This window comes from Musca domestica, unplaced genomic scaffold (assembly GCF_030504385.1).
Source record: "Musca domestica strain aabys unplaced genomic scaffold, Musca_domestica.polishedcontigs.V.1.1 1, whole genome shotgun sequence".
NCBI classification, from domain to species: Eukaryota; Metazoa; Arthropoda; class Insecta; order Diptera; family Muscidae; genus Musca; species Musca domestica.
Window position 1 is genome coordinate 35,965,777 of NW_026712114.1, and position 516,418 is coordinate 36,482,194.

A 516,418-nucleotide genomic window follows, 5' to 3' on the forward strand; every position below is an offset into this window, starting at 1 on the left:
CAAACCTTGTATTAATAAAATTATTGGGATGTGTGAAATTTGAAGACAATCGGACTCTAACATCTCATTTTATAAGAGTTGAAATTATTAAAAATTTTGCCCTTTGGAGGTACTTGATGGGGTGGACCGATATTGTTCATTTTCGCACCTGACCTAGAACTGACCCAAATATTAGGATTAGCAAAGTTATATCACAATCGGATTATCGTTTCTCTTTCTTTGTAAAAAATATATTTTTTGAAAATTTTGATCTTTTGTGGTGTGGGTGAGGTACCACAAGAAGTGGGCCGATATTGCTCATCTCTGAACTCGATCTAAGTTTGACAAAATATTACGATGTACCAAGTTTGCACCAAATCGGAAGGTGGTAAAGGTACCAGAAGGTCCGACCGATAAATATTGGAACAAATCGGATACTCTATTCGAGATTTATCGCGCGCACCTGTCAGACGGACGGACATTGTACTCCAAATTTTCCGAAACTGATTTGGTTCAAAGAGAACCAAATGAGACACGTTTTGTTCGTATCAAATTAAATATACCCTTTGTAGCCACATGACTGATGTTTTACTTTCACTGATTATTTCTAATTATTTTCCTAAAATTCCTAATCTCACCTCGAATACTCAATAGATTACACAAAAATTTGCATTTATCAACCCTTTATAAAATAATAATGATTTTAGTCACTTGAGTTCGGGTTGAAGCGATTACAGACAATAACTTATACAAACAAATTGAAACAATGACAGGTGAAGTGACAAAACAGTCACACATTTTATCTTGTTTATAATTCAGTTTATTATATTTGCTTTATGTTTTTTCGAGAGCCTTCTGTCAATCTAACAAATATTTAAACAATTTTTATGCTTCAAAGAGATTTTCGTTTAGTTGGCGAGAAATTATCCTAAAAATTGCACTTTCTCAAATAGAAATGCGCAAATTCTGGCAATGTCGGTGAAAAAAGTTAGTGTAATTAAGAAAATGATATGGTTAATTGTCATCTGAAAGGCGAGCTAACTTGAGCAAGCTAATAAAAATTGTCTGTAACACATTTTAACACCCAGCAGAGCAATATAAAAAGAATAACGTACTCACGGACAGACATAATTGTATTTGTTTAGTTTTATTGAAAGTTAAACTGTATTTTATAACTGTCAGATGGAAAATATTTTACTTTATTTCATTTCACGTGGATGGGAAATGCTTTTTTGAAAACGTGTGGTTATAACAAAAGTGGTTCAATATATTTTTAATTGATGAGTCATAGAAGACCATATATATTAGATGGAAGACCATTTTCAGGACAACTAATATAAATTAAAGAATTTTTATAGAAATATTCTAAAGTTGATTATCTTTAGATGGAAGAGATTCTGTCTATAATTCCTTATAGGGAAAAGACTTTCCGCATGTCTTTATATAAATCTATAATATATTTTATATAGACAGAATAGCTTCTAAAGGTATTTTATATAAATAAACTCTTTTTCATGTCGTCTGGAGGTAGAGTCTTCTTTAGGTCTTCTACAGGTTTTTACCCTTCACCATAGTATGGATGGTATATTAAGTTTTTTATTCCGTTTGTAACACATCGAAAAATAGTTTTGATAAGCATAAAATTCTATGTTGATTTAGTGATGTCCGTCCGTCTATCCGTCTGTGGAAATCACTCTAACGAAATGAAGTATATTGATAAAATTTTATTCAAGTGTATATTATGTCTGCAAGGACTTTTGGTATTGAAAATCGGCCATGTAGGTCCTCGTTTTGGTATAGCCAACATATAACGGTACCTCTCGATATTCGCTATTTTGATGATTTTAGCGACATTATTCACCGGAATTATTTCAAATATGAAGTTCGTAATGCATACTTATGACAGAAAATTGTCTGTGCAGGTCCACGTCTTCGTATAGCCCCCAAATAACGGTACCTCCCGATATTCGGTATTTTGATGATTTTAGCAACATTATTCAACGGATTTAATTCAAATTTGGTATTTTAAGTTTGAAATGTATACTACAGCCAAAGACAGAAAATTGTCTGTGCAGCTCTACATCTTCGTATAGCCCCCATATGACGGTACCTCCCGATATTCGGTATTTTGATGATTTTAGCGACATTATTCACTGGATTTTTTTCAAGTTTGGCGGTTGAAGTTCAAAATGGATAATACAACCTAAGACAGAAAATTTTCTGTGCAGGTCTACGTCGTCGTATAGCTCCCATATAACGGTACCTCCAGAATTGTTTTAAATTTGGTATTTGAAGTTCGTAATTTATGCTGCAGCCTAAGATAGAAAATGGGCACCCATTTAACGTCACCTCCCAATATTCGTTATTGTGATTATTTTAGCGTCATTATTCACTGGAGTAGTTTCAAATTACGTATTTAGAGTTCTTAATGGGAACTACAGTCTGTGACAGAAAATTATCTGTGCAGGTCCACGTCTTCGTATAGGCCCCACATGTCAGTAACTCCCTATATTCGGTATTTTGGCGATTTTAGGTACAATACTCACCGAATTGTTGGAGATGTCGTATTTGAAGTTCGTAATGGATGCTTCAGCCTACGACATAAAGTTTCTATAAAGGTCCAGGTCTTCGCATAGCTCCTATATAACGGTACCTCCCTATATTCGGTATTTTGATGATTTTAGCGACATTATTCACCAGAATTGTTTTAAATTTGGTGTTTGAAGTTCGTAATGGATACTACAGCCTAAGACAGAAAATTGTCTGTGCAGGTCCACGTCTTCGGTACCTCCCGATATTCGGTATTTTGACGATTTTAGAGACATAATTCACCGATTTTGTTTTAAGCTTCGCATTTGAATATTGTAATGGCATATGACAAAAGTTACCTATGCAGGTCCACGTCGTCGTATAGACGCTAATATAACGGCTACATTCGATATTTTTAAGATTTTAGCAGAACTTATAACGGATTTTATTTTCTGAAAATTTCCAAATTCGTTCCAAATAGTAGCGGGTATTCAAAGTTCGGCCCGTCCGAACATACTGCTTTTTAACTTGTTTAAAAATATTCTTTTCTTTATAACTTTTGGCTTCACCACTACATACAATGAGACGTTTCTGTTTCATAGTAGCCCGATTTCAACTTTGATTTTTACATCAGCGGATCATTGAATTGGTGGGGTTATATCTGAAAACAATATTTAAAAATGTATGTATTTTTCACATTAGTTTCGTATACTCCTCTTTCTGTTCCCTATTTAACGTTTGTTTATACATTTATTGTTGTCTCAAATGTTTTCATCTTTATAGCAAACGGCTCGTGCCCAGTATTGCCTCTTAGTTTGCATTTTACTTTGAAGTGAGAGACAGATATGCCATGTGGTTAATTCCGTCTTCCTATTGCTGTTGGAATTACAATGAAACAATGCATTTTCTTCGAACAAAAACAAAACAAAAATATGTACATAATTTATACAGTTTCATAATTCTAACAAGATAATTCAAACAAAACAATACGTATTCAGTGAGTACTGTAAATAAAACAATTATGAAGAATTCAAATATTATTACAAAGATAGATTGAGTAATGACTGATTAGATATTACCTAATCAAGACAAAATGTATACTATGGATAAAAGGTATTTTGGGCTGGGTACATTTATTTGTTTCCATAATGGTTGAAGTACCTCCAAGGTTTTTACTTTCTCGCAAATAAAATATATTTTAAAAGCAGTAGTAATTGAGGAAGGTACCTTCTTACAAATTAGTGAGCTTACCTAACTTATATCATAACAGAACTTATGTGATTTGGCAACTTTAATAGAGGATAAAATATAGTTGTTGACCAAAAACTTTGCAAATGTCTCATAAAAATTTAATAGAATCGTATACCCTGACGTAGCCGAGTTCTCTACTAAACGGTATATTTTTATATATTTTCTGTACGTTTTGCAGATAAACTATTTTTTTTTTTTTTGATGTTGCAAAAAACTGTTGTTACCATTTTTATCAAAATTGTATTACGTTCATACTGGATAAGTTAATCCTAATCCTAGCCCATCCACAAAGGATAAAAACTTAAAAACGCCATTGTGTACAAGCCAAATATGGTTGGCACTATACAGGGTGAGATGAAAAAACTGCAACCAACTTCAGACTGCTGTCATTTCTAAGCAACTCGTCCGACAGATGTTACAATTATTTCAGTGACAGCTAATTATATTGTCTACAAACGTACAAAAGCGTTTTGGTGAGAATTTTCCAAAAAAAAAGTTTTTCGTGATGGAACTCAAGCGTGATGGTGTGATTTCTTTATATTTAACTGGAAAACCAACGATAGCCACGTTAGAGCCCTCCAGCATTTAAATGTGAGTAAATCTTTTGTGTCTCGTACCAGCGCTCGTTACCGTGATACTGGTAGCGTAGCCCGACGTCGAGGAAGTGGATGAAAAAAAAAAAAACAGCAACATCAGCAGAAATGGTTCGAAAAGTAAAGAAGCGACTTGCTCGATACCCGCGTCGCAGTGGCTTGCACCGCAACAGAAAGAAAATAGACTCAAAAGAGCTAAAGAGTTGCTTCGCTTGGTGAACTGCCGAATTAATCAGAATACCGCTCGTGACATCAGAATAAATTCCGAATATTATCGCGAAAATATTCTGGAGGGTGTATTAACGCCTTGGGCACGCAAACATTTTTGCCGCAGACCTTGGACATTCCAATAGGACACAGCACCATCGCACTCAACACGCACGCAAATGAGGTTTCTCGCTTCATTTCCAGCACACAATGGCCACCAAAATCTCCTGATTCCAATCCGTTAGACTATTATGTCTGGAGTATTTTGGAAAGCAAGGTTGGCACTAAAAAATACCCAAGTTTCGATCACCTCAAGCAAGCGCTTCTCCGGGAATGGGCCAAAATACCGCAGAATAACATTCGAGCAGCATGTGACGGTTTCATTGGTCGTTTGAAAGCCATAATTCGTGCCAAAGGTGACCAATTCGAACAAATTTAAACTTATTCCAAAATTTGATGCTATTTCCGACATTTTTGCTTTCATTCAATAGAATTTTAAAGAAAAATGTAAAAATTATGGTGTTTGAATTTGTTGCATTTTTTATCTCACCCTGTAAATATATAGCACAGATTTGCTCACTGTGCTATGCATTTACAGGGTGAGCGAAACTTGCTTTCGAGCAGGATTGCTCGAAGAGTTTTTCTACACTTTTGTTTTTGTGTGGCAGCGCTTTCGGATCACTCCTTTTTGAAAAAATAGAAAGGAGCAGAATCGCTCAAAATAGAGCAAGAGTTTGTTCTGTTATGTGAAAGAGAAGGATGGGTGGGTAGTGAAAAAGGGGTGGGGGTGAAAGAGAGAGGAGGGTGTGATGATGTACAAAAAAATACACACACATATGGAAATTCAATAACTTTAAAATCTAAAAGAGTGCACGGCAAGAGTAGGAGTTGCACGACCTCCAACGATTTTTGGTCCCACTTAAATACGAGGAAAACATGCTTAATTCTTTTCGAGAGATATACAAAAATAGAACTTGCTCGTTTTTTTCTGCTTCCAGGAACGCTGCCGCTGTCTGCAAGGATGTGGTATGAACGGTTGTGTGTCAAATGGATGAATGTGACAATTGATTTTGCTTTAATTAACTTTTTTCTCCACATTTTTAATTGCATTTTGTGATGATCATCTCCGTTTGTCGACACGTACACCATGTGCCGATGGTAATCATCGTGAAGGAAACAAGTTCAACTAGTTTGGATATCTTATTCTTTTCAACCTACTGGGAAAAGGGGAATTCTTTATATTACCCTTGGTATATTCTGATCATGTGGCTCCCAAAATTTCGCTGTGTAAACAATATTTCCTAAATATGTTATTGCATATACAGATATTTCTTGACATCTCTTCACGTGACACGTTCTGTTTTAATAGGCTGTTTATTCACAACCAAAAAAGCACACACACAAAACGTTCTTAAGCGTCATAGATTAATGTGGGATTAATATCATAAATCACTCCGTGTTCTCATTTAAATGTATTAACGTAATACCTAATTAACCTTTTTTTGTCTGCGAGCAAACAACAGACACGCACGTGAGTTAAATTGCAAATAACAAAACAAAAACAGACAAAATAAAATTGTTTTATTTAATGCAAAATTGTATAAATCATTTTGTGATGTTTTTATTTGCCGCTGTAGATAAAATGCAAAGTTTTCTTTCAATCTCTCACGAGAAGTAGAAGAAGAAGAAGAAGGTACACAAACCTTCTCATTGGGGTATTATCTGGCGGAGTTAAAAAAAAAAAAAACACTTATTCTTATCTTTGTTGTAAGATAATGAAGAATTGTTCACAAATTTTTTAACAAAAAATAACAACATTTGTATGCCTCCCTCATTCGGACACGAGTTGAAGTTGATGTTGCTGTTGTTTGTCCATGTCGGCGATAATAATGCTGTTGCTTTTGATTCCGTTGATGTTGAAGATGTTAACTATGAAAATGATAATTACGACGATGATAGCCGTCTAGAACAATTAACAATGAAATCAAGTTCATTGCTTTTGAGATGGGCGTGCAACTATAGAAATAGAAGCGATTGCAATAACGACCAATGCTACTTGACTCGAGTCAATGACTAGAATGTCATTGTTCCAAGTCAATGGTATGGGAACAATAGTTGCATAATTTTACAATTATGATAAAAGTTTTCTGACAACTACTTGTGGTGCAGAGCTATTGAATCGCTTTGGAATCGATGATTTGTAAATGAGAATTGTAAAAAATATTGGAAAAACGGGCGAATAAAAGACAGAGCTATGGGATTTCATTCAACCAGACTATATTTATATTTTATTGAAATTAACTCTGATTTAAACTAGTCAGAAATATTTAATACCACTACCTATGGATATTCAGATTGTGTAATCCTACATATGGTTTCCATAAAAAAATTGCAAGATAAACTTAATTTTGTAATATTTCATATTAGTAGAAAAATCTAATTATCAAAAAATGTGTTTATTAAATAAATGTTCGCAGCAATAATTCCTAACTAACCCCTTATTTTTACATGAACATGGCTTAAAATTAATTACTTAAAGCCAGATTACATATTTTCTATATTTGTCTTTGGCATTTTTTTTTTTTCGAAAAAAAAAAAACGTTTAGTAATACAGGTTGAGATGAAACAAATAAAAAAAACATTAAGTTCGGCCGGGCCAAACTTTTAATACCCTCCACCTTAGGGTAAAAGAAACATTAGAAGAAATGTGGCAAAAACCATTAAACCGAATATCGGGAGGGACCGTTATATGGGGGCTATACCAAAACGTGGACCTATAATTACAATGTTTCGCCACACGAACTAGGACCCATTACGACCCATAAATACCAATTTTTAGACAAATCCGTGAAAAAATGTTGCAAAAATCATCAAATTACCGAATATCGGGAGGTACCGTTATATGGGGTCTATACCAAATTATGGACTCATACATGCAATGTTCCGCCACCGGAGCTGGAAACCATTATGACCCACAAATACCAATTTTTAGACAAATCGGTGAAAAAATGTGGTAAAAAAAAACTAAAATACTAAATATCGGGAGGTACCTTTATATGGGGGCTATACCACAACGTGGACCTATACAAATACCAATTTTAAGACAAATCCGTGAAAAAATGTGGCATAAATCATCAAAATACCGAATATCGGGAGGTACCGTTATATGTGGACTATACCAGAACATGGACCGATATATCTCATTTTCAATACCAACCATCCTACACACAATGCAAATAGCTCTGCTAAATTTTGGAGCTCTTCGTCAAATAATGTGGGCTGTATCGTGATTTCAACAGACAGACAGACAGACAGACGGACATCGTTAAATTGACTTAGAATTTTATGCTGATTATGAATATATATACTTTATGGGGTCTAAAACGAATATTTAGGGATGTTACAAACGGAATGACAAAGTTAATATACCCTCCTTTCCAAGGTGGAGGGTATAACAAGTAACAAAACATTAACTTTTAATACCCTCCACCTTAGGGTAATGGAAACACTAGAACCAATTATGACCCACAAATACCAATTTTTAGACATATTCGTGGCATAAATGTGGCAAAATTATTAAAATACCGAATATCGGGATGTACCGCTATATAGGGCTATACAAAAACGTGGACCTTCACATACAATATTTCGCCACCGGAGCTAGAACCCATTATGACCAACAAATACCAATTTTTAGACAAATCCATGAAAAAATGTGTTAAAAATCTTCAAAATACCGAATATCAGGATGTACCGTTATATGGGGACAATACCAAAACGTGGACCTATACATGCAAAGTTTCGCTACCGGAGCTAGAACCCATTATGACCAACAAATACCAATTTTTAGACAAATCCGTAAAAAATGTGTTAAAAATCTTCAAAATACCGAATATCAGGATGTACCGTTATATGGGGACTATACCAAAGTGTGTACCTACAATACAATGTTCCGCCGCATAAACTAAGACCCATTATGACCTACAAATACCAATTTTCAGACAAATCCGTGAAAAAGTGGGGCAAAAATCATCAAAATACCGAATATCGGGATGTACCGTTATATGGGGACTATACCAAAACGTGGACCGATATATCTCATTTTCAATACCAACCATCCTAGACATAATACAAATTATTCTGCTAAATTTTGACGCTCTACGTCAAATAATGTGGGCTGTATAGACTCAACAGACTGACAGACGGACATCGTTAAATCGTCTGAGAATTTTATGCTGATTATGAATATATATACATTTTTATCTCACCCTACATATGTCAGATATTTACATCGCAAAAAACCAAATTCGGCAGTTCACCACTTTCGGCCAAGCGAAGCAACTCTTTAGCTCTTTTGAGTCTATTTTCTTTCTGTTGCGGTGTAAGTTCTGGCACTTTTTGGAATTTCAATGGCTCATTTTTCAATATTTGCCGAATGGAATATTGGGATATGTTAAACTCACAAGCCATTTTTCGGCCACTGCGATGCGGGTTTCGATCAAGTCGCTTCTTTACTTTTCTAACCTTTTCTGCTGATGTTGCTGTTTTCTTCCGTCCACTTCCTTGACGTCGAGCTACGTTACCAGTATCACGGTAACGAGCGATGGTACGAGACACAAAAGATTTATTCACATGGAATAATTTTAACAGCTGTCGGACGAGTGGCTTAGAAATGACAGCAGTCTGAAGTTGGTTGCAATTTTTTCATCTCACCCGGTTTATTTGAATCCTAATATTTTAAATTTGTTTGGTATTAGTTCAAATCATGGTATAATAAGGAGGCAGAAAAGCTTCGTAAAACTATAGGAATACAGATCTGAGGCTATGCCCGCTTCCTGCCAGAATTATTCAAAATTACATGCAACAAGCTGTTTTAATTTATTTGATATTATTCCTCATTTTTAAAATGAGATAAATATCACGATAAATGAATAAAATGCCTGGATTTTCTTTCGAAAACATGACCTAAACTATTCAATCATTCAATTCCATAGCAAAACTCGTCAATAGCTTTGATGCGCGCACCGCAGTGTATACTTCATCCAATCATCGCTTTTGAAAAATAAATCAGAAAAAAATGTAATCAGCTGGTACCTCTACCCTACCTTTTTATTGTACCACGGTTTCAACAAACAAAAATGAAAAAGTTCTGTCAACTTTGAATTTGTTAAACTCACCATTAATGTAAACATATGTGTTAAGTTTTTGTGGTGCAGGTTAAATAGTTCTCGAACGACGATGCGCCGGTTATTTAAATCAATAGTCCCTTAACACAGACCTTCGAAAAACTCACTCGAATATTTAAAAAGAGCGCCGAAAACAATCAAGCACTCATTTTTTCGATGTCGCTCAAATAGAAGCGAGCCTATTTTCCTCATTTTTGAGTGGGAGCAAAATTCGTTCAAGTCGAGTAGATTGTATTTTTAGTTATTGTCAGACCACAGTATGGAGGGTATATTAAGTTTGTCATTCCGTTTGTAACACCTCGAATTATTCATTTTAGACCCCACAAAGTATATATATTCTTGATCAGCATAAAATTCTATGTCGATTTAGCGATGTCCGTCCTTCTATCCGTCAGTGGAAATCACTCCAGCTTCCGAACGAAATTATTTAGGTTGATAAAATTTTACTTAAATGTATATTATGTCTGTAGGACTTTTGGAATTGAAAATTGACAATACCATGCCTTCGTATAGCCCCAAATATAACGGCACTTCCCTATACTTGGTATTTTGGTGTTTTTAGCGACATTTTTCACCGGAAAAAATTGGTATTTAAAGTTCGTACTGGATACTACAGCCTAAGACAGAAAATAGTCTGTGCAGGTCCACGTCTTCGTATAGCCCCCATATAACGGCACCCCGATATTCGGTATTTTGATTATTTTAGCGACATTAACCGGAATCGTTTCAAATTTACCCTCCACAATACATAGTATAGAGGGTATATTAAGTTCGTCATTCCGTTTGTAACTCATCGAAATAATAATTTTAGACCCAACAAATATATATATTCTTGATCAGCGTAAAATTGTAAGACAATTTAGCCCTGTCCGTCCGTCTGTTGTAATCAAAACGAATTAAGATAGGAGGCAAAAATTTTGGGCAGATCTGTCTTTTGTCTGCAGGCAGGTCAAGTTCGAAGATGGGCTATATCGGTACACTATATCGTATTCGATATTCAATATTTTGATGATTTTAGCCACATTTTCCAATGGAATTGTCTGAAATTCCACACAAGGCGTGAGTACTTTACCCCCTGAAAGTGTCTATATAGGTCCACGATATCGTTTGGTCCTCATATAACGATACCCCCAATATTCGTTATATTGACGATTTTAGCCAAATGTTTCAATGGAATTGTTTTCATATCCACACAGCGGGTTCTTTCTGAGTACTTTACCCCCAGCCTATGACACAAATTACTTATACAGGACCACATCTTTGTATAGCCCCCACATAACGGGTTTCATTTGAGCGGTATTTTTTGAAAATTTTCAAGTTTCTTCCAAAAGGTGGAGGTATAAAATGTTCGGCCCGCCCGAAATTAGCTGCTTTTTTACTTGTTTTTGATTTCTATATTTTGTAATCAAACGAAGCGGAAATATCGAATGGGTCGCGATTCGATATATTGCCAGCACTAATTCGAACTTGAAGGACTCTCCAATCACACTGTTGACAGTTTATTTCTCATAAAATTTCGCGATTACATTTTTATGGAGACAGTTTTCTCCTGCTTATAATTTTCATACACCATCATGATCTGTACATATATCTGCATGATACATACATACATACTTTATGCGACCTCTATATCTTTTTTAGAAATGGTTCAGCTTTTTCAAAATCAAGCCGAATATATTTTTTTTTTATTTTTACTTTAATGCACTTAAAAATTGTATATAACTTTAAAAAACTGCCGTTTTCTAATATTAATATTTATAAGTACACATAGATCTGTATTCTTCCGTTAGCCGATGAAATAATTCTATAATTCCATCACCTGCTATGAATAGCTGTTAACTCAGATGAAAAACTTTCTTATCGCAGTTACAATATAATTGTAAATATGTCATATTGTTGCTATTCAGATGAATTTCTCAGATTCCAGAAATTCCAAACATTCACCGACATGTACCTAGACTACTGTTGTTGTTTTTGGCTGGCTGGGCTGTCTTAGTAAGCTATGGTTTTTTCCTTCAGCAAATATTTTCTTTTTTGCATGATTAACATGTTAATGTATTTCTCGTCAACGGAAATTTATCTCGCGCAATATTAACCAAATATTTTTTTATAGTTTAACAATGTGGATGTTGTTGTTTTTAATCTTTATACAAAGTTTTAATAATTGTGACCTCGATAGGGGTTTTATTTCGTTCGCGTGGCTATTATATATTGGGGATGATAACTATTCATGTGATATATATTATTTTAAATAATTGTATTTTTATAGCGCCCAGATTTCAGGGTCGTTTGTAAATAGCTGAATGAGTAATATTCTATTATATATAGTAAAAATGTGTTGAGAATCATGAAATCAATGAATGTCCTACCTTACATCAGGGAAGTATGATTGCCACAAATGTCATGTTGTTCTCTCGTACTTAAAACTGTCAATTGGGGTAATGTAAACTTTGACATAATTTATTGCTTATACATCTACAATAGTCCGTTTTTTTTTTTTTCATAGACTGTAATCGGGTAGTGTTAATTATTATTATTTCATGGAATGAGGTAGATCCTTTTAGAATACATTTTCAATGAACATAATCTTGAATTCTTGGAGAATATTTTTCAAGGTCTATTAAAGCAATAATTGTGAAATTTTTAAGGATATGTTCTATAGCCATAAGGGTGGAGCTATTTTTTGTAATTGAGCTTTTCTTTAGCTATAAAGGGTGAGATGAAAAAACTGCATCCAACTTCAGATTGCTGTCATTCCTAAGCCACTCGTCCGACAGCTGTTAAAGTTATTCCAGTGACAGCTCATTATATTGTTTTCAAGCGCACAAAAGCATTTTGGTGAGAATTTTCCAGAAAAATAGTTATTCGCGATGGAATTCAAGCGTGATACTGTGATTTTTTTATATTTGGCTGGAAAACCACAAGTGGTTATGATTTAAATGTGAATAAATCTTTTGTGTCTCGTACAATCGCTCTTTACCGTGATACTGGTAGCGTAGCCCGCCGTCAAGGAAGTGGACGGAAGAAAGCAGCGACATCAGCAGAAATGGTACGAAAAGTAAAGAAGCAACTTGATCGAAACCGTCGCAGTGGCCGAAAAATGGCTCGTGAGCTGCACATATCGCAATATTCCATTCGGCAAATATTGAAAAATGAGCTCGGGGTAATGTTATTAAATTCCAAAAAGTGCAAGAACTTACACGGAAACAGAAAGTAAATAGACTTAAAAGAGCGGTGAACTGCCGAATTTGGGTGATGAACTGCCGAATTTGGGTTTCTCCGATGAGAAGACATTCGTTGTCCAGCAGTTTGTAAACAAACAAAATGATCGTGTTTACTTGCCAAAGAGGTCAGCTGAAAATATGCACCTTCGGTTGGCCACCAGAACTCAAGCGTCGGCCGGTGATGGTGTGGGCCGCCATAACAGCCGATGGTCGCTCTTCGCTCGTATTAATCGATCGTGGTATCAGAATAAATGCCGAATATTATCGCGAAAATATTCTGGAGGGTGTATTAAAGCCTTGGGACTTGGGCACGCAAACATTTTAGCCGCAGACCTTGGACATTCCAACAGGACTCAGCACGCACCACCCAAGAATGGTTACAAAATGAGGTTCCCCGCTTCATTTCCGGCGCACAATTGCCACCAAAATCTCCGGATACCAATCCGTTGGACTATTGTGTCTGGAGTATTTTGAAAAGCAAGGTTGGCACTAAAATATATCAAAGTGTCGATCACTTCGCCGGGAATGAGCCAAAATACCGCTGAGCAACATTGGGGCAGCGTGTTGCAGTTTCATTGGCCGTTTGAAGGTCATAATTCGTGCCAAAGGTGACCAATTCGAACAAATCTAAATTTATTCTAAAATTTGATGTTATTTCCGACATTTTTTGTTTTGAGTCAATAAAATTAAAAAAAATGTAAAATTTATAATTTTTTTTTTAATTTTATTGAATGAATACAAAAAATGTGGGAAATAACATCAAATTTTAGAATAAGTTTAGATTTGTTCGAATTGGTCACCTTTGGCACTAATTATGACCTTCAAACGGCCAATGAAACTGCCACACGCTGCCCGAATGTTGCTCAGCGGTATTTTGGAAATTATGGCGTTTGACTTTGTTGTGGGTTTTTTGGCATATTTTTAATGCCTCCTTTTTCGAAATTTATGGGGAATATTTTCCTAAGAATGGTTTAATAAATTGTGTATTTTTTAAATATTTTTTCTTTTTCCTTTTTAAGAATATTAAGTACATTATTTGTTTGAAATTAAATGGAGCATACAAATGTTGAGCTAAATTGTCACGCATACATAAACTTTATATCGGCAGTGTGCCAATAAACCAATAAAGGATTATAATTACTTTAAGACACTTGAAGTTGCCAAGTATAATTAAAGTCTTTGTGTGGTTCGTTAAATGTCATATGAGTTGATCTAATTTAGATATTTTGTTTATAATCAAGGAGCTTAAATACTTGTTTCGATGTCCCCTATGAATTTCAAATAATAATGCCGGCAAAAGTAAAACCGTTTAAGTCGGTATTTATGTTTATTGTTATTATACATTTAAAGATAGTCCTATCGTATAGTTTGCATATGCAATTATTTGTGATTATAACAATTGTTACCAGTTACCCGATTAAAATTCCTATATTATGTTTGTATGTACCTAATGTTAGTGTTTGATTTGATAATATTCTAGTTACCTACAGATTTCACGTGACGTATAGAAATGTTGTTGATGGTGCAAAAATTGGTTAAAGTTATCACTGATAACAGGTGGGTGCAGAACAAATAAGCATAACATCCGTTAAAAAGAAATGCAAATATGACTCATATATGAAGAGATACAAAGGAAAACATGTGAATTCTTGGTATTGTGGTGGTTTCCATGGAATATTTTTTTTTGTATTTTCGACCATAAACTATAGGGATTAATATTTTATGACTGTGATAATAACATTAACTCCAGGAATAAACCTCTCAGAACTTCAAATTTAAGCAGTTATCATAATCACATTCAAGTATAGATCTTTAAAAACATTTCAATAATAATTCATGATTTCAGCCCTAATAGTAGATTTTGGCCATGACCTTAAAAAAATACGATAAATACTATGATATTCCTTTAACAGATTATAAAGAACGTTCCAAATGTGTTTCCCTGACAATTCTAGACAAAAATGAACCAGTAACTAAAAATAAAACAGATTTTGCAGTTGTTCTACAGGTCCTTATTATAAATTTGTCGGAATTTAGCATGGAGTTAGAATTTGGGGCTGGACCGAAGCCTTCCAATGTGGATGGTTTGGTTAGAGGGTGAAATAATCCACAACTTTTGTGTATAAAAATCTAAAAATGTCCATTAAACCATGAATGTTTTCAATACCGGCGAAATCACGAAATTACACGTTAAAGTCTCTTCTGACCATTACATTCATAATGAAAGCCAAGATATCAGATATATAGCATGGCAGTAGGGTTAGGGCCAGAATAGAAGTCTATTGTTCTTGAAGATGATCCCAAAATATTTAGGTGTGGAAAGTGACCATAAATTCAGGACGTAAAATTAAAGAACAATCGATACGGAATTAAGAATAAAGTTGGAGATATGGACGGAGGAATATAAAGGGTGAGATGAAAAAACTGCAACCAACATCAGACTGCTGTCATTTCTAAGCCACTCGACCGACAGCTGTTAAAATTATTCCAGTGACAGTTCATTTTATTGTTTACAAGCGTACAAAAGCATTTTGGTCAGAATTTTCCAGAAAAAAAGTTCTTTTTATTTGGCAGGAATATCACAAGTGGCTATCGTTAAAACTCTCCAGCATTTAAATGTGAATAAATCTTTTGTGTCTCCTGTTGCAGAATTTAAATAAATATGCAGTAAACCTTGGACAATAAAACAACTTAAGTTGATAATTCACAATTGGTTTTATTAATTAAATTTGTGGGAGACTTCAATGTTACCCTGCTGACAGCCAAACGATAAAAGGGACGATTTCCAAAACGGAAATTCAGAAAATGACAGTATGCAATTTTATAAAGATTATCTTTAAGATAATGTCATTAATTTGTGATGTTGCCATATGAACATAATTTATAAAAAAGCGCTAAATTCAACACTCCCTCTCGCTTTGATAAATTATATATACAGTACAATTTTAAATATTATTTTTTTTTTTTTTTTTTAATTCATGTTTCATAATTTTTCTTTTTTGCTCATATTAAATTCATTAATAAAGTAATTAAATTTATATTTACACAATGGCTTTGTCAATACATCAGCTAGTTGTTTGCCTGATTCTACATACTGTACATCAATATCACCATTTCGTTGAAGATCACAGGTGTAAAAATATCTGACATCTATGTGCCTTGTTCGTTTCATCGACTGGGGGCTGTGTACCAAAGTAATCGCACGTTGATTATCACACTGTATTGGTGTTGGGCCTGTTTGACTCGCATTGATATCTGCTGTTAGTTTTCGTAACCATTTCACTTCTTTTGCTGCCGCGCACAGGGCTATAAACTCCGCTTCAGTGGTAGATGTTGCTGTTACTGTCTGCTTTTTAGAACTCCATGCCACTGGTCCATCATTTATAAACGCAATCCACCCTGTCGTACTGCGCCGAGTATCGAGATCACCGGCAAAATCTGAATCACAATACATTGTTACTTTCTTACTTCCACTGCCAATATTAAAAGTTATGCCTAGGTTGTCCGTTCCTTTTAAGTATTTAAAAACACGTTTTACGCCTTTCCAGTGTTGATCGCTGGGATTTTCAACATATCTGCTTAGCACTCCAACAATATAGGCTAAGTCGGGACGTGTACATACCATCAAATACATCAAAGATCCGATCGCCTCTCTGTATGGAAAATTTATTGGGTTTGACTCCATACTTTGAACAAATTGCGTGCCAGGCTCGGCTGGGGTAGACACTGTTGAACAATTAATATGATTAAAACGTTGTAAAATTTTCTGAATATAAATATTTTGAAAAATCTTGATTTTCTTATTAGTTTCATCAATATCAATTTGTATACCAACGAAAAACTCTGCTTCTTTGTATGTTATTTCAAACTCTGTGTGTAAGTCTCGCAGAAGTTTCTCAATGACTGGTTTACTATTTCCACAGATTAGTCCGTCGTCCACATAAAGCGCCAAGTACACCATATCTGCATTCATTGCATAAATAAAGACACACAAATCAGCTGTTGATTGTTTGAATCCAAATTTCACAAGAAACTGAACAATTCTCTTGTTCCACTGATGAGATGCTTGCTTCAGACCGTACAAACTCTTTTTCAAACGACACACCCGATCATCTTTCTCGAAACCAAACGGTTGCTCCATAAAAATGTTTTCTTCAATTATTCCGTGCAAAAAGGCCGTCTTCACATCAAACTGCAAAATACTCATATTCTCCGCTGCAGCAATGCTCAGTATAACTCTCACAGACTCGTATCTAACAACTGGAGAGTACACCTCGTTGTAATCTACGCCTGCCTTTTGGAAGCATCCACGAACCACCAATCTTGCTTTGTATTTTTCGATTTCTCCATTCGACGTGTACTTACGTTTGAACACCCACTGATTTGACAAGACATTCATTTCTTTTGTTCTCTCCACTAAAGTCCAGGTTTCATTTTTATTTAACGCCGTAATTTCCTCTTCAATAGCTTCCAACCACTTGTGACAATCCACACTATTTAGAACTTCTTCCAACGATGTTGGCTCCAATTCTGCAATACACAATTCACTATCGCCGCTAACTGAATTTTCTGTTTTACTTTTAGCTCCGCTTCTGGTGTTGTATGGGCTGCGTTTTATTGGAGAAACAGAATTCATTTCTTTATGATTACCTTCTTTGTTTTGATTATCTTTGATTTCTCTTATTTCCACCACTTCATTTTCTTTTTCTTTTGTTTCATTTATTTTGACATCTCTTCTTATCAAAATGTTTCTGTTTGTTGGATCGTAAATTCGGTATGCCTTACTCTCATCATTGTAACCAACCATCAGCCCTTTGAATGCATTCCGTTCCCATTTGGTCCTCTGTTCTTTTGGTACATGTACAAATGCGTCGCTGCCAAATATTTTGAGGTGACCAACTGAAGGTTTCTTGTTCCACCATAATTCGTAAGGTGTTTTGCCATTTAAAACCACGGAGGGTGTGCGATTTTTGACGTAAACTGCAGTATTTGTTGCTTCTGCCCAAAGATGAAGGGGTAAACCACGTTGATGAATCATGGCTTTAGCACTCTCGACCACTGTGCGATTTTGTCTTTCAATAAAGCCATTCTGCTCTGGGGCTCTTGGTGTTGTTACATCATGTTTTATGCACATTTTTAACAGGAATTGGTTTACCTCTTCATTACAGAACTCGGATCCACCATCAGTCCGAAGTCGTTTTATTTTAAAGCCACATGCCTGTACCTCTGCACAAAACTCCATTAATTTATCCAGAACTTCTGTTTTATTTTTAAGAAAATACACAAAACAATATCTCGAAAAATCGTCTTTCAAAAGTAAGAAATAATTTGATTTCCCAATAGAAGGTACACTCATCTTACCGCATAGATCTGCATGAAAAACTTCACCTGGTACTTTTGCACGATTTGCCCCTTGCTTTGGAAAACTCTCACGATGCTGCTTACCATAGGCACACCCTTCACAAAATGGAACATCAGCAGGAATATTTTCGATGTGCATATCCAATATCGGTTTTTTGTTGTTCATTTCTTGCAATGTTTTATAGTTGACATGACCGAGGCGCTCATGCCAAACGCTTATTGAATTTGCTGCGTAATGCTCAGTGTTGACAACGGGAAAAAAATTTAATTTGTACAATTTATCGTTGCGCGTACCATCTACAATTATTTTGTCACCTTTCATGAAGCTAACCTTTTCAGCGCCTTCTTCGAACACTATCTTCATTCCTTTTTCGGCACACTTACAAACGGATATCAAATTTCTGTCCAATTCTGGAACTAATAGCACGCTCTTTATTGTGTGCACCACTCTGCTGTTTGGAACTTTTACTTCTATGTCTCCAACACCTCTAACACACAGCCTTCGCCCATCACCAACTTTAACATGACAATCACCTTTACTGAATTCCTTAAACACTTTGAACAGCTGCCTCTGAAATGACATGTGGTCGGTGGCACCAGAATCTGCATAGAAAATATTATAATATTTCTGTTCTGTGCTGTTGGAATGGGCAACAAACAACTGCGCCCTTTCAATATGCTCTGTTTTGTTCCGATTCCAATCGTCCTCCATTGTAAGAGATAATGAGTTATGTTGGTTTGTCCCCTTATTTTGTTGGTCTCTTTGTCTCTTAAAACACTCTCTTGCCCAATGACCAGGTTTATGACAATAGTTGCACTTTCCACCCTTCTTACCTGACTGTCCTTTAAATTTACCGTTTCGTTGTTCCTTACTCGCTGTAAATGCTGTTTTATTTATTTTGTTATCACTTATTTCGGCAGATCTCAAATTTAGCAATCGCTCTTCGTTGACAAGATGGTCTGTTAATTTATCGATATTTTGGTCGGAGCGGGGTACTGCATACCATGCCGTTCTTACATGGTCATATTTGGATGGCAGGCTACACAATATTTTTGAAATTATCATTTGTTCCTTTTGTTCTAAATTCATATCTTTTAGACGTTGTGTGAGCGACGTAATGGTGGCAATGAAATTCATAACATTGTCGTCCTCTTCCATTTTCAAATTAATAAATTTCTCCAACAACACTTGTGCGGACTGTTCACTCTTTTCTGCATGTATCGTTTTCAATCTGCTCCACATTTGAGCTGCAGTTGTACAATCTGTTAAATATTTTAGTTGTTGCAATTCAAGTCCTCTCATTATAAACGCTTGAGCCTCAGCATCTTTCTCTTCCCATGCTTGACTATTTGTAGCTGGTTTCATGACGGTGCCCAAAATGTATGGCTTCAGCTTATTTTCTGTCATGTAAATTTCCATTTGCCGCTTCCACAATTGATAATTTTGCCCATTGAACCGATGTAACTGATAAACTTTTGTTTCAGCCATTTCAGGAAAATCCAAGTAATGTTCTTCCTCTGGTAGAAACTCTTCCAAGTGAATTTAGTTCTAGATTAACGCAAGTTATTTTATTGCCAAGGCACTGGGCCCATAACCTGTTGCAGAATTTAAATAAATATGCAGTAAACCTTGGACAATAAAACAACTTAAGTTGATAATTCACAATTGGTTTTATTAATTAAATTTGTGGGAGACTTCAATGTTACCCTGCTGACAGCCAAACGATAAAAGGGACGATTTCCAAAACGGAAATTCAGAAAATGACAGTATGCAATTTTATAAAGATTATCTTTAAGATAATGTCATTAATTTGTGATGTTGCCATATGAACATAATTTATAAAAAAGCGCTAAATTCAACATCTCCTACCATCGCTCGTAGCCCGAATTCAAGGAAGTGGACGGAAGAAAACAGCAACATCAGCAGAAATGGTTCGAAAAGTAAAGAAGCGACTTCATCGATGAGCAAACATTCGTTGTCCATCAGTTTGTATGGTCGTATTAATCGACCGTGGCATCAGAATAAAAGTCCAATATTATCACGAAAATATTCTGGAGGGTGTATTAAAGCCTTGGGCACGTAAACATTTTGGCTGCAGACCTTGGACATTCCAACAAGACTCAGCACCATCGCACTCAGCATGCGCCACCCAAGAATGGTTACAAAATAAGGTTGCTCGCTTCATTTTCACCCCACAATGGCCACCAAAATCTCCGGATACAAATCTGTTGGATTATTGTGTCTGGAGTATTTTGGAAAGCAAGGTTATCACTAAAAAATTCCAAAGTGTCGATCGCCTCAAGCAAGCGCTTCGCCGGGAATGGGCAAAATACCACAGAGCAACATTCCGGCAGTATGTGACGGTTTCATTGGCCGTTTGAAGGCCATAATTCGTGCCAAGGGTGACCAATTCGGACAAGTCTAAACTTATTCTAAAATTTGATGAAATATTTTGCTTTCTTTCAATAAAATGTAAAAAATCTAAATCTATGTTGTTTGACTTTGTTGCAGTTTTTTATCTCACCCTGTATAATAACAAATTTCTATTCATTAAATCGAGAATATCAATGATTTTTTAAAAAGTCCAATTGAATATACTATATATTATAGTGTTGTAGGGTATCACATTGTCGGCCCACAATTGTTTTTTTCTAATGGTCATTAAAGAAATATTCTCATAAATCCAAAATTATAGCTTCAAAAATTTTTTAAAAACATGAAAAAAAAAATTTTAAAACCTGAAGGTCATAGCTTTGAAACCCGTTAAAAAAAAACATTTTTGAAATTCTGGATTATGTCTTTGGTAGTTTATAAGAATATCTTTTAAGAAGATGCAAGGATGTAATCTTTGGTATTCCTTGAAAAAACATTCGTCAAAACTCACAATTATAGATGTATGCTAGTCTAGTAAAAATTCCACGGTTATAGCTTTTTGAAAATCCGTTATTGCAGGTCTGATTGTCCTTAATTTTATTTCACTATTATTACTGTTTCACTGCACATATCGCAATATTCCATTCGGCAAATATTGAAAAATGAGCTCGGGGTAATGTTATTAAATTCCAAAAAGTGCAAGAACTTACACGGAAACAGAAAGTAAATAGACTTAAAAGAGCGGTGAACTGCCGAATTTGGGTGATGAACTGCCGAATTTGGGTTTCTCCGATGAGAAGACATTCGTTGTCCAGCAGTTTGTAAACAAACAAAATGATCGTGTTTACTTGCCAAAGAGGTCAGCTGAAAATATGCACCTTCGGTTGGCCACCAGAACTCAAGCGTCGGCCGGTGATGGTGTGGGCCGCCATAACAGCCGATGGTCGCTCTTCGCTCGTATTAATCGATCGTGGTATCAGAATAAATGCCGAATATTATCGCGAAAATATTCTGGAGGGTGTATTAAAGCCTTGGGACTTGGGCACGCAAACATTTTAGCCGCAGACCTTGGACATTCCAACAGGACTCAGCACGCACCACCCAAGAATGGTTACAAAATGAGGTTCCCCGCTTCATTTCCGGCGCACAATTGCCACCAAAATCTCCGGATACCAATCCGTTGGACTATTGTGTCTGGAGTATTTTGAAAAGCAAGGTTGGCACTAAAATATATCAAAGTGTCGATCACTTCGCCGGGAATGAGCCAAAATACCGCTGAGCAACATTGGGGCAGCGTGTTGCAGTTTCATTGGCCGTTTGAAGGTCATAATTCGTGCCAAAGGTGACCAATTCGAACAAATCTAAATTTATTCTAAAATTTGATGTTATTTCCGACATTTTTTGTTTTGAGTCAATAAAATTAAAAAAAATGTAAAATTTATAATTTTTTTTTTAATTTTATTGAATGAATACAAAAAATGTGGGAAATAACATCAAATTTTAGAATAAGTTTAGATTTGTTCGAATTGGTCACCTTTGGCACTAATTATGACCTTCAAACGGCCAATGAAACTGCCACACGCTGCCCGAATGTTGCTCAGCGGTATTTTGGAAATTATGGCGTTTGACTTTGTTGTGGGTTTTTTGGCATATTTTTAATGCCTCCTTTTTCGAAATTTATGGGGAATATTTTCCTAAGAATGGTTTAATAAATTGTGTATTTTTTAAATATTTTTTCTTTTTCCTTTTTAAGAATATTAAGTACATTATTTGTTTGAAATTAAATGGAGCATACAAATGTTGAGCTAAATTGTCACGCATACATAAACTTTATATCGGCAGTGTGCCAATAAACCAATAAAGGATTATAATTACTTTAAGACACTTGAAGTTGCCAAGTATAATTAAAGTCTTTGTGTGGTTCGTTAAATGTCATATGAGTTGATCTAATTTAGATATTTTGTTTATAATCAAGGAGCTTAAATACTTGTTTCGATGTCCCCTATGAATTTCAAATAATAATGCCGGCAAAAGTAAAACCGTTTAAGTCGGTATTTATGTTTATTGTTATTATACATTTAAAGATAGTCCTATCGTATAGTTTGCATATGCAATTATTTGTGATTATAACAATTGTTACCAGTTACCCGATTAAAATTCCTATATTATGTTTGTATGTACCTAATGTTAGTGTTTGATTTGATAATATTCTAGTTACCTACAGATTTCACGTGACGTATAGAAATGTTGTTGATGGTGCAAAAATTGGTTAAAGTTATCACTGATAACAGGTGGGTGCAGAACAAATAAGCATAACATCCGTTAAAAAGAAATGCAAATATGACTCATATATGAAGAGATACAAAGGAAAACATGTGAATTCTTGGTATTGTGGTGGTTTCCATGGAATATTTTTTTTTGTATTTTCGACCATAAACTATAGGGATTAATATTTTATGACTGTGATAATAACATTAACTCCAGGAATAAACCTCTCAGAACTTCAAATTTAAGCAGTTATCATAATCACATTCAAGTATAGATCTTTAAAAACATTTCAATAATAATTCATGATTTCAGCCCTAATAGTAGATTTTGGCCATGACCTTAAAAAAATACGATAAATACTATGATATTCCTTTAACAGATTATAAAGAACGTTCCAAATGTGTTTCCCTGACAATTCTAGACAAAAATGAACCAGTAACTAAAAATAAAACAGATTTTGCAGTTGTTCTACAGGTCCTTATTATAAATTTGTCGGAATTTAGCATGGAGTTAGAATTTGGGGCTGGACCGAAGCCTTCCAATGTGGATGGTTTGGTTAGAGGGTGAAATAATCCACAACTTTTGTGTATAAAAATCTAAAAATGTCCATTAAACCATGAATGTTTTCAATACCGGCGAAATCACGAAATTACACGTTAAAGTCTCTTCTGACCATTACATTCATAATGAAAGCCAAGATATCGGATATATAGCATGGCAGTAGGGTTAGGGCCAGAATAGAAGTCTATTGTTCTTGAAGATGATCCCAAAATATTTAGGTGTGGAAAGTGACCATAAATTCAGGACGTAAAATTAAAGAACAATCGATACGGAATTAAGAATAAAGTTGGAGATATGGACGGAGGAATATAAAGGGTGAGATGAAAAAACTGCAACCAACATCAGACTGCTGTCATTTCTAAGCCACTCGACCGACAGCTGTTAAAATTATTCCAGTGACAGTTCATTTTATTGTTTACAAGCGTACAAAAGCATTTTGGTCAGAATTTTCCAGAAAAAAAGTTCTTTTTATTTGGCAGGAATATCACAAGTGGCTATCGTTAAAACTCTCCAGCATTTAAATGTGAATAAATCTTTTGTGTCTCCTACCATCGCTCGTAGCCCGAATTCAAGGAAGTGGACGGAAGAAAACAGCAACATCAGCAGAAATGGTTCGAAAAGTAAAGAAGCGACTTCATCGATGAGCAAACATTCGTTGTCCATCAGTTTGTATGGTCGTATTAATCGACCGTGGCATCAGAATAAAAGTCCAATATTATCACGAAAATATTCTGGAGGGTGTATTAAAGCCTTGGGCACGTAAACATTTTGGCTGCAGACCTTGGACATTCCAACAAGACTCAGCACCATCGCACTCAGCATGCGCCACCCAAGAATGGTTACAAAATAAGGTTGCTCGCTTCATTTTCACCCCACAATGGCCACCAAAATCTCCGGATACAAATATGTTGGATTATTGTGTCTGGAGTATTTTGGAAAGCAAGGTTATCACTAAAAAATTCCAAAGTGTCGATCGCCTCAAGCAAGCGCTTCGCCGGGAATGGGCAAAATACCACAGAGCAACATTCCGGCAGTATGTGACGGTTTCATTGGCCGTTTGAAGGCCATAATTCGTGCCAAGGGTGACCAATTCGGACAAGTCTAAACTTATTCTAAAATTTGATGAAATATTTTGCTTTCTTTCAATAAAATGTAAAAAATCTAAATCTATGTTGTTTGACTTTGTTGCAGTTTTTTATCTCACCCTGTATAATAACAAATTTCTATTCATTAAATCGAAAATATCAATGATTTTTTAAAAAGTCCAATTGAATATACTATATATTATAGTGTTGTAGGGTATCACATTGTCGGCCCACAATTGTTTTTTTCTAATGGTCATTAAAGAAATATTCTCATAAATCCAAAATTATAGCTTCAAAAATTTTTTAAAAACCTGAAAAAAAAAATTTTAAAACCTGAAGGTCATAGCTTTGAAACCCGTTAAAAAAAAACATTTTTGAAATTCTGGATTATGTCTTTGGTAGTTTATAAGAATATCTTTTAAGAAGATGCAAGGATGTAATCTTTGGTATTCCTTGAAAAAACATTCGTCAAAACTCACAATTATAGATGTATGCTAGTCTAGTAAAAATTCCACGGTTATAGCTTTTTGAAAATCCGTTATTGCAGGTCTGATTGTCCTTAATTTTATTTCACTATTATTACTGTTTCACTATTATATCTTCTCTGGTAGTTCTTGAAAAATAATCCTTAAAATCCAAGAAGAAATATCTTAAAAATTAACTATCAGCTGTGATATTGCTTAATAATGTTCTTAATGGCTCTGATAGTCCTTGTACAAATACTCTTAAAAGTAGAACTCATAGCCCTTTTATGAAAATTCTAAAAAAGTTCTATATTAACTCTGTTAATCCTTTAAAAAAAAAATTAAAAAAAGCTGTAAGTTCGGCCTGGCCGAACTTTGAATACCCTCCACCATTTGGAACGAATTTAGCAATTTTCAAAAAAATAAATTCCGTTAAATTTTTTTTTAAAATTTTAAAAATACCAAATGTAGCCGTCATATTAGGGTCTAAACGACGACGTGGACCTGCATAAGCCATTTGTCATAAGCCATTACAATATTCAAATGCGAAACTTGAAAAAAATTCGGTGTGTAATGTAGCTAAACTCATCAATATAGGGAGGTACTATTATATGGGGGCTATACCAAAATGTGGACCTGCACAGACATTTTTTTATTACGAAATTAAAATACCAAATATGAACAATTCCGTTGGAAAATGTCGATAAAATCAACAAAGTACCGAATATCAGGAGGAACTGTTATATGGGGGCTATACGAAGACATGGAGCTGCCCAGACAATCTCCTGTCATATGCTGTAGTATCCATTACGAACTTCAAATACCAAATTTAAAACAATTCCCATTAATAATGTCGCTAAAATCATTAAAATACCGAATATCGGGAGGTTCCGTTATATGGGGGCTATACAAAAACGTGGACCTACATGGCTCATTTTTAATACCAAAAGCCCTGCAGACATAATATACACTTGAATAAAATTTCATAAATCGACTTCATTTCGTTCGGAAGCTAGAGTGATTTACACAGACGGACGGACGTCGCTAAATCGACATAGAATTTTATGCTTATCAAGAACATATATACATTGTGGGGTCTAAAATGTATATTTCGAGGTGTTACAAACGGAATGACAAACTTAATATACCCTCCATACTTTGGTGGAGGGTATAAAAATATTGAAAAGTAGGGTTTTAACTTATAATTTGAATTTCGAAGAAATTTACGGAGTCAACTAACAAAATTTACTTTTCCATGTAAAAATGACGTTATCCGTATACCAGGCCCCATGTTTTTGTCCATGTCATGAACTATTTTTAATTTAAAATGTAAAATATCAAATAAGCACTCAAAATACATATTTCTTTCGGTGTAAGATAGTGTTCTTAAAATAACCACCAAAAATATGAAAGTGTGATTACAATGTATTGCTAAAATAGTGAAATTAAAATTTTATCACCTTCACTCCAGTCTAGAAAACTTCCATATTTCTGCAAAAATTCAAATTTTCTTATCAATTCGCAGCCAAAATTTATCTCGTGCCGTTCGTGTGACTTTGTGGTATTATCTATTTTCTCATAATTTGTTAATTCGTCGTAGCTTTTGTTGTATCTTTTTCGCCTATTGACTTATAGTCATGCTCTCTCGCCAACTGACGATTTGTCCCCCTCACATAAAATATGTCATCTGATTTGCATACCGAATGATTTATAAAGGCCACGATTTCGCCGAGATAAAATTCAGTTAAACTTTTAACATAAACACGTGAAGTTACTGCCCGTCCGATGGTGATGAGATAAAATTCTGCAAAGAAAACAGTAAATTTGATACGTTGAATTCATCTGACGCCCTGTTATCTCTAGCCGCAGTGGGAGACATTTTTACCGGTCCATTCAAGGATTTCCGATAGAATCGCAATATTTTTTTTTGTAATTGAAGTGGTGGGTGTTGAAAAAATAATTTATGCCTAAATTCCAGTATTTATACGAAAATTTCTTTGTGTGTGATTTTGTTTTTTTCTTGTTTTAAAATATTATAAAAATGTAAAAAATACATAACAATGAAAACAATTTGTTAACATTACAATGATTCATAAATTGTGCTTGCGTAATTAATTGTGAAAATCAATATCAGAAAAGGATAAAATATACGGATAATATAGATATTTCCTAAAAACTGCTGTTATAATCGTTATGTAGTGAAAAAAACATGTTACATTTTGAACTGAAAAATGAAAAATAAAACGTTTTCAATAATAACAATTTTATTGAAATTAAAATGACGTATAAGGATTTAAAATTAAAAAGAAAAACATATAAGAATCCAAGAAAGTACTCTAAATATTGTTATACAGCGTAAGTTGCAAAATTTTAAAGATAAATGCATTTAAGTCAGAATTTGCTTAGAATTCTTGACCTTATGTCATTTACATTGTGATATTTTTTGATCTTGTAGAGGTATAACTCTACATTATCATTAAATTTGGTCAAAACTGTGAGTATTTAATGCCAAAAAAGTCATTAATGCCAAACATGCTTAAAACATATATTTTTATACCCTCCACCATACTATGGAGGGTATATTAACTTTGTCATTCCGTTTGTAACTCCTCGAAATACTCATGTCAGACCCAACAAAGTATATATATTCTTGATCAGCGTAAAATTCTAAGTCGATTTAGCCATGTCTGTTGTAATCACGCTCGAACGAATTGAGATAGAAGGCTAAAATTTTGCACACCTGTTTATTTTTCCAGTAGGCAGGTTAAGTTCGTAAATGGGCCATGTAGGTCCACGTTTTCATATAGCCCCCATATAGCGGTATCTCCCTATATTCGGTATTTTGATGATTTTAGCGACATAATTCACTGAAATTGTTTCAAATTTGGTGTTTGAGATTCGTAATGAATACTACAGCCTATGACAGAAAATTGTCTGTGCAGGTCCACGTCTTCGTATAGCTTCCATATAACGGTACCTCCTAAAATTCGGTATTTTGATGATTTTAACGCCATTATTCACCGGAATTGTTTCAAAATACGTATTTAGGGTTCGTAATGGGAACTACAGTCTGTGACAGAAAAATGTCTATGCAGGTCCAGGTCTTCGTATAGGCCCCATATATCAGTACCTCCCTATATTTGGTATTTTGACGAGTTTAGGTACAATACCCACTGAAATTGTTTGAGATATCGTATTTGACGTTAGTAATGGATGCTATAGCCTGTGACAGAAAATTGTCTATGCTGGTCCAGGTCTTCGCACAGCTCCGATATAATGATACCTCCTTATATACGATATTTTGATGATTTTAGCCACATTATTCACCGTTTATGTCAAGTTTCGAATTTGAATATGGTAATGGCTAATGGCAAACAATGCCTATGTATGTCCACGTCGTATAGACCCCAATATAACGGCAATATTGTGTATTTTTAAAATTTAACAAAATTTTTTAAGGATTATATTTTTTTAAAATTTCCAAATTCGTTCCAAATGGTGGAGGGTATTCAATGTTCGGCCCGGCCGAACTTACTGCTTTTTAACTTGTTATATATATTTTCAGGGCTTTAGAATCTGTCTACTAAACGTAGTATGCTACTTGGCTTAACATATTTACATTGCAATTAAACTTAGATCATAATCAGCAGCGATACTCTGTTATTAGCTAACGACAAAATTAGCGACAATTGTCGATAACTTCAAATTTTTATTTAAGGAAAGTAGTCTCTCATTTTATAAGTTTTAAGAGATCTTAAATTAAAAATTTCCCTTTTACCGTTTTTTATTGGTAACAGCATTTTACTTCTGGTACCCTCCCCACAAATTTCCATATTTACTCAAATAGTGAATATTTTTTGATTTTGCAGAATATCGCATTAAAAATATGATATCCTATAAATTATTTAACCAACATAGAAAATATCTTCCAACGCGTCTACTTGGAGAAGGTCTTTATATAAAATCGGGTGAAACAAGTTTAAACGAGATGTAGTGTCGAAACTTGGCCGACATTATTCTTCATCTTTTTCAGATGTAATTCGAAACATTTGTTTTGAGAATTCCTTTTGTATTTCGTAATATTTGAATTGTATTTCGAGATTTTGTAAAATTTAGATGTGATTCGGTAATTCCATTTGTTTTTCGTCACATTCCATTTTCATTTCGAATTATTTCGTTTGTAATTCGAATTGTTTAATTTTTAGTTCGAATTAGAAAAAATCGAATTACAAATGAAATGTTTCGAATTTCAAACGGAATTTTAGGAATTAAAAATAAAATTCACAAATTACAATTGAAATGTTTCGAACTACAAATGGAATGTTTGGATTTCAATTGAAATTTTGCGAATTACAATTGAAATGTTTAAACTTACATCTTAAAAAGGTGTTGTCGGAGCTTGATCGAATGATCCAAAATTTAAACTAATTTGGGCAATCGTAATATAGTTTTTCCATTATATATATCAAATTATAGGGAAACATATATGGGAGCTTTATACAGGGTGAGATAAAAAACTGCACCAAAGTCAGACGCCATAATTTGTACATTTTTTTTTTAATTTTATTGAATCAAAGCAAAAATTGTCGGAAATAGCATCAAATTTTAGAATAAGTTTAGATTTGTTCGAATTGGTCACCTTTGGAACGAATTATGGCCTTCAAACGGCCAATGAAACCGTCATACGCTGCCCGAATGTTGCTCTGCGGTATTTTGGCTCATTCCTGAAGAAGCGCTTGCATGAAATGATCGACACTTTGGTATTTTTAGTGCCAACCTTGCTTTCCAAAATATTCCAAACACAATAGTCCAACGGATTGGTATCCGGAGATTTTGGAGGCAATTGTGCGCTGGGAATGAAGCGAAGAACCTCATTTTGTAACCATTCTTGGGTGGCGCGTGCTGAGTCCGATGGTGTTGAGTCCTGTTGTAATGTCCAAGGTCTGCGGCCAAAATGTATTCGTGCCCAAGGCTTTAATACACCCTCCAGAATATATTCGTGATAATGTTCGACATTTATTCTGATGCCACGGTCGATTAATATGAGCGAAGAGCGACCATCGGCTGTAATGGCGACCCACACTATCACCATGGCCGGCGCTTGAGTTCTGGTGGCCAACCGAAGGTCCAAATTTTCATCTTACCTCTTTGGCAAGTAAACACGATAATTTTGTTTGTTTACAAACTGCTGGACAACGAATGTTTTCTCATCGGAGAAAACCAACCAAACGGCAGTCCATCACTTTCGACCAAGCGAAGCAACTCTTGCGCTTTTTTGAGTCTATTTTATTACTGTTGCGGTGTAAGTTTTTACACTTTTTGGAATTTCAATGGCTCATTTTTCGATATTTAAGGAAAGGAATTTTGCGATATGTTCAGCTCATGAGCCATTTTCGGCCACTGCGACCCGGATTTCGATCAAGTCGCTTCTTTACTTTTCGACCATTTCTGCTGATGTTACTGTTTTTTACGTCCACTTCCTTGATGTCGAGCTACGCTACCAGTATCAAGGTAACGAGCGATGGTACGAGACACAAAAGATTTATTCACACGCTGTAGTGCTCTAACGATAGCCACTTGTGGTTTTCCAGCCAAATATAAAAAAATCACAATCCGGAAAATTCTCACCAAAATTCTATTGTACGCTTGTAAACAATATAATGAGATGTCACTGAAATAATTTTAACAGCTGTCGGACGAGTGGCGTAGAAATGACAGTAGTCTGATGTTCATCGACTTAGCAAGGCGAGATAGGTACTATCATATGTAGAATCTTGGGTCTTGAACCAATATTTGGAGGTGTTACAAACTTGCGTTATGTGTATGAAACAATTTGCATTATTGCACTTACCAATCTTCTGGAATTTCCAAAACGTTGGAGGCATCACGCAACCTTTTGCGGATTAGGTTGATATTTCCGTCACTCCCATCTACATTTTTAGAATTACAAACAAGGTATAGTGATGTACGGCATCACCTTGTCGGCCCAAGGCGACTATAGACTTTGCTTTCATATTTTTTATTTTATATCAATTTCGTTACATGAGCTCTGCTTTTCTCGCTCGAAATGTTCGAGTTGAGATGTAATGGCACTGTTGTTACATGACGACATTTTACATTAATTGAAGAAACGAATAAAAATTTAATTGTTTACTATGATCATTTTTAATTAAAAAAACAATAAATCAATACTTTTTGAGTAACTAATTACAATGTGTGCTAAATTAATTATAAATGAATTTTTCGCACCATTTTATCTCGAAGCTGTCAATTGATGTTTGAGAATTTGTTTTTAAGAATTAAAAATACATTGCAAGATATTTTGAATTGAAATGGATAGTACTGGGATTTATTGCAACGTAATTGATATGCCATAGATATTGAGCTTACCATCATCACTGTTTATGAAAAATGTTTCCGTAGAGGGAATTATTTAAAATAGCTCCGGGAAAGAACATCTCCAGATGTTCGAATTCGAGCATAGAGAAACCGATGAGGCGTAGTTTTTTTTTTTCGAAACTATAACCTACCTTGGCAAACGGAACAATTTTCCCAATAAATAATAAAATGTGATACGAAAATATGACATCAACAACATTAAAATCGTTACAAAATTAAACATTCTCATACCCTACACCACACTGTGGTCAGGGTATAATATCTTTGTACATAATTTCGAAAAATATAAAAGGAAACGAGATAGTCCTATAGTTATTTTTGATGATCTGCATACAATCACATTCTAAGTCGATGTATGCATGTCTGTCCGTCCGTCCGTCTGTCCATTTATTTTTGTAAACAAAGTACATGTCGCTTCTATTGCCCGATCGAGATGAAATTTTGCACAAATCATTTGTTGGGTCCAAGGGCGAAGTCTATTGATATTGGAGGTAATAGGTCAAAATTTAGATATAGCTCCTATATATATCTTCATCCGATGTAGCTTTTATTGTGCACAAAATATGGAATATTAGTCCAAATGGGAAGGGATTTGACATATACGAACAAATTCATCATGTGTGTGTGTGTGCCAAATTTGGGGGAAATAGGGTCAGATATAACTCTAGCTCTCATATACATTTTTAATCTGATTTCTTATTTTTGTTCTCCACAGCTGTAAAATTCGAAAGTGCATTAAATTCCGATATATATCTTCATCCGATTTAGCTTTTATTGTGCACAAAATATCGAATATTAGTCCAAATGGGAAGGGATATACGAACAAATTCATCGTAGAAATAAGTGTGTCAAATTTGGGGGAAATAGGGTCAGATATAACTCTAGCTCTCATATACATTTTTAATCTGATTTCTTATTTTTGTTCTCCACAGCTGTAAAATTCGAAAGTGCATTAAATTTGGTGAAAATCGGCTAAGATATAGGTATAGGTCCCATTTATATGATTCATCCGATTTTGTATTTAAGTCCCTCACCAGCTATCAGATACAGCAAAAAAGTACCTCTCCTAAATTTTATAGAGATCGGTTCAGATTTGGATATAGCTCCCATTTATATCTTATTTATTTATTTATTGGGTCTAAATAGTGTATTATCAGCTAAAATAAGATTGATTTTGATAAATATAGGTTCAAACATAAATGATTTCGCAAATTTAGTAGAAATCGTTTTAGATGTACAAAGTGGTGTAGAGGGTATCATCAAGTCGGTCCCGCTCGTCTTTAAGCCTTTCTTTACTGATTTTAAATTCACATTCCATGTGAAATGCATTTTCTACATCCTTATTGAGTGTTGTGTTGCTTAGATAGTTTGTAAAATTCGTCTTTTCAATGATGAAAAATATATAACGTGTTTTGCTTGTAAAATAATCTTTTCGAAATTACCTTCCTTATAATACATTTTATAACACTTGTCGCCTGCTTGCAATCGTTGTTGTTTTTTTTTTTTTTTAGTTTGTACAAATTATATGTTTATTACTGTTTTTAGTTTTTAATTTTGTTGTTACAGTTTATGAAAATTTTATTGCGTTTTATTATATATTTGCTTTAATGTCTGTCATTTAATTGAAAGTCAGGCAGTCAGTCAGTTAATAAGAATGGAGGCAACGGCGGCTGATCTGGAAGATAAAAAGCCGAGGAAAAATGAAAAGTTAAACAAATTATCTGACATTTAAGTAAATATTTTGTCGCGTACATTTTTAAACGAAAAGAAACGCAATGTTTGGAATTCTGTGAGAGTGTTGCTGGTGGTGGAAAAACCCCATCATCATTAAATACATGATATTTTAGGAGAAGAGGATACTTTTTGCAAACTTTAAAATGTATTACTATCGCCAAACATTTTTTACCCTCAAACATAAGGTCCAGATTTTTATTTGTAATTCCTCGAAATATTATTTTTTGTAATCAGCATGTTGTAGGTTTTGTCGTAAAACATTGTCTTTCTGTCTATGTGTTGCAATTACGCTTATGGTTACGGAGAACATATATAATTTGATACGGTTATTTTGTCTCATTAGATCCTTTGTCGGAATTCAGGGCATAAAAAACTGCAACAAAGTCAAACGCCATAATTTGTTTTCAAATTTTATTGAATGAAAGCAAAAAATGTCGGAAATAGCATCAACTTTTAGAATGAGGTTAGATTTATTCGAATTGGCCATCGAAACCGTCACACGTTGCCCGAATGTTGCTCTGCGGTATTTTGGCCCATTCCCGGCTAAGCGCTGGCTTGAGGTGATCGACACTTTGATATTTTTAGTGCCAACCTTGCTGTCCAAAATACTCCAGACACAATAGACCAACGGATTAGTTCCGGAGATTTTGGTGGCAATTGTGCGCTGGAAATGAAGGGAGAGACCTCATTTTGTAACCATTCTTGGGTGGCGCGTGCTGAGTGCGATGGTGCTGAGTCGTGTTGGAATATCCAAGGTCTGCGACCAAAATGTTTGCGTGCCCAAGGCTTTAATACACCCTCCAGAATATTTTCACCATAATATATTTTTTCGGCTAAGCGAAGCAACTCTTTACTTCTTTTGAGTCTATTTTCTTTCTGTTGCGGTGTAAGTTCTTGCACTTTTTGGAATTTCAACGGCTTTACCCCGAACTCATTTTTCAATATTTGCCGAATGGAAGAAATATTGCGATATGTAAAGCTCACGAGCCATTTTTGGCCAATGCGACGCGGGTTTCGCTTCAAGTCGCTTCATAACTTTTCGAACCATTTCTGCTGATGTTGCTGTTTTCTTCCGTCCACTTCCTTGACGTCGGGCTACGCTACCAGCATCACGGTAACGATTGATGGTACGTGACACAAAAGATTTATTCACATTTAAATGTTGGAGTGCTCTAACGATAGCCACTTGTGGTTTTCCAGACAAGTATAAAGAAATCACACTATCATGCTTGAATTCCATTGTTCAGGAAATTTTAACAGATATCGGACGAGTGGCTTAGAAATGACAGCAATCTGAAGTTGGTTGCAATTATTTCATCTCACCCAGTACCGAGGCTCCAATTCGGAACCTTCTGTTCATTACCCTTTTAGTGCAGGTGTTCTTAACTTCCATTTTTAGCAGACCTTATCATTGTTTGCAGCAATCTTCAAAATCCTTGTCAAGACTGACATAATTAAACAGAAAACATTTTTGATTGAGATAATGCATATCATATCACTTGATCTTGAAAAATATTCCTTGAACTTCCATACTTTTACAAATTGTAACAGGCTAGGGCCTTCGATCTATATGAAATATAATTCTCACGACAAATTATATTTTTTTATCTTATCAATTAAAATGAAAAAAAATCTCAAAATATCTCACAAGAACACAGCCCTTTAATGATAAAAACATGTAACAAAACAACAAAGCCAACATCAGACCATCTCAACCTGTAACCATCCCAAATTACAGACAGCAACCAATTGAATTTATTTTAAAATTTAATTTATTTACTCGAGTCAAGGTTTGCTAAACGCCATCGCTAAATCATTATTATTGTTATTGGTTTTGATTCATATTGGTTATTTTTAAGTGTATGGAGGGACAATGTGGCGTGATGTTTTTTTGTCGGCCAGCCGGCCGGCCGGCACGCTTACTTCACTGACTGACCCAATACTGAAAAAATGCACCTGGGCTAAAATTAACAGCACGCCACAATATTTGAGTCACATTCTAATTAAATCAATTTGTTGTAAACAACCTGTAAATACCAAATTGGTCGACAATGAAATTCGGCAGTTTGTTGACAATCAAGTACAAGAATTTGACGATTCCATGCAACTGCATTAAACAAGTTTAATTTTGTTTTTTCTGGGTGAACCAATTTTTTCTTGTTTCTTTCCAATCATTACACGAACTACGCACTTCCTTTGTCTGCCGGGTTGAACTAATGGACTTTGGATCTTGACATTGTTTGTTTGGTAATAAAACTTCAGACACAAAGCTATGAATTCAGAAATAAAAAAAAAAAAAAAAAAAAAAAAAAAAAACAAGTAAAAAACAGTAAGTTCGGCCGGGCCGAACTTTGAATACCCTCCACCATTTGAAACGAATAAGAACATTTTCAAAAAAATAAAATCCATTAATTTTTTTTTTAAATCTTTACAATAACTAATATAGGAAGGTGCCGATATATGGGGTATACTTGTGTGGATTTTCAGACAATTCCGTTGAAAAATGGCGGTAAAATCAAAAAATACAGAATATCGGGAGGTACAGCTATATAGATAATTCTGTGCTGAGGTATAAAGTACCTACATGGAACTCCTTGTGTGGATTTTCAGACAATTCCGTTGACAAATTTGGGTAAAGTTATCAAAACACCGAATGTCGGGGGGGGGGGGGGGGGGGGGTACAGTTATATGGGGGATATACGATATCGTGGACCTATATAGACAATTCTTTTTCAGAGGGTAGAATACTCACAAGAGACTCCTTTTGTGGAATTTCAGACACTTCCATTGAAAAATGTGGCTAAAATCTTCAAAATACCGAATACCGGTGGGTACCGTTATATGGGGGCTATACGATATCGTGGACCTATATAGATAATTCTCTGCCGAGGTATAAGGTACCCACAACGAACTCCTTGTGTGGATTTTCAGACAATTCCGTTGAAAATGTGGGTAAAGTTATCAAAATACCGAATATCGGGGGTACCGTTATATGGGGGATATACGATATCGTGGACCTATATAGACAATTCTCTCTCAGGGGGTAAAGTATTCACAAGGAACTACTTCTGTGAATTTTCAGATAATTCCATTGAAAAATGTGGCTGATATCTTCAAAATACCGAATATAGGAGGGTACGGTTATATGGGGGCTATACGATATCGTGGACCAATATAGCCCATCTTCGAACTTGACCTGCCTGCAGACAAAAGAGAGATCTGTGCAAAATTTTAGCTTCCTATCTTAATTCGCTTAGACTGTAGCGTGATTACAACAGACGGGCAGACGGACGGACGGACAGGGCTAAATCGTCTTAGAATTTTACGCTGATCAAGAATATATATACTTTGCTATGTCTAAAATGATTATTTCGATGAGTTACAAACGGAATGACGAACTTAATATACCCTCCATACTATGTATGGGTATAAAAAAAGACATGATCGTCACGTGTCTTAACAATTAAAAGGATACATATATACACATATATTTTTATTTATATAAGTTGAATTTTAAGTACATCAAACAAAGGAGTGTTTGGCCTAAAAGTAATAATCTTTATTGCGTTTAACGCTCGCCGTGAAGATAGCTATAAAGACATAACGTCAGACCGCAATTTGTGTGGTATGGCGCCAATGTTTGCGGGTATTTTCTACAAACATGGTAATTAAAAATATATGCCTTTATTTTGGTAATAACCCGAATAATTGTACTAAATAGCCTTCATTATACTCTCGGTCTGATGCGCACAGAGGTTATATACGATTTAATGCCTGAAGAATGTACCCGAACGAAATATCAGCTATAGACCCCATGCCTCTATGGACAAAATTAGTTTCACGACATTTAGAGTCGAAAGTCTAGTCTGCCCGTCCGCCTGTTTAGTTGATGAAAAATTTAACTCTCGAAGGGGGGGATCCACTCGGTCCAAGCATTGCCGTATGTTTCTAATAACTGTTACACGAAATATTATTTTTTTAAAGAAAGTCATATATTTCATTTAATGTTACGCATATTGTATTGCATGGTTGGGAGGAAAAAATCGACTAACTTCTTCTGATGCCTTCAAATAAAGAATCAAAATGTTGAATAATTATAATTTCCAAATAATTTGCGTTTATTCCTCTTTTTTTCAAATTTCATATTGCAGTATATATTTCAATATTAGATCTAGTTGAATAATTTTGGTACCACACCCAAAAATGGTCAAAATTAAAAAAAAATCATATATCTAATACAAAGTGGAGGGAGTGTTTTTGTATCCGACTTAGGCAAGCGTTAACATTTCGTATAAAAAAGGGGGATTGTTAGATCCGATGCGAACCTGGGAGAAGTTTCTCCATTTTTAAATATTAAACAAAAAATACATAATTACACATGAAAGAAATAGAATTCACGATTTAGTTAATGATATAAGAAATACATTGAATATTTGGTCCAAATTTTTATATACAGGGTAATATAAAAAAACTGCAACAAAGTCAAACGCCATAATTTTTAAATTTTTTTCTTAACTTTAGTGAATGACAGCAAGCGGAAATAGCATCAAATTTTAGAATAAGTTTAGATTTGTTCGAATTGGTCACCTTTGGCATTCAAACGGCCAATGAAACCGTCACTAGCTGCCCGAATGTTATTCTGCGGTATTTTGGTTCATTCCTGGCGAAGCGCTTGCTGGAGGTGATCGACACTTTGGTATTTTTTAGTGCCAACCTTGATTTCCAAAATGCTTCAGACACAATAGTCCAACGGTTTGGTATCCGGAGATTTTAGTGGCCATTGTGGCTGGAAATAAAGCGAGGAACCTCATGTTGTAACCGTCCTTGGGTGGCGCGTGCTTAGTGCGATGGTGCTGAGTCCTGTTGGAATGTCCAAGGTCTGTGGTTAATATGCTTGCGTGCCCAAGGCTTTAATACACCCTCCAGAATATTTTCGCGATAATATTCGGCATTTATTTTGATGCCACGGTCGATTAATACGACCCACACCATCACCATTGCCGGCGTTTGAGTTCTGGTGGCCAACCGAAGATGCACATTTTCAGCTGATCTCTTTGGCAAGTAAACACGATCCTTTTGTTTGTTTACAAACTGCTGGACAACCAATGTTTTCTCATCGGAGAAAACCAAATTTGGCAGCTTTTTTCAGTATATTTTCTTTCTGTTGCGGTGCACTTTTTGGAATTTTAATGGCTTTACCCTGAGCTAATTTTTCAATATTTGCCGAATGGAATATTGCGATATGTTCAACTCACGAGCCATTTTTCGGCCACTGCGACGCGGGTTTCAATCAAGTCGCACCTTTACTTTTCGAACCTTTCTGCTGATGTTGATGTTTTCTTCCGTTCACTTCCTTGACGTCGGGATACATAGACGATTTATTCACATTTAATTTCTGAAGTTCTCTAACGATAGCCACTCGTGGTTTTCCAGCCGAATATAAAGAAATCACACTATCACGCTTGAATTTCATCACGAATAACTTTTTTTCTGGAAAATTCTCACCAATAATTTTTTTTCTGGAAAATTCTCACCAAAATGCTTTTGTACGCTTGTACAATTCTGCAATTCTCTATCTCAAAAGTCGGTAAAAATAAATGCTAATAATTTCGGGAATTAAAGAAGTTTATCGGAAAGTTAGCGACGAAATCAAAGTCGCTAAGACCTACCGACAAATACCAATGTTGTCAACTTCTTCTTCTTTTTTATATCAAATTTTTCGGTTACCAGTTACCGAGTTGGAGAAACCCATTACAGGTCTGCTAAATCCAGTAAACTTGTGTTAATGAAAATGTATGTAGTTTCCAAATTACATCAGTATTATTTTAGGCTTCGCGAATTCAATTAAATTTACCTTTAAAGGGCTAAGTCTAGGTGTACCATTCTGGGCTCTTACGTCTACATAAACAAGTCATTATATTTTTCTTCGTTTACCGGCGCTGAGCCCAGAATTCGATCTCGATTTTGTAGTCTTGGTTTTTACATTGTAATTTACGAATTAAAAATCTATTATTTTCAACCTACTCGTAATGCAGTAGGTGGTATGTTTACATTATCTTATAATGTGTCATTTGCTTTAGATTTATATGGTATGTGTTAGTACATTTTCCAAAGCGTCCACAACCACTGATCTATATTATAGCCAAATTTTGAAAACCATAACCGACAGCTTTCTACGTTAAAGCTCGACATGTCTGATAACCCACCTTAAATGGCAATTCTATACATTTATTAGAGTTCTTGTTTTTTTGAAGATACGTAGAAGTGATTCTATCCATAAAAGGCCCATTCAACGCCTTCTAATTACAGAAAATTTACCGAGGATCTTCTATGTAAACAAATTCCCAGAATGTCTTCTATCAAATAAAAAACAAAGTTTTCTATTTCATATTAGTCATCTCTAAGAAGATGTGAACAGGGTATGTTTTCTATAAAATGTTAGTCAAAGATATTTTTTCTCTAGAAGAAAAGAAGAATTTATAAACAATTGCAGATGTCTTTCAAACGGATACTTTATTTACCAATCAAATAAGTTAATTAAAATAAAACAAAGATTGGTATGTTTATTAAAAAAACGTCACACAACTCTGATCCGATTTTTATTAAATATGTTTTGCTTAGTCGACAGTATTTGTTTTCATTATGACGTTGTCAGACATTGAACAAATAACAGTCACACGAACCTAAGTAAATTGACAAAATTTAATATGTATTCAAGAATTGTTCAATAGCGTAAATATTCAAAAATAATATGTATGCAGTAGTGTTACGATATATGCACATACCTGGATTTGATGAAAAAAGCCAACAAATTAAAGAGAAAAACAATGTCTGACACGTGATATCCCATATGACAATCTGTATAGACAATCATATAGAAGAACATATATACAACAAACTTAAAAAAACGAAGAATAATGGATATAATAATTAAATTAAATTGTTTTTAAAAACAATAATATAAAGGGTTGGAAATTTCACTTAAGTACAGGGTGAGATAAAAAACTGCAACAAAGTCAAACGCCATAATTTTTACATTTTTTTTTTAAATTTTATTGATTGAAAGCAAAAAATGTCGGAAATAGCATCAAATTTTAGAATAAGTTTAGATTTGTTCGAATTGGTCACCTTTGGCACGAATTATGGCCTTCAAACGGCCAATGAATCCGTCTCACACTGCCCGAATGTTGCTCTGCGGTATTTTGGTCCATTTCCGACGAAGCTCTTGTTTGAGGTAATCGACACTTCAGTAATTTTTAGTGCCAACCTTGCTTTCCAAAATACTCCAGACACAATAGTCCAACGGATTGGTATCCGGAGATTTTGTTGGCCACTGTGCGCTGGAAATGAAGGGAGGAACCTCATTTTTTAATCATTCTTGGGTGGCATGTACTGAGTGCGATGGTGCTGAGTCCTGTTGGAATGTCCAAGATTTGCGGCCAAAATGTTTGCGTGTCCAATGCTTTAATATACCCTCGAGAATATTCGGCATTTATTCTGATGCCACGGTCGATTAATACGAGCGGAGAGCGATCATCGGCTGTTATGGCGGTCACACCATCACCATGGCCGGCGCTTGAGTTCTGGTGGCCAACCAACGGTGAAAATTTTCAGCTGACCTCTATGGCAAGTAAACACGGTAATTTTGTTTGTCGGAGAAAATCAAATTCGGCAGTTTAACTTTTCAGTATTTGCCGAATGGAATATTGCAATATGTTCAGCTCACGAGCCATTTTTCGGCCACTGCGACGCGGGTTTCAACCAAGTCTCTTCTACTGCTTATGTTGTCGATTTCTTCCGTCCACTTCCTTGACGTCGGGCTACGCTACCAGTATCACGGTAACGAGCGATTTTACGAGACACAAAATATTTATTGACATTTAAAAGCTGCAGTGCTCTAAGGATAGACATTTGTGGTTTTCCAGCCAAATATAAAGAAATCACACTATCACGCTTGAATTCCATCACGAACAACTTTTTTTCTGGAAAATTCTCACCAAAATGCTTTTGTACGCTTGTAAACAATATAATGAGCTGTACCACTGGAATAATCTGGACGAGTGGTTTAGAAATGACAGCAGCCTGAAGTTGGTTGCAGTTTATTCATCTCACTCTGTATGCACATACCAAGATTTGATGAAAAATTCCACAAAAATGACAATCTGTAGACATATAGAAGAACAAATATACAACAAACTAAAATGTATACCTTTATGTGAAGGTGAAGCGAAAATTCGTATATATAGGAAAAACAAAAAAAAAAATGAAACATTATATGAAAACATATTTTTTACAGAAAAAGAATGAAGTTCCTGTGCAATGTCACCAAAGTTGTGTCGCTTTCAAATAGTTTTAAATATTTTGAATACAAATCAATTAAAAAATGTTAGCTCCTTAAGTTGTATTTATACCCTACAACACTATGTGTTGGGGGTATTATAAGTTTGATTGGCCCAAAAATTATGTAACACCTCGAAATATTGGTTTCCCACATAGGAAAGTATATATGGATCATCCTATCTCGCCGAGCTGAGTCGATCTAGCTATGTATGTCCGTCCGTCCGTCTGTCCGTCTGTCCATGTTAATTTGTAATCACTCTACAGGTCGCAATTATGGCCCGATCTTCACGAAATTTGGAATGGAGGTCGGGGTCGGGCCAGAATAGAACCCTATTTCTTTTTGAGATGATCGCCAAATGTTTAGGGGTTGAAATGCACCAAATACTGAAAAAAAAATCGGATTTTGCAGTAGCTATACAGGTCGCAATTATAGACCAATCGACGCGGAATTTCGCATGTAGCTAGAGTTTAGGGCGGGGAAGAAGCCTACCAATTTGGGTGGTCATCGGATAATATTTAGCGGGTAAAATAGACCATATATTTTGTGTTGAAAAAATTCAAAATTTTTCACTAAACCGCGAATATTTTAAATCCCGGCGAAATCACAAAGCCATGATAAGGTTACTTCTGACCTTTACATTGATGTTAACATCCATCAAATCGGATATATAGCAAAATATGTGCGATATATATGTCTATCAAAGAAGATATGCTTGAAAGATCTCTTATATGTCGAGAACGGCTGAACTGATTTCGACAGTTCTCATTAATTCAGAATGGCCTCTTGGCAGGAAAGAAACAACGTCTAAAAAAATATAAATATAAAAATATCACTCTAAAGATGAAAATATTGATTTTGTAAAATTTTCTCATATTTTTTCAATTTTGTCATATTTTTGGCATATTTTCATTTTGAATTAAACATTTGGTAATATTTCTACAGCTAACAAAACTAAGTAGTTAGGATATCAGGATATCATATACAGATCGCATTTATGGCCCGATCCTTACGAAATTTTGCATGGGGATAAGATGAGGGTCAGAATAGAAGCCTACTCTTTTTGGAGATGATCGCCATATATTTAGGGGTTGAAATGGACCAAAAAAACTGCAAAATTGTCGGCAGGTCGTAATTATTGCCCGATCCTCACGCACATTTGAAAGAGGGTTACCGGACATTGAAAAAGCCAAGCAGTTTTGGATGGCCATCCAAAAATATTCAATGTGTGAAATAGTTTGCCAACTTTTGTAGACAAAATACGAAAATGTCTATTCCAGAGACTTTTTGGAGAATTCACAAATACAGGAAAGACGCACTTCTGACTATTTCGTTAACGCTGATTTCGTGGAAGAAAATAGTAAAATGTCTGTATCTAGATGCGTTTCAGTCAAAAGCCAATAATAAATTTTAATCTTTTGCCACTTCTGAGAGATTATAGGTCTTTGGGAAATATTGGTTCCAGATCTAGGAAACAACATCTACCAATAAATTGGAAATGAGCAAATTAGTTTAAGTTGCTATTATTCGAAAATTAGAGAACGAAACCTGATGGTTTTCTTTTATTATTTGTCACAATATCTTGTGGAATTCTTTCGAGTATCTCGCCTATATAAACTGTATCGTTTATTATAGTGTTGTAGGGTATTCAACGGTCGGCCCCGCTCGACTGTAGCCTTTGCTTACTTGTTTTTAATTATTTTGCCTTTTTTTAATACCCTTTAATATTTCGGATTCCATTGGCTGTTCTTTGAATAAGGGGACACGAAAATTCTCCCCTAATAATTCCCATAAAATAACTCCATTTAGCCCTTAATCCATTTAGAATATTTCATCATGCAAAATGCTTTGAAAAAAATCAAGCCACATTATTAATTCATAATTATTCACCAAGAAATATTAAATTACTTCCCCATTTATGTATGTACATCTGAACAATGTCTTGTGGTTAGACGACAAATGATTATATCTGTCATTACTAACTACAGGTGAGAAATGTGCATTAATCCATTCATACCTTTGTTAAAAACAAAATGGCCAATTATATTCTGATTACAGCTAATTAACACACTCTTGAAACACCGCTGGCATTAAAAGCCGCAACACTGTAGCAAAATGTCAAGAAGCTAAAAAATATATATTCCAATACTAATTTATGTTAATATTGATTAGTGGAAAAAAAACTTAATTTCCATACATTAATTAATGTCAAGAAAGTTAATCATGCGAAATGTTATTATAAATTAAATTCTGCAAATCAATTAGTAATACATTATTTCGGTATTTTACCATGGAATAAAATTTATGACTATACCTAGAATTATGGCAGACAATGAGACAGGCTTAGCAATTTTAATTTATTCTTGTTGACACGTCAGGTGCCACATCAAAGTGTCTCTGTAAGGCAAAGAGAACAGATTTGCGTACCCTACACCAGGGATGGAAGAATAGTTTAAGTTTGACCTGTAAATATGGAAAATCTCCAAAGGTCCAAAAGAGAAGACAGTAAGAGGTCATAGGAAGACTCTAAAGGTCATCTTCACTAGAATACCTCTAAACTACATAACTACAAGGCATCTGGGTCATATTTTACATGAACAATCTCTAGACCACTTATATTTAGGAGGCCTCTAGAAGACCTATGAAGTTCAACCATACATACAGGATGAGATGAGAAAACTGCAACCAACTTCAGAATGTTGCGATTTGTAAGCCACTCGTCCGACAGCTGTTAAAATTATTCCAGTGACAGCTCATTTTATTGTTTACAAGCGTACAAAAGTATTTTGGTGAGAATTTTCCAGAAAAAAGTTATTCGTGATGGAATTCTTTTCTTTATATTTGGCTGGAAAACCACAAGTTAGAGTACTCCAGCATTTAAATGTGAATAAATCTTTTGTGTCTCGTGCCATCACTCGTTACCGTGATATTGGTAGCGTAGCCCAACATTAAGGAAGTGGACGGAAGACAACAGCAACATCAGCAGAAATGGTTCGAAAAGTAAAGAAGCTACTTGATCGAAACCCCCGTCGCAGTGGCCGAAAAATGGCTCTTGAGCTGAACATATCGCAATATTCCGTTTGGCAAATATTGAAAAATGAGTTCGGGGTAAAGCCATTGAAATTCCAAAAAGTGGGAGAATTTACACCGCAATAGAAAGAAAATAGACCCAAAAGAGATGAAGAGTTGCTTCGCTTGGCCGAAAGTGATGAACTGCCGAATTTGGTTTTCTCTGAAGTTGGTTTTCTCTGACGCCGGGAATGGACCAAAATACCGCAGGGCAACATTCGGGCAACATGGGACGGTTTCATTGGGCGTTTGAAGGTCATAATTCGTGCCAAAGGGGACCGATTCGAACAAATCTAAACTTGTTCTAAAATGTTATGCTATTTCCGACATTTTTTTCTTTCATTCAGTAAAATTTAAAAAATGTAAAATTATGGAGTTGGACTTTGTTACAATTTTTTATCTCACCCTGTATGTAGAAGACGATAAAAGTCATATAGAATATCTTTAAGGGTTATATGTAGATATAAGATTTATATATTGAAGACCTCTAAAAGTCATCTAAGCATAGAAAACCCGTAAGGATCATCTATAAGTTAGAGACTTCTTAAGGTTATCTAGACATAGAAGATCTCTACAGCTCTAAATCAGGGCTTCTAAATAATAGGAAACCTCCACAGATTTTCTAACGTAAATTAACTCTAGGTCTTCTATGTATGGATGTCGAAGTCCCTTAGAAGGTCTTCTAGGTACAGACGATCTTATTATAATATAGATATAGAAGATCTCATAAATATCTTCTAGGTATAGATGACCTCTAAAAGGCCTTCTAGTTAAAGATGGCCTCTAGAAGGTATTCTAGGTATAGAAAACCTCATGAGGATATCCTAGGTATAAATTACCTCTAAAAGGCCATCTAGTTATTGTAGGTGACCTCTAGAAGGTTTTTTAGTTATAGATGAGCTCTAGAAGGTCTTCTAGTTATAAATAGACTCTAGGAGGTATTCTAGGTATGACCTCTATAGGGATTCTAATTAAAGATGGCCTGTAAAGGATCTAGGGAGGGCACAGAAATTGTCTAAAAGTTCTTCTACAGCTCTTCATAACTTAGAAGTTCTTCTACATTCATGAAGCCCTCAAAAATGTTTTTAAGATATAGAACAGTTCTAGATAGTTAATGGAATATGGAGGATTTTCAGAGGTCTTTTAAAATCCAATGCCTTTTAGAGGTCTTCTATCCATAGAGGCATATATGACCATTTTAAGAAATTTTGTGTAAGAAAGACCTCCAAAACGTCTTCTACGTAAAGAGGCCTCCTCAAAGAAGACCTCAAAAATGTTTTCTATTTAAAGAAAATGTTTACGATTTTTTTAGAACCCCTGTAAAAATTTAGAATAATCTCTGGCGAAATTCCGAATATAAGACCTGATTATGACATCAAGTAGAGTGTATAATCGCATTCACCTAACACTTTCATTCCTTTTTTTAAGCAGCTTCACAAATTCAGTGTCTGTCCTCTACAAACTGGAAAAACGCAGAACTTATTGTCATCATAAACTGACCACAAAGGCGACCAACAAAATGTGTCTTTCAAAATGTTTGAACAAAAGGCTAAAATTATAACATTTATGATTAATGAAATGCAATTTTTCCATTCGAATACCAACCTTTCGCAAACAGTCTCCACACGAGTATGGTACCAATCTTTGTCAAGAAAGCCAGAGAATTAAAAAACGATGTCTGCAAAACTCTGGCATTGAAATTAATATTTTGGCATTAATGACTTGGCGGTTATTTTTAAACTCAAACTCTTTTACAAGAAATTTAAATTTTAAAGTTACCACTTCAAACAGGAAACAACCGGTCGACCAAAAAAGAGAGTCAGTGGTGTGGAAAAACACACAAAAGCAAATTAGTTGAACTGAAAAAAAAAATCAAATAAAACATTTCAGTTATTGAAGCATTTCACGTGATCGGCTCTAGCATTCTCTAGTATGTGATATCTAGGAATTTCACGTTTTATTTGAATTAATTGCATTTGTGATTTTTCTTTTTGTTGCAATACTCGCACAATGTTTTTTTTTTATTGTTTGCTGATTTTTTCCGTCCCGCCCATAACCAATTGAAATCATTTTTTTTTTTGGTTTGACTTCAAATTTTGTTGCAGCATGATATAAAGCCTACCGCTTTTTTGCAAAACAAATTGATATATGCACACACTGGCACATATGAACGTACATGTGGTGTGGCCGGAACGCCGTTAAGCACTTTAATTTTAAAAATGATTCACGTGCGAGTTTTAAACGCTGTTCTTCTTTGTCAGTTACAAACAGCAACAAAAACACTGCTGCTCATACTAATAGAGAACTGACCGACTGCGATTGCATTGCAAACATCAGGATGAATATTTAATTGATTCTAAAGTTTCGGTTAGCAGGCAGGGAATTCCCAAGTACAACGCAGCGGAAATATTTCCATAGAAGCGATGAGTGGTATATTTTTAATTCGGTCTAACTACGTCATGTAAATTCTGGAAATTGAATGGATTATTTTTCCTGCGTGTAAATCATTACCTGAGGATATTTTTAATTAAAATAGATGTCTGTAATATATTTTACAATTATTTCAGAGGTTTGTGGTTTGGGTTTTCAATGGCAAATAAAATGGAAATGAATTAAATATATTCATTATATTGTTTGTATATCTTTACATGTGAGACCTTCAATGGAATGCACATTTTTATTGCATTCTATGAGATTATATAATATTTTGAAACAAGTTCAATATACAGGAGATAAAAAAAATGTAACAAAGCGAAACGCCATAATTTCTACATTTTTTAATGTTATTGAATGAAAGCAAAAAATGTCGGAAATAGCATTAAATTTTAGAATAAGTTGTTGTGCGAATTGGTCACCTTTAGCACGAATTGTGGCCTTTAAACGGCCAATGAAACCGTCACACGCTGCACAAATGTTGATCTGCGGTATTAATGCCCATTCCCGGCGAAGCGCTTGCTTGAGGTGATCGGCGCTTTGATATTTTTTAGTGCCAACTTTATTTCCAAAATAGTCCAGACACAATAGTCCAACGGATTGATATCCGAAGATTTCGGTGGACATCGTTCGCTGGAAATGAAGCGAGGAACCTCATTTTGTAACCATTCTTGGGTGGCGCGTATTGAGTGCAATGGTGCTGAGTCCTGTTAGAATGTCCAAGGTCTGCGGCCAAAATGTTTGCATGCCCAAGGTTTTAATACACCCTCGCGAATATTTTCGTGACAATATTCGGCATTTATACTGATGCCACGGTCGATTAATACGAACAGAGAGCTACCATCGGCTTTTATGGCGGCCCACAATATCACTATGGCCGGAGCTTGAGTTCTGCACATTTTCAAAAGTTCAAAAAATTCTGCAAATTTTGTGCATATTCATGTGTTTGCTTTGCTTGAAGCAGGTTCAAAGTAGGTTTTTACAAAAAACGTGTGCTACGATGTTGGGGTTTTGTGTTAAAGAACTTGCTAGGCAAGAGCCATAATTATTAAAACAAGTAAAAAAGCAGTAAGTTCGGCCGGGCCGAACTTTGAATACCCTCCACCATTTGAAACGAATTAAAAAATTTTCAAAAATAAAATCCATTAAAAATTCGGTTAAAATCTTTAAAATATCTAATATCGGAAGGTGCCGATATATGGGGGATATACGACATTGTGGACCTGTATTGACAAATCTATGTCTGGGGGTAAAGCACTCACAAAGAACTCCTTGTTTGGATTTTCAGACGATTCCGTTGAAAATTGTGGCTAAAATCATCAAAATACCGAATATCGGGGGGTACCGTTGTATAGGGGCTATAGGATATCGTAAATCTATATATAGACAATTCTCTTTCAGGGAGTAAAGTGCTCATAGGGAACTCCTTGTGTGGATTTTCAGACAGTTCCGTTGAAAAATGTATCTAAAATCGTCAAAATACCAAATATCGGGGTGTTCCGTTATATGGGGGCTATACTTCGAACTTGACCTGCCTGCAGACAAAAGACAGATCTGTGCAAAATTTTAGCTTCCTATCTTAATTCGTTTTGACTGTAGCGTGATTACAACAGACGGACGGACATGGCTAAATCGTCTTAGAATTTTACGCTGATCAAGAATATATATACATTGATATGATTATTTCGATGAGTTACAAACGGAATGACGAACTTAATATACCCTCCATACTATGTATGGTGGGGGGTATAAAAAAATGTTGTAATGTAAATAACTACCTATACAAGTTCCGTAGATATTTTAGAATATTTTTAGATTCCCTTCCCAAAATTGTGAATTTATCAAGGACTTTCTTGTAAAAACCACGGATTTTTAAATCATATTTTTAAATGAAATCGGTGATTTTGAGGAATATTTTCACGGAATTTCAGCAGAATATTGCGGATTTTTCAAAAAATTTTTAGGATTTCCTTGTAAAGTATCATGGATCTTTTAGCATATATCAATGAATTTCCTTCTTAGAGGATTTCTAAAGATTATTTTTGAAATTATCTTATCCAGAGTTTCATGGATTTTCAATGATTTTCCGGATTTCACAGAAACAAATTTTAAAAGGAAAAGTTGTAGATTTTGTAAGAAAAATTATGTTCGGATATCTTCTAAAACTTTCTTAAAATATGATGATTCTAATGATTTTCAAGGTCTTATTTGGCCAAAAAATTGTCTATCTGAAATACTTTAGAGGAGACGTACGTAATTTGTTCATCGTCGGTGCAATAATAAGACAATAAAGATAATCGACACAGAGCAAGGACTTAATAGAGATTTAGGGTCCATAAAAGAGATTTCGGGTCATTAATAAGTTCAAAAAATAAAAAAGAAGTTCAAAACTCCTTTTGCTTTCAGAACACCATGTAGTGTTGGTAGAGGTGTTTCAATCTAGTTCATAGTTCAGTACACCAGTTCCCAAACGTATGAGTTATTTCTTATATATTATATCAATCATACGCAGAGTTTCCACTACAAATCGGATTACCAACTTATTATTCTATTAAGGGCATGTCGCACGATTTTTTTTGTTTTTAATTTTTTGGCCACTAAAAGCCGCTAAATTTGTACTTATTTAATCTTCTTCCAGTAGTGTGACACGTACTTGTTAAAATAATAGACTGGCGAATTTGAATGTGTATTCTTACTGGAAGTGTCCACACTGCTTTAGATTTTTCAGAGCTTTCGTATTATTCAAAGTGCCACAACTTGAAAAATATTGGGCATTGGTTTCAACACCAATTGCACGTTTTTAATAACGTTCCATCAAAACATTTTATTTGTTTACAAATAAAGTAATTATTTCAATTGTTAATCAATTAAATAATTAAATTGAATGGGGGTTTCTTCCTGACTTTAGAAGGCATATATGCCTTCATTAATTAATTTAAAAATAACAAAGTATTTTCCAGATAGCTATTGAAGATGATGTGCCCTTTGTTTTGACAGACCTTCTTTTGGCACAACTGATTTTGTTTTGCTGCAAATTAAAAAAAGCCTATCTAAAATTCGTAATATATGTCTTCCTCACATATACAAAAAACAAAACATGTTTGGAGTGTATTTTTTGTTCATATTTGTATTAACTTCAATCTTGTGACAAGGGTTTCAATTAAGTCACTGGTGAAAATAAAAAAAAAAAATTATTTATATTTTTTGCATTGAGTCTATGAAGGATTTTAACTGTTTGTCCATGGGCTTATTTATTTGACAGCTGTTGAGGATTTGTAAGGTAGTGATATCATTAATTAATTTTTTCGAGTTGTTTTCAAAAAATGACAATTTATTGTAATACCAATGTTAATAATTATTGTTGTTATTTTATTAATACCAGCTTCCATCGTCTCTTACCTGGAGAACAATTTAAAATTCCACGAGTGTTTGAAGAGTTTTTGCATTTGTATTTCAGCGTATCATTAATGATGAATGTTTGTAGTCATAGCGTGTTTTGATGATGTTCATTAAACTAATTTTTATGTTAATTTTTTCGTTTTTATTTGTAGTGACTGATTTTATGATTATAAAATGATGAATTTAATTAACATCAATTCTAGTTCTGTATCGCTTTGCCTTAGTTCTTAAATTATTCAATGATTGTCATTAACATTGTTATTAGTTAATTAAACATTAATTAATCATTAAAAAAGTCATAAATATATATTTTTTAATTTTGTTTTAGATTTTTGTTTTTGTTATAATTTTCTCAGGGTGTAATTACAAAAATGCCGCTCTAATTTCATATTTACATTTTTTTACTTCTATAATTATTTATATGCAATAATTATAGAGATGTGAGGGAGGTTTGATGCTATTCTGCAAACAAAATAATTTGGGAATTTGAAAGTAAAAAAGACGGATATTTTCATTTTTAAATTCAAAAGAAAATTATTAGTAATTATTTCTTTTTTTACTAAATTATCACTTAATGTTGGTTATTAAGATAAAGTATAATGAAATATTCTCTCCCTTTACCTCACTGTCCGTCTGTTGGAATCAAGTCAAAAGCGAAGCAGGCCATCTTGCGTATGTACCTGTATCATTTGATATAGCTAAAACGTGCCTCTACGAAATTACCGTTTTAGACGCTTGATTGCTTTGGTTGAAATTCGTCTCAGAACATTCGGCCAGGTGTTGCGCACGAAGGTAGTGCACAATTCACTTGGTACATCATCAAATGTTTACCAAACTGAGATCGAATTTCAAAATGGACAATGTCGTTCCACTTCGTCTGTTATAAAACACATAAAATTTTAAAAATTTTCAACAAATGTTAATGTTGATAAAAGAGAGTACCATGGCACATCGTTATATTCATAATTTTGAGATCAGTGCCCAATTCTGTTCAATCTTGGCTTTATCCAAATATAAATATAGCTCCCACATATAACTTTCATTCGATGTGAGATTTAGGCCCCTCAGACTTGTAATATGAACTCTATAACAATGATTTTCGGTATGCGGTATCAAATACAGCTTAGAAATACTTTTGACAAATTTTGTGGAAATCGGTTCAGATTTACATGTAGTTACCATATAAATTTCCCTCAATTTTTTGTAAATGATATACCAACCGTGCTATTTTTTGCTAATTAGTTTATGTCTTGGACCATACGATAAAATTCCGTCAAGATTAAACTTTTCAATATTTGGATTAAATAAAATTCTTAATAGCTATAGTTCTCTTATATTTGTTTCATCCAATTTTATATCTAAGTCTTATTTCATCTCATCATATACCCTCAAAAACAATGATATTTGGTACGAGAGGTCACTACAGCATAAATTGTTGACATTATTTACTTCAAACAAATACACAATATATAGGATGAGATAAAAAAAAACTGCAACAAAGTCAAACGCCAAAATTTTTCACTTTTTTTTTTAATTTTTAGTAAAAGAAAGCAAAAAATGTGGGAAATACCATCAACTTTTAGAATAAGTTTAGATTTGCTCGCATGCTGCCCGAATGTTTCTCAGCGTTTGCTTGAGGTGATCGACACTTATTTTTTAGGTATTTTTTAGTGTCAACCTTGCTTTCCAAAATACTGCACACACAATAGTCCAACGAATTGGTATCCGGAGATTTGGGTGGTCATTATGCGCTGGAAATGAAGCGAGGAACTTCATTTTGTGAACATTCTTGGGTGGCGCGTGCTGAGTCCTGTTAGAATGTCCAAGGTCTGCGGCCAAAATGTTTGCTTAAACAAGGCTTTGATATACCCTCTAGAATATGTTCGTGATAATATTCGGCATTTATTCTGATGCCACGGTCGATTAATATGAGCGGAGAGTGGCCATCGGCTGTTATGGCGGCCCACACCATTACCATGGTCGGCGCTTGAGTTCTGGTGTTCAACCGAAGGTGCACATTTTCAGCTGACCTCTTTGGCATTTTGTTTGTTTACAAACTGCTGGACAACAAATGTTTTCCCATCGGAGAAAATCAAATTCGGCCGTTCATCACTTTCGGCCAAGCGAAGCAACTCTTTATTTCTTTGGGGTCTATTTTCTTTCTATTGCGGTGTAAATTCTTGCACTTTTTGGAAGTTCAATGGCTTTACCCCGAGCTCATTTTTCAATATTTGCCAAATCGAATATTGCGATATGTTCAGCTCAAGGGCCATTTTTCGGCCACTGCGACGGGGGTTTCGATCAAGTAGCTTCTTTACTTTTCGAACAATTTTTGCTGATGTTACTGTTTTCTTCCGTCCACTTCCTTGACGTCGGGCTACGCTACCAGTATCACGGTAACGAGATTTTTTTCACATTTAAATGACCACTCCAGCATTTAAATGTGAATAAATCTCGTTACCGTGATACTGGAAGCGTAGGTGCTACATGGCTATCGTATGATAGCCACTTGTGATTTTCCAGCCAAATATAAAGAAATCACATAATCACGCTTGAATTCCATCACCAATAACTTTTTTTTTTCTTTCTTATTTTTTTTTTTTTGAAAAATTCTCACCAAAATGTTTTTGTACGCTTGTAAACAATATAATGAGCTGTCACTGGAATAATTTTAACAGCTTTCGGACGAGTGGCTTAAAAGTGGCAGCAGTCTAAAGTGGGTTGCAATTTTTTCATCTCACCCATAGTGTTAATAGTTAATTGGTATTGGTAGTACTTTTCATAGACTTTATGTTTGAATATCCCTATATCATTCCAAGTTTCAAAATTCTAACTCTACCTTCGCTCAATACAAACAGTACCGTATGTAGTAGCTTTTAGTATTGTTCGTTTCGTCTGGCCGTTGATGAGTCATTCAGTCAGTAAAACAGTCAATCAGTCAAAGTTATTAGAATAAATTTGGAACAGTCGATTTACTTTCCAATCATTGATCCCCTTCCGTCATTACCTAGGATGGAGTGCGAAGTTCCCTAAAAGAAGGCAGCCATTGTCTATGAAATTTGCACACTTGAAAATTGAGAGAACTTTAACGAAAATATACTGTAAGTTGGCAATTCTATATTTGACTACATCAATATTGCTGTAATTGTTGTAATGTTATCTCAACTTCTCCTCCTCTAAATGATAAAACCATAAGGACGTTGTAGGCAGCAAATCTTATTAGATTTGATTTTCCGAACTGCTGCACTTTTTGAGGAAGTGATGATGGTGGTCTTCTCCATCCCACAAATTTTTCCAGTAATAATATAACGTCATATTTAATTCCAGCACCGTGTGTGTCACCATACAAATAAAAAAAGACATCAACAACTAGAATTTCTTACTACGTATCTTCCTTATCTCGGACCATCTAGCTAGATCTAGAACCATTAAAAATCTTGTAAAACTAGTATTATGACATTTTCCACCCGAACATCCGTTTCTTATTTATGATATTGTTTCGAGTGTTATTTAATTTTAAAAACAATTTGCCGCCAATAAAAATCAATCGCTCAATGAATTATTATGCAATGCCGCCGCCCTCTATCAATTGACTGGAAACCCTTTGGCAGAGGCAGCATTCTAGAATAAATTGATTAATTGATATATTAATTTGCGTCACATGATTACAGGTATTACCTGAGATTTGTTGCTGTGACTTGATTTACCCGTACAACCAACCCACTGGGCACGTGTACCACATGGGCCCTTGGTTTGATTTGTTGTTTTTGTGTTACAATTGCCTGCAACGAGCAACATTTATGCAAATTGGCATTTCATCAGAATTGTCAAGAAAAACATAAGCATTTAGTAGAAGTGGTCAGTGGGATCACTATATTCGGTATACAGGGTGAGATAAGAAAAAAGAAACTGCAAAAAAGTCAAACGCGTTAATTTTTAATTTTTATACCCTACAACACTATGCGTTGGGGGTATTATAAGTTTGATTGGGCCAAAAATTATGTAACACCGCGAAATATTGATTTCCCACATAGGAAAGTATATATGGATCTTCCTATCTCGCCGAGCTGAGTCGATCAAGCTATGTATGTCTGTCCGTCCGTCTGTCCATGTTAATTTGTAATCACTCTACAGGTCGCCATTATGGCCCGATCTTCACGAAATTTAGAATGGAGGTGGGGTTAAGATCAGAATAGAACCCTATTTCTTTTGGAGATGATCGCATAAAATTTAGGGGTCGAAATGGACTAAAAACAGAAACATTTCGTGATTTTTCGGTTGCTCTACAGGTCGCAATTATGGACCAATCGACGCGGAAATTAGAATGGGGCTAGAGCTTCGGGCTGGGCAGAAGCCTTCCAATTTTGATAGTCATCGGGTAATATTTAGTGGGTGAAAAAGACTATACATTTGTGTTAAATAAAAGTCAAATTTCCATTAAACCGCGAATATTTTTGGTCCCGGCTAAATCATAAATAGACGAACAGGTCAATTCTGACGGTTATGTATATGCCGATAGTAAATATATCGGATATATATATAGCGAAATATATACAATGTGTATATATACAAAGGAAGGGGATGTTAGTTAGAATGCTTATATCTTAAGAATGGCTGGACTGATTTTGACAAATTTTGCCAATTCAGAACGCTCTCTTGACATAAAAGTAAAAAATCTAAAAAAAATCGCACAAAAAAGGGAAAATTTCCTGATCACACAATTGAAGCCAACCGACACGCTTGAGAAGAAAGTTAGGGACAGGGAAGAAGTCTAGCATTATGTACGGCCATTGTGCTAGTAATATCTGGGCAGTGCTCCGTGACATAATTTCAAAAGCGAAATCTTCCAAAATGGATTTGGGCATAAGGAGGCTTCTTACATATTGTAGTGTTGTAGGGTATCACATGGTCGGCCCCGCACGACTATAGCCTTTGCTTACTTGTTTTTAAATGTTATTGAATGAAAGCAAAAAATGTCGGAAATAGCATCAAATTTTTGAATAAGTTTAAATTTGTTCGAGTGACCAAACTTTTGGCACGAATTATGGCCTTCAAACGGCCAATGAAACCGTCACACGCTGCCCGATTTGTGCTCTGCGGTATTTTGGTCCATTCCCGACAAAGCGCTTGCTTGAGGTGATCGACACTTGGGTATTTGTTAGTGTCAATCTTGCTTTCCCAAATAGACGCAATAGTCCAACGGATTGGTATCCGGAGATCTTGGTGATGTTGCTGCTTTCCTCCGTCCACTTCCTTGACGTCGGGCTACGCTACCAGTATCACGGTAACAAGAGATGGTACGACACACAAAAGATTTATTCACATTTAAATGCTGGAGTGCTCTAACGATAGCCACTCGTGGTTTTCCAGACAAATATTAAGAAATCACACTATCACACTTGAATTCCATCACGAATAACTTTTTTTTTTTTGGAAAATTCTCATCAAATGCTTATGTACGCTTGTAAACAATATAATGGGCTGTCACTGGAATAATTTTAATAGCTGTCGGACGAGTAGCTTTGAAATGACAGCAGTCTGAGGTTGGTTGCAGTTTTTTCATCTCACCCTCTATACTTTACTATATATCCACAGAAAGCAAAATGGAAGATCTGTGATAGAAAGAAACCTTCTATAAGTCCTCTATCGATGAAGACATTCCGTAGGAATGCACAAATGGGGACCTTCTGTAGAAGAACTTAAACTTGTACTTAAGCATACATTAAACAGGTTTTTTATGGGGAGAAGAACTTTCATAGGTTCCAAATAAGGTCTTAGCAGGCTATGAGTGGAGCAGTTTGGTCGTCTTTGTATAATGGCATTTTAAAAGACCTTTCTTGGATAAAATAACTATCAAATTCATCTCTAGATATAATATCTTCTGATCGAATTCTAATAACAGATCTCTTGTTGATCTTCTAACGACATTAAATCCCTGAAAGATTTTCAAAACCTAGAAGGCCTTAAATAGATCACACAAGTCTTCCAAAGGAAGAAAAACCTTTATAAGTCTCAAAAAAGTAGAAAACCTTAAGCAGGTCTTCCAAAGATATAAGACTTATTACAGGCCTTCTAAAGATACGGTACATTCGCAGGTCTTCCCAATATCGAAAACAAATTACAAATCTTCATTGGATTGAAAGCTGAGATCTTAAATCTTCCTAAGTATAAAAAACTTCGAACGGTTTTTATGCATTAAAGATATTCCATATCAATATCGGAATTGATTTTGTGTAGGGTACACCTTCACTAAGTGCTCGGACTCCGATTATTTCTTTCATATTTCCAACTATTTTAAGACGCCATAAAGTTTATGCTTTATGAAGTCGAGCTTAATTAAATTTCAATTTAAATTTATTTCTGGTATTAATTTTGTTTATTACAATTATTAAGACTTCCAACAACGTAATGGACTTTAAACCAACAAATTGCGAAATGTGATGCCGCTCTCCCCCTCTCTCTCTCTAGCTTCGCTATTCCTGATTGATTAATTGATAGGAGCAACAACAAAATTGTTGCTCTGTGTCTGTCGATTAATGTAGATCAATAAAACGCAAATAGGGTCCAACATTCCTTATGGCTGTGGGAATGGAATCACGATACAATTTCATTCATCTGTCCAACCAAAGTTAAAGGCGGTGTACGTAACAACAATTTGAAAAATAACAACGACAACAGCAGCAATCAGTGATTGATTTATTTGTTCCTTAGATCTTTGCAAACAACAAATGCATTCCATTTGGAAGCTTGTTCTGCACTTGTCTACGTCATTGTTATTATTTTTATCATCTGAAAAAAAAAAAAAACAACAACAAATCATCATCACTCAGGCATTAAACTGTAACGCTTGTTTTGTTCGAGTGTCATTTAATTGTTTCAAGTGATGCCGGTGATGGTGGCTCTAAGTTTTGTAGCGTTTCAAATGTAATTTGTTAGAAAATAATTAGCCTCCCTCGGATAATGAGTGGCGATCACTGGAAACACTTAACTTGGTGAGGCAGACAGACAGTCAGGTAAGTGTCTGTTTGTTTTGTTATGTTAAGTGTCACTTGACTAGAAAGAGAGTTCATTACTCGCACCAGCCATAACGAGGGGGATAAACCGTTTATTCACTTGGCCAGAATTAAAACACGTTAGCATCCAGCACGTGCTACATGTATGATGGGCAGCAGTCATGGCAAAACAACAACAAATAATAGAACTTGATTAAATTCCTGCGATTTAATGGTGTTAGAGTTGATTGTGGTGTGGAGTTGTAAGATAGATTGAAAGGCGTAGAAACGAAACAACACCAATGTCATTTAAGTGAGAACAACATGTGCATTTTATGTAAATTTTAAAAAATCTTTTTAAAAAAATCACATCTAAAGCGGAATTTGCGTTGTGATTCACAGTTAAGCTTGTTATTTATTTGATAAATTTGGCTTTGGATTCACGTTATTTTCTGGATTTTTTTGTTATTAAAATATGCGAGATTTTATTTACATCTTGATTGTGAAGCTCATACTAAATTAATAGAATTGTTAGATCACGGGTTTTGTTGCAAGGTGCAATGAACCATATAAAGGGCAACATTTAGATGACGCGTCATGATTCTGGTCAAAAGTGTGTAATTTTTGAATGGAAATTCCGAATGAAAATTCGGACGCCTGAGTATGATCAGGACTTGTTGTTCATTAAAGGTTCGTGTCTTTCAGTTTAATTAAGTCCAAGGCTAAAAGGCCTAACAGAAAAAATCGTTACAAGGATTTTTTACTTTAATTTTAAATTCGTACCCCACGAGTCTAGCCAGAACCACTAGTTTTTGGAGGGAAATTTGGAAGGTTCTCCATTCTATTTGTATACCCTACAACACCATGTGTTGGGGGAATTATAAGTTTGATTGGGCCAAAAATTATGTAACACCTCGAAATATTGGTTTCCCACATAGGAAAGTATATATGGATCTTCCTATCTCGCCGAGCTGAGTCGATCTAGCTATGTATGTCCGTCCGTCTGTCTGTCTATGTTAATTTGTAATCACGCTACAGGTCGCAATGTCGGCCCGATTCTCACGAAATTGAACATGTAGGTGGGTTAGGGTCAGAAAAGAAGCATATTGCTTTTGGAGATGATCGCAAAATATTTAGGGGTTGAAATGGACCAAAAACTGAAAATTGGTCTGATTTTGCAGTTGTTCTACAGGTCACAATTATAGACCAATCGTCGCGGAAGTTTCCATGGGGCTTGAGTTTAGGGCTGGACAGAAGCCTTCCAATCTGGCTCAGAAAGGCTAGCCCTATTGTTTTTAAAGATGTCAGCCATATATTTAGGAGTTGAATTGGACCAACAACTAAAAATGTTCCTGATTTTGCAGCCGTTATAAAGGTTACAAATAGAAACCAAAGGACACGAAACATAGGTAAATTATAAACCATTACTTGTGTGCGAAAAAATATCAGCATTTTCATTCTTCCGAATCGATGAAAATATCTTACAGGCGAAATCCAAAATACACAAAAAGGCGAACTTCTGGCTTTTTATGCTGATTTCGTTGACAATATAGCCAAATATCGTAGACAAGCAAATCATATAGATGAGTCTAAATTTGGAGATACAGAGGGCCTCTTGCTTTTGGATGAGATCGCAAAATATTTAGGGGTTCAAATGAAACAGAAAATTTTTCCAATCCACACGAAATTTTGCATAGGAAGGGAGTTAAGGACAGAGAACAAGTCTACCATTTTGGATGACCTTTGGATTATATTTAGCTGTAACTAACAGCACTAACAGCCCCTGGTCAATAAGCTAAAGGTAATATCTGAGCAGTGATCTATGACATAATTCCAAAAGCGAAATCTTCCAAAATGGATTTGGACATAAGGCGGCTTCTAACATATTGTAGTATTGTAGGGTATTAAATGGTCGGCCCTGCACGACTATAGCCTTTGCATACTTGTTTTTTTTTTTTAATTTTCAATAGACAAATTAAATGATATTTTTTTAATTTGCCCGAATTTGTTTTTAAAATATTTGCATACAAGGAATTTTTGCATACTACAAGGAAACTGGTAGAATTTACATTTGTCCATCGAAGAACTAAAATTGTCATTATTTCTACAATTCCTGTCGCCAAAAATAAATAGATATTATTTGGGCACTAAAAATTCTTACTTTAGGATATTTTTTATTTAGACATTCTGCAATTTTTGGCGCCCAATGGGAGGCATGCTATTGCCCTCCAAAATATCAGTTCTTGGGTACTAAATCGATCGATTTCAGTACATGGTATTAGATTCTCATCATAAATGTTTTTTGATGAAACATACGAAATAGTAAATGTTTACGGATATTCCTTTTCACATACAGAAAAAAACATTTTTATTCATATCAAGCCGGACATCAAACTATGCAATAAATTAGCAGCTTTATTATATTTGTTTCGCACTATTGACCAACAAAGATTTGAATTAATTTAATAGAAGGCATAATTTTTTCGTAATATCCATCAAAATATTACCTAATTTACACGGTATGAACAATAGCATTTTGACGTCATATTTTAACATAAATACATATGTAGGTCATACGATCGAAACTAGGTGAGACAAATTTCATACGTACATGAATAATAATTTACACAATATATCCAGCAGATGTGTGGGAGTCATATGGGCTGAAAATTGAAATATAATGAAAATATAATATAAATATAAATAATATAAAAGGCACCACTATAAATAAATTCCTTTTTCACAAAAAATGCAAAATATCAGGAGTTATTTTTTCCTCATGACCAAGTAATAAGTAAAATCGGCACATATTGTGATTTTAAGACTCAGCATCACTAAACGGAAAGAAACATATAAGAAGAGTTGTTTTTGTAGAAGTATAACTTTAAAAACCCCTTAATGTAGTAACGGAGGCACATTATTTGGCGTATTTTATCAAATCAAAACAGTTAATCGCGGGGTAATAAAAGAGGGAAGTTCCACCCATTTTTCCTTTTTTTAAAACAACCGACTGAAAATTCTTTGAAATCTTTACTATTAGGTATATAGTGTTTTCGGCAATATGACTTGCAAAAATTCGGAGAATATTCTTTCAAAAAAATTAACCCTCAATCGAGTAAATAAAGAGTTAGTTTCTTAAAACCGTTCAAAAATACCATTAAAATTTGATCATATCAGATCAAAATACTCCACAAAATTATTCGTCAAAAAATGTATTACAGCTAACAGAATATGCCAAAACCCAAAATCTTACTAGAGATTTCATAAAAATTTATCTATTCGGAAAACATCATTTTAGGGAGCTAACGTCAAAGGCAAATATATTCAGCTTAAAATTTCACTATGAGTCGCCAAAGGCGTAACATCTTTATTTACTTTAGATATTAAAAACATTTCTACATAGATTTCCAAAAAAAAAAACGCCCACACAGAATTATCCCTCATTTTGGATAAAATGTTTGTTTGTTAAAAATTGATGCCGAAAACTGAAAGGAAACTTAGTTTTGGATGAATAGTGTCAACGGATGACATATTTTTGAAATGAACCATACAGGGTGAGATGAAAAAACTGCAACCATCTTCAGACTACTGCCATGTCTCAGTCACTCGTCCGACAGCTGTTAAAATTATTCCAGTAACAGCTCATTATATTGTTTACAAGCTTACAAAATCATTTTGGTGCAAATTTTCCGAAAAAAAGATTATTCATCATAGAATTCAAGCGTGACAGTGTGATTTCTTTATATTTGGCTGGAAAACCACAAGTGGCTATCCTTAGAGCACTCCAGCATTTAAATGTGAATAAATCTTTTGTGTCTCGTACCATCGCTCGTTACCGTGATACTGGTAGCGTAGCCCGACGTCAAAGAAGTGGACGGAGGAAAACAGCAACATCAGCAGATATGGTTCGAAAAGTAAAGAAGCGACTTTATCCTGTGGCAGTGGCCGAAAAATGGCTCGTGAGCTGAACATATCGAAACATTCCATTCGACTATATCCGACATTTTTGCTTTCATACAATAAAATTAAAAAAAAAAAAAACAGCAAAGAATGTCTTAAAGTCGGCGGGGCCGACTTTATGATACCCTATACCACTTTGCTAATTTAGTAGAGCTCCACATAACAATTAAAAGTTTTTATGGAAGAATTCAATCATATATATAATTATAATTTAAAGTTCAAAAGACTAAATATGCCGAAGCATTTGTATCTTTTAAATTCGGACTTGTATTGCCCATTTGATATATATGGAAGCTATATCCAAATCAGAACCGATCTTGATAAAATTTGGTAAAGATATTTCTGAGCTGTATTTCATATATTTGCCTGAATATCGTTGTTACGGAGTGCATATTACGGCTGTGGATAACAAATATAACAAATCGGATGAACAATATATATTGGAGCTATAGCTATATCTGAACCGATCTTCAACAAATTTGGCATACTAGCTTCTAGGCTCAATTCGGTCGTATGTGCCAAATTACATTCCATTTGGGCGAATATTAGACGTTTGGTGCACAATAAAATTTAAATCGGACGAAGTTATATGTGGGAGATATATCCAAATCCGAACCGATCTCGATAAAATTTAGCAAAAGGAATTTCTTAGCTGTATTTGATATATTTCCTCAAATCTCGTTTTCACAGAGTGCATATTACGGCTGCGGAGGACTAAAATAATAAATCGGATGAACAATATATATTGGAGCTATAGCTATATCTGAACCGATATAGGCCTATATATAGTTCTAATTTGGTTGTATGTGTAAAATTCCATACTATTCGGGCTAATATTACACGTGTGGTGCACAATAAAAGGCAATTCGGACGAAGATACATATGGGAGCTATATCTAAATTTTTACCGATTATCTCCGATTTCAATAGGGTTCGTCCTTGGGCCAAACAAATGATTTGTACAAAATTTCATCTGGATGGGGTAATAAATGCGAACTGTACTTTATTCACAAAAATACATGGACAGACGGACGGACATGCATAAATCGACTCAGAATGGGTCTATCTCGTTTCTCCCCTTTTGCCCGTTACAAACAAATGCACAAAGACATAATACCCTGACCACCTTGTGGTGTAGGGTATAAAAATGTAAAAATTATGGCGTTTCACTTTGTTGCAGTTTGTTTATCTCACCCTGCACTTACCGAATTTAGAAGGAAACGATATGCCCAACGGTCCTTGTGCGATCACAAAGTGTAAGAAACATCGTTTCTTGGTTCGCTGGTAATGAGAGATTTATTTATTTATAATATTGATCTTTTATGGGGTAGGTGTCAAAGGAAGTTGGCCATATTCGGAATTTTGACACTCTGAAAAATAAATATTGGAACGAGTGACCGATTCCGTCCATTTTTACCTTACATAAGGCTGATATTCCCGTAACATTTTGACCGTAAAAATTATATATGGTCATTGCAGCCGTAAGGCTTAGGGTATAAAAAGTAAATTTTTACGGGGTATCATATTCTACCTAATTTCCAATTATTAATCAAGTAAGGCTTAAGGTATAAAAAGTAAATTTTTACGGGGTATCATAAACTACCTAATTTTATATTATTAATCAAGTATTTCTGCCTATTATTCGCCAATGTGCAATTCTGGATTATGGAAAATAACAAATGTCAATTTCCATGCTATATATGACAGTATTCCTTCCTCTTTCTAGTTGGTAGCTACTAGCGCCCTTTTGTTTTTTTACATTGTATATAAGTTCTTTGAATATTTTAGTGTCAACGATCGTTTAAGGAATAAAAGTTATTTTCGACTTTTTAAATCAGGAAATTATTTTATTTGAGGCACATTTTGTGGTTTTGGCCAAGCACTAAATAGAAAGAAAAAAAAAAACTTCTTATTACTTTTTTGTTGATTTGGACCACAATTTTCCATGTGATTCATAGTTTTAATTTGAAAATCACTAAAACAAAGGCAATGGAAAAATCCCCCCATAATAAGGACAGATTTGTAATTTTGAATTAATTTTCTTTGGCATGTCCAATTTGATCTGGTGGGCATCTGGTTCATCTCTGCTTGGGGGAAAATACATTATTTGTGGGATTTCTTAAAAATTCTGGTTGAACATTAAATTCAACATCCCGAACATCATCACTGTTATGTAGTTCGGTTTGTTTATTTGGTCAACAAGAGCAGCTGCTGCTGACGTCTCTGCAGTTGTTATTCGTAGTAACCGCAAACCAAACTCTCATTTCGTTGGGAAAAGATGACAGCCGCGTAGCCGAATGATGCCGGCAATTATTTTAGTTGTTGATGCTAACGATACCGACTTGTTATCTGTTGCGCTGCGTTTTTCCTCTGCCACACTGGAGAGCAGTGATCATCTTGCCATCAGACGAACACAGTTCGCAAGTTGATCAGTTATCTCAAGTAACAGTCGCGTTATTGACTCGCAAAAGACAAGATCACACAAAAAGAAGACCGCGGATAAATTAATGAAAATTGTGATAGAATAATACTCTACATACATATATGGCGATAGATATTAAATAAAACAAATAATTTATTTTTATTGAAAAAAAAATAATTTTAGTGTTTTATACGAAATTCAAAACGAAGAATAAGAAAGTAATTTAAAACGAAACCATGCGTTCGGATCAACCTGCTCAGCGTAACAACAGTTCGGGTTCCGAAGTGTCCTTGGATATACCGCCGAATGCCATTTACAATACATCACGTGATTGCATAGTTCAAGACGACGATAATGCCGATAAACGTAGTGCCTGCACCATGACCACCGAATGGATGAAACAAACATCGGCGAACATTTTTCGCAAGAAAACCCTTTACAAACGTTTGCCCGTTTTAACCTGGCTACCGAAATATAATCGTGAGGATTTTGTTGGTGATCTTATGGCGGGTATTACCGTCGGCCTGACAGTTATACCACAGGGTTTGGCCTATGCTGGAATAGCTGGTCTGGATTTACAGGTGAGTGAAAAAATTAAAAAAACCAAAAATATTGGAACGAGATGAGGAAAAAACTGAAGGAGAGAAGATTTAGGACATAGGAAATTATATAGGAATAAATGTCATGATCATGTGATGGTATATCATGGTATATTGGTAAAGCAATTTTTAGAAAATTGACTTGTGGAGCAAAAAAATTAGGATATTAAATAAATTATAAAAAACATGGTAAATTTTTTATTGAGTTAATTCACATTTAAGAATAACTTTAGCTATTGTAGAGGTATTATAAAAGTTATGCAAAAGAGAATAAAAATAATTGCGAAAAAAAACAATTCCCCACCAACATTAGATCTAATGTGAGGATAAAGTGTAAAAAATAAAAATATATTTAGGTTTCACATCAAAAGCGGTAAAAGTTTTCGATTATTTTGAAATTATCCAAGTCGCAATATTTTCAGGACTTAGCCTATCTACTAAAATGGGTCATATCCCTGGAACTTTCCATAAAGGGCTAATATTTTTAAACATAACATCCATACCAAGCGCACATAAAATTTGGGGTTAAGGGTGAAGGAAAGCATTTGAATATTCGATGTGGTGTGTCCGCATAATGCAGTATTTGCAATGGGCTTGAGTCAGGCGCGAAAGGGATCATCTCCTTCTGGTATAAGTTTAATTGGGCCAAAAATTATGTAACACCTCGAAATATATCTCGCCGAGCTGACTCGATCTAGCTATGTATGTCCGTCCGTCCGTCTGTCGATGTTAATTTGTAATCACTCTACAGGTCGCAATTATGGCCCGATTTTCAGGAAATTTAGAATGGAGGTGGAGCTAGAGCCAGAATAGAAGCCTAGTGAAATTGACCATAACGTTTAATCCCGGCGAAATCACAAATAGACGAAAAGATCAATTCCGACTGTTAAGTAGCTGCCGATAGTAAATATATCGGATGTATATAGCGAAATATATACAATGTGCATATATACAAAAGAAGGGGATGTTGGCTAGAAACCTTATATCTCAAGAATGGCTGGGCCGATTTTGACTAATTTTGTCAATTCAGAGTGCCCTCTTGGCATAAAAGAATAAAATCGAAACAAATCGCATAAAAAAATGACAATAATGATGTAAATATAGATTTTGTATTATTTTCTGATATTTTTTTTTATTTTTTTTTTTCATATTTATTATAGCATTCGATTTTTTAATTTTTTATCAATGATATTGAAGTGTATATTTTGTAATATTTTTTCACCTTACAACACAGGTTGGGGATATTATATACAGATTTCAATTATCGTCCTATCCTCACGTGTTTTCAGAGATGACCGTAATATATTTAGGAGTTGAAATGGACCAACAACTAAAATGTTCCTGATTTTGGAGCCGTTATAAAGGTCATAAATAGAAATGAAAGGACACGAAATCTCGCATGAAGTTTGAGTTTAGGGCAGCGGGTAGAATGGACCACTACTTTTGTGTGAAAAAAAAAATACCAGCATTACTTACAGGCGATATCCGAAATACACAAAACGCGAACTTCTGGCTCTTTAATGCCGATATTGTTGACGAATATAGCAAAATATCGTAGACAAGCAGACCATACAGATGAGTCTAAGTTTGGAGATACGAAGGGACCTCTTGCTTTTGGAGATGATCGCAAAATATTTAGCGGTTCAAATGAACCAAAAATAGAAAAAAAATCCTGATCTGACAATTGAAGTCAATCGACGCCTGAGAAGAGAGTTAAGGACAAGAAAGCATTCTACCATTTTGGATGACCATTGGATTATATTTAGCTTTAAACTGGCGCGACAGAGTGCGCAAATATCCCTGGTCAAAATGCTAAGGGTAATATATAGGCAGAGCTCCTTAACATAATTTCAAAAGCGAAACCTTCTGAATTGTAGTGTGGTAGGGTATCACATAGTCGGCCCCTATAGCTTTTGCTAACTGGCTTTGAAATTAAAATAGAAGATTTTTAGGAATTTTGAGATGTGACATTTTCAATAGATTTAACTTTTGTTCTGCGTTCGGTTCGCAATTGTGGTCAATCCTTTTAAAATATCTAAATTATAGTGGTATCCTTATATAAAGGCTATATCGAAACATATCCTGTAAGAGTTAAGTTCCCATTAAGAGTAAAAAATATAAATTGCGGGCAATTTCATTTAATTTCGTCAAACCAACCGAATAACCACAATTTGCTTTGGCAAATTTATTTCATACTTTTATGGCACCTATCAGAAAATACGGAAAAAGCAAGTCCATCCTCGAACTTGAATTAATTTCAGAAAAAGACGCATGTGCACTTTTCATTTTAGTTCGATCGAAAGATTGCTTGATATCAATAGACGGACGGACATAGAGAATCCGAATGCAGTACATTTGTATTGCAATTTCGATTGTAAGATCGACAAATTAAGTGGATAACGTTTTGGTCGCAATCAAAAACATCAGACTGAATGTCATATCTGAAAGTTGCAGAAAATATGCGAAGTTTATTTCAGATTTTGTACTTCTCTAGAAAGTTTTGTTTATTCTTACTTTTTTAAATCCTCAAAGATGTATGCCATAGGAGCCAGAACACATCCAAGCAAAAATGACCTACTTTGCCAGCATAATTTGTAATTTACTATGTAGAAATCTAACGTGGAACCCTGGCTTTCGATTACCGTACCTTGTAACTTGATGCTTAATTTTTCCGATCATTTTTACGGATATTTAGGATTTTAAATATCCGATGAACTGAAGTCTCACATTTTTTCAGAAGGTTTTGAATTTAAATTCGCTTCAATTTAGCTTGGGTACAACCATGGCAAAATGACATACTTTAGCATCATAATTTGTAATTTATTATGTAGGAATCAAACGTGGAACCCTGGCTTTCCAATACCGTACCTTGTTACTTGATGATTTAAACATAATTTAAATTTTCCAATAATTTTTATGGATATTTAGTTTTTTTAATATCAATATCAATGATTAGATTAATTTTTTGCTAAGCTTTTCGTTTTCAGATGGCTTTAAATTAAATTTCGCTTCAATTTAGATTAGGTTTTTAATGCTAAAAAAGACTTGTCAAAATATGTGTACGAACGTTGCTAATTGTTATCTTTATTAGTTTAAAAAATATATTTTTTTCGGTCATAAAAATATACCTTCCCTTATGTATCTGACATAAAACAATTTATCTTAAAATCAAGAACAACATACATAATTTGTTTTTGATAATATCTTGTTTTTCATCAAAATTAAATTGTAACAATAACAAATAAACAAAGGCTATAGTCGTGCGAGCCGACCATGTGATACCTTACTACATTACTATTTGTTGGAAGCCCCCTTATGTCCGAATCCATTTTGGAAGGATTCGTTTTTAAAATAATGTCATAGAGCCCTGCTCAGATTTTACCCTTAGGTTTTTGACTAGGAGAATTTGGCCAATATTTACGCACTCCGTCATGTTTTTAGGTTCAAACAATTCAAAACAATTTCACAGAAAATTTTGGTAGATTTTACAGTTAAATATAACTCAATGGTCATCCGAAATGCTGAACTTCTTTTCTGTCTTTAACTCTATTCTCATGCAAAATTCCGTGTCGATTGGTTTTCAATTGTGACCTGTGGAGCGACTGTAAAATCGGGAAAATTTATTTTTTTTTTGGTCCATTTTAACCCCTAAATATTCATCTTCAAAAACAATAGGCTTTAATTCTGACCCTAACCCTACCACCATGCAGAATTTCGTGAGGATCGGACGATAACTGCAACCTTTATATAACATCCTCAACACATAGCGTTGCGGGGTGTAGAAAAACTTTAGAATACCTTCAATTCAAATTGCATGTGATAAAAAATATGACCAGAAATGAAAAAAATGTAACAAAAAATATATAATTTTTATTGTCATATTTTTACGGGATTTTCATAGATTTTATCCATTTCTGGCAAGAGACCATTCTGAATTGATGAGAATTGTGAAAATCGGCGGTTTTTGTCATATAAGTAAAATAACTGAAATCTATTTCTTTCACATATATATTGTACCTATTTTGGCTATCAGCATCACTGCCATAGTCAAATGTATTTGTGATTTCGTCGGAAATTTTCGTATTTTTTGACATACAAGTTATGGTTTATTTTACCCGCACATCGTGTTGTAGAATATAAAAACAATTGAGTTACACAAATTAATTTTGATGACAAAAGTAAAGCAGAAAATTAATTTAATAATTGAGAAAATAACCTGAATGTTTACGGAACAATAGATATGACTCAGATAAATGAGATTTCCTGGTCGGAAATGAGTCTAAAGCTTTCGAAACATTTACTTCAATTCCAATGGTACCATTATATAGAAGTCCTTTATTGAAAACATTTGAAAAAAGAGATTCTTCATTCTGAAAACACTTAATGTCATTTTTACCAAGTTATCGAGGACTTTATCTTGAGTTCAACAAAAGGGATTATAATTTTGTGCTGATCAAGAATATTCACATTGGGGTATCAAGGGAATATTTGAATGTGTGTATAAAACCGGAAAACAAGTGTGATTTTAATTTATTCAAAAAAGCTTTAGTCTAAAATTTGAAGAATGCTGAATATTTCATTTTATATTTCAAAAATACAACATAAGCTAGCATAGCTAGTCTGTTCTAGAACTGCAATAACGTTAAAGTTTTAACTACAATTACCCATTTTCCCTCTATGATATCGAAAAAAATTGCAAAACTAGTAGATTCTTGCAGGTTCTGGAACAGAGCAGTGGGTAGTTTCATCTTAAGGCGTTCAAAATAATTTTAGAACAACTGGAGCTATGTAGTTTTTGCCAAAATTATCTAAAAAGACGTATAATTTTTCGAAAACGATTGTTTGCCATGGAAAGTCCTAAGGAAGTAAAACGCTTATATCGCATATTTGGTTGTGTGGGGTATCACTTAGGTTTAGGGTAGGACATATCCGATCATCTTACAACCCAAAACAATAACAGTAATAAAATGCCACATAAGTTCTCATAAAGTTAATTCATTTTTCCATTATTTTTTCAGTATGGTTTATATGGCTGTTTTATGGGTTGTTTCATTTACATTCTGTTGGGTTCAAGGTAAAGGGTTTTATTTTCACCATTCTCATTAAAAATTAAATTACACTCTTTTACTTTACAGCAAAGATGTTCCGGTTGGTCCAACCGCCATTTCGGCTCTCTTAACCTTTCAAACCGCTCATGGGGTATGGCAAAAAGCTGTGCTACTTACATTCCTAACGGGCCTCATAGAAATTGCAATGGGCATATTTCGCCTCGGTTTCCTTATCGACTTTGTATCGGGCCCAGTCAGTGCTGGATTTACAAGTGCCGGTTCTTTGATTATTTTCACATCACAACTCAAGGATCTTTTGGGTGTCAATACGAAAGGTGACACCTTTGTCGACATGTGGATATCGGTGTTCAGTGATTTACATAACATTAGTTGGAATGATGCGGGATTGGGTGTGGCCTGTATTATTGTCCTGTTGACAATGCGTGCAATGGCCAGTACGAGTTTTGGTCCCAAGGAAAGCAGTGAAAAGTCATTTTGTCAGAAATTTTGGTCCGGCCTATTTTGGGTAGTCGGTACATCGAGAAATGCTGTCCTTATTATTGTCACCTCAGCCATTGGTTATTACCTCTTAAGTTCCGGTATTGATATATTCCGTATGGTTGGTTATGTACCACAAGGTTTGCCCAAATTCAGTGTGCCACCATTTTCAATGACCACCTTAACAAATGGTACAAGTGGTGAACCCATTGAAATACATGAGAGTTTTGGCCAGATGGTTAGCAGTTTGGGTTCAGGATTGATTGTGGTGCCATTGATTTCTTTGCTCGAAAATATGGCTGTTGTGCAGGCTTTCGGTAAGTTGAAAACAAATATTTTACGCTATTGGAACTAATTTTCTGTATCATATTAATTCCAGCTAATGGCAAACCTTGTGATGCCACCCAGGAACTCATTGCCGTCGGTGTTTGCAATGTGGCCAATTCATTTGCCCAAGGTTTCCGTGGTAATGGTGGCATTGCCCGTGGTGCTGTCTTGAATTCCAGTGGCGTCCGCACTCAAATGTCGAACATTTATACCGGTCTCATTGTCATTGTGGCCTTGTTGTATTTGACACCCGCTTTCTATTATATTCCCAAAGCTGCTTTGGCCGCTGTCATTATGGCTGCTGTTATTTTCATGATCCAATATCGTGTTGTCAAACCCATGTGGAGAAGCAAAAGTAAGTTTTTTTTTACAATTTGATATTCAGTTTTTTAATATTCTATAACGCGGACCGTTTTTAAAACTTTTTGTTTCTGATAACAGGTTTGGTTGCATAAAAATCCTAGTAGAGTAGAGTTTTATTTAAATTAATAAGAGAATGTGTTTACCTTTAGATATTTTGTTCTCTCATCGCAGAAAACCAAATTCGGTAGTTCACCACTTTCGGCCAAGCGAAGCAACTCTTTAGCCCTTTTGAGTCTATTTTCTTTCTGCTGCGGTGTAAGTTCTTGAACTTTTTGGAATTTCAGTGGCTTTACCCCGAGCTCATTTTTCAACATTTGCCGAATGGAATATTGCGATATGTTCAGCTCACGAGCCATTTTTCGGCCACTCCGACTCGGGTTTCCATCAAGTCGCTTCTTTACTTTTCGAACCATTTCTTCCGTCCACTTCCTTGACGTCAGGCTACGTTACCAGTATCACGGTAACGAGCGATGGTACGAGACACAAAAGATTTATTCACATTTAAATGCTGGACTGCTCTAGCGATAGTCTCTTGTGGTCTCCAGCCAAATATAAAAAATAACTATTTTTCTGGAAAATTCTCACCAATAATAATAATAATAATAATTTTACAGCTGTCGGAAGAATGGTTTAGAAATGACAGCAGTCTGAAGTTGGTTGCAGTTTTTTCATTTCACCCTGTAGTTTGGGCAATTTTTTAAAAGATTTAATGTAAGCTTTAAAGAAGATTATAAATCTTACTGCAAAAAGTTTTCAATAGGGGTACACTATTTAGTATTACGATCATTGACTTATTTTCCAACAAAATTAAAAAATAAAAAAAGTTTAAGAATTGGCAATCCGTTGTCTTATTTTGAGCAAATAAGCTGTAAACATTTTTAGAATTACAACAGATGAATTAATTTTGTTTTTCCAATTCCAGAATCCGATTTAATTCCCGGTTTGGCTACATTCGTCGCATGTTTGGTTTTGCCTTTGCAATTGGGTATTCTTGTTGGCATTGGCATCAATATTGTATTCATTCTGTATCATGCTGCTCGTCCCAAATTGCGTGTGGAAACTTTATGCGTAAGTATTACAACAAAATGGTTAAATACCTAGAACTTCTATTAAATGTTACTCTACATTACAGACTTCCAACGACATTAAATACCTAATGCTAACACCCGATCGCTGTTTGATATTCCCCTCTGTGGAATTTGTACGCAATGTTATTACCAAACAGGGGCGTAAATCCACTTTACCCGTGGTCATTGATTGTACCCACATATATGGTGCTGATTTTACTGCAGCGAAAGTTGTCTCATCAATGATTGATGATTTTGAAAATCGCCAACAAAAATTATACTTTTTCAATCTGCAGCAACGAGTTGCTCAAGTTTTCGAGGGCATTAATAACAATCTGCAGGTTATTTACGATATGAACACATTGGAAATGAGATTGTCCGGAAAAGAGGAAGAAAATACATCGAAACTGTGAAATTAATGGCAAAATGATAATTGTAAGACAGGTATATTTTCATAAAAATTGTACTTAATTACGAAGAACATTCTTTCGCTATTTTAAATGCTGGTATCTTTAAGGAATCGTATCGATAGTTATAATATATAATACCAATATAAATATTGCAGATACCAGGTAGTGGAATGTGAAAATCTAAATAGAATTTAACAACCTCTTGTGGAAAATCTTAGTGGATTTTTTGTTATTTGATAAAATGCTAAAGATTTAATCTCATTAGTTGAACTTTTTAACAGTGCCAACAATTATTATAGTTATCTTTTATTGTTTACTTGTATTGTACAAAACCATTAATTTAGTATTTATTTCGTTAAGTAAATCATATCTCTTCCTAATAAGTTTAATTTTGCATATCAAAATAATTTGTTGTGCACACTCGTGAATGTAACGCATTCCTTAAGTACTTAGATACGTGTATTAGTAGAATAAGTACATACTTACCTAGTTTTGTATGTGATACTAAAATAATTAAATAATTATATGTAATTAGTTTTTGTATAGTGTTGAATGATTTGCTTTGTATCTTTTTTTTTTTGACAACAATAACCCCGTAACGTATTTTATTGTAGTAAAATGAGTATTATTATTTTATTATTGTTGTTGTATAGTTTTATATACATTCCCAAAATGCATCACTATTGATATTTTTGTATTTAATTAAATTTAGGTAGAAATAAAAGTAGAAAACATGATTTTGTGTTGTGTTATTATTTTTGTATGTAGATTTTTATTGTAGTAGTTTATATTGACCTGTTATTTCTCAAAATCTGAATTGGCTCCAACTCCTGACATATTGTCTAGACATATTTTTTACAAAGGTCAGTAAACCACAGTTAAAATAGTTTAAGGATGTTTTCGATCGGTAATAAATGGGGTTGGATTCCGAGAATTTTATTCCTACTGCATTGGTGGTCTGCATTCCGATCTGTCTGATAGGTTTTTTTAACTAGAGACCCACTTTTTAAATCTTTGGTCCTCTTCCTCTATACACCCTTGGCAGAAACAACGAAAGTATTTCATAATGGTGATATACAGGAATAAGCTTCATCTCCTCGTGTTGGTGGTCCACTGATGATATAAGTTTTAGTTTTTGGAGTGGTATTCTGATAAATCTAAAAAATGTTTTTTTTTTTTGTGTAAAAATATGTTGTATCAGTCACAGATCCATTACGTTAAAAGAGGTCAACAAGTTATCCTTGTCTTCATTTCAAGCTCTGTCGGGTAGCGACTTGATAACTTTGTGCTTTTTATTATATTCTCCACCATAGTTTGGAGTGTACATAAAGTTTATCATTTCGTTTGTAACACCTCGAAATATACATTTTAGACCCACAAAGTATATATATTTTTGATAAACATACAATTCTATGTCGATTTAGAGATGTCCATCCGTATATCCGTATGTGGAAATCACTCTAGCTCCCGAACGAATTGAAGTAGGTTGATAAATTTTGACTCAAATATATTTTATGTCTGCAAGACTTTTGGTATTGAAAATGGGTCATGTAGATCCACGCTTTCGTATAGCCCCCATATAGCGGTACCTCCCGATTTTCGGTATTTTGATGATTTTAGAGACTTATTTACCGGAATTGCTTCAAATTTGGTATTTGAAGAAAAGTTTCTGTGCAGGTTCACGTCTTCGTATATAATGGTATATAATGGTACTTCCCTATATTCGGTATTTTAATGATTTTAACAGACTTTTTAAAGGATTTTATTTTTCTTATTTGCCACATTTGTGGCGGTACCTCCCTATAGTCGATATTTTGATGATTTTAGCGACATTATTTACCGGAATCGTTTCAAATTTCGTATTTGGAGATATTAATAGGTACTACAACCTATGGTTAAAAAATTTGTATCCACGTCTTCGTATAGCCCCCATATAACGGTACCTCCCGATAGTCGGTATTTTCTTGATTATAGCAACATTATTCACCGGAATTGCAACAAATTTCGTATTTAAAGTTCGCAATGGATACTACAGTCTATGATAGAAAATTTCGTAAGCAGGTCCACGTCTTCGTATAGTCCCCATATAACGGTTTTAAATTAAGTGGTAGTTTTCGGAACTTTTTTTTGAAAATGTTCAAGTTCCTTCCAAGTGATGGGCGAACATAGCTGCTTTTTTACTCGTTCGTATTTCGTATTTAGAATTACAATATTCAAAATACGAACGAGTAAAAAAGCAGCAGTCACATCATGATTGATATTAAAGTAAAAATAGAAGTATAATCAGGAGTTGGAATTCCTAAACGGACGACGACCTAGACATTGAAGCTGACGAAGACAACGAAAAGGAGGGCCCACTAGAGACTGCGTTGTTGCAGGGTAATCCAGAACAATTACTGCATTTTATCCACTTTCTGTAGTCCAAAAAGAATTTTAAAGAAGAAAAATAATCAATCTGGATTGTGAGATTGGATATAATATTTTTTTTTTTTTTTGATTATGGGTTTATTATTTTCTTTTGAATGAAATCATTTAACATTAATGTTATTTATTTAAATAAATATTTCACAATGTACATAACTGTTAAGCGTTTCACTGAGAGCTTCTTGATTTAACTAATAATTTACTAATACTATAGCATACTTTTAGGCACACATGTTGAGTTTTTACCCATATACCTTTACAGTTCGGTGACTTCATGAACGCTAACACCATTCGCAAACGTTCCATTCGATTGATCGTCCAACAGTTTTTCAATACAATTCAACGAGTAACACATTATAAATGGTGATTTCAACGTTTTAAACACCTTCAGAAGGCGAGGGCGTAAATTAAAAAATATCAATTTTTGATTTCTCGAATTAAAGTCTTGAATTATTAATTCAATTGCCTTGGCGGTGGTGAAATCGGCAGCATAGATGAAAGTGCAATCGAATACCACGGGAATTGTGTATTTTTGACCCGATTTTACAATTTTGTTGCGTACAAATTCCACGGAGGGAAATATTAAACAACGATCGGGGGTGATTTTCAAAAACTGTTTGCCCGAAGATGTCTGCTATGGAAAAGTAAATAATTATTAAGGTATGTAAATGTTGAGATCATGAAAGGGTAGTACCTTAACCAAATCCACATTTATTTCAGGTCTGGCCGATTGGTATAAAATATACAAAATATTGATGGTGATTGCAACAAACACACCAACACTCAAGGGACCCACCAAACATGCCGCAAAAGCCAGTAGACCAATGAAAAGATCAGATTCTAGAAGACATTATATAATCCATTGAATTACATGCAATTCGGAATATAATTGGTAAGTACTTACTTTTACTACGCCACATTGGTTTTATAGTTTGATATTGCAATTGAAACAGTACAGCTGCTATGATTATGGCTGCTAATGTTGCCTTTGGTATATAATAGAAATATTCGGCCAAGTATAGTAAGGCTAGTATAACGATAACGCTGACATAGACATTTACAAATTGGGTTCTTCCACCACTGGCTGTATTTACCGAACCCCGGGCCAAGCCTCCATTGATACGATAGCCCCTTACAAACGAATTGGTTATGTTTGCCAATCCTAAACTAATTAATTCTTGATTTGTATCCACAGGTTTTCCATTGGCTAAATACAGAAAAATAATAATTATATAAATGAATAAAACATAAATAAATTATTGTTTAAATAGATAAATACATACATATATAAAAATTCACGTATAAATAAATAAATGGTATCGTTTTGCTAACTTACCAAATGTCCGACAAACGGCAATTGTTTCCAATAACGATATCAATGGTATAACCACTAAACCACTTCCGAATTCCTGTAACAACATCCAAAAGCTTTGCGTATTTTCCTCCAGTTCAGTTTCACTAACATAACTACCGTTGCCATTCACAATTGACAAAGCGGGAAATTCTACTGGTGGAAATCCTGATGGAATATAACCAGTCAATTGGACATAACTTTTTCCCATATGTTCCAAATAACCCACAATGGTGGCGGTAACAAATACCAAGAGAGCATTACGCGATACACCCAAAAACCAAAATATAGTATTGCCAATTTTTTGTATTCTCGAGAGATCGTCATTTTCTTTTGCCTTCAGTTTGATATTTCCAATATATCTCAATATTACCAGCACTATGATGCTTCCAATACCCAATATGGTATCACTGGTACGAAAGTTATGTATATCCTTAATGATAGATATCCAATTTTGTAGAAATGAATTTCCATTGGCTTTAACCACCAAAATATTCTTGATTTGTGATGTGAATATTATGAGAGCCACGGCACTGGTAAATCCCGCATTTACTGGACCCGAAACAAAATCAATAATAAAGCCCATGCGAGTCAAGCCCATGATAAGTTCTATAAGTCCTGAGAGTAGGGTAAACAGTATCGATTTTTGCCAATTACCGTGGCATACTTGTAGTGTCAGCAACGATGCTATGGCTGTTGATCCAACAATGTTGTCTTTGCATGATCCAAAAATCGTATAGATGATGTTGCCCATAAAGGAACTGTAAAGAGCAAACTAAATTTTGTATAATAAATTTTGATATGATTTGAAGAGGAAGAATTGTAAAAAAGGGTATCATATCCACATATTAAAAATTGTAACATATGTTGTCATAGTCTAGGGTGAACTGTAACTGAAAAATACCAACTGTCATTAAGAAAAAAGACCTTGAATTAAAAGTTAAATTCCATTATTGTAAATTTTCACGAACTTCTTTCAACCTATTAGGACTAATCGAAATTGAAAATAAATACATTTTTTATAATCGACAACAATTCGACTTTATTCACCACACAAGTAAAACACATTTATTTATATGTAAGATGTCCAAATACATCGGGCGTACGAAATTTCCAAGTTGAACAATTTCAACATTGACAAGTGAAAAATTCCATCAAAGACCTAAAATGGTAAAGACTGGACAAAATGCATTTTAAGCAAATGGTTTGTGTCTACAATACATAGATTAACAGTTCATGGCAAGGACATGTTAATATAAAAACCACAATTACAGAAACGGATAACAAATAAAAATTTGAAAAATCCAAAATTTTAGTCTCAAAAATTCATTCTATGGGACTGTCCAAAAATTTGCATATTACGTTAGCGGTTTAAATCAGTTAACATTGGTAACTATGTTGTTATGATATCGTAACAACAGAGGCATTTTCCCAGGGTTACCATATCTTGACACTGTCTTGTCCTATCATTCCATTGGTTTGCGTGTTGAAAATAGAAACAAATAATAAATTGAAGTGAACGTGAAGTTTGAAAATAATCAATTTTTACAAACTTTATTAGTGGATAGATTTATAGATATGGACCTGCCATATTTGGGTAAGGCGTACTTATAAAACATTTTACCATAGTGGGGAAGTTGAATATTTGTATACGCAACGTCGAATTTTAGGTAACGTTGTAATATATTTATAAAATGATTAGCATCATTGAATGGATGATATATTAAGTTTGTCATTAATTTGACCCTAAATAACCTTTCTTTGAAAGTTATTAGAAAATTATTTATTGATATTTTATATTATTTATAGCTGGTCATTTGCTTGTATTTTTTCGGGTTTCCTGTCTATATCCTTTTGACATGAGAAGAAAACGTCTATTAATGGGGAATGGAAAAGCGCTTTTTGACACATTGATAATATGATTGAAAATGCGCAATGTGTAATTTGTCATCGCATTAAGGTGAGAATACATAAGGCGCAAAGACCTAAAATGGTAAAGACTAGACAAAATGCATTTTGAGCAAATGGTTTGTGTCTACAATACATAGAGTAACAGCTCATGGAAGAGACATGTTAATATAAAAACCACTATTACAGAAACGGATATCAAATAAAAATTTGAAAAATCCAAAATTTTGGTTTCAAAATTATATTCCATGGACCTTTCCGAAAATTTGCACATTGTTTTGGCGGTTTAAATCAGTTAACATTTGTAATTATGTTGTTATGATATCGTAACAACAGAGGTATTTTCACAGGGTTACCATATCTTGACTCTGTCTTGTCCTATCTTTACACTTCTATGTCTTTGTTAGGCGCTTATTTGGCTGGCTTAAGTCATCGGCAGGCTTCTTCGTAGAGGAACAGAGCAAGGACCTAAAATGGTAAAGACTAGACAAAATGCATTCTGAGCAAATGGTTTGTGGCTATACTACCTTGAATAACAGTTCATGACAAAGGCATGTTAATATAAAAAACACAATTATATATAAGAATGACAAATAAAAGTTTGGATAATCCAAAATATTAGTTTCAAAATTCTATTCCATATACCTTCCCAAATAATTGCATACTGCCTTAGCGCTTTAAATTGCTTAACATTGGTAACTATGTTGTTACGATATCATAACAACAGAGGTATTTTTCACAGGGTTGCCATATTTTACTCTGTCTTGTCCTATCTTTTGAACAGAGGAGTTTTAGGTTGACCTAGTTCGATTTTGCCCCTGGGCTCCTTTGTTCATTTCCGAAAAAGCCAGCCAAATAAGCGCTTTATATATTCCCATTTTTACTTTGAATAATTGCAAGAAAAATTTTCCAAAAATTCCAGGAAAATCCCTGTCGATTATGGAAGTAGGGTAAATTTGAAAAGTAATCTGAGTAGGGGAACTTTCCTCTTCCATTTTTTTTAATTCGTGGATTAATATTCATTGGAATCTGTTGATTTTATGTATATTGTGTCTTCGGAATATTTTGGTAGGAAATTTTAACTATTTAGCGAGTCACCAAAAGGATATTTTCGATTTTTTTTCAAAATCTGGCTAAAAACGGGATCGTGGTGATTCAAAATATTCCACTATATTATTAAACCCTCAGCCATATGGATAGAGAGGGTATATATCATTTGACACGGTCAAAACGTGCCTAGTCGAAATAACAGTTCTAGATCCTTGGTCTGTTTGGACCAAATCCATCTGAAGTCGATTTAGCGATGTCCGTCCGTCTGGCTGGCTGGTGTTCACGATAATTCTCGAAGGGAGTATCCAATTTGGTCCAAACTTGGTACATCGTAATATTTTTGTCAAATTTAGATCGAGTTCGGAGATGGGTAATATCGGTACCTCCCCCACAAAAGATCGAAATTTAAAAAAAAAAAAAAAATATTCTCTGCACAGAAAGAGAAAGGATAATCCGATTTTGCTCCAACTTTGCAAATACTAATATTTATGTCAGTTCTAGGTCAGATGCGAAAATGGACAATATCGGTCCACTCTATCAAGTACCTCCCCCACAAAGGGTCAACATTTTGAATAATTACAACCCTTATAAAATGTGATGTAAGAGTCCGATTGTCTTTAAATTTCACACATCATAATTACAACTCTTATAAAATGTGATGTAAGAGTCAGAATTATAATATTTTTATAGACATTATAATATTTTATTAACCCAAGGTCTGGTGTTAAGATGGAATATATCGGCCTAATCCATCTGGTACCTCCCTCACAAAAGGTCGAAATTTTCAAAATATATATTTTCTGCACAAAGAGAAAAATGATAACCCGATTTTGCTCAAACTTTGCAAATGCTAATATTTGCGACAGTGCTAGTTCAGGTGCCAAAATGGACAATATCGGTCAACTCCATCAAGTACCTCCCCCACAAATGGTCAAAATTTTGAATGATTACAACCCTTATAAAATATGATATAAGAGTTCGTTTGTCTTCAAATTTCACACATCCCAATAATTTTATAAACTCAAGATATGTTGCTAAGGTGGATAATATGGGTCCATTCCTTCTTGCACCTCCGCCACAAAAGGTCTAAATTTTGAATATCCAGTAAGCTCATAAAACGCGAAATTCACATCCAATTCCATTTATACTTGCCACTTCTGAATATTCCTATCAACACAGAATCTGTCATAAAAGCGAAAGAGATCGGACTATTCCTTCTGGTACCTTCCCCACAATGGGCCATAAAACGCGAAATAAGCATCTGGTGCTCTTCATATTTCACACATCCCATTATTTCTATAAACACGAGATCTTTTGTGAAGATGGGACATATCCGTCAACTCCTTCTGGTACTTCCCCCACAAAGGGTCATAATTTTGAATGTCCACGAAGATCGCGAACTTAACATCCAATTCCATTCAGACTTGGCTCATCTCAATATTTCCATCAACACAAAATCTGAACATGGTGGATATCGGACCATTCCTTCTGGTAACTCAGCCACAAAGGGCAAAAGTTGTTAATAACCAAAACGGTTATAAAATCCGAGGGTCCATAAAGGGTCAGCAATTTGAAAATCATAGTAGAAGTTTTTTTTTTATTTTTTAACCCAAAGCGGTGTTATTCTTTATAAAATATTTTAAAAATTATAATTAATTACTATATTATTTCCTGCGTTTCGCTTATAAAATATCGCTGGAAATTTCTTAACTTTTATTCTTCAAAACGTTCTTTATACCAATACACTTTTAAAACACTGACTTGACAGTTTATTAAGAGATCCTCTTTTACACCAATGCATGCATATCTTCCATATTATTTTCATATTTCACCATCACTTATTATTGAAATACCAATCTCTGCTCAATAGTTTTGCAATATAAACATAAAACAAGTTTTGTTTTTGTTTATTTATTCGCCACATTGTTGGGTATTTAAATCACTTAACACATAACACGCTTTTTGTTTGAATATATCAATTCAATGTGTGTATGTTAAAGACCCTTTTAGGGGAAATACACAAATTACTGCGTCCGATTTTGTTTTGGCTTCACTGAAAATTTACATAAATTCGTGAAGAAAGCGTGCTAATCCACTAATCCATCAACGATTCTTGGTTTGTTTGTTTGATTTACCTCTGTTGGTAGACCCGCAATGCCGGCAAAAGCCAGTGCCAAAGGTATGGCAGCAAGCGAAACTGTTATACCGGCTATTAAGTCACCGATAAAGTCTGCTTTGTTATAAACCGGTAGCCACTGAAATATCGGCATGTGACGTTTCAAATTCTTTCCGCTAAAAACTTTGTCTAGAAACATGCGACACTCTTTAGAATTGGTTAAAAGTTCTCGCTGTGATTCATTGTGGGGGGAATTGGAGAAATCCGCCAGAGATTGTCTGCTGTGATGCACGGTTTGATGATCGGTCATCATAACATTGTTGAAATCGATGGCATTATCTAGATGTCCGGTATTCATGATTTGCTGTTTTAGTTTGTTTTTTTTATTGCTAATAAATATTTAATGACAAAAAAATTGCAAAATAAATTTAAAAATTTAACGCTACGGTGGCCAGTCTTTTTCTCCGGCACATATCAACCCGACGAAATTCAAACTAAGACTGAGAATACAATAAAGCTGGATAGTCTTTTTTAAGTTTTGGATATTCAAAGAGAAATTATTGGATGTTAACCGGTTGTATTGTCAAGTTGTTTCTGTTATTGCTGTGGAATATTTCTATGAACGTGCAAATGGGTGAATATTTTTTTGTTTTATTTTGACGCCAAATCGTTATATTTCATCCCAATGCATTATGGGTGATAGTTATTTAATATTGCTTCAAATAAATTTGATTATCTCTTAATATAGGTGCGAATTTTTCGACAGAAATTATTAAAGCGCCTACACAGTGGGAGAAATTTTACGGAAGTATGTTATGCTACGATACCTGAAATGAAGATTCTGAATTATTTTGTTCCACATATATATATTAATGCTATATATTCAGCGATTCTTCGCACATAGACATTTTTATAACCTCAGCCATATGACTAAAGAGAGTATATGTTATTTGATACGGCCAAAATGTGCCTAGTCGAAATAACGGCTTTAGACCCTAGGTAACTTTGGATCAAATCTGTTTTAGGACATTTGGAGTCGTTTTAGCAATATCCGTCCGTGCGTCCGTCTGTCTGGGTGGTGCGCACGATAAGTCTCGAAGGAAGTATCCGATTTAGTCCAAACTTAGTGCATCGTAATATTTTTGTCAAACTTAGATCGAGTTCGGAGATGGGCAAAATCGGTCCACTCCTTCTGGAACCTCCCCCACAAAATTTCAACATTTTCATAGAAAATAATTTACCGCATAGGAAGAGAACGGATAATCTTACTTTGTTCAAATTTGCAATTCGTAATATTTGCATTACCACAAGATCGGGTGCGAGAATGGACAAGATCGAACTACTCCTTCTAGTACACCCCCCCACAAAGGGTCCAAATTTGGAATATCTAAAACGCTCATAAAATGTGAAATATACTGCAGATTCAAATTTCACACATACCAATATTTTTACCATTACAAAATTTGGTGTAAAGATGGAGTATGGCATACCACTTCTTCTGGTACCTCCCCCGTAAAGGTTCAAAATTTTGATTATCCATAAATCTCATAAAACGCGAAATTACAATATTTCTACCCAAAGAAGATCTGATACGAAGATGTGATATATCGGACCCATTTTTGAATACCTTTCCCACAAAGGATCAAAATTTGGAATATCTAAAACGTTCGTTAAATGCGAAACATAAATCAGATTATCTTTTAATTTCACACATACCAATATTTTAACCATTACAAAATAGGGTGTGAAAATGGGATAAACCGGCACACACCTCCTGGTACCTTTTCAACAAAGGTCGGCCCACTCCTTCTAATACCTCCCCCACAGCGGGTCAACATTTTGAACAATAATAACTATTATAAAATGTGAAATCAGAGTCCTACTTTTCTTCAAATTTCGTACTTCCCAATATTTCTACAAAAACACGAGATCTGCAGTAAAGATATATCGATTCACTCCTTGTGGTACCTCCCCCAAAGGGTCCACGTTTAATTAAAGCCGCCATATAACTGTACCTCCCTATATTCGGTATTTTGATGACTTTTATATTTTGATTTTTCATTGTTCACCGAAATCGTTTCAAATCTCGTAATAATTGTTCGTAATTGGTACTACAGTCTGTGACGGAAAAGTGGCTATGCAGGTCCAGGTCTTTGCATAGCCCCTATCTGACGGTATCTCCCTATATTCGGTATTTTTATGATTTTAGTTCGATATGGCCTATGACAGAAAATTGCATATTCATGCCCATGTCTTCGTGTATATAACGGTACCTTACTATATTCGGTATTTTTATGATTTCAGTGATTTGCACTTCGAAATGTGTACTGCAACCTATGACAGAAAATTGCCCATGCGTCTTCGTATGGACCACAAACGGTAACGGTAACTATATTCGATATTTTTAAGATTTGGTTATAACGGATTCTATTTATTTGATGCCAGATATCTGAGAGAGCTCAGAAATACCTTTGCCAAATTATATCGAGATCGGTTGAGATTTGGACGTAGATATAGCTGCCAACATATCTCTTACTCTTTTGATGTGCACCAAAAGTATAATATCAGCTCATATGGGATAGCTTTTTTGTTATCAAATCGAGAGCCATAAATGCCTCTGTCAAATTTAGTTCAAATTGATTAAGATTGGGATATACCATATATTAATTCCTTTTGGAAAATAGTGGTGTAGTGTCCCGTACGACTTTTGAACTTTCTTTATTGGTTTTATTAATTTTGTTTATTATTATCGAATTGAAAACTATGTAAAACAAGTAAGCAAGAGGCTATAATCGTGCGGGGCCGATCATGTGATACCCTACAACACTACAATATGTTAGAAGCCCCTGTATGTCCAAATCCATTTTGGAAGATTTCGCTTTTGAAATTATATCACGGAGCACTGCCCAGATATTACCCTTAGTAACGCACTCCGTCGTGCTGTTAGTTGTTTTGGTCCATTTTACAGCTAAATATAATCCAATGATAATCCAAAATGCAAGAATTCTTTTCTGTCCTTAACTCTCTTCTCAGGCGTGTCGATTGGCTTCAATTGTGTGATCAGAATTTTTTTCTGTTTTTGGTTCATTTGAACCCCTAAATATTTTTCGATCATCTCCAAAAGCAAAAGGTCCCTCTGTATCTCCAAATTTAGACTCAGACTTGTCTACGATATTTGGCTATGTTCGTCAACGAAATCAGCATAAAAAGCCAGAAATTCGCCTTTTTGTGTATTTTGGATATCACCTGTAAGTTATTTTCAGCGTTTCATTAGAATATAAATGTTGGTATTTTTTCACAAAAAAGTAGTGGTCCATTCAATCGGCTGTCCTAAACTCTAACTTCATGCGAGATTTCGTGTCCTTTCGGACGATAATTGCAATTTGTATATAATAACCTCAACCTGTGTTAAAAAGTGAAAAAATATTACAAAATGTACACTTCATATAAGTCAAACTGGAAAAATCGCATGCGACAAAAAATATGAAAAAATAAAAAAAATTCACAAAATACTACAAAATCTACATTAACATCATTATTGGCATACTTTTATGCGATTTTTTAGATTTTATACTTTTATGCCAAAAGGGCATTCTGAATTGACAAAATTTGTCAAAATAGGTCCAGTCATTCTTAAGATATAAGCATTCTAGCTAACATCCCCTTCCTTTGTACATACACCTTGTATATATTTCGCTATATATATCCGATGTATTTACTATCGGCATGTACGTAACGGTCAGAATTGACCTGTTCGTCTATTTGTGATTTCGCTGGAATTAAAAATATTCGCGGTTTAATGAAAATTTTGACTTTTAAATAAATCAAATTTTATGGACTATTTTACCCACTTAATATTACCGGATGACCATTAAATTTGGAAATCTTCCGCGTCCATTGGTCTATAATTGCGACCTGTAGAGCAACTGCAAAATCAGCAAATTTTTCAGTTTTTGGTCCATTTCAGCCCCTAAATGTCATGCGATAATCTCAAAAAGCAACATGCTTCTATTCTGGCCCTACCCCCACCTCCATTCTAAATTTCATGAAGATCGGACTATAATTGCGACCTGTAGAGTGATTACAAATTGACATGGGCAAACGGACAGGTGGACGGACATACATGGCTAGATCGACCCAGCTCGGCGAGATAGGAAGATCCATTTATACTTTACTATGTGGGAAACCAATATTTCGAGGTGTTACATAATTTTTGGGCCAATAAAACTTATAATACCCCCAACACATAGTGTTGTAGAGTATAAAAAGGATTTATATCCGCCGAAAATTCTTTCGAAACCTTCAAGATACTAAAATTGCATGTACCATTGTACGGGGGACTATGCGTAATAGCGATTAATTACATTGTGCAGCAGCCAGTCCTGGGGGTTGGGAAATTCTATATGGATAGTATCGTTTAGTAGAACAAAATCACATAAGGGTTTTGGATTCTCAGGCCAAACTTTTCTTAGGGTCTAACCTTACACAAAATGCCTCAAATATTTTGGTATAGCCCCATACATAAGTGTATACGCTGATATCAAGTTTTTTTTTATATTTTTTTGAACTAATTTTGGGTTTCGATGTAACTCTCATATGAACGTATCCCCAGATATTAGCTATTTCCGGGGTCTTGTCCGCATTTTTCAATTGATTTGGCCCTAATTTGGCATCATGGCTTCTAAGAGGGTAGAAAACAGACAATTTTAAAATGTAGGTCAATGTTTTGAAGCAGCGCCCATATAAAGGTCCCGCCTGATTTTACCTATTTCGAGGGTCATGACCACATTTTCTAATCGATTTGGCTAAAATTGTGTATTTAGGCTATTTTGTAAACATAAGTACATATTTTGCTACAGTCCCCATATAACAGTCCCTAGGTCCACCAATCATTAGTGATTTTAAAAAATTGGCAGACAAACAGAGGGACTTTGTTAAATCGTCACTGAATTTTGTTATGCTTAGCTCTTTACAATACTAAAATTTAAACTGAACTCTCACATTTGGTTATTATAAACAGTTGATATATACTTTTTAAAATATATGTATGTTATATTATTTTGTTTTCAAACTCTCAAATTAAAGTCTATGGCTAAAAATTTGATTGTTTTGGAGTTGCCTTCACCGACCTTCTCTTCACTCATCAAAATTAAATGGAGATGTAAGTATATCAATTAATATCATCATGTTTTTATTTCTACAACTACAGCTCTAATTTTATAACAGTAATGCTACATATAAATTAACAGAATTATAAAATAATATAACAATAATTTTGGTTCGTTCATTACTAATATTTAGTTTTATATTTGGTTAATGTTATCGTACTCGCTGTACTCTGGTCATCTCCATTGCCTACATTGAACGTTAGCGATGGTGGTGGTGCATCACCGTCTACCTTGGCCACCGATGGTGTTTCGGTTTTCTTTAATTCTTCCAGTAGACTATCGGCATTGTAGCACAAAACCAATTTACATTTGAGACCATCGAAAATCTGGGCCACACTTGGTTTTAAATTGAAGAAAATTAATTTCTGGCCACGACCCTTGAAATCTTCGACCATAGAAGCTATCACCTTGGCTGCTGTAAAATCGGCACCATAAATATATGTACAATCCAAGACCACAGGCAAATTGGTTTTATTTCCAGATTTCAATACCAAATTGCGTACAAATTCCACTGAGGGGAATATTAGACAACGATCAGGTGTTAATTTCAAGAATTTGTAACCTTCCATTGTCTGAAAGTAATATCGAATCGGGTTAATAACTTTCCAATACAGGGTATATTAAATCTTACTTCAATGGTTTCCAAGGAGACTTTGGGCCTGGCCGAGTGATACAAAATGAACAGCATGTTTACACCGATTGCTATTAAAATACCAATTTCCAGGGGCAATACCAAACATGTAATAAAGGCCACCACACCGGGTATTAAATCGGAACCTGCATTAAAATCAAATGTTATAAAATTGACCTAGATTTTAAAAATAAAATTTATTTCAAGATTACAGTACTGTGTTGTAGGTTATCGCATCTATCTTGATATAGTTAGCTACTGTTTTTTGCGCAGATAAGTTATGACAGTTATATCTTAGCTTATCATTTTCCTCCAACACATTTTGCCTGCACGGAAGTAATTATTTTATACTTTATTTTATAGCTCATACTTACGTTTACTACGCCACATGGGTTTTATAACATGATACTGCAATTGAAATATAACCGCCGATATAATAATGGCGCCCAATACCGTCAACGGAATGTAATAGAAATATTTCGTCAAATAGACCAAGGCAAACATGACCACAAGACCAATATATAAATTGCCCATTGGCGTCCTGACGCCACTGGCATTATTAACAGCTGAGCGGGCAAGTCCACCATTGCCACGATATCCTTGGAAAAACGAGTTTGCTACATTGGCAACACCGATAGCGAACAGCTCCTGGGTGGCATCGATGGGTTTGCCCTTGGCTGGAATATAAATACATTTGTTATAATTTCTGTATTTAATTGAAATCTTCAGAATTTAGGACACATTTATATTCAGGTTTTTTTCATAATTTCTATTTATTTTTATAACCTCCACCATTGTATGAAGGGTATAATAACTTTGTCATTCCGTTTGTAACACCTCGAAATATCCGTCTGTGGAAATCACTCTAGCTTCAGAACGAAATGAAGTAGATTGATAAATTTTTACTCAAATATATATAATGAAAATAGGATATTTAAGTCCACATTTTTGTATAGCTCCCATATAACGGTACCTCCCGATATTCGGTATTTTGATGATTTTTGCGACATTATTCACGGGAATTGTTTCAAATTTGGTATATGAAGTTCGTAATTGATACTGCAGCATATGAGAGGAGATTGTATGTGCAGGTCCACTTCTTCGTATGGCCCCTCTATAACGGTACCTCCCGATATTTAGTATTTTGATGATTTTAGCGACAATACTCATAGGAATTTTTTCGAGTTTGGTATTTGAAGTTCGTAATGAATACTGCAGCCTACGGCAGGTCAACATTTTGGTATACCCCATATAATAGTACCTCCCTATACTGATGATTTTAGCTACATTATTCACCGATTTTTTATTTCAAGTTTCGCATTTGAATTTTGTAATAGCTTATAACAAAAGTTGCCTATTCAGGTCCATGTCATCGTTTATACCTTAATATGACGGATACATTTGGCATTTTTAAGATTTTAAAAGAATTTTTAACGGATTTTATTTTTTTGAAAATTGCCAAATTCGTTCCGAATGGTGGAGGCTTTCAGATTTTTTACTTTTATGTGTAGCATAGTGTTATTTAATTGCATTTATTATATTACTTACCAAACGCCTTGCACACGGATATATTCTCCAACATGGCGATCATAGGAACAATTACCAAACCATAGCCCAAATTACTGATCATCTCAAAGAAACTCTCTCCAGCAACTGGTGGTATGCCCAATGTTTCATTTCCAGGCTTGGCCTCAATTGAAAATGGTGGCAACGCTGGTATGGGTAAACCTTCGGGTACATGTCCGGTCAAGCGGAAATAATGTTTACCCTGCGACTCCAAATACATGCTGATGCCAGCACATGTTATGACCAATGTAGCGTTACGCATCACACCCATAAACCAAAAGATGCGATTCATTAAACTATGATACCATTTGAGTTCACTCGTTTCCTTTGGTCCCAATTTTATGCGGCCCACTGATCGTAAGCAAATCAGTATGACGACACAGCTACAACCCAAAATGGCATCATTCACATGGATATTGTGAATATCGTTTATCATACTAATCCAACGCTGGAGAAATGAAGCACCTTCACTTTTAACTCCAAGTATATTCTTGACTTGAGACGTCGAGACAATGAGAGCTACTGCGCTTGTGAAGCCTGCACTCACTGGGCCCGATACAAAGTCCACCAAGAAACCCAAACGAAAAATGGCCATGCATATTTCCATAATACCAGTGATGAAGGCTAGCAGAACTGCTCTTTGCCACACACCTTTGGCCACTTGATATGTCAGCAGTGAGGCAATAGCTGTCGATCCGACTGTACTATCTTTGCATGTACCCAGAATAACGTAAACAAAACATCCCATGAATGAACCATAAAGACCATACTGAAAAAAAGAAAAAAATATTGGAATTTTTTAAAAAATATTTTGGAAAAAATCCATAAAACAAGTCCATAAACCAATTTTTTTACCTTCTACACTGGAATAATTATGTATATGGGCGAATGGTTATCTCAATAAAAATCCTCTTACCAAAAACACAAGATGGCTTAAAAATACAAAATTGATCGGATCTGGTAAATGGGACCCGATATGCCTATTTGCAATTAAAAATATCTACCTGGAGGCACGGATATAGGGAGGAATGTAAAAAATTTTGTTTTTTCTAAAACATATAATTAAATTTGGTGTAGAATATTTTCCATTTTGACTTTTTTGCGAAAACGAAGTTATATTTCACTTTTATGCATCAAATCGTAAAAGGCCAAAGAAAAGTGTTGGAGAATATGAAATATTTTTGCGTATTTTGTGCAACAACATTAAACATATTTTCTTAATCTAATACAGAAATGGAGATTTCTCTGGAAATTTATTTTGAAATTAAATGAAGTATATTATTTTCTTTGAGATCATCCTTCTAAAAATATATATTGCAGGAGAAGTTAACATAAACTTAAGTGAAGTACGAGTTTAACTCTAAATTGTTTTATAAATATTTATAACACAGTTGAAATTGGGCTTTACCTCACAGGGAGTATACCATAAAATGGGCCGCCATGACCCAGTTTTCAACCAATAACCCGCAAACTTTGCCTTGCATTATAATTTTTTCATGGATATACTTGTGATACCATAAGGTTATTTTGTAAAGTAAAATAATTATAGAATTCCAAGAAAATAGTCAGGGGTAGTCATATACTAACTAAGCACCCATATTTGCGTGCTGATATAGATTTTTAGACCCTCAGCCATTTTAGACCCTAGAGAGGGCATATATCATTTGATACGGCCAAAACGTGACTAGTCGAAATAACGGTTTCAGACCCTAGGTCTCTTTGGACCAAATCCGTTTCAGGATATTTGGAGTCGATCTAGCGTTGTCCGTCTGTCCGTCTGTCTGGCTTGTGCGCACGATAACTCTCGAAGGGAGTATCCGATTTGATCCAAACTTGGTACATCGTAATATTTTTTTCAAATTAGATCGAGTACGGAGATGGGCAATATCGGTTCACTCCTTCTGGTACCTTCCCCACAAAACATCGAAAATATCAAAAAATATATGTTCTGCACAGAAAGAGAAGCGGTAATCCGATTTTGCTCCAACTTTACAAATCCTAACGATTGCATCAGTTCTATGTCAGGTGCAAAAATGGATAATATCGGTACACTCCAGCAAGTTCCCTCAAAAAGAGTGAAAATTTTGAATAATTATAACTCTTATAAACTGTGATGTAAGAGTCAGATTGCCTTTAAAATTACACACATCACAATATTTTTATTAACACAAGATCGAGTTGTAAGATTGAATATATCGGTCCACTCCTTCTGGTACCTCCCCCAAAATACGACGAAATTTTGAATATCCATGAAGCTCATAAAACGCGAAATTAACATCCGATTCCATTTATACATGGCACATCAGAATATATTTTGAATAACTGTTATAAAGACGGTAGAGATCGGACCATTCCTTCCGGTACCTCCCCCACAAAGGGGGTACATCTGAGCAATTATAGCCTTTTTGGAAATATTATTGTTTCAGATTTGTTCTTGAACAAACTGACCACATTTCTAGTAGGTTAAAAATACTTTTTGAATATTATTTTTTATTTTAATCAAAATGTATTAATTTATCTGAAAGAGCATATGAAAAACTTTAGAAACAATCTGTAAAAGAAAAAAAAATCTCTAAAAGAAAAAAATATAAACCAAGAAACTGTGAGTTTGAGAATCACGGACATTCTGAAAAATTATTGCACGACGTGTACATTGCCCACTGTTCGACCACGGTTAATGAGAGCCATTAAAAACGACGAATGAATTAATTCGCAATGAATGTCCCCAACCAGATCGGGTAATCTCAAATTTTTAGACTTAAACTAATTCTCTCACAAAATTTTGAGGTTCTAAATATCACTCTCAATTCCCAATGATCGTAATGTGATACTGAATATACGACTATTCGATTCAATTACAAAATGTTTATGGTACATATAATGTATAATAATTTCTTTTGTTCAGATCCCTACATTGAAGTTTGATCTGGAATATCTCTTGTTTTTACACATTCACCAAAAAATTAAGAATTAATGAAGATTTTGACTATAACAGCAGGTTATAGTGACATTTTGTAAAAACTGATTTTGTCTTCAATGAGTTTTGTTGTTTGTAGGGAAACTCAAATTGTCAATCTACCGCCAATTGTTGAAACCAGTGGCTGAAACGCAACCAGCAGGCCATTCTGAAAAAATCCAAGAAAGTGTTAACAGAAATGATTTATATGTTTGTTCCTCTTCATGTTTTGTTACAAAATTTTACTAACATTTAACGCGAGCGTCATTTTTTAATTTTAATTAATAATTTTATAACAATCCACATAATTCCAATACATATGTTGCTTTTATATATCACGTGAAAATGTAGAAAAAATTAAAAAAATGACAAATGAGACTGACTTCCGCTTGTAATTACGGTTGTCAAATATTTGATATAAAATACAGCTGGGAAAGCAAGCATTGCCACCGAAATTTTGAGAATTTTCTTAGGTTTAATTAGTTTTCATATGTACTTTAAAAAATGTTCAAGTAATGTTATTGGCATTCGATTTACAGAAAACCAAGTGAGGATCTGTACATTTGCAGGTCCATGGAATTAATACATATCACTTGTATTTCAACAAATGCTAATTGAAGTATTTTTATAATTAAATATTTACGACTTAAAATTTTTCTTCGTGGGTAGATGTATATCTTGAAAATTGTGACTATATCAGTTACGTTGTTGTCTATGGCTATTAAACATTTTTAAGCGGCATTTGGCTCAATTCGAAGCATTATACTCGTTTGTCAAATTTATAGTATGATTAAGTACAAAATGGGCAAAATATTTTCATTTGATCAATGGATTATTCCAAATAAAACTGCAAAACATCGACAGCAACAAATAGGAATTTATTGACAACAAATAAGTCGATATGCAAGTAGTTAGCCTTCGTGTGAAATTTATCAGATATGTAATGAGTTTTCTTGGTCAAAGTGTGACACTTTTCAAAATATCCAGCTTCAATATCATTTTTTGTTATCTTTCTAATATATTTTTTTTTTTTTTGTAAAATTTCAAATTTAGTAATTCGAATTACAAGTGCATTCTTTTGAATGAATGGAATAATTCTAATTAAAACATGTAATCAAAGGCTATAGACTTGCGCGGCCGACCATGTAATACCCTACAACACTACAATATGTTGGAAGCCCCCTTATGTCCATTTTGGAAGATCTCGTTTTTGAAATGATGGAATTTGTCCAATATTTACGTCCTCTTTTGGTTGTTAAGTATTCATTGGTCCATTTCAGCTAAATATAATCCGAAGGTCATCCAAAATGCTACACTTCTCTCATATCCTTACCTTTTTTCTCATCCAAAATTCTGCGTGGATTGGTTTTCAATTGTGACCTGTAGAGCAACTGCAAAATCAGGAAAATTTTAATTTTTTGACCCATTGGAACCACTAAATGTACATCTTCAAACACAATAGGCTTTAATTCTGACCCTAGCCCTACCCACATGCAAAAATTCGTGAGGATCGGACGACAATTGCGACCTTTATATAATATATAATATAACACAATGTTTGGGGGTGTAGAAAAACTTTAGAAAACTTACAACTCAAAATTGTAAGTAGATTTGAAAAAATCGTATGCGATGAAAAATAAAAAATGTAACAAGAAATATACACTTTTTTATCATATTTTTTAACGCGATTTTCTTAGATTTTATAATTTTTTGCAAGAGACCATTCTGAATTGATGAGAATTGTAAATATCAGTCCAGCTGTTCTTGACATCATTGCAGTGGTCAGAAGCGACATTGTAATGTATATTTGATTCCGCCGAGATTAAAAATATTCGCGGCTTAGTGGAAATTTTCGTATTTTTTAACATAAATGTTATGGTTTATTTTACCAACTAAATATTGTCCGATGATGATGATTGTCCCTAAACTCTAACTCCATGCAAAATTCCGCGTCGATTGGTTTATAATTGTGGACTGTAGACCAACAGCAAAATCAAGTTTTTTTTAGTTTTTGGTCCATTTGCGATCATCTCCTAAAACAATAGGTTTCTATTCTGACCCTAAACCCCACCTTCTTTTACAATTTCGTGAGGTTGCTCATTTCGTCATGGTTATTCAGAATTTTGACCCGTTGTAAGGCTCTTTTCGCTCTTTTAGTTTTTCATATCAGATCTTGTGTTGGTGAAAATTTTGGAATTTGAGACATTTTAATACGATGGGACTCTTATAGCTCCCCATAAAATTTCACAATTGTTATTCACCCATCGTTGTAATTGGTGTAACTGCTTACTACTTGGACACTTATCAAAATTCAAAAATAATTTAAATCAAAATTGTTTATTTTCATCTGGCACGTTCTTGGAATAGTTATAACACTGAAGATATTGTTTATTTATTTTGTCTAGATTTACACAGGCAGCAATTTCATTTAAATTATTTTATCTAACAAGATCATGGGACCCATTCACGGCGTCAACACATTTGCGAGATGTATTCGCTACCAATCGCAATAATTTTACGTCACTTGAATATCTAACGTTGCAGAGACGATGATTTACTAACCTGTGTGGGTAGACCAGCTACACTGGAATAGGCTAAACCCTGGGGTATGACAGTTAGACCAACTGTTATACCCGCTATCAAATCACCAATTGCATCTGCCACCGTATATTTGGGTAACCATTGCAATATCGGCAGACGTTTATAAAGGATTTTCTTGCGAAAAATTTTTCTCATACACGATTTTTCCTCCTCTTCGGACTGTGTTAGCAGCTGTTCTTCACTGCGATACTGGGAGGTGCGATGATCCGTAATTAGAACAAAATCTGTGGAACCGCGAAATTGGACATCATTTGGTGTCATTGTTTCCGATTTTTTGTGAAATTCTGTTTGAGTCTCTAGCGAAGACATTTCGAGAATCTTAAGCGCGACTTAAAAGCTTTTTAAAATCTTAAATATTTATTTTATTTTTTATTTCTGATCACCATTTATCTCAAAAATACTTTCGATTACTTTCGCGTAATTGCACGTCCACACTTTGCAAACTCCGCGCGATATCTGTTTGAATCGAATCTGGTGTTTATGACTTTTGATGCAAACAAGATCAGATCTTTCGTTGACAGACACACTTCTGTCGCGTTCTGTTTACCAGGGCAGGCATGCGGTGGTAGCAGCTAGCAGCGATACTATTCGGGTGATAACTTAATTTCCGAACAGATCTTTTAAATGGGGTGTTGGTGCAAAAAAAAAATAAGTGAACTTATTTGACATGCTAACGTTTTTTGCGTATTTACTTAAGATAACTTTTTGTTAACATATGTTCATCGGTATGTACGTACAAATGAATGTGTGTAGATACCTTGCAAGATAGATATGTTATAATATCATATTTTGTATATTTATTTACTAATGAATCTATCTATCTAATGAATCTATAATCTGGCCCAGCGCCAATCCGTTGTTTGTTGGATTAATTATAGCCAGATTTGTCAGATTGTCGAATTTTTCGTCAACTGAAATCTTCAATTACCTTGTCAACACGAATGTGTTTATGTGAAGTGTTATAATTTTGTTTTTTCCACACATGTTGTCAGTACATGAGTACGTTGAGTAATGGTCAGTAGTTTTCCACGAGCTATGGAAAATTTTCATTGCTTTTCTCATGGGATTTTACATTTTCTTCCAAAATTTTCCACTCAGACCGGTTTGTTTTTTTACTGAATATACATTCCTGGCTATAAAGTTTGGAATATTCAGACCTGTGAAAACTTTTTTTTATAATCCGTCCGTCAAATCCATGGTAAGATTTGACACACCCGCACAATTTAGACTGATCCGAATATACATGGTAAATTTACAACAATTTTCCACAGATATATGAGAAGATTTGTGGACAGATCCAGAGATCTTCTATGATAAAACCTCAAGATCAATGAAAATCAAAGATTTTCAATGCGAAAATCTTTAAAGAGAAGGTCCACAGATTTCAATGAGAAGACCTGAAGATTTCTATGAGAAGATCTACAGATATTCTATGAGATGATCAACAGATCTCCCATTAGAAGATCTACAGATCTCCTATCAGAAGATCTACAGATCTCCTATGAGAAGATCTACAGATCTCCCATTAGAAGATCTACAGATCTCCTATCAGAAGATCTACAGATCTCCTATGAGAAGGTCTAGAGATCTTCTATGAGAAGATCTAGAGATCTTCTATGAGAAGATCCAGAGATCTTCTATGAGAAGATCCAGAGATCTTCTATGAGAAGATCCAGAGATCTTCTATGAGATGATCCAGAGATCTTCTATGAGAAGATCCAGAGATCTTCTATGAGAAGATCCAGAGATCTTCTATGAGAAGATCCAGAGATCTTCTATGAGAAGATCTAGAGATCTTTTATGAGAAGATCTAGAGATCTTCTAAGAGAAGATCTAGAGATCTTCTATGAGAAGATCTAGAGATCTTCTATGAGAAGATCTAGAGATCTTCTATGAGAAGATCTAGAGAACTTCTATGAGAAGATCTAGAGATCTTCTATGAGAAGATCTAGAGAACTTCTATGAGAAGATCTAGAGAACTTCTATGAGAAGATCTAGAGATCTTCTATGAGAAGATCTAGAGAACTTCTATGAGAAGATCTAGAGAACTTCTATGAGAAGATCTAGAGAACTTCTATAGATCTGCTTCTCTTCTATGAGAAGATCTGGAGATCTTCTATGAGATGATCTAGAGATCTTCTATGAGATGATCTAGAGATCTTCTATGAGATGATCTAGAGATCTTCTATGAGAAGATCTGGAGATCTTCTATGAGAAGATCTAGAGATCTTCTATGAGAAAATCTAAAGCTCTTTTATGAGAAGATCTAAAGCTCTTCTATGAAAAGATCAACAGATGTTCTATGAGAAGATCTACATTTTTCGACAAGGATATTTTCTGAGAAGATTTATAGATCTTCTATAAGAAAATCTAAGTTATTATACAGAACTTTTAGTAGATTTTCTTCAGGTTTGCTATGAAAAGATCTATCAATCATCTATTAATATACCTACATTTTTTCTATGAGAATGTCTTTAGAATATACATAGTTCTCCTACGAAAATATCCTCAAATCTAGGTAAGCTCTTTGAAATATATCTACCTAAAATGGTTGGTAGCTTTATATTGGACTACACTAAAAGATAAATCGATCGTAAAAATATCCATCAACATGGTAAGGAAATTGGAAAGAAAATAAGGGCGCCGTTAGTGTTCTGCTCCCATATTTTTTTAAACCAATGCATGGTTGGAATTTCACAATATTGCACAAAATCATAAAACCAATACATCTTAAAAAATAGATTCAAGTTGCCCCAAATCTATGACATTAATATAAATAAAATGTTCCACATAACAACTCTATTAAAGCGGTTTATTGACATAAATTATTTTACCATCTGAAGTTGTTTATTTTCTTTTTTTTTACTTTTCTGATAGGGACTTTGTACTCAGAGAGTGACAATGGCATTCGATATATCTATAAAATTTGTTTGTATGGATGTATATTTCATTGTCAAGGGAAAAATGTTACAGCTCATATATATAAACGGAAGGAATGGGGGATTGGAAGGACCATATTTGAATTTCCTTTATTGTTTAAAATTTCATGGTAGTCGAAATCTTTTGTTATGGAATTTTCCATTTCTTATAGGAAAATTCCACAGCTCTTAAGGAAATTTTTTGATAGAAGAAGCTTCCTCTCTCTTATCAAGAATCCCAAACATTTGATGACGACAAATGTTATTGTTATGGATTTGATTTTAATTTCTTTTGCTGATGCAAAGGAGATAACATAATTTAACACATCATAAAAAAATAGTTGGATGTATTATGTGTATATAATACTTATTTGCCAGATTAAAGATAACTTTTTTTTGAGTCATTCATTTATTTCATTTGAGATATCCAAATTATGATGTATTCTCATATCTCTGCATAAATTTCGTATTATGTTAAAAATCTGTTGGAAGCCACTTGTTGCTTGGTGCCAGAATATGGACATGTCCAGAAATGCATTTTCAAATCACTTTTGCTTGGTAAACATTTTTATGAAAAGTAACCGTTTAGGAGTGAAAAGAGTAAAACAAAAAAGTCTAACGTAAGCCCTTACGGCTATTTTCAGCTTAATTCTGGAGAATTCTTTATCAATTTTCAAAAATGCCAACGCGTGACTTTTTGAGAATCGTATTTTCAAGTTAGAAATACGATTCTCATTCCATAAAATCTGCATACATTTGATAGCTTGTTGGTTAGAAAAGTTTACTTATCTCACTCATAAATGAAAAGAAGTCAACCCATATTTTTCTTTTTATTATAAGTTTGGTTGGACCAAAAATTATGTAACACCTCGAAATATTAGTTTCCCACATAGGAAAGTATGTATGGATCTTCACATCTCGCCGAGCTGAGTCGATCTAGCTATGTATGTCCGTCTGTCCATGTTAATTTGTAATCACTCTACAGGTTGCAATTATGGCCCGATCTTCACAACATTTAGAATGGAGATGAGGCTGAAAAATTTCCTGATTTTGCAGTTGCTCTACAGGCAACAATTATAGACCATGCGACGCGGAAGTTAGCATGGGGCTAGAGCTTAGGGCTGGGCAGAAGTCTTCCAATTTTAATGGTCATCGGGTAATATTTAGTGGATGAAATAGACCGTAATATTTGTGGTAAATAAAAGGCAACATTTCCATTAAACCGCGAATATTTTTAATCCCGGCGAAATTACAAATAGACGAAGAGGTCAATTCTGACCGTTACGTAGATGACGATAGGAAATATATCGGATATATATAGCGAAATATATACAATAAAATATATACAATATAGCATGCTTAAATCTCAAGAATGGCTGGACCGATGTTGTCAATTCAGAATGCCCTCTTGCCATAAAAGAATACAATTTTTAAAAAATCGCATATTTTGTAGTATTTTGTGACATTTTTTATTTTTTTTTTCACATTTTTTTATTGCATGCGATTTGTTCAATTTCACTTATAATATTGAAGTGTACCATTTGTAATATTTGTTCACCTTACAACACAAGTTGGGGTTATTATATACAGATTGCAATTATCGTCCGATCCTCACGAAAGTTTTCACAAAGGTAGGGTTAGGCTCAGAAGGGCTAGGTCTGTTGTTTTCAGAGATGTCCGAAGTATATTTAGGGGTTGAAATCGACCTACAACTAAAAATGTTCCTGACTTTGCAGCCGTTATAAAGATCACAAATAGAAACCAAAGGACACGAAATCTCGCATGAAGTTAGAGTTAGAATGGACCACTACTTTTGTGTGAAAAAATACCAGCATTACTTACAGGCGATATCGGAAATACACAAAAGGCAAACTTCTGGCTTTTTTATGCTGATTTCGTTGACGAATATAGCTAATTATCGTAGACAAGCAAAGCATATAAATGAGTCTTAATTTGGAGATACAGAGGGGCCTCTTGCTTTTGGAGATGATCGCAAAATATTTAGGGGTTCAAATGAACCCAAAAATGAAAAAAATCCTGACCACACAATTGAAGCAAATCTACACTCCTGAGAAGAGGGTTAAGGACAGGAAAGAATTCTAGCATTTTGGATGACCTGTAAAATGGATCGCAACAACTAACAGCATGACGGAGGGCGTAAATATTGGGCAAATGTCCCTGGTCAAAATGTTAAGGGTAATATCTGTGCAGTGTTCCGTAACGTAATTTCAAAAGCCAAATTTTCCAAAATGGATTTGGACATAAGGGAGCTTCTAGCATATTGTGGTGTTATAGGGTATCACATGGTCGGTCTCGCACCTCTATAACCGTTGCTTACTTGTTTTTTTTTTTTTTAAGTTGGATACTACCTCGTTTTTTAACTTTTTTGAGAAGGAACCACAAACGTAGTAAAGAAGCGTTTCACATGTTATATCTGCCATATTTTTTCGACAACATCATGAAATCATTTAACAGATGTTCTGTCAAGGCAATATTGTTTAAATCGAAAAAAAGAAACGAATATTTCTAATTTTCATTTGTAAGCTCTGTATTAACTTGTTTGTCTCTTTCGAAGACGTTTGCACCTTGAATCTATTTACAAATCAAATAAGTTAATTAGAACAAATTATAAATTAATTTGTTTGATTTGAAATATATCTAAAGAATTTCAATTGTTGAACTGTTATAAGGGGTTCTTGGCATAGCAAATAATATTTATATTATTAATGACGTTATGGAGCAGCGCTGTTTTTAAAATGAAACGAATAAATGTCACAATTAATTACGAATAAACAGTGTTGGCCAAAAAATATCGTATAATTTCGATGAAACTCAAAAATATTTTTTTAAATTATTAATAACATGTGTTAACGAATTAAAATTCACATGATTAACGAATTAATTTTTGAATATTCAATATTGTTAGAAATACAGGGTGAGATGAAAAAACTGCAACTAACTTTAGACTGCTGTCATTTCCAAGCCACTCGTCCGACAGCTCTTAAAATTATTCCAGTAACAGCTCATTATATTGTTTACAAGCCTGATGGTGTGATTTCTTTATATTTGGCTGGAAAACCACAAGTGGCTATCTTTAGAGAGTCCTGCATTTAAATATGAATAAATCATTGTGTCTCGTACCATTGCTACCGTGATACTGGTGGAAAACAGCCACGCATCGCAGTGGCAAAAAATGGCTTGTGATCTGAACATATTGCAATATTTCATTCGGCAGATATTGAAAAATGAGCTCAGGGTTAACCATTGAAATTCCAAAAAGTGCAAGAATTTACACCGCAGAAGAAAGAAAATAGACTCAAAGCGCTAAAGAGTTGCTTCGCTTGACCGAAAGTGGTGAACTACCGTATTTGGTTTTATCCGATGAGGAAACATTCGTTGTCCAGCAGTTTGTAAACAAACAAAATTATCGTGTTTACTTGCCAAAGAGGTCAGCTGAAAATGTGCACCTTCGGTTGGCCACCAGAACTCAAGCGCCGGCCATGGAGAGGTGTGGGCCGCCATAACAGCCGATGTTTGCTCTCCGCTCGTATAAATCGACCGTGGCATCAGAATAAATGCCGAATATTATGTCGAAAATATTCTGGAGGGTGTATTAAAGTCTTGGGCACGCAAACATTTTGGCTGCAGACCTTGGACGTTTCTATAATTCGTGCCAAAGTTGACAAATTCGAACAAATCTAAATTTATTCTAAAATTTGATGCTATTTCCGACATGTTTTTTTTTTTTTTTTGTTTTGTTGCAGTTTTTTATCTCACCCGATAGATTCTGTACTAAAACGGAAAATTAAGATGACATTTCCTATTCGTCCAATAATCGGGACTTTTACCAGGACTCAATAAAGTCAATATTAATACTTGTCATCATAATTATACATTTAAGCAAAATTAAATCATTCTCTCATTCTACTCTCAAAAAAATACATGTATTGTACTTGTGTGGTAAAAAAACATCGTCCTAGTACGTCGAATTTTAGCTAACTGTAAGGTGACATTTTTTGAAATTTTAAAAAATTTATTGTAGAATGGTTTTTCATCATTTTATTTGCAAATATAAAGTATTAATGCAATATTGTTTCCAATTTTTAATTTCAGTTGTTGTTGCAGGGGGAATCAATTCTCAATTTTAAAGCTGAAGCTGCCACAGAGAAGTCGTGCAGAGAAATTGTATTTTTTATCCTAAAAGGGATGAGGATTGAAACATGAGGATGAGGATTCAAACATCTGCTAAACTTCTCGACTTGAACATAATAGATCAGGATTACATGTGTGCTTCGAGTAGTATTTGTCGAGAAAATAACTAATTTGTATTGTGTGTTTTCTTGATGCCTAAAGCATACTTTAAGGCATATTAATAAATCAAATGGTTTAATAATACAAACCGAAAAAAACAGTAATATTGTTTGACTGCGGTATATTTTAATACATTTTTTTTGTGTATAACATAGTTCAAATTTTTTTCTAAACAATACTGAAGAAATCACAAAATTAGTTAATTATTTGCAGAGATTATTCAGAACAAATTTAAACAAATTCACACTTAAGGGCATTGATGCTAATTTTCATAAGCGCCTTAGAATATGCTTCGCAGTTGGATGCTATGACAGAGACGTTTAGAAAATAATATGGCAAGTCTGTTGTAGTGCATTGGCATTTTTGTTATTCGTGATTGTGGGTTTTCTACTTTTCATGTAACAAGCGCCCAGAACAGAGTAGTAGGTATATTCCTGCACATGTTTAAATTCAAATTGAAATATCTCAGCAAATACCTAATATATTTCTATGATTTTTTCACCATGATGTAGTGCAAATATTCTATTTTCAATACGTGCAAGGGAGAATTAGGAATATCATTGGTTTTAAAGAGAAAATTGCGTTGGTATGCAAACTTGCGAAGTTCGGACAAAATCAATTAAATTTTTATAAAATGTTGTTTTTTACAATATAGGATAGACTCTCAGACTGCACATTTCATACAAAAGACATATTATGGGCTAGTTTTCTCACAAAGCTACCAAAGTGAATAATGTTTAAAAACGCATCAAAAGCAATTTTATCACTCATTTAAGGGAAAATTATTCCACAAAATACGTTATATATATTTAGTATTAATTTTGTTAATAAAATTTTTACAATTTTCAGTATTTTGATGTTATCTCCCACTTTAAAGTGTGGTCTTTGAAGATGTTAACATTGAAGATGTTTGGGGTCATAGTATGGGGTGGGAAGTCTTAAGTGGAGGTTTTAGTATTCAGTGAGTAGATTAAAATTTTCTATACTTCGCAAAATTTAAGATAAAGCTTTAAAATTTGATACATTTGTGCGATATATAGGTCATGCCAGTCCGCATTTTGGTATGGCCCCCATATATATCAAAATTTCAATTATTTTTTCCTTATTTGCCATGTTTTTATAACCTCAGCCATATGCCTAGAGAGGGTATATATCATTTTATACGATCAAAACGTGCCTAGCCGAAATAATGGTTTTAGACCCTAGGTCTCTTCGGACCGATTCCGTTTAGGACATTTGGAGTTGATCTAGAGTCTGTTTGGCTGGTGCGCACGAGGAGTATCCGATTTGGTCCAAACATGGTACTTCGTAATATTTGGTCAAACTAATATCGAGTTCGGAAATGGGCAATATCGGTCCACTCCTTCTGGTACCTCCCCCACAAAATGTAGAAATTTTCAAAAAATATATTTTCTGCACAGAAAGAGAAACTATAATCCGATTTTGCTTCAACTTTGCTAATCCTAATATTTGCGCCAGTCCACTCCCCCACAAAGGGGTAAAATTTTGAATAATTACAAATTTTATAAAATGTGATGTAAGAGTCCAATTGTCTTCAAATTTCACACATCCCAACATTTTTTATTAAGATGGAATATATTGGTCCACTCCTTCTGGTACATCCTCCACAGAAGGTCGAACTTTTGAATATCAATGGAGCTCATAAAAAGCGAAATTAACATCCGATTCCATTCAGACTTGGCTCATCTCAATGGTAGAGATCGGACCATTTCTTCTGGTACATCCCCCACATAGGGTTCAAGATTTTGAGAAACAAAACGCTCAAAGTAAGCCAAATAAGCATTCAAGTCTCTTTAAATTTCAAACATACTTACACAAGATCTGTTGGGAAGATGATATATACATATCTGCGAAACCCTTCATGTATCTCACCCAAAAAGGGTCACAATTGTCAATACTTTTATCTGTCATAACTTGCGAAACATGTCAGCGATTCTTTACAATATGCTATATCTAAATATTTGTCTCAACCAGAAACTTGGGATGAACATTGATTTTATGATGAAGTAACCAACCTGGGACGTCGCAATATTTATATCGTATTTATTTAGGTCCGATATGAAATGGACAATATTGGCCCATTTCTTCAGAACCCACTCCACAGAGGGTCAAGTGTTTGAATAATCATAACAGAAGTCAAAATATATTTAAATAATCGAACATTGGCTGAGGGTATACGTCTGTCGGCAGAACCGACTGATACTTTTTGACTTGTTCATACTAATTTCCTCAAAAATTATCGTTTTGGTATAACGCTAACGAATACTATCACCTCCTCTTTGAATATCCCCACCCAGATTGGCTGTTGCACAGTGTAGTTGTTGAAATTGGAGTTAAAACCCAGATTGGAATTGCATACATTGTATTACAGGTTATTTTAAAATCCGATGATATGACCTTCTTTAATGTTCTTGTTGCTGTTCTCAAATATTTTGCCTTTAGAATGTGCTTTTGTGGGTAAAAGATTTCGTATTCCTCTAATACCCTTTCCATTCTTTAAACAAATAAAAGTCAATTGGTTTATTTTTTTTTTTTCTAAAATTTTATTAATTTTTTTGTATGATTTTCACAAAGTTTTTTTTATGATTGGTTTACATTTTACATAATTTATAAGCAGTTTATCATTTCATTATTTAATGTTTGTTTCTTTAAATATATAAAGTGTAATTATTTATATATTGAATTGTTGCTGTGTGGTTTACTTTAAATTATACAATTGTTTTTTTGTTTAATTAAAGTTTAAATTATTACATTACGATTTTAAAAGAAGTTTTTTTTTTTTTTGTTTAAAGATGTTTGAAGAAAAATTATAAAAACCTAAACTTAAACAAATAATGCAATAAAATAATTATATAAAATTGTATTTTTATAAAATACACAAAAAATATGAAAAATAAAAAAAAAATATTACTGGTATTTTAAAAGAATTGCAATGATTTAGTTATGGCAATCCAAAACAAAACAACTAAAATAAGTTTGAAAGAAAGAAATGACGAAAAAAACTAAAATGTTTGCTTATTGCATTGATGTAAAAATTATATTATATAAATATGATTGTGTATTTAAATATTGTTGGTGAAAGATTGTTTTAATTATTTTATAAAACTACGTGATTATTTTTTTTTTCGATTTATAAAAGTTATATGCTGTTGGTTTTTGTTGTTTTTTATTGTTAATGTGTACGTGTGGTGTGAGAGCACTTTATTTTGTTTTGTGAAATATCTAGCCTGTTTTCTTTAAAATGTTTAAATAATAAAGCATGCCATGTAGACGATGAATATAATTCCCATATAGGTTGGAAAAAAGCTTACAACGACAAAATTAAGGAAATTGCAATACGTTGAACATTTATAGATAAGATAGAGAATTTTGTGGTAGCAAATGTCTTTTTTTCTTAATTTTTTAGTTGTTATTTTTTGACGATTCCCATTTGTTGTCCTATGTGTGAAAATGTATATCCAACTTTATAAAAAAAAAATTACAACAATGTTTCAAAATAACAAAAAATCACATCATACAACACATCAATTGGTAAACAACACAAGGGAATTATCCATTTGCTTTGTTTTTTTAATATTGCATTAATTTTGAACGAATTGCATTTCCCAGCTCATGGCAAATCCCTTTTCAATATATGTTTCTCGAAGAAATCATATAAAAAGGACCAATTGTTTCCAGAGCTAAAATATGCACATACAATTGTAATTTTATGATTAGTTCAAAATAAATGAATATTTTTTTTTCAAAACAGCAGGGTATAATGTTATTCACACAACAATTTATTAATGAGAAGATGAGGGTGGGGAGGAAGGAGGGTAGGGGTAGCAGCACTACAAAATATACAATTCAATTTCAAAAAATATTCAACAATACAATGTACTATTTTCTACAGTCATATAAAATGTTTTGAATATAGTACATTAATTTTGTAAGTTTCAAATTACAATAATTTCTTTAAAAAAAAAACTTTTTTAAATGATGAAAAAATTTCTAAAACTTAGAAAAATATATTTTTTTCAAATGACAAAAATTGCAACAATTGTAAATGTGTGAAAAAAGAAGAAACAAATTTAAATATCTAATAATACATACAAACAAATATGTATGCACAATTTTGATTTCTTTTTGGATGAATATTATTTTATAAAATACATAATGAAATATGTAAAAACAAATACAAATTGTTGTATACAATTTTATGTGATTTTTGAGTGTTAATGCACCGCAACCGCTGCTCCCCATCGATGTCTATTGATAAAAGCCAATTGTATAGTTTCTGCCAAAGTGTCCCATGCGTCGCTGACGTCCAGCTAAATCAAGAAAGAAAAAAGTTCAAAATTAGTTTGTAATATCATAGGTTAATTTTGAAGTTTATTAACAGATAATTAAGGGGAAATATATAATTAAATATTATTACTTTTATCTATCTAAAATTAGACATATATAGAAATTTTAGATACGAGAACATGTGTGGTTTAGAAATTCCTATATAGGGTTTCTATGTATTAGCACGTGGAGGCATGTCAAGTCTTTTCATAAAGGTATAGCTTAGAATAGAATATAACTTTTTTATGAACACTTGAGAAGGAACCGTATTCTGACTACAAGCGAGATTACTTTTTTATGTGTGGTAGTCTCAGCAGTATATTGAAGTCATAAGTTACCATAATCTAAATAATTCTAGCTTTAAGACAAAAATCCAAACTGACCTGATTTAGCATAAACTGGAATTATAAGTTCTTGTACAAAATAATCGGTTAATTTTTTAACTTATTAACCGGTCTTTTCCCGGCGGAGTTAGTTTTATTAATTTTTCTTTAACAAAAAGGAAAGATCATCTGTAATCCACATTTTTTGCTTCTCTAAGATGTAAAACCTCCTCAGTTGAAAATCTAACAATTTGGTATATATTCTTAGTGTGTAGAATACAGAGTAAGATGAAAAAACTGCAACCAACTTCAGACTGCTGTCATTTCGAAGCCACTCGTCCGACAGCTGTTAAATTGATTCCAGAAAAAAAGTTCTTCGTGATGGAATTCAAGCGTGATAGTGTGATTTCTTTATATTTGGCTTGAAAACCACAAATGGCTATCGTTAGAGCACTCCAGCATTTAAATGTAAATATATCTTTTGTGCCTCGTACTATCGCTCGTTCCTGTAATACTGGCAGCGTAGCCCGACGTCAAGGAAGTGGACGACGTCACAATGGCCGAAATAGCAATATTCCATTCGGCAAATATTGAAAAATGAGGGGTAAAGCCATCGAAATTCCAAAAAGTGCAAGAACTTACACCGCAACAGAAAGAAAAAAGACTCAAAAGAGCTAAAGGGTTGCTTCGCTTGGCCGAAAGTGATGAACTGCCGAATTTGGTTTTCTCCGATGAGAAAACATTTGTTGTCCAGCAGTTTGTAAACAAACAAAATGATCGTGTTTACTTGCCAAAGAGGTCTGCTGAAAATGTACACCTTCGGTTGGCCACCAGAACTCAAGCGCCGTCCATGGCGATGGTGTGGGCCACCATAATAAATGCCGAATATTATCGCGAAAATATTCTGGAGGGTGTATTAAAGCCTTGGGCACGCAAACATTTTGGCCGCAGACCTTGGACATTCCAATAGGACTCAGCACGCGCTACTCGAGAATGGTTACAAAGAGGTTCCCCGCTTCATCTCCAGCGCACAAGGGCCACCAAAATTTCCGTTGGACTATTGTGTCTGGAGTATTTTGGAAAGCAAGGTTGGCACTAAAAAATACCAAAGTGTAGATCACCTCAAGCAAGCGCTTCGCCGGAAATGGGCCACAATACCGCAGGGCAACATTCGGGCATCGTGTGACGGTTTCATTGGCCGTTTGAAGGCCATAATTCGTGCCAAAGGTGACAAATTCGAACAAATCTAAACTTACTTTAAAATTTGATGCTATTTCCGACCTTTCATTCAATAAAATTTAAAAATTATGAATTATTATTGCATTTTTTTATCTCACCCTGTATTAAACATTTTAAAGGAAGAGATTCAGCTATTAAATGTTCGACAGCAGAGTTCGAATATAGGTTTTTGGCTTGACGATAATTATATTACATGGAGGACGTAATAATTAAACATTTTTAGAAATCACTTCGACGCTGATTTTGACTAAAGTTATCTTTAACTACAGACTATTTAAAAAAAAAACCTATAAGAAGCGACTTAGTTGTAATACAAAATCCTGTCTAAAGTGAGAAGGCTTGGCAATGTAGGAGAAATATATTTTTTTGGATAAAAAAAACTCTTCCGGTGTTATATTGGGGCTTCTATTGCAAAATCTAAAATATAAATATCAATATTCCAAACAAATTATAAAACACTTTTGTTGGGAGCTGTTATCTGGATGAAAGCTATTTTCACTTTAAACAAACAACTTAAGGTTAAAGGCAAATGAACAAGCAAGTTCATTGTAATCTTATGGAAATTACCCATTTTTCATTAATAAAATACGTAGTAGTCTGAAAAATCACTAATGCTAAACAACTAGTCAATGACTAATAATTATGCGTATGGATAATATGTAAATATGATGAAATAATAATGATTTAACTGCAATTATGCTAACACGTATAATGCGTCACCTTTTTAACCTCACATGAGCGAACATGGGTGAATAAGCTCATCGGAGACTCGTGACAAACACGAAACTGAAGGAAATTTTTTTTAATAACGGTCAGTAACATTAGGAGGAGAAAAACAAAAACAAGTTACAAATAGCTACAAAATAACAAAGATAACAAATATGACATTCAAGTTTTCCAGGTGAATTACTTTTTTTTCAGTGGGGGCAATAAACCTATTTTCAACAAAACAATGTTGTTTTACAAAGTTTACAATTTCAATTGTAAATTATTTTAGAAAAAATAAATGAAATCAATTTAAAAGTGACGCTTTTATTATTAATATTATAGAAATGTCAAGCTTGTTCTGATTTTGTCAAATCTTGAGGGGTTTAGTTTTGCTTAATGCCCTAACACAATGGAGTTAAATCTGCATTTATACATGAAGTTGCAGCTCTAATACAATCACACATGTTCCTTGGCAAACTCACTTTCAGCTCAACTCCCAAGGTTTTTTTTTCTTCCCTTAAAAATGCCTTGTCAGTAATTTCAGCTTTTTTCCTATTTATTACAAACTAGCTGGCCCGGTCCGCGTTGCCGGCCCGTAGTGTTTGTCTATTATGCATATTTGTCAAAGCATAATTATTCAAAGATATGAATGTTATAAATGTTCACGTACTGGTCGATTAGTTTCTAAGTTTTAGTCAAATGAGCAGTAATTTGGAATTTACTGTACTTTGTACACCTCATAATTGAGGGCTAATTGATTTAAGAATAGCCAAAGTTAATTACTTTTTTAAACTCATTAGCACCTCAGATTGTGCATTAGAGTCCTCATAAGTCCCCCTAACCATGTCGGTCTGTTTGTCCGCCAAAAGGGGTACTTGAGGGGGTACTATTACATTGAAAAAATTCTAAAATTTGTAGATATGTTGAAATTTTTGTGTAAGATTTTCACCCCCAAATACACAGTTTTAGCCAAATCCTTTGAAATATGGTAAAATGCGAAACATCGACATACATTGAAAACTTTCTTCACCCCTTATAATCCAAGATGACACCTCATAATTGAGGTCAGACTGAATTCAGAATAGTCAATTACAATAACTATTTTACACCCATTACCGTAATATGGGAACTAATTTTATTTGTCATTTAAATTGTAAATTAGAGACCCCATAAGGTCCATATTTTTCATCACAGTATAATTCAATGACGATTCAACAAATATTCGGTCCCGTGCTACTTTCTTATATTTGTAATTTGTTCATGTTTTCACAATTTATTTCATATTAATGTATATCCCAAATCTACGTTCCCAACCAATATTCTCTTGGGGGTTACAAATTCAATAGATACAAATTTTTCTTTTCTGACCACACATTAGATGTGAAAGTGGACTTGGGGATACTCCAATGTGGGGACTTTACATGAATAAATTTCTATGTGGCAATTATCTGTACGATGGTTCCTTACTCCAGGGTAGCATAAATACAATTTTTTTAGTGGTCAAGACCAATATGGGGCCTACTCCGAAAATTTTATGCGAAGAGGATCTCTACCCCCTTAGAAACAAAGATGCCAAATAAGGGCCAAAAATATAAGAAAGTGGCGAAGACTCCAAAAATGGCTTAAATCATACGATGGTTATTTATGATCGATATCATGACCTACAAGAGCGATTTAAGGTATCTTAAATGTTCAGGAAGAATTTTTGGAAGGATAGAAATCTTTTTCTTACTAAAAGTCCCATTCGCTCTACTATTTTGCACCCTTTATATTTGGTATTTTACTGATTATACTCCCAAAAATTTTTGCATTTTGAGCTCTCATTGGACGAATTATTGTCACATGAAAGAAGTAGGGCCACGCTTTGAAATAAGCCCCATTAGTCTTTTTCGGTCATTTTTGTTTGTTTAAATGTCTGCGCATCTTCCAGCTGAAGCACGATGTAGGCCCTGTAGTTGAAAGGTAGATGTCAGTTACCATCGTATTTCGCACTTATTTGTATTTCGCACTTGAAAAAATTATTCTTTATTTTGTTCACAAAAAATCCACTGAATTCAATATGATATTACAAATTGAAAAAAATTGACAAAAGAAGAATAACAAACTGAAAAAATCTTCAACTTGTTCGCTGATTTTTTACAGCAACTGTTTAAAGATCCTTACAAAGTTTGTCAATAGAATGTACTTTTATTTTAAAATTCAATTCCATTGGAATTTTTTTTCGATATTTTTCCGTTTTGAGAATTGTTGCAATGAGATCTCCTTTTTCGTGATTTTTTTAACGATTTTGAAAAAGTAATTAGGGTAAGTGTGCCTAAGTTCGGCATGTCCCAGTAGTCGGCACTTTTTATTTTTAAGCCCAAATAAATGAAACTATTATAACTAAATGTATTTTGTTTACTTCAAATATATTGCCAGCTATCTTTGTGTACAATTTTGCTAAGAAAAGATGATTTATTCAAATAAAAATTAAATTTTTGTCTGTGAAGGTCATCAACAATCCATATTCTTAAGAAAAGTACGATAAAGACGTCGAATCAGTTAAACTAAACAAAAATATTATATTTTAATGAATTAATTTATTATTATTATTAATTATTTTTACAAAAAATTTGGTTTGCCGACTGTTGGAACATGCCATACCGCCAATTGGCAAGTGGTGCCGACTACTGGCAAAAAAAAGCATTGTTTTAATAAAACTACAAATTTATGAAATTTAATAAAAATTTATTAAAACTTTATTTATTATTGCAAAAACTATACAAAATTTCGAATCTGAATAAATTAACTTTGTAATAATTGAAAAGTTCCACTCAGAATGGTGAGCGATTAAAAACGCGAAAATCCTAAAAGTACCGACTACTGGTACACTTACCCTATCTTTTAACTTTGGTGTGACCGCATTAAATTATTTCGGTATCATCTATTCCGTTTCGCCACCACATAATTCGGTACTACACTTCCATGTAACCCGCTATCAATTTCAGTTCTCAAGAAATCAAGTCAATTAAATAAATTGGTATTAATATTCGAATTCAAAAATAAAATATAAAAAACACTACAAATGTACATTAAAGTAAGTACAAAAAAGTAAGTCAAAATGGAAAAAATCATGCAAAATAAAACATTACTATTGTACATTTCAAAAGTCAAAATGAAAATGTTAACATATCACATTTTTACGCGATTTTTTTGGATATTATCCTTTTCGGATAAGAGCCAATTCCGAATTTGTATGAATCATTAAAAACAGTTCAGCGGTTCTTAAGTTATAAGCGTAGTAACTAACACAACTTTCATTTATATATATAGATTAAAGCGTCAGTTCGAAATTGATTTGTCGACCTTTGCAACTGCGGAAGGGAAAATACATGTGCAATAGAAATTGAAGTTTCGTCGGGTTATGTCAATCTGGCTTTGGAATGACCCATTGTCCATGTTAATTTGTAATCACTCTACAGGTCGCAGTTACATTATTCATGAAAATTTGCATGTAGTTAGCGTTAGGACCAGAATAGAACCCTATAGTCTTGAAGATGTTCACAAAATATTTTAGGAATGATACATACATATTTTAAATTTTGCACAAGACCAGGGCGAAAGCCTAGCAAATTTAAATCGACATCGGAGTGTATTTAACGGTTGAAATGGAGTATAACTTTTATGTGAAACATTTTCCGCATAAATATTGTTCAAATGCAACGCTATATGGGCTATATCGGCCTTGTTGATGGTATGGGCCGCTATAACAGCCGATGGTCGCTCTCCGCTTATATTAATCGACCGTGGCATCAGAATAAATGCCGAATATTATCGCGAAAATATTGTGGAGGGTGTATTAAAGCCTTGGGTACACAAACATTTTGGCCGCAGACCTTGGACATTCCAACAAGACTCAGCACCATCGTACTCAGCACGCGCCACCCAAGAATGCTTACAAAATAAGGTTCCTCGCTTCATTTCCAGCGCACAATGGTCACCAAAATCTCCGGATACCAATCCGTTGGACTATTGTGTCTGGAGTATTTTGGAAAGCACGGTTGGCACTAAAAAATACCAAAGTGTCGATCACCTCAAGCAAGCCCTTCGCCGGGAATGGGCCAAAATACAGCAGAGCAACATTCGGGCAGTGTGTGACCATTTCATTGGCCAGAATTCGTGCCAAATGTGACCAATTCGAACAAATCTAAACTTATTGTAAAATTTGATGCTATTTAAATAAAGAAATGTAAAATATATGACGTTTGACTTTGTTGCAGTTTTTTATCTCACCCTGTATATGGCCCACTAACAATTCTAGCCAGACGGACATGTCTAATCAACATAGAATCTTATGCTGATCGAGTATATATCGTTTGTGGGGTCTAAAATGTTTATTTCGAGGAATGACAAACCTAATATACTCTGCATACTTTTAAGAGATCGTAAGTTTTTGAAAATTCTGATGCCAGATCAATTAGGATAATTCGAAAGGAGGAACAAATAACATTGATTTTAAATTGGAAATTAACATATAAATTATTGTGTTATAGGTATCACATGGTCAACCTCGCCAGACTGTAGCCTTTTATTCAATTACAAATATAAATTTAAACTATTGTATCATGTTCAAGTCGACAGTCTTTCTGATTTAAGTGTTTCATAAACGCTTAATTTGCATGAAGAATTTAAAAACTATTTTATAGATAAGAAAACATATGTATGTTTTCAGTATATTCCAATATATATTCTATCCTTTCCACATATATTCTAACGAACAATTTGTCATTTATTGGGAATATTGTGGATTGGAGACATTCTCAAAGGCGCCTCTATACATAGAGGGTATATGCTACATATTCAAAAAAATATACACATATTTCTTAGAATTAATGAAACCTAAACAGGACGTCTGCAAATTTGTGTGACCATAAATGTATGGTATGGAGTTATATTTTTTGATACCCTCCTATCTTACATTTATGTATATGAGACAATTGCGTATGATTGTATGAACAAAGACAAATATTTATACAGACCTTCCCTGGCGTTACTTTAGAAAAAATCACATTAAAGGTCATCTAAATAAAAACATTTCTATGCAAAAATTAAATAATATACCAACATATTTCTAAATACTTATATCTAAACACATAAAACATACAAGAAATATACGTACAGATTTTACAAAAATCGTTTTGAGGGGACTTTTCTTGGGATTTTCAATTAGTCTTGTGTTCCATTTGGTGGGACTTAGGATATTGGAGGTTGGTGATGATTTTTTTTGTTATCCCACACAATTCCGTATGCGTTGTGTATGGTGGTAGTTGTAGTTGTTGCTTTAAAGTTTTCACAAAATTAAGTTGTTGTTGTTGTAATTGGATTGATTTCACACACACAGGCTGCAGGGTAATTAATAAGAATGAACACTTTTACGATTACATTGGTTTTGAAATAGGTGGTGGTTCAACAAAACAACAAATATTTGGATTCTTTTTTTTGGTAATTTTGGTGGAGCGTATGTAGTTGTTTTGGATGCTTTCTGATCATGTTGTTGTTGTATAATTTTCTAGAACGTATTTTGTTGTTTATTTACGTTGATTCAGGCGTTGCACACGTACTGGAAATAGACATGGAAGAAACACAGGAAAGAACAAAAACAAACATGGATTAGTCGGATTGGTACAATAAAATACATATAAATTTTGGTTTAGTTTTTATTTTTTTGTTTTAGTACAAGAAAAACAATAACAAACAATATGCGAAACAACAATTTTTTGAAATATTGATTTAATCGATATTTCAGTTTTTTTTGTTTTGTCTTTGCAAAAGGGGGTTAATTAGCTGTAGAACAAGGGAAAATAACAACATTCAGGAATTAGTTCAAAATTTTAACCAAAATTACAGGATTTTTTTTTTTTTTTTTTGGATTTCAGTTTTCTTGGGCGGCTTAAAAGGAGCAGAGAAGCGTTGTGTTTCAAAAGTTCAGTTAAAGATAGAGCATACACAAAATTGGCATTCCATTTTATTTTATTGATTTCAAAATTAGAAATTGTGACGCACACATGGCAATTTTTTATGTCATGGCCAACAAGGTTAATTTTCATAACGCTGGGAAAATATAACCCAGATCGGCTTAAAAATATAAAGTTCTTAGAACACATTTCCTTGGAGTTTTTTTTTTTTATATTTTCCGAATAATAGCTTGTTTTACAACAGTATGCTGGCTTAAGCATTAGTAGATCTCTCTTTCATTTAATTGCACATATTTTGTACTTTTAACACAACATACACAAAATATTTTGTTTACATCTATTACAAAATAATGGGAAATTTCAAAATTTACAAACTTGTTCACATTAGACTGGGGATTGATTGTTGTTTTTAAAATTTAATTTGATTTCATTTTATAATCCACATAGATATTATTTATATCGATGATATGGCGTAGATTTGGTTTTGATGGTCCGAGATATTTTGTATTAAGGAAACTATGTTAAGTTGGTTTTTGTATATCAGGACAACTAGGCGACTAAACTACTAGGTAGGTGTAATTATGTTTCCATTTTTTTGTGTGTTTCTTTTAATAAAATTTACTTAGAAATGTAAATCGCAGTTTAGTTTCTATAATGAAAAAAGAATGGAATAGAAAATAATACAGTAAATATTAATGGAGTTTGAAAAATTTAGGAGAATGATTGTTCGGGTAATGTGTCCTTTGTATGTGTGGTGTTTGAAATTAATATTGTATCAATTTATTTTAAATAATCATGGTTTATGTTACTAATAATTTCCAATTTGTTATGAGCCACACAAGGTGACAGTTCAGGTCAGCGTGTGACGGTTTCATTGGCCGTTTGAAGGCCATAATTCGTACCAAAGTGACCAATTCGAACTAATCTAAACTTATTCTAAAATTTGATGATATTTCCGACATTTTTTGCTTTCATTCAATAAAATTTAAAAAAAAAATGTAAAAATTATGGCGCTTGATTTTGTTGCAGTTTTTTACCTCACCCTTTCTTGAAAAGATTATTTCAGTTTTGAACTTGAAATTGAGAAAATTTGGATCTTTGTTTTAAAAATTCCCTTACCACAAGAAAGCAAGTCACTGTTTTATCTAGATAGCGAATCTTTTCATTTTTTTGAGACATTTTGATTATTTAGATGTTTTTAAAATAGTTATGAAGGTTACAAGAAATGATTGGAAATTCGTTAGTTTTGTGTCTTTTTAAAACGTGTTGTTTTTTTGGGGTATAAATCTACCATGACTATTTAAAATATTGATAAAATGTGTGTGTGTGTTTGTTTGTTTGTGTGTAAAAGGAAAGCGTATTTGAAGGACAGGGCTTAGCGAGCGGGCACAGGACAACAATTATAAAAAGCAAACAAATAATGCATTAACAATAGATCAAAAAATAACAACTTAAAAACATTTTAAATTTGGATTTTACAAAATAACATCAACTTATGGCGGTAACATAAAAAACATGCAAATTTTGAAAACAAAGTAAAAAAATAAAAAAATAAATAAAAAATTAAAAAATTGCTTAAAATGCAGTTTTTTCATTTATTTGGAAATATTACAAAATCACTACTTTTTTTTGGGTTCCTTCATAGGCATAGAAATATGACATTGTTTGGAAGCATTATTAAACAATTTAGATTTATGGCTGCCGGGCTGCCATATTGAGTTTAGTTTATTTGAAGGGAGTGAAATAAAACGGAAGAGAGAGCGTAACATCAACAAAATGCAAAATAGGCAAACCATACTTCATTTTGTTGGCTTTTGTATAGCTACCTTTTGAGTGAGTTTTTTAGGATACTTTTATAAACCAAAAACGTGATGATTAATATCCATTGTGTAGAAAGATCCCCGCGGAAGGAGTCTAAAGTATGACTTCTTCAAATATGTTTTCAAAGAATTCAACTTTGTTTTTTTTGGGGGGAAACTACTACCATGATGATGTTTGTTGGGATTAGAAGTTAATGTCGAAGTCGTTGTAGTTATTTATTCGTTGCAGCTTTTCTTTTATAATATTTTTATAGTAAATCATTATTTTGTTGCTTAAGTCTTCTAATGTTTTCTTATGTGACTTTTTTTGTATATATCATTTACTCCATGGGTACATATATTTGGTTTAATTATTATACGAGTAGTAAATAATGATGAGATACGTAGGTATATTTTTTTTATTTCCTTCTTGTGTCGTGTTTTTTTATTTCTTATAATGTAAAGAAGAAAGTGTTTCTTCATTTCATTGTGTGTTATTAGTGTATTTTATTTTTGAGTTATTATTGTTTTATTTTATATATAAAATTAAAGTTAGAAAATAAAGCGTTGATATATGTTTTTGGTTACGTTTTCTGTTTGTTTCCTTGATAATAGACCCTGTGATCTTCTCTTATTTTTATTAATTTTTCTCATTTCTGCAAGGACCACAATGCCTTAGGGTCCTTAATAACTTTATGGTAACCATAAAGTTCTGTCATTATACAAATTACTGTTTTAGAAATGAGATTTTCTAATCTTTTATTTTAGGAGTATTTCTTTTTTTTTGTTTTCTTGGTAATATAGTTTGTGATTTTTTCATTTTTATTATTTACTTTATATGATTTATATTTTTTTAAGTTTTCATTTTTTTTTGTGTTAAATATTTTTTTCTTTACTGAACTCTTGTTGGATTTCTGTGAAGATTATTGAAAAATCTGAACTGCAGACGTAAATCAAGATCTTTTCTTACTGTAATCGAGAGAAAGAAAGAAATAAAAAATAAAAGAAATAATAAAATAAACATAAATTAAAACAACACATTGAATGTTTAATACATAAAATAAATAAATAAATAAATAATAAACGTAGAAACTAGGATGGTAAAACGTAATTTGTTTGTTCAAATGAAAGGAGGACTAGGAGGATACGTATACGCAACAAAACAAAAAATAAGAGTCAACAACATTTAGAATCACAGTTGGGTACAAAAACATCGAGGAAGTGATCAGATTTGGTCTCTAGTTTCTAAGCCAACCAGAGGTGCTATCAGAGAAAGAACAGAAATTGGTAGGTAGTATAGAAAACAAAATCATAGGCCTGGACAAAAATCAGGTATATATTTGAGATGATCAGACAGATGATATGATAATAAGTTATGAAAATTGAATTGGGGAGAAAAAAGTAGACATTTGTGTGTCATGGCAGAATGTTATTATTAAAAAAAAACAAGTTTTCATTAGGCCGTAAAAGGAATGCAAATCTAGCCAAGACACTCAACAATGTACTTTAATCTAATGATTCAATTATGGCGTCCAAATGAAAATCAACCAGAAGGATATGAGAGATATTAAAATGACAGCAGAATGTGACCGCTTTTTGGATTGACGACTGTGATTTATAATAAAGCCTTTAATTATGCCATTTCTAAGATGGCTATTTGGTATTATAGTGAAAATCATGTGACAGACAAGGGATAAAACGAAGGAAATTGAGGATCTCTGATCTTGGAAACGACGAGCAAGAAAAAAATACAACTTAAAGGGGTTATTCACATTCAAATAAATAATAACAAAAATATATAGAAAACTTGATGAATAATGACGATGAATACAGAGAGAGATGAACGACAAAGAAGATGAAAGCATACATGACAAAAGAGATGAGGAAAAAAAAAACAGAATCATACTTGAAAATATACAACAAATGAGAGGAATAATTATGTACAAATATAAATTGGTCGGCAATTATAAACATATTTGGAGTGTAAGATAAACATAGGATACACAGAGAAATATCAATAAACACAATCAATCAACATTGAAGCATTTTTCTGAAATGTGTTTTGATTTGAAGCATTTTTACAGTATTGAAATGTAAGTTTGGATCTGCTATTCCAAACACGTATAAGAAACTCTGATGACTTTAGCTTTCAGGCTGGCTGTATTGTATGTTTTTGTTGGGGGAGTTTTATTTGGTGTGGCTGTTTGGTGGTTGTGACTATGTGTGTAACGCATTTTTTGTACACAGCTTAAAGTTGAAACTGTTCTTGCTGGATTGTGTGGGAAGTTTTTGGTTTTCATTTTATGACTGTGTCCTTTTTTACAGACTAACTCACGTATGGGATTTATAGCTGGTAAGATCTTCATTATAAGCTGGCATATCAGCGGCAGCAGCAGCAGCTATGGCAGACATCGATGACATGGACGACGAAGCCGAGGACACTCTCCGTGATCCTTCATTCGAGGAGGCCACAAAATCAAAATCAAAAACACTATTACCGCCGCCACCACGTATAACCATATTGTCGGGATCAACCTCTACCTCATAGTCGGCACGAGGTTGAGGTGATGGCGAGGGTGAAGGTGATGGTGTTATGGGACTTCCACGAACCACCATATTATCAGGATCCACCTCGACCTCATATTCGACGCGAGGTATTGGCGAGGGTGAGGGCGATAGCTCCATTGAAGGTGGAGCAATGTAATCCATGCCCTGATTGGCCGGTGGCAATAAGAGCTTGGGCAAATTGGGTTTAAGTTTTTGTACACGTACAACTGATACATTTGCGATGATAATTGATTGACATATATATAATTTTTTGAAGGGAGAATTTTCAATTTCGATGCGTATTTTTTGGTTAATTTACACGTGTATATTGAAGAATTTATGTAGATTTCGAATTGGATTTATTTAGAAAATAATAACAGAATTAAAATAATTAATAGTTATGAATATAATTAGAGAAAAAAAATAAACAACAACAAATTACAAAGAAATATTACAGGAGAATATTAAACAAATATTACACAAAGGATATATAGAGAGAGGGGACAAAGAGAAATTAAGGGAAATATAAACCACAATTAAAGAAATTGGGAAAGGAGTGGGGATATTGATTTCATTTTAAGACGACTAAGTCAACAAATGATTCGAAACTACAAATCTACAAGAAATTAATGCGTATATGATAAAAACGAAACGATACGGTAATGGGCGGCGAACTTAGGATAATTGCACACAAATGAGTTGAAGAGGATTGGAGAACCAAGGAGTAGTTATAAAACAACAACAATAACACAGGTTTATATATTTTCAATTAATTCTGTTCCATTTTTTTTAGAGAAAAGTCCCCTATTGGCTTTCAAAACGTATACTATTTTTTATCTATTTTTGTTTTATTTTAAATTTTCAACAAATAACAAAACAATAAACACATTATAAATAACAACAACCAAAACAAATATTGGGTGAACTTTTTGTTTAAAAAGACATGAAGAAAACCATTTTCACGCATCATTACTGGTTGGTTGGTGGGTTATCAGACGCAGACAAAATACGTTGACGAGATATTGGTTGTTGGATGATTCTTTTCTGGTGGAAAGTAAACGTAGTGTTAAATTTTCCAAATAAGGTGGAGATTTACAAGGTAAGGTACACATCATATTACCTGAATCGATAATTAGATATCATAACCAGCATATTTTAGAGCGCGATCTTTATTATTGATACTTCAGAATGAGGCTCTATAGATTCCAAGGAAATTTAAAATGCTACTTTAAAGTATAAGTTAAAATTGGGGAAAAAATAAAACTAATTTCTAAACTATGGACATGAAAGGAAAATTGAGTTTTCCTTAAACAGAGTCATTCTTATCTGATTGAGAAGTATTAAAACCGAAAAAAGGTCAATGTCTGTTTCTACGTAAAACCTAATGAGTTGCATAATAGATGCAATATTGAATTTCCATTGACCTTTTCGATATACTGTTGATTTCTACAAAAAAAGGAAATTTTGATATTTATTATTTTTTCTCATATTATTGAGCATTTTTATGAATTCTTACTGTCACTAGTTCATGGAGGGAACTTTACTTTCTTCGTCAAAAAAATTTAAAAATACTGAAAACCCGTGAAGGAAGCATGATTCTTTTACATTGTAATAGAGGACTGTCCTACTGGTCTCTTCTACAAATAAAATACCTTGTTTCTGTCTTCTATAAAGGACATATTTTATCATCTGGTGTCAGTCCTTTGCAGGTATTCTATTGATGGGCGGTCTGTCTATTTTAAAGCAATTACCAACTGTAGAGGTTATAAGTAAGCCATGGACAACTGCTGTTGTACCCGAAATGGATTCCCGAATGACGAGCTTGAGTCGTTTTGATCGCAATCCTAGATCTGAATCCTGTGCTGCCTAACAAAAACGTCACTGATATTCCTTTGATTGCTTCCATGAATTTCGTACAGCTTCCAGGATGGGTATGACTTCTCATTCGAAATACTATAGGTAGGGATTGTTGGTTTCTAAGGCATTACATGAATTGTAGGGGTAAAACGGATTAACTAAAATATGAAAAAAATTGAAATTGAGGACTTGAACTCTAACAAAATATCGTGTCAACAAGAACTACAAAAATTCTAATAAAATGAAATTAAGGAAACATAATGAACAAAGTTTATTCATATATTCGTGCGAACATTTTAAATTTCCTTTTCATCTAAATCCTCGTTATTCTTGGTCATGGCTAAGGCTTCAGTAACACTTCGAGGATTAGAGCACAATAGTAATATCTCATCCGTGTTACTGTTGTTATTGTTGTTGTTGCTGCGGTTGTTGCCATTGTCATCAGCAGCATTTGAAGACTTGTGCATATGATTAATAATATTCATATTGTTCGAATTGTTATTGTTGTTGTTGCTATGATATTCCAATGATAAATCATTGAGAATGGTGCTGTTGCTACAGTTGCTCTTATTATTCATATTAGTCACATTGGTTATTGTTGTTGTTGTTGCAACATTAGCATTATTCTCCAAATATTCCTGCTTAACATATGCACGTGATGATGACATTGCTGATGACGACACCGACGACGATGATAATGTTGCTGATGATTGTGACAATGATGTATTATTATCATCATTGATAGATGAATCAACAGTTGTAACATTTTTATTTATAAACGACAATGGTGCAGCATGAGCAGCAGCAGCAGCGGTATTAACTACCGCTGACGTTGGAGACGTTTTGCCATAATTTACATTGTGACTGCTTTTATCGAGTAATGAAATACATGTCGATGGTAAGATTGTGCCTGATGATGGCGATGATTTATTATTTTCCAATACAATGCTTTTATCTGGTGATGTAGTAGCTGATGATGACAACAATAACAATGATGGTGGCATTGGTAATGGCGGTGGTGGTGATGCTGCTGCTTTAAATGGTGATATGCGTGATGAAACTAAACTATTATCATCGTTTTCACCTTCACCTGTTTGTTTGTGCGACGTTTTGATGTGTTTTTTTTTTGTTGTTTATAAAAAATAAACCAAATTATCAGAATATTTGCCAAACTACCAAAGGGTTTTGATTTTCTTAAAACTAACTAAACCTTAAGGAAAGAACATTGTGGAGGGGGTCGATACAAGAGAATAAGAGAAAAAAATACGCAGTTGTAGAAAGTGGAAAAAACCAACGATGCCTTTTTAAACCGTACAGCTGCATTAACTTGCTTTAAAACTCTCTGAGCTAATAGGATGCTGTCATAGAGACAATTTTCCTCTGCTATAACTACTTTTCGATACTTACTTCTGTCAATGTTACGTTGCAAATGTGCAGCAACTCTATGACGGGCATCATTGAATTCAAGATGTAGACCCAATCTAAGCAGTGAGGTGTTCTTCTCCACTAAATCGGTAATTTCCATTTCAATCTTATTACCCAAAACTTGTGATCTCTGAAAAAATGTGGAAATAAAATATTAATTATTGAAAATTTCAATTAAATGAACAAAGTTACACAAGGTCAAATAATGAAATGAGAAAAACAGGCAACGATCAATTCTTCGACAATTTGTCGAATAAAATTTTGTATGATTGTGCGGGCGATTTAATTGTCATCTCCTCTTGGTCAAACTGTATATAGGCTTCGAGCGTGATTAATATTATTACATTCTGTTTTTGTACGACGATTCGAAATTGAACTCGAAAGAACAGCACCGATTCCTTGTCCTTTTTTCAAAATTTCTCCTTTTTAAAAAAGAAAAGATTAATCTTGAAACCGGCGTATCTCTTTCGAGTTAACTTTCGTATAGTCCAAGGAAAGAATTTTTCGTGTAGTGTTCATGATAAGGTTAAGGTTTATGACATGGAAAAGTTTGTTTGAGTATTTCTTTTTCAAAAGGATGTTGTAGAAGTTGGGGAAAAATTGGGTCGGGTTCGAAGTATGTTAGATAAAGAGGAGTATGGTTTGGTTTTGGTAAGTACTAATTATTACTTATCGATTTGTTTATACTGATCTTTCATTTGTTTATACTGATCTTTCAAAAACTATTTTTTGCGATTTTTAAAAATTTGGTGGGACCTACAAAGTCTAATGTTTTAAAGAAATCAATATAAACAAATCGATTCGATAATTAATAATTAGTACTTATAGAGGTTTTTAAAGCGAACAAAATCGATGTTCAATAGAGATAATACTCTGGTGATTCTATTACCACCCCCAAAAAGGTTGATTCTATTGATTAAAGTTTAATATCTTCTTAGACCTTGTGTAACATATATTCTAAATCATTGCGACTTACCTGATTCGAGGCTCTGAATTCCTCAATGGTGCGACACTTAAGTAGGGCTTGCACTAATTTAACTATGACAGGCGGACTGATGAAATTTGTTTCGACATTTAATACTCTCAAGGTTTTGCTTTTCTCAATGGCCTCGGCCAGCAATAGAGCTAACTTGTCGGTTAAACCGACATTTGTTAGGGACAGTACTTCCAAGTGTTCATTACCGGGCAGTGCATTAATCAATTGTTCCAATTTTTCCTCGGAAATATTCTGCAGAAAAAAAATCAAACAAACAAAGAAGCGAACATTAGAACATTTGATATTATCGTTCAAATCAATTTCGTCACACATACCTTGATGTTATTCAAATTCAAATCAATCAATTTCTCATCATCATCCTTGACACGTCTTATGGACTCCTCAACGTCTGTATCGTTTGGTGGATCCATGGGATAGACTTTTTGTTGTGTCGACTTGGTGATGCCATCCCAACCCATGCCAACGGGTTGACCTTTGTTCAACAGCGAAGCATGATATTGATCTTGATTCATCATTGAATGGAAACCCAATATAGCTGCCAAATCAATAATTTCTTCTTGTGTAGCATCCTTCAAAGCGCTCTCATATTCATCTCCCAAATCAATGGCAATCTTTTCCTCGGCCTCAACATCACGTTGATCACGTGGTGGTGGTACCCATTTCTTACCACGCACGGTACCCTTGACATAGGGTTCAAACTCTGGTTGATCGGGAGTTTCAATGGCTTGCTTGTTGATGTGTTCAATGAGCTTTTTGCGATTCAAGGGACCGGTGGGGTCCTTGGTGCACTCATAGCTGCAACGTTGATCGGGGGGCAAGAAGTTGTCCTGGAATTAAAAAAAGTGTTTGTATTTTAAATAGTGCCTGGAAAATTATATTTTTGTGGCAAAGTCACTCGTTTATTTTTACAAATATTTGTGAAGGATTATTATGCCATAATCGTGGAGTTTTTGGGAATATTTTTTTAAAGGACAGTTAGGGACAATATTTACTGATGACTGTCAGGGTCATAATTGTGAATTATTAATGAATATTTTTGAAAGACTATTAGAGTCATAATGGAGGATTTTTTATTTTTAGAGAAATATGTGACTCAAACTTGTTGAATTTTATGAATATTTTTTTTTAATTACTATCATATCCATTATCGGACTGTTGGATCTAAATAGGGGATTTTCAAGGATATTTTTCGGAACTATTTGAAAAACCAACGAGATTTCAGATATTGTTTAAAAAAAAAAAAAAAATATTTATGAAGGTTAATCAGAACCATAATTGTGAAGTTTTTTATAAATATTTTTTAATACTATAGGAGGCATGATTTTGAATTTTTTAAGAATCATCATCGAGGATTTTAGAAATAGTTTTTGAAGGACTAGCAAAACCATACACATGTTTTTTTTAAAAATAATAATTATTGAAGGACGATCAGAGTCATTGCCGTGTAAGAATATTTTTAAGGGACTAACCGAGGCATATTTAGACTATTGGAGCCATACCAATTTTTAAAATCTTTTCAGGGGCGAAATGTTCATATTTAAGAGTAATTAATGAAGGACTAACAGAGCCACAATAAGAGCCATGGTAAATGAAACCGGCACACGCTGACCGAATGTTGCTCTGCGGTATTTTGGCCTATTCCTGGCGAAGCGCTTGCTTGATGTGATGGACACTTTGGTATTTTTTAGTACAAACCTTGTTTTCCAAAATACTCCAGGTACAATAGTCTAACGGATTGGTATCCGGATATTTTGGTGATAATTGTGCGCTGAAAATGAAGCGAGAAAGAAGGTGCACATTTTCAGTTGACCTCTTTGGCAAGTAAACACGGTCATTTCGTTTGTCTACAAACTACTGGACAACGAATGTTTTTTCATCGGAGAAAACCAAATTCGGCAGTTCGCCACTTTCGGTCAAGCGAAGCAACACTTTTTGGAATTTCAATGGTTCTATCCCGAGCTCATTTTTCAATATTTGCCGAACGGAATATTGCGTATGTTCAGCTCACGAGCCATTTTTCGGCCACTGCGACGCTGGTTTCGATCAAGTCGTTTCTTTACTTTTCGAACCATTTCTGATGATGTTGCTGTTTTCATCCGCCCACCCCCTTAACGTCGGGCTACGCAACAATATAATGAGCTGCCACTGGAATAATTTTAACAGCGAGTGATTTAGAAATGACAGCAGTCTGAACTTGGTTGCAGTTTTTTCATCCCACCCTGTATAATTGTGGATTTTTTGGGAATAATTTGAAGCCTACAATAGTGATTTTTTTAAAAGATAATATCTAAGAACCTTTATGTTCACAATCTTGCATTTTTTGAATAAAAATTTCAAGGCCTTACAGTCCACGTTCTCCGATTTTTTGACAAAAATTTTAAGTCTAAAGGCCTTGATTTATTATACCCTACAACACTATGTGTTGGGGGTATTATAAGTTTGATTGGGCCAAAAATTATGTAACACCTCGAAATATTGATTTCCCACATAGGAAAGTATATATGGATCTTCCTATCTCGCCGAGCTGAGTCGACCTAGCTATGTATGTCCGTCCGTCCGTCTGTCCATGTTAATTTGTAATCACTCTACAGGTCACAATTATGGCCTGATCTTCACGAAATTTACATTGGAGGTGGGGCTAGGGTCAGAATAGAACCATATTTCTTTTGGAGATGATCGCATAATATTAAGGGGTTGAAATGGACCAAAAACTGAAAAATTTCCTGATTTTGCAGTTGCTTTACAGGTCGCAATTATGGACCAATCAAAGCGGAAGTTAGCATGGAACTAGAGCTTAGGGCTGGGCAGAAGCCTTCCAATTTTGGTGGTCATCGGGTAATATTTAGTGGGTGAAATTAACATTAATTGAATTTAACATTTGTGTTAAATAAAAGTCATATTTTCCATTAAACCGCGAAAATATTTAATCCCGACGAAATCACAAACAGATGAACAGGTCAATTCTGACCGTTACGTCGATGCCAATAGTTAATATATCAGATATATATAGCGAAATACACCTAAGTCTGTTTTTACATGGTAGATTGGTTCCAGAAGAAGTCTTGTAAAAAAAAACCGTGTAAAAAATACATTGATCTTATACAAAAATATATACTTCGCAAAAATTAAATTTGACAAAGAAAATTTAAGTACATAAAATTTCAAATCGTGCTAAATAGAATAATATCGTGTAAAACAATTAAAAATATTCAATTTTCAAACCGTGTTATATCAAAAACGTGTACAAAAAGACCGTGTAAAAACAGATTAGGTGTATATACAATGTGTATATACAAAGGAAGGGGATGTTAGCTATAATGCTTATATCTCAAGAATGGCTGGACCGATTTTGACAAATTTTGACAATTCAGAATGCCCTCTTGGCATAAAAGTATAAAATCTAAAAAAATATTTTTTCATATTTTTTATCGCATGCGATTTTTTCAATTTGACTTATAATATTGAAGTGTATATTTTGTAATACTTTTTCACCTTACAACACAGGTTGGGGTTATTATATACAGATTGCAATTATCGTCCAATCCTCACGAAAATTTTCATAAGTGCAGGGTTAGGCTCAAAAGGGCTAGGCATATTGGTTTTAAAGATGTCCGCAATATATTTGGGGGTTGAAATGGACCAACAACTAAAAATGATCCTGATTTTGCAGACACGAAATCTCGCATGAAGTTAGAGTTTAGGACAGCAAGTAGAATGGACCACTACTTTTGTGTGAAATAATACCAGAACTACTTACAGGCGATATGCGGAATACACAAAAGCCGAACTTCTGGCTTTTTTTATAGCCAAATATCGTAGACAATCAAATAATATAGATGGGTCTAAATTTGGAGATGATCGCAAAATATTTAGGGGTTCAAATGAAACAAAAATAGAAAAAAAAACTTCCTGATCACACAATTGAAGCCTATCGACACGCCTGAGAAGAGAGTTAAGGACAGGGAATTATTCTAGCGTTTTGGATGAAAAATGGACTACAACAACCAACAGTATGACGGAGTGCTTAAATATTGGGCGAATTTCTCTGGTCAATGTATCGTGACATAATTTCAAAAGCGAAATCTTCCAAAATCGATCTGGATATAAGTGGGCTTCTAACATATTGTAGTGTTGTAGGGTATCACATGGTCGGCCCCGCACGACTATAGCCTTTGCTTACTTGTTAATAATAATTTTTGAAAGACCTTTAGTTTCCCAATCGAAGATTTTTAATAATATTTAAATAGCCTTTAAGTCAAAAATCGTAGATATTTTTTTTGGAAATAATCTTTTAGGATTCTTTAAGTCAACGATATTAATTTTTCGGACATCTTCAAAAGGACAGTTAAGACACTACAACCGCTGATTTAAGGGAACTTTTCTCCACAAAAGGCATTCCCTGGACTAATTTTCTTATTATTATTATTATTTTTTTTTCATACTTACATCAGGATCAACTTCCTTGGCCAAAATGTTAATTTCCTCGGGCGACAATTGAGCCAATAATGTTTCAACATCGACATCATCATATTCACTCAAATCTTTGCCGTACAATTTAGCTGGGGCAGTTAAACTGGAAGTTTTTGTAGTCGATGAAGTCTGCAAAGATAGAATGAAAAACAAAAACAACAACAATTAGTTATGTTTCAAACAGTTTTTTTTCGCAATGTTAACAAAATACTTGAAACAAAAGAAAACAAAATATGGATAACAAACTTTTCTCAAGGGCAATGTTTGCGTTGGTGGCTGAGGAGCTCTTCTTTTCACTTTGGGTACATGTTTCAGTTTGATGCATTGAAATTCAGGCAAATCACTTGATATCGATGATCTTTTTGAATCTTCTGAAGAGGATGACAAGGATGGTTCAGACATGGTGTTGTTTTTTTCTTTGTTTTAATTTTTTTTTTAATTTTAGTTTTTTTTTTATTTTACTTTTGTTTTGAACAATGCCACGGTGTGTTGCTTACTAAATCAAGCTCAAGCTTAAGGTCAATAGTGAACCCTGTCCAGTAGCTAAGACGACATATTCATAACCAAAGGGAAAAGTCAGCAACAAAACAAAACAAAAGAAAAAATTATTACCGCCAACAAAAACACAAAATAATCGATATCAATAAAAATTTGACAAAATCCAATTAGAAGCAGGAAAAACAAAGACAACATTTAAATAAACAATAATTCCTTGGCATTAAGATTCAACTTTTTTGCGGCGTGAGTATGTATGTTTGGTTGGTTGGCTTACCATGGCTGAGAACAAAAAAAAAAAAAAAATAACAATTCCAAGGAAAATTTTCACAAAAAAAAAACCGAAGAATTGACTTTTTGGTCTTTTACTTGATGCCCCCAGAAGTAGCGAGTCGTTCTTTTTAAGCTTCACAAATGCAACTGATCTTCGAAGTCATACTCGAACCCTGCTGAAGTCTGCCATGGAGCTCAAACTGTTGAGTCAAAGAAAAAAAGAAGAAAACTGAAACAAAACACAAAACGAAAAAGGTTAAAAGACAAGCCCATGTGGCGGACGGACACAAACGACAACTGTTTCTTGGCCCGCAATGATGACGCTGTTATTGTGGGCCCAAACCCCAAAGTAGACGTCAACAACAACAAAAATGCATTCAACAAAAAAAAAAAAACAAAAAAACAACAACATCCAAAGAAACCAAAACAAAGAACCATAAAAACACGGTAACAACAACGTTAGTAGTAGCAGCAACAAAAGGTACTGATTTCTTTGGCTTTAATGTCCGTCAGTATGTCTGTCTGTCGTCATTTAAACTAATGTCAGCAGTTGGTCGGTCAACCCCAACAGAATATAAAGTTTAAGCTGTTGCTCCTCCATCTGTTTTTGTTCATTACGCTTGGTTGGTTATAGTTGGTTGTTGGCTTGATAGTTTGCTATCAGCCATTTGGTTGCTTCCCCAGCCAATATTTGTCCAGCTCGAAGCTCTGTTTTTTTTGCTTTGTTAACGGAAATCAGTGGCTAAGATCAAATCTTTCGGACCCATTTAAAAGGTAAGCACCCAAACAAGAGGTGAACAGAGCTAACGACGACGTTAGTTCATTGCACAGAGCAGATGTAAAAATCAAAAGAGGAAAAAAAAATGAATTACCAGAAAAGGTAAATGGCGAACATGTTGAGTGTAAAAAAAAACACAACATAAAAACGCCAAGAATCATAAATATTGTTTATATAATGATGTGGTAGAATTGAAATAAATTGTGGGTGAACGATAAGTGGCGAGTTATATATTTAATACACATTCTCACACACACATTGAGACAATAAGAAGATACATTGAAAACATATTGACCTACTATTTTACCAGGCCCCCGATATTTTAGGAAAGGGGTCCGATAGTCTCTAAGTGGCAGTTGTGTATATTTATTTCTAAAAAGTTACACAATTTTTTAATGGAAATGGTGCCGAAATGTATTACTGTGTACGTCATCGTTAAGCATAGTTTATTCCAAAACTTGTTTTATGTGCTCAGCGGGTAAAGTTCGAAGCTAATATTGTCCTAAGCTTGTAGGTTCTTCTTTTAAAGGGCTAAAGGCAAAATAGATTTTTTTTATCGAAATAAATGAACTTTATTATTGCCTCCATTGTCACGCCTCAAAAAGCGTGACTCATGTAAATGAATTCGATAACAATAGAATAAACTTAGGCTTGTGTGTCAGACAAAGACAATTTTATGAAAGAAAAACTCGCTTAAAAGGCAATTCTATGGAAATTGTCTGTGAGTATTTTTATAGACTATTTGAGGATCTCATAAAAGAGGATTTTAGAATATCTATGAATCTTCTCATAAAGCACTTATGGATATTTTCACACAAGGGCTATGGATCCAGTTTTATAGAGGATCCTCGTTTTTATAGAACATCTTTAGTAGTCGTATAATTTTTCATTGGGGGTAATTGTATCTTCTCATAAAAAGCACGTGCATCTTTCAAATTCATAAATCATTTCATAGACGATAGAAAAAGGAGCTTCTTATAGGAGATCTATGAACCTTTTTTTAAATAGATCTCTTCTCTTTTTTTTTTTTTTGGAAAATTTGTGGATCTTTTCAAAAAAAAAATCATTCATTGAAGATCTAAGGGTCTTCTCTTAAAAAATCAATGGTTTTTTCTCATAGAACATCAGTTGGTTCCCTCATATCTGTGAGTTTTCTCATAGAACATATACAGCAACCAACTTCAGACTACTGTCATTCCTAAGCCATTCGTCCGACAGCTGTTAAAATTATTCCACTGACAGCTTTGTTTACAAGCGCACAAAAGCATTTTGCTGAGAATTTTCCAGAAAAAAGTTATTCGTGATGGAATTCAAACGTGGTAGTGTGATTTCTTTATATTTGGCTGGGAAACCACATGTGACTATCATTAGAGCACTCCAGCATTTAAATGTAAATAAATCTTTTGTGTCTCGTACCATCGCTCGTTACCGTGATATTGGTAGCGTAGCCCGACGTCAAGGAAGTGGACGAAAAAACAGCAACATCAGCAGAAATGGTTGCAATTCCAAAAAGCACACGAACTTACATCGCAACAGGAAGAAAATAGACTCAAATGAGCTAAAGAGTTGCTTCGCTTAGCCGAAAGTGGTGCACTGCCGAATTTGGTTGTCTCCAATGAGAAAACATTCGTTGTCCAGCAGTTTGTAAACAAACAAAATGATCGTGTTTACTTGTCAAGAGGTCAGTTGAAATGTGCACCTTCGGTAGGCCACCAGAACTCAAGCGCCGGCCATGGTGATTTTGTGGATAGCCATAACAGACGATGGTAGCTCTCCGCTCATATTAATCGACCGTGGCATCAGAATAAATGCCGAATATTATCGCGAAAATATTTTGGAGGGTGTATTAAAGCCTTGGGCACGCAAACAATTTGGCCGCAGACCTTGGACATTCCAAAAGGACTCGGCATCATCACACTCAGCATGCCACCCAAGAATGGTTACAAAATGAGGTCCTTCGCTTCATTTCCAGCGCACAATGGCCACCAAAATCTCCGGATACCAATCCGTTGGACTATTGTGTCTGAAATATTTTGGAAAGCAAGGTTGGCACTAAAAAAATACCAAAGTGTTGATCATCTCAAACAAGCGCTTCGCCGGGAATGGGTCAATATAGTACACATTTCCCAAACCACCTCCATATCTCAATTCTGGATACCATAGAGACCTCAATATCAAATTTGAGAATTCAAACCATATCCCTTCACCCAGTAACAAATTTAGAACCATTTAGTACTTTTCGCACAAACAAAGTTTGCATTTCCAAGGCCACCTCCATATCTACCAACAGAGAGACCTTAATATAAAATTTGAGGATTCCATTTCTATCCCTTCACCCAATACAAGGTATAGTACTATTTGGTACTTTTCGTACAGTTATAGTACACATTTCCGAAACCACCTCCATATGTTCAAACTACACATGCGAACCTAATACCAAATTTCGGATTTCAAGCACTGCCTTTTCACCTAATATCACATTTTACTAAATATAGTACTATTTAGTATTTTTCGTGTACTTTTAGTACACATTTCCAAACCCACATCTCTATCACAAACCTATCACACAACAGGGATCTAAATACAAACTTTCAGCTTCATCCGTTCAACCTGAATCAAAATGTTCCAAATTTAGTATCAGTATAGTTCGCACACTTAGTACCTTTATATATCAAACTTACTTTTCAACCTCATTCCAAATTTCAAATTTTTAGCTCTATTCGAATTCCAAATGGTACCATTTTAGACGTTTAGTATCATTTTGGAACTTTTTGTAAGCTTAAAGTGCGAATTTCCAGAATTTTATTCAATTTTAAGTACATTTTAGTAATTTGTACTAAAACCCAGCATTATCACACGCCTAAAAGAAAACTTTATACTTCCCTTCAACACACCGATGTTAAATACAATAGAGCTTTGCCCCTTTTGTGATATGTAATTAATTACCACAAAAATTTTCCCTTTTCGTTGCAGAAGAAAAAAAACAGCTATAGAAGCCAGAAAGAGCGAAAACAATAACAGGTAACTAAAGAAAACAAGTTCTTAAAGTGTCTGCAACCAATGAATCGGGGATATTGTTTACAAGGTGGTGCTCTGCTGCCTGTCTACAAGCATGATGGATTACCATATGGTGGTAAAGGCGACTGAAAAGAGGGAGAGGTGCAATTTTCATCATTCATCACAAAGTTAAAGTTAAAACATAAACAAAACAAAACAAAACCCTAAACCCTCGGCGCGGCGTCATTTATTCATTTTGGTTTGTGGTTGGTGAAATTTTGTTTGGTTTTTTTTTTCGGCTTCCACGAAATGAAACGTGATTGTTGTCGTCGTCGTCGTCGTAATCATTCCAAAATCAAGTATTAATAAAACAAAGTAAGTTGAGGGAAAACTGAAAGTTTTTTTTTGGTTACCGGTCATTTGAGGATGAAACTACCATGGTTGACGAAAAAAAGGTAAAATCTTGACATATGTCGCTCACCTAAACATGTTTTTCGTTTTCAGTGTGTTGTTTTTTATTGAAATTTACCTTTTTTTGTTTTTACTTTGATGGCCCCAACTGTTTGACCAAAACATTTCATTTTGTATTTCAATCCTGAACACCAAATGCTTTGCCTGTCTGTCCACAAAGAAGGAAATAAATGTAATTATGCGGTAATTTAAATCTCAACTCTATAATTTAGTGATTTCGGAAAAAAGGTTTCCCTTTTTCTTTGGTACCCAACTCAGTAATGGTCTTTATTGTTTCCTTCCTCTACAGGACGGAGAGAAGTAATCACGTTTCTGCATAGTTTTGACTTTCAAACGTGTTTTTAATTTGAAAAAAAAAAAAGATTTGTGTTGGAAGGGCTTTTAAGATTTAAGTTACCATTTAGTGACAGCTTAGCCTGTACATAAGTCAACCAGCCATGAAGTAATGAATTGTTCTTTTGGTTTTTTTGCTTGTACAAAAGTACGTGGTGTTGAAGTTGGGTTATAGAACCACTAGAGGTATAGGGGCACCATTAAATGGTTCTTTATTTTATGGCTTGAACACGAATATGGTGTTTTTTACTGTGTTTCATAAAAAACCAATTGGGGTACAGTCTAAAATGGGAACACCTGCATGTGGGTGAGACGACCAAGGAAAGGAGGAAGGAAAAAATTATAGGATCAGCTGTTTAACATTTGATTTTTAAACCAGTGCTTATTTCGTGAATGTTAACATTTAGCTCATGTCTGATTTGAAAGATAACTAGATTTATCCTTCCGCTAAGCGAATACAGGGTGAGAAAAAAAAAACAAAGTCAACCGCCATAATTTTTACATTTTTTTTTTAATTTTTTTTTGAATGAAAGCAAAAAATATCGGAAATAGCATCAAATTTAAGAATAAGTTTAGATTTGTTCGAATTGGTCACCTTTGGCACGAATTATGGGCCTCAAACGGCCAATGACACAGTCACACGCTGCCTGAATGTTGCTCTGCGGTATTTTGGCCTATTCCCGGCAAAGCGCTTGCTGGAGGTGATCGACACTTTGGTATTTTTTAGTGCCAACCTTGCTTTCCGAAATACTCCAGACACAATAGTCCAACGGATTGGTATCCGGAGATTTTGGTGGTCATTGTGTGCTGGAAATGTAACCATTTTGGGTGGCGCGTGCTGAGTGCGATTATTGTTGTAATGTCAAAGGTCTGCGGCCAAAATGTTTGTGTGCGCAAGACTTTAATACACCCTCCAGAATATTTTCGCGATAATATTCCGCATTTATTCTGATCCCATTGTCGATTAACACGAGCAGAGAGCGACCATCGGCTGTTATGGCGGCCCACACCATCACCATGGCTGGCGCTTGAGTTCTGGTGGCCAAGGTGCACATTTTCAGCTGACCTCTTTGGCAAGTAAACACGATCTTTATTTGGTTGTTTACGTACTACTAATGTTTTCTCATCGGAGAAAACCCAATTCGGCAGTTCACCACTTTCGGCCAAGCGAAGCAACTCTTTAGCTCTTTTTTGTCTATTTTCTTTCTGTTGCGGTGTAAGTTCCTGCACCTTTTGGAATTTCAATGGCTTTACCCCGAGCCCATTTTTCAATATTTGCCAAATGGAATGTTGCGATATGTTCAGCTCACGAGCCACTCCGAAGCGGGTTTCGAGCAAGTCGTTTCTTTACATTTGGAACCATTTCTGCTGATGTGGCTGTTTTATTCCATCTACTTCCTTGACGTCAGGCTACGCTACCAGTATCACGGTAACAAGCGATGGTAAGAGACACAAAAGATTTACTCACATTTAAATGCTGGAGTGCTCTAACGATAGCCACTTGTGGTTTTCAAGCCAAAAATAAAGAAATCACGCTTGAATTCCATCACGAAAATTTTTTTCTGCAACAATTCTAACCAAAATGCTTTTGTGCGCTTGTAAACAAAGCTGTCAGTGGAATAATTTTAACAGCTGTCGGACGAGTGGCTTAGAAATGACAGCAGTCTGAAGTTGGTTGCAGTTTTTTCATGTCACCCTGTATAGCATTTTCATTGGAAAAAATTGTTTTGTAAGCTGTTGGTATCGAACTCACAACATTCGGTTTGGTATGTAGTTGGATAAGCAAAATTAATTACTTTGCTTTGAAAACTTTATAAGAATAACTCATTATCTTTTGGCCTGCGGGTAATGAAATTATTCGCTCGTGGAAATTATTTCGCTCTTGAAAAATTTGAAAACATAGCATTCCCGACCTCGCCTTTTTTAAACTCATGTTTTCGAATGCCCCCAAAACGCACCTCTAAAATCTCGGCAAAGTATACAATTTTTTTTATTATTCCTTAAGATCTATTTTTTTTGTTTTCTTCATAAAAATGTAGTGTATGTTTTAACAATTGAATTTCACATTGATTGTAATTGAGTGCGGTATGGGTATGAATACCAATTGAGTTCATGGTTATGTAGATGTAGATATATTGCTGGCATCATCACAACTGGCATTTGATATTGACAAACACATACATGGACTGTCGGTCGGCCAATACACTCGCATATAAAAACTATTTGAATTTGTTAGTTTTTTTATTTTTATTAATATTTTTTTGCTTATGGTATACCAACACGTTTTCGTCCACGAAAGATGGCATCGGTTGGGGGTCAAACCCCATAGGCTGCATGATGAAATTGATCTTAAAAATTTGGCTGAACAAAATATAATATTGATGATAGATATCAGAAACGAAAACACGTATTACCCTATCACTATTATGACCTTTACCAATTGGAAATAAAAATAAATGGAGAAAAAAAAATATAAGAAAATAGATAAAGGAAATTAACAAAGGTTGGTGGTAAAGGAAATTCGGACACACTCAACTTGAAGTATTTTTTATTGGTACTAAGAGATATAGTACCGAAGTCTTTTTTAAAAAACGGGTTTGGATACCGTGAACTATCTTTAACTCTCATAATTAGATCATATCTACAAATCTGACGAATTTTGCAAAAATGATTATTACACTTTATTTGTCAAAGAAAACGATGACAAAAAAATATATTTAATGTTAATAATCGCAAAATATTATTTATTTTATTTTTCTTTTGTCTTTTAATGATGATGACGATGGTGAGTGTTGTATTGTCGCTGTAACGTGAGATAATTGCAGTAGCAACAGCTGTCTTCTAATTTAAATAATTAAATTTTGATAACAATAACTATTTAAATAGGAAAATATGTTGGTTTCATTTAAAGCCAGAGCAAATTGAAACCACAAAAATTTAATAACGAATAACATTTGTTTGAAACGAATAAAGACTGATTGAAAATAACTGTCAGTTTCGGCTAATCAAGAGGTATGGATTCATAATGGTGTCTATATATAGTTCAAAAGTTGTCTCAGAATCCCAAACCCTCAGAATTACTTTCAGGATTAAAAGTCCCACTCACACTCATCTGATTTTCCTCCATATATGTGGAAGTTTTCAACATAATTTATCAGACCATCATATTATACTAATTAATTAATACAAACTATATTCTGCATTAATAATGGGTTGTTTCCTAAAAAAATACAAGGCAATATAACTCACTTTGCCATTACCAAGTAATGACTCACTACGGCATAGATGAGTGCATGCAACTACTTTCTTTATATAGGAGCTCTATATACTATATTAGCTCTGTATACTACAGGGTGAGATGAAAAAACTGCAACCAACTTCAGACTGCTGTCATTTCTAAGCCACTCGTCCGAAAGCTGTTAAACTTATTCCAGCTCATTATATTACTTACAAGCGTACAGATGCATTTTGGCGAGAATTTTCCAGAAAAAAATTATTCGTGATGGAATTAAGCGTGATAGTGTGATTTCTTTATAAATTTGGCTGGAAAAACACAAGTGGCTATCGTTAGAGCACTCCAGCATTTAAATGTGAATAAATCTTTTGTGTCTCGTACCATCGCTCGTTACCGTAATTCTGGTAGCGTAGCCCGACGTCAAGAAAGTGGACGAAAGAATTTTCCATTCGGGAAACATTGAAAAGTAAACTCGGGGTAAAGCCATTGAAATTCCAAAAAGTGCAAGAACTTACAGCTCAACAGAAAGAAAATAGACTCAAAAGAGCCAAAGAGTTGCTTCGCTTGGCCGAATGTGGTGAACTGCCGAATTTGGTTTTTTTCCGATGAGAAAACATTCGTTGTCCAGCAGTTTGTAAACAAATAAAATTATCGTGTTTACTTGACAAGAGGTCAGCTGAAAATGTGCACCTTCGGTTGGCCACTAGAACTCAAGCGCCGGCCATGGTGAAGGTGTAGGCTTGGGCACGCAAACATTTTGGACGCAGACCTTGGTCATTACAACAGGACTCAGCATCCGCCACCCAAGAATTGTTACAAACTGAGGTTCCTCGCTTCATTTACAGCGCACAATGGCCACCAAAATCTCCGGATATTAATCCGTTGGACTATTGTATTTGGAGTATTTTGGAAAGCAAGGTTGGCACTAAAAATACCAAAATGTCGATCACCTCAAGCAAGCGCGTCCCCGGGAATGGGCCAAAATACAGCAGAGCAACTTTCGGGCAAAGTGTGACGGTTTCCTTGGCCGTTTGAAGGCCATAATTCGTGCCAAAGGTGACCAATTAGAACAAATCTAAACTTATTCGAAAATTTAATGCTATTTCCGACATTTTTTGCTTTCATTCAATAAAAAATGTAAAAAAATGTAAAAATTATGGCTTTTGACTTTGTTGCAGTTTTTTTTTATTTTACCCTGTAGTTGTTTCACTTAGTACACATTTCCAAAAAAAAACCTACTTATATCAACACCACCTTCCAAACTTAATTTTTATACCAAATGTCAATATTTTAGCTGTATCCTTTCACAAAATGTCAAAAGGTAAGTGTTTTTTAGTAATTTTAGAACGCTTCTCATCTGAATTTCCAAACTCCCGCCTTATCTGAGTCCTACTCATTAACTTGGACCCACAACGTTTGGGCCTTGATGAATCTGTCAGTCATTTATTTTTTATTCTTTTATGTACAAGGTGGCGCAAAGGTAAACCTCCTATCAAAAAAAGATTTAAATTTAACTATTGGCCCCTAATGTCTTAATTACTATATTTAATGTCTATAATTTATTTTTGTAAAAAAACTCTATTAATTTATTTCTTTACTTTTAGGATATTAACGACGTGCCCAGCTAAGTCGATTATATTGCATAAGTAGAATTCTAAAATCGACTTTCAGTTTAACCCCTTTTTTTTAAATCATAATTTCATATTTCCTTAATTTTAATTATTTCGTATTATCGGCATGCCATTTTCACAATAGTTTTATTTATGAAGCAAATTTTTAAAACTCCTTTTATGCCTACCATTTTACGTACCATTGCATTTTCATATTTTCCCCCCCAGCAACTTTTTTCATAACATTAATTTCAGTTGATGGTTTCCCATCCATGTCACTCCAGTACTTCCCCATCTGGTAATTAGAAACAAACTGTAAATGTAATTTTCCACCAAGTACAGATAGATATTCGCGCAATGAGGAAGAATTGTGACAATAATTCAGCATCATATCATATTTTGCGTAATTACTACAATAACAACAACGACAACTACAAATAATACCCTCTTTTTTCGAAATAACAGGAATACATTTTTGTTGCCCGTCTGAATTTGTGGTAACAGTATTTGGTGGTTTAACTTTTTTTCTGATTTGGAGCATAAGTATTATTACATGATTGCTGAGTCGGCGGCTTGCCTTTTACTACTTCATTTAGGCCAAGTAAAACTGGCAGGCAGGCATGCAGGCTGGCAATCAGTCAGTCAGTCAGTCAGCCAACAAGCAACAAGAAGCAAACGCGGTTTTGGTGTCGTTGGTCTACAAAGTGAATGATGATGAAGAAAAAAAAAACTACAAATATATTTTCCAATTCATACGTACATTACGAACAGACAAATCTGTGACAAACTGTGGTTTGACATAATTTTTGTTGTTGTAGTTCTTTTGTGTACATATATATATATGCCTAGATATTCATACATATATATCGTTGCATGACAAGCATATTGTAACAATGTGTACCACCACTTTAGTTTATTTTTTGTTCAGTTTTACTTGAGAGCATTATTCCATTGAACCACAAAAAGGGTGTTGCACAAAAGGAATTGGGTTACTAGGAATCAAAATGAGAATAAGAATGTTAAATTTTAATAAATCCTAGTTTTCAGTTGTAGTGCTGTAAGAGGTGTGCTTTCTATAGGAGACCAGGAAAATATCTAATGTCGAGAGGAAAACTCGGAAAAGTCTTCTATCTCTAGAGAACGTTCACAAAAAGTAACACCGAAAAAGTTATGATATATGCAGGAAGTCAGAAAAAGTTACTTTGTATTGAGAAGGTCAGACAAATGCCACACAAAATCTATTTTAACTATAGGATACCCTTAAAGGTTTTTCTATCTAGAGGAGACCTGCAAAAGATGTTATATCTATATGAGATTCGAAAAAGAACTTTTTATTTATAAAATACATCTAAAGTATTTTTTTTGTTTTTGCAAAATGGTCTGGCTTTTTCCCTTTATTGTTGTTTTTATAAAAACAACGTTTGTTTATTAGTGGAGAACGATGGTAATGTTTACCAGGGGGTAAGGCAGGGAATACCTAGGTTTCGGAAAGAGCCACCAATCCTCATCAGTTCCCTTGTTTTTGCCTGGGATATTCTCCCCAGAAGTTATTTTAAAAATAACTTCTATGACAAAAAACATTTTTTACCCAAGTGACGAGATCGTAAGCTCAATAGAAGAGGAACCAAAGAATTAAATAAAACTAAAATTCTCTTGGAAAGTCTTCTAAATCTTACAACCGCACTTATAAACATTTACATCTTTCTCCACTTGTTATGCTTTCGTTCAGCCTGAACGAAGTAGCATAACCATGTAAGTTGGTTTTGTCTGTTACAACAAAAACCCCTTCGTCGACCGTGCCTTGTCTATTAATAGAACAGTGTGGCTTGTTTGTTCGGGATACCGTAGTATTTTGTTTTTGCAAAATGGTCTGGCTTTTTCCCTTTATTGTTGTTTTTATAAAAACAACGTTTGTTTATTAGTGGAGAACGATGGTAATGTTTACCAGGGGGTAAGGCAGGGAATACCTAGGTTTCGGAAAGAGCCACCAATCCTCATCAGTTCCCTTGTTTTTTCCTGGGATATTATCCCCAGAAGTTATTTTAAAAATAACTTCTATGACAAAAAACATTTTTTACCCAAGTGACGAGATCGTAAGCTCAATAGAAGAGGAACCGAAGAATTAAATAAAACTAAAATTCTCTTGGAAAGTCTTCTAAATCTTACAACCGCACTTATAAACATTTACATCTTTCTCCACTTGTTATGCTTTCGTTCAGCCTGAACGAAGTAGCATAACCATGTAAGTTGGTTTTGTCTGTTTTAGAGGAGAACATGTAAAAGGTTTTCGATATGGAGGGCACATGTTAAACATCTTTCATGAGGAATAGACCTGTAAATGCCTTGTAACTATAGAAGATCTGAAAATTACTTCTTTCTGTAAAAGACATGCAAATGGTATTTTGTCTATAGAATACCTATGAAAGGATTTCTTCCTATCAAAATATGTAAAATGTCTTGGATATATTTATAACTAACTTCTATCCATTGAGGATCTGTAAAAGGTCCTCTATACTAAGGAAATAAGAAAAAAGTTACTATATCTATGGAAGTGCCGGACTTTTATAATCTCTAGTTCTGTTAAAAAATTTTCATTCAATGAGATACCTCCAACATTTATAGAAGTCCTCTATAAAGAGCGCCATTATTGTCTATAGGAGACCTAGGTATCCTCAACATTTCAGAGACAACATAAAGATATTGTATTGTTTTTACAATAGGCATCGGTAGGGAGAAGTTACTAAATGAGTGTTGAACGCCATCTGTATCTCAATTTGGTATTTAGAGGTATTCTATTTATTGTCCATGGAAGATCTGGGTTTCCTCTACACTTGATAAACCATACATAGAGCCATTAGAAGGTACCAAATATGTGTAGAATGCCATCTATATCTCAATTTGGTATTATATTGTCGTTGTCGAATTCACCGTCTGGATTTTCTGTTGGCAATAAAAGATATCTACAGATACATTCCATTCTAGGAAAAACATATCAGAATTCTAACAACTTATAGGAAACCTTGATGTCTTCTATTAAGTATATTATGTGTAGGAACCTATATGTCTTCCATTGCATTTAAATCCTCTCTACCTTTAGAAGAAAAATATGTGTTTCTTTTTGTGAATGGAAGGCCTAAAAAGTCTTACTTTGTCTGTATAAGAAACCTAACTTAAGCGGACTTTGAGGCCTTCTGTAGTCTATAGATGACCTAAGATATTTAAGAACCTTTCTTTGTCTATGTAAGAACCGAAGGGGTAACATTACCAATGGAATATCTGTATGTCTTAAATATTTTACATAAAGTGAGAAGGTGTGAAATAAGGTTTTAACGTCATCTATCTCTCAATTTTATATTAAACATTATTTGGAAGACTTTGTCGAATTCCATTGTCTAGAGGTTTTTTATTTTTAATGGAAGTCCTTTCAGGATCCTGGAGGTATACTATTATATATAGAAGGCCTCTGGCTATTTATAAAAAAACAAAGCCGTCTACTGTCTGTAGGAACCTATATATCTTCCATTGCCTTCAAGTCCTCTTCATTTTTAGAAGAACAATAGGTCTTTTATTTCCATGGAGGGCCTCAAAATCCGCGTTGAACGCCATCTGCATCTCAATTTGGTATTGTATTGTTTATGGAAGAAGTTGTCGACTTCCACTATCTAGAGGTATTCAATTTATTGTCTATGGAAGTCCTGGGTAAACTCTACATTTTATAAACCATACACATAGTTTTAATATTGGCTTTAGACGATTTTACATGGATCCATTAGAAGGTACCATTAGATACGTGACCTGAGATATCTAAGAACTTTTATTTGTCTATGCAAGCACCACATTACGAACGGATGATCTGTAGGTCTAGAATATTTTACATAAAGTGAGAAGGTATGAAATGAGTGTTGAACGCCATCTATATCTCAATTGTGTATATTGTCTTTGGAAAACATTGTCGAATTCCGTTGTCTACAGGTTTTACATTTTTAATGGAAGACTTTAATGGATCCTGGAGGTGTACTCTAATATGTATAGAAGGCATCTGAATCTTTCACTAACTATAAAAAAGCAGAATCTTCGTGTTCCTCCAATCTTTTTCGTCTTTAGATATATGATGTGGTTTAATTGTATGCTGAACTCCTTAAAAGTATTATTTGTCCATAATTTACTGAAGGTATTCTAATGTCCACAGAAGACCCGGGGGACTTCTATTACCTACAGGACTCGATGCTTAGTGTATCTATGAACATTTTCAATTAATTTAAACTAAAAGGTGTATATTCAAATTAATTTCAATAGAAAATCTTAAATATCGAATGCGGTATTTGGCGCCATCTATGTATGATTTTGCTTTGATTGATTTGATGTAGAGCCATAGAGTAGGTAACGTGGCATTTAGTATTCAAGTTTTGGCAGGTATAACACATTAAAAAATTTTTTTCGATATAGAATGCAAGAATTTCGCCTCAGAGTTTGTTGTAGTATCCAGCGCCATCTATATCTCAGTTTTTATTTTTTGTTTAGATACTTAAGCTTCAACTTCTTGTAAAGGCTCAGCATTAGTTGGAGAAATGAATTTAACAGTTAAACAATTTAGAAACGAGCTGTATGATATACGTAGCTCAACCTATACTTCAAAACTTCAAACGGTGTAAAAGTTTAAATTATGCTTTAAAAAACTACTTTTGATTACTGTTGTTGTTGTACTATAACAACACATCAAAAAAATGTGAAAAATGTTTCTCTGGTTTAGTTGTTGTATTCAACGCCATCTATATCTCAATTTAATTTTTTTTTCTAGGGTGAAATTATGAATTTGGTGTGTCTGTAATAGACAATAATGTGACACTTAAACATCTACCTTAGTAGATTTGTTCTTGGAAAGGCTCAGAAATACATTCCAGAGTGCCATCTACACTTAAAAACTTTGAAGGGTGAATAAAATAATATTAACATATGGTTTCGATCATTCTGCTTTTGATATATCTACCCACCCTATGTTAACGTAACGTGGTATTTAGTATCGAATTTTTGGCAAGCATATAACACAACAAAAGAAACACATTTCGATATTAGACACAAAACCCGTTTGGTTAATAAGAGTGATGAGAGGAACTTCCAAACTGGTTTTAACCACAAAGAATAAAATCCCAATTGTAATTGTAGTTTGGCCAAAAAGGTAAACAGAAAAAAAGGATTGACTTAAGTGTTGGTTTTTATCGCAAAGAAGCGAACTTACTTTCATAAGCACAAGAACTGGCAAAAATAATAACCTTCTGCCTCTTAAAGCTTTTTTGTTTGTGTCAAATCTACATTTATGTAGGCAAACTAGAATCTTTCAATTGCAGGCCAACCGTTTCAATTTATCCACTTGACAAGAGAGGAGGGGGAAAGGTGGCATAACCTGGCAAACGGCATGACTTTTTTGATGATTATAAATGGGTTCTGCATCTGAAATGTTGTCAGAGGAGAAACGGCATGTAGCTAGAGTCGTCAAACCAACCCATTTAAACCATTATTTGTTTTTTTTTTTTTTTTTTCAGTTTTAATTGTGCAAAAAAGAGACCAACCAAGCAGCCAGCCAAGTCTGTCTTATCGTAACGAGTGTCTATGTTAATGACAACAAGTGGATTTTGAAGTGTCCAATGGGGCAAGGAGTGTGAAGTAATAAGTTGACTTGGCCAACCAAAAAATCTCCAATATCTGCATATTTAAGAAGAGGTATTTTCTTTTAGTCTAATTTGATGATTTGTATGTTGTCCCCTCGGTGCACTCGAATTCATTTCACTATTTCTTCTCGTACCGTATGGCATAGATGGTGATAATGAAACCACATTTTAGCAATGATTATTGCAAAGAGACAAAATACCCACATCATATGTGTCATAAAGGATATTTGCAGAGATAACAAGTTGTATTGCTGGCTAAATGTGGAACATTTAATTGGATCATCATCCGAAAATTTTCCTTAGAGAAGAGTAGGAGAAATTGCATTGGGTATTCAAGGTGGCCATAAATAAGATGGCAATTTCCTGGGAAATGTTACACAAATAAACGTAATTAACAAATGTCAATGATCTATCTGCTAAATTGGCTGTTCATTGGAAATAAACATACCAAAAATAAATTCGAACATATGTCTATCAATCTATATGAAATATTGGGAATTTATAAAAAAACGGATTATTAAAATAAAGCTAAAAACTATCGGCGTTTTAAAAGTTCGCAAGGCTTTTTAAAATGTTCTTTAAATCCTTGCATTTTATGTTTATAATGTTTTAGCGATATTGTTAAGAACAAGTAAACAAGCTGTAAGTTCGGCCGGGCCGAACTTTGAATACCCTCCACCATTTGGAATGAATTTGGCAATTTTCAAAAAAAAAAAAAAAAAAAAAAAATAAATAAATAAAATAAAAAATAAATAAAATAAAATCCGTTAAAAAATTAAATATACAGAATGTAGCCGTTACATTAGGGTTTATACGACGAAGTGGACCTGCATAGCCAACTATTGTCATAAACCATTACAATATTCAAATGCGAAACTTGAATAAAAAAATCGGTGAATAATGTAGCTAAAATCATCAAAATACCGAATATAGGGAGGTACCGCTATTTTTATTAACAATATTTTATAAACAATTATATTTATAAGATAGATTACAAATATAATAAATTGTAGTAGCTCTAGCTGCCGAGCCCTTAAGCTAAAGGTACCGTTATATTGGGGCTATACGAAGCCGTGGACCTGCACATAAAATTTTCTGTCATAGGCTGTAGTATTCACTAAAATCATCAAAATACCGAATATAGGGAGGTACCCTTATATTGGGTATATACGAAGAGGTGCACAGACAATTTTCTGTCAGAGGCTGTAGTATCCATTTCGAACTTCAAAACAAAATTTGAAATAATTCCGGTGAATAATGTCGCTAAAATCATCAAAATATGGGGGGTACCGTTATATTGGGGCTATACGAAGCCGTGAACCTGCACAGACAATTTTCTGTCATATTCTGTAGCACCCATTACGAACTTCAAATACCAACTTTGAAACATTTCCGTTTAATAATGTCGCTTAAATTACCAAAATATCGAAAAAAGGGAGGTACATTTCGTTCGGAAGTTAGAGTGATATACACAGACGGACAGACGGACGGACATCGCTAAATCGACATAGAATTTTATGCTGATGAAGAATATATATACTTATGTGACAAAGTAAATATACTCTCCATACTATGGTGGAGGGTCTAAAAATCCGTGAATCATTTTGGTCAAAACAATTTATTCAATATGCAATGCAGGAAATTCTACCAGGATTTCTTGTTGTATTCAGCGCCATCTATATCTCATTTTTTATTTTTATTTCAGACATTTAAGCATTAAACTAAGTAGACATCTTAAAAGGCTCAGCATTAGTTAGGGGGATTAATTCTACAGGTAAAGACATTTAGAAAACGAACTGTATGAACTCTTTTGAGTATCTGGCCATCCCATCATCAAAACTACTTTCCTATGTCGAATGCGAGAATTTGGCTTCAGGTTTTGTTGTTGTATTCAACGCCATCTATGCCTCAATTTTACTATATTTTTATATTATATATTACATTTTCTGTTGTTTGAATTTTAAAAGGTTTTATGTTTGTAATAGACAGTCTTGCTCTTGAAAAGACTCAGAAATAAATTCTAAAGCGCCATCTACACTTAGAGTCGTTATATGATGAATTAAATAAATAGGTCAAAATTACTGATAACAATGCGAGCATTATTTTGGTTAAAAATTTTATCCGTCAAGGGAATCACCTAAGTCGTCTCTTTGGTCCATTTTTCCAAAAAGAGATAAAAACTGCGTTTTAACGGAATCGTAGTAAGTGAAAATATTTTTCATAATAGTCTACTATAAGTCTCAGAATGCCACAAAACACCAAATCTTGTACCATATACAATTTCTTCCGGTGTAGATTAGTTTTATTATCGTTTGTAAACATACAGACTAGAAACGTTTGCATTGTATATGTTTACAAATATTATCAGTTAAATGAAATGCGTACACATTTTAACAGCTATGTGTTAAAAATAAATCCCGCAAATGTCTGATTTATTGACAATAATAAAAAAAAAACTGCATTATAAATGAAATTAGTCAGCACTCGTTATCGTTAATAATACAACTTTTTTTTCATTATTATATAATGCCCTTGAATTGATAACAATAATTTTTGCAACAGCTTGGTAACATCCAATGTAGATATATTAATAATTATTTGGTATTTAATTTAATTGGAAAATTAATTAATTGCTTTCAGATATGAATCCTTTAATGCGAATGAAACATAAATTATTGCATTCGAATATATATGCAATCTTAATTTCTCATTTTTTTCAGTTATTAAAAGAATAACTAAAGAGCTGTCCGCTAACTGCAAGCCAGAGCGAATTTTAATTTCTTTATGTACATGAGCAACTACTTTCATTTAGTATTTGATATTCCATAGATGCTAGAAAAAATGTATGTGTATTGCCAATTTATGTGGAAAACAATTTGCTAACGCCAACACAAAATTGGCCAGAACTGATGGCGAGAGAAAGACGTGCCGGTTATGAATGTCATTTAACATTTGATGGGAAAGGGCCCCCAATTTCAATATTGATGTGAAATTGTACACCATTTCCAAATTTGTTCAAATATATTGAGAGTTTTAGGTATCTGTCATTAGATTCAAACATTACAATGTCTATTTTTTACGAAAAATATATTTATATTCATTTCCAGATTGTTTATGGTTAGAATATGTTAAGGTTATAGAAATTGTATTGAATATAATTTATCTATTGAAGAACTTCTTTAGAAGGCAGTTTGTATTTATAAATAGGATGTAGGTCTCCTATCCAAATAAGTTTAGCTAAATGTTTTTTTTTTTTTTTTGTCGAGAAGGCAATTTGAAGGTCTTTATATGTATAGAGACCTGTCGAAGTTCTTTTATTGAAATTATTTTGCAAGACCTTTTGTATATGTTCTATGTATAAAAGACCGTTTAAGATTCTTCACAAGGTCTTCTGCAAAAGAAGAACTGTTAAAGGTTTTCGATTTGTAAAAGGCCAGTTTTTGGAAAACATACTCCAAAATACTCCAGACACAATAGTCCAACGAATTGGTATCCGGAGATTTTGGTGGCTATTGTGTGCTGGAAATGAAGCGACGAACCTCACTTTGTAACCATTCTTGGGTGGAGCGTGCTGATTATTGCTATGGTACTACGTCATGTTGGAACGTCCAAGGTCTGCGGTCAATAGTTTGAATAATAGAATATTTTCGCGATAATATTCGGCATTTATGCCACGGTTTATCAATACGGAGAGCGACCATCGGCTGTTATGGCGGTCCATTTTTTTTGGAATTTCAATGACTTTACCCCGAGCTCATTTTTCAATATTTGTCGAATGGAATATTGCGATATGTTCAGCTCAGGAGCCATTTTTCGACCACTGCGACGCCAGTTTCGATCAAGTCGCTTTTTTATTTTTCGAACCATTTCTGCTGATGTTGTTTTTTTCTTCCGTCCACTTTCTTGACGTCGGGAGACAAAAGATTTATTCACATTTAAATGCTGAAGTGCTCTAACGATAGCCACTTGTGGTTTTCCAGCCAAATGTAAAGAAGTCACACTATCACGCTTGAATTACATCATGAATAACTTTTTTCTGGAAAATTTTCACCAAAATGCTTTTGTACGCTCGTAAACAATGTAATGAGCTGTCACTGGAATAATTTAACAGGTGTAGAACGACTGGCTTAGAAATGCCACCCTGTATATTCTTGATCAGCATAAAATTCTATGTAGATTTAGCGATGTCCGCCCGTCTGTGGAAATCACTCTAGCTTCCGAACTAAATGATGTAGGTTGATAATATTTTACTCAAATGTATATTATGTCGGCAGGACTTTTGGTATTGAAAATGGGCCGTATAGGTCCTCGTTTTGGTATAGCCCCCATATAATGGTACCCCCTAGTAATTTGGTGATTTAAGCGACATTATTCCCCGGAAATGTTTCAAATTTGGTATTTGAAGTTCGTAATGGATACTACAGCCTAGGGCAGAAAAATGTCTGTGAAGTTCAACGTCTTCGTATAGCCCCCATATAACGGTACCTACCGATACTCGATATTTTGATAATTTTAGCGATATTATTCACCGGAATTGCTTCAAATTTGGGTTTTCAGCCTATGACAGAAAAATGTCGGTGCAGGTCCACGTCTTCGTATAGCCCTGTGTGCAGGTCCACGTTTTGGTATATCGCCCATATAATAGTACCTTCCTATATTTGATATTTGGATGATTTAAGCTACATTATCATCCTAATTTTTTTCAAGTTTCGGATTCGAATATTTGACGTATAGACCCTTGCCAAATTCGTTTCAAATGGTGGAGGGTATTCAAAGTTCGGCCCGCTTACAGGTTTTTTACTTGTTTCACGTTGTTTTTATTTTTAATTTGGAAACGGTGTTTTGAGTTCAACTACCCACGCATTTGTCGCTGGCGTCAAAACCTTTTCTCCATGCTACACTGAAAGCTAGCCAAAAATATGTTCATGTTTTTTCTGCGTTTTCTTTTTTTGTGTTTCATTGGGACAATTTAAATTATTGGTTTAAATTGCTTTACGTGCTTGGCATACTAGTTTGTTTTGGCCGACAAGACACCAGAGAGCAAGGCAGAGGAGACAGGCAGGCAAACGATACGATTCGACAAAGCTGCTATTTATAATTTATCATGGCAATGTTTTGGCTACGCTTATAAAATAAAGTCTAAAGCAAAGCAAAATAATAAGGCCCAGTAGGGAGCCGGGAAAAATACGAAAGCAAGCAAGCAACAAGCTTAATTTATATGCCTTAACAAATGTATGTTTAATGAAGTGTAACAAATGTCATCATCATCAAATGTAGTAAAGAATAAAGAAAATGTGGTTTAAGGGTGAAATAGAAATGAGGCTAAAATTGAGAGCGTTATCGGCAAAGCCAAAATGTATGTAAATTTAGATAAAACTATTTATACTATCACTATAAGAATTTATACTTTTATTATATACTATATTTAAAAAAACTTTATTTATTTATCAAACTAAAACCAGTTAATCGGGTCCGTTATAACTCTATTCCACTGTATACAATGCGATTCGTATTTCATCTTCGAGAGTTGTTTGCTATTCCAAAAAATAAAAATATTTTAATTTTCCACGAAATATTTATGTGTGTTTTCCTTTTTTATATTAATGATGAAATAATGTCACGTCTTTTGATGTGCTACTATCATCAGCTTCTATTTATTTTGTGAGCTGCTAAGAAGAAGGCCAACACAACAACACAGTCCAAAAACAAATTATTAATGTAAGAAGTTAGTGATGAAAACGAGAAAGTGAGGAACGAGAAAGATAAATTATCAATTCTTGGTAAAATTGTCAACTCTCACATCTCCGTATTTGGCTGACAGCAAGGGCAGAAGGTCAAATTGCAAACAAATTATTTTTTTATTGCCAACAATTTGGAGGACCGCCGCCTTGGTAAAATAAACTACAGGAATTACAGATCAAACATGGCTATTTGGACACAACAAATTCACATCGGACATAAATACAAGTTAAATATTTGGATTTAAAAATTCCAGGAAAACGAGAAATGAAATTGAAAATTGTTGGAAGATTTATTGCCTAATGCCAGGGAAGAATAATTGAATGAATGGGCGGATGGATGAAAGACATTGAAAAATTAAAGCAAATATTTTAACAAGGCGACAGATATTATTTTAGTTTAGAAAAAGAAGAAAGATATCTAAGGGGTATAAAAGTGATACAGTTTGGGGGAATTTCAAGTAAATCCGACGTTATTCTTGAATAGGAGAAAAAAAGAAATATCAGGATAAAACTTATTCAATATTGGAAACAAAAAGGACGAATAAATATAAAAAAACTTTAGAAAAACAAGTAAAAATACATTAAGTTCGGCCAGGCCGAACTTCTAATACCCTCCACCATTGGGTAAAGAACACATTTTTATGGAAAAGTATCTGAATTCAAGCCTGTTTCACGTTAAACTACAAACTCTAGTAAGATCGGTTGGAGCCGTTATGTGGGGCCATACTAAAATCGGGGCTTATATAGGCGATTTTATACTACAACGATTATAATCCGTTGAAAAATGTTGAAAAAATCATCAAAATACAGGATACATGGAGGTACCCTTATATGGGGGCTATGCGAAAACAATGTTCCGTTACCGAAACTAGAGCCAATAATGAACTATAAATATATGCCCAAAACTATTAAAACACCAAATATAGAGAGGTACCGTTAAATGGCGGACCGATATATCTCATTGTCAACCATTCTAGACACAATGCTACTACTACTGTGTAAAAATTTGAAGCTGAACGTCAAATAATGTGAGCTGTACCGTAGTTTCAACAGACAGACAGACGTACATCATTAAATCGACTTAGAATTGTATGTTGGTCATGAATACAGGGTGAGATGAAAAAACTGCAACCAACTTCAGACAGCTGTCATTTCTAAGCTACTCGTCCGACAGCTGTTAACATTATTCCAGTGACAGCTCATAATATTGTTTACAAGCGTATAAAAGCATTTTGATGAGAATTTTCCAGAAAAAAGTTCTTGGCGACGGAATTCAAGCGTGATAGGGTGATTTCCTTATATTTGGCTGGAAACCCACAAGTGGCTATCCTTAGAGCACTCCAGCATTTAAATGAGAATAAACCTTTTGTGTCTCGCACCATCGCTCGTTGCCGTGTTACTAGTAGCGTAGCCCGACGTCAAGGAAGTGGACGGAAGAAAACAGCAACATCAGCAGAAATTGTTCGCAAAATAAAGAAGCGACTTGATCGAAAACCGCGTCGCAGTGGCCGAAAAATGGCTCGTGAGCTGAACATATCGCAATATTCCATTCGGCAAATATTGAAAAATAAGTTCGGAGCAAAGCCATTGACATTCCAAAAATGCAAGAACTTACACCGCAACAGGAAGAAAATAGACTCAAAAGAGCTAAAGAGTTGCTTGGCTTGGCCGAAAGTGGAGAAATGCCGAATTTGGTTTTCTCCGACGAGAAAACATTCATTGTTTGTAAACAAAGAAAATGATCGTGTTTACTTGCCAAAGAGGTCAGCTGAAAATGTGTACCTTCGATTGGCCACCAGAACTCAAGCGCTGGCCATGGTGATGTTGTGGGCCGCCATAAAAGCCGATGGTCGCTCTCTGCTCGTATTAATAGAACGTGGCATCAGAATAAATGCCGAATATTATCGTGAAAATATTCTGGAGGGTGTATTAAAGCCTTGGGCACGCAAACATTTTGGCCGCCTGCAGACCGTGGACATTCCAACAGGACTCAGCACGCGCCACCCAATAATGGTTACAAAATCAGGTTTCTCGCTTCATTTCCAGCGCACAATGACCACCAAAACCTCCGTACCATACCAATCCATTGGATTATTGTGTCTGAAGTATTTTGGAAAGCAAAATTGCCACTAAAAAAAACCAAAGTGGCGATCAAATCAAGCCCTTCGCCGGGAATGAGTCAAAATACCGCAGAGCAAGATTCGGGCGGCGTGTGACGGTTTCATTGGCCGTAATTCGTGCCAAAGGTGACCAATTCGAACAAATCTTAACCTATTCTAAAATTTGATGCTATATCAGATATTTTTTGCTTTCATTGAATAAAATTAAAAAAATGTAAAAATTATTGCGTTTGACTTTGTTGCAGTTTTTTTATCTCACCCTGTGCAATGTTCCGTCAACAGAGGTAAAACCAATAACGAACTACAAATATCAATTTTTAGAAAAATTGGTGGAAATTTGTGGCTAAGACTATCAGAATACCGAATATCGAGAGGTACCGTTAAATTGAGGCTATCCCAAAACATGGACCGGTATTTCTCATTTTCAATACCAACCATTCTAGACACAATGCAAACTAAGTGCCAAATCAAAAATTTAAATTAAATTAAAAAATTAAAGCTGTACATCAAATAATGTGAGCTGTATCGAGATTTCAACAGACAGACGGACCTCATTAAATCGACTTAGAATTTTATTCCAGTCCTCCTCCTCCTTTCCAATGTGAAGGGTATAGAAAAAGTAAAAGTGAATTTTAGCTTGTTTAGAATGAACGTTTCGGTTGAAACTAGTAGATGGGGGAATTTGAGACCAGTTGACCTAGTCGGAATTCCAATAATAGGACAACTTTAAAGGTGTTATGTGCATAGAAGGCCTTTCACAAATTTGCTAATCACCTTAAAAATATATGGTATAGAAACAAATACTTTCGGTAGATTTTAAATACTTTAGATATACAAAAAATTTAACTTTGTAATAACACAAAAAAAAAAAAAAAAAAAAAAAAAAAATTATAACCTTCCTCCGACCAATAACGGCCTTTTCTTTGCAACACATAAACACACACTCCAGAGTAATTATTCATGTTAGCATCAGCAGCATATGTTTAAAACAGTTCAGGGTACACATTTATCTTTCCAAATATGTACCACTTGACCAAATGCTACACTCATACCACCCACACACGCACACAAAAATCCAACTAAAAAACTTGATGAACTTATGTTGGTCAAAGTCATAGAAAAATGTTTGCAAAACATTCGTAACAACAAAGGTCATGCTCAATTTGATGTGTGTGTACGTATGTATGTATGCATGTACGTATGTTTGGTGTGCGTTATTTTTTCACACAAATTTTTCATCACATGTATAATTTATTCTAAATTTTGCATAGAACGTTTGTTGTATTTTTCGTCTTTAAGAATTATTCAAATATGTACATAATATTTGCATTAGAAAAACTCGGTGTGTGTGTAACAATTCAAATATTTACTAACGTTGAAAATATTTTTTTTTCGTGCAATTTTATATTTGACTTTTTTTAAAGATAAATTATAATTAATTTTCGCAAAAGTTGAGTGCGAATGTGGAAATTCTTTCAAATTCATGACATTGAAATTTTTCATTTTTTGAAAGAAAACAACGGCGTTTGGATTTTTGGCAAACGACAAAAAGAAACAATGAAATATATTTGTTTGTGGAAAATATTTTTAGTTAGTGGCAGAAAGTAATTTTTTTCAACCATTTGCCATAACCGTAGATTAATGACAATTCTTCACAATGTTGAGAACTAATTTATCAAAAAAATAAATAAATTTTGTTTATTTATTTGTTTTGACAGATATTTAATTATTTTTTAATAACTGAGGGATAATTTTCATTATTTTGAAAAAAATATATATTTTTTCAAATGCCAAAAATGTATGTATTTTTAGGAGATATTTTCGAATAGTAAGAAAATGTTGTATAAAAAATATTTAAATTCCAATTTTTGTTTTTAACTTTTAAATATTTGATAACAATTGAAAAATCATAATTTCTGTAGTTGTAACATATATCATTTTTTCTAGAGGTTCCTAATAGAAACTGTATGAAGCGAATAACCCATTAAAACATAATGTGCACTGCTTTAAAAGCTCGATGAAAATAATGGGTTATTACTTAAAAAAGTAAAAAAAAAACAATCGAGATTTTTTCTCTCATTACCACGGAATAAGTAAGGTCGGTACATAGTTTGCGCAACCGACAGTTGATGTAGACTTTAAATAACAGTGGCGCAATGTGTAGTGTGTTTAACTATATATGATGCGATTGCAGTACCAAGAGTGGGGAAATAAAAAAATTATGATGCGTGACTTAAATGTAAAACAAATACAATTTTCTACATAGTGAGATAAAATAAACTGCAATAAAGTCAAACGCCATAATTTTTACATTTTTTTAAATTTTATTGAATAAAAGCAATAAATGTCGGAAATAGCATCAACTTTTAGAATAAGTTTAGATTTGTTCGAATTGGTCACCTTTGACACGAATTATGGCCTTCAAACGGCCAATGAAACCGTCACACTCTGCCCAAATGTTGCTCTGCGGTATTTCGGCCCATTCCCGGCGAAGCGCTTGCTTGAGGTGTTCAACACTTTGGTATTTTTTAGTGCCAACCTAGCTTTTCAAAATACTCCAGACACAATAGTCCAACGGATTGGTATCCGGAGATTTTGGTGGCCATTGTGCGCAGGAAATGAAGCGAGGAACCTCAATTTGTAACCATTCTTGGGTGGCGCGTACTGAGTGCGATGGTGCTGAGTACTGTTAGAATGTCCAAGGTCTGCGGCCAAAATGTTTGCGTGCCCAAGGCTTTTATAAACCCTCCAAAATATTTTCGCGATAATATTCGGCATTTATTCTGATGTCACGGTCGATTAATACGAGCGGAGAGCGTCCATCGGCTGTTATGGCCGCCCACACCATCACCATGGCTGGCGCTTGAGTTTTGGTGACCGAAAGTGCACATTTTTCAGCTGACATCTTTGGCAAGTAGGCACGATCATTTTGTCAGTTTACAAACTCCTGGACAACGAAAGTTTTCTCATCGGAGAAAACCGAATTCGGCAGTTCACCACTTTCGGCCAAGCGAAGCAACTCTTTAGCTCTTTTGAGTCTATTTTCTTCCTGTTGCGGTGTAAGTTCTTGCAATTTTTTGAATTTCAATGGCTTTACCCCGAGCCAATTTGTCAACATTTGCCGAATGGTGTATTACGATATGTTCAGCTCACAAGACATTTTTCGGCCACTGCGACGCGGGGTTTGATCAATTTTCGAACCATTTCTGCTGATATTGCTGTTTTCTTCCGTCCACTTCCTTGACTTCAGGCTACACTACCAATATCACGGTAACGAATGGTGGTACGAGACACAAAAGAACGATAGCCACTTGTGGTTTTCCAGCCACATATAAAGAAATCACACCATCACGAATAACTTTTTTTTCTAGAAAATTCTCACTCTCTCAAAATGCTTTTGTACGCTTGTAAACAATGTAATGAGCTGCCACTGGAATAATTTTAACAGCTGTCGGACGAGTGGCTTGGTAATGACAGCAGTCTGAAGTTGGTTGCAGTTTTTTCATCTGACCCTGTACAGATGTACCCAAAAACGATGTAAACTTCAACAAAGAGTGAAATTTTAATATTCTAGATCTTCGATTTAGCCCTTTTCATACACTTTGACCACTTTATACTTTTTAGTACTTCTCCTGAATTTATATTGCTATATTCCAAGTTCTACATAGAGATGGAGATAGAGAGTTAAATTCCAATTTTCTAGGACTTGCCGATTGATTTTGCAACTTTTGGTACACTTCAACACTTTTGTACCTCTTAGTACTTTTCGATAACTTAACTTGCAAAATTCCAAATTCTACAAAATCTGTGAATCTCATGCTCTTATCAATCGATTTTGTACCTTTTTGAAAACTATTAATACGACTTTCCAAAAATGTGATCCTATTCCACCTCTCCAAACCAAAAATGATCCTTATGGCATATTTCATGATTCCATCTACAGACTTTAAGTCTAGGTAATCAATCACTCATCTCTCACAATTTCCTATTTATTAATACCAACTTTTTTTCTCCGAGTGTATACGCATTGACAAGGAAGTTGAAAAATAAAGAAAACTATAACACACCACACCATCACTTCCTATCCAATTAAATATCGAAAACATCCAGTTTTTTATTCAATTTTACTCCCACCCAAATAAGGAGTGAGATTGATTAATAACATATCTCTAGATTTAATTTCTCCCATTTAGGCCATTTTTGGAGAGACACAAATTAACAGTAGTTGACACCTGAGTTGTCCAAGATGATGCTACAACTTGTTCGCCAGCAACAATGCCGAACAATTAAACCCGTTCTGCCACACGATTTTCATTAATGTGAAAACAATGAAATGAATATCTTCTCTCAATATGTTTTCATTGTCACTTGGCTTTTTTTTTGCAATTTCTCTATAAATCATTTTATTGCAACGTAATGTAAAATCATATGACGTATGGACGTTTCGAATTACAACAATGCACTTTATAATAATGCTTGCATTAGGTAGGTCTGAACATCTGCTATTCGTTCGCTCAAACTGAAACCACAAACACATAGCTTTGTCAGTAGTCAATATTTTTGAAAAGCATTTGGCTACCATCGACCAAATGGTGGTCGTTGGTTGAATAAGTCTTATCAGCTAAGCTCTGGAGGTGGACGGGGAAGAGAGAAAGACTCACTTTGAAACTAGCAACAGGTGTTTTGAATAGTCACCGTGATTTCAGTGTACGGCGATCAAGCGGCGATGATATATTTATTGTTGCTTTGGTGCTTTACAGTTAAGGTCTGTCAACTGTGACGGCCAACCTCAATCGTAGATAAAATTACCAATGTAATTCTCATATGGGAGCAACAACGTCACCAGCAACAACAACAATGACACATTAACTTGTTAACAGAGAATATCTTCTCATGGTCAGCATGAGATAAAAATCATGAACATTCTTATTGATGGAAGTTATTGCGAAATTCTCATTCAAGCGAGTGTGACGGCAGACCAAATGTTTCTCAGGCGTACTAAATGACGTATGTGTGTGGGATAGTATATAAAATATGACACTTGTAGTTTGTTGTTGGTTTTACTTTTTGGATTTAATATGAAATGAAATATTTTCCTAAAGGCCTAAATCACATTTCCATTTGATTGGAGTTTACTTGTAACACTCTGCAATAGCCAATGTGGGGGTGGGACATTTCAAGTGGAGGTGATAGTATTCGATTAGTAGGTAAAAATCCCAAAAGGGTTTTGGATTTCCAAGCAAAAAATTTTTAAGGGCCCATTTATAACCTCAACCATACAAAAAGGTCCACAAATATTTAAAATATTAATATTAAAATATTATTATTATTATTATTCAAATATTACAGTCCCGAAACGGATTTCTAACACAGTACCTATAATCGTTGTTGCAATTACAAAATGAACTATATCAGCCCATGTTTTCGTATAACCCCTTAATAGCGGTAAAAGCTCAAATTCGATATGTTGAAGATTTCAGTCACAAACTCGAATCAACTAAAATGTAATATTCTAGGTTCTTATGAAAAGGCACCAAGTTTGATGATTCTATTCCTCCGAGTATACAAACTCAAAATTTCCAATACAGGTCGGATTTTACTGGCGTTTAAAAAATACTCTCAATTGGATCTACTTGAAAAGAACGAATTTTACAAGAATTTTAGACTGCACGCTTTTGTTTCATATACAGGGTGAGAAGAAAAAATTGCAACAATTATTCCAGTGACAACTTATTATTTTGTTTACAAGCGTACAAAAGCATTTCGGTGAGAATTTTCCAGAAAAAAAGTTATTCGTGATGGAATTCAAGCGTGATAGTGTGATTTCTTTATATTTGGCTGGAAAACCAGAAGTGGCTATCGTTAGAGCACTCCAACATATAAATGTGAATAATTTTTTTGTGTCTCGTACCATCGCTCGTTAACGTGAAGCAGAAACAGAAGCAGCAACATCAGCAGAAATGGTTCGAAAAGTAAAGAAGCGACTTGAACGAAACCTGCGTCGCAGTGGCCGAAAGTGAGTGGTGAACTGCCGAATTTAGTTTTCTCTAGCGAGAAAATATTCGTTGTCCAGCAGTTTGTAAACAAACAAAATGATCGTGTTTACTTGTCAAAGAGGTCAGCTGAAAATGTGCACCTTCGGTTGGCCAACAGAACTCAAGCGCCGGCCATGGTTAGGGTGGGGGCCGCCATAACAGCCGATGGTCGCTCTCCGCTCGTATTAATCGACCGTGGCATCAGAATAAAAACCGAATATTATCACGAAAATATTCTGGAGGGTGTATTAAAGCCAGGCAAACATTTTCGCCGCAGACCTTGGATATTCCAACAGGACTCAAAAACATCGCTCTCAGCACGCGCCACCCAAGAATGGTTACAAAATGAGGATTATCAGTTTATTTCCAGCACACAATGGCAACCAAAATCTCTGGATACCAATCCGTTAGACTATTGTGTCTGGAGTATTTTGGAATGGGCCAAAATACCGCAGAACAAAATTCAGACAGTGTGTGACGGTTTCATTGGCCGTTTGAAAGCCATAATACGTGCCAAAGGTGACCAATTCGAACAAATCTAAGCTTATTCTAAAATTTGAGGCTAATTCCGACATTTTTTGCTTTCATTCATTAAAATTAAAAAAAAAATGTAAAAATTATGGAGTTTGACTTTGTTGCATTTTTGTTACCCCGCCCTGTGATCTTCTAATTTTGTTAAAAATTGTGTGCAGAAATCTCGAAAATACCGAAAATCGGGAAGTACCATTAGAGGACATGAATCGAACATTTTTCGCAAGGAGAAAAAAGATATACCAAGAACCCCAAATTGTAAAGTATACCCATATAATAAACGTATACCTATGCCTAAATGTGGACCAATATATCCCATTTTCAATTCCAATCGATCTGCATATAATATAAACCTTTATGTCAAATTTCAAAGCTCTAGATTAAATAATGTGGACTCTATATTGGACTCAACAGACAGACAGGCACACCGACATCGCTAAATCCCCCTTTAATTTTATTCTGACCAGAAATATATATACTTTTTGGTGTCTCAGACGAATATTTCGAGGTGTCGCAAACGGAATGACAAAATTTAGCATACCCTCCATTGTATGGTGCATGGTATATAAATTTATACGTATAAATTGGAACATTGATAACACTCAAAAAATTAGGATTGGTAAAAAATTTATTGAATTAGAGCAGACCTCCCTTTACAACGATCTACATTTCAAATCGAGCCGGCGTTCCTCTCTTCTTAAGCTTGGAGTTGGTCGCTAAGATGGCAACTGTCAATTTAAAATTTACTCAATATTTTTAAGTTGCACATTTGTGAATCTCTGAAAAATACCCCTTTCCAATCCATTAAATGCAGTGACTTTGCAACCAAATAAATAGTATATTTAGTGGAATTGTAAAACATGTTGCAGTCTTTTGGTTAAAAGAGAAACCAGAAGATGCAACGATACAGCAGCTTACAGATGTAAGATTTAAAGATTAATGCTGAATGACACACTCTTTCAATGTTGACGGTCACTGTAAAGAAATTAATGGTTTCATTAGACACATGAGACCCCATCTACGATGCATAAGAAAAGCCTTGTTCATAAACTCCTAATAAAGGAGAGTGAGTTGTGCTTCTTCATGATTCACTGCAATTATTTTATTTATCTTCAAATGCAATTCTATATTGGTACAATAGTTCAATTTATTTAATGGCCCTTCTAGGTTTCTTAATTCACACATATCTTTTTCTCATTCGGCACAAAACACACTTCATGAATTAATTTCGTAGATAATGACATTACTTCCCAACAAAAGATGATACTGCCAAAAACTGGGTCACACGAATTTTCCAACGCAAAAAAAAAAAAAAAAAAAAAAAAAAAAAAAAACATTAAAAATTTAAATTTAGCAACAAAGAAAAGAAATATTCGCCAAGCCCTCTGAAGAACACCAAAAGAAAATGCAATAACTACCAATTCATTTCCATTTCAGTGCATTTGAAGTTGTCTCTTCCTATGTTTTCAGCCTTTGTCAATTGTTAATAAAAAAGGAGTCGCAAAAACTCTACCGTGTGTGATTTGAGAATATTATTTGGTGGCTTCTGTCATTCTTGTATCTCAGAGTTTTATCTTCTACAAACTAAACACAATACTCCAAAGCAAACTGAATAAAGTTTAAATGGTTTCCATAAAGCAGCAAAGCAAAAGAGTGAGACTATAAACTTTTCTTTTGGTGATTTAAATGCAAAACTTCTGGGTGTATGTACATTTGCATGGTGGTGGTGGTGGTCGACAGACTGGGTAATGATATTTTTTTGGGGAATATACAAAGTTTTCTATATTTAATTTAAACAAAGTTTCTTATAGTTTTAACAAGTATTTCTTTCGCGTAGACTGCTATTTTCTTATCAGTGTAAATATGAACTGTTTTAAAGGAATAATGCACTGATTTAAAAATGTTGAAAGGATTCGTTTTTTTTTCAAAGGTAATAAATTTTAACCAAATAAGTTGAAATTGATTTTTAGAAAAAAAAAATGATTGATCCTCAATTTCTTATTTTGTAGAGAAAAATTCCCTGTAACTGCGTGCACTTTTTTGTATACAAAAAAAACTGTTCTGTTGAGTATCATTTATGTCTATAGAAAAAACATTTTCAGCCGCGGAGAAAAAATGCCCATACCAATGAGGAACAATTTTTTTTACAAAAAGAAAAAACCCTTCATCCCAGAGGATCGATTTTTTCTAAAGAAAAAATCCTCAGTAACGGAGCATCGAATTTTTCCATAAAAAAACACATTAACTGAGTATAAAATCTTCAGCATACTGAAGATTTCTATAGAAAACCATCTTCAGTATACCAAGGACCGATTTTGTTTTATAGAAAAAAATTCTCTTCAATTGAGGAGAATTTTTTTTCTGTAAAAAAAAATCCTTAGAATTTGAGGAGCAATATTTTTCTATAGAAAAAAATATTTTTCTATAGAAATAATATATACAAAAAAAAATTATTAAATGAAGTGCATTTTTTTTTCTCTAGAAAAACATTTTCAGTAATTGAAGTGGAATTTTTTCAATAGGAAAAAAAATTAGTAATTTATTTTTTTTTTCTATAACAAATCCTCAGCAATTGAAGTGCAAATTTTTCTATAGAAAAAAAAATCCTAATTAGTCCAAAGCAATTGTGGTGCAATTTTTTTTTTCTATAGAAAAAAATCCTCAGCAATTGAGGATCGATTTTTTTCTCTTGGAAAAAATTCTCAACAACTGAGGATCGACTTTTTTGTATAGAAAAAAATCCTCAGCAACTCGATATTTTTGTATAGAAAAAAATCCTCAGCAAAGATTGAGGATCGAAAAATCCTTAGCAACAGATGATCGATTTTCTATAGAAAAAAATCTTCAACTAATGAGATCAATTTTTTATAGAGAAAAAGTATTCAGCAACAGAGGATAGAAATAGAAAAAAAAAAAACAAATAAAAAACAAGTAAGCAAAGGCTACAGTCGAGCGGGGCCGACCGTTGAATACCCTACAACACTATAATAAACGATACAGTTTATATAGGCGAGATACTCGAAAGAATTCCACAAGATATTGTGACAAATAATAAAAGAAAACCATTAGGTTTCGTTCTCTAATTTTCGAATAATAGCAACATAAACTAATTTGCTCATTTCCAATTTATTGGTAATTGTTGCACTTAAATGGTCTTCCTAGATCTGGAACCAATATTTCCCAAAGTCCCATAATCTCTCAGAAGTGGCAAAAGATTAACATTTATTATTGGTTTTTGACTGAAACGCATCTATATGAGATACAGACATTTGACTTCAACGAAATCAGCGTTAACGAAATAGTCAGAAGTGCGTCTTTCCTGTATTTGTGAATTCTACAAAAAGTCACTGGAATAGACATTTTCGTATTTTGTCTACAAAAGTTGGCAAACTCCTTCTCACATTGAATATTTTTGGATGGCCATGCAAAACTGCTTGGCTTTTGCAATGTCCGGTAACCCCCATTCAAATGTGCCTGAGTATCGGGGAATAATTACGACCTGCTGACAATTTTGCAGTTTTTTGGTCCATTTCAACCTCTAAATATATGGCGATCATCTCCAAGAAGAGTAGGCTTCTATTCTGACCCTCATCTTATACCCATGCAAAATTTCGTAAGGATCGGGCCATAAATGCGATCTGTATATGATATCCTCATATCCTAACTACTTAGTTTTGTTAGCTGTAGAAATATTACCAAATGTTTAATTCAAAATGAAAATATGCCAAAAATATGACAAAATTGAAAAAATATGAGAAAATTTACAAAATCAATATTTTCAGCTTTAGGGAGATATTTTTATGCGATTTTTTTAGACGTTATTTCTTTCCTGCCAAGAGGCCATTCAGAATTAATGAGAACTGTCGAAATCAGTTCAGCCGTTCTCGACATAAAATAGATCTTTCAAGCATATCTTCTTTAATATACATATATATCGCACATATTTTTCTATATTTTCGATTTGTTGGATCTTAACATCAATGTAGAGATCAGAAGTAACCTTGTCATGGCTTTGTGATTTCGCCGGGATTTAAAATATTCGCGGTTTAATGAAAAAATTTTAAATTTTTTTAACAAAGAAGATATGGTCTATTTTAGCCGCTAAATATTATCCGTTGACCACCCAAATTGGTAGACTTCTTCCCCGCCATAAACTCTAGCTACATGCGAAATTCCGCGTCGATTGGTCTATAATTGCGACCTGTATAGCTACTGCAAAATCCGACATTTTTTCAGTATTTGGTCCATTTCAACCCCTAAACATTTGGCGATCATCTCCAAAAGAAATAGGGTTCTATTCTGACATTAACCCCACCTACATTTTAAATTTCGTGAAGATCGGGCCATAATTGCGACCTGTAGAGTGATTACAAATTAACATGGACAGACGGACAGACGGACGGACGGACATACATAGCTAGATCGACTCAGCTCGGCGAGATAGGAAGATCCATATATACTTTCCTATGTGGGAAATCAATATTTCGTGGTGTTACATAATTTTTGGCCCAATCAAACTTATAATACCCCCAACACATAGTGTTGTAGGGTATAATTAGGTCAGTTTGGCCGGGCCGAACTTTAAATATTTGGAAGGAACTTGAACATTTTCAAAAAAACACCGTTTAGAGGATGACCCTTATACGAAGACCATGTTTTTCACAGGCTGGAGAATCCATTATGATCTTCAAATACGAAGTTTGAAACAATTTCTGCGAAAAATAACGCTAAAATCATCAAAATACCGAATAAAGACAGGTCCCATTGTTGGGGGCTATATAAATACGTGGACATGCACACGTAGGTTTTTCTTTAAAGGCTGTAGTACCCATTACGTACATCGAATACGAAATTGTAAACAATTCGGGAAAATAATGTCTCCAAAATCATTAAAATAAGGAATTTTGGGAAGTACCGTTATATGGGGGCTATACGAAAACGTATACCGACATGACCCATTTACGAACTAAACCTGCCTAAGAGACACAGAAAGACAGACGGACTTGGTTAAATCGTCTAAGAATCTTAGAACTCTTATCCCGAATATATATACTTTGTAGGGTCTACCATGTTTCTAGGAGTTACAAACGGAATGACAAAGCTTATATACCCTACAAAGAATGGTGGAGGGTATACAAATCCCAGCAACAGAGGATACATTTTTTGCTTTCGAAAAACTGCTCAAAAGCCGATGTAAGATTTTTACTATAGAAAAGAAACCTTCAGCAACCGAGGATCGCTTTCGAAAAAATGTTCTGTTATTTTTTAATGCTGAGTTTTTTTTTCATATGGAAAAACAAACTGGGTATTATATAGACAAAAAATATTTATTAGAAAAAGTTAATCCTCAGTTTGTTTCATTAAATTTCTTGTCTTTGTTTAAATATCTCCCGGAAAGTTTTTCATATTTATTAAACGTCATTTTATTCTTCATAGCCCTTTCTTTTGACCCCTTCCTTCGTTTCCCCCTCCCATATACTAACTATGTTCAATTACTTGGATAATTCTACCATTATAATTGCCTGTATCATTTATGGTTGCATTCTTTGTGTGTGTGTGTGTAGTTTCCAGGAATTAAACAAAAATTGTTTTAATGAAGTCATAACATGAAATGTAAGTTTTATAGACATGCCTTCCTATGTTCTTCCCTTATCCCTTCGCTCTTAGTTTATCTTTATCTTTGCCATGGATCGTTGGGATAGAATGTAATATTGCCATTACAAATTGTTTTGCTGCAATTATGTGGGTATCTTTCGTATTAAACGAGCGAGTCTTTCCAGCAGAGCAAACTCTAATAGCCAACAACAGTAACTATTACCGGTGGCGGCGTTAATTCACGCCATGAAAATAAAAGACCCCAAGCTCATAGTTACTAAAATAGTAGAAATAAAAATGAAAAAAAAATTTTTCTTTATTCCGAGTAAATTTTTACTACTCCATTTTAATGCAGTTATCTATCGGTCTATCCCTCAGTTTAAATTGTTTCTTCTTGGGATAGTTTTCTACATTGGACATTTTATCGTAGTTCTCGCTGGATCTGTTGTTATCCACTCGCACTCGGTCAAATGTGAATAGTTTTTGTTTTGTTTTCATTGAGTTAGAGTTTAGTAACAAAACAAAAAGTTTCAGTTAAGCTATCGTTTCTGCTGGTAACATGCCTTCCAGCAGCTAAAATAATATCCCTGTGCCAGAGGAGGGGAAAGGAGATGTGAAATCGATTCGGTTGTTTTGTCGCCGTCGTCGTCGTTGGAGTAGTAGTTTAATGTGAAGGCTTGCCACAAAACTATTATATGGCCAACAGTAAAACAACTGGTTGGTAACATCATCAACGCGCCAATAGTGAAAACTATGAAGATAACAAAACTATGGAAAATTGTAGTTTTATTTAAATTTTATATGCATAATTAAGTGAGAAATTTCCTTGGCGGGTTTTTCGCTTAAGAGATTAACAGTGTTTTCATACACTGAGAAAAAATTGAAAGGAGGATGAATTCATGCTAACATTTTGGCTGAAGATCCATCTAGTAATTGCAAATGTGCGTATGTGGAATATATATCCACTTTATGCCAATGTCTCTTCAGAGATACATTTTTTTTATTTTTTATGTAGAATGTCTCTTTAAGGACTCAGGGCGCAGGTATAATGTATGTAAAAAACGTGGTATTTTTTCAAGGACATCTTGACAAAAATGCCCGCGATATTTGAGGGAAATTTTTATTAAAAAAAAATGGGAAAAATTGACGACCAAGCATTGTATTTAAAAGTGTACCTCTTATAGGGTATCCATACTTTCCTAGCACGGGTAGCGTGGGTGTAGATACATGATATAATATCCAAGGATATCGTATCTTCAATATTTCAATATCAGCGAAAATGTATGTCATAATAATGTATACAGGGTGAGATGACAAAACTGGAACCAACTTTAGACTGCTGTCATTTCTAAGCCACTCGTCCGACAGGTGCTAAAATTATTCCAGTGACAGCTCATTATATTGTTTACAAGCGTAGAAAAGCATTTTGGTGATGGAATACAAGCGTGATATTTGGCTGTAAAACCACAAGTGGTTATCGTTGGAGCATTCCAGAATTTAAATGTAAATTAATCTTTTGTATCTCGTCCCTTCGCTCATTACCGAGATACTTGTATTGTAGCCCGTCGTCAAGGAAGTGGACGAAAGAAAACAGCAACATCAGCAAAAATGGTTCGAAAAGTAAATAAGCGACTTGGTCGAAACCCTTGTCGCAGTGGCCAAAAAAAATGGCTTGTTAGTTGAACATATCGCAAAAAAAAAAAAAAAACCATTGATATTCCAAAAAGTGCAAGAACTTACACCGTGTTTACTTGAAGTGAGCTGAAAATGTGAACCTTCGGTTGGCCACCAGAACTCAAGCGCCGGCCATGGTGATGCTGTGGGCCGCCATAACAGCCGATGATCGCTCTCTGCTCGTATTAATCGACCGTGGCATCAGAATAAATGCCGAATATTATCGCGAAAATATTCTGAAGGGTGTATTAAGCCTTGGGCACGCAAAAATTTTGGCCGCAGACATTGGACATTCCAACAAGACTCAGCACGCGCCACCCAACCTCATTTGGTTACAAAATGAGGTTCCTCGCTTCATTTCCAGCGGCCAATGGTCACCAAAATCTCCGGATACCAATCCCTTGGGCTATTGTGTCTGGAGTATTTTGGAAAGCAAGGTTGGCACTAAAAAATTCAAAAGTGTCGATCACCTCAAGCAAGCGCTTCCTCGGGAATGGTCCAAAATACTGCAGAGCAACTTTCGGGCAGCGTGTGACGGTTTCATTGGCCGTTTGAAGGTCATAATTCGTGCCAAAGGTAACCAATTCGAACAAATATAAACTTATTTTAAAATTTGATGCTATTTCCGACATTTTTTGCTTTCATTCAATAAAATGTAGAAAAAACTGTAAAAATGATGGTGTTTGACTTCGTTGCAGTTTTTTTTTTATCTCAACCTGTATTTTAAAGGTTCTCATCACATGTCCCAATAAAATTTGCTGTAATTTGGGTTTTGGGGTTCAAATAGCTTTCTTCATTTACGTGCAAGAATCTTAAGTGTTTGGAACTTTGTACTAGAAACGCACCCCATTATTCAAAAAGGGTATTGAAACTTGCAGCCAAATTTTTACTACTTTTGACTGTCTAGTATGTTAACTTTAAGGAATAGCTTTCAAATCTGGACATCTTTACAAGTTTTCCGTTCCTCCAGTTTCCGGGTAAAGTAGTTCTCTGAGAATGAGTTTCGCATTTTGCTCTTTAAATAGTTTTACCATAAAAAAGTAGAGGAACAATGCTAATAGATGCATCCATCAGGGACGTACAAAGAAAACATTTCGGGGTCCAACAACAAAAAAATTGACTTTTCCATATAACATAGACAAGAAAAGAGAAAAAAAAACTTGGGGCTCTCAACCTGTACATTCATATTACGGTACTACCCAATTTTATTATATATTAAGTCCCACATAACTGGATCCATTAGTTTCATGTTTCAATTTTATTATATTTTAAGTCTCACATAACTGGATCCGTTAGTTTCATGGTGGAAGCAGAGAATTGTCCCGGCTCCTTTAATATTTTAAAGTATAAATTCAATATAAATGTTGATTATTTTTACAAAAAATAAAATAAAATAAAATTATAGTGTTGTCCTGTGTCCCGAAATTGACATTCATCACATCACGTTACCTTCAGATTGGCTCTTTCCATTCATCAAACCATCTCTCGAGCTACGATATCACCACTCAACATACCATGAGACAATGTGACCAGAAGATTTTCACAGGATTTTGTGCCAAAAATAAAAACTTACCTAAAAAGACAAAACAAAAAAAATGGAGAAAGAAAGCAATTTAGTAAATTGAATACAAAGCTGATAACATAAAAAATATACAAAAACAATAACCAGCAGAAAAATGAAAAACATATTAAAAATAATAAAAATCAGATTGTTGTGGTCATCAAATGAGAAAATAAGGTGGAAAAGGGAAAAAATAAAAATAAAAGAGGACCAACCAACCACCCATGCCCTCAAAACAAAAATAAACTTCCGTTGAGATCCATCACAAAGTCACCCGGTATTACTAGGAGCTACTATCAAAGAAATTGCATTTTGGCAGAAAAACTCTCAAAGCAAAGCAAATTTACCTTGATTGACCACCAAGCGCCAGAGGCAGGACGAAAAAAAAAATTGAATAAAATCAAATGAAAAGAAAACAATTTTGAGCCAACACTTGAGATTTTCGCATGAAAAAGAGATTTTGACCAGCAAGAAAAGTTATGATGGCCATTAAAAAAGGAATGAAAATTAAGACAAATGCAGGAAAACAAAAATCGAAAAAAAGAATGCTTAAGGTAATTATAACAAACAGATTAAAAATAATCTCAAAAGATATTTCTGGATTTGATTTTTGGGGCATAGAAATTTCATTCTTTGATGAACGCAAAGAAACATCTTAAGAATTTCCCAACATTTCAAATAATTTCCCATAAAATGACGTATTTAAATTCTTTAAATATTGTTGTGTAGTATTTAAATGAGTGGAAAGCGGCAGGAATGGGAGTTGTGGAGCCATTTCAACATTTGAGAAAATGGCAGCAGAGCGTGCAGACTTTATTATGCCCGAAGGTTGAATTGTTTGACGTATGACCACAGAGGAATGGTATCAAAGCACAGCAGTAACCATCCGCCACCATTGGTTGTAACAAAGTCTACCTACAATTAGGGAGATTTTAAGGGTCAGGTATGGATGGAGAACAATTTTGTGCAAAGAAATGTGGATGAAATTTGCCGACTGTTAGACATCATCAATCTTGTCATAATTTGTTTTTGAAATAAAATAAACATTGACCGAAATTATTTTACCGTTAGATAAATGTTAAGTTTGCTTCGAAGTGCTTATTTATGGAAATATTTTATCACACCTGGCCTTATTAAATAAGAATGACCTTAAACTCAAGTTGAAAAACAAAGGCGAATTGTAAAAAAATCGAAGAAATATATTTCAATAAGAAAGGTCCTGGAAGACTTAATAAAAACCTTAACAAACAGTTTAGAACGTACTGGTCAGTTTTCCTATCTTACTGATGCTTGCAGTTTAAAGTGAAACACGTTCGTATATTGAATCCAGATATTTTTAGTTATAAATGATATTGGGCATTCGTTGAAGTTCTAACAACTTAAGACTTTTTGTCAGAACGTCATTGAAAATATAAATATGGTTTTAACCAGAAATAAATTAAAAATACCCCAACAAATCCCTGATGTTTAGTTTGGATATTTTTGAAAAATGTTCAAAAAAATATTCAGCAATACCTTATGGGGTCCGCAATATGACATTTCCTTTTCATACCCTCCACCATAGTATGGAGGGTATATTAAGTTTGCCATTCAGTTTGTAATACCTCGAAATATACATTTTAGACCCAACAAAGTATATATAATCTTGATCAGCATAAAATTGTGTGTCGATTTAGCGATGTCCGTTTGCCTGTCCGTCTGTGGAAATCACTCGAGTTTCCGAACGAAATGAAGTAGGTTGATAAAATTTTACTCAATTGTATATTAATGTTTGCAGGACTTTTGGTATTGATAATGGGCCATGTAGGTCCACGTTTTGGTATAGCCCCCATATAACGGTACCTACCGATTTTCGGTATTTTGATGAATTTTGCGACATTATTCACCGGAATTGTTTCAAATTTGGTATTTGAAGTTCGTAATGGATACTACAGCCTAAGACAAAAAAATTGTCTGTGCAGGTCCACGTCTTCGTATAGCCCCCATAAAACGGTACCCCCCGATATTCGGTTATTTGATGAATTTATCAACATTATTCCCCGGAATTGTTTCAAATTTGGTATTTGAAGTTCGTAATGGATACTACAGCTTAAGACAGAAAAATGTCTGTGCAGGTCCACGTCTTCGTATAGGCCCTATTAACGGAACCTCCCGAAATTCGGTTATTTGATGAATTTAGCAACATTATTATCGGGAATTGTTTCAAATTTGGTATTTGAGGTTCGTAATGAATACTACAGTCTATGACAGGAAGTTGTGTTTGCAGGTCGTCCTTTTTGGTATAACCCCAATATAATAGTTCCTCCCTATATTTGGTATTTTGATAGCTTTCACCGATTTTTTTAATGTTTCGCATTTGAATATTGTATTGCATATGACAAAAGTTGCCTATGCAGGACCACGTCGTAGTAAAGGCCCCAATATAACGGCAACATTCGGTATTTTTAAGATTTTTACAGAATTTTAACGGATTTTATTTTTTTGAAAACTGTTTAGTTCGATCCAAATGGTGGAGGGTATTCAAAGTTCGGCCCGGCCGTACTTACAGCTTTTTACTTGTTAAAGCTTATTTGGTTTGAGAGATAGTAAGATTTATCCCACGATTTCTCTCAGAGGAGGAGAAGAGGAGGATATTGGCAACGTTTAGTTTCAACAGGACGGTGCTACGTGACAAACGGCCGAAACTACACTCGATATTTTGCGAATTGTTGTCCCAGTGCCACCACCACGGAGGTGCGATTTGATTTTTAAAATAAAATTCTTTCTTAGGGATGATTACTGGACATTCGTTTCGAGAAATAATTTTCTTAACATTTAAAAAAAATTGTCATCTCTTGTTCTGTTAAATTCTACGATTAATATGTAGATGGAAAGTTCTTAAGAAATGTTGAAAAAAATCGTGGATCAGTATTTAGTCCTTTAAATTCTACAACTCTTGCCACTGATTTTTTTGAAATATATTTTGAATTTGAAATATAGCAAAAAATATTTATATAATCGGGAACTCCCAGTAAGTAAGTTGTTAAAAATTTGTATAGACAGCAAGTCCTTGAAAATCCACAATTTTTACTAATCATTTCTTGCATTAAAACACGAAATATGACATCGGAAGTTTGGATCAAACGGATACAACTTGAAAATGAAATGTGTCGCCCACTCATTCAAATTTAAGCATCAGCATTTATAAAAATTCAAAATTTTAACCCTTTGTTATGGATGTATCCGAAATAGGACCAACATATTCTATTTTCACATAGTATCTGATGTTGGTAGAATATTTGAAGAAAATTTTGGAATAATATAGCTATGATTCCAAATGTTGGCTTGTGGAGAAGGTAACAGAAGGTGTGTACCGACAATCAATTTTACGTTGAGAAAATCATCCTGTGCCCCTCCTTTCCGATTGGCCAAACACTGAATTTTCCCTCTGCCATCCTCCCTTGTAAGCTACGTTCCCCCAGCCCATTTCCCCCGAAATTACAAAATTATTTCCATCATCTAACCACCTTTGTTCAGTTGCTCCCGTTTTCTTGTTGTCTGCAAAACATCCAGTTCAAAAATTTCAAAATTATTCCTAAGTTTTTTTTCGGAATGGTTAATATAATTTGCATTTTGTAGCAGGAAAAGCAATTATGACATTTTTGCGCTCTCTCGACCATTCTCCCCCACCATGTTCTGTCAATTAACATTAGAATCAAAAATTCAAGGCAAATGAAAGAGCTTATTATGTATATTTTTGTTTTCTCTATTATTTACGTGTAATTGTATTTAGTGGTTTTTGTACGGACAGAACACACTTGTATTTAATTTAAATTAATTTAACATTTGGTATTTTGGCAGGCACTTAGTGTCTTTGTTAAAATCTTTGTTTGTGCCATCGTCAGAACAAATATCAGGAAAAAAAAAACGGTGCGCAATGGCGGCGGTAATGGTGTGGCGGCGTATTGCTGTTGACAATTCGCTGATCGAAATCATCACCAAATTCACAAATGCTTTCTTCTTCGTTTCACTCTCTAAATGTTAATTAAACAGATAATTATGAACTTGACAGTGGTACACAATGAACAAACAATGAAATGGACCTTGTCGATGCGACAAGGATTGTGGCAATATCAGGGTTAATGATTTTGGGAGGAAATTTTCGAACTATTTCTTTCAATGCTAAGGTGGTAATTAAATATAAAAAATACAAAGAAAATTGGGAAACATATTTTTTGCCATCTATTTATTAGTTTTTATTTGAAGTTTACTTTTAGTTCAGAAAAAATAAAAAAATACTACAAAATATTAATCTTCGCGAATATTTATAAATAAATAGTGTCAGGAATCATAAAAAAAACAATTAAATGATAATTTTACTTCATTTTGGTCCTTTGGAGGCTTTTGGACGACACGTTATGTTATGAGCTGTCTAAATTCCTCTTAAAATCCAATACCAGTTTTCTTCTAAATTTTTCAATTCAATTAACTTTTCATTAGATATTTTTGATTCGAAATAAATCTCTTGATTTATTTTGTGTGTCCAAAATATTAATAAAATATTTCCTTTAAATGCATCTCATTAAGACATCCATTAGCAAAGGAGTTGGGCAGGGATGTTGAATCACAACCCAATTAGCGGTTTTAATGAAACCATTGCGTTTCTAAAAACGATGTCATAAGCGATAATTAACTTTTTTAAGCTGTGTATTGTGGTTGGGGGGGCGAAGAAGAAGAATAAGATACAAGATGACATCTTAAAATTGAAAAATTATGACAACAACGCAGCGGCAGCACAATACAAAGTTGTTAATTACCTAAATATTTGAAAACAAAAGATTTTCTACACTCACTTAGCCGTGCTGGCAAAAATGTCAAACAAGCTTAATTTAGAATTGTCTATTCTTCAGAAAAGGGCAACAAAAAAGCTCTTCAGGAGGACTTATATTGATGGTAGATACTGGTCCTTTTGTGACTAAGACAAAAATAACAATTTTTTTATACCCTCCACCATAGTATGGAGGGTATATTAAGTTTGTTATTCCGTTCGTAAAACCTCGAAATATACATTTAGACCCCACAAAGTATATATATTCTTGATCAGCATAAAATTCTAGGTCGATTTAGCGATTTCCGTCCGCTTATCCGTCTGTTGAAATCACTCTAGCTTCCAAAGGAAATGAAATAGATTGATAAACTTTTACACAAATGTATATTATGTAGGACTTTTGGTATTGAAAATGGGCCATGTAGGTCCACGTTTTGGTATAGCCCTCATATAACGGTACCTCCCAATGTTCGGTATTTTGATGATTTTAGCGATATTATTCACCGGAATTGTTTCAAATTTGCCAAATTCATTCCAAATGGTGGAGGGTATTCAAAATTCGGTTCAGCCGAACCTACAGCTTTTTTACTTGTTAAAAACAAATTTAATAAAAATAGAGAACCCCAAATATCTTTGTATCTTTCTCATGCAAATACCAAATACCAAATAATGGGGTTACTTTGCAGCAGCCTAACCCTCATGTTACGCGAAATAGTAGTTACATTAAAGTTATGCTAAATTTTCCCATGCCATATACTTTATCTTTCCAACTACTGAAAATAAACAAACAACCTTTTAATATTTAAGTAATCCATGTCACAGGTAAAGATGGTTTAAAATTCACCATCAACAGCACATTATTTATATAATCTTCACAATTAAATGGAAATGGAGGAAATCAAGATTTATTATCAATCCATATCAGTTCGACATCATTTATGCTTAGCTCAGAAATGCTCTGTTTCGAACAAGGGAGAGTACTCCTGCGAGTTAAAAAAGAAATCGAGTATTCTATATTTTTTATTCCACTCGAATAAGAGGGAGCGAGAGAGAGAGAGTAAGCTAGCTTTGCTCTCTTTCGTGTAAGAGAAAAATTAGCTCAAAATCGATTGTATTGTAGTCTTGATCATTGCCATGCCGAGTTCGATTCTACTTCGAGCCTAAAGTTCCGAATTTTGGCGAAAGTTATATGAAGTGGTTGACGTATTCTCGGAACGAAGAGTCAGATGAAAGTCTAAATATTTTCCCATCTTTCGAAACGAATCCGAACTTGGAAGTAATATGGTGCGGATTTTTAGATTTGGATTTCCGAATTTCTCATCGTTTTCGGGAGTAAAGTCCTATATATTTATGAAATGTTGTTGTTGTATATTGTTGACCTGTTATATTTATTTTACTTATTTGGTTAATAGCTTGGCTTAAGGTCATTAAAAAACTATGTTTTTATTTTTGAATTTTTCCTTTTTTATTCATCCAATATTTCGATTTCCTCCGGAAATCATCTTCAGGGATCTGTTTTACAAAAAACACAAATTACAAACTGATTTTAACAATATATAACACAATAAATAACATACATTTTTAAAGTAAAAAGCTCGTCTATTGAGTTTAAATGAAAATTAAAATTAAATTATGAAATTTTAGAAATTTTTTGGGCAGACTTGCGGACTTCAAGTTCGGCCCAAATTCAAAAATTCTCGCGAGTCGACTATTAATAATTCTTATTCTCAATGAATTAGAACAGAAAAAAAAACATCTCAAAGAGAGAGAGAAAGACGCTTAACCACACAAGCAGATGAGAAACGACTTAACAACAATAGAAAAAATTCTTTAGATAATTTGCACAGAATTATAACAAATGTTGGTTAGAAGACGTCGGGCGTCCTACATTTTGAGCATGTTTCACCCTCGAGGAAAAAACTAGCACATTTGAGTTCTCATCAAATGTAAGTATCTAAAATTTGGCAGGATGATTCGCATTGAAAAAGAATTTTTGCATTTATGTTTTGGAGCCAAACCTATTAAATGTGCCTCTCGATAATTCAAGATATCAACCACTACTTAAAAAAGCCTAACATTTAGGACTTTCATTAAATATATTTTCCGCTCAAAAAATGGTCGATACAGGTCCAGGTTTCATATAGCCCATAAATATATCTACTTTTTTCTGAACTTGATATCCTTTTTTACCTTTAATGAGTTATTCAACTCTTAAATACTTTCTGGGTAGAGACCGCTGCTTAGGTATTCTTTATATAGAAGACCGCTTCAAAGGCTGCTATCTACATAGGACCACTTTCTGCCTAAAGGAGATCTTTGAAAAGCTTTCTATTTATAGAAGACTTCTTGAAGGGTTTTTGTCCATAGAAGACTTCTTCAAGTTTTTTGTCCTTAGAGACACATAAAGGTATTCCACCGACTTCATAAAAGGTCTTATTTAATAGATAACCTCTATTAAGCCGTCTGTTTAGAGAAGATCACTTCAAGGTCTTCTGTCTGTAGAAGATTGTTTCAAGTTTTTATGACGAGTTTTAGACGACGCCTTTTGTATATGATCTGGAAGAGCTCTTAGGTGTCTTAAGAAAATATCTTATCTTTATTTAGAAGATGCTTCATAAATGTCGTCTTCTGTAGAAGATGACTTGAAGATTTCCTGACTTCTGGAAACCTCTTAGGAGTATTTTTTCTATAAAAAGTCACTAAAAAGTGTTTGTATATATTACCCCTTTATAAGCATTGGAGACCTTTTAATTTGGCAGAAATCTGGTGTAGATCGAAGAAGTTTAAAGTAAACATTTTTATCCTACGCCTTCGACCTGTACAACTTCGTCAATTTATAGATCTTTAAAAAGTCTTCATGGAACACTTGAAAAATGTACTCTACCCATAAAGTACCTTAAAAAGGCCTTCTATATATGGAAGGAAGGAGGAAGAACTTATGCAGGGTTGAAGGTATTGAACTCCATAAATGTCTTTGAAGCATAGAGGACCAAGAAGTTTTATCTATCTAAAAAGACTTCTAAAAGTAACACTATCAATAAATCTTTAAAAGTTATTTAAAAGATCTCCAAAAGTCTTCCTTGCATTGAACCCTTTCTTGCAGCTTAAAAATAATACTAATTGTGCAGTGATAAGTTAAAACACTTAAATTACAACAAACTGCATAATAATTCCATTACCCGTAACCTGTTGCATTTAATAGCATTTAACGGAAATTGTAGCTGCCGCAGCATAATAAAGGAAAGTACAAAAGAAACCAATGGAAAAAAATTTAGCACGTTTTACAATGACATTTTCTTTTGTTTCTCATTCTCTATGCGAAGATACTTGAAATGGGCGTTTCAATGGGATAATATATTAGAATGGAAAATCCCAAGCAATGGAGAAGAAATTAAAATTTACTTGGTTTTTCTAGCATTATTTTCCTCTAAGTACTTTTTTCCCTGCATTCGCCAACAAAAAGGGCATAAATAATGGCCTAGAATAGAACAGAAAATGTGGGTTGAAATGTTACTAGGAAAAAAACGTCCAACTAATTCAGTCACCGCCATATGTGGTCGACACAGAGTGAAAATGTTGTCGTACATTGACTCAAGGGATTTGTGTTTCTCTCTCGTCTTCTTTGCTCTTCGTCATTTTGCAAGCAATTAAACCAATTTCCGTTAGAACTTAACACCGCTGCCCGCCCCTATGGTGTTGCTGTGGGTTTAATTAAATAAATCGTTTACAGTGGATTTGTTTTTACACAAATGAGAATTTTATTGTGGATTATTAGCAAGCTTAAGCGTGGCAAGACACCTACATACTATACAATGCAAACTAAAAGTAATTAGTTTCATGCTGAGATTGCCAAGTGAAGGATGGGGTTGGATTTAGTTTTAGAATGAATAGAATATTGCATTTTCTGCAATTTTTGTAACTTCTAATTAACACATTTAAAAAGCCATGCATTATCCTTCATCGCTTTGAAATTAGAAGTCGAAATGACGCAGTCAATTCTCTGTGAAAATATGTTAGTTTAATCAAATGGTTGATTCTGATGAGTTCGTCGTCTGAAACTATCAATCGGTTTTTTGACAGATAAACACTCAGGATCCAAATATATTTTAGACCTCGGAGATTCGCTCTCTCCTTGAATTCGACTTCTCGGAGAACAAGTGGGGGAAAAATCACTCTAAATCGAGAAGATTTTACTCAAGCCGAGTACACTAGTTATTCTCCCCACTTTTCAAATCTAACCATAATTTGTCAAGCAGGAGTTACTTCTGGGGAGCGCTCCCACACAACACAAAAGAGAAGAGAGAAAAATTCTTATGAAACTCGCACTCCCACTCGCGAGCAACTTGCGCTTCTGAGTAAAAACGAGCAAATATGTACTCTGAATACAGGGTGAGGTGAAAAAACTGCAACCAGCTTCAGACTGCTGTCATTTCTAAGCCACTCGACACCTGTTAAAATTATTCCAGTGACAGCTCATTATATTGTTTACAAGCGTGTAAAAGCATTTTGGTGAGAATTTTGCAGGAAAAAAGTTATTCGTGATGGAATTCAAGCGTGAGAGTGTGATTTCTTTATATTTGGCTGGAAACCCACAAGTGGCTATCGTTAGAGCACTCCAGCATTTAAATAAGAATAAATCTTTTGTGTCTCCTACCATCGCTCGTTACCGTGATACTGGTAGCGTAGCCCGTCGTCAATGAAGTGGACCGAAAAATGGCTCGTGAGCTGAACATATTGCAATATTCCATTCGCAAATATTGAAAAATGAGCTCGGAGTAAAGCCATTGAAGTTCCAAAAATTGGAAGAACTTACACACACTTACAACAGAAAGAAAATAGACTCAAAAGAGCTAAAGAGTTGCTTCATTTGGCCGAAAGTGGTGAACTGTCGAATTTGGTTCTCTCCGAAGAAAAACCATTCGTTGTCCAGAAGTTTGCAAACAAACAAAATGATCGTGTTTACTTGCCAAAGAGGTCAGCTGAAAATGTGAACCTTCTGTTGGCCACCAGAACTCAAGCGCCGGCCGTGGTGATGGTGTGCGCCGCCATAACAGGCGATGGTCGCTGTCCGCTCGTATTAATCGACCGAATATTATGGCGAAAATATTCTGGAGGGTGTATTAAAGCCTTGGGCACGCAAACATTTTGGCCGCAGAACTTGGACATTCCAACAGGACTCAGGACTATCGCACTCATCACGCACCACCCAAGAATGGTTGCAAAATGAGGTTCCTCGCTTCATTTCCAGCGCACAATGGCCACAAAAATCCCGGATACGAATCCGTTGGAGTACTTTGAAAAGCAAGGTTGGCACTAAAAAATACCAAAGTGTCGATCACCTCAAGCAAGCGCTTCGTCGGGAATGGTCCAAAATAGCGCAGAGCAACATTCGGGCAGCGTGTGACGGTTTCATTGGCCGTTTGAAGGCCATAATTCGTGCCAAAGGTGACCAATTCGTACAAATCCAAACTTATTCTCAAAATTTCATGCTATTTCCGACATTTTTTGCTTTCATTCAATAACATTTAAAAAAAAGTGTAAAAAAATATGGCGTTTGACTTTGTTGCAATTTTTTATCTCACCCTGTAAATGTCACAAATTTGATATAGAGCTGACTGCAGCTGGGTTTATAAAGATGGTACTATAATTGTTCGAGGAGAACTAAATGATACTAAATTGGCTATTGGATGAAGGGATAGATGGAATCCCGAATTTTGATATTGAGGTCTTTGTTGGTGTCTGGTGGTGGTTTTGAAAATGAGTACTATAATTGTAAGAAAAGTACTAAATGGTGCTATATTTTGATCACTGCTGTTGTCTTGGATGAAGAGATGTTGATTGCTTTCGGTATGTGTACTAAATGTTACAAAATTAGGTATTGAGAGAGGGATTGAGCTGGAATTCTGAAATTTGGGGTCTAGCATATACATATGGAGTTGTTGAAATAATTTTGGACATAAAAAATGGATGTGGGGAAGTTAGGTTTTAATTGCCAAATTTGTCACATTTATTTAGATTCAAGAAATATAATTTCCAAAAATCATAATTTATTCATTCTTTTTCCGATATCTATATTACAGCAAATGGCAGTATCAATTTTTAAGACATTACTTCCGGAAATGAAACGCCTTCAAATACCACCAAATTCCAGGAATACGTTTTTACAAATATGTCACAAAAGCAATTATGTTCATACAAATCACACATACACCTAGACATTGCTCAGTATTTACATACATAAATTTAATTTCAAATCAGACCTTGGACAATAATCAAAAGCAATGATTGCAATGAATCATTATTGGGGTGGAGGAGGCAGGCGGTGCTCATTAATGAAGAAACAAAATTTACGGGGCTTATTTAATGCTTTCATCCGGCGGGCAGGCAGGCAGTTAACTTGTTCGTTGTTCGCTCACTTATTGATAAAGAAAAAAAAAGACTATTAAATGTTAGCAATAACGCAATTTAAATGTGCCATAACAATTGAGCGATTACAAGTCGAAAAAGCCAACTTCACCAATAAAAATATTCCCATAAATTACACTATGAGCCCTGCGACCTAACTACATGTTTGCTTAGATACATTGCGCGGAAAATATTCAATGAAACGTAAAAAAGGGAAAACACACACACACATACCAAAAATGACATCAACAATATTTTACATAAAATACGTTTATGGTACGAATAGAGAAAAATTAAAATTCGTAATGATAAGACAACCACAAAACTAGAAACCACAAAAACCAATATCGAATAGGTAAATGTGAATGATCAAACATAAACATTGAGCGATTGTGGCCTATCATTGAACGTTTGTTCGTATATACACCGCTGAACTAGGAGAGCGTCACCAATGTTTGAGAGAATCTTTTATCGTAGAAAAGCTTAATCTTATTGAATTTAATAGCAAAGGTATCACTGAAAATAAAGTTGGCATAGCAAATTAAATTGAGGTACTGCTAACGGAATGGGAAAGTTAATTTAACATTCCTATTATGGTAAAGGGTATAAAAATTTGAAAATTGCGGTAAAGTAGCTCAAACTGGGCGGTAAATCCAAAATCCTAAAAGCATGGAAATAAAAAATGAAATTTCAAAATATATTAAATATACAGGGTGATATGAAAAAGTGCAACCAACTTCAGACTGATGTTATTACAAAGCCTCTAGTCTGACAGCTGTTAAAATTATTCCAGTGACAGCTCATTATATTGTTTACAAGTGTATAAAAGCATTTTGGTGAGAATTTTCCAGAAAACAAGTTAATCGTGATGGAATTCAAGCGTGATGGTGTGATTTGGCTGGAAAACCACAAGTGGCTATCGTTAGAGCACTCCAGCATTTAAATGTGAATAAATCTTTTGTGTCTCGTACCATCGCTCGTTACCGTGATACTGATAGAGTAGACCGACGTCAAGGAAGTGGACGGAAGAAAACAGCAACATCAGCAGAAATGGTTCGAAAAGTAAAGAAGCGACTTCATCGAAACCCTCGTCGAAGTGGCCGAAAAATGGCTCGTGTGCTTAACATACCGCAATATTCCATTCAGCGAATATTGAAAAATGAGCTCAGGGTAAAGCCATTGAAATTCCAAAAAGTTCAAGAACTTACACCGCAGAACTTGCACAGAAAGAAAATAGACTCAAAAGAGCTAAAGGGTTGCTTTGCTTGGCCAAAAGCAAAACATTCCTTGCCCAGCAGTTTGTAAACAAACAAAATGATCGTGTTTACTTGCCAAAGAGGTCAGCTGAAAATGTGCACCTTCGATTGGCCACCAGATCTCAAGCGCCGGTCGTGGGCCGCCATAACAGCCAATGGTCGCTCTCCGCTCGTATTAGTCGACTGTGGTATCAGATTAAATGTCGAATATTATTGCGAAAATATTCTGGAGGGTGTATTAAAGCCTTGGACACATTTTGGCCGCAGACCTTACACATTTCAACTGGACTCAGCACCATCGCACTAAGCACGCGCCACCCAAGAGTGGTTACAAAATGAGGTTCCTCGCTTTATTTCTAGCGCAAAATCTCCGGATACCAATCCGCTGGACGATGGTGTCTGGAGTATTTTGAAAAGCAAGGTTGGCACTAAAAATACCAAAGTGTCGATAACCTCATGCAAGCGCTTCACCGGGAACGAGCTAAATTCCCGAGAGCAACATTCGGGCAGTGTGTGACGGTTTCATTGGCCGTTTGAAGGCCATAATTCGTGCCAAAGGTGACCAATTCGAACAAATCTAAACTCTTTCTAAAATTTGATGCTATTTCGGACACTTTTCACTTTCATTCAATAAAATTTTTTTAAAAAAATGTAAAAATTATAGCGTTTGACTTTGTTGCAGTTTTTTATCTCACCCTGTAAAATGTTATCCTTGAAATAAAATATCAAAATATAGGCAATCAGCTAAAGGCTATTAGTTACATTTTATTTCCAATTACACATTTCCAAAGTTTAAATAATCTCTATATTTTCCATTTATATTACATTCATAAAATATGCCCACTGTTTTTGGTTGCAAAACTTTATCCATCCATCCATAGGTTATAATTTATTTTGATTTTTATTGTTAATTTAAATTGCAAAAATAATTACTACATGTGAATAAAAACAAATTACTATCTCAACACAAAATTGATTGTTTCAAAGCTCTATACTAAATTGCATAATTTCAAACTCCAATAGATATGGAAATTAATCAATTGGGTGTTTACGGCAGCAGGTTTTTGTATACGAAAAAAAAGAGTTATTCAAACAAAACCGCAGACATCGTGAATATAAAGAAAAGGCCCCACTATAATTTATGTATAAAGAAAGCTTAAGAAAAAATTAAAATAAATAAATGAAACACCGCACAGATTAATAGCAGTGAGTATAAAAACAAATTGAAAACCGCACGCATTCACCGCCACTATTTGTGACATAATACAACTTTTTCGCATGCTTAATAAAATGGTATACGACGAAGCTGTAGCAACATGTAGCAAAAATTGAATCGAAATTACTCATGATGATGTCGACGATGACGTTATATTGAAGCAATTTAAAGTGGCTGTTTCATGTCATCGATGATATCAAGTAAATATTGCTTTGAGGCTGTTAAACAACATGTTAACATGTACATAACAGCAGGATGTTGGTGTAGAAATGTTAACACAAAACAGGATATTTGTTTGTAACGAAGAAAAAACGGGAAAAAGAGGTAAAAAAGCCTTCACAATTTGGAAATTTTCTAAAAATGAAATCAGTTAAAGATTCTGTTAAAATCTTAAAAATACCAAACATAGCCGTTATATTGGGGTCTATACGAAGACGTGGACCTGCATGGGCAACTTTTGTCATAGATCAATACAATATTCAAATACGAAACTTAACATGTAAAAAAGCTGTAAGTACGGCGGCCCGAACTTTTAATACCTTCCACCATTTGGAATGAATTTGGTAATTTTCAAAAATAAGATCGGTCAAAAATTCTGTTAAAATCTTAAAAATACCGAATGTAGCCATTATATTATAGTCTACGGTGGACCTGCATAGGCAACTTTTGTCATACGCCATTACAATATTCAAATGCGAAACTTGAAAAAAGAATCGGTGAAAAATATAGATAAAATCATCAAAGTACCAAATATCGGGAGGCGCCGTTATATGGGGGCTATACGAAGACGTGGACCTGCACAGACAATTTTTTCTCATAGGCAGCAGTATCCATTTCGAACTTCAAATATCAATTTTGAAACAATTGGTTGAGGGTATATAAAAAGACTACAAAAACGATAACTGGGTAAACTTCCACTCTATTTTTAATTTTTTTTTTTTACTGCCAGATTCAAGTATTAAAAATACTTTTTGTATTTTTTATGAAGGTTTAAGCATTGAAATATGAAACAAAAGAGAAAATATAATAACCTCAACTTTAGTAGAACCTTCAACATTTTAATTATTTCCACCATAATCAAGACTCTCACTTTTACTACCCATTGGAAGGAACCGCAAAACGGGTTTACTTTCCAAAGAAACATTTGTAGAAAAAAAAGTAAAAATGTCATTACAGTTTACCACAAACCTTGTTTTTAAAAGGGGAAAATTATGAGTCTTATTAAATTAAAGTTACCCTGGAAAAAGCTTCAGCATTTCTATATACACTATTTGTATGGAAAAATTATGGCAGAATTAAAGAAGGAATTATGGTAGAAGAAAAAAGTATTCGCGATGGAATTCAAGCCTGATAGTGTGATTTATTTATATTTGGCTGGAAAACCACAAATGACTTTCGTTAGAGCACTCCAGCATTTGAATGTGAATAAATCTTTTGTACCATCGCTCGTTACCGCGATGCTTGTAGCGTAGGCCGACGTCAAGGAAGTGGACGGAAGAAAACAGCAACATCAGCAGAAATGCTTCAAAAAGTAAAGAAGCGACTTGATCGAAACACGCATCGTAGTGGCAAAAAATGGCTCTTGAGCTGAACATATCCCAATATTCCATTCGGCAAATATTGAAAAATGAGCCATTGAAGTTCCAAAAAGTGCAAGAACTTACACCGCAACAGAAAGAAAATGGACTCAAAAGAGTTAGAGAGCTTCGCTTGGCCGAAAGTGGTGAACTGCCGAATTTGGTTTTCTTCGATGAGAAAACATTCGTTGTCCAGCAGTTTGTAATCAAACAAAATGATCGTATTTACTTGCCAAAGAGGTCAGCTGAAAATGTGCACCTTGGGTTGACCACCAGAACTAAAACGCCGGCCATGGTAATGGTGTGAGCCCCCATAACAACCGATGGTCGCTAGCCGCTCGTATTAATCGACCGTGGCATCAGAATAAATGCCGAATATTACAGCGAAAATATTCTGGTGGGTTATTTAAGTATTTGGTACGCAAACATTTTGGCCGCAGACCTTAAAAATTACAACAGGACTCAGCACTCGCCACCCAAGAATGGCAATAAAATAAGCTACATTTCCAGCTCACAATGGGCACCAAAATCTCCGAATACCAATCCGTTGGACTTTTGTGCCTGGAGTATTTTGGAAAGCAAGGATGGTACTAAAAAATACCAAAGTGTCCAGCACCTCAAGCAAGCGCTTCGCCGGGAATGGGCCAAAATACCGCAACATTCGGGCAGCGTGTGACGGTTTCATTGGCCGTTTGAAGGCCATAATTCGTGCCAAAGGTGATCAATTCGACCAAATCTATACTTATTTTAAAATTTGATGCTATTTCCGACATTTCTTGCTTTCATTCAATAAGGTAAAAAAATAATAAAAATTATAGTGTTTGACTTTGTTACAGTTTTTTATCTCACCCTGTATATATAAAGTCTAACGTTATCTTCTTATTTCCACAGGCATACACATTTCAAGGAGCTCTCTGTATTCCCGCAATAAACTTAAGAATAACCTTGTGCGAAAAATCTTATAAAATTGTGTGGTTCATATAAATCTGGGTAAATTTTACTGTTTTGGGTACAAAAATTTGATTAGAACTGCGAAAGTAGCACGACTGTGAAATACCTGCCGATAATTTTAATCTAAATAACATTGTTTTTTATCTCTCACTTTTCCAACCCTCAATTTGTCAGGTAGATTTCTAAAATGTATGTATCTTCTTCATTTATTTCTACAATCACGTTCTGTGCACATCCCACAACTTCCTTTCATTACAAATTATAATTCCAACTGTGTTTTGTTTACGCACACCCGAATATAGCAATACCCAAACAACAACAAAAATGTAAAAACCTTATCTCCCACCCGGTATTCTTCATTGACACAACAATAACAGAGAAAGAGAGAGAGAGGAACGTGAGAGAAAAGTAACAGTGGTAACAAAAGCAATAATAAATATACACACTGACACACAATATGAAACCATAAACATCAACCCCATCGTGGTCGTCGTCATCATCTTCATCGATGTTATGTTTTTATCCGGCAATTCTCATGACAACTTCTCTATCTCTCAATAGAACCCAATGGGCAATATTCACAGCACAGGAGAGAAAAGGACAACAATATGAGAACAAAAACTGACGTAATCCCAATAATAATTTTTCTTTTGTGGGACTTTATGTCGCCGCCGTCGTAGAAAAGAAACACAAAAAAACAATAACAAAATAAACTCTAATTAAGAAAATATTAATATTATTAAAGAATTAAGAATAACATCTTTTTAGTTATTAACTAACCTCCATGATTCTCTTGTATTTTAGTTTGGGTGTTTTGTTATTTCTCTGGTTCTTTTGCTTCACTGGAATAGGTCTCGTTTTTCTTGTTCTATTGACCTTTTTTCACGATTTTTTTTTTATTTCAAGTTAATCTCACTTTTTTTCAAGTTTCTATATGAAACTAGTGTTATGTTTGTTTTTTTTTTATGGAATTATGTAAAAAATATTGCACTTTGAGAACTTCTTTATTGTGAAATAATTATTCTTTGTAAGAAAAATAATATTTTGGGCGTTGACTTTGTTTTTTATTTGTTCGTTTGTTGATTATCTTCACAAGACAAAACAAAAAGTTACTCTCTATTAACGAGTTTAGAAGTTGGCTTTTGTTGAACAATTGGCTTGTGTCTTTATAAATAAATAAATACTTTATGGAATGTTTAATTCATTAATAAATGCTTATGTTATTGTGCTTTTAATTCGATATAATTGCCAGCTCTTTTCGGTAAAAGAAGAAAATATGACGGACTCGGCAATACTCGCGTGCACTCACACTCAAATCACAAATATAACTGAAGTAGGGATACGTAAGTCGACTTTCTACTAATCGACTCTTGGTGTTGAGAATTCTGATAACAGAAGTAGATGGTGAAAATCGAAAAGTATACTATTTTGTAATCGTTTTTGAGATAATAGATCTTTATACGATCGATCTGTAACACATTTATTAAGCCTTATTTACACCAGACTTGTTTTTATGAAACGCGTTGTTTAGATTCTTAATTGCTTTGATAATATTCAATAAATAAATGGCGAAGCTCCGTAAAACGTCTTATTATGGTGTAGACATATAATAAAAGGACTTGCCAATTTTAATAAGGCGTTTTATGAAAACATACAAAATTCAGTAAAGATTACATAAGCAGCTTGGTATGGTTGCATGGTATACAAACTTCAGAATTTTATAATAATTTTCTCCACACAATTGAAAGCAAGAAAGCAAATAACAAAAATTAATTGGAAAACAAGATTGACAATTTAAGCTACCAATGTTATCGATAAACAATGTAGTTTGTACGTGTTCTAGTGGAATGCATAGAAACGAGACATGTAAACATGTTTACAGACAAAATTCCCTTAAATGACTCACTGTTATCGGATCATAAAAGTTGATTTAAAATAAATAATAAATGTAAGTAGATATTTTGGAAAGTAGATTTTAGGTGTTATCATGGTACAATGAAGAGAAGGTAGGTCAACTTTTAAAAAATTGCAAGTTTAGAGGTCTACCTGTTTGACTTGTAATGTCAGAATTACTATCAAAATAATAAAAAAGCAAACAACTTGTAGCATTGATTTTGAATAAATAATTTAAAACCGCGAAAACTGAATGAATGGTCAAAATTTATTTTCAATATCATGTTCTATATGTCTCTTATGGTTTATTTCGCGACAAAAACTGTAGATTTTGTCGATGCATTCGTTGCAATAAGCATTTTGAAAACACCCGAATTTGAATATTTTCTGAACAATTTTTTTATTATTGAAAAGAAGACACACACATAAGCAAATGAAGTTGACATATTAAGCCAGAAAAATAAAAAAAATTAAATCATATGGTAGTTCTGCCCTACCTTGAATTCATTGTACCATGGGTGTTATGGATTCTTTATTTTTTTGGTCTGTCTGGTTACCCAGAAATTTGTGACTATTCTTTCTAAGCAAGTTGCATAATCAATTCCCTATAATATTAAAATAATATATAGTAGTTCTAAGAATTCTCTCCATTACTGAAATCTAAAAAGGTCATTACAAAATCTAAAACATATGTTCCTATTGTATTCTCTATAAACTTTTCGAAACTTAACTAATAATAAATTAAAACAAGTAAGCAAAGGCTACAGTCGAGCGGTGCCGACCGTTGAATACCCTACAACACTATAATAAACGATACAGTTTATATAGGTGAGATACTCGAAAGAATTCCACAAGATATTGTGACAAATAATACAAGAAAACCATCAGGTTTCGTTCTCTAATTTTCGAATAATAGTAACTTAAACTAATTTGCTAATTTCCAATTTATTGGTAGATGTTGCACTTAAATGGTCTTCCTAGATCTGGAACCAATATTTCCCAAAGACCTATAATCTCTCAGAAGTGGCAAAAGATTAACATTTATTATTGGTTTTTGACTGAAACGCATGTAATGAGATACACCCATTTGACTATAATCTTCAACGAAATCAGCGTTAACGAAATAGTCAGAAGTGAATTCTCCAAAAAGTCACTGGAATGGACATTTTCGTATTTTGTCTACAAAAGTTGGCAAACTCCTTCACACATTGAATATTTATGGATGGCCATCCAAAACTGCTTGGCTTTTGCAATGTCCGGTAACCCCCATTCAAATGTGCGTGAAGATCGGGCGATAATTACGACCTGCTGACAATTTTGCAGTTTTTTGGTCCATTTCAACCCCTAAATATATGGTGATCATCTCCAAAAAGAATAGGCTTTTATTCTGACCCACATCTTATCTCCATGCAAAATTTCGTAAGCATCGGGCCATAAATGCGATCTGTATATGATATCCTGATATCCTTACTACTTAGTTTTGTTAGCTGTAAAAATATTACCAAATGTTTGATTCAAAATGAAAATATGCCAAAAATGTGACAAAATTGAAAAAATATGAGAAAATTTTACAAAATCAATATTTTCATCTTTAGAGAGATATTTTTATGCGATTTTTTTAGACGTTTTTTCTTTCCTGCCAAGAGGCCATTCTGAATTAATGAGAACTGTCGAAATCAGTTCAGCCGTTCTCGACATATAAGAGATTTTTCAAGCATATCTTCTTTGATAAACATATATATCGCACATATTTTGCTATATATCCGTTTTGTTGGATGTTAACATCAATGTAAAGATCAGAAGTAACCTTGTCATGGCTTTGTGATTTCGCCGGGATTTAAAATATTCGCGGTTTAATGAAAAAATTTTGAATTTTTTCAACAAAAAAGATATGGTCTATTTTACCCGCTAAATATTATCCAATGACCACCCAAATGGGTAGGCTTCTTCCCTGCCCTAAACTCTAGCTACATGCGAAATTCCGACCTGTAGAGCAAGTGCAAAATCAGGAATTTTTCGGTTTTTGGTCCATTTCAACCCCTAAATATTATGCGATCATCACCAAAAGAAATAGGGTTCTATTCTGACACTAGCCCCACCTCCATTTTAAATTTCGTGAAGATCGGACCATAATTGTGACCTGTAGAGTGATTACAAATTAACATGGACAGACGGACAGACGGACGGACGGACATACATAGCTAGATCGACTCAGCTCGGCGAGATAGGAAGATCCATATATACTTTCTTATGTGGGAAATCAATATTTCGTGGTGTTACATAATTTTTGGCCCAATCAAACTTATAATACCCCCAACACATAGTGTTGTAGGGTATAAAAATAGCAATGAGTTTGACAAATAGAAGAAATTAGGTAATATATTAATACAATACTAACAATTCTCGCTAAATCCACACTATTCAGGTAAAATTACTTTTCTATGAACATCTTAATATGTTGGGATTTTTTACAACCTTGTGAAAAGGGTTGTAAATATACCATAAATTGTAATAATATTTATGACGGTATAGTATTTCACATTATCTATTCCACATAAACGATATAATGTTTCTTTCATGTTTCCAAACAATTATTTAACCCACCCATGCTCTTTAAATTCTAAATAAACAGCGTCCACCATTCGCTGGTTACCTGACTTTCCATACCCATTCTTTACAATAAATATTTTTGATATACAGTGTAAAAGAATCCGTATTGACAAAAATGGTATTAATTTCTTCATTTTAGTTAGGGACTTAGATCTACACACATTAAGCGCGTTGAGAAATTAGACTTAATATTAAGTCGTGAAACAGATATATGGGAGCTATATCTGGGCCGGTGTTCACCACATTTTACGTACCCATTTATAAGCTACAAAAAATCGAGATTTTTCTTAAAAACTTTTCGATTTTTTTCAAAAAAATAATAATAAATAAATAAATAAATAAAAAACTGTAAGTTCGGTCGAGCCGTACTTTTCATACCCTCCTTTTGGAACGAATTTGGCAATTTTCAAAAACAAAAATCCGTTAGAAATTCTGTTAAAATTTGAAAAATAGACTTTAAATGTAGCTTTCATATTAGGGTCTAAACGACAACGTGGAACTGCATAGGCAACTTTTGCCATAAGCCATTACAAAATTCAAATGCGAAACTTTGAAAAAAATCGGCGAATAATGTAGCTAAAATCATCAACATAGGGAGGTAATATTATATGGGGGCTATACCAAAATGTGGACCTGCACAGATAATTTTTTGCCTTAGTTTGCAGTATCCATTACGAACTTCAAATACGAAAACAATTCCGATGAATAATGTCGCTCAAATCATCAAAATCGGGAGGTACCGAATATTGGGAGGTACCGTTATATGGGGGCTATACGAAGACGAAGACTTCCACAGACATTTTTCTATCATAGGTCGTAGTATCCATTGCGAACTTTAAATACCACAATTGAAACAATTCCGGTGAATAATGTCGCTAAAATTATCAAAATACCGAATATCGGGATGTACCGTTATATGGGGGCTATACGAAGACGTGGACATGCACAGCCAATCTCCTGTTATAGGCTTTCATATCCATTACGAACTTCAAATACCAAATTTGAAGCAATTCCGGTGAATAATGTCGCTAAAATCATTAAAGTGTCAAATATCGGGAGGTATCGTTATATGGGGGCTATACCAAAACTCGGACCTACATGACCCATTTTCAATACCAAAAGTCCTCCAGACATACAGGGTGAGATAAAAAAAAACTGCAATTAAGTCACACGCCATAATTTTTACATTTTTTTTAATTTCATTGAATGAAAGCAAAAAATGACGGAAATAGCATCAAATTTTAGAATAAGTTTAGTTTTGTTCGAATTGGTCACCTTTGGCCCGAATTATGGCCTTCAAACGGCCAATTAAACCGTCACACGCTGCCCGAATGTTGCTCTGCGGTTTTTTGGCCCATTCCCGACGAAGCGCTTGCTTGAGGTGATCGACATTTTGGTATTTTTTAGTGCCAACCTTGCCTTCCAAAATACTCCAGACACAATAGTCCAACGGATTGGTATCCGGAGGTTATGATGGCCATTGTGCGCTGGAAATGAAGCTCACTTTGCAACCATTTTTGGGTGGCGCGTGCTGAGTGCGATGGTGCTGAGTCCTGTTGGAATGTCCAAGGTCTGCGGCCAAAATGTTTGCGTGCCCAAGGTTTTAATAAACCCTTTAGAATATTTTAGCGATAATAGTTATTGTCCCAATTTAGAGTCATATTTAGAGTTCGTAAAGAAAATTACAGTCTATGACAGAAAATTGTCTAAACAGGTCCAGGCCTTCTTATAGCCCCCATATATCTGTACCTCCCTATATTTGGTATTTTGACGATTTTAGGTCCAATATTCACTGAAATTCTTTGAAATATTGTACTTGAAGTTCCTAATAGACATTATAGCCTGTGATATGAAATTGTCTATGCAAGTTCAGGTCTTCGTACGTGGGACCCGTTCCCCTTATATTCGATATTTTAATGACTTTAGCAACATTATTCACGGGTTTTTTAATTTTCGTATTTGAATATTGTAATGATCTATGACAAGAGTTGCCTTTGCAAATCCATGTCATCGTATAGACCCCAATATAACAGCTAAAAATTCCAAATTTTAAGATTTTAATAGAATTTTTTCCAAATGGTGGAGGGTATTTAAAGTTTGCCACGTTTTTTATAGGTTTTTATATGTTTACGACATGCATTTTTTTGTGTTTCAGAACTGCAAGAATGTGCAATTTGCTACTACTAAACCGATTTTCTTGCAGGTTCGGGAACCCTTTTTAAGGCCAAATCAACCTACATAAACACTATATGTACAAATAAAACACAACTAACATCAACAGCTAAAAATAACATAAGTTTTACAACACTGTTCTGACGTGTGTGTGTGTCTTTGATAATAAAATAGATCAAAATTCTCCCTTGTGTGGGTTATGTCTTTGCTAAACCAATTTAACTACTTTACATTTTTGTAAACTGTTATAATTCTAATTAGAGCAAAACTCCAGAGCTAACATTTGGATAAGCGTAACATAGCCACGCTCAACTTGGCTTATTATTATTTGCAAAATTCAAATTTAAGCATTGCCTCTACTGTACTCCATGGAGGAGAGTACAATATTTAAACCCATTTCATTTAAAATTCTATTACTATTCTCTATTTTGAATAACAATTTATTTCAATTCAATTAGATTCCCATGTACCCGACAATGTAATCCTCCTCGGTTGTAAAACAGTTATTGCATTTGTGTGTATTGTGCAAAAGAAGACATAAAATTAAATTATGAACCATTTAAACGATTTATTAAAAATAATTAAAAGTCATTATGAAATACCAACGAAAAGCCATTAAAAGATATAACAATGCCAGCCAGGAGTCTAAGACATCAACTACAAAAACAAAACAAAACAACAAGCAGCAACATTAAGGATGCCAATGTCGCCGTCTATTGTTGTTGCTGTTCGTTCGTTCGTTTCGAGTTGGAGAAGAAGCTCCAGAAAATAATAATAATAAAAATAATAAAACAATTTACCTGTAAACATGAGGCAAGAAGTGCTCAAATGAAATGTTTTAAAACGTTTATTGCCCTGCTTGATGCTATGGTATGGGACGAAGACGGGATGAAGGTGATGATGATGTGGAGATGTCTTCCTAGGCAGGATATGACAAACACTGATATAAAACAAAGACCTTAAATGTGACGCATTCCATTCCGTAATGAGATTCGGAGCATTGCATTTAGGCAATGAAATGTGAGAGAAACGAATTAGGACTGACTTTGTCTATGGTAGGAATGTATGGTCTGTCGTTTCTGATAATAGACATACAATTTCTAAGCCTACTTTGGAAACATACTCACCATCACGACTGCGACAGACTAAACCAAGTAATTATACCCTACACCACATAGTGGTAAGGGTATTATGTCTATGTAGATTTGTTTGTAACATGGAGGGCGTCCGTCCGCCCGTCCTGGTATTCTTGTGAACAAAATGCAGGTCGCATTTATCATCCGATTGAGATGAAATTTGGCAAACAATATTTGTTTGGCCCAAGGACGAACCCTATTGAAATTGGCGATAATCGGTTCAGATTTAGATATAGCTCCCATGTATTTCTTCAACCGATTTCGGGATAATTGTGCACCAAATGCACAATATAAGTCCAAATGACCTGAATTTATGGCACATCCGACCGAATTTAGTCTAGCAGCAAGCATAACTAATTTGGTGACAATCGGTTCAGATGTATGTGTATAGCTCTTATACATATATTTTATCCGATTTGGGGTTTTAAGTCCCTCACATTTGTGATATGCATTCGACAACAATAATATTTGGTACCAGATAACAGATACTGCCCAAAAATACCTCTGCCAAATTTTATCGAGATCGGTTCAGATTTGGATATAGCTCCCATATATATCTCAACGGATTTCGGGTTAATTGTGCACCAAATGGCTAATATCAGTCCGAATGACCTGAATTTTGGCACGATCTACCAAATTCAGTGGCCGAAAAATGGCTCGTGAGCTGAACATAACGCAATATTCCATTCGGCAAATATTGAGAAATGAGCTCGGGGTAAGTCCATTGAAATTCCAAAAAGGTCACGAACTTACATCGCAACAGAAAGAAAATAGACTCAAAAGAGTTAAGGAGTTGCTTCGCTTGGCCGAAAGTGCTGAACTGAATTTGGTTTTCTCCGATGAGAAAACGTTCGTTGTCCAGCAGTTTGTAAACAAACAAAATGAGGTCAGCTGAAAATGTGCTCCTTCGGTGGCCACCAGTACTCAAGCGCTGGCCATGGTGATGGTCGCCATAACAGCCGATGGCCGCTCTCCGCACGTATTAATCGACCATGGCATCAGAATAAATGTCAAAGATTATCCCGAAAATATTCTGCAGGGTGTATTAAAGCCTTGGGCAAGCAAACATTTTGGTCGCAGACCTTGGACGTTCCAACAGGACTAAGCACCATCGCACTCAGCACGCGCCACCCAAGAATGGTTTCAAAATTAGGTTCCTCGCTTCATTTCCAGCGCACAAGGGCCACCAAAATCTCCGGATACCAATCCGTTGGACTATTGTGTCTGGAGTATTTTGGAAAGCAAGGTTGGCACTAAAAAATACCAAAGTGTCGATCACCTCAAGCAAGCGCTTCGCCGGGAATGAGCTAACATACCGCAGAGCAACATTCGGGCAGCGTGTGACGGTTTCATTTGTCGTTTGAAGGCCATTATTCGTGCCAAAGGTGACCAATTCGAACAAATCTAAACTTATTCTAAAATTTGATGCTATTTCCGACATTTTTTGTTTTCATTCAATAGAATTTAAAACATGTAAAAATTATGGCGTTTGACTTCTTTGCAGTTTTTTATCTTACCCTGTATCTTACCCTGTAGACTCAAAAGAGTTAAGGAGTTGCTTCGCTTGGCCGAAAGTGCTGAACTGAATTTGGTTTTCTCCGATGAGAAAACGTTCGTTGTCCAGCAGTTTGTAAACAAACAAAATGAGGTCAGCTGAAAATGTGCTCCTTCGGTGGCCACCAGTACTCAAGCGCTGGCCATGGTGATGGTCGCCATAACAGCCGATGGCCGCTCTCCGCACGTATTAATCGACCATGGCATCAGAATAAATGTCAAAGATTATCCCGAAAATATTCTGCAGGGTGTATTAAAGCCTTGGGCAAGCAAACATTTTGGTCGCAGACCTTGGACGTTCCAACAGGACTAAGCACCATCGCACTCAGCACGCGCCACCCAAGAATGGTTTCAAAATTAGGTTCCTCGCTTCATTTCCAGCGCACAAGGGCCACCAAAATCTCCGGATACCAATCCGTTGGACTATTGTGTCTGGAGTATTTTGGAAAGCAAGGTTGGCACTAAAAAATACCAAAGTGTCGATCACCTCAAGCAAGCGCTTCGCCGGGAATGAGCTAACATACCGCAGAGCAACATTCGGGCAGCGTGTGACGGTTTCATTTGTCGTTTGAAGGCCATTATTCGTGCCAAAGGTGACCAATTCGAACAAATCTAAACTTATTCTAAAATTTGATGCTATTTCCGACATTTTTTGTTTTCATTCAATAGAATTTAAAACATGTAAAAATTATGGCGTTTGACTTCTTTGCAGTTTTTTATCTTACCCTGTATCTTCATCCTATTTCGGGTTAATTGTGCACCAAATATCTAATATCAGTCCAAATGTCCTGAATTTTGCCATGACCAAATTTGGTGAAAATCGGTTCAGATATAGCTATAGCTCCCATATATATATGTATGTTTCATCCGATTTGGTCTTTAAGTCCCTCACATTCCTGATATGCATTCGACAACAATAATATTTGGCACCAGATATCTTATAGAGCTCGGAAATGCCTTTGCCAAATTTTATGTTAAACGGTTAAGATTTGGATATAGCCGCCATATATATCCTTAATCCGATTTCAGGTTTATTGTGCAAAAAATGGCTAATATCATCCAAAAGGATTGCATTTTGGGACGTACGTTTCCATTTTGTGGAACTCGGCTCCGATGTATATTTTTTAATATAGTCCTTCTCGAAGTGATATAAGGTACTCTATAGCAATGCTATTTGGTATAAAAGATTAACATGCCTCCGTCAAATTTGGTGAAAATCTATTCAGAAATGGATATGATTCTACTATATTAGTTCCCTCTATTTAATTCAAATAAATTCTACAAATAAGCATAGTGGTGTAGGGTATCTTATAGTCGGCCCCGCCCTACTTTTCACTTTTCCTTACGGTTTTTATTTTGGGCCTTAACACTGTCTTTCCACCACTCACATGAAGTGCTAAAAGTAGATGGGTTTTTGTATTCAAGTGCCAAATTAGAGATTTTGTTTGGGAGGGGTTTCGGTTGGTATAAAGAGGCATTTTTAAAATGACACTAAAACCGGTAAGAGAAACATCATAAAAATACCTAAAGTACGCACAATGATGTTGTATTAAATGGCGACAAAAATGACGACGATGGTGATGAGGATGATGACGATGATGGTGGCGTTGGAAAATGGAAATTTGGAGGGCAGCAAATGGTTTTGATGTGTTTCGTTTCTGTTTTTCGTTTTTTTTTTTTTTGGAGAAATTATATGGCCTCTTGAAGGCTGATGATGATGTTTATGTTTTTGGAGGAGAGTTAAACCAACTCAAAATAATTCTGCTGGTTTTATGTTTGTTGGCTGCTGAGACAGAAATATTTCCGTATTTTCGGGACAATATTTAAGCAAATGTATTTTCGTAGCCTTGAGGCAGTACAAAAGCCTTGAAATATTTTTAATATTTGTGTGTACCTGCCTGGTATTTTCCTTGAACTTCAACTTATTTTAAATGTTTTTGTTTTCTCACGAAAGTTAAATTCAATTAAAAGTTTGCACAAATACAGCCAAAACATATGGTGTATTATTTATAAAGGGTTTAACTGGCTTAAGTTTAACATGAAAATGTGAGGGGATTTACTAGATTTAAAGCAGCTTAACATCATTGAATTTCATGGAAAAAGGAAATTTTTGTTGGCATTAGATGGTGATATTTAAATTTTAATTTTTAAAATTCATATTCATATTTATTTTTCTGAAACCATTCGACAGTTATGTAAATCGATTTAAGTAAGGTAGACTTCTATGCATGGATTTAATTTATTTTTAAACTTACCCTGAAATTGGATAATACATATTAAAAGGTCGAAACACACCGAATATCGGGAGGTATTTTATATGGGGGCTATGTGAAGACGTGGACCTGCACAGACACTTTTCTGTCTTAGGCTGTAGTATCCATTTCGAACTTCATATATCAAATTTGAAACAATTCCGGTGAATAATGTTGCTAAAATCATCAAAATACCGAATATAGGGAGGTACGGCTATATGGGGGCTATACGAAGACGTGGACCTGCACAGACACTTTTCTGGCTTAGCTTGTAGTATCCATTACGAACTTCAAATGCCAAATTTGAAACAATTCCGGTGAATAATGTTGCTAAAATTATCAAAATACTGAATATAGGGAGGTACGGCTATATGGGGATTATACGAAGACGTGGACCTCCACAGACACTTTTCTGGCTTAGCTTGTAGTATCTATTACGAACTTCAAATACCAAATTTGAATCAATTCCGGTGAATAATGTTGCTAAAATCATCAAAATACCGAATATAGGGAGGTACGGCTATATGGGGGCTATACGAAGACGTGGACCTGCACAGACACTTTTCTGGCTTAGCTTGTAGTATCTATTACGAACTTCAAATGCCAAATTTGAAACGATTCCGGTGAATAATATCGCTAAAATCATCAAAATACCGAATATGGGGAGGTACCGTTATATGGCGGCTATACCAACGTGGACCTACAAGGCCCATTTTCAATACCAAAAGTCCTTCAGACATGAGTAAAATTAGTGAACAAGTTAGCACCTCTTTCACATATTTAGACATTTTTGGATTAAAATACCTTGGGATCCAATCAATTTAAATTTAGAATGTCTTCGGCAATATTACTGATGACAATATCATTAAGGGGTCAAACAAGTATTTAATTGTAGCAATACAGAGTATTCTTAAAAATTAGTTGGTCTTATTGGTCTACGATTTCGGTTTTTAATTCGAATTCGGGAGAGAGTTTCGGAGATATTCTACTCACATTCGATAGCGAGCAAAGCATGGTCTCTCTTATTCGAGTGACAAAGAAAAAATTAGTATACCCTAATTTTTTTACACTCCATAAACCTGTTATGTTTGTCATTCCATTGGTAACTCATCGAAATGATCAATTAAGACCCAACAAAGTAGATATTCTTTATCAGAGTAAAACTCTAGGTCGATTCAACCATATGGGTTTGTTGTAATTACGCTAGAGTCCAAAAGGCATGTAATTGAGTTGTTTTTTGTCTGCATTCAGGTCAAGTTCGAAGATGAGCTATAACGTTCTTGTATATCCCCTATATACAGGGTGAGATTAAAAACTGCAACAAAGTCAAACGCCATAATTTTTACATTTTTTTAATTTTATTGAATGAAAGCAAAAAATGTCGGAAATAGCATCAACGTTTGGAATAAGTTTAGATTTGTTCGAATTGGTCACCTTTGGCATGAATTATAGCCTTCAAACAACCAATGAAACCAAGCCATGAAAGTCACACACAGCCGGTGCTCTGTGGTATTTTGGCCCATTCCCGGCGAAGCGCTTGCTTGAGGTGATCGACACTTTGGTATTTTTAGTGCCAATCTTGCTTTCCAAAGTACTCCAGGCACAACAGACCAACGGATTGGTATCCGGAGATTTTGGTGTGCTCTGGAAGTGAAGCGAGGAACCTCATTTTGTAACCATTCTTGGGTGGTGCGTGCTGAGTGCGATGGTCTGGGGCCAATATGTTTGCGTGCCCAAGGCTTTTATACACCCTCCAGAATATTTTCGCGATAATGTTCGGCATTTATTCTGATGCCACGGTCGATTAATAGGAGCGGAGAGCGATCATCGGCTGTTATGGCGGCCCACACCATCACTATGGCCGGCGCTTGAGTTCTGTTGGCAACCGAAAGTGCACATTTTCAGCTGACCTCTTTGACAAGTAAACACGATAATTTTGATTGTTTACAAACTTCTGGACAACGAATGTTTTCTCATCGGAGAAAACCAAATTCGGCAGTTCACCACTTTCGGCCAAGCGAAGCAACTCTTTTGAGTCTATTTTCTTTCTGTAGCGGTGTAAGTTTTTGCACTTTTTGGAATTTCAATGGCTTTATCCCGAGCTCATTTTTCAATATTTGACGAATGGAATATTGCTATACGTTTAGCTCACGAGCCATTTTTCGTCCACTGCGACGCGGGTTTAGATCCAGTCGCTTCTTTATTTTGCGAAAAATTTCTGCTGATGTTGCTGTTTTCTTCCGTCCACTTCCTTGACGTCAGACTGCGCTACCAGTATCACGGTTTTCCAGCCAAATATAAAGAAATCACACTATCACGCTTGAATTCCATCACGAATAACTTTTTTTTTGGAAAATTCTCACCAAAATCCTTATAACCCTTGTAAACAATATAATGAGCTGTCACTTTAATAATTTTAACAAATGTCGAACGAGTGGCTAAGAAATGACAGCAGTCTGAAGTTGGTTGCAGTTTTTTTCATCTCACCCCGTAATTGTATTTATATTTTGCCCATTTTAGCCACATTTTCTAACTAAAAAAGTTTAAAATTTGGTATTTAGAGTGCATAAAATGTTCAACGACCTGTGAGAGCACATCTATATATTTTTTCCACGTTTACTTGTAGCTCCAATATAAAGGTCCCTTTCCATATCCGGAATCCGCAGAATAACATAAAACTCGGCATTTATAGCTCATAATGAATTGTATGTACTGTAGCAGAAAATGGTCTATACAGGTCCACGTCTTCCTATAGCCCCCATAAAAAGGTACTTCCCTATACTCAGTTTTCTGATGACTTTAGCCACCTTTTCTTATAGAATATATACAAATTCCGCTTTTGGATTCCGTAATGGGTTTTTCTGTTTATATACAACAATTTTTATATAAGTCAATAACGTTTTTCTATAGGTCCTATTTTCGATCTGATATTCGGTATTTTGATGATTGTAGCCAACTTTTTTACATAAATGTTTGAAATTCGGATTGGGTGGATAACACAAATAACGCATACCTCCGAATACGGAGATTTTGGCATATAAAGACATATTTTTACGTGAGTTACTTTCCAAATGGTGGTGGTGAATGTAGTAGCCTTTTTTTACTTGCTTTTATTTGCAAAAATACTTCCACTCAAATTGGAGGGAGTCTTATTTTATACTCGAATTTTAGCGAGTATTTCGGAGCTATGTCCGTATAAAAATTCGGTGACAGATACTAATCCTTGGAGACTCGTTTCAAAGTGTTCCTCAACGATAAGTTAAACAGTTTTTATGATAGTCACTCTACTGTGGAAGACCTAGTTATACCCTCCACCTTGGAAAGGAAGGTATATTAACTTTGTCATTCCGATTATAACATCCCCATAAAGTATATATATTCATATACATATACGTTTTGATATAGTCCTCACATAACGGTTTCTCCCGATATTCGGTATTTTGATGATTTTTGCCACATTTTTTTTCTCGGATTTGACTAGAAAATGGAATTTGTAGGTCATGATGGGTCCTGGATTGTGTGGCGAAATATTGTATGTATAGGTTCACGCTTTGGTATAGCCTTATATAACGGTACCTCACGATGTTTGGTATTTTGATGATTTTTGCCCCATTTTTTCACGGATTTGTCTAAAATTTGGTATTAATGGGCTTTGGCTGCGGTGGCGAAACATTGTATGTATAGGTCCACTTTTTGGTATAACTCGCATATAACGGTATCTCCAAATTGGTATTTGAGTGTCCTAATTTGTTCTATGTATATGTTCACGTTTTTGTACAGCCTCATATAGCGGTACATCCCGACATTCGATATTTTGATAATTTTTGCCCCATTTTCCTACGAATATATCTAAAATTTGGTTTTTGTTTGTCAGATTTGGTTCCAATGTTTCCTTTACCCTAAGGTGGAGGGCATTAAAAGTTCGACCCGGCCGAACTTAATGTTTTTTTACTTGTCGAACTTCCTATGCGAATGACCAGAAAACCTTAAAAGCATTTAATTAAGAATAATTTCATAGAATAAAAAAACTTTTTCTAAGCTGAAGAGTCTGAGGTCCTCAAAAACTGTTCAGTTTTAAGAGGCAATTATTCGAACATTTAATAAAGGTATAGACATTTGAATTCCAGGAAAACCTATAAACATTTAATAACGAAATTTCTCTCAAGAAATAACATTCATTGCCGCTCACTAGACACAAGCCTATACATGTTCATTTTTTCGTAACTTAAACGAAAACGATTGTCTGCTGATGGGCTCAAAGCGAAATGAAAATTTGTTTTGCGAAAGTGAAAATATGAACGTGTAGCTCATTCATTTTAAGTATTTCTTTATGACCATTACCATACCACAAGTCCGCGCCACCACCACCACCACCATTGCCACCTTCCGGGTCATTGCACCAAGGAAGGAGAAGATAAATGGGCTGAAAAAGTGTACAATTACCACATAAATTGTTAAACAGCAGCAAGAGGAAAAAAAACCTCCAACAATAACAATAAAATGGCAAAAAACATTTATATTCTTCAATCACCAACACCAGCCACAGGGTAAAAAACGTAGAATATGATAAGGCCGGAGAGTAACCTTTAACGGAATACTTTTTAAATGATTTTGGTCGGCGTAAATAGAACTCAATCTCGATAAAGGTTATGGGCTACGTGCTGGAATTTTAAAATCTGTTAAAGGTAATGCCCCAGAAAACACCTGAGCATTGTCTGCACTGTAGACTTTATTCAACATCCAAGCCAATGGCGGCGACAAATTGTTTAAAATTCAGCCATAAAACTCCCCCGCAACTCCATGTTTTATAGCCGCTTTTGTGGTTAAAATAGCAGCTGATCAATGCTTCTCCTGGAATGTCTAACAAAAAAGGATACAAACGTCATATGGTTGACTGTACATGTGTGTCGTTGCGTATATCTGTGTAATAGATTACCATCATCAACACCACCGCCGCTCCAAACAACTCAATTGCAAAAACGAAATTAAAATTTGCCATTGACAATTGATTGGCCCCATTTGATTAGTGATTGAAATTGCCAATTGAAATGCGATTTGAGTTGTTAGTTAATCATGTCAGGTAATGTCTTTTCGCTTCGAAAAACAACAACAATGCGAGCATAGAAATAGTAATTATTTTGTTTACCAACAACATCATCATGTCATTGCAGCGTCATTGTGTCAATTGAAATGTCAGGAGAAAAAAAATAACAACAACACCACTTGAATCAACACTGCAGAGAAAGCGGAAGGAAGTTTGACATCGTTTCCCGTTTTAGAATAGCATAGACTTTCGCAGGTAGGTGGGAGACAGTCAGACACACACTCAGCAACTCTAATAAGTAAAATGAATGCATAACACCAACACATGTACACGGCAATAAAAATCATTACATGGAAACTCATTTTTCAAATTGAAGCAACGAAGTTTTGCCATAACGGAGTTACAGGTTAGGATGAACGATTTAAGAAGATGCGTAACTTCTCTCCATAAAACCATACATAAGTAACTCTAAATGGTGTTCTATTATAGAATATCACATGAACTTCTACTATAGAAAATCAGATGGTTTTCTACTAGAGAAGAAGGTAAGGCCTTCAACTAGAGAAGAATAGAAGTCCTTTTAGTAGACAATACTAGAAGGTCTTGTACTATACTGTTTTACTAGAGAAGACAAGAAGGTTTTCTACTGGAGTGGACTCGACCAGAAGATCCACTATAAGAGAAGATCGGACCAGAATGTCTCTTAAAGAAAACCAGAAGATCTCTTTCAAATGATGAAGAATATAAGTTTTTACTCTTATAAATAAAGCCAGAAGATCTTCCATCGTAGAAGACGAAACGTCTTCTACTATAAAAGGTTTTCGCCTATGAAAGACCAAAAGATCTTTTTCTTTAGGAAAAACGAACACTACAAGGTCTTCTACTGGGCAAGACCAGAAGGTCCTCTACTGGAGATGACAACTAGTTCTTCAACTACAGAAAACCAAATGGTTTTCTTCTAACGAGGACCAAGATGTCTTCTTCTGTAGAAGGCTAAGAGGTTTTTTTTCTGTAGGGAACTAGAAGAAGATTTTCTCCTAAAGAAATCTAACGAAGAAGACTAGGCGTTTCGTCTTTAGGAGACCAGAATATCTTCTTCTTAAGAAAACCAGGATTTTCTATAGAAGACCAGATGGTCTTCTTCCATAGAATACAAAATTGCCTTCTTTACAGAAAACCATGATATGGTCTCACTCTATACAAGACCAGGAGATGGTCTTCTCCTATAGAATACCAGGAGATGGTTTTCTGGTATAGAAGACCAGAAGATGGTATTCTGCTACAGAAGACCAGGAGATGGTCTTCTGCAATAGAAGATCAGGAGATGGGCTTCTTCTATAGAAGAGCAGGGGATGGTCTCCTTTTCTCTAGGGGATGGTCTCCTTCTATAGAATACCAGGAGATTGTTTTCTGGTATAGAGGACCAGGAGATATTCTGCAATGGAAGATCAGGAGATGGTCTTCTTCTATACAAGACCAGGAGATGCTCTTCTCCTATAGAATACCAGGAGATGGTTTTCTGGTATAGAAGACCAGAAGATGGTATTCTGCTACAGAAGACCAGGAGATGGTTTTCTTCTATAGTAGAGCAGGAGGTGGTCTTCTTCTACAGAAGAGCAGGAGGTGGTCCTCTTCTACAGAAGACCAGAATATGCTTTTCTTCTACAAAAGACAAGATCGCCTTTTAATACAGAATACCTGGTGGGTTTCTTCTACAGAAGACCAGGTCGTCTTTTTGTACAGAGGGTGTTTTTTCATTGAAGACCAGGAAATGGTTTTCTGGTATAAAGGACCAGGAGATGGTCTTTTTCTTTAGAAAAGCAGGAGATGGTCTTGTTTTACAGAAGACAAGATCGCCTTTTTAAGCAGAAGACCATATCGTCTTTTTATACAGAAGACCAGGAGGTATTTGTTTTATCGAAAACCAGGAGTTATTCTTCTATCGAAGACGATTATGGTCTCCTTCTAAAGAAAATATGGCCTTTTCTATGGAAGACCAGATGGTCTTATTCAATAGAAGACGATTAGGTCTTCTTCTATGGAGGACTAAGTGATCTTTTTCTATAGAGGACTACGAGGTCTTCATTCTAAAGAAGACCATGAGGTCTTCTTCTATAGGGAGCCAGGAGATCTTCTCCAATAGAAGACAAAGTGATCTTTTTTTCTGTAGAAGATCAATGGGTCTAATTCTGTAAAAGACCAAGAGGTCTTCCTTTGCAGAAGACCATGAAGGTCTACTTCCTTAGAAGACTAGAGTATCTTCTTCTATTGAAGATCAGAGTGTCGTCTTCTATAGAAGATAAGTAGGTTTTCTTCTGTAGAAGACAAGTTGGTTTTATTCTAGAAGTCTCGAAAATCCTCTATTATGAAAGACCAGAAGGTCGTCCACTATAGAAGGCCAGAAGGTTGTCTGCTGCAGAAGATAAGAAGGTCGAAGAAGGACCTTCCGTAGAAGACCATGTGGTATTCTTCTATGGAAACCTAGATGTCCTACTTCTATAGAAGACCAGAGTGTATTCATAGGAGGACAGTAGGTTTTCTTCTATGGAAGACCACACCTACTGGTCTTTTTGAAGAAAGTCCGATACTATGGAAGACGAGAAGGTCTTTCTCTTAGGTCTTAGGCCCACTAGCCTAAAAGTCTTTTTCTATAGAAAAAACAATGTATTTTTTTAGAATAGAGAATCTGTGGTATATTTTTCATTTGGATGTATTTTTGTTTTGTATTTTTTTCCAGGCCCCTTTTTAGCCTTACCTTCCTCCATTTCTTGTCATTATTTTGTCAAGTGTTTGTAATTTCCGGTCTTGTTGGCCTCTGTTAAAATTACATTAAAGTCTACTACTATTTCACCCATCCCAATGATTTGTAAAAAAAATTCGAGGGAGGGGTGCAACATTGAGAACGCATTGCAGCTGTGCCTTTTGCTACAGGTTGGAAAAGCTTAGAGAAAATCCAAACAAGCCAAACAAGATTTGAGTGAAATGGAATGGCAACGCCAACAGCATACAGTTCAAGTGACTCACTGATGAAAAACGGAAATTTATTCAACTTCCTGGATTTAAAGTAATAAATGAAGGTACGTTTTTCAGCTGCTGAATACAAGCGAAGCAAACGGCATTGGAATGTGGGTAAGCTCATCATTTGAAATGCCAAAGCCCTGGTAGGTATTCGGGGAGAGGAAGAAAAATAAAACTATATTCAGCTAGTTTAAATCTGATTTGTACTATAAAGCGATTGGAATTTGTTAGGGAAAATTTGATTTGCAATTCATTTTGCATTGGTTTTCCCGAAATGACTTGTTCGTTCGCTAGCTCTTCCAATGAATAAGTTTATTGGATCAATTTGCTAGTTGCCGACCCTGCTGCACAAATATTCAATTCTTCTATAGTTTGCCAATCGTTCGAAAAATTATAATGTGCACTTCCGGTTATGCCCTTTTCCTTTGGCATTTTTACTCACTCCACGCCACAGTTGTGCAGTTGTTGGAGTTATAAAATATTGTTGAATTACTTGTAAATGCCATCAAAGCGGAAGTAAAATGACTCAAGTAGGGGAGTAGAGGGGTGGCTGGAGTGGTAGTGAATATGTGAAAATCAGTTGATATTGAATTGGTGGATTTACAATATGACCGGAAGGACTTAACATGATGTGCTCCATATGCTGCTGGTCCATTTGCCCGTCTGTTGTTCACTCGGCACATAAATTGCTCTGCTGATTGCGATCACATGCAGCAACGAAAAGAACGAGAGGAAAAAACACAAAACGAAACAAGAAGAATTATTGTCTGTGTCAGCATAACTCAGCAAGCAACGATGTGGAGATGGGGTCACATTAATATTTTCATATAGCAATGCTGACAGATTCCATTCCATTTTCACATATCCACACCTATACGCACAAACACATACATGCACACATGTACACATACATATTCAACAATACATTTTCCCATAGGTATGTGTGTACCGTACTTTTGATATTACCCACTGGCCAATAGTACGATCCCATGGAACAACTTGAGTAGCAATGATGTTGTCGCTTTACATTGGAATAATGCCAATGTCGATTATCTTGAGTTTTATCCTTTTTCCTGGACGAACAAAAACAAGAGCAACAAGAACAACTACGGAAACTACGACAAAAACCTGTGAAGCGGAATTTGTTAAACAATTTTTGTGTTGATATGACAAAAGCAAATGGTCGCAAAATATTTTAAATATGAAATATTTTATGGCAAACAGAGAGGAGGACAGCCCGCCTGTCCTCTTGCCACCTCACCCAACCACAGTAAAAAAAAGGAATGAGAAAAGACATGTGACAGTTTGAGTGAAATGAATGTGGAAATAAGGGATCTGTTGGGTATAGCAATGTCAGGTGTTTTAGGCGAGATTGTGAATGGACATTTTTTTCAAAAAAAAAAAAAAAATGTGGGAATGAAATGTAGGTGGCAGCATCACTTGGTCAGATGCATGAGGAAAGATTACCTATGGAAATATTGTCCATTGTTATGCTGGAGGTGTTTCATTGTAGAAAGTTGGTTTGATAATTTCTTTTAAATATAATTTTAAATTTAGGACTTTAATAAATTGGATTTTACTTAAATTTTTATGCTAAAGAACTTCAAGCTATGCAATTTTGGAATATTATTTTCCAAGGTCGTAACCTCATTCCAATTCATTCTCCGATTTCTCAGACATCAGTTCTTCGTGTATTTTTTTGTAAAACAATACTTTTTTGAGGTGTTGGATTTATTCTATAAAAAATCAGTCTTCTACTATAGAAGAGCAAGATGTCTTCTACTCTAGCAAAAGAGAAGTTCTTCTAAAATAGCAGACCAGAAAGTCTTCTAATATAGAAGGCTAGAAGGTTTTCTACTATAGAAGAATAAAAGGTCTTCTACAATAGAAAACCAGAAGGTTTTCCACAGTTGCAAACAAAAAAGTCTTTTACTAAAACAGACCAGAGGATCTTCTTCTGTACTAGACGTGAAGGTCTTCTGCTGTAGATGACCAGGAAGTCTACTTTTGTCGCAGATTAGTAGGTTTATAGTCAAGGATCAGAAGGTATTTAACTAGAGAATAACAGGAAGTCTTCTTCTAAGGAACGGGGTCTTCTTTATCTATAGAAGGCCACGAGGTATTTTTCTTCTATAGAAGACCACGAGGAATTTTTCTTCTATAGAAAACCACGAGGCCTTCTTCATCTATAAAAGACCTGGAGGTCTTCTTTTTCTATAGAAGACCAGGGGATATTTTTCTTCCATAGAAGACCATGAGGTCTTCTATAGAAGACCATGCGGTCTTCTTCCATAGAAGACCATGAGGTCTTTTTCCATGGAAGACCATGAGGTCTTTTTCCATGGAAGACCATGAGGTCTTCTTCCATGGAAGACCATGAGGTCTTCTTCCATAGAAGACCATGAGGTCTTCTTCCATAGAAGACCATGAGTTCGTCTTCTATAGAAGACCATGGGATCTCCTTCCATAGAAGACCACAAGGTCTTCTTCCATAGAAGACCATGGGGACCAAGAGGTCTTCTTCCATAGAAGACCACGAGGTCTTGTTCCATAGAAGACCATTATGAGGTCTTCTTCCATAGAAGGCCATTATGAGGTCTTCTTCCATAGAAGACCATTATGAGGTCTTCTTCCATAGAAGACCAAGGGGTTTTCTTCTATAGAAGATCAGGAAATCTTTTTCCATAGAAGTCCAGGAGGTCTTCTTCCATAGAAGACCATTATGAGGTCTTCTTCCATAGAAGACCATTATGAGGTCATCTTCCATAGAAGACCAGGAGGTTTTCTTCTATAGAAGACCAGGAGATCTTTTTCCATAGAAGTCCAGGAGGTCGTTTTCCATAGAAGATCAGTAGGTCGTCTTCCACAGAAGACCGGTAGGTCTTCTTAAAAATTTTAGTTTTAATGATAAAAACTTTGGCTTTAATGATTATGATTTATAGCTTTTACTCCGGAGCTGCCAATTTGGCTTTTTGTTTGTAAATTTGAAACATGAATTAATATTTGATTTCAATTATATTTTACAGCAAGAAATAATTCTCTACTCCTAGTCCGCTAAAGCGCTCCAGTAATTTTAAATAAATATTCATTTTCTTAATACACCCATTAATTTACATTACCAAACAGCTGTAGACACTTATTGTGATGATGCGACTGACAAATAATTCATAAAACAATCAACTGGTCAAGAATACACACTCCCAAGGACTGAACTCTCTCTTCGCATGGTTAGCCCTTCACATTTTCCGAACGCAAACTATTTGAAAAATGTTTCATTAGAAACTTGTTAAAGATTATGCATGAGCAGCATAATTTTTTTCTCTTTTCAAAAACAAAGCAATGAAAAATTCTTTGCACAATTCTTTTATGTTACTGCTGTTCTGGTTATTTTTCGTCAAGACTTCATGATGTAGTTGTTGCTGTTGTTGGTGTTAGCATAATTTCTGACCTTCTAAGGCGAAAAAAGTCCTCCTTTGGCAAATCCTATTTGCCCAAAACTACACAAGTATAACATTAATAAAGCATGGTATTCATAAAATCTTAAAGAGCTTGGCAAAATGAGAAACTAGAATAGGTAAAGAAGCGCTTTTCAACAGCTATAGCGTGCCAGAAACAATTCACTGGGCGATGGGAGAAAAAAACAATAGAAGATTATGAGTACTGAAAACTGTGACTTTAAAACAGAACTTTCTCAGAACTTTTATTTTTGGAAACAAAGCTTTCCGAAAAACTTATGAAAAACTTGAACATTTTCAAAAAACTTCCGGAAACTACCACTTAAATGAAAACTGTTATATGGGAACTATACGGAAACGTGAACCGCTTACGAAATTTTTTGTCATAGGCTGTAGTACCCATTACGAACTTTAAATAAGAAATTTGTTACAATTCCGGTGAATAATGTCGCACAAATAATAAAAATACAGAGTATTGGAGGGTATCGTCATATGGGGGCAATACGAAGACGTGGACCTGCATACAAAATTTTTTGCCATAGGTTGTAGTACCCATTAGGATCTTCCAATACGAGATTTGAAACGAATTCGGTGAATAATGTAACTGTAATCAGCAAAATACCCAATATCGGGAGGTACCGCTATATGGGGGCTATACGAAGACGTGGGCCTGAATGCAACAATTTTTCTCATTTTTTTACCCATTACAAACTTTATGAAGACCGCCCAAAATTGTAGGTTTCAGCACTATTCAAAACTTTAATCACACGTTAAGTTACGACTGCAAAGCAGGATAATTCCTACTTTTTTCAATTAAGTCGCTTAGTATTTTAGGAATCGATATACAGGGTGAGGTGATCGACACTTTGGTGTTTTTTAGTGCCAACCTTGCTTTCCAAAATTCAGACACAATAGTCCAACGGATTGGTATCCGGACATCTTGGTGGCCATTGTGTGCTGGAAATGAAGCGAGGAACCTCGATTTGTAACCATTCTTGGTTGGCGCGTTGGAATGTCTAAGGTCTGCGGCCAAAATGTTTGCGTGCCCCAGGCTTTAATACACGCTCCAGAATATTTTTGCAATAATATTCGTAATTTATTCTGATGCCACGGTCGATTAATACGAGCAGAGAGCGACCATCGGCTGTTACGGCGGCCCATACCATCACCATGGCTGGCGCTTGATGCACAATTTCATCTGACCTCTTTTGCAAATCTTGTTGGTTTACAATCTGCTGGACAACGAATGTTTTCTCATCGGAGATCACCATATTCGGCAGTTCACCACTTTCGGCCAAGCGAAGCAACTCTTTAGCTCTTTTGAATCTATTTTCTTTCTGTTGCTGTGTAAGTTCTTGCATTTTTTGGAATTTCAATGGATTTGCCCCGAGCTCATATTTGCCGAATGGAATATTGCGATATGTTCAGCTCGCGAGCCATTTTTCAGTGGTTTCTTTACTTTTCGAACCAATTTTGCTGATGTTGCTGTGTTCTTCCGTTCACTTCCTTGGCGTCGGGCTACGCTACCAGTATCAGGGTAAAGAGCGATGGTACGAGACACAAAATATTTATTCACATTTAAATGCTGGAGTGCTCTAACGATAGCCACTTGTGGGTTTCAACAAAATATAAAGAAATCACATTATCACGCTTCAATTCAATCACGAATAACTTTTTCTTCTGGAGAATGCTCACCAAAATGCTTTTGTACACTTGTAAACAACATAATGAGCTGTCACTGGAATAATTTTAACAGCTGTCGGACGAGTGGCTTAGAAATGACAGCAGTCTGAAGTTGGTTGCAGTTTTTTTATCTCATCCTGTACTAGGTCTAGGACCATTACTGCGAGGGGATTCAAACTATTTGAACCAACCTAACTTATACTCAACACATTGTGAAGTAGTGTATAAAAATTACCTTATTCCCACTAGTAAAGGCTGTTTCACACTCACCACGGAGTCACTGTTCAGATCCAATTGTAACACAGCGAGCAAATCTGAACAAGAAGAAAATCCCGTTTTTGTGAAAATTTGCACCATGTTGATGTTGAAATGACACGGGAAAAACACACAAACACACAGCTTTATATGCGATAACCATTTGTGAAAAAACGAGCGCCTCAATAGAAAGAAGCAACAGCATCACTTTGCATTGTAGCAACATGTTTTGCGTCATTCCATAAGCTTAACGAGATGTGGCAAATATGGAAAGAAGCTGAAGAAGAAAAAAGAAGCAGCAGCAGCAGCAAGGGTTGAATGGTGTTTTCCATAGTGAAATGAAAGTGGCATTACACAGCAACAGGAATATGAACAAGCAAAACTAACAAAGCATTTATGCCCGATACACAACACAGCACACTCTGGGAAAAAAGGCAGCTAACAACAACAACACCACCACCACCCCATACATAACTCTTAATGGCAGCGGCATAAACGCGACAGCACAGTGACTCTTAACAAGGCAATGGCAGGCAGTCAGCGTGTTTCAGCTGGCTAGCTAGCTTCGTTGGCACCAAAAACAAAATGACAAAACAAGCTTAAGAAATTTGCGAGTTGACAAAAACAATGAAAGGATTTCATTGATGTCGTTGCTTGTTGCTCTTCGTGCTGCTGCTATTTTGGCATCAACATCATGTTCTCGAAAGCAAACACCAAGCAGGCTTTTGCCTTGCCGTTTTCCTCTCAACCCTTTTAGACAACAATAAACGCTGGATGGCTGGAAAGCAACAAGAGTTATATTTATGGGAAAATCTGTTGTCTATGTAAATGAAGTTGGGTGTTTTTTATTGTTGCTACTGGTGTTGTTGTTGTTGAAATCCTTTTTATGTTGGTGTTGATGTTGTTGGCAAGTGTCGATGCAAATCTAAAGAACCAAAAATGGCTAAAATGATGGCGACAAAAAAAAAGTTAAGGCAAGAAAAAAAGTTTTTGCAAGGAAATTTGTTCTAGTCACAAGAACAGGGAAACATGTTGTACTCGTACTGTGTTGTGTCAGGCTTTGACAAAAACCCAACAAGCAACAACAATGCCTATTATATTAAAATAATACCCTAGAACTTTTACATTTCCTCAACTAACTAACACTTATATTAATGCTCACTTCCATTGAGCGGCATGTGGAGAGTAATAATTGTCCTTTTTTTTGGAAAGGAAAAAGAAATGAGGGCACTTTTGGAAGCAAAAAAAGGTGGGAAAGAAAAAATGAAAATGGAGTTGTGTTAAATCACTGCATGGTGTTTTAAGCAAGAATGGCAATAATTATACATAGAATATGTAGTGTATGAAGCTCATAATCTGAAAAATTATATTGCAATATTTAAAACTGAAGTCCAATATAACTTTGCCTAAAGACAATGTTTTTTTAGTATTCGTGGGTTTTGTAAAATATTTTGAAAAAAAAAAAAAACAAGTAAAAGAGCTGTAAGTTCGGCCAGGCTGAATTTTGAATACCATCTACCATTTGGAACGAATTTGGCAATAATAAACAAACGTTGTTTTTATAAAATCAACAATAAAGGAATTAAGCCTGACGATTTTGCAACAACAAAATACTATGGTATCCCGAACAAACAAGCCAACATTGTTCAATTTTTAAAAAAAATAAAATCCGTTAAAAATTTTGTTAAAAGCTTAAAAATACCGAATGAAATCAATCAATGAAATCGAAGCACTTAGAAATGGTTTGCTAAAGGGTTAAAATATGTAGAAGTTAGGTCAAAGCTTCTGATTTTTGCTCTGACTCCAACTCTATTATTTCATCTTTTTGTACTTCAATCCCGGAATTCACTCTGTCGACTAATTTCTGAACTCAATATTGCAAAACTATTACCAATTAAACCCATTTGTCTCTATATCCAAATCTGAACATATCTCTATAACATTTAGCGTTCATATATCGTTGTTGTGGAGAGAATTTCACGGGTGTGAGGTACAAATACAAAATCGGACGACTCATATATATGGGACCTATAGCTATATCTTAACCGATTTTCACCAACTTTGATACGCTTGCTTTCCAGGCTGAACCCGTTCATATGTGTCCATTCAATTTGGGCTTATATTAACCATTTGGTGCACAATAATCTTGAAATTGAGTAAAGATATATATGGGAGCTACATCCCAATCTGAACCGATCTCGATAAAATTTGCCAACAGTATAGATTTGACATATCGCCCTGAATATGGTTGTTGCAGAGTGCATATTACGGCTACGGAGGACAAAAATAACTCATCGGATGAACAATATATATGGGAGCTATAGCTATATTTGAACCGATTTCGATAAAATTATGGCATACTTATTTCCAGTCTCAATTGGGCCATACAGGGTGAAATGAAAAAAGTGCAAACAACTTCAGACTGCTGTCATTTCTAAGCCACTCGTCCGACAGCTGTTAAAATTATTCAAGTGACAGCTCATTATATTTTTTACAAGCGTACAAAAGCATTTTGGTGGGAATTTTCCGGAAAAATGTTATTCGTGATGGAATTCAAGCGTGACATTGTGATTTCTTTATATTTTGGCTGGAAAACTACAAGTAGCTACCGTTAGAGCACTCCAGCATTTAAATGTGGATAAATCTTCTGTGTCTCGTACCATCGGTCGTTACCGTGATACTGGTAGCGTAGCCATACGTCAAAGAAGGAAACGGAAGAAAACAGAAACATCAGCAGAAATGGTTCGAAAAGTAAAGAAGCGAAGCCCGCGTCACAGTGGCCGAAAAATGGCTCGTGAGCTGAACATATCGCAATATTCCATTCGGCAAATATTGAAAAATAAGATCGGGGTAAAACCATTGAAATTCCAAAAAGTGCAAAAACCGCAACAGAAAAAAATAGACTCAAAAGAGCTAAAGAGTTGCTTCGCTTGGCCGAAAGTGGTGAACTGCCGAATTTGGGTTTCTCCGATGAAAAAAAAAAAAAAAAATTCGTTGTCCAGCAGTTTGTAAAACAAAATGATTGTGTTTACTTGCCAAAGAGGTCCGCTGATAATGTGCACCTTCGGTTGGCCACCAGAACTCAAGCGCCGGCCATGGTGATGGTGTAGGCCGCCATAACAGCCGATGGTCGCTCTCCGCTTGTATTGATCGACCGTGGCATCAGAATAAATGCCGAATATTATCGCGAAAATATTCTGGAGGGTGTATTAAAGCCTTGGACAGGCAAACATTTTGACCGCAGACCTTGGACGTTCCACAGGACTCAGCACTCGCCAACCAAGAATGGTTACAAAATGAGGTTCCTCGCTTCATTTTCAGCGCACAATGGCTTCCAGCGTTTGACGGTTTTATTGACCGTTTGAAGGCCATAATTCGGGCCAAAGGTGACCAATTCGAACATATCTAAACTTATTCTAAAATTTGATGCTATTTCCGACAAATTTTGCTTTCATTCAATAAAATTTAAAAAAACAATAAAAATGATGGCGTTTAACTTTGTTGCAGTTTTTTATCTCACCCTGTATATATAGTCAAATGGGGATCGGGACACCGGTGAAAGCTTTCTAACTTGTTTAAAGAAAAATCTAATTACAGCAGAAAAGACTAAGAACTTTAAATAAAATTGAGGGAACCGTTAATGGCCTTAAATCTCTTAATGTGAACTGATAAAGCTCAATTTCGAACATAACCTACCCGAGACCTATTAAAATTTCGTGGAGCTGTCATGAAGTCATGAAAACTTGCACACTTTTTATTTCCCTGAAATTTCTGTTTTGTTTTAATCTCTTTCTTTCTCAAAGATTCTATTCCTTAGATACCAATTAGAATACTTTAAATTAAATTTCAAAAAATATTGCAAAATGAATAACAATATTTATCCGGCCAGACCGAGAGCCTTGTTCATCAAGTTAAAACTTGTTAGTAGGCCAAATTTCCTGTTTGTAAATACAAAACTAACTCGAACTACGGAGAAACAACACGGAAACGAGAAAAGAAGGAGTGGATCCGTTATATTTTGTTATCGCAAAAAGACACAGCAGAAAAAAAAACAGAAACACGCACAAACAAATGTTGGAAAACATGTGTTGCCTTGCCGGCATCAGTGTGGGTGCTTGTGTGTGTTTGTGTGTGCGTTCCGGTATTAGAGTTGAGATACACGAAACATGTTTATTGGTGTGTTGTCGTGGTGCCGTTCATGCTCGTGGCCAATGTTCTGTGAAATGTGAAACGATGACGAAAGCGAGTGCATCTACAGGATACACAACCTCCCTCCCAACACACACTGTCACACGTATACATTACCGAATACCGGCGCCAAAATATACAACAAACTGTTAACATTGTTGTAGCATGTTAAACTTGTTGTTGCTGCTGCTGCTGCAGATGCCGCTTCTGTTGTGAAGTTGTTGACATTTTGGCCGCAAGCATTAATAGTTATTTTTGCAGCTGTAAGGATAAAAATGTTATCCTGCAGGGGGGGTGCTCTGTTAATACGAATGTTAAAATCATGTTGCCATTGCGGCTTTCGTGAAAATCGAAATGTTAAATTACCGTATAAGTACGAATGTTGCAATCGGTTCTAAACAGAGTCTTGCTGTTGCCAGCGAATGGTAAACATTACGTTCGGATAACGCACGCAACTGAGATAGCGGTTGGTGAAATTTAAAGTGTGACGCCAAAGCCCATGCGAAAAAAAAAATTTGACAAAGGATACGGAAATGATAATTCGACACGACAATAATATTTGTGATTAAAGGAAATTCGATTATACGAGGCCAGGCAATTGCTTTTTAATTTGGGAAAAATTGGCAATTAAATAAGAAAAGTGTTTTTCCAAAGAAGTTATACGAAGTAATAAAGCAAAGGCAATTTTTAAAGAGCAGCAAATTTGGGAAAGTGTTTGAAATTGAATTACAAAGTTTTTCGTAACTAAATTTATGTTTGAGTGAGTTTGCTTTGAAGCCAAGAGGCTTGTCTTGTGATTTTCAAAGGCCGAGACAATAACGAAAAAGGCTTCCATCATCGGAGTTTGTACAAAAATGGCATCGAGTTAAATACCATTACCGGAGGTAACAGCTGCTGCGAATATAAAAATGGCCATTGTTTTGGTTCCATGGTGCGTATGAATGTTATTAATTTGTTACTTATTGCCGAAATTGTAAACGGCTAAGCCGTCATGGCATTATGGAAAAAGTTTTCGAGAACATTGTTATATTTGAACAATGGATGGAGTCGCGGGAGTCACTAACCCTCTCCATTGTTTAAACAGAGATTGCTGAGAGTGAGTGAGTAGCTGAGTGTTTAACTCCATTGATGGTATTGGCGAATCCCATTATCTCTGTGTGCGAATTTGTGTGTTTATGAAATTCCAATTAAAGAAAACCAAAGGTATTTACGTCGATTATCCTCCATTGGATGCTAATAATATTTGAAGAGGAACAAATCGGTTTATGTTTATTTAACCTTTTATTTAGTAGGATGAAATGAAGTATATTCTTGGAAAAAAATCCTTTGTGAAAAAATTGATAGATAATTGGAAGAAAAAATCTTGTTTGTGTTGTAAATTCTGGAATATTATGTTTATGAAGAAAATATTCAAGAGAGAAATACAAGAATTCATGTTATTTTTACTATGAAGGAAAAACGATTTTATATCAGTGAAGTAAAATCTCCTGAGAAAATGTTTATCATTTTTTTTTGTTTTTAAATAAAGTACTTACAGAAGTTTTCCCCTTTTGCAAATAATATTGTGTTAACTTACCTGAAAAGGGAAAGCAAAGAGAAATATATTAAACAAATACTATTAAATAAATCAAGAAAAATTACTTGAATATGAAAGGATTTAGGTTCGGAGTGCAAGAGTCTTGATTTTGAGGAATGCGACTTTTTATACCCTCCACCTTGGAATGGAGGGTATATTAACTTTGTCATTCCGTTTGTAACATACCTAAATATTCGACGTAGACCCCATAAAGTACATATATTAATAATCACCATAAAATTCTTAATCGATTTAATGATGTCCGTCTGTCTGATACAGCCCACATTATTGGACGCAGACCTTCAAAATTCGGCAAAACAATTTGTATTGTGTCTAGTATGGTTGGTATTGAAAATGAGATATATCGGTTCACGTTTTGGTATAGCCGTCATATAACGGTACCTCTTATAATCGGTATTTTGATTGTCTAAAAATTGGTACATGTAGGTCATAATGGGTTCTTGTTTCACAGGCGGAACATTGCATGTATAGGTCCACGATTTCGTATATCCCACATATAACGGTACTTCCCAATAGTCGGTATTTTGACTACCTAAAAATCTACGAAAAATTGTATGTATAGGTCCACATTTTCGTATAGCCCCCATACAACGGTACCTCCCGATATTCGGCATTTTGCTGATTTTTGCAACTTTTTTTTCGCGGATTTGTCTAAAAATTGGAATTTGTAGGTCATAATGGGTTCTAGCTTGTGTGGTGAAACATTTTATGTATAGGTCCACGTTTTGGTATAGCCGCCATATAACGGTATCTCCCGATATTCGGTATTTTCATGATTTTCGTCATATGTTTTCCACGGATTTGTCTAAAAATTGGTATATGTAGGTCATAATGGGTTCTAGCTCGTGTAGCGAAACATTTTATGTATAGGTCCGCGTTTTGGTATAGCCCCAATACAACGGTACCTCCCTATATGCGGAATTTTTATGATATTTGCCACATTTTTTCGCGGATTTGTCTAAAAATTGGAATTTGTTGCTTATGATCGATTCTAGCTCCGGTGGCAAAACATTGTATGTATAGGTTTCACATTTTCCTAAAGCGCACATATAACTATACCAAGGCTAGGCAAAGAGTATCCCTTGGGATATCTGTGTGTTCACCAACACAACTGTAAAAAATAAATTATTTTGAATTTTCTGTCAAATTGGTTTTGGGAGAATATTTAGTTTTATTCGAGCAGTCGATGAGGAAGGTGCTGTCGGATATTTTAATGAATACACCGTAAGAAATATTGGAGCACATAAATATATCTTACTACATATTTTAAACAAATAGGTATTTGCGAAATTGTAAAAATTACGACTGTTAGGATTTATTTTTTTTTGATTAATTTCTGTTTGACAGAATTTGTATAGGGATTCACATTTTAGTAGTAGGAGTTCATTTCATATTGACCGAAAAATTAATTTTCCTTCTAAATTAGTAGACATTTTAATATCCCCCGATTTCTATGAAATGACATGCACAGTCTTATGATGTGATGTTTATCATTCTGTTTGTAATTTACAGAAATAATCTTTTATGACAGAATATGAGTTTTTGATCAGAGTAAAATTCTAGGACTATTTGCGTATGTCTTTATATCAGCATGTAGAAATCGGTATTACTTTTTAAAGGGTCAACTTGGATGGTTAGCATGTTATGTCCGAAATTATTAAACAATTATTTAAAATTTCTGAAAATATCAACTTATATATTTTTGGAGGACATTTATATCATCTTTTTTTTTAAATTATTGTGTAAATATAGCTCCAAATTTCTGCCAACGAATTCCGATTACAAATTGACGTTAAAAACAAAGCAAACTTAAACAACAAATTATAAATATTGGAGAGAACATTTATGACTGAAAACTTACGGATAATAAATTATTTCTCACTGTGTAAAAACAGGCAAAAAAACACTTGCAATATTTTGTCATTTCAATACACATACAATCACAAAAAAATTTTGAGGCTCTCTGCCTAGCCCAGAACTATACCAACGAATATTGAGATGCACAATGTTTAAAGAAAATCTCAGACTTTTTTCGGATATATAAAGGTTACAATTATTGTTGGTAGAAATATTGGGATGTGCGAAATTTTCAAAAGAATCGCGTGCTTATGGGACTCTTATATCAATTTTATAAGAGTTAAGATTATACAAAATGTTGACCCTTTGTGGGGAGTGAAGGAGTAACCGATATATTCCATCTCCACATTAGATCCTGTGTTGGCGGAACTATTCAGATGCGAGGTACTAATAGGAGTGAATCAACATCTACCATTTTCACACCAGACAGTGTTTCAGGTTATTTGGACTGATATTGGCTATTTGGTGCAAAATTAACCCGAAATCGGTTGAGGAGATATGTGGGAGCTATATCCAAATCTGAAGCGATGTTGACAAAATTTAATTCACTTATTTCTGAGCTGTATCTGATATCTGCTTGTGAGGGACTTTAAACTAAATGGGAGCTATAGCCGATTTTCCCCAAATTTGATTTACTTGCTTCTAGACTAAATTCGGTGAGATGTACCAAAATATAGGTCATTTCAACTTATATTAGCCATTTGGTGGACATATAACCCGAAATAGGTTGAAGATATATGGGAGCTATATCTAAATCTGATCCGATTATCACCAATTTCAATGGGGTTCGTCCTTGGGCAAAACAAATATTGTTTGCAAAATTTCATCTCAATCGGATAATAAATGCGCCCTGTATTTTGTTCACAAGAATGCATGGACGGACAGACAGACGGACTGATATGCATAAATCGGCTCAGAAAGTGATTGTATGAAGTTCCTCAAAAGTAACTATGAGTCTATCTCGCTTCCTTCTCCATGTTACAAACAAATGCACAAAGATATAATTACCAGTATAATTACCAGTATGTGGTGGTGAGAAAGGTCAACGTCAGTCCAGCGGTTCTTGATTTATAAGCAGAATAACTAATATAAATTTCTTTTACATATAGATTGTGCTTATTGTGCTATATATCCGATATTTTGGCTATCAGCATCACTGTAATGGTCAGAAGTGACATTTTAATGTATTTATGATTTCGCTGGGAATATTCGGGGTTTAAAGGAAATTTTCGTATTTCTTATATAAAAGTTATGGTCTATTTAACCCACTAAACATTGTCCTATGATCATCCAAATTGGTAGGCTCCAGCCCAGCCCCCAACTCTAAAGGTGAGAGTATATAAGCAGCTTGAAGTTTTCGCATGACATATTTTGTGATATATCATAAAGGGATGCCAGAATCATGTCACTGTTTCCCCTTATAATATGACATTAATAGCCTTGACAATCTAGCCATTATTTCATGCTGCTTATGTACGCTCACCTTAATTGCATGCAAAATTCCCTCGATTGATCTATCTGCCTGCAAAATCGTGAAAATTTTCTTTTGGTTATGAAATAACAACAAGTTCTCGGATATACAGGATAACAGTACGTTTACATATAAAAGGGTTAACCCACTGAATTTGGATTAAAATTGTCATATCCATTACTTATACTTCAAATAAATCCTCTTAAAGTAGGTTAACCCTACAAAATGTTCTAACGCAAACATGGCATAAGATTAAAAAAACTGCAACAAACTTCAGACTGCTGTCATTTCTAAGCCACTCGTCCGACAGCTGTTAAAATAATTCTAGTGACAGCTCATTATATTGTTTACAAGGGTACATTAGCACTTTGGTCAGAATTTTCTAGAAAAAAGTTATTCGTGATGGAATTCAATCGAGATAGTGTGATTTCTTTATATTTGCCTGGAAAACCACAAGTGGTTATCGTTAGAGCATTCCAGCATTTAAATGTACCCTGATGTCAAGGAAGTGGACGGAAGAAAACAGCAATATCATCAGAAATGGTTCGAAAATTAAAGAAGCGACTTGATCGAAACCCGAGTCGCAGTGGTCGAAAAATGGCTCGTGAGCTGAACATGTCGCAATATTCCATTCGGCAAATATTGAAAAATGAGCTCGGGGTTAAGTCATTGAAATTCCAAAAAGTGCAAGAACTTACACCGCAACAGAAGAAAATGTAAACAAAAAATAGAAAATAGACTCAGAACTCAAGCGCCGGCCATGGTGATGGTGTGGGTCGCCATAACAGCCGATGGTCGCTCTCCGCTCGTATTAATCGACCATTGCATATAATATTCTGGATTTTATATTAAAGTCTCGGGCACGCAAACATTTTGGCCGCAGACTTTGGACATTCCAACAGGACTCATCCGTTTGAAGACCATAATTCGTACCAAACGAACAAATCTAAACTTATTCTAAAATGTGATGCTTTCCGACATTTTTTGCTTTCATTCAATAAAATTAAAAAAAATTAAAATAATAGCGTTTGACTTTGTTGCAATTTTCTATCTCACCCTGTATACCATCTCCAGCCTTCATACGCCACTGTTAAAATTTCGTAATTCGTTAAGACTAAGACATAGGGTAAGTGTACCAGTAGTCGGCACTTTTAGGATTTTCGCGTTTTTAATCGCTCACCATTCTGAGTGGAGCATTTCAATTATTACAAAGTTAATTTATTCAGATTCGAAATTTTGTATAGTTTTTTCAATAATAAATAAAGTTTTATTATCTTTTTATTAAATTTTATAAATTTGTAGTTTTATTAAAACAATGCTTTTTTGCCAGTAGTCGGCATCACTTTCCAATTGTCGGTATGGCATTTTCCAACGGTCGGCATACCAATTTTTTGTAAGAATAATTAATAATAATAAATTAATTCATTAAAATATAATATTTTTGTTTAGTTAAACTGATTGTTTGGGCTTAAAAATAAAAAGTGCCGACTACTGGGACATGCCGAACTTAGGCACACTTACCCTACTTCCCCTTAATAATAACCTATGCTTTAATGCATTTGAAATAAAATATGAATGAAAGAATGCAGTTTCTCATGCAAAATGTACTCAGTAATCCCATTTGTCATGTGTTTTTTTTCGACCCGATAACAATGACATTTGGTTTGAGATATTACATGCAATCTTCAAATACTTGATCTATTTAAGCTAAGAGGTAGCTACCTCAAAGTGCATCCAATAATTATAAGAGATTGTCCCTTTCACTTATATATCATGATGATGTTTATTCATCATATCTCGAAAAATATATTATAATAATTTATTTGGTATTCGACCTGTTTTAAATCTTGTCTTTAATGTTTACACTTTGTAGTTAAGATGAAACCGCTCATTTTTTTTGTTAGCGAAGAGTGTCTGGGAGGATTGTTTTGTTTTTGTCTCACTAAGACGATTATAAAAAACATTTTTTTGAATCGAAATTTGAGCAAGTTTTAATTCGAATATTTTCTCGAGTAGCTGGTCACGCTTCAACGTATTAGCTATTTATTGTCACCACAAAAACGAACCCAAAAACATGTCTCCATTTTTTTTTTGCGAATGTTTCTTTTCCAATCTTATTAGCAATTTCCACTTCAATAATCAATATTTTGGGGGAAAAATGAAATCTTCAAAGTTTTCTCATAACAACCAACAATAAAAACAAGAAACATTTTTTCCCTTTCGTGTCTAGGCATGTCTGAAGACAATATTATTTTTTCGGGCCTAAGCTAGGAAATAGCTTAAATATGTGTGTTTCATCATTGAACAAAAATTAAAGTTATTTTGGGTTATAGCAAGCATTTTTCTTTGTTACTGGAATTTTTTAAATAAGGAATATTTCTTTGTTAAAAAAAATTAAAAATCCTACTTAAGTTTATTGAAACATTGCTTAGCTCAAGAAAAGAAGAAGAACAAGTGAAAAAGCAGTAAGTTCAGCCGAGCCGAACTTTGAATACCCTTCACCATTTGGAATAAATTTGGAAATTATTAAAAAATAAATAATAAATAAAATTCGCCAAAAATTGTGTTAAAATCTTAAAAATACCGAATATAGCCGTTATATTGGGGTCTATACGAAGACGTTAACCTGCATAGGAAACTTTTGTCATAAGCCATTAATACGAAACTTGAAAAAAATCCGGTGAATAATGTAGCTAAAATCATCAAAATACCGGGAGCTACCCTTATATCGAGGTTATACGAAGACCTGGACCTGCATAGACAATTTTCTGTCACAGGCTATTAAAAACTTCAAATTGATATTTTTGAATTAAATTGATTTGAACGCTGTACCTAAAATCGTCAAAATACCGAATATAGCGAGGTACTGATATATGGGTCCTATACGAAGACCTGGACCGTCATAGAAACATTTCTGTCATAGACTGCAGTTTCCATTACGAACCATAAATACGAACTTTATAACAACTCCGATGAATAAATGAAATGAATAAACTCCGAATAATAAAATCATTAAAATACCGAATAATTCGGAAGTGCCGCTATATGGGGGATATACGATATCGTGGAGCGATGAAGCCCATCTTCGAAATTGACCTGCCTGCCGACAAAAGACAGATCTGTGCAAAATGTTAGCTTCATATCTTTATTCGTTTCGATTCTAGCGTGATTGCAACAGACGGACAAACAGAGCTAAATCGTCTTAGAATTTTACGCTGAATAAGAATATACAGGGTGAGATCAAAAAAACTGCAACAAAGTCAAACGCCATAATCTTTACATTTTTTTAAATTTTATTGAATGAAAGCAAAAAATGTCGGAAATAGCATCAAATTTTAGAATAAGTTTAGATTTGTTTGGTCATTATGGCCATCAAACGGCTAATGAAATCGCCACACGCTGCCCGAATGTTGCTCTGCGGTATTTTTTAGTTCCAACCTTGCTTTCCTAAATACTCCAGACACAATGGTCCAACGGATTGTTATCAGGCGATTTTGGTGGCCATTGTGCGCTGGAAATTTTGTAACCATTCTTGGTGGCGCGTGCTGAGTCCTTTTGGAATGTCCAAGGTCTGCGGCCATAATGTTTGCGGGCCCAAGGCTCCAGAATATTTTCGCGATAATATTCGGCATTTATTCTGATGCCTCGATCGATTAATACGAGCGGAGAGCGACCATCGGCTGCTATGGCGGCCCACACCATCATCATGGCTGACGCTTGAGTTCTGGTGGCCAACCGAAGGTACACATTTTCAGCGGACTTCTTTGGCAAGTAAACACGATCATTTTGTTTGTTTACAAACTGCTGGACAACGAATGTTTTTTATCGGAGAAAACCAAATTCGGCAGTTCACCACTTCCGGCCAAGCGAAGCAACTCTTTAGCTCTTTTGAGTCTATTTTCTTTCTGTTGAGGTGTAAGTTCTTGCACTTTTTGGAATTTCAATGGCTTTACCCCGATCTCATTCTTAAATATTTGCCGAATGGAATATTGCGATGTGTTCAGCTCACATGCCATTTTTCGGCCACTGCGACGCGGGTTTCGATCAAGTCTCTTCTTTACTTTTCAAACCATTTCTGCTGATGTTGCTGTTTTCCTTCTTCCACTTCCTTGACGTCGGGCTACGCTACGAGTATCACGGTAACTAGCGATGGTACGAGACACAAAATATTTATTCACATTTAAGTGCTGGAGTGCTCTAACGGTAGCCACTTGTGGTTTTCCAGCCAAATATAAAGAAGCCACACTATCACGCTTGAATTCCATCGCGAATAACTTTTTTTCTGAAAAATTCTCACCAAAATGCTTTTGTGCGCTTGTAAACAATATAATATGCTGTCACTGGAATAATTTTAACAGCTGTCGGACGAGAGGCTTAGAAATGACAGCAGTCTGAAGTTGGTTGCAGTTTCTTCATCTCACCCTGTACTTTGTTAGGTCTAAACATATTATTTCGATGAGTTACAAACGGAATGACGAACTTTATGTACCCTCCATACTATGTATGGTGGAGGATATAAAAATAACCTTAACAAAAATTCCACAATTTTAGATTGTTAAAATAATGAGGACCGGTGGTAATGTTTTATTATTTTTTTGCCTTTCGTTTGCAGGATACTGACTACATATCCTTCCTGTTAGTGAACCTTCTCGTTAGCAATGGAATGTTTTGTTATTTTACTGTTTCATTTGTCTTCTTGTTGCTGTTTTTTTTGTTGTGCTCTCCAGAGAGAGATATTCCGTTGTTATTTTTTATTTGTGAGCACGTGTGTTTGTTTGTGTGTGTGTGAGTGCGTTATTTATTTTGAGTCCTTATTGATGCCACAGGACAGTTAACACTTCATTGACTTTACGGTCGGCGATTTTCAATTGCAATTTCGTTTGTTGTTTGGCTTATTTGACGTCCCTTCTCTGTGTGAAAGTTTAATGGGTATGTGTCTGTAAAGGTAAAAAACTGCCTGCCTTTTTGCTCTGTGTCTGGTCGGCAGATATGCCGAGCCATTTTAACCATGATGCAGTATTTTAATGATCTGGACTCATATGTTCGAAAAGCCCATGGCTGTGAGTGTGGATTTTGTGGCCTCAAGCACATGGTGTTGTTGTTGGGAGTATGAGTTGATGAACCTTTTTTCCTTTGACCACCCTCCCCTCCACCATCACCTTAAGCTTTTGTAATCTGGTCTTGTTTGTGGCTTTTGAGAAATTCATGCCTTTGCATTTGCAGATTTGTTGTTGTGGTTGCTGTTGTAGTAGCCTCATTGTACAGTTGTTTGGCGAATAAAAACATATATTCAAACTGGTGTGTTCCTGCTGTCTGAATTTTGAAATCCTTTTGGGCTTTTAATTTATGAATATGACCACTTTTCCGTAGTGTTTTTCCTCCTTTTTTTCTTTTCTGCTATTATGTACCCTTTGTTTCGGGTGTGTGTATGTGTGTGTGTGAGCCGCCTGTTGCCATTTGCCATTTGTGGGGGGATTTTCCACTGACTGCCTGGCTGAAGAGTCTCCTTTCGTGTGGGGGCGTTTCTGTGTTCTTTTCAACATTTCAATTTAAGCTGTTATTAAGAAGACTTTTGTCGCGTAATGTCCATGTTGTTTTTGATGCTCGTTAGAGGAGTTATTCTTTCCTGAGTCCCATTTTATTCAAGAATTTCCTACTTTGTCTCGGCTTTTTTTCCCTTTTCTAATTTAATGGCCAACACAAACAAATGAAATAAATAATAAAGGATTTTCCTTTCTTGGGTATATTTTCGTATTCGTTCTCTCTTCTAACCCAAATACAACCCAAGTTGAAATTAATGATTTTTTGTTCTCGAAACAAGAAATAGGTGAACGAACACTTAATAAAAAACAAGATACGTCAACTTATGGAGAAATAAGTAACAAAAAACCTAAAAAATGGCAATGACTTGGCAAAATGCTAATAGGACCTTGGAAGGGTTACAACGAAAGGTACACTTTAAGCTAAACGATAATAAATTGTTTGCAGATAGCTTGTGCATATAAAATACGTAAACTATATGAATATATATCTTAAAAAGAAAATTGAGAACATTATTCTTTTTTTCTGGCACGTGCTTTTCTTGAGATATGTATTTTTGTTTGAAAATGTTTGTAATTTGTTGTCATTGAGTGTTTCGTTTTTCCATCAGAGGAACGGAATGAAATATTGTCGTGTAGAACTTTTTAGCTTTTATGAATGACAAATATTTTCAGTCCTAGAAAATGACTTGATCTTTGACGCGGCTTGAGGCTATCATTAATCAAATGACGAAATGCTAAAGAATTCAACAGGAATCACTTTTTATACAAGGGATAAATAAATTTTCTTATTCCTTTTCTTAGGAATATTTAGGACACTTACATATTTCAATGAAATCGAAGCACTTAGAAATGGCTTGCTAAAAAGGGTTAAAACATCTAGAAATTAGGTCAAAGCTTCCGATTTTTGCTCTGACTCCAACTCTATTATTTCACCTTCTTGTACTTCAATCCCGGAATTCACTCGGTCGTCATAATATTGCAAAACTATTAGCATTTCAACCCCTTTGGCTCTACAGGGTGAGATAAAAAAAACTGCAACAAAGCCAAAAGTCATAATTTTTACATTTTTTATATCCTACAACACTATGTGTTGGGGGAATTATAAGTTTGATTGGACCAAAAATTATGTAACCCCTCGAAATATTGGTTTCCCACATAGGATCTTCCTATCTCGCCGAGATGAGTAGATCTAGCTATGTATGTCCGTCCGTCCGTCTGTCCATGTTAATTTGTAATCAAGCTACAGGTTGCAATTACGAACCGATCCTCTCGAAATTGAAAATGGAGGTGGGGTAATGGTCAGAATAGAGCCCTATATTTAGGGGTTGAAATGGACCAAAAACAGAAAATATCCTGATTTTGCAGTTGCTCTATAGGCCACAATTATGAACGAATAGACGCGAAAATTTACATGGAGTTAGAATTTAGGAATAGGCAGAAACTTACCAATTTGGGCTTTGGGCTAACTTTTATGTAAGAAAATAGGAAAATATCCAATAAACCGTGAATATTTTCAATCCCAGCCAAATTACAAATATATTAAAATATCACTTCTGATCATTAGAGTGATGTTAATAGTCAAGAAACCGGATATATAGCAAAATAGGTACAATACATATGTAAAAGAATTGATCTTATTTATTCTGCTTATAAATCAAGAACCGCTGGGCCGATTTTCACAATTCCCATCAATTTGGAATGGTCTCTTGCCGGAAAACGATAAAATCTAAGAAAATCGTGGAAAAATATACCAATAAAAAAGTGAATATCTTTTGTCGATTTTTTTTCAATTTTGGTCATATTTTTTATCGCATGCGATTTTTTCAATTTGACTTACTATTTACAATTGTGAATTTTCTAAATTTTTACACCCCCCCCCCCCCCCCCCAACACTTCGTTTTGAGGGTATTATATGCATATCGCAATTATCGAAATTTTGCATGGGGGTAGGGTTAGGGTCAGAATTAGAGTTGCAAATGGTCAAAAAAAAAAAAAATTTTTTCTAATTTTGTAGTCGCTCTTAGGCCACAATTGAAAACTAATCGACACGGAATTTCGCATCGGAAAAGAGTTAAGGACAAATAAGCTGTTTAGCATTTTGGATGTCCATTGGATTATATTTAGCTGTAAAATATACCACAACACTCGTGTGATTTTTTTTTTGAATACTTAACAACACTACGGAGTGCGTAAATCTTGGCCAAATTCTCCGGGTCAAAAACTAAGGGAAACCACTGGGCGGGGCTCTTTGATATTATTTAAAAATCGAAATCTTCCAAAATGGATTTGGATATAAGGGGACTTCGAACATATTGTAGTGTTGTAGGGTATCACTTGGTCGACCCCGCGCGGCAGTAGCCTTTGCTTACTTGTTTTTTTAAATTTTATTGAATGAAACAAAAAAAGGTTGGAAATAACATCAACTTTTAGAATAAGTTTAGATTTGTTCGAATTGGTCACCTTTGGCACGAATTATGGCCTTTAAACGGACAATGAAACAGTCACGCGCTGCCCGAGTGTTGCTCTGCGGTATTTTGGACCATTCCCGGCGAAGCGCTTGCTTGAAGTGATCGACACATAAACCTTGCTTTCCATAATGCTCCAGACATAATAGTCCAACGGATTGGTATCCGGAGATATTGGAGGCAATTGTGAACTGGAAATTAAGCTGGAACCTCATTTTGTAACCATTTTTGGGTGGCGCGTGCTGAGTGCGATGGTGTTGAATCCTGTTAGAATGTCCAAGATCTGCGGCCAAAATGTTTGCGTGCCCAAGGCTTTAATACAACCTCCAGAATATTTTCGCGATAATATTCGACATTTATTCTGATGCCACGGTCGATTTATATGAGCGGAGAGCGACCATCGGTTATTATGGCGGCCCACACCATCACCATGGCCGTCGCTTGAGTTCTGGTGGCCAACGGAAAGTGTACATTTTCAGCTGAACTGGCAAGTAAACACGATCATTTTGTTTGTTTACAACTGCTGTGTTTTGTTTTCTCATTGGAAAAAACCGAACTCGGCCAAGCAAAGCAACTCTTTAGCTCTTTTGAGTCTATTTTCTTTCTGTTGCGGTGTAAGTTCTTGCACTTTTTTGGAATATCAATGACTTTACACCGAGCTCATTTTTCATTATTTGCCGAATGGAATATTGCGATATGTACAGCTCAAGAGCTATTTTTCGGCCACTGCGGCGCTGGTTTCGATCAAGTCGCTTCTTTAGATTTGAACCATATCTGCTGATGTTGCTGTCTCCATCCGTCCACTTCCTTGACGTCGGGCTACGCTACCAGTATCACGGTAACGAGCGATGGTACGAGACACAAAAGATTTATTCACATTTAAATGCTGGAGTGCTCTAACTATAGCCAATTGTGGTTTTCCAGCCAAACATAAATAAATCACACTATCAAGCTTGAATTCCATCACGAATAACTTTTCCTGGAAAATTCTAACAAAAATGCTTTTGTATGCTTGTAAAAAATATAATGAGCTGTCATTGTAATAATTTTAACAGTTGTCGGACGAGTGGCTTAGAAATGAAAGCAGTCTGAAGTTGGTTACAGTTTTTACATCTCACCCAGTATTGGAAGTTACTGTTAGACAAACTTCTGTCAGAGGCTGTCGTTTCCATTACGAACAATAAATTTGATATTTTAAACAACTCCGGTGCATAATGTCGCAAAAATGATCAAAATACCGAATATTGGGAGGTACAGTTATATGAAGGCTATACGAAGACGTGGGCCTGCATACGCAATGGGTACATAGGTTGGGTCCCGTTGCAAAAGGGGGATAGTTGATCAGGGTTTAGGATGTTTGTGTTCGGGGGGACAATGTCCACGTCTTCTGAGATGCATCAAAAAACTCGTGGTATAACCGTTCGGGCATGGCAATGAACTGTTTGTATGGTAAGTTTTATCTCTTTTGGTCGTCTACAATGACTATGAAATTGGTCTAGCTAGCACTACGGTATATGACTACCTCTAATGCACTTCCAATATATGAGTTACGATACATTGGAACGGCAAGCTGAGGCTCCAGTGGGACCCATTACGAATTCTAAATACAAATCATGGACCTTTATAGGCATTTCTCTTTCAGGGAGTAGAGTTTATAAATAAATTCTAGTATGGATTTTAACACAATTTTATTCATGCATGTAGCTAAAATCATCGAAATACCGAATTTAGGGAGGTACCCTTATATTGGGGTTATACGATATCGTGGACCTATATAGACAATACTCTTCCAGGGGGTAAAGTACTCAGAAGAAACTCCCTTCGTGGATTGTCAGATAATTTCATTGCAAAATTTTGCTACAATCATCAAAATATCGAATATCGGGGGTTTACGGACCGGTATAGCCCATCTTCGAACTTGACCTGACTGCAGACAAAAGACTGATCTGTGCCAACTTAAAGCTTCCTATCTTTATTCATTTTGATCCTAGTGTGATTACAACAGACGGACGGACCGACACGGCTAAATCGTCGTAGAATTTTACGCTGATCAAGAATATATTCACTTTGTTATGTCTAAAATTATTATTTCTTTTCTTTTCACAGTCACTTATAAATAGAATAGTCGCCACAAGCCATATATACATTATATACTGTCAAGGGGTATTCAAATTATAGAAGGCCTCTATCATGGCTTCTTTGGACCTTTTATAGGTTTTCTATGTCTGGGACACCTTTCATAGATCTTCTAAAGACATAATCGCTATTTAAAAAATTATTTTACACCATCCTTCCCAAGCTTTATTAGAATCCCAATTGTCACATTATTTTTAGCAGACACGTTATCACAGTTACACACAAACAGATTTCCTTTGTTGCATTTTTTAGCAGATTTTTCACTTGACTTCCTAAATCTATAAATAAATAATAATAAATAAATCCTATTAAATGTCCTTTACACACTCCAAACAATAGGCGGCTGTGAAGTGAATTGGATGGGGAAAGGGGAAGACAAAGTAAATTGTTTTGTAACATTTGTAAAAATGGAAGAGTGAATAAAACACTTAATCGCCAATTGTCATAAATATTTTTAGAAAATAATCCTCTACTTTTTGAAAGCATTTGATATTCACTAAACAAACGAATGCGTTTGAAGTTGGAAAATCCCCATTCGCAAAATTGAATATTCGTGCCTGTGAATGTGGAAAGAAGTGTTAACTTCCATTTGGAGTGGGGGTTAAGGGGAAATTATTCGGTTTTATTGTTTTGTTGCCAGTGGTAATTTTTAACAATTCCCTTGACAATCATAAAACCATTTTCAAATAACGATACAATGACCTTCTTCGTTGGCCAAGTGAAGACCATTGGCCGGGAATGAATGCTGCCTGAAATTTAGTGTGCAAATTGAAATGGTTTCGAAAACACAATGCAAATAAGTCTTAAGCATGGTATCAGTAAACTTTAAAGGCAAAACGAACAAAAAATACCTATTTACTTTGTATTTTTGGTAAATAAGGTATTACATTTTGTTGTGCCATTTCATCATAGTTGAATAGAAAATATTATTTTGTAGAAAACGTTCCCATGAAATTCCAGTGAAAAATGCAAAAGCCTGTTAAAATTATGCCATGTCCATATGACGTCTTAAACTAAGCTCTGGGTCTGCAAAGTTTATTTTTATTGCTATTTTTAGATGCTGTAAAATATACTTTTCGGTCAATTGCCATCAACTGGGGTGTTGTAGACGAAAAATAAAGGAAAAGACAAGATATCCATTGAAATTCATGGCAAGAAAAATTGAGCCGTTATGTTGTGCTACTCATTTTTCTAAAATTATGGAGGAATGCTGTTTAAAAGATATCAATTTCCTTTAAACAAGTTGAATTATGTTGAAAATGTAGCTCTTTGAGGGAAATGTAAAACAAATGTAACCTCCCCTCACACAAATTTGCGAACATTTTGAGTTTGACAAAGTTTATTCAACTATTCTTTTTTTTCTAAAAGAATGATTCCCAAATGATTTAAAATAATTTAAATTAAAAACAAGTATAAAAACAGATAAGTTCGGCGGGGCCGAACTTTTAATACCCTCCACCATTTTGAAAGAACTTGAGAAATTTCAAAAAACTTCCGGAAACTACTAATTAAATGAAAACTGTTGTATGGAGACTATACGAAGTCGTGAACCAGCTTACGAAATTTTCTGTCACTCGCTGTAGTAAAAAATACGAGCTATGAAATAATTCCGGTGAATAATGTCGAACGAATCATAAAAATACCGAATATTGGGAGGTACCGTTATATGGGGGCTACACGAAGACGTGGATCTGTATACAAAAATGTTTGTCATTGGCTGTAGTACCCATTACGATCTTCAAATACGATCTTTGAAGCAATTCCGGTAAATAATGTCGCTAAAATCATTAAATATACCGAATATGGGGAAGTAACGTTATATGGGGACTATACCAAAACGTGCACCTGCACAGACAATTTTCTGTCTTAGACTGTAGTATCCATTACCAACTTCAAATACAAAATTTGAAGCAATTCCGGTAAATAATGTCGCTAAAATCATCAAAATACCGAATATCGGAAGGTACCGTTATATGGGGGCTAAAGTAAAACGTGGACCTACATGGCCCATTTTCAATACCGAAAGTCCTGCAGACATAATATTTGAGTAAAACTTTATCAGCCTACTTCATTTCGTTTGGAAGCTAGAGTGATTTCCACAGACGGATAGACGGACGGACATCGCTAAATCAACATAGAAATTTATGCTGATCAATAATATATACACAGAGTGAAAAAAAAAACTGCAACAAAGTCAAACGCCATATTTTTTACATTCGTTTTTTTAAATTTTATTAAATGAAAGAAAAAAATTTCGGAAATGGCACAAATTTTTGAATTTGTTTAAATTTGTTCGAATTGGTCACCTTTGAGAAAAATATGGCCTTCAAAGGCCAATAAAACCGTCACACGCTGCCCGAATGTTGCTCTGCGGTATTTTTGCCCGTTCCCGGCGAAACGCTTGCTTGAGGTTAGTGCCAACCTTGCTTTCCAAAATACTCCAGACACAATAGTCCAACGGATTGGTATCCGGGGATTTTGGTGGACATTGTGCGCTGGAAATGAAGCGAGGAACCTCATTTTGTAACCATTCTTGGGTGGCGCGTGCTGAGTGCGATGGTGCTGAGTCCTGTTGGAATGTCTAAGGTCTGCGGCTAAAATGTTTGCGTGTCCAAGGCTTTACTACACCCTCCAGAATATTTTCGCGATAATATTCGTCATTTATTCTGATGTCACTGTCGATTAATACGAGTGGAGAGCGACCATCGGCTGTTATGGCGGCCCACACCATTACTGCTAGACAGCGAATGTTTTCCCATCGGAGGAAACCAAATTCGGCAGTTCACCACTTTCGGCCAAACGAAGCAACTCTTTAGCTCTTTTGAGTCTATTTTCTTTCTGTTGCGGTGTAAGTTCTTGCACTGTTTGGAATTTATGATCGTGTTTACTTGCCAAAGGGGTCAGCTGAAAATGTGCACCTTCGGTTGACTACCAGAACTCAAACGTCGGCCATGGTGATGGTGTGGGCCGCCATAAAAGCCGATGGTCGCTCTCCATTCGTATTAATCATCAGGCCATAATTCGTGCCAAAGGTGACGAATTCGAATAAATCTAAATTTATTCTAAAATTTGATGCTATTTCCGACATTTTTTGCTTTAATTCAATGCAATTTAAAAAAATGTAAAAATTATGCCGTTTGACTTTGTTGCAGTTTTTTTATGTCACCCTATATGATTCGTCCGATTTGGGGTTTTTAGTCCTCACATGCGTAATATGCACTCCACAACAATGATATTTAGTATCAGATGTCTGATACATCCCAGAAATACCTCTGCGAAATTTCATAAAGATCGGTTCAGATTTTGATATAGCTCTCATATATATCTTCAACCGATTTCGGGTTAATTGTGCGCCAAATGGTCAATATCAGTTCAAATGACCTGAATTTTGGCACATCCGACCGAATTCAGTCTAGAAGCAAGTACACACAATTTCAGATATAGTTATAGCTCCCATATATATGTTTCATCCAATTTGGTGTTAAAGTCCCTAATATTCGTAATATGCATTCGACAACAATGATATTTGGTGCAAGATATCTTATAGAGCTCAGAAATACTTTTGCCAAATTTTGTCGAGAACGACTAAGAGATGGGAGCTATATCCATATATATCCTTAATCCGATTTCAGGTTTATTGTGCAAACTGGAGTGAATTTCGGGACGTACGTTTTCATTTTGTGGAACTTGGCTCCGATATATATGTTTTTAAAATAATCCTTCTTGAAGTGATATAAGGTACTCTATAGCAATGTTTTTTGGTATAAAAGATAAAAATGCCTCCGTCAAATTTGGTGAAAATCTATTCAGAATTGGAGAGCCGATTGTTGATCGGTGGTATGATTTACTTCAAATAAATTCTGTAGTCACGGGGGCTGTTCTAAATATGCATAGTGGTGTAGGCTATCATATTGTCGGCCCCGCCCGATTTTTTACATTTCCTTGCTTGTTTTTAAATCTGAAATTGTAGAAGTGATTTTTTCTCTGGTATATTGTACTACTGGTCATATACTGATGGTATATTCTACCTGATTTTATCTAATTTGTTTCTTTTCGCAATTTTCACGTTATTTAAATATTACAAAATATTTCTAGTACTCATCTGCCGACTATTGTAATTTTTGTTTGTTTCTTATGATTTAATATCTCCCATGGGTTATCATGAAGGCAGGCTAATCGACTAAAACGGCATCAATTTAATTCATATTCTTTCGATTCACTCATTCGTTTGCTTAACTTTACAGACGGGAACATAAAATTGTAGGCCCGCATAAACTACCACACAAAGTTCGTCTGTCCCCTCTCAGAGCCCCCTTAAAAAAGTCCTACTTTTTCGTTTGTAAAAAAGCCAACTTTTTCAGTTCGTTTTTTTTTCCATTTTTCTCGGTCTCTAGCCGAACACAGTTGCAAATCATAATGAAAAGAAAACTTTCCATTGTGATGCTGTTTGTTCGCTAACAAATTATGAACTTTGACAATTTATTGTCGTAAAGATTTCAATAATAATTTAAATTTTTTCTATGAGCAGTGGCTCTTGAGCCTTTGGTTGGAATTTTTGTGGGTCGAAGTAGAAGGCTGTGTATTGTGTCATAGTTGTTGCTTATATTTGGTTTTTGTTTTTTTGCTTGAGACTCTTTTTTATTATTTGCTTTCTTCATTATTTTTTATTTAGCACAAGTATGGATTTGAGGGAAAACTGAGAATTGGTGGCAGCGAGAGAAAAAAAATAGGAAAAAAAAAAGAAAACGAACACACGCACATAAATTCCGAAATAAAAGAAAGTTTGTTTTTTTTAATGAGTTTTATTTTAGACACTGGCAACAATGTAGCAGTTTGGCAAAAAAGTGAAACAGGACATAAAAAAAATTGAATAATTTAGAAAAGAAAAATGTTAAAGTGGAAAATTCTTTGTGGAGAATGAAAAGAGTTATCAACACTTCTGCCAGCCAGCAAGTGGGGCAAAGTCGCGCCGTGTCATGCCATGAAATGGCATATTATGTAACGAAACGCAATCCTTTCACTTTGCAAAAAAATATTTTTTTAAGCCTTGCCACTTAAGACCGGAAAACTTCTTTGTTTTCTTGTTTCAGAACAAACTTAGAAGTGTTGGAAAATAAGTGCAAAGCAAATATGCGAATTTTACCACTTCAAATTATACCTTCAGCCACTTGTACTTAACCTAATTTAAATTCGCTAGAAAAATTAAGAAATTTGCTGCAAATTGTTGAAAAGGAAATGAAGAGTCATAATGAGACCTAGCAGAACATTAGATATTCTACAGGTCGAGAGGAAAAAAACTACAACAGCAGAAAAGGTTCGAAAAGTAAAAAAGCGACTTGATCGAAACCCGCGTCGCTGTGGTCGAAAAATTACTCGTGAGCTGAACATATCGCAATATTCCATTCGGCAGATATTGAGACATGAGGTCGGGGTAAAGCCATTGAAATACCAAAAAGTGCAAGAACTTACACTGCAATAGAATGAAAATAGACTCAAAAGAGCTAAAGAGTTTCTTCGCTTGTGAAGTGGTGAACTGCCGAATTTGGTTTTCTCTGATGAGAAAATATTCGTTGTCCTGCAGAATAAATGCCGAATATTATCGCGAAAATATTTAAGCCTTGGGCACACAAACATTTTGGCCGCAGATCATGGACATTCAAACTGGATTCAGCACCATCGCACTCAGCATCTGCCACCCAAGAATGGTTACAAAATGAGGTTCCTCGCTTCATTTCCAGCGCATAATGGCCATCAAAATCTCCGGATACCAATCTGTCTTACTATTGTGTCTGAAGTATTTTGGAAAGCAAGGTTGGCTCTAGCAAGCGCTTCGCCGGGAATGGGCCAAAATGCCGTTTGGGCAGCGTGTGACAGTTTCATTGGCAGTTTGAAGGCCATAATTCGTGCCAAAAGTGACCAATTCGAACAAATCTAAACTTATTCTAAAATTTGAAAATATTTCCGACAGTTTTTGCGTTCATTCAGAAAAATTAAAAAAAAATGTAAAAATAATGGCGTTTGACTTTGTTGCAGTTTTTTATCTCATCCTGTATATCGCTTTTATGAGGCCAAAAATAAAGAGAAGTTAATTGAGACATTTTGGGTACACACACACTGTAGTAAACTGTCTCTCTCACATATACACACACAAATCGGCACCAATACAGTTACTCTTCTAGTACAGAAAAATCATTGATTTAATGAAGCAATGTAACAACAATCCTTTTCGGCCAAGTCATAAATTTTCCAACTTAAGACTGTGTTTCTGCGAACACTGGTATCAGCTGGCCAGTTGCCGTTACCAGGATACCCCAAAGCCCTCATGCAGTGGCATCCTTTTGCGAGTAAGTGTTTTTACAGCCGGCACCAAAGAACATTAACATCGACACCATCACAGCCACTTGTTACATTATACAATTCGTTGATTCGAACTCGAACTCCAACATACATACACACACCTACATAAACACACTCACACCAAAAAGCAACTGATTTTTGCCATTCCAACACTCATTCTCTATTCATTTTATGTTCGTTTCTTTTTAATGATGTATTTTTGTTTGTTGTTGCCGTTGTTGTTGTTGTTGGAGTGTCATTGGAATTCTGTGAAACGAATGTTTGAAAGGTGAAATAAAAATCCTTCCTTTTGTGGACATTGTTTACAGTCAAACACCTCATCAGATAACTTCGTGGACGAACTCGTAGTTCACCGGGACGGATAGCCGGCCCACTGGCAGCTGGGAGGAAAAAGGAAATTCCAGTTTATTTTTATTACTTTACTTTTTATGTTAAGTATGTGAGTGTGGGTGTGTGTGTAAAAGGTAGGTTACATTATATGTTTGTTTGGGAATGTTGGAGAAAGTAATGATGGCACCGTGGTTTATAGGATGAAAAAATATTGCTTAGAAAAAACAAAAGCTGTGAAGGATAAAAAAAGTAAAGAAAGGATAAAAGTTGGGTAGCTGCACTCTTAACAAATATTCATTATTATTGGGAGTTTCTGTGGAGTAAGTCATACCAAATTATTGTCGTTATTAAATCCATATTACGGCTTTTGAGTGGTGGCTCTTTTAAGTCGGACGGAACTAACTATTATACTGGAAGATATATGTTGATCTGAATCAATATCCAGTAGAGTTTATATTATGACGTTGAGAAGGTTTAAATATAAAATCAAAAGGCACATATACAGGGTGAGATGAAAAAACTGCAACCAAATTCAGACTGCTGTCATTTCTAAGCCACTAGTCCGATAGTTTTTAAAATTATTCCACTGACAGCTTATTATATTGTTTATAAGCGCACAAAAGCATTTTGGTGAGAATATTCCAGAAAAAAAATTATACGCGATTAAATTAAAGCGTGATAGTGCGATTTCCTTATATTTGGCTGGAAAACCTCAAGTGGCTATCGTTAGAGCACTCCAGCATTTAAATGTTAATAAATCTTTTGTGTCTCGTACCATCGCTCGTACCATGATACTGATAGCGTAACCCGACGTCAAGGAAGTGGACGGAAGAAAAAAATAACATCAGCAGAAATGGTTCGAAAAGTAAAGAAGCGACTTGATCGAAATCCGCGTCGCAGTGGCCGAAAAATGGCTAGTGAGCTGAAAATATCGCAATATTAATATTGAAAATGAGCTCAGGGTAAAGCCATTGAAATTCCAAAAAGTGCAAAAACTTACACTCTAACAGAAAGAAAATAGACTCAAAAGAGCTAAAGAGTTGCTTCGCTTGGCCGAAGGTGGTGAACTGGCGAATTTGGTTTTCTCCGATGAGAAAATATTCGTTGTCCAGCAGTTTGTAAATAAACAAAATGATTGTTATTTACTAGCCAAAGAGGTCAGCTGAAAATGTGCACCTTCGGGTGGCCACCAGAACTCAAGCGCCGGCCATGGTGATGGTGTGGGCCGCCATAACAGCCGATTGTCGCTCTCCGTCCCGCTAACATTTGGACTAAAAATACATAAAAATTTATAGCCTAAACCACTTAAAGATCTAATTTATTCCTATGGTCTATCTTGTTCATAGTTTTATGAACACCCTCATATAACGGTACCTCCCGATATTCGGTAGTTTGATGATTTTGGCGACATTATTCACCGGTAATGTTTCAAATTTGGTATTTGAAGTTCGTAATAGATACTACAGCCTATGACAGTAAATTGTAGTTGCAGGTCCACGTCTTCGTATATCCTCCATATAACGGTACCTTCCCATATTCGGTATTTTGATGAGTTTAGCGACATTGTTCATCGGAATTGTTTCAAATTTGGTATTTGAAGTTCGTAATGGATATTTCGGCCTATGACAGAAAATTCTCTGTGCAGGTCCACGTCTTCGTATGGCCCCCATATATTCGGTATTTTGATAATTTAAGCTTCATTATTCACCGATTTTTTTAGTTTTGCATTTGAATATTGTAATGACTTATTACACAAGCTGTCTATGCAGGTCCACGTCGTCGTATAAACCCTGCATTCGGCATTTTTAAGATTTTAACAGAATTTTTACGGATATATTTTTTTTTTTTTGAAAATTGCCAAATTCGTTTCAAAAGTACACGAGTACGAATAAAACTCATGAGCGCAACCACATAAAACAAAAATTTGGAGAGTCAACTTTTTATAAAACTCGCAATCATTGCGAGCATGTTTCATTTACGATATAAACTCGTCAGATTACTCGTTACTTTTGTTTTGACCATTAAATCGATTTCCGAACAAATTTGCAGGGTCTAAGAAAATCTACACCAAATGATAATTTGGCTGATAATCTCGGTTTTTTTACATCATAGTGAAAATTGTAGGACGAGCTAATTATTTCATTTATAAGCTGAAATAGGTTTAAATATTACTTTTTTTTGAAAACAACTAAATTTAATTCTATACTTACACTATACATAGATCAAGTGTTGAACAGATGTTTGGACTTACCTAGAAAAAAAAAATAAAATAATAGAATAGTCAAATATATAAATACAAATTTATAACATAAGTAGATGCATAATAGAGCGATTCTCCAATTAGTTCATGACATAATAACCCAACAATGACCGATAGAGACAATTTTTCAATTGCTTAACATTTCGGAAATTAGGAGAAGGACAATTCTTCATGTCCTATATAAAGCAATGTTCTGTGTAAATGAGAGATATTAGTATTCTATAGGAAAGCAAGTAAAAAGACAGACCCTCCATCATTAGGTAAAGAAAACCTTTTTACATAACGTATTCCTCTTCAAACCACAAACCTAGTAAGATCGCTGGGTGAAGTTTTTCAATAAAGTAGCTGGAGCCTTTTCATGCGGGCCATACCAAAACGGAAACCTATATATACAATTTTATACTGCGAGGAATGTTATCAATTGCGTAAAATAAATACCACATTTCGTGGGTTAATATGACTGGGATTATCAAAATACCGAATATCAGTGGGTACCGTTATACAGGGTGAGATAAAAAAATGCAACAAAGTCAAACGCCATAATTTTTCCTCTTTTTAATTTTATTGAATGAAAGCAAAAAATGTCGGAAAGAGCATAACATTTTAGAATAAGTTTAGATTTGTTCGAATTGGTCTCCTTTGGCACGAATTATGGCCTTCAAACGGCCAATGAAACCGTCACGTACTGCTCAAATGTTGCTCTGTGGTATTTAGGCCCATTTCCGGCGAAGCGCTTGCTTGAGGTGATCGACACTTTAGTATTTTTTAGTGCCAACCTTGCTTTCCAATAAAACCTTAATTTCGAAGAAAAAATACCATGGAAGTCCACCACCATTCTATGAAGGATAAATTAGCTTTGTCATTGCGTTTTTAAGCTCTTTTTTCAGTATTTACCGAATGGAATATTGCGATATGTTCAGCTCACGAGCTATTTTTCGGCCACTGCGACGCGGGTTTCGACCAAGTTGCTTCTCTACTTTTCGAAACATTTCTGCTGATGTTGCTGCTTTCTTCCGTCCACTTCCTTGACATCGGGCTACGCTACCAGTATCACGGTAATGAGCGATGGTACGAGACACACAAGATATATTCACATTTAAATGCTGGAGTGCTCCAACGATAGCTACTTGTGGTTTTCCAGCCAAATATAAAGAAATCACACCATCATGCTTAAATTCCATTACGGAGAATTTTTCTCTAAAATTCTCCCCAAAATGCTTTTGTGCGCTTGTAACAAATATAATGAGCTGTCACTGGAATAATTTTAACAGCTGACGGACGAGTTGTTAAGAAATGACAGCAGTCTGAATTTGGTTGTAGTTTTTTCTTTTGACCCTGTATAAGGGCTGTACAAATATCGGTGGGTTTCGTTATGTAGAGGAAATACCAAAACGTGGATCTATATATACAATGTTCCGCCATCGGAGCTTAGACCCATTACGAAGAAAAAATACCATGGAAGTTCTATAATTGTGCTTTTATAGCCTTTTCCATTTTTATTTTTAAAGCCTCAACCATTCTAGGAAGGATAGACTAGTTTTGTCATTGCGTTTGTAACTCCTCGAAATATACATTTTACACCCCACAAAGTATATTCTTGATCAGCAAAACAAAAATCAATGTCGATTTAGCGATGTCCGTTCATCTATCCGTCTGTGGAAATTACCGGAAGCAAAATAAAGTAGGTTGATAAAATTTTACTCAAATGTATATTATGTCTGCAGAATTTTTGGTACTGAAAATGGGTCATGTATGTCCACGTTTTGGTATAGCCCCCATATAATGGTACATCACTATTTTCGGCATTTTGATGAATTTTGCGACATAATTCACCGGATTTTTTTTTAAATTTTGTATTTGAAGTTCGTAATGGATATTACAGCCTATGACAGAAAATTCTCTGTGCAGGTCCACGTTTTGGTATAGTCCCCATATATGGGTAACTCCATATATTCGGTATTTTGATGATTTTAGCGACATTATCCACCGGAATTGTTTAAAATTTGGTATTTGAAGTTCGTAATGAATATTACAGCCTATGACAGACAATTGTCTGTGCAGGTCCACGTCTTCGTATAGCCCCCATATAAGGGTACATCCCGATATCCGGTATTTTGATAATTTTAGCGACATTATCCACCGGAATTGTTTCAAATTGGTATTTGAAGTTCGTAATGGATACTGCAACCTTAGGCAGAAAATTGTGTGTGCAGGTACACGTCTTCGTATAGCCCCCATATAACGGTACATCCCGATATCCGGTATTTTGATAATTTTAGCGATATTATCCACCGGAATTGTTTCAAATTTGGTATTTGAAGTTCGTAATGAATATTACAGCCTATGACAGATAATTGTCTGTGCAGGTCCACGTCTTCGTATAGCCCCCATATAACGGTACATCCCGATATCCGGTATTTTGATAATTTTAGCGACATTATCCACCGGAATTGTTTCAAATTTGTTATTTGAAGTTCGTAATGAATATTACAGCCTATGACAGAAAAGAAATTTTAGTGTAGGTCCACGTTTTGGTATATAAATAATGGTACCCCATATAATGGTACCTCACTATGTTCGGTATTTTGATAATTTTAGCTACATCATTCACCGATTTTTTTCATTCCGTATTTTTAAGATTTTAACAGAATTGTTGGCGAATTTTATTTTTTTTTTGAATTTTCAAATTCGTTCCAAATGGTGGAGGTGATTAAAAGTTCGGCCGGCCGAACTTGAAGCTTTTTTACTTGATTTACTTGTTATCCCTTACGTATACTTGTTGTGGTCGGTGGTCTATGTTACTTATACGCAGTACGTAGCCTTATTCTCAAATTACATTGGAATTTAATTGAACGCATTAATTAATGACAGCTTTAATATTAATAACATTTACTATTATATTCATTTCACTTCAGCATTAAATCAAATGTTTATAAATTTACAATGACATTGTTGCCACCTGCAATTAAGCCCAGCAATTTGCTTCAAAAGCAATGTGAAACCATTGTATCAAAAATTCATTTTAAATAACGTTGACACTTTTCACATTCAATTTAAAGCCATTCCCGTTTAATATTCATCAAAAGCGGTTATTTGAGCACTTTGAAGCGGCGAATCATCGTCGGATCATTGATGCTGTGGTGCAGTTTAACGAAATGTTGGTGAAGAACAAACAAGCGGACGAACGAACGAACGAATGAATATTTGATGTTGGCCACATTTGATTCGGTTGAGTGAGGTGTACCTAACAAAAAATGTGGGGTTGGAAAAAAAGAGATGTTGGCAAACATTTTTTTTTTTGGTTGTTGCTACTGCTGTTAAAAGGCATTGGCTTTGAAAAATGCATTAAAATGTCGAATAAAGTTTTGTTCTGGTCATCGATGTAGAAGTTTAGCCGCAAGTGTGGGTGTGTGTGAATGAAAATGCATCAGATTGTGCGTGGTTACATCTTCTATGTTTCTACCTATAACCAACACTTCTCCAGGAATTGCTGTGAAAACCACAGTATTTTTTTTTTTTTTTTGCTTTTGTGAAGAACTAAAGCTTAGCAATGCAAGAAATGTAAGTATGCGTGTGTGTGTGGGTGCGAGTGAGTGATTTTCATTCCGTGTATGTTTCTGTGTCTCGTTTGAATGAAATGCCATTTCCAGTCTTCATTTTTGCATTCCTAACGAAATTCATATAGAAAAATTATTTCATTTCTGTTAAGAAAAGTGTGCAAGTTATGCGATAAGGCAGTCAGTCAAACATCCAACCAGCCATCCAACCGACTTCAGCATAGAATAGCTATAATACAAAAAAAAGAGAACGCAAAAGAAGTAACAGTAGAAATTCCTTTGCTGTTCTTTCTTTGCCACACAGCCATATCCCCATTCAAACACCCAGCTAGTCAGTCAAACAGACATACATAGTGACTGCCAGTCATTCATTCATGATTGTGCTTACATTAATGTATACTTGAATGGACAAATGAATGTATCTTTTGGTATGAAAAACTCACACGTACATACACGCACACACGCCCAACTACTTACTTGTGAATATACCTAGATATTGCAGGACGTACAAACGTACTTCTGTACGTACATATTTACGTACAATATAAATTTATTCTATCACCACACAATCACTTTACCAACCAACCAGTCATTCTGTCATTCATTCGTTTGTTAAGTTACTGCCTGTAACCTAAAAAAGGCAATAAAACCAGTAAGGAAAGCTCAAAAGTCGGGCGGGGCCGACTATATGATACCCTACACCACTATGCATATTTAGTAGAGCTCTCGTAAAAAGGTTTATACAGGGCATTTCAGAGCTCTATGAGATATTGGGTACAAAATCAAAATCTATCTAATTCTATCGTGCATTTTACGAACTATAGCTATCTCTGAACCGAATTCGGTCTTATGTACGAAAATTCAGGTTATTTGGGCTGATATTGACCATTTAGTGCACATTTAACCCTAAATCGGATGAAGATATATATGGGAGCTATATCCAAATCTGAACCGATTTCGATAAAATTTAAAACAGCTATTCCTGTGCTCCATCTAATACCTGGTACCAAATATCACGGTTGTGGAGTGAATATTACGAATGTATGGGACTAAAACACTAAATCGGATGAAACATATATATGGTTGCTATATCTATATCTGAACCGATTTTCACTAAATTTTATATACTTGCTTCTAGGCTGAATTTGGTCCGATGTACTACTTTGGACTTATATCGGCCATTTGGTGCACAATTAACCCGAAATCGGATGAAGATATATATGGGAGCTATATCCAAATTTGAACCGATTTCGATAAAATTACAAATAGCTATTTCTGGGCTGTATCTTATATTTGGTACCAAATATCATTCTTGTAGAGTGCATATTACGAATGTGAGAGGCTTAAACACCAAATCGGATAAAACATATATATGGGAGCTATAGCTGTTTCTGAACCGATTTTCTCCAAATTTGTTGTATTTGCTTTAATGCTAATCTCGGTCACATGTGCCAAAATTCGGGCCATTTGCGCTGATATTGGCCATTTGGTGGTCAATTAACCCGAAATCGGATGAAGATATATATGGGAGCTATATCCAAATCTGAACCGATTTCGATAAAATTGATATACTTGCTTCTAGGCCGAACCCGGTTGGGTGTGCCAAAATTCAGGTAATTTGGACTGATAGTGGACATTTGGTGCTCATTTAACCCGAAATCGGATGAAGATATATATGGGAGCTATATCTAAATTTGATCCGATTCTCACCAATTTCAATAGGGTTCGTCCTTGGGCCAAAAAAATATTGTTTGGAAAATTTGTTCACAAGAATACATGGACAGACGGACGGACGGGCGGACGGACGGACAGACGGACGGACATGCATAAATCGACTCAGAAAGTGATTTTATGAAGGTTCTCAAAAGTAACTATGGGTCTATCTCGTTTCCTTCTCCACGTTACAAACAAATGCACAAAGACATAATACCCTTACCACTATGTGGTGTAGGGTATAAATAGAGGCAACAAAAATTGTCACTGTAATTCGGGTGAAAGTTTATAAAAGATGTCAAATCTTTTATTTAATTTTTTCTTTTTCGAGACAATATTTATGATTTGAAACTTTGAGTGAAAGGCAAATAATAGAACTGCAAAATTGGGAATACAGTTTATATCTAACAGAATATTATTGTTTTGAATCCGGATCTGGAATCAATTCAAATATGAGTTTAAAAGATACGATCTGGAGTATTACCACAACATTTAACCGCATTGAAAATGGGATCGAAAAAAATACCTCATACCTTCATTTGGGTCGCTGTTTGCCGAAGCCTGTATGAATACTAGAACATTAGTCTATTCAGTTGGGTTCCGAAAATGAAAATACGATTCCACAACCTGGACCTACATTAAACATTCTTTGCACGGAATCAAGAGATATGCAACTAGAATATTGAATGCTTCCAAAATAGAACGGGACTCTTGTGGTACGCTTGGGTGAAAACTTGGAATAAAAACCAGTAAGGAAAAGTCAAAAGCTGGGCGAGGCCGACTATATGACACCCTACACAACTATGCATATTTAGGAGAGCTCCTGTAAGAAAAGAATTTATTTGAAATAGCAGTTACAATTTGGTTCCAAAGGGAACGAATATATGGAAGGCACATCCAACTCTGAATCGAATTTCACTAAATTAGACGGAGACATTTTAATCTTTTATACCAAATAACATTGCTATAGAGTGCATAATATCACTTCGAGAAGGATTATATTAAAGTTGTAAGTTCGGCCGGGCCGAACTTTGAATACCCTCCACCATTTGGTACAAATTTGGCAATTTTCAAAAAAATAGAATCCATTAAAAATTCTGTTAAAATCTTAAAAATACCGAATGTAGCCGTATATTAGGGTGTATACGACGACGTGGACCTGCATAGGCAATTTTTGTCATAAGCTATTATAATATTCAAATGCTTAACTTGAAAAAAAAATCCGTTTATAATGTAGCGAAAATAAATAAAATACCGAATATAGGAGGTACAATACGAGGACCTGCACAGACAATTTTCTGGCATAGGCTGTACAATACAAATACAAAATTTGAAATAATTCAGGTAAATAATGTCGCTAAAATCATCCAAATGCCGAATATCGGGGGCACCATTATATGGGGGCTATACGAAGACGTAGACACACATGGCCCTTTTTGTGTCTTAGCCTGTACGATCTTCGAATACCAAATTTTAAATAATTCCGGTAAATAATGTCGCTAAAATCATCAAAATACCGAATATCGAGGGGTACAGTTACAGGGTTGCCCCTATTCGACGGACCCATCTGGCAACGCCATAACTTTTGACAGAGATGTCACATCGCTTAATGACATACCGCGTTAGAAGCATCTGTCAAGGCAGATTTTTACCATGAACCAATACACGCCACGCGAGCGCTCTGAAATAGTTGAAATTTACATTCAACAGAAGAAGTCAATTGTTAAAACTCAACGTGCATTAAAAAATGTGAGAAGTGCCCCTTCTAAGAACACCATTAAGCTTTTATACGAAAAATTTTCGACTGGTGAGGCTCTTTCTAATCCGAAGAGGCCATATAAAAGTCGACCAAGGCGATCGGCCGAGAATATCGCTGCCGTACGAGCCAGTGTTGAGAGGTCCTCAAGAACATCCCAAAAACGCCGTTCTCAGCAGTTGGGTAGCGAAGCTCTTTCAAATGGGACCCTCCAAGTTACTGCTGAAGTGTCCCATCTTATATACAAATTATCCCATACATCATCATATTATTTATGTCGAATTCCACAGTGTTACAGCGTTATCGTTAGACAAACGACATACCTAAATCCAATCCATTGTCAATACTATCCTTTGAGTGAGAACATCTTTTTAAATAATAATTGATGGGAACAGGAGGATTATCTTTGCTTTCTACAATACTATATTAAGATAAAAAGGCATTTATTAAATTAAATTTATGAATAATTTTTTCCTCAAATGTATAATGAAATTTGTTTAAAACCACTGTAAGTGGTATACAGCATGAAGTAAACTCATATCAAAAGCTTCTTGAATAGATGCTTGAAAAGTATGGAAAAAACTATGGATTTGAATGCATGAAATATTATAAATGCTGATGCTGGAATTGGACGCATGAACGTGTGTTATTACCAATGTAATGGTTGTAATGTTGTATGGCAACTGAGTGCCTGTTGTACGTAGTACCTTGCTAACTGAAAAAGTACACAAGTGCATCACCTACAACCCACACACACGCACATACCAACATTGAAAATCAAACACCCATACAGTTTGGCTCCTAAAAGTACACAGAAATCAGGCAGTGTGATATAAACGTATGCAACGTATGTATGGATATGGGTGTGTTTAAAGAGTACATTATATTTGTGAGCATGGGTTTTTTACAATTGTGTAAATTTGACGAGAGTGTGTGGGGGTGTGTATGTGTGCAAATCATATCCAAACTATATTTGATTTGTTTGAAACCCATTTTTTTATTACTTCCTACAATGGGGTTTCTTCCTATGTTCGTTTTTTTCGTCTACTTTTTATACCCTACAACACTATGTGTTGGGGGTATTATAAGTTTGATTGGGCCAAAAATTATGTAACACCTCGAAATATTGGTTTCCCACATAGGAAAGTATATATGGATCTTCCTAGCTCGCCGAGCTGAGTCGATCTAGCTATGTATGTCCGTCCGTCCGTCTGTCCGTCTTTCCGTCTGTCCGTCTGTCCATGTTAATTTGTATCATCACTCTACAGGTCGCAATTATGGCCCGATCTTCACGAAATTTAGAATGTAGGTGGGGCTTGGACCAGAATAGAACCCTATTGCTTTTGGAGATGATCGCCAAATGTTTAGGGGTTGAAATGGACCAACTACTGAAAAAATGTCGGATTTTGCAGTAGCTATACAGGTCGCAATTATAGACAAATCGACGCGGAATTTCGCATGTAGCTAGTGTTTAGGGCGGGGAAGAAGCCTACCAAATTGGGTGGTCATCGGATAATATTTAGCGGGTAAAATAGACCATATCTTTTGTGTTGAAAAAATTCAAAATTTTTCATTAAACCGCGACTATTTTAAATCCCGGCGAAATCACAAAGCCATGACAAGGTTACTTCTGATCTTTACATTGATGTTAACATCCAACAAATCGGAAATATATCAAAATATGTGTGATACATATGTCTATCAAAGAAGATATGCTTGAAAGATCTCTTATATGTCGAGAACGGCTGAACTGATTTCGACAGTTCTCATTAATTCAGAATGGCCTCTTGGCAGGAAAGAAAAAACGTCTAAAAAATCGCATCAAAACATCTCTCTAAAGCTGAAAATATTGATTTTGTAAAATTTTCTCATATTTTTCAATTTTGTCATATTTTTGGCATATTTTCATTTTGAATGAAACATTTGGTAATATTTCTACAGCTAACAGAACTAAGTAGTTAGGATGTAAGGATATCATATACAGATCGCATTTATGGCCCGATCCTTACAAAATTTTGCATGGGGATAAGATGAGGGTCAGAATAGAAGCCTACTCTTTTTGGAGATGATCGCCATATATTTAGGGGTTGAAATGGACCAAAAAAACTGCAAAATTGTCGGCAGGTCGTAATTATCGCCCGATCCTCACGCACATTTGAATGGGGGTTACCGCACATTGCAAAAGCCAAGCAGTTTCGGATGGCCATCCAAAAATATTCAATGTGTGAAATAGTTTGCCAACTTTTGTAGACAAAATACGAAAATGTCCATTCCAGTGACTTTTTGGAGAATTCACAAATACAGGAAAGACGCAATTCTGACTATTTCGTTGAAGAATATAGTCAAATGTCTGTATCTCATATAGATGCGTTTGAGTCAAAAGTTAATCTTTTGCCACTTCTGAGAGATTACAGGTCTTTGGGAAATATTGGTTCCGGATCTAGGAAGACCATTTAAGTGCAACATCTACCAATAAATTGGAAATGAGCAAATTAGTTTAAGTTGCTATTATTCCAAAATTAGAGAACGAAACCTGATGGTTTTCTTTTATTATTTGTCACAATATCTTGTGGAACTCTTTCGAGTATCTCGCCTATATAAACGGTATCGTTTATTATAGTGTTGTAGGGTATTCAACGGTCGGCCCCGCTCGACTGTAGCCTTTGCTTACTTGTTTCTATTAAATATGGAAGAATTGTAAGCATATATGTGTACGTGTGAATGATGTATGTGGGATTCTATGGTGTTCACAGAATCTCAAACATTTAGAAGCAACATTTTTGCAAAAAAAAAAAAAAATGTTCATGTTTGCCCCTTAAATTGCATTAAATATTAAAAAGAAGGAAGCGTAATGTATTTCGTGTTTATTTTGATATTTAATGTGAACAATTATTTCTTATTATTTCTGTGAATTATTATAGTAAATTGCAAGGGTATGATATTTTAAATGGTTGCTTAAACGGTTTTATTGTTGATGTGAAAAATAAAAAATAGGAAAAAATAAAGGGTTTTGAATGAGCACGGAACTTCGACATTTAAAAATATGAAATATATGCGACCAAAAGTTAAATTTCCAAAAAAAAAAAAAAAAATGGATTTTGTATGAAAATATTCAAATTTGTAAACATTTTCCATGTAGGAGACAATAACAGTGAGTATATATGAAAAAAAACAAATCAGTTCTTCCAAATTTGACCAAAATATTAAGTGACTAAAATGTTGATGAAATTCGAGACCAAAATTGCTGAGAGAAGGTTGTGGTTTTGCAAATGCGTACTATAATTGTTCCAAAACTAAAAAATGGTACTAATTTTGTAGATTTGTTTTGGATATGGGTACTAAATGTTGCTAATTTTTGTGAAGGGATGGAGCTGCAATTCTTAAATTTGATATTCAAGTCACTGTTGGTTTCTAGGGTTTATATGTATGTATGTATGTATGTATATGTAGAGTCGTTGAAACAGTTTTGAATAGAAAAGTTGAATGTGGGTCTATTGTGCAATTGTTTTACTAAAATCCTTCTCTGTCGGGCGGGGCCCACTATATGATACCCTACACCACTATGCATATTAATTAGAGCTTCCGTAACAAAATAATTTATTTGAAGTAGATCAGATCACCTATAGTCGTTTTCGATAAAATTTGAAGTATTTCTGAGCTGTATAAGATATCTTGTACCAAAGATCATTGTTGTCGAATGCAAATTACGATTGTGAGGGACTTAAGCAACAAATCGGATGAAACATATATATGGGAGATATAGCTATATCTGAACCGATTTTATGTACTTGCTTCTAGACTGAATTCGGTCGGATGTACCAAAATTTAGGACTCTACGACAGATATTGGCCATTTGGTGCACAATTAACCCGAAATCGGTTGATGATATATTTGGGACCTATATTCAAATCTGAACCAATCTTCATAAAATTTGGCAGAGGGTTTTTTCTGGGCTTTATCGGATAACTGGTATCAAATATCATGTGAGGGACTTAAACACCAAATCAGATAAACAAATATATATGGGAGCTATATCTATATCTGAACCAATATTCAACAAATGTAGTGTACTTGCTTCTGACCAAATTCGGTCCTCAACCGAAATCAAGCGCTGGCTATAGTGATGGTGTGGGCCGCAATAACAGCCGATGGTCGTTCTCCGCTCGTATTAATCGACCGTGGCATCAGAATAAATGCCGAATATTATTGCGAAAATATTCTGGAGGTTGTATTAAAGCATTGGGCACGCAAACATTTAGCCACAGACCTTGGACATTCCAACAGGACTCAACACCATCGCATTCAGCACGCGCCACCCAAGAATGGTTACAAAATGAGGTTCCTCGCTTCATTTCCAGCGCACAATGGCCATCAAAATCTCCGGATACCAATCCGTTGGACTATTTCGTCTGGAGTATTTTGGAAAGCAAGGCTGGCACTAAAAAATACCAAAGTGTCGATTACCTCAAGCAAGCGCTTCGCCGGGAATGGGCCAAAATACTGCAGAGCAACATTCGGACAGTGTGTGACGGTTTCGTTGGCCGTTTAAAGGCCATAATTCGTGCCAGAGGTGACCAATTCGAACAAATCTAAACTTATTCTAAAATTAAGAAAAAAAATAAAAATTATGACGTTTGATTTTGTTGCAGTTCTTTTATCTCACCCTGTTTATGGGAGCTATAGCTATATCTGAGCCGATCTCGATCAAATTTAGCATACTTATTTTCAGGCCTAATTTGGTAGTATGTACAAAATTCCATACTGTTTGAGCGTTTGGTGCACAATAAAAGGCAAATCGAACGAAGATGTATGTGGAAGCTTTATCTAAATTTTTACCGATTATCTCCAATTTCAATAGAGTTCATCCTTGGGTCAAACAAAGGACATGTGCAAAATTTTATCAAGATCGTGCAATAAATGCGACCTGTACTTTGTCTACAAGAATAAATGGACAGACGGACATGCATAAATCGACTTAGAATGTGAATGTGGAGATCATCAAAAGGAACTATGGGTCTATCTCTTTGGCAAGTAAACACGATCATTTTGTTTGTTTACAAACTGCTGGACAACGAATGTTTTCTCATCGGAAAAAACCAAATTCGGCAGTTCACCACTTTCGGCCAAGCGAAATAACTCTTTAGGTCTTTTGAGTGTATTTTCTTTCTGTTGTGGTGTAAGTTCTTGCACTTTTTGGAATTTCAATGGCTTTAGCCCGAGCTCTTTTTTCAATATTTACCGAATGGAATATTGCAATATGTTCAGCTCACGAGCCATTTTTCGGCCACTGCGACGCGGGTTTCGATCAAGTCTCTTCTTTACTTTTCGAACCATTTCTGCTGATGTTGCTGTTTTCTTCCGTCCACTTCCTTGACGTCGGCCTACGCTACCAGTATCACGGTAACGAGAGATGGTACGTTACACAAAAAATTTATTCACATTTAAATGCTGGAGTGCTCTAACAATAGCCACTTGCGGTTTTCCAGCCAATATTTAAAGAAATCACACTTTCACGCTTGAATTCCATCATAAATAACTTTTTTTCTCGAAAATTCTCACCAAAATGATTTTGAACGTTTTTAAACAATATAACGCGCTATCACTGGAATAATTTTAACAGCTGTCAGACAAGTAGCTTAGAAATGACAACAGTCAGTTTTTAGTTGCAGTTTCTTAATTTCACCCTGTATATATCAGTCGATTTTAACTATAAAAGAAAATTAATATTCAATATTATGGAAAAATTCTCTTTCAAATAATAATCATAATTCGTGGATTACTGTGTGCCACAATTCTGTAATAAGAACATAGCCCTAATTATGGCCTTATCCATTATTATAGTTTTTGTTCTGGATTACTAAAAATCACATACATAAAAGTATATGTTTTCCGTTTTTATTTAAAAAAAAACAACACAACATTACTCTCAAGTCCTCTGCAGTAACACTCAACATATAAAAAAAAACAACCAGTTGTTAAAAAACAAACTTCAAACACATGTATGAGCATGGTACATCAGTTCATCCCCCCGCCTCACTACCCCCCCTCACTACCCCCCCCTCACTACCCCCCCCTCACAAATAATATGTGTGTTGAGTATTTAAGTGCAGTCATACAAATTCATATCATCGACGATAGTGGAAACAAAAAAACAAAAAAATTCTGCCGGCTGTAATAACTCTGAGAAATAGGATACGAATGCATTTTCACATGGCAACAGATGGGCACACACACACACGAACATTGCATGTGTGCAAATGCGATTGTGTGCATGTGCATTTATAAGCAGAATGCATGCATTAGTACTTAGTTGTGCGTGTTTAATGCATTTTGAAGAGAGTAGGACTTCAGTGGAACTGGTACAAATTGAAAACATGAAAATATGCCATAAAACTATACCGCCAGCCATTCACACGCACATACCCACACAAACACACAGACACATACATACATTATGACCGAACCCAAATGCCGCAATATGGATTTACCAACATTAACATTACCACCATTATAACAGCAAAATGCAAAAAACAAAAACAACAACGATACTCCACACACAAATTTGTTCTTAGCAACACCTAAATACATACATATGCACATATTTATTTTCAGTAGAGTATGGAGTTGAAGTGCAAAAATATTTCATGAATTTTATGAAGTTTTTGATTTATGACAAACACCACAATTTGTATGCATGGACATGTTGGGTGGGAGAGTATGTATGGGAATGGTACATATACTTCTAGCTGATATATTAATAAAATGGCTTAGGCTTATTGTATCTACCTCTATTGATTATAAGGAAGAAGCCATACTGCTATTGTAATTGATAACTCTGTGTGACACCAAAAAATAACGACAATGACAACCAAGTAGATTATGAAAGTAGTGAATTTAGGTCCATAGATTCTTTTTGGGATAACAAAACTTTATGACTATATAACTTTGAAAAACGTTAATTTCAAATTGTAATCACTCTACAGGTCGCAATTATCAACAAAAATTGGAGATATAGCTAAATATACAAAATAACCTAAATTTTCATATATTTTTTATACTCTCAGACATATGGCTAGAGAGGGTATACAAGGTGAGATGAAAAAACTGCAACCAACTTCCGACTGCTGTCACTTCTAAGCCACACGTCCGACAGCTGTTAAAATTATTCCAGTGACAGCTCATTATATTGTTTACAAGGGTACAACGGAATTTTTGGTGAGAATTTTCCGGAAAAAAAGTTATTTGTGATGGAATTCAAGCGCGATAGTATGATTTCATTATATTTGGCTTGAAAATCACAAGTGGCTATCGTTAGAACACTCCAGCATTTAAATGTGAATAAATCTGTAATGTCTCGTACCATCGCTCGTTACCGTGATACTGGTAGCGTAGCCCGACGTCAAGGAAGTGGAAGAAAGAAAACAGCAACATCTGCAGAATTGGTTCGAAAAAAAAAATGGTTCAAAAAAGAGACTTGATCGAAACCCAGGTCGCAGTGGTCGAAAAATGGCTCGTGAGCTGAACATATCGCAATATTCCATTTGGCAAATATTGAAAAATGAGTTCGGGGTAAAGTAATTGGAATTCCAAAAAGTACAAGAACTTACTGCCACAAAGAAAGAAAATAGGCTCAAAAGAGCTAAAGAATTGCTTCGCTTGGCCGAAAGTGGTAAACTGCCGAATTTGGTTTCCTGCGATGTGAAAACACTTGTTGTCCAGCAGTTTGTAAACAAACAAAATGATCGTATTTCCTTGCCAAAGAGGTCAGCTGAAATTGTGCATCTTCCGTTGGAAACCAGAACTCAAACGCCGGCCATGGTGATAGTGTGGGCCGCCATAACAGCTGATGGTCGCTCTCCGCTCGTATTAATTGACCGTGACATCCGAATAAATGCCGAATATTATCGCAAAAATATTCTGGAGGGTGTAGTAAAATCTTGGGCACGTAAACATTTTGGCCGCAGACTTTGGACATTCCAAAAGGACTCAGTACGCGCCACCTAAGAACGGTTATAAAATGAGGTTCGTGGGTTCATTTCCTGTGCACAAGGGCCAGCAAAATCTCCGGATACCAATCCGTTGGACTATTGTGTCTGGAGTATTTTGGAAAGCAAGGTTGGCACTTAAAAATACCAAAGTGTCGATCACCTCAAGCAAGCGCTTCGCCGAAAATGAGTCAAAATACCGCAGAGCAACATTCAGGCAGCGACGGTGACTAATTCGAACAAATCTAAACTTATTCTAAAATTTAATGCTATTTCCAATTTTTTTTGCTTTATTTCAATAAAATTAAAAAAATTAAAAATTATGGCGTTTGACTTTGTTGCAGTTTTGTATCTCACCCTTTATATCATTTGATACTGCCAAAACGCGCCTCATCAAAATAACGGTTTTAAATCCTAGGTCTCTGTGGACCAAATCCGTTTCAGGATATTCGGAGTCGATCTAGCAATGTCCGTCCATCCGTCTCTCTGCCTGGTGCGCACGACAACTTTCGAAGGAAGTATCCGATTTGATCCATACTTGGTACATAGTTATATTATTTTCAAACTTAGATCGAGTTCAAAGTTTTGAAAAACCAAAACGACCATAAAATCCGATTCTCTTCATATTACACACATTACAATATTTTTATTAACACAAGGTCTGGTGTGAAAATGAGATATATCGGTCCATTTATTGTAGTACCTCCTCCACAAAGGGACAAAATTTTGAGTATCCAAAAGCTCATAAAACGCGAAATTAACATCCATTTCCATTAACACTTGGTACATCTTTATATTTCCATCAACACAAGATCTGTTATAAACATGGTAAAGATAGGAATATTTCTTCTGGTACATCCCCCTTATAGGGTTCAAGATTTTTGAAAAACAAAACGCTTAAAGAAAGCGGAATAAGCATCCAACTCTCTTCAACCTCCAAACACCTAAATATTTTTGCTAATGCAAGATCATATATATCTGCTAACCCCTTCTGGTACCTCATCCACAAAGGGTCACAATTTTCAATACTTATATCTGTCATAACTTGTGAAAAAAAGTCGGCGATTCTTTACAACTTGCTATATCTAAATATTTCTCTTAACAACAAATTTGATATGAATATGTAACTAATCGCAATTTGTGATTTCGCATAAAAATGGATATACAGGGTGAGATAAAAAACTGCAACAAAGTCAAACGCCAACATTTTTAATTTTTTTAATTTCACGAATGACAGCAAAATATGTCGAAAATATCATCAATTTTTAGAACTAGTTTAGATTTGTTCGAATTGGTCGCCTTTGGCACGAATTATGTCCATCAAACGGCCAAGGAAACCGTCACACGCTGCTCGAATGTTGACCGGCGGTATTTGGCCCATACCTGGCGAAGCGCTTGCTTGAGGTAATCGACATTTTGTTATTTTTTAGTGCCAATCTTGCTTTCCAAAATACTCCAGACACAATAGTCCAACGGATTGGTATCCGGAGATTTTGGTGGCCATTTTGCGCTGGAAATGAAGCGAGGAAACTCATTTTGTAACCATTCTTGGGTGGCGCGTGCTGAGTGCGATGGTGCTGAGTCCTGTTGGAATGTTCAAGGTCTGCGACCAAAATGTTTGCGTGCACAAGGCTTTAATACACCCTCTGGAAGATTTTTGCAATAAGATTCGACATTTATTCTGATGCAACGGTCGATTAATGCGAGCGGAGAGCGACCATCGGCTGTTATGGCGGCCCACACGATCACCATGGCCAGCGCTTGAGTTCTGGTGGCCACCCGAATGTGCACATTTTCAGCTGACCTCTTTGGCAAGTACACACAACGAATTTTTTCTCGTCGGAGAAAACCAAATTCGGCAGTTCACCACTTTCGGCCAAGCGAACCAACTCTTTAGGCCTTTTCAGTCTATATTCTTTCTGTTGCGACGTAGGTTCTTGCACTTATAGGAATTTTAATGGCTCATTTTTCAATATTTGCCGAATGGAATATTTGCGATATGTTCGATCAAGTACATCTTTACTTTTTGAACCATTTCTGCTGATGTTGCTGTGGCTGTCATCCGTCCACTTCCTTGATGTCGGGCTACCAGTTACCCGGAAACGAGCGATGGTACGAGACACAAAGATTTATTCACATTTAAATGTTGGAGTGCTCTAACGATAGCCACTTGTGGTTTTGCAGTCAAATATAAAGAAATCACACTATTACGCTTGAACCATCATGAATAACTTTATTTCTGGAAAATTCTTATCAAAATGCTTTTCTACGCTTGTAAACATTATAATGAGCTGTAACTAGAATAATCTTTACAGCTGTCGGACTAGTGACTTAGAAATGACAGCAGTCTGAAAAAAATGAAGGTTTTTCAACTCACCCTGTTCATATGTTGGCAAAACTGACTGATACTATTTTACTTGTTTAAAATATCTTTAGCACGACGGTGGGAGTAATTATAGGACAATTTTCCGGTCAAAAACCAAAAACGTTTTTATGCATTACATGAAATGTTTTTCAAGCAAACATAGTTTGCTGGAAAATATAGGCTTCAAGTCCAAAAGGAATGATCAAATAATTAATACTTTATTTTTAACCGCTAACAATCGAAAATTAGAAAACGAAACTTGAAGATTTACAATTTTTGAGGACAATACTGTGAATACAACAGATACTTTTACTTGACCTTTTACTCTTCTCCTGCATTTACACCAATCATAGCTATTTCGACTATTTCCGTTGTGGTCATATGCATAATTTCCTATCATAATTATTATGTGAAGGATTTGTGGTAAATAAACTAATTTACATTTAATTAGATACATCGGTATGTTTATGTATGTATGCATGTATGATTGGTATTGGTGTATTTGCATATTTATGGAAATGAAGTCGGCAACAAAAATAGTTGAATTTCATGTCAACCATGTTTAGATTAATTATATTTCTACTATGCAAAATGTGCTTAATTAAAAGGCATAACATCAATTACAATGGCGTCTACCAATGGCATTAGCATCATCATTCTCGCCATAGCCATAGCCATAAATATGGCCAAACACACAAAATTGGTTAAATCAAAACCTAAATATATTGGTCACAAACAGGCTTCATAATTAATGACATGTGAATCGATACACACACACATACACAAAATCCGGAAACACGTAGAAATGTGTAGTTACTGATGATAGGTTTATTGAATTCGAATAATTCAAATGATTCGGTTAGAAATATGCATTTTTGAAATAGGAAATTAATGGGAAATGGAATTATTTTCATTCCTGGTCGGTGGTGATGAACAATGTGAGTAATGGTTTACATTTAATTAGAAGGATAGACTACATTGCCTTAAATTAGAAATAGTAATTATTAAATAAATAGAAATCTATGAATTGATCTTAAGGTTAAAATAATATAAATTATTTATTTACATACTATGCGAATAATGCAATTTTTTTTCAATAATTACAGGAAAAGACCACCATTTGGAACAAATTTGGTAATTTTCAAAAAAAAAAAAATACCGGCTGTAGCCGTTATACAGGGTTGCCCATATTCGACGGACTTATTTTTTTTTTTAATCAAAGAAAAAAATAAAAATTTGGCGGTTGGCAATGTTAATCATTTAATTTGTTCCAAGTAGATTTGTTTACATCAATTTTTGAATATGATGTCTCTCAAATGGCCGCCTCTGGCGTTGATGACGTATTGTGCCCTTTTTGCTGCATTTTCCATCGTTTTTGCCAACATTTCGGCCGGAATAGCGGCTATTTCTTCACGAATGTTGTTCTTGAGCTCTTCTACGGTCCTTGGCTTGTTAACGTAAACCTTTGACTTCAAATATCCCCACAAGAAAAAGTCAGGCGGCGTCAAATCGGGCGAACGCGGTGGCCAGTCCAAATCACCACTTTTCGACATCAAACGGCCCGGAAACAAATTCTTCAGAAAATCGATTGTTATGCGACTTGTGTGCGGTGGAGCGCCGTCTTGTTGAAACCAGAACTGCCTCATACGCTTTCGACGAATAATTGGCATCACAAAATTAGTCATCATGTCGCGATAACGCTCCTGATTGATGGTAACAGCATGGCCATTTTCATTTTGGAAGAAAAACGGCCCAATGACCGTTTTCGCACTAACGCCGCACCAAACTGTGACTTTTTCGTCATGAAAAGGCACTTCTTGAATCTCCTGAGGATTTTCAGTGGCGTAAAAATGGCAATTTTGCTTATTTACGGTCCCATTCAATGTGAAATGGGCTTCATCGTACATGATAATTTTGTTCCAAAATTGCTCGTCAATCGACGAGGCTTGTCCGCAGGCAACATTCTTTGCGTCAATTGAATTTTGTACGGGAACAAATGCAAATCAATGCGAATAATCCGTTGTAAAGTGGACCGAGCCATGACCAACTGCTGAGAACGGCGTTTTTGGGATGTTCTTGGGGACCTCCTACACTGGCTCGTACGGCAGCGATATTCTCGGTCGATCGCCTTGGTCGACTTTTATATGGCCTCTTCGGATTAGAAAGAGCCTTACCAGTCGAATTGACTTCTTCTGTTGAATGTAAATTTCAACAATTTCAGAGCGCTCGCGTGGCGTGTATTGGTTCATGGTAAAAATCTGCTTGGACTGACGCTTCAAACGCGGTATGTCATTAAGCGATGTGACATCTCTGTCAAAAGTTATGGCGTTGCCAGATGGGTCCGTCGAATATGGGCAACACTGTATAAAGGTCTATACGACTGTATAAAGGTCTATGGACCTGAATAGACAACTTCTGTCATTATAATATTGAAATGCGATATTTGAAAAATCCGGATATAGGAAGGTGCCGTTATATCAGGGTTATACGAAGACCTGAACCTGCATAGACAATTTTCTGTCACAGGTTATAAGAAACTTCAAATTGATATTTTTTAATTGAATGTTGTACCTAAAATCGTCAAAATACCGAATGTAGGGAGGTACTGACCTACTGTGACCTATACGAAGACCTGGACCTGTATAGAACATTTTCTTTCATAGACTGCAGTTCCCATTACGAACTCTAAATAAGAAATTTTAAACCACTCCGGTGAATAATGTAGCTAAAATCAGCTTTATATTGGGGCTATACGAAGACGAGGAACTGTACAAACAAATTTCTGTCAAAGGCTATAGTATCTATTACGAACTTCAAACACCAAATTTGAAGTGATTCCGGTGAATAATACCTCTAAAATAAGCAAAATACCAAATATTGGGAGGTACCTTTATATGGCTATACGAAGACGTGGACCTGCACAGACAATTTTCTGTCTTAGGCTGCACTACCCGTTATAAACTTCAAATACCAAATTTGGAACATTTTCGTTGAATAATGTCGCTAAAATCATCAAAATACTGAATATCGGGAAGTACCGTTATATGGGGGCTATACGAAGACGTAGTCCTGCACAGACAATTTTCTGTCGTAGCCTGTAGTATCCATTACGAACTTCTAATACCAAATTGGAAAAAATTTCGGTGAATAATGTCGCTAAAATCATCAAAATACCGTATAAAAGAAGGTACTGTTATATGGGGGCTATACGAAGACGTGGACCTGCACAGACAATTTTCTGTCTTAGGCTGTACTATCCATTTCAAACTTCAAATGCCACATTTGAAACGATTCCGGTGAATATTGTAGCTAAATTCATTAAAATACCGAATACCGGGAGGTACCGTTATATGAGGGCTATACGAAGACGTGGACCTGCACAGGCAATCACCTGTGATAGGCTGTAGCATCCATTACGAACTTTAAATACCATATTTGAAACAATTCCGGTAAATAATATCGCTATCATAAATATACCGAATATAGGGAGGTACTATTATATGGGGGCTATACCAAAACGTGGACCTACATGGCCCATTTTCAGTATCAAAAGTCCTGCAGACATAATATACATTTGAGTAAAATTTTATTAACCTACTTCATTTCGTTAGAAAGCTAGAGTGGTTTCCACAGACGGACGGACATCGCTAAATAGACATACAATTTTATGCTGATCAAGAATATATATACTTAAAAACGGAATGACCCTCCATACTATGGTGGAGGCTATAAAAAAGAAGGAGTTTTGAATGTTTACATCGCAAAGTAACCAAAAATAGAGGGGAAAAATTTCCATTTCTTCCAAATTTTTTGAAATTCTCTTCACTTAAGAATATGCCAATTCTTAACTAGAAAACTTCTTAAAAACACATGGCAAAATTTAATGTTTTCTGCATTCAGCTTCATTTGCAATCCGGGGTTTTTCTTCCATACTTACAGTAAAAATATCTTTCAAATTTCAATTTTACTTACCTGAAAAGATATAAAAATGGAAATTTGTTTAATTGACGTTTACAATTTGCAGTTTTCTATATTTTAAATTATCTCTCTCTCTCTCTCTCTCTCTCTCTCTCTCTCTGTCTTAAATTAGTTCATTTCCCCTCCAACAAGTTCTTTCTAATTTGCATGCCACATACACATACTCACGCAGAAGAGCATCAAATGCTAAACATAAGAGCGAACAATTAAAAGACCTCATTATCATCGAAACTATGAATGTAATTAAATTTTATTTTGTCAAAACCGCCAAAAGGCTGACTGGCTGGTTGGTTGGTGTGTGCGTGAAACTGGAGACTCTTCACAAGTCTGCTTCGCGTTATAATAAGAAACTACTTGTGGCTGATAGGGATTCCAAATAGGGATAACAGTTTTGATAAAAAATTTTTTTGGAGGGAATTAAAAAAACTCACGTTGAATGAAATTTTTGGAGTTTTTTCATATTTTTTCAATATCACGAATTTGAATTTGAAAAAAAGAACAAGTTAAATGTGAAAAAATTGAACTTAGTATTTTTGGAATAATTTTTAGACTAAGAAATATTTACATTTAGAGGCTAAGCCTATAAATATAAATCAGGTCTGAAAAAGCAGGAAAAAAATTTAAAAATGGCCAAATCTTAGAAGCAAAAATCCAAGTGTCCAAGTTTTTTATTTTTTTTTAATTTGGGTTACTGTATTTAAAGCATTGTACCTTAATTTGGTTATATGCAAGGGTGAAACAAGTGAAAAATTATTAATTGCCTTGTCGACATATATTTATCCCAGCCTGTAAGAATTAATATACGTTTGTATATACTATGTATAATTGAAGGTTTGTTTTATTTACAAGGACTATTAATATTAGTATAAAATTCACAATTATTTCGTAGGAAATTGCCAAACAAAAAAAAAGTTTTATAAAAATCCACAATTTATTGGAATTCTTTAATGGCATCAGTTTCCAGATTCTTTGAAAGAAGGATGTCCAAACCAGTTCTTGAAGAAGAAAAAAGGCAATTGTTGTTTGTATACCTTGTTGTGGTTGAAGATCCAAGAATTTTAAGCTTAAAGTCCTTACAATTTTGTACTCTCCACCATAGTATGGAGAGTGTATTAAGTTTGTCATTCCGTTTGTAATACCTCGAAGTATACATTTTTGACCCAACAAAGTATATATATTCTTGATCAGCATAAAATTCTATGTCGATTTATCAATATCCGTCCGTCTATCCGTCTGTGGAAACCACTATAGCTTCCGAATGAAATGAAGTAAGTTGATAAAATTAAATTTTAGCGGCATTATTCACCGGAATTATTTCAAATTTGGCATTTGAAGTTCGTAATAGATATTACAGACTATGACAGAAAATTTTCGATGCAGGTCCACGTCCTCGTATAGCACCCATGTAACGATACCTCCCGATATTCGAAATATTGATGAATTTATGGACATTATTCACCGATTTTTTCCGTATTTTAAGATTTTTAAGATTTTAACGAATTTTAAACACAATTTATGTTTTTGAAAATTGCCAACTTCGTTCAAAGTTCGGCCCGTCTGACCTCACAGCTTTTTTACTTACTTCTTATAAAATATAGGATACTTTGCCAAAATAGCATTCAAAAATTACCTCAAAATCCAAAATTTTTATCAGGAAGTCTTTACTAACTCAATTTTTACTTTCTGAAAAAAAAAACTCTACATATTTTAAATAACATTAAATTTGCTATTCATTGAAAGCATGAAGTTTTGAGCATGAAGACCTACGATAGTCCTTATAAATCGAAAGTCCTTAGTAAAAAACTCTCAATTTTTTTAAATTGTTTCCAGTGGTATGTATTTGTACCCTCATTTCGGGAAGGATTTTTTTTGGGGACGGACCCGGATTCCCGGTTATTTGATCCAAAAGACAGCGTTCAAGACCCGGGTTAGATCAGGATCTACTAAACCGATATTGGTAATATAGGCATCATATCAAAGCTAAAATATATCAACAAAAAGTCGCATAATGTGGTTATTTGAAACGATTCGGGAGTTCGGGAGTCTAAATTATCGATTTTTTGTATTTTATTTTTACAAAATCCTCCAAAAGTCGAAAAAGCCTCCATTTTTTTAGTCCACAAAATTAATACTAAATTATAGCTGACACTATATCCCTTCCAAAATGCTACATCAATAGGTGTTTTGATTGGTTTTCAATTGATACATATACTGTCCATTTTTTGGGTCAAATATCTAGGCATCCGGGTCACCCTCTCCGAGAGTTTTACTAAACTAGAGTTAATTCCAATTATCTTATAAAAACTAGAACTATTTGCAAAAACTCATTGAAAAATGTACTCAAAAATTCTTGAAGGAATGTACCATTTATGGTCCGGACGTCCTTCAAAATATTCTAGTTTGGGTTAAGGCGCTCTTGAAAATATTTTTAAAAATTTCTAAGACTTTTTTCTTTTAAACATTTTTCATTATATTCCAGGAATTTTAATCAAAAAATCCTTCAAAGTATGGTTAGTAACTCAACGATTTTTATCAGACTATCCTTTTCTTCTCTCTTCCACCATTGAAAATATTTGAAAAATTTCATGGTTCTTGGCTAGGGAAAGAATGTCAAGTATTTTTAAGACCAGAAAAATTACTTGCCCTACAGTTAACCAATCTGCTATCCTCAAAATCCCTACAATATTCCGGTTTCGAAATATTATGAAAAACCCACGAAATCCTTCAAAATATTCTTCAAATGCCATATTATAGACCATCTTAGAAATCAAGGATTTTTGGTCAAAATGTCCATCAACAATGGTTCTTAGAGATTCTGTGATTTTTGATTAATAATTATTTTAAAGTATTGTCAAAACATTCTACGATTTTTGTCAGAAGGTTTTCCAAAATATTCTAAAAAATCGACGATTTTTTTTTCGGACGTCCTTTTAAAAATCTTCTTTAAAACCTCAAAATTTCCCCGAAACCTTTTTTAATCTATGATTTGAACCGTGATTGTTTGACAAATTTTTTGAATCTGCTCGATGCACATACTCAATGGATGTTGGCACCGAAACCTTCAAAATGGCCAAAATTAGTAAGGCCTTGTATATTTTATGTAAAATATAGCACCTTTATTTAATATTTTTTGAGAAGAGTGAATCTAAAATTATAGCCGATTTGGTAGGATATTGGAGCAGAAACCTCTGAAATACCGATAAGTAGGAGTGACTGTAAGATGGGGGTTCGAAAAATTTTCAGGTGTTACAAACCGTATTACAAATTTAATTTGCCGTATATTTTATGACTTATTTTATAATTTGTTACTTTTGATTTAGCAGCGAAACCCTCCTCAATCTCCTTACCCTGGATCCCACAAGTTTCCTATAGCCATCCCTAATTTTTAAGTATGTGATTAAATTGTCTCAAAATTCATAAGGAAGGCGGGGTAAACGTATGAGAAACATGTAATTAATTTATTACCACAATTCACAGGCAGCAACACAGCGATAACGTAGCGAAGAAGATATAAAAATGTAAAGGATAAAATAAAATCCCAACAACTGGCAGGTCTCTAAAGACTTTGGGTTGTTGCTCTTACTTCGCTAACGAAGTTCAGAAAACGGAACGGAAGGAAACAGTAAATCCCAGGAAATATACTGATAATTTGTCTAAATATTTCCTGAAATCTGAAAGCAGGAGAAAAAAACTTCCTATTTTCCTTACAAAACCCTATCCGCCAGGGGAATGAATAGAACACTGCAGCATGTCAAATAAAACGAGGCGATGTTCAGCTTAAAAATCTGTTACTAAACTAGAACGTAAGTGACGTGGAAAACGACACTCTTAACAAACTTATACGTATGCACGCACACACACACATACGCTAACACACCTACCATTCAAGCAAAAAAATTCATCTTGAAAATATTTGCAGCGTTAATAGTGACAATGATGTAGAAACTTTTTATTTTTGTTCCCCCGCACCCCTAGTCTTATTAATGCACTCACTCGTTGCTCATATGCGGCCAGCAGTTTGCAACGAAGGAATTTCAACAACAGCACAACCTGAGACACAACTAGGTTGGGATCCCCGCCTGCATTGCTTTCAAGACAAACTTCGCACATAAATAAAATCCCATAAGAGCCCAGAGTAGTTCAAATACCAACTAACGAACTGCAAAGCAAAACTCTCTGAATCTTTGGCTGTTGTCTCCTAATGATAATCTTCGAATGCCCAGATGTCATAGATGCAAGAATGAAATCGTTAGGAGATAGTAAGTAAGTGTACGTGGGAAATGGAGTGTAAAATGCTAAGCCATAATCAAGGCGTACACCATTTCTTTGTAATTTCTTGGGGGTTTACGATAAGGAATGCAAAATTTGTACATCCTTCATCATGAGATTCAACTGAAATGTTGAAAACAAAGCAAAAAATTTAAAAAGTTATTCAATTCTTAAAAAAACATATAAAATATATTGTACATGATCAAAATACATCTGAACAGAAAAAATATAAAGCATGGACTTATTTTTGATCATTTTGGCAGGTATGTTCTCTACCCACTATATATGTATATGGAAAGACAGTCGGACGGATAGACGGGGGGACATGCATAAATCGATTCAGAATGTGATTCTATGAAGATCATCAAAAGGTACTATGGGTCTCTCTCGTTTTCTATTGCCTGTTACAAAGAAATGCACAAAGATATAATACCCTGCACCATAGTGTGGTGTCGAGTATGAAAATAGAAATTTAAAGCGACTTAGAATGTGATTTTATGCTGATTACCAAAAGTAGGTTTATCTCGTTTCCTTTTGTCTATTACAAACAAGTGTATATACCATTACCACAGGATGTCGTAGGGTGTAAAAAATTAATTATTCGTCTTTAATATTCCCTGAATCTGACGTATATCTGCAGTGCATATTAAGTTTTGTCCAGACTCCAACTGGGGTAAAATGTAAGTGTAACAACTGTACTAAATGGTACTAAATTCGGTACAATTTAAGTTTGAGTTTGGAATGACGTTTAGCAAACGTACGAAAAGTACTAAATGGTACTAAATTTGTTACTGCGTGAGCGGATGCTGCTTTAAATCTGAAGGATCGCTGTTAGATTTGGAGGTTATTTTGAAAATACTACTAAATTTGGTATTTGGGTAAGAGATTGCTCCCTTTTCAGCCATATGCCGAACTGTGTTCAAACAATTATACCCTCAGCCATATGGCTACAGAGGCTGTATACAGGGTTGCCCATATTCGAAGGACCTTTGGGCCCTTTGAGCCCATTCCAATCGACGAGGCTTGTCCGCAGGCAACATTCTTTGCGTCAATTGAATTTTGTACGGGAACAAATGCAAATTAATGCGAATAATCCGTTGTAAAGTGGACCGAACCATGCCCAACTGCTGAGAACGGCGTTTTTGGGATGTTCTTGGGGACATCTCAACACGGGCTCGTACGGCAGCGATATTCTCGGCCGATCGCCTTAGTCGACTTGTATATGGCATCTTCGGATTAGAAAGAGCCTTACCAGTCGAAAATTTTTCGTATAAACGCTTAATGGTGTTCTTAGAAGGTGCACTTCTCACATTTTTTTAATGTTTTAAAAGCACTTTGATTTTTCACAATTGACTTCTTCTGTTGAATGTAAATTTCAACTATTTCAGAGCGCTCGCGTGGCTTGTATTGGTTCATGGTAAAAATCTGCTTGGACTGACGCTTCAAACGCGGTATGTCATTAAGCGTTGTGACATCTCTGTCAAAAGTTATGGCGTTGCCAGATTGGTCCGTCGAATATGGGCAACCCTGTATTATTTGCCAAAACGTGTCTCATCGAAATAACGGGTCTCTTTGGACCAAATCCTTTTCAGGATATTTGGAGTCGGTCTAGGGTTGTCCGTCCGTCCGTCTCTCTGGTTAGCTGGTGCGGACGATAACTCACGAAAGGAGTTTCTGATTGGATCCAAACTTAGATCAAGTTCGGAAATGGACAATATCGGCCCACTCCTTATGGTACTCCCCACACAAAAGGTCAACATTTTCAAAGAAAATTTTGTCGTATAGAACAAGAAAGGATCATTCAATTTTGTCCAAACTTTGGAAATCCCAATAGTCGTATCTGTGCTAGGTCAAGTGCGAAAATGGACAATATCTGTCCACTTCATCAAGTAGCTCCCACAAAACTGGTCAAAATGTTGAATAATTATATCTTTCAAGAAAGGCGAAATAAGCAATCGATTCTCTTCATATCTCTCAATATTTTTATTAACAAAATATCTGATGCAAAGATGAGATATATTGGGCCATTCTTTCCGGTACCTCCAAAACAAGGGATCAAAATTTGCATTAATTATATGTAAAATATAAATAAATATAAAAAAATTAACATCTGATTCCTCGTTAACTTGGCATATTTTTATCAGCGCAAGATCTGGTGTAAAGACAGTAAATATCAGCCCACCCCTTGTGACACCTCCCCCACCAAGGTATAAGATTTATATCTCTCACAACTTGGAAATCAAGTCAACGATTCTTTTCAAACTTGGTATGTCTCAGTAACTTTGTTAATCGAATGTGATCTCTACCCTTCCACAAAAGTTCAAAATTTCGATTGCACAAATAAAATTGGAAATAATTGTTCGATTTTCTTTAAATGCTGCGCATACCAATATTTTTATCAGTACTAGATGGAGTGGAATACGGTCCGCTACATATAGTAACTTGACTTGATCGAAACCCGCGTCGCAGTGGCCGAAAAATGGCTCGTGAGCTGAACATATCGCAATGTTCCATTCGGCAAATACTGAAAAATGAGTTCGGGGTAAAGCCATTGTAATTCCAAAAAGTGCAAGAGCTTACACCGCAACAGAAAGAAAATAGGCTCAAAAGAGCTGAAGAGTTGCTTCGCTTGGCCGAAAGTGATGAACTGTCGAATTTGGTTTTCTCCGATGAGAAAACATCGTTGTCCAGTTACTCGCTTCATTTCCAGCGCACAATGGCCATCAAAATTTCCGTTTACCAATCCGTTGGACTATTGTATCTGGAGTATCTTGGAATGCAAGGTTGGAACAAAAAATACCAAAGTGTCGATCACCACCACAAGCAAGCGTTTCGCCGACGGTTTCATTGGCCGTTTGAAGGCCATAATTCGTGTCAAAGGTGACCAATTCAGACAAATTTAAACTTATTCTGAAAATTGATGCAATTTCTGACATTTTTTGCTTTCATTCAATAAAGTTAAAAAAAAAAAATTAAAAATTATGGACCTGTATAGCTGTACATTCCATATGCATGACGGGTTAAGATTTAAATGCACCTCCCACATATGTTTCCCTTTAATTTGATGTAAATAATACATCAGGGACGCTAAATTTGACAAAGTCGGCACCTCCTGACTTTTGTCTTTCCTTACTGGTTGTAATTAAATTTCTGGAAGCATAGCAATTTTTTTTGGCCCAAGGATATAGTTTTCATCTTACATGGAATCTATTTATACCCTACACCACAAGGTGGTCAGGGTATTATGTCTTGTGCATTTGTTTGTAACAGGCAAAAGGAAACAAGATAGACCCATAGTTCCTTTTGATGATCTGCATAGAATCACATTCTGAGTCGATTTATGCATGTCCGTCCGTCCGTCTGTCTATGTATTTTTGTAAACAAAATACAGTTCGCATTTATTGCCCTATCCAGATGAAATTTTGCACAAATCATTTGTTTGGAGATATTGAAATTGAAATTGAAATTGAAATTGGAGATAATCGGTCAGAATTAAGATATAGCTCCCATATATATTTTCGTCCGATTTGCCTTTTATTGTGCACCAAACGTGTAATATCAGTCCGAATAGTATTGAATTTTGCACGTACGATCAGATTAGACCGGGAATTAAGTATGCCAAATTTGATCGAAATCGGTTCAGATATAGCTATAGCTCCCATATATATTGTTCATCCGATTTGTTATTTTTGTCCTCCGCAGCCGTAATATGCACTCTGTAACAACAATATTTGGGGAAATATATCAAATACATCTCAGAAATACATTTGCTTAATTTTATCGAGATCGGTTCAGATTTGGATATAGCTCCCATATATAACTTCGTCCGATTTACCTTTGATTGTACACCAAACTTCTAATATTTGCCCAAATTGGATGAAATTTGGCACTTACGACCGAATTGAGTCTAGAAGCTAGTATGTCAAATTTGGTGAAGATCGGTTCAGATATAGCTATAGCTCCCATATATACTGTTCATCCGATTTGTTATATTTGTTACCCACAGCCGTAATATGCACTCCGTAACAACGATTTTCAGGGAAATATATCAAATACAGCTCAGAAATATCTTTGCCAAATTTTATCGAGATCGGTTCCGATTTGGATATAGCTCCCATATATATCTTTATCTGATTTCAAATTAATTGTGCACCAAATGGGCAATACAAGTGCGAATTTAAAAGTTAAAAATGCTTCGGCATATTTAGTCCTTTGAACTTTAAATTACAATTATAATGATAGCGTGTATGATTAAAGTCTCCCATAAAAACATTTAATTGTTATGCGGAGCTCTACTAAATTAGCAAAGTGGTGTAGGGTATCATAAAGTCGGCCCGCCCGACTTTAAGAATTTCTTTACTGGTTGTACTTATATATTGTACCTATTTTGCTACATATCCGATATTTTGGCTATTAGCATCACAGTAAAGGTCAGAAGTGGCTTTTTAATGTCTTTGTGATATGGCCGGGATTAAAAATATTTGCGGTTTAGTAAACATTTTCGTATTTTTTTAAATAAAATGTATGGTTTATTTTACCGGCTAAATATTGTCCGATGGCCATTCAAATTGGTTAGCTTCTGCCCTGCCATGAACTCTAACTCCATGCAAATTTCCGCGTCGATTTGTTCATAATTGTGGCCAAAATCAAGAAAATGTTCAAGCCATTTCAATATTTTGCAATCATTTCCAAAAACAATAGGGTTCACTTCTGACCCTAACCCTATGTCCATTTTTAATTTCGTGAGGATTTGCGATTACAAATTAACATAGACAGACTGACGGGCGGACATACATAGCTAGATCGACTCCGCTCGGCGAGATAGGATGATCCATATATAGTTTCATATGTCGGAAAACATTATTTCGAGGTGTTAAATAATTTTTGGCCCAATCAAACTTATAAAACCCCCAACACATAGTTTTGTAGGATATAAAAATCCATCATTTTGAAAAAGCCTATCATTGTGAAAAAAATCCTTTTGTTAAACTAGAAACATCTTTGGTGCAGTTGGTGTTTCTGGACTAAGTATTTTTCGTTTGCACTGAATAGGAACGGAAATTTTCTGTTCCCTCTTACTCTTTCCGATTTTCTACGATTGTGTAAAACATTTATATTTTGAAATACATCAAGAACTAAAAGTAGAACAAACAATACATCCTGTAAACGGTGTAGCTTGTAGATGACAAAAAGTGTTCCACTACTTCTCGTCCTGGAAAATAATAAATAGAAGAAAAAACACCTCTCACAAAATATCCCGTTTAACAAAATCCAGTTCACAGTTCACTTCACATCCATATTTGTAACTCTTGAAGTTTGTTTTTGGAATTTTTCCTTTTTAGAGTTTTGTTGTTGTTGTTGTTGCCGTTACGCCTGATGATGAAGCTGCTCGACAAGCTGGTGATTTTGTTGTTTGCCATATTTAGTGTACAAATGCTAACTGCAATGGCCCTCGAGCAAAGCTTTTTACGCTTTTTTCAGCTGCTGCTGCTGCTGCTTCTTCATTTCTGTCCAATTGAACAAAACAAAATGTTGTTCATGCAACAAGAAAAACAAAAACAAAGAACAGCGACAGCAGAATGTAGCAGCACTCATATTCACACTTCACAACATTTTTAAGTAGAAAAGTTGTTTTGCGATTTCAGGGAGTAAAAGCAAAATACAACGATGCGTTCCTCATTGCTTCTACTTTTTTGAGAAGCATGCGAGCTGAATCGGTGTGTGTTTAAGTAAATGCCGCTTGTACTGCTGTCACAAGCATTCCGGTATGAGAGTACACACACACACATCGATAAGCTGTCACCAAATACCCATACACACCAATATACCCAGTATACTTGTGAGACACAAAAAGTACTTTAAGAGGGACACTCAGTCATATAGCATTACCCCCTCCCCTACCGCCAACAAACTCCAGGGAAATTCCCTCCATGGGAGTATTTATGCCAAAAGTTGTTTTTCATTTCCTTGCAAAGTTGTGTGGGTGTGTGTGTGTGTTATTTTTGGAATTGTCGGAAAGTGTGCAAGTGTGTTGTTGGCGGCATGTGAAATAAAACTTTGGGTGTTTCGTACCAGCTTCTTTTGTTTGCCTCAGCTTACAACTTCCTCTATTTTTTATACCCTACACCACTAGGTGGTCAGGGTATTATGTCTTTGTGCATTTGTTTGTAACAGGCAAAAGGAAACGAGATAGACCCATAGTTCCTTTTGATAGAATCACATTCTGAGTCGATTTATGCATGTCCGTCCGTCCGTCCGTCTGTCCGTCCGTCCGTCCGTCCGTCCGTCCGTCTGTCCGTCTGTCCGTCTGTCCATGTATTTTTGTAAACAAAGTACAGTTCGCATTTATTGCCCTATCCAGATGAAATTTTGCACAAATCATTTGTTTGGCCCAAGGACGAACCCTATTGAAATTGGAGATAATCGGTAAAAATTTAGATATAGCTCCCATATATATCTTCGTCCGATTTGCCTTTTATTGTGCACCAAACGTGTAATATCAGCCCGAATAGTATGGAATTTTGCACATACAACCAAATTAGGCCTGAAAATAAGTATGCCAAATTTTATCGAAATCGGTTCAGATATAGCTATAGCTCCCATATATATTGTTCATCCGATTTGTTATTTTTGTCCTCCGCAGCCGTAATATGCACTCTGTAACAACAATATTTGGGGAAATATATCAAATGCAGCTCAGAAATACCTTTGCTAAATTTTATCGAGATCGGTTCAGATTTGGATATAGCTCCCATATATTACTTCGTCCGATTTACCATTTATTGTGCACCAAACGTCTAATATTTGTCCAAATGGGATGGAATTTGGCACATACGACCGAATTTAGTCTAGAAGGTAGTGTGCCAAATTTGGTGAAGATCGGTTCAGATATAGTTATAGCTCCCATATATATTGTTCATCCGATTTGTTGTATTTGTTACCCACAGCCGTAATACGCACTCCGTAACAACGATATTCAGGGAAATATATCAAATACAGCTCAGAAATATCTTTGCCAAATTTTATCAAGATCGGTTCAGATTTGGATATAGTTTCCATATATATTTTTATCCGATTTCAAATTAATTTCGCACCAAATTGGCAATACAAGTCCGAATTTAAAAGATACAAATGCTTCGGCATATTTAGTCCTTTGAATTTTAAATTATAATTATAATCATAGCGTGTATGATTGAATTCTCCCATAAAAACTTTTAATTATTAAGTGGAGCTCAACTAAATTAGCAAAGTGGTGTAGGGTATCATAAAATCGGCCCGCCCGACTTTAGGACTTTCTTTACTGGTTTCTTTTTGCTACCATGCCGTTGCTCCCACTTCCCCGTTAATTTCTGAGTTAAAGTTTGAAGCGCGAAAAAAAGAAAAAACAAACGAAGACAAGAGGATTTAAAAAGCGTTTCACCACGGCGAAAAATGCATTAAAAGTTTAAGCTGTTGGTTTGCCTATGGGGTTGGAAGGGTTTTTTTTTGATGTGAAAAGTGTTGTTTTTCTTTTCTCATTTTGTTGGGGATTATTAAAATATATATTGTACTCGGAATGCAATTCGTTTATTTAATTCAAACTTTGCCAACTGCATTCATTAAATGAGTGTGGGATGGGTGTGTGAGCTCGTGAAGTCGAAAGAAGTGTTTCCGTGTCTTTTCAAGAATTCCTTGCAAAGGAAGCACTTGTGGAACTTTCTTCCTTTCAAAAGAAAAATAATTTGCAATGAAAGCAAAGAGTTGAAGAGTATTAAAATACAAACCGCATATTGATATATTTTTTATGGTAAAGAGTTAAAAATTAGTAAAAGTCTCATTATAAAGAAAATTGATCCATTAAAAGAAATTTGTTAAGAATGGATTTTTAGGACAAGTAAAGCTACATGAAATTTGCAATACTTTTTAATGTATGGCTCACAGAGCATTAAAAAGTCATTGAACTTCTACTAGAGAGAGTAGTCCTTTTAATGAAATGGAATATTCCGAATATCTTTTAAAGGTCCACAGGCAGAAGGTGTATATATGGAATGAAGGTTTTATGAGATCAATAGGCCGAAGACCATTTGGAGGTTTTCTAAAGACAGGTCATCTGTATTTGTTCGTATTTGTCATTTTTGGCATGAACATGGCCTTAAAACGGCCACTGAAACCGTCACATTCTGCCCGAATGTTGCTACACGGTATTTTGGCCCATTCCCGGCGAAGCGCTTGCTTGAGGTGATAGACACTTTGGTATTTTTCAGTGTCAACCTTGCTTTCCAAAATAGTCCAGACATAATAGTTCAACGGATTGGTATCCGGAGATTTTTGTGGCCATTGTGCGCTGGAAATGAAGCAAGGAACCTCATTTTGTAACCATTCTTGGGTTGCGCGTGTTAAGTGCGAAAGTGCTGAGTCCGGTTGGAATGTCCAAGGTCTGCGGCCAAAATGTTTGCGTGCCCAAGGCTTTAATACACCCTCCAAAATATTTTCGCGATAATATCCGGCATTTATTCTGATGCCACGGTCGATTAATACGAGCGGAGAGCGACCATCGGCTGTTATGGCGGCCCACACCATCACCATGGCCGGCGCTTGAGTTCTGGTGGCCAACCGAAGGCGCTGACCTCTTTGTTTGCTTACAAACTGCTTGACAACGAATGTTTTCTCATCGGAGGAAGCCAAATTCGACAGTTCACCACTTTCGGCCAAGCGAAGCAACTGTTTAGCTTTTTAGAGTCTATTATATTTTCGATGCGGTGTTGGTTCTTGCATCTTTTTGGTATTTAAATGGCTTTACCCCGAGCTCATTTTTCAATATTTGTCGAATGGAATATTACGAAATGTTCAGCTCACGAGAAATTTTTCTGCCACTGCGACGCGTTTTTTTGATAAAGTCGCTTCTTTACTTTTCGAACCATTTCTGCTGATGTTGCATTTTTCTTCCGTCCACTTCCTTGACGTCAGGCTACGCTACTAGTATCATGGTAACGAGCGCTGGTACAGGGTTGCCCATATTCGACGGACCTTTGGGCCTTTTGGGCCCATTCCAATCGACGAGGCTTGTCCGCAGGCAACATTCTTTGCGTTAATTGAATTTTGTACGGGAACAAATGCAAATCAATGCGAATAATCCGTTGTAAAGTGGACCGAGCCATACCCAACTGCTGAGATCGGCGTTTTTGGGATGTTCTTGGGGACCTCTCAACACTGGCTCGTACGGCAACGATATTCTCGGCCGATCGCCTTGCTCGACTTTTATATGGCCTCTTCGGATTAGAAAGAGCCTTACCAGACTTAGGAGGCGCACTTCTCACATTTTTTAATGTTTTAAAAGCACGTTGAGTTTTCACAATTGACTTCTTGTAAATTTCAACTATTTCAGAGCGCTCGCGTGGCGTGTATTGGTTCATGGTAAAAATCTGCTTGGACTGACGCTTCAACCGCGGTATGTCATTAAGCGATGTGACATCTCTGTCAAAAGTTATGGCGTTGCCAGATGAGTCCGTCGAATATGGGCAACCCTGCACGAAACACAAAATATTTATTCAAATTTAAATGCTGGAGTGCCCTAACGATAGCCACTTTTGGTTTTCCAGCCAAATATAAAGAAATCACATTATCACACTTGAATTCCGTCACGATTAACCTTTTTTTTCTGTAAAATTCTCACCAAAAATTTTGTACGCTTATAAACAATATAATGAGCTGTCCATGGAATAATTGACGAGTGGATAAAAATTACAGCAGTCTGAAGCTGGTTGCAGTTTTTTTTCATCTTACCCTGTATGGGGGGATATAGGATATTGTGGACTTATATAGACAAATCTATGTCTGGGGGTAAAGTACTCACAAAGAACTCCGATTCCGTTGAAGAACGTGGCTAAAATCATCAAAATACCGAATATGGAAAGGTGCCGTTATATAGGGGCTATACGATATCGTGCACCGATATAGCCTATCTTCGAACTTTACCAGCCTGCAGACAAAATACAGATCTGTGCAAAATTTAAGCTTCCTATCGTTTTGATTGTAGCGTGATTACAACAGACGGATATACGGACGCACCGACAGGGCTAAATCATCTTAGCATTTTACGCTGATTAAGAATATATATACTTTGTTGGGTCTAAACTAAATATATATAACTAAATTCCATGTCGAACAGCAGTTTTTAGATTGTTGGTTCAAAATTCTGTATTGACAATTAAACAGAGATTTGAATGATAGATGATTCATTCCATATATTAGATTTTGATTTCGAAATGGTCTTCTGTAATTGGTCTTCTGTAAGGATATTCTTTATCTCAATATATTCTGTTTTTTTATTATCTAAATGCACTTCAATTACTTTAATAATCCCTGCACTTAATACCAGGTACTTACATTTATCCCTTTTCTCTTTCAGATGCTACAGCTTATAGCCAACATACGTGAGTAAGTGTGTGCGTGAGTACATGCATGCATGTGACACATATCCAAAAAAACGGAACTACAAAACGTAACCACAAGCAAACAGAGTTTGAAGAAAAGCAAAAAAAAAAAAAAAAAAAAAAGAAACAAATACCAGGAATTATAAAATAATAACAATAAAAATGAAGAGCTGCAACTCCAGTTGTTACAAAGTCATAAACATTTCCAAAGGACAAGCCAAGCATGAACGATGTAATGATAGAACATTAGCTTTGACAACTACAAGAACAGTAACAACAGCAACTATGAGCAAAATAGTTACAAAATAAAGGCATTTATTAAGGTACGAAAAAAAGCAAAAGGAGAAGACGAGGGAGACAAATAAGTGGCACACAATTCCAAAAAGGATAAACGCATTAAAAAGAGCAGAGCGACGACCATGATGCCCAGTACCACAATAATAAATATGACAATTTTAAGTAAGTGAAGGCGGAAACAGCTGGAAGAAATCGAATAATAAAAGGAAGACAAAACCAACCATTGGCATCCCATAGCTGTTGCCATAGAATTAAAGTGCCAGAGAGCCCAAAGGGATTCCGAGTTACAATTGCCATTAATCCACTTCAAATATATATGGGAATATCACTGCAGTGAACTCCAGCTTACGTATAACAAACAAGAAAGTGGAAGGGAGAGAGAGAGAGAGAGTGAGAGAGAGAGAGAAGAGAAAAGATTTAACTTCAAGTGTAACTGACTTCCAACACAGTGGGTGTTTGCCAGTTGGCCAAGACTTCAACGGCAAGTGTCGAAAAAGAAGAAGAGGAATAGAAAAACGCTACACAATGTTGCGGTTGCATTAATAACAATCATCCTTGTCAGCCACAGTGACAGCTACCCTGTGGCGCCTGGCTCAACAACACCCGCCAACGCACTAAAGGATATGCAATACAAAGAAATCCTGCAAATCTAATTTACTTCCTGGGAAATTTTTTTGTACTATCGTCTGTATTCCACTTTCCCACTCTCAAATCGATAACACAGGCAACGGAGAGAAGAAAAATAGCCAAAAGAGGAGGAAGAAGAAATTTTTTCGTGGTGGTGGTCTACAAATAGTTGGCTTCGCTAATCTTGACACCAATAGCCACCACTCGCATTGTAATGTGGCGCGATATATTTTTATATTTAACACTCATTGTTTTATTTTTCTTTATTTTCTTGGCACAATTAATTGTCAACGTTTATGCCTTTCAACGTCAGCCGCCGGTGCCCAAGCCCAATTCAGAGCGTAATGAGATAATTTTCGTTTAAAGCCGACACCATTTAGCCAGCTGAAAAGAAGCGCCTTAATTGTCTAATAAAAACGATGAAAAGAAAAATTACAAAGAAAACAGCTAAACATCGACCTGGCAGGTGGAAAATGTTAAACAGCTACACAACCTAGCTTTTTGAATGGAAAGAAAGAATGGAAGTAGAACAGGCAACATTATACACAAACACACACGAAAGTTTTACACATTATTTCATAAAGTATTCATAAAAATGTAACAAAAAAACAGACAAACAACAAGCCAACTGAAAACGCTGTTCTTTCCTTTCACAAAAAAAAAAAACTTTCCATTTTGAAAAAGATAACATTTGTAATGAAAGTTGGCATTTTGTTTCCTCTATCAAATGGCTAATTAAAAGTGTGAAAGTTCTAATGAAAATGGGAAAGAAGAGGAAAAAGACAGATGAGTTACTGTAACTTTCCTTGGAATGCCAATGAAGGGGAGAGTGAGAGAGCGACAACGACATTTGTCATAAATGGCCAACTTGGTGTTACTGCGTTCAACAGGCAGACAAGCTGGCAGGCAACAAATAAAGGTCCTTGCCATGTCATTAGCAAAAAACGAAAGAACGACTGAACTTTATGATAATTTATGTCACACCAAAATGTCAAACGGAAGTTGAAAAGTATAATTAACTTTAAATAAATAATAAAACAGGAGAGAAAACGAATTATGTAATCTCGATAAGGCAGCAACCACAAAACAAAATGGAAAATTGAAAATGTAATCGAAAAACCCGAATACACCCACACAGTTATGCACACAATTAAATTGTGTTGTTGTACAGCTAGAATTTAAGAGGTATTTAGAGAAATATGTATTGCTAAGGGAAGTGTAATATAAAAATAGATATTTAAATTTATTAAATTGCTTTAAAATTAATTTACTTAAACATTTTTTTTCTTGAAATCAAGTTATTTTAGGAGTTACACTCATATGTGTAAAACTGTGTGTAGTATGAGTGATAATGTTTATCATACGCCATAGAGGTGGAGTCAGTAACATATACGTATGAGTGATATTAATATTGTGTTGAATATGCTATGCATTGGCCAAGACTATATAATCGAGAGATAACCGCAAAAAGCCATTCGTATTAACACTTAAGATTCTTCAAAATCTGAATTCATCGGTCTTAGGCGGACGGACTAAAGTCGACCAACCATGAGAAAACCAATAAGGAAAGGTCAAAAGTGGGGGAGGGGCGACTATATGATACCCTACACCACTATTTGTAAAAAAGTTTATGTTGTCATACCAACATTGCTGTATAATGCATGAAATGACTTCGATAAGGATTATATTAAGAAATATTTATTGGACCGGACCTAATTTCATCAAATGGAAAATTTCGGTTGAATATGATAACAAGTAAAAAAGCAGTAAGTAAGAACTTTTAATACCTTCCACTATTTGGTACAAATTTGGCAATTTCCAAAAAAAAAAAAAACGTTAAAAATGTTGTTAAAATCTTAAAAATACCGAATGTTTATACGACGACGTGGACCTGCATAGGCAAGTTTAGTCATAAGTTGTTACAATATTTAAATGCGAAACTTGAAGAAAAATCTGTTTATAATGTATCTAACATCATCAAAATACCGAATATAGGGGGTACCGTCATATGGGGGCTGTACGAAGACCTGGACCTGCACAGACAATTTTCTGGCATGGGCTGAAGTATCTATTACGAACTTCAAATACCAAATTTGGAACGATTCCGTTAAATAATGTCGCTAAAATCATCAAAATACCGAATATCGGGGTGTACCGTTATATGGGGGCTATATGAAGACGTGGACCTGCACAGATAATTTTCTGTCTTAGGCTGTAGTATCTATTACGAACTTCAAATGCTAAATTTGAAACAATTCCGGTGAATAATGTCGTTAAAATCGTCAAAATACCGAATATCGGGAGGCACCGTTATATGGGGGCTACATGATAACTTGGACCTACATGGCCCATTTACGAACTTAACCTGCCTACTGGCAAAATATACATATGTGCAAAATTTTAGCCGTCTAACTTTATTTTGTTCGAAAGATAGCGTGATTACAACAGACAGACAGACAGACAGACGGACATGGCTAATTCGTCTTAGAATATTACGCTGATCAAGAATATATATACTTTGTTGGGTCTGGCATGAGTATTTCGAGGAGTTACAAACGGAATGACAAAATTTATATACCCTCCATAGTATGGTGGAGGGTATAAAAAACTATTCAGTGTGGGCTAATATTACATATATTGTGGGTAATAACCGTAAAATCGAATGAAGCTATATAAAAATCTGAACCGATCTCTATAAAATTTGGGAGAGGTATTTGCGATCAGTATCTGTATCCGGTGTCGAATATCATTGATGTAGAGGGCGTATTACGCATGTGAGGGACTACATTTTGCTTGCAAAAATACATGGATAGACGAACGGTCTGACATGCATAAATCGGTTCAGAAAATGATGCTATGAAGATCCTCATCGATAATTTCACGTTTTATGAGCTTCATGATTATTCAACATTTTGACCCGTTGTGGGGGAGGTACCACAAGGAGTGGTCCGTTCTATTCATTATTCATCTGTGGTTAGTAGAGTTATTGAGGTGCAGGGAAATTTGAAGGAAATCGGATTCCTAATTCACATCTTATAAGGGTTTTAATTATTCAAAATGTTGACCCTTTGTGGAGGACCGAGGATCGATATTATCTACAACTTATCCTAGATAAAAATGTTACGTACTTGGCAAGTTTGAACCAAATTTGATGATCCTTTCTGGTTATATGAGCTAAGTTATTTGCTGTGAACTTTTTGGGGTATAGGTACCAGGAGTAATGAAGCAATGTTGCCTATCTTTGAACACGTCCTAAGTCTGATAATAATATCAGATAAAGTTTTGATCAAATCAGATACTTCCTTGGAGAGTTATCGTCCGCACCAGTCAGACATACGGACGAACACCCCTAGATCGACTCCAAATGTCTTGAACCGATTTTTTAGACCTAACAGGCATTATGTTTTACAATAATAAAATCTGAAAAAGGACTGAATGTGTTTCAAAAGATAAAAGTTTCTATATATCCAATCCCTTTAAATGACCTTCTATGACCCAAAGATATATGACATTCCCAAAAGACAAAACCTTTCAAAGGGTGCACGTTCAAAGATTTTACACCGCCAGAAAAACTTTCAGAGGTTTTCTATAAAACGGGAGACCTTAAAGAAGTTTTCTGTAGACAAAGGTTACATAGACAAAATATCTTTTAAAGGAAAGCTGAAGTCTGCTGGGCGTCCTCGGGAAAAAGAAACCGCTATGTAAGGCTTCCTTATGGATACGACTTAAAAAGGGCTTTTCTCTAGAATATAAACTTTCTAATGGACATTTCTATACAGTAGATTGGTTGATCGTCGGATCTAGACAAATTGCTTCCAGAAGTTATTTTTAAGGAGGCTTTTCATATGTCTTGCATAGAATGGAAACATTTAATAAAAGAAGACCCTTTTGAAGAATTTCTATACAGATAATAATCTATAAAGGATTTCTTACCTAGTGTTGGCCTATAGATGGAAGATATTTTACAAATGTTCTACAGAAGGGAGAAGATCCTATAGAGATCTATACACCCAGAAGTCGTTTTATAGAGACTTTTAAAGGACTTTCATACACTCCAGATTGCTGGATGGCCTGCTATAGAAAAATGTCATTTGAAGTTTTTCTTTATGAAACTTTTCATATGTCTTCTATAGATAGAACATATTTTAGATTTTCTATACAAAGACTTCTGAGGTTTCGAAGTTTTTCGAAAAACCGAAGTTCTTCTGAAAGCAGAGCATTTAAAAGTTTTTCCATATTTTTCTTCTATAAACACGTGTGAAGGACAAATTGCTTGATCGTCTTCTGTAGAAAAAAAGAACTTTGGATCTGACTTATATAGAAATATACCTTTTAATTGTCCTTTATTTAATTTTTTAACAGCCTTCTTTGAAAGATGTTCTTAAAAATCTTCTATAGTTCCCATTTAATAGGGTCCTCTGGGGACATAGACCCTTCCAAATTCTTCTAAAGGCTGAATATTAGCTATAGGTCTCCTATAGATGGAAAACCCTTTAAAACTCGTTTCTATGCAAAAAAACGTTTCAAATATCTTATCTATATAATGACATTTTGAACTTTGTATGATAGAAGGTTTTCCAAAAGATATCAACAGAAAAGTTAATGTTTTTCTAAAAAATTAGTATTTTTAAAGTTCATTAGTATACAGCAGGCTTTTGAAAGCTATTTAATTGAAAGAATATCCTAAAATTTATCTCTAGATTGAATACCTTTTTGAAAGATATTTGACAATAGCTTGTTTTTAAAGCTCCTCCGCAGATCGAAAGCCGTCTAAAGCTCTTCTATACAAATTTTTTTAGACTGTTCTACAGGAAAAAAATATATAATACATTCTACAGCTTTGCTATAGCAATATAAAGAAGACATTTTAGAGCTATGCCATAGAAATAACTTTATTAAAAGAGTTTCTATAAGGCAAGATATCTTTTAAAGCTCCAAACATAGACAGATGATCTATAAAAGCTCTTCTAAATACAAAATATATCATTCAAAGCTGTCCTATTTCTAGAAATACTTTTGAAGGAATTCTTTAAACATAAACCTTTAGAGCTTTTACAGCTTCCCTATGGTAAGAAGTTACCTAGACTCTTTATATTGATAAATCATTCTTCTATAAATATGAAGCATAAAAAATAAATAACAAATAGTTATACCCTACACCACAAGGTGGTCAGGGTATTATGTTTTTGTGCATTTGTTTGTAACAGGCAAAAGGAAACGAAATAGACCAATAGTTCCTTTTGATGATCTGCATAGAATCACATTCTGAGTCGATTTATGCATGTCCGTCCGTCAGTCCGTCTGTCCATGTATTTTTGTAAACAAAGTACAGTTCGCATTTACTGCCCAATCCAGATGAAATTTTGCACGAATCATTTGTTTGGCCCATGGACGAACTCTATTGAAATTGGAGATGATCGGTAAAAATTTAGATATAGCTCCCATATATATCTTCGTCCGATTTGCTTTTTATTGTGCACCAAACGTGTAATATAAGTCCGAATAATATGGAATTTTGCACATACAACCAAATTAGGCCTGAAAATAAGTGTGCCAAATTTGATCGCAATCGGTTCAGATATAGCTATAGGTCCCAAATATATTGTTCAACCGATTTTTTATTTTTGTCCTCCGCAGCCGTAATATGCACTCTGTAACAACAATATTTGGGGAAATATAGCGAATACAGCTCAGAAATACATTTGCTAAATTTTATCGAGATCGGTTCAGATTTGGATATAGCTCCCATATATAACTTCGTCCGATTTACATTTTATTGTGCACTAAACGTCTAATATTTGCCCAAATGGGATGAAATTTGGCACTTACGACCGAATTGAGTCTAGAAGGTAGTATGTCAAATTTGGTCGAAATCGGTTTAGATATAGCTATAGCTCCCATATATATTGTTCATCCGATTTGTTATTTTTGTCTTCCGCAGCCGTAATATACACTCTGTAACAACAATGTTTGGATAAATATATCAAATGCAGCTCAGAAATACCTTTGCCAAATTTTATCGAGATTGGTTCAGATTTGGATATAGCTCCTATATATATCTTTATCGGATTTCAAAATAATTGTGCACCAAATGGGCATTACAAGTCCGAATTTAAAAGATACAAATGCTTCGGCATATTTAGTCCTTTGAACTTTAAATTATAATTATAATCACAGCGTTTATGACAAAATTCTCCCATAAAAACTTTTAATTGTTATGCGGAGCTCTACAAATTCAGCAAAGTGGTGTAGGGTATCATAAAGTCTTCCCCGCCCGACTTTAAGACTTTCTTTACTGGTTTTTAAGTATGGCTGTACCGAATCGTGGTCGTACGTGGAAAATTGTTTGCCTAAATGCTTTCTATTTGATGGGAAACCAAAATGTTGGCTTTCATATCGTTTGGGTTGAAATTATACTAAAATTCGTGAATAACTTGAATTTGTAGCGTACCATTTAACAGCTTTTTGTTTTATTGGAAGATGGCGATGGCGATTTTGATGAAGAAGATTTTATGAGATTGTATTCGCTGCAGAGACAAAAGAACTCCCCCGATTTTTCACAGACTAACTTAATTTGAATGGATTTCTATTTAAAAATATGTTTTATTTTTCAATATTTAAAAAATTAAACTTTTCGAAAAATGCATTTATCATCTTGAATATAAATGAGGACAGTTTCTGAATATGAATATCAGCGCTTTAAAATTCCATAAATACAAAAATGAAAAATTATAAAAAAAAAATCAAACTGCATATATGTATGCGAAGCATTTTTGCAGTCATTGCTTTTGACAAATAATTAATATTCCGTCAGGCGACCACAAATCAATGCGAAATTGGAAATTCGAAATGGAGAAACAGTTAAAACGGCGAAAATGCAATGTGGTTGAAAATGATGATCGGTCGCATTGACGTGCATGTTGGAATAAATTTGCTGAATTTTATAGTCAACGTCAACCAAAATCCAAGGACTTAACAGACGTACTACACAGGCCACAAATACAAACATACATACATATAACCAAACATATTGACAGCAATTAATATTCAACATGTGAACAATTTCATCTGTCGAAAAAGAGGCGAATTGTGGTTGGTTGGTAGGTGGCTCTGATGATATTTATAATTTTTCTTTTGCGGTTGCCATTATTAAGAGGAAATAACTGAAAAGAAAAACAAGTTAAAAAGTATCAGTCGGTATTGCCGACAGATATATACCCTCAGCCTATGTTCGATTAAATAATCGAAATATATTTGACTAGTGTTGCAATTATTCAAACGTTTGACCCTCTGTGGAGAAGGTTCCGAGGGAATGGGTCAATATTGTCCATTTCGTATCGGACCCAAAAATTTTATATAAATATTCCGACGTTCCTGTTATGGAATATATCGACTCATTCCTTCACTATATATGAGATATGTAATAATTTTTAGAAAATGTTAAAATGGAACAACACAGATAGAGTCTACCGAAATATTCCATTTTTATACTTCATCTGATACAAATAAAAAGTATTGAGCGAAATATTGGTCAAAATTACAAGAGAGGATAATTATGTTCAATTTGATATTTGAAGAGAGTTGGATGCTTATTTCGCTTTATTTGAGCATTTTGTTTTTCAAAATCTTTAACCCTATGTATGGGGGATGCACCAGAAGAAAAGGTTCGATTTATACCACCTTTATAACCGATCTAGTGTTGATAGAAATATTGAGATGTGCCAAGTCTAAATGGAATCGGATGTTATTTTGGCGTTTTATGAGCTTCGTGGATATTAAAAATTCGACACTTTGTGGGGGAAGGAATGGACCGATACATCATGTTAATCTTAGGTTTACAAAAATATGAAAAAATATGAAATTTGAAGACGTTCGGATCTTTACATGACATATTATAAGAGTTACAATTATTCAAAATGTTGACCCTTTGTGGGGGAGGTACTTGATGGAATGGACCGATACTGTCCATTTTAGCATCTGACCTAGCACTGACGCAAATATTAGAATTTGAAAAGTTAGAGCAAAATCGGGTAATCTTTTCTCTTTCTGTGCAAAAAAATTATTTTATACATATTTTTTGAAAATTTTGACCTTTTGTGGGGGAGGTACCAAAAGGAGTGGACCGATGTATTCCCTCTTAACTCCAGACCTTAGGTAAATAAAAATATTGGGATATGTGAAATTTGAAGACAATCGGACTCTTACATCATATTTTATAAGAGTTAAAATTATTCAAAATGTTGACCCTTTGTGGGGGAAGTACTTAATGGGGTTGACCGATATTGTCCATTTTCGCACTTGACCTAGAACTGACGCAAATATTAGGATTTGCAAAGTTCGAGCAAAATCGGATTATTGCTTCTCCTTATGTGCAGAAAATATTTTTTTTTTAATTTCGACCTTTTGTGGGGGAAGTACCCGAAGGAGCGGACCGATACATTCCATTTTCACTCCTGACCTTGGGCTAATAAAATTATGAGGATCTGTGATATTTGAAGACTATCGGACTCTTATATCAAATTAAATTTTAGAGTTGTAATTATTTAAAATTTTGACCCTTTGTGGGGGAGGTACTTGATGGAGTGAACCGATATTGTCCATTTTCGCACCTGACCTAGCACTGATGAAAATATTAGGATTCGCAAAGTTCGAGCAAAATCAGATTATCCTTTCCCTTTCTGTGCAATAAATTATTTTCTTTGAAAATTTTGACATTTTGTGTGGGTGGTACCAGAAGGAGTGAGCCGATATTTCCCATCTCCGAACTCGTTCTAAGTTTGACAAAAATATTACGATGTGCAAAGTTTGGATCAAATCGGATACCCCCTTCGAGAGTTATCGTGCGCACCAGCCAGACAGACAGACAAACGGACGGACATCGGTAGATCGACTACAAATGTTCTGAAACGGTTTTGGTCCAAAGAGACCTAGGGTCTAAACCGTTATTTCGACTAGGCACGTTTTGACCGTATCAAATGATATATACCCTCTGTAGCCATATGGCTGAGGGTATAAAAATATTCGGGTGATTTTCAATTATTAAGCACAAAATAAAAACAAGTAAGCAAAGGCTACAGTCGAGCGGGGCCGACCGTTGAATACCCTACAACACTACAATTGGTTTATATAGGCGAGATACTCGAAAGAATTCCACAAGATATTGTGACAAATAATAAAAGAAAACCATCAGGATTCGTTCTCTAATTTTCGAATAATAGCAACTTAAACTCATCATTTCCAATTTATTTGTAGATGTTGCACTTAAATTATCTTCCTAGATCTGGAACCAATATTTCCCAAAGATCTATAATCTCTCAGAAGTGGCAAAAGATTAACATTTATTATTGGTTTTTGACTGAAACGCATCTATATGAGATACAGACATTTGACTATATTCTTCAACGAAATCAGCGTTAACGAAATAGTCGGAAGTGCGTCTTTCCTGTATTTGTGAATTCTCCATTTTCATATTTTGTCTACAAAAGTTGGCAAACTCCTTCACACATTGAATATTTTTGGATGGCCATCCAAAACTGCTTGGCTTTTGCAATATGCGGTAACCCCCATTCAAATGTGCGTGAGGATCGGGCGATAATTACGACATGCCGACAATTTTGCAGTTTTTGGTCCATTTCAACCCCTAAATATATGGCGATCATCTCCAAAAAGAGTACACTTCTAGTCTGACCCTCATCTTATCCCCATGCAAAATTTCGTAAGGATCGAGCCATAAATGAGATCTGTATATGATATCCTGATATCCTAACTACTTAGTTTTGTTAGCTGTAGAAATATTACCAAATGTTTAATTCAAAATGAAAATATGCCAAAAATATGACAAAATTGAAAAAAATATGAGAAAATTTTACAAAATCAATATTTTCATCTTTAGAGAGATATTTTTATGCAATTTTTTTAGACGTTTTTTCTTTCCTGCCAAGAGGCCATTCTGAATTAATGAGAACTGTCAAAATCAGTTCAGCCGTTCTCGACATATAAGAGATTTTTCAAGCATATCTCCTTTGATAGACATATATATCGCACATATTTTGCTATATATCCGATTTGTTGGATAATAACATCAATGTAAAGGTCAGAAGTAACCTTTTGATGGCTTTGTGATTTCGCCGGGAGTTAAAATATTCACGGTTTAATGAAAATTTTTGATTTTTTTCAACACAAAAGATATGGTACATTTTAACCGCTAAATATTATCCGATGACCACCCAAATTAGTAGGCTTCTTCCCCGCCCTAAACTCTATCTACATACGAAATTTCGCGTCGATTGATCTATAATTGCGACCTGTATAGCTACTGCAAAATCCGACATTTTTTCAGTATTTGGTCCATTTCAACCCCTAAACATTTGGCGATCATCTCCAAAAGCAATAGGGTTCTATTCTGGTCCAAGCCCCACCTACATTCTAAATTTCGTGAAGATCGGGCCATAATTGCGACCTGTAGAGTGATTACAAATTAACATGGACAGACGGACAGACGGACAGACGGACAGACGGACGGACGGACATACATAGCTAGATCGACTCAGCTCGGCGAGCTAGGAAGATCCATATATACTTTCCTATGTGGGAAACCAATATTTCGAGGTGTTACATAATTTTTGGCCCAATCAAACTTATAATACCCCCAACACATAGTGTTGTAGGGTATAATAAATAGGAAAAACATTCCATGAAGTCAACATATGGCTTCCTTAAATTATGGCCTATTATCTAAATGGGCGCTTCCTTAATTTACATTATCTGGTTTGCAAACACACATACCCTCACACACACAAATTGTGGTATTAATTTGTTGACTTTTTGCGAATTACTCTCAGAGGGTGTATAAAAGAAAACAGACTTGAAGATCTTAGACAATCTTGTTGTTATCGCTCAAATAACAAGGCCATGGAGCGTATGATTAATTTACGTTTGTTTACTGCATATTAATATCACTCATACGCCGACTGACAACGATGTTGTTTTCCTTTGTTTTTTTTTTTCGTTTTTTTTGGTTCCAGTATGGGAGTAAACACATTTATGTAATAAATAATCCTCCTTTGTTTTGCTGCAGACATACATGTAATTTCATAAGTATTAAGAACGTATGTATATTTCAATGTAGTTGAGTCTTCCATATATACATACATACATATTATACATACGTACATATATACATTCAAAGGATATAAATATTAATAATAGATTTCTATCATAATCATTATACACGTACAATGCATATATAAAATAAAATCATATCTTATAACATACACACATACACACATATCTAGCATCCGCATATATATCTTCAGTTACGCAGGCAAAAAGTCGTAAGTGCGTTTTTCAAAATAAATTAGGGTGAAGACGAAATGTTTCAGTTTTCCATTTGAAAAATTGCAAAAACGGTGGTGTAAGATATGACTTAACATACCTATAAAGCTCTTTTCCTTATATATTTTGTGACTTATATTGTTTGCCTGTGCATCAGAGGATACATACGAAGCAAACATAACATGTGTCAGCATAAAGGATCAAAATATTATGACTAGTCAAGTAAAGTTATCCATTTATTTTGTTTTAATGCCATCTAACAAGTCTGTGCGAATTTTCGTAGATAAGTAATGGACAATATTCATCATCAACGTTGGCATTTATTTGTTAACATATCACAGATTATGTTTGTAATTAACACGATTTATTTTGATTGTTTTCGGAATTTATTGGATTGTGACGATGAACATATTTACTTTATGTAGCAGTGGGTTGTGTTAGTCAAAGTCATGTGGCTTCAGCAATGGATTTAAGATATACGTTTGCAGTTTACATTAAAATAGGAACTACCTGAACCAAAAGAAATACATTTATGAACTAGGTATCCAATGCGATTTAATTTAATTATAAAGAATTCAGACGGACAAGGAAAGAGAGTATAAGAACAAATAATTTTTAATTCTTTAAGGGAGATTTTCTTAGATTTGCGAATGCCTTTTTAAGTAAGGGCGGGGCCGACTACATATCTGAGTCACATCCAAATCTGAACCGACTTCTATAAAATCGGGCAAAGGTATTTCTGAGCTGTATTTGACATATTTCCCCGAATATTGTTGTTACAGAGTGCATATTACGGCTGTGGAGGACAAAAATAACAAATCGAATGAATATCTAAATATTGACCGATTATCTCCAATTTCAAAATGCAAAATTTCATCTGGATCGGGCAATAAATGCGACCTGTACTTTTTTTACAAAAAACGCCTTAGGCTAATGGAAACATTTTCATATAAAAGTATCTGAATTCAAGCGTATTTCATTTTAAACTTCATATGTCAGTAAGACTTTTTGCATAATGCAGTTAAGCTTATCAACAAAACCAAAAAGTGAGGGAGGCCGTTATGTGGGTTCATACCAAAACGTAGACAATTTTATACTTCTAGGATTGTCAACTATCATATTTTCTAAAAAACCAAATTTGAAACAATTATGTGGGTAGGATCATCAAAATACCGAATATCGCAGGGTATCGTTATATGCGCGCAATAGGAAAACGTGGAACTAAATATTAACACGGCAACAAATTCTTCAGAAAATCGATTATTATGCGACTTGTGTGCGGTGGAGCGCCGTTTTGTTGAAACCAGAACTGCCTCATACGCTTTCGACGAATAATTGGCATCACAAAATTGGCCATCATGTCGCGATAACGCTCCTGATTGATGGTAACAGCATGGCCATTTTCATTTTGGAAGAAAAACGGCCCAATGACTGTTTTCGCACTAACGCCGCACCAAACTGTGACTTTTTCGCCATGAAGAGGCACTTCTTGAATCTCCTGAGGATTTTCAGTGGCGTAAAAATGGCAATTTTGCTTATTTACGATACCATTCAATGTGAAATGGGCTTCATCGGACATGATAATTTTGTTCCAAAATTGCTCGTCATCTTCGACCATTTCGATGACTCTTTGGGCCCATTCCAATCGACGAGGCTTGTCCGCAGGCAACATTCTTTGCGTTAATGGAATTTTCTAAGGGAACAAATGCAAATCAATGCGAATAATCCGTTGTAAAGTGGACCGAGCCATGCCCAACTGCTGAGAACGGCGTTTTTGGGATGTTCTTGGGGACCTCTCAACACTGGCTCGTACGGCAGCGAAATTCTCGGCCGATCGCCTTGGTCGACTTTTATATGGCCTCTTTGGATTAGAAAGAGCCTTACCAGTCGAAAATTTTTCGTATAAACGCTTAATGGTGTTCTTAGAAGGCGCACTTCTCACATTTTTTAATGTTTTAAAAGCACGTTGAGTTTTCACAATTGACTTCAATTGACACAATTGACTATTTCAGAGCGCTCGCGTGGCGTGTATTGGTTCATGGTAAAAATCTGCTTGGACTGACTCTTCAAACGCGGTATGTCATTAAGCGATGTGACATCTCTGTCAAAAGTTATGACGATGCCAGATGGGTCCGTCGAATATGGGCAACCCTGTATGGGGGCTATTCCAAAACGTGGACCTATACATAAAATGTTTCGCCACACAAGCTAGAACCCATTACACCCTACAAATACTAATTTTTAGACAAATCCATGAAACAAATGCAAATTGTTCTGCTAAATTTTGACGCTCTACGTTATCGTTAAATCGACTTAGAATTTTATGCTGATTATGAATATATACAATATAGACATATATACATTATGCACCCTAAATGCGGAATTCCGAATATATCACTTGTGCGAGGATTATATTAAAAAATATATATCGGAGCCGAGTTGCACAAAATGAAAACGTACGTCCCGAATTTCACAACATTTGGGCTGATATTAGCCGTTATTTGCACAAAAAAACCTGAAATCGGATTAAGATATGGGAGCTACATTCAAATCTTAGTCCTTCTCGATTAAATTTGGCGAAGATATTTCCGAGATTTATAAGATATTTGGTACGAAATATCATTGTTGTCGATTGAATATTACGAATATGAGGGACTTAAACACCAAATCGAATGTAACATATACATATGGGAGCTATAGCTATATCTGAACCGATTTGATGTACATGTTTCTAAACTGAATTCGGTCGGATGTACCAAAATTCAGGTCATTTGAACAGATATTGGTTATTTGGTGCACAATTAACCCGATATCGGTTGAGGATATATATGGGAGCTATATCCGAATTTGAACCGGTCTAGATAACATTGGCAGTGATATTTCTGGCCTGTAAGACTTGCGTAAATTGACTCAGAAAGAGATTATATGAAGAGCCTCAAAAGTAGATATGGATCTATCTCGGTTCCTTTTCCCCGTTACAAACAAATGTACAAAGACATAATATCCTTACCACTATGTGGTGTAGGGTATAAAAATTGAATTTCAATATTCATACAATACAAATTATTAGGTAACCATAGAAATTATTTAGGATTTTTGATCAAATACTTACAAAGTATACTTCAGCAAATTCGATTAAGTTTTTTTGTACTCACCTAAAAAGAAAAGAAAAAAATATTAGATTAATGTGAAAAAGTAAACTATTGGCAATATAATGGGAAATGCTATATAGTTCTAAGAGAGAATATTTAAAGCCTATTTTTTGGCAAACTCCTTTAAAAAGCTAACCGGAAAAACATTCATTTTTTCAAACATCTGTTTTGTTTTTATACCCTCCACTATAGTATGGAGGGTATATTGTAACCGTTTGTAACACTTCGAAATATACATTTTAGACTCCTCAAAGAATATATATTCTCTTGATCAGCATAAAATTCTATGTCGATTTAGCGATGTCCGTCTGTCTGTCCGTCCATCCGTCTGTGGAAATCACTCCTGCTTCGGAACGAAATTGAGTAGGTTGATAAAATATTAGTCAAATATATATTATGTCTGCAGCACTTTCGGTATTGAAAATGGGCCATGTAGGTCTACGTTTTGGTATAGACCCCATATAACGGTACCTCCCGATATTCGGTATTTTGTTGATTTTAGCAATATAATTCACCGGAATTGTTTCAAATTTGGTATTTCAAGTTCGAAATGGATACTACAGCCTAAGACAGAAAATTGTCTGTGCAGGTCCACGTCTTTGTATAGCCCCCACATAACGGTACCACCCGATATTCGGTATTTTGTTGATTTTGGCAACATAATTCACCGGAATTGTTTCAAATTTGGTATTTGAAGTTCGTAATGGGTATTATAGCCTTTGACAAAAATTTTTGTATGCAGGTCCAAGTCTACGTATAGCCCCCATATAACGGTACCTCCCTACATTCGGTATTTCGACGATCTTGGCGTCATTATTCCCCGGAATGGTTTCAAATGTGGCTTTTGAAGTTCGTAATGGATATTACAGCCTATGACAGAAAATTGTCTGTGCAGGTCCACGTTTTGGTATAGCCCCCATGGTACCTCCCAATAATCGGTATTTTGATGATTTTAGCTACATTATTCACCGATTTTTTTTCAAGTTACGCATTTGAATATTGTAATGGCTTATGACAAAAGTTGCCTATGCAGATCCACGTCGTCGTATAGACTGTAATATAATGGCTACATTCGGTATTTTAACAGAATTTTGAACGTTTTTTATACCCTACACCACAAGGTGGTCAGGGTATTATGTCCTTGTGCATTTGTTTGTAACAGGCAAAAGGAAACGAGATAGACCCATAGTTCCTTTTGATGATCTGCATAGTATCACATTCTGAGTCGATCTATGCATGTCCGTCCGTCCGTCTGTCCATGTATTTTTGTAAACAAAGTACAGTTCGCATTTATTGTCCTATCCAGATGAAATTTTGCCCAAGAACGAACCCTATTGAAAATGGAGATAATCGGTCAAAATTTAGATATAGCTCCCATATATATCTTCGTCCGATTCGTCCTTTTATTGTGCACCAAACGTGTAATATCAGCCCGAATAGTATGGAATTTTGAACGTACGATCAGATTGGACCTGAAAATAAGTATGCCAAATTTGATCGAAATCGGTCCAGATATAGCTATAGCTCCCATATATATTGTTCATCCGATTTGTTATTTTTGTCCTCCGCATCCGTAATATGCATCCTGTAACAACAATATTTGGGGAAATATATCAAATGCAGCTCAGAAATACCTTTGTTAAATTTTATCGAGATCGGCTCTGATTCGGATATAGCTACCATATATAACTTCGTCCGATTTACTTTTTATTGTGCACCAAATTTCTAATATTTGTCCAAACGGGATGGAATTTGGCCCGAATTGAGTCTAGAAGCTAGTATGTCAAATTTGGTGAAGATCGATTCAGATATAGCTCCCATATATAATGTTCATCCGATTTGTTATATTTGTTTCCCACAGCCGTAATATGCACTCCGTTACAACGATATTCAGGGAAATATATGAAATACTGCTCAGAAATATCTTTACTAAATTTTATCGAGATCGGTTCATATTTGGATATATCTCCCATATATATCTTTATCTGATTTCAAATTAATTTTGCACCAAATAGGCAATACAAGTCCGAATTTAAAAGATACAAATGCTTCGGCATATTTAGTCCTTTGAATTTTAAATTATAATTATAATCATAGCGTGTATGATTGAACTCTCCCATAAAAACTTGTAATTGTTATGCGGAGCTCTACTAAATTAGCAAAGTGGTGTAGGGTATCATAAAGTCGGCTCCGCCCGACTTTAAGACTTTCTTTACTCAAGTTACGCATTTGAATATTGTAATAGCTTATGTCAAAAGTTGCCTATGCAGATCCACGTAGTCGTATAGACTCTAATATAATGGCTACATTCGATATTTTAACAGAATTTTGATACGTTTTTTTTTTTTTTTGAAAATTGCCTAATTCGTTCCAAATGGTGAAGAGTATTCAAAGTTCGGCCCGGCCGAACTTACAGCTTTTTTACTTGTTTACTTCTATATTTTTTTGTTCCATTCCTTATTTATTTTCAAAATATTTAATATGGTAATTCATATATAATAAATATAAAACGAATATTTATCATTATATCAAGTAAGACATACACCAATAACGAAACAATAATAATTTTAGTGAAGATCAATAGGTTCGCATTTTTAGGAAAAAAAAGACAAAAGACATAGTTAAAAACACATACATATGTATATAAAACAAATTGATGCGAATATTTAAATATGCCATAAACGTTAACAGTTCGAAAAAACAAATGTATTTTAAATTGCTGTAAATAACTTTCAAAGTAGTTAGAATGAAAAAAAATATCAATCAATATGATTAAATCAAAATAACAATTCAATAAACAAATGAAAAGCAATTGTTCAAATTGAAAATATTGAAAATCACTTGTGAAATGCAAAAATAATTTGGAAATGACTTTATCATTGTTATATTTTCCTCGTTTCTTTCTTTTAAATATATATCTTGACTTTCAATGTTTTCAAGTACTTTGACCTGCTTTTTTACAAAGAGAGAAGAAACCCCGTTATGATTTCAATTTATGGTCTATTATTCAAATATATAACTAAGCAAATATTATATTATATACAGAGAACAAAAACAACAGTAAAACACAAAACAATATACATACATATATAGAGAACAAGAAAAAGCTTATAACCTCCCAAAGAAATGGAGGAAAAAATAACCAAAACGAAAAGAATCAAACTGATATAAAATTTTATGGTTATTATTATTATTGTCTCAATAACATACAAATATAATGCAACTCAAATTTGTAATACCAGAAAACAGGAAGGAGAAGAAGACGAAAAAAAACAATGCAGATGCTAAGGTACATAAAGCCGCATTATGGTATTTTAATGCAAAACATGATAACAAAAAACGAAAAACAATTACAAATCACAATAAAAAGGTTTGAGCGTTATTCCTGCAGGATAACAGATACATGCATATATATAACTTTTACAGATATAAAAACATTTTTTTTATTTAAAGCTTTTTCAATTATCATTTCGTTATATTTAAATTTGGAATAAAACAAAGCGACAATACATAGCAACAAATTCCCCAATATTTCAATTTCCCTTTAATTTTAGCCAAACAAAATAAAATCAAAGAAATCATATAACGGAACAGTAATCTTTATAACGAAACAAAAAAAAATATTTAAAGACTTAAAAACAAAAATAAATAAATTTTAAAAATACAAAAAAAGCCTTATCTTTTATTTCACATAACGTTTAGCTTGCCACCTATTAACAAGATTAGCAATTACAAACATTGCTATGCATATGTGGGCACATATACAGGGTGAGATAAAAAAAACTGCAACAAAGTCAAACGCCATAATTTTCACATTTTTATTTTATTGAGTGAAAAAAAAGATGTCGGATATAGCATCAAATTTTAGAATAGGTATAGATTTGTTCGAATTGATTAACTTTGCCACGAATTATGGCCTTCAAACGGCCAATGAAACCGTCACACGCTGCCCGGATGTTGCTCTGCTGTATTTTGGCCCATTCCCGGCGAAGCGCTTGCCTGATCGACACTTTAGTATTTTTTAGTGCCAACTTTGCTTTCCAAAATACTCCAGACACAATAGCCCAAAGGATTGGTACCCGGAGATTTTGATGGCCATTGTGCGCTGAAAATGAAGCGAGGAACCTCATTTTGTAACCATTCTTGAGTGGCGCGTTCTGAGTTCAATGGTGCCGTGTCCTGTTTGAATGTCCAAGGTCTGCGGCCAAAATGTTTGTGTGCCCAGAATATTTTTCGCGATAATATTCGGCATTTATTCTGATGCCACGGTCGATTAATACGATCGGAGAGCGACCATCGGCTGTAATGGGGGCCCACACCATCACCATGGCCGGCGCTTGAGTTCTGGTGGCCAACCGGAGGTTCACATTTTCAGCTGACCTCTTTCATGATCATTTTTACAAACTGTTGGACAACGAATGTTTTCTCATCGGAGAAAACAAAATTCGGCAGTTCATCACTTTCGGCCAAGCGAAGCAACTCTTTAGCTCTTTTGAGTCTATTTTCTTTCCGTTGAGGTGTAAGTTCTTTCACTTTTCGAATTTCAATCGCTTTACACGAGCTCATTTTTCAATATTTACCGAATGAAATATTGCGATATGTTCAGCTCACGAGTCATTTTCGACCACTGCGACGCGGGTTGTGATCAAGTCGCTTCTTTACTGTTCGAACCATTTCCGCTGATGTTGCTGTTTCCTTCCGTCCATTTCTTTGACGTCGGGCTACGCTACCAGTATCGCGATAACAAGCGATGTTACGAGACACAAATGATTTATTCACATTTAAATGGTGGAGTGCTCTAACGATAGCCACGTTTGAATTCCATCACGAATAACTTTTTTTCTGGAAAATTCTCACAAAAATGCTTTTTTATGCTTGAAAACAATATAATGAGCTGTCACTGGAATAATTTTAACAGCTGTCGGACGAGTGGCTTACAAATTACAGCAGTCTGAAGGTGGTTGCAGTTTTTTTTATCTCACCCTGTATATACGTGTGTAAGGGGGTATATCCTTCATGGAAATGTTTTCCATGGCAAAACGAAGGAGAGGAAATACATGTAAGTAGACAAATTTTACCTGTACTGTCTGTAGCGATTACAGCCAGATGTGGATGTGGAAATAAGTACAATGAACATTGACACGTATCAAGTAATTTGTGTGTCTGGGTGTATCGCCAAATATTAGGCTAATTTATAGGCATAATAACGTCAGAGGTTGGTAACAGCCAAGTATCTCGGTGTGTGGGTGCAAATCGAGGAGAAGGGGGAGGGTATGTGTGCGACAACTGATTTGGTTTACAGTGTCAAGGATAAAACGTTGAATCCCTGCCACAATAAAAATAATATGCGTGAATATGTTTATGAGGAAATAAGTAGGAACACAAGGACGTATGCAGGAAAAAGGCCATGCGGCCCTCTGATATGACTACCTTTTGATAATTGTTTGTACATTTTACATGGAAAGGTGACTTTTTTTGGCGAAAACGTTCCAAGATAAAGTTCTGCGTAAGTTCTTGTGGCATCTTTTTTTAAACTTTGCCGTTGAATATTGGAGAGTACAAGTATATGAGGCTGGTTACTACTAACGAATTATATACTTCTAAAGGTAAGTATTATATGAAGTTAAATTGAATATTATGAACTAAAAATTATTTACTCTGACGGGCATTCACCAGGAGCATCAACTATTCGAATTCTTAGATAAGATCCATTATAACTTTAACAAGGGAGAAAGTATTAGTTGCCCGCAAATACGTTTCAACCTAAGACGTTATGAATACGTTTTGTTGATAGTATTTACACAAAACATTAAATATAAATTCCACGACTTTTCTCCAGGGAGTCCTCAAGAGTGGTCTCAAAAAATCCACAATTTCTTGATATTAAGCTATTGAAGAAAATCTTAAAAATCCATGATGTCTGCCAAGAATTCCATGCGGAAGTGTTAAAAAATTTGTTATTTAGATTTCGCAACGGGTTCCACGTGCACGTTTTCCCATCCGGTATTCTGAGGATTTAGGACACATTGTGTAACGGAATTCGGTACTTATGGTTCGTGATGGGTTATACCTCCAGTGGCAGATATATAAGTTCACGTTTTCCTCTAGCCCCCATATTACATTATTGATAATGATTTTAGCCACATTTTTTCAGGGGAATTGTTAAAATTCGGTGTTTAGAGTTTGCAATGGCTCCTGACTTTTGTGTGTGATAGAAGACTAGAGGAATATGCTCATTGGTTGGTATTTTGGAGATTTATATTTTTAACAGAATATTTCAAGAAACTGGTACCATATTTTTGCCAACAGATTTCACTATCAAAAATTGAAGCAGATCCAATATTCGATACCGTTACTTTTATTTCTAATAGCTTTCTTTACTTTATATTGGGGGGTATTAAAAGTTCGGAAGGCTGAATTTAACGCATTTTTATTTAAAATTTTATTTGAAAATACTAAACTAATCTAATAATCTAAACGTATTTTTAAAACCATAGATTTTAACCGGTGCTTGAAAAAAATTCTAGAAAAATTACATGACTTTTTCATTTTTTTTTATTAAATAAGAGAGTCCTTAAACATGTTCTTAAAAATGCACAATCCCTTGGGAATAATGTTGGGATGTTTTCGAAAAAAATAGAAATCCTCGAGACATGTATTCTCGGCTATATATGACTCAAAGATTTCTCAAAAATATTTTTCAAAAATTTCCTACGTTATTTTCAAAGGATTGTGGATTTTTAAGTCCTTGCAAATTACTAACAAAATAACCAACAGGAGAGCCCTTGGAAATATATAAAAAATCCACGATTTATGTATAGCCAGAACGTCGAAAAATATTTTTAATAAGCCACCGATTTATATATACCCAGGAAGACCCTGAAACATATGTTTTAAAAAAATACGCGTGTGTTTGAAAAAAAATAAATAACTTTAATAGTTTAATACCATTAAATATATTTAAAACAAGTAAGCAAAGACTACAGTCGAGCGGGGCCGACCGTTGAATACCCTACAACACTATAATAAACGATACTGTTTATATAGGCGAGATACTCGAAAGAATTCCAGAAGATATTTAGACAAATAATAAAAGAAAACCAACAGGTTTCGTTCTCTAATTTTCGAATAGTAGAAACTTGAACTAATTTTCTCATTTCCAATTTATTGGTAGATGTTGCACGTAAATGGTCTTCCTAGATCTGGTACCTATATTTCCCAAAGACCTACAATCTCTCAGAAGTGGCAAAAGATTAACATTTATTATTAGTTTTTGACTGAAACGCATCTATATGAGATACAGACATTTGACTATATTCTTCAACGAAATCAGCCTTAACGAAATAGTCAGAAGTGCGTCTTTCCTGTATTTGTGAATTCTCCAAAAAGACACTGGAATGGATATTTTCGTATTTTGTCTAAAAAAGTAGGCAAACTATTTCACACATTGAATATTTTTGGATGGCCATCCAAAACTATTTGGCTTTTGCAATGTCCGGTAACCTCCATTCAAATGCGCGTGAGGATCGGGCGATAATTACGACTTGCTGACAATTTTGCAGTTTTTTTGTCCATTTCAACCCCTACATATATGGCGATTATCTCCAAAAAGAGTAGGCATCTATTCTGACCCTCATCTTATCCCCATGCAAAATTTCATGAGGATCGGGCCATAAATGCGATCTGTATATGATATCCTGATATCCTAACTACTTAGTTTTGTTAGCTGTAGAAATATTACCAAATGTTTAATTCAAAATGAAAATATGCCAAAAATATGACAAAATTGAAAAAATATGAGAAAATATTACAAAATCAATATTTTCATCTTTAGAGAGATATTTTTATGCAATTTTTTTTAGACGTTTTTTCTTTCCTGCCAAGAGGCCATTTTGAATTAATGAGAACTGTCGAAATCAGTTCAGCCGTTCTCGACATATAAGAGATCTTTCAAGCATATCTTCTTTGATAGACATATATATCGCACATATTTTGCTATATATATGATTTGATGGATGTTAACATCAATGTAAAGATCAGAAGTAACCTTATCATGGCTTTTGATTTCGTCGGGATTTAAAATATTCGCGGTTTAATGAAACATTTTGAATTTTTTCAACACAAAAGATGTGGTCTATTTTACCTGCTAAATATTATCCGATGACCACCCAAATTGGTAGGCTTCTTCCCCGCCCTAAACTCTAGCTACATGCGCAATTCCGCGTCGATTGGTCAGGAATTTTTTCAGTTTTTGGTCCATTTCAATCCCTAAATGTTATGCGATCATCTCCAAAAGAAATAGGGTTCTATTCTGACCTTAACCCCACCTACATTCTGAATTTCGTGAAGATCGGGCCATAATTGCGACCTGTAGAGTGATTACAAATTAACATGGACAGACGGACAGACGGACGGACGGACATACATAGCTAGATCGTCTCAGCTCGGCGAGCTAGGAAGATCCATATATACTTTCCTATATGGGAAACCAATATTTCGAGGTGTTACATAATTTTTGGGCCAATCAAACTTATAATACCCCCAACACATAGTGTTGTAGGGTATAAATATCTCAATTAGAAATTCTTTGTCAGGAAGTTGAAAAATATTTTTAAAAATGACTAATTTTTTAACAGTCGGGAAGTTTGTGAAAAATGTGTCATTGCTTGAAAATAACCCATTGGCAAACATTTGTCGGGAGAAGTAAACATTACAACTCTTTAGTTGATAGCTTTAGTTGTCTATGATATAAATTAACGAAGATTATTTACCAAGACAAATATACATTGTATAGGAAGGACAATTTTGAATCCATCGTCCAAGTATGTGTTACCAATACTTATATATATGTTTCCGAAAAATGGCAAAAACTTGTGGCTAAAAAAGGACCAAGCTTGAATAACATTTTATTTTTGTCATCAGAAGTAATGCAATTTCTTAAAAAAAAAGTTATTTTCTTAATACTTCACAATAAAAAAATGTGCCTAAATTCATCAAAATACCGAATATCGGGAGGTACCCTTTTATGGAGATATACGATATTGTGGGCGTATATAGATAATAATCTTCGAGGGGGTAAAGTTCTCACAAGGAACTCCTTGTGTGGATTTTCGGACAATTCGATTGAAAAATGTGGCAAAAATCATCAAAATATGGAATATTGGGAGGTACCGTTATATGGGGGATATCCGATATCATAGACCTATATAGACAATTCCTTATCAGGGGGTGAAGTACTCATAAAGAACTGCATTCGAAGAATTTCAGACAATTCCAGTGAAAAATGTGGAGGATATACGATATTGTGGACGTATATAGATAATAATCTTCGAGGGGGTAAAATTCTCACAAGGAACTCCTTGTGTGGATTTTCGGATTGAAAAATGTGGCTAGAATCATCAAAATATCGAATATTGGGAGGTGCCGTTATATATCATTGACCTACATAGACAATTCTTTATCAGGGGGTGAAGTACTCATAAAGAACTCCATGTGAAGAATTTCAGACAATTTCCGTGAAAAATGTGGCTAAAATCATCAAAATACCGAATATCGAGGGGTACCGTTATGTGGGGGCTATACGATATCGTGGACCGATATAGTCCATCATTGAATTTGACCTTCCGATATCGTGGACCGATATAGTCCATCATTGAATTGTCTAAAATTATTATTTCGATGAGTTACAAACGGAATGACGACATTAATATACCCTACATAATATGTATGGTCGAGGGTATAAAAAAATTCATCCCAATAAATATTTGCATGTTAAAACAATATTATGATATTAATGCATAATACAAGAAATAACTCGCGTTCTTTTTGCCCTCTCTCTGCTATGACACACAAATAAATAAGAAAATGAGGCTAAGGAGCGTTGCTGTTTTCTTACACACACACACACACACACGAAAAAAGATACATATTTGAATAATGTGATGGATGAGCTTTAAAATTGCTACTGGAGCCAGGTTAAGTATGTCAAAATATTTATCTTTTATTTTAAGAAGATTTGCATGTCATTGTACGTACGTGTGAACGTACGTTTCATATTTCATTCATATTTTGTAAATGATATTGTATTTGTTCGTTGCTGTCTTCATGCTACGTTTTTTGGTATGGGATATAAAAAAGCAACACAAAATTCTGGATAAGATGTGCAAAAAATATGATATGGAGTTTGGTATGCTGTGGTTTTAAAGAAGTTAAGTTATGTGGTTTTTGAATCTTAAAAAAAACATAATATGGAAAAACAAATGTTGTTGACTTGCAAGGGCTTAGAGGAATTTAGGTTTTTATTTCAATTGAGAAGACAAATTTATTGTTTACTTTGTATTTTAAAAATTATCTGACAAAAAATGAGGGTATACTGGATAGATTCATAGAAATTTAAAGTTTGATTCCTAAGACTATTTTTAATGAAAAATTGTCTGAACAAATAAACTATTCAGATAGCGCCAGTCGCTTTTCCTGACGGATATATCTAGAACTATATGGAATTAAAGATTTTTCAAAATTTCAGACCAATTTGATCGGTTTGTACCAGAAAAATTGGGTCGATATATCTAGATATAATATGACCAGAATGATTGAAATATGAGAATAATTTCATATTACTTTCTCATATCTCAGATAGTTATTTTTGATACAATTCGAGATTTGTTTCTTGTGGAGTACCAGACGGAATCTTTCCAACTCTTCTGGTGATTGTCACACTGATATAGATATTACGTTGTTCAAAGTTTCAACCAAATCGCGCACTCCCTTCGAGTTTTGCGAGATACTTGATTTTTAGCAATTCTATCCATTTATGGGGTTGGTATCAAAGGGGGAGGGTATATCTATTGTTGATAGAAAGAGGAATCATTTTGCTTTTTATGAGACATATGATTATTAGTTAGAATTATAAAAACACTTTGGTACATCTATCCTAAACTCCATCAGTGACTCTCATTGCCTTTTAATACGAATTTAAACCAGTAAAGAAAGTCCCAAAGTCGGGCGGGGCCGACTTTATGATATCCTACACCACTTTGCTAATTTAGTAGTGCTCCACGTAACAATTAAAAGTTTTTATGGGAGAATTCAATCATACACGCTATGATTATAATTATAGTTTAAAGTTCAAAGGACTAAATATGCCGATGCATTTGTATCTTTTAAATTCGGACTTGTATTGCCCATTTGGTGCAAAATTAATTTAAAATCAGATAAAGATATATATGGGAGCTATATACAAATCTGAACAGATCTCGAAAAAATTTGGCAAATATATTTCTGAGCTGTATATGATATATTTCCTGAAATATTGTTGTTACGGAGTGCATATTACGGCAGTGGGTAACAAATACAACAAATCGGATGAACAATATATATGGGAGCTATAGCTATATCTTAACCGATCTTCACCAAATTTGACATACTATCTTCTGGACTCAATTCGGTCCCTTTTGGGCAAATATTAGACGTTTGGTGCACAATAAAAGGTAAATCGGACGAAGTTATATATGGGAGCTATATCCAAATCTGAACCGATCTCGATAAAATTTAGCAAATGTATTTCTGAGCTGTATTTGATATATTTCCTCAAATATTGTTGTTAGAGAGTGCATATTACGGCTGCGGAGGACAAAAATAAAAAATCGGATGAACAATATATATGGGAGCTATACCTATATATGAACCGATTTCGATCAAATTTGTCACACTTATTTTCAGGCCTAATTTGGTTGTATGTGCAAAATTCTATACTATTCGGGCTGGTATTACACGTTTGATGCACAATAAAAGGCAAATCGCACGAAGATATATATGGGAGCTATATCTAAATTTTTACAGATTATCTCCAATTTCAATAGGGTTCGTCCTTGGGCCAAACAAATGATTTGAGCAAAAATTCATCTCAATCGGATAATAAATGCGACCTGCATTTTGTTCATGGACAGACGGACGGACGGACAGACGGACTGACATGCATAAATCAACTCAGAAAGTGATTCTATGGAGATCCTCAAAATTAACTATGGGTCTATCTCGCTTCCTTTTCCATGTTACAAAGAAATGCACAAAGACATAATACCCTTACCACTATGTGGTGTAGGTTATAAAAAAACCAGCCTTATAATATGGCTACGCTCCAAGACTAGCCCTCGTGTAAAATTTCAAGATTCTAGGAATATTGCACAAAACTTTTAAACTTATCTGCGAAAAAAAAATCAAGTTAAAAAGTATTAGTCGGTTTTGTCGACAAATGTATACCTTCAACCAATGTACGATTATTTAAAAATATTTTGACTTCTGTTATGAGAATTCAAATGTTTTATCCCTTATGAAGAAGGTTCCGAAGGAATGGGCCAATATTGGCCATTTCGTATCGGACCTAAATAAATATGATATAAATATTGCGACGTGCCAGGTTTGGACTATATTTGTTACATCCTTCACTTTATATGAGCTATGTGCTAATTTTTTAGAAAATGTTAAAAGTGTGCGTGAGGTACCACATATAGTCGACCAAAGTATTCCATTTTCATACCTCAACTACTACAGATAAAAATATTGGAAAGGGCAATATAACAAGAAAATCGAATATTTATATCTATTTTATGCGAAATCATGGGTTTCATATTCATCTCAGATTTCTGGCAAAGAGAGATTTTTTACATATAGCAAGTTGTAAAGAATCGCTGACTTGTTTCGCAAGTTATGACAGTTAAAAGTATTGAAAATAATGACCCTTTGTGAGTGAGCTACTAGAAGGGGTTCGCAGATATATCATCTTCACAACAGATCTTGGGTTAGCAAAATGTTTGTATGTGTGAAATTTGAAGAGTGTTGAATGCTTGTTTCGTTTTCTTTGGGCGTTCAGTTTTTCAAAATTTTGAGCGCTATGTGGGGCAGGTAGCAACAGAAATGGTCCGATCTCTACCATCTTTTTAACAGATCATGTGTTGATGGAAATATGGAGATGTACCAAGTCTGGAATGGAATCGGATGTTAATTTCGCTTTTTATGAACTTAATGGATATTCAAAATGTTGTCCCTTTGTGGGGGAGGTATAAGAAGGAGTCGACCGGCCTTTGGTTATTAAAAATATTGTGATGTGTGTAGTATGAAGGCAATCGGATACTTGCATCACATTTTATAAAAGTAATAATTATTCAAAACTTTGACCCTTTTTTGGGGGAGGTACCAGACAGAATGGTCTGATTTTTACCGTTTTTATAATAGATCTTGTGTTGAATAGAAATATTCAGATGTGAAAAGTCAAAATGGAATCGGATGTTAATTTCGTGTTTTTTGAGCTTAAGGGTTATTAAAAATTTCGACCTTTTGTGGGGGAGGTACCAGAAGGAGTAGACCGATGTATTACGTCTTAACACCAGACCTTGGGTTAATAAAATAATTGGGATGTGTGAAATTTGAAGACAATCAGACTCTTACATCACGTTTTATAAGAGTTGTAATTATTCATAATTCTGATCCTTTGTGGGGGAGGTACTTGATGAAGTGGACTGATATTATCCATTTCCGCACCCGACCTAGAACTGATGGAAATATTAGGATTTGCAAAATTGGAGAAAAATCGGATTATTGCTTCTCGTTCTGTGCAGAAAATATTTTTTTTATACCCTACACCACAAGGTGGTCAGGGTATTATGTCTTTGTGCATTTGTTTGTAACAGGCAAAAGCAAACGAGATAGACCCATAGTTCCTTTTGATGATCTGCATAGAATCACTTTCTGAGTTGATTCATGCATGTCAGTCCGTCTGTCCGTCCGTCCGTCTGTCCATGTATTTTTGTGAACAAAATGCAGGTCGCATTTATTATCCGATTGAGATGAAATTTTGCAAACAACATTTGTTTGGCCCAAGGACGAACCCTATTGAAATTGGAGATAATCGGTAAAAATTTAGATATAGCTCCCATATATGTCTTCGTCCGATTTGCCTTTTATTGTGCACCAAACGTGTAATATCAGTCCGAATAGTATGGAATTTTGCACATACATACATACCAAATTAGGCCTGAAAATAAGTATGCCAAATTTTATCGAAATCGGGTTAGATATAGCTATAGCTCCCATATATATTGTTCATCCGATTTGTTATTTTTGTCCTCCGCAGCCGTAATATGCACTCTGTAACAACAATATTTGGGGAAATATATCAAATGCAGCTCAGAAATACCTTTGCTAAATTTTATCGAGATCGGTTCAGATTTGGATATAGCTCCCATATATAACTTCGTCCGATTTACCATTTATTGTGCACCAAACGTCTAATATTTGTCCAAATGGGATGGAATTTGCACATACGACCGAATTTAGTCTAGAAGGCTGTATGCCAAATTTGGTGAAGATCGGTTCAGATATAGCTATAGCTCCCATATATATTGTTCATCCGATTTATTGTATTTGTTACACACAGCCGTAATATGCACTCCGTAACAACGATATTCAGGGAAATATATCAAATACAGCTCAGAAATATCTTTGCCAAATTTTATCGAGATCGGTTCAGATTTGGATATAGTTCCCATATACATTTTACAATTTTACAAGTCCGAATTTAAAAGATACAAATGCTTCGGCATATTTAGTCCTTTGAATTTTAAATTATAATTATAATTATAATTATAGCGTGTATGATTGAATTCTCCCATAAAAACTTTTAATTATTAAGTGGAGCTCAACTAAATTAGCAAAGTAGTGTAGGGTATCATAAAATCGGCCCCGCCCGACTTTAGGACTTTCTTTACTGTTTTTTTTTTTAAATTTCGACCTTTTTTTGGAAATGGTCTAGAAGGAGTGAACCGATATATTTCATTTTACAGCCAGTTGGGTTAATAATAATATTGGGGTGTGGAAAATTCGAAGACAATTAGGGTCTTACATCACACTTTGTAAGCGTTATAATTATTAAAAATTTTCACCTTTGTGGGGAAGGTACTTGATGGAGTTAACCTATATTGTCAATTTTCGCACCTGACCTAGCACTGATGGAAATATTATTATTTTTGTAAAGTTGGAGCAAAATTGTATCATCCTTTCTCTTTCTCTACAATAAAATATTTTCTAAATATCAACATTTTGTTGGGGGAGGTACCAGAAGGAGTGGACCGATATCGCCCATCTCCGAACTCGATCTAAGTTTGACAATAATATTACGATGTTTCAAGTTTGGAACAAATCGGATACTCCCTTCGAGAGTTAGCCATATGACTGAGGATATAAAAAAAAAAACAAAGAAAGTCATTTGACTCTCTTTAGTGTTACATTTTTCGGTTGCCTAAATCTGGAGTATATTATTTACAGCAAACTAACTATGACATTTTTATTAGTGTCACATTTTTTTTTTAGCAAAATTGTATCCACCTCTCCATTGTGCTATTCTTAATCAACTTCTACTTCATTCCCTTTTTCAAATTCACTATCATCAATCATTCAATGTAAAGTTTCTATGTTTAGAATGAAAATATCAACACAGATCATTGTTCAAATGTTCAATGAACCGGCTGTTCTAAAGATACATACCTAGAATCGCACCCCTCTGGTCTCAAAATAAATATCGAAGTGATTTCTTTTTATCGTTTGGATTGATGCCAATCAAAACAATTTTGTTTACATTTCCTGCAATGCAAGCCAATGTAAAGATATTCAGTCGTACAGTTCATTGCAACGACTGGCTGACTGACTGGCTTCGGTAATCAAGAGCCAGCGTTAAGAGGAACAAACAAAAATAACACCTTGACAATGCCAGAATAGAAAGGCAAATGTGAAATGCATTCACACACACACACAAACACAAACAGCACACACAGACGAGCACAAGTCCTTGTTCAGCATTATTCGCAGATACAAATGCTGGGGGTTTCTGTATCTACGCACTTTTTGGCCCCCAAAGCAACACACAATGGGACATGCAAGAAACGCTTCTTTGTTTTTCTCTCGTCGTTGTTCATTTTTAATGTGCAGATAATTAAATTATTTTTAATAATGTGTTAACAATGCCAAAGACAAATGACCATAAATGGTCATCTGCGTGTACGCTGGCATGGAGCAAAGCTGTCAGGCGTAATTCCATTTTTTTTTTGTTGCAGATTCATTAGGTTGAAATTTATTGACCGAATAAATGCCTGTTCATTGTTTGTTTTCATGCGTTTTTTTTAAAATAATTTTTTTGTTAATTAATTTTTGTAAAAAATTAATAACAATTTGCGTTAATTAAAATATGCCACCATAAACTTATTTATAATTAAAGTTGAAATTATTTTTCCGTTATGGCAATTCGTAAACGAGTTCCTGCTATCTTGTTCCGCTTCTCATTGCCATTTCTCGAAGTCAATGTAAAATTAATTGAGTTTTTTCTTCTTTTGTGTGATGTTGTTGTTGCTGCTGGCAGAGAAAAAAATATCTGTCAGTTGGCTACACTTTTTTTGCTGAGTTTGTTTTGTTGTTCTGAGAAACAGTTTGGCAAAAGGGTTTTTCAAATTGAAATGAAGATATTTGCCATTTGCCATGGTTAAGGACCCTTACACCAAGAATTATAGATTTACCCTACAAGTTCCAGGATCTGCTGCAATCTACAAATTTTACTATAATGAGACTGTGCGATAATTTTGTATACACTCCACCATACATAGTATGGAGGGTATATTAAGTTCGTCATTCCGTTTGTAACTCATCGAAATAATTATTTTAGACCCAACAAAGTACATATATTCTTGATCAGCGTAAAATTCTAAGACGATTTAGACCTGTCCGTCCGTCCGTCTGTCCGCCTGTTGTAATCACGCTGCAGTCAAAACGATAGGAAGCTAAAATTTTTCACATATCTATTTTTGTCTGTAGGCAGGTCAAGTTCAAAGATGGGCTATATCGGTCCACGATATCGTATAGCCTCCACATAACGGTACCCCCGATATTGGGTATTTTGATGATTTTAGCCACATTTTCCAATGGAATTGTCTGAAATTCCACACAAGGAGTCCCTTATGAGTTCTTTACCATCTGACAGAGAATTGTCTATATAGGTCCACAATATCATATAGCCCCAATATAACGGTATCCCTCGATATTCCGTATTTTGATGATTTTGGCCACATTGTTCAACGGAATTGTCTGAAATTCTACACAGGAGGTTCTTTGTGAGCATTTTACTTACAACTCTCAGCCATATCGCTATCATTTGATACGGTCAAAACGTGGCTAGTCGAATTAATGGTTTTAGACCCTAGGTCTCTTTGGACCAAATCCGTTTTGGAGTCGATTTTGCGATGTCCATCCGTCCGTCTGTCTTGTATCCAATTTCGTCCAAATTTGGTGCATCGTAATATGTTAGTCAAACTTAGGTCAGGTTCGAAGAAGGGCAATATTGGTCCACTCCTTCTGGAACACTCCCCACAAAAAGTCGAAATTTAAAAAAAAAATTATATATTTTTTTTCTGCACAGAAAGAGAAACAATAATCCGATTTTACTCCAACTTTGGAAATCCTAATATTTACGTCAGTGCTAGGTCAGGTGCGAAAATGGACAATATCGGTCCACTGCAGCAAGTACCTCCCCCACAAAGGGTCAACATTTTGAATAAATACAACTCTTATAAAACGTGATGTAAGAGTCTGATTGTCTTCAAATTTCACACATCCTAATATTTTTATTAACCGAAGATCTCGTATTATAATGGAATATATCGTATAGTATATCGGTCGAAATTTTGAATATCCACGAAGCTAATAAAACGCGAAATTAACATCCAATTCCATTTAGACTTGGCACATCTGAATATTTCTATCTACACAGGATATGTTATAAAAACGGTAGAGATCGAACCATTCCTTCTGGTGCCTCCCAGGGCCAAAATTTAGAATAACCAAAACGTTTATAAAATCTGAAATAAATCATCAGGTTCTCTTTATATTTCACACATCCCATTACTCCTACTAACACAAGATCTGTTGTGAACATAGGATATATAGGTCCACTCCTTCTGGTAGCTCCCCACATAGGCTCAAAATTTTGAATATCCATGAAGCTCATAAAAAGCGAAATTAACATCCGATTCCATTCCAGACTTGGTACATCTCAAAATTTCTATCAACACAAGATCTGTTATAAAGATGGTAGAGATCAGACTATTCCTTCTAGTACCTCTCCCACCTAGGTTTCAAGATTTTGAAAAATAAAAGCACAAAGAAAGCGAAATAAGCATCCAACTCTTTTCAAATGTCAGACATACAAACATATTTGCCAACACAATATCTGTTGTGAAGATGGTATATATCTGCGAACTCCTTTCTGGTACCTCACCCACAAAAGTTCACAATTGTCATAAATTGCGAAACAAGTCAGCTATTCTTTACAACTTGTTACATCTAAATGCTTCTCTCAACCAGAAACCTGAGATTAATTGGATATAAATGTTCGATTTTCTTGTAATTTTGCCCATATCAATATTTTTAACTGCATTAGATGAGGTATGAAAATGGAATACTTCGGTCGATTATATGTGGTAACTAGCGCACACTATCACACATACCTCATATATAGTGAATGAAGTAACCATTATAGTCCAAATCTGGCAACTCAAAATATTTATATCATATTTATTTAGGTCCGATACGAAATGGACAATATTGGCCCATTCCTTCGGAACCTACTCCATAGAGGGTCAACAATTTGAATAATGATAACAGAAGTCAAAATATATTTAAATAATCGAACATTGGCTGAACGTATACACCTGTCGACAAAACCGACTGATATTTTCCAACTTGTTAATGTAAAGTTTTGTATCATTCCTTTTTCGCTCAACAACCCTTCCGTACTCCATTTCCATTTTACAATTCATTTTGTTTTCAACTTCATTCCGGTTTTTTTTTTATTCTTTTATTTACCTTTTGAAGTAACGAAAAGTAATTTTTCATTATTTTTTGCTTCGTTCATTTTGCCTGTTTTTGAAGGGTTTTGTTTGAAATGTTTACTTGGTGTCTGTGTATGTGTGTGTACGAGAGAGAGAGAGAGAGAGAGACTGTTTCTTTTGTGGGGTGTGACCAGCATTGGCTAGCTACGATAACGATGGTGGCGATTTCAATTTGAAAGTAAAATGGAAATTTAAACTTCATTAAACGATAAGATAGTAAAAGGGTAACTGGCGCAGTGACACACAGGTCAAAGATAATAGAAGATTTGTAGTTAAAAAAAGAATTTAATAGCTAAATAAGAAACAGCTAAATGACTATTAATGTAAATATGCATATTTTTTTTTATACTCTCAGCATTACAGATGCATAAACAAAATGTGTCTCAACGAATGAACAGTTTTAGGCAACATGTCTACTTAGACGAAATTCATCTGTCTGGCTGGTAGTTGCGGAATATTACTATAGAACTTGTTCCAAACTTGCCTCATCGTACTACCGAGAATAGATTGAATTCGAGCATTGGAAATAATGAGCCACTCTTCTGGCACCTTCTCCGCAAAAGTTAAGAATTTATCCAAAAATCATATAAAGCAAATGTACGTTACGGCGTTACGTTCAAAACCAACTCGGAAAAAATTGATCAAACTAATTAGAAAACATTTTTTTTGCAACATAGATGTTAAGATTTTCTTTATATATAATGGTTATATAGATTTCTTTTCGCTGGTGACATATGTGAAATTTGAAATTATAGGTTGAAGTGATCCTTCTGAAATAATCTTTTGCAAGGACTTTTTGCATAAACCCTAATAAAGTATGTTTTTATACCCTCAGCCATATGGCTAGAGAGTGTATATATATTATTTGATAATGATTTAAGACTAAAATAGTGGTTAAAAACCCTAGGTACCTCCCCTACAAAATTTCGAAATTTTCAACAAAAAAAAAAAAAAAAAATATTCTACACAGAAAGAGAAATGGTAAGCCGAAAATTTTAAAAATACCGAATATAGCGTTTATATTGGGGTCTATACGAAGACGTTGACCTGCTTAGGCAACTTTTGTTATAAGCCTTTACAATATTCAAATACGAAACTTGAAAAAATATATTCGTTGAATAATGTGGCTAAAATCGTCAAAATTCCGAATATAGGGAGGTACTGACATAGTATGGATGTTATATTAAGTGCGTCATACCGTTTGTAACTCATCGAAATAATAATTTTAGACCCCAAAAAGTTTATACAGGGTGAGATAACCAAAACTGCAACCACTCCTCCCACAGCTGTTAAAATTATTCCAGTGACAGCTCATTATATTGTTTACAAGGTTACAAAAGCTCGCTACCGTGATACTGGTAGCGTAGCCCGACTTCAAGGAAGTGGACGGAAGAAAACAGCAAAATCAGCAGAAATGGTTCGAAAAGTAAAGAAGCGACTTGATCGAGACCAACGTCGCAGTGGCCGAAAAATCGAACATGAGCTGAACATATCGCAATACTCCATTTGGAAAATATTGAAAAATGAGCTCGGGGTAAAGCCATTGAAATTCCAGAAAGTGCAAGAACTTACACCTCAACGGAAAGAAAATATACTCAAAAGAGCTAAAGAGTTGCTTCGCTTGGCCGAAAGTGGTGAACTGCCGAATTTGTTTTTTTTCGATGGAAAAACACTCGTTGTCCACAAGTGTGTAAACAAACAAACTGATCATGTTTACTTGCCAAAGAGGTCAGCTGAAAATGTGCGCCTTCGTTTGGCCAAGAGAACTCAAGGGCCGGCCATGGTGATGGTGTGGGCCGCCATAGCAACCGATGGTCGCTCTCCGCTCGTATTAATCGACCGTGGCGTCAGAATAAATGCCGAATATTAATGCGAAAACATTTTGGAGGGTGTATCAAAGGCTTGGGCACGCAAACATTTTGGCCACAGACCTTGGACATTTCAACAGGCCACAGACCTTGGACATTTCAGCAGGACTCAGCAACATCGCACTCAGCACGCGCCACCCAAGAATCGTTACAAAATGAGGTTCCATTTCCCATTTACCAACTTATCCTGCTTACTGGTAAACTATGCATGTATGCAAAATTTTAGCCCTCCATCTCGATTTGTTCGAAAGAGAGCGTGAATGCAACGGACAGACAGACGGACATCGCTGGATCTTCTTAGAATTTTACGCTGATCCAGAATATATATACTTTGTAGGGTCTATTATGAATATTTCAAGGAGTTACAAACGGAATGCCAAGGTTAATATACCCTCCATAGAATGGTAAAGGGTATAAATGTACAAATTATGGCGTTTGACTTTGTTGCAGCTTTTCCATCTCACCCTGTCTATGTAAAAGAAAAAGATCTTAGTTATTCCGCTTATAAGTCAAGAACTGCTGGACTGAATTTAACAATTCTCATAAATTCGGAATGGAAATCTTGCAAAAATATGAAAATAAAAAAGTTAATATTTTTTGTTATATTTTTTCAAATGTTTTTATATTTTTTTCGTTTTTTTTTTCAAATTGACCTACAATTTGGAACTGTACATTTTCTAACGTTTTTCTATGTGTTGATGGTATTATATACAGTTCGCAATTATCGTCCGGTCCTTATGAAAATTTGAAAGTGGCAGGGTTAGGGCCAGAATTAAAACCTATTGTTTTTGAAGATGTACATTTAAGGACTCGAATGGACCAAAAACATTGAAATTTTCCAGATTTTGCAATTGCTCTACAGGTCACAATGGAAAACCAATCGACACGGAATTTTGCACGAGAAGAGTTTTGAGAACAGGGAAGAAGTTCAGCATTTTAGATGAGCTTTGAATTTTACTTAGCTGTAAAATCGACCATAACTGTAGTGTGAAGTTGTTTTGAATACCTAACAACACGACAGATTGCGTAAATATTGGGCAAGTAACCCCGGTCAAAAATCTAAGACAACATCTATGCAGGACTCTATGATATTATTTCTAAAACGAAATTTGGACATAAGGAGGCTTCCAGCATATTGTTGTGTTGTAAGGTATCACATGGTCGGCATCGGATGACTATAGCCATTTCTTACATGTTTCTGAACGTTTTGTTCAGAAGTAGTAACATTTTTGATAGTTTTGTTTATTTAAAAAAGAAAAATTACTTCGTACCAGTTGACCTCCAAATGGTTTCGTAATGCATTTCTGGGTCTATGTCGCTTATATATATCGGGTGTATGTATATATGTTGGCAAACCGATTGATACTTCTTACCATGTTGGATGAATTCTAAAACCAATGACATTTACAATAATTCAAATTAGTAAAATTTTATTACACGAATTCATCAAAAGTTTATTTAATACAGTCCATTGAAATGTCATTTTAAATGAATACAAGTGCGGCGGTATATTTTCCATTTCCTTCAAAAAATTATTCTTATTACAAAAAAAAAAGAAAAAAAAAAAAAAAACAATAAATCAAAGGAAATGCAAGTTATTGTAGTTGAAGGTCTCAATTAATTTGTTCCACCTGTGTGACAAATGAAAAAAACACATGTAATCATAAATTTCACAACATTGTATGGAAAGAGCGGGGAAAAATCATTTGCAAACAAAAAGCAAGAAAACACACACACATATACATAGGTATATAATGTTTGTGTGAACAAACAAGTGAAAATAACAACGATATTGAAATGTCAACAAATATCACCCACACTTACGGCAAGCCACATTCACATTTACATGGACGCACACACACACATTACGATCCCACAAACAAAAAGCCAATAATATAATTACACCACAAAAATGTCAGCGGTATGATTTTCAAGTGCAAATATGAAAATGAATAGAAGAAAAGAGAATCCACGACTAAAAATAAAGAATTGAAAACACAGGTAAACAAGATGAAAACTAAATTATTTTTGAACAACAACCACAATAGCAGCAACATTGGCGGCGACAACAAAAATGAAAAGTGAATGAACAACGTACGGCAACATCAACATTGGAATGACAGGCAAAAAGGTGGACACCAGATTTGTGGGTGTCCACGGGTAGTTGGCATTCGCAGCCACTTTTTCTCTCTCTCTCTCTCTCTATCTTTTTAGAAGAGACTGGTCACAAATCAAGCAATATTAAAAAGTTAAAAAGTGTCTGTGTGTGTGTGAATATGTTGAGTGGTGTCCGGATTTTGTGGTAACCACAGTTTGTGGCCATTAGTTCGTCAAAGCGTCTATTTCTGTATGTGGGGGTGTGTGTGTGGCGTTGCAAATGATTTGATGGTTTCTGTAATAAATTCCACACTCAAATGTTTGTTGCAAAAACAATGCTGCTACTCCGAACGACCTCGACAATAAACAAAAAGAAAAAAAAACATCCTTCACCTTTTTGTGGCATGAATTTATTACACGAGGAATATGAAGAACAAACGAAGCTAGGCCAAAACGAACAAAAAAATTAGATTTTTGGTCAATCACACATTCCGTAGAGTTTGAATGTAATTGTGAGAGTCTGTTCTTATTTTGGGTCTTGTGAGTGTAAACATGTCTGTCTCTTGGCTATTTTTAGAAATTGCTTTCGCGTTGATTTTTCATTTGTAAATACAAAATATTATTATGGCCATATGTTTGTCAAAATTTGTGAATTGTTTATTTTTCCCATGAGAATGTGGGTGTAGATTAGTTCTCTTTGGTTTAAGTTGGCGAAGAGAAAAACATAAGAGAGATAATGCTGATGTTGCTCGTTTGTTGGTTTTCTCTCTTTGACGTTCCGTAATAAACTCAATTTTTTACAGTAAGAGTAATCTAACGTTGATCAGTAAGAGATTTTGTGTGAGTAAAACATTTAGTTTTGATTAAAATTTTTGAATTTAAAGTAGGGGTGCTCAAAACCGTGTTCTAGAACATGAAGAGAAAAAAGAGATAATTTAAGAGAAAATTAAAATTCTGTTTTTCTTTATATTTTACTGTTCTATTTAATTGATTTTAAACACGAATGTTTGCCAAAATAGTTTATAAAGCAAATGGATAAAAAATATTTGTATAAATAATGACTTAACACTGTTTTGTTCTTGATTTAAATAAGCAAAGAGAAATTTGACTGAAAACAGATATTTATTTTTGAGCACCCCTGATTTAAAGTAAATTTCCAAAATTGGTTAAAGAATAGCTAATGGCTATGGATGCCAAAAAGGGACTTAATTTCATAATTTTCGTTTCACTTTATATTATATTTCACGTGTTCAAAAAGTTCCGGAAAAACATAGGATAACTAAAATTAATGCATTGAAAATATTTTGCAAATATAAATTTTAAATAAAAACAACTCAAATACCCAAAATTGGCAAAAGAAAATGGCAATTCTGATAAAATGTATATATAAAATGTCAAAGCTATATCAATTTGTGTATGGTAAGGGCTTTACAAAGACGCCGAACAAAGTTTGGTCGGAGAAACCTCACTACAGGTTGTGTGTTATACAAATTGGGAAATAGTTGTAAATTTGTCGAAAATAAATATTAATGTTAAAACAATGAAAAAATATAGAAAATATATAATTTTTTTTCGAAAAATTTTGCCTTTATTTGAGATACTATAGGTATTTTGTTGTTGCAAAATAGTTGGACCCATAATTGTTGTTCACACAACAAGTAAAGTCACTCGGTTTTGCCGACAGATGTATACCCTCAGCCATGAGTTATGATTATTCAAACTATTGACCCTTTATTCCGATACCACGGTCGATTACTACGAGCGGAGAGCGAACATCGGCTATTACGACGGGCTTTGGACAGCGCCTGATTTCTGGTGGCCAACCGGACCTCTTTGGAAAGTAAACACGATCATTTTGTTTGTTTACAAACTGCTGGACAACGAATGTTTTCTCATCGGAGAAAACCTTTCGGCCAAGCGAAGCAACTCTTTAGCTCTTTTGAGTCTATTTTCTTTCTGTTGCGGTGAAAGTTCTTGCACTTTTTGGAATTTTAATGGCTTTACCCCGAGCTCATTTTCAATATTTGCCAAATGGAATATTGCGATATGTTCAGCTCACGAGCCATTTTTCGGTCACTGCGACGCGGGTTTCGATCAAGTCGCTTCTTTACTTTCCGAACCATTGCTGCTGATGTTATTGTTTTCTTCCGTCCACTTACTTGACGTCGGGCTACACTATCAGTATCTCGGTAACGAGCGATGGTACGAGATACAAAAGATCTATTCACATTTACATGCTGAAGTGCTCTAACGATAGCAACTTGTGGCTTTCCAGCCATATATAAAAAAATCACACTATCACGCTTGAATTCCATCACGAATAACTTTTTTTCTGGAAAATTCACACCAAAATTCTTTTGTACACTTGTAAACAATATAATGAGTTGTCTGTGGAATAATTTTAACAAATGCCGGACGAGTTGCTTACAAATGACAGCCGTCTGAAGTTGGTTGCAGTTTTTTCATCTCACCCTGTATATTTTCGACCGATTTCACATATTTGATGCAACAAACGTACCTCCAATTTCAATGAAATATGGAAGGTGTGACGGAATTTAGTGTAAAAGTAAATTTTGTCAAATTATATTTAAATCGCTGCAGATTGTGATATGATTTTATTAAGAAGCATTGACCAACAACACTTTTGCAATGGCATTAGGCTAACAAAACAATTTAATTGACGATACAATTATTATGGGGAAATATGTTGCTACCTCGAGTTCACTAATTACAACAGAAATGCCACTCAACTTGAACAGATTGCAGATTTCACGCTTGGAATTTGCCATAAAATGAAGAAATTGGATCTGAGATGGCTTATTTAGATTGCTTGCATGGTTTTTTGCTTCGCTGAAAACCCAAGATAACCCTTTTGTATGACTATTTGAAAATATTTCAAACCTTAATAATAACAAGTGAAAAGGCAGTAAGTACGGCCGGGCCGAACTTTGAATACCCCCCATCATTTGAAACGAATTAGAACATTAAAAAAAATAATAATAATAAAATCCGTTAAAAATTCTGTTAAAATATTAAAAATACCGAATGCCTATACGACGACGTGGACCAGCATAGGCAACTTTTGTCATAAGTTATCACAATATTTAAATGCGAACCTTGAAGAAAAATCTGTTTACAATGTAATTCAAATCATCAAAATACCGAATATAGGGGGTACCTTAATATGGGGGCTATACGAAGACGTGGACCTGCACAGACAATTTTCTGGCATGGGCTGAAGTATCCATTACGAACTTCACATGCGAAATTTGAAACAATCCTGGTAAATAATGTCGCTAAAATCATCAAAATACCGAATATCGGGGGGTACGAGAGACGTGGACCTACATTACTTATTTTTTGACTTAGGATGTAGTATCCATTACGAACTTCAAATACCAAATTTGAAACGATTCGGAGGGTACCGTTATATGGGTGCTATACGAAGACGTGGACTTACATGACCCATTTTCTGTTTTATGCTGCAGTATCTATTACAAACTTCAAATATCAAATTTGGAATGATTCCGTTAAATAATGTCGCTAAAATCATCAAAATACCGAATATCGGAGGGTACCATTATATGGGGGCTATACGAAGATGTGGACCTGCACAGATAATTTTCTGTCTTAGGTTGTAGTATCCATTACGAACTTCAAATGCCAAATTTCAAACAATTCCGTTAAATAATCTCCCTAAAATCATAAAAATACCGAATATCGGGAGGTACCGTTATATGGGGGCTATACGAAAACGTGGACCTACATAGCTCATTATCAATATCAAAAGTCCCGCAGACATAACATACTTTTGAGTAAATATATATTACGAACTTTAAATACGTAATTTAAAACAATTCCGGTGAATAATGACGCTAAAATCATCAAAATACCGAATATAGGGAGGTACCGTTATATGGGGCCTATGCGAAGACGTGGACCTACATGGTCCATTTACGAACTTAACGTGCCTACTGGCAAAATATACACGTCTGCAAAAATTTAGCCTTCTATCTCAATTTGTTCGAAAGATAGCGCGACAGACAGACAGACGGACATAGCTAAATCGTCTTAGAATTTTACGCTGATCAAGAATATATATACGTTGTTGGGTCTGACATGAGTATTTCGAGGAGTTACAAACGGAATGACAAAATGAATATACCCTCCATAGTGTGGTGGAGGGTATAAGAATTAGAGAATGTACCTTAAGAAATTCATTCATGCTCTTCCCTAAATTTCTAAAGTTGCAGGGTATCACATGGTCGGCCCACCCGACTGAATCCTTTGTATTCCTACCATTTGTTTTTATTTTGTATGTAAAATATAAGATATAAATATAAATAAATCGGTTCCACTTCCATCGGCCGGGGTGTTAGGGTAACAATAATATCATGGATCAAAATGGAGTGAGAAATCTCGAATTTTGGCGAATCCTTAATGTGACTTATAAAAGTCTGCTTTTAATTGCAATACTTCATTTTAACTTAACAAAAAAAAAGTTATATGGAGTATACATTGTAAACTTTGCCTCTCTTTAATGCCAAGAATTCAATTTCTTAACATCTTGAGAACTTCATAAGAAATAGGAAATAACCTTACACATTTACATACGCAACAAATAACAAATGTTTTTGCTAAAGACAATATTCTGTTTTATATTGATTGTAAACAATTTCCCATTATTGAATTATAAATGTTCACAACTAATGAAAATTTATTTAGCTCCAAAAAATATATATCACTGGGAAAATTCGTTTTGAAGGCAGAAAGAAAGAAACAGTGTTAAACTTGTATTGCTTCTTTTCAAATTTGTAGCTTTTTGTGATGTCAAAGAGGGAGAAAAATTAAAACAACAACAAAACATACACACAGGCGATATATATGAAATATAATTCACATTATCATCATATCCCTCGTTTTTGCTTTGTTTTTTGTTCGTTTCAATATTTCGATTGAACGAACGAATGGATGGATGGATGTTGTTATTGTGTGGGGGACTTTATCATTCCTTCCTTTAATATTGCAGACCATCAAGCGAGAGAGTATCGAGAAAGAGAGAGAGGGAGAGAAAAAAAACAAAGATACAAATGTTGAACAATTTTCTTGCTGTTTTCATACTTTCCTACATGTTTCTTCGATGGTGTGGTGTTATTGTATTTGATGAGTACAAATTTCGAATGAAATGTTTAATTGTTGTTGTTGTTGGTGGTGGTGTTGTTGCTGTCGTTGTTGACTTGCCGATTGTGTTGTTCACGAGATGGCATATTGTATTTGGAAAAATTGAAAAGACGAACAAGAAAAATATCTCTCATACACATGATGTTATTTCAAACGCACATATACATACACAAACATATTTTTTCACACACATACATGTGTAATTCTTGTTGTGGCGAGAGTCTTGTGTTCATCGTGTGAACGAGTCTTCTTTTTTCATCGTCGTTTCAGTTATAAATAATTCTGGCAAAAACTCAGCAATTTTTTTTCTTCTGTTTTTCTATCTTTATTTTGTCCGATGATCTCCAAGTATAGAGCTTTGGCTCTTGGCCAAAATTAAAAGGAACAACAACAGCGAGTATATGTATGTTTGTATATGTGTATGTTGTTTTCATTTTCGTATTGTGGTGTATTTCTTGATTATAGCGTTGTAGTTGTTGTGAATCTTTTTTTGTTGATATTGTGTGATTTTGAGACTGAGCAAAGACAGTGTCGCGATTTTTTTTTGTTTTTATCTTTTTTTTTACTTTTTGAAGAGAGCGTCAAGTGTTTTGTTTTTTGTTTGGGATCTTGGAGAGAACAAAAATATGTTTGATTCATATACATCATGAAAAAATAATATTAATTTTTAATATTCCCTACAAAACATGATTTAAAAATTTATCTAGATTTTAAAACATTACCCTACACTGAGGGAAAAATCCCGTTGCGAAATCAAGCACGTATGTTGTCATTTTCGCAACGACCCGTTGTTATATTTTTCAACAACGGCTGTTGGTGAATTGTGCACGAACGTGCTCAAATTGACACCGAGACGTGGTCAACTTTCGGTACCAACAACAGCCGTGCTTAATTTGTCCATTTGTAATATTGGTAATTGCAGCCGATTACACACGAGTAAAAAATGACAACGGTGGTGCATGATTCACACACGGTCGTTGTCAATATGACACCGGTCGTGTATGAATTATGCACCACCACCTGCATAATGATGCACCACCGTTGTTACTTTGTACACCGACGTGCATGAATCGTACACGATCGTTGCCATTTTAGCAACTACCGTGTATGAATCATGCACCACCGTTGTCATTTTTTTTACTCGTGTGCAATCGGCTGCATATTTACCATTTTTTCCGTGTTATTGAAAGAGAAAGGACGCATTGTGCAAAAAATTTATTGAAAATGAATAATAATTCGCAAGATCCTCAAAATATCATTGGTGAGTTGTTAGAAATCGATGGCAATATTGTTGTGGTTCGCGATACAAACCATTGCAGCAGTCAAGATGCGGAAAACAATGAGGACGATTATATGTTAAGGGAGTTCTTAAAAGGAATAAATATGGAGTCGCTTTTTGAACAATTAAAAGGTAAGTAAATAAAAATGAATTTTTCAGTTAATCAGTGTAATTAACAAAGAATTTTCTTTTTTGTTCTTTTAGCATCACATGTAACATTTCGCAGCTTGCAGTACTTGAAAAAAGAAGATTTAAAGGAAGCAGTGCCACCATTGGGACTGCGTGTTGAATTCAGAGAAAAGCTCTTTGCTTGGAAAAAACGAAAGGTACGTATTATTTGTTTTACAGAGTTGAACTCAGTATTAATATTGTCATAACAATAGCTCGGGATTGATGACGAAACTATGTCAGTTCCATCTAAAATAGGTGAATGGTGGAAACGCAACGAGACACCTGCAAGTACTCCTGGTACTCCCGACACTACAGGTTCGAACTGCTCAAAAGCCAAAGGAATTTTGTCAGAGGTAAGGTAAGAGTAATATTTGTGTAAGCATAGTTAATGTAGTTTTTTTATTTAATATAGGATCTAACGGAATTGTTAACACATACCTCGAAGGGGAAACTAGCGCTTGAATGTAGTAGCGTTAATAAGAAATTAAGTGACGAGCAAAGAGATGATATAATTAATATAATTATTGAAGATATTTTAACCAACAATGTTACTCTTTACACTCAAGACTATATGCGCATATTGGATGAAATTTGTTCCGTTTTTCCTCTTGAAAACGAAATGAGGGTAAGATTAACAATATAAACAACGTATCTGATTATGTAGTTTCTTAACTTATAATATGTCTTTATTTTTAGGATTATTATTACATTTCAAGAAAAGGAAAGAACAACGCAAGCGGAAAACTTTATGCCAAGTATAGAAACAAGAAGTCCAAAAGAATAAAGCTTTTGATTTCCGAGCCTAGCACAAGCAAAGCAGCAACTCACACATCTCCTAATTTTTGTAACAAAGATGTTCCCGAAATTGATGAATCAGTTGAAAATTCATTGAAAGCTTCCTTACTAAGAGAATGTAATGATTGGGGATCGATCTGCGAAAAATGGAAAAGATCTTTTAACATACGGCAAAGAGATATAAAAAATTTAAGTAGCCATACATTTCTCCTTGAATGGACGAAGTTGTCCGATGCAAGAGCTTCAGAATTGGTAAGTAGCCATGAGCTATTTATTTGTATATGGATACTAATGTTTCGTTTTAGGTCAACATTGATTTCGATATTATGTATCCACAGAAAGGCAATCTTCTACTTTCTAAATGGGACCAATTTAAGAAAAAAATTTACAATTATTATGGGAAAAATATTCATAACGAACATTGCAAACAACTCTTCGCAAATGTTTTGACGGCAAGCAGCATAGGTAAATTTTAATTCCTGATTTATCATAAACATTAAAAGTAATATTTATTTTATATTTCGGTTGCAGATGCTCAAGATTATATATACGCAATACTGTTGAATTCAGTTTTACCATCACCTGCTAGGTTTAAATGTGGAAACGGTAAATTACGAAAAAAAGTAACAATAGCTGATTCGCAGGAAAGTTTCGTACTGCGACTACCGACAATTAACGATTATAAAAGGCAAATTGATACAGTCACTGAAAAGTATTACAATGCTGGATTAACTATACAGCCATTTATAATTGTGGAGGGTTTGTCCGATTTCAATATAAAAGGTTTTTATGTTTTTTTTAACCACAATTTGTTAAAATTTCAATCGTTCCTCGAATGTTTAGATACATGTTTTAAAATTTTTCATGCACTTTCTTTAAAATATCCAAATGCCTGCCAAATTCCATGGATTTTTATCCAAAAATATTTTTATGAAATTAATACTGTATATGATATAAAATCAGTTAATTTGACTTCACTTATTAATTTCTGCAACAATAATTAAAGTACAATTCAAAATGTATATTTGCTTTCGTTGCCGTAAGCATTTTGATAAGGCAAATCTTTTAATAGCTCATTTGAAAACAGACCATTTAATGTCCACTAAATTTTTAAAAGTACAATGCGTTCAGGACAACTGTAAGCAAACATTTACAAAATTTACGTCATTCAGAATTCATTTAGAAAAACTTCACAAGAATCACACAAAAGCTCCACCAATGGTTAAAGCCATTAATGTGCCAGTTGAAATGTCATCATCAAAAGAAAATGATTATACAAACAGTGAAACTGTTATTAACAACAATACAATAGAAAAGGATTTAAATGTTTTGAAAAAGAAAACCTTATATCTGTCTTTACAATTACATGGTCAAAGCTATATGCCTAGAAATCATGTTATAGAAATACAACATTCTGTTTCAATTCTGCTTTCATCCATTTCATGTACAATTGAAAAATATATAACTGATCATCCAAATTATGAAGACTTAAGGTACTTACTAAACTTTTGTAAAAATCCTTTCGAAGAAACTAGAACGGAATATAGACTTTTAAAAATTTTAAAAGAACTAAACTTTTATGATGATCCAAAGGTTTATGTAATTAGCAATCAAGTCTCGGAAATTGTTATCAGCGGAAATCCCAGTTTAGGTCCAAAGTTATCCAATATTTATATAATGCCACTGAAATTCATGATAAGTGCCCTTTTTAAAATTCCAAATCTCTTAGATTTGACATTAGAAAACTCCAAAAAATTCCTAAATTCACCTGTTTTACAAAATTTTACAAACGGTGAGTTATATAAAACTAAATTATTAAAATATCAGTACAATTTAGTTATTCCCTATGTCCTTTACATGGATGATTTTCAAATTAATAATCCTCTTGGAACCCATACATTTTCCATATGTGGTTGTTATATTAGCTTTCCTTCAATGCCACAGCACTTGTTGTCAAAACTTGATTATATATTAACTGCTGCGTTTATACCATCAAAGGATTTAAAAGAACGTGGAAATGAAGTTTCATTTCACAATCTTGTAGAAGAGTTAAAAATTCTAGAAGAAGGGGTTGAAATTTGTGTTCAACAAAGTGTTCAGAAGGTGCATTTTATTTTAGGTGTAATTATTGGAGATAATTTAGCAGTTAATAGTATTTTAGGCTACGTGCAATCATTTAACTCTAAAAGATTTTGCCGGGTATGTAGAAGAAAAAAGTCCCAAATGCAATTCGACGCAATTCAGCATTTAGATAGTTTAAGAAACCAAGAGAATTACAACTCAAATGTATTGGAAAATAATTTTCAAGAAACAGGTATTAAAAACAAGTGTATCTTCGAATCTTTACCAAATTTTAACGTCACTGAAAATTTTTGTTTTGATATTATGCATGACATTTTCGAGGGCATATGTGTCTACGATATGTCTAATGTAATTCTCGGGCTGATTCAAGAAAATATTGTTACGTTAGATTGTATTAACAGCAGAAAATCTTTATTCCAATTTGGAGAAATTGAAGTGGGAAATAAATCTGGACCACTAGATTTATGTAGATTGAAAAACTATAACTTAAAAATGACAGCTAGTGAAACTATGTGTTTTACTAATTTTTTACCTTTAATGGTAGGCGATTTAATTCCTTTCTCCAACGATCACTGGAAAGTTTTTATAATATTATTACAAATAATCGATTTACTTTTAAGACCAAGTTATATAGAAGACGATTTAATAAAATTGGAAGAATTAATTAGAGATCACCATTCACTTTATATAACATTATACGGTTCGTTAAAACCGAAACACCACTTTCTTGTCCACTATCCCACAGCTATCCGAAAATGTGGTCCCCTTAAATATCTCTGGAGCATGAGATTCGAAGCTAAACACAAGGAAGCAAAAGCCTATTTAGGAAATACTACATCAAGAGTAAATCCCTGTCGTTCATTATCTATTAAGTCTGGATTGAAATTTTCCAATTTTTTATTAAAACACGAAGATAACTTAGAACCAAATGTTATCATTAATACGCATACCATCGAAGATTTGGCAAAAGAGGAATATTGTTACAAAAAAAGTAAGCCAGTTTTAAATTACCAAAATTGCAAAGTGTCTGATGACATTTTTTTTAAGGGAACTAGGTATAAAAAAAACTATTATTTAGCAACAAATAATGCCGCAATTGAACTTTTCAAAATTAAACATTTAATAATTGAAAATGAAAATGTTTACATTTTATGTAACCAAGTAAAAGTTAAAAACTTTGATTACCATTTACAATCGTATGAAGTTGGTTCTCTGAATGAGGATACAATTTTTTTAATACCAATTTTAGATTTTATTACTTACCCATTTCACTTATATCCTATGAATAATGGAAAAGTTTATTTCAGATTTAAGTTAATTTAATTTGTTTCTATACATTGAATATATGTAATTCGAATTGTTTTGTTAAATCAAATATGTATTTATATTGAATTTATGTAATTGGTTTCGTTCAATAAAATACTTTTCAAAAAATGTCGTTTCTTCTACTAAGGGTATAAAATGGAAAAGGAACGGATATCAAAAAATGACCACCATTGATTTCAATCTGACAACGGGCGTTGACAATCCGACAACGGAGCGTTGACAATCTGACAACGAAGCGTTGACGATCTGACAACGAAGCGTTGACAATCTGACAACGGGGCGTGCTCGAAATGACCACGTATGTGCTCATTTCATGCACATCTGTTGTTGAAATCGTTGCCAAAATCTCGGTGTCAAAATGACAACAGCGTGCTCATTTTGACACCAAACGTGGTTGATACACTATCATACACGGATGTGGTCATTTCATACACGGATGTTGTCATTTTTTCTCTGGGTGTAAAGGCCCTGAACTCGCAATGACCTCTCGGTCAAGACGGTATCGTAATTTATGCATGCGGATCTAAAAGGATAAAGTATATACCGTTTTGGCAATATCCTTGATTTGGAAACCATCTTTAATTTTGATACAAATGTATCGTCTCCCTTCTACCAGATCTCAGTTACAGATGTCCACATATAATAAAATTAGAGTACGCATACCTAACCACCTGCATAAACAGTAACATCCACATCAAATTTCAGGATTTCAGATCTACTTTTGAAGAGAGCGTCAAGTGTTTTGTTTTTTGTTTGGGATCTTGGTGAGAATAAAAATATGTTTGATTCATATACATCATGAAAAAATAATATTAATTTTTAATATTCCCCATAAAACATGATTTAAAAATTTATCTAGATTTGAAAACATTACTCTAATGCCGGGACCTTGGTTCAAGGCCCTGAACTCGCAATCGAGACGGTATCGTAATTTATGCATGCGGATCTAAAAGGATAAATATAAACCGTTTTTGCAATATCCTTGATTTGGGGTCGATCTTTAATCTTGATACAAATGTATCGTCTCCCAAGTGGAAATTTAGGCAAAAGAATCATTTGCAAGACTACTACCAGATCTCAGTTCCAGATGTCAACAGACACCTCAATATAAAATTTCGTGATTAAAGCTCAATACATTCACTCGATTCAAAAGTTAGTATCATTTAATAGAATTAGAGTACGCTTACCTAACCACCTGCATCAACAGTAACATCCACATCAAATTTCAGGATTTCAGATCTACTTTTGAAGAGAGCGTCAAGTGTTTTGTTTTTTGTTTGGGATCTTGGTGAGAATAAAAATATGTTTGATTCATATACATCATGAAAAAATAATATTAATTTTTAATATTCCCCATAAAACATGATTTAAAAATTTATCTAGATTTGAAAACATTACTCTAATGCCGGGACCTTGGTTCAAGGCCCTGAACTCGCAATCGAGACGGTATCGTAATTTATGCATGCGGATCTAAAAGGATAAATATAAACCGTTTTTGCAATATCCTTGATTTGGGGTCGATCTTTAATCTTGATACAAATGTATCGTCTCCCAAGTGGAAATTTAGGCAAAAGAATCATTTGCAAGACTACTACCAGATCTCAGTTCCAGATGTCAACAGACACCTCAATATAAAATTTCGTGATTAAAGCTCAATACATTCACTCGATTCAAAAGTTAGTATCATTTAATAGAATTAGAGTACGCTTACCTAACCACCTGCATCAACAGTAACATCCACATCAAATTTCAGGATTTCAGATCTACTCCTTCACACAATAGCTTATTTAGTACTTTTCGTACCATTCTAATATACATTTCCATAACCACCTTCATATCTAAATTCAAGATACTAACAGAGACCTCACTATGAAATTTCAGATCTATCACTTACCCAATACTCAATTTAGTAACATTTAGTTATGTATATCCAAAAGGATCTACATCTTGCCAACGTAGACAAAAAGTGATTCAAATTAGTACCATTTAGTACTTTTCGAACAATCATAGTACGTATTCCCAAAATAACCCACATATCTAAACCTCAGACACCGATGGTGACATCCATATACAATTTCAGGATTTCAGCTCTATTCCTTCACCCAATACAAGATTTACAACTATTTAGTACTATTCGTACAATAATTTCTACTATCGTTTCCCAAACCACGTCCAGATCTTAACTCCAGATACGAACAGAGACCTCTGTATGAAATTGAGATTCCAGCTCTATATTTTCACACATCACCAAATTTAATAATATTTAGTGCTTTTATAACAATTGCAGTACAAATTCCCAAAACTACCTAAATATATTAACCTCAAACACCAACAGTGACATAAATTTCAAATATCAGCATATCAGTCTACCCCCTTCACACAATATCAAATTTATTACTTCTCGTACAATCAAAGTACTCCTCTCCAAACCCACCTTCAAATCTCAACCTCAAATACCAACAGTGAACTAAATGTCCATCCACCCAATACCAAATATAATACCATACAGTACTTTTCGTACAATTATGACTCTCATTTCCAAAATCACCTCCACATGTCAAGGCTACACTTGAACCACAACCCTAATACCAAATTGCAAACTGCAAGCACTGTCTCGTTCACCCAATACCAAATTGTACCAAATACAGGGTGAGATGAAAAAACGGCAACCAACTTCAGACTGTTGTCATTTTTAAGCCACTGGTCCGACAGCTGTTCAGTGACAGCTCATTATATTGACTACAATCGTACAAAAGCATTTTGATGAGCATTTTCCAGAAAAAAAGTATTCGTGATTGAATTCTAGCGCGATGGTGCAATTTCTTTATATTTGGCTGGAAGACCACAAGTGACTATCTTCAGAGCAGTCCAGTATTTAAATGTGAATAAATCTTTTTTGTCTCATACCATCGCTCGTTACCATAATACTGGTAGCGTAGCCCAACGTCAAAAAAGAAGACGGAAGAAAACAGCGACATTAGCAGAAACGGTTCGAAAAGTAAAAAGCGATTTGATCAAAACCCGCGTCACAGTGACCGAAAAATGGCTCGTAAGCTGAACATATCGCAATATTCCATTCAACAAATATTGAAAAGTGAGCAATAACTTACTCCGCTATAAAAAGAAAATAGACTCAAAAGAGCCAAAGGCTTGCATCGCTTGGCCGAAAGTGGTGAACTGCCGAATTTGGTTTTCTGGTTTGGGTTTGTTTTTCTGAGAAAACATTCGTTGTCCAGCAGTTTGTAAACAAACATAATTATCGTGTTTACTTGCCAAAGAGGTCGGTGTATTAAAGCCTTGGGCACACACACATTTTGGCCGCAGACCTTGGACATTCCAACAGGACTCAGCACCATCGCACTCAGCACGCGCCACCAAAGAGTGTTTACAAAATGAGGTACCTCGCTTTATTTCCAGCGCACAATGGCCACCAAAATCTCCGGATACTAATCCGATGGACTATTGTGTCTGGAGTATTTTGGAAAGCAAGGTTGGCACTAAAAAATACCAATGTGTCGATCGCCTTAAGCAAGCGCTTCGCTGGAAATGAACCAAATACCGCGGAGCAACATTCGGGCAGTGTGTGACGGTTTCATTGGCCGTTTGAAGGCAATAGTTCGTGCCAAAGGTCACTAATTGGAACAAATCTAAACTTATTCTAAAATTTGATGCTATTTCCGACATTTTTTGCTTTCATTCAATAAAATTAAAAAAAGTAAAAATTATGGCGTTTGACTTTGTTGCAGTTATTTTTTATCTCACCCTGTGATTACAAATTTCCAAAACTACCTAAATATACTAATCCTTCACTCCGACAGTAATCTTATATTAAAATTTCAGGATACCAACTCTATTGGTTTAGCCAAAACAAAATTGTATCAAATTTAGTACCATTTCGTACACATAAGAACAAATTTCCAAAACTTCCTACATGGCCTAATCCTACAAGGCAATAGTTACTTTATTTCCAAATTTCAGCATTTCAACTGTATCTGTTTTACAAAATTTTTACCATTTAGTTCTATTCGTGCACTTAAGTACAAATCTCGAAAACCCCCTCCATTTCACAATCCTACACTATACCAGCAATGTCAATTTTAAATTTCACGATTTTAGATTCATCCGTTCCTCTAAATTAAAATCGTACCAAATTTTGTAACGTTGAGTACATTTTGTATACATGAGTACATACATGCAAAATTAAGTCCTTTCATCGACACTACCCCTCAACCTTGATTCCCATTCCAAATTTCAAGTTCTAGGCTCTCACACTTCACATAATACGAAATGATACCAAATGTGGTAACTTTTAGTATTTTTCGTACACTTATAGTGCGAATTTCCAAAAACCCTTTGGTACATCTATCACACACTCAATCAGTGACCATCATTCTAAATTCTAGCTCTACTGTTACGTCAAGTACAAATGGTATCATATTTAGTAACTTTTAGTATTTTTCGTACCGTTCTAGTACGAATTTCCAAAAACCTAGCCTTATTCGACACCTTCGGACAGTGAGTGACACTCAAAATTGCAAGATTCTATTTTCAGCTGTTTCAGCCGTTTAGGAGCTTGTTTTTAGGAGAGTTTTCAAAGTGGTTCAAAAAATGTTTATGTCAGAGTTTCCAATAAAGAAATTTATTTCACCTATTTTTTGCATTTATTTTGAAATGACTAATTTTTAAAAATTTTCTCAAATACGCAAAATTCTCTTTTACGATGCACTAATTTCTTTGTGCAAAATTACCATTCCATTTTTATTATTCGCCATTAAAAAAAGAACACAAAACAACTTTGTTGTTAAAAAAAATTCAAATATTGTTTTTCTAGTTCAAGAAACTCGCAACAAGCAAAAAAAAGGCATTCGCCATTTTACGATGCAAAATAAATTCATCAAATGGATTAAAGTTAAATGCAGAATAAAATTTATTAACAATGATACTTACTATAGATGAATCGAATGATTCAGGTCATCGAATTAAAAATGTGTCTATGCATAGAACTCACCTAAAAGAGAAGACAAAAAAAATAATTATTAATTTGGATGTTTACAGTATTGGCAGATTGGTCAACGGACATATAAATTATAAACAATTGCAATGAAAACGTGTTGTGATAATTAGTGTTTTTTCTTCTTCTCAAAAAATGCCTGAGAAAAAATAACAAATAATTATTGGCAAATGTTCTCAATTTGTTTTGGTGTAAACATTTATCGAACATTGGTGTCAACACCTGCATCAACATTCAAATGAATTTCAAATCAAATTTTCTGGTGTGTCAATTGGTGTTTTATGAAACCATTAGTGTCATTTCAACAAAATTTGCAGGATATATAAATTTGTCAAAAATCAATTTATGTTGATAATTAACGGAAAATGTTAAGTAATATATGTTTAATTGGATTTTATTGAATCACACATAAGTTTATGCGATTTGGGTTTGCACACTCTTGGCTTTTTCATTGGACGAAAATGTGACTTGTTTAATTATTATACAGGGTGAGATAAAAAACTGAAACAAAGTCAAACGCCATAATTTTAACATTTTTTTTTTAATTTTTATTGAATGTAATCAAAAAATGTTGGAAATAGCATCAAATTTTAGATTAATTTAGATTTGTTCGAATTTTTCACCTTTAGCACGAATTAAGGCCTTCAAACGGTCAATGAAACCGTCAAACGCTGCCCTAATGTTGCTCTGCGGTATTTCGGCCCATTCCCGGCGAAGCGATTGCTTGAGGTCATTGACACTTTGGTATTCTTTAGTGCCAACCTTGCTTTCCGAAATACTCCAGACACAATAGTCCAACGGATTGGTATCCGGAAATTTTGGTGACCATTGTGCGCTGGAAATGAAGCGAGGAACCTCATTTTGTAACCATTCTTGGGTGGCGCGTGCTGAGTGCGATGGAAAAATAGCATATTTTAAAATGGCCATAGCCCCTTAAACATCAACATTTCGGGGTTTTTAGCAATTATTTGTGATCAGTTTATTAAGAAGGAAAAATAGCACATTTTAAAATTGCCATAATTCCATAAATATCAACATATCGGGGTTTTTAGCTATTATTTGTTGATTAGTTTTTTTTTTTTTTTTTTTTAAGGAGGAAAAATACATATTTTAAAGTGGCCAAAACTCCTTAAATATTAAAATTTTCATGGTTTTTAGCTATTATTTGTGATCACTTTATAAAACAGGAAAAATATCATATTTTAAAATGGTCGCAAGTCCTTAAATATCAACATTTCGGGGTTTTTAGCTATTATTTGTGACCACTTTTTAAAAGAGGAAAAATAGACTATTTTAAAATAGCCATAACTCCTTAAATATCAACATTTCAGGGTTTTTAGCTATTACTTGTTGATCAATTTTTTAAGGAGGAAAAAAAAAGCCAATTTTAAAATGGTCATAACTCCTTAAATATCAACATTTCGGGGTTTTCAGCAATTATTTGTGATCAACTCTTGAGTCTATTTTCTTTCTGTTGCGGTGTAAGTTCTTGCACTTTTCGGAAATTCAATGGCCGAACTCATTTTTCAATATTTGCCGAATGGAATATTGCGATATGTCCAGCTTACGAGCCATTTTTCGGCCACTGCTACGCGGGATTAAATCAAGTTGCTTCTTTACTTTTCGAACCATTTCTGCTGATGTTGCTGTTTTCTTCCGTCCACTACCTTGACGTCGCGCAACGCTACCAGTATCACGATAAAGAGCGATGGTACGAGATACAAAAGATTTATTCGCAATTAAATGCTGGAATGCTCTAACGATAGGCACTTGTGATTTCCCCGCCAAATATAAAGAAATCGCACTATTACGCTTGAATTCGCTTTTGAACACTTGTAAACAATATACTGTGCTTTTACTGGAATAATTTTAAAAGCTGTCGGACGAGTGGCTTAGAAATGACAGCAGTCTGATGTTGGTTACAGTTTTTCCTCTACACCCTGTATATATTCTTGATCAGCATACAATTGTATGTCGATTTACCTACGTCTGTCTGTCTATTTGTGGAAATCACTCTAGCTTCCGAATGAAATGAAGTAGGTTGATAAAATTTTACTCAAATGTATATTCTGTCAGCAGGATTTTTGGTATTGAGAATGGGCCAAGTAGGTCCACGTTTTGGTATAGCCCCCATATAATGATACCTCCCTATTTTCGGTATTTTGGTGATTTTAGCGACATTATTCATCGGAATTGATTCAAATTTGGTATTTGAAGTACGTAATGGATACTTCAGCCTACAACAGAAAATTGTCAATGCAGGTCAACATCTTCGTCTAGCCCCCATATAAAGGTACCTCCCGATATTCGGTATTTTGATGATTTTAGCGACATTATTCACCGAAATTGTTTCAAAGTTGGGCCAAGTAGGTCCACGTTTTGATATAGCCCCCATATAATGATACCTCCCTATTTTCGGTATTTTGGTGATTTTAGCGACATTTTTCATCGGAATTGTTTCAATGTGGTATTTGAAGTTCGTAATGGATACTACAGCCTACAACAGAAAATTGTCTATGCAGGTCAACATCTTCGTATAGCCCCCATATAAAGGTACCTCCCGATATTCGGTATTTTGATGATTTTAGCGACATTATTCACCGAAATTTTTTCAAAGTTGGGCCAAGTAGGTCCACGTTTTGATATAGCCCCCATATAATGATACCTCCCTATTCTCGGTATTTTGGTGATTTTAGCGACATTATTCATCGGAATTGTTTCAAATTCGGTATTTGAAGTTCGTAATGGATACTACAGCCTACAACAGAAAATTGTCTATGCAGGTCAACATCTTCGTATAGCCCCCATATAAAGGTACCTCCCGATATTCGGTTTTTTATGATTTTAGCGACATTATTCACCGAAATTGTTTCAAAGTTGGTATTGAAGTTCGTTACAGATAGTGCAGTCTACGACATAAAATTGTCTGTGCAGGTCCACGCCTTCATAAAGCTCTCATATAACGGTACCTCCCGATATTCGGTATGTTGATGATTTTAGCGACATTAGTCACCGGAATTGTTTCAAATTTGGTATTTGAAGTACGTAATGGATACTGCAGCCTATGACAGAAAATTGTCTGTGCAGGTTCACATCTTCGTATAGCCCCCATGGTACGTCCCTATATTCTTAAATTTTTGACTTTAGCTACATTATTCATAGATTTTTTTGAAGTTTCGCTTTTGAATATTGTAATGGCTAATGGCAAAAGTTGCCTATACAGGTCAACGTCGTTGTATAGAACCTTACATAACGGCTACATTTGGTATTTTTAAGATTTTAATAGAATGTTTAATGGATTTTATTATTTTTTTTTTGAAAGTTGCCAAATTCGTTCCAAATGGTGGAGGGTATTCAAAGTTCGGCCCGGCCCGGCCGAACTTACTGCTTTTTGCTTACTGCTTGTTCTATGCTGATAATTTATGTTTTTTATTCATTTTCCTCTCCTTTGTTTCAAAATTTAAAAAATTGTCCTGCTTTCTCAGCAATCTTATTTACATTTCATTGGACATGCAAAAGATTCTTTAAAGAGCCAACCCACATAACATGATCCAATTTACAATGTGTAAGAAGAGGAAAAAAAAATCAACTTTCTAATCAAATTTAGAGCAGATGTTTGATTTTGCTATTTATAGAAAATTTTCCATTCAATTCATTACGAAAAAAGGACGTATTAAAGTTTTCCAATACAGCAACAACAACAAAAACAACTAGGGGAAATTGCCAAACACAAAATCGATGTAAAGTCTGGGTAATCAATGTCCAATCAGAAGAAAAAAAAAAGACTTGAGAGAAAATGTAATTTGCCTTTAGTTAGCAGCAAAAGCCATACACATACATATGCAAACAAAATTAGACACATAAAAAATACAAACACCCTTACACATACACTCTTTTACATCCTTAAAAATTACTGTTTTAAACAAATTTGTTACTTTTGAAAATACAAAAACAAAAAACAACATCCATAAAACCCTTGACTGGGCCATATGAAAACAAATTCAAGCATGTAAAATTGTAATAAATGCTCGATTCATGAGAAGAAAAAAACAACAACCCATGGAAGAGTTACATCAGCTCTCAAGCCTTTCAAGCCTTGCAAAATGCCTCTATACCCCCATGTATGGTTACCAATGACCGGCCCATCCAAACGATGACTGACATTGTAACACCATATGCAGTATAAATTACTGTTAAAAACCAAACATCCATATGTCGTTTTTTTTTTCTTCCAACAGGGAAAGGCAAATTGGCCAGAGCAAGGATAGGGCAAGAACTGTGTGGGTGTGTGTGTTTTTGTTGTAAAATTGACCAAAGTTGTAGTCATTAAACTTAAACATTGAATATAAAACAAATTCTGAGGGTGGCTCCCCGGTTTAAGTTGATTAAGTTGATGGTAGATTAGCCAGCTACGCTTCATCGAGTTTTGGTCCCCTTACAATGTGGCTTTAAATCAGGATTTGAAGATTTTTTATTAAATACTTTCATTATATTAAAAAAAAACTATTTTGAAAAATCTGCTAGGTTTGGAAATACACTTTAATGAATTGTACGATATGTGAAAGAAAAAGACGAAAAAATATATTCCGGCGCGAAATTTTAAAATGGCAAAATTTCCTTTTTGAAGTATTATAGCCTGGAGCTCAGTTTCGGGATGCCATATGGGTTATTGTTCGTGAGTTGTGGTAATATACGGCTGGTTAAAATTTAATCTAAAACATTACGAAAAGCCAAGGAATTAGAATTTTCGTTTGAAATGTAGAAATACGTCCGAATTCTAATAATCTCCATCAAAATCATTATAGAATTAAAAGTCGATTTAACGTGTGCTATGGTGTGTACGTCCATCCTTTGGTTTGATGTCGATCATGGACTATATCGGACAACGCCCTTATATACTGGTACATCTTGCACTTTTTGGCTGAGCTCCACCATAACGGCACCTCCTGATTTTCGTCATCTGGAAGTTTTCGTTTCGGGTTTTAGCAGTAAATAGTTTAACTTCTTTCAAAAATACACAATGTACAGGGTAAGATTAAAATACTGCAACCAACTTTAGACTGCTGTCATTTCACCTGTCCGACAGCTGTTAAAATTATTCCAGTAACAGCTCATTATATTGTTTACAAGCGTTCAAAAGCATTTTGGTGAGAATTTTCCAGAAAAAAAATTGATTCGTGATGGAATATAAGTGTGATTTCTTTATATTTTACTGGAAAACCACAAGTGGCTATCGTTAGGGCACTCCAGCATTTAAATGTGAATAAATCTTTTGTATCTCGTACCATCACTCATTACCGTGATACTGGTAGCGTAGCCCCACGTCAAGGAAGTAGACGGAAGAAAACAGCAACATCAGCAGAAATGGTTCGAAAAGTAAAGAAGCAACTTGATCGAAACCCGCGTCGCAGTGGCCGAAAAATGTTTCATGAACTGAACATATCGCAATATTCAATTCGCAGCTCGGGGTAAAGACACTGAAATTCCAAAAAGTGCAAGAACTTACACAGCAACAGAAAGAAAATAGACTCGAAAGAGCTAAAGAGTTGTTTCGCTTGGCCGAAAGTGTTGAACTGCCGAATTTTGTTATCTCCGATATGAAAATATCCGTTGTCCAGCAGTTTGTAAACAAACCAAATGGTCGTGCCTTCTTGCCAAAGAGGTCAGCTGGAAATGTGCACCTTCGGTTGGCCAACAGAACTCAAGCGCCGGCCATGGTGATGGTGTGGGCCACAATAACAGCCGATGGTCTCTCTCCGCTCGTATTAATCGATCGTGGCATCAGAATAAATGCTTTCATATCATCGCGAAAATATTCTGGAGGGTGTATTAAAGCCCTGGGCACTCAAACATTTTGGCCGCAGACCTTGAACATTCCAACAGGACTCAGCACCATCGCACTCAGCACGAGCCACCCAAGAATGGTTACAAAATAAGGTTCCTCGCTTTATTTGCAGCGCACCACCAAAATCTCCGGATACCAATCCGTTTGACTATTGTGTCTGGAGTATTTTGGAAAGCAAGGTTGGCAATAAAAAAATACCAAAGTGTCGATCACCTCAAACAAGCGCTTCGCCGGCAATGGGCCAAAATACCGCAGAGCAACATTCTTGCAGCGTGTGACGGTTTCATTGGCCGTTTGAGGGCCATAATTCGTTCCAAAGGTGACCAATTCGAACAAATCTAAACTTATTCTAAAATTTGATGCTATTACGACATTTTCTGCTTTCATTCAATAAAATTTAAAAAATGTAAAATTAAAAAAAATGTAAAATTATGGCATTTGACTTTGTTGCAGTTTTTTATCTCACCCTGTACTAAATGGTACTAATTTGGTAAATATGGTACAATTTGTGTTTGGGCGAATCAATCCTGGAATCTTGAATTGGGATATGGATGATTTCTTGATTTCGGACCCATATTAGTACAAATTTCCATCGCTTTCTACAAATTCCAATCCCAAGTCCTCTTCCATAGTAATCCCAATTCCAAATTCCAGGATCGGTTCGTTTCGTGTTTTCGGAAAGTATACTATAATTTAACGGAAAGTACTAAGTGGCATTGGGTGGAAGAATAGAGCTGAAATCCTGAAATTTGATATAGATGTCACTGTTGGTGTCTGTGTTTTAGATATGAAGATGGTTTTGGAAATGTGTACTAAAATATCTCGAAAAGTACTAAACAGCACTATATTTGTACAATTTGGTACTAGGTAAACAGGTAGTGATTGGAATCTGAAATTTGGTATTACGGTTACTGTTCATGTGTACAATGGACACATGAACGATGTTTTGACAATGTATACATATTTGTACGAAAAGTACTGAATTGGACTATTTTTGATATTGGGCAAAGGAAAAGGGCTGGAATCGTTAAATTTGATGTTGGTTTCTGAAATTGAGATATGGATGTGGTTTCGGAAATGTGTACTATATTGTACGAAAAGTACTATATAGTACACATTTAGGTATTGAGTTAAATGATAGAGCTCAAGTCCTGAAATTTGATGCAGGTAACACTGTTGGTGTTGCTGGTTTAAGATATGAATATGATTTTCGAAATGTATACTATAATTGTTCGAAAAGTACTAAATAGTACTATATTTGAAACAATTTGATATTAGGTGAACAGACAGTGCTTGAAATCTGAAGTTTGGTATTGGGGTCGCTCTTTATGTGTTGCCTGGACCTGTGGAGGTGGTTTTTTGAAATGTGTACTATAATTGTTCGAAACGTATTAAATGGTACTAAATTTGCCGATGAGTGAATGGATAAAGCTGAATTAAGGTCACTCTTGGTATCTGGTGTTACAATTTGATGGTAGTTTGGGAAATGTGCACTATAACTGTGCGATAGTACTGCGTGGTACTAAATTGGGTATTGGGTGAAGGGATAGAGCTGGAATCCCGAAATTTGATATTGAGTTCTCTGTTGGTATCAAAGGTTATGTAGATTTTTTGAAAATTCATACTTAATAGTAGGAAAAGTACTACATTTTGTATTGGGTGAAGATATTGAGGTCTATGTTGATATGAAAATTTTTTGAAAATGCGTACTTAAACAGTACGAAAAGTACTAAATTTTGTATTGGTTGAAGGAAGAGAGCTTGAATCTGTGCTGAGAGAAGGAGCGTACTTAAACTGTACAAAAAGTACTAAATTTTGTATTGGGTGAAGGAATAGAGATTGAATCTGTGTTGAGAGAAGGAGCTGGTTTTAGATATGCGCACTACAATTGATCTAAATTGTACTAAATTTGGCACTAAAGACTCTACTCTCTCTCTCTCTCTCTTGGAGATGCGTACTAAATGTTACTAAATTTGGCAATGGATAAAGGGATAGATCTGAAATTCTAAAATTTGATATTGAGGCCAATGTTGGTTTCTAGGCTTTACATAGGGAGACGTTGTTATAGTTTTGGACAGAAAAATTAGATGTGTAATCAAAGGCGAAGTAAACACCAGAACAATCCATGTTAAACTCAAGTACCACAAGTACCTCCTTTTCACCACCAATCTTGTTTTTGTGATGTGATGGAATTTTTTCTCCTAGAACAACAACAGTGCTTCCAATGCACACACCTGTTACAGTGCTGCTTTAGAAAGTCAGATTTAAGGCTTTAAACTTTTAGACGTCAATTTCTAGTTGGTAGGAACCCTGATGTGGGTTCGCGGTTCAAATCCCAGCCAGGCTCACCTAAATATTATAATTTTTGAGTTTTTTTTTCTCAAATCTTAAAATATTTTTTTTAAATATTCAATCAAATTCACTAGATATCGTCCAAACTGCAGGTACATATTTCCGCTAGTGTAGGGTATACGGTTATTGTCCTCTTCACAAACATACACAAACGCACACACGAAATGTTACTAACCTTTACCATTCCTAACATCCCCCCTCACATTCATCTTCTCATGCATGATGCCACAAACTAGCCGATCAACTCAATCTCAAATATGTTTGAGACATGAATTAATTGGCGAAAAACTGGTTTCACCATAAACTCGAACTAAAGTTAAAACAACCGAACTAACATGCATACCCACATATTTACAAACACACACACACACACATATATACCGCAAAAAGCCATTTAATGAAGTTCTTGTTGTTGTTGTTGCTGATGATGCTGCTGCTATTTTTGTTACGAAAAAGCAGATTAATCTTATACATTTCCTGACCATCTCATGTTGCCATGTGTTAACCAACACTACTGGTTCGGCTTCGCAGGAAAGAATCATGGAAAATCACCCATTATCCCAGCTTCATGTTAAACACACTGCAGATTGTTCGGGGCGTTCGAACTGACTCCCTTCTTTAATTTTCCTGACTTCATCTTCATAGTTATCCCAGCAGGATAATGGAATGATTTAAAATTAGTCATAATGGTACCATTGATGAACTCTGCTGAACTGCTTATTTTCCCTCTCTCATTTGCTCGTCATGTAATTTTCCCCCCAATTCCATTTATCTTCCACTCTGGCATGACACAATGATTGGAAAAGAGTTCATAGCTGGAGATTAAACTCTGCTCACCTGATGTGTAGGGTTAATGGCTACTCTGTTGTTGTTGTTGTTGTTGTTGCTGATGTTACTTTTTGTGGTTGCTGGTGTAATTTATTAATCAATATTTGGATGTTGATGTGGGCTATTGAATGCTTCTCAAATCTCCCCGACATACTTGGACACACTTAGTTTATCTAGGCTTCCAATCAAGCACTTGGGTTCAGAACACACTCAGACAGAGTTTACCTAGGCTACCTACCAACGACGAACAGTTAGTTTACACAGCTTGGTCAGGTGGTGGCCGTTAACATGTTGTGCAGGGATGTGGACTGTGCCACGTCAGGATGTATAGACTTGAGTGAGTGTGTGCGTGTGTGTGTAATGTGTACACATATTGTTATGTGTCAGTTTGTTTGTATTTCTATGATGAATTTTAGTATCTGTCATGTCCAGCAACCCTCAAGTCATTTATTGGCAGTTTAATCTGTTTTTTTAGGTAATTGAAAAAATCCCTGAGACAATAATATTCTGAAAGAATTTCATTGTAATAGGATACGTATATGTACAGAATAAGGTAAAAAAACTTCAACAAAGCCAAACGCCATAATTTTTTTTTTAAATTTTATTGAATGTCGGAAATAGCATCACATTTTAGAAAAATTTTAGATTTTTTCGAATTGGTCACCTTTGGCACGAATTATGGCCCTCAAACGGCCAATGAAACCGTCACACACCGCCCGAATGTTGCTCTGCGTTATTTTGACCCATTCCCGGCGAAGGGGTTGCTTGGATGATCGACACTTTGGTATTTTTTAGTGCCAACCTTGCTTCCCAAAATACACCAGACACAATAGTCCAACGGATTGGTATACGGAGATTTTGGTGGCCATTGTGCGCTGGAAAAGAAGCGAGGAACCTCAATTTGTAACCATTCCTGGGTGGCGGGTGTTGAGTGCGATGGTGCTGAGTCCTGTTGGAATCTTCAAGGTCTGCGGCCAAAATGTTTGCGTGCTCAAGGCTTGAATACACCCTCCAGAATATTTTCGTGATAATATTTTGCATTTATTATCAAAATACCGAATATTGGTAGGAAGCGTTATAAAGGGGATAAACGATATCGTAGATCTATGTGAACAAATCTCTTTCAGGGGAGGAAAGGTACTCACAAAAAACTCCTTGTGTAGTTAACTTCATTGAAAAATGTGGCTAAAATCATGAAAATGCTGAATATCGGGGGATACCGTTAAATGGGGGCTATACGGTATCGTGAACCTAAACAAATACCTCAGTTCCAGGAGGTTAAGTATTAGGAAGGAACTCCTTGTGTGGATTTTCAGACAATTTTATTGAAAATATGGCTAAAATAATCAAAATACTGAATATTGGGTGGTACCGTTGTATGGGGGATATATGATATAGTGGACCGATATAGCCCATCTTTGAACTTGACCTGCCTACAGACAAAAGACTGATCGGTGCAAAATTTTATCTTCCTATCTTAATTTGTTTTGACTCTAGCGTGATGACAACAGACGAATGAAGGACAGGTCTAAATCGGCTTAGAATTTTATGCTGATCAGTATTGCAAATACAGGGTGAGATGAAAAAACTGCAACCAACTATAGACTGCTGTCATTTCAAAGCCTCTTGTCCGACTGCTGAAAAAATATTCCAGTGACAGTCAATTATATTGTTTACTAGCGTACAAAAGCATTTTGGTGAGAATTTTCTGGAAAAAAGCTATTCGTGATCGAATTCAAGCGTGATAGTGTAATTTCTTTATATTTGGCTGGAAAATCACAAGTGGCTATCGTTAGAGCACTCCAGCATTTAAATATGAATAAATCTTTTGTGTCTCGTTACCGTGATACTGGTAGCGTAGCCCGATGTCAAGGAATTGGATGGAAGAAAATAGCAACGTCAGCAGAAATGGTTAGAAAAGTAAAGAACCAACTTTATCGAAAGCCGCGTCGCCGTGGCCGAAAAATGGCTCATGAGCTGAACATATCGCAATATTCCATTCGGCAAATATTGAAAAATGAGCTCGGGGTAAAGCCATTGAAATTCCAAGCAGTGCAAGAACCTACACCGCAACAGAAAGAAAATTGACTCAAAAGAGTTAAAGAGTTGCTTCGCTTGTCCGAAAGTGATGAACTGACGAATTTGATTTTCTCCGATGAGAAAATATTTGTTGTCCAGCAGTTTGTAAACAAACAAAATGATCGTGTTTACTTGCCAAAGAGGTTAGCTGAAAATGTGCACCTTCGGTTGGCCACCAGAACTCAAGCGCCGGCCATAATGATAGTGTGGGCCGCCATAACAGCCAATTGTCGCTCTCCGCTCATATTAGTCGACCGTGGCATCAGAATAAATGCCGAATATTATCGGAAAATATTCAGGAGGGTGTATTAAACCCTTGGGCACGCAAACTTTTTGCTGCAGACCTTGAACGTTCCAACAGGACTCAGCACCATCGCACTCAGCACGCGTTACCCAAGAATGGTTACAAAATGAGGTTCCTCTCTGCAGTTCCAATGCACAGTGGCCACCAAAATCTTCGGATACCAATCCGGAGTATTTTGGAAAGCAAAGTTGGCATTAAAAATACCAAAGTGTGGGTCACCTCAAGCAAGCGCTTCGACGGGAATATGCCAAAATACCACAGAGCAACATTCGGGCAGCGTGTGACGGTTTCATTGGCCGTTAGAAGGCCATAATTCGTGCCAAAGGTGATCAATTTGAGCAAATCTAAACTTATTATAAAATTTATTGCAATTTCCGACATTTTTTGCTTTCATTTTATAAAATTTAAAAACAATGTTAAAATTCTGGCGTTCGATTTTGTTGCCGTTTTTTATCTCACCCTGTACTTTGTTAGGTTTAAAATTATTATTAATATAAGTTACAATCGGAATAACAAACTTAATATACCCACCATACATAGGGTATAAAAACTACACCAACTCTTCTCAGAGAAGAACCCTTTGGGTAGATTGTAATACTTTCAGAATAGTCCTATGGATAGAATACAATGTGAGATATTTTTGGATAGAAACAAAATAAATGAAAAGACTTCTGATGTCTTCTACTTACAATCTTTCAAATACTTTTTTGGGGAGATATTCTCTTGTTTTGATCTGCATAAAAAGTACCATTTGAGGTTTTTCTCATTCATAGAAGACCTTTTAAGTATTTTTTTTGTGTCTCATCAAATAGCATTTCTGGATGTTTCTTTCCATCAGACAGATATTTTTAAAGTAATTTCTAATTACTTGTCCCCGTCCAAAAACAATTTGATTGATGTTCTTCTTCATTTCAGTTAAGATGATCTCAAATCGAAAAATAAAAAAGAATACATTGTGATGTCCTAAACTATGGCAGAATGCGTTGGTGGCCACTTTGTTATTGTCAAAATAATTGACACCCACTAGTCGAAATGTTTTCGATTTTGGCCGATGGTATGGAGAAGGAGAAGAAAAAGACAAAATAAAATATTTGAACACATTTTTTGTATATGTTTGAATTTTTGGCGTTGTATTTTGGATTTTTAAATACGTATAAAAAATATACTATAAAACTTAAAAATTTTAAATGAAATGTTGAAAAAAATCTGATGCATTTTTCACATAAAAAAATACTTTATTAGGCGTCTGTAAACAAAAACAAAATAAAATTTTAATATACTATTGTTGGAGTGGAATCTGTAAAAAAATATGTTAGTCATTTCTCTAAGATTTTATTGAAGTAAAACTATTTGTTAGAAGAAATCAGACAAAAATGTAAAATGTTGCCTCTATCTAGGATGTGGGGCGTAAATGAGTACAGGTTGTATATTTTGTTTTTAGAAAGCTATAACGGAAACGAAATGCGTAATCAATAGATTTAACAACTCAGAAAATTATTTGACACTCTACTCAACTTATTTTTCTTAAACAAAAAAACTTCATTTATTTCCCAAAAATTCATTCAGTCAAAATTTATTTTTCTTGCTTTAAATTTTATATTTTTCCTGCATTTCCCCTTGGCATTTTCGAATCCAGCTGATATGCTAATGCATGGTTTTTTGTAATCTTACAGACGAAAAAAACATGAACACATTTTGTTTTTTTGCAAATGCCAAGGATAAATGGTTTCATATCCGTTCAGAATTTTCCCTTAGCACTTAATTTACAAAATAAACAATTCTTGTTGTGGTTTCAGTTTTTGTTTTGAATGTTCATCTCTTTTGTTTTTCTCTTTGGTTGATAGGGAAAATATGCAAAAAATAACCCCCGCGATACGCTGGAGAGTGAGTGAAAAAATGGCAGCATAATAGAGCCATTTATAAAATTTCATTTTCATTTGAAAGGATTATCCACCAGTGGATAAAGAGATAAAAATGCAAAAAACATGGCAAGTGAGACAAAAAAAAAAAAAAAAAAAACAACCTTAGACACATTACTAGGAAATTACATTTTATGCATGCATTTTATACCCTCCACCATGCATAATATGGAGGGTAAATTAAGTTCGTCATTCCGTTTGTAACTCATCGAAATAATGTCGATCCAAAAAAGTATATATATTCTTGATCAGCGTAAAATTCTAAGAAGATTTTGCCCTATCCGTCCTTCTGTTGTAATCACGCTACAGTCAATAGGAAACTAACATTTTGCAGAGATCTGTCTTTTATCTCAAGTTCGATGGTGGGCTATATCGGTCCACGATATGCTACCATATCCACACAAGGAGTTCCTTGTGAGTACTTTACCCTCTGAAAGAGAATTGTCTATATAGGTCCACGATATAGTATATCCTCCAAATAGCGATACTCCCGATATTTGGTATTTTGATTATTTAAGCCACATATTTCAACGGAATTGCCACAAGAAGTTCCTTGTGAGTATTTTATGCTTAGACATAAATCAGAGGAGAAAATCTGAAGCACCGGCGAAAAGTCATAAAATTTACCAAAACACTTTTTCGCATAGCTGGAGTTGGACATACCCGAGAGGAAAAAAAATCAAGTTACGCTTAAGGCCCGCTACTTAAAGTATTTCTTTAAAAATCCAGGATCATAGGTCCGATGGTCCTTGAAAATATTTGTTTTAATTCGTTCGAAGGTCTGATGGTTCTTGAAAAGATATTTTTTTTAAATCCACGTTCGAAGGTCTGATGGTCCTTGAAAATATTTAAAAAAAAATACACGTTCGATGGTATGATAATCCTTGAAAATTTTTCTTTAAAAAATGCAAGTTCGTAGGTCTGAGAGTCTTTGAAAATATTTCAAAAAACAAAAAATTTCACTTTCGAAGGACTGATGGTCCTTGAAAATATTAAAAAAAACGAAAAAATTCACTTTCGAAGGACTGATGGTCCTTAAAAATATTCAATGAAAAAAAAAACGAAAAAATTCACTTTCGAAGGGCTGATGGTCCTGGAAGTAATTCTTTAAAAAAATCCACGATCGTAGGTCTGATAGTTCTTGAATTAATTCTTTAAAAAATTCACGTTCGAAGGTCTGATTGTCCTTGATAATATTTTTTTTTAAAATCCACGTTCGTAGGACTGATGGTTTTTGAAAATATTTCTTTAAAAAATCCACGTTCGTAGGACTGATGGTTTTTGAAAATATTTCTTTAAAAAATCCACGTTCGAAGGTCCGATTGTCCTCGATAATATTTTTTTTTAAATCCACGTTCGTAGAACTGATGGTTTTTGAAAATATTTATTTAAAAAATCCACGTTCGAAGGTCTGATTGTCCTTAATAATATTTTTTTTAAATCCACGTTCGAAGGTCTGATTGTCCTTAATAATTTTTTTTTAAATCCACGTTCGAAGGTCTGATTGTCCTTAATAATATTTTTTTTTAAATCCACGTTCGTAGGACTGATGGTCATTGAAAATATTTCTTTAAAAAATCCAAGTTCTAAGGTCTTATGGTCCTTGAAAATATTTCTTTCAAAAATCCAAGTTGGAAGGTCTATTGGTCCTTGAAATAATACTTTAAAAAATCCACGTACGAAGGTCTGATGGTCATTGAAAATATTTCTTTATAATATCCACGTTCGTAGGTCTAATGGTCCTTCAAAATATTTATTTAAAAAACGACGATCGTAGGTCTGATGGTCTTTGAAATAATTCTTTAAAACAAAATAAATGATCGAAGGTCTGATAGTCCTTGAAATAATTCTTAAAAAAATCCATGTTCGAAGGTCTGATGGTTTTTAAAAATATTTATTTAAAAACCTTTATGTTCGGATGGTCCTTGAAACAAATTCTTAAAAAAATTGCATTCACTTTTCTAAAAGACCTTCTTTAAAATCCGCGCTATTAATTGTGAAGGTCTAAAAATGTCCAATAAATGATGGTCATTCGCAAAAATTCTTTTAAAAAAATCCACAAATGTTGGTCTGATGGTCCCTCAAAAATTTTCTTTAAAAAAATCCACAAATGTTGGTCTGATAGTCCCTCAAAAATTTTCTTTAAAAATCCACGTTAATAATTATGAGGGTCCTTCATACAAATTCTTAAAAAAATACACAAATGTAAGTCTAATGATCCCTCAAAATTTTTCTTTAAAAATCTACGTTTCTAGATTTGATTGTCCTTTAAACATTTTATTTTAAAATACAATTTTACAGGTTTGAAGGTCTTTATAAAATCCACATTCGTACGACTGATGGTCCTCGAAAATATTCCTGTAAAAATCAACGTTTTTAGATTTGAAAATATGAAAATATTTCTTTAAAAAATCCATTTTCGTAGGTCTGATGGTTCCTGAAAATATTTCTTAAAAAAATCTTATGGTCTGATGGTCCTTAAAAAATTAATCCACCTTTATAGATCATTGGTCCTTGAAACAAATTCTTTTAAAAAACACATTTACTTGTCTAAAGGGCCTGGAAAAAATATTTAAAAACGCTAAAAACGCCACGCTACTAATTATGAAGGTCCTTTAAAAAATGTCTAATAAATGATGGTCATTCAAAAAAAAAAAAAAAAAATTCTGTAAAACATCCACAAACGTAAGTTTGAAGGTCCCTCTAAAAATTTATTTAAAAAAACACGCTATTAATTATGAAGGTCCTCCAAACAAATTATTTAAAAAATCCTCAAATATAGGTCTGATGGTCCCTTAAAAAAATTATTTTAAAAAATTCAAGTAAATAATTAGGAAGGTACTTTAAAAAAGGTCTTTCGATCAATTTCTTTAAAAAATCCAGAAATATAGGTCTTTCAAAAAATTGCTTTAAAAAATCCACGTTTCCGGATCTGATTGTCCTCTAAACATTTTCTTATAAAATTCAATTTTATGGGTCTGATGGTTGCTATATATCTAATAGTCCGTTTTGAAATATTGCTTCCGGTTGTAGGATATCATTTAATATATGTGGATAAAAAAATCATTTATTTAAAATTTTCCCTAAATCCTTTCTGTTCTCATCCAAAAATTAAAAATAATCGAGTTTAACCCACCGTAACTGTAGTTTTAGTCTTTCTCCATTTGGCAGTTTTACTTGAAGTTGTGGTAGTCTCCTCCTCGACAATATCACCAGTGTCAGCCATGTTTGTTGTTGTGTTTTTTTAGATGTATGTGTTATTAATTTTTTGTTATATGTATGTATGTATGGATGTTATCCTTGTTGTGTTCTTTACTTTTTCTGCTATAATTTCGTGCGAATAAGTAATCTGATTGCTTTTGTTTTTCGCTAAGCAAATGGCTTATTTCCCGAAAAAGCAAAAACTCATGTACAAGCGTGTAGTAAGTGAGTTGTAAATCCGGAACACTGGCTAACTGCTTCAAGTGGTTATACTCGCTTTTGTCATATGTAAAATATTTTGATTTACAGCTTTATTATTTTTTTATTGTGTTTTTTTTTTTTGATAATTTTGTTTATTTGTATTGTGTTGTTAGCGAACGGCACAAAAATAAATAATGAACAAATATTTATTTATTGAATTTTTTCGTTAAGTGATTATTTATTTTCTCTTCCTCTATATTTCACATTTAAATTGCTATTTCCATAGAAATTTATACTTTTTCTCTTTGGCACTTTCTGTGTATTTTACATATATTTTTTGATTCTTTCTTATTAATTTTCATATATTTATCACATATGTATTTTCGGTTTTATCACTTTTTGATTTTGTTGGTTTGTTGAAATACACTTTTGTTGTGGTTTTTACGTTTGTTTGCTTGTATCACTTTAACAATATTTGAAATCAACATTTTTTCCAGCAATGACATGAATTGAACAATCTTTAAATTGCTTTTTAATAATCAATTGCGACACTCTCTTTTTCATATATATATATATCTGAAATAGGCAAAAGACACATTACTTTCTATTTTTTATATTTTGGTTAAGATAAATAATTCCAGTAAAAAAACTTGTTTTAATTTTCACTTCCACAAAACGGTTTCTTTTTCGGTTTTCCTTTATTTTTTTTTTTTTTTTTTTGCTTTTTTTAACATCGTTAACACAAAAATTTTGCACAACGAATCCATAAAATATAACACAAGAATTTATGAATTGAAATTTAAATAAACAAATGGGAATAAATTTTTGATTTTGGGGTCATTGATGTGCATTTGATTATTATTTTAAATAAATACCTATAAACAGATTTCATATTTATAAATTTGTATAAACAATTTAACATCATGTGACTGCGAGCAATATTTTTCCATATTTTCTGCAATAATTTTAAAGAATTTTTGTGACCGGAAAATTTTGGTTGTTAAATTTTCTTAATGTACATTTAAGGTGGTGGTTCAGAAAAATATAATTTTAAATATTTTAAATCACAAATTTTATCATTGCCGATTCCTTACTTTCATTTAGAATTTGGTAGAAATATTAAAACAAAGCAATTCAAAAATTAGGACAAAATATTTGTCTATTTCGGCCGGGACGAGACATTGAATACCCTCCGCCATTCGGAACGAATTTGGCAATTTTCAAAAAAATAAAATCCGTTTAAAATTCCGATCAAATCTTAAAAATACCGAATGTAGCCGTATGTATACGGCGACGTGGACATGCATGGGTAAATGTGAAATTAAAAAAAGTCGGTGAATAATGTAGCTAAAATCATCAAAATACCGAATGTAGGGAGGTTGGACCTTTACCAACAATTTTCTGGCATAGGCTGTAGTATCCATTACGAATTTCAAATACCATATCTGAAACAATTCCGGCGAATAATGTTGCTAAAATCCAGAGAGTAGCGAATATCGGGAGGTAAAATTATATGGGGGCTATACGAAGACGTGGATCTTTATAGACAATTCACTGCCAGTGGTAAGGTGCTCATAAAGAACTCCTTGTGTACAATTTCAGAAAATTCCATTGAATAATGTGGCTAAACTTTTCAAAATACTGAATATCGAGGGGTTTCGTTATATGGGGGCTATACGAAGACGTGGACCTGCACAGACAATTTTCTGTCATAGGTTATAGTATCTATTACGAACTTTACGTGGACCTACATGGCCCATTTTCAAGACCAAAAGTCCTGCAGACATAATATAATATTTGAGTAAAATTTTATCAACATACTTCATTTCGTTTGGACGCTAGAGAGATTTCCACATACGGATAGACGGACGGCTTTGGCTTGAAAACCACAAGTGACTAGCTTTAGAGCACTTCAATGAAGTGGAGAAAACAAAACAACAACATCAGCAGAAATGGTTCGAAAAGTAAAGAAGCGACTTGGTGGAAACCCGAGTCGCAGGGGCCGAACAAAGGCTCGTGAGCTGAACATATCACAATATTCCATTCGGGACTCAGCATCATCGCACTCAGCACGCGCAACCCAATAATGGTTATAAAATGAGGTGCCGCGCTTCATTTCCAGCGCACAATCTTCGGATACCAATCCGTTGGACTATTGTGTCTGGAGTATTTTGGAAAGCAAGGTTGACACTAAAAAATACCAAAGTGTCGATCACCTCAAGCAAGCGCTTCGCCGGGAATGGGTCAAAATACCGCAGAGCAAAATTCGGGCAGCGTGTGAAGGTTTCATTGGCCGTTTGAAGGCCATAATTCGTGCCAAAGGTGACCAATTCGAATAAATCTAAACTTATTCTAAAGTTTGATGCTATTTCCGACATTTTTTTGCTTTCATTCAATAATATTAAAAAAAAATTAAACATTATGGCGTTTGGCTTTGTTGCTGGTTTTTTATCTAACCCTGTATATGGGAGCTATATCCAAATCTGAACTGATCTCTATAAAACTTGGCAGGGGCATTTTCGAGCAGTATCTGATGTTCGGTATCAAATATCATTCTTCTGGAATGTATATTACGCGTGTGAGGGTCTCTAAACCCCTAATCGGATTTGTGCACAATTAACCCGAAATCGGTTGAAGATATATGGAAGCTATATTTATATCTGATCCGATTATCACCAATTACAATAGGGCTCCTCCTTGGGACAAATACATATTGTTTGCAAAATGTTATCTCAATCAAATAATAAATGCGACCTGGATTTTTTTTACAAGAATACATGGACGGGCGGACGGACAAACGGACTGACATGTATAAATCGACTCAGAATGTGATTCTATGAAGATCCTCAAAAGTAACTATGGGTCTAACTCACTTCCTTCTCCATGTTACAAACAAATGCACAAAGATATAGTACCATGTATGTGATGTAGGGTATAAAAAAAACTAAAAACTAGAAAAACAACTTAAACAACACCATCAAATAAATCGATAAACTAGTGATTCACACACGTGCCATTTCAGAAATAAAAAAAAAATCTTCAATAATTTTTTATAAAATATTTTATAGTTTAGTCCAGTTTTTATGTGTGTCTTCAAATAGAATACACAAATGGAAAGCCATAAATTTAAAATTTATTTCCGTTTGCAATTCGAAAATTTTTGTTTAACAAATTGCAAAATTTAATAAATATATATTTCAAATATAAAACGAATAGTAAGTCCAAATATAAATTAACACCCTGCAAAAATCAACTCCTGCCATGGGCATTCACCTATTTAAAACTAAATCAATAGTCCTTTTAGTGAATATGCTAATTTTGCCGCTACGAATATTCTACCGAATGATCATGAACTTGAATGAATTTTTTAAGCATATACTGGGGTATAATTACTACATACTTATTTTTTCATGACCTCTTACATTTTATTTTCAACAACAATATGAATGCGTACGTCACTTTAAAACGTGAGTAATTTCAAAAAAGTTGTATATTTTTAATTATGAGTCATACATTTGTCACAAAAAATACAAAATAATATTATTCGCCTGTGAACATTTAAGAAAGATGGAACCATAAGAGTAAATGTATAAATCTGATGTTGGTGTTATGCTTAAGTTGTATACACATCAATTTTATGTCCAAGAATTCAGGATCTTGAGAAAACAATTGTAAGGACATCATGCTTTCTTTGGTTTTTATTCTTTACGAGGTATTCTCAGATAGTGGGTTCTTTAAGAGAAAATTCTAAAGGTGTTCCTGAAAAGAAAACGAAGTTTTCGTTTTTAATAGGTCTTCTGGAAAAAACCTTTGATTTCAAGAATATTTTTAAAGTAAACAATTAAAAAAGCTGCAAGTTCGGCCGGGCCAAACTCTGAATACACTCCACCATTTAGAACGAATTTGGTTATTTTCCAAAAAAAGCCGTTAAAATCTTAAAAATACTGAATGTAGCCGTTCTATTAGGGTCTATACGACGACGTGGACCTGCATAGGCAACTTTTGCCAAAAGCCATTACAATATTCAAATACGAAACTTGAAAAAAAAAATCGGTGAATAATGTAGTTTAATTCATCAAAATACCGAATGTAGGGAGGTACCGTTATATTGGGGCTATACGACCCGTACAGAGAATTTTCTGTCATAGGCTATAGTATCCATTAGGAACTTCAAAGACCAAATTTCAAACAATTCCGGTTAATAATGTCGCTAATATCGTCAAAATACAGAATATCGGGAGGTACCGTAATATGAAGGCTCTAGGAAGACGTGAACCTGCACAAACAATTTTCAGTCTTAGGCTGTAGTATACATTACGAACTTGAAATACCACTTTTGAAACAATTCCGTTGAATAACGTAGCTTAAATCACGAAAATACCGATAATAGAAAGGTACCATTATATGGGGGCTATACCAAAATTTGGACCTACATAGCCCATTTTCAATACGGAAAGTCCTGAAGACATAATATACATTTGAGTAAAATTTTATCAACCTACTTTATTTCGTTCGGAAGCTATAGTGATTTCCACAGACGGATAGACGGACGGACTTTGCTAAATCGAGAGAATCAATAATATATATACTTTGTGGGGTCTAAAATGTATATTTCGAGGTTTTACAAACGGAATGACAAAGTTGATATACCCTCCATACTATGGTGGAGTGTATAAAAAGGAACAAATTTATAAGAGGTGTTAACCTTTAAAACGCTTAATGGCGTATGAGTATTGATATGACACAATTAAAAAAACTATCATACGCTCTATTGAACACAAAGAACATAAAATATGCGTTTGTTTACCCTATATGGGTATCGTTTGATAGGGGCAAAACGTGCCTCATCGAAATAACAGGTTTAGGCCCTAGGTCTCTTTGGACCAAATCCGTTTCACAAAATTTGGAGTCGATCTAGCGATGTCCGTCCGTCCGTGCGTCTGTCTGTTGATGGGTGTACCCGATTCGATTCAAACTTAGTACATCGTAATATTATTGTCAAACTTAGATCGAGTTCGGAGTTGGCCAATATCGCCTTCTTCTGGGACCTCCCACATAAAATGTCAAAATTTTTAAAGACGATAATTTACTGCACAGAAAGAGAAAGGATAATATGATTGCGCTGCAACTATGCGAATCCTAGTGTTTGCGTCAGTGCTAGGTCTGGTGCGATAATGGACAAAATCCATCCACTCTATCAAATACCTCCACCACAAAGGGTGAAAATTTTGAATAATTATAAGCCTTATAAAATCTGATGTAAGTGTCCGATTATTTTCAAATTACACACATCACAATATTTTTATTAACCCAAGGTCTGGTGTGAAGATGGAATATATCGGTCCACGCCTTTTGGTACCTCCCCCACAAAGGGTGAACATTTTGAATATTCTTGAAACTCTTAAAACACGAAATTAACACCCGATTCCAATCAGACTTGGTACATTTCAATATTTCCATCAACACAGGATCTGTTATGAAGGCGGTAGAGATCGAACCACTTCTTCTTGTATCTCCCTTCCAAAAGGTCAAAGTTTTGAATTACCAAAACAATCATAAAATCCACAAAGGTCAAAACTTTGAATATTCTTGAAGCTCTTAAAACACGAAATTAACATCTGATTCCAATCAGATTTGGGACATCTTAATATTTCTATCAGCACAAGATCTGTTCTAAAGATGTTAAAGATTGGGCCATTTCTTCTGGTACCTGGTACCTTTGTTTAGACCCGCCCCCCTTTATGGGGGAGATCTGTTGTAAACCACAAAGGATCACAATTTCCAACACTTATATCTGTCATAACTTGTAAAACAAATCGGGGATTCTGATATATCTAAATATTTTTCTTAACCAGATATCTGATATGAATATGTAGTTTATTGAAATTTATGATTTCGCAGAAAATTGGATATAACTTTTCCATTTTCTTTAAATTTTGCACATACCAATTTTTTTATCTATATTAAATGAAATATAATAATGTAATACTTTGGTCTGCTATATTTGCTACCTCTCGCATATTTCCATATTTTTCAAAAATGTGCACATATCTCATATAAAGTATAGGAAGTAGTCGATATAGTCAAAATCTGGCACGTTGTAATATTTATATCATAGTAATATTTTTATTCTTAGGTCATACGAATATTGACCAACTGCTTCGGAACCTCCACCATAAAGGGTCAATAATTTGAATAATCGTAACACAAGGCTGGGGGCATTAATCTGTCGGCTAAAACGACTGACATTATTTTACTTGTTTTTAAGTGGAAAAAGTATTTTTGAATTAATCAATTATTAAATAATTCGAAATATATCTAACAAAAAACTATAACAACAATTGTTATCTGTATACATTAAGCGCCACTCATAATTTCCATAAATTATATAATGTCAACAATATTGCTTAGGTGGTTTGACATTTCTGTCATAAAAAACGATGAGTTGGGGATTAAAACAAATCTACATTTTATTTTTATTGGCACGAAGAAGAATCTAAAAAAAAAACTGAATCGGAAAATACTACTTTGCAATTAGTGTGTAGTTGTAATAATTTTTGTGGTTTCGCTATAAAATAAATGTTGTGGTTAAATGTTGTAATGTAATTTTTTCTGTTGGCATTAATGTTGTTGCTGCTGCTGCTATAGTTTAATTAGTTGTTTAATTACATTGTTATTATTTTATGGATTCGTTTGCATTTTTTGTGTAATTTAATTTGTTTGTGTTGTGTGTTGGTGATTTTTTTTTGGTTAAAATATTTTTTTAATGTTGAAAACTTTTTGTGTGGTGGCTTTTCAAACTGTTGTATGATAAAAATTGCAGGAGAGTTGTCAGCTCTTTAATTGATAGAATTTTAAGTGGTAAATATGACATTTGTTTCAATTTGTGGTGCATGTAAATATTTTTTTGTTGCATTTAAATCAGGTTGTGTTTACACAGATGTTAAGTGTTGAGATTGTTGTTGGTTTTTTTTTTGGTGCTATATATCTATTTTGTTGTTTTTTTGTTGGTGTTCACTGTTTATTGTATTTTATATATGTACAGGGATATATATTTTCACGTGTGTATTGTTTGGTATTTGTTTGTTGTGTTGTATTGATGTGTTTTATTGATGTTTCATTATTTTTTTTTTAGTGTAAATATTGTGTTTAAATCTTTCAAATTTTAGTGTGATTTCTTTGGTGAAAAATTCCATCGACATATACCGTTTTAAAAAATATTTCTATTTTGACTTGTATAAAATTCCCCGTGAATATGCTAATTTCGTTATCTCAACGCTCACTCGCTCAAGAACTGCGAACGTGTGTTTCGAAACTGTTTATAATTTTTTTTTGCGAAGAAATTTAACAAAAATAGCAACACTTCCACAGAGAGCTGTGGCGATGGTTTATATTTTTGTTGTTGGTTTTTTTTGGCCGCCAGAAATGATCCAAAACAATTTACTGGCTGTTGCCATTTCCCTGCCCCCCCACCAAATGATTCACACCTCATTGGCTCCCTTTTCATTTATTAATGTTGGCGAAAATTTTAAGAGATCTATTTCCAATATTAAGAGCTATTTTGCCCCAAATTTTTTTTTGTGATCAGATTTGAGTGGCTTTGTGAATCATCCTTATTCGAAAATCAAAAAAAAAAAAAGATTTAGCAAAACTCAGTTGATGAGCAAAATTCACTGAAACAGATGGAACATCAATATCTATATTTATATATGCATAGATACAATTTAGATGTGACAATCAGTGTTGACAGGATGATCATTATCTGTATTTTGATCATCATCATCCTCATTAGCATGAGCAAAATTTCTCAACTCAATGGCAACGTATGCCATTGACAATATCTCTCACCTTAATTTTTTTCATATTTTCTTGAATAGCCATCTAAAGGTGTTTGGCTTTTCGTCTGCTTTGTTTTGCCATTATGGACCGTTGAAATTATTTTTATTTTTTGGTTCTTTGTGATAAACGTTTAAGATGGCCATAAATTTCCATTGTAATTTGTTAAAAAGGTGAAACGCTGAAATATTTATGTCTCTATGTTTTGTTATATTTTTATCTGTGACATTTTTGTTCAGATTTTAACAGCATATTTCTAAATTTTGGGGTAAACTTGGAAAAAGGAAATTATAATGTTACCCTTACCCTTACATTTTCTCAGTAATTTTAAAGGATTCTTCTTAAGTTTGTGAAAAACTGTGCTACAGCTGAAATATTGCTGATATCATAGCAGAACGTCAATTTGTTCACAATAAATAGTTAGTTTTACATTTTAATTGATTCACGGGTTAAGGCTCAATTGAAGGTAGAAAACTGTTTCCTATTTTTGTAGATGAAATTTATGAGAAAGATATTTTGTCTGGCCAGGCTCCGGTGTCGGAATCTACGAGTCAGAGTCAAACCAAACCATTTTGATGGAGTGAGTGTCCAAACAAGAAGTAAAAAAGCAGCTAAGTTCGAGCGGGCCAAACTTTTTATACCCTCCACCATTTGGAAGAAACTTCAAAGATTTCAAAAAAAATTCGTCGGAAAATACCGTTCAAATTAAAGCTGTTATATGGGGGCTATACGAAGACGTGATCCTGCATAAGTAATTTGCTGCAGTAAGTGTTCCGAACTTTATATACGAAATTTGAAACAACTCCCGTGAATAATGCCGCAAAAAATCATGAAAATACCGAATATCAGGGAGTGCCGTTATATGGGGGCTATACGATATCGTGGGCCTATATAGACAATTCTCTTCTAGGGGATAAAGTAGTGGGAAGGAACTCCTTCCATTAAAAAGTGTGGCTAAAATCATCTAAAAATCTAATATCGGGGGGTGTCGTTATATGGTGGAGGGTATAAAAAAAATTCAACTCCGAATTGAAGAAGAAAAGGGCAGTTGAAAATAGTGCCTTATTAATTATATCATAATATTCATCAAAGACTCCATAAATAAGTCGCTTCTTTACTTTTCGAACCATTTCTGCTGATGTTGCTGTTTTCTTCCGTCCACTTCCTTGACGTCGAGCTACGCGAGCACGGTAACGAGCGATGGTATGAGCCACAAAAGATTTATTCACATTTAAATGCTGGAGTGCTCTAACGATAGCCACTTGTAGTTTCCTAGCCCAATATTAAGAAATCACACTATCACGCTTGAATGCCATCACGAATAACTTTTTTTCTGGAAAATTCTCACCAAAATGATTTTGTATACTTGTAAACAATATAATGAGCTGTCACTGGAATAATTTTAACAGCTCCAGGACTTAGATATGACAGCAGTCTGAAATTGGTAGCGGTTTTTCCATCCCACCCTGTAGACCAAACTTGGTCCGATAATTTTTGAGTTTTGCCTTGTTAAGATCATATGTTTATGACTTATGTGTTTGTTTCTCTTTCGAGACGAGCTTAATGGTCTGAAATTTGTAGTGAAACACTCACCACTATCCGGCGCTTTTCGCCGTTGGTTAAGCGGCTCATCAGGCATATTTGGTGTAGATGATGGCTTACAAGGGCCGTTCTCTGGAGAGTAGTATATATTTCGAAATTATTGCGAATTAGCATATGCGAGTTATACACTAAAAACTCTCCGAGCTCGACTCAAGTTCTATTAGCAGATCTTTTACATTACATGGACAGCAAACGGAACCTTCTGTTTCTCTTTTCTCCCCCAAAGGTCTAAAATTTGAGGGAGATACGAGATATACCCCAATTAAATAACATTCGATCTCGAATGAATATGGGTCGGTTTATTTTCCTCAAAGGATCAACATTTTACATTATTCTTCGCGTTTGAGGCGGCGCGAAGGTAGTTTGTGGCGAAATTTTTAAATTTCGAATAATCATTGTTCTTTAATATGTAAATTTATTGCATTCATTTTTCAACAAAAATATCACACTAAGGTTTTTTTTTCAAAAATAATTAAAAATTACTTTTATATAATAAACTATTAATTATTATTAATAATCGTAGTTTAAGATTCACTTCAGTTTCCTTGTAAAAGAAATCTAACTTGTTTTTTTCTCATTTTATGTTGATAAATATTTTCTTATTGTTTTTTACACTTTTCAGGATGCTCTGAACTCTGTTGTATTCACTGCAATACTGTTTCGTTGTAAAATCTGATTTTCGGAATTGTTTTGTTTGCGAATTATCCATGGCATCACACTTCATTAGCTCTCATATGGGGATGATGGTGATGATGATGATCATCATCTTCATGACGACGATGACGTCGGCGAGGTTGACTAGGCCTCCTTTGTTGTTATTGCATGCATATGTGCATATTATTGTTCAGTTGTTATTATTTTCAGAGCACGCTGTTGTAAGTGCGAATATGCGTTTGCCGAGCTAAATATTATTATTAATTTCTATTCACTTTACATTTTGTTTATTATACTCGAAATGCACTTTGTGCATCCCGCCATTACTTGGTCCCGTTTATTCTTTGTTATGCAAATACAACAACTGTAAAATAAGCCATAAATTGTGAAAAGATTTAAACGCGTACACCAACAAAATATTGGTTCAATGTATTTCGAGAGTATGACATTTGATTTTTATTGCCCGTTACACATCAGGCCACATCAGTAGCAGCATCCGTAGTAGTAAGTCCAGCTACAATATCCGAAGTGCAGTCACTTTGACAATAACATTTCAATGTAATCCTTTATTTGCACACAATGTTTCCTCCATTGTTGCTGTGTTTGTTTGTTTGTATTTTTCCATTGTCGTGATTGATTAATATGCAACATTGTTGTTCATCAAATATTGATACACATACATTCACACAAACTCGATACAATAAGTTCAAAGGTGTATACAGAATGAATGAAATTCGGAGAATTTCAATGTCAATGGCATGGGGAAATTAAACTCATAAATTAATTACATTTTCACTTTTGTTTCTTTTATTTCATTATCGAACTGAGTAGGTGTTGAGTTGGGTTGATAAACTCGGGTTTGGTATTTCCTATGAATTCAAGGGAATGCAAGCTGTTTTCTTTCTGTTTCTATTATTAATGAATAATAATTATGAGTCGTTTGTATTATTTAAGTAATGGGATATCATAAAAAAACAAAAGTATACACTTACATCAGATGAATAATGTGATATCACAACAAAGCTTTGCTTACCTGTAACGGAAAGAAAATAATAATTATTATTGGCTTAAATTTGAAATTTAAATTTTATAATTTACAAACTATAAAATTTTAAAAATTGTATTCAAACTTGAATTTTTCTGAATAGAGTTTTTATACCATACAACACTATATGTTGGGGGGTATTATAAGTTTGATTGGATCAAAAATTTTGTAACACCTCGAAATATTGGTTTCCCACATAGGAAAGTACATATGGATCTTCCTAACTCGCCGAACTGAGTTGATCTAGCTATGTATGTCCGTCCGTCCGTCTGTCCATGTTAATTTGTAATAACTCTACAGGTCGCAATTATGGCCCGATCTTCACGAAATTTAGAATAAAGGTAATAGAACCCTATTGCTTTTGGAGATGATCGCATAAAATTTAGGGGTTGAAATGTACCAAAAACTGAAAAATTTCATGATTTTGCAGTTGCTCTACAGGTCATAATTGTAGACCAATCGACGCGGAAATTAGCATGGGGCTAGAGCTTAGGGCTGGGCAGAAGTCTTCCAATTTTGATGGTCATCGGGTAAAATTTAGTGGGTGAAACAGACCATAACATTTGTATTAAATAAAAGTCAAATTTCTCATTAAACCGCGAAAATTTTTAATCTCGGAGAAATCACAAATAGACGAACAGGCCATTTCTGACCGTTACGTAAATGCCGATAGGAAATCTTCCAAAATGGATTTGGACATAAAAGAGCTTCTAACATATTGTAGTGTTGTAGAGTATCACATGGTCGGCCCCGCACGACTATAGCCTATGTTTCTTTTTCGGAAAGAATAATAGGAAAACGTTTGCACTTTACACCAAAAAGTCAAAATCTCTAATTTAGAAGGAGGATATAATTAAAACAACATCAAATTTTCTCTCCGAAATTATTTCAAGTTCTCCGCAGATAAATTCTAGAAACCAACAGTGTCCTCAATATAAAATTTCAAAATTTTAGCTCTATACATTTATTTATACTAAATTTACATGGTGAGTTAGAAAAACTGCAACAAATTCAAACGCCATATATATTTTTTTTAATTTTATTGAATGAAAGCAAAAAATGTCGGAAATAGCATCAAATTTAAAATAAGTATAGATTTTTTTGAATTGGTCACTTTGGCACGAAGTATGGCCTTCAAAGGGCAAATGAAACCGTCACACGCTGCCCGAATGTTGCTCTGCGGTATTTTGCCCCATTCCGCACGAATCGATACTTTGGTATTTTTTAGTGCTCTCCAAAATATTTCAGACACAATAGTCTGGAGTCCGACGGATTGGTATTCGGAGATTTTGGTGGCCGTTGTGCACTGGAAATGAAGCGAGGAACCTCATTTTGTAACCATTCTTGGGTGGCGCGTGCTGAGTCTTGTTGGAATGTCCAAGGTCTGCGGCTAAAAAGTTTGCGTGTAAAAGACTTAATTAATACACCCTCTAGAATATTTTCGCGATAATATTCGGCATTTATTCGAATGCCAGGGTAGATTAATACGAGCGGAGAGCGACCATCTGTTATAGCGGCCCACACCAGCACCATGGTCGGCGTTTGAGTTCTGGTGGCCAGCCGAAGGTGCACATTTTCAGCTGACCTCTTTGGCAAGTAAACACGATCATTTTGTTTATTTACAAACTGCTGGACAACGAATGTTTTCTCATCGGAGAAAACCAAATTCGGCACTTCACCACTTTCGGCCAAGCGAAGCAACTCTTTAGCTCTTTTGAGTCTATTTTCTTCCTGTTGCGGCGTAAGTTCTTGCATTTTTTGGAATGTCAATGGCTTTACTCCGAACTCATTTTTCAATATTTGCCGAATGGAATATTGCGAGCCATTTTTCGGCCACTGCAAAGCGGGTTACAATCATTTCTGCTGATGTTGCTGTTTTCTTCTGTCCACTTCCTTGACGTCTGGCTACGCTACCAGTATCACGGTAACGAGCGATGGTACGAGACACAAAAGATTTATGCACATTTAAATGCTGGAGTGCTTTAACGATAGTCACTTGTGGGTTTTCTAGTCAAATATAAAGAAATCGCCCTATCACGCTTGAATTCCATCACGCTTGTAAACATTATAATGAGCTGTCACTGGAATAATTTTAACAGCTGTCGGACGAGTGGCTTAAAAACTACAGCAATCTGATGTTGGTTGCAGTTTTTTCATCTCACCCTTATATTCTTGATCAGCATAAAATTCTATGTCGATTTAGCGATGTCCGTCCGTCTGAGGAAATCACTCTAGCTTCCGAACGAAATGATAAAATTTTACTTAAATGCATATTATACCTGCAGGACTTTTGGTACTGAAAATGGGTCATGTAGGTCCACATTTTGGTATAGCCCACATATAAGGGTACCTCCCGTTTTTTTCGATATTTTTTTGATTTAAGCGACATTATTCACCATAATTGTTTCAATTTTGGTATTTGAAGTTCGTAATGGATGCTACAGCCTGTGACAGAAAATTGTCTATGCAGGTTCAGGTCTACGTATAACTCCCATATAACGGTACCTCCCTATATACGGTATTTTGATGATTTTAGCTACATAATTCACCGCTTATGTCAGGTTTCGAATTTGAATTTGTTAATGGAAAATAACAAAATATATACCCTAATATAACGGCTATATTCGGTATTTTTAAGATTTTAACTGATTTTTTTGCGGATTTTATTTTTTGAAAATTTCCAAATTCGTTCCAAATGGTGGGGAGTATTCAAAGTTCGTTCGGCTGATCTTATTACTTTTTTTTTTTCGAAAAAAAAAAAATAATAGGAAAATGTTTACACTTTACATCAAAAATTCAAAATCCTTCATTTAGAAGAAGGATATAAATAAGAACATTGCATAATGGACCCACATTCAATTTTCTGGCCGAAACTATTTCAACGTCTCCGTAGGTAAATCCTAGAAACAAGCAGTTACCATAATATTAAATTTCTAAATTTCATACGGTGCCAGATATCTAACAGGGCTCAGAAATACCTTTGTCAAATTATATCGATATGGGTTAAGATTTGAATATAGATATAGCTCCCATAAATCCCATAAAGGTTTATTGTCTGTTAACGTATCATATAGTCTGCCCCGTCTGACATTTGAACTTTCCTTACTCGTTAAATATAGCCTATCAGTTGGTTTAACCATTACCTTTCCAAATAATTTCCCTTCAACGCAAATATACACTTTGTTTAGATAATTAGTCCAGTCAATAGTTCAACAATTCATTATGAAATAATACCATTTGTTGCAAATCGCAAACGATATTTACAGAATTTGGTTGCTTGAACATAAACACAGAACAATTACATTTCGTTGGCTAAAATATCTGTGGTCAAAAGTGGAATGCAACATTGTTGCCAAATCCAAAGAATAACAAACTAAAAATGAATCGCTTGAACTAAACTACTTAAATGCAAGTCATAAACCATTTTGAACATGTGGTGATGCATTTAAACGGAAAAACAGAGGTGGATCGTGCCCGAATGAAAAAAAGGGGGCACTTGAAAAATTATACTCCAATATTGTGAGATGGGACCAAAAGTAAAGTAAGAGGCCAACTATTCAGGTTCTTTTTACCAAGTATTAATAGAATGATTTTTGGTTTAATTTTAGATTTTCAATTTTTATACCCTACAACATAGCTACTTTTGAGGATCTTCATTGAATCACTTTCTGAGTCGATTTATGCATGTCAGTCCGTCTGCCCATGTACTTTTGTAAACAAAATGCAGATCGAATTTATTATCCAATTGAAATGAAATTTTCCAAACAATATTTATATGGCGCAAGCTATATATCCGACGCGATTCAGCCTAGAAGCAAGTACTTCAAATTGTAGTCAAAATTGGTTCAGATATAGCTATAGCTCCCATACATATAGGATAAGATGAAAAAACTGCAACCAAATTCAGACAGCTGTCATTTCTCAGTCACTTGTCCAACAGCTGTTAAAGTTATTCCAGTACATAAGCGTACATAAGCATTTTGGTGAGAATTTTCCAGCAAGAAAGTTATTCGTGATTGAGTTCAAGCGTGATAGTGAGATTTCTGGCTTTCGTTAGAGCAATCCAGCATTTAAATGTGAATAAATGTTTTGTATCTCGTACCATCGCTCATTACCGTGATACTGGCAGCGTAGCCCGACGTCAAGGAAGTGGACGGAAGAAAACAGCAACATCAGCAGAAATGGTTCGAAAAGTAAAGAAGTGACTTGATTGAAACCTGCGTCGCAGTGGCCGAAAATGGCTCGTTAGATGAACATAGCGCAATATTCCATTCGGTAAAAATTGAAAATGAGCTCGGGGTAAAGCATTTGAAATTCCAAAAAGTGGACAAACTTACACCGCAACTGAAAGAAAATTGACTCAAAAGACCTAAAGAGTTGCTTCGCTTGGCCGAAAGTAGTGAAATGACGAATTTCGTTTTCTCCGATGATAAAACATTCGTTGTCCAGCAGTTTGTAAACACACAAAATGATCGTGTCTACTTGCTAAAGCGGTGAGCTGAAAATGTGCACCTTCGGTTGGCCATCGAAATTCAAGCGCCGGCCATGGTGATGGTGTGGGGCGCCATAACAGCCGATGATCGCTCTCCACTCGTATTAATCGACCGTGGCCATCGGAATAAATGTCAAATATTATCGCGAAAATATACTGGAGGGAGGATTAAAGCCTTGGCCATTTGAAGATCATAATTGGTGCCAATGATGACCAATTCGAACAAATCTAAACTTATTCTAAAATTTGATGCTATTTCCGACATTTTTTGCTGTCATTCAATAAAATTAAAATAAAAAAATTAAAAAGTATGGCGTTTGTCTTTGTTGGAGTTTTTTTTTATTTCACCCTGATTTCGGGTTAATTGTGCACCAAATAGCCAAATATCAGTTCAAATAACCTGAATTTTGGCAATTCCGATTGAATTCATCCTAGAAACAAGTAATTAAAAAAAAAAAAAACGGTTCAGATATAGATATAGCTTCAATATATATGTTTCATCCGATTTTTGGTTTTAAGACCCTCACATGCGTAATATGCACTTCACAAGAATGATATTTGGTACCAGGTAACTAATGGAACTCAGGAGAACCTCTGTCAAATTTTATCGAAATCGGATCATACATAACTTTATCCGATATCGTGTTTATTGTGAAATAAAATTTGACACTTCCGACGCGATTCAGCCTAGAAGCAACTACTTCAAATTTTAGTGAAAATCGCTTCAGATATAGGTATACCTCACATATATATGTTTCACCCGATTTGGGATTTTAGGCCACTCACATGCGTAATATGCGCCCCACAAGAATGATATTTGATACAGGGCTTCAGATAATGCTTGAAAATACCACTGTCAAATTTGATCGAGATCGGTTAAAATTTGTATATAGCTTCGATATACGTCTTCATCCGATTTTACGGTTGCTGTCTACCATATATATGTAATATCAGCCCAAATTGAATAGATTTTTTCATATTCAACCCAATTTTACCATTTGGAGAAATTCGCTCCGGTATAGCCTTATCGATGTCATATCATGCGATATACAGCAATATTATTTGTTTCATATTTGATATGATCTACTTCACATAAATTCCCAATATAACCTTTTTTTGTTACGGGAGCTCTACTAAATACGCATAGTGGTGTGGGTATCATATAGTCTTCCCGCCCGACTTTATTACCGGTTTCAAAATATCATTGGCAACAATTAGAAAGCAGAAAATGTCACTTTTGCCCCCATCATCATATACTTTAGACCTATTTAAAAAAATTACTACGCCCCTGTCCAACCTATAACAATTTACATGTTTTTAAAATTTGGACTTGCACAAAGTAAAATATATTGAACCGCATGCGATTTTGGTGGATGGCTGATGCTGGTCATAATTTGTATTGGATTTCATTTCATAGCATTTGCCAAAATGGTCAGTAACGGCAAATTTGGCATATTGTTCCCATCCCCTCCCCCCACCACAATTTTTTGGGCACTTCTTATGTCTATGGTGTACAAATCGGATGTGCTGTTCATGTATGTATCGACAATTTGTATATGATTGTACGCACCAACGAAGGAACACAAGAGCAGTAACCAAAATATAAACACAACAATATTTTTGGTTGAGAATAATTTTCGCACACAACTGTTTTGAAAAGAGCCAAAAACAAAGCGAACAAAACTAATTTTGGATAATCGCCACAACCACCAGCATCAAATGGGCGAAAAAGCACAAATTTGTAGTCAAACATTCGAACGCAACTAACAAATCTAGAGAGGGTAGGATAAAGGAGGCAAAGCGCAAAAGCAGCAGTAGCCGTAGCGGGCAATAGTGGCCCACTACAACACCATTTGTGGTTCTGTTTCCCATATAATTGTAACCGCAACATTTATTTTCAAATTCATCGTGTATCTAAAAATATCGAAAATGGAAAAAAGATCGACCGACCGACCAACCGACTTTGTTCTTGTTTTTTTTTTGCAAATGATTTTTGAATAATGGTTTTTCTAAATTTTCCCTCGCTGGCCAATGCGAGGAGGCATGGCAGTGTCAGGCAGCCAGCCAGCCCGGCAGTCAGTGTGTTTAGTTTTTCAACAAATTGCAGCTGTTTTCTATTCGCTTGGCTCTTGTCTTATGGCCATTTTAATAGCTTTCATTACAGTCACAATGCGAATGTAAATGTCTGAGGATTTTTGTTTTCTGGGCTAATATGAAAAATGAATTGATTTCAATGCATAAATATTGTGAAATGTTTTGATTATAGATTGATGCACACGCACCATGGAAAAGATGATGCAGAAAATTGTGTATGCGGCTAGAACAGCTGGATGGGAATTCTTAAGCTACCAACGTATTGGTTTGCTAAATATATTAGAAGTTGTGTTATAAACCATGATACTATGGAGACAGGATATGGTATATTAAAATGGGATCAACAATGTTCTCCACATCTATAAATAAAGGTTGTAGAATTAACTTGGTAAAAGCCGAGAATAATGCCCCGAGGATAGTTATGTGTGTGGGTCCATATAAACTTAAGAAAATTTGGGGTTGTAGTAGGGAAGAAGCCAATTGCTTCGATAATAACGCAATAAAATACAATTTTTTAATAACTTTGGGGAAAGTCCAGCCGATTATGAAGGAAGGGCTAAAAAAGAAAAGTAACCTAAATAGAGGGGGCCAGTTCCCCTCTCTTCCACACTTTTGGAAATTTTAAGATTTTTAAAGATTCTTTGGAATCCGTGCACTTAGAGGAAAATGTTTATATGTTTGTTTGTAATTTATGGACTCGAAAACCTCTGCACAGATTTTCCTGAAAATAACATAGGCTATATAAATTTTTGAAAGTCCACTTGGAACTGGAGATATAGCATCACAATCGGAGGTACCTCCCAAAAATTTAGATTTTATGTGCACATATCTCCTCCCAAAAATTACAATTTTGTATGCACATATCTATTGATCGATTAAAGATACAGTCTCCAAATGTAGAGGTCTCCACTTGGAACTGGAGATATAGCATCAGAATCCGAGGTACCTCCCAAAAATTTAGATTTTATGTGCACATATCTATTGATCGATTACAGATACAGTCTCCAAATTTGGAATGCGTTACGGAATTTGAAACAAGATTAAATTTGCCAAATTGTATATTGAAATCGATTCAGATTTGGATATAGCTCCCATATATATTTTCGATTATAATGGGGAAAAATGTTGCTACCTCGAATTATCTATAATCAACAGTAATTCCACTCAACTTCAAAAGATTGCAGTTTCCTGCACGATTGGCTTTTGCTATGAAATTAATAAATCCGAAGGACAAACTTTTTGGGTATGCGGACTAAATTTGGCATGTTCCTGCTTTTCTCATGATCAGCTGTTCCAGGCATGTTCACGCAAAGGTAGACAATAATTTCTATATTAATTTTTTTGATTTTTTTTTTAGAACTTCGGAAATTTGGGATGAGGGTCGCTGATGAGGGTAGAAAAGACGCAGGAATGATTTTTTCTGAAAGTATTAAGAAGCAATTAATTTGGTGCCATGAGGTATTATGTGAAAGAATTGAACTAAAAGCTTGAAATTGGGTATAAGAATACAGTTTGGAATATAGAAGTACTAAGTGGTAAAATATTTGGTATTGTTTTAACAGATCATATTACTTTATATGTAACTGGTACTGGTCGTTTAAAATTAATTTATAAAAAAGCGTTTCATGAATTTCCCTCACATTCGTAATATGCATGCGACAACAATGATATTTGGTATCGAACATCAGATATTGGTCGAAAATACCGCTGTCAAATTTTATCGAGATCGGTTCAGATTAGGATAAAGCTCCCATATATATCTTTATCCGTTATCTGATTTACTGTGCACCAAATGGCTAATACGAGCCCAAATGGACTGAATTTTGGCAATTACGACTGAATTCATCCTTGAAACCAGTACTTCAACTTTGTTGTAAATCGGCGCAAAAATAGCTATAGCCCCATATATATGTTTTATGCGATTAGGGGTTTAAAGTACCTCACACGCGTAATATGCATTTCACAACAATGATCTTTGGTACCAGACCTCAGATACAGCTCTGGAATAAGTGTGTCAAATTTTGTCAATATAGGCTCAGATTTGGATATAGCTCCCATTTATATCTTCTCCCATTTATATAGGTCCCGTATAAATGTTTTCACAAACTACTACTGCTCTGAAGCCAAATGTTGATAGTTGGTATGATCTACTTCAAATAAATTATTTTGTTACGGGAGCTCTACTCAATATGCGTAGACAAATTTATGTCTGGGTTTATGCCCCATATAACGATTCTTTCGATTTCAAGTATTTCAGAGGTATTTTATTACTGATTTGGAATATGAATTTATTTCTAAAAATAGCGATAACATAACATAGCTCCTCGCCGAGTTTTTAACACGTCCGTGTCTACAAAACTTTTAATTCGATCGAGACAAACAGATATATTGAAAGGAATAAATTGAAATTGAATTTCAGGTTTTCTATCTCAGTTAGAGACAATCCTGTTTAAGCCATGGTCATGAATCGATTGCAAAAATTTTTTTTACGAAATTTAATTCACATTCCATTCGCTCCAAATAGATACCATAATTTTTTTTTTTTTAAATACTTTCGACAATTTAATTTCCTCTAAAAATAACACAAACTTTATTTTTGTTATTTCTTGGGCGTTAACACAGTTTGTGTTTTTGTTGTTGTTATGGCAACATTTCCTGTTTTGTCTGGTGAATGCATTTCGCCCGGTTGTTTCAACGTTGCATGCAACATGACTCATTCACTCATTATAAGGTTTAATCGAGTTCAGCGCCTCATTTTTTGTTGTTTGTTTTTTTTTTTTTTTGCAACCAACACATTTTGTGTTGTAAACAAAAGAGTCATGGTGGGGAAAATTGAAAATATGGTACTTTAACCTCTCTCACAGTAACATGAACTTACATACAAATGCTGTTAAAAATACATGGGGAAATGGGACAGATGTCGAAAAGTAAGTATTGTTGAAAAAGGTAAAATTTTAAGGTAGCGAAATTAAAACTGAAATTAATAATTTTATTTTTTTTTAAGTTTAGAAGATGCTATGAAGATAATTGAATAATAAAATCTCTTTCAATTCTTGTAGGAATATGCAAATAAAAATTTTAGACAGGAGCGTTCTTAGTTTTTGGAAGGAATGAAATCCTTGATTAAATTTAAAAGAGTTCCAATTTTAATTTAAAATCAAATTCACTTTCTCATCGACATCCACCCTCGTTTTTGGCTTTTTTATGCACAATTAAAGTATTTAAAATTTTTTCTAAAAAGGAATTAGCTACGTCATGTTTTTCAGGTGTGCTTCGGTGAACAGGTAGAAAAGTTAACATACATCAAGATATGCATTTTTTTGTTATGGTTGAGCTTGCCAAAACATCTCACAAATTTAGGCACACGTACATGTACACACACTCTCATATTCACATCACTGCTAGACAAAACGGTAATTGTGAATGAAATTTTAGAGCCAACACTTAAATCAATGATACTTCTTCACACACATATGCACATATATGTATATGTATATAGTACACTTCAATGTAAACAAGGTAACAAAGGCAAACATAATTGAGCGAGAGAGAAAGACAGACACCTGAAATTCACTGAACACTTCAAAGTGAATAATGTTCATTAAGTTTACAAATTTAAATCGGCCAATTTAGTAAACTTAAATCGAAACCACAATTAAATATTTAAAATTCTTAAAGATTGGTTAGGAAAAGCTTAAGTTAAATTTTAACATTGAGCAAATGTTTACAGGAAAATGTATGTAACTTTAAGTAAAATCTATGATAAAGTGTGAATTGTAATGGCTATATGTTGATCTGAAGTCAATATTAAATCCTTAATGGGAAAAAATAATATCCAAGGAATAAAATGTTCCTTTAAAGACAAAATGTGATATAGGCTTGAATAGAAGAAATCAACTTGGATTTTGAAAATCGGTTATTTTATAATTATATGCAAAAATATTTGCTGCCAATATGGATAGACTTAACGTAAGTTTTATTGTTTTTTTTTTATAAAATTGACATGTATTTATTATTGGAGTAAAAATGACGAAATACCAAAGGCCAACCAATGGAAGACCACAGTAACGGAAAGAGTATCCAGTCTTCCTCAGTTCCTTTGGGATTTGTCTGGTGATATAAAAACGTAACAAAATGTTTTATACCCTACACTATTTTATGGAGGGTATATTAGCTTTGTCATTCCGTTTGTAACTCCTCTAAATATTCATAATAGACCCTACAAAGTATACAGGGTAAGATGAAAAAACTGCAACCAACTTCAGACTGCTGTCATTACTAACCCACTCGTCCGGCAGCTGTTAAAATTATTTCAGTGACAGCTCATTATATTGTTTACAAGCGTACAAAAGCATTTTGGTGAGAATTTTCAAGAAAAAAAAAAATTATTCGTGATGGAATTCAAGCGTGATTGTGTGAGTTCTTTATATTTGGCTGGAAAACCACAAGTGGCTACCGTTAGAGCACTCCAGCTTTTAAATGTGAATAAATTATGTCTCTCGAGGTGAGGGAAAAACCATTGAAAATCCCAAAAGTGCAAGAACTTACACCGCAACAGAACGAAAATAGACTCAAAAGAGCTAAAGAGTTGTTGCGCTAGGCCGAAAGTGGTGAACTGCCGAATTTGGTTTCCTGTGATGGCAAAACATTCGTTGTCCAGTAGTTTGTAAACAAACAAAATTACTTGCCAAAGAGGCCAGCTGAAAATATGCACCTTCGATTGGCAACCAGAACTCAGGCGCCAGGGCCGCCTAATAGTCGATGGCCGGTCTCTGCTTGTATTAATCGAATAAATGCCGAATATTATCGCGAAAAAATTCTGGAGGGTGTATTAAAGTCTTGGGCACATTTTGGCCGCAGGCCTTGGACATTCCAACAGGACTCAGCACCATCGCATCAGCACGCGCCATCAAAGAATGGTTACAAAATGAAGTTCCTCGCTTCCGGATACCAATCCGTTGGACTATTGTGTCTGGAATATTTTGGAAAGCAAGGTTGGCACTAAAAAATACCAAAGTGTCGATCACCTCAAGCAAGCGTTTCGCCGGGAATGGGCCAAAATACCGCATAGCAACATTCGGGCAGCGTGTGATGGTTTTATTGACCGTTTGAAGGTCATAATTCGTGACAAAGTGGACCAATTTGATGCTATTTTCGAATTTTTTTTGCTTTCATTCAATAAATTACAAAAAATGATGGCGTTTGACTTTGTTGCTGTTTTTTTTTATCTTACCCTGTAGTATCCATTACCAACTTCAAATACCAAATTTGAAGCAATTCCGGTGAATAGTGTTACTAAAATCGTCAAAATACCGAATATCGGGAGGCTTTACGAAGACGTGTACCTGCACAGAAAATCTTATGTCACAAATTTTAAATACCAAATTCAATTCCTGTGAATAATGTCGCTAAAATCATCAAAATACCGAATATCGGGAAGTACCGTTATATGGGGGCTATACCAGAACGTGGACCTACATAGCCCATCTTCAATACCAAAAGTCCTGCAGACATAACATACATTTGAGTAAAATTTTATCAATCTACTTCAGTTCGTTCGGAAGCTAGAGTGATTTCCACAGACGGATTGACGGACAGAGGGACGAACATCGCTAAATCGACATACATTTTATGTTGAACAAGAATATACATACTTTGTGCGGAATGACAAGCTTAATATACCCTGGTCTAGGGTATACAAATTGGTAGCTTTAAATGTGTGTGTGTGTGTTTTTTTTTTGGTATGGTCTACTGTTTATTTGTATATGCTTCCTCCAATTTGATATTAAAGTCTCCAAAGGTGTAATAAGCGCTCCGTATTAAAAATATTTAATACGCCTACAAATATCTTTGCAAAAATGTTCGAAATCGAAAAGATAAATTTTTCGTCTAATTTGATATAAATGACGATGATGAAGGATTAGGATTTGACTATAGCTCAAATACATATGCTTTCTATGATTTTATATTTAAGCCCTCCAAATGTCGCGAATGATATTTGCTATGAGAGGTCACCTCTCGAAGGAAATTCCTCTCAAATTAAGAGGAAATCGATTGAGATTAAAATATAGGTCACACATACAGGTTCCATCTGATTTCAATTAAAAATTGTTTTTAAGCCATGGTATGCATTCAATAACATTGCTTTGAGTTACTCTGCACAAATTTCCAATATAAACGTATATTTGTTACAAGTAGCTCTACCAAATATTAATTGTGATGTAGGGTATAATATAGTCGCCCTAATCAAACATTTCCTTGCTCATTATAATTTCGACTATTCTGCCTACATAATTTGCCTAAAAAAATATTTCATTTTTAATAGACAAACAAATAATTTGCGGATTTACTACAAAAGTATTAACTTTGTATATTCAATCTATTATCTGTCATAAAAAGAATTGATATCTAAAAGACCCAAATATCAATAATATTTTATAATATTAATTGTGGACACAGATTCTACATTAAGAAATTACGTCTAGTATATGTGCATTATATGTGTATTCAAATGTGAATTTGTAGCAAATTCACCCACACACTTTTTTTCGTATTTCTTTTTTCAAATCCCATGCTTTTTTATTTTCTTTGGGTTTGCTTATATTTTTGATGAACAAAAAAGAAATAAGAAAAACTGGTAACTCATGACATTGTAGAGAATGTGAATAGAAAAAATGATTTCTGAGAGAGCCACAAGAAAAATGTCGCCTTTCAAAAAATATGTGAGTTTTGTGTCTTTTAAAATATAAAAGCTCAAAAGAGACTCTCTTGAGCAGAGCATGAGAATTAATCAAATACAAAGATCATAGATGGAAAAATTAATGAAAGAGAAATACTTAAGAGAATTTTAAAATAAAGAATGCTATGGTCGAAATTGTACTAGTTTAATATTTTTAAAACACAAGCCTAATCGAAATAAGTACAAAAATTCATTTATAGATATTATTCTGCAAAATTATGCGTATGTATCCATTTATTGGTAGTTTACAGAGAAGTAGTGACAGAGAATAAGAGACATAACCGTGCACAGCGTGCACAGTTGCCCATCTATGGTAAATATGATCCTTATTTCTCTTAGTTTTTTAATTTCTTATTTATTTCAATAATTTTATTTGTTAACAATATTTAAAAATATTGATGCTTGAAAATTTAAAAATATATAAAATATCAAGAAAAAATCAATTATAGTTATTCCTTAAGGAATGTGTTTATTTCTTTGTTTTAATGAATGAATCATCAAGCCGGGCTGAACTCTGAATACGCTCCACCATTTGGAACGAATCTGACCATTTTCAAAAAAAAATCCGTAAAAAAATCTATTAAAATTTTAAAAATACCGAATGTAGCCGTTATATTAGTAATACCCATTACGAACTTACCAAATTCAAAACAATTCCGGTGAATAATGTCGCTAAAATCATTTAAATACCGGGAGGTACCATTATATGGTCACTATACTGAGATGTGGACTTGCATGGACAATTTTCTGTCATATGCTGTAGTATTCATTACGAACTTAAAATACCAAACTTGAAACTATTCCGGTGAATAATGTAGCTAAAATAATCAAAGTACCGAATATCGAGAGGTAACGTTATATGGGGGCTATACGAAGGCGTGGACCTACAAGGAAGACTTTCTGCCATAGGCTTTAGTTCCTGTTACGAACTTAAAATACTTAACTTGAAATAACTCCGGCGAATAATGTCGCTAAAATCATCAAAATACCGAATATCGAAAGGAATCGCTATATAGGGGCTACAAGAAGACGTGGACCTGCATAGACAATTTTCTGTCATAGGCTGTAGTATCTATTACGAACTTAAAATACCAAACATGAAACAATTCCGGTGAAACATATCGCTAAAATCATCAAAATACCGAATATCGAGCGGTGCCGTTATATGAAGGCTATACAAAGGCGTGGACCTATAAGGAAAACATTCTGTCATAGGCTGTAGTTCCTGTTACGAACTTTAAATACTTAACTTGAAATAACTCCGGTGAATAATGTCGCTAAAATCATCAAAATACCGAATATCGGCAGGTGCCATTATATGGAGGCTATACGAACACGGGGACCTGCACAGACAAGTGTTTGTTTTGGACTTTAGTATCCGTTACGAACTTCAAATAGTAAATTTGAAACTATTCCGGTGAGTTGTGTCGCTAAAATCATCAAAATACCGAATATGGAGAGGTGCCGTTATATGAGGGCTATACGAAGGAGTGGACCTGCACGGAAAGTTTTCTGTCATAGGCTGTAGTATCCATTACGAACTTCAAATAGCAAATTTGAAACAATTCCGGCGAATAATGTCGCTTAAATCACCAAAATATCGAAAAAACGGGAGGTACCCTTATATGTGGGCTATACCAAAACGTGGACCTTGATGGCCCATTTTCAATACCAAAAGTCCTGCAGATATAATACACATTTGAGTAAAATTTTATCAATTCATTTCGTCAGGTAACTAGAGTGATTTCCACAGACGGACATACGTATAGACGGACGGACATCGCTGAATCGACAAAGAATTTTATGCTGATCAGGTCTAAAATATATATATTTCGAGGTGTTACAAACGGAATGACAAACTTAATATACATAATACCCTCCATGCTATGGTGGAGGGTATACAAATTTTATGCTCTTTATTTTCGATAACATTAATATTTTACAAATTTTCCATTTACTCTTAAATATTTTCTTTCGATTTTCCTCAGCTCTGCTTTAAAGTGAAATTCTCTCTCGTGTTATTCTCACAATGAACATTATTTGTCTCCAAATTCTTTTATCTGATCTCGACGAGTAATAAGAGATTTTCATTTCCTCTTGAGATGTGGATATATTCTCTTGAGTATTCAATTATGGATTTTTCTCTTTCCAAATGTTCGTCTTTCACTCAACAGAGTATTTTAAATAATTCCACTCAATTTATTTAACAATTTTTTTAATTGTGGACATCTACTCCAATTTAACTAAAATCAGTGTTTTGAGCATTCAATTTTCCACTCACTTGCCCATTTTCTTGAATTCATCATAAAAATCAATTTGTTTTATTTCATTCTTTGTTATTTCTGCTTGTTCTTGTGCTTTGGTCATTAAAAATGCATTTCCCTATTAATGACGACGACGTTGCTGTACGCACACAATAACGCATTGTTTGCCATAATCCAATTTTTATGTTTTTATAATTTATGTTCTTGCATTGCGAGTGCAACTTTTTCATGGGATTATCGCTGGCTCTTCATCGTTGCCTCAAACTTCTTGCCTGCAGACATTTAGCCATAACTTTTAAATGCTTTTGACACATTTTATAGTTCTGGCCGATTAACTGCATGCAACTGCATGCTTAGGCTAACAAAAACAGAAGAAGAAAAATTTGCCTTTAACTAGAAAAAGATTTATGTGATTTTAAAATGGTCTAACAATAATCAAGGTTTTTATTATTATTTAAGTATTCTTTTTTTTGTTAGCATAAAAGTTTCCCCCACCTCCTGGCCTCCAAACAGACACATACATATGCAGAGATTTGATGATGGTTTTATTGTTGTGCAAAAATAAATAAATAATTATTTAACACACATTTAGATTTAGTTCAGATGAAATTGTTTATCAGAGACCGCCTGTTGTTTTGTTACCTTCAGAAATAATTGGTAAATCTATCTTCTTCTATATCTATAAAAGAGGAAAATGTTTGTATGTTTGTTTGTTTGCAATTTATGGACTCGAAAACCGCTGAATAGATTTTCCTGAAAATTTCCATATATACTGCAACATCGCCTGAAAGTAACATAGGCTATATACATTTTTGAATTTCCACTTGAAACTGGAGATATAGCATCAGAATCGGAGGTACCTCCCAAAAATTTAGATTTTATATGCACATATCTATTGATCGATTAAAGATACAGTCTCCAAATTTGGAATGCGTAACGGAATTTGGAACAAAAATAAGTTTGCCAATTATATTGTAATCGGTTCAGATTTGGATATAGCTCCCATATATATTTTCGACCGATTTCGTTCATTTGATGCCTCAAACACAATATGAATGTTCGATTTCAATGAAATTTGGAATGAGTGACGGAATTTGATCCGAAAATAAATTTGTCAAATTATATTGAAATCGGTTCAGGTTTGGATATAGCTCCCATATATATTTTCCGCCGATTTCAAGCATTTGATGCACCAAACACGTTATGTATCCCCAATTTCAATGAAATTTGAAACTTGTGATAGATTTTATGTAAAAAATTGATTTCCCAATTTATATTGAAATCGGTTCAGATTTGGATATAGCTCCCATATACATATTCGGCCGATTTAATGTATTTGGTGGACCAAACACGATATGTATTTCCAATTTTAATGAAATTTAAAATAAGTAACGGAATTGGGAGCCAAAATGAATTAGTCTTATTAAATTGAAATCGGTTTAGATTTAGATATAGCTCCCATATATATTTTCGACCGATTTCATGTATTTGATGCACCAAACACGCTATGTATCTCTAATTTCAATGAAATTTTGAATGTGTAGCGGAAATTAAAACAAATATACATTTGTCAAATTATATTAAAATCGGTTCAGATTTGGATATAGCTCTCATATATATTTTCGACCGATTCATGTATTTTTGCACCATACACGATATGTATGCTCGATTCCAAAGAAATTTGGAATATGTAACGGGATTTGGATTAGAAAATAAATTAGTCAAATTATATTAAAATCGGTTCAGATTTGGATATAGCTATCATATATATATTCCGCCGATTTCACATATTTCATGCACAAAACACGATACGTATTTCCGATTCCAATGAAATTCGGCATGAGTGGTTAAATTTGGTAAAAAAATAAATTTGACAAATTATATTCAAATACGCTCAGATTTGATTATAGCTCCCATATTTATATACTCAGCCGATTTCACATATTTGTTGCACCCAAAGCGAGAGAAACGAAATCTGGCACCAGAAAAAAATGCCAAATTATATTGAAATCAGTTGAGGTTTGGGTGTAGCTAACATATATATTTCGGCCGATTTCATACATGGTTTGCACCAAACACGATATATATGACCGATTCCAATGAAATTCAGAATGTGTGGCGGAATTTGGTTACAATAATAAATGTGACAAATTAATTGGAAATTAGTTAAGATTTGGATATAGCTCCCATATATATATTCTCCACCAATTTCAATGAAATATGAAAGGTGTGGCGGAATTTGGTGTAAAAGTAATTTTTTTTTTAATTATATTTAAATCGGATCAGATTGGGATATGATTTTAATAAGAACCATTGACCCATTGTTTGTTTGTAACAGTTAAAAGGAAGCGAGACAGATGCCCGTGAAGATAAATTTTAAAATATAAATGCAATGTGTTGGTGCGCAAGGGGTTAATTGAAAAATAGTTTTTTTTGTAATATTAATGATTTTTACCATTTTTTTTTTGGATAAATCAACGTATTTTTAAATTAATTTAAATTAAATTAATTAATTAAATTAATTTAACAGGAAAATGACACAATTTCCCGACGAGAACGAATAACCAGAGTGGTGTTGGCGGTAGGGAAACTGCATGGAAAATGCTGAATTGCACAAAAAACTACCGAAACCGCCACTTTGGTTAGAAAATCGAAAAAATTCGATTATCTGAAATCAGTTGGGTATATAAGGCATATAAATTAAACATAACGTTCTTTTCGAGTGACAAAATGGGACTGACTTTATTTTTCCTTTATTCTTAAAATTAAGTTTTGTTGGACAATGTATTTAGTGCAACGTTAGCACTTTTGATTTTATTATTTCTTAGAGTTAGGTTTCTTAAAATGTAAGCATTTATCTGTTGTTTATACGAATGAATGACATGAATGCATTGTAAGCATTTTGCAAGCACATTTAAGTGCCATCGAACTTGCACGCGCAACAGAAACAGAAATAAAGAAGTTAACGTTAACTCCTCCCCTCTTTAAACCGAGCGTCCTCGATCGGTCAAAAATAGGGAATATGAGAAATTCTTCGTATTCCCGGCAATTCCACTACTTCCGGCATAGGAACACGATTACGTGCGTCATACGGACATGAATCTGCTATAGACGGGGTGAGTATAATTTCTTTTCCCCTTTTGCAGATCTTGGACCTTATAATGAAAACGATTATCAATATTATCGCGAAGGAGGTAAGTCCAAAATTTGTGGTTTGACCCCACTCGTATTTGCCTCCCAATAAATTTATGGCTTTTGTGTTACTAATTTGAATTTCTTTAATTGACTCTAAAGAGAGCGTCTCTTCTATACTGAGAACAGACTCCCTAGGTTGCAGAATCGCCGGTAATGGTTGAATATGGCTTATTTCAAAAAAGGAATATGATTTGTCGGAAATACTTAGTGTAGTGTTGCTATATTGGATGACATACGATCCAATAAGTCTTTGTGCAACATTATTTATTAGGATTGTTTCATTGAAATTATTTAACAGGTACTGTTTTGTTATCAGTTACCGTGCAATTCGATGTCTTGCTATTTAACAAATTAGAAATACAGGTTTTATTCTCTATAGCTTCTAAGTTTATGCTATTACAGATACTTATATTATTGTATTTCATGCATTCACTCTTGATTCCGTATAATTTTAAATCTTGTTTGCACATTATTACATTTTCGAATTTTAATTTATTGACGAACTTCTCAAATTTTATAGGTTTCAGTAATAATCTATTACAAACTTTGTTGTCTGTCATTGGTATTCTAATAATATAAATGATAGATTGATTATTAGTTGCGATTTTTATTTGAGCAAATTCAAAGATTTCTTCTACATTAACAAACGGTATTGAATCTTTCTCAATTATATTTTTAATAATATTTATCTCGTCAGATGAAAGTATGAATGAGTTTACAATTCCTATTTTTGCCCAATGGATAGCGTATTGAATATTTACAATTTCTTGTTTTAATATTTCTATTTTAAATTTTAATTTTGAACTTAATCTATCTCTGTTTACATCACTGTAATTTATACTTTTTATTATTTCATTAGTTATTTGTGTTAACTCATTAATTTTTCTCAATGACAATTTGTTAATTACAACTTGTTTATTATTGTTTTCTAGAACTTCATTAGTTTTCTGAGTTATTATTTCAAAATCATCGTGGTCTGGATTTCCAGCAATCCATTTCCACGCTGAACCTATAAAATTCAATGATCGTTTATTTTTCACGTTTGGCTTCAAACGGTCCAAGTATCCTTGAATCTCTGTCAGCTCATGGGTTAGGAAGGGATGAAGGAAATGGTGTTTGGTTATGTTCTGGGAAAGGATGTTTTGTAGGGAATTTATTGTTTCTTGATATTTGTCGATGTCAATGATATGAATTATCCTGAAGTTACCATCTTGAATTTTTGCCAAACCGGAATCAAACGCAACAATTTGAGAGTTTGTATAGTCCAAAATCTTGACATAGGCGGTCGCCGTGGCGAATAAAAATCTGAAAATATTTGATTTCTTAATTTCTGATATTGTTTTTGTGTACGGTTTTTCCTGATTCTGTAATAACAGTTGTATTTTGGTTTTCTTTTACTATTTCTTGTCTGTATGCCTTACTTAACTTTGTCCCAAGTCTCCTATTCTCTTTTACGAATATGATTTCTCCTGGCGTATAGGTTTTTGGTTGAGTCCTTTTCTTATTGTGGTAGTTAATATCTTCTGCTTGTTTTTCTTTAAGCCTTTGGGCAATTTCGGATCTTTCTTTCTCTATATCATCCTGACTCATGTTTGCCCTTTTTCCAAGAAATGCTTCAACTGGTTTCTTTTGAATGCTTGAGTGTATTGTGTTATTATATTCGTAAATGGATCTATGTAAAAGCTCTGAGAAGGATTTGTGTAAGTTCTGTGCTTTTAGACATCGCATTATCTCTGACAGTGTAGAGTGGAACCGCTCAATTTGCCCATTTACAGTACTACTGTACGGCGGGATTTTGAACAATTTGATGTTGTACTGATTTTCTAACATGAAAACTATTGCTTTGGAATTAAAAGATCTTTCGTTGTCGATAACTATTATTTCAGGAATTCCAAAGGATATGACTAATTCCCTAAGTGGTTCTTTAATGTCTTCTGCTGATCTTGATTTCAGAATTTTTGCTTGAGCGTATTTAGAAAACTTGTCTATAGCCGTCAATACGGATGTCTTTTCGGTTATGTAAATGTCTATGTGAACAATCTGTCCAGGATTTTGTGGGATAGGTGTTTCCTGTAGGCCTATCTTATTAGGATGTCTATCGTATTTGTTTTCTTTGCAAACTTTACATTGATCGACTATTTTTTTAATTTTAGCTTGCATTCTGGGAAAGTAGTACTTTGTCAATAACTGTGCTTTATTTTCTACGCTATTTCGGTGTGCTCTATTATGTTCAGCAATAATCTTGTTTTCTTGGTCTTCATCATTTTTCAAGTCGGTTACCATTTGTCTTGAATATTTGACTTTGTATTGTGTGAAATTATCACGGAACACTTCTTGCAATACTCCCAAGATTTCGTCATTAGTCTTTAAGCAGTTTGTTACCGATGGGTTTAAATATTTCTTCAAAATGTCTCTGAGAAATTCTGGTGTAATATTTCGTTCATTTATAGTATGTCTGTGATAAGTTGGAAAGACAATTTCAAATTTATAAGATGGTTCATCATCTTCTGAAGAGATGAGAATTTGATTCTTAAATGCGTTTATCGGAGCGTCAGTGTATTGTATTAAATTATGAGATGAGCTTTCATGACTGTGTTGGGTCGAAGTCAGAGCATTTATCTCTTCTGGTTCTTTAGGAGGTCTTGATAGTGTATCGGCAACTACATTTGTACTACCGGGTTTGTATAGTAATTCGTAATTGAATTCCTCAAGGAAGGCTTTCCATCTTCTTAGCTTGAAATTAGCTGTTTTATTATTCAATGCGTATGTCAGTGGAAGGTGATCGGTATAAATTTTAAGTTTGGCAGAACCGTAAAGGTAGTTTCTGAGGGATTTGAGAGCCCAAGTAATTGCAAGCATCTCCTTGTCGTTTGTTGCATAATGTTCCTCTTCCTTTTTGAAAGTTTTAGACAAAAATACAATTGGTTTATTATCTTGTGAAAGCACTGCGCCCATTGCATAGTGCGAAGCGTCAGTAGTAAGTTCAAATTCTTTATTAAAATCGGGATATGCCAATATTACGTCTTCCGATGACAATATTCTCTTTAATTTATTAAAAGCTTCTACTGCTTCTTGATCGAGATCTATGGCCATTTTATTGGAAACGTATTTGGACGCACGTCCTGCCTCCCCCCTTAAATATATTGTCAGAGGTTTAGAAATTTTGGCATAATCTCTAATAAAGCGTCTGTAGAAATTACAAAGTCCTAAAAATGATCTTAAGTCTTTTAGTGTTAACGGAAGTGGAAATTTTTCTATTGCTTCAACCCTTTTTGGGTTTGTTTTTATACCGGAATCGGATATTATGAAACCTAGGAATTCAACTTCTTTTTTCAAAAATTCACATTTGTCGAGTTGTACCTTTATATTGGCTTTCTCTAATGTCTCGAATATGGTTGAAATATTCTTGAGATGTGAATCTTCATCCTCTGCGAATATTATTATATCATCCATATAGATGAAACATATTTTGCCAATGTGCTCCCTAAGAATGTCGTCCAAGGCTCGTTGGAATATGGACGGAGCATTTTTCAAACCAAATGGAAGTCGAGTGAATTCGTATTTTGCATTATTAATAGAAAAGGCAGTTTTTTCTCTATCACTTTCCCTAAGTAATATTTGGTGAAATCCACTTTTTAAATCTAATACACTAAACAGTTTATTTTTTCCTATTTGTGGTAGGATTTCATTTATTTCTGGGATGGGATATCTATCTCGAATTGTCTCCTTATTTAATTTTCTATAGTCTATCACCATTCTGTATTTCACTTTGCCTGATGCATCCGATTTTTTTGGCACGATCCAGATGGGTGAATTGTATGGTGACCGTGAAGGTCTAATTATACCTTGATCGAGGAGTTCCTTTATCTGTTTTTCTACTTCTCCTTTCAAATGCATAGGGTAGGGATAAAATTTTGAATAAACTGGTTCGACATTGGTAGTCTGAATATCGGCGACTACTGTCGTAGTGTAAGTAAGTTTTTGATTTGGTTCCCCAAAGAGTGATTTATGTCTTTGGATCACTAGATCTAATTTTTGTTTCTCTTGTGGGGTTAAATGGTCTGTCCTAAGGTCGATAGTGTTCACAGATCTAGATAATTTCTGCTTTATTTTCACTTTTATTCTATTGTCTATAAGCATGTAGTCTTTTGACGTATAAATGACAGCAGATAATTTTTTTAAGCTATCGTTTCCTAAAATTCCGTCAAAAGATTTAAGGGTTGGTAAAAGGAAGAATTGTAGAGGGCAACAATTTTTGTCAAAAAGATTAATAAAAGTGTGTTGTGTTATTGCTGTTTTTCCTCCTACTGAGTTTGCAAAAAACGGGGTTTTATTTTCTAAAGGATTTTTTATAAGTCCAGGTTGGATATAGTTTTTATTTGAACCCGTATCAATCAAGATTTTAAGAATTTGCCCTGAATTCGTCCTACATTCAAAATAAGGTAAGGACGAATTCGTTAATCTAAAAAATGAATATCTACGAATTCTTGTGTATCTTCTTTGTCATCGTTGTCAAGAACATCATATTGATTTTTTATGTAATCATTGAGATCAGATAATTGTTCTTGATTTTCATACTGCTCTAACATTGTTTCGTATTCTTCAGCGGTGGGACCTAATTCATCTGTGTCTACATGAAAATTTCTTTGTGCCTTATCAGGTCTCCTAAATTGGTCAGAATGTTCTCTTCTCTTTCTCTTTCCATAAAATCTATTATTTTGTGCTGGCCTATTCATGTAGTTAACAGCTCGGGATTGCATGGAAGCATCTATTTCCATCGGCTCAGGCTTGGGCTGAGGTTTTGGTGCTGTTGGTCTTGGTGGTTGCAAATTTTGATTTTGGGGGTAATTATGTTGATTATAATTATTACGAGGATAAATAGGAGGATTAGAATTATTTTGTCGAACACCAGAGTGTTGTGGCAAATATGCCAATTGTGGGTAAAATGGCATCTGATTCGTATTTTGAAAATGAGTTTTTGGATGGGGTGGTTTCTGAAAATTTAGTCTATTATTTTTAACTGTTGGATTGTGTGAGTTAGCAAATTGTGCTCTAGCGAATTGATTTTCCATTTTGAGACATAATTGTAGTGCTTGTGGGAGATCCGTCGGTTCTTTCATGCCAAGATGAATTGACATTTGTCCTTTTAGTCCTCTTATGAAAATGTCTAAAGCTTTATCCCTATAAGTTTGGGCTAGGATATCTAGAGCTTCTTTACCTACATCGAGACATGACAATTTGTTCATAATAAGCGTAAGGTGTGAATACACTTCTTGATAAAAATCTTGGATACTGTTGTTACCTTGTATTAAGGTTGTCATTTGATATTCTAGTGTCGTAAGATCACGCTTATCTGCGTAGTGAAGCGTTAGACACTTTGAAATACTATTCCAGTTAAGGGGTGTATTGTAAGACTCTAAGGCCGCATCGGCATTACCGATGATTTTATTCCTTATGGTGTTAAGGATGGCAAAGTATTTTGGGGTACCTTTTGTAGATTCGTATAACTTAAGGATCCTTTCGACACTCTTTTTCCAAGAGCTGAATTCCGATGCTTTTCCTGAAAATTCTCTCAAGCTTCTCACTACGTCGGGTACTTTATCTAAATCTGTCAAGTTTTCTCTATATCTGACGTCGATAGTTTCGTCTTCGCCTGCTATGTCTGAACTAGGTCTTAAAAATTGGGCTATGGCAATTTGGCATTGCTGTGCACAGATTCCGGCAATGGTTTGTTCCATGTTTGCTGAATTTATTGCGCTATTATTGTTATTATTATTCTGTCCGTTATTATTTTGTCCGTCGGAGTTATTGACGTTAAGGATGGGTGGTCGGATAAGGTTATTTGGGTTGGACATTTTAAACGATCACTATTTAGTTGTTAACCTTTTAGAACACAAATTATATTTTACAATTTTGTTTTGTTTTAACTTTTCAGAATTAATAATAGGAAAATTGTTTTATCAATGTTTTTAGTTTTTGGGTTTTTTTTTTTTTTTTTTTTTTTTTTCTTAAGCGCTATCACTTTTTATCTCTAAATTTACAATACAACTTTATAGAGCATGCCGTCTGTTTTGTTTTAACTTTTCAAAAGTAATAATAGGGAAATTGTTTTTATCAATGTTTTTAGTTTTTTTTTTCTTCACTTAAACACTATCACTTTTCTTTCTAAACTTACAATAAAACTTTGTAGAGCATGCCGTCTCCTGTTGATTCTCCGTATTCCTTTTTGCTTCCGCTACTAAGGGGGTGTCTTCAATCTTTTGAGCCGGCTGGATGTCGTTGACTCTCTCGTACTCCACAAGTTTTTCCCACAGCTTTTGGGGATTTAGTGTTGATTTACAGCCTTTATAGGGTGTCTTCTCCAACAGGTTATTGATGTTTTTAGTTACCAGTACGCAGCTTTATGAGGTGCCTTCTTCCACAGGTTTTGATGTTTTTAGTTAGCAGTTTGCAGCTTATGAGGTGCCTTTATTAATTTGCAGCCGTTTGGGTGCTTTAATTTTTAGTTGACAGTTTGCAGCTTCATGAGGTGCCTTTATTAACTTTGCAGCCGTTTGGGTGCTTTTAATTTTTCGTTGGGCGCCAATTAAACATAACGTTCTTTTCGAGTGACAAAATGGGACTGACTTTATTTTTCCTTTATTCTTAAAATTAAGTTTTGTTGGACAATGTATTTAGTGCAACGTTAGCACTTTTGATTTTATTATTTCTTAGAGTTAGGTTTCTTAAAATGTAAGCATTTATCTGTTGTTTATACGAATGAATGACATGAATGCATTGTAAGCATTTTGCAAGCACATTTAAGTGCCATCGAACTTGCACGCGCAACAGAAACAGAAATAAAGAAGTTAACGTTAACTTATATAGCCAGAAAGTACTCCTCGAGACCTTTCATTTAAGACCTGCCTCAATAGCGCAAATGTGCAATTCAGCATTTTCCATGCAGTTTCCCTACCACCAACACCACTCTGGTTATTCGTCCTCGTCGGGAAATTGTGTCATTTTCCTGTTAAATTAATTTAATTAATTAATCTAATTTAAATTAATTTAAAAATACGTTGATTTATCCAAAAAAATGGTAAAAATCAATAATATTAAAAAAAAAACTATTTTTCACTTAACTCCTTGCGCGCCAACACATTGCATTTATATTTTAAAATTTATCTTCACGGGCATACGAGATAGACCCATAGTTCCTTTTGATGGTCTGCATTGAATCACATTCTGAGTCGATTTATGCAATTCCATCCGTCCATTTGTCGATGTATTTTTTTAAACAAAGTATGGGTCGAATTTATTGCGCGAACCAGGTGAAATTTTGCACAATCATTTGTTTGGTCCAAGGACGTACCCTATTGAAATTGGACATAATCGGTCAAAATTTAGATGTAGCTCCCATATATATCTTCGTCCGATTTACCTTTTTGGTACACATGCGATCAAATTAGACCTGAAAATAAGTATGCCAAATTTGATCGAAATCGGTTCAGATATAGCTATAGCTCCCATATATATTGTTCATGCGATTTGTTATTTTTGTCCTCCGCAGACGTAATATGCACTTTGTAAGAACAATATTGGGGGATTTATATCAAACACAGCTCAGAAATACCTTCGCTAAATTTTATCGAGATCGGACCAGATTTAGATATAGCTCCCATATATATCTTTATCAATTCAAGTTAATTAAATCGATTTCAAGTTAATTGTGCACCAAATGGGCAATACAAGCCCGAATTGAAAAGATACAAATGCTTCGGCATATATAGTCTTTTGAGCTATAAATTTAATTATATTCATAGTTTGTATGATTTAATTCTCACATAAAAACTTTTAGTTGTTATGTAAAGATCTACTAAATATGCAAGGTGGTGCAGGGTATCACAAAGTCGGCCCCGCCCGACTTTAAAATTTTCTGTACTGGTTTATTGTATTATATACAATGTTGGAATGTGGTATTTGCAATAATGTCTTTATTTAAAACAAAATAGCTAGCCGGCTTGTGTCCAATTTGTATTTCTGGTTCTACGTACTTTTTTCACATTTAAAACCTTGGAGATTCAAAATATAAGAGAAATTGTTTTGCCCTTTACTGTTTTGTTCAATTGCTGGGTACTCCCATTTTTTCGACATGTGGTCGGTTAATGCCTATTTCTTAATTAATTGGAGAGACGTTTTTCACTCTTGGAATAATTCACAAAAATAGTTTTAGGCTTTAAGTAATTCAAAGGATTCCTTTAATAAAAAAAAATTAATGTAAATATTCTATGTGAATTAACCTCAACAACAGATTTGAGTTGGGTAAAATATATGCAAGCAAAAAAATTATGGTTTTATGGTAAATGAGTGACTGATAATAGTAAATGTTTCAATCATATATTCGGTACACAGGGGCGTATACTGAATCGATAAAGTAAGTATACGCTACCGTTACCATTTCTACCTAACGTGGCACAACAATTTACATGGGCAATGCAACGAAAAATGTAAATTGTATTTGGTGCTAAACTAAAAAGCCCATCCACATTGAACATTTATTTGAAGGTGTTAAAATACCAACTAAAAATCTAAAATATGTAATTGCAGCTGACTTAGTTGGAAATTCGGAGCAAACCCTTAAAATGTCCAAATGTCATTAAATCTACTTTGAATTTAATTTTTGTTTAGAGGTGTTGCAATTGAAATGGAGGGGTATATTAAATTTATTATTCCGCGTGTAACTCATCGAGGTAATCAATTATGGGCCTAAACCAGTCAGGAAAAGTGAAAAGTCGGGCGGGGCCGACTATACGATACCCTACACCACTATGCATATTTAGTAGAGCTCCCGTAACAAAAGAATTTATTTGAAGTAAATCATACCAACTATCAACATTTGGCTTAAGAGCAGTTATAGTTTGGTTTCAGAGGGCACTAATATATAGGAGGCATATCCAACTCTGAATCGATTTTCACTAAATTTGACGGAGACATTTTAATCTTTTACATCACGTACGTCCCAAAATTAACTCCATTTGGGCAAATATTAGCCATTATTTGAACAATAAACCTTAAACCGGATTAAGATATAAATGGGAGCTATAACCAAATCTCAGCCGTTCTCGATAAAATTTGGCAAAGATATTTCCGAGCTCTATAAGATATCTGGTACCGAAAATAATGCATATTACGAATATGAGGGACATAAACACCAAATACGATGAAACATATATTTGGAAGCTAAGCTGTATCTGAACCGATTTTCACCAAATTAGATGTACTTACTTCTAGAATAAATTCGGGCAGATGTTCCAAAATTAAATTTGATGAACTTGATTCTAGACTGATTTCAATTTGATATGCCACAATTCGGGTCATTTGGATAGATATTGGCTATTTGGTGCCCAATTAACCCGAAATCGTTTGAAGATATATATGGGAGCTACATCCAAACCTGAACCGATCATTACCAAAATTGATACAATTATTTCAGAGCTGTATCCGATATCTGGTTCCAAAAATTCAGTCCATTTGGGCTGATATTAGCCATTTGATGCACAATTAACCTGATATCGGATAAATATGTGTATATGGAAGCTATATCCTACTCTGAACCGATTTGATAAAATTTGACAGAGGTTTTTTCAAGCTGTATCTAATTTGGAGTACATATCACGCATGTGAGGGACTTAAAACACCAAATCGGATGAAACATATGTATGGAAACTATAGCTATGTCTGAACCGATTTTCTCCATATTTGATGTACTTGCTTCTAGTCTGAATTCGGTGTGATGTACCAAAATTCGGGTCCTTTCGACTTATATTGGCCATTTGGTGCACAAAGTAACTATGGATTTATCTCGCTTCTTTCTCCCTGTTACAAAGAAATGCACAAAGACATAATACCCTTACCACTATGTGGTGTAGGCTATAAAAATATATATTCCTCATATTGATGTAAGACCTTTTAGACAGTTCCGTCTGTCTGTCTCATTAACTTTTGAAGGGATAAAACAACATTGCTCAAACCAGTTGAAAGGTATTGAACATGTGGAATATCTCATGACATTCAAATACGAATCTGGAAACAATTGCGGTGAAAATGGCGAATATGGGCAGGTACATTTATATTGGCGGCTATACCAAGACCTGGTCATGTATAGCCAATTTTCTACCACAGACTGTAATGTCGCTAAAGTCGAATATAGGGAGGTACACTGATATGGGGCTACACCTAAACGTGGACCTACATAACCATTTTCAATACCCAAAGTCCTGCAGACCAAACACACATTTGAGTAAAATGTTATCAACCTACTTCAATTCATTCAGAAGCTAGAGTGAGTTCCACAGACGGACGGACATCGTTAAATCGACAAAATTCTAAGCTGATCAAGAATATTTATACTTTGTGGGTTCTAAAATTTATATTTCGAGGTGCAAACAGATTGACAAATTTAATAAACCCTTCGTACTATGGTGGAGGGCATAAAAATGGCAGATTTCAAATTGTTTTGCTTATTTTTATCACCGACCCTGTGAAAAGTATTTTCCGATATTCCGATAGGGAATTTAAAATGAATATATGTTTATACCTTCAGTCTGGCTAAAAATGCGGACATAACGTGCCTCATCGAAATAACGGGTGTAAACCCTAGGTCTCTTTGGACCAAACCCGTTTAAGGACATTTTGAGTTGATCACGCTATGTCCGTCCGTCAGTCTGTCTGGCTGGTGCGTCTGATAACTCAGTCCAAACTTGATACATCGTAATATTATTGCCAATCTTAGATCGAGTTCGGAAACGACGAACATCGGTCAACATTTTCAAAGAAAATAATTGACTTCATAGAAATAAGGATCATTTGATTTTGTGCAAATCTTAATATTTTTATCAGCGCTATGTCAGGTTCGGACAATATCGACCCAATTCAAAAAGCACCTCCCTTACAAAGGGTCAAAATATAGAATAACGAAATTAAACAATGAAATACAGGGTTGCCATATTCGACGGACCTTTGGGCCCATTCCAATCGACGAGCCTTGTCCGCAGGCAACATGTTTTGGGTCAATTGAATTTTGTACGGGAACAAATGCAAATCAATGCGAATAATCCATTGTAAAGTGGACCGAGCCATGCCCAACTGCTGAGAACGGCGTTTTTGGGATGTTCTTGGGGACCTCTCAACACTGGCTCGTACGGCAGCGATTTCTCGGCCGATCACCTTGGTCGACTTTTATATGGCTTCTTCGGATTAGAAAGAGCCTTACCAGTCGAAAATTTTTCGTATAAACGCTTAATGCTAGGAACACAATTGGAGCGAACGACGAATTTTGTCGCGGCGTATGTTCGTCGTCAAAAATAAAACACATATGTGTATATGGAAGTGCACACAATCACGGCACCGGCGAAAATTTCGTCGGTCGCCGCGAACTCAATTAGCTTTATTTCTATTTCATACGCCGGCGACCGGCGAACAAAACAGTACAAGGTGGCCATACTTGTACGAATTTTATGTGTTTTAGTAAATAAAGTTACTTTTTACTTTAAAATTTGTTATGGTCACTCTACTATCTGTTACTCGTATAAAAAAAAAAACATAATTAATTTGTTTATTTATTTGTGTACTTGCGCCTGAGTGAAGATGGATATCAGTGAATTTATAATAGAGAAGATGGACATAAGTGAAATTATAATAGAGAACGTAAAGCATTATGTGTTCTTGTATAATTCATTGTAGTCAACAAATGAGCAAAAAGTAAACAACTTCATCAGCTGTTTTATAATTTCGTCGGTATTGTGTTTTATACGACGAATTTTCGCGGCTCATTTTGTCGCCGCGTAGGGCGAAATTCGTCGTTCGCTCCAATTGTGTTCCTAGCATAATGGTGTTCTTAGAAGGCGCACTTCTCACATTTTTTAATGTTTTAAAAGCACGTTGAGCTTTCACAATTGACTTCTTCTGTTGAATGTAAATTTCAACTATTTCAGAGCGCTCGCGTGGCGTGTATTAGTTCATGGTAAAAATCTGCTTGGACTGGCGCTTCAAACGCGGTATGTCATTAAGCGATGTGACATCTCTGTCAAAAGTTATGGCGTTGCCAGATGGGTCCGTCGAATATGGGCAACCCTGTAAGGCAAACGTATGAAAACAAAAATCAACTATCTACCAAACATTGGAATTTCTTCAAGCTTTCGTATAAAAACATAAAAGTTTTCTAAATAATTAAAAACCTCCAAAACAAAAGGTTAGACCGTTACAGCCATTGTGGGTTAAACAAACAAAAGAATCACACCAAAATCCCTGGATGCGAATACCAATTCACACAAAAGATCGAATATACTGTTGATTAATTTCCTAACACATTGTAACGCATGCAACCGAACGAACAAAGTGAAACAATAGCTATGAGTGTAACAATATTTACAATAGAATGCAACATGTTGCAATCAACGAAATTGAGAAAAATATTTTCACAATACAACAATGCATCTGGAACAAAATATTGGATTGGATCTTCTTGGAGTGGCGGGGCCAACAATATAATGGATAACCGTGTAATTCCCTAGAGAAAGAAAGTCAATAGAAAACAGCTAAAAATAAAACTAGAAAAGAAAGAAAACCCATTGAAAATGATAAAAATAAATCAACTTAAGAACAACAGCAACAACAACAACAACAATACAAACAAAAATAAACAAATCAAAATATACCAATACACTCATATGAGATATTGCTCCCCGTTACATACAACGTACGCTATGTGTAATCAATCATGTTGAAATCATTAAAATCATTTTCCAAAGGAATGTTCGTTCGAATGGTGTTTCAGAGCGTGATGTGTGAATGTGTTGTGCTTGCCATGGCCCCAACCGACCACAGATGAAATGATGTATGCTTAAAAGTGTTGCTTGTTTGTTCGGTTGTGTATGTGTCTGCTTGTACTCTTGCTTCTCATGAGAATATAATTTCCCCTACATACATGTTTGTTGAACTCACATCAGAGATCAAACTGATGAGCACGACTGCTGATGAGGGTCTACAGTGTTTGGCTGAATTCGTATGATAACAGACTTGTACAACTTCTATTGGGGAGAAATTGAGGTTTTGTATGTTGGAGAGAAATATAGGAAAAGTTATATATTCTAGGGTCAATGTACATTTCCAATCAATGATTTTATGGCGGTCAACTTCTATGGAAATTTGGGAAAAATATCTATATATCGCATCGATTGGTTGGAACGATGAGCAATCGAAATAAAATTAAAGAAATTTCCCCCTGTAAATCCTGGACCCTACAAGGTACATATACTCTTGATCAGTGTAAATTAGGGAGAATCTAACCTCACTCTTCGGTTGGCAATTCTATTCTCTATTCGGCTTGAATGGAGCAATGTAAAGTGATAAAGAAAACACGACCGCTTCGTTAGAGTGTAATTTCGATTATCTATCTGGCTCGAAGGACCAATGTTTAAATGAGAATAGAAGCCAAAATCATCCCTTGATTCTATTTTATAACCGGCTCGAAGGACCACATATAAAATGTGAGAAAAGAAAGAACAACCTTATTCTTTGAATGCAGTTTCAATTCTAGATTTTATTTAAAAATTTAAGTACTAATGAAACTAATCTAACTTATCCCAATCGCAGCCATACAATTATTCTTCTCTATTCTAATATTGAATGGAGAACATTTCAGGGCTGCTTGTCATTACATTCCAGTGGTCTTGTACATCTACTAAGCGCATCGATATCTTTATTATTTCACACATTATCGTATGCGTCAGCGCACAAGATCACCGAAATGTTCACATGTTGTATTTTATGGCTGCTGACAAATATGTAATTTTGGAATATTTATTGCTTAGTGCTAGATTTTCTCAAGCGCGGTCCAGGTCCGCCCACGTTTTCGTCGTCTGAAGAATTTGATATTTATATACTAGACCAGGTATTATGTCTTTGTGCATTTGTGCAGCGAGAAAGACCCATAGTTACTTTTGAGGATCCTCATAGAATTATTTTCTGAGTCGATTCATGCATGCCAGTCCGCTTGTCCGTACGTCAGCCTGTCCATGTCTTTTTGCATTTATTATCCGATTGAGATGAAATTTTAAAAATAATATTTGTTCGACCCAAGGACGAACCCTTTTGAAATTGGTAAGAATCGGTTCAAATTTAGATATAGCTCCCATATATATCTTCAGCCGATATCGGGTTAATTGTGCACCAAATGGCCAATACCAATCCAAATTACCCGAATTTTATCACATCCGAACACTTTGAGTCCAGAAGTAAGTACATCAAATTTGGTGAAAAACGTGCGTAATACTCCACAACACTAATCTTTGGAATACAGCGCAGAAGCATGTACTTCAAATTTTGGTGAAAACTGGTTCAGATATAGCTACAGCTCCCATATATACAGGGTGAGATAAAAAAACTGCAACTAACTCCAGACTGCTCTCATTTCAAAGCCATTCATCCGACAGATGTTAATATTATTCCAGTGACAGCTCATTATATTGTTGATAAGCGTTCAAAAACATTCTGGGGATAATTTTACAGAAAAAAAGTTATTCGTGATGGAATTCAAGCGTGATAGTGTGATTTCATTGTACTTGGCTGAAAAACCACAAGCGGCTATCGTTAGAGCACTCCTTCATTTGAATGTGAATAAATCTTTTGTGTCTCCTGCCATCGCTCGTTTCCGTGATACTGGTAGCGTAGCCCGACATCAAGGAAGTGGATGGAAGAAAACAGCAACATCAGTAGAAATGGTTCGAAAAGTAAAGAAGCGACTTGATCGAAACCCGCGTCGCAGTGGTCGAAAAATGGCTGGGGAACTGAACAAGCCATTGAAATTTCAAAAAGTGCAAGAACTTACTCCGCTACAGAAAGAAAATAGACTTAAAAGAGCTAAAGAGTTGCTTCGCTTGGCCGAAAGTGGTGAACTGCCGAACTTGGTTATCTCCGATAAAAAAAATCGTTGTGCAGCAGTTTGTAAACAAACAAATTGCCAAAGAGGTCAGCTCAAAATGTGCACCTTCGGTTGGCCACCAGAACTCAAGCGCCGCCCATGGTAAAGGTGTGGGCCGCCATAACAGCCGATGGCCGTGGCATCAGAATTAATGCCGAATATTGTCGCGAAAATATTCTGGAGGGTGTATTAAAGCCTTGGGCACGCCAACATTTAAGCCAGAGACCTTAGACATTCCAACAGGACTCAGCACCATCGCACTCAACACGCGCCACCCAAGAATGGTAACAAAATGAGGTTTTTCGCTTCATTTCCAGCGCACAACGTCCACCAAGCACCAAGCAAGGTTGGCACTAAAAAATACCAAAATGTCGATAACCTCAAGCAAGCGCTCCGCCGGGATGGACCAAAATACCGCAGAGCAAAATTCGGGCAGGGTGTGACGATATCATTAGCCGTTTGAAGGCCATAATTCGTGCCAAAGGTTACCAATTCCGACAAATCTAAACTTATTCTAAAATGTGATGATATTTCCAAAATTTTCTGCTTTCATTTAATAAAATTAAAAAAAAATTTAAAAATTATGGCCATTGACTTTGTTGCAGTATTTTTTATCTCACCCGTATACGGAGCCCACAACAAATATATCATCGCTACTGCAAATTGTGTGCATGAAAAAAGCTTATCTATAGCCCAAATTCTTAAAATTATAATAAATTTACTTACCACATATTAAATTATAGTAGATGTGGTTGGAAATTGAGGCTAAAATCATAAAAACGGCCATGACCCAATTTTATCCACATATTTTCTGGGCATTAAAAGATATCCTAATATGAAGATATCATACATTTCCATTAAGTTTTAATTTGCTACTTTTGTCATCTTTGCATACCTCCACAATAATCTGACTTCGTACTGTTCGTCATGTCATGTAACGTATGCCAAGAAATTTAAAACGTTTCATTTTCAACTTTCATGATTTTTGGCTCTTTTATATAGATGTGTGTGTGTGTGCTTATACAAATTACACTCATACACACACATACATGTAAATATGTGTTACAACCAAGATGCCCTACAAATTTGACAAACAGTACCAGCCGACTGATGCTGTCTGACGACGATGATTTGATGTAAAACAATTCGAAAGGAACGCGGAATCTCATATCAAAATATTTATTTTACATCAACAAGTCATGGGAAAGAAAATCGGCCAGAGAAGCAAAAAAAGAAGAATGAAAAGCCAAATATATATATATTTTTAAATTTCATATAATGCTTGGAAAGTCCACGAAGCACTAAGGGCCGTGGCGAAGAGAACATGTTTTCAGGTCTATAGAGATGTAGGGAGATGTATGTGGGCATAATAGATCATAGGCAAACACCCTTGTCTGACTCGTGCATTGTGCAGTAATTTTTTTAGGAAAAGTAAAGCGATGGATTGTTGATATTACAGTTTGTCGAAAGCTATGTAAGCATTTGTGGAAGCTGCGAAATGGAGATGTGTAAAAATAACCTGTAAAACACTCTAGGGACAGTGGTTCGAAAATTCGTGGAAAGGGCTGAAAATACATTTTATTTGCCATTTTTTTTAAAGACAAATACTTTGTTTGTTAAACATACCCAGAGCTAGGGTGAAAAATACTTTGGGTTAATTTATGTGAGAACATACCATGTTAAGTTAAATACATAATTATGCTTTCCATAAATGTATTGTAAATTTCCCAAACCCCATTATGAGGGAGGATGTTTATGATGTGTTTATTTTGACCCATGTCAGATTGATTAGCAAGCTGTTATGTGCCTCAAGTCATAATGGGTTCAGTGTTAAATATGTAAGGGGTTTTATTTTAGCACAAAATAAAACACCCATTCTAATTTTAACATCATTTTTCTTATGTTCCAAAATTATTAAAAATATGAAAAGATTAATGCGTACCACACCCCTTAAGGGAAAATATAGTAAAATTGTAGAGAACTCTTTTTTATCTAAACTATAGATTTTTGCGATAAGAGGAAAATGCATAAAAAAGAAACTTATTGGTGGTTGGGTTTTATCCTTGAGCAGTTCAAGGTGTTAGAAATTAGCGCAGATGTAAAAAGTGAGCTATCCTTACATATGATTAGGCAAATTTATATGTGCTACAAAAAAGTAAATTATTTTAAGATAAAGCAATGCATGACGTTATTATGACACGAAAATAACTAGTATGCCATTTAATTGACTATATTTTCGACAAAGCTCTAAATTTTAAATTCAAATAAAGTACAAATTCGAAACAATGATTGTAATGTTAAAATTTTTGAAATTCTCACTACATTCATCTTTAGATCAGAAAGGCTATAGTCGGATCCTAAACGACTATAACTTTCGTTATGGCTTCTGTAGAACCGAAACCTTTTTTCTGGTTTTTTTTCACCGGCGATTTCGATGTTCGATCAACCAAATTGGTAAAATATTTTAAAAATTCGATTTCACTGCAGATTCAGGAAAACATTTTTGTTGGTCCTATTTTTTTTGAACCTCGAAATACATGCGAGATTTCGTAAAAAAAGGTTTATACTTACCCTCCTGGCCGCAGTTAAAATTACAATGAAAAGACGGACGGAGACAAATTAAGTGACTCATATTGTCAATGTATGATAATCTGTATATCATATGCATATGCAGAATGAATTCAGGTTCAACAAAAAAAATTTGGCCGGGCCGAACTTTTTATATATATATATCAATATTTATATATACCAAAAAAAAATCCGTCCGAAAAATACCGCTCAAATAAAAACCGTTATATGGGGGCTATACGAAAACGTGGTCCTGTATAAGTAATTTGTGTCATAGGCTATTGTAACTGTTCCGAACTTTATATACGAAATTTGAAACAATTGCGGTGAATAACGTCTAACGTGGCTAAAATTATCAAAATAACGAATATCTGAGGGTACAATTATATGGGGTATATACGATATCGTAGACCTATATAGACAATTCTCTTTCAAGGGGTTAAGTACTCACAAGGAACTTCTTGTGTGAATTTTTAGACAATTCCGTTAAAAAATGAGGCTAAAATCATCAAAATACCGAATATCGGGTGGTATCATTATATGGGGGATATACGATATTGTGGTCCTATATAGACAAGAACTCCTTGCGTAGAATTTCAGACAATTCCATTGAAAAATGTGGCTGAAATCATCAAAATACCGAATATCGGGGGATACTGTTATATGAGGGCTATACGATATCGTGAACCCATATAGCCCATCTTGGAACTTGACCTACCTGTTGGGTGTAAAATTGTTATTTCGATGAGTTTCAAACGGAATCACGAACTTAATATACCCTCCATACTATGCATGGTGGAGGGTATAAAAAAGTATATAGGATTTTCATTGCAACCAACAAAACGAACTTGTATGTTCTGCTGGTTTCAATAAGTCATCTTATGGAAAACAGATTATTCAGATTATTATATTATTAGGAATCGTTTTGTTAATCCACATATGAATGTGGAAATCTCGTCATCACAAATTTTAGATGTTGAGTCAATGTTTGAAGCTGACAATAAATTTCCAATAACAATATTTATGGAAACGTAATCCTCATCCTAAAAATTCGGCAGTATGCAACACAAAAATGACAAATTAAAAAGCCCTCCACCATTTGGAACGAATTTGGAAATTTTCAAAAATAAAATCCGTTAAAAAATCTCTTAAAATCTTAAAAATACCGAATACGTGGACCTATATAGGTATAATTTGTCATAACCCATTACCATATTCAAATTCGAAACATGAAATAAATGATGAATAATGTAGCTAAAATCAGCAAAATACCGTATATAGGGAGGTATCGTTATATCGGAGCTATACGAAGACCTGGGCCTGCATAGACAATTTTCTGTCACAGGCTGTAGCATCAATTACGAAATACGACAAATACGACATCTTAAACATTTACGGTGAGTATTGTACCAAAAATCGTCAAAATACCGAATGTAGGGAGGTACTGCTATATAGGGTCAATACGAAGACGTGGACCTGCATAGACAATGTTCTGTTACATATTGTAGTTCTCATTACATACTCTAAATACGTTATCTGAAACTACTCCGGTGAATAATGACGCTAAACGAATATAGGGAGGTACCGTTATATGGGGGCTATATGAAAACGTGGACCGACATGGCCTTTTTACGAACTTAACCTGATTACTGGAATATAAAATTTTAGCTTTCCATATCAATTCGTTCAAAAGATAGTGTGATTACAACAGACAGACAGACGCACATCACTAAATCGACTTAGAATTTTAAGCTGATCAAGAATATATATACTTTGATGGGTCTGACATGAGTATTTCGAGGAGTTACAATCGGAATGACAAAGTTAATATACCCTCCATAGTATGGTGGAGGAAATAAAAAAACCTGTTTTGGAGAAAGTCGGCCAAGGTCCTGAATAACCAAGTACTGACGGGTCTCGCTGAGCTGCCTACGTTATCATTAGTTGACCGTGATCTATCTACAGACATGGGTAACCTAACATTTGTAGGTTTGGATAATACCCGAATCTGACAGCCTAGTAGCACATACAGATGGAAGAAATAATAATATCGCTTAAATTTTTTATATATATCATTACGTTTTCAGCAAATCGAAAAATTATTGGAAGAAAAGTCCATAATGTGCCTTTTAGACTTTGAATTAGTTTTAATTAAGTCAGGAAAATGGTTTACCACTTCTGGTATCTTCCCCACAAAGAGTCAATATGTTAAATAATTCAATGCCAAACAACTTAGGTATTTCCTTCAAACTTCGTATATATAACAAAAATCTCTGATACCTGCCCCACAATGGTACTAAATTTTGTACCATTCACGTACTATTTTTTTTTCTCCAAAAAATCGCCCCTACTTACATCTCACCAAAAGTGACACATTCCAAATATTTCCAAGACACTTGAAAGATTTCGTAGATGTCACCCTTATTAAAAAGAAGTGAGTTAAGGTATTTTTGAAAATTCGTACGTCTAATTGCTACAAAAATTAGTAGTTGTCCCAATATCAATGGTATAATAAAGTTTCCGTACCCTTAAGAATTCTTCTAGTATTCCATTTCGTTTGATATTGACAAAACCACATAAAAACAAGAAAGGAAAAGTCATATGATACCCTACACTACTATGCATATTAAGTAGCGCTCCCGTATTTTAAGTAGAGCACTTATAGTTTGGTTTCAGAGGGAACTAATATATGGGAGGCATATCCAATTCTGAGTCGATTTTCAATAAATTTGATGGAGGCATTTTCATCTTTTATTCCAAACAACATGGCTATAGATTGTAGGATATCACTTTCAGGAGGGTTATATTAAAAAACCAGTAAAGAAAGTCTTAAAGTCGGGAGGGGCAGATTTTATGATACCCTACACCACCTTGCTAATTTATTAGAGCCCCGCATAACAATTAAAAGTTTTTATGGGAGAATTCAAACATACACGCTATAATTATAATTTAAAGTTCAAGGGACTAAAAATGCCCAAGCATTTGTATCTTTTAAATTCGAAATTGTATTGCCCATTTGGTGCACAATTAATTTGAGATCGAATAAAGACATATATGGGAGCTATATCCAAATCGAAACCGATCTCGATTAAATTTGGCAAAGATATTTCTGAGCTGTATTTGATATATTTCCCTGAATATCGTTGTTACAGAGTGCACATTACGGCTGCGGAGGACAACAATAACAAACAACAATATATATGGAAGATATAGCTATATCTGAACCGATTTCGATCAAATTTGGCATACTTATTTTCAGGCCTAATTTGGTTGTAGGTGCAAAATTCCATATTATTCGGGCTGATAATACACGTTTGGTGCACAATAAAAGGCAAATCGGACAAACATATATATGGGAGCTATATCTAAATTTTGACCGATTATCTCCGATTTCAATAGGGTTCGTCCTTGGGCCAAACAAATGATTTGTGCAAAGTTGAATCTGAATAGGGCAATAAATGCGAACTGTACAAAAATACATGCACAAACGGACGGACGGACATAAATCGACTCAGAATGTGATTCTATGCAGATCATCAAAAGGAACTATGGGTCTATCTCGTTTCCTTTTACCCGTTACAAACAAATGCACAAAGACATAATACCCTGACCATTGTGGTGTAGGGTATAAATATATATCGGAGCCGAGTTCCACAAAATGGAAACGTACGTCCCGAAATGCACTTCATTTGGGCTGATATTAGTCTTTATTTGCACAATAAACTTCAAATCGGATTAAGGAGCTATATCCAAATCTTAGCCGTTCTCGATAAAATTTGCAAATACCTGAGCTACATAAGATATCTGGTACCAAACATCATTGTTTTCTAATGTATATTACTAATGTGAGGGACTAAAACACCAAATCGGACGAAACATATAAATGGGAGCTATAGCTATATCAGAACCGATTTTATCCAAATTTGATGTATTTTCTTCTAGACTGAATTCGGTCGGATGTACCAAAATTTAGGACTTTTTGACAGATATTGGCCATGTGGTGCACAATTAACCCGAAATCGGTAAAAGATGTATATGGGAACTATATCCAAATCTGAACCGATCTTGATAAAATTTAACAGAGGTATTTCTGGGATTTATGTGATATCTGATACCTAATATCTTTTTGACAGATATTGACCATGTGGTGCACAATTAACCCGAAATCGGTTGAAGATACATATGGGAGCTTTATCAAAATCTTAACCGATCTTGAAAAAATTTAACAGAGGTATTTCTGGGCCTTATCTGACATCTGGTACCAAATATAATTTTTGTCAAATGTATGCACGTAAACGGCTGGCCTTTTCATAAAAGAGGACTTGGCCAACAACAAAATAGTGGGTCATGCATAATGGGATCATGAACCGCAAATTTGATATTGTGACAGCTATGCCCTTAAAGCGAGACATCAATTTAGGTCACAGCCTATTCTAATTTTCTTTAATTTACAAATATTATTACAAGGATCCTTAGCATCGAAAATTGGTTATATCCATTCGAAAAATTACTTTGTGTACTATGATGTCCTTGTAAAAATTGTCTGTACTTCAGATATTTTATAAATCGTTGGTGCATTGCACTTTTAGTTCATGTTTTGGGATAACTTCAACATTTTCTTCCTTCTTTGCAAAAAAGGTACCTTTGATTGTGATCAACTTTAAATTATCCATACAACTTACCTGAAAAAGACAAGAAAATAAAAAAAATCAATTAATTTATCATTAATATTTTTTTCTTTCCACTGCACTATGGGTAAAAAGCATGATTTTTTGGCATAAAGTCATTTTTTTGTTGGTTTCATATTTTGAAATTTAACTGATTTCCTAAATGTAGATACCCATATTAGAAAAAAAATGTTTAATATCAATACGGGTGGCAACCCTTTTTTGCTGGCGAGCTTTTAAAGTCAGCTGTTTGAAAGTCACTTTGTTTTGGTACAACTGGCGGTAAAGATCAGCTAAGTTCAAGTGCTTCTGATTTGACAAAATTGAAAAAAATAAAATGTGTAATTATGGAAAACGTTAGTGCAGGTATATAAAATTAAGACGAGGTGCCCTTTTTGTCATAATTGTCTGTTGTTGTAATACTGTGAATTGTTTCGTTTATGTATAGCTTTATATAAAATCTATAAATTGTAGTTGTGTTCCGTGGAGTGTAACTTGTGAATGGCAAAGCATTGCAAAAAGGTATAAATGCCAAGTTATTAACAAAAGTGTGTTAATTAATGGGTAACTAGCCTTTTTTGTTCTATTTTGTGCCAACACGTGTTTTGCAGATAAACATGTGTTTGTCCATGCAGCGCTCATTGAAATTTGGAGAAGCAACAATCGCTCAGAAGATGCACTTGTGAAATATGTGTTACAGAATATCAATAATATCAGTTTAAATGAAGACCAAATGCGTTTGATATCAAAACAAGTGAAAGATTTTGTTAATTATATAAAAAAGCATTTGCCAAAGTGCATCCGTAAACTAGAGCGATTTAAAACTAAACATTCAAAATGGCTTAGCAAAAGTATAATTATTGTAATGAATGAGCAGTATGTTTCTCCAAATCATCATAGCCGATCGGCCAGATCGGCTATATAGCAGCTACATGAAATAGTGCCCCAAATCATATGAAAATTCGTAGGTCATCTTGGGGGCATAAAAATGAATACAAATCAAATTTCACTTCAACAGCTTCATAAATAAAAACGTTGGGTCAAATAGGCCAGACCGGCTATATAGCAGCTACATAAGAAATAGTGCCCCAAATCATATGAAAATTGGTAGGTCATCTTGGGAGAATAAAAAATGTATACCAAACAAATTTCACTTCAACAGCTTCATAAATAAAAAAAGTTGGGTCAAATAGGCCAGACCGGCTATATAGCAGCTACATAAGAAATATTGCCCCAAATCATATGAAAATTCGTAAGTCATCTTAGGGGGGCTTAAAAAATGAATACAAACCAAATTTCACTTCAATAGCTTCATAAACAAAAAAGTTGGGTCAAATCGGCTATATAGCAGCTATATGAAATAGTGCCCCAAATCATATGAAAATTCGTAAGTCATCTTTGGGGTATAAAAAATTAATACAAACCAAATTTCACTTCAATAGCTTCATAAACAAAAAAGTTGGGTGAAATCGGCCAGATCGGCTATATAGCAGCTATATGAAATAGTGCCCCAAATCATATGAAAATTGGTAGGTCATCTTGGAAGCATAAAAAATGCATACAAACCAAATTTCAATTCAATAGCTTTGAAATTAGAGTTTATGCCAAAATAAACGTAAAAAAACCCATAGTGCACTGTGCGAAATACAATAAATTCATCAGAAATCGATGCAACGTCAAAAACATCAGTTCACCGAAAACCCAATGAAAAAAAAAATCAAAAATAACAGCAGAAAGAAATCCAAAATAACAAATGTCGCAACACATCACACTTGAAAGCAAAACAAAACGTCAAACCCAGAAATACACCCAATAAGACATTCAGCCAGTTAGAGGAACATTTTCTTCTTTTTCCCTGCTTTAATTTAATTTTTTTTTTGTAAAAAATGCATTCTGTACAACAACAACAGCCAAATTGCATTTAGGGAAGGCTAATTAGCTGCAAGTCTAGAACAGCATCGCACAGAGCTTCAATATCAGCATCAACTGTTGTTGTGTCGTGTCTGTTACACTACACAAGAAACTACTCGAACAAAAAAAAAAAAACAGAAACGGAAAAATACATCCATCCCAACTATCGTCATGGGCAATGGCACATGTTCACAAACCATCACTTTTAGACATGTCATGTTTATATCTATGGATGTGTGTTTGTGTTTGCGTGTGTCGGAGAGAGCTGTTTCTATTTCCTATAGTTTTAACTTTAAATGGTTTGAACTAAAAAAAAATACAAGACAAGACAAGACAAAAAATCCTTTTCAAATGTACAGAGAATAAACACACATTTTATGAATGACTCACTCACTGTGCACGGCGGGTATTTTCAGAGTGGAAACGGCAATACATTTAAGAAATTTGGATTTAAACTATGCCATTAAGACCATAGACGGAATACGGCAAAAATTTCTAAATCTTATGAAAACCAGTAAAGAAAATCCTAAAGTAGGACGGGGCCGATTTTATGATACCCTACACCACTTTGTTAATTTAGTTGAGCTCCACATAACAATTAAAAGTTTTTATGGGAGTATTCACTCATACACCCTATGATTATAATATAATTTAAAATTCAAAGGACTAAATATGCCGAAGCATTTGTATCTTTTAAATTTAGACTTGTATTGCCCATTTGGTTCAAAATTAATTTGAAACAAATCAAATTGTATTTGGGTAACAAATACAACAAATCGGATGAACAATATATATGGGAGCTATAGCTATATCTGAACCGATTTCGATCAAATTTGGCATATATATTTTCAGGTCTAATTTGGTTGTATGTGCAAAATTCCATACTATTCGGGCTCATACTACACGTTTGGTGCACAATAAAAGGCAAATCGGACGAAGATATATATGGGAGCTATATCTAAGTTTTGACCGATTATCTCCAATTTCAATAAGGTTCGTCTTTGGGCCAAACAAATGTTGTTTGGAAAATTTCATCTCAATCGGATAATAAATGCGCCCTGCATTTTCTTCACAAAAATACATGGACAGATGGACAGACAGACTGACATGCATAAATCAACTCAGAAAGTGATTCTATGCAGATCTTCAAAAGGAACTCGTTTCCTTTTGCCTGTTACAAACAAATGCACAAAGACATAATACCCTGACCATTGTGGTGTAGGGTATAATGATTTCAAGCAAATGGAACAAATAGTATAAATCACCAACAAGTAAATATAACATAAACATTAACCGCACGAAAAAAATAGTTAGTTTTTGCCCACTTAAAGTCTTTTTATAAGTATTTTCCCCAGCTTCCAATTTTTACTAACAACGAGCAGACTTGTTACTGTAGAAGACTGCCCACTAAGGAAGGTGAACGAAAAACAAGTAAAAAAGCTTTAAGATCGGCCGGACAGATCTTTGAATGCCCTACACCATTCGGAACGAATTTGACAATTTAAAAAAAAAATAAAATCTGTTAAAAATTCTCTTAAAGCCCTAAAATGTAGCCGTATGTAGCCGTAATTTTAGGGTCTATACGACGACGTGGACCTGCAAGGGCAACTTTTGTCATAAGCCATTGCAATATTCAAATGCGAAACTTAAAAAAAATTGTGAATAATGTAGCCACAATCATTAAAATGCCGAATATAGGTTGGTATATGTATAGGGGGCTATACGAAGACGTGGACCTGCACAGACAATTTTTTGCCACGAGCTGTAGTATCCATTTCTGACCTTTGGGTTAAATGTTTAGAAATTCTAAGTGGAGGTTCTCGAATTGGGTAATAACAGTAAATTCCTTAAAAGGATTTGGATTCTGGTGCACATTTTTTTTATTTTATTACTCAGGGTGAGATAAAAAAACTGCAACAAAAACAAACGCCATAAATTTTACATTTTATTTTTTTAATTTTATTGAATGAAAGCCAAAAAGGTCGGAAATAGCATGAAATTTTAGAATAAGTTTATATTTGTTCGAATTGGTCACCTTTGGTACGAATTATGGCCTTCAAACGGCCAATGAAACCGTCACACGCTGCCCTAATATTGCTCTGCGGTATTTTGGCCTATTCCCAGCGAAGCGCTTACTTGAAGTGATCAACACTTTGGTATTTTTTAGTGTCAACCTTGCTTTCCAAAATACTCCAGACACAATAGTCCAACGGATTGCTACCTGGATATTTTAGTGGCCATTGTGCGCTGGAAATGTGTGCTGAGTGCGATGGTGCTGAGTCCTGATGGAATGTATAAGGTCTGCGACCAAAAGGCTTGCATGCCCAAGGCTTTAGTACACCCTCCAGATTTTTTTCGGGACAACATTCGGCATTTATTCTGGTACTACGGTCGATTAATACGAGCGGAAAGCGACCATCGGCTGTTGTGGCGGCCCACACCATCACCATGGCCGGCGCTTGAGTTCTGGTGACCAACCGAAGGTGCCCATTTTCAGCTGACATATTTGGCAAGTAAACACGATAATTTTGTTTGTTTACAAACTGCTGGACAATGAATGTTTTTTCATCGGAGAAAACCAAATTCGGCAGTTCACCGACTTCACCACCAATTTCGACCAAGCGAAGTAACTCTTTTAAGTCTATTTTCTTTCTGTTGCGGTGAAAGTTCTTGCACATTTTGGAATTTTGTTGACTTTACCCCGAGTTCATTTTTCAATATTTGCCGAATGGAAAATTGCGCTATGTTCACCTCACGACCCATTTTTCGGCCACTGCGACGCGGCACAAAGTATATATATTCTTGATCAGCATAAAATTCTATGTCTTTAGCGATGTCCGTCCGTCTGTGGAAATCACCCTATCTTCCGGACGAAATGAAATAGGTTGATAAAATTTTACTCAAATGTGTATTGTGGCCCTTTTTGTATGATTAATGTTATTTATAACAGACCCTAAATAAAGTTTGACCTGGTTGGAATTTCGGGTAGAGTGTTGGACTAAACAAATCTCTTGAAATCCAAACCATTCTGGTGCCAAAATATTGTGCCAGATTTCAGAGTTCCACATGGAATGAGGTGATTTTAACAGACAGTGGACAGTGAAAAGCTGATTTAAGGGTTACTTAGTTTCCGCAGATACATATAATTGATGGGTAATCGTAAAAATATTTAGATGTGATGCAAACAAAATGATGAATTCAATATGCGACTTATTTCATGTATAAAATGAAACGTGGAATTCGAAAAGATGCTAATCGGTGTACCGGCAGACATAAATTTATTAGAATCTGTCAAGTCGCGAGATTTGTCCAAGTTTTTTCATTCTTAATCCTTTCCTGTATATTACAAAATTACTCATTCATCGCTCAAGAATCGTTTTGTCCTTCTTGTTAAAAAGGTTCGTAGTGTCAATGGTATAGCACTGAACGGAGACTAAATGTTGAAATACGGCTACGTCATAGAGTCCAATCTCTTTGAAAATCTCCATTGGTCTGGTTACCAAAAATCTCCATCGACCATACCAAATTGGATACTTTAATCAACCATACAAGTCCATGGCAGATTAGGCCCCGTCAATACATTATTTATGGCAAACAATTTAATTTAAGTAAAACCCCCCAAAACTCAATTGCCAAAAAATAAATCGACAAGTTCTGACTCTCTCAATGGTAAATGCAGGCAATTGGATACAAACCTGAAATAAGGCGTATCAAATTGAACACAATAATTGTCCGACTCTGAATGTGTTCTGGCCAGAAACCCAAATTGTATCCACATCTCATGTTGCACATGGCGGAGTAATTAATTTTGACAACTGCAATTCGAATCAGTTGAGGCGTTTGTCCCCAAACACAAATGTCTACATAAAAATCCTCTTCTGTGGATGTGTCGTCATCATTGGTTTTGGGGTATAAGTATGTGTGTGTGTGTGTGCAGTAGTGGAACAAACAACAACAAACGCAAAGAAGTGTAGATGGTTGTTCTGCCACGTTGCAGTTTCTCTTTTTTTCCTTCAAAAAATTATCATCACAACTGCAACTACAATGGGGTCGACATTAGCGTCCAGTTTTGTAGTGTGCGTTTCTATATATGTGTGTGTTGTGGTATGCATGCATGCCGATGGCAGGCATTCATCCATTGCCAGCCCTGTCACAATGTCTGGTTAGCTGTTGCATTTGCAATATCCAACATCATTTGGTTGCAGTGTGAAATGCAGCAGCAGCAGCTCAGGCCAGCTTTTTTCATGTTCCTCATTTGTCTTAATGATGACGTGCATGTTAACCACTTTCCATTTGCCAGTGGTTTTTCTATCACATATCGCCAATTCATTACTTGTCTAGGCATTTTCGTTCTTGTTGTTTTTGTTTTTCTGTTTCGTTTTTGTGGCGAATTTATGTGCTCACTGCAAATTGGAGGATCTAATTTGATGTTGGATGACATAAGTATGAGAAGAGGAAAGATTTATGGGTCTACAATTAGTAGATATATTGAGACTTTATACAGAGGCCTATAAAATTAATTCTATTAATTATACCCTACACCACAAGGTGGTCAGGGTATTATGTCTTTGTGCATTTGTTTGTAAAAGGCAGAAGGAAACGAGATTGACCCATAGTTCCTTTTGATGATCTGCATAGAATCACATTCTGAGCCGATTTATGCATGTCCGTCTGTCCATGTATTTTTGTAAACAAAGTACAGGATTGCCGGATCCAGATGAAATTTTGCAAAGATCTTTTGTTTAGGCCTGAAAATATGTATGCCAAATTTGATCGAAATCGGTTCAGATATAGCTATAGCTCCCATATATATTGTTCATCCGATTTGTTATTTTTGTCCTCCGCCGCCGTAATATGCACTCTGCAACAACAATATTTGGGGAAATATATCAAATACAGCTCAGAAATACATTTGCTAAGTTTGATCGAGATCCGTTCAGATTTGGATATAGCTCCCAGCTTGTCCGATTTACCTTTTATGGTGCACCAAACGTCTAATATTGGTGCAAATGGGATGGAATTTGGCACTTACGACCGAATTGAGTCTAGAAGCTAGTATGTCAAATTTGGTGAAGATCGGTTCAGATATAGCTATAGCTTCCATATGTATTACTCATCCGATTTGTTATATATGTTACCCACAACCGTAACAACGATATTCAGGGAAATATATCAAATACAGCTCAGAAATATCTTTGCCAAATTTTATCGAGATCGGTTCAGATTCGGATATAGCTCCCATATATATCGGGACAATACAATTCCGAATTTCAAAGATACAAATGCTTCGGCATATGTAGTCCTTTGAACTTTAAATTATAATTATAATCATAGCGTGTATGATTGAATTTTCCCGTAAAAACTTTTAATTGTTATGTGGAGCTCTACTTAATTAGCAAAGTGGTGTAGGGTATCATAAAGTCGGCCTGCCCGACTTTAAGACTTTCTTTACTGGTTTTATTTAGGAACATTTGGGTATTTTATGAGAAAAGCTATTGGTCTTCTAGAGAAAACATGAAAGTTTTATGAGAAGACTTGTTTGTCTTCCATTAGACGATATCTTTGTTTTCTATGAGAAAACCTCTTTGCCCTCTATGAGAAGATCTCTTGGCTTTCCATGATAAGATCTCTTGGCCTTCTGTTAGAAGATCTCTTGGCCTTCTGTTAGAAGTCTTTTTGTTATTCTATGAGAAGAAGTCCTCTATGAGAGACCTTGTGGTCTTCTATGAAAAGATCTCGTAGTCTTTTATGACAAGACCTTGTGGTCTTCTATGATAAGACCTCTTTGTATTCTGTAAGAAGACCACTTTGGCACAGGCCTTCCATGAGAGAACCACTAGGTATTCTATAAGAAGACCTTTTATGAGTATATCTCGGGTTTTCTATAGGAAGACCTCTTGGTATTCTGTAAAAATACCTCTTTGGCTTCTATGAAAAGACATCTAGGACTTCTGTGAGAAGACCTATTGGCCTTTTGTGAGAAGACCTCTTAGAATTTTATGAAAAGACCACCTATGGGAATAGGTGTTGGTCTTCTGTCAGAAGACCTTTTGGTCTTCTATGAGAAGACCTCTTTGGATTGGTCTTCTCACAGGTCTTCCATGAGAAAACTACTAGGTACTCTATGAGAAAACCCTTTAGTTATGAGAAGATCTCTTTGTCTTCTATGAGAAGACCTTGTGGTCTTATGTGAGAAGACCTCTTGGTCTTGTAAGAAGACCTCTTGGTCTTTTATGAAAAGACCACGTAGTCTTTTATGATAAGTATTGGTCTTCCATGAGAAGACCTCTTTGTCTTCTATGGGTAGATCTCTTGGTCTATGAGAACACGTTTTGGTATTCTATGAGAAGACGTCCTCTATGAGAAGCCCTTGGTCTTCGCACAGGTCTTACATGAGAAGACCTCTTGGTCTCTTAATTCTCAATGAGCAGGACTCTCTTTGTCTTTTATGAGAAGGCCTATCAGCTATTATATTGGAAGACCTTGTGGTCTTTAATGAGAAGACCTACCAGCTAAAATATTGGAAGACCTTGTGGTCTTTTATGAGAAGACCTCTTTGTCTTCTATGAGAAGATCTCTCTAGGTCTTCTGTGGTAGAACTTCTAGATCTTTTATGTAAAGACCTCTAGGTCGTCATCTATGAGGAGGTCTCTTGGTATTCTATGAGGAGACCTCCCTCGGTCTTCTATGAGAAGACCTCTTAGTCTACTATGAAAAGACCTCTTAATCAACTATGAAAAGATCTCTTGCTCTTCTGTGGTAGGGCTTTTATGTGAAGACTTCTAGGTCTTTATCTATGGGGAGGCCTCATGGTCTTCTTCTAGGAGAGGTTTTCAACGAGAGGAACTCTCCTGGTCTTCTATGAGGAGACCTATAATTTTTCCATTTTAACATTATCTTACTGACAATTTGAATCTATTTCTTTTATCCAAAATCTCCTGCTCTTTTTTTAAAAATTATTCCTTCTTATTTTTTATTATTTAAAGTATTTATCACAAAATACCTATTTAAACATCGGCGAAAAAAGTCTGTAATAAATTCTACCACATAAATACGTGCGTACAACTTGGCAAATACCAGTAAAAATAAACGCCTCCATATGTACAATACGCAAGAGTTTTTGTGTGTGTGTGTGTGTGTGTGAAAATTTCCATGAACATATGTTTTCTTTTGCGGGTCCTTGGTATTCGTTGTTATTTTCAAAGTCCTTATTCCTCTTATTCGTATTTCGCTGTAAGCAGATTTTCAGATTGTAATTTTCTTAGATAAACATACACGTTATTAGTATTCGCATGCAAGTGTGTGTGTTTGGTGTCGAATTGACTTTTTGTTGTGTTTGTTATTCTTAGGCAGTGACTTTTACTCTAAAATGCCGAAACGATGATTTTTTTTTTTTGGTAAAAGGGCCTTGGAGTCATTTGTGACTTTTTATTCGACGCATCATAGGAATAAGGAATAAATCATTGGAAAAATAACCTCAAGTAGCTGACATCAGTTGTTCTCCTCTTAGAAACATTTGTTTTGAAATATGTATTTTGATTTTCCTACATATATGATTCTGGAATTTCTGAGAAAATCAGGATACTTGAGACAACAAATTAATGGGAACAAATGAGACTCATGGACATGTGTTATGTAACTTATGTCTTTGATTCGTTTATTAATTTACATTGTTTAAGAGCCACTAAAAAGGCCCTCGAAAACACACCTCTGCTCCGCATTCACTATTCCTCCTAAGACACACCATTCGTAGGCTCTCATAATTCTTTTTCCAAATGTTCTTTCCTGGCACGTACTACGGGTAGCTGGCTGTTTTATTGCCAGTCTTATATTCATAGACTTGCTCGGAGTCAATTTAAAACTTATTTCATTGATTTTATTTCATTACATCTTTAAGCACTAAAATCTACATGTAAATGTGAGACACACAAACACACACATACAATAACACAACTGTGTAAATATCGACGAAGTCTTTACACATAGTCTTGCAAGTGATTTTTTTATCTGTGCCATAATCTATTTTTATATTTATTTGATTTGGTTTTATTTACGACTCTGCCTGCCACCAATCGGATTTTATGTTTACGGTCTTTAGTTGGGAAGAACATGGCCCATGGACGAACATATCCAGAGATGTCGAAGAATATGATTTATTTTGTTTGCCAACAACATCAAAATTAATGTTAATTTAATGGCTTTCGAGGAGAAATCACCTACGAATGATGTCATTTGGTGAAAAGGACGAGATGAAAAGGATGGCGTAATATATTTAATAGAAAATCGTAAAAATGACCTTGCAAGGACCTGAGTAGGAAACTATTATATATTGTATTTGAATCTTTGTTAAAAAAGAGTTGAAAACCATTCATGAAAAAGTACTTCGGAACTTTTCGTCGTTTTAATATTTTAATAGAAATGTTAGTATTTTAATTAGAAAAAAATGTCCGTCTTCTCGTAAGAAGCAATAGAGGGTGAGATGAAAAAACTGCAACCAAACTCAGACTGCTGTCATTTCCAAGCCACTCGTCCGACAGCAGTTAAGATTATTCGAGTGACAGTTCATTATATTGTTTACAAGCGTACAAAAGCATTTTGGTGAGAATTTTCCAGAACAAAAGTTATTCGTGATGGAATTCAAGCGCGATGGGGTGATTTCTTTATATTTGGCTGGAAACCCACAAGTGGCTATCGTTAGAGCATTCCAGCATTTAAATGTGAATAAATCTATTGTGTCTCGTACTATCGCTCGTTACCGTGATACCGGTAGCGTAGCCCGACATCAAGGAAGTGGACGGAAGCAAACAGCAACATCAGCAGAAATGGTTCGAAAAGTAAAGAAGCGACTTGATCGAAACCCGCAATGCAGTGGCCGAAAAATAGCTCGTGAGCTGAACATATCGCAATATTCTATTCGGTAAATATTAAAAAATTAGCTCGGGGTAAAGCCATTGAAATTCCAAAAAGTGCTAGAACTTACACAGCAACAGAAAGGAAATAGACTCAAGAGAGCTAAAGAGTTGTTCGCCTGACCGTAAGTGGTGAGCTGCCGCATCTGGTTTTCTTCGATGGAAAAACATTCGTTGTCCAGCAGTTTGCAAACAAAAAAAATAATCGTGTTTACTTGCCAAAGAGGCCAGCTGAAAATGTGCACCTTCGGTTGGCCACCAGAACTCAAGCGTCGGTCATAGTGATGGTGTGGGCCGCAATAACAGCCGATGGTCGATCTCAGCACGTATTAATCGAATCAAAATAAATGCCGAATATTATTGCGAAAATATTCTGTAGGGTGTATTGAAGCCTTGGGCAGACAAACATTTTGGCCGCAGACCTTGGACATTCCAACAGGACTCAGCACCATCGCACTCAGCACGCGCCACCCAAGAATGATTACAAAATGAGGTTCCTCGCTTCATTTCCAGCGCACAATGGCCACCAAAATCTCCGGATACCAATCCGTTGGACTACTGCGTCTGGAGTATTTCGAAAAGCAAGGTTGGCACTAAAAAATACAAAAGTGTCGATCATTCAAGCAAGCGTTTCGCCGGGAATGGGCCAAACTACCGCAGAGCAACATTCGGGCCGGTTTCATTGGTCGTTTGAAGCTCATAATTCGTGCCAAGGCTGATAAATTCGAACAAATCTAAACTTATTCTACAATTTGATGCTATTTCCGACATTTTTTGCTTTCATTCAATAAATTTAAAAAAAAATGTAAAAATGATGGCGTTTGACTTTGTTGCAGTTTATAGTACTAAATGGTACTAAATTTGGTAATGGGAAAAATAAAAGAGCTGAAATCCTGGTATTTAATATTAAAGTCACTGCTGGTATCTGAGCTTGAGATATGGAGATTGTTTGGAAAATGATAGCACGCATTGTTCGAAAAGCTCTTATCTAAGATAGTAAAAACTCAAACCTAAGAACTGTGAAATATCTTCTTTAAAAACTACAACAGCCCTTCTAACGAAAAAAGCAACAACACTTTTCTGAAAATGACAAAGGTTAATTTCTAGGAAAAAAACAATTAAAAAAGTTGTAAGTTAGTCCGGGCCGATCTTTAAATTCTGTTAAATGTAATCTTTATATTAGGATCTATACGACGACATGGATTTGCATATTCAACTTTTGTCATAAGCCATTACAATATTCAAATACGAAACTTGAAAATAAAACTTCGGTGAATAAAGAGCTAAAATCATCAAAATACCAAATATCGGAAGGGGGCTATACGAAGACGTGGACCTACACAGACAATTTTTAGTCATAGGCTGTACTATCCATTACGTACATCAAATAAAAATTTTGAAACATTTCCTGTGAAAAATGTCGCTTAAATCACCAAAATACCGAAAAAAGGGACTATACCAAAAGATGAACCTACATGACCCATTTTCAATACCAAAAGTCCTGCAGACATAATTCTCATTTGAATTTTATCAACCTATTTCATTTCGTTCGGAAGCTAGAGTGATTTCCACAGTCGGACGGATCGCTAAATCGACAAAGAATTTTATGCTGATGAAAAATGTATGTACTTTTTGGGGTCTAACCAACTTAATATATAGCTCAGTCAGGCCGATCTTTGAATACCCTCTACTATTTGGAAAACTATAATTTTTTGAAAGTATATCTTTAAGTGCTAGGGTCTGGTATTAGGGCATTATCTGTTATCTGAGATCTTCCGATACAAAATTTAAAAAATATAAAGGCCGTTATATGACATCCTGCCGGACTGGACTCTTAATACCCTCCATAATTTTGAAGAGATTGAAAAATTTAAAAAAAAATAAATAATAAGTATTTTTTTGTCATAGGCTGTAGAACCCGTTACAAATTTCCATTACGAAATTTGAAGTAGCTCCGGTAAATATGTCTCTAAAATTATCAAAATACCGAATATCGGGAAGTATCATTATATGGTGGCTGTACGAAGGCGTGGACCTGCATGGTCCATTTACGAACCTAAACTGCTTACTGGCAAAATATACATGTGGTTGAAATTTTTAGACTTCCATCTCAATTCGTTCGAAAGATGACGTGATAACAACAGACAGACTGGTGGACACCGCTAAATCGACTTTACACCGCGAAATTATATGCTGATCAAGAATATATGTACCTTTTTAGGTCTGACATGAGTATTTTGTGGAGTAACGAACGGAATATCAAAGTAAATATGTCCTCCATTGATTGGAGGTTATAAAAAAGGTAAGACAATTGGTACGCGAGCTCTTGTTGCTTGTTGTTTTTAAATAGAGCTCAGATAAGTTCATCTCTGACCGATATATATATCCTTTAGCTTCCTTCCTATATATCCTTTAGCTTCCTAGCGCTAAAGGAAAGCTTTTGAAGCTTTCCTTTTTTGCGATTAAACAATTTCGGCTCTTATTTAAGAACAACGACTTCCCATTTCCCATTGCATATTTCTCTTTTTAAATAAATTTAAAACAAATCTCAAAATTCCCATCAAAGAAAATGCTTGTTAAATTTAGAAAGCAAAACACAGAAGATAAATGACACAAGTCAAACAAACTACTGCAAAGAAGATATACAAATTGAAATATCTTGAAGAAATAAGGAAATAGGTGTAAAGAAGAAACAAAAAACAACAATAACCTTTAAACACAACAGCTGAAAGCAAGCAAGCAAGCAAAAATCCTTGGCAATGATATATACGAAGAGGAATTCTAAAAACCCCCAAAATGGCACAGACGCAAACACACACACACTCTCTCACACCTTCACATACCAACAAGTTCAAATTCAATTTATTGTTACGGTTGCTTTGCTTCTTCCCTTTTCTTCTTCTTTGACGTCTACTCTTCTCAATTTCTTTCTTGCATTGTTTCGACTTCATAGTGGGAAAACAATCTCATCAATGCGAATGTCGGCGAGCTCATTATCGCCAACCGCCAATCACTGGTATCGGCAGCGATGGCAGATAGCTGCACGTTTTTTTGTTGTCTGTTATGTAGGATGAATGATTGTGAATATGTAAACGTATACATATGTTAGTATGTCTGTTTATTTGTTTCGAAAGTACCTTTACTGACTTTGATATGCTCTAAAATATGAGGGAGTATACAGTGTGTTTATAGAGGTATGGCATTAAGATTTATTTAAACAATATAAACAGTTTAAAAATCAATGATAGACGGTTGAGGAAAAGTTGACGAGCAGAATTGTTTAAAGTTTACGAAAATATGCGATTCTAAAAAAATTCAAATGATATTGGCTAAAAATTACACAGACAGTGTCTGAATATCAGTATATTTATCAATCGAGTAGTTGACTTGCTATTGACTGGATGATAACTTTGTTCGGCACCCAGAAAAGGATCTTAAATTTCAGATAATTGTTCATTGCAATATGAGTCTGTATTGGGGGTTTCAAACAAATGGAATTACCTACTAATAAAACCATACCTATTTACATACCTACTTATCCCCTGAACTTATCTGATTCCAAGGTGACTGAAAGTAACTCCCAATATAATAACAGAGTTTTACTGAGAAATTCCTGGATCAAGCCTTGGGGAAAGAAATTTGCGGCAACTTATCTATTGTGTGTTTCAAGTACATAATTTGAAAAACATGTTGCCGACAGATGTATACCCTTGGACTATGTCAGTTTATTTAAAATTTTACCGGAGGAGTGGACCAATATTATTCACTTCTCATCTGAGCTAACTCTGATATAAATATTACATCATACCTGATATCGACTACTTCCTTCACTTTATATGAGATATACAAGGTGAGATAAAAAAACTGCAACAAAATCAAACGCTATAGTTTTTACACTTTTTTTTAATTTTATTGAAATAAAGCAAAAAATGTCGGAAATAGAATATTTTAGAATAAGTTTAGATTTGTTCGAATTGGTCACCTTTGGCATGAATTTTGGCCTTCAAACGGCCAATGAAACCGTCACACGCTGTACTTTGGACCATTCCCGGCGAAGCGCTTGCTTGAGGTGATCGACACTTTGGTATTTTTTAGTGTCAACTTTGCTTTTCAAAATACTCCAGACACAATAGTTAAATGGATTGGTATCCGGAGTTTATGGTGGCCATTGTGCGCTGGAAATTTTGTAACCATTCTTGGGTGGCGCGTGCTGAGTGCGATGGAGTTGAGTCCTGTTGGAATGTCCAAGGTCTGCGGCAAAAATGTTTCCGCGCGCAAGGCTTTAATACACCCTCCAGAATATTTTCGCGATAATATTCGGCATTTATTCTGATGCCACGGCCATCGACTGGCCGGCGCTTGATTTCTTAGGGCTTATCGAAGGTGCACATTTTCAGCTGACCTCTTTGGCAAGTAAACACGATAATTTTGTTTGTTTACAAAATTTGTTTTCCTAATCGGAAAAAAACAAAATTCGGCAGTTCACCACTTTCGGCCAAGCGAAGCAACTCTTTAGCCCTTTTGAGTGTAAGTTCTTGCACTTTTTGGAATTATAATGGATTTACCCCGAGCTCATTTTTCAATATTTGCCGAAGGGAATATTACGATATATTCAGCTCTCGAGCCATTTTTCGGCCACTGCAACGCGGATTTCGATCAAGTCGCTTCTTTACTTTTCGAACCATTTCTGCTGATGTTGCTGTTTTCTTCCGTCCATTTCCTTGATGTTGGGCTACGCTACCAGTATCACGGTAACGAGCGATGGTACGAGACACAAAAGATTTATTCACATTTAAATGCTGGAGTGCTTTAGCCACTTGTGGTTTTCCAGCCAAATATAAAGAAATCACACTATCACGCTTGAATGCCATCACGAATAAATTTTTTTTTCCGGAAAATTCTCAACAAAATGCTTTTGTACGCTTGTAAACAATATAATGAGCTGTCACTGGAATAATTTTAGAAATGACAGCAGTCTGAAGTTGGTTGCTGTTTTTTTATTTCACCCTGTATAAATTCTTTGTCAGCATAAAATTCTATGTTCATTTGGCGATGTCCATCCATCTATCCGTCTGTCCGTCTGTGGTTATCACTCTAGCTTCCGAACGAAATTAGGAAGGTTAATATATTTTTACTCAAATGTATATTATGTCACCAGGACTTTTGGTAATGAAAATGTAGGTCCACGTTTTGGTATAGCCCCCATATAATGGTACCTGCCTATTTTCGGTATTTTGATGATTTTAGCGACATTATTCTCCGGAATTGTTTCAAATTTGGTATTTCAAGTTTGTCATGGATACTACAGCATATGACAGAAAATTGTCTGTGCAGGTACACGACTTCTTATGGACCCTAATATATTTTTAAGATTTGAACAGAATTTTTAACGGATTTTATTTTTTTGAGAATTGCAAAATTCGTTCCAAATGGTTTAGGGTAGTCAAATACTTTTTTACTTGTTTAATATAATCCTTCTCGAAGTGATATCATGCCTTCTATAGCAATATTATTTGGTATGAGAGGTTAAAATGACTCCGTTTAATTTGGTGAAAATCGATTCAGAATTGGATATACCTCCCATATATTTGATTCCTCTGAAACCAAATTATAGCTGCTCTAAAGCCATGATACGCATTCAAATAAGTTTCATAGTTGGTATGATTTACTTCACATAAATTCCCAATATAAACTTTTGTGATGCGAGTGCTGTACCAAATAGTGGTGTAGGATATCATACAGTCGGTCCCGCCCAAATTCTGACCTTTCTTTACTCTTTTTTTCAAATTTGAGGTATCAAAATGAAAAAGGAGTCCTCTATCCAGATTTAAACAGACAGAGAAAATAAAATTTAATGTTGATACACAAAGTAAATAGAGCCCTCACTATGGTGCCCAAAAGAAGTTTTCTGCCAACAGGTTACCTTATATCACAAAATTCGTCAGCAGAAAATCATGCTTGTGCCATAATATATAAGATTCGGTTTTAAATACATACTTAAAAATTAACTCGAATAAAATATTTGTCATAGAGACTATTAGTTTGATAAATAAGGACATTAAAATTGGAAATTAGAAAGTCAAACTACCGACCACAATATATTAATAGGTGTATAACATCTACAGATATATGTATTTGGTATATATCAAAACTCTATCGCTAGTGTGGTTTAATGCTATTTTTGATCTGAGCAAGATTGTAAAAAGAAACCTTTACAAAATCCTGTTCGCACACTCCTTTCTCACATCGCACAGTTTGCCTATTTTTTACTCTCCTCTGGTTCACTGTACAATTGACGTCATTATCGATGTTTATTGTATTTATTAACATTGGTAATTTTGTCTTTGACGAACTTTTTTTCTCCCCCAAACACCGATTGAAAGATGTGTCTGTGATGATAGCATTCGCTGTGTAAATTAACGTCACATCGTGTGTAAACAAACAAACATGAATGAATTATAAGTTTGTGAGCAGACTTGAATGTTCTGCCATTCAGACAAAAGAAAACACGTAGAAAATTGGCAATTTAATTAATTTCCCAAATTTTCCATTACAACAAAAGCCGAACATAAACATTTATTTTTAAATTAATACTACAAATTGTTGTAAAATTTGTTTATTTTTGGCATATAAAAGTGTAATAAAGAAAGTTGGCAATTTCTTCTCTCTATTTTATAAATTACTTTTTGAAAACTTTCTTATCGACTTTTCCATTATCTTATATTCCATTGACCGAAATTCTTTAACTTTGTTCATTTATTTAAAAAGTATTACCCATATCTCATTTAAGAGGAAAATTGGAAAAAAAAAAAAACTCGAAAACCCAAAATACCTTAAATGGCAATATTAGATATTGACAGTTTGTCTTTTTTGGAAATTTCTGTTTAGTTTTCCTTTTCTATCGAATAGACAAAACATCCGTCAAAGCAACATTTTCCACATTTCCCTTAGCTCCGCTTCTCAGCCCGTTGTCCCTTGATGACACTTTTATATCAACATCAATGATGAAATCGTCCAACCACCCCCCGTCTATCATCCATCAATTGTCACAACGCCCATTTTGATTTGGCTGGCCACTTTTTGTTGTTGTTGCTTTTGGTATACGCAGAATGTAGGCAAGAAAATATATTTGAGTTGTTGTTGTTTTTTATTAATATTTTTGCTATTTCACGTCGTTTATTCAACATTCCATTGCTGCCCTTAAACACTTGAGGAAATTCTTCTCTTGGCCAAGTGAGTGTGTGTGTGTGAATGGTTTGTATCGATGTAGGACATAGACCTTGATGTTGAACTAAATAAACAATGGGAAAAAATAAGATCTACTCTTTGCCAAGAGCTACGAAAAACGAGAACCTTTTAAAGGTCACATTGATTTATTGGCATTTCACATTTAAAATTTTTATTAGTCAATGAAATTTAACATAAAGAAACGGCTATGATATATTTTTGAAAGGAGAACAAATGTCACACACGTACAAAAATTGCAGCACTCTATGGCTAAGAAGAAAACAATTATTATAGGAATATACTTGTATTTTGTGGAATATAGGATATGGACCAAAATTTCTTTGTTATTTTGAGGAGATTTGATCATAAATATAATTGGAAGTATTATTTAAAAACTGGAAATCAAAGTATTTATACGGTACAGGATTTTTGAACTTATATTATTATTCAAAAAAAAAAAAAAAAATATATATATATAGCCGACACCAGTTGGGAAATAACTCATGTAAAAACATGTCTTGTAATGCCGAAATTCGAGTATTGGACGGGTATGCGTCAATTCTGTCATTAGGAACATACAATCCAAATTTCAAACAATTCTCTAAAAAATATCACTTAAATAATCAAAGTGATGCCAAGTATTCGTCGAAAGCGTATGAGGCAGTTCTGGTTTCAACAAGACGGTGCTCCACCGCACACAAGTCGCATAACAATCGATTTTCTGGTGGTGATTTGGACTGGCCACCGCGTTCGCCCGATTTGACGCCGCCTGACTTCTTCTTGTGGTCAAAGGTTTACGTTAACAAGCCAAGGACCGTAGAAGAGCTCAAGGACAACATTGGTGAAGAAATAGCCGCTATTCCGGCCGAAATGTTGGCAAAAACGATGGAAAATGTAGCAAAAAGTGCACAATACGTCATCAACGCCAGAGGAGGCCATTTGAGAGATATCATATTCAAAAATTGATGTAAACAAATCTACTTGGAACAATTTAAATGATTAACATTTCCAACCGCCAAATTTTTATTTTTTTCTTTGATTAAAAAAAAAAAAAAAAAACATGGGTCCGTCGAATATGGGCAACCCTGTGTATCACTTGATATGGAAACAAATATATGTCTGTTTGTGACAACGATCCTTTTTTACTCGTACCTCCCCCACAAAAGGTCAACATTTCTTAGGAAATAATTTCGCTTATAACAAGTAAAAAAAATTAAGTTCCGCCGGGTCGAAATTTTAATACACACCACCATTAGCTAAAGAAACTATTTTTAAATAAAAGTATATGGATTCAAACGTGTTCGAGTTTGAACTAAAAATGCCAGTGATATTTGTTGGAGACTGCAGTTGATATAATCACAAAATTAAAACCAATCGACACGAAAGAAAATTGTCTGTGCAAGTCAACGTCTTCGTATAGCCCCAATATAATGGCATTATTCCCGGAATGGTTTCAAATTTGGCGTTTGAAGTTCGTCATGGATATTACAGCCTATGAGAGAAAATTGTCTGTGCAGGTCCACGTCTTCGTATAGCCCCCATAAAACGATACCTCCCGATATTCGGTAACAAATATATGTCTGTTTGTGACAACGATCCTTTTTTACTCGTACCTCCCCCACAAAAGGTCAACATTTCTTAGGAAATAATTTCGCTTATAACAAGTAAAAAAAATTAAGTTCCGCCAATATTTCTTTGTTATTTTGAGGAGATTTGATCATAAATATAATTGGAAGTATTATTTAAAAACTGGAAATCAAAGTATTTATACGGTACAGGATTTTTGAACCTATATTATTATTCAAAAAAAAAAAAAAATATATATATATAGCCGACACCAGTTGGGAAATAACTCATGTAAAAACATGTCTTGTAATGCCGAAATTCGAGTATTGGACGGGTATGCGTCAATTCTGTCATTAGGAACATACAATCCAAATTTCAAACAATTCTCTAAAAAATATCACTTAAATAATCAAAGTACCGATTATTGGGAGGATGTGATGGAGTACCGTTGACCTATATAAAAATTTTTCTGCAACAATAAATCCAAGTTCCGAATTTTAAGTTATTTCGTGAGAGGATGGGACTAAAATCAGCAAATTCCGAATAAAGAGATATATCGCTATAGGAAAACATGAAGCTATGTGGACAATGATCTGCCACACTAAGTACAAACCATTATGAGCTATGACTACCGAATTTTATTCCACTACATTCGAATCTGAGGCTAAAGTGATAAAAATTCCCAATATGGAATGCCATTATATAGGGGCTATAGGAAAACGTGGACAATTTTCTGTCACAGGAAATGTAATCTATTATGAACTCCAAATAAGGAATTTTAATCTATTGTGCAAGGAACTGTGGCTAAAATCCCCAAAATTAAGAATACTGGGAGATACAGTTATATGAGGGCTATACGAAATCATTGACTTATATAGACAATCTTCCGCCATAGGTAGAACCCATTATGAACACCAAAAACGGAATTTTAATCTATTTCGCAAGATACTCAGGCAAAAACCATCAAAATACGGAATAGGAGTGGAACCCGCTGTAAACTATATACTGCGTTTTAAACTATTCCGTTTGGAAGTGTGTTTATTATTATCAGAATCCCGAAACTGGGGTGATACCGTTATATGGGAAAACATGGACCTGTATAGACATTGTTCCGTCACAGGGAAAGGTACGAAAAGTACTAAATATAAAAATAACTTGTATTGGACCAACAAAATGAGTTGGAATTCTGAAATTCGGAATAAGAGTCACTGGTGGATTTCAGGATGAATATATCAACGGCTTTTTGCAGATTCGAATTTTAAGGTTACGAAAGATTCTAAAATTGTACTTAACTTGCAAAATGTTACCATTTGTATTATGTGAACGGATAGAGCTTAAAACTTGAAATTTAGTATGAGAATCAATGTTGAAATGTAAGTTTTATACGTGAAGGTGGCTTTAGAAATGTGTTCTAAGTATGCGAATTTTACTAACTGATCCCTGTGATCCCTGTTGGTGGTAGGATAAAGATGTGGTTTTGAAAATGGGTGCTACAAATGTAGGAAAAGTACTAAACAGTATTATATTTTATACAATTTGGTATTGCGAAGAGATATAGTGTTTGAAATCTGAAATTTGGTATTACGGTCGCTGTTCATGTGTATCCTGTACATATTCAGGGGGTTAGAGAAATGCGTTGAAGTTCGGTATTGCTTGAAGGGGTAGAGATACAATTTGGTCATTGAGAGAAGGAATGGCGCTGAAACTGTGAAATGTTATATTCCGATAACTGTTGCTGAAATATGGAACGGTTTTCCCAATGAGTACTAAAATTGTACAAAAAGTACTTAATTGTATTAATTTTGGATCTTTGTTTATGCTTGATGTAGATTGTTTTAGATTTGCGGACTAAATGTTGCTACCCTTGCTGTTGGGTGAAGCAATAAATCTGAAATTCTAATTTTTATACCCTACACCACATAGTGGTAAGGGTATTATGTATTTGTGCATTTGTTTGTAACATGGAGGAGGAAGCGAGATAGACCCATAATTACTTTTGAGGATCTCCATAGAATCAATTTCTGAGTTGATTTATGTATGTCAGTCCGTCTGTCCGTCCGTAAGTCTGTCCATGTCTACTTGTTACCAAAATGCAGGTCGCATTTATTATCCGATTGAGATGAAATTTTTCACAAATCATTTCTTTGGTCAAAGGACGAACCCTATTGAAATTGGAGATAATCGGTCAGAATTTAGATATAGCTCCTATATATATCTTCGTCCGATTTACCTTTTATTGTGCACCAAACGTGTATTATCAGCCCGAATAGTATGGATTTTTGCACATACAACCAAATTAGGCTTGAAAATGAGTATGCCGAATTTGATCGAAATCGGTTCAGATATAGCTATAGCTCCCATATATATTGTTCATCCGATTTGTTATTTTTGTCCTTCATAGCCGTAATATGCACTCTGTAACAACAATATTTGAGCAAATACATCAAATGCAGCTCAAAAATACCTTTGCTAAATTTTATCGAGATTAGTTCAGATTTGGATATAGCTCCCATACATAACTTCGTCCGATTTACCTTTTATTGTGCACCTAACGTTTAATATTTGCCCAAATGGGATGAAATTTGGCACTTACGATCGAATTGAGTCTAGAAGCTAGTACGTCAAATTTGGTGAAGATCGGTTCAGATATAGCTATAGCTGCCATATATATTGTTCATCCGATTTGTAGTATTTGTTACCCACAGCCGTAATATGCACTCCGTAACAGCGATATTCAGGAAAATATATCAAAGAGGCCTGAAAATAAGTATACCAAATTTGATCGAAATTGGTTTAGATATAGCTATAGCTCCCATATATATTGTTCATCCGATTTGTTATTTTTGTCCTCCGCAGCCGTAATATGCACTCTGTAACAACAATGTTTGGGGAAACATATCAAATGCAGCTCAGAAATATCTTTGCCAAATTTTATCGAGATCGGTTCAGATTTGGATATAGCTCCCATATATATCTTTATCTGATTTCAAGTTAATTTTGCATCAAATGGGCAATACAAGTCCGAAATTAAAAAATACAAATGCTTTGGCATATTTAGTCCTTTGAACTTTAAATTATAATTATAATCATAGCGTGTATGATTGAATTCTCCCATAAAAACTTTTAATTGTTATGTGGAGCTCTACTAAAATAGCAAAGTGGTGTAGGGTATCAAAAAGTCGGCCCCGCCCGACTTTAGGACTTTCTTTACTGGTTAAATTTAATATAGAGGCCTCTACTGGTATCAGGTGTGGGGATCTGGCGGTGGTGCTGGAAATTAGTACTATGATAGTACGAAAAGTACTTAATAGTACTAAATTTATCACGATTTAGTATTGGGTGAACAGATACTGCTTGAAATCTCAAATTTGGTATTAGTGTCGTTGTTCTTGTGTTTTCTGGACATATGGAAGTGGAATCGGGAAAGTGTACTATAATTGTACGAAAAGTACTGAATGGTACTACATTTCGTATTAGGTGAAGGAATAGAGATAAAATTCCGAAATTTTATGTTTAGATTACGGATGGTATCTGTGTTTGAGATATGGCGGTGGTTTGGAAATGCTTCCAATATTTGTAGTATAAGTTCTAAATGGTAATAAACTGGGTAGTGGGTGAAGGGATAGGGCTAGAATTTAATATTTAGATAACTGTTACGGTCTGGAATTTAAATATGAAACTTTTTTGTAAATCAATACTAAAATTAGGAGAAAAGTACTAAATAGTACTGGTTTTGGATCTTTGATGGTGCCTAGGATGGAGAAATGTAGATTTTTTTTGGATATGCGTACTAAATGTTACTAAATTTTGTATTGGATCAGGATACTGAATATCGGTAGGTATCTTTATATGTGCGCTTTAGTTAAACGTGGACATATATATACAGGGTGAGATGAAAAAATTGCAAACAACTTCAGACTGCTGTTATTACTAAGCCACTTGTCCGAAAGCTTTTAAAATTATTCCAGTGATTGCTCACTATATTGTTTACAAGCGTACAAGAGCATTCATTGAGCTCGAGGTAAAGCCATTGAAGTTCCAAGTTCCAAGGCTATAGTTCGTGCCAGAGGTGACAAATTCGAACAAATGTAAACTTATTCTAAAATTTGATGCTACTATTTTGTTGTAGTTTTTTTTTATCTCACACTGTACTCTTCAGTGCTGGCGCTAGTAGTTTTCATAAATTTCAAAATTAAATATTAAAAGAATAAATTTGGATGCATTTTTGAGGCAATCGTAATTTTTTACACTTCTTGTCTTTCATTAAAATATAAGCAAACTCTCACCTCTTCTTCAATTATAGCCATATTTTCGGATGTATTCCTTAACTTTAATTCTGTAACGAGTAATCCAAATAGTTGTAGTCTGGTATTTTATTTAGAATTTTGTTGCTCAATTTTTGATATAATAAATATAAATATTCCAGCTATTAATGTTTTTGTTTTAATTTTCCATTAACAAGGCGCAAAAACTTTTGAAACGATTTTTCTTTGTGTAAAATGTTCAAACTAAATGCGCAGAATATTATATATGATATTCTTTTCTGCTTGTATTAATTTTTTTTTTCTGAAATCCAGATAAAATTGCGTTTTATTTTGAGTTGTGTATCATAAATCTTGTAACTGCACTGGATTGAACTGCACTGCACTGCACTGAACTGTTGATTATTTAGTATAGCAAAATATAATTATGGTCCAAATAAGAAAATAAACATATGTTTTTTTTTTTTTTTTTGTTTACAAGACCGAAACGGAAAAGATTATTTTTCTTTCGTTTTTCTGTTTTAAAATGCCACCCAACAAATACCAATAATGTAAAATAATAATTAAATTTCCATCAAGAACACATGTTTTGATTTTTTGTTTTTGGTGATTTGTAATTTTTGATTACTTAAGTAAATGATATTGGTGTACAATTTTTCACTTTTCTTTTTTAGAACAAATATACCGATCCGTTTCAAGAAAAAAATATTGTTGTTATTGCTTTTTTAGAGGTTAAAATTCGCTGACGCCGCGTATTTTCATTTACGAGCTCGTACAACGTATCCTTTAGAATTTGATTAGACTACTGCCACCAGAAATCAATATTACATTTTGCCAAATATCTTTTCAAACGATCAGATGTTTTTTCGATAGTTTTTAATACTAATTTTTATCACATTATCATTTACCGCCTTTCTTTAAGTAATCAATGATCAATTTTGCGTAATTGAATGAAAAAGCAAAAGAATTCACACTATTTCTAAGTTCACGAGAAGACGTCAACTAATGACGCATGGGAAAATACAAAGAAATTCTAATGAAACCATTTAAAATGTATTTTTTGTCTTTAGACTAAATTAAAGCGTAACAAAAGTAAAATAATATTTTCAATATTACCAATTATACGTCTATGGTTCAAATGTTAAACATACCTGAAAAGAGTAAAACAAAATATATATCTTAGTATAGATAGTTCAACACATTGAGAAAAAAGTTATACATATTTAAAACAATTAACAAGAAAAAAAGCCTTAAGTTCGGTCAGACCGAATTTTCAAAAAAAAAAAAAAAAAAAATAATAATAATAATAAAATCCGTTTAATATTCTGTAAAAAACTTAAAAATACCGAATATAGCCGTTATATTAGGGTCTATACGACGACGTGGACCTGCATCATAAAAATACCGAATATAGGGGGTTATATGGGGGCTATACCAAAACGTGGACCTGCACTTCAAATTCCAAATTTGAAGCGATTCCGGTGAATAATGTCGCTAAAATCATCGAAATACCAAATAACTGGATGTACAGTTATCTGGGGGATATACGATGACGTGGACCTGCAGAGACAATTTTCTGTCATAGGCTGTAGCATTCATTACGAACATTACCAAATTTGAAACAATTCCGGTGAATAATGTCGTTAAAATAATCAACATGCCGAATATCGGGAGGTACTGTTATTTGAGGGCTATACGAAGACGTGAACCTGGACAGACAATTTTCTGTCATAGGCTGTAGTATCCACTACGAACTTCCAGTAGCACATTTGAAACAATTCCGGTGGATAATGGCGCTAAAATAACCAAAACACCGAATATCGGGAGGTACTGTTATATGGGGGCTATACGAAGACGTGGACCTGCATACACAATTTTCTGTCATAGGTTGTAGCATTCATTACGAATTTCAAATACCAAATTTAAGACAATTCCGTTGAATAATTCTGCTAAAATCATTAAAATACCGAATATAGGAAGCTATATCCAAATCATAGCCGTTCTCGATAAAATTTGGCAAAAGTATTTCCGAGCTTTATGATGTACTTGCTTCCACACTGAACTCGGTCGGATGTACAGAAATTCAGGACTTTTGGACTTATTTTGCCCATTTGGTGCACAATTAACGCGAAATTACTGTCGTAGCACACACGTAAGACATTGCTGTCGTAGGCTGTAGCATCCATTACGAACTTCTAATGCTAAACCATTCCGTCGAAAAATTTCGCTAAAATCATCAAAATACTGAATATCGGGAGGTACCGCTATATGGGGCCATATACCAAAACATGGACCTATATTTTCAATAGCTAAAGTTCTGCAGATATAATATACATTTGAGTAAAATTTTATCAACCTACTTTATTGCGTTTGGAAGCTAGAGTGATTTCCACAGCCGGATGGACATCCCTAAATCGACATAAAATTTTATGCTGACCCCTGGTCTAAAATGTATATTTCGAGGTGTTACAAACTGAAAGACAAACTTGATATACCCTACATACCATGTTGGAGGGTATAAAAAGGACCTATAGTCTTTCATATCCTACTGCATTACATATGATGAAATCAGTAAAGAAAGTCTTAAAGTCGGGCGGGGCCGACTTTATGATACCCTTCACCACTTTACTAATTAAGTTGGGCTCCGCATAACAATTAAATTATAATTTAAAATTCAAAGGACTAAATATGTCGAAGCATTTGTATCTTTTAAATTCGGACTTGTATTGCCCATTTGGTGCACAATTAATTTGAAATCGGATAAAGATATATATGGGAGTTATATCCAAATCTGAACCGATCTCGATAAAATTTGGCAAATATATTTCTCAGCTGTACTTGATATATTTCCCTGAATATCGTTGTAACGGTTTTCATCTTACGGCTGTGGGTAACAAATATAATACATCGGATGAATAGTTTATATGGGAGCTATAGCTATATCTTAACCGGTCTTCACCAAATTTGACATACTAGCTTCTAGACTCAATTCGGTCGTAAGTGCCTAATTCCACGTTTGGTGCACAATAAAAGGTAAATCGGAAGAAGTTATATATGGCAACTATACCCAATCGGAACCAATCTCGATAAAATTTAGCAAAGGTATTTCTGAGCTGTATTTGATATATTTCCCAAATATTGTTGCAAAAGCGTGCATATTATGGCTGCGGATAACAAAAATAACAAATCGGGTGAACAATGTATATAGTAGCTATAGCTATATCTGAACCGATTTCGATCAAATTTGGCATACTTATGCAAAATTCCATACTATTCTGGCTGATATTACACGTTTGGTGCACAATAAAAGGCAAATCGGACGAAGATATATATGGGAGCTATATCTAAATATTGACCGATTATCTCCAATTTCAATAGGGTTCGTCCTTGGGCCAAGCAAATGATTTGTGCAAAATTTCATCTGGATAGGGCAATAAATGCGAACTGCACTTTGTTTACAAAAATACATGGACAGACGGACGGACGGACATGCATAAATCGACTCAGAATGTGATTCTATGCAGATCATCAAAAGGAACTGTGGGTCTATCTCGTTTCCTTTTGCCTGTTACAAACAAATGCACAAAGACATAATACCCTGACCACCTTGTGGTGTAGAGAATAAACAACGTTTGTTTATTAGTGGAGAACGAAATCGGAATAAGGATGTTTAGGAGCTGTATCCAAATTTTAGCCGATCTCGATAAAATTTGGCAAATGTATTTCCAAGATATATAAGTTACCGGGTACCAAATGTCATTGTTGTCGAATGGATATTACGAATTTGAGGGACTTAAACACCAAATCGGATAAAACATATATATGGGAGCTATAGCTACATCTGAACCGATTTTCTTCAAATTTGATGTGCCTGCTTCTAGACTGCATTCTGTTGGATGGGCCAAAATGCTGATCATATAGACAGATATTTTGGCATTAGGTGCACAATTAACCCGAAATCGGTTGAAGATATATATGGGAGTTATATTCAAATTTGAACCGATCATAATAAAATTTGACAGAGCTTTTTCTTGCCTGTATCGGATATCTGATACCAAACATCATTCTTTTTGGGTGCACATTACGAATGTGGGGAAAAATACATATGGGAGCTAGAGCTATATCTGAACCGGTTTCCTCCGAATTCGATGTACTTGCTTCTAGAATCTTCTAGAATGAAAATTCAGGAATTTCGGACTGATATTGCATCTGGTGCACAATTAGCCCAAAATCGATTGAAGATATATATGGGAGCTATATCCAAACCTGAACCAATCTCGAAAAAATTTGAGGTATTTCTGGGCTATATCTGATATCTGGTACCAAATATCATTGTTGTGAATTGCTTATTACGCATGTTAGGGAATTAAACATCAAATCGGATGAAATGTATATATGGGAGCTATAGCTATATCTGAACCGATTTTCAAAAAATTTGATGTACTTGCTTCCAGACTAAATTCTATTTGATGTTCTAAAATTCAGGTCATTTGGACTTATATTGGCCATTTAACGCACAATTAACCCGAAATCGGTAGGTTTTTGTGGAATTCAGCATTTTCCATGCAGTTTCTGTACCGCCCCCACTTTGGTTACAAAATCGGAATAATTCAATTATCTGAAACATAGGGCATATATACTTAGAAAGTACTTCTCGGACGCATCTATTATAGTTTTTGTGCAATTCAGTATTTTCCACGCACTTTCCCTACCGCCAACCCTACTTTGGTAAGAAAATCGGAATAATTCTATTATCTGAAACCATTTGGGAATATAAGGCATTCACACTTAGAAAGTACTCATAGAGACATTTCATTTGAGCCCCGCCAATAGCGCAGGTATCATAGTTTTGAAGCAATTCTGCATTTTCCATGCAGTTTCCCTACCGCCGACCCCACTCTAGTTATTCATCCTCGTCGGGAAATTGCGTCATTTTCCTGTTAAATTAATTTAGAAGTATTGGTTTTTATCAAAAAAAATAGTAAAAATCATTAATATATATAAAAAAAAACCAGTAAAGAAAGTCTTAAAGTCGGGCGGGCTGAATTTATAATACCCTACACCACTTTGCTAATTTAGTAGAGCTCCGCATAACAATTAAAAGTTTTTATGGAAGAATTCAATCATATACGATATGATTATAATTATAATTTAAAGTTCAAAGGACTAAATAGGCCGAAGCATTTATATTTTTTAAATTCGGACTTGTACCGCCCATTTGGTGCACAATTAATTTGAAATCGGATAAAAATATATATGGGAGCTATATCCAAATCGGAACCGATCTCGATAAACTTTGGCAAAGATATTTCTGAGCTGTATTTGATATATTTCCCTGAATATCGTTGTTACGTAGTGCATATTACGGCTGTGAGTAACAAATATAACAAATCGAATGAACAGTATATATGGGAGCTATAGCTATATCTGAACCGATCTTCACCAAATTTGACATACTATCTTCTAGACTCAATTCGGTTGTAAGTGCCAAATTTCATCCCATTTGGGCAAATATTAGACGTTTAGTGCGCAATAAAATGTAAATCGGACGAAGTTATATATGGGAGCTATATCCAAATCTGAACCGATCTCGATAAAATTTAGCAAATGTATTTCTGAGCTGTATTCGCTATATTTCCCCAAATATTGTTGTTACAGAGTGCGTATTACGGCTGCGGAGGACAAAAATAAAAAATCGGTTGAACAATATATATGGGACCTATAGCTATATCTGAACCGATTTCCCTCAAATTTGGCATACTTATTTTCAGGCCTAATTTGGTTGTATGTGCAAAATTCCATATTATTCGGACTTATATTACACGTTTGGTGCACAATAAAAAGCAAATCGGACGAAGATATATATGGGAGCTATATCCAAATCTGAACCGATCTCGATAAAATTTTGCAAAAGTATTTCTGAGCTGCATTGGATACATTTCCCCAAATATTCTTGTTACAGAGTGCATATTACGGCTGCGGAGGACAAAAATAACAAATCGAATGAACAATAGCTACATCTGAACCTATTTCGATCAAATTTGGCATACTTATTTTCAGGCCTAATTTGGTTGTAGGTGCAAAATTCCAATAAAAGGCAAATCGGACGAAGATATATATGGGAGCTATATCTAAATTTTTACCGATTATCTCCAATTTCAATAGGGTTCGTCCTTGGGTCAAACAAATGATCTGTGCAAAATTTCATCTGGATAGGGCGATAAATGCGATCTGTACTTTGTTTACAAAAATACATGGACAAACGGACAGACAGACAGACGGACGGACGGACATGCATAAATCGACTCAGAATGTGGTTCTATGCAGATCATCAAAAGGAACTATGGGTCTATCTCGTTTCCTTTTGCCTGTTACAAACAAATGCACAAAGACATAATACCCTGACCACCTTGTGGTGTAGGGTATAAAAACTATTTTTCAATTAACCCCTTGTGCACCAACACAAAATGCAAGTGGTTTTTGTCTTTGCTACTATATTTTAAAATGTATCTTAACGGGCATTTCGCACACTTGGGGCAAATTTGAAGTTTTAACCTCTAACCGTTCACATAATACTAAATGGTTCCATTTTAGAAGTTCAGTACAATTTGTTTTTATTTTTAATACAAAGTTAAACAAGCCCAGCCATTTCGCAAGTCTACATACCAAGACTGACCCTCGTGCAAAATATCAAAAATCTAGCTTCAGCCGTTTTATCAGGGCGTTGATTCTCGGTCTGTCAGTTATTTCACTACACTTATGTATAGATTGGAAGATTAGAATGCAATAGTGTAATGGTGTAATAATGATGTAATAGACTAAAGAATTATAAAATAATATTTTATTTACAAAAAAAAAAACATAGAAAATCTATCCGTAACATGTGCAGGGGAGGCAAAATAATATTTACTCATTATTATTAACAAAATTCTTCAATTAGCTATAACAAATACTTCCATTCAGTTAAATATGCTTTTGTTTCTCTCTGTAGTGGTGAGAAATCCTTCGATTGTTAAATTATTATTTCTTCCCGCACAAAAGCCAGATCACAATCACAAATCGAGCAAACGGAAACTTTTCAAATAATTATTTCATCTCTTCATGTTTTGTGTTTTTGTTGCTGCGGTTACAATTGGCAATAAATTTGCATTTGCATATCTCGTTCGGTGCATACAGTTCATGAATTTTACCGCCACCACAAAACTAACGAAACGACTGCAAAACCACAACGAAACGTGAAAAACGTTTTGGACTTGCCAGCCATATTTGGCCATTTGAAAACCGAGAGAAAAAGAAAAAAAAATCCTTTGTTCGTTCAGACTAAATGGCAATTGTACTGGAAATCGAACAAACTCACGCACACTCGCGAGCACACATACACACAGCAAGTCATCTAAACTAAACTAAATACTAGTAATAATAATAAAAATGATTTCAACTTTTGCAGTTAAATGCGATTGTGATCTGTGATGATAGTGTTGCCAATTCGGGGTTTTAAGACTGACTTAAATTAATTTTACGGCGCAGATATGATCACATTTTATGATCCATATGTTAGAATAAATGCTAACTTTTTTTAACAAAATAAATATCACGTGTGAAGAGAAGTGAATTGAAACTTCGACTTCGAGAAGAGGTGTGAAAACGGACAATGTCAACCTCTGTATTTTTTATCACCATCCCCACAAAGGGTAAATTTTCCAATATTTATAACTTTCATAAAAAGTTCGTTACTAAAAGGATACTAAAATCTACAAAAGATTGAATACTGTATTGGACGAACGGAATGAGCTAGAGTTCTTGGAAAGAGAGTCACTGGTGGGGTGCAGGATATATAAAAAGGTTTTTTTTGGAAATGAGAACTTTAAGGTATTATTTGAACGAATATAATTATACCCTACACCACAAGGTGGTCAGGGTTTTATGTCTTTGTGCATTTCTTTGTCCGTATGTCCATGTACAATGTACAGTCGCATTTATTGTCCTATCCAGATGAAATTTTGCACAAATCATTTGTTTGGCCCAAGAACGAACCCTATTGAAATTGGAGATAATCGGTCAAAATTTAGATATAGCTCTTCGTCCGATTTGCCTTTTATTGTGCACCAAACGTGTAATATCAGCCCGAATAGTATGGAATTGTGCACGTACGATCAGATTGGATCTGAAAATAAGTATGCCAAATTTGATCGAAATCGGTTCAGATATAGCTATAGCTCTCATATATATTGTTCATCCGATTTGTTATTTTTATCCTCCGCAGCCGTAATATGCACTCTGTAACAACAATATTTGGGGAAATATATCAAATACAGCTCAGAAATACCTTTGCTAAATTTTATCGATATCGGTTCAGATTTGGATATAGCTCCCATATATAACTTCGTCCGATTTACCTTTAATTGTGTAGTATGTAATATGCACTCCGTAACATGGATATTCAGGGAAATATATCAAATACAGCTCAGAAATACCTTTGCTAAATTTTATCGAGATCGATGTGGAGCTCAACTAAATTAGCAAAGTGGTGTAGGGTATCATAAAGTCGGCCCCGCCCGACTTTAAGACTTTCTTTACTCGTTTTTATTTTGGGATATTTTATTACAAGGTATTATTGCAAATAATGGATGAATTTTAGGAATAGTTTTAAAATATCTGCCTGGACATAAATTTTATTAATTCTAAGGAATATTTCTATGCCCCTCCACTATAGTATAGAGGGTATATTAAGTTTGTCATTCGGTTTGTAATACCTCGAAATATACATTTTAGACCCCATAAAGTATATATATTCTTGGTCAGCATAAAATTCTATGTCCATTTAGCGATGTCCGTCCGTCTATACGTCTGTGGAAATCACTCTAGTTTCCGAATGAAATGAAGTAGGTTTATACAATTTTACTCAAATGTGTATTATGTATTTTGTTATTGAAAATGGTTCATGTAAGTCCACGTTTTGGTATAGCCCCATATGATATGATATGGTATAGTACAACCTATATTAATGATTCTAGCGACATTATTCAACGGAATTTCAAATATGGTATTTGAAGTTCGTAATGGATATTACAGCCTATGACAAAAACATGTCTGTGCTCATCCACGTCTTCGTATAACCACCATATAACGGTACCTTCCGATATTCGGTACTTTGATGATTTCAGCTACATTATTCACCGGATTGTTTAAAATTTGGAATTTTAAGTTCGTAATGGATATTACAGCATATGGCAGAAAATTGTTTGTGCAGGTCTACGTCTTCGTATAGCCCCCAATAATGGTACCTCACAATATTCGGTATTGTGAATATTCGGTATTTTAGCGACATTATTCACCGGAATTGTTTCAAATGAAGTTTTTGAAGTTCGTAATGGATACTACAGCCTATGACAAAAAATTGTCTGTGCTCGTCCCCGTCTTTGTAACAGTACCTCCAGATAATCGATACTTTGATGATTTCAGCGACATTATTCACCGGACTTGTTTAAAATTTGGTATTTGATGTTCGTAATGGGTACTTCAGCTTATGGCAGAAAATTGTCTGTGCAGGTCTACGTCTTCGTATAGCCCTCATATAACGGTACCTCCCGATATTCGGTACTTTGATGATTTTAGCGACATCACTCACCGGAATTGTTTCAAATTTGGTGTTTGAAGTTCGTAATGGATGCTACAGCCTAAGACAGAAAATTGTAGCAGGTCCACGTCTTCGTATACCCTCCATATAACGATTTTTTGAATAATGTAAAGCTTATGGCAAAAGTTGCCCATGCAGGTCTATGTCGTCGTATAGACCCTAATATAAACGCCACATTCGGTATTTTTAAGATTTTTACGGAATTTTTTATCGGATTTATTTATTTTATTTATTTATTTATTTATTTATTTTTTTTTTTTTTTTGAAATTGCCAAATACATTCCAAACATTGAAGGGTATTCAAAGATCGGCCCGGCCTTACTTGCAGCTTTTTTACTTGTTTAAAGGTCTTCCTGATAAAAATTTTTGATTTTACATAATATAAAAGGTCTTATTGGAACAAAATCTGGGATTTGTTGAGAATGGTTTTTACAAAGCCTGGGCAAAAATCTGTAATTTTTTAGGAATTTTTCTTCCAAGGTCTTCCTGAAAAAAATCTTGGGGTAATTTTTAAATATCCTTACTAGACAAAAGTAATATTTTTTTTTACTTTTTTTAATTAATTTTTTTACCAAAAATCGTTTCTTTAATCAGATTTCTAAAAATAATAAAAAGAGCAAGCGATTTGCTCTTTTTATTTTATTTTATTTTTTTACAAAACCTTCATGGATAAACATCGTGATTTTTTTAATTTATGTTTTTAGTGTGTTTAGTTGAGTTTTAGAATTGCTTGAATATATTTTTAAGGACTCTTTTCATATCAATACCAATACCGTTTTTAGGTATATTTCTTCCAAAGGCTTCCTGGAGAAAAATAGTTTATATATAAGGCCGTTTTCAAATAACATAATCACATTTTTTCTAAAATTGCATTTTATAAAATTTTAAGAATATCTTCCATGACTTTATGGCCACAAATTTAGTATTTTTGAGAACATTTTTAATGACTGAGAAAAATTGCCTTTCTGATATCATTCAAGATCTCTCTGCCAAAAAATGGTAGGTTTACTGTTAGTGATATTTTTTTAAGTTGCCCATTTATTTTGATAAGTTGTTGGTCCGATTTCTGGAAATATTTCATTTATCGCGTGGCAACCCCATTCCAAAGACAATGCGATTGTGCCAATTTTTCATATGTATAGATAGTTTTTGTTATTTTAATTTGAGTTGTTCTCTCATTCAGTGCGATAAAATGAAAATAAATCGAAAACAAATAAATAAATTGCTTTTAATATTTCGTTGTTCTTTTTTTTTTAAATTCGATGTGTGTGGCAATAGTGATTGTATTGTTGGTGGGTTTGTTGTTGTTAGTATTTGAGGCAGCAGGTCATGAATGCCTGTGGTTACTTGCGGCTATATTTAGTCATAAATGAATGTATGTATTTTCTAATGGAAAACACACAACAACACACGCCACGAATAGAGAGCGAAGCCATGAAGCAAATGGTTTGCTCAAATCGAAAGGGGTTTGCAATGGTCAGATTTTTAATGTTTAACTTGACATATGTAAATAAAGTAACTTTTGCCTTATTTGCATTCTTTTGTTTCTAGGCCACGACAATTTCAACCTTGTCTCATATTATTGATAGAGTTTAAAACCACCTTAAAAATGGTTCTAAACCCTCGGTATCTTTGTCAAAGCTTGTTATTACTATTTGTACTAAATCAAGATTATATTCAGAGATATGGAATATGGGAGTTCCAAACCGTTAATTCTATTTAAAATTCTTTGCAAAGAAACTATGTTCAAAAATCATTCCATTATAGAAGGGTATAGTATCAATATGAATCATATGAACAAAAACTTTTTCCCATTTTCTTTTATACCCTCTGCCACAGTATTGAAGATATATTAAGTTTGTCATTCCGTTTGTAACACCTCGAAATATTTATAATAGACTCTACAAAGTATATATATTCTGAATATGATTTGTGCGCCATTATTCACAGAAATTGTAACAAATTTCGAATTTAAAGTTCGTAATGGGTACTACAGCCTATGACTTAAAAATTCGTATGTAGGTTCACGATTTCCTATGTTAGATAAAAAACTGCAAAAAATCCATAATTTTTACATGTTTTTAAAATTTTATTGAATAAAAGCAAAAATAAGTTTAGAATTGTTCGAATTGGTCACCTTTGGCACGAATTATGGTCTTAAAACGGCAAATGAAATCGTCACTTGCTGCCCGAATTTATTTTGTCCCATTCCCGGCGAAGCGCTTGTTTGAGGTGATCGACACTTTGGTATTTTTTAGTGCCAATGTTGCTTTCCAAAATACTCCAGACACAATAGTCCAACGGATTGGTATCTGGTGATTTTGGTGGTCATTGTGCGCTGAAAATGAATCGAGGAATCTCATTTTGTAACCATTCTTGGGTGGCGCATGCTGAGTCCTCTTGGAATGTCCAAGGTCTGCGGCCAAAATGTTTGCGTGCCCAAGGCTTTAATACACCATCCAGCCACTGTCGATTAATACGAGCGGAGAGCGACCATCGGCTGTTATGGCGGCCCACGCCATCACCATGGCCGGCGCTTGAGTTCTGGTGGCTAACCGAGGGTTCACATTTCCAGCTGACCTCTTTGGCAAGTAAACACGATCATTTTGTCTGTTTACAAACTGCTGGACAACGAATGTTTTCTCATCGGATAAAACCAAATTCGGCAGTTCACCACTATCGGCCAAGCGAAGCAACTCTTTAGTTCTTTTGAGTCTATTTTCTTTCTGTTGCGGTGTAAGTTCTTGCACTTTTTGGAATTTTAATGGCTTTACCCTGAGCTCATTTTTCAATATTTGTCGAATGGTATATTGCGTTATGTTCTGCTCACTAGCCATTTTTCGGCCACTGCCACGCGGGTTTCGATAAAGACGCTTCTTTACTTTTCGAACCATTTCTGCTGATGTTGCTGTTTTCTTCCGTCCACTCCTTTGACGTCGGGCTACACTACCTGTATCACGGTAACGGAGTGCTCTAACGATAGTCACTTGTGGTTTTCCAGCCAAATATAAAGAAATCCCACTATCACGCTTGCATTCCACCACGAATAACTTTTTTCAGGAAAATTCTCACCAAAATGCTCTTGCATGCTTGTAAAAAATATAATGAACTGTCATTGGAATAATTTATACAGCTGTCGGAATAGTGGCTTAGAAATGACTGCGGTCTGAAGTTGGTTGCAGTTTTTTAATCTCACCCTATATATTCAGCATTAAATTGTAAGTCGATTGTCCGTCTGTCTGTTGAAATCACGATACAGCCTACATTATTTGACGTAGACCTTCAGAACCTTTGGCAGAACACTTTGTATTGTGTCTAGGATGGTTGGTATTGAAAATGAGATATATCGGTCCGTGTTTTGGTATAGCCGCCATTTAACAGTACCTCCCTATATTCGGTAATTTGATTTTTGCCACATTTTTCACGAATTTGTCCAAAATTTGGTATTGGTAGGTTATAGTTGATTCTAGTTCCGGTGTCGAAGCATTGTATATATCGGTCCATTTTTATACCCTACACCACAAGGTGGTCAGGGTATTATGACATTGTGCATTTGTTTGTAACAGGCAAAATGAAACGAGATAGACCCATAATTCCTTTTGATGATCTGCATAGAATCACATTCTGAGTCGATTTATGCATGTCCGTTCGTCCGTCCGTCTGTCCATCCGTCCGTCTGTCCATGTATTTTTGTAAACAAAGTACAGTTCGCATTTATTGCCCTATCCAGATGAAATTTTGCGCAAATCATTTGTTTGGCCCAAGGACGAACCCTATTGAAATTGGAGATAATCGGTAAAAATTTAGATATAGCTCCCATATATATCTTCGTTCGATTTTCTTTTTATTGTGCATCAAACGTGTAATATCATTCCGAATAGTATGGAATTTTGCACGTACGATCAGATTGGACCTGAAAATAAGTATGCCAAATTTGATCGAAATCGGTTCAGATATAGCTATAGCTCCCATATATATTGTTCATCCGATTTGTTATTTTTATCCTCTGCAACCGTAATATGCACTCTGTAACAACAATATTTGGGGAAATATATCAAATACAGCTCAGAAATACCTTTGCTACTTTTTTATCGAGATCGGTTCAGATTTGGATATAGCTCCCATACATAACTTCGTCCGATTTATTTTGATTGTGCACCAAACGTCTAATATTTGTCAAAATTGGATGAAATTTGTCGGCCCCGCCCGACTTTAAGATTTTCTTTACAGGTTTTACTTGTTTTTATTTATTTATTTTATCTATTATTTTGTTAATATTTTAACCCCATTATTTAAAGGACATAGCGTGTCACTCAAATATTTGCAAAACATGAGTGCCAATGGAGAAATGGTAAACAACAACAATGCTCTGCAATAAATTGGCATCAACAAATATGTTTTTCTATAGAAGTGCAGCTGCTCGACATACATATATGATATATTGTCTAGTCGAAAACAACAGACGCATTTTATTTTCTGCTGAAATATGAAATAAATTACAGTAATCGTGTCGGAAAGGCGTACGAATTTATAAGTGAAACGCAAAAAATCCCTTACATATTATTTGACAGTTTGGAAATGGATGAGTTCTTTTGAAAAAACTGAATTGTGTGTGAATATATGTGTACAACACTTTCTACTGAATACCGAATATGAAATATGAAATATGAAAACAAATAATGTGTTCAGTTTTTTCTTAGATTTTTGCTGCCTGGCCATTCTGTGAATAACAATAATTCTGGATAATTGCAGTTCAGTATACCCGAAGTTGAGTCCTTAAATCTAGCCCTGCCAACTCATATGTCTCGTTATAAAATACATATTGCCATAATAAAGTGCCTCAGAGCTCAGATGCTGCATAATATATTCTTTAACAAATAATGATTGACTTCTCGTGTTAAATTTTTTAGAAGCATTTTATCCAGAAGTAAAATAAGGTGTCAGGTGGATCATTTGAAAACACGTCCGAAAATTGCGAGCATGCTTTTTGAATTCGCCGGTTAAAAATAACAAAAAAAAGTAGTTAATCGATCACAATTCAGAACAACGGAATGTTGTGTCATACGGGGCTCTGGAAAACCTGGGTCCATTTTCAGTTATTTATAATAAACTTAAAAAAACTAAAGTTTCTGCAGATGCGACATCCTTTTTAAAGAATAAACGGATTCCTTAAGATATTGGTATACATAATAGAACTACAAAAAACTCATCCAAAATTTAAAGGCTCGTTCCCGAAATTTCGATAAGAAATATATTTTCGAATAATCCTCATAGATCTGGAACCAGAATTCTCCAAAAGCCTAGGAACCCTTAAAAAATTACAAACATCTAAGTTTGACAAAAATATTGGGATGTGTTGTGGATACCCTTTCGAGAATTATCGTGCACAAAAAAAAAAAAAATCTCCTTGCACCTCCTGTATTTAAACCCCTTATTTAAACCCTCAGCCATTGATACAGTTAGAAGATGGGCAACCTTTGGTACCTCCCCCACAAAAGGTAAAAATTTTCATAGAAAACAATTTACAGCATAGTAAGTGAACGGAAAATCAAATTTTGTTCAAAATTTGCAAATCGTCATATTTGTATTGCTGAAAGATCGGATTCGAGAACGGACAAGATCGGACTACTCCTTCTAGTACCTCCCACACAAAGGGTCCAAATTTGGAATATCTAAAACGCTCGTAAAATTCGAAATATACTGCAGATTCTCTTCAAATTTGTGTACAGATGAAGTATAGTGGATCATTCCTTCTAGTACTTCCCCCACCAAGGGTCAAAATATTAAATAAGCAAAACGTTTAAAAAATTCGAAATAAGCATCCGGTTATTTTCAAACTTCGCATACCCCAATATTTCTACCAATATAAGATCTGATATGAAGATGGGATATATCGCCATTTCCCTACAAAGGATGAAAATTTGGAATATCTATCTGCATCAGATTTTCTTTATATTTTAACCATGACAAGATATGGGGTGAAAATGGGATATACCGGCCCATACTTTCTGGTAACTTCTCCAGAAAAGTAAAAATTTTGTATATAATGGGATATATATTCCCACTATTTCTAATACCTCCCCCACAGTGGATCAAGATTTTGAGTATTAATAACTCCAGGGTGAAAAAACTGCAACCAACTTCAGACTGCTGTAATTTCTAAGCCTCTAGTCCGACAACTGTAAAAATTATTACAGTGAGAGCTCATAATATTGTTTACCAGCGTACAAAAGCAGTTTGGTGAGAACTTCTCAGGAAAAAAAGTTATTCGTGATGGAATTTAAGCGTGATAGTTTGATTTCTTTATATTTGGCTGGAAAACCATAAGTGGATATCGTTAGAGCACTCCAGTAAACAAATCTTTTGTGTCACGGAAGAAAACAGCAACATCAGCAGAAATAATTCGAAAAGTAACGAAGCGACTTTATCCAAAAATGAGCTCGGGGTAAAGCTATTAAAATTCCAAAAAATGCAAGAACTTATACCGCAACTGAAAGAAAATAGACTCAAAAGAGCTAAAGAATTGCTTCGCTGAGCCGAAAGTGGTGAACTGCCGAATTTGGTTTTTCTTGTTGTCCAGTAGTTTGTGATCGTGTTTACTTGTCATAGAGGTCAGCTGAAAGAAAATAGACTCAAAAGAGCTAAAGAATTGCTTCGCTGAGCCGAAAGTGGTGAACTGCCGAATTTGGTTTTTCTTGTTGTCCAGTAGTTTGTGATCGTGTTTACTTGTCATAGAGGTCAGCTGAAAATGTGCACTTTCGGTTGGCCACCAGAACTCAAGCGCCGGCCATGGTAATAGTGTGGGCCGCCATAACAGCCGATGGTCGTTCTTTGCTTGTATTATGCGACCGTAGCATCAGAATAAATACCGAATATTATCGCGAAAATAGTTTGGAGGGTGTATTAAAGCCTTGGGCACGCAAACATTTGGGCCACAGAACTTGGACATTCCAACAGGACTCAGTACGCGCCACCCTAGAATGGTTACAAAATGAGGTTCCTCGCTTCATTTCTAGCGCACAATGGCCACTAAAATCTTCGGCTACCAATCTGTTGGGCTGTTGCGTCTGGAGTATTTTGGCTGGCAAGGCAGCAAGGCTGGCACTGAAAATACCAAAGTGTCAATCATCTCAAGCAAGCGCTACGCCGGGAATGGGCCAAAATATTGCAGTGCAACATTCGGGCAGATTGTCACGGTTTCATTGGCCGTTCGAAGGCCATTATTCGTGCCAAAGGTGACCAATTCGAAATAATCTAAACTTGTTCTAAAATTTGATCTTATTTCAGACATTTCTCGCTTTAATTCAATACAATTAAAAAAAAATAAAAATTAAAAATATGTCACCCTGTATATTGATCCTTTCTTTCTGGTACCTCCCCCACGAAGAATCAAATTTTTGTCTAACTCTCATAACATGCGAATTGATTTTCTTCAAAGCTTGTATATTACCAACAAGAGATCTAAATTGAATATGAAATTTATGGGCCCACGTTTATAGTCCTTTAAAAATTCTTTAAAAATAATAATAATAATATCCTTTAAAAATTATTTAAAAATACCACGTTTATGGTCCTTTAAATATGCTTTAAAAATTCTTTAAAAAATCCACGTTTACGGTCCTTTAAATATCCTTTAAAAATTATTTAAAAACACCACGTTTATGGTCCTTTAAATATACTTTAAAAATTATTTAAAAACACCACGTTTATGGTCCTTTAAATATGCTTTAAAAATTATTTAAAAAATCCACGTTTACGGTCCTTTAAATATCCTTTAAAAATTATTTAAAAACACCACGTTTATGGTCTTTTAAATATCCTTTAAAAATTCTTTAAAAAATCCACGTTTATGGTCCTTTAAATATCCTTTAAAAATTCTTTAAAAAATCCACGTTTATGGTCCTTTAAATATCCTTTAAAAATTATTTAAAAACACCACGTTTATGGTCCTTTAAATATCCTTTAAAAATTCTTTAAAAAATCCACGTTTATGGTCCTTTAAATATCCTTTAAAAATTATTTAAAAACACCACGTTTATGGTCCTTTAAATATCCTTTAAAAATTCTTTAAAAAAAATTAAAATTAAAAATTCTTAAAAAAACACGTTTATTGTCATTTAAAAATTCTTTAAAAAATCCACATTTTTAGTCCTTTGAATATCCTTTAAAAATTGTTTAAAAAATCCATATTTTTAGTCCTTTGAATATCCTTTAAAAATTGTTTAAAAAATCCACATCCTTTGAATATCCTTTAAAAATTGTTTAAAAAATTCAAAGCAAATGAAAAGTGACAGCTCTAAGCAACTTGGTTTATTTCCAATAACAAAACCAATAACATTGGCTTCTATGACAACCAAAACCGATAAAATTCTAATTCGAAAATAAAACCGATAACATTGATTTTCATGACGCCAAATCATTTTTCTTGTCGTTTTTAAAACCAATAGTGACAAAATTGGTTTCTATGACAGCCCTGATTATGAATAATTACAACTCTTGTATATGCGAAATAAATTAGCGATTTACTTCAAAAATCATGTATATGGGTTATGTTGACCCATTCCTTCTGGTAACTTCCCACAAAATTTGAGCATTTTCCAAAAGACATTATTCAAACCTAACACCTCCAATGATTATATCAGACTAAGATTATGAGCGAATTGGACTATATTGTTTACCTCCATCGATAGCACTCTTATAGAGGGTTCAAATTTTGAATAATAATAAAACATTTCAAAGTATATTTTAATAAACGGCTGTGGGTACAAATCTGTCGGCAAAACCGATTGATACTCTTTAACTTCTTAAAGTACTTGTCACTGTGGAAATTTTAAGCGATACAAAGAAATTTCCATGATTTTTGAAATTCTTCCGTAATGCAATGTATTTCTTTTAGTATATTTCTTTTGAATTATGGCCGTCATTATCCCCAATTTGTAATTGCCTTAAAACAAATATAAAACCACATTTATTTTTGGGCTTAAAAAGAAAACATTAATCGTCACCGCATTTAAAGATGGCATTTATTGCAAACCTGTTTTTCACAGGTCTTTTTCTTTGCCTTCTTAAAAAGCATCGATGGCATGGTAGCTCAATTCAAAGAAACAACAATAATTTCAGGCATTTCTCTTTTATTTAATATTTACTCTACTTCCCCAAACAAAACGCAATGTCAATTTATTAACAATTCTAGTATTTATTGTTGTTGTTGTTGCGATAATTATCATTATTATTTTTATTATTATGGCAATTATTATGGGCGACATTCATGTTTGCATTGGCCATTAAGGAGACGAAAGGTTATAGGATATAGCCTAGATATCAAATCAAAATAACTTCCTATGCGCGCCGAGCACATATAATGTCTTTGCAGTACCAGAGGCAAAAGGGAAACAGCAATTGTAGGCCATATGTTTTTATCTTCGGCATATTTTGTCTTTATCATTCAATTTGATTGTCTTGTTCTTCTTAGTACTGATTTTTGCCTTGGTCATTGTTCCGCTTTTCTTGCTTTGTCTTTCGTTCATTTCGTTCGTTTCTTTTTTCTTTTGGTGTTTTGGCATTGCTCGCTTATCGGACATCATTTGTTTATAGAATTGTTTATTTGGCCACATTTTCCTTAACTTGTTTCCTCTTTTCTTTATTGCCAAGTCTATTGCTTGCCATTATCTCATTTATCTTCTCTCCCTTGATTTTCTCTCTTGGCTTGTGACGTTTTTTTTATTTTAATTTCGTTTATTTCCACATTATTGGCATATATACTTACATATCTACAAACAAATATATGCACATACCATTTAGGTTGGGTTGTATGTGTGTTATATTGCCATACACACATACATACATATGTACTAAGTAGCACATAAGCGGAAACACACAGCTATAGTATATACGTCATATTTCAATAAAAATAAATAACATTGTCTCGTTAATATCCCATTCTTTGTCTCGGCCATAAAGGAATCACAAAAAAAAATCTGTAAGTTCGGTCGGGCCGAACTTTGAATACCCTCCACCATTTCGAACGTGTTTGACAATTTTCTAAAAATAAAATCCGTAAAAAAATTATAATAAAATCTTAAAAATACCGAATGTAGCCGTTATATTAGGGTCTATACGACAACGTGGACCTGCCTAGGCAACTTTTGCCATAAGCTTTAAAATATTCAAACGTGAAACTTAAAAAAAAATCTGTTAATAATATAGTTAAAATCTGTACAGACAATTTTCTGTCATAGGTTATAGTATCCATTACGAAATTCAAATATTTGAAACAATTCCGATGATTAATTTCGCTAAAATCATCAAAATGCCGAATATCGGGAGGTACTGTTATATGGGGGCTATATGAAGACGTGGACCTTCACAGACAATTTTCTGTCTTAAGCTGTAGCATCCATTACGAACTTCAAATTCCAAATTTTAAACAAGTCCGGTGAATAATGTCGCTGAAATCATCAAAGTACCGAATATCGGGAGGTACTGTTATATGGGGGCTATATGTAGACGTAGAACTGCACAGACAATTTTCTGTCATGGGCTGTAGTATCCATTACAAACTTTAAATCCCAAATTCTAAACAATTCCCATAAATAATGTCGCTAAAATCATCCAAATACCGAATATCGGGAGGTACCGTTATATGGGGGCTATACGAAGACGTGGACCTGGACAGACAATTTTCTGTCTTAAGCTGTAGTATCCATTACGAACTTCAAATACCAAATTTAAAACAATTCCGGTGAATATGATGCTAAAATCATCAAAATGCCGAATATCGGGAGGTACTGTTATTTGAGGGCTATACGAAGAAGTGAACCTGGACAGACAATTTTCTGTCATAGGCTGTAGTATCCACTACGAACTTCCAGTAGAACATTTGAAACAGTTCCGGTGGATAATTGCGCTAAAATAACCAAAACACCGAATATCGGGAGGTACTGTTATATGGAGGCTATAAGAAGACGTGGACCTACATGGCCCATTTTCTGTCTTTAGCCGTAGTATCTATTACGAACTTTAAGTAGCAAAATTGAAACAATTCCGGTAAACATTGTCGCTAAAATCATCAAAATACCGCATATCGGGAAGTACCGTTACATGGGGGCTATACGAAGACGTGGACCTAAATGACCCATTTTCAATACCAAAGTCCTGTAGACATAATACACATTTGAATAAAATTTTATCAACCTACTTCATTTCGTCCGGAAGCTATAGTGATTTCCACAGACGGACGGACATCGCTAAATCGACATAGAATTTTATGCTGATCAAGAATATATATACTTTGTGAAGCCTAAAATGTAAATTTCGAGGTGTTACAAACGGAATGACAAACTTAATATGCCCTCCATACTATGGTGGAGGGTATAAAAATAATCACAGGGAACAAAGAAAATCCGAAATACAATTTAAATTTATTTGCAAGGCAACAATAAAAAAAGAAGCAAAAAAAAATACGACAAAACAACAATAAAAGCAAAATGACCGACTGCCGACTTGTTGATATCAAAATCAACGAAATTTATGCAATATGTGTTAGATTGACTATATTCTTTTCGATATTGGACAAACTATGTACATTAGGTGAGAACTGCAAATTTGCCACCAGAAATATACATATGTAACATCAGAAGACATTGATTGAAATCTAAAATTTCCCATTGCATTTTGTTTTGCTTAAGTTTCCATTTTTGACACCTTTTATAATTCAAGATATTGACTCTGGCGGGACAGGTACCGGCATCACAATCTGTTGCCAATTACGCATTTCATAAAAGTAATTATTCCGATACAGATAAAGTAAATGCGGGAAAGGAATATGGAGAAACATTTAGTTTGGACCAAATTACATTTCCATTTTCCCTCGCTATGTATGAGACATTTCTACAGGGGACCGAAAGCAACTTTTTTCTTTGAAAATTCAATAAAAAAAGAACTACTGAATATTTCCTTAAAATTCTTTATTCAACTCGCTGGCCACGCAATAGCACATTACGGGTTGTGTGCTGCTGTTTTTCACCACGAATTTCTATATATATTAAAGAGTACTGAATAGCTGAATGACAGGAATGCTAGAATCAGGATCAGGATAAAGTTGGAATTGAAATTTTGTATTAGGATTTCTGTTAGTAGTAGGTTTGTGATAAAGAGATTTGCAATGTGTACTACAATTGCAAGAAAAGTACTAAACAGTATTACAAGGCGAGATGAAAAAACTGCAACCAACTTCAGACTGCTGTCATTTTTAAACACTCGCCCGAAAGCTGTTAAAATTATTCCAGTGCTCATTATATTGTTTACAAGCGTACAAAAGCATTTTGGTCAGAATTTTCCAGAAAAAAGTTATTCGTGATGGAGTTCAAGCGTGATAGTGTTATTTATATTTGGCTGAAAACCACAAGTGGCTATTGTTAGAGCACTTCAGCATTTAAATGTGAATAAATCTTTTGTATATCGTACCATCGCTCGTTAACGTGATACTGGTAGCGTAGGAAGTGGACAGCAATGTCAGCAGAAATGGTTCGAAAAGTAAAGAAGCGACTTGATCGAAACCCGAGTCACAGTGGCCTAAAAATGGCTCGTGAGGTGAACGTATCGCAATATTCCATTCGGAAAATATTGAAAAATGAGTTCGGGTAAAGCCATTGAAATTCCAAAAAGTGCAATAACTTACACCTTAACAGAAAGAAAATTGACTCAAAAGAGCTAAAGAGTTGCTTCGCTTGGCCGAAAGTGGTGAACTGCCGAATTTGGTTTTCTCCGATGAGAAAACATTCGTTGTCCAGCAGTTTGTAAACAAACAAAATGATCTTGTTACTTGCCAAAGAGGTCAGCTAAAATGTGCACCTTGGTAGCTCTCCGCTCGTATAAATCGACCATAGCATCACAATAAATCCGAATATAATCGCGAAAATATTCTGGACGGTGTATTAATGCCTTGGGCACGCAAACATTTTGGCCACAGACCTTGGACATTCCAACAGGACTCAGAACCATCGCACTCAGCACGCGCCACCCATGAATGGTTACAAAATGAGCTCCTCGCTACATTTCCAGCGCACAATGGCCACCAAACTCTCCGGATACCAATCCGTTGGACTATTGTGCCTGGAGTATTTTGGAAAGCAAGGTTGGCACTAAAATACCAAAGTGTCGATCACCTCAAGCAAGCGCTTCGCCTGGAATGGGCTAAAATACCGCAGAGCTATATTCGACAGCGTGTGACGGTTTCATTGGCCGTTTGAGAGTCATAATTCATGCCAAAGGTGACCAATTCGAACAAATCTAAACTTATTCTAAAATTTGATGCTATTTTCGACATTTTTTGCCCTCATTTAATAAAATTAAAAAAATGTAAAAATTATGGTGCTTGACTTTGTTGCAGTTTTTTTATCTTACCCTGTACATGCTATAAAGAATCTGATGCTTATTTCACATTTTTTTGAGCTTCTTGGTTATTAAAAATTTTGACCCGTTGTTGAGAAAGTATCGGGAAGATTGGTCCGTTCTATCCGTTATTCATAGTAGACCTTATGTTTGTAGAAATTTGAAGATGTGTGAAATTTTAAGATAATTCAAAATGTTGACCATTTGTGGAGGAAGTACCAGAATGAGTAGTCCGCTACATGCCACCTTCACACAAGATCTTGCTTTGATACAAAGATTGGGATGAACAAAATAGGAAGAAAGATTGGGCTATTATTTTACATTTTATAAGAGTTTCACTTATTCAAAATGTTGACTCTTTGTGGGAGAGGTACTTGATGGAGTTGTCAATTTTCACACCGGACCCGGGACCAATACAATTATTAAGTTTACCAAAGTTTGAACAAAATCGGATGGATTATTCTTGTGGGGTAAATTCTTTTAAGTGAAAAATTGAACGTTTATGTGGGAGGTACCGGAAGAACTGGACCAATATTACCCATCTCTGAATTCTATCTAAGTTTGATAATAATATTACGATATACAAAATTTCAAGAAAATCGAATACTCCTTTCGAGAGTTATTGTGCGCACCAGTCAGCTAGCCAGACGGATGGACGTCAATCCATCCCTTAGATCGACTCCAAATATCCTGAAACGATTTGGTCCAAAGAGATCTAGGTTCTAAAAGGACGAGGCACGGTTTGGCCGAACCAAATAATATGTACCCTATGTAGCCATATGGCTGAGGGTATAAAAATGTTGATCTTTTCTGTGGGAGGTACGAAAAGGAGTAGTCGATATTGTCCATGGGGATACGTTTTTAAATTTCTTTAAATTTTTACTTCTGCCAAAAAAAGGTACTGATATCCCATTTTCGTACTAGATTTTATATTGGAGAAAATTTATAATGTACAAAGTTTCGTCCTTCGACTAAAGCAATGAACTGAATAAGAAATGCTATATGTACTATAAGCCATTACAATAATGGCTTACAAGGAAACATGTAATGTCAGACAAATGGATGGCATGCAGAAATCGAATTAAAACCAGATTCTATGAAGATCATAAAAATAAATTTGGGTCTATTTAAAATATATAATACCTTGTAGCACAGTGTGGCATTAAATGATAATTGTTACTTTTCTCGTCACATATAATAATAATAATTTTAATAATATTTTTGAGGAATTTACAAAATAAGGTAGACCTTAGATGTCAAAATCCCTTAACACACCTGACTTGACATTGTTAAAAGGAAGTTTTTTTTATTTTTTTTTTTAACAAAAAATATTTTAATAAATATTGAAAGATTCCTAAATAAATAATATATTCAAATGCAACAGCTGCCATTTAGCTCTGTGAAAACAGAAATCCGTGCAAAACTATACAAATCAATACTAAACACTTTTTAAAAATAGCCCTTAACGTAAATTGCCTCGATTACAATTCATATTTACCGCTGCTTTGCAAAAAATGTATCGCCATTAGCATTTTTTCCCCCAAAAGCGTATTTTTGTTGGCCAAAATAAACATTTTTCAAAGTGAAAATTGTCTTATCGAAAACAAATAAATATTTTTCTAATTAATCTTATGTCACATGCAGAAGATGGAGATCATACATTAAATAGAATGAAAATTGCTTAAAGCATTATGAGATAATTATGCATGCAATGGACTTGAAAAATACTGCAGTCGAGTAGGCATGAAGATCATCATAAGAAAATTTTTGTCATTGATCGCGAAAGTGGTTGTCGTTAAATTACACTACACTACTAAAAGCAGTTTCACGGATTTCTCCAAAAATTTATAAAAATATTGTTATAAATGTAATCTAAAAATACTTAATACACAAGAAAATTATAAACAAAAATAATAATCTTTGAAACTTAGCACGGTTAAGCATGTTTGCAGTTTCAAACAGTAAATAAAATCCCATATGTAATACTTATTATAAACAATGACACTTTTGTCAACCAGTGTATATATGGTTTTCTTTAAGAATTCTATGCTCGTTTAAGATTAAATCGAGGAGAAAGGTTGTGTTTTTCCCACACATGAATTGGAATTTAAAGCGTACACATGACATTGATTTTGAAATCGTAAGTGTACATTTCAAAAAAAAAAAAAAAAAAGATAAATAAATCAAATAAATAGAACATTAAATAATTTCAAAATAACAACAATACTAATTATCAATGCCACGAAGTTATATACTTGTCTTAATATATATTTAAAATTTATTGGTAAAAATTTAACTCACATATTCCAGAGTACAAATTTTGCAGATTATAGATCTTACCTGTAACATAGAAAAATAAAACAACATTAGTTTATTTGAAATGAAATAAATACATTTTTTTTATATTTTATAACCAGTAAGGAAAAGTTAAAAGTCGGGAGGAGCCGACTATATGATACCCTACCTCACTATGCATATTTTGTAGAGCTCCCGTAATAAAATAATTTGTTTGAAGTAGATCATGCCACCTATCAACATTTGGCTTTAGAGCAGTTATAGTTTGGTTTCAGAGGGAACTAATATATGAGAGGCACATACAATTCTGAAACCATTTCTACTAAATTTGACGGAGACATTTTAATCTTTTATAACAAATAACATTACTATAGATTACGTGATATCACTTCGAGAAGGATTATATTAAAAAAATATATATCGGAGCCGAGTTCCACAAAATGGAAACGTACGTCTCCAAATTCATTCCATTTTGGCGGATATTAGCCATTATTTGCACAATAAACCTGAAATCGGATTAAGGATATATATGGGAGCTATATCCAAATCTTAATCGTTTTCGATAAAATTTCGCAGAGGTATTTCCGAGCTCTATAAGATATCTGGTTCCAAATATCATTGTTATGGAGTGCATATTTCGCATGTGAGTTATTTAAAACCCCAAATCGGATGAAACATATATATGGAAGCTATGGCTATATCTGAACCAAATTTTATGTACTTGCTTCTAGACTGAATTCGGTCGGATGTGCCCAAAATTCAGGTCATTTGGACTGATATTGGCCATTTGGCACTCAATTAACTCGAAATCGGTTCTTGATAAAATTAAGCAGAGGTATTTCTGGGATGTATCTGATATTTGGTACCAAATATCATTGCTGTGGATTGCATATTAAACCCTAAATCGGATGAAACATATATATGTAAGCTATGGCTATATCTGAACCGATTTTCTCCAAATTTGATGTAATTGCTACTAAACTGAATTGGTCATTTGGACTTATATTGGTCATTTGGTGCACAATTAACCCGAAATCGGTTGAAGATATATGGGTGTTATATCCAAATATGATCCGATTATCATGTATAAATCGACTCAGAAAGTGATTCTATGAATATCCTCAGAAGTAACTAGGGTCTATCTCGCTTCCTTCTCCCTGTTACAAACAAATGCACGAAAACATAAAAATTATTTTCCGCTGGTAGGTGGTATAAACCCCACTACATCAAAATTAAATCGGATCGCATTTCTAGAAAAAATATACCAAATATACCAAATCTTATTAGACATATCTTCAAATGTCTTAAACCAAGGAATGAAGCCAAGAAATTTTGTACGTTTTAACTTGCTGAACTCGACATAACTAAAGTGGACTGAACGAAAATAATATTTCTATTGTGGCCGGAAATAATGATCTTGTAACGAATGAAGTTAACTAAAAAATTAATTTTTTGAAATTACAGGAAGAACAGAATATATATATATATATATATATATATATATATATATATATATATATATATATATATATAAAATAGAATCGTATCAACTTCAAATATTCCACAGAGTCATGTTATAGAAAACTTTAAAAATCTGAACCTTACATAAACGTCAGAAATTTTTAAATCTGCGAAAAGTACACCTTTTAGATTTAGATTCGTTTCAACAATTCGTGGACTTTTTAGACTGAAAAAGCACAATTTTTTCAGTTTCACACAATTTTTTAATCAAAATTACATACAACGTACTAAGTGTTCGGACTTTTAAGTTTTTATATATTATTCAGGTTTTTTCCTTTTCCAAAAAGAACAAATCGAAAATATTCACCTTTTACACGAAAAAGACTTCAAAATCTTTTATTTTGAAGTTTACCGAGGAGAATATTTGTAAAACCATTGCACAGCGGACCCCCAACAAATTTCAATATCAAATTACAGAATTGTACTTCTATCCTTTCCTTCACCCAATACCAAATATAGTACCATTCAGTACTTTTCGTACAATTATGAAACACACTTCCAAAACCACCTCCCTATGCCAAAACCAATAAAGAAACTCGCAAAGTCGGGCGGGGTCGACATTATGATACACATAACAATTAAAAGTTTCTATGGGATAATTAAATCATACAAGCTATGATTACAATTATAATTTAAAGTTCAAAGGACTAAATATGCCGAAGAACCTTTTCAATTGGAGCTTGTATTGCCCATTTGAAATCGGATAAAAGTATATATGAGAGCTATATCGATCGATACAATTTCGCAAATATATTTCAGAGCTGTATTTAATATATTTCCCTGAATATAGCTATATCTGAACCGATCTTCACCAAATTTGACATACTAGCTTCTAGACTAAATAAATAATAAATGCACGTTTGGTGCACAATAATAAAAGGCAAAGGACGAAGTTATATATGGGAGTTATGTCCAAATCTGACCCGATCTCGATAAAATTTAGCAAAGGTATTTCTGAGCTGTATTTGATATATTTCCCCAAATATTGTTGTTACAGCATATTAAGGCTGCGAGGGACAAAAATACCAAATCGGATGAAGAATATATATGGGAGCTATAGCTATATCTGAACCGAGTTCGATCAAATTTGGCATACTTACTTTCAGGTCTAATTTTATAGTATGTGTATAATTCTATACTATTCGGGCTGATATTACACGTTTGGTGCACAATGAAAGGCAAATCGGACGAAGATATATATGGGAGCTATATCTAAATTTTGACCGATTATCTCCAATTTCAATAGGGTTCGTCCTTGGGCCAAACAAATGATCTGTGCAAAATTTCATCTGGATCGAGCAATAAATGCGACCTGTACTTATAGTGAGTTCCACAGTCGTACAAATGGAGGGCATCGCAAAATCGACATAGAATTTTATGCTGATCTAGAATATGTATACTTTGTGGGGTCTGAAATGTTTATTTCGAGGTATTACAAACGGAATCATAACCTTAATATACCCTCCATACTATGGTGGAGGGCATAAAAATCTGTCGAAAGACCCCGTTGTATTGGACCTGCATAAGTAATTTTCTACCATAGGTTGTAATACCCATTACGAACGAAATACGAAATTTGAAATTTGCTTAAATTGATGAAATTTGCTTAAATTGTAAAATTGTTGGATAGACAGACGGAGGACATTTCTAAAATGACTTAGAATTTTACGCTTGTTCAAAATATATATACATTTAAGGGCCTAATACAAATATTTCTAGGAGTTACAAACGGAATAACAGAGCAAACAAAATCATAACTTCCATAAAATGCGAAATTATTCCCCAGTTCTCCTCAAACTACGCACGTTGCAATATTTGTGCTAACATTAGATCTAAATTAAACTTGGGATATGTGGGTCGAACGGGGTCTGCGCCAAACCCCAAAATGGGTATACATTAACAAGTGGTTAATAATGAGGTTTGTTTTAGAAAATTTTGAAAATTTCAGTGCATAGTCGAAACTTATTGACACTTGTCGAAATGTAGAAGAATCCATGCAAAATAGCATTTCTTCATTTCATAATGACCAGTATTTGCAGAATCTAAAAGCAAAGGCAACCAAATTGATATATTATCCAATCATCCTTGAATACCCCATCTATTTTATATATGTCAAATTATATATTTCCCCAATTTAATGTAAATATTTATTTATTTTTTTCATTTTTCCTAAATCTTTAAAATGCAAATAATCCTTTCCTATGAAATGTTAAAGAATTCATGTCGACCCAAGATATATGTACATCCTACCGAAACTAATACCCATTATTAGAATAATATTACCAAGCAATCTAATGAATGTATCCAAATATGGCCACAACAATGTGTTCTGTGGTTGTGTTCGAATTTCTTTACACATGTATGAGGGTACACACAAACACCCATCTATGTTCATACGTACATTTATCCATCTCCACATCTGTCCATTTGATTTCTGTGGACATGGCATTTGTATTGTTCTGCTGCTTGTAATGTGGCTAATTCAATTAATTATCCTTTAATTGTTTTCCGGTTATCTTCGGTGGACAGATGCTATCGTAGCCGGGCAATGTGTGTTTGCTAAATGGTGTAAATTGTATGATTCTAATTTTTGATCACACGCATACACTCACACATACGTTCACATCCATATGTTGTTTGCACTAACTTGTTTGTATGCATCCACATCACTCCGATGTAAATCGAACACAAACAAACCGATTTACCGTGGACCGACCGACCAATGGAAAATTTATTACAAAAACTATTGCAGACACAAATTAATAGAGAATTTGTAATTTCGGGCGAAAATTAAAATGACATTTGTTTCGTTGTGTAAACATCAGACGAACGCTTTGATATCAACACCGCAGATGTCCAGAAGAAATTCATTAAAAAAAAATTATTTGGCATTGAACCAAATTTTGTTCAAAACAAATAAATTATAACGCAATTCTGAATTGTAGTGTTTTTTTGTTTGTTTTGTATTAATATTTCGTCTGTTTTTAACATTTGTTATGGAATATTCTACTGAATTTTTGATTTATGTTATATTTTTTATTCATTGAAATCGGGAAGTGTTTGGGAAATTTCAGCTACCATTTGGGAATAGATTGATGGAATGTGGTAGTTTGGTGATAACTCTCATTTCTAGAATTTGAAGTTTTAAGATAGGGAACCGTCTTATAAAAGTATAATCTTATAAAAGTAAAAGTATTTGACAGTCTTCATTTTTTTAAAAGAACAGGAAGAACAGAATTCCATAAATCGAAGATCTCGTAAGGGGTTATGTCTATAACAAACCCTTTTATAAGCCCTTCTACAAATAGCAGATCTCAATTAGAAGCGTTTTCGGGGTTCCTTCGCCCAGAAGAAATTATGTAGAAACCTTCTAAATTTTAAAAAAATACCTTTGATGGACTTCTATATTCACAATGCTTCGCATAGGTGTTCTGGAGATTTTTATACCCTCCACCATAGTATGTAGTGTATATAAATTTTGTCATTCCGTTTGTAATACCTCGAAATATAAATTTTAGACCCCAGTGTATATATTCTTGATCAGCATAAAATTCTCTAGCTTCCGAACGAATTGAAGTAGATTGATAGAATTTTAATCAAATGTATATTATGTCTGCACGACTACTGGTATTGAAAATGAGCTTTGTAGGTCCACGTCTTCGTATAGCCCCATATAACTGTGTCCCCCGATATTCGGTATTTTGATGATTTTAGTGATATTATTCACTGGAATTGTTTCAAATTTGGTATTTGATGTTCGTAGTGGATACTACAGCCTATGACAGAAAATTGTCTGAGCAGGTCCACGTCTTTGTTTATTCTCTATTTTTATGTTCAGTTACTTGCAGTCCTTAAAAGTCTACAGAGGGCCTCGTGGGTCTTTAGCATATTATAAAGACGTTTACTTAAATTAAATTTAAATTTTCGATCTATAGGTGATCTCAAAAGAGGGGTTTGAATCAATATCTCCTTGAATTGAATGTCACTTGAGGGTCTGCTTTGTACAAAAAACCTGGAAAGGTCATCAAAATACCGAATATCTGGAGGTACCGTTATATGGGGGCTATACCAAATCGTGGACGCATACATGCAATGTTTCGCCACCGGAGCTGGAACCCATTATGACCAAAAAATACCAATTTTTAGACAAATCCGTGAAAAAATGTGGCAAAAATCATCAAGTTACCGAATATCGGGAGGTACCATTATCTAGGGGCTATACCAAAACGTGGACCTATAATTTCAATGACTCTCCGCACGATCTGGGGCCCATTATGATCTACAACTACCAATTTTCAGAAAAATTCGTTAAAAAAATGTGTGAAAAATCATCAAAATACCAAAACGTGGACCTATACATACAATGTTTCGCCACACGAACTAGGACCCACTCTGGCCCACAAATACCAATTTTCAGACAAATCCGTGAAAAAATGTGGCAAAAATCATCAAATTACCGAATATCGGGAATGTTTCGCCACCGGAGCTGGAACCCATTATGACCAACAAATACCAATTTTTAGACAAATCCGTGAAAAAATGTGACAGAAATTATCAAAATACCGATAATCGGGAGGTACCGTTATATGGGGACTATGCCAGAACGTGGACCGATATATCTCATTTTCAATACCAACCATCCTAGACACAATACAAATTGCTCTGCTAAATTTTGGCGCTCTACGTCAAATAATGTGCGCTGTATCGTGATTTCAACAGACAGACAGACAGACGGACATCGTTAAATCGACTTTGAATTTTATGCTGATTATGAATATATAATTTATGGGGTCTACGACGAATATTTAAGGATGTTACAAACGGAATGACAAAGTTAATATTTCCAAGGTGGAGGGTATAAAAATATCTTTGTAATTTTGCTGGATACTACAGATATCCGAAAGGGTCTCCTTTTTTCCGACCTTTTATGAATTACCCAAACTGTTGATAGTTTAATTTTTTCAAATTGCATAAATACACATTGCTAGCTTTTTTCCCCGCAATTAAACACTTGTGCGAATATGTAGAAGAGAAAAACAATAAAACGTTTACAAAAAAAAATACATTTAATTGCAATTTAATTTAAATTGTATTACATTTTATTTGACGGGAGAGATGTATGGACGATGAACTGCTGGCTAGATGGATGCATATAAATCCCTATGAACATATTTATGTATATTCATGTGGCAAGATATTGCACTTATGGCTAGCGTTGTCATATTAACGCCATCTCGAAAAAAATGCTCTATTAAATGTATTGCAAATTATTATTTTTTTTTCTGAGAATTGCTGGGATTTTTTTGTTGATGGCATTCATTTTTCCCCCGTCTATTTGAGTGATAATGGCTGCGAGTGCAGGCGCTGTCAATTAATCTGAGTCAAAAAAACGGAAAAAAAATTTAATATATTTCAATGTGCATATACATGTCATTCCATATCTTTAAAAAAAGGAATTATATAGGGTATTGCAGGGCAAAACCAATCATATTTTAATTTACAATTTTTGTAATTCACCTAAAAACAAGAACACTTCTAAATATGGAGTAGCTAGATATGAACCGCTGGATATTTAACAAATTCATGTTTATACCCTCCACCATACTATGGAGGGTATATTCATTTTGTCATTCCGTTTGTAACTCCTCGAAATACTCATGTCAGACCCAACAAAGTATATATATTCTTGATCAGCATAAAATTCTAAGACGATTTAGGCATGTCCGTCTGTCTGTTGTAATCACGCTATCTTTCGAACGAATTGAGATAGAAGGCTAAAATTTTGCACACATGTTTATTTTTCCAGTAGGAAGGTTAAGTTTGTAAATGGACCATGGTGTTCGTATAGGCCCCATATATCAGTACCTCCTTATATTCGGTAATTTGACGATTTTTGGTACAATACTTACCGAAATTTTTTGAGATGTCGTATTTGAAGTTCGTAATGGAAGCTACAGCCTGTGACAGAAAATTGTCTATACAGATCCAGGTCTTTGTATAGCTCCCATATAACGGTACCTCCCTATGTACGGTATTTTGATGATTTTGGTTACTTTATTCACCGTTTATTTTAAGTTTCGAATTTGAATATGGTAATGGCTTGTACATTCTCTACGTACATTCTCTAATATAACGGCTATATTCGGTATTTTAAAAATGTTAACAGAATGTTATCTTTTTCGAAAATTTTCAAATTTGTTCTAAATGGTGGAGGGCATTTAAAGTTCGGCCCGTCCAAACTTACCGCTTTTTTACTTGTTATGTGTTTACACAATTAAATATTTTATTATACCCTCCGCCTTGAAAAATATATAAATATACCCTATATTAACTTTGTCATTACGTTTGTAACATCGCTAAATATTCGTCGTAGACCCCATAAAGTATATTATTCATGATCAACATAAAATTCTAAGTCGATTTAGCAATGTCCCTCTGTCTTTCCGTATGTCTGTTGAAATCACGATACAGTCCACATTTTTTGACGTAGAGCTTCAAAATTTGTATTGTGTCTATGATGGTTGGTATTGAAAATACCATATACCACGTTTTGATACAGCCGGTACCTCCCGGTATTTTAATTATGTTTGCCACGTTTTTCAACGGATTTGTCTAAAAATTGGTATATGGAGGTCATAATGGGTTTTAGTTTCACTGGCGGAACATTGTATGGATAGGTCCACGTTTTCGTATAGCCGCCATATAACGGCACCTCCCGATATTCGATATTTTGATGATTTTTTCCACATTTTTCCACGGCTTTGTCTAAAAATTGGTATTTGTAGGTCATAATGGGTTCTAGCTCCAGCGGCAGAACATTGAATATATTGAAGTCCATGTTTCCCTATAGCCGCCATATAATGGTATCCCCTGATATTCGGTATTTTGTGTTATATCTCCTTATTTGTCATGCAAAAGTTCTTGCTGAGGTGATCGTGAGCAATACTAATGATGCATATTATACCTAAACGAAGTTGCAAGGAAGCAAGAATAAATGTTCATGGATGCCCATACTCTTTAGAAACTCTCAAGGTATAACAATAACTTAACCTAAACAAAAGTAAAAAACCTGAAAACCACCTAATACCCTCTATAATTTGCAAATAACATGAAAAATGTAATAAAAAATCAGTCGAATAATACCGCTTGAATGAATACGGGCTATACGAAAACGTAGACCTGCGTAAGTAATTTTACACTACAACACCATGTATTAGGGGTATTATAAGTTTGATTTGGCCAAAAATTATGTAACACCTCGAAATATTGGTTCCCGACATAGGAAACTATATATGGATCTTTCTATCTCGCCGATTTGAGTCGATCTAGCTATGTACAGGGGATGTACATGAAAAAACTGCAACCAACTTCAGACTGCTGTCATTTCTAAGCCACTCGCCCGACAGCTGTTAAAATTATTCCAGTGACAGGTCATTTACACTGTTGCAAGCGTATAAAAGCATTTTGGTGAGAATTTTCCAGAAAAAAAGTTATTTGTGATGGAATTTAAGCGTGATGGTGTGATTTATTTATATTTGGCTGGAAAACCACAAGTGGCTCTCGTTAGAGCATTCCAGCATTTAAATGTGAATACATCTTTTGTGTCGCGTACCATCGCTCGTTACCGTGATACAGGTAGCGTAGCTCGACGTCAAGGAAATGGACGGAAGAAAACAGCAACAGGAACAAAATCACACAGAAATGGTTTGAAAAATAAGAAAGCGACTTGATCAAAATCCGCGTCGCCGAAAAATGGCTCGTGAGCCCATTCGGCAAATATTGAAAAATGGGCATTACCATTGAAATTCCAAAAAGTACAATAACTTACACCGCAACAGAAAGCAAACAGACTCAAAAGAGGTAAAGTCGCTTCGCTTTGCCGAAAGTGGTGAACTGCCCAATTTGGTTTTCTCCAATGAGAAAACATTCGTTGTCCAGCAGTTTGTAAACAAACAAAATGATCGTGTTTACTTTCCAAAGAGGTCAGCTGAAAATGTGCAACTTCGGTAGGCCACCAGAACTCAAGCGCCGGCCATGGTGATGGCTTGGGTCGCCATAACAGCCGATGGTCGCTCTCCGCTAGTATTAATCGAATAATAGAATAGAATAGAATAGAATAGATTAGAATAGAATAGAATAGAATAGAATAGAATAGAATAGAATATTATAGCGAAAATATTCTGGTGGGTGTATTAAAAGGTGATGCCAAAGGTGACCAATTCGAACAAATCTAAACTTGTTCTAAAATTTGTTACTATTTCCGACATTTTTTTGCTTTCATTCAATAAAATTAAAAAAACAAATAAAAATTATGGCGTTTGAGTTTTGAGTATTAAAAAGTTGAACTGTTGGAACAAATCTAAAATTTTAACGTTGACGTTTCGCAGACAAAGTAGCGGGTACTTGCTAGTATACTTATATTTTTATACCCTACACCACAAGGTGGTCAGGGCTTTGTGCATTTGTTTGTAACAGTCAGAAGGAAACAAGATAAACCCATAGTTCCTTTTGATGATCTGCATAGAATCACATTCTGAGTCAATTTATGCATGTCCGTCCTTCCGTCTGTCCATGTATTTTTGTAAACAAAGTCGCATTTATTGCCCGATCCAGATGAAATTTTGCACAAGTCAGTTGTTTGGCCCAAGGACGAACCCTATTGAAATTGGAGATAATCGGTCAAAATTTAGATATAGCTCCCATATATATCTTCGTCCGATTTGCCTTTTATTGTGCACCAAACGTGCAATATCAGTCCGAATAGTATGGAATTTTGCATATACACCCAAATTAGGTCTAAAAATAAGTATGCCAAATTTGATCGAAATCGGTTCATATATAGCTATAGCTCCCATATATATTGTTCATCCGATTTGTTATTTTTGTCCACCGCCTCTGCAACAACAATATTTGGGGAAATATATCAAATACAGCTCAGAAATACATTTGCTAAATTTTATCGAGATCGGTTCAGATTTGGATATAGCTCCCATATATAACTTCGTCCGATTTACCTTTGATTGTGCACCAAACGTCTAATATTTGCCCAAATGGGATGGAATTTGGCACTTACGACCGAATTGAGTCTAGAAGCTAGTATGTCAAATTGGGTGAAGATCGGTTCAGATATAGCTATAGCTTCCATATATATTGATCATCCGATTTGTTATAATTGTTACTCACAGCCGTAATATGCACTCTGTAACAACGATATTCAGGGAAATATATGAAATACAGCTCAGAAATATCTTTGCCAAAATTTATCGAGATCGGTTCAGATTTGGATATAGATCCCATATATATCTTTATCCGATTTCAAATTAATTGTGTACCAAATGGACAATACAATTCCGAATTTAAAAGATACAAATGCTTCGGCAAATTTAGTCCTTTGAACTTTAAATTATATTTATAATCATAGGGTGTATGATTGAATTCTCCCATAAAACTGTTAATTGTTATGTGGAGCTCTACTAAATTAGCAAAGTGGTGTAGGGTATCATAAAGTCGGCCCCGCCCGACTTACCTTCTTTACTGGTTTTTAATTGTTATATTAAAATCTATAACAATAATGCAAACATAGATTATTATTTATTTTTAATTCTATTCCCACACACACACACACACACATTTAGATACATACATCCTGGGTATCAAATGTGGGTCTATCTAATATATATATTTTTTTTGTTTATTTCTTTTCTTGCGAATAGACATTTGTAGTCGAATTTATTTATGTTTGGTGCAAAATGTGTTCGTTTAATATAAATAAATCGAATTAAGATCTTTATACAAACTGCAAAAGCCATCATAACCTCAACGAATGAAACCAAAAACAAAAAAATGAGAAACAACAAATTTGCAGCAATTGCAAATATGAAAATAGATATTCACCGCCTATTTGCCAATACCGCAGAGAATCGCCAGACAGATACATGCAAGACACACACACACGGACCCACAAACTTTGATGATGATAAACAAAGGGTGGGGCTGAATGATGAGAGGGTAGACCAAAAAATAAGAATAAATATACAACCAACTGTATGCATGACAGAGTTCTGAAATAATCTGCCAACCGGAAATTCATGTTCAACATTTGGCCATTAGCTGAGATTTGCTTCAAATCAGGAAAAGCAGGCTCATTCAATTTGTTGCTTGTTGTTGTTGCTATTATGTCTTAGACCAAATGTTTGGCGGCGGCTGGTGGTGCTCATCCCAAATGTGAATGCAATATCGCTTGTTTATGCCGATTTTTTTAGTGCAATTGCGAATATAAAATTGTGCTAACATTGTTTTTTAATTAATGGCAATTTGTTGTTTCTTTTTTTGTGCGTAGTATTTTTGTGAAAAAAGTTTCGATGTTTCATTATTTCGAATAAAAAGTGGGCGTTTTAGTACAACATTTAGTACTCCTCACTATTTGGAGGGAGGTTATTGAGTCCACTATTATGGGAAAACAAATAAGTAATAAAGCAGCTATGTTCGGCCCGGTCAAACTTTTAATACCCTCCACTATTTTGAAGTATTTTGAAAATTTTCAAAAAAACTAAATCCGTTATATGGAGCCTATATGAAGACATGGGCCTACATACGTAATTTTTTGTCATAGTCTGTTGTGCCGATTCCGAACTTCAAATACGAAATTTGAAACGATTCCTTTGAATAATGTCGCTAGTATCACCAATTTTGAGACAATTCCGGTGAATACTGTTACCAATATCATCAAACAATGCCATTGAAAAATGTGGCTACAATCATTAAAATACAGAATATCGGGAGGTACGGTTATATGGAGGCTATACGATATCTTGGACCTATATAGACTATTCCCTTCCAGGTGGTTAAATACTCAAAAGGAACTCCTAATTTGAATTTCGGGATAATTCCATTTAAAAAATCTGGCTAACGGATATTGGGAGATACTATTGTATGGGAGATGTACGATATCGTGAACCCTTTATAGACAATTCTCCTTGTGTAGCATTTCAGGCAATTCCATTGAAAAACGTGCGTAAAATCATATAAATATCAAATATTGGGGGTACCGTTATATGGGGGCTATACGATATCGTAGACCGATATAGACCATCTTCGAACATGACCTGCTTGCAGACAAAATACTGATCCATGCAAAATTTTGGCTTCCTACCTTAATTCGTTTTGACTTTAGCGTAATTACAACAGACAGACGGACAGGGCTAAATCGTCCTACAATTTTACGCTGATTAAAAATATACAGGGTGTGATAAAAAATGCAACAAAGTCAAACGCCATAATTTTTACATATTTTTTTAAATTTTATTGAATGGAAGCAAAAAATGTCGGAATTAGTATCAACATATAAAATAAGTTTAGATTTGATCGAATTGGTCACCTTTGGCACGAATTATGGCCTTCAAATGGCCAATGAAAACGTCCCACGCTGCCGAATGTTACTCTGCGGTATTTTGGCCCATTCCCGGCGAAGCGCTTGCTTGAGATGATCGACACTTTGGTATTTTTAGTGCCGACCTTGCTTTCCAAAATACTCCAGACACAATAGTCCAACGGATTGGTATCCGGAGATTTTGGGGGCCATTGTGTGCTAGAAATGAAGCGAGGAACCTTATTTAGTAACGAATGTCCAAGGTCTGCGTGCGCAAGGCTTTAATACACCCTCCAGAATATTTTCACAATAATATTCGGCATTTATTCTGATGCCACGGTCGATTAATACGAGCGGAGAGCGACCATCGGCTGTTATGACGGCCCACACCATCACCATGGGCGGCGCTTGAGTTCTGGTGGCAAACCGAAGGTTAACATTTTCAGCTGACCTCTTTGGCAAGTAATCACTTTGTTTGCTTACAAACTGCTGGACAACGAATGTTTTCTCATCGGAGAAAACCAAATTCGGCAGTTCACCACTTTCGGCCAAGCGAAGCAACACTTTAGCTCTTTTGAGTCTATTTTCTTTCTGTGGCGGTGTAAGTTCTTGCACTTATTGGAATTTCAATTGCTTTACTCCGAGCTCATTTTTCAATGTTTGCCGAATGGAATATTGCGGTATGGTCAGCTCACGAGCCATTTTTCGGCCACTGCGATGCGGGTTTTGATTAAGTCGCTTCTTTACATTTCAAACCATTTCTGTTGATGTAGTTGTTTTCTTCTGTCCACTTCCTTGACTATGGGCTACGCTATCAGTATCACTGTAACGAGCGATGGTACGCGACACAAAAGATTTATTCACATTTAAATGCTGGAGTGCTCTAACGATAGCCATTTTTTGGTTTTCCGGTCAAATATTAAGAAATCACATTATCACGCTTAAATTTCATCACAAATAACTTTTTTTCTCGAAAATTCTTACCGAAATGCCTTTGTACGCTTTTAAACAATATAATGAGCTGTCACTGGAACAATTTTAACAGCTATCGGACCAGTGGCTTAGAAACCTGCATACTATGTATGGTGGAGGGTATAAAATTGGCCATCCTAAGTGAATTTCGACCTACAAAACGAATGAAGATCGAAAGCTAAAATTTTCTACAGATCTCTCTTTTGTCTGCAGGCAGGTCAAGTTCGAATATGGGCTATATCAGTCCACGATATTGTATAGCCCCCATATAAGAGTACCCCCCCGATATTCGGTATTTTGATGAGTTTCAATGGGTTTGTCAGAAAATCCACACAAAAGCTTATTAGAGTGCTCCTCTCCACGGAAATATTTAGTAAAAGGCGAAAGATTTATTCAACAACTGAAGAAAAGCAAACGGAATTGTCTTGAAATCCAAAAAAAAAAAAGTTTGGTCCGGCCGAACTTTACTGCTTTTTTGTTTGTTTTTTTTTTTCAAAGAGCGATAGTTTATAATTATATTTCAATAAATACTCTAATATGAGTGGAAATGGCCCCAAGTTTTTTTTAGAAAATATAATTCGTAGACATGCATGGACAATTTTCCGTCATAGGTTGTAGTACTCATTACGAGCTTCAAACTATAATCGCGAAATTTGCCAACAATTCCGGTCAAAAATATCGCTAAAATCATCAAAAGACCGATCATTCAGCTCGTCTCAAAAGAAAACAAACACATAAATCATAAGCATATGATCTTCGCCTTAACAAGGCTAAACTCAAAAATTAAAAAAAGTAGTTCGAAGATCTTACATGACTCATACCGCCGACCATTTGAAAATCACACCTGCATATTTGCCACAAATTTTACAGCAAATTAAATTCAATATTAAATTTATATGCGCTATCTGTGATTAATAATTTCTGCCTGATTTATGAATTCATTAGCAGTACAAAAATATCCTCGCATTCAGTTCGGATGCCGTTACATTGCTGGGAAATTAATTTAATGCCATAAAAATTAAAATTTATCTTCTTTCGTAATGCTGTCAATAATTTCAATTTTTATGGTTGTTATTACATCCGTGATACAAACACACAAACACACACACACGCACACATCCACATAAAATGCTGATTGAATATTGCCACCGCTTTATTGCAACAAAATGAAATTTGTTTTAATGACATTCATGAGGACACATTACATTACGAACATTGATCAACATGTAGAAAATTACCGGAAATTATTTATGGATTATTTCCACAGTTAATTTTTCAGTATTCACCTACACCCACATACCAGATGGAAGTTAATTGAAGAGATTGAAATTAATGTTACACACAGATATTCATGATTGTAACTACTCACAATGTAATATAAGTATATTTAAGTAATAATTGTAATTTGTAGCTTAAATAGCATTTACAGCTTTAAAGGAGCCATGTGAGAACAAAATGTAGGTTCAGGTTATTTTCATGAAATTTATGAGAATTCAAAATATTTATAATTCTTTGAGGAGGTCCAAAAAGATATATGCCGATATAGTCAATTTTTGAACACGATCTGTGTTCTATAATAAATGCCATTTAAGGTCACTCCATGTTTTATGAAATCTGATTAAGGTTTTCTTTTTAAATATTATCATTTGATGGGAGGTTAAGGTATGGAAGGCAGAAAATTCATATGTGTCATCTTAAGATGCACAAGATGTCGACTTTTTATAATAGCTGAAAAAAATTATAAAAAAAAACAAGTAAGCAAAGGCTATAGTCATGCGGCATGCATGTGATACTCTACAAGATTACAATGTGTTAGAAGTTCCCTTATGTCCAATCTATTTTGGAAGATTTCGCTTTTGGAATTATGTCACGGAGCACTTCCCACATATTACTCTTAGCATTTTGACCAGGGACATTTGCCCAATATTTACGCACTCCTTCGTGCTGTTAGTTGTTGTGGTCCATTTTACAGCTAAATATAATCCAATGGTCATGCAAAATGCTTGAATCCTTCCTGTCTTTAACTCTCTTCTCATGCAAAATTCCGTCGAATCAATTTAACTAAACAAAAATATTATATTTTAATGAATTAATTTATTATTGTTATTAATTATTCTTACAAAAAATTGGTATGCCGACTGTTGGAACATGCCATACCGACAATTGGCAAGTGGTGCCGACTACTGGCAAAAAAGCATTGTTTTAATAAAACTACAAATTTATGAAATTTAATAAAAAGTTATAATTTTTTTTTTTATTATTGCAAAAACTATACAAAATTTCGAATCTGAATAAATTATCTTTGTAATAATTGAAATGTTTCACTCAGAATGGTGAGCGATTAAAAACGCGAAAATCCTAAAAGTACCGACAAATCCGTGAAAAAAAAAGTTGCAAAAATCATCAAAATACCGAATATCGGGAGGTACCGTTGCATGGGGTGAATGCCGAAACGTGGACTTATACCTTCAATGTTTCGCTAGAACCCATTATACCCAACAAATGCCAATTTTTAAACAAATCCGTGGAAAAATGTGGCAAAAATCATCAAAATACCGAATATCGGCAGGTACCATTATATTGGGGCTAACCATCCTAGACACAATAATAATTGTTCTTTATTACAAATGAAATGAAAAGTTAATATACCCTCCTTTCCAAGGTGGAGGGAAAACATATGTTGCGGACATATTTGAAAACAATAGCCCATGCCCTTCTTTGTGAGGATCGGACGATAATTGCACTCTGCATATAATAAAACCAATTTGTGTTGTAAGGTGAAAAAAAAAATACAAAATGTAAATATAAATGTGTATTCGGTCCAGTCATTCTTGAGATATAAGCATTCTAGCTAACATCCCCTTCCTTTGTATGCACAGATTGTATATATTTCGCTACATATATCTGATATATTTACTATCGACATCTATGTAACGTCACAATTGACCTTTTCGTCTATTTGTGGATTAAAAATATTCGCGGTTTAATGGAAAACTTGACTTTTATTTAACACAAATGTTATGGTCTATTTCACTCTCTGAATATTACCCGACGATCATCCAAATTTGAAGGCTTCTACCCAGCCCAAAGCTTGACCATCCAAATTGGAAGGCTTCTGTCCAGTACAAAGCTCTAGCTCTATGCTAACTTCCGCGTCGATTGGTCTATAATTGCGGCCTGTAGACCAACTGCAAAATCAAGAAATTGTTCCGTTTTTGGTCCATTTCAACCCCTAAATATTTTGCGATCATCTCCAAAATCATAGGCTTCTATTCTGACCATAACCCCACCTCCCTGCAAAATTTCGTGAGGATCGGGCCATAATTGCTACCTGTAGAGTGATTACAAATTAACATGAAGAGACGGACGGACGAACATACATAGCTTGATCGACTCAGCTCGGCGAGATAGGAAGATCCATATATACTTTCCTATGTGGGAAACCAATATTTCGAGGTGTTATCTAAATGTTGGTCCAATCAAACTTATAATACCCCCAACATACTGTTGTAGGGTATAAAAATATATAATAATATCTTGCAGTCACTTCGACTGTGAGGTGTTGGCAGAACATGTTTAAATTAAAAGTTTATTTATTTAATTTTTTAATTGAGAATCGAGTGTGCCAGAATTGAAGCTGAATTCTTCGAAATTACTAATGACAAGAAGTAGAACTAGTTTCAATAGTTTTTAGAACTATTCTAAAGTATTTACCTAAACTGAAAAAATTGTATATAAAAACAAGTAAAAAGCTGTAAGTTTGGCCGGGCCTATCCTTGAATACCGTCCACCATTTGGAACGAATTTAGAACCTTTCAAAAAATAAAATCCGTTAAAAATTCTGTTAAAATCCTAAAAATGCCGAATGTAGCCGTTATATTAGGGTCTATACGACGATGTGGACCTGCATACGCCACTTTTGTCATAAACCATTATAATATTCAAATGCTAAACTTGAATAAAAAATTCGGTGAATAATGTAGCTAAAATCATCAAAGTTCCGAATATAGGGAGTTACCGTTATATGGGGGCTATACGACGACGTGGACCTGCACAGGTCGAAATAGAATTTTATGCTGATCAAGAATATATATACTTTGTGGGGTATAAAATTTATATTTCGAGGTGTTACAAATGGAACGACAAACTTATTATATCCTCCATACAATGGAAGTATAATTAATAAAATGCTACCGGTGTATGGAAAATATGCCAAATATTAGACTTATATTGAAACTTTTTGCCAGAAAAAGACTCTAAATTCTGAGATTCTCCAATGTTAACTGCAACTCATTCGGTTGAAAACCTGGACTATAATCTTCAAAATGGCTCAGCTTGGTTTCATATCTAACTTAACTTGGAATGTAATGTTAATCATAAATGTGTACGCTATGGGGTCTCAGGTGAATATTTCTAGGGGTAAAAACCCCACGCCCACACACAACAATAAAAGAGTTGATATTTTTGTCCAAAATCTAATATACAGCCCATAATCCCCATGTCCGAATATAATTTATTTTATAAAATAGAAAAGCGCTTATTGGTGATATGTGGTTTTACGTTCTTCGAACACCAAAAAGATCAGATATCCATTGCCCCTGCTCCACTTACCTCAGTTATTTTCATGGTCCTCTTAACGACTTTCTTGGTGATTTGGGTAATTTCCTCCACCTCATCACCGTCCTCGTCAATGGTTTCGGTGACAATTTGTTCGGGTGGCAATTCCTCTGTGGTCTCACCGACCAATTCCTCCTTCTTCGAGGTAGCATCGGTGGCTGGAGTGGTTTGCTCCTCAGCGGCTTTAACATCTTCCATTTCAGACATGTTTATTGAAGTTTGTTTCTTTTACTTTCCAAATGCACACACGCACACAAAAACACCAAAACAATACACAAACGCTAAAATATAAAAAAACGCGCACTAATTTTTTTCACGTTTCACTTAGATTTTTCTTTTTAAATCTATGGATGGAAATATGGACGTGGATGTTTGTACGTCGAATGCGATTTGGTTGTTTGTATATATTTTTAACCTTTAGTTAAAGGGGTGTATGTATATATGTATAAACATTTATACATAAATATTCACTAGTTGTTTTCGTTACGTTACGTTATTATGTACTCTGGGAAAAAGAAGGAAAAACAAAATTAAATAACAAAAGAACTAGAAAAAAACACGCACACGAACACTCTAAAATACTAGAAATTTAAAGAAACACAAAAAAAAAACATTAAGAAACAAATTGAAATTTTCGATATGGGAACTTTGTAGTTTTGGAAATTTGTTTTTCCTCTTCGAATTGTTGGTGGAAAATGTGAATGAATTGAAATTGATTTTTTTCCGCCTTTCGAGTTAAATGGCCACCATCATTTTCCTTGACTTTTTGTGGTAGTTTCAATATTTATATTATTTTCTTGTGTATTTTCTTTCAGATAAATCATTCAATTATTTTGTTAGCAAAATCTCGAAATTATATAAACTTATGTTTTCGGAGAATTTGGTTTTCAATATTTCTTTTTTCTTATTTTTCGAGGTTAAGTATGATCAATGATTTTTTTTCAAAATTGATTTTTCGGTTCACTTTTACTTTTTCTTTGATTGTTAGGATTAACAAAAATTAATTCGGGGGGATTTCTGTCGGCACTTTTCTTTAGACAATGAAAATCACGACAACGTTAAGATCGATGCTGTTGATGATGATGTTGAAAAACAACAAACGTATAAACAATAAAAAGAATTTTTCAACACTCCTCGTATTGCGAAAATCCACACAACAACAATAACAACACAATCACTAGCACATGGACATGTTTTATTCTCAGGCCCGAAATTTTGTCACAATTTTTTCTTTATTTTTTTCACCGAAAATCACACAAAGAACCGCAGCGAAAAGCAATACACAACAACAATCTGAGAGATTTGGAAATTTTGTATTTAACTGGAAATTGTGATTTTCAATGAAAACAGTAACACATAGACGGTTCCATAAGGAATGGGGAAGGTCAATTAATTTTCTTTCAAAAATTTTTTTAAAATTTTCCAATTTTCTATAATATTTTATTATTGACAAATTTTTGACAATTTTCTCACATACGAATCGAATACAATTTTCAAAAAAACAACGACAGAATGTTATTAGTTTATTAAATATTTTCTATTTTCGCCTTTTGCTGAAACAAGCGGCAATGCTGCGAGAATCTGAACAAAACGATTGAATTGTTCAAAGAAAATTTCTATATGGTTTGTAAAATTCAGTCATATAGCGGGCTACAGACTCAACACGAACAACAACAACAACACCAAAAATACCTACACCGAAATAAACACTCTCACCAAAAAACTACACTCTTTTGGCTTACACTTTCTCCCTGTGGATATTTATGCTCCAAAATACTAAAGATCTGTTTTAAATACCCACACATGCACACACAATTGCATACACGATTTCATTATGAATGGTGGAGAGATAGAAAAAATCTCTCTCTCAAAGGAGCCACACAAACACGCATTCAACATCAAATGTGCTTCTCCACAATTTCTTTTTCATACTCAACGGTAATTTTGTTCTCCCTGTGAGCAATGCTCTCCATTTTATCACACCTCCTGTGTGTTGGAAAGAGATAGACTGAGTTTCGCTAGTCCTTACTAAATATTTGGAAATAGACAATTCTTCGGTTGATGAATGTGGGGGGTATTGGTGTTGTTGGGTTGTACAGTGCTGTCTGTGCTGGGGGGACCGGAGTATTACAAAAACTATGATGTCATTTTCAAGAGATTTTTCAAATTTTCTAAAATGTGAGAGTGTGTCTCTACGTCAAATGGAGCAAAAAAACAAGAAGTGTTTGTTTACAAAATTACAAATTTCGTCCAAAATATAGGCGGTTTTTTGTAGAATAGCGAATAAGAGTCTGGTTCGAACTTTTTTTAGCAAAACGATCAGTAAAGACTAAAAAGAGGTTTTATAATACCCTACACCAATGCTTTTTATATAATAACCTAGTGGGGAAACGAAAGCAATGGTAATGAAGAGCCACTATGTTTTATTGATTCCATACAAAATTATTGTTAGCACGGCTCATTTCCTGAAAAAATAATATATTTCCCATGTTTTTTGTCAAAGAATAACAAATTGACAATTGACAATTTTTTTCAAGAATGTTTTCAATTGTCTAAAATTTTAAAATATCATTAAATCAAATTTAACTGCAATTTTGACTGGAATATCAGCGATAATAAGGGCCAACAAACTCCAATTGCTGAGATTCAAAAAAAAATCTTGTGAAAAATGTAGCTAAAATCATCAAAATACCGATTAATAGGAGGTACCGTTGTATGAAAAGTATACGAAGACGTTGACCTATTTAAGCCATTTTCTGTCAGTGGATGTAGTACTCATTATGAATTCCAAATACCAAATTTTAAACAATTCCGGTGAAAAATGTGACACAAATCTATATAGTATAATGCTTGGTACAATTTGGTAATTGGTGAACAGATAGTGCTTGAAATCTGAAATGTGGTATTAGGGTCAATGTTCATGTTTAGCCTGGACATAGGGAGGTGGTTTCGGAAACGTATACTATACAGGGTGAGATGAAAAAACTGCAACCAACTTCAGACTGCTATCATTTCAAAGCCACTCGTACGACAGCTGTTAAAATTATTCCAGTGACAGTCAAGGAAGTGGGCGGAAGAAAACAGCAACATCAACAGAAATGGTTCGAAAAGAAAAGAAGCGACTTGATCGAAATCCGCATCTCAGTGGCTGAAAAATGACTCGTAAGCTGAACATATCGCATTATTCCATTTGGCAAATATTGCAAAATGAGCTCGGGGTAAAGGCATTGAAATTCCAAAAAGTGCAAGAACTTACACCACAGCAGAAAGAAAACAGACTTAAAAGAGATCAAGAGTTGCTTCGCTTGGCCGAAAGTGGTGAACAGTCGAATTTGCTTTCTTCGATGAGAAAACATTCGTTGTCCAGCAGTCTGTAAACAAACAAAATGATCGTGTTTACTTGCCAAAGAGGTCAGCTGAAAATGTGCACCTGTTGGCTACGGTGATGGTGTGGGCCGCCATAACAGCCGATGGTCGCACGATGGCCACCAAAATCTCCGAATACCAATCCGCTGGCACTAAAAAATACCAAAGTGTCGATCACCTCAAGCAAGAGCTTCGCCGAAAATGGGCCAAAATACCGCAGAGCAACATTAGGACAGCGTGTGACGATTTCATTGGCCGTTTGAAGGTCATAATTCGTGCCAAAGGTGAATAATTCGACCAAATCTAAACTTATTTTAAAATTTGATGATATTTCCGAGATTTTTTTCTTTCATTCAATAAAATTAAAAAAAAAAAAAAAAAATATGGCGTATGACTTTGTTGCATTTTTTTCTATCTCACCATGTATATATCGAAGTTGAGTTCCAAAAAGGGAAACATACGTCCGAAACTCATCGGAGCTATATCCAAATCTAACCCAAAATTTGATACATTTATTTCGGAGCTGTATCTGATATTTGCGACCAAAGATGATTGTTGTGGAATGCATATTTCTCTTGTGAGGGACTTTAAACCCCAAACATATATATGGGAGCTATAGCTTTATCTGAACCGATTTACACCAAATTTGAAGTACTGGTTTATAGGATTAATTCAGTCGTAATTGCCAAAAATCGGTCCATTTGGGCTGATATTAGCTATTGGGCGCACAATAAACCTGATATCGGATAAAGATATATGTGGGAGTTATATCCTAATCTGAACCGATCTCGACAGTGGTATTTTCGAGCACTATCTGATATTCTGATATATTATAGCTGATTGGGTTGAGAAGTGGGGTAGAAACCTAAAAAATACTGAAAATCAGAAAAAACTCTTTTGTGGAGTTTATAGGAATACTATAGATGTCTGTGCAAAATTTCAAAGATTTGAATATTTATCATGATTGCATCATTCGAAATGTCTGTAATAAGTATAGCAGCGACAACTTATCAAATAGCGGCATCTTATTTCGAACACCTATGATCACACGTTATTCAATTTTCTCACACCTAAAACCAAACAAGTAAAAAGCAGTAAGTTCGAACGGGCCGAATTTTGAATACCCTCCACCATTTGGAACGAATTAGAAAATTTTCAAAAAAATTAAATTCCATTGAAAAATCTGTTAAAATCTTTAAAATACCTAATATCGGAAGGTGGCGATATATGGGGGGATATACAATATTGTGGACCTATATAGACAAATACCTTTCAGGAATTGAAGTGCTCACAAAGAACTCCTTGTGTGGATTTTCAGACTATACCATTGGAAAATATAGCTAAAATCATCAAAATCCCGAATATCGGGGTACCGTTATATGGGGGATATACGATAGTGTGGACCTATATAGACAAATACCTTTCAGGGGTTAAGATGCTCGCAAAGAACTCCTTGTGTGGATTTTCAGACAATACCATTGGAAAATATAGCAAAAATCATCAAAATACCGAATGTCGGGGGTACCGTTATATGGGGGATATACGATATCGTTAACCTATATAGACAATTCTCTTTCAGGGGGTAAAGTACACAGAAGGGATTTCTTGTGTGGAATTTCAGACAATTCCATTAGAAAATGTGGCTAAAATAATGAAAATGCCGAATATCGGGGGGTACCGTTATATGGGGGCTATACGATATAGCCCATCTTCGAACTTGACCTGCCTGCAGACAAAAGACATATCTGTGCAAAATTTTAACTTCCTATCTTAATTCTTTTTGACTGTAGCGTGATTACAAAAGGCGGACAGGCGGACGGACGGACAGGGCTAAATCGTCTTAGTATTTTACGCTGATCAAGAAAATATATACTTTGTTGGGTCTAAAATAATTATTTCGATGAGTTACAAACGGAATGACGAACTTAATATACCCTCCATACTATGTATGGTGGAGGGTATAAAAAAATGGTTTTGTATTTTGGTAGTTTATTTGACAGATAATTCCGTCAAATACACTTGTGTAGAATTTGGTTTGAAACTGTGATATTGTAGACCCTCTAGGAACTAGGATTTCCGATATTATATTACATTTTTCCTTATTTCTTTTCCGCACATATTAATTGCATCTAGTAAAAATGCACGTTTAGACAACACCGGATTTTCCCGTAGAGACATAACTAATAGACGATATTTCATAATTTATGGAGGCAAGTGCGGTTCATGAGCTCAAATAGCGCCAAATAAATATATGAAATTCGGGCGAGACACTACTACACATGAAGACATACATACTTATATAAAACCACCAAAAAATTATCGCATATGCTCAATATTTTTTTTTTTTTTTGCAGTACAATGAATGCTTGGCTAAAGACCAAGCAATAATAATGAGCATAAGAATTGGTAGAGAGGGCGAACAGCAGAAAAAAAAAAACAAACACAAAAGCAAATAGCAAGAACAACATCATCTAATTTGTTCCTAACAAAAAGTTGTGCACAACCACAATGTCCTACGCTCTCAAATAGACAACGGGGTTTGGGCACGCACAAGGCATGAATTTTCTAAAATTAATTTTTATTTTTCATTTCAAATTGTTTGTGGGTGTGCGTGTGTGTGTGTGTTTTCCTTCAACGCTTATGATTGCTCTGCTTCTGCCGAGCAAATAAACCGTCTATGAAAATAATGAAATTAAAGCGAACACATGTACATAAATATAATAATATGTGAACACACACATACATACACCTACATTCATGCGATTCTATTCACTAACGACAGCTGACAGATACAAGAGCAACAACTAAACAAATAACTAAATTGATTGCACGGTATTACAAAATCGGATATTGTTAATTTAATGGATATTAAGGATAGGATATTTGCATTGATTTTTTCGATATGTAGTAGGAAATTGTTGTGGCTCCAAATTAATAGCGTGATTAATTCGGAAAGGGCTGCGGAAAATATTTTTAATGGTGCTATTAAAAAATAAAGGATTTCTCTAATGGGTAGTCTTTGGAGATGTCAAGATGAGTAAAATTACTTAAAACTTGCTTAATAATAATAAATATAAAAAAACAAGTAAGCAAAGGCTATACAACACTACAACCTTTTAGAAATCCCCTTATGTCCAAACCCATTTTGGAAGATTTCGCTATTGAAATTATGTCATAGAACATTGCCCAGATAGTGATCAGGAAATTTTTTCTGTTTTTAATTCATATATATTTTTTGTGATCTTCTCCAAATGCAAGAGGCCCCTCTGTATCTACAAATTTAGACTCATCTATATGATTTGCTTGTCTACGATATTTGGCTATATTCGTCAACGAAATCAGCAATAAAAGGCAGAAGTTCGCATTTTGTGTATTTCGACTAATGTTGTTGGTATTTTTTCAGACAAAAGTAGTGGTCCATTCTACCCGTTGTCCTAAACTCTAACTTCATGCGAGAGTTCGTATCCTTTGGTTTCTTTATAAAGGCTGCAAAATCAGGAACATTTTTAGTTATTGGTCCATTTCAACCCCTAAATATATTGTGGACATCATTGAAAACAATAGGCCTAAGCCTAACCCTACCCTTATGAAAATTTTTGTGAGGATCGGACGATAATTGCAATCTGTATATAATAACACCAGCCTGTGTTGTAAGGTGTAAAGATATTAAAAAATATACACTTACATGTTATAAGTAAAATTGAAAAAATTGCATGCGATAAAAAATATGAAAAATAAATAAAAAAAAATCTTAAAATACTACCGAATCTATTTTAACATCATTATTGGCATACTTTTATGCGATTTTTTAGATTTTATGCCTTTATGTCAAGAGGGCATTCTTAATTGACAAAGTTTGTCCAGCGGTCCAGTCATTCTTGAGATATATAACATTCTAGCTATATATCCGATATATTTACTATCGGCATCTACGTAACGGTCAGAATTGGCCTGTTCGGGATTAAAAATATACGCGGTTTAATGGAAAATTTAATTTTTATTTAACACAAATATTATAGTATATTTCGCCCACTAAATATTACCTGATGACCATCAAAATTGGAAGGCTCCTAACCAGCCCAAAATTCTAGCCCCATGCTAACTTCGGGGTCGATTGGTCTATAATTGCGACCTGTAGAGCAACTACAAAATCAGGAAATTTTTCAGTTTTTGGTCCATTTTAACCCCTAAATATTATTCGATCATCTACAAAAGCAATAGGATTCTGGCCCTAGCCCCACCTCCATTGTAAATGAAGATCGAGCCATATGTAGTGTGTAGAGTGATTACAAATTAACATGGACAGACGGGCGGACATAAATAGCTAGATCGACTCAGCTCGGCGGGATAGGGAGATCTATATATACTTCCCTATGTGGGAAACCAATCTTTCGAAGTGTTATATAATTTTTGGTCCAATCAAACTTATAATACCCCCAACACATAGTGTTGTAGGGTATAAAAATATTAAGTTCGACTGAGCCGTACTTTTAATACCCTCCACCTTAGGTTAAATGAAACATTTTTATATAAAAGTATCTGAATTCAAGCGTGTTAAACTTCATATACCAGTAAGACCATTGGGATAAAACAATTACACTTATCAAACCAGTAAAGAAAGTCTTACAGACGGGCGGGGCCGACTTTATGATACCCTACACCACGTTGCTAATTTAGTAGAGCTGCGCATAACAATTAAAAGTTTTTATGGGAGAATTCAATCATACACGCTATGATTATAATTATAATTTAAAGTTCAAAGGGCTAAATATGCCGAAGCATTTGTATCTTTTAAATTCGGACTTGTATTGCCCATTTGGTGCAAAATTACTTTGAAATCAGATAAAGATATATATGGAAGCTATATCCAAATCTGAACCGATCTCGATAAAATTTGGCAAAGACATTTCTGAGCTGCATTTGATATATTTTCACAAATATTGTTGTTACAAAGTGCATATTACGGCTGTGCGTAACAAATATGACAAATCGGATGAACAGTATATATGGGAGCTATAGCTATATCTAAACCGATCTTCACCAAATTTGACATACTAGCTTCTAGACTCAATTCGGTCGTAAGTGCCAAATTTCATCCAATTTGGTCAAATGTTAGACTTTGGTGCACAATCAAAGGTAAATCGGACGAAGTTATATATGGGAGCTATATCCAAATCTGAACCGATCTCGATAAAATTTAGCAAATGTATTTCTGAGCTGTATTTGATATATTTCTCCAAATATTGTTGTTACAGAGTGCATATTACGGCTGCGGAGGAAAAAAATAACAAATCGGATGAACAATATATATGGGAGCTATAGCTATATCTGAACCGATTTCGATCAAATTTGGCATACTCATTTTCAGGTCCAATCTGATGGTACGTGCAAAATTCCATACTATTCGAACTGATATTACACGTTTGGTGGACAATAAAAGGCAAGTCGGACGAAGATATATATGGGAGCTATATCTAAATTTTGACCGATTATCTCCAATTTCAATAGGGTTCGTCCTTGGGCCAAACAAATGATTTGTGCAAAATTTCATCTGGATAGGGCAATAAATGCGAACTGTACTTTGTTTACAAAAATACATTGACAGACGGACGGACGGACGGTTATCGACTCAGAATGTTATTCTATGCAGATCATCAGAAGGAACTATGGGTCTATCTCGTTTCCTTTTGCCTGTTACAAACAAATGCACAGAGACATAATACCCTGACCACCTTGTGGTGTAGGGAATAAAAACCATAAAGTGAGTCAGGCTGTTATATAGGGCCATACCAAAACGGGAACCTCTATAGACAATTTTATACTTCTAGGATTGTCATCTATCAAATTTGCTAAAATACCAAATTTGAAACAATTATGTACGTAAATGTGACTAGGATTATCAAAATAACGAATATCGGTTTTTATCGTCCTATAGGAAAATGTGGAACAAAATATTCAACGTCCTGCCACTGGTCTAGAACCCATTATGAACTACAAATACCAATTCTTAGACAAATCCGTGAAAAAATGTGGCGAAAATCATAAAAATACCAAATATCGGGAGGTAAATTTATATGGGGGCTATATATACAATGTTTCGCCACATGAGCTAGAACCCATTACGAACTACAAATTTTTTAAAATTTGTGGCAAAAAAATAACCAAAACACCGAATATCACACCATAAAACGCGGCTATGCGAAAACGTGGACCTATACATACAATGTTTCGCCACACGAGCTAGAACCCATTACGAACTACAAATACCAATTTTGAGAAAAATCGGTGGAAAAAACTGGAATATAGGGAGGTACCGTTACGTTAGGGCTATACGAAAACATGGACCTATACATACAATGTTCCACCGGTGAAACTAGAACCCATTATGACATACATATACCAATTTTTAGACAAGTGCGTGAAAAAATGTTGCGAAAATCTCCAAAATACTGAATATCGGGAGGTACCGTTATATGGCGGCTATACCAAAACGTGGAGCGATGTATCTCATTTTCAATAACAACCATCCTAGACACAATACATATTGTTCTGCCAAATTTTGAAGATGTACGTAAAATAATGTGATTTCAACAGGCGGACAGACGGACATCGTTAAATCGACTCAGAATTTTATGCTGATCATGAATACAGGATCATATAAAAAACTGCAAATTTTTAATTTTTTTTTTTAAATTTTATTGAAAGAATGTCGGAAATAACATCAAATTTTATAATAAGTTTAGATTTGTTCGAATTGGTCACCTTTGGCATGAATTATGGCCTCCAAACAGCCAATGAGACTGGCTAAAATGTTTGCGTTCCCAAGGCTTTAATACACCCTCCGGAATATTTTCGCGATAATATTCGGCATTTATTCTGATGCCACGGTCAGTTAATACGGGCGGAGATCGACCATCGGCTGTTATGGCGGACCACACCATCACCATGACCGGCGCCATTTTGTTTGTTTACTGCTGGATAACGAATGTTTTCTCATCGAAGGAAACCAAATTCGGCAGTTCACCACATTCGGCCATGCGAGGCAACACTTTAGCTCTTTTGAGTCTATGTTTGCTGATGTTTGCAGTTTTCTTCCGTCCACTTCCTTGACGTCAGACTACGCTACCAGTTTCACGGTAACGAGCGATGGTACGAGACACAAACGATTTATTCACATTTAAATGCTGGAGTGCTCTAACGATAGCCACTCGTGGTTTTCCAGCCAAATATAAAGAAATCACACTATCACGCTTGAATTCCATCACGAATAACTTTTTTTTTTTGGAAAATTCTCACCAAAATGCTTTTGTACGCTTGTAAACAATATAATGAGGTGTAACTGGAATAATTTTAACAGTTGTCGGATGAGTGGCTTAGAAATGACAATAGTCTGAAGTGGGTTGCAGTTTTACTCACCCTATCGTCACTGTTAGTTGTCCCCGATAAATATTTCCAGGGTGTCGAAAGTACCTAAAACTCAATAAAGTCTTGAAAGCCAACAACAACAGCAACAAGTGATATGCTCCAGAACCTGCAAGAATCTGTAAGATATGCATTTTTATACCCTCCACCTTAGAAAGGAGGGTATATTAACTTTGTCATTCCGTTTGTAACATCCTTAAATATTCGTCGTAGACCCCATAAAGTATATATATTCATAATCAAAATAAAATTCTAAGTCTAAGTCTTATTTGACGTAGAGCGTCAAAATTTAGCAAAGAAATTTGTATTGTGTCTAGGATGGTTGGTATTGAAAATGAGATATATCGGTCCACGTTTTGGTATAGTCCCCATATAACGGTACCTACCAATATTCGGTATTTTAATGATTTTTGCCACATTTTTTCACTGATTTGTCTGAAAATTGGTATTTGTAGGTCATAACGGGCCTGAGTTCGTGTGGCAAAACATTACATGTATAGGTCCACGCTTTGGTATAGCCCCCATATCTCCCGGTATCTCCCGATATTCGGTTTTTTGATTATTTTCGCCACATTTTTTCACGGATTTCTCTAAAAATTGGTATTTGTTGGTCATAATGGGTCCTAGTTCGTGTGGCGAAACATTGTACCTCCCGATATTCGGTATTTTGATGATTTTTTGCACATTTTCCCATGAATATGTCTAAAAATTGGTATATGTGGGTCATAATGGGCTCTAATGTTTCCTTTACCCTAGAGCGGAGGGTATTAAAAGTTTGGCCCTGCCGAACTTAATTTTTTTTACTTGTTTTAATATCATAAGTGGAAAATCGGTTATCGTATGCAAAAGTTCTTTATTCTTGCAGTTCTGAACCACTGCAATGTCTTATTTAACAAAAATATCCAACACTACTTTTTTTCAATCGGCATTTTTGAGAAACCCCAAACACTGTGCGATTTTTGACAGAAGATGATGAGTTGTTGCCGCTGTTAGTAGTGATAATCATAATGAATGCTCATTTGCTCAATATATTTGAGTTGTCTTTTGCACTATGGCTGGTGGGCTGACTGTCTGGCTGTTGTTGCCGCCATCATCGTTGGATTTTGTTGGACGAATTTTTTTCTGTTTATTGTTTTGTTATTGTTGATGTTTTCGTGCGTTCGTTGGTTGTGTGTGATTGTGTGTGTACAACTCTCTCTCTAAAGCAAGTCAAAACAGCGTCAACAATTAGAATTTGTGTATAGTTCCTTTTACTATTCGCATTTTGTATATGTAAATTAATTGTACGTAGGTTAGAGATACACATGAAACTGTGTGCTTAGAAAAAATGAAAAAATCGTATATCCACGAACAGTCTGCCAAAAAAGACTTATTTTCACAATATCCTTGCCATCAACGTCACGCTTAAGAGTTGTATACGCCAATTACCTGTTTTTAGAAAAATGAATTTCTAAGTTTGAATCTGGAATTGTTTGGAGCTGACGGTGGATTGTCGTTTTTTTTTTTGGAATTAAATGGACACGGGGCAAAAATGTTTTGTATGTTTTCTTAATTTCTAATAATCCGATGTTTGAACAAAATTTATAGATATTGCAAATTTATGGACTTTACGTGAAACCCCAGAGCAAATATCGGAAAACTGGATAAGAATTCTGATATCACAAAAAATGAAAAATTATCAATAAAACCTTTGAGCATGAAACCGACATTTTTGACCGACTGTATTGTCGTTTCGTTGTTGCAAAGTTCTGTCAAAATAATATTTTATATTTAATTCATAGTAGTCACATTAAACGAAATGGCCAACAGGCGGCAGTGGCCATTTGCTGGGGCGGATGTAAATCTGATAGAGCGCTATATTACGGTGGCGGTGGTGCAGTAGATAAATGGCTTTTGCCACCGACGACGATGTTCATTTGTTAAAGTGATTTGATTCTTTTTAACACTGAAAAATGCAGACATGTAAAATTGCCAGTCATAAATGTCAGAAAGGAAAGATAAACCCCTCCGATGATCTGCCTCAGGAAATATGAGCTGATTTTGCAATTTAAGTGCATTCTGAAATATGAGAACTTTTTGGAAGGAAAGAAGGTATGAGCCAGCAATCCTCGTCAATTGCCTTAGGTTTTTGAGTGGCGATATGCTCCCGAGGAGGTCTTTAAATAAACTTCCAGGCCCGTATTAAAGAAGTAAGCAATGGCTATCGTCATGCAGGGCCGACCTAGGGTATCACAATACAATATGGTAAAAGTCCCCTCATGTCCAAATCCATTTTGGAAGATTTCGCTTTTGAAGTCATGGATAACTGCCCAGATATTACCCTTAGCTTTTTGATCAGGGGCCTTTGCCCAATACTTACGCACTCCATCGTGCTGTTAGTTTTTCTGGTCCATTTTACAGCTAAATATAATTCAATGGTCATCCGAAATGCTAGACTTTTTCCCTGTCCTTAACGCTTTTCTCATGCAAAATTCCGTGTCTCATGCAAAATTCCGTGTCTGATGTGTGATCAGGAACATTTTTCTGTTTTTTGTTCGTTCGAACCCCTAAATATTTTGCCATCATCTCCAAAAGCTCTAAATTTAGATTCATCTATATGATTTGCTTGTCTACGATATTTGGCTATATTCGTCAACGAAATCAGCATAAAAACAAGAAGTTCGCCTTTTGTGTATTTTGAATAAGTTAATTTCAGCGTTTCGGTGGAATGGAAATGTTGATATTTTTTCACACAAAAGTAGTGGTAGAAACCAAAGGACACAAAATTTCGCATGAAATTAGAGTTTAGGACAGCGGGTAGAAACGCTGTCCTAAACTCTAATTTCATGCGAGATTTTGTGTCCTTTGGTTTATATTTGTGACCTTTATAACGGCTGCAAAATCAGGAAAATGTTTATGGACATCCTTAAAAACAATGGGTCTAGCCAATTTGGGCCTAACCATACCTTTATACAAATTTTCGTGAGGATCCGACGATAATTACTGTAATGTACACTTCAATATTATAAGTCAAATGGAAAAAATCACATGCGATAAAAAATATCACAAAATACTAAATAATCTATATTAACATCATTATTGACATTTTTTATTAGATTTTACTCTTATGCCAATAGGGCATTCTAAAATTAACAAACGTCAGAATTGACATTTTCGTCTGTTTGTGATTTGGCTGGGATTACAAATATTCGCTGTTTAATGAAAAATTTGACTTTTATTTAACACAAATGTCATGTGTTATGGCTTTTCTACCCACCAAGGTGTTACATAATTTTTGGTCCAATCAAACTTATAATACCCCCAACACATAGTGTTGTAGGGTATAATTACGGGGAAAATCCTGCAGATTATGAAAGTAGAGCTGAAAAAGAATCACGTGTCTTCTTCGATCGATTGGAAAATATAGCCAAATAATAAAAATCAAGGGGTATAAGGGCTGTACCAAAAACTATACCTACATTGATATCATTTGCAAATATCGTTTCTACATAATGTCAACATTGGCGAAATTAAATGGAAAACATGGCGAAAACGTAGAAAATACTTGAAATCGGAGTTATCCTTACAAGGGGACTATTCTAAAATGCTGAAAAAATGACAGAAAGTGATATCACTTTCTGTACCCATGATTCTGGATACAATCCAAAGATCTTTATTCAATTCCAAATCCCTATCCTAAATATTACCAAATATATCTCAAACTATAGGAGTCCCCCTACAAATGTTCGAAACTACATAAGGGCCTTAACAAAATTTGACCAAAAAAACCCAAAACTTCTTAGGGGGTTTTGATCTAAAAACATGTATTACCAAGTCCACTTGATATTTTCCATTTCAGCGAATTGGGAAGAAGTGCTTATTTAATAAACTAGAGACATATATGAGAGTTATGTATAAATCTGAACCGATCTCTATAAGATTTGTCTGAGTTATTTCTGAGGCTGTCCGGATATAATCCACATTGCAATTATGGCGATTGTGTACGGTTTTTTGGTCATAACCTCCATAATAAGGTGGGGATTATGTCCGCTTCCAAAACGTACATAATCCCCATAAAGAGTATGACCGTTTGTTGTGGGGAGAAAAAAACAAGCTTAACTTGATTATGCTCAAATTGACCTGCATTTTAGAAAGAATGTTTTAAAGTTTAGAACAACTATAGATCGCGTGACGGTGCTGAATATACCCTGGATGAGAACATCTCAAGCAACGGCCAAACCCGGCTATTTAAAAAAGCTATAAAGGTTAGATAGATACTCGTGTTAGTGGAGAAAATTTCAATTTCATGATATTTATTACTAACATCATCGGAACTAGAAGAGACATAGGGATATTTGGCATCATTTTGGAAAGGCAAGAGTCTAGGCTACAATTTAATATGTAGATCTTAATACCCCATAATTGGTCAAATTTCGACTTTTAGGGGATTTTTCAAAAAGTTCCGGTATGTAAAATATTGCTCCGGAATCGGTTCAGTCATATGACCCCTTGATGAATAGGTATTTCCATAAGCTCACTTTGTACATATCAGTTTTGCAGAATCGGATAAAACCCGAACTTTTGGGTCGAATAATCGTTTACTTCTCCCATAAAAAATGTACTTAGTCGTTATCAGGTTAAAAAAACCTACCCCATGTTCGCTATTTTCTTGTGATTATTTTTTTGAAATTATCCCCATATCATTATGGGGGTAGTGATCGAAAAAAGGGTCCGTGGAGATTATGACACGGCACCATTTCTGAGCAGCATTTGAATATCGCTGCTATAAAGTGCATATTACGGCTTTGGGAAGCTTAAACATCAATCGAATGAGCTTTTGGAGCTATAGCTATATCCAAACCGATTTTTATGAAATTTGACATATTTACTTCCAGGCAGAATCCTATTTGTGCTAATGCCACATATATGGCGTGCAATAAAATGCATATCGAATGAAGATATATATGTGACCTATGTCTTAAATTGTACCGATTATCACCAAATTCAATAGGGTACTTCCAAGAAAGTTTCCAAGAAGCTGACATGGAAATACGGACGAACCACGGCGACGAATTGCCTCAAAATGTGATTCTATGGAGCTCATACAAAAGAACTATGGGTCCATTTCGCTGCCTTCTGCATATAACAAACAAATGCACAAAAACATAATATTTTAATCACAGTAGGGTGTAGTGTATAACAAGTAAGAAAGCTGTAAGTTTTTTTTTTAATACCCTCCACCATTTACACAAATTTTTCAATTTCCAAAAAAAAAAAAAAATAAATAAATAAAATAAAATCCGTTAAAAATTCTGTTAAAATCTTAAAAATAACGAATGCCTACACGACGACGTGGACCTGCATGGGCAACCTTTGTCATAAGTTATTACAATATTTAAATGCGAAACTTGAAGAAAAATCTGTTGATAATGTAGCTAAAATCATTAAAATACCGTTATATGGGGGCCATACGAAGAAGTAGACCTGCACAGACAATTTTCTGGCACGGGCTGAAGTATCCATTACGAACTTCACATGCGAAATTTGAAACAATCCCGGTAAATAATGTCGCTAAAATCATCAAAATACCAAATATCGGGGGGTACGGTATATGGGGGCCATACGAAGACGTGGACCTTCATGGCCCATTTTCTGTTTTATGCTGCAGTATCTATTACGAACTTCAAATTCCAAATTTGGAACGATTCCGTTAAATAATGTCTCTAAAATCATCAAAATACCGAATATCGGGGGGTACCGTTATATGGGGGCTATATGAAGACGTGGGCCTAGATGGCTCATTTTTTGACTTAGGATGTAGTATCCATTACGAACTTCAAATATCAAATTTGAAACGGTTCCGTTTATCCGAATATCGGGGGGTACCGTTATATGGGGCTATACGAAGACGTGGACCTACACAGATTATTTTCAGTCTTAGGCTCTAGTATCCATTACGAACTTCAAATGCTCAGGGTATAAAAGCAAATAGTAAATTTTTATTTTCATTCCATTTCATTCAAGAATAATGCCTATGAATATTTATATCATAAATAATTAACTGGTGGCCACAAGAACCTCTTAACCAGATACTGTAAGCAGTACCATCCTTATGTTTTCTCGCTAAATTAAATGTTCGCATTAAAAGAGTAACAGCAAAAACAATGGCAAACATAAATGCAACATGATGACATTTTCCAACGAACGCACATTTGCTGTCTGACCATTTTGTTGACCTACACTTTGTCGGTTCGTTGACAAGTCATGAGACAATTGGCAACAAGGATGACGACATCAACCAAAACCAACAAAAAAAAAAGCCTACCACCATCAAGCAACATCGGTCCCTCGACAGGATGGCACATCACATGGCTGGCTAAAGGAAAACGTAACAGTGTGCAACAAATTTTCCCTTTGTCTGATTGACTGACACTGCCGGATGGCGGATAGTTGTTCGTCTTGTTTTTTTTTTTTTTTTTTTTTTTTTTTTTTTGTGTCGACAATGGCGAACAAACAAAGGTCCCCAAAGAGATTGTAACACAATGCTGGGCTAACAAATCCCAGAATATTTTTGCTGGCACTGACGTCTGCATTCGAACGAAATGAGTTGGCCCGTCCGTGCTTGAGTAGCAGGAATCGCTGCCATATGTGACGCACAAAACCAAACGGACATTGGCTCGAACGTAACGTCGTGTACACTTCCACATCAATGCATTTAATGCATTTTTAATCGTCTGCGATTTTATATATATTTTTTATTTTTGATTGGCAACGTGAATTTTGCTAGCCAACGGTGGGGAAGGGTGTTAAATACAGTGGTACAAATAAAATTGCTTAAATATATTAAAATGCTACTGGGGAAGAAAGTTCTAAGTTTCGGTTAGTAGCGAAAACCCACAAAAGGTCCCGTTGAATAATCTCGGTTGTATCGAACTGGCCACATAAAAAGCTGAGCCAAAGCGAAAAATTATTTCCTAATATTCTCTATTTATACCCAACACCACGTAGTGGTCAGGGTACTTCATAGAATCACTTTCTGATTCGATTTGTGCATGACTGTCTCTCCATGTATTTTTGTTAACCAAATGCAGGTCGCATTTATTATGCGATTGAGATGAAATTTTCCAACTATATTTGTTTGGACCAAGGACGAACCCTATTGAAATTGGTTTAAATTGGAAGAAAACTGCAACCAATTTCAGACTGCTGTCATTTCTAAGTCCCTCGTCCGACATCTATTAAAATTATTCCAGTGACAGCTCATTATATTGTTTACAAGCATACAAAAGCATTTTGGTGAGAATTTTCCAGAAAAAAAGTTATTCGTGATATAATTGAAGATGATAGTGTGATTTCTTTATATTTGGCTGGAAAACCACAAGTGGTTATAGTTAGAGCCCTTCAGCATTTAAATGTGAATAAATCTTTTGCGTCTCGTACCATCGCTCGTTGCCGTGATCTTGGTAGCGTAGCCCGACGTCAAGGAAGTGGACGGAAGAAAACAGCAACATCAGAAGAAATGGTTCGAAAGGTAAAGAAGCGACTTGATCGAAACCCGCGTCGTATTGGCCGAAAAATGGATCGTGAGCTGAACATATCGCAATATTCCATTCGGCAAATATTTAAAAATGAGCTCGGAGTAAAGCCATTGAAATTTCGAAAAGTGCTAGAACTTACACCGCAACAGAAAGAAACTAGACTCAAAAGAGCTAAAGAGTTGCTTCGCTTGGTCGAAAGTGGTGAACTGCCGAATTTGGTTTTCTCCGATGAGAAAACATTCGTTGTCCAGCAGTTTGTAAACAAACAAAATGATCGTGTTTACTTGCCAAAGAGATGAGCTGAAAATGTGCACCTTCGGTTGGCCACCAGAACTCAAGCGCCGTCCATGGGGATGGTGTTGGCCACCATAATAGCCGATGGTCGCTCTGTGCTCGTATTAGTCGACCGTGGCATCAGAATAAATGCCGAATATTATTGCGAAAATATTCTGGGGGTGTATTAAAGCCTTGGGCACGCAAACATTTTGACCGCAGACCTTGGACATTCCAACAGGACTCAGCACGCGCCACCCAAGGATGGCTACAAAATTAGGTTCTTTGCTAAATTTACAGTGCCACCAATTGGCCGTTTGAAGGCCATAATTCGTGTCAAAGTTGACTAATTCGAAATAAAAACCCTACCCTTATGATACCCTACACCACTTTACTAATTTAGTAGAGCTCCGCATAACAATTATACCCTTTAATTGGAGAATTCAATCATATACGTCAAAGGACAAAATATGCCGAAGCATTTGTATCTTTTAAATTCGGACTTGTATTGCCCATTTGGTGCACAATTAATTTGAAATCGGATAAAAATATATATGGGAGCTATATCCAAATCGGAACCGATGTCGATAAAATTTGGCAAAGACATTTCTGAGCTGTATTTGATATATGTCCCTGGACATCGTTGTTACGGAGTGCATATTACGGCTGTGGGTAGCAAATATAACAAATCGGATGAACAGTATATATGGGAGCTATAGCTATATCTGAACTGATATTCACCAAATTTTATATACTAGCTTCTAGATTCGGTCGTAATGCCAAATTTCATCCCATTTGGGCAAATATTAGACGTTTGGTGCACAATCAAAGGTAAATCGGACGAAGTTATATGTGTGAGATATATCCAAATCTGAACCGATCTCGATAAAATTTAGCAAATGTATTTCTGAGCTGCATTTGATATATTTCCCCAAATATTATTGTTACAGAGTGCATATTACGGCTGCGGAGGACAAAAATAACAAATCGGAAGAACAATATATATGGGATCTATAGCTAGGCATACTTATTTTCAGGTCCAATCTGATCGTACGTGCAAAATTCCATACCATTCGGACTGATATTACACGTTTGGTGCACAATAAAAACCAAATCGGACGAAGATATATATGGGAGCTATATCTAAATTTTGACCGATTATCTCCAATTTCAATAGGGTTCGTCCTTGGGCCAAACAAATGATTTGTGCAAAATTTCATTTGGATAGGGCAATAAATGCAAACTGTACTTTGTTTACAAGAATACATGGACAGACGGACGGACGGACATGCATAAATCGACTCAGAATGTGATTCTATGCAGATCATCAAAAGGAACTATGGGTCTATCTCGTTTTCTTTTGCCTGTTACAAACAAATGCACAAAGACATAATACCCTGACCACCTTGTGGTGTAGGGTATAGTTATGGCGTTTGACTATATATATATAATATCAGCCCAAATTGAATAGATTTTTTCATATTCAACCGAATTTTACCATTTGGAGAAATTCGGTCCGGTATATCCCTATCGAAGGCATATCATGCACTATACAGCAATAATTTACTTTGCATAAATTCCCAATATAAACTTCTTTGTTTCGGGATCTCTTCTAAATACGCATATTGGTGTAACGTATCATATAGTCGGCCTCAGCCGACTTTTTACCTTTCCTTACTTTTTTGTAGATAACTTCCTTACCCGACTTCGACTTTTTATTGCAACCACTGTACCGACAACAACTGCCATTCGTCAGCCCGCCTGCATTTGTGTGCAGCGGAAAAGTCTTGAAAAAGTCAAAATGAAAAGCCTCAGGCAATAAATAAATGAAAATATTGCACACATTGCGTGGCCGGCCATAGATGCGAGCTCATCCCACTTTGTGTCTGCAAAAGTAAATTTATAGTTTTACTTTTACAAATAAATGATCGAGGAACTGCATAAAGTGTTCAATTGAATAAAGAAAATAAAAATGAAAAACAAACATTTTCCTGCTCACATCCCAAAGACATTGTTTCAAAAGTTGATTAACCCTGACCTTTCCACTTAAAACACAAAACGAAACAGAGAAAATGGAAAATAACAAAAACCATTCCATTTTAGTTCCCCATCCCCGCAAATGTTCGAGTTACAATTGAAATCCATTTGCAAATTATATTTTTGAACAATTTTGACATCTTAATTATGAGATAGCTTTTCTTTTGTTTTTACGCTTGACTTTTCCGAAAATTGATTTATGTTCGTGTTTTTCTTTTTTTTTTTCTCTCTGGACGTAATAAAGTGCCACGAACACACGCATTGTCACAGATACATCGAGTATATACGCAATGACCTTCTTATTTATCTTTCAGTAAATTTTCCTTAAATTAACACTTCAGATTATTTCCATGGTTATCGTTTAACCTCTCTCCCCATCCTCTCCCCATCCTCTCTCCTTAACTGCTGATTCCTTTGTCAGATTTATGAGGATTTTACACTTGGGCTTGTTTGGTGTTAATTACGTCGCATTTAAGATAAGACAGCCGACGGTGTGGGCATGCGGCTCAAGAGAAAGTGGAATGGGAATGTGAGATCGAAAGGATTTTCCAACGCCAAGGGAAAAGTTAAAGGTGTGAAAAACATTGCGTGTCTGTTGTTGACATCATGTTATAATGTGTGTCTTTTGAGATGATAAATTTGTGATAATTGTTGCAAATTCTTGTAACAATTCATGAATAAGGACATCCTAATGGAGATAAAATTAAAATATGTAAAGTAAAATAAATAAAAAGAAGGAACGGTTGCTGGGTTGATGTTCTATACCCCCACCATAATATGGTCATTACTCATTTCAAAATGTACTAAATAATATCATAAGTAAGTAAAAATAAAAAAAATATCGCAAAACGTAACAGAATTTTTCTCATTACCAATGGTTTTTTTTTTGATTTTATCTTCTTTGTCGTAAGACCATTCATTCTGAATTGGTACGAATTTTCATAATCAATAAAGCCTATCTTGAGTTATTTCTTTTAGATACAGATATATTAAAAAGTAGACGTTGCCAGTTCCTACCTAAAAACGCCGAAAATTCAATATCTAAGGAGATGAGGTGAAAAATCAATATTTAAGGAGTTATGGCCATTTTAAAACATTCACTTTTTCAGACCTAAAAAACTAATCACAAATATCAAGAAGTTATCGCAATTTTAAAATATTCAATAATTCAGACCTAAAAACTGATCACAAATAATAGATAAAAACGCCGAAATGTCAATATTTTATAAGTTATAGTCATTTTAAAGTATTCAATAATTCAGACCTAAGAAACTTATCTTAAATAATAGCTGAAAACGTTGAAAAGGATATATTTAAGGAGTTATAGCCATTTTAAAGTATTCAATATTTTAGACCTAAAAAACTGATCACAAATAATAAATAAAAACGCCGAAATTTTAATATTTAATGAGTTATAGCCATTTTAAGATTCAAAAATTCAGACCTAAAAAAAGAGTATTCAATATTTCAGACCTAACCAGTAAAGAAAGTCTTAAAGTCGGGCGGGACCGACTTTATGATATCCTACGCCACTTTGCCAATTTAGTAGAGCTCCGCATAACAATTAAAAGTTTTTACGGGAGAATTCAATCATAAACGTTATGATTATAATTATAATTTAAAGTTCAAAGGACCAAATATGCCGAAGCATTTGTATGTTTTAAATTCGGACTCGTATTGCCCATTTGGTGCACAATTATTTTGAAATCGGATAAAAATATATATGGGAACTATATCCAAATCCGAACCGATCTCAATAAAATTTGGCAAAGCTATATCTGACCTGTATTTGATATATTTCCCTGAATATCGTTGTTACAGAGTGCATATTACGGCTGCGGAGGACAAAAATAACAAATCGGATGAACAATATATTTGGGAGCTATAACTATATCTGAACCGATCTTCACCAAATTTGGCATACTACCTTCTAGACTAAATTCGGTCGTATGTGCCAAATTCCATCCCATTTGGACAAATATTAGCCGTTTGGTGCACAATAAATGGTAAATCGGTCGAAGTTATATATGGGAGCTATGTCCAAATCTGAACAGATCTCGATAAAATTTAGCAAAGGTATTTCTGAGCTGCATTTGATATATTTCCCCAAATATTGTTGTTACAGAGTGCATATTACGGCTGCGGAGGACAAAAATAACAAATCGGATGAACAATATATATGGGAGCTATAGTTATATCTGAACCGATTTCGATCAAGTTTGGCACACTTATTTTGAGGCATAATTTGGTTGTATGTGCAAAATTTCATACTATTCGAGCTGATATTACACGTTTGGTGCACAATAAAAGGCAAATCGAACGAAGATTTATATGGAAGCTATATCTAAATTTTGACCGATAATCTCCGATTTCAATAGGGTTCGTCCAAACAAATGATTTGTGCAAAATTTCAGCTGGATAAGGCAATAAATGCGAACTGTACTTTGTTTAAAAAATACATGGACAGACAGACCGACCGACGGACAGACGGACGGACATGCATAAATCGACTCAGAATGTGATTCTATGCAGATCATCAAAAGGAACTATGGGTCTATCTCGTTTCCTTTTGCCTGTTACAAACAAATGCGCAAATATATAATACCCTGACCACCTTGTGGTGTATGGTATAACAACTGATCACAAATAATAGCTGAAAATGTATTCAATAATTCAGACCTTAAAAACTGATCACAAATAATAAAAAAAGCTAAAAACGTCGAAAATTGCCGATTTAATTTTTTCACTAATTCATGAGTAAAACATTTGATCACAAATACAGGGTGAGATAGAAAAGTCAAACGCCATAATTTTTATTTTTTTAACTTTATTGAATGAAACCAAAAAAAAAAAATGTCGGAAATAGCATCAAATTTTTGAATGAGTTTCGATTTGTTCGAATTGTTCTCCTATGCCACGAACTATGGCCTTCAAACGGCCAATGAAACTGTCACACGCATCCCGAATGTTACTCTGCGGTACTTTGGCCCATTCCCGGCGAAACGCTTGCTGGAGGTGATCGATCGACACTTTTGTATTTTTTAATGCCAACCTTGTTTTCCAAAATACTCCAGACACAATAGTTCAACGGATTGGTACAAGGGGATTTAGGTGGCCATTGTGAGCTGGAAATGAAGCGAGGAACCTCATTTTGTAACCATTCAAGAATGGGTGGTGTGTGCTGAGTGCGATGGTGTGGAGTCCTGGTGGAATGTCTAAGGTCTGCGGCCAATATGTTCGCGTGCCCAAGGCATTAATACACCCTCCAGAATATTTTTGCGATATTATTGGGCATTTATTCTGATGCCACGGTCGATTAATACGAGCGGACATCGGCTGTTATGGCGGCCCACACCGTCACCTTGGCCGGCGCTTGAGTTCTGGTGGCAAACCGAAGGTGTACATTTTCAGCTGACCTCTTTGGCCGGTAAACACGATCTTTTGTTTGTTTACAAACTGCTGGACAACGAATGTTTTCTCATCGGAGATAACCAAATTCGGTAGTTCACCACTTTCGGCCAAGTGAAGCAACTCTTTAGCTCTTTTGAGTCTATTTCCTTTCTGTTGCGGTGTAAGTTCTTGCACTTTTTGGGATTTAAATGGTTTTACCCCGAACTAATTTTTCGATATTTGCCTAATGGAATATTATGATGTGTTCAGCTCATGAGCCGTTTTTCGGCCATTCCGACGCGGGTTTGGATCAAGTCGTTTCTTTACTTTTTGAACCATTTCTGCTGATGTTGCTGTTTTCTTCCGTCCACTTCTTTGACGTCAGGCTACGCTACCAGTATCACGGCAACGAGCGATGGTACGAGGAACAAATGATTTATTCACATTTAAATGCTGGAGGTCACTAACGATAGCCACTTGTCGTTTTCCAGCCAAATATAAAGAAATCACACTATCACGCTTGAACTCCATCACGAATAACTTTTTTTTCTGCAAAATTCTCACCAAAATGCTCTGTACACTTGTAAACAATATGTCACTGGAATAATTTTAACAAATGTCGGACGAATTTCTTAGAAATGACAGCAGTCTGAAGTTGGTTGCAGTTTTTTTATCTCACCCTGTAATAAGATACGCTGTGTTCCCCTTCCACATTTATATACTTAGGGCAATCAAAGCAATTCAACTCAAGACTTTGAAATTTCACTCGCAGCACAAACGAAAGCAAACGCATTTGTTGCCCTTCGATGAGAGAAAACACAACTTTACTAATGTGACCTTGAGGAGTAATTAGCAATTCCATTAAATATAATTTACAAAGTAACTAAGTGTCCGATAGTCCGGCCCATTGACCAGGCCAGTGAATGCTGTTTATTGCCAGTTGTTAATCCCGGGCATTAAGTGCCTCTTCTGTCCGGGCATCAATCAAATGGAAATGAGTCTGTTAATTGTTACAATGAACTTGAGCTTAACGCTTCGAATCAAAATGAAATGTGGCAGATTTATTACAAATGAAATGTCACGAATAAAACAAAAACCAGAGATTGGATGTTGAATGCAATGGATGTAATATGAAATAAATGAACAAAGTTTTGAGAGGGGATTCAATAAAGTTCCTGTAACTGTTTTATTTCCTATTTAAAAAGTATGACGTTTTCCCAAAAAAAAAGTGTTAATGGACAACATGACATTTATTTTTATTCTGAATTTCCCCAACAATTTACACAATATTTTTGCTCTTCTGAGAATAGTCCTTTTGGGGCAATTTGAATGTTGATATTTCTCTTCTTTGAACAAATCCATACACATAACATATACACATACGCATACACATACTTCTGTGCCATCAAGTACCTCTTCAAATATTATCCCACACATAGTTACCACCCACAACTTTTCGACATGGCCGATTGTCATAATTTGCCTGGTAAATGGGGAAGAGCTCTGTGCATCCTTTTGACAATAAAGATTTGTTTGTTGGCTTTTTAACTTATTATACCCACAGGGGGATTAGAGAATTGCCAAAAACGTTCATCAAGTTGAGAATGCTTAAAAGCCAAACAATGGTAACACAACAACAATCATCATCAGCATTGTCGCTCCCTCGAAACGGACAGAGAGGACATGGATAAAACCCCCCAAATGGTCCATTGTGTCTCTAGTCCTGGTACACTAAGACTAGCATTAAGTCGTGTCCCATTCCAACATCAATAAATGTAAATTTGTTGTTCTTAAGAGGATTTTCATATGACTCAGGAATTCTAGATATTTTGGGATACAAAATATGTAGGGAATGTCCAAATTGTAAAGGGAGTAATAGGGGGGAGATGTGCACAAGAACTACATTGTATTATTATTAGAACAAATCTCAAAAGAGATGTTCTTAATTTTTTTTTTTTTTATTTTAATCCCAATCAAATCAAATTTAAAAGATTTATTGTAAATGTTGTCTGTTGCCTTGATAGACAGCAAATTGTTTATTTTTTATTCAGACTTTGCTACGTTCGTTTGATTTATTTTTTAAAGCCAAAATGTGTCTGCTTTGTGGTTTTACAAATAAATCATAATCTCTTAATGGCATTGAAGTGAATTTTTTTTTACCATTTACTTATGAATCTGCTTTTTAAACGACGAAGTATAAAAATTTAATAGAAATATTGCAAAATTCTAACTTTGAAGAGAACTTGGAAGTAATTTGCATTTTATAAGAGTTATTATTATTAAATACTAGCAGGCTCGTGTTAAGCCTTTTGTTCTCAAAACACACAATTTATTCCGCCTGACAAAGTTTTTCCACCCTACAACCCTATGTGTTGGGGGTATTATAAGTTTGATTGGGCCAAAAATTATGTAACACCTCGAAATATTGGTTTCCCACATAGGAAAGGATCTTCCTATCTCGCCGAGCCACAGGTCGCAATTATGGTCCGATCCTTACGAAATTCAAAATGGAAGTGGGTTTTTGGTCCGATAGAAGCCTATAGCTTTTGAATATATTTAGGGGTTGAAATGGATCAAAAACTGAAAGATTTCCTGATTTTACAATTATAGTTCAATCAACGCGGAACTTAGCACGGGGCTAGAGCTTAGAGCTGTGCCGAAGTCTTCCAATTTGGCTGGTCAGCGGGTAATATTAAGTGAGTGAAATAGTCCATAATATTTGTCTTAAATAAAAGTCAAATTTTCCTTTAAACCGCGAATATTTTTAAACCCGATGAAATCTCAAATCGACGAAAAGGTCAATTCTGACCGTTACGTAGATGACCATAGTAAATACATCGGATATATATAGCGAAATATTTACAATGTGTATATTCTAAGGAAGGGGATGTTAGCTAGAATGCTTATATCTCAAGAATGGCTGGACCGATTTTGACGAATTTTGTCAATTTAGAATGCCCTCTTGGCCTAAAAGAATAAAATCTATAACAATCGCATAAAAAGATGTCAATAATGATGCTAATATAGATTTTGGAGTATTTTGTGAAATATTTTATTTTTTCATGTTTTTTATCGCATGCGATTTTTTCAATTTGACTTAAAATATTGAAGTGTATATTTTATAATATTTTTTCACCTAACAACACAAATTGACATTATTATATACAGATTGCAATTATCGTCCGATCCTCACGAACATTTTCAAAAGGGTAGGGTTAGGCCTATTGTTTTCAAAGATGTCCGCAATATCTTTAGGGGTTGAAATAGATCAACAACTAAAAATGTTCCTGATTTTTTAGACGTTAAAAAGGTCAAAAATACAAACCAAAGGACACGAATTCTCGCATGGAGTTAGAGTTTGGGATAGCGGGTAGAATGGGCTACTACTTTTGTGTGATAAAATACCGACATTACTTACTGGCGATATCCGAAATACACAAAAGGCGAACATCTGGTTTTTATACCCTACACCACAAAGTGGTAAGGGTATTATGTCTTTGTGCATTTGTTTGTAACATGGAGAATAGTTACTTTTGAGGATCTCCATAGAATCACTTTCTGAGTTGATTTATGCATGTCAGTCCGTCTGTCCGTCCGTCCGTCTGTCCATGTATTCTTGTGAACAAAATGCAGGTCGCATTTATTATGCGATTGAGATTAAATTTTCCAAACAACATTTGTTTGGCCCAAGGACGAACCCTATTGAAATTGGAGATAATCGGTAAAAATTAGATATAGCTCCCATATATATCTACGTCCGATTTGCCTTTTATTGTGCACCAAACGTGTAATATCAGCCCGAATAGTATGGAATTTGGCACACACAACCAAATTAGGCCTGAAAATAAGTGTAACAAATTTGATCGAAATCGGTTCAGATTTAGCTATAGTTCTCATATATATTGTTCATCCGCTTTGTGTGTGTAGGGTATCATAAAGTCGGCCCCGCCCGACTTTAGGACTTTCTTTACTGGTTTTATGCTGATTCCGTTGACGAATATAGCCAAATAGAGTAGATAAGCATATCATATAGATGAGTCTAAATTTGAAGATACAGAGAGGCCTCTTGCTTTTCGAGATGATCGCAAAACATTTGGGGGTTCAAATGAACCAAAAACAGAAAATCTTTCCTGATTACACAATTGAAACAAATCGACACGGGATTTTGCATGAGAAGAGAGTTAAGGGCAGGAAAGAAGTCTAGCATTATGGATGACCATTGGATTATATTTAGCTGTAAAACAACTAACTAACAGCACGGCGGAGTGAGTAAATATTGGGCAAATGTCCCTGGTCAAAAAATTTCCAAAATGGATTGCGAACTTTCCAAATAGATTTTGACGTAAGGGGACTTCTACAATATTGTAGTGCTGCAGGGTACCACATGATCGGCCCCGCAGGACTATAACCTTTAATTACTAGTTTTTTCAATATTTTTACGGACCAGTATAGCACATCTCTGTCCTATATCTAGTATTGACAGGTATACTGGAAGGCATAACGTTAGATGAAAAATGTCAACCTATTGTGACAAAAGTACAGTTAGTGGTAGGGGATATAGATTCCATTTCTAAGCTTGGTATAATATAGACAGGAACATTAGGATGTGATAAGTTTAAGACAAGATCGAACAATGATTTCATATTTTATAAAAGTAATTATTCACAGTTTTGTAGTTTAGTTCCTATATAACCCAAAAGCCCAGTAATTCTATATAGGGGAGCTGGAGGCCAGGGAAAATGGTCTATATAGGTCCAGGTAAGAAAATTCCTTCATATAACATCGGTTGATATTTCTTTCTCTCTTTAAACTATGAAATATGGAAATATCAATGGTACAACAAAAAGGTAAGGTAAAGCTCCCAGCTGATTACAATTTTTTTCTAAGTGTGCCCGACTTCTGCCAATTTTGTGTATGTATTTGTTGTTTTAAAAAATAAAAACAAAATATTTGCAAAGTCAATGATTTGAAGAAACTTAAATTTCCGGGCGCCTATTAATAATATTAACCAGATTTGCCATGGAATTGAAAGATTGAACACTTAGGATCATATTTTTGAGAGAACTTCCAGGCATTTCATTCATCTTTTACGCTATTTGACTAATTTTAGAAATGAACAAAAAATATCAAATAAATGTAAAATTTTTGCCTTTAATTTTGAATAATTCTGACAAAAAGCGGGCATAACCTCAGGGCTGTATTTCTGTAGTTTTACGAAGCTGTTGTACCTACTTATTGTACCATGGAAATATCTAATATCAAATTTAGCAATGTAAACATTCATCAACCTTACTCTATTAAGAGTTAAATGTACAGAAAATAGGAAATAAGTAATATACACATTAATATGTTACCCGTAAAATAATTATGCGGAATACAAATTAGCAATTACTTAATAAAAACATACATTTTATTATCTAATTATCAATTCCACACAAACAAAAACTAACAAAGAAAAACAATTAAGTCACCATATAATTATCAAATCCCCGACCAAAGGCATTTAGCAGTGGTAAAAGCGGAAAAATTCAAAACGAATACAATCAAACAACACTTGAAAACAAAAACAAAATACACACCAAAAAAAAAACATGGCAATTGAAATTATTTTCAAGTGTTTGTTCAAATTCGTTGTTCGTTCGGTGGCAAAATCCATTCATATTCATCGATTTGTAGTCGAAACGAAAACGGAACTCAAAATAAACCAATTGAAAATCAACACATTTTGGCGTTCTTGTTTGTCTTCCTGGAATATATGTACTATGGGATACTGCCGCATCATGACGAGACAGATGGGTGGATAGTCAGTCAGTGAATGGATTAATAATGGAATTGTATCTATTCAAAGAAAAGAGGGAGAGAGAGTGAAGAGAAGGAAAGAGTTTATCAACTATCAATGGTCTGCATAGCCATCGAAATGGTTTATTTCATACATGTATGAATTTGGAACTAAGCGATTGGATGTTTGCATATTGCTTTGTGTCTATTTACAAAATATCGCGTCAGCCCCATGACCACATAGTGGCAGATATTACACTGTTTCACATGAATACAAAAAAATAATTTCTTTGAAAAAAAAAGCAAATTAGTAATGAAATAACTGACTGATTGACTGAGAAACGGCCAAACGAAACGGCTGAAGCTAGAATCTTGAAATTTTGCACAAGGGTCGGTAATGGATAAGGCTGTGTTTTTGGAAGTTTGTCCCAAAAGGATACAAAAATTACTAAAACATACTAAAAATTGAACACTTTGTATTGGACAAACGGAATAGTCTAGAATTTGGAATGCGAGTCACAGATGGATTGCTGGATAGATGCACCAAAGAGTTTTTAGAAATTCGAACTTTATGGTTACGAAAAGTTCTAAAATGGTACTAAACTTCAAAAATGCTTTAATTTGGTATTTTGTGAACAGATAGAAGTTAAAACATAAAACTTGGTATGCGAATTTAAATTGGAAGGTTTAGCTTGATATTTCAAGGTGGTTTTGGATATATGTACTAAGTGTGCGAACAATACTATATGGTATTGAGATTGGAAAACTTTGGTTTAAGGTAAACGGATGAGTCTGGAATTTTGGTATTTGGTATTGTAGTTTGTGATAAAGAGATGGTTTTGGAAATTTGTACTATAAGTGCACGAAAAGTACTAAATAGTACTACATTTGATGTTGGCTGAACATACAATGCTTGAAATCTGAAATTTGGTATTATGGTCGCTATTCCTGGATATATGGAGGTGGTTTCGGAAAAGGAATATTTTTTTAAGTATCTTCCTAACAATAAACGTGAATTTTTTAAAGAATATTTTTCAAGGATCTTCCTAACAATAAACGTGTATTTTTTAAAGAATATGTTTTCAAGGACCATCAGACCAGTAAAAGTGGATTTTTTAAAGAATATTTGTTCAAGGACCAATACACGGGGATTTTTAAGTAATATTTTTTCAAGAACCAATAAAAGCGGATTTTTAAAGAATATTTTTCAAGGATCTTCCTAACAATAAACGTGTATTTTTTAAGGAATATTTTTTCAAGGACCAATACACGGGGATTTTTTAAGGAATATTTTTTCAAGAACCAATAAACGTGGATTCTTTAAAGAATATTTTTTCAAGGACCAACAATAAACGTGGATTCTTTAAAAAATATTTTTTCAAGGACCAACAATAAACGTGAATTTTTTAAAGAATATTTTTTCAAGGACCAACAATAAACGTGGATTTTTTATAGAATATTTTTTCAAGGACCAACAATAAACGTGCATTTTTTAAAGAATATTTTTTCAAGGACCAACAATAAACGTGGATTTACTAAAGGGAACTTAGTTTGGTTTTGGGTAAAGCGATAGAGATTAAACTCTGACATTTTATATTTAGATTACGAAAAATGGCTCGTGAGCTGAACATATCGCAATAATCCATTCTGCAAATATTGAAAAATAAGCTCGGGGTAAAGCCATTGAAATTCCCGAACGTGCAAGAACTTCACCCCGCAACAGAAAGAAAATAGACTTAAAGAAGCTAAAGTGTTGCTTTGCTTGGCCGAAAGTGGTGAACTGCCGAATTGGTTTTCTCCGATGAAAAAACATTCGTTGTCCAGAAGTTTGTAAATAAAGAAAATGATCGTGTTTACTTGCCAAGAGGCCAGCTGAAAATGTGCAACTTTGGTTGGCCACCAGAACTCAAGCGCGGGCATGGTGATGATGTGTGCCGCCATAACAGCCGATGGTCGCTATCCACACGTATTAATCGACCGTGGCATCAGAATAAAAGCCGAATATTATCGCGAAAATATTCTGGAGGGTGTATTAAAGCCTTGGGTACGCAAACTCTTTGGTCGCAGACCGTAGACATTCCAAGAGGATTCAGCACAAAAAAGGTTCCTCGTTTCACTTCCAGCGCACAATGGCCACCAAAATCTCCCGATACCAATCCGTTGGACTATTGTGTCTGAAGTATTTAGGAAAGCAAGGTTGGCACTAAAAAATAACAAAGTGTCGATCACCTCAAGCAAGCTCTTCGCCGGGAATGGGTCCTTTAAGATTCATTAAAAAATCTAGCAACATACCAATATTTCTTACTTTACAGCACTTAATAGATCAACGATTTAGACCTGATAGTCAATACAATTATATAGTTCTTTAAAGATCCAGTAATAAGCCTGAAATCATACACGATCTCAGCACTGATTGACGTTTAAAGATAAACGATTTTATGAAGGATCCACGATTACATTTCTGATTGTCCATAAAATATCAACAACTGTAGCGTTGATAGTTCTTAAAATATTCAACGTTGTAATCCTGTTAGTCCTGAAAATATCCAGTTTTGGCCCTAATTGTTCGTATCCCGTCAAACGTTTTATGCCGAATAGTCCTTAGAATTATATAGATTTCTATTACAGCCATGATAAAATCTTAAAATCTGCGATTATAATCCAGATCCAATATTGTCGGTCAAATAGTCCATAAAGTCCTTAATCTTTCTTACAACACTAGGTCATAGGTTTTATAGATTTCAAAACTGACTTGATATTCATGTTGCGATATTCTGTGGCAATGTGACACTTAAAAGTGTGCCTCTATTTGAAATGGTGTTTCTCTTTTGGGGTATTTAACATGAAGTAGCTGCAAGTACTCATTGAAATCCTATTTTTAAGATGGGAAAATCCATTAAATGTATCTTTAAATGGATAGACAAACCGTAAACATAGTTTCATACAATGTGGATATAATACATTCATACACACACATTCATTCACTCACTGTTCGCTACTCATGTTCGCACTGAATGTTGTTTGAAAGACTGCCACTTTTGAAGCAATGTGCTGCTGGTTGTGTGCATGGACCAGCAGCAGCAAATTGTTTACATGTCATTTTATTGTTGTTGTTGCTGTTCCATTTCGATTCCATCGCTGTATTGGAAAATTGAGCACTAACATCATCGAGGCATCGAAGGCACATTTCTAAAAAAAGATATTTCTTTTCAATTTAAAGGTCAACTGAGTGCATACATGAAAATAGTATTCGATGGGGCGGGAATGAGGAGCGCCGAAGAGAACGGCATTAAATCTCTTTCGCTCACTCAGTGACGAAAATCAATTAAAACTTATAATTTATGAATGACAGAGTTTATTAAAAACACACGAATGCACAACATTTTAATTCCCGCAGGGTTCATTCACTTTTTATTATAGTTTTCGATACGCGTGCGTTTTTTTTTTTTTTTGTTTTTGTTGTAAAAGTGACAAAATTGATTTTCACAACAAACAAGTTCAATATCAATGGTATTTGAATATTGGATTTTAATATTGGCGATGTTGTAGTTATTTTGATTTTACAGAGTAGTTACATTTAATCCCATTGTTGTTGGTTTTCTATTTTAATAAACATAGCAGGAGTGTTTTTTTGCGGCGGGGTAGGGCAGGAGCTTGGCTAGGAGTTATAGACACAGCCAATGTCATACAGTTATGGTTTCGTTGAAAGTGAAATACCTATTAGCGAATTTTTACAATGGCTTTATTGAAAACATCAGTAACTCACAACATGGGGAAAAGTATTGACTCTTGTAAGGGAAATGGCGAAAATATTTTTCGGCATTTATTATACCCTCCACCATAGTATGGGGGGTAGTTTGTCATTCCGTTTGTTACACCCTGAAACATATATTTTAGACCCCACAAAGTATATATATTCTTGATCAGCATAAAATTCTATGTCGATTTAGCGATGTCCGTTCGTCTGTGGAAATCACTCTAGCTTCCGAACGAAAAAGAGTAGGTTTACAAAATTTAACTCAAATGTATATTAAGTTCCCAGGACTTTTGGTATTGAAAATGGGCCATGCAGGTCCACGTTTCGGTATAGCCCCCATATAATGGTACCTCCCTTTTTTGGTATTTTAGTGATTTAAGAGAATAATGTAATGAATGAAGTGAATTGTTTCAAATTTGGTATTTGATGTTCGTAATGGATACTACAACCTATGACAAAAAAATGCTTGTGCAGGTCCACATTTTGGTATAGCCCCATTCCCCATATTCGGTATTTTGATGATATTAGCTACATTTTCGCCGATTTTTTTTTCAAGTTTCGCATTTGAATATTCTAATGGCTTATGACAAAGGTTCCCTATGCAGGTCCATGTCATCGTATAGACCCTAATATAACGGCTACATTTTTAAGATTTTACCAGAATTTTTCACCGAAATTATTTCAAATTTCGTATTTGAAGTTCGTAATGGGTACTACAACCTATGACAGAAAATGCAGTTCCACAAGATGGTATAGCCCACATATAACTGTACCTCCCAATATTCGGCGTTTTATACCCTACACCACAAGGTGGCCATTATTCCCTACAGCACAAGGTGGTCAGGGGTTTATGTCTTTGTGCATTTGTTTGTAACACGCAAAAGGAAACGAGTTCCTTTTGATGATCTGCATAGAATCACATTCTGAGTCGATTTTTGCATGCCCGTCCTACCGTCCGTCCGTCCGTCTGTCCATGTATTTTTGTAAACAAAGTACAGTTCGCAATTATTATTCGATACAGATGAAATTTTGCACAAATCATTTGTTTGGCCAAAGGGTGAACTCTATTGAAATTGGAGAAAATCGGTCAAAATTTAGATATAGCTTCCATATGTATCTTTGTCCGATTTGTCTTTTATTGTGCACCAAACGTGTAATATCAGCCAAAATAGTATGGAACGTGCAATATTAGCCCGAATGGGATGGAATTTGGCACTCTAGAAGCTAGTATTTCAAATTTGGTGAAGATCGGTTCAGATATGGGTAGAGCTCCCATATATATTGCTCATTCAAACGAGTAGTGCAGATTTTGCTAAAGAGTCATATTGGTTAATTTTACTTCGGAAACGTGTAAGATTAGCCACTACCTCTTCAGGTCATGTTAAACGATTTTTTGTTCACAAATATTTAAGAAAGGGATATTGGAAACATTTGGTTTCAAAACGACGACGTTATTTGTTATAAATCTATACTCGATTTTCAAAAAAATTAATAAGACAAGTAAGTAATGGCTATAGTCGTGCGGTTCCGACCATATGATATCCTACAACAACATAATGGAAATCCCCCTTAAGTTCACACCCATTTTAGTCAATTTCGTTTTTGAAATAATGCCATAGTACAGTCACTCAAAATGTAACCTTTGGTTATTGTCCTATATTTACCCTCTCTGCCATGATAATTAATATCCAAAACAATTTCAGACCAAAATTATGGGGTATTTTACCCGTTAAATATTATACTGTCCGTCACTTAAATCTCCTGCAAAATGTCGTGTCTGTTGGACATTAATTGTGACCTGTAGGGCGACTGTTCAATCAGATGAACTTTCATTGTTTGGTCCATTTCAATCCCTAAATATGTTATGTAAATTTTCGAAAACAATAGGATTCTATTCTGACCTAAACCCCACCTCCATGCAAAAATTTGGAAGATCAGGTCATAAGACCGACAGATGTACGGAACGACTCATAGGATTCAGTCGTAATTGCCAAAATTCAGTCCATTTAGGTTGATTTTAGCCACTTGGTGCACAATAAACCTCATATCGGATAAATTTATATATAGGAGCTATATCCTAATCTGAACCGATCTCTATAGAATAAAACAGAGGTATTTTCGAGCAGTATCTGATGTCCGGAAGCAAATACCATTCTTCTGGAGTGCATATTACGCATGTGAGGGACTTAAACACCCAAATCGGAAAAAACATATATATGGGAGCTATAGTTATATCTAAACAAATTTTCTACAAATTTGATTTACTTGCTTCTGGACTAAATTCGGTGAGATGTACTAAAATACTGGTCATTTGGAATTAATTCGCCATTTGGTGCACAACTATGGGTCTATCTCTATCTCACAACTATGGGTCTATCTCGCTTCCTTTTCCATGTTACAAACAAATGCACAAAGACATAATGCCCTTACTACTATGTGGTGTAAAGTATAACAAGGAGAGTTTTACTGAATCCTAAAATCTTTATGCCGAGAAAGTCGAGATAAGAAAAAAATGGTCGAGATATTTAAAGAAAAATATCTAAAAATCAAAAAAAAAAAAAAATATCCAAAACGCCTCAGGAAGTGTCAGTTGGTATTCCAACAGATATATATATACCCTCAGCATTTGGCCACTTGTTTATGGATACCCTTTGTAGATACGTACCAAAATACTGAACCTACATACACCAAACCACATCTTTTCGGGAGATCTAATGTTTTCTAATTGGGATAATTTTAACTGAGTTAGTACTTTTGGACTATACTGGATATTGCGTAGATCTAATAAAAATGCATAGTGGTGTAGCGTATCAAAAGTCGGCCCGCCCGACTTTTGACCTTTCTTTAGTTGTTCCAAACTATGGTCGATCTGGCACAGATATTTAGCACTTGTCCTCTATATTGTCTTATTTGAGAATAAGTGAATACGTAGTTATATAATTTTTGGTATAATTGTTAACTTAAAATTAATTTTTCTCGAAACTGAATTTTTTTGTAATGCAACACCTTCAAATTAAATATGCGATAAGTTTTATTTCAATATACTTTCTACCGAAAAATCGTATATTCCTTTCATTAGGTATTAAGGGTATAAAAATACATTAATACAAAGACATTCCCAAATCTACTCAGAATGTCAGGTAAGCAGCGGCCCTATTTTGTAAATTTTTAACAACATTACTCATTGTTGATTATACCCTACAACACTATGTGTTGGGGGTATTATAAGTTTGATTGGGCCAAAAATTATGTTACACCCCGAAATATTGGTTTCCCACATAGGAAAGTATGTATGGATCTTCCTATCTCGCTGAACTGAGTCGATATAGCTATGAATATCCGTCCGTCTGTCTGTCCATGTTTATTTGTAATCAAGCTACAGGTCGCAATTATGTTCCGATCTTCACGAAATTGAAAATGGAGATGGTAGAACCCTATTGTTTTTGGAGATGAATGCAAAATATTTAGGGGTTGAAATGGACCAAAAATAGAAAAATTTCTCGATTTTGCAGTTGCTCTATGAGCCACAGTTATGAACCAAACGCGGAAAATTACATGGAGTTAGAGTTTAGGACTGCCGGCCATCGGGCAATATTTAGCGGGTAAAATAGAACCTAATTTTTATGTAAACAAATAGGAAAATTTCCACAAAACCGCGAATGGACCATTAAATCGGATATATAGCAAAATATGTACAATTAGATATGATTTATTCTGCTTATAGTCAAGAACCGCTGGGCCGATTTTCACAATTCCCATCAATTCGGCATGGTCTCTCGCCAGAAAAGGATAAAATCTAAGAAAATCGCGGAAAAATATACCAATGAAAAAGAGAATATCTTATATTCCATTTTTTCAATTTTTGTAATATTTTTTATCGCATGCGATTTTTTCATTTTGACTTACAATTGTGAATTATAAATGTTATGTGGGTATTATATGCATGTCGCCATTATCGTCCAATCCTCACGAAATTTCGCATGGGGGTAGGGTTAGGCTCAGAATTCAAGGCTATTGTTCCTGAGATGAGTACATTTAGGGGTTCAAATCGACCAAAATAACTTACGAAGCTCTATAGGCCACAATTGACAATCGACACGGAGAGTTAAGGATAGGGACATTATTTTTGACATTATTTCAAAAACGAAATCTTCCCTAATGGATTTGGACATAAGTGGACTTGGAACATATTGTAGTGTTGTAGGGTATCACATAGTCGGCCCCGCACGACTACAGCCTTTGCTTACTTGTTTTTCAAACACTTTTCAAAGGGAAATTGATAATCAATTTGTTTTGTTTTTGTGACAATAACAAAAGAAATTTTAACAACTTTTCAATTGATAAAAGTGAAAGAATAGGCCCAAAGACAAACAGAAGTAGCAATAAATGCTTATGTTAATAAAAAAATCAAAAAATATTATTTTAGTTTTATTTTTGAGATATACCTTTAAAAAAAATAACAGCGACGTCTACATTTGAATGTAAACACCGTCAATCAAAGGGCGGAAGTAGTCATCCATTGCTGACAATGAAAATATAACTATTTTTTCTGGTGAAGGTATATGTCTGCGCTAAATTACTATACTAGCGCCATCTATTTATGTTACCGCAATACAACTAACATAGAATACGCATACACAAACTGGACGTATAGTGATAATAAAACTGTATATGTTAACGTTTTATATTTCCTCAAATTGTATCAAGTTGTTTATATAAATAACGACAAATATGTATCAGACTTACCATTGAATACGAATCGACAAAAAAATTCCGGAAAATCAGGAACAAAACACCAGTATAACTCACATGATTATTATTTTTATTTTGACGGAACATCTCATTATTTTTTCAGCACACAATATAGTTTGAAAAGCATTGCTAACCAAAAGCTTATAATAACATCATACGATATGGTGGAATTGCGATATTAATATAGAACTTTAAACAGTTGCTAACAGCCAGCAATTTAACGAAGGAAATGGAACACCATTATTAAAACATAACACACCACATATTGAAGACGGATATTGCGGTTCATTTTTCGCAAAAAAGCTTTTTTGTTATGACCATCAAAGCTAGACACTACAAAGGAAACGAACGAACACGCACACTCTAGTAAAAACTAACACATATTTAAGACGATCGCGCCTTTTTCTTGAAAAGCTTATGAACAAAACACCGAATCATAAACACATTGACGAACAATTGTGCAAACACATGAACATTGACATGGACTCTGTTATAAAAAGAATTAACTTTCACTACATTTATTTTTCTATTTGATATATTTATACACACACACATTTAAACACAAAGACAAATTAAATAACACTTATTCACATTTTCATTGCCTTAATCACTTAGATTTCTTGTTAACCGGTAAAATTATTCGCGAAACCGCACAACACATGACCAAACTGAATGAACTCCACGAAAGAACTAAATACTAACTTTTGCACTCACTAATCGATAGCAGTTATGGGAGAGAGAGAGGTGAGCAAGTGTTGTTTTTGTTGTTGATATTGGAGTTCCTTGTCTCACAACAAATGCAAATGCATTGTTAATTAAATGATTGTTGCAGTGAGTAATATGAGAATATAAGAAATGGATTTAATAGAAGAGAAATACTTAGAAGAAAATTACTCCAATAGAATACAATACAAAGTAGCACGGTAGCAATTTTTAAGCAGCAATTTTTAATTGCAAATATTATAAGCATTTCTTTATGACCAAAATTAAAATGTATAACGTTAAAAGTAAAATATTTGCTGAACACGAGCCGAGCCGAAAAACTTTTGACAGCAGGAGAAGACTGAAGCCTGAATTCGCCTGATGTGTGGCCTTAGTAAACTGACCTTGGGTATAACCAAAGGGGAAGATGTAATTCATGGCCAAAGTATAAGGACGACAAGTAAGACCAAACGTCAAATTGAATTCGCTATCCAATTACAACATACACTGGTGGCCAAAACTAAAGCAACTTAAATCGCAAAGACAATAAATGTCCTGTAACTTTTACAAAAATAAACAAATCGTAATTATTTTTCCAGTTTTAAATGAGTGGTTTAATTCACTTTTAAGAAAATAAAAATAAAAATACAAAAATAATTTTGAACGAAAAATAATATGTGGAAAACTAAAATGACCCAATTTTTGCTTGGTCAAAACTAAAGCAACTTTTGATTTTTTATTTTAAAATAATTAAATTTTGGCTAGTAGTCGATAGCATAACCATTATTTTTGATAGCAGCTTCACACCTACGAGGCATTGAATCTATAACACGCTCAATTTGATCCTTGGGTGTGCCTTCCCAGGCACCCCGAATTCTTTAGAAAATGTTGTGCTTATTTATTTCCGAATCTCGCTTGATCTTCCTTTCTACGATACTCCAAAGGTTTTCTATGGAGTTTAGGTCAGGTGATTGTGCCGGCCATAACAAAACATCAATTTTTGACTCCCGCAACCAATATTTGACAAGTTTTGATACAAGTTTGCGATCATTGTCATGCTGAAACACCCAAATCAGCCGAATATTTTACTCAGCGTAAGGGAACAACGTGATGTTCAACACATCTTTGTAAACAAACCGATCCACAACTTTCTTTATTTTATGGATAGGCCCAAGTCCATAGAAAGAAAAACAGCGCCACGCCATTTTTGACCCTCCCTCATGCTCCACAGTACCTTTGCAACACTGCGGCTTGAGTCCTTCATTTTTTGGTCTTCTCACCGTAAAATTTTTCACGTCTGAGCCTTTAATATTAAACGTAGACTCATCCCAGAAATAATGTTTTTTCCATTGAGCTTGATTCCAAATGATATAATTGTTTCCGAAAGCCTTTTTGATTTTTTCAGATATAAATGGTTTTTTGATGTCTTACGGGCATGCAGACCAGCTGCCACTACTCGTCTACGCACTGATCTCGAGCTTATATCCAATGATTGCTCTCTCACCAATCCAGTTTAACTCTTGAATAGTTGTTTTTTTATTTCTCTCACAATTTGTGGATCAGTACGGGCTGAAGTTTTTCAGGGCCTTCATCCGTTATAGACTGTTACTATTGATCCAGTTTCAAAAAACCGACTTAGTATACAGAAATAATTATGAAATCACATACCAAACATTATTTTTTATATAAAAATGAATTTTGGTTTTATGTTTTAGGTTTTTAAAAAGTGAACAAAGTACCTAATTAAAAACAAGAAAAACTTTCTCATTTTCTTGATTTTTGAAAAAGTTACAGTGCATTCATTCTCCTTGTAATTTCAGTTGGTTTAGTTTTGGCCACCAGTGTATGTCAACAATTAATTTCAAAAATACGAAATTCAAAATTATATTGAAATCCAGAGAATTTTCAAAATATGTGAATGGATATTCTGATAAGTCCTACAACAAATGGTTTACAGTCAGACTGAGGTTTTTGCCTACACCCGCAAGCCGTGATGGAATTTAGATTTAAAATAGTTTGCCAATCTTTACTATATTATTAGGATTGTCGGTAACGATTCAAAGAATCAATCAGCGATCAACGGAACTCCACTTCCACATGTGAATTTTAGGAAAATTGAAATTCAAAACCCGAAACCACCGCAATAAATTTATTTATTATTTTGGTCAAACGGAAATTCGCCACAACATCAAGGCGAAGTGTATATTTTTGTAGCAATGGACTACATTTTAAGGTAATATAATATCACTTTTCAATAAATATGTAAGAAAATATTTAACTTACCGAAAATGGCCATGTTTAAATTCTTTAAACGCCTTTTTATTTTGGGTACCATCATAGCTGTAAGATAATATTATAGAAATGTCTATAATATTGCAGAAGTTTTTAATAAGGCCATCTGGCGAAATTATAATTTTTATTATACTAACCTGAAAGAAATTAAATTATTAGTGGATTATAACGGAGAGATTTTAATATTCTTACATATTTTCCAAAATCTTCTACAATTTTGGAATGCATGGAATCTGCTCATTTAGTACAATATCATTGTTTTCCAAACAGTGCGTCCTCAACTGTGCATTTCTTTTTAAATTGTCTGATTCCACTTTCTTTAATCTCTTAAATTTCTCCTACTGAATCATAACATTTTATTTAACTTATTTAACACACAACACTTACTATATTCTTATTTTATAAATTTATTTTATTTTATTAACTTTTTTTCAATATACACAACTTGCACTTTCAAAAACACTTCACAGAATAAAATTTTGCTTTAAAAAAGAAAGAAGCATCAAAAATGAATAACGGAACAACACCGGCTGCAACAACACACACAAAAAAAAAATTACAAAACAATACAAAGGCATCCGATTCAGATGCAAGTTTGATGGACACATTTTATTATATTTTGTTTTGTTCTTTAATTCTAATATGAATTTTGTTCCACAATGTAATAGCAATGCGACTCATCCAAATCGGATGCTAGTTGTATGCTATAAACCACTTTTATTTCATTTTTTCCTATTGACAAAGTAGCATACATTTGGATGGGTATTAAATTGTAATGGCGAGCGGACTGCTGGGTATTGCATTATAGAACAACATCAAGTGCAATAAAGAGAAGACAAAGTACATTTCAAGAGAGTACGATATGAAGAACAATGTACAAGAAGCACTGCTTAAAACAGTGCGCTAGCTCATGCGTCCAAAAAAGAGAGATTATTTAAGCAGGGGTGCTCAAAAAGAAATATCTCTTTTCAGTCAAATTTCTCTTTGCTTATTTAAATCAAGAACAAAACAGTGTTAAGTCATTATTTATACAAATATTTTTTATCCATTTGCTTTATAAATTATTTTGGCAAACATTCGTGTCTAAAAACATTTTAATAGAACCGTAAAATATAAAGAAAAACAGAATTTTAATTTTCTCTTAAATTATCTCTTTTTTCTCTTCATGTTCTAGAACACGGTTTTGAGCACCACTGATTTAAGAGAAAACAAAAATTCTTGTTTTTCCTTTATACTTATCCATTCATTTCTATTGTTTTTAAATTTGGACGTTATCCAAAATTGTTAATAATGCGAATTCTTACAAAAAATTATAAATAATATCTTAACACTGTTTTCTTTTTTTTTTTTGATTTTTTAAAAAAACAAAGAGAAGTTGGTATTGTGAGCGAGGTATTGTTTTTGAACAGCGCTGATAGAAAGGAGAAAAAAGCAAATAATCAGTGCTACTTTTTTTTACCGGCACTGTATATAGCAGGTATAACTGCATCTCAACCGAAGATATATATCGGAGCAATATCCAAACCTAAACCGGTATTAACCTTGGGACAGGCAAATGGACTGTGTAGCGTTTTATCTCAATGGATCAATACCTGTAATTGACATGTAATTTGATAAAAAAAAAATACATAGACAGACATACATGTATAAATCGACTCAGAATGTGATTCTATGCAGTCCGTCAAAGGAGCTTTAAGTCTATTTCGTTTTCTTTTGCTTAGTTCAAACAATGGCTCAAATTGCAGTGTAGGGTACAGGGTAAATGTTCTAGTAGTCACCACATCGGATTTTTTTTAATGAAATGGGCCAACTGTTTTTTTTCCTGATTACGTAGTAACTCTTAACAATTATAGACCAATCGACGCGGTACACAGAAGGAGGTTTGATTTTTTGGGTGGACATCGGATAATATTTTGAAATAGATCGTAACCTTTGGGTGAAAAATACCAAAATTTCCATTTAACCGCGAATATTTTTAATGCTGGCTTAAAAATTAACTTAAATTAAAAAAAAAAAAAAAAACAGACATAAACATCAAATGCATGAACTGTTCCTTATCTTTAAATAAAGTTGTTAATGTGAAATTTGTAATTTTTATACCCTGCAACACTATGTGTTTGGGGGTATTAAAAGTTCGATTGGGCCAGAAATTATGTAACACCTCGAAGTATTGGGTTCCGATATAGGAAAGTATATATGGATCATCCTATCTCGCTGAGCTGAGTCGATGTAGCTATGTATGTCCGTCCGTCTATCCAAATTAATTTGTAACCACGCTACAGGTCGAGCTTAGGACTGGGCAGAAGCCTTCCAACTTCGATGGTCATGGGGTAATATGAAGTGGGTGAAATAGACATTTAGTGGGTCAAATAGACATTTGTGTTAAATAAAAGTCAAATTTTCCATTAAACCGCAAATATTTTAAATTCTGGCGAAATCACAAATAGACGATAATATATCGGATATATATAGCGAAATATATACAATGTGTATACAGAGTGAGATGAAAAAAAACTTCAACCAACTTCAGACTGTTGTCATTTCTAAGCCACTCGTCCGACAGTTGTTAAAATTATTCCAGTGACAGCTCATTATATTGTTTACAAGCGTACAAAAGCATTTTGGTGAGAATTTTCCAGGAAAAAAATTATTTGTGATGGAATTCACGCGTAATAGAGTGATTTCTATATATTTGCCTGGAAAACCACAAGTGGCTATCGACAGAGCACTCCAGCATTAAAATGTGAATAAATCTATTGTGTCTCGTATCATTGCTCGTTACCGTGATACTGGTAGCGTAGCCCGACGTCAAGGAAATGGACTGACGAAAACAGCAACATCAGCAAAAATGGTTCGAAAAGTAAAGAAGCGACTTGATCGAAGTCCGCGTTGCAGTGACCGAAAATGGCTCGTGAGCTGAACATATCGCAATATTTTTTTTTGGCAAATATTGAAAAATGAGCTCGGGGTAAAGCTATTGAAATTCCAAAAAGTGCAAGAACTTACACCGCAACTGAAAGAAAATAGACTCAAAAGAGCTAAAGAGTTGCTTTGCTTGGCCGTAAATAGTGAACTGCCGAATTTGGTTTTCTCCGAACTTGGTTTTCTGTGCAGCAGTTTGTAAACAAACAAAATGATCGTGTTTACTTGCCAAAGTAGTCAGTTGAAAATGTGCACCTTCGGCTGGCCACCAGAACTCAAGCGCCGGCCATGATGATGGTGTGGTATTAATCGACCGTGGCGTTAGAATAAATACCGAATATTATCGCGAAAATATTCTGGAGGGTGTGTTAAAGACTTGGGCACGGAAACATTTTGGCCGTAGAACTTGGACATGCCAACAGGACTCAGCACCATCGCACTCAGCACTCGCCAACCAATAATGGATACAAAATGAGGTTCCTCGCTTTATTCCTAGTGCACAATGGCCACGAAAATCTCAGGATATCAATCCGTTGGACTATTGTATCTGGAGTATTTTGAAAAGCAAAGTTGACACTAAAAAATACCAAAGTGTCGATCACCTCAAGCAAGCGTTGCGCCGAGAAATTGGCCATAATACAGCAGAATACATATATTCTTTTTGGAGTCTCCGACGAATGTAACAGGGACATGCTGACCTTATGAGCACTTACCTTATTTGTGCTCACAATTTCTCTTGATTTTTATTAAACCATTAGCCAATCAAAGACCATATACTATTCATTTATTTCATTATACACTACAACACTATGTGTTGGGGGTATTATAAGTTTGATTGGCCCAAAAATTATGTAACACCTCGAAATATTGGTTTCCCACATAGGAAAGTATATATGGATCATCCTATCTCGCCGAGCTGAGTCGATGTAGCTATGTATGTCCGTCCGTCCGTCCGTCCATGTTAATTTGTAATCACTCTACAGGTCGCAATTTTGGCCCGATCCTAACGAAATATTGAACGAAGGTGCGGTTAGGGTCAGAATAGAAGCCTATTTATTTTGGAGATGATCGACAAATGTTTAGGGGTTGAAATGGACCAAATACTGAAAATATTTCGGATTTTGCAGTAGCTATACAGGTCGCAATTGTAGACCAATCGACGCGGAATTTCACATGTAGCTAGTTTAGGGCGGGGAAGAAGCCTACCAATTTGGGTGGTCATCGGATAATATTTAGCGGGTAAAATAGACCATATCTTTTGTGTTGAAAAAATTCAAAATTTTTCATTAAACCGTGAATATTTTAAATCCCGGCGAAATAACAAAGCCATCACAAGGTTACTTCTGATCTTTATATTGATGTTAACATCCAACAAATCGGATATATAGCAAAATATGTGCGATATATATGTCTATCAAAGAAGATATGCTTGAAAGATCTCTTATATGTCGAGAACGGCCGAACTGATTTCGACAGTTCTCATTAATTCAGAATGGCCTCTTGGCAGGAAAGAAAAAACTTTTAAAAAAATTGCCTAAAACTATCTCTCTAAAGATGAAAATATTGATTTTGTTACATTTTCTCATATTTTTTAAATTTTGTCATATTTTCATTTTGAATTAAACATTTGATAATATTTCTACAGCTAACAAAACTAAGTAGTTAGGATATCAGGATATCATATACATTCACAAATACAGGAAAGAAGAATATAGTCAAATGTCTGTATCTCATATAGATGCGTTTCAGTCAAAAACCTATAATAAATGTTAATCTTTTGCCACTTCTGAGAGATTATAGGTCTTTGGGAAATATTGGTTCCAGATCTAGGGAGACCATTTACGTGCAACATCTACCAATAAATTGAAAATAAGAAAATTAGTTTAAGTTGCTATTATTCGAAAATTAGAGAACGAAACCTGATGGTTTTCTTTTATTATTTGTCACAATATCTTGTGGAATTCTTTCGAGTATCTCGCCTATATGAACTGTATCGTTTATTATAGTGTTGTAGGGTATTCAACGGTCGGCCCCGCTCGACTGTAGCCTTTGCTTACTTGTTTAATTTGAAATAAATAATCTCTATTTCGATTTTATTCACTTCTAACAAATGTAGATCCGAAGAGAATATGAAAACCCATTGTTGTTCGTTGTTTTAGAAAAGAGTTCCTTATACTCTCATTTCTCATAAAGTTTCAGTTTGATGATTAAACTCCCATAAATCATCTTACCGTTGATATGTCATAAAATTCAACAACAACAATTTGAGAGGCATTGATTAATTCCTTGTCTTCTCAATACCAACACCAGCTTTACATTTTTGGCACTCCAATTAGTTCTTTCGTTGCGTTCATCTGAATCGGTCGTGTATTGTGGAGGTCGCGTAAAAGATTGCAAAAAAAATTAAAATAATAAAAATTCAGTTAAAAACTGTTTAAAAATTTAATTATAATTCGATATTTCGTTTTTCTTTTATAGGATTTTGTTTGAATAAAAGTTAAATTTGTCTTTTAATATCAATTTTGTACTGCAATTCGTTGCTTTGCATCTACCAATAAATGTCAGTGTATGTGTGTGTTGTTTAGGCAAAATGAGTTTGCCTTTGAGTTTTTGCAAAGCTTCGAAAGAAAAAAGGCGCAATCAGCAAATAAATGTATTAGTGCTATGTGTGTGTGTGTCCATTTCCTTGCATTAAGTGAGCGTCCGGTTAATGTGTGGAAGAAAGAAAGCTTTTCCATCAATCTAAGTAAATCAAGCCCACAATATCCGTTCACAATAATGTTTATCTTTTTTCTTCAGTGTAAGCAGTGCGCGTTCAGTTTATAAAAATGCCCAAATAATTTATATATATCCGTTCTCGCTGTGAAATTGTTTTTCTTTCTAAAGCTGTCTTTGCTGTTAAATGTTAGTGGCTTGTTTCGTTAAGTTCATTCAAAAGTGTTCTGTTAAATAGCTTTTAAAGTTGAATTTTAAGCTTATGTTATAAAAAGCTCTTGCCATATTCCGTTGTTCTTGTATTCGGTGAAAAGAAAAAAATGCGGGAGTTGGTTGAGTGATGATTGTCTTTTTGTGCAAGTGAAAATGGTAAGTCTAACCAAATTTGCATATTAAGAATTATACGTGAACTTGTTTACACATTCAACAAAAACATAAATTTCAATAAAAATGAACTTTTTGTTTATATGTGGGGCTTATCTACATATTTTTATACCCTCCACCATACATAGTATGGAGGGTATATTAAGTTCGTCATTCCGTTTGTAACTCATCGAAATAATCATTTTAGACCCAACAAAGTATATATATTCTTGATCAGCGTAAAATTCTAAGACGATTTAGCCCTATCCGACCGTCTGTCCGTCTGTGGTAATAAATCTACAGTCTAAACGAATTAAGATAGGAAGCTAAAATTTTGCACAGATCTGTCTTTTATCTGCAGGCAGGTCAAGTTCGAAGATGGGCTATATCGGTCCACGATATCGTATAGCCCCCATATAACGGTACCCCCCGATATTCGGCATTTTGATTATTTTAGCCACATTTTTCAACGGAATTGTCTGAAAATCCACACAAGAAGTCCCTTCTGTGTACTTTACCCCTTGAAAGAGAATTATCTATATAGGTTAACGATATCGTATATCCCCCATATAACGGTACCCCCGATATTCGGTATTTTGATGATTTTAGCCACATTTTCCATTGGTATTGTCTTAAATTCCACACAAGGTGTTCCTTGTGAGTACTTTATCCCATGGAAGATAATAATCTATATAGGTCCACGATATATTGGTATAGCCCCAATATAACGTTACCACTCGATATTCGGTATTTTGATGATTTTAGCCACATTTTTTAATGGAATTGTCTAAATTCTACACAAGGAGTCCCTTCTGTGTACTTTACCCCCAGACATAGATTTGTCTATATAGGTCCACGATATCGTGTATCCCCCCTATAACGGCACCCTCGATATTCGGTATTTTGATGTTTTTAGCCACATTTTTCAACGGAATGGTCACAAGGGGTTCTTTGTGAGCACTTTACCCCCCGACAGAGAATTCTATATATAGGTTAACGATAACGTATAGCTTCCATATAACGGTACCCCGCGATATTCGGTATTTTGACGATTTTAGCCACTTTTTCCAATGGTATTATCTGAAAATTCACATAAGGAGTTCCTTGTGAGTAATTTACACCCAGACATAGATTTGCTTTATAGGTCCACAATATCGGCACCTTCCTATATTAGATATTTTAAAGATTTTAAAAGAATTTTTAATGGATTTTATTTTTTTTTGAAAATTTTCTAATTCGTTCCAAATGTTGGAGGGTATTCAAAGTTCGGCCCGGCCGAACTTACTGCTTTTTTACTTGTATTTAAATAGAAAAGATCAAAAAGATCAGGTTTAGCTAAGCTTTATACCTTTAACAAAACATTTTATAGTAAGGAAAAATGAAAAAAAAAAAAAAAATAGGAAAGGTAACAAGCCATGAAGGGAAACTGAGAAACAAAACCTTTAATTAAATGTATATATACTGACTGGAAGCGAGATAGACCCATACTTACCTTTGAGGATCTTATAGAATCACTTTTATTTATGCATGTCAGTCCATCCGTCCGTCCATGTATTCTTGTAAACAAAATGCAGGTCGCATTTATTATCCGATAGAGATTAAATTTTGCAAAGAATAGTTGTTTGGCCCAAGGACGAACCCTATTGTAATTGGTGAGAATCGGTTAAAATTTAGATATTGCTCCCATATATCTTTAACCGATTTCGGTTTTATTGTATTAGTGTTATTAGTATTATGGCTAATATAAGCCCAACAGACCTGTATTTTGTTACATCCCACCGAATTCAGTCTAGAAGGCAGTAAGTAAAATTTGGAGAAAATCGGTTTGGATACATCTATAGCTCCCATATATGTTTCATCCGATTTGGTGTTTAAGTCCCTCACATTCGTAATATGCATTCGACAACAATGATATTTTGTGCCAGATATCTTATAAAGCTCGGAAATTCCTTTACCAAATTTTGTCAACAGCTTAGCTCCCATATAATAATGGCTAATATCAGCTCAACTGAATTTCGGACGTACGTTTCCATTTTGTCCAAATCGGCTCCGATATATATTTTTATATTATTTCTGGATCGGCGTAAAATTCTAAGACGATCTAGGGATGACCGTCCGTCTGTTGTGATCACGCTATCTCTCGAACGAATTGAGATAGAAGGCTAAACTTTTGCATACATACCTAGTTTACCAGTAGGCAGGTTAAGTTCATAAATGGGCCATGTCGGTCCAAATTTTCGTATAGCCCCCATATAACGGTACCTCCCGATATTCGGTATTTTCATGATTTTAGCGACATTATTTACCGGAATTATTTTAAATTTCGTATATGAAGTTCGTCATGGGTACTACAGTCTATGACAACATTTTTTATATGCAGGTCCACGTACTCGTATAGCCCTCATATAACGGAACCTCACGATAGTCGGCATTTTGACGATTTCAGCAACATTATTCACAGGAGTCGTTTCAAATTTCATACTGGAAGATCCTAATGGGAACTACAGCCAATGACAAACATTTTTGTATGCGTGTCCAAGTGTTCGTATCGCTCCCATATAACGATACCTCCCGATATTCGGTATTTTGATGATTTCAGCAACATTATTCACCGGAATTGTTTCAAATTTCGTACTGGAAGATCCTAATGGGTACTACAACCTAAGACAGAAAATTGTTTGTTCAGGTACACGTCTTCGTATACTCCTCCGATACTCCGTATTTTCATGATTTTTGCGACATTATTCACCGTTATTGTAACAAATTTCGTATTTGAAGTTCGTAATGGGCACTACAGCCTATGACGAAAATTATATAAAAAAATATATGAAATTTCGTATACAGATCCACGTTTTCGTATAGTCCCCATATAAAGGTTTTCATTTAAGTGGTAGCTTTCGGAATTTTTTTTTTTCTTAGAAATGGTGAAGGTATGAAAAGTTCGGCCCAGCCTTCTTTTTTACTTGTTTCATTATAATCCTTCTTCAAGTGATGTCATGCACTCTATAGCAAACTATAACTGCTCTAAAGTCAAATGTTGATATTCTACATCAGCATAAAATTCTATGTCGGTTTAGGAAAGTCCGTATGTTAGATTACTCGAACTTTCTAACGAAATGAAACAGATTGATAAAGTTACACGCAGATGTATCTTATGTCTTCAGGACTTTTGGTATTGAAAATGGGTCAGGCAGATTCACATTTTGGTATAGCCTCTATATAACTGTACATGGTTATGCTATATCGTTCATATAAAACGAAAGCATAACAAGTGGAGAAAGATGAAAATGTTTATAAGTGCGGTTGTAAGATTACCGCAAAATATCGCATATACGAGTGTAGCAAAATATATATGCATATATTATATATCAATGAAGGGGATGCTAGTTTGATCGCATGTAACTCAAGAACGGCTGGATGGATTTTGGCAATTCTCACAATTTTCGAATGGCTTCTTGCTATAAAAGGATAAAATATAAGAAAATCGCTTGAAAATATGCCAATAAAAAGTGTACTTTTGTCATATTTTTAGCTAGCTATTGCTTACTTGTTTAATTATAAATCTACCAACCGGTGAATATTCAAAAATGTTTTAAATAACACTTCAAATTTAAACAACCATTTAATAGTTTGAGTATAAATATGGCAAGGTAGAAATACCCCATTTACAAAAATCGGAAATGCGCATACGCTGAGCAAAAGAGAAAAATTCTTATCAAAACTGAAACAAAATGGAAATGAGTCAACAAACCCTCCAGAAACAGTGTTACCAACGCTTTATTAAATTTTCGAATTCATGAAAATGTAATGGAAAAATTTTACCAAAGACGAATACTGTTTTTGTTTAATAAATTCATATAGTTTTTAAATCAATTATTGCACACATTTAATGTAAATTATATCCAACTAAAAATATATATATATAAATGCGGTGTTGATACTGGAAAATTATTTTTTTTAAGATTTAATAACATGTTTATGACGGAGTTGCTTTTTTCAAATTCAGATTCGGTCCCAAAAATAATTTTCATACTGTTTACTTAAAACCGGTCACTTTGAAATATTCCGTCTAAATTATGATTCGGTAGACAATTACCTTTCGTGCGACAACGTATACAGAAATACAAATCTCGTGCCAGTTCACATACTCCTACTTATAACCATGTATATTACCTTTTTCATTGGCAATGCAGACCTTAAGTCACAGATTCAATATAACCCAGAGAGTGAGATAAGTTTCATGCAGAGAGTTGGTGTTCTCCCACAAATGCAACAGTTTGGAATAATTGACCTACAAGTAGTTGTTAGTGCTGTCGTGTGAAGGGGGAGAAGGGTGATTTATTATTTTATGGGTTATTGGGATTTTTTCAGAGCAGCGGAACACTCAACAGAAGAAACGAGTTTTGTAACAGGAACAACATTGAATATGGAAAAATCCCCTGTTTTATAGCTACGTACGTAAGTTTGTATAAAACGAGAGTGAATCAATTTCCAGTTCTACAAACAACGAAAGGCGCTAAAGAATGATGGTTAATGTAAAATGTATAATTGCAATGAAAATATTGAGATCTGAAAATCTATTTTTTCCGAAAAGAAATGATATGATCAAGGACGTTTGAATTTACTTTTCTTATTGGAAAAATTACAAAATATGCATATATTTCGGAAACTTTAACTCCATACTTTTTGAAGCTAACAAGAAAATTTGCTAAAAACTTGAATCTGTAAAAAATATGAAGGCTTCTTTCTGTCCATGTTAAGTTGTAATCACTCTACAGGTCGCAATTATGTCCCGGTCTTCACGAAATTGAGCATCGAGGTGTGGCTAGGGTTGAAATGGACCAAAAACAGAAAATTTCCTGATTTTGCAGTTGCTCTACAGGTCGATATTATAGACCAATCGATACGGAATTTACCATGGGGCTAAAGTTCAGGGCTGGTTTAGCAGGTAAAATAAAATATACCTTTTATGTAAAAATAAAAATTCGGAATGGCCTCTTACCAGAAAAGGATAAAATCTCAGAAAATAGCTTGAACCTGTGTCAATGAAAGGTGAATATTTATTGTATATACTAATCGATGCGGGATTTTGCATGATATTAGAGCTTTGGACAGCGCAGAAGTGTAGCATTTTGGACGCACAAATGGTTTTTTACCGTCGATATTTTTCTTATATTTTCACTCTATATCACGCTGATAGGTATCCAAAACAATTTCACACAAGAGTGTAAATATAAGGAAAATATCGCCGGTAAAAAACCATTTGTGCAGGACAGTATGGCATTATTTCAAATAATCGACTAAAATATGTTTCGACCTAAGGAGGTTTTCGAATAAACGGGGTGAGATGAAAAATCTGCAACCAATTTCAGACTGGTGTCATTTCTAAGCCACTCGTCCGACATATGTTAGAATCATTCCAATGACAGCTCATTATATTGTTAACAAGCGTACAAAGAATTTTGGTGAGAATTTTCCAGAAAAAAAGTTATTCGTGATGGAATTCAAGCGTGACAGTGTGATTTCTTTATATTTGGTTGGAAAACCACTAGCGGCTATCGTTAGAGCACTCCAGCATTTAAATGTGAATAAATATTTTGTGTCTCATACCATCGCTCGTTACCGTGATACTGGTAGCGTAGCCCGACGTCAAAGAAGTGGACGAAAGAAAACAGCAACATCAGCAGAAATGTTTCGAAAAGTAAAGAAGAGATTTGATCGAAATCCGCGTCGAAGTGGCCGAAAATTGACTCGTGAGCTGAAAACATCGAAATATTCCATTAGCAAATATTGAAAAATGATTCAAATTCCAAAAAGTGCAAGAACTTACACCACAGCAGAAAGAAAATAGACTAAAAAAGAGCTAAAGAGGGCTTTGCTTTGCCGAAAGAGGTGAACTGGAGAATTTGGTTTTCTCCGTTGAGAAAACATTCGTTGTCCAGCAGTTTGTAAACAAACAAACTGATCTTGTTTACTTGCCAAAGAGGTCAGCTGAAAATGAGCACCTTCGGTTGGCCACCAGAACTTAAGTGCCAGTCATGGTGATGATGTGGGCCGCCATAACAGCCGATGGTCGCTCTCCGCTCGTATTAATCGAATTAAATACCGAATATTATCGCGAAAATATTCTGGAGGGTGTATTAAAGCCTGTGCACACAAACATTTTGGCCGCAGACCTTGGACATCCAACAGGACTCAGGACCATCGCACGTAGCACGCGCCACCCAAGAATGGTTACAAAATTAGGTTCATCGCTATATTTTTAGCGCACAATTGCCACCAAAATCTCCGGATACCAATCCGTTGGACTATTGTGTCTGGAGTATTTTGGAAAGCAAAGTTGGTACCAAAAATACCAAAGTGTCGATCACTTCAAGCAAGCGCTTCGCCGGGAATGGGGCAAAATACTGCAGAGCAAATTCGGGCAACATGTGGCAGTTTCATTGGCCGTTTGAAGGCCTTAATTCGTGCCAAAGGTGACCAATTCGAACAAATTTAAACTTATTCTAAAATTTGATGATATTTCCCACATTTTTTGCTTTCATTCGATAAAATTAAAAAAAATTATGGCGTTTGACTTTGTTGCAATTTTTTTGTCTCACCCTGTACCATATTCGAAAACTTTAGCTTCATACTTATTAGGTATTGAAGCTTGCATATGATAATATAGAACGTGAAAACTCAGGAACATTTACTTAGGACTTGAATCTTTTAAAAAAATATGAAGGCTTCTTTCTAAAGAAAATGGAAACATTTATTTCCCTTTTAAGATGAGCTTAATGATCTGAAATTTGCTCACGAAGACACAAACTTTTAAAATTTTTTCAATCGTTTTGTACTCCGAACAAAACAAAACCACAAACATTTCAATGCCAGAAGTACACAAAGAAAACGATAGCCTTAATTTATTTCGGTTGTCAATTGCCGAGCTGTAACGTTTGCGAACGAATCGCCGGGAACCGTTTCCAAACGTTTGCTGTGTGAAATGATGAGTGATACATTGACTGTTGTTATCCTAA

At 34.8% G+C, this 516,418-nt stretch overlaps 7 protein-coding genes and 1 pseudogene across 21 annotated transcripts; 3 read left to right on the top strand and 5 right to left on the bottom strand.

Annotated features, from left to right (window-relative positions):
* The first annotated feature begins 63,836 nt into the window (after positions 1 to 63,836).
* LOC131802263 (sodium-independent sulfate anion transporter-like) lies at positions 63,837 to 72,876 on the top strand. Its single transcript, XM_059122193.1, has 6 exons — positions 63,837 to 64,408; positions 69,445 to 69,500; positions 69,562 to 70,289; positions 70,352 to 70,654; positions 71,585 to 71,730; positions 71,795 to 72,876. Exons 1-6 carry the CDS (start codon positions 64,064 to 64,066, stop codon positions 72,140 to 72,142), a joined length of 1,926 nt encoding a protein of 641 aa, XP_058978176.1. The 5' UTR covers positions 63,837 to 64,063; the 3' UTR covers positions 72,143 to 72,876.
* Positions 72,877 to 74,670: 1,794 nt separating this feature from the next.
* Positions 74,671 to 81,619, bottom strand: LOC131802262 (sodium-independent sulfate anion transporter-like). The gene is made up of 5 exons (XM_059122185.1): positions 81,008 to 81,619; positions 75,900 to 76,689; positions 75,468 to 75,770; positions 75,258 to 75,403; positions 74,671 to 75,194 (listed from the first exon to the last, which is right to left on the bottom strand). Exons 1-5 carry the CDS (start codon positions 81,344 to 81,346, stop codon positions 74,820 to 74,822), a joined length of 1,953 nt encoding a protein of 650 aa, XP_058978168.1. The 5' UTR covers positions 81,347 to 81,619; the 3' UTR covers positions 74,671 to 74,819.
* Positions 81,620 to 86,150: 4,531 nt separating this feature from the next.
* Positions 86,151 to 94,436, bottom strand: LOC101893700 (sodium-independent sulfate anion transporter). Its single transcript, XM_005183748.4, has 5 exons — positions 93,872 to 94,436; positions 88,336 to 89,122; positions 87,162 to 87,464; positions 86,788 to 86,933; positions 86,151 to 86,728 (listed from the first exon to the last, which is right to left on the bottom strand). The coding sequence occupies exons 1-5, from the start codon at positions 94,217 to 94,219 to the stop codon at positions 86,279 to 86,281; spliced, it is 2,034 nt and encodes a 677-aa protein (XP_005183805.2). The 5' UTR covers positions 94,220 to 94,436; the 3' UTR covers positions 86,151 to 86,278.
* Positions 94,437 to 104,629: 10,193 nt separating this feature from the next.
* On the bottom strand, positions 104,630 to 463,741 carry LOC101894270 (tropomodulin). 15 transcript variants are annotated; one of them, XM_059122239.1, is made up of 11 exons: positions 463,084 to 463,347; positions 462,108 to 462,618; positions 126,782 to 126,934; positions 122,650 to 123,162; positions 122,315 to 122,566; positions 121,321 to 121,468; positions 117,845 to 118,283; positions 115,537 to 116,478; positions 114,086 to 114,359; positions 112,915 to 113,355; positions 104,630 to 105,470 (listed from the first exon to the last, which is right to left on the bottom strand). In XM_059122239.1, the coding sequence occupies exons 2-8, from the start codon at positions 462,318 to 462,320 to the stop codon at positions 116,463 to 116,465; spliced, it is 1,734 nt and encodes a 577-aa protein (XP_058978222.1). In that variant the 5' UTR covers positions 462,321 to 462,618; positions 463,084 to 463,347; the 3' UTR covers positions 104,630 to 105,470; positions 112,915 to 113,355; positions 114,086 to 114,359; positions 115,537 to 116,462. The 15 variants fall into 15 exon arrangements, with proteins under 15 accessions (XP_058978222.1, XP_058978195.1, XP_058978206.1 ...); XM_059122212.1 differs by lacking the exons at positions 114,086 to 114,359; positions 463,084 to 463,347 and adding an exon at positions 463,591 to 463,741; XM_059122223.1 differs by lacking the exons at positions 114,086 to 114,359; positions 463,084 to 463,347 and adding an exon at positions 463,587 to 463,722.
* LOC131802296 (GATA zinc finger domain-containing protein 14-like) lies at positions 118,294 to 121,314 on the bottom strand. The gene is made up of 2 exons (XM_059122296.1): positions 119,177 to 121,314; positions 118,294 to 119,100 (listed from the first exon to the last, which is right to left on the bottom strand). The coding sequence occupies exon 1, from the start codon at positions 120,915 to 120,917 to the stop codon at positions 120,210 to 120,212; it is 708 nt and encodes a 235-aa protein (XP_058978279.1). The 5' UTR covers positions 120,918 to 121,314; the 3' UTR covers positions 118,294 to 119,100; positions 119,177 to 120,209.
* On the top strand, positions 211,889 to 273,552 carry LOC101893987 (uncharacterized). The gene is made up of 2 exons (XM_005183749.4): positions 211,889 to 212,323; positions 271,419 to 273,552. The coding sequence occupies exon 2, from the start codon at positions 272,582 to 272,584 to the stop codon at positions 272,729 to 272,731; it is 150 nt and encodes a 49-aa protein (XP_005183806.1). The 5' UTR covers positions 211,889 to 212,323; positions 271,419 to 272,581; the 3' UTR covers positions 272,732 to 273,552.
* On the top strand, positions 315,472 to 319,795 carry LOC131802273 (uncharacterized). The gene is made up of 7 exons (XM_059122201.1): positions 315,472 to 316,339; positions 316,412 to 316,533; positions 316,591 to 316,731; positions 316,791 to 317,003; positions 317,075 to 317,425; positions 317,479 to 317,638; positions 317,705 to 319,795. The coding sequence occupies exons 1-7, from the start codon at positions 316,036 to 316,038 to the stop codon at positions 318,175 to 318,177; spliced, it is 1,764 nt and encodes a 587-aa protein (XP_058978184.1). The 5' UTR covers positions 315,472 to 316,035; the 3' UTR covers positions 318,178 to 319,795.
* On the bottom strand, positions 457,808 to 457,911 carry LOC131803313 (U5 spliceosomal RNA; annotated as a pseudogene).
* Positions 463,742 to 516,418: the final 52,677 nt, after the last annotated feature.

Coding starts and splice junctions, on each gene's coding strand:
- LOC131802262 (XM_059122185.1), bottom strand. CDS start 81,346: ATGAATACCGGACATCTAGATAATGCCATCGATTTCAACAATGTTATG. Junction 75,771..75,899: donor TGCCGTTTGTCGGACATTTG/GTAAGTTAGCAA, acceptor TTCTGTATTTAG/CCAATGGAAAACCTGTGGAT. Junction 75,404..75,467: donor ACCAATGTGGCGTAGTAAAA/GTAAGTACTTAC, acceptor AATGTCTTCTAG/AATCTGATCTTTTCATTGGT.
- LOC101893700 (XM_005183748.4), bottom strand. CDS start 94,219: ATGTCTTCGCTAGAGACTCAAACAGAATTTCACAAAAAATCGGAAACA. Junction 87,465..88,335: donor ATCCGTGTGCAAGGCGTTTG/GTAAGTAATATA, acceptor TTTATATTCCAG/CCAAGGGCAAACCCATCGAT. Junction 86,934..87,161: donor ACCCATGTGGCGTAGTAAAC/GTAAGTATGAGC, acceptor ATTTTAATGCAG/GTTCCGATTTAATACCCGGT.
- LOC131802263 (XM_059122193.1), top strand. CDS start 64,064: ATGCGTTCGGATCAACCTGCTCAGCGTAACAACAGTTCGGGTTCCGAA. Junction 64,409..69,444: donor TAGCTGGTCTGGATTTACAG/GTGAGTGAAAAA, acceptor TTATTTTTTCAG/TATGGTTTATATGGCTGTTT. Junction 69,501..69,561: donor TACATTCTGTTGGGTTCAAG/GTAAAGGGTTTT, acceptor TTTACTTTACAG/CAAAGATGTTCCGGTTGGTC.
- LOC131802296 (XM_059122296.1), bottom strand. CDS start 120,917: ATGCCACCATCATTGTTATTGTTGTCATCATCAGCTACTACATCACCA.
- LOC101894270 (XM_059122212.1), bottom strand. CDS start 462,320: ATGTCTGAAATGGAAGATGTTAAAGCCGCTGAGGAGCAAACCACTCCA. Junction 126,935..462,107: donor GGACCATGAAAATAACTGAG/GTAAGTGGAGCA, acceptor CTATCTTTGCAG/ACTTCATCGACTACAAAAAC. Junction 118,284..121,320: donor GCAACGTAACATTGACAGAA/GTAAGTATCGAA, acceptor CAAATGTATCAG/TTGTACGTGTACAAAAACTT.
- LOC101893987 (XM_005183749.4), top strand. CDS start 272,582: ATGTGGCGCGATATATTTTTATATTTAACACTCATTGTTTTATTTTTC.
- LOC131802273 (XM_059122201.1), top strand. CDS start 316,036: ATGAATCATGCACCACCGTTGTCATTTTTTTTACTCGTGTGCAATCGG. Junction 317,004..317,074: donor CTCTTGAAAACGAAATGAGG/GTAAGATTAACA, acceptor CTTTATTTTTAG/GATTATTATTACATTTCAAG. Junction 317,426..317,478: donor ATGCAAGAGCTTCAGAATTG/GTAAGTAGCCAT, acceptor GTTTCGTTTTAG/GTCAACATTGATTTCGATAT.